Source organism: Carcharhinus amblyrhynchos, chromosome 34 (genome assembly GCF_965287045.1).
Source record: "Carcharhinus amblyrhynchos chromosome 34, sCarAmb.v2.hapA, whole genome shotgun sequence".
In the NCBI taxonomy this organism is placed as follows: Eukaryota; Metazoa; Chordata; class Chondrichthyes; order Carcharhiniformes; family Carcharhinidae; genus Carcharhinus; species Carcharhinus amblyrhynchos.
Genome location: NC_137357.1, coordinates 5,720,458 through 6,170,676, shown reverse-complemented (window position 1 = coordinate 6,170,676; position 450,219 = coordinate 5,720,458). Strand labels below are relative to the sequence as shown.

General features: G+C 45.8%; 9 protein-coding genes and 1 non-coding gene across 23 annotated transcripts in view; 7 read left to right on the top strand and 3 right to left on the bottom strand.

Moving 5' to 3' along the window:
* The first annotated feature begins 13,811 nt into the window (after positions 1-13,811).
* LOC145361256 (uncharacterized) lies at positions 13,812-39,495 on the top strand. Its single transcript, XM_080216887.1, has 10 exons — positions 13,812-15,274; positions 20,560-20,691; positions 22,887-22,998; positions 23,719-23,804; positions 23,894-24,275; positions 24,472-24,877; positions 24,981-25,028; positions 31,345-31,566; positions 33,673-33,721; positions 35,399-39,495. The coding sequence occupies exons 1-10, from the start codon at positions 14,998-15,000 to the stop codon at positions 35,680-35,682; spliced, it is 1,998 nt and encodes a 665-aa protein (XP_080073013.1). The 5' UTR covers positions 13,812-14,997; the 3' UTR covers positions 35,683-39,495.
* Positions 39,496-42,161: 2,666 nt separating this feature from the next.
* On the top strand, positions 42,162-232,161 carry ikbkb (inhibitor of nuclear factor kappa B kinase subunit beta). 4 transcript variants are annotated; one of them, XM_080217091.1, is made up of 22 exons: positions 42,162-42,238; positions 170,838-170,952; positions 179,622-179,716; positions 187,133-187,250; positions 189,640-189,709; positions 194,911-194,999; positions 200,659-200,748; positions 201,536-201,660; positions 203,138-203,245; positions 205,477-205,606; positions 208,270-208,464; positions 209,524-209,638; positions 211,636-211,759; positions 215,628-215,779; positions 217,731-217,792; positions 219,422-219,531; positions 222,241-222,290; positions 223,800-223,899; positions 225,119-225,266; positions 229,478-229,608; positions 230,561-230,660; positions 231,520-232,161. In XM_080217091.1, exons 2-22 carry the CDS (start codon positions 170,848-170,850, stop codon positions 231,550-231,552), a joined length of 2,250 nt encoding a protein of 749 aa, XP_080073217.1. In that variant the 5' UTR covers positions 42,162-42,238; positions 170,838-170,847; the 3' UTR covers positions 231,553-232,161. The 4 variants fall into 4 exon arrangements, with proteins under 4 accessions (XP_080073217.1, XP_080073218.1, XP_080073216.1 ...); XM_080217092.1 differs by lacking the exon at positions 42,162-42,238 and adding an exon at positions 146,731-146,782; XM_080217090.1 differs by lacking the exon at positions 42,162-42,238 and adding an exon at positions 149,451-149,603.
* On the bottom strand, positions 66,292-92,247 carry plat (plasminogen activator, tissue). Of its 3 annotated transcripts, none has more exons than XM_080216987.1 (14): positions 92,171-92,247; positions 82,105-82,201; positions 80,164-80,221; positions 78,289-78,420; positions 77,357-77,467; positions 77,088-77,262; positions 75,800-75,891; positions 75,112-75,286; positions 74,907-75,001; positions 72,469-72,670; positions 69,841-69,977; positions 67,901-68,041; positions 67,663-67,811; positions 66,292-66,733 (listed from the first exon to the last, which is right to left on the bottom strand). In XM_080216987.1, exons 2-14 carry the CDS (start codon positions 82,159-82,161, stop codon positions 66,572-66,574), a joined length of 1,686 nt encoding a protein of 561 aa, XP_080073113.1. In that variant the 5' UTR covers positions 82,162-82,201; positions 92,171-92,247; the 3' UTR covers positions 66,292-66,571. The 3 variants fall into 3 exon arrangements, with proteins under 3 accessions (XP_080073113.1, XP_080073115.1, XP_080073114.1); XM_080216989.1 differs by lacking the exon at positions 92,171-92,247 and adding an exon at positions 84,868-84,934; XM_080216988.1 differs by lacking the exon at positions 92,171-92,247 and adding an exon at positions 84,810-84,910.
* A 4,920-nt stretch (positions 232,162-237,081) lies between the features above and the next one.
* LOC145361255 (group 10 secretory phospholipase A2-like) lies at positions 237,082-241,872 on the top strand. Its single transcript, XM_080216886.1, has 4 exons — positions 237,082-237,154; positions 237,500-237,659; positions 238,908-239,017; positions 241,724-241,872. Exons 1-4 carry the CDS (start codon positions 237,082-237,084, stop codon positions 241,870-241,872), a joined length of 492 nt encoding a protein of 163 aa, XP_080073012.1.
* On the top strand, positions 239,872-256,596 carry enkd1 (enkurin domain containing 1). 6 transcript variants are annotated; one of them, XM_080217101.1, is made up of 9 exons: positions 239,872-239,890; positions 246,418-246,520; positions 247,818-248,042; positions 249,615-249,787; positions 251,164-251,304; positions 251,983-252,152; positions 252,967-253,103; positions 254,142-254,315; positions 256,442-256,596. In XM_080217101.1, exons 2-8 carry the CDS (start codon positions 246,436-246,438, stop codon positions 254,300-254,302), a joined length of 1,092 nt encoding a protein of 363 aa, XP_080073227.1. In that variant the 5' UTR covers positions 239,872-239,890; positions 246,418-246,435; the 3' UTR covers positions 254,303-254,315; positions 256,442-256,596. The 6 variants fall into 6 exon arrangements, with proteins under 6 accessions (XP_080073227.1, XP_080073225.1, XP_080073224.1 ...); XM_080217099.1 differs by lacking the exon at positions 239,872-239,890 and adding an exon at positions 242,825-242,865; XM_080217098.1 differs by lacking the exon at positions 239,872-239,890 and adding an exon at positions 242,853-242,925.
* A 3,817-nt stretch (positions 256,597-260,413) lies between these two features.
* Positions 260,414-351,159, top strand: polb (polymerase (DNA directed), beta). 3 transcript variants are annotated; one of them, XM_080217088.1, is made up of 14 exons: positions 260,414-260,507; positions 266,517-266,574; positions 267,811-267,877; positions 272,155-272,229; positions 274,120-274,178; positions 277,355-277,404; positions 279,672-279,723; positions 280,958-281,012; positions 284,155-284,227; positions 285,734-285,804; positions 297,125-297,211; positions 333,755-333,819; positions 341,761-341,849; positions 350,807-351,159. In XM_080217088.1, the coding sequence occupies exons 1-14, from the start codon at positions 260,447-260,449 to the stop codon at positions 350,899-350,901; spliced, it is 957 nt and encodes a 318-aa protein (XP_080073214.1). In that variant the 5' UTR covers positions 260,414-260,446; the 3' UTR covers positions 350,902-351,159. The 3 variants fall into 3 exon arrangements, with proteins under 3 accessions (XP_080073214.1, XP_080073213.1, XP_080073215.1); XM_080217087.1 differs by having other exon boundaries at positions 341,710-341,849; XM_080217089.1 differs by lacking the exon at positions 341,761-341,849.
* Positions 351,160-355,749: 4,590 nt separating this feature from the next.
* Positions 355,750-380,930, bottom strand: LOC145361348 (dickkopf-related protein 4-like). Its single transcript, XM_080217019.1, has 4 exons — positions 380,811-380,930; positions 376,057-376,207; positions 370,295-370,462; positions 355,750-356,000 (listed from the first exon to the last, which is right to left on the bottom strand). Exons 1-4 carry the CDS (start codon positions 380,928-380,930, stop codon positions 355,750-355,752), a joined length of 690 nt encoding a protein of 229 aa, XP_080073145.1.
* Positions 380,931-401,049: 20,119 nt separating this feature from the next.
* On the top strand, positions 401,050-430,221 carry vdac3 (voltage-dependent anion channel 3). 2 transcript variants are annotated; one of them, XM_080216788.1, is made up of 9 exons: positions 401,050-401,156; positions 408,123-408,194; positions 414,157-414,206; positions 417,745-417,897; positions 419,831-419,883; positions 422,362-422,589; positions 423,934-424,084; positions 428,340-428,397; positions 429,716-430,221. In XM_080216788.1, the coding sequence occupies exons 2-9, from the start codon at positions 408,128-408,130 to the stop codon at positions 429,805-429,807; spliced, it is 852 nt and encodes a 283-aa protein (XP_080072914.1). In that variant the 5' UTR covers positions 401,050-401,156; positions 408,123-408,127; the 3' UTR covers positions 429,808-430,221. The 2 variants fall into 2 exon arrangements, with proteins under 2 accessions (XP_080072914.1, XP_080072915.1); XM_080216789.1 differs by having other exon boundaries at positions 401,060-401,156; positions 408,127-408,194.
* Positions 430,222-444,710: 14,489 nt separating this feature from the next.
* Positions 444,711-450,219, bottom strand: part of LOC145361168 (cGMP-dependent protein kinase 1-like) — a 99,513-nt gene continuing 94,004 nt past the window's right edge. Inside the window, 3 exon segments of the mRNA XM_080216787.1 lie at positions 444,711-444,978; positions 445,389-445,455; positions 447,481-447,543. Coding sequence (XP_080072913.1) covers positions 444,880-444,978; positions 445,389-445,455; positions 447,481-447,543 — 229 coding nt within the window. The 3' untranslated portion in view covers positions 444,711-444,879.
* LOC145361462 (U2 spliceosomal RNA) lies at positions 446,585-446,776 on the top strand. The gene has a single exon (XR_013889833.1). It is a non-coding gene; the product is annotated as a U2 spliceosomal RNA (small nuclear RNA).

Sequence of the window (450,219 nt, the reverse complement as noted above, 5' to 3'; positions counted from 1 at the left end):
CAGGAAGATGTGGTTGACCTCAGCCTTGTTGTGTGTGTGCCTGGTGAGTAAAGGAATTAGACGCGGGAGAGATCCCACAAATATCTCTGTTTGCCAAGGGTTTAATGTTACCTGTGTGACTTCCTCACTTTCTGCTGTGGCCATTCACTCTCTGTCTCGCTGCTGTTCGTGGGCTGGGTGAGGGGGAGATTAATTCCAGACTGGGGTCTCCTTCCTCACTCTGCCCCAGTGGCCAGCCAAGGAGTGATGAAGACTGAGAATCTGAGGTCTTTCTCTGTCTCTGATACTTCCCAACTCTCTTCCTATATCTTTCGCCTCATTCAATCCAGCTACCCAGATTCTCTGGAATTCCCCCAAACAACTCCACTTTTTTTTATCCTTGGAGACGCTCCTTAAAATCTTTATCTCCTCAACATATTTGAGCTTTAAAAAGCATTTGGATAAATACATTGATGGGAAACAATTAGAGGGATATGTGCCAAACATGGGCAATTGGGACTTGCTGGGAGAGCATTGTGGTCGGCATAGTCTAGTTGGGCCGAAGGGTCTGTTTCCATGATGTCTTCCTTTATGACTCTCATGAGTCACCCGTCCTAACTTGGACTTTTTTTTCGATGAGGGGTTATCTGTGCGCAGCACTTTGGGGATGTTTTTCATCACGCTATATCTTTTTAATACAACACCTTTCGAATTGATTGTAGGAGTGAAAAAGTCGGGACACTCAAACTCCTCGAACCTGCCCTCCAAATCCCTGACACCCTGGCTGATCTGTCTCATGTCTCTTGATTTAATTTATTATTGTCCCATATGTTGGGATATGGTGAAAAGGGTTGTTGTGCGCTATACAGACAAAGCATACCATTCATAGAGAAGGAAAGGAGAGCGTGCAGAATGTGGTGTTGCAGACGTAGCTAGGCCGTAGCGAAAGATAAACTTAAATATTTGATTTATTATTGTCACAGGTACTGGGATACCGTGAAAAGTATTGTTTGATTTGATTTGTTATTGTCAAATGTATTGAGACACAGTGAAAAGTAGTGTTTCTTGCACGCGACAGAGACAAAGCATACCATTCATAGAGTACACAGGATTAAGAAAGGAGAGAGTGCAGAATGTAGTGTTCCAGTCACAGCTGGGGTGTAGAGAAAGATCGGCTTCACGTGTGGAGAACACAAAAATATCCATTTGAGAGGAAATTGAACACCGATTGCCATTTGTGGCAGAGAGTTCCAAACTTCTACTCCCCCTTTGTGTGCTGGAATGTTTCCCGGTTTCACTACCAAAAGCGTCAATCTTTCATCTTTACTCTCTGCCCCTCAATCCCAGACTCCCCAACCAGTGAAAATAGTTTCTCCCTCAGTACCCTACCCCTTCCCCCTAAAGTGCCTTGACAAAATCCCTTAATCTTCTTGATTCCGGGAATCCAACCCTAGTTTCTGTAAATGCTCCGTGTAATTTAACCCTGTGATGTAAATCTGTGCACCTCTTCCATGTAGAGATGTATAAAATATATCGTCCCTGTTGGGTGGTGTGCTGAATTACAAGTGTGGCTGAAACCACAGCTTTGTGAGGCTGGAGGATGATTTCAACCCCCTTGTATTTTCACCTTCAAGCATTCTGTTAGCTATTTTATCATCTGTACCTATTCATGACACTTTTTTGATCTGTTTCTCCGGACCTAGTGAATGTTCTTAAGCTGTGCAGCTCTGGGACTTTGCGTGCAGGTCTTGCATCAGACAAGCATGGACAGACTGACGTTTGCCAACTCAGTCTACCAATGCCGTTTTTCTGATGTTATGCTTCTCTCTATACTGCTTACAGTGTTGCGAGCTTTTGTATGATTGGTCAGTTTGGATGGGGTCTTGGTGTTGTTTTAGTTGCCTGGGGTGGCATGGTGGCACAGTGGTTAGCACTGCTGTCTCACAGCGCCAGGTGCGATTCTGGCCTCAAGTCACTCTCTGTGCGGAGTTTGTGCATTCTCCCCGTGTCTGCGTGAGTTTCCTCCGGGTGCTCCAGTTTCATAGAGTCATAGAATGCTTACAGTGCAGAAGGAGGCCATTTGGCCCATCGAGCCTGCACCAGCAACAATCCCATCCAGACCCTATCCCCGTAACCTCACGCATTTTACCCTGCTTGTCCCCTGACACTAGGGGGCAATTTAGCATTGCCAATCCACCCACCCTGCACATCTTTGGAGTGTGGGAGGAAACTGGAGTACCTCGAGGAAACTCACGCAGACATAAGGAGAACATGCAGATAGTGACCCGAGCCTGGAAGTGAATTCAGGTCCCTGGCGCTGTGAGACAGCAGTGTTAATCATTGTGCTGCCCTGCTGCCCACACGGAGGAAACCCATGCAAACACAGAAAGAACATGCGAACATCACACACGGTCATCCAAAGCTGGAATTGAACTTGGGTCCCTGTCCAAAGATGTGTAGGTTAGGTGGATTGGCCATGCTAAATTGCTCCTTAATGTGTAAAGAAAGGGAGATTAGTGGGGTAAATATATGGAATTATGGGGATAGCGCCTGGCTACGATGCTGTGTCGCAGAGTCAGTGCAGATGCGATGGGACGAATAGCCGCCTCCTGTAATTCTATGATGTAAAGAATCTGGGGGAATATGGTGTTGGATACATGACATTATCTTGTGACCAGGTTAATGTTCACTGTCATTCTGAGAAGGAAAATACGTGGGTTTGTGTGGTTTCAGTATGCTAAACCACCAAGTGTGACCTGTCATCTGCCTTTGTCTGGCTACAGATTGCTTCATCAAAAGTGCCATTTCCTGGTGTCTGACCCCTCGGTGACTGGAGGTGTCGCGGGGGGGTCCAGCCTCACCAGACACCGGCTCAGCTCCCCCTTCCTCAGGTGACAGAATGGCCAAAGTGGGGTGGCACCAGGGTGCCTGACCGGGGCCACACACTTTCACATTGACCACTGAAAAACACACACTGAGATGAGGAATCTGGATGTGGCTGACTGCAAAGAAACAACCTGCTGTAGTACATGCTCGCAATGTTCATTCTCACATGCTGAGACCCGCTGAGATTTTCCAGCATCTTCTCTTTTGGTTTCGAACCCACGTAGTGTATTTGTGCATTGGTTGGTAAAATGGGAAGGTGGACTTTGTGCGCATTTTGATCCCTCGGCATTTGTTATTTCTTTAGTTACTGAGTAAAGTTCATTTGTTAGTGTCGCAAGTCAGCTTACATTCACACCGCGATGAAGTTACTGTGAAAATCCTCCAGTCGTCACGCTCCAGCGCCTGTTCGAGTACACTAAGGGAGAATTTAACATGCGAATCCACCATGCATTTGCCCTAGTTAATCTTCCTGACACCAAAGGGGCAATATAGCACGGCCAATCCACCTACCCTGCACATCTTTCCGACTGTGGAAGGAAACCGGAGCGCCCGGAGGAAACTCATGCAGACACGGGGAGAACTTAGAAACTCCACACAGAGAGTGACCCAAGCCAGGAATCGCACCTGGGTCCCTGGCGCTGTGGGGCAGCAGTGCTAACCACTGCATCACCCATACTGCCCGCACTGGTGGGGATACATTTTTTGCTACATTTAGAATTTAGATAAAGGGATAGGGAGCAAGTTAAGACAGCAGCAAGCTAAGTTGCATCGTCAATGGTTAGGCCCTTCTCCACGATATTGCATTCAGTTGTGGGAAGTGGAGGATGTGTGGACCTTGGAGGGGGGAAGGTGAATGGTGGACGTGGGGGGAAATGCAAATTAATTCTGGGACCACGAGGGTTAAGTTATGAAGACAAATTACACAGATCAGATTGGTATTCCTTGGAGTGTAGAAGATTACACAATCTCAATGAGATTGAATCGACTGAGATCAGAACAAGGAGGCAGGACCTAAAAAATGAATGCCAGGCCCTTCAGGTTTCACGACCAGAAATAGCACTCGTTTACACAACAAAGGCAAATTGGAACTCTCTTCCTCCAAGAAGGAGTGGACTAGTTCGGATTGAGGGTAAAGGAAAAGCTCAAAATTTGAGAGTTAAATTTTTGTGAAGGTCACAAAGGCGTATGGAACCACAGCAGATGAATAGAATGAGGTACAGAACAGCCATTGACTGACAGGAGGAATAGACTCAAGGGGCTGAATGGCCTGATTGAGCTCCTCTCCCCAGTTGAATGACTGCATCTTTACTTTGCAACCACAGCTGAGATCAAGTCCAAGATGGGGTGCAGTGCCTTATCTTGTCAACTTGGATCTTCTTTGTCTTGCTTTTGGGGGACCTTGAATTGGATTCAGTTGGATTTTGGATTTGGTTTTTGGAGCAAGTGAGGAATGGATTTGAGTTTGCCCGCTCCATTCTGAGCACTGGTTTTGTAACTTTAAGGATGGAGTTAAACAAAATTAAATTAGGAACAGTGTATATTTCAACACAGCGACTGCTCTTTATGGAGCACAGAGCAAAAAGAGGTTGAGACCAGCAGCAGTGAGAGCAAAGAAAAAGATTTCAGTTGGGGGGGTAGTTTTCAAAAACCAAAACACAGAGTAGCAAGATGGAGGGATTTAATCAGAGGTGGAGACATGTACCCGAGGGAAAAGGTTATAGCTTGGTGGACTCTGGAGTAGGGAGGTGAAGAAGGAAGGGATGATTGAACTGGCCATCCATGAATGGATGAATTTTATTGACAAGACATAAAAAGCATACAGGGAAATTGTTCTTTTCCTTTCCTTCATGGGATGGGAGTGGTTAGGCCAGCATTTATTGCCCATCCTTAATTGCCCATCCTAATTACCCTCAAACTCACCTTTGAACTGCTGCAATCCATGTGGTGTAAGTACACCCAGGATGCTGTTAAGAAGGGAGTTACAGGATTTTGACTCAGTGACAACGAAGGAACGGACGATATATTCCCAAGTCAGCATGGTGAGTGGCTCGGAGGGGAACTTACAGGTGGTGGTGTTCCCATGTGTCTGCTGCCCTTGTTCTTCAAGATGGTAGAGATCTCGGGTTTGGAAGGTGCTGTCGAAGATTGAGTTGCTGCAGTGCATCTTGCACATGTTATACACAGCTGCCACTGTGCGTAGAGGGAATGAATGTTTGTGGATGGGTTGTCAATCCAATGTGGCTCCTTTGTCAGAATGATGGTGATGGAGCCTGGGACATGGACTGAAAAAGGTGTTTGATTCACTGAGTGTGGCTGTGTGTGGCTACAGATGCCAGCGGGAAGGACTTTCAGGCTGGTGTTTGTTGTGTTGGAATTCAATGTCTGGGTCAAAGCTGTCTGGTTTATCTGTTAAGCATCTTTGTAGCGATTTGGCTTGCTTGGCCATTTCAGAGGAATGGTTAAGGGTTGTTGTGGAGTTGCATAAGGACTTGGAGCAGGAGTAGGTCATCTGGTCCCTCGAGCCTGCTTCGCCATTCAATAAGATCATGGCTGATCTTTTCGTGGACTCAGCTCGTGGACTTACCCATCCTCTCACCATAACCCTTAATTCCTTTACTGTTCAAAAATTTATCTATCCTTGCCTTAAAAACGTTCAATGAGGTAGCCTCAATTGCTTTACTGGGCAGGGAATTCCACAGATTCACAACCCTTTGGGTGAAGAAGTTCCTCCTCAACTCAGTCTTAAATCTGCTTCCCCTTATTTTGAGGCCATGCCCTCTAGTTCCAGTTTCACCCGCCAGTGGAAACAACCTCTCTGCTTTTATCTTACCTATTCCCTTCATAATTGCATGTTTCTCTAAGATCTCCCCTCATTCTTCTAAGAATGAGTATAGTTTCAGTCTCCCGCCATTCTTCTAAGAATGAGTACAGTTCCAGTCTCCTCATAAGCCAACCCTTTCAACTCTAGAATCAACTTGGTGAATCTCCTCTGCATCCCCTCCAGTACCAGTATATCCTTTCTCAAGTGAGGAGACCAAAACTGTACACAGTACTCCAGGTGTGGCGTCACTAGCATCTAGTATTGCTGTGACATAATCTCCCTTTTTTTAAATTGCATCCCTCAAGCAATGAAGGAAAAAATTTCATTTGCCACCTTAATTACCTGCTGCACCTGCAAACCAACTCCTTGTGATTCATGCACAAGGACACCCAGGTCCTTCTGCATAGCAGCATGCTGCAATTTTTTACCATTTAAATAATAGTCCATTTTGCTGTTATTCCTACCAAAATGGATGACCTCACATTTACCGGCATTGTACTCCATCTGCCAGACCTTTGCCCACTCACTTAGACTATCTATATCTGTTTGCAGACTTTCAGTGTCCTCTGCACACTTTGCTGTACCACTCATCTTAGTGTCATCTGCGAATTTTGACGCACTACATTTGGTCCCCAATTCAAAATCATCTATGTAAATTGTAAACAATTATGGTGCCAACACTAATCCCTAAGGCACACCACGAGTCACTGATCACCAACCAGAAAAACACCCATTTACTCTTCTTTGCTTTCTGCTGATTAATCAATCCTCTATCCATGCTAATATATTACCCTTAACACCGTGCACCTTTATCTTATACAGCAGCCTTTGGTGTGGCACCTGATAAATGCCTTCTGGAAATCCAGATACACCACGTCCACAGGTTCTCCCTTGTCCATTGCACGCGTAATGTTCTCAAAGAATTCCAGCAAATTGGCCAAATGTGACCTGTGCTTCATGAACCCATACTGCGTCTTCCCAATGGGGCAATTTCTATTCAGATATCTCACTACTTCTTCCTTGATGATGGATTCAAGCATTTTCCCCACTACAGAAGTTAAGCTAACCAGCCTATAGTTACCCATCTTTTGTCGACTTCCTTTTTTAAACAATGGCGTCACATTTGCTGTTTTCCAATCTGCAGGAACGACCCTAGGGTCCAACGAAGTTTGGTAAATTACCACAAGAAATTTGCTATTTCCCTCTCCATCCATTTTAGTACTCTGGGATGCATTTCATCAGGGCCAGGAGACTTATCTACCTTTAATTTAATCCCATTAGCTTGCTCAACATAGTTTCTAGGTCTTCACCTGCCATAGCCACCTTGTCATCATACAGGCTAGACTGATGAGAATGGCAAACTTCCTTCCTTAAAAGGACATTTGTGAACTTTTAGGTGGCTTTTTCTTTGCCAAACCTGTTTTGGGAGTGATTTTTGTCAGCATGCAAAATGGTGATGACATTAGCCTGGTGTATTGAGTCATAGAGATTTACAGCATGGAAACAGGCCCAGCTTGTCCATGCTGCCCAGATCTTACCACTAAGCTAGTCCCAATTGCCCGCATTTGGCCCATATCCCTCTGTACCCATCTTACCCATGTAACTGTCTCAATGCTTTTTTTAAAAAAATTATCAGAGTGAGTGACGGGGTATTAGCAGGCTTAGAAGTGGACAGATCTCCAGGTCCGGATGAATTGTGTCCCCCCGCTATTGTGGGAGGGCACGGAGGAAATTGCAGGGGCTCTGACTCAAATCTTTAATTCCTTCCTGGTCACTGGGGAAGCCACGATGTGGAGATGTCAATGTTGGACTGGGTAAGCACAGTAAGTAGTCTCACAACACCAGACTAAAGTCCAACAGGTTTATTTGGTAGCACAAGCTTTTGGAGTGTCACTCTTTCTTCAAGTGAGTGATCTGAAGAAGGAGTGACACTCCAAAAGCTTGTGCTTTCTATGTGATTTCCCCCATTTGTGACTGGAGGTTAGTGACCAGTGGCATACCACAGGGAAATGAGCTGGGCCCCCTATAGTTTGTCATTTATGTAAATGATGTAGATGACTTTGGGGGGGGGGGGGGGGAGGTTGTAAGATCAGTACGTTTGCTGATAAAACAAAAATTGGTCGGATGGTTAACAGTGAGGTTGAGTGTCTTGGGTTACAGGAAGATATAGACGAGATGGTCAAATGGACGGATAAGTGGCAGATGGAATTTAACCCTGAAAAGTGTGAGGTGGTACACTTTGGAAAGAGTAATTTGACAAGGAAGTATCCTATGATACTTCCTATGGGAAGTTCTGTGCAACAAAGGGATCTTGACGAGTTTGATTACAGATGTCTGATGGCGTAAAGGCAGGTGAATAGGATGGTGAAAAACGCATACAGCACACTCATCTTTATCAATCAGGGTATAGATTACAAAAGCAGAGAGGTCGTGTTGGAGTTGGATAGAACTTTGGTGAGGCCACAGCTGGAGTACTGTGTACAGTTCTGGTCACCACATTATAGGAAGGATGTGATCGCACTGGACGGGTGCAGAGGAGATTTACCAGGATGCTGCCTGGGATGGAACATTTAAGTTATGAGAGGTTGGATAAGCTTGGATTGTTTTCGTTGGAGCAAAGACACAGGCGATTGAGGTGTTTAAGATTATGCGGGACATGGACAAGGTGGATAGGGAGCAGCTGTTCATCTTCGTTGAAGGGCCAATTACGAGGGGACACAAGTTAAAAGTAAGGGGTGGGAGGTTTGGCGGGGATTTGAGGATAAATTTTTTTACTCAGAATGCTGACGATCTGGAATGCACTGCCTGGAGGGTGGTGGAGGAGAGATGCTTCACATCCTTTAAAAAGTACCTGGATGAGTACTTGGCACGCCATAACATTCAAGGCTTTGGGCCAAGTGCTGGCAAGTGGGATTAGGTGGGCAGGTCAGGGCATTTCATGCGTTGGTGCAGACTCAGTGGGCCGAAGAGCCTCTTCTGCACAGCACTACACTGTACTATTCTGAGATTCGGTCAAAGACAAAATTGCTTCGACTACTATCTCTGGCAGCCCATTCCAGACACGTACCACTCTCTTTGTGAAAAACATGAGCAACATTGCTCCAGACCCTCACCAAACTGGTTGACTCTTAACTGGTCTTCTGAAGTGGGATTGGTTGTATCAAGCAGAGGCACTTTGCCCTGTACGTTATCGGTGCTGTAGTGGCCTGTTGCAGTTATGTCTTATCTATGCACAGTGGAATGTGGGCTGATTGATTTGGCACTCCCTGTTCAAGTGACGCCAGAGGTGGAATGATTGTTCTGGGCGTGACTCTTGTTGATGACATTAATCTGGCATAACAAACGATGTTGGAAGTTGAAGTGTGTGGAATGTAGTTCTCAGTTTGAGATCTCCTTTGAAAAAGCAGGGCCTCCAACAATGCAGAAGGTGGTGGAACCATGGCGCTTTGCCCGAGAGGGTGAAGGAGGCAGAGACTCTTGTCGCACTTAAGAAGCATCTGGACAAGCACTTAAATCACCGAGGCATAGTTTGGCTGCGGACCAGGTGCTGGTGAATGGGATCAGTATTGATTGGTATTTGATGGTTGGCAGGAGTCATAGTACAGTGCAGAAAAGGTCCTTCGGCTCCTCGAGCCTGCACCAACAACAATCCCAACCAGGCCCGATCCCCGTGAGCCCATGTATTTATCCTGCTAATCTCCCTGACATTAAGGGTCAATTTAGCATGGCCAGTCCACCGAACCCGCATGTCTTCGGAGTGTGGGAGGAAACCAGAGCACATGGAGGAAACCCACACAGACAAGGGGAGAACATATAAATTCTGCAGTCACCCAAGGCTGGAATTGAACCCGGGTCCCTGGTGCTGTGAGGCAGCAGTGCTAACCACTGTGCCATGTGGTCCATATCCTTGAACATTGTGATGTTTCGAGCGTTCATCCAAATACTGATTAAAAGTTTCAGGTTTCAGGCCTCCACTACCTCCTGAGGCAGTGCATACCAGATTCCCACTACCCTCCTGTCCCTTGCCCTAAAACTATGTCTCCTCATGACTGACCCCTCAACCAAGGGGAAGGTGGTGGGCCGAAGGGCATGTTTTTGTACTGTATGACTGAGTGCAACACCCCCTCTGTAATATGCAGCGATGGGGACTTGACTCCATGACACACTAATTCAGAGGAGGGAGTGCAATCCACTGAGATATAGTTTAAATTTTAAGTTTATTTATTAGTGCTGCAAATAGACTTACATTAAAACTGCGATGAAGTTCCTGTGAAAATGTGAAAGCTAAACGCTGTGCCACTGTGCTGCAATCAGAAAGTTTACGAGTATATTTGTTGCATCTGTTGCATTGTGACAGCGAACTAATTTTGAGCGGGAATTTCATTCCAAACTTGGGGTTCTGTTTGCTGAGCTCCTTTGGTCTGTGTGCAGTCAGGAACTCTGACCTTCCCATTGTTTGCCATTTTAACACACGATCCTGCTCCCGTGCCCAATGTCTGTCCTTGGCATTGTTCCAGTGAAGCTCAACACAAACTGGAAGGACCGCCTCTCATCTTCCGGCCAGGCATTTCACAGCCTTCCAGTCTCAACATCGAATTCAATAACTTCAGATGATTAGCTTTACCCCACCTCCACCCCCTTTGCTCTCATTTAATTCTTAACTGTTCTCCACCTTTTATTTCTTTACTGTCTTTCTTTAAATTTCCCTCCCACTTGTTCCCCCAATTTTATCCCCCCATTTCTTACCTTTCCTCCCCCTTTGCTGCCTTTTTTCCCTCTTCTCAATTTTACCTCTCTCTCATCCATCTCTCCCCTCTCCCCACATCTTCACCTGTAACAGCTTACCCTCAGATTTCAGCTTCTCTGCTGTGTGGCCATTCACACCTTCTGTTCTCTACATGGACTGCCATTCGCACCTCTTAGCCACAAAAAGAAATGGAAAGACTATGGCTCATCTTTCATTCCCAAACATATCTGCCAATTTTCATGCCTTTTAGCTTTGACAAAGGGTCATCTGGACTCAAAACGTCAGCTCTTTTCCCGCCTTACAGATGCTGTCAAATCTTTTGAGATTTTCCCGCAGTTTCTCTTTTGGGTTCTTGGGCTTCCTGTCTCAGGAAGTGACCTTTAAACGGATCTCTCTGTGGACAATGGGATGGTTGTGTGTCTGTGGAATGCTGTTCCCTTTCATCTGCAGTGTTCCCTGTTTTTAATGTTCCTCACTGGGATAAGAGTGTCAATGGTAAGGTTTCCCAGGTTATAATTTGTGGTTTTTCCCTTTTGTTGAATGTTTGGTGTTCATCCAAAATACTGAAATTTGCTGTGTGGCGGAATGTCCCTCATTTTTCCTGAGGGAATTCATGCCCATAACTGGCCTGTAACATGATTTTTTTCCAGCACTGAGGATCTCTCCATCACCCGACTGGAACAATCATTAACAAAGTGAAATCAGTACACAGGTCCATCTTGCCAGTGGATAATGCATTTGTTTGAATGAGGGAGTGCCGCACTGTGAGAGGGTCAGTGCTGAGGGAGTGCCGCACTGAGAGGGTCGGTGCCGCACTGTGAGAGCCACACTGTGAGAGGGTCAGTGCCGAGGAGTGGTCCACTTCGGTAGGAATAATGGTAGGCGTGGCGAAAAACTGCAGCAGGCAACGGTGCAGAGGGACCTCGGGGTCCTTGTGCATGAGTCGCAAAAACCCAGCTTGCAGGTGCAGCAGGTGGTCAGGAAGGCGAATGGGATGCTGGCCTTTATAGCGAGGGGGATTGAATATAAAAGTAGGGAGGTCTTGCTGCAGCTGTATAGGGCATTGGTGAGGCCGCAGCTGGAGTACTGTGTGCAGTTTTGGTCGCCGTACTTACGCAAGGATATTTTGTCCTTGGAGGGAGTGCAGAGGAGGTTTACTAGGCTGATGCCAGAGTTGAGGGGGTTGAGCTATGAGGAGAGGCTGAATAAACTAGGCTTGTACTCGTTAGAGTTTAGAAGAATGAGGGGAGATCTCATTGAGACATATAAGATGATGAATGGGATGGATAGGATAGAGGTGGAGAGACTCTTCCCGCTCAGAAAGGACAGTAGGACTAGAGGGCACAGCCTCAAGATAAAGGGGGCGTGGTTTAGAACGGAGTTGAGGAGGAACTTCTTCACTCAAAGGGTGGTGAATCTCTGGAATTCTCTGCCCGTTGAGGTGGTGGAGGCTGCCTCGCTAAATATTTTTAAGACACGCGTTGTTGGGTTTTTGATAAGAGAGGGGATTAAGGGTTATGGGGAGAGGGCGGGAATGTGGAACTGAGCCACGACAGATCAGCCATGATCTTATTGAATGGCGGGGCAGGCTCAAAGGGCTAGATGGCCTACTCCTGCTCCTATTTCTTATGTTCTTATGTTATGAGTGCCGCACTGTGAGAGGGTCAGTGCCGAGGGAGTGCCGCACTGTGAGAGGGTCAGTGCCGCACTGTGAGAGGGTCAGTGCCGCACTGTGAGAGGGTCAGTGCCGCACTGTGAGAGGGTCAGTGCCGAGGGAGTGCCGCACTGTGAGAGGGTCAGTGCCGAGGGAGTGCCACCCAGTTGGGAGGGTGGTTCGGCTCCAAGGGAGCACCACCCTGTCGAGGGCCAGCCCTGATGGAGCACTGCACGGTTGAGGAGCAATACTGACATTGACCTGATTGCTGTACGTTGCAATACGCATACCATGTTTTCTCCATCTGTGATTGTGCTCTGTAAGAGCTTATTAACGTATTATGGGATGTAATGAGGCATATTTTAATAACGAAGGAATGGAACATTAACAGAAAAATACTCGACTCCGCAAACAGGTGGCCATAACTTCCTTAGCTGCTTAAAGTTTGACCTTATCTTACGAACATCTCCCCTCTGTTGATGGGTGGGGTTGGCCTGTTGAGCAGGAAGTGGAAGGCCAGTGAAAGCTTGGAGGAAAAGGGGAGGGGGTGAGATTTGGGCACTAAATCTGCATCTTGCATCATTCTTCCAAGAATGTGAGCGTACAGGAAAGTGGCTGACGAAACATTATCATATGCTGCTGTGTGTGTGCCAGGGCAGTTCCTCCCATTGAATTACAGGTCATTAAAAGTTCAGCTCTCCTCGAGTTTAATAACTTGTAGGGGTTTGTCTTCATTTGTCACCATTTGCACTTAAATTGTGCATTTTAACATACCTAAATGCCCCAAGACAGTTCACAGGGGTATAATTTTGATACCCAACCACGTTGGGGGATATCAGTAGAAGTTGACCAAATGCTTGGTGAATGACAGTGGTTTTGAGTGCCATTTGGAAAGAAAGTTTAGGGAGGAAATTCCAGAGCTCCAGCTGCAGCAGTGGGTGTCACGGCTGCTGCTGGTGAACCATAGAATCTCTACAGTGCAGAAGGAGCCCATCGAGTCTGCACCAACTCTCTGAAAGAGTGTCTTACCCCCAGGCACGATTCTCGTAACCCTGTGCATTTATCCTGCTGATCCACCCAATCTACACATCGTTGGGCACCGAGTGGCAATTTAACATGGCCAATCGACCTAGCCTGCACATCTGTGCAGTGTGGGAGGAAACTGGAGCACCTGGAGAAAACCCATGCAGACACAGGGAGAATGTGCAAACTCTACACTGACAGTGACCCGAGGCCAGAATTGAACCCAGGTTCCTGGTGCTGTGAGGCAGCAGTGCCAATCACTGCCATCATGGGGCAATGGTTGTGGGGGATGAGCAAGAGACCAGAACTGGAGGAGCGCAAAGATCACAGAAGCCCTGGTGGTGGTCACGGAGCTGGGGAAGGGCTGAAGCTGTGGAGGGAATAATGCAACCCCTGAACTGTGTTGCTTCAATGAGGAAGACTAAATACGAAACAATCATGGCACGATGGCACAGTGATTAGCACTGCTGCGTCACAGTGCCAGGGACCTGTGTTCAATTCCAGCCTTGGGTCACTGTCTGTGTGAAGTCTGCATGTTCCCCCACTCCGTTTGCGTGAGTTTCCTCCAAGTGCTCTGGTTTCCTCCGAGTCCAGAAGGCATGCTATTAGTTGACTGGCCGTGCTAAGTTGCCCCTTAGTGTCCCAAGATGTGCGGGTTAGGTGGATTGGCCATGATTTACCCTTAGTATCGGGGGGGATAAGCAGGGTAAATATGTAGGGTTACAGGCATAGGGCCTGGGTGGGATAGTTGTCGCTGCAGGCTCAATGGGCCCAATGGCCTCTTTCTACACCACAGAGATTCAATGATTCCACTGCAATATTTTTAAAAGGAGACAACATTACTGAAGGATCTGCCTAAAAACCTTTGATGCCTCCATCACTAGAATATCATCAGTAACAGAAACATGATTTACCTTATGAGGTAAAAAAAACAAGCTTTGGATGTGAAGTTTGCAGTTGAACCATTTCCAGAGAAAATCCCAGAAAAAGAGGGCAACTGCTCCACACCCAAGGACAGCATTCCCTCAGTTCAAAGGGCAGTGATCAATAATGTGATGAGAAACGTGTAGGCAGAAGAAGAGAAAAGAAAATACATCAATATGAAAGTTATCCATGAGTGGCAGTTTGTCATCACCTCAAGGTGTCCTTAAGGTAGCACAGTGGTCAGCACTGCTGCCTCACAGCATCAGAGACCCGGGTTCAATTCCCGCTTTGGGTCACTGTCAGCTTGCATGTTCTTTCCGTTCTGCGTGGGTGTCCTCCAGGTGTTCTGGTTTCCTCCCACACTTCAAAGATGTCTAGGTTAGGTGGATTGGCCATGCTAAATTGTCCCTTATTGTCCAAGATGAGCAGGTTAGGTGGATTGGCTGTGGTAATTGTGTGGGGTTGCAGGGACAGGATAGGGGAAGAGGGCCTGGATAAAATGCTCTTTTGGAGAGTTAGGGTTGAATGATCTCCTCTGCACCATAGGGATTCTATGAATTTACAAAAAAAACTTTATCGCCAGCCTAACTGGGCACAATAGATGCAGGCTGGAGGAGCAGGCAAGTAGAAACTGAGGGAGGGATTTATAGGACATTGACCCAAGACTGCAATTGAAAATGGGTCCCTGATGCAGAGAGGCAGCACTGGTAACCACTGTGCCACCATGACACCAGAAAAACAATGGTGCCCAACATGCTTAGCATGGAATTGAATGGAAGAAACTCAACGTAAAAGTGGATGGGAACACCTCTAAAACCTCTCTGAGTCACTGCTCAAATGCTGAGCTCCTTGATCTTGCTTTTGGTCACCTGCCTTCCTATCTCCACCCAGTGCCAAATTGTGTTTTATCATGCGCCCTGGCAGTGTCTTGCGAGGTTTTACTATGTCTTGGGTGCTATCTAAATGCAAACTGTTGTTAGGGTTTGTCTTCACTTTGTTAACAATTCTTGGTCTCTTCAGGTTGTTGTTCCAGGGCTACCAACACAAAGAAAGCACATTACGGCCGGACTCCCAGAGGTAACTACATCATCAGCACAAGAGGCACTGGCGTGGGAACAGAACCAGGGAAAGCAAGTCAGGAAGGGATTGACTAAAGGCAGTCGGACCATTCGAAATATCCAATGCGGGGAGGGCTATTACTTACATGAACCCATGCTGTGCTGTCGTGTGTGCCCTGCAGGTAGGTACAGATTTTATTGCTGTTGATTGTAGCATTGTCCACGATGGTCTACTGGTATAGCCTTGTGATCCAGGGATTGGCATATCAGCTGAACTGAGCACGTGCGTCGACATAAGCACACTCAGGAATAAGGTCATTTACAGAGTAAAGCTGCCCCAGTCTCGCTGGGGGCAGATTCTCAATCTGATTTATTATTGTTACATGCATTGAGATACAGTGAAAAGTATTGTTTCTTCAGTGCTATACAGTCAAAGCATACTTCATAGAGTAGATAGGGAAGAAGAAAAGGAGAGAATATAGTGTTACAGTCAGAGCTAGGGTGTAGAGAAATCTTCAAGGACTAAGAATATTCTGGAAGCATTTGTAATTATCTTTTGAAGACACCATCTTGCCTGCCATTCACGCCACGCTCTTGCTGCAACAAAGTCAGCGAATTTGGCGGCCAGCCAAATCTCTGTTCATTGCAGCAGGGTGGAAGAAGCTTGCTGGCATGAATGGTTGTAAGATTCCCGCTCGGATATTGCAAGAATTCTGGATGTTGTTGCTGTTGAAGAAGACAGCATTGTACAAGAGACGGTTGAGAAGAAGTCGGAGACCTCTTGACCTTGCTGGACTGTTTACAAAAGGGTCACATGGTGGCTTGTGGTTTTGAAATCCAAGTCTGTGTTTAAAAGCTGGTTTTCGGTTTTGATTTTAGATAAAAAAGATCAGCTGCTGTGGGAGGAACCCATGAGCTCTCTCAGGTCCTGACCCAGTCCCAGAGTGGAGAGTGAATGGAAGTTGCTCCAAAGTCACTCCACATTCTGAAGTCAAGAACAAAGAGAAGTCCAGCACAGGGACAGGCCTTTCAGCCCTCCAAGCTGTGCCCTAACTAAACTGAAAAAACCTTCTGCCCTAACCCGGTCCATTTCCTCCTTATACATGTATCCATCAGGATGCCTCTTAAATTTTGCTAATGTGCTACTTCCACCATCTCCTTTGGCAGCGCATTCCAGGTACCCACCACTCACTGCGTGAAAAACTTCCCCTGCAGATTTCCCTTAAACTTCCCCTTCTGGCCTTGAACCTGTGCCCTCTTATAACTGGCACTTCCACCCTGGGGGAAAACCTCTGATTATCCACCCTGCCTATGCTCTTATAATTTTGTAGACCTCTTTCAGGTCTCCCCTCAGTCTTTCCAGTGAAATCAATCCCAGTTTATTCAACCTCTCCTCATAGCCAACAGCCTCGAGACCAGGCAACATCCTGCTGAACCATTTTGCACTCTCTCCAAAGCACCTATGTCCTTCTGGTAGTGTGATGACCAGAACCACAAGTAATGTTCCAAATGCGGCCTAACCAGGGTTTTATATAGCTCCAACCTAATTTCCCAACTCTTGTACATAAGAACAGAAGAAATAGGAGCAGGAGAAGGCCATCTAGCCCTTCGAGCCTGCCTCGCCATTCAATAAGATCATGGCTGGTCTGAAGTGGATCAGTTCCACTTTCCCGCTCTCTCCCCATAACCCTTAATTCCCTTGTCTGTCAAAAACCTATCTACCCGTGACTTAAATATACTTAGCGAGGTAGCCTCCACCACTTAAACGGGTAGAGAATTCCAGAGATTCACCACCCTTTGAGTGAAGAAGTTCCTCCTCAACTCCGTTCTAAACTGCCCCCCCCCACTTATCTTGAGGCTGTGCCTGCTAGTCCTGCTGTCCTTTCTGAGCGGGAAGAATCTACCTCTACCCGATCCATCCCTTTCATTATCTTATACGTCTCTATAAGATCCCCTCTCATCCTTCTAAACTCCAACAAGTACAGACCCAGTCTATTTAGTCTCTCTTCATAGTCTAACCTCCTCATCTCCGGTATCAGCCTAGTGAACCTCCTCTGCACTCCCTCCAAGGCCAAAATATCCTTGCGCAAGTGCGGCGACCAAAACTGCACACAGTACTCCAGCTGTGGCCTCACCAGTGCCCTGTACAGTTGCAGCAAGACCTCCCTGCTTTTATATTCTATCCCCCTCGCTATAAAGGCCAGCATCCCATTTGCCTTCTTGATCACCTGCTGCACCTGCAGACTGGGTTTTGCGACTCATGCACAAGGACCCCCAGGTCCCTCTGCACCGTAGCATGTTGCAGCTTTTCTCCCTTTTAAATAGTAATCCCTCCTACTATTATTCCTGCCAAAGTGGATAACCTCACACTTGCTAACATTGTACTCCATCTGCCAGGTCCTTGCCCACTCGCTCAGCCTATCCAGATCCCTCTGCAGACTTTCCACACCCTCCGCACACTTTGCTTTTCCACTCATCTTCGTGTCATCAGCAAACTTCATTACCCTACACTCAGCCCCCTCCTCCAGATCATCTATATAAATGGTAAATAGCTGAGGCCCCAGCACCGATCCCTGCGGCACTCCACAAGTCACAAACCGCCAATCAGAATAGCACTCATTGATACCAACTCTCTGCCTCCTATTAGACAACCAATCCTCTATCCATACTAACATCTTACCCCCAACTCCATGCCCCCTAACCTTCTGAAGCAACCTTTTGTGCAGCACCTTATCAAACGCCTTTTGAAAATCGAGAAACACCACATCCACAGGTTCCCCTCTGTCTACCACACTAGTCACATCCTCATAGAAATCCAATAAATTCGTCAAACACGACTTCCCCTTAACAAATCCGTGCTGCGTCTGCTCTATCAAACCATCCTTTTCTTGGTGCCTCGCTATTTCTTCTTTGACGGATTCAAGCATTTTTCGAACTACAGACGTTAAACTAACCGGCCTATAATTCCCTGCCTGCTACCTTTTTTAAACAGTGGCGTAACATTAGTCGTTTTCCAGTCTTCCGGCACTTCCCTGGAATCCAGCGAAGTTTGGCTAATAATCACTAAGGCATCCACTATCACCTCTGCCATTTCCTTCAGAACCCTGGGATGCATTCCATCCGGTCCTGGGGACTTGTCCAGCATCAGTCACGTTAGTCTATCGAGCACTACCTCTCTAGTGACAGTAATCACATTCAGGCCCTCAACTCCTACCATCCTTCTATCTTTAATATCCGGCAAACTATTCGCGTCTTCCTCCGTGAAGACCGAGGCAAAAAACTTATTTAAGGCCTTCGCCATTTCCTCATCTCCCAACACTAAATCCCCCCTCTCATCCTCTAAGGGTCCAACATCCACTCTGGCCAGCCTCCTCTTCTTTATATATTTGTAAAAACTCTTGCTGTCCTTTTTTATATTTAGTGCTAGTTTAGCTTCATAGTCTATCCTTCCTTTCTTTATCAACTTCTTAGTCATTCTTTGTTGATTTTTAAACCTCTCCCAATCTTCTACTCGCCCACTATTTTTAGCCACTCTAAACGCATCAGCTTTTAATTTAATACTCTCCTTTTATTTCCTTCGATAACTACGACTGGTTATCCCTTCTCCTACATTGTACTCAATGTCCCGGCTGATGAAGGCCAGCATGCCATATACCTTCTTAATTACCTTGGCTACTTGTGTTGCCATCTTTAGGGAACTGTGAACCCGCACACCCAGATCCCTCTGTATGTTCATGTTCCTAAGGCTTCTGCCATTGACTGATCACAAATATTCTCTTGGAAAGTAGTGTAAAAGTCATCGATAGTTTCATAGACCAACACTCAGAGACCAGGTGTTTAACCTGGACACCATTTCAAGGACTGTAGCATCTCTCATTTTCCCATCAACCTTTGACATTTTGTCAGGATTCTCCTATTTCATCACTTATTTTGCATTTTTAAAAAATTCATTTGTGGGACATGGGCATCACTGGCTAGCCAGCATTTATTGCCCATCCCGAGTTGCTCTTGGAGGGCAGTTCAAAGTCAACCACACTGCTGTGGTTCTGAAGTCACATACAGCCAGACCAAAAGAGAAAATGCTGGAAAATCTCAGCAAGTCCAGCAGCATCTATAAGGAAAGAAAAGAGCTGACGTTTTGAGTCCAGACAACACTCTGTCAAAGCTAAAAGGTGCAGAAAGTGGGACATATTTATACTGCAGGGTGAGCGAATAAAAGATGAGTCAGAGCTACAGAAACCAGGCAAACCAGCTAAAAGCTGTTCACCGAGAGAATAAAGGATGTGAATGACTAAATGTCAAAGAAGCTAAGATGAAGATGTTGGGGGAAGGAGGTATGGACCAGCTTTGGACGGCAGATTTCCTTCCCTAAAGGACATTAGTGAACCAGTTGGATTTTTCTGACAATCAACAATGGTTTCATGGTCATCAGTAGATTATTACTGCCATATTTTTAAAAATTAAATTCAAGTTCCACCGTCTACATTGGTGGGATTTGACCCAGGACTCCAGAACATTAGCTGAGTGTCTGGATTAATAGTCTAGTGATACCATCGCCCCTTCCCATCATGGTGTATGTGTGTGATTAAGGGTGTTTACAAAGAGTTGTCATTATACTTAGATATTTCATACTGTGTGTTTCAGAGCTTTGCCTTTCAACGGGACAAGTCTGGTTTTATAATAAACAAAGAATGTTGTGGTTTGTTGAGAAACCAGGGTGATGAGTGCTCATTGGGAGATTGCTGGGTAAAGCACAGTACAGTTAGCTGGAGAAATGGTTTAAAACTATAGTATTGGGACGAGAGACAGAATGTGCACTCCTCCCAATAGTGACTACATTTCAAGTGTACTTCATTAGTTGTAAAGCACTTTGAGATAACCAGTGGTCATGACAGAGTGCTTTATAAATGCATGCCTTTCATTTTTAAAATACTTGTGTGTATGTATATGTACAGAATAAAACAATATTGTACATAACAGCGCTGCTTAGTCATGAGCTGTTGGAGGATCTATTGTTCTGTGCTTATGCTGATGGTTTAAAGTTTATTTGTTAGAGTTACAAGTCAGCTTACATTAACACTGCAATGAAATTACTGTAGAAATCCCCTAGTTGCCACATTCTGGCAACTGTTCAGTTACAGTGAAGGAGAATTTAGCATGGCCAATCCGCTAACTAGCCATGGTGACTGCTGCACCATTGGCCATTCTGCATGAAGGCAGTGTGACTGTGGGGGGCATCGCAGCAGAATCCCAGAACCGTCTTCAGCCATTGCACAAAATGAGCAAGGAAACCTTCAGGGAATTGACACAGCGCAGATTGGAGCAGGAAGTGGTTTCCAATGCTCAGTTTGAGCACAGGAACATCACAACAGTTGGTGGGATCCGCCATGGAGGAACGTGGCAGAGTGACACATTTTTCTTTTTGACTGTGGGAGTGAGTGGTTCTTGACCTGTCCTCTGTTTGCAGGAACACATGTGGCTGAACACTGTAAGGAAAACTTCACCAGTAGTAAGTGCAAGGATTGCACAGAAGGGGAGGACTTCACCCAGTGGCCCAATGGATTGAATGAGTGCCTGGCTTGTCGTTCTTGTCGACAGGGTAAGAAGTAATTCTTGTCTTGAACTTTGGCTGTTAAAATTGAAGGTTTGTGCTTTTTTTCCACTTGCCTCCACTGTTGTTGGAAAATGCCCATGAGTGTCCCCTGTATAAGGGAAAAAGAAGGGCATATTGTCAAATAGGTTTAAGAGGCTCTTGCCCACATTAGAGGCTCAGGGATTCCAAGTCACACTCCAGAAACTTCTGCAGAAAAAACAATGGAGCAGGACCAATACTGAGGGAGCGCTGCACTGTCAGAGGGTCAGTGCTGAGGGAGCGCTGCACTGTCAGACAATATTTCACATGAGATAGTCGCCCAAGGTTCCCATGTGACCCTTCAAGTGGCACTGAAAGATCCCAAACCGGGTATGAAGACTGGGGTTGTTCCCTCTGATGTCCTAATCATTTACCCGCCAGACATTAGCAATAACAGATGATATGGTCGCTGTCTGTGGGGTCTTGCTGTATGCAGATTAGGCTGCCACCTTCAGTGACATCCTTTGAAAGTCCCTCTTTGATTGAGTTGCTTTGTGACATCCTGATGCAGCCTTATAAATAAATGCTAATTGTTCAGAGTGGGCTGCCTTAGGCTACAGGGACCCATAGGACGTGATATCTGGACAGCCTTTTCACTGACTGGACCTATGCTATCTTGACAGCAAGAACCTCTGTCCTTTAGTGCAAGATGCTTGGCTGCATTGTGTCGGGAGTGCTGCGTCAGTGAGTGATCGATGGGCAATCTGCCCAGTTAGATAGGAAGAGAGAATGTGTGCACAATGCCCTGCCCAAGTTCTCTCTCTGCTTCTGGCTCCAGAGCCTATGTTGTATTTTGCTGGGTTGCCAAAGTCAGCTGACCCAAATTCATGGTGTTACTCCCCCCAACTCCTCCACCACTACCCCCAGTCGAAGTGTCTTAATGTGAGGTTTAACAATGATGAGTGATCCTGACAGCTTGGCAGTGACTGGGTGAGCCATGGAAGCTATCAGAAAGGTGCTGGGATGGCTTTTCGGCCTCTTCAGCCTGCCCCACCATTCAACAAGATCACAGCTGATCTTCTCCCTTGACTTCACCTGGGCTGGCATGGTGAAAAGCGGTTAGCACTGCTGCCTCACAACGCCAGGGCCCAGGTTCAATTCTGACCTCAAGTCGCTATCTGGGGAGTCTGCACATTCTCCCCACGCCAGTGTGAGTTTCCTCCGGGTGCTCCGGTTTCCTCCCACAGTCCAAAGATGTGTGGGTTAGGATGATTGGCCGTGCTAAATTGAACCTATTGTCAGGGGGATTAGCAGAGGGGGTTACAGGAGTAGGGCCTGGGTGGGATTGTGGTTGGTACAGACTTGATGGGCTGAATGGCCTCCTCCTGTACTGTAGGCCCTATGATTTCACTTAGGTCAGTATGGTGGCACAGTAGTAAGCACTGCTGTCTCACAGCATTGGGACCTGGGATCGATTCCCGGCTTGGGTCACTGTGGATGTGGAGTCTGCACATTCTCCCCATGTCTGTGTGGGTTTCCTTCAGGTACTCCGGTTCCTCCCACGGTCTGAAAGACATGCTGGTTAGGTGCACTGGCCATGTTAAATTCTCCTTCAGTGCACCCAAACAGGTGCCGGAGTTTGGCGACTCGGGGATTTTCATAGTAACTTCATTGCAGTGTTAATGTAAGCCTACTTGTGACACTAATAAATTAATAAATAAATCTTCCCTCTTTCTCCATATCCGTGAATTTCCTAAAACAGTACTGATTTCAGTCTTGGACGTACTTAATGACTGAGGAACCAGGGCTTTCTGGGGTAAAGAATTTCAAAGATTTGCCACCCTCCGAGTGAAGACATTCCTCCTCATTCTGAATTGGTGACCCTTCATTCTCAGACTGTGACTCTGTGTTCCCCAGCCAGGGCGAAAGCATTTCCCAAATTCTACCTGTCTTACCCAGTCCCCCAAGAATTACATGTTTCAATGTAATCATTTCTCATTCTTTGAAACTGCAGGGAAAATGGGTCCAATCCATCATCAAGCAGACAATCCTGGCAACTCCCTGGCCCCAATCTTTCATTATTGCGGATTACAGTGGCCTTTCGGTCCATTCTGCCAGTGTTAGCTCTCTGTAGAGTTCTGCAATTAATCCCATTCCCATGTCCTTTCCTCTGTCTGCCTGCGAATGGAGCAGTTTCCTGTGATTGTTGTATGTCTTCACAGATGAGGAGCTGGTATCTCACTGCACCAGACAGAATGACACTGTGTGTGTGTGTGAAGCAGGAAGATTCTGTTTGCCAGACCAGTCCTGTGAGATGTGTCAGAAATGTAAAACGTAAGTTACGTTTCATCATCTCTGCAATTCAGTTGGGTGAGGGCTCAAAAGCATGGGGTTAGATACAGAGTAAAGCTCCGTCAAATTGGCCTACCAAACACTCCCAGGTCAGGTACAGCATGGGGTTAGATCCACAGTAAAGCTCCCTCTGCACCCCCCCCCCGCCCAAAACACTCCCAGCACAGACACAGCAAGAGTTAGATACAGAGTAAAGCTCCCTTTACACTGTCCCTATCAAACACCCCCAGGATAGGTACAGCACAGGGTTAGATACAGAGTAAAGCTCCCTCTACACTGTCCCCATTAAACACCGCTAGGACAGATCCAGCACAATGTTAGATACAAGGTAAAGCTGCCTCTACACTGTTCCCATCAAACATCCCCAGGACAGATACAGCATGGCATTAGATACAGAGTAAAGCTCCATCTACACTGTCCCCATTAAACACCCCCAGGACAGGTAAAGCACTGGAGCATGTAAGCTTCCTCTTCACTGTCGCCATCAAAAAAGCCCCTGGACAGATACAGCATGGGGTTAGATAAGCTCCCTCTACACTGTCCCCATCAAACACTCCCAGAATAGGTACAGCACGGGTTAGATGCAGAGTAAATCTTGCTCTCCACTTCCCATCAAACAGGACAGGTACACTGTAGTTACATACAGTGAGAAGACAACTTCCCCTAGTTTGAATAGTGATGTCATTTGTCCTGATTTTCTAGGTGTTCTGAAGACCAGACTGTTAAGGAGAAATGTTCCCGGATATCAGACACCGTGTGTGGAATTAAGCTCAGAGGCCTGTCGCCAGGTGAGTGTTTTTGAACACTGCAGGTTTCTGTAAGGGAAGCTGTGCTCTATCAATATGCTGTTAATGACTGCATTTTCTCCTCCTTTCAGGCGAAATTGCTGCGATTGTGGTGGTTCTGTGTATTCTGTTGTTTGTGTGTGTCACCCTCATCATTTACAAGAAGATTGGTTGCACAAATCAATTCCAAAGTGAGTGTATTAATGATTTAGTCAGCCTCTGGGATTTTCCCTGTCTCTGCATTACCTCTCCTGTAACTGAGGAAGAAGGTGTTTATCCAGCCTGTACAGCCACCAGCCTCCCGCCCAGAGACCCAAGCGCACACGAACTGTGTCAACATCCTGTGGACCTATACTTTCTACTGTGCCTCCCACCACCCCTCCACCCCCAGTTCAAATTCCCATCTTCCCGATGGTGGATGTCCCAAAGATCTCCACAATTCCAGGCAAAAATATTTGAATCATCACCGTTAGTGTAATAACTTGTGCAAAAGAAAGATCCCAACTTCACCAAACTGCTAAATTACTAACTCTTATTCAAAGTTAACCAAAATGAGAAGAAATCCCCCTGCTTCTCTTTGAGACATCAGCCAGAGGTGTTTGACATGCACCCAAGTGAGCAGTGGGTCTCAATTTAAACTTTCACTTGAAGACTCCCTCTGCCGGTGCAGCGCCGCCTCGGTGCTGACCCTCTGCCGGTGCAGCGCCGCCTCGGTGCTGACCCTCTGCCGGTGCAGCGCCGCCTCGGTGCTGACCCTCTGCCGGTGCAGCGCCGCCTCGGTGCTGACCCTCTGCCGGTGCAGCGCCGCCTCGGTGCTGACCCTCTGCCGGTGCAGCGCCGCCTCGGTGCTGACCCTCTGCCGGTGCAGCGCCGCCTCGGTGCTGACCCTCTGCCGGTGCAGCGCCGCCTCGGTGCTGACCCTCTGCCGGTGCAGCGCCGCCTCGGTGCTGACCCTCTGCCGGTGCAGCGCCGCCTCGGTGCTGACCCTCTGCCGGTGCAGCGCCGCCTCGGTGCTGACCCTCTGCCGGTGCAGCGCCGCCTCGGTGCTGACCCTCTGCCCTGATCATTCACAGGACGTGAGCCTGCGTTTGGTGCTCCGGGCCTTTAAACCACAATCTGTGTCTTGAATCTAACAGCCATTTAATGGCTGTGACTGTTTTTCTTATTTATTCCCAACAGAGATCTGCCAGATGGTATTCATACGGCTGCCGCAATCCAACTCTGCAGGTAAGTGAAAGACAAAGAAGCGACCGGATTGGGAAACACCAAATTAGACTGTCACTTTGGGTTGTCACAGAATCCCAACTGTTCCACCACGACTCTCACCAACTTTTACAGATGTACCATAGGAAGCATTCTTTCTGGTTGTATCAGCTTGGTGTGGCTCCTGCTCTGCTCAAGACCACAAGAAACTACAAAGGGTTGTAAGCATCGCCCAATCCATCATGCAAACCAGACTCCCATCCATTGATTCCGTCGATACTTCCCGCTGCTTTGGCAAAGCAGTCAGCATAATCAAGGTGCCCACACACCCAGGATGTTGTCTCTTCCACCTCCTTCCATGGGGAAAAAGATACAAATGTCTGAGGTCACGTCTCAGCCAATTCGAGAACACCTTCTTCCCTGCTGCTGTCAGCCTTTTGAATGGGCCTTACATATATTAATCAGATCTTTCTCTACACTCTAGCTATGACTGTTACACTACATTCTGCACCCTCTCTTTTCCTTCTCCTTTATGTACTCCATGAACGATGTGTTTATTCTGTATAGCTCACAAGAAACAATACTTTTCACTGTATCCTAAGAAATGTAATAAATCAAATCAAATCTACAGTATGGGAAGAGGCCATCCAGCCCATTTCATCTGCACCAACTCCCCAATGAAACACCTTACCCAGGCCCTATCTATATATTTAGCATGGCCAGTCCACTAAAAGATGTGCCAGTTAGGAGTGTGAGGAAACCTGAGCAAAAAAAGTGAAAGTGGAGTCACAGGTGGACAGGGTGGTGAAGAAGGCTTTCAGCATGCTTGGTTTCATAAGAACATAAGAACATAAGAAATAGGAGCAGGAGTAGGCCATCTGGCCCTTCGAGCCTGCCCCGCCATTCAATAAGATCATGGCTGATCTGTCGTGGCTCAGTTCCACTTTCCCGCCCTCTCCCCATAACCCTTAATCCCCTCTCTTATCAAAAACCCATCAACCCGCTTCTTAAAAATATTTAGCGAGGCAGCCTCCACCACTTCAACGGGCAGAGAATTCCAGAGATTCACCACCCTTTGAGTGAAGAAGTTCCTCCTCAACTCCGTTCTGAACTGCCCCCCCTTTATCTTGAGGCTGTGCCCCCTAGTCCTACTGTCTTTTTTGAGCGGGAAGAGTCTTTCCACCTCTATCCTATCCATCCCATTCATCATCTTATACGTCTCAATGAGATCTCCCCTCATTCTTCTAAACTCTAACGAGTACAAGCCTAGTTTATTCAGCCTCTCCTCATAGCTCAACCCCCTCAACTCCGGTATCAGCCTAGTAAACCTCCTCTGCACTCCCTCCAAGGCCAAAATATCCTTGCGCAGGTGCGGCGCCCAAAACTGCACACAGTACTCCAGCTGCGGCCTCACCAATGCCCTATACAGCTGCAGCAAGACCTCCCTACTTTTATATTCAATCCCCCTCGCATTGGTCAGAGCATTGAATACAGGAGTTGGGATGTCTTGTTGAAGTTGTACTAGACATTGGTAAGGCCACACTTGGAATACTGTGTACAGTTCTGGTCGTCTTATTATAGAAAGGATAATATTAAACTAGAAATTATAGAATTATGGTGACTAGTGGAGTGCCCCAGGGGTCGGTGCTGGGGCCTCAGCTTTTTACCATTTATATAGATGATCTGGAGGAGGGAACCGAGTGTAGGGTGTCGAAATTTGCTGATGACACCAAGATTGGGGGAACGGCAAATTGTGCGGAGGGTGTGGAGAGTCTGCAGAAGAATCTAGATAGGCTGGGCGAATGGGCCAGGAAATGGCAAATGGAATTTAATGTTGGCAAGTGTGAGGTGGTCCACTTTGGTAGGAATAATGGTAGGAAGGACTATTACTTACGGGGCGAAAAACTGCAGCAGGCGACGGTGCAGAGGGACCTCGGGGTCCTTGTGCATGAGTCGCAAAAACCCAGCCTGCAGGTGCAGCAGGTGGTCAGGAAGGCGAATGGGATGCTGGCCTTCATAGCAAGGGGGATTGAATATAAAAGTAGGGAGGTCTTGCTGCAGCTGTATAGGGCATTGGTGAGGCCGCAGCTGGAGTACTGTGTGCAGTTTTGGGCGCCGCACCTGCGCAAAGATATTTTGGCCTTGGAGGGAGTGCAGAGGAGGTTTACTAGGCTGATACCATAGTTGAGGGGGTTGTGCTATGAGGAGAGGCTGAATAAACTAGGCTTGTACTTGTTAGAGTTTAGAAGAATGAGGGGAGATCTCATTGAGACGTATAAGATGATGAATGGGATGGATAGGATAGAGGTGGAGAGACTCTTCCCGCTCAAAAAAGACAGTAGGACTAGGGGGCACAGCCTCAAGATAAAGGGGGGGCGGTTTAGAACGAAGTTGAGGAGGAACTTCTTCACTCAAAGGGTGGTGAATCTCTGGAATTCGCTGCCCGTTGAAGTGGTGGAGGCTGCCTCGCTAAATATTTTTAAGACGCGGGTTGATGGGTTTTTGATAAGCGAGGGGATTAAGGGTTATGGGGAGAGGGCGGGAAGGTGGAACTGAGCCGCGACAGATCAGCCATGATCTTATTGAATGGCGGGGCAGGCTCGAAGGGCTAGATGGCCTACTCCTGCTCCTATTTCTTATGTTCTTATGAAACAGCGCAGGAAAGATTTACTAGGATGCAACCAGGACTTGATGGTTTGATTATAAGGAGAGGCTTGATAGACTGGGACTTTTCTCCCTGGAGCAAAGGAGGCTTAGCGATAATCTTGTAGAGGTCTATAAGATAATAAGGGCATTGATCAGCTGGATGGTCAACATCTTTTCCCAAAGGGAGTCTAAAACTAGAGGGCAGAGGTTTAAGGTGAGAGGGAAAGGGTCCAGAGGGGCAATTTTTTCATGCAAAGGGTGGTGAGTGTCTGGAACAAATTGCTGGTGGTAGTAGTAGAGGTGGATGCAATTTTGTCTTTTGGAATTTAGACAGTTACATGGGTAAGACGGGTATCAAGGGATATGGGCCAAACATGGGCAATTGGGACGAGCTTAGTGGTTCAAAAAAAAGAGCGGGAAGTTGGGCTTGAGGGCCTGTTTCCATGCTGTAAACTTCTCTGGCCTGGAGGAAACCCATGCGGACGCAGGGAGAACATGCAATCTCCAACAGACAGTTTCCAGAGGCCAGATTGAGCCCTGGGTCCCTGGCACTGTGAGGCTTGCATGCTAACTGCTATCGCCGTGCTGCCTCATTCCTTACCCTGCTCCTGTTGAGTCCCACTCTCTCCTCATGGTTGAAGAATTGGTGCACTCGTGAGCCCATCTTTGGAAGATCAGCAATGATGCAACATGAATGGCCATGGTCTGGGGAAAGGGGAGTGGGGATAATGAAGTTCCTTGTAGTTTATGACTGTGATCTATGTGTCACACCTATGTTATAGGTTTTGGAGATGGAGCTGTGGAGGAAGAGCACGATACAGTGGTGAGTAAACGTATCCTTTTTTTAGTTTAACAGTGTCACAAGCCGGCTTACATTAACACTGCAATGAAGTTACTGTGAAAATCCCTCAGTCACCACACCCCATTTGGATACACTGAGGGAGAATTTAGCACCTAACCAGCACGTCTTTCGGACTGTGGGAGGAAACTCGCGCAGACATGGGAAGAACGTGCAAACTCCACACGGACAGCTGTGGTTCCCAAGCTGGGAATTGAACCCAGTTCGCTGGTGGTCAGGCAGCAGTGCTAACCACTGTATCACTATCCTGACAGGCCTGGCATCTCCAGCTCCATCTTAACACCCCGATCCATCCTGTTTGATGACAGGGCCCAGGCTGCAATCACTTTGAATTAGTGAGGGCAAGTCAGGACATGGCCCACACTGTTAAGGCCTTGAAGAATGAAGGGGAGAGAGATGCCCAGGGCTCTGCTTTCACAAACCTCCAACTGCTGATTTCAGAAGCCAGATGCTTTCCACCATTTGCGTTTTGTCCTCACCCTGGGGGAAAAATTATATTGATCTGATTGATTTATTATTGTCACATGTATTAGGATAATGAAAAGTACTGTCTCTTGCACGCTACACAAAGCATACCATTCATAGAGAATATAGAGAAGGAAAGTAGAGGGTGCAGAACGTAGTGTTACAATCATAGCCAGAGCAAAGGGAAAGATCAACTTAATGCGAGGGAGGTTCATTCAAAAGTTTGATGGCAGCAGGGAAGCTGTTCTTGAGTGAGTTGGTATGTGACCTCAAACATTTGTATCTTTTAGTGAAAGACTGTCCAGTGTGCGTGGGGTCCTTGGCTGCTTTGCCGAGGCATCAGGAAATGTAGACTTAGTCAGTGGACGGAAGGCTGGTTTATGTAATGGATTGGGTGGGGGTGGGGTGGGTGGGGGATGGGGGGGTGGAAGATGTGTGGGTGTTGTATTTATTACCCCTCGAGACTAAAACAGGCCCTCAATACCCCACGGCCTTAGTTTTCTTCTGGAGCTTTGAAGATTGAGAAATATATTTAAGGTGGAACCAGACCAACATGAGGGAGAAGAGGACAGAGAGTTAGGAAGTAGATTTAACTGAGGAAAGAGGGAAGGAAGGTCGAGTGGAGTGTGAAATTGGGCTGAAAGGCCTGTTTCTGTGCTGGCTATCCCAGGGAATTCAATAGGGGATGATCCCGTACAATATTCTGAGACAGCGTGACAGTCGGTGCTGAGAGGATAAAGGGGCATTTACGAATGAGAGGGGGGGAGAAATTTCTTTGATCAGGGCTGCACTCTTGTTGGTGTATCCAGGAACTATCGTTAGGGAATCAGAGAAGCTGATGTCAAACTTTAGCCATGATCTTATTGAATGGGACAGCAGGCTTAAGGGGCTGAATGGTCTACTCTTGCTTCCAACATTCAGGTGATCCATTCATGGGAAGGGTTGATGGGATGGTTCCCCTCAAGCCCATAGCTTGTATCAGAGTCGGTAGAATAGAAGTGGGACTCAGAGAGGACTCCACATGGCTCCACTCAGATGGTTAGGTGTTCACTGAGCATGCCAGACCCATCAAATAGATTGATTAAAGGGTGGTGGTGAACTGTGGCTTATACTCAGTACTTTCTCCTCGAGAAAGAGGGGAGAAAGATGGCGCAGGAGCGACACGACTTCTTGCACGCTGTCCCCAGCATACCTTCTAATTTCATCTTTTACCGTTCTGCACTTCTAAAACTGAGCTCTAACTCTTCTAAACTTCCGAATAATGAAGCTGATCTTTCTCTTCATCCCATCAGTTACCACAACACTACATTCTGCACCCTCTCCTCTCTGTGTCTATGAACGGTATGCTTTGTCTGCACAATCACAAGAAACAATATTTTTCACTGTATCCCAAAACATGTGAAATAAATCAAATTATCCTGTCCTTTTCTCATATTCCTCCCAAGGTGTCAAGAATTTAAACATATCCTCATCTACCTGACCCTGGTCACCTGGTCTGGCAGCATCTGAAAGGAGAGATAAGAGCTTATGTTGAGTCCAGATGTGCCTTTGTCAAAGCTAAAAGACCTTTTAACTTTGACAAAGGGCCATCTGGACTCAACGTCAGCTCTTTTCTCTCACAGAAACCCGACAGTACAGAAAGAGGCCACTTGGCCCATAGAGACTGCGCTGACCACAATTCCACCCAGGTCCTGTCCCCACATATTTTACTCACTAATCCCTCAAACCTACACATCTCAGGACATTAAGGGGCAATTTTAGAATGGCCCATCAACCTAACCCGCACATCTTTGGACTCTCCTTACAGATTCTGTCCGACCAGAGGATCTTTTCTCTGCTTACAGATACTGTCAGACCTGCTGAGATTTTCTAGCATTTCCCCTTTTGGTTTCTGCAGTATTTGCTTTTATTCTAGTCACCTGGATTAGGGGGTGTTCACTGTCTGAATTCCATAGGGTTCAATTTGCTCCCATTGTGTTTCATCACAATTGCACTCAACTTATTCCGACCACCAATCCATTCCTCTTCAACCCTCAACCACAGACCCCTTCAGGTTGTTCTCCCAGCTCCCCTTTATCACGAGATGCATAGTGAGGGCGGGGAGAGAGGAATTTCCCTTGGGCAGCTGTATCCACAGTTCACAAAGCTATATCTGACTCCCACAGAGAACTGATGTCTGCCTCCAGTAAGCCTTTATTGATTCGGAACAAGGCCATTCTGCCCATTGGGTTCTTGTCAGTCAATCCAGTCTCTCCCCATTTCCCCTTGTTCCATCCCCATGGCCCTACCAGTGTATTTTCCCCAACTCCGCATCCAATTTCCTTTTAAAATCATTTGAGTAGATGGTTCCTAGTCTGTGATCCACTATAAATCCGAATACCCATCTTCTTCCTGCAGGATGTTGGAAACGGGGGAGACATTGAGAGGACAGACAATGAGATTAATGCAGGGCGGAGTGAGAACGAAGCTTTACTGCGGAACAGTCCGGATGCCCCAGCAGGACGTTGTGCTGAAATCTCTGCGCTCAGCCCCTTACATACCCCTTTGGTACCAACTGAAGCGGCTGGCCTCAGTGATCCTGATAAAACCACGGTAAGTCCTTCATCAAAGCTTTCCATCCCAGTGCTCACCTCTGTTGCTCTTTTGGGAATTTGCTTGGTTTGGTATTCTGGGTAACCAGATTAGGGAAGTGAGCTATGCAAGGCTATCCACTTGGGTTGGCAGGGCAGAGAAGTGTCTTTTTAAATGGTAAGGAACCGGAAGCCATTACACTGATGTATTGGGCTCCTCCATCATTGAGCGTGGGAATAATTGGGGAGCAACCTCCTCGAGTGAATTGTTTAATTGTCCATCACCATTCGCAGCTGGGTGTGTCGGGACTGCAGAGGTTAGATCTGACCCATTTGTTGTGGAATTACTTAGTTTTGTCTACTACTTGTTGCTTATGCTGTTTGACACACAAGTATTATCGCTTCACCAGGTTGACTCCTCATTTTTAGATATGTCTGGTGCTGCTCCTGGCATGCACTCCTCATTGAACCAGGGTTGATCCCCTGGCTTGATGGGAAAGGTAGATATGGGGGATATGCCGGCCCATGAGGTTACAGACAGTGGCTGAGTATAATTCTACTGCTGCTGATGGCCCACAGCGCCTCATGTCTTGAGTTGCTAGATCTGTTTGAAATCTGTTCCATTCAGCACGATGGCAGTGGCACACAACGCAATGTGAAGATGGGACTTCCTCTCCACAAGGTCTGTGCAGTTGTCACTCCCACAAATATTGTCATGGACAGATCCATTTGTGGCAGGCAGGTTAGTGAGGATGAGGATCCAAGTATATTTTTCCCTCGCCCCTTGCTGCAGACCCAGAGTTGCAGATATATCCTTTAAGATCCAGCCAGCTCGGTCTGTGGTACTATCAAGCCACAATAACATTGATGAATGTCCAAAGATGTGTGGGTTAGGTTGATTGGCCATGGTAAATTGACCCTGGTAAATTGACCCTGGTGTCAGGGGGGTTAGCAGAGGCAATGTGTGGGGTTACAGGAATGGGACCTGGGTGAGACTGTGGTTGGTGCATACTCAATTGGCCAAACAGCCCATTGTGAATTATTTTGAGGGCTGATGGTGGAAGTGATGAGAGGGAGTTTCTTCTGTTCGAGAATCTAGAATTTGGGGTTTCGATCTCAGAATAAGGTGCTAGCCATTTCAAACAGATGAGGTAAAATTTCCTCCTCATGGGTCTGAGTTGTGAATCTTTGGAAATCTCAACCCAGAGGGCGGTGCATTCTCTGGGATTGACTATATTCAAGACAGTGATTGATTTCATCGAAGAATCCTAGGATTCTTCATTCGATGAATTATTTTGGTCGGTGAGGGGTATTGGATCAGACAAGAAAAGGATGTTGGCCAAACTTTGAATAAAGCAGCAGGCTTGACAGGCAGAATGGCCTACCCTCAAGTCTTTTTTTTGGAACTTCAATTCTAATTTTAAAAAAGCCAATTCAAATTCAGTCCAATCAGGATGGCACAGTGGTTAGCACTGCTACCTCAGTACCAGGGTCCTGGATTCAATTCTGGTCTCTGTGCGGAGTCTGCACATTCTCCTGTGTCTGCATGGGTTTCCTCCCACAGTCCGAAAGACGTGCAGTTGGCCATGCTAAATTGCTCCTTATTGACAGGGTAAATGTGTGTGGTTGCGGGGCGAGAGTCTGGGTGGAATTGTTGTTGGCGCAGGCTCAATGGGCTGAATGGCCTCATTCTGCACTGTGGGGATTCTACGGTTCCCATATGAGGGATAAACTGACAAGATATTAAACCCATCTTGGGCTTGATCAAACAAGATCCAAGCTGACAAGATGAGAAATTGCACCCCTCCTGGGCTTGATCTGACGCTTCACTTTAGCTGAAAGGGTGAGGTGACTTTGAAAAGTTCCATCAGGTGAAGCCTCGGTTTTACCTCATTAGCTACCCTCGCTCATTTTCCCTGTGCTGTGGTTGAGCCACTTTTTCCCACACCTTGGATGAAATAATTACTTTATTTTGGCTCACCAACCTTCAGCTCTGTACACACAAATCCAACACACCCACACCCCAATAGACAAAAAATTGCACAAAGATCTTGGATGGAGGTAACCATGTCATGAAAGCTTCAGGCATTCGTCCTTTTCATTTCATTTATTGACCTCTACTTTACAGGAGAAACCTCAGCCCTTTCAAATGATTGAAGAATTTCCTGACACTGAAGGTAATCTGCTGTGAAAATTAATTTTAATTGTTGATTTGGTGTCAAAATTTGCTGATGACACCAAGATTGGTGGAACGGCAAATTGTGCGGAGGGTGTGGAGAGTCTGCAGAAGGATCTAAATAGGTTGGGCAAATGGGCCAGGAAATGGCAAACGGAATTTAATGTTGGCAAATATGAGGTTGTCCACTTTGGTAGGAATAATGGTAGGAGGGACTATTACTTATGTGGCGAAAAACTGCAGCATGCGACGGTGCAGAGGGACCTCGGGGTCCTTGTGCATGAGTCGCAAAAACCCAGCCTACAGGTGCAGCAGGTGGTCAGGAAGGCAAATGGGATGCTGGCCTTCATAGCGAGGGGGATTGAATATAAAAGTAGGGAGGTCTTGCTGCGGCTGTATAGGGCATTGGTGAGGCCGCAACTGGAGTACTGTGTGCAGTTTTGGTTGCCACACTTAACGCAAGGATATTTTGGCCTTGGAGGGAGTGCAGAGGAGGTTTACTCGGCTGATACCAGAGTTGAGGGGGTTGAACTATGAGGAGAGGCTGAATAAACTCGGCTTGTACTCGTGAGTTTAGAAGAATGAGGGGAGATCTCATTGAGATGTATAAGATGATGAATGGGATGGATAGGATAGAGGTGGAGAGGCTCTTCCCGCTCAGAAAGGACAGTAGGACGAGGAGGCAGAGCCTCAAGATAAAGGGGGAGTGGTTTAGAACGGAGTTGAGGAGGAACTTCTTCACTCAAAGGGTGGTGAATCTCTGGAATTCTCTGCCCGTTGAAGTGGTGGAGGCTACCTCGCTAAATATTTTTAAGACGCAGGTTGATAGGTTTTTGACAGGCAAGGGGATTAAGGGTTATGGGGAGAGGGCAGGGATGTGAAACTGAGACACGACAGATCAGCCATGATCTTACTGAATGGCGGGGCAGGCTCGAGGGGCTAGATGGCCTACTCCTGCTCCTATTTCTTATGTTCTTATAACTGCTGATTGGAAATGATGATTAATTTAAATTATTTCCCTTCTCCAACCTTGCGGGTTTCCCTTGCGTTCTCGTTGGAAAGGCTCTTGCTTGGTTTCAAATCCCTCCTGAGACTCTCATCCCTTCCCCATCACTATATTCTCCCTCCAACCCCAGAGACCTAGGGTCAGAGGCTCTGAGGACCCAGTTTGAATCCTGTCACAGCAGATATGAATTTAATAAAAATATGAAATTAAAGATCTAATGATGACCACAAAATCATTGTCAATTATTGGAAAAACCCACCTGGTTCTTTAGCGAGGGAAATCTGCTTTCCTTGCCTGTCTGGCCCCACATGAAGTCCAGATCCATTCTAAAATGCCCTCTGAAAAGGGAACCCACTCATTTCATAGTCAATTAGGGATGGCCAACAAATATTGGCCTTACCAGTGACACCCACATCCCAGGTATGGATAGAAAAATGGCTTGGCAAGCCACATTGGAGAGATGGGCAACAAAGGTTGGCCTTGCTTGGCGTTGCCGTGGGATCAATCAACTGTGGCCGAAACCCCTCTATTTTGTTACGCTGGAGGCTGGCCTGTGAAGTATTCTTTTGCATGATAGATGGGGTTGCGAGCTATTCTCTTGTACGGCATTCTGAATTGTGTGTCTGTTCTCTGAGGCAATGAGAAGCTTTAATGTGATGTATGGATTTTCAGGCTTGCAGCAGAGTTTTTCATCCTTTGTCAATGCGGTCCCAATCGGAAGGTGGAAGGAATTCATGCGGCACCTTCATCTAACAGAAAACCAGATTATGGAGGCTGAACGTAATTATGTGAACGACGTAAAGGAAGGACATTATCAGATGCTTCATACTTGGCTTCAGAAGATGGGTAACAAAGCCTCGATAAAGGTTCTACTGTGGACCCTACATAAAATGGACCTGGTGACAGCAGCTAATGAAATAAGCCTATCCATACTTAATAGAAACAAGGAGCACTAAATATCAAGGATTGGAGCGTTGGCACTTTGAAGACAAGCAATGTTGGACGAGGCCTCGAGGAGCCACGACTGACTGGCACCTGGGGAATGAAAAAATGGACTGAGGTCAATCAGCCAAGATCATTGTGAAGCACAGAAACTGCACAATATTCCTGAAACTTAAGTTCCTCTTTCCTCGCTGTCTGCACTCCCCGATCTTCTGATCAAATTCAATCTTGGAACAGTAATGTACCAGGGAGGAGGAACTAAACTCTCATCAGGCAAATAAAATGCTGCTACTGGTTATTCACAAGTATTTTAATAAAATTATTTTAGATTGTTCAAAAGAGCAGCATTCCTCTGCATTAGATTCAAAGTGACTGGATGGAATTCTGATAACAAGGACCTACTTCACAAAGGCCTGTTGTTTTGAGCCTGTTTGATGTTTTATTGGAAAGCTCTAGCAGAGAGACCTGCTGATGTTGCACGAGAAAGAACACTTAGTTTTGCAACTGGTGAGACAGAGCTTCATCGTCCGCCTGCCCATCACGAAACTCATTTCGAATTTGTTTCAGCAGGCAGGCATGCCGAGCAGTGTTTCCCTGTTAGGACCCTGATTTCCGTCAAAGGGTCAGCAGGCAGGAGGAGCAGTCAGGGTCTGTGTACACGATGAAAGACCCATCAGACAGCAAAGACTGGTGGCGTAACAAAAAGTGAGTGATTTCTCAGTCTCTCAAAGGAGCAACTCAGAGGGGAAGGGGTGATTGAACCAGCCTGAGCTGTTGTACTGGAGGGAAGCTGCAACCTGAATGCTGTGTGGAATGGAGGAGAGGGGGTGGAAACACAGTGAGTGGGGCTCATTCCATGTTGCCAACACTGGTGTACTGACTGAGCGAACATGACACAGCGTGACCATGTTTTTGGACACCAAATTGGGGGGAGGGGAAACACAATGTAAAGCAGAGGAGGCAGCTGGGACATGTGGCTTTCTGCAGTATTATATGTGTAGCAGCTAATATTTCCAACAGTTACACATAGTGTTAGTACTGATGTGACCACGGCACTGTTGAACCCCAGTTAACCTGGATTTGTAAATAGCACAACAATTTCAAAAAAATCCATTTTCCACTCACATAATCACAGCAGTTTGTACCACCGGAGAGAATTCACACTCTGTTTCTCCTGTGGCATCAGATGTTTGGAATTCTTGTGTTTGTCCGGAAGCGTGCAAGAGGAAAAACTTCAATGTTGCGTCTCTCTCTCCCCTTTTAGCAAAACTGCCACACACTCTACTCTTCAATTCAGAATCAGAACATTTTTGTAGTTGCTACAAATTTCTTTCAGATTTGAGGTTCAGTGAGGTATGATATGTGTTTGGTTTCGAAGCCAGTTTGTGTGCTCTCTTTCGTTCTGGCCCTTCAGATTCCAGTTGGACTGAATATAGGGCTGGCTAGGGTGGAGAGGATCCTGCAACTTATGAGAGAGAGAAAAAGGGAGGAGTGAATCTCACTGAAAAGATTGGCATTAGAGTGTAGTGGCTCAATGGAGTAGTGTTGATGTCTGTATTTTCCTGCATTCAGGCACTGGCACCACTTGCCAAGTTAGCAAGTTTTGAATTCAGGGTAATCCATCCCCTGCTAGTGCTGTGTGCTGGTAAACAGCTGTGCTGGAGACTTACTGGGTACATTCACTGCCCCCCACCGTTAATTTAATCTCTCCGGTAAGAACAGATTGAAACATTTTGATTTGTACAATTGTTGTATTCAAAATTTGACACCTTGTATTTCAATCAACTCACCCTAATGATTGATGTAAAAATGTAAAAAAAGTGGCTAATTCATGCTGCTCTCTGTGAATTGTGTTCTTCGAAAAACGTTAACTACTGCTTTGCATGCTTGCAGACTCCGACCACATTTATATCAATTCTCCCCAGCTACACCACCTTTTCAGTTTGCTGAGACAACTGTTCAATTCTTTCTGGTTGCAGGTCAACCCCACACTACTGATCTTTGGACAGTGTGCAGGGAGCTTTATTCTGTATCTAACCCCACGCAGTATCTACCCTGGGAGTGTTTGATGGGGGGTGCAGTGTAGAGGGAGCTTTACTCTGTATCTAACCCCATGCTGTACTTGTCCTGGGGTGGGAACAGCGTAGAGGGAGCTTTACTCTGTATCAATCCCATCCTGTAGCTGTCCTGGGAGTGTTTGGGGACAGTGCAGATGAAGCTTTACTGTGTATCTAACCCTATGCTGTACCTGTCCTGAGTGTGTTTGATGGGGACAGTGTCGAGGGAGCTTTACTCTGTATCTAACCCCATGCTGTACCGGTCCTGAGTGTGTTTGGGGACAGTGTCGAGGGAGATTTACTCTATTAAACCTGTGCTACAGCTGTCCTGGGAGTGTCTGATGGGGACTCTTTGTGATATTATTTTTGCCTCTATGAGCTCACAGTCACTGATATCCTCTGGCACTGATGTCACTGTTCCACCTGGTTTATATTTGATGTGGTCCATGAAGCTGGAGGCAGAGATCATGCACCCCCCACAGGATCATCAATAAATGTGGTGAGTCCCAGACTTAGGTGATATGGTTGGAGGAGGCAACTCCTCCTTTCTCTCATGTTTGCTTAGTGTCCCTGGCCATCTCTGCTCTCTCAGCTCAGCCTTGCAGTCTGCTGTCTCAGCTCAGCCTTGCGGTCTGCTCTCTGGCTGGTCTCCCCTTGTTGCTGTCATGGCCTCAGGGCCTGTGCTAACATTTTGCAATGATCAGGAACAAGCCAAGGTACTGGTACACCATCTAAATTAATAGGGCTTTGAAGCCTCTCCGACCACACCCCACTCCCATTGCCCAGCCCCTTCACTGGATATCGGTCACAATGCCTCCCTCCTGACAAATGGACCTGTCTCTATTACTGCCTCGAGCAGCTCATTCCAGATACTCTCCACCCTTTGTGTGAAAAAATTGCCCTTCTGGACACTTTTATATCTCTCCCCTCTCACCTTAAACCTTTGCCCTCTAGTTTTAGACTTCTCTACCTTTGGAAAAAGATATTGACTATCTAGCTGATCTATGCCCCTCATTATTTTGTACATCTCTCTAAAATCCCCCCCCTGCCGCAAGTGTCCTACAAGCCAGGGGAAAAAATTCCAATCCACTCCATCTCTCCTTACAACTCAAACCATTAAGTCCCGATAGCATCCTGGTAAATTTTTTTTTGCACTCTTTCTGGTTTAATAATAACCTTTCTATAATGGGGTGACCAGAACGATACACAGTATTCCACATGTGGCCGTACTAATGTCTTGTACAACTTCATCAAGACGTCCCAACTCCTGTATTCTGACCAACGAACCCAAGGATGCCAAATGCCTTCTTCACTATTCTATCCACCAGTGACTCCACTTTTAAGGAGCTATGAACCTGTACAACTTAACCTCTTTCCTCCATAACTCACCCCACCATTAACTGAGGGAAGTCCTACCCTGGTTTGATCAACCAAAATGCATCACCTCGCCTTTATCTAAATTAAACTTGAGCTGCCGTTCGTCAGCCCACTGGCCCAATTGATCAACATACCATTGCAATCCTAGATAACCTTCTTCACTGTCCACTATGCCCCAATCTTGGAGTCATCTGCAAAGTTATTAACCATGCCTCCTAAATTCTCTTCCAAATCATTAATATAGATGACAAGTAACAGCAGACCCAGCACCAATCTGTGGCACACCACTGGTCACAGGTCTCCAGTTTGAAAAACAACCCTCTATATCCACCTTGTCTTCTGTCATCAAGCCAATTTTGTATCCATTTGGCTACCTCATGCTGGATCCCGTGACATTTACATAAGAACATAAGAAATAGGAGCAGGAGTAGGCCATCTGGCCCCTCAAGCCTGCCCTGCCATTCAATAAGATCATGACTGATCTGTCGTGTCTCAGTTCCACATTCCCGCCCTCTCCCCATAACCCTTAATCCCTATTTAACCTAACGCAACAACCTACTATATACCTTGTCAAAGGCCTTGCTAAAATCCATGTACAGAACATCAAGCGCACTGCCCTCATCGACCTTCTTGGTTATCCCTTCAAAAAAACTCAACCTAATCTGTGAGACATGGATTTTCCACTCACAAACCCATGCTGTCCATAATCAGTCCTCGCATCTCTAAATGCCTGTAGATTCTGTCCTCAAAATATCGCCGAACAATTTACCCACTAAAGATATGAGGCTTTTCCCTGCAGCCCTTCTTAAACAAAGACATAACATTTGCCACCCTTCAATCTTCAGGCACTTCACTTCTGAGTAGCAATGAATCAAATATCTCCACTAGGGGGCCTGCAATTTCGTCCCTTGCCTCCCAGTGTCTGAGGATCACTTCATTAGATCCTAGGGATTTATCTACCTTGATGCGCTTTAAGCCTTCCAGCACCACCACTTCTGTAACATGTACATTCCTCAAGACATCACTATTTATTTCCCACATCCTTCCTCTGTTCAATCATGAATACTGATGAGAAATGTTCACTTTGGATCTCACCCATAAGAATGTGTGTGTGAATCACAGAAGTAGAAACTTTACAGTGCACAAATAGGCCATTTGGTCCATCGAGTCTGCAATGACCACAATCCCACCCAGGCCCTACTCTGATAGCGACTCACTAATCCTTCCAACCCACACATTGCAGGACACTAAGGGGCAATTTTAGCATGACCAATCAACCTAACGCATACATCTTTGGACTGTGGGGGGAAACCTTTGCAGACATGTGCAAACTCCACATAGAGTGACCCAAGCCAGGAATTGAACCCAGTTCCCTGGAGCTGTGAAGCGGCAATGCTATAACCACTGTGCTACTGTGCTGCCCGAGACAGAAAGTGTGTGTGTCTGAAAGTGTGTCAGTGAAAGTGGCAGTGACACAATGGCACAGTGGTTAGCACGGCTGCCTCCCAGCACCCGGGTTTGATGCCCAGCTTGGGTCACTTGTGTGGAGTCTGCACATTCTCCGTGTCTGCATGGGATTCCTCCCGGTGTTCTGGTTTCCACCCGCACTCCAAAGATGTGCAGGTTAGGTTAATTGGCCATGCTAAATTACCCCTTAGTGTCAGGGGGCTAGCAAGGTGGGATTGTGGTCGATGCAGAGGAGATGGCTGAATGTTCTCTTTCTGCACTACTGGGTTTCTGTGATTCTATAAGTATGCGAGACATTGAGCGTGTGCGTGTGTGAGAGATATTTGTGGTTGGGCAGAGGGGCATATCCCCTTTTTTCGAGCTCTGCCACTTGAGGGACAGGGTGGGGCGGTGGGTGAGGGAGTTATGAGACCGTGTATGAATGCGAGTGTGTGGATTATAAAACCCGACATGACTCTACTCTCTGCCAGGTCTCCTGACTCATCCAATCTCTTCTCCCCCCGGTGTATTTCTCAGTGCGGAGGCCGGGCTGATGTGACAGCGAATGGTTAACATGGCAAGGCCGAGGCTGTGCTCCGGGCGGGAGTCCTCCAGCTGGGCCCAGGGACAGGGAGCGCTGGCGGCTGTGGCCAGGCCGCTGCCCCGCTAGAAGGGAAGGGGGAAAAAGATGGACAAGGTGAAGACTGGCGAGGGCTGCCCGCACCGGCAGGAGTTCTTCGAGGACGTGCGCTACGCCCCCGGCCCGTCCTGCGGCCAGAACGAGATCAAGATGAGGACAGGCCACAAGCTGCTGAGGTACCAGTCAGGGCGGCGGCGGCAGCAGCAGCAGGCCACCCGCAGGAGAAGGACGATGACGAGGAAGAGCGGCCAGCCGCACTGCCTAGTGGCGGACAACCGCGACTCGGAGACGGCCTCGGAACCCACCCACCATCACCGTCACCATCGCCGCCACCACCACCACCAACAGGGCCCGGATGACAAGTGCGCCTCGGCCTCCGAGCTGGCGCCCAGGGTTTGCCCTCGGCAGCGGGAGGTGCCGTACAGCCTGAGGCCATGCACGGCCTCCCAGCGCCAGGGGGCGGCCGAGGAGCCCGGCAGGAAGGCGCAGGGCAAAAGGAAGAACGTGGAGAGGGCGCAGGCGCAGACGCAGAGGTGGCTGAGCCCCGGAGCCGAGAGCGGAGGATACCCCAAAGCCGGAGCAGCGGCGGAGCTGGAAGGATGCGCGAACCCAGCTGCGGAGCGGGGAGGATGCGCGAACCCAGCCGCGGAGTGGGAAGGATGCCCGAACCCAGCCGCGGAGCGGGGAGCATGCGCGAACCCAGCCGCGGATCGGGGAGGATGCACGAACCCAGCCTCGGAGCGCGGCCGCATGAATTCCAGAGAGGCGACGGAGAGGCGGTGCCTGAACACGATGACGCAGATGGTGACCAAGGAGACGGTTGAGTGGGCGGGCAAGCGGCCGCCATTTTACGCGGGCAGTACCTGTCCGAAGAGACTGCTGAAGGACGAAGGCCACCCGCTCAAACGGACATACGCCGACACCCGACTCAACGACCATCTGGATTGCTCCGACCAGGCCTCCAGCCAGGAATCCGAAGTCACCTGCGACGAGGGCTACCGCCCCGGGCCTAGGAGGAGGAGGCGACCGCCGCCGCGAACTTTCCAGAAGGTACCGCGGCGCCTGCGCGGAGGCAGCGGCGGCGAACGCTGCACGGTCATTCTGTCCGACGCGCAGACGCAGACTGATTCGTCGTCGCCCACGTCATCGACGGACAGCTGCTATTGCGCAGGCGCGGCCAAGCGGCCGGCTTCTAGCTACAGCCGCGCCAGGCGGCGAGGTGGCTGCAAGCAATCCTCTACCTCCAGCTCCTCCTCGGGAGGGAGCGGCGGTGGCAGCAGCTCGCAGCTCTCGGCGGGGGAGGGCACCAGCTCCAGCCAATCGGAGAGCTGCAGCGATGAGCAGCGCAGCGCCCCCAAGGGGACTGCCCGGGATGTGGCCGCTTGTCCCTCCGGAGCTGGGCCGGCGGCCGGAGCGAGCCTTCCCAGGGACAGGCGCAGGTTCACCGCTAACCTCAGCACCCAGCCGCGCCGGCACAGGAGCTCCAGCCCCAAGGTGACAGCCTGCCAGGCCCGGCGCTCCCAGGACAACTGGGGCTGCCTCATCTTCTGACTGCTACCCCACCCCGGCAGAATGAGTGTAAATAAGGAGGACAAAGCTTAAATTAAAGAAAAAGAAAAGCACATATTGACTAACAAAGTGGGGGAGATCCAGGGGGGCGGAGTGGTCAAGAGAGTGGGAGACAGGGGATGCTCGGTGACCGACTGGACATCAGTGGATTGACCAAAGAGATCAGGGGGCCAGGCAACCTGAGGGCAACACGGGCTGCCAAGTGGACTGAAGGGAGTTGGGCCAAGCAGTCCAAGGGCATGGGGGAGATGGGGATCAGGAAAGCTGAGTAACCCGCTGGACTGTGGATGGATTGACCAAAGAGATCATGCAATCCGAGGCCGAGGGGGAGGGACTGCTGAGTGATCCACTGGGCTGTTGGACATCGATGAATTGACTGAAGAGATCGGGGCCAAACAATCTAAGGTGGCTGGGCGGGGTGGGTGGGTGAAAGGGAGGAGGTAGGGATCATGCTGAGTGACTCATCGAAGTGTGGATGGATTGATTGAATAGATCACACCAAGCAATTTTAGGGCAAAGCGGTATGGGGGGATTGGGGAGCTGCTTCACTGATTGGGGTAAGGGAGAGCTGTGTTAGAGTAATACATCGGGGTGGATGGGTGGGGGTGAAGGAGAGATGTGCCAGATTGCACAGTATGCGCGTTAGCCTTCCTAACGGCGCTCCTAAATCAACGAGCCCGGAAATAAAAATGGCCAAGTCGGCAGCGTCAATCAAATTTCCCCCACACCCCCTCCATTCTGGGATACTGCACTCCCCCTCCCCAGTCCAGTGCCACCCGCTCCTGCTTCCCTACCCGCCCAAACAGCCACTTGGTCCAGCTCAAGTAAGTCTGTGTTCATCGTCATGCAGAGTGATCCTGATCCCTGTACATACACACAACCAATCTTATTGCCCTCTGACCTGACTACTGCCATCTATATGGAATTTGGTGCAAGATGCTGGAACCAAGCCCTCTCTGCCACCCCATGCCCACAGGGCTCCTGAAGAAAACTTGAGAAGTTCTGTCCAATGGAAATAGTTCAGCCGTGTTGAGTGTCTATCTGTACGTCTGTCTTGTCATCGTACAGAAGAGGAAGAGGCAGTCGTTTCTGCCCCAACTCTGAGATATCTGTCCAATTATTCCCGAGCCCTGCTCAGATGTCCCTTTGTGAGTTATGACTGAATCTCTCCCACTCTTTCAGGCACTGCGTTCCAGGTGGCACTAATTGGTTCCTCAACACAAACTCTGTCCTTGCCTTCCCTTTGATTGAATCTGTGTTGTGTGGTAACAGAGACAGATTCCCCTCAGTCACTCTATCAACGTTCCCCATCATTTTGAGCCCTCTATTAAATCATCAAAGGGCCCCTTTCTGCACTGTAGCGTTCTATGATTCGATGATGATTCTATGATCTCCTCCCAAGAAGAACAACCCTAGCCTCTTCAAGCCTCTCCCATGTATCTGAGGACCTCCCAACCCCAGTACCGGTCTGGACAACTTCTTCTACAAGGCCTCTGAGCTTTCTAAAATATGGGTGCCCGGAACTGAGCCTGGGGCCTAACCGGTGGTTTATAATGGGTCATTGCTTGCTTTTGTACTTTATGCCTGAATTAATAAAACCAAGAACAGCTTCTGCCTTTTTCATAGCTTCACAACTTGTGCTACCATGTCCAAAGACTTTTATGTATGTAAACCTGCTGCCTCCCTCCCTCTCTCCCTCCCTCTCTCCCTCCCTCCCTCTCTCCCTCCCTCCCTCCCTCTCTCTCTCCCTCCCTCTCTCTCTCTCTCCCTCCCTCCCTCTCTCCCTCCCTCTCTCCCTCCCTCTCTCCCTCCCTCTCTCCCTCCCTCTCTCCCTCCCTCCCTCTCTCCCTCCCTCCCTCCCTCCCTCTCTCTCTCTCCCTGTCTCACAAATTTTCTTCCCCTGTCCCCTGTTCCACCCCCCCCATACCTTTTATATTGTACCATGCCATTTATTTGTACAGCGTGTGTCTGTGTGCAGAGATGCTGGTTGACGCAACAGAGTGTTTTGCCAGAGCTCTTGGATTGAACTGAAGATGCAAACTATAACACAAATTCAATCTCAGGCACCAAACTGGAATCAGTCAGAACCTTCCCTTCCCCATCAGCTCTGACAGGCTGTGCACTCCATTTGCTGCTTGTTGTTTGTCCTGTCACATTCCATCTCTCTGAGGAAACGGGGCTTTGCCAACTGAAGGTTGCTGAAGTGACTGAAAGGCAGGAACCTTGTCCATTATCTGATGGGGCTGAATTGGCTCTGTGTCCCTGATGTCATATGTAAATGTATCGGTTCAGTTTTTATTAGTATGGCACTGTGGTTTGCATTGCTGCCTCTCAGCACCAGGGACCCAAGCTCAATTCCCGGCTTGGGTTACTGTCTGTGTAGAGTTTGCCCATTCTTTCCGTGTCTGTACAGAGCAGTGGGGACCACAGAGAACAACACAACCAGCAGTCTAACTTCTTAACCAGTGAGGTGTAAAGGCCGAGAAGAAAATAGAGGGTGAAGAGAGGGAAGGAAAGATTGCATTAAAAGAAGAGATAGAAAAAAACTGAAGGGAAAATAAAAGTTAGAGTAACAAATCTTCAACAACAATTCATCACGTGTAGGAATGAGAGTCTACACTTAATTTTCTTTCTGCGGTGCAATGGTATTGTCAGAACAAGGAATTTCCCAGTTTAAAGGGTCCTTGTACTGGTAAATCCTCGCCCACACTTTCGATGGTGAGTTTAGTTTATATTTGAGTCACAAATCCAGCACTTCCATCACAAAGTTAAGATTGAGTTCCTGATTTTTTTTTGTAATTTTAACACAGCAATCTTCTCAGGCACGTACGGAACTCACACTCCCCCCATCTCTCCTCCATCACGTGCTGCTCGATAACTTGTACAATGACAACTGAGGGCATCATGGAACAAAATGTTACCCTCCAGGCAAATCCTGCCCTGTCATTTCTTGGAAACAGCGAGTTATTCAGGGATGGGAGAGTTTTAACTCTTCAGCTGTCATGTTTCTGGGATCTTGCTGTGTGCATTGGCTCCTGTGTTTTGTGGGAACGGGAAGAGCTGTCGCTCTCTGAGACTCAGCCTGCACTCCCACACCCCTGTCTCCTGAGGGGACTGTATCTGCACGCACACTGCTATCATTTCCAAGACAGGGCCTTTGTATGTGTGTGTGTGTGAATATTGAACCATGGGGGCCTTCATTACACAGTCAAACAGTCAAAGCAGAGTCACTCGCTACCCGGCCATCGGGAGCAGGGACCTGGGCTACAGAAAGACATACTTGCATTTCTAGTGTGCCTTTCACAACGTTGCAGTATACCTCAATGTGCTTCCCAGCCACTGAAATAGCTCTGAAGCACACTCACTGCTGCAATGTCGGAAAACATGTCAAGCAGCAAGCTCCCACAAACAACACTGAAATGATGACCAGGCCAACAGTGCTTGAGGAGTAAATATTGACCGCGCTATTGCTTCTCTGGTTCAAACCAGTCTCCAGGTGAGACCTTCCATCGGCACCCAAAAAGGAAGACAATTTTCTGTTTAATATGCAGATTAGCAATGGAGAAGGCCATTTGGCCCCTCAAGCCCACTGATCTGATTGTAACCTCAATCCCAATTCCTGTCCACCCCCGATAACCTTTCACCCTCTTGTTCATCAAGGATCTATCCAACTCCACCTTTGAAATATTCGAGGACTCTGTTTTCACTGCCTTTTGAGGTAGAAAGTTCCAGAGAGTCACCACCCTCTGAGAGAAAAAGATTCTCCTCATCTCTGTCTTAAATGTGTGACCCCTTATTTTTAAACAGTGACCCCCATCGTTCTCGAGTCTCCCACAAGAGGAAACATCCTCTCCACATCCACCCTGTCAATACCCCTCAGGATTGTACATGTTTCAATCAGGTCACCTCTTACTGTTCCAAACTCCAGCAGATACAAGCCATGCCTGTCCGACCTTCCCTCATATCAGTCCATTCCAGGTATTAGTCTGGTAAACCATCCCTGAGCTGCTTCGAACACATTTACATCTGTTATTCGATAAGCAGACCAATACTGTACACAATACTCCAGATGTAATCTCATCAATGGCCTGTACAACTGATTCATAACCTCCCTACTGTTGTAATCAATTCCCCTGAAAATAAACAATAACATTGTATTAGCTTTGCCAATTACTTGCTGGACTAGCCTTTTGTGATTCGTGCACTAGGACACCCAGATCCCGCTACACCTCATGATAGCACAATGGTTACGGCGACATGGTGGCACAGTGGTTGGCACTGCTGCCCCACAGTGCCAGGGACCCGGGTTCAATGCCCAACTTGGGTCATTGTCTGTGTGGAGGTTGCACATTTCTGCCAGTATCTGCGTGGGTTTCCTCTGGGTGGATCCGGTTTCCTCCCACAGTTCGAAAGACATGCTGGTTAGGTGCTAAATTCTCCCTCAGTGTACCCAAGCAGGGACTGGATTTTCACAGTAACTTCATTGCCGTGTTAATGTAAGCCTACTTGTGACATGAAAAAATAAAACTTTTAAAAAACCTTGGAGTTCTACATTTTCTCACCATTTACATTTTTCATTTTACTGCCAAGATAGATAATTTCACAGTTTCCCACACTGTACATCATTTGCCAGATCAACTTTGTTGCTTCCTTGGAGAATTTTCACGTCTAACTATCTGCAAATTTAGCAATCACACCTTTTGTCGCATCATCTTTATATGAAGTGGAAAGAGTTGAGGCCCTGATGCCTGTGCCACTTCTTACATCTTCCCAACCAGAATAAGAATATTTATAGTTACCTTCTGGTTCCTGTCAGCCAGCCAATCTTCTAATTGTACCAATATGTTACCCTGCAAAACATGAACTTCTATTTTTCACACACAATATACAGCATGTCCAACAATGCAATCTGACAGTGCAGCACTCCCTCAGTACTGACTCTCTGACAATGCAGCACTCCCTCAGTCCTGACCCTGTGACAGTGCAGCATTCCCTCAGTACCGCCCCTCGGACAGGGCACCTCTCCCTCAATACTGACCCTCTGACAGTGCAATACTCCTTCAGTCCTGACCCTCTGACAGGGCGGCACTCCCTCAGTCCTGACCCCCTCACAGTGCAGAACTCCCTCAATACTGAACCTCTGACAGTGCAGCACTCCCTCAGTACTGACCCTCTGACAGTGCGGCACTCCCTCAGTACTGACCCTTTGACAGTGCAGCGCGCTCTCAGCACTGACCATCTGACAGTGCAGCACTCCCTCAGTACTGACCCTCTGACAGTGCAGTATTCCCTCAGTACTGACCCTCTGACAGTGCAGCATTTCCCTTAGTACTGGACCTTGGAAGTGCAGCACTCCTTCAGTAAAGACCCTCTGACAGAGCAGTGCTCCCTCTGTACTGACCCACTGACAGTGCAGCAATCCCCCAGGACTGACCCGCTGATAGTGCAGCACTCCCTCAGTACTGACCCTCTGACAGTGCAGCACTCCCTCAGTACTGACCTCTGACAGTGCAGTATTCCCTCAGTACTGACCATCTGACAGTGCAGCAGTCCCTCAGTACTGACCCTCTGACAGTGCAGTGCTCCCTCAGCACTGACCCTCTGACATTGGAGAACTCCCTCAGCGCTGACTCTGACAGTGCAGCACTCCCTCAGTGCTGACTCTCTGACAGTGCAGCACTCCCTCAGTACTGACCCTCGGACAGGGCAGCACTCCCTCAATAGTGACCCTGTGACAGTGCATTACTCCCTCAGCCCTGATCCTCTGACAGGGCGACGCTCCCTCAGTACTGACCCTCTGACAGTGCAGCACTCCCTCAGCACTGACCCTCTGGCAGTGCAGTATTCCCTCAGTACTGACCATCAGACAGTGCAGCACTCCCTCAGCACTGACCCTCTGACAGTGCAGCACTCCCTCCGTCCTGACCATCGGACAGTGCAGCACTCCCTCAGTACTGACCCTCGGACAGCGCAGCACTCCGTCAGTACTGACCCTCGGACAGTGCAGCACTCCTTCAGTACTGACCCTCTGACAGTGCAGCACTCACTCAGTACTGACCCTCTGACAGTGCGGCACTCCCTCAGTACTGACCCTCTGACAGTGCGGCACTCCCTCAGTACTGACCCTCTGACAGTGCGGCACTCCCTCAATACTGACCTCTGACAGTGCAGACACCCTCAGCACTGACCCTCTGACAGTGCAGTCTTCCCTCAGTACTGACCATCTGACAGTGCAGTGCTCCCTCAGCACTGACCCTCTGACATTGCAGCACTCCCTCAGCGCTGACTCTCTGACAGTGCAGCACTCCCTCAGCACTGACCCTTGGACAGGGCAGCACTCCCTCAATAGTGACCCTCTGACAGTGCATTACTCCCTCAGTCCTGATCCTCTGACAGGGCGACGCTCCCTTAGTTCTGACCCTCTGACAGTGCAGCACTCCCTCAGCACTGACCCTCTGACAGTGCGGTGCTCCCTCAGTTCTGACCCTCTGACAGTGCAGCAATCCCTCAGTACTGACACTCTGACAGTGCAGCACTCCTTCAGGACTGACCCTATGACAGTGCAGCACTCCCTCAGTACTGACCCTCTGATAGTGCAGCGCTCCTTCAGTACTGACCCTCTGACAGAGCAGTGCTCCCTCAGTACTGACATAAGAACATAAGAAATAGGAGCAGGAGTAGGCCATCTAGCCCCTCGAGCCTGCCCTGCCATTCAATAAGATCATGGCTGATCTGTTGTGGCTCAGTTCCACATTCCCGCCCTCTCCCCATAACCCTTAACCCCCTCTCTTCAACCTGCGTCTGAAAAATATTTAGCGAGGTAGCCTCCACCACTTCAACAGGCAGAGAATTCCAGAGATTCACCACCCTTTGAGTGAAGAAGTTCCTCCTCAACTCTGTTCTAAACCGCCCCCACTTTATCTTGAGGCTGTGCCCCCTAGTCCTACTATCCTTTCTGAGCGGGAAGAGTCTCTCCACCTCTATCCTATCCATCCCATTCATCATCTTATACGTCTCAATGAGATCTCCCCTCATTCTTCTAACGAGTACAAGCCTAGTTTATTCAGCCTCTCCTCATAGCTCAACCCCCTCAACTCCGGCATCAGTGTAGTAAACCTCCTCTGCACTCCCTCCAAGGCCAAAATATCCTTGCATAAGTACGGCGCTCAAAACTGCTCACAGTACTCCAGCTGCGGCCTCACCAATGCCCTATACAGCCGCAGCAAGACCTCCCTACTTTTATATTCAATCCCCCTCGCTATGAAGACCAGCATCCCATTAGCTTTCCTGACCACCTGCTGCACCTGCAAGCTGGGTTTTTGCGACTCATGCACAAGGACCCCGAGGTCCCTCTGCACCGTCGCCTGCTGCAGTTTTTTGCCACGAAAGTAATAATCCTTCCTACCATTATTCCTACCAAAGTGGACCACCTCGCACTTGCCAACATTAAATTCCATTTGCCAGTTCCTGGCCCATTCGCCCAGCCTATCTAGATCCTTCTGTAGACTCTCCACACCCTCCGCGCAATTTGCCGTTCCACCAATCTTGGTGTCATCAGCAAATTTCGACACCCTACACTCGTTCCCTCCTCCAGATCATCTATATAAATGGTAAATAGCTGAGGCCCCAGCACCGACCCCTGGGGCACCCCACTAGTCACCGACCGCCAATCCGAATAGCACCCATTGACCCCCACTCTCTGCCTCCTATTTGACAACCAATCCTCTATCCACGCCAAAACCCTACCCCCAACTCCATGTCCCCTGACCTTCTGCAATAACCTCTTGTGAGGTACCTTGTCAAACGCCTTCTGAAAATCAAGAAAGACCACATCCACCGGCTCTCCTCTATCCACCGCCCTAGACACATCCTCATAGAACTCAAGTAAATTTGTCAGACATGACTTCCCTTTAACGAAACCGTGCTGTCTGCTCTATCAAGCAATTCCCCTCAAGATGCCTCGCTATTTCCTCCTTGATGACGGATTCTAACATTTTACCTACAACAGACGTTAAACTAACAGGCCTATAATTCCATGCCTTTTGCCTGGCACCCTTCTTAAACAAGGGCGTAACATTAGCTGCTTTCCAATCTTCCGGCACTTCCCTGGAATCCAGCGACGTCTAGAAAATAACCACCAAGGCATCCACTATCACCTCCGCCATTTCTTTCAGAACCCTCGGATGCATTCCATCCGGTCCTGGCGACTTGTCCACAATCAGTCCCTCCAGTCTGTCGAGCACCGCCTCTCTAGTAACAGTAATGTCATTAAGACCCCCCAGTCCTACCACCTTTCCAATTCTAACACCCGGCAAATTATTCACATCCTCCTCCGTGAAGACAGAAACAAAAATGTTATTCAGGACCTCAGCCATATCCCCATCCCCTACCACTAAGTCCCCCTTCTCATCCTCTAAGGGACCAACATTCACCCTAGCCAGCCTCTTCCTTTTTATATATTTATAAAAACTCTTGCTATCCTTTTTTATATTAAGCACAAGCCCAGCTTCATAGTTTCCCCTACCCTTCTTTATCATCTTCTTTGTCAATCTTTGTTGACATTTAAACCTCTCCCAATCCTCTTCTCGCCCACTACTCTTAGCTACTCTAAACGCCTCTGCTTTTAATTTAACACTTGCCTTCACCTCCTTCGTTATCCACAGCTTATTACCTCTCCTCCTACTGTCCTTTTTGACCATCGGAATAAATTTCTGCTGAGCACCAAGAAAGATCTCCTTAAAGATCCTCCACTGCTCCTCAGCAGACCTACCTTCCAACGCGCTCCGCCAGTCCACATTTGCCAATTCTTCTCTCATCCTACCGTACTCCCCTCTGTTCAAACAAAGGACGCGTGTCCGGGAACCCACTTTCTCCTCCTCCATCTGCACCAGAAACTCCACCATACAATGATCACTCTCCTCAAGAGGATCCTTCACCACAAGGTCCCTAATTCTACCCGCCTCATTACATAACACCAGATCCAAGATAGCTCGCTCCCTCGTCAGCTCCAACACACACTGTTCAAGGAAACTATCCCGGCAGCATTCCAAGAACTCCTCCTCGAGCCCACCGCGTCCAACATGGGTCGACCAATCAATATGTAGATTGAAATCCCCCATAACTACGGCCGTCCCATTCCTGCACGCCGCACTTATTTGCGCGTTAACAGCCCGCCCCACCTCCAGATCATTATTCGGGGGCCTATAGACGACACCCACCAGCATCTTCCTCCCTTTGCTGTCCCTGATCTCTACCCACAACGTTTCCACTTTCTGCTCCTTGGCTCCAATATCATCCCTTGCTACCACCCTGATGATATCCTTAATCAGCAGAGCTACGCCCCCCGCTTTTTCCTCCCGCCTATCCTTCCTATACACTTGATACCCCTGGACATTCAGCTCCCAGTCCCTGTCACCTTGCAGCCACGTCTCTGTAATGGCCACCACATCATATCCATTTGTGCTGATCTGCGCCACCAGCTCATCCACTTTATTCCAAATGCTATCCTCTGATAGTGCAGAGTTCCCTCAGTACTGACCCTCTGACAGTGCGGCATTCCTTCAGTAATCTGTGCTCAGTCGATTGGAGTGAATGGCTTTGACCACTTGAGGGTGTAGGTAAACTGGATAGGTTCTCAAAGGTAGCCCATCATTTCTCTCTGAAGAGGAGGGCAGACCATGGTGCCAACTCTGAATGGAATCAACACATCAATGGGAGTTTGAGAGGAGTTTGCTTTTCAGATGGGCCTCACGATGATGTCTGGTTATGCATGGTGAGAGGCGATGCATTGTGTTGGACTCAGTGCCCTCCCTGGCCTCCATTGCATCTTGGGACTTGGTAAGGTGGAGCCTCTTGCAGTTTTGACCATGTCCACTTGGTAGCGCCAGAAGCCAAGGAGCCTCAACATGAATTATTGGCGTGACCTTTCCAAAACTGGGTTTCAGTGAGTCAGTGTATTGTTTTCCATGAGTTGGGAAAGACGTTATTTAATAAAAGGCAAACAATTAAGCTATTGAGGTACTGCCAGCAGTTAGTGAAAAGAAGAAAGCTTGGTTCCATTCCTGTGGTGTCGTATCCTGTCTCTCAGAGACATTCACATACAATGAATTAATTTGAGCACTAAGACCAATGGAATATAGGCAAATGCAGCCCACATCTTGTACACAGGGAACTTGGTTGGACAAGCTGCAGTTTTTCACATAAAAGATAACTTGATTCAATGGCTTTTGAGAGATTACTGGCCAGGACTGAATAACTCCTCACTTACCCCAATATCCATTCTATTATACACACCATGGGATCTGTTAGGTTCCCCTGCAGTCCATTTGGGCCTCAGTTTATTATGACATCTGAAAGACAGACTGTGAAAGTATAGTGCTCCCTCAATACTGTCCCTGAAATAGACCAACACTTCCTCTTTAATAAAGCTCCTCTGACAGTGCAGCGCTCCCTCAGTACTGACCCTCTGATAGTGCAGTGCTCCTTCAGTACTGACCCTCTGACAGTGCAGCGCTCCCTCAGCACTGACCCTCTGACAGTGCAGCACTCCCTCAGTACTGACCCTCTGACAGTGCAGCACTCCCTCAGCACTGACCCTCTGACAGTGTGGCGCTCCCTCAGTACTGACCCTCTGACAGTGCAGCGCTCCCTCAGTACTGACTCTCTGACAGTGCAGCACTCCCTCAGCACTGACCCTCTGACAGTGCAGCACTCCCTCAGTACTGACCCTCTGACAGTGCGGTGCTCCCTCAGTCCTGATCCTCTGACAGTGCGGCGCTCCCTCAGTACTGACCCTTTGACAGTGCAGCGCTCTCTCAGCACTGACCATCTGGCAGTGCAGCACTCCCTCAGCACTGACCCTCTGACAGTGCAGCACTCCCTCAGCACTGACCCTCTGACAGCGCGGCGCTCCCTCAGTACTGAGCCTCTGTCTGACAATGCGCACTAGCTCAGCGCCATCATTGTTCATAGCATGTTCAGTTTATGTTGAACAATTTAGGGCACAGAGTCCTCAGAAGTGTTCTCGAACTATAAGAGCTGTGTGTTTGGGCAAATCTGACCTGTGGTGAGCCTGGCTGCCAGTGAGCGTGAGCATTCATTCAAGCGACTCTTCCAGACTTGCTCAATCCTCATTCATTGCCACACTCTTACCACATCCAGTGATGAGTAATGGTGGACAATTAAACAACTAACAGATGAACAAGGCTCCACAATCATTCACATCCTCATTGAGCCCAGCACACAAGCCAAGATGGGCTATTTGTGGCCATCTTCAGCCAGAAGTATTAAGTGGGTGTTTCATCCCAGCATCTTCCTGAGGTTCCCAGTGCCACTAAAATCAACATCCCCTTGATTCCATTCATTCCTCACTGGAGGAAACACCCCCATCCTCAGAGATGGAGGAGCAGCACATCAGTGCAAAAGGTAAGGCTGAAGCAGTCGCACCAATCTTCAGCCAGAAGTCCCAAGTGGATAATCCATCTTGGCCTCCTCCAGTGGTCCCCAGCATCACAGACGCCAGTCTCCAGCCAATTTGATTCACTCCACGCGATGTCAAGAGAGGCACCGAATGCTGCAAAGGCAAAGGGCCCTGATAGCATTCTGGCAATAATATTGAAGACTTGTGCTCCAGAACTTGCCACGCCTCTAGCCAAGTTCCAGTACAGTTACAACATTGGCATCTACATGTGTAAAATTGCCCAGGTATGTCCTGTACACAAAAAGTAGGACAAATCCAACCTGGCCAGTCTACTCTCGATCATCGGTAAAGTGATGGAAGGGGTCATCAACAGTGCTATCAAGCAACGCCTTCTCAGCAATAACCTGCTCAGTGATGCCCAGTTTGGGTTTCACCAGGGTTACTCAGCTCCTGATCTCAACACAGCCTTGGTTCAAACGTGGACAAAACAGCTGAATTCCAGAGGTAAGAATGACAGCCCTTGACATCAAGGCCGCATTCAACCAAGTGTGGCATCAAGGAGCCCTGGCAAAATTGGAGTCAATGGGAATCAGGGGGAAGACTCATTGCTGGCTGGAGTCATCCTTGACACAAAGGAGGATGGTTGTGGTGGTTGGAGGTCAATCATCTCAGCTCCAGGACATCTCTGCAGGAATTCCTCAGGGTTAGTGTCCCAGGCCCAACCATCATCAGCTGCTTCCTCAATGATCTTCCCTCCATCATAAGGTCTGAAGTGGGGATGTTCGCTGATGACCGCACAAAGTTCAGCACCATTCGCACTCCTCAGATACTTAAACGTTCAGGGGTTGCAGCTCGTTGAAGGGCTTCATTGCTCGTACATAACAGCGTCCTCAGCACAACTGCAAAGGCGGTAAGTTCAGCCAATGCCAATGCCCTCCAGGCCTCATTAAGCCTGGCCAATATTTACTTGAGTGATCTCATGCATGTCTTTAAGTGGGCTAAAAACTCGGATTGATCCGACCATGTTTATTATTTCAAGATAGAGCCCTGAGTCGATGCAGCAACTCTAATGAATCTGGGAGGTTTTAAAATGCCGTGACTGGGACCTTGCTGACTGCAGGGATAAATATGATGGAGTTGACCTTGGGCTGTGATTTAATAAAGATCCAGATTTATAGCGCTGTAACAGATGGAGTTTAATCCAGATAAATGTGAGGTAATGCATTTTGGAAGGTCTAATGCAGATAGGAAATATACAGTAAACGGCAGAACCTTGAAGAGTATTGATAGGCAGAGGGCTTTGGGTCTACAGGTACACATGTCACTGAAAGTGCAACTCAGATGGAGAAGGTCGTGAAGAAGGCATGCGACATGCTTGCTTTCATCAGCCATGGCATTGAGTTTAAAAATTGGCAAGTCATGTTGCAGCTTTATAGAACCTTAGGCCGCACTTGGAATACAGTGTTCAATTCTGGTCGTCACACCACCAGAAGGATGTGGAGACTTCGGAGAGGGTACAGAAAAGATTTACCAGGATGTTGCCTGTCATGGAGGGCATTAGCTATGAGGAAAGGTTGAAGAAACTGTTTGTTCTCACTGGAATGACGGAGATTGAGGAGCGACCTGATAAAAGTCTACAAGATTGTGAGGGCACAGGCACAGTGGATGGTCAGATGCTTTTCGCCAGGGTGGAAGAGTCAATTATTCAGGAATATATCTTTTAGGAGCGAGGGGGAAGCTTTAAAGGAGATGTATGAGGGTGGTGGGTGTCTGGAACTCGCTGCCGGGGAGGTGGTGGAAGCAGATACAATAGTGACTTTTAAGGGACGTCTTGACAAATACGTGAATAGGATGGGAATGGAGAGATATGGTCCCCAGAGGGGTAGGGGGTTTTAGTTCAGTCGGACAGTATGGTCGGTGCAGGCTTGGAGAGCTGAAGGGCCTGTGTACCTGTGCTGTAATTTTCTTTGTTCTTTAACCGCTTATTTCAATAAATTATAAGGCTCGATGAATTTAGACCCATCGCCAAACCTCCATTAGTTAGGCTGGGGAGCAGTGACCAGGTCTCGCTAATATAGGTGTAAAACATCTTTAAATTTCATTTCAGGCAGGAGCAATTTGACCCTGAGGCACAGCTTGCGATGTTAAAGTCAGCATAAACGTGGTCAAAAGGGCTAGGTTTTAAGGAGAGTCTAAAATTAGGAGAGAGAGAGAGGCAGAGAGTTAGGGAGAATGTTCCCGATGGTGGGTTGGAGTCTAGAACTAGGAGTCATAGTTTGAAGATGAGGGGTCAACCTTTTAGAACTGAGGTGAGGAGAAGTTTCTTCACCCAGGCGGTGGTGAATGTGTGGAATTCACTCCCACAGAAAGTAGTTGAGGCCAAAATGCTGTGTGATTTCAAGAAGAAATTAGATATAGCTTTTGGGGCTAAAGGGATCAAGGGATATCGGGGGAAGGGAGGATCAGGATTTTGAATTTGATGATCAGCCATGATCAAAGTGAATGGCTGAGTAGGTTGCAAGGGCCGAATGGCATCCTCCTGAGAGAGAGGCAGAGAAGGTTCGGGCCCCATACAAGCCCAAGGCATGAAGGATTCAGGGGGTGGAGGATAAAGTAAATTGATTCAACACTCTGAGGAAAGGGATTCAGAGGAGAGGGCAAATCAATTCTGCAAAGTGCCAGTCATAAAAACATAGAAATGATGTTCCTATTCCAACCATTCTTCACATTCCACTCTAATCATCTTGCAATTGTGTCTTTGCCTATATATGTCGTGTTTGTGAACTAACCTCCATTCACCTGATGAAGGAGCAACACTCTGAAAGCTTGTAATTGCAAATAAACGTGTTGGACTTTAACCTGGTGTTGTGAGACTTCTTACTATAGAAACTAGATGCAGGAGTAGGCCATTTGGCCCTTCAAACATGTTTCACCATTCATTTTGATCATGGCTGATCATTGAATTCAGTATCCTGATCCCCTTTCCCTGACCCCCCATATCCCTTGATCCCTTTAGCCCCAAGAACTATGTCTAATTTCTCATTGAAATCACATGTTTTGACCTCAGCTACTTTCTGTGGTAGTGAATCCCACACCATCCTCTGGGTGAAGAAATTTCTCCTCACCTCATTTCTAAAAAGTTGACCCCTTATCCTCAAACTATGACCCCTAGTTCTGGACTCCCCCCACCATCGGGAACATTCTTTCTGAATCTACCCTGTTAGAATTTTATAAATTTCTATGAGATCCCCTCTCACTCTTCTAAACTTCAATGAATATAATCCTAACCGATTTCGTCTCTCCTCTCCTTCGTCTCTCCTGTGAATTGGTACACTTACACTGACAAAGGGCCTAACGTCATTCACCTGCAAAGGTGCAAAGGCTGTTTGCATGGACCTGATAATCATTCTGGGAGCTCATGGGTTAAACTGCTGGGAGACCCAGGTTTGTGCTGAGGTTTAGGTCATCAGTTGGTATTACTTTGGAAGCCACACATCACATTGCATTTATATTAGGCATTGTGAAACACAAAGGTCCCCCTGGCCCACATATCTCAACTGATGTCATCAAGAATAGCTGGTCATCAGGTTGGTTTGGCTACATGTCTGTGCGGGCCATTGTGTCAGTGTGCCTGGGTTAGCCATAATACCCACACGCACACTTGCACAAACACTGAACACACACACACGCACACGCCCTGCATATACTGAATGCATGTACACACACAAACGCTGAAAACATGCTCACGCTAAAAGCATGCACACGCATGCATGTGCATGCACATGTTGAAAGCATGCACACACATGCATCTGCGCAGGTACACTGCACACACACGTGCAAGCATGCATGCACACACATGTATGCATGCACACACATATACATGCTGACCACATGCACGCACACATGTGCCAAACACATGCACACACTCACTTGACATTTCCAGAGAATCAGAACACTTGTTCAATTTTGTACACTGCATTGGCAGCTCACAAGGCTGTCTCCTCTTCCCTATGGGAAGACCAAGCACGGGTTGGATGATCACTTTGTGGAACACCTCTGTAAGTCCGACTGCTTGTCTTTTTAATTCTCCGCCGTGCTCTCGGCCTGCCATGCTGTTCGAGTGGAGCTCCAGGAACAGCGCCTCATCTTTGCATGAGACACTTTAACAGACTAGCAGTTTCAGATCATAAACGCTGCCCCCCCGCCCCGCCGTCATTTTCTCAGACAGCAGCTGGTGAGAGTTCAATGACCTGAAACATTAGCTCCATCCACAGTCACTGCCTGACCTGCTGAGTGTTTCCAGAACTCGCTGCTGTTTTGCAAAAGGCTTGCACTAACTGGAAACCGAACCTCACGTAAGCAAACATTGCTGGTCCCAACTTCCCCCTTTGACATCAAGACCATCTTTCTTGTGGTTATCACTTCCTCCAAAGACGTTTGCTACAGATTGTGCTGATTTTGTTACCCAGGTCTTATTTGTAGACAAGGTTTGATTTGGCTATGAGAAGCAGTTGAGGACACTGGGTCTGTACTCGTTGCAGTGTAGAAGGATGAGGGGGGATCTTATTGGAACTTATAGGATACTGTGAGGCCTGGATAGAATAGACGTGAAGAGGATGTTTCCACTCGTGGGGAAAACTAAACCGGAGGGTGCAGCCTCAGGCTAAAGGGTTAACATAAGAACATAAGAAATAGGAGCAGGAGTAGGCCATCTAGCCCTTCAAGCCTGCCCCGCCATTCAATAAGATCATGGCTGATCTGTCGTGGCTCAGTTCCACATTCCCGCCCTCTCCCCATAACCCTTAATCCCCTCTCTTATCAAAAACCCATCAACCCGCGTCTTAAAAATATTTAGCGAGGTAGCCTCCACCACTTCAACAGGCAGAGAATTCCAGAGATTCACCACCCTTTGAGTGAAGAAGTTCTTCCTCAACTCCGTTCTAAACCGCCCCCCCTTTATCTTGAGGCTGTGCCCCCTAGTCCTACTGTCCTTTCTGAGCGGGAAGAGTCTCTCCACCTCTATCCTATCCATCCCATTCATCATCTTATACGTCTCAATGAGATCTCCCCTCATTCTTCTAAACTCTAACGAGTACAAGCCTAGTTTATTCAGCCTCTCCTCATAGCTCAACCCCCTCAACTCTGGCATCAGCCTAGTAAACCTCCTCTGCACTCCCTCCAAGGCCAAAATATCCTTGCGTAAGTACGGCGCCAAAAACTGCACACCGTACTCCAGCTGCGGCCTCACCAATGCCCTATACAGCCGCAGCAAGACCTCCCTACTTTTATATTCAATCCCCCTCGCTATGAAGGCCAGCATCCCATTCGCCTTCCTGACCACGTGCTGATCCTTTAAAACAGAGATGAGGAGGAATTTCTTCAGCCAGAGGGTGGTGAATCTGTGGAACTCTTTGGCGTAGAAGGCTGTGGAGGCCGGGTCATTGAGTGTGTTTATAAGTGAGTGTGTGTGAGTGTGTGTAAATGTGTGAAGCTGTGTATGTGACTTTTTGACTATGTGTGTGTGAGTGGGAGAGTGTGTTTGTGTGTGTGTTTGTGTGAATGTGTGTGTGCCTGTGTTTGTAAGTGAATGCTTGTGAGAGAGTATGTGTGTGAGTGTGAGACTGTGAGCGTGCCTGTAGTGTGTGCGTGATTGTGTGTTTGTGTTGTGTGTGTGTGTTTGTGTGCATATGTGTGTGTCTGTGTTTGTAAGTGAATGTTGGTGAGAGATTATGTGTGTGTGTGTCTGAGACTATGTCTGTCCACGTGTCTGAGGATGAAGGAGGGGAGAGGATCAGCCCCCCCTATTAAACAACAGTGCATCCAAATGGAAAAGGCAGAAGAGTGGTTTGGTTCTGAAGGAGTTAAGCCAGATGCCCCGACTGACTGATGCAAATTGACATGGCCCGAGGCAAGAGGGAGACCACAAACTCTGAATGGAGATTGAGTCACAGTCTCTCAGTCACACTCTGTCTGAAAATCTTTTGGCTAGGCTCCTGTCCCACCACTACTACCAACACCCAGCACCCCCCCCCCGCCAACACACACACACACACACACACACACACACACAGTGAATCGCAAAGGAGAGCAGAGAGCAGTGCGATTCCGTGCACATGGGCAAACGCAACATGGCACGGAGCCCATGGGCATCGCACTGCAACTCACATCAAATTTCTACACACTAGTCAGCAACTGCACTGTAACCTCTCTAACCCAGACTACATGGGATCCAGGCAATTGCAGAGTTTTCCAGATAATAGAAAATGTCAGCATGCCTAACCACAGGTATGTGAGCCAACTACAATTACACACCTGAGACATGATATATATACCACAAAAACGGTCTTGGTAATCCATCTTTCCAAAGAGCTATACTAAAATTAGGTCAAGCAAGCAGGTGATTGGAATTCGCACCATCAGCAGGCTGGGAGAAGAAAGGGTAATTATTAATGGCTAAACATTCAGTATAAAAACACTGAGAATTATTTCCTTTTGCAGAAGGCTTGGAAATGTCCTCTCAGTGTGAGAGGCTTTGATTTTTAATCTTATTTACTACCTAATTGGCCCACTTGTCTTCCTCCATTGTCCATCTTGTGTCTCTCTCTCGATTGCATCTTTCCATCAGAAAGAAGTAACTCCACGAACTCCACACAGACAGCCGGGAATGAAACCTGGGTCCCTGGCGTTGTGAGGCAACAATGCTAACCACTGTACCACAAGGTTGACCCCATGCCCACCGGAGGGGGCATTCGGATTTTTGTGTGATTTTCAAGAATAAAACTTTGTTGTGTGATTTCAAGAAGAAATTCGATATAGCTCTTGGGGCTAAAGGGATCAAGGGATTTGGAGGGAAAGGTGGGGGGGAAATCAGGATATTAATTTGATGATCAGCCATGATCAAAATGAATGACGGAACACAGGAATTAGAAGCAGAAGAAGGCCATTCAGCCCTTCGAGACTACCTGGGTCACTCAATCAAATCATGGCTGAACTCTTACTTGAATCTTCCTGATCTCGTCATGAATGGCGGAGCAGGCTCGAAGGGCTGAATAGCCTCCTCCTCTTGCTTCTTTTTTTTATGTGAGGCGCCACGTTGTTGCTAAGGCAACCAGTGAGGTGCGGCACTGATACGGCGAGAGAGGGAGATTTCTCGGCCTATCCTGGCTGTTGGTAATGTCGAATTTAGAGATTGGGCGGGATTTTCCGGCCTTGCTCGCCCCGAAACCGGAAAAATCCCTCCAGTAAAAACCTTGCCCAATCAGTTACACGGCGGCAGAGCCTTCTGCGCACAGCAAGACTCCACAATGCAATTACAAATCAGATTTTCTGGCTTAGCCACAGTAGTCAACCAGTAAAAGCTGGCCAGGGAGAACTGCCCCTGCAGCTCCCCCTCCCCACCCCCCCCGCCTCCACCCCTTCCCCCACCATAGTTCTTCCAATAGTGAGCTCTTTCACAACAACTTGTATTTACATGGCAAGCTTGAACCTCCACAATGTTTGATGTCCCAAGGATTAGGGCAGGGGAGGGAGTGTTGGGGGTGGTGGGCGCGATGGGTTGCAGTTTGACAGACTGACGTTAACAAGAGAGCAAGAGGGAGAGGCGTTGGCCTGAGAGGGCAGACGGAGTCTCAGTTTACCATCCCAGCCCTGTGTCCAGGGTCTCCCTGCACTGTCGTCTTGCAATGTGTTTCATTTTTAGCTGTTCTGTTCTCTGTGAGGATCTGAAATTGCAGTCATTGCAGTTTCTCATGCCTGTGGCTGCATCCTTCAGATGTAGGCTGAATCAGACCCCAGTGGGGGCTTTCAGCAGCCCCCCCCACCCCACCCACCAACCTCACACATACAGCTAACCGAGATATTCAGACATCCTGTTCATATCGGTGCCAAACCTCAGCCCGTTTCCTCAAATCTTCCTGAAATTATGTCTCAGCTGCCGGCTTGTGCTTGCTCTTGGGACTGGCCTGCCCTACCCCCAACACCCACCACCCTCCAGCAGCCCCCACCCACACAGCACCCTCTGCCCCCACCCCCAGCACCCTCATCCCCACTCCACCCTCAGCGACCCTCATCCCTCCACCCCACCACTCACTCATTCCAACACCTACCCACCCTCAATCAGCCCCCCCGCCCACCCAGCACCCTCAGCTGCCACCCTCAGCGACCCTCATCCCTCCACCCCACCACTCACTCATTCCAACACCTACCCACCCTCAATCAGCACCCCCCAGCCACCTCGCACTCTCAGCCCTACCCACTGCACCCCCAACGACCCTCACCCCACTCCACCCTCAGTGACCCTCACCCCCAGCACCCTCAGCGACCCCCCACCTTCACTCCACCCTTCGTGACCCTCATTCCTCCAGCCCACCACTCAGTCACTCACCCCAGCAACCCCACACCCACCCTCAATCAGCCCCCAAGTGCCCTCAGCTCTCCCACCCACTCTCAACGTCCCTCACCCCATCCACCACCCTCAGCCCCCACCCACCGGACCCCCAGCACCCTCAGCAGTCCTCATCCCCACTCCCCCCCTCAACAGCACTCACCCCCTCACCCTCAACCCTCATCCAGTGCAGCCCCATCACCCCACGTACCCTCAACCACAATCACTCCCCAACCTTTCGCCCCCCCCCCTCACTAAAAGCCCCACCACTCCCTTGCTCCCACCCCATCCCCTTTTACCCAGTACCTTCCATCCCACTACCCTTCACTCAGGCACTCCACCCCACCACGAGCCCCACCCCCACTCTCAACGACCCTCTGTACCACCAATCTGTCACCCCACCCAACTATGGGACAGGGAGAAGGTTTAGCTCCAAGAGCTTAATTGGCAGACTATCCAAATGGTGTGTGGGTCTGGCTGCTTAGCTTTTCTACCCAGTTACACAGGATTGGTGCTTCGTGAAGCTAATAGCTTCAGTTACTACGGGATGGAGGAACATCACACAACACCACCTGTACAAGGAGTGGCAATGCATTGCCCCCTCTTTCACTGGGGAAGACTGGCAGAGCACAATGTAAAATGTCATTTTAGTAAGAGTGTCAGAGGCCATGGAGAACAAAATGGGGTTCTCAACCCACCCTCACTATCCCCCCTCCATTCTGCCAGAGCTTCCTACTCGTGAGTGAGCAACATGGAGACTGCCTCCATGGCCGGTGCCGTCTTTGTCTCTCCTTGGGAGCTCTCTCACATCTGGGCAGAAGGTCATGTGTTCAAGTTCTACTCCAGAGACTCGAGCACAAATTATCTCAGCTGATGTCCCTGTGTGGTGCTGAGGGAATGCTGCGCTGTCAGATGAGAGAGTACAGCGAGAGAACAGCATTGTCAGAGATGCCGTTGTCTCTTATGAGATGTTCAACCAAAGTCTGTCACCCTCTCATATCCCTAACTCTTTCACTTGGCCAGGAACTGACAGCAGAACAAATTAATTTGTAAGACAAAAATTAAGAATATCCTAACGCCAAACCTAAGTTGAATGGACTGGGGAAAGGCAAGAGTTTTTATTGGCCAAAGTGGTGAAAGCAGGTATTAAAAGTGCTGAAAGCGGGCATGCACTTGATGGGCCAAGTATCACTAGAGAGCGATGCAACCTTTTCCATGATCGCTGGCGGGTATATTAAGTGCCGGTTATTTATCAGGCCTCCAATTAGCTTTCACTGGTGTTGACTTAATCTCTTTTACCAAGGTGGCATCTTGCACTACAGTATGGGCTCAACCAGTGTTTCAGCTGAGGATTGCCTCCCCAGACACCCTCAAGTTTCCCAAATATGGTTCTCCCATTAGAGCAGCAACTGCGGCACAGTGGTTAGCACTGCTACCTCACAGCGCCAGGGGCCCAGGTTCAATCCCCACCTGTCTGTGTGGAGTCTGCATATCCTCCGTGTCTGGGTGATTCTCTTCTGGGTGCTCCAGTTTCCTCCCACAGTCCAAAGATGTCCAAAGGTTAGGTGGATTGGCCATGTTAAGTTGCTCATTCGTGTCCCAAAATGTATAGGTTCGGTGGATTGGCCATGCCAACTTGTCCCTTTGTGTCCCAAAATGTGTAGGTTAGGTGAATTGGCCACGGTCAATTGCCCCTTAGTGTCAGGAGCAATTTAGCACGCTAAATACTTGTGGTTATGGGGATATGGCTTGTCTGGGATTGTTGTGGGTGCAGGCTCGATGGGCTGAATGGTCTCCTTCTGCACTGTAGGGATTCTGTGATTCTCTTCTATGATTAGCCAGAAGCAGGGGCTAGAATTCAGCGCATGTTAAACAGCGATGTTCCCAGTCAGGACAACAGGCAACAGGATGTCCTTTCCTCGCTCCTCCCTCTTGGTGGCCTTGTTGGATTTCAGTACCACAGGGACCTTTCCCCAGACTCTCATCTCTGTCCCATGCGTGACCCCTACGGCAGAGGAGCATGCAGACAAGACTCAGTCAGGGTCCCAGCTGCTCTTTGTGTGTTTCCCACACTGCTAAGATTTGTATGTAATGGGACAAAGGACTGGCTGATGGAATCTTGGAATGCAGGCATAGACTGAAGATTAAACAGAGCATTAGAAAGTGCAAGACTTAAAAGACAAACAATTTCGCTGCCAATACCCAGAGGGATCTGAGTCACTCGCAGTAAAACAGGAACCAGGAGAATTAAACAAACATTCAGATTTTTATTTTTTAAAAAACATTGAACGTGCAAATACAAAATCTTTAAATACTGCATTAATACATTATCAGCAAAACAAATCTCAGAACATTCAAAACATCAGGTTAATAAATAGTTTAGTACAAAGGAGGGCTTAAATAGTTCAATTGTTCTTAAAAAAAAGGTGTGTATGTGAAAGCCTGATGGTTTTGTGGCGTGGTGGGTAGCGTCACTGTCTCTGGCCCAGGGGTCCCTGGGTTCAAGTCCCGCCCTGGGACTTGATGGCCAAGGAAAGTGTCTTTGTAACGCAGCCTAAACAGGTTGTGCATTAACCTGCAAAACCCATCCAACACACACGCCAATGGCGGGTGGGAAGAGATTTCTGGTCAGCCATGTGTTGGAGAGAAAATTTACCATAACTCCAGGCTACAACATGCAGGTAAAAGAGCATGTTTCCGTGGCAACTCAGACTCCGAATGAACTGTTAACACACTGCCACATGCAAAAGTGTACATTGCAAAGAGAGTTTCATGCTGTGAAGGTGCCGTCAGTGTACACGCATATTCTCTTATGCTCACAGAGGTGGAGGTGCTTTCCAACACACCAGTCACAGAGTCGCCAAGGGGGGGGGGGGGTGCGTTAGGTTTATAAAGAGAAATGGATTTTATTTTTGGACCCTCCAGAATAGCTCACCACAGGAAGCTGATTTGCGGAATGGTGCTGCACAGAAAACCTCCAACTCTGCAGCCCCACTCCTCTATCTATCTGTCAGCACATCCTCAATCTGCAGAACGCGCAGGTCTTGCGTTGACTATGTTGGGAGTGAGTGGAGAAGGAAGGGGGTACAGACTGGGGGAAGAGCCGTCCAACCCAGTTGTACATTGGGCAGGTCCAGCCACCCACTTACCCACGCACACACCTCCACAGATTGAGGGATGGCTACCCCTGCCTGCTCCCTGATACAGTGAAGTGCAACTGTACACCATCATTGAAGGGGGAGGAGGGTGGCAGAATCTAACCTTCAATCACTGACTAATACCACCACCCCCCCCTCCCCCCAGCTTCAATGGAACAACTGCACACTATACCAGCAAGAAGACCCAAGTGGGTGCAGCAACTGTGAGTTAATTCACATTATTGCTGGAGCAAAACAAGCTTTACTTAAAAAGTTCTCTGGCATCTCTGATTATCCCGATAAGGCAGGAAGACAAGCACTGGAGAGGCGTACAGTTAGTCAGTGAGAGACAACAGTAAGGTTAACACAACACGGACATTACAGAAAGGGTGAGGAATTAGCCTGGTACCAGACCTGGCATGGGTGAAACTCCACTGATGGGCAGTCACCCAATAAAACAACAATTAAAAACCATTATATAAAAAAATACTTTCAAAAAGAAATGAGGTGTCTTCTGTTCTGGAATGTGGGGAGGGAATAAAAGGCAGTTTTTTTTTAAAGGGACCAGTCAGCGCCTTGATTTGGGGGGGGGGGGAACAGACACAGTACAAGCGGTTAAACATTGCTCGAGAAACATTAGTCAACGGAACCAAAATACTGGGGTATAAATTCACCCTCCCCTGCCCCCAGCAACAATGTCAGTCCAGTTATCCAGAGATGGTGGGGTAGACAAGTGGATCTCACTGAGCGACACTTCAGGCGCTGCCCTCTATGTAGGCCGGGGCTGAGGGGCCAGGGCGACACTCCCGTTGTCCAGCTTTGCCTGGGAGGGTTGCAAAGGCCCGCTCCTCGCGTCTTGGGCTGCGCCTCGCTCCTCAGGCCTGGTTCACGTGCTTGTGAATCCAGTCCAGGTAGTTCACGACCTTGGTGTAGACTCCCGGTATTCCCGGCCTCCCGCAGCCGATTCCCCAGCTGATGATTCCTTGCAGGCTCATGCGTCCTTGTGTCATGCAGACCAGGGGGCCTCCAGAGTCTCCCTGTGTGTGGCAACAAAATGGAGGGTGGAGAGTCAGGCAAGAGGTTTTCTTCTGGTTCAAAGCACAGCAAAGTTGGTGCATGTGTGAATGAGCGAGCGAGTATGCGCACAGGAGTGAATCCCACCTCTCCAAACCACATTCAACCATAATTTGAGGGGAATATGAGAGAAGGACAGGATAATTTGATTTGATTTATTGTTGTCACATGCATTGGGATGTAGTGAAAAGTATTATTTCTTGTATACTATACAGACAAAGCATACCGTTCATAGAGAAGGAAAGGAGAGGGTGCAGAATGTCGTGTTACAGTCATAGCTACAGTTTGATTTGATTTGATTTATTATTGTCAGATGTGTTGGGATGCAGTGAAAAGTATTGTTTCATGTGTACTATACAGACAAAACATACCGTTCATAGAGTACAAAGGGGAGAAGGGAAGGAGAAGGTGCAGAATTGCAGTTACAGATAGGGTATAGAGAAAGATCAGCTTAATATGTGATAGGACCATTCAAAAATCTGATTGGATCCCTTGGGTACAGTCATGATGGACAGAAAGGCATTCTTCTCTGTGCTATGGGATTCGGTAAATTCCAAACACCGGAAGACAAAGCAGGATTTAAAGCGTCAGACCATGTTTCTTCCGGATTTTGAGGGGAGGGCGGAGGAGGGTGCAGATGGAGGCCTTAACATCTTGCTCATCGACCACTTACCCAGGTCCACCCAAAAGGCGGGTGAGATTCCAGAGTGTTGGGTTAGGGGGCCCATGTGCACACACAGAGTAGCTCCCCGCTAGCAGCCACTAAAGTTGCAGGCTTGGCCTTGTGTTTCCATTTGGGTCTGAGCCTTGGTCAGTGGGGGTCGGGGGCGGATGTTGGGAGGGTTGGAAGAGCAGGCGGTCAGGTTGCCTCCTCCACTCATTCTGCACTCACCTTGCAGGCATCATCTTTGCCCCGAGTGTCCCCAGCGCAGATCATGTTGTCAGTGACTACCCGGTTCTGCAGGTGGGCCGAGGTGCAGCGGTTTGCTGGGAAGAGACGGACAAACCCTTCCTTCAGCCGTTTGGAGTACATGTAAGAGACTGCAAGGGTGAAGAAGATCAACATCAGGGAATCACTTTAAACCCACTCTCCCACCGAGAGCAAAAAAAAGTCAAAGAGATGGACTTACATTCCTTTTCTCTGCCATATCCAGAGATCTCGCACTCAGTCCAGTCGGGCAGTCGCTGCCTCTCCCACGGCAGACATACTGTGCGGACGTAACGTGTCATCTTGGCACATTGGCCTGTCTTTGACCGGAGTTTGATTAGAGCTGGAGGAGGAAATGCAGGAGAGAGGGGCAAGTTTAGCCAGTATCCAGGCCACATACTCTCAAATCCTCCTTACCTCAGGCACTGCCAATATCATAGAATCACTGAACGCCCACAGTGCAGAAAGAGGCCATTCAGCCCTTCGATCCTGCACTGACCACAATCCCACCCAGGCCCTATTCCCATAACCCCATGTATTTGCCCTGCTCATTGTCCTGACACTAAGGGGCTATTTAGCATGGCCAATCCACCTAGCCCACACATCTTTGGAGTGTGGGAGGAAACTGGAGCACCCGGAGGAAACCCATGCAGACAAGGGGGAGTATGTGCAAACTCCACACAGGCAGTCACCCGAGGCCGGAACGGAACTCAGGTCCCTGGCACTGTGATGCAGCAGTGCTAACCACTGTGCCACCTTCACCAGAGACAGCTCAGAGATTAGGCTGATTTCTGGGGTGAAGGAGTTTGTCTTCGGAGGAAGGATTGAGTCGGTTGAGTCTCCACTCAGTTGGAGTGAAACGTGATCTTATTGACAGGATAGCCACAGAGAGGATGCTTCCCCTCATAGGGGAATCTAGAAATGGGGGTTGGGAGGTGGGGGGGGGCATAATTTCAAACTAAGGCGTCTCTATTTTAAGATGACGATAAGGAGGAATTCCTTTCTTCACAGGATCATGAAACTTTGTAATTCTCTGCAACAAATACAGAAAATACTGGAAAATCTCAGCAGGTCTGGCAGCATCTGTGGAGAGTGAATAGGGCCAATGTTTCAAATCTGGATGCCCCTTCCCCAGAGAAAATTGGCAAAGGGTCATCCAGATTTGAAATGTTAGTTCCATTCTCTCTCCACAGATGCTGCCAGACCAGCTGAGATTTTCCAGCATTTTATGTTTAGGTTTCAGATTCCAGCATCGGCATTCTTTTGCTTTGACCTTTGTAATTCTCTGCCCGAGGGAGCAGTGGAGGCCAGCTCACTGAAAACATTCAAGACAAGAGGTGGCAAATTTCTGATCAGTAAAAGAGCCTTAGTTTTATGGGGGGAGGTGGGGTGGGGGACTGGCAGAAAAGTGGAGTTGAGCCCACAGTCAGATCAGCCATGATCTTATTTGAATGGCGGTAGACAGAACAAATTGGAGGGGCTGAATGGTCAACTCCTATAAGATCAGAAGACTTTAAGACATAGGAGCAGAATTAGGCCACTTAGTCCATCAAGTCTGCTCTGCCATTCAATCGTGGCTGATATTTTTCTCATCCCCATTCTCCTGCCTTTTCCCCATAACTCCTGATCCCCTTATTAATCAAGAACCTATCTATCTCTGTCTTAAAGCCACTCAATGACCCAGCCTCCACAGCCTTCTGTGGCAAAGAGTTCCACAGATTCACCGCTCTCTGGCTGAAGAAATTCCTCCTCATCTCTGAGGTTGTGCCCTCTGGTTCTAGTTTCTCTACCAGCGGTAACAACCTCTCCACATCCACTATATCCTCTAAGTTTCAATAAGATCCCCCCGTCATCCCACTCCCACTTCTTCTGCTGTTAACCCTTAATGTGCCATAAGGTACACACATGAAGCAATACAATGGTGCACAGGAAAACGGTGCACAAAGCTGATATTCCCCCTTCACTCTCTTCCAATCTAATTGCTTATAGGCAGAGATTCACTGTGCCTTGTAAGACTCGGCACTATCCCCATCCTCCCCACCCCCGTCTCTGTGTGTGTGTGTGTGTGTGTGTGTGTGTGTGTGTGTGTGTATAAATATTTTCAGGAGGAAGACATTTTATTAAAAAAAATTAACATCATACCAATGTCGTGGTTGAAAGTGTCATCATCAAACTTCTCATGAATGAAGTATTCTTCCACTTCCAGTGACTGCTCATCAGGTGAGGTCTCCCTCTGGAATGTTCTTCCCATGATCACTTTAAGATCACGTGGTTTGAACCTGGTTTTGAGAAGCAAGGTAATAAACTTACTGTGGTTCCATCATCATCACCTACTCCTGTATTCGTAGAGCTGCCACAGAACAGGGGATGGGTGATAGCAGTGGGGGTACAATCTCTGTGATGACCCTAACTATGAAGGTAGAACAGTGGGGTGGGGGAGTCGAGGGGGGGGCAGACTTTTTTCTATACAACTTCAGAGCATGAACTCTCCCCTCCACCCTCACCCCATTTCCATTTACTTTATTTCCTTTCTTCTCATTCATCTATTTTTAAGGCCCTTCATTCTCACTTCCATTTTTCCACTTCTCTATTCTCACTCTCCATCTTGCCCCCAACAGCCCCCCCACCCCCCTCGACTTCACAGCAATATCCACAATCCTCAGGCAGTCCCTGAGCAGTCCATACCTTCAAGTGATCAGATTGTGCGCCATTCACACGTTCTGATCACCTGATAGACACTTTTAGTGCCTTTCTCAGCCTTCCGAGTGGAAGGCAGAAGCATGCTGGGCCCATAACCCAGAGGTTGATGGATCAAAACTACCCTGTGCCATTAGGTGGCACACAGTGGTTAGCACTGCTGCCCCACAGCACCAGAGACCCGGGTTCAATTCCAGCCTCGGGTCACTGTCTGTGTGGAGTTTGCATGTTCACCTCATGTCTCCGGGGTTTCCTCCAGGCGTACTGGTTTCCTTCTACAGTTCAAAGATGCGCAGGTTAAGTGGATTGGCCTTAGTGTCAGGGGAATTAGCAGGGAAAATACGGGGGTTACTGGGATAGGGCCTGGGTGGGATTGTTGTCAGTACAGGCTGTATGAGCCGAATGGCCTCCTTCTGCACCGCACAATTCTGTAACTCTATATTCTACTCTTCATCATCATTTACATTTCCTTTGTTCAATTACAGATCCCCACCCCACCCTCATACATAAGTCTCTTCTGATTCTCTTTGCTGTTAGCTCTGACAAAGGGTCATCCAAACTCGAAACGTTGGCTCTATTCTTTCTCCACAGATGCTGTCAGACCTGCTGAGATTTTCCAGCATTTTCTGTTTTCTGTTTGAGGGCGTACTTCCCAAAGGCTCGGGGATGCGTAGTGGCCCGGGGGGTGGAGGCAGTGGTTATACATACATCTCTGGACCCTCACACCAGTACTCTGGAAGTTAATGGAGAAGTGGGCACACAGGCTTCTCTCAAATGAAATAAAAAAACCCACAGCATCATTTCAAAGAATAGCAGTGGAATTCTCCCCAATGCTTATCTCCTTAATCATCATCAGACAAACAAAAAAAATGTTGCTGCCCTGGGATCTTGCTGTGTACACATTGGCTGTCCCGTTTCCAACACCATAAGATGGAGATGCCAGCTGGGATTGGCACAGTGGGCCCTCATCTGAAGAAGGGGCATCGCTCCAAAAACTCGGTGATTCCAAATAAGCCTGTTGGACTTTAACCTGGTATTGTGAGACTTCTTAATGTGTAGGCGGCACGGTGACACAGTGGTTGGCACTGCTCCCTCATGGCACCAGAGACCCAGGTTCAATTCCCAGCTTGGGTCACTATCTGTGCAGAGTCTGCACATTCTCCCCATGTCTGCGTGGGTTTCCACCCACAGTCTGAAAGACGTGCTGGTTAGGTGCATTGACCCGAACACGCGCCGGGGTGTGGCGATTCGGGGGTATTTCACAGTAACTTCATTGCAGTGTTAATGTTAGCCTTACTTGTGACTAATAAACTTTAACTACATCATAAACAGCAACTGCACTTGGCTGTAACGTGCATTGGGACATTTTGAGGTCCTCAAAGTGCTCTACACCTTTTATTTCTCATACACTGTTTCTTTCTGTTATATCTTATGAGGATAGGTTAAGTAGGTTGGGTCTACACTCAGTTGGAATGAGAGGTGATCTAATTGAAACATATAAGAATCTGAAGCAGTTTGACAGGACGGCTGCAGAGAAGATGCTTCCCCTCGTAGGGGAATCTAGAAAAAGGGGGGCATAGTTTCAAACTAAGGGGTCCTTTTTGAGACCTTTGGTCATCTCTATCTCTCCTTACCTTTAACATTCTAAGGAGAAGTCACACAACATCAGGCTAAAGTCCAACAGGTTAATTCGGAATCACAAGCTTTCGGAGCGCTGCTCCTTCATCAGGTGAGTGGAGAGTTGGGTTCACAAACACGGCACATATAGACAGAGACACAATTGCAAGACAATGGTTGGAATGAGAATTACCTTGCACTTTGTCTTTATATGGCGTGTTTATGAACCCAACTCTCCACTCACCAGATGAAGAGACAACGCTCCAAAAGCTCGTGATTCCAAGTAAACCTGTTGGACTTTAACCTGGTGTTGTGAGACTTCTTACTGTGTCTAAAGCCAGCATCTCCCCATCATGTTTAACATTCTAACTCACTATGTCAATTTAGCGTGCCTCTGACACTCCCCCTTGTCCGTGACCTCTCGCCAACTCCTGCTGCCTGAAGCATTGCACTCACTTTCTCGGGAAGCAGTGAGCTGCTGTGAGGACCCAGCATGATCCGATCAGGCTCCCTCCACACATGAAGATGTAGTCCTTCGACCTCCGATCATACAGGAAGATGGCAGCCTGCCAGGGGTGGGAGGTGATGTGCGTGGTTGTTCCACCCAGGATCCGGTACTGCTGTGCTCTCGGCTCCCTCTTCCCACAGCTGTCTGCTCCTGAAAACCAGGCAAAACAGGAAACAATCAAGCAACTAGTCACATCTCTTGCCTCAAATTTATAAATGGGCACTTATCTCTGAATGCAGGCACTGTACGACTCACTCCCTTCTGCAACAGCATGTGCGTGTGCACCTGTGTATGCATGTGTCTGCATTGGGTTGTGTGTGAGTATCTACATGTATGTGCTTGAGAGTGAGCCCAGTGCATGTGTCTGCATCTCTGTCTAACTGCATTTGCAGGAGTCTGCATGGGTGTGTATCTGAAAGTGTGTATGTCCCCAGGTTTGAGATTATCAGCACGTATCTGGTGCACGTACATGACTTCCTGCAATACTTTACTTATTCGTGGGATATGGGAATCGCTGGCTGGCATGGTGGCACAATGGTTAGCACTGCTGCCTCACAGTGCCAGGGATTCAGGTTCAATTCCTGGCTTAGGTCACTGTCTGTGCAGAGTCTGCATGTTCTCCCCATTTCTGCATGGGTTTCCTCCAGGTGCTCTGATTTCCTCCCACAGTTTGTGTAGGTTAGGTGGTTTGGCCATGCTAAATTTCCCCTTAGTGTCAGGGGGACTAGCTGGGGGTAAATGCCTGGGTTTACGGGAATGGGGCCTGGGTGGGATTCTGGTCAGTGCAGACTCAATGGGCCGAATGGCCTTCTTCTGCACTGTGTGATTCTATGATTTATTGCCCATCCCTAGTTGCCTTAGATTTTGAGAGTCAACCACTGTCGCTTTGGAGTCACATGTAGGCCAGAGCAGGTAAGGACGGCAAATTTCCTTCCCGAAAGGACATTAGTGAATCAGATGGGTTTTTCCGACAATTGGCAATGGTTATAAGTAGATTTTTAATTCAAGTTACTTGTTATTGAATTAAATTTCACCATCTGCTGCAAGGCGTTTGATAAGGTCCCCCATGCAAGACTTCTTGCGAAGGTGAGAGGGCATGGGATCCAAGGGCCTTTGGCCTTGTGGATCCAGAACTGGCTTGTCTGCAGAAGGCAGAGAGTGGTTGTGGATGGGTCTTTTTCGGCATGGAGGTCAGTCACGAGTGGAGTGCCCCAGGGATCTGTTCTAGGACCCTTGCTGTTTGTCATTTTCATAAATGACCTAGATGAGGAAGTGGAGGGATGGGTAAGTAAGTTCGCTGATGACACGAAGGTTGGTGGTGTCGTGGATGGTCTGGAAGGATGTCAAAAGTTGCAGCAGGACATAAATAGGATGCAGGACTGGGCGGAGAAATGGCAGATGGACTTCAACGCGGATAAATGTGTAGTCGTCCATTTTGGCAGAACCAACGGGAGGAACGAGTACACTATCAAGGGCAGGAGTCTTAGTAGTGTTGAAGAGCAGAAGGATCTTGGGGTCCGGGTCCACAGGACTCTTAAATCGGCCTCGCAGGTGGAGGATGTGGTCAAGAAGGCGTATGGTGTACTGGCCTTCATTAATCGAGGGATTGAGTTTAGGAATCGGGAGGTAATGCTGCAACTTTATAAGACCCTTGTCAGGCCTCATTTGGAGTACTGTGCGCAGTTCTGGTCGCCTCACTATAGGAAAGATGTAGAAGCTATTGAAAGGGTACAGAGGAGATTTACAAGGATGTTGCCTGGACTGGGAGGCATGCCTTATGAAGTTAGGTTGAGGGAGCTGGGACTCTTTTCCCTGGAGAGACGAAGGTTAAGAGGCGACCTGATAGAAGTTTATAAAATGTTGAGAGGAATAGATAGGGTGGATTCTCAGAGGCTATTTCCCCGGGTTGAAATGGTCGCTACGAGAGGACACAGATTTAAGGTGCGGGGAGGAAAGTACAGAGTGATGTTAGGGGTAAGTTTTTCACTCAGAGGGTGGTGAGTGAATGGAATCGGCTGCTGTCAGTGGTGGTGGAGGCGAACTCGCTGGGGTCTTTTAAAAGACTTCTGGATGAGTATATGGGGCTTAATGGGATTGGGGGTTATAGATAGGTCTATAGATTGGTAGGTGTTGATGTGATCGGCGCAACTCGTGGGCCGAAGGGCCTGTTTGTGCTGTAGTGTTCTATGTTCTATGAACCCCGGTCTGCAGAACATTAGCTGAGTTTCTGGATTAATAGTCTAGCGATAATACCACTGGGCCATCGCCTTCCCATGTGCATGCATGTGTCTGTGTATGTACCTTTATTTGACATGAGCGCCCGTGTGTGAGTGGGCACACCCACCAGTGTGCACGCTCAGTTTTGATTAGGGAACGAAATTCTTACCGGATGGAATACATTGCTTAATGTTGCAGTATTCCCAAGTCAGTTTTCCTCCTTTCCTGATGTGGCACCAAGGTTTGGAATCGTTATCCGGATTCCTGGAATGGGTGGGAGGAGGCGGGGGGAAAATAACACAACAATGTTGTTAGTGAGTGTCAGTGAGCGAGATGGGATTGAGGAAGATTGAACTGTTTTCTCAGAGTTATACCTGCAGTAGTTATGGCTGCCCAGCCCCACACGATGAGCATTGGGGACCCAAGCATTGAAATGTTTGTTGCGGATGGCCTCAGAATCCCAGCTAAGACAGCGGCTCCCCGACTTCGAGTAGCTCCTGGTTCCCCGATAATTCACCCCGTTTTTGGTGTAGCAGTCAACCTGGGGATCTGCCAACAAACAGAATTCTGGTTAATAATCGGACCCTTGCTGTATGGGCTCCCATACAGAACCCCGCAAGGTCACTACCTCCCTGTCTCAGAGAAAATAATCATTGGCAGCAATGGGGAGAGACAGTCAAGTAAAAGCTTATTTATTAGTATCACAAGTCGGCTTACATTAACTCTGCAATGAAGTTACTGTGAAAATCCCCTAGTCGCCACACTCTGGCACCTGTTTGGGTACACAGAGAGAATTTATCACTTAAGCAGCACCATGGGAGGAAACCCACTCAGATATGGGGAGAACGTGCAGACTCCACACAGACAGTGACCCAAGCTGGGAATCGAACCCGGCTCCCTGGCGCTGTGAGGCAGCAGTGCTAATCATTGTGCCACCATGTAAGTACATCACACAAGCAAGACCTTGTGGAGGGACTCTGGGGTTACATGGGCGCCACCTGAAAAAGAGGAGAACTATCTCTGCATGTAATCGCTTCGAGAGACATGATGAGAGAGACTTACTCTTTGGGCAGGCGGGAATGCTACATCTGTCCCATGACAGCTTGTGGCCTCTGTAGACATGGCACCAGGGCATTGTATCATTGTCAGGGTTCCTGCAAAGGAGAAAGTGAAACACTGGCATTAACAGAGAATAAATAGACAAGAATAACCCATTAAAGCAATATCTGACGAGCGTTGTGAAAGATTTCTCTCTTTCCAAAATGCTGCAAGCCAATCTGAGCAAAACTGACCCCCAGTCTTGATTCGATTTATTATTGTCCCATGTACTGGGATACGGTGAAAAGTATTGTTTGATTTATTATTGTCACATGTATTGGGATACAGTGAAAAATATTGCTTCTTCTATGTACTTCATAGAGTACATAGAGGAAAAGAAAAGGAGAGGGTGCAGAATGTCGTGTTACAGCACAGTTACGGTGCAGAGAAAGATCAGCTTAATATATGGTAGGACTATTCGAAAGTCTGACAGCAGCAGGGAAGAAGCTGTTCTTGAGTCGGTTGGTGGATGACCTCAGACTTTTGTATCTTTTTCCCGACAAAAGAGAGAATGGCCAGGGTGCATGAGGTTCCATGATTTTCTGAGGCAGTGCGAAGTGTAGTTGGAATCAATGGATGGGAGGCAGGTTTATTGATGGTCTGGGCTACGCACCAGAACCCTTTGTAGTTCCTCGGTTTTGGGTTGAGTCAGCTGATACCAGCATTTGATGAGGAAGGGGTGGGTGGGACCCAGCTGTGACGGCTCCCAAGGAAGAACAGCTGTGCCTTCTGCAGATTTGCAGACGATACACCATTTGGGTGAAGTATGATGGTTGGCAGTAGAAGGTGACGGGTGGTAGGAGGGCCATCTGGTCACCAGTTACCTCAGTTGGTAGCACTCTTGCCTCGGAGTCAGAAGTTTGTGGGTAGAAGTCCCTCTCCAGAGACTTGGGCACATAATCCAGGCTGGCCCTCCTGATGCAGTACGAGGGAGAGCTGTACTATTTTTCAGATGAGCCTATGCTCCGTCTGCCCACTCCGACATATAAGCTCCCATGGCACTACTGAAGGAATAGAGGAGTTCTTCCTCAATTTATCCCTCAATCAACATCAGTCAAACGAATACTGTAACTGGTCATTATTTCATTGCTGTTTGTGGGAGATTGCTGTGTGCAATTTACTTGCGTTTCTTACATTTACAACAGGGACTGACTATACTCCACAAGAAAAGTATGTTGGCTGTTAAGGGTTTTGTAATAGCCTTAGGTTGTGAAGGGTGCTATATGAATGCAATCCTCTGATTGTCTCATACCTGCAGTAATTGTGGTTCCCCAGCCCGAGTTGCTGGGCGTCAGGTCTGCGATTGCTGTAGTGAGTACGGTTTATGACACTCAAATTCCAGTTGACGCATACCTTCCCGGACTGCGTGCGGTTCCAGGTTCCTCGATAGTCTGTCCCTCGGTCCTGGTAACACTTCACTTTGGTGTCTGCAATTGCAAGAGAGAGGGAAGGGATGGTTAGAGCGGAGGGAAAGAGCAGAGATTGGGGGCATGTTGCCAAGAACTGGTTGACAACACTTACCGAACTCACACAGCTTCCCGCTGTACCCAGCTGGGCACTGGCACACAAAGTTCTGAGAGTAAATGGCCTGGCGACACCTCCCACCATTGTAGCACACGTTCTGGGTGCAATCTGTAAGGGAGGAATAGTGGTAATGTCAGTCATAGTCTTTGCTGTCACAGATAACCAACTCCCCCTCCCAGGCCAAACAACGCCTCTACTTTCTCAGAAGACTCAGGAAATTTGGCGTGTTTGCTATGACTCACTAACTTTTATGGATGTACCATAGAAAGCATTCTTTCTGGATGTACCACAGCTTGGTATGGCTCCTGATCTGCCCAAGACACGAGAAATTACAGAAGGTTGTGAATGTAGCCCAATCCATCAGGCAAACCAGCCTCCCATCCATTGACTCTGTCCACACTTACCACTCCCTCGGCAAAGCAGCCAGAATAATTAAGAACCCCGCACACCCCGGACATTCTCTCTTCCACTTTATTCCATCGGGAAAAAGATACAGAAGTCTGAGATCACGTACCAACCGACTCAACAACAGCTTCTTCCTTGCTGCCATCAGACTTTTGAATGGGTAAATGTGTGGGGTGACGAGGATAAGGCCTGGGTGGGATTATGGTCAGTGCAGACTCGATGGGCCAAATGGCCTCCTTCTGCAGCGTAGGGATTCTATGAATAAAATGTTCTGTGATTCTCTCGTTACCTGAGCGATAAATGCCATTGGATTTTGAGGTGAAAGAGGAGAGGGAAACATTGGTTTTGAGCATGGGCGGTACGTGATTGGGAATGACATCTGTGCTTTCTCTTATTAATGGAGATTACCAGCGGCCCTTGATGAGTTCAAATCTCCATGAAACTGAGAACCAAAAAAGAGAAGCATTGGTTCACAGAGCAGGGTCTAGTTTCACATACACACACACACACACACACACACGCACCTTGTACAGGGACACTGTGGCAGCGACGGTTTGAATGATCACAGCGGCAGTATTTGACCTGTCGTCCGTCGACCTGCAGCCACGTCTCGCCATTAAGGTGAAACTCAGAGCCAGAGGAGCTCATGCAGTAGCCTAAAACAGTTCAGAGAAAAAAAAACATGGAGAGTGAACATTGAGCAACAGGCTGAGTTGTCGGCACAGGCTGAGAGGGTTCGGGAATAGCAGGACGAGGCCGACATTCAGACCACAGACACAGCTTAATATATCGCCAATGCGGACAGTAAACAGATACAGCAAGGTCACGTTTTCCCATTTTACCTGAGCACTCGCAGGTGTGTAAATTGAATCCCACCTTCGAAGGGCTGGAATCTGATTTAAATGCATTTTTTAACAAGCCCCCCGCTCCTTACTGAATATTTATCAGGCACTATGCGATTTACAGCAATTGTATAAAAGTAAGAACCTGCTATGTTTCATCAACTTTTACAGATGCACCATAGAAAGCATTCTTTCTGGTTGTATCACAGCTTGGCGTGGTTCTTGCTCTGCCCAAGACCACAAGGAACACCAAAGGATTGTGAATGTCGCCCAATCCATCACGCAAACCAGCTTCCCATCCATTGACTGTGTCTACACTTCCCGTTGCCTCGGCAAAGCAGCCAGCATAATCAAGGACCCCACACACACCGGACATTCTCTCTTCCACCTTCTTCCATCAGGAAAAAGATACAACAGTCTGGGGACATGTACAAACGGACTCAAGGACAGCTTCTTCCCTGCTGCTGTCAGACTTTTGAATGGACCTACCTCGCACTAAGCTGACCTTTCTCTACACCCTAGCTGTGACTGTGACATTCTGCACTTTTGTTTCCTTCTCTATGAACGGTATGCTTTGTCTGTTGTAGCGTGCAAGAAACAATAGTTTTCGCTGCATGCTAACACGTGACAATAATAAATCAGATCAAAGGACATCAGAGGTGAGCACTCAGGCCACCACAACTCTACAATGTATCAATTGCAGAGGGGCCCCCACAGTGGATGTAGGGGATCCAGATAAGTGGAACTTGGAGTGGGGGGGACGGCATATTGAGGCAATGAACCTCCAGGGGTCGGGCGGCTGGTGTCAAGCCATCGCTCCCCATGTCTCTCTTGCTGGGCTTGTGGTGTTATCGCTCTGTCTTTCCAGAGTGGCGGCTGGAAACTGGGTGGGAGTGGGTCAACCCACAGGATCAACACAGGCGGCAGCTGCGAGATCTCTGGATGGGGTCCCAAGCCAGGCTGCAGTGTCGGGAGGGGCAGTACTGAGGCTGTCGGAGAGGGAAACACATTAAAACCTCAAGCTAGCCGCACAGCAGTAACTCAGTCAGTTGTAAAGGACCAAGTTCTCCCAGGGTCCTGACCGACATTCCTTCCACAACCAGTGCCTTCAAAACCCCAGCCGACTGATCTTTGCTGGTGGTGGGATTTTACTATGAGCGAAATGGTTCCCAAGTAGTTGAAAGTAAATTGAGGCTTTACCCATCTGGGAACTTTGATCAAACGTTCTGTGATCACAGGGGAACATGTGGGCCAGCAGCAGTTTCTACACTGCACAGTTCGCAGGGGCTGTGCCAACGGGGTGTCTTGCCTGTGTCTTTGTTGCTGCAACGTCGCACGGGTGTGAGTTATAAATACCGTGAACCCCACCTCGCAACTGGCTGGGCACCGCCCTGGCAACGAGGCAGCCGGACAGCCTGTTATCAGGGAGGTTCAGTTAGGGATGCAAGGCAGCTGGAAACTGGCAACGCTCACAACAACAACAACAACTCTCACACTCAACCCCAAACAACATTGGTATCATTCGATACTGGTGCCACTATACAGTGGGGTACTCACCTCGACTGGATGGCTCTTCAAAGGGTCTTATCCCCCGTTTGAATCGCAGGTGCTGAGGCTGAAACAAACAATAGGTCAGAATCAGATTGCAGAGAAGGAGACCATTCGGCCCACTGTGCCTGTGCTAGCTCTTTGAAAGAGTTAGCCCCATGCTCTCGCTCCCTCCCCAGTCTGCCCTGCAACCTTTTTTATTTCTTTTTCCAGTATATATCCACGTCTCCTTTCTAAGGTAACTGCTTCCACCACTCTTTCAGGCAGCATATTTCCAGACCTGCAATGCACAAGTGGGTGACACGGTGGCACAGTGGGTTAGCGCTGCTGCCTCACAGTGCCAGGGACCCGAGTTCGATTCCCTGCTTGGGTCATCGCCTGTGCGGAGCCTGCACGTTCTCCCCATGTCTGCGTGGGTTTCCTCCGGGTGCTCCGGTTTCCTCCCACAGTCCAAAGATGCGCGGGTTCGGTGGATTGGCCCTGCTAAATTGCCCATTAGTGTCCTTGGACATTTGGTTAGAAGGATTATTGGGGTGAATCTGTGGGGTTATGGGGATGGGGCCTGGGTGGGATTGTTGTCAGTGAAGACTCGATGGGCTGAATGGTCTCCTTCTGCACTGTAGTGTTTCTCTGTTTCTAGAAACAGAAATTTCCCCCTCCTCCTCCCCCATTCTATTTACTTGGGAGGAAGGAAGAATGCAGAGCTAATTACAGAAAATGCTGGAATTACTCAGCAGGTCAGGCTGGATCTCTGCCGAGAGAAACTGAGCGAACCTTTTATCGATGTATGGGATGAGGATTCACTGCAACCCTTCTCCCAATAAGGATTAATTCTGTAGTTGCTCCATATACAAATTGATTGATTTATATAGGGCCATCCTTCAGTGTGTGAGGTGCTGATACAGGGCAGGGAACAAAAATAGTTCTGCATCTTCACCAGCCCTGTAGCCCACACAGGGTACTGCTTGTCATTTCCACTTCTCTTTCAGCTCAGAACAGGATCAGACATATTCAAGAATAAACTGCCTTGTCTGTTTTAATAAAGCCCCTTATGTCTAAAAGAGAGAGAGAGAGAGAGAGAGAAAGGAGCGAGAGACAGACACAGTGGGTGGGTGCGAGGGAAAGCTGGAAGAAACTGTGAATCGAGAACGAGGCAGATAGAGAGAGACACACAGTGATTATGAAGTGGTAAGGGAGGGGGGAGAGAAGGAGGGGCAGTAAGAGTGGGGGGCACTGAGAGAGGGGCAGTAGGAGGGGAGAGGGAGAGAGAGAGGCAGTAAGGGAGAGGGAGAGAGGCAGTAAGGGAGAGGGAGAGAGAGGCAGTAAGGGGGGAGAGAGAGAGGGAGAGGCAGTAACGGAGAGAGAGAGAGGCAGTGAGGTAGAGAGAGAGGCAGTGAGGCAGTAAGGGGGAGAGAGAGAGAGGCAGTAAGAGAGAGAGAGGCAGTAAGGGGGAGAGGGAGGCAGTAAGGGGGAGAGAGAGAGGCAGTAAGGGAGAGGGAGAGAGAGGCAGTGGGGGGGAGAGGGAGGCAGTAAGGGAAAGGGAGAGAGAGAGGCAGTGGGGGGGAGAGGGAGGCAGTAAGGGGGAGAGAGAGACAGTGAGGGAGAGGGAGAGAGAGAGGCAGTGGGGGGGAGAGGGAGACAGTAAGGGAAAGGGAGAGAGAGAGAGAGGCAGTAAGATGGGGAGAGTAAAAAGGGGGTAAGAAAGAGTGGGACAGGAAAATGGAGGAGAGAGGGACAGTGAGGGGGGAGAGAGAAAGGGACGGTAAGAGGGAGGTGAGAGCATGTCAGTAAAGAGGAGAGGGGAATGGTAACGGGATGAGAGAAGGACGGTAAGAGGGTGAGAGACATAAGGTGGCAGGAACAGAGGCACAGATATTGTGAAGAAAAGGAGGGAAATGGGAGTGAGTGTCAGAGAGGTGAAGGAGTGTTGTATGAAGCTGTGACACTTACCTCTACTGCAATAGTAAGGGTGAGGAGCAGAGATATAGCAGTTGGAATTCCCCACATGTTCCTTTTCTTCCTTTACCTTGATCCTCAAATCTTCTTTCTGTAAAACAAGAAGTTTGCATTTAGTGTTCACTGCTGGCCAGGGCGTGCCTTCTGGCAGTGCGCCCCACAAAAAAACTCCCTCACCTCCCCTTCTCACACTGTCACCATTCTGGGTAATTCTGTTTTCTCCAGTTACTGACCCTCCTGTAAACTATTTCTCCTCAATGTTACTTTGTCAAGACCTTTTATAATTTTGAACTCTGCACTGAATCTCCTCTTAGCCTTCTCTGTCTCCATTAATAATGTTCAAAGAGCCTGTATACCATTTAAAAATACATCTTCCGCATCTTGTCCTTCCAGTATTGGGGTTGACAGTGTGCTGGATGGAGTGAGGAGATATTTGGCGTCAAGTGTTGTGGACTTTGTCTGCAGAGCGCGCACAGTAATGTCTCACATCATGCAGAAGGGGGATGTGAAAGTGTAAAACAAGTGGTCACAAGTTTGAACTTGAACAGTGGTGGTTACGGGGGCTGCAGACAAAGGCGAGGGGCTTGATGTGGTCTCAGTACATAGCAGGTCATCAAAAATAGCTGTGAAAAACAGCTCAGCTATCAACGTTAAAGTTTATTTATTAGTCACAAGTAAGACTTCCATTAACACTGCAGTGAAGTTACTGTGAAATTCTCCTTAGTCGCCACACTCCGGCACCTGTTCAACTTAATGCGCCTAACCCACATATCTTTCAGACTATGGGAGGGAACTGGATCAACCGGAGGAAACCCACGCAGACACGGGGAGAATGTGCAAACTCCACACAGACAGTGACCCAATCTGGGAACTGAACCCGGGTCCCTGGCGCTATGAGCAGTGCTAACTACTGTGCCACCACTGTGCCGCCCCCATAGATGTAGGGCTGATAATAATCCACCCTCCAGTCTCTAACCACAATGTCCCATTACCCACCTGTAATTGCCCATTGGCTTTGCTCAGTCACAGCTCAGCTCCCAGGCAGTTTGGGGAATTGGAACAAACTGTTGCTAGCTCAGCACTAAGCAGCTGATTTTTATATTTATGGAGGTAAACATGCACCACCAAACCTAACCGTAATTCCAGTCTGTTCCTACTTACTGGGCATATGGGTGAATCCCCAGTCATTGGCAATGTACACAATGCCATCTGTGTACAATTAACATTGGGGACGAAGTCAGCTTGGCACTGGCCCACTCTGTCTCTTGGGTTCCAGTGGCAGGAATAATGTGATGACTGAGACTCACAGGGGTCGCTCTGCCAGGATTATGACTGAATTCCTCTTAAGTCAGAATCCTGCCTAAAAATTGTCTGTGTAGGCAGCGACACAGCACATGTGGCTCGCAGCACCCCCCCCCCCCCCCCCCCCCCCCCGCCACTTCTCTTGCATACCAGCTAGACCACATTCTGGGCCTGCAGGAGGTCTCCTGCTGTCTGGGTGCGGTTTAGATGTTTCCTCCAACATTTCATCTCATCTGTTTATCTTTCTCTGTATTTTCCTCCTCTCAGTCGCTTGCGGCTGCCTGCTGTACCGTGAGACCCAGTGTGTGAGGGACAGCTTATGTTGCAGTAGTGTTTTCCACACACACACACACACACACACACACACACACACACACACACACACACACACACACACACACACACACACACACACACACACACACCACCCCCAACGCCTGGTCTGAACCTAGACTTTCTGCTCAAGTTCAAGAAGGGCGAAGGTGCTACCCACAAAACCATGATTGATACCCACCACAGTGCAGAGATTGTGAGCCACAATCCCTTTTATGCACACTGAGGGTTAGAAGGGGAACTAAAGCAAGCTCTGAAGTTTTAAGTTTATTTTATTTGTGTCACAAGTAGGTTTACATTCACACTGCAATGAAGTTACCATGAAAAATCCCCTAGTTGCCACACTCCGGTGCCTGTTCGGGTTACACTGAGGGAGAATTTAGCATGTCTTTTGGACTGTGGGAGGAAACAGGAGCACCCGGAGGAAACCCGCACAGACACGGGGAGAATGTGCAAACTCCATACAGACAGTGATCCAATCCGGGAATCGAAGCCAGGTCCCTGGCGCTGTGAAGCATCAGTGCTAACCACTGTGCCACTGTGCCTACCCAACTGCTTCCTCACAGCACCAGGGAACTGGGTCCGATTCCCGGAGTTTGCACATTCTTCCCCATGTCTGCGTGGGTTTGCTCCGGGTGCTCCAGTTTCCTCCCACAGTCCCAACCCACACAGTGACCCAAGCCAGGAATCGAATCCGGGTCCCTGGCACTGTGGGAAACAATGGAAGGGTTCCCGAACATCCCTGTGAGCTGGGCATGTGAACAGAGGCCAGCAATGGGGAGTGAAACAGACATGAGAATAGATTGAACGGATAGCGAGAGAGAGAGAGACATGCACACCAACTTGAAAGCAGGGCCATCAGCGAGGGATTGCTGCCATACAATTTTTAAAAGCCTCAACACTCAAGATGCTTAAAGTGTTTGCAGGCCCGCGGCTGCTGAGTCAGCGCGTGAGGTCAATACAAGCAAGAACCAGATGCATGCAGTCTGTTTATACTGATCCCATCCAGAGTCAGCACTGGGATGGTGGGGTCAGCTTGGTGAATAATCTTCATACTCACTCACCAGTGACTGCTTAGCTCAGTTCTCTGTCCGTCTCTCTCTCTCACATCCTTTCACTTACAGTTCTATTAAAGATGGAAACTGTTTTTCTCTCTCTCCCTCTTCGCACTCCACCAGATGACCAGTCCGAGGCAATAACCTTGCCTCCCTCTCTCCCCAGACGATATTTAAGATGGGTTGGGCCGTGAATAAGACTATTCTGGCTCTCTGCCCAGTTTATGGAAGTCTTCATAGACAGAATATAAGGAGAGAGAGAGAGAGGCACTCTCTCAATGGCAATGCAGCCTTTTCTATCTGTATGTGTGTGTGTGTTTGGAGGGATGTGTGTGTGTGTGTGTGTGTAGAGGGGTGTGTGTGTGTGTGTGTGTGTGTGTGTAGAGGGATGTGTGTGTGTGTGTGTGTGTAGAGGGGTGTGTGTGTGTGTGTGTGTGTGTGTGTAGAGGGATATGTGTGTGTGTGTGTATAGAGGGATATGTGTGTGTGTGTGTGTGTATAGAGGGATATGTGTGTGTGTGTGTGTGTATAGAGGGATATGTGTGTGTGTGTGTGTATAGAGGGATATGTGTGTGTGTGTGTGTGTATAGAGGGATATGTGTGTGTGTGTGTGTGTGTGTGTGTATAGAGGGATATGTGTGTGTGTGTGTGTGTGTGTGTGTGTATAGAGGGATATGTGTGTGTGTGTGTGTGTGTGTGTATAGAGGGATATGTGTGTGTGTGTGTGTGTGTGTGTGTGTATAGAGGGATATGTGTGTGTGTGTGTGTGTGTGTGTGTGTATAGAGGGATATGTGTGTGTGTGTGTGTGTGTGTGTGTGTGTGTAGAGGGATGTGTGTGTGTGTGTGTGTGTAGAGGGGTGTGTGTGTGTGTGTGTGTGTGTGTGTAGAGGGATATGTGTGTGTGTGTGTGTATAGAGGGATATGTGTGTGTGTGTGTGTATAGAGGGATATGTGTGTGTGTGTGTGTATAGAGGGATATGTGTGTGTGTGTGTGTGTGTGTATAGAGGGATATGTGTGTGTGTGTGTGTGTGTGTGTGTATAGAGGGATATGTGTGTGTGTGTGTGTGTGTGTGTATATAGAGGGATATGTGTGTGTGTGTGTGTGTGTGTATATATAGAGGGATATGTGTGTGTGTGTGTGTGTATAGAGGGATATGTGTGTGTGTGTGTGTGTGTGTGTGTGTGTATAGAGGGATATGTGTGTGTGTGTGTGTGTGTGTGTATAGAGGGATATGTGTGTGTGTGTGTGTATATAGAGGGATATGTGTGTGTGTGTGTGTGTGTATATAGAGGGATATGTGTGTGTGTGTGTGTGTATATATAGAGGGATATATGTGTGTGTGTGTGTGTGTGTGTGTATATAGAGGGATATGTGTGTGTGTGTGTGTGTGTGTGTATATAGAGGGATATGTGTGTGTGTGTGTGTGTGTGTGTGTGTGTATATAGAGGGATATGTGTGTGTGTGTGTGTGTGTGTGTGTGTGTGTGTAGAGGGATATGTGTGTGTGTGTGTGTGTGTGTGTGTGTGTGTGTGCGCGCACCGCCTGTCTACTTTGTCCTCAATCTTTGGCCAATTTAACAATTCTTTCACAGTGTTGGAATTAATGCCCCTCACTTCACCCCCTCCTCAAACGGATTTCTCCCAGGATTCTAATCCCCTCTGTGGCACAGTCACTGCTTTCCCCGAGGAATCTGCATTCCCCGTTTCACCAAGGCAATATTTGTGCTCCTTGAACATAAGGAAAGCAAACGGAATAAATAATGGGAGCAACACAGCAGGCCATTCAGCCCCTTGTGTCTGTCTGTGCTAGCCATGTTCAGTGTCACATGCTCGCTTTCTGTCTGTAATCCAGCAACTCGTCACCCCCAAGTATCTTCCGATTCCCTTTCAAAATTACTTGTGGACTCAGCTCTCGCCACTTCGTCAGGGCATAGAATCCCTAAAGTATGGAAGGAGGCCATTTGGCCCATCAAGCCTGCACCGACAACCATCCCACTCTATCCCCGTAACCCCACATATTTACCCTGCCAATCCCCCTAATACTAGGGCCAACTTAGTATGACCTAACCCGCACATCTTTGGACTGTGTGAGGAGCATCCGGAGGAGACCTACACAGACACGGGGAGACCGTGCAAACTCTGCACTGACAAGCTGAGAATCGAACCTGGGTCCCTGGCGCTGTGAAGCAGCACTGCTAACCACTGTGTCACCGAACCAGGTCGAAAGTTCTGGATCCTGACCCCATTTTTAATCCGCCCTCAAGATGTCTTCCCAATGAATTTAATATATTTGCCAGAGGGAATCATTTTTCTCTATAATCGACTGTTAAAACCTCTCATTGTTTTGAGAAAAATCTCGATTCAGTCACCTTTTAATCATCTCTGTTCCAAGCAGAACAGTCCTAACTTACCCAACCTCTCCTGCGAACTAAAGTCCCTCATCCCTGGGAACATCCTGGGAGACCTTCTCTGTACCCTCCCTCTCTCTCTCTCTCTCTCTCTCTCGAAGGCTGCTACATCTTTGCTGAAATGTGGGGCCCAGAATTGTCCAGTTGAGGCCATACCAGCAACTAATGTTCAAACGTCGTGAATGCAACCCAGTCCATCACTCAAACCAGCCTCCCATCCATTGACTCCATCGACACTTCCCACTGCCTCGGGAAAGCAGTCAGCATAATTAAGAGCCCCACACACCCTGGACATTCTCTTTTCCACCTTCTTCCATCAGGAAAAAGATACAAAAGTCATGTACCAACTGACGCAAGAACAGCTTCTTCCCTGTTGCCATCAGACTTTTGAATGGACCTACCTTATATTACGTCGATCTTTCTCTGTACCCTAGCTATGACTGTAACACTACATTCTGCACTCTCTCCTTCCCTTCTTCCCTATGTATTCTTATGAATGGTATGCTTTGTCTGTATAGTGTGCAAGAAACAATACTTTTCACTGTATCCCAATACGTAACAATAATAAATCCAATCAAACAATACTTTTCACTGTACACTAATATATGTAATAAAAATCAAATCAAAAATTTAACATCACATCCCACCTTCAGTATTCTCAAGACCCTATTAATAAACCCAAACATCCCATAACCTTTTATTAATTTAAAATAACAGCATTCTGGACTTGTCCTGCCACCTTCAATTACGGAAAGAAACCCTCACCCACAGGATCTCCCTGTGCCTGCACCTGCTTTAAATCGTGCTGTCTAGTCCAGATTTCCTCATGATTTTTCTTTCCCCCCAAAAATTAATCATTTCATACTTCTCTGCATTATATCTACCACGTCTGCCTGTCTTACCAGCCTGCCTACACCCTTTCTTGTTACCTAACACACTTTGGAGTTTTTGTGTGTTGCGTGCCAACTTTGAAAGGATGCCCAGGAGTGAGTGACCCCTGCGGGAAACCGCTGTACACTTTCCCTGCGGAATAAGAGGGAGGAAAAGCAAGTGTTGACCACTGCTCCCCGCTGCATTCTGCCCCTCGGCCGATTCTGCATCTGCCCCATCTGTTTGGTCTCGATTCGTGTGCAAGTTAACAAAAGTGTGCAGATTAGGTTGATTGGCCATGCTAAATTGCCCTTCGTGTGAAGCGAGGGGTGGGGGGGGGGGGGGTGGTCTAGTGGGGTAAATATGTAGGGTTACAGGGATAGGGCCTGGATGGGATTGTGGTCGGTGTAGGCTCAATGAGCCAAATGGCCTCCTTCTGCACTGTAGGGATTCTAGGATTCTAAGTTATTTTTTCGAATGAATGATTAAACCCCCGCCCCGGCCTTCTTCCTACCACAACTCTCCAACTGCTAACTAGTCAAGCTGACCTTGGCTGGAGCCCTAGATCGGGGTTGGGGGGCGGGGGTGCTCACTGTAGATTATAAACTGCATTTATAAGATAACTGGGCCTCAGAAAACTTGGGAGTGGCACTGGTTTGCACTCTCTCCGCTTCAGCTCCTTGCCCTTGATCTTCTGTTGAGGCCTTTGCCGACCTCAAGAGCACAGTCCTCATCCGTCTAGCACTCTGATTAATGGACAAAGAGGAGGGGGAAACAGTCAACAATACAAATCCCCGGGACAGGGAGTGAGATGGCCAGCTCAGCCCGGTTAGTCATGCTGTGCCTCACCGCAGAAATACTTTGGAGAGGGAGGAAGATTGCCAACTTAGAAGTTCCCTGCCCTTTCCTCCAAGTTAAAACTCAAGGGGAGGGACGGGGAAAGGAAAAAAATCAAAATGCTGGGAGTGCATGAGTTTGCGTCAGGATGAGCTGAAGGGACTTGGACAATCTCCAGTCCAAATTTATACACTGGCAGCAGCAGAAATCAGACTGCAGTAAGAGGTGGGGGGGAGAACAGAACAAAACTGGCCACATCTGAGAGGCTTTTCTAGCCATGGGGACATTCCTGTGGAAAAGTCTGGGAAAGGGTTTGGAGCTTCTTGCACCTTGGAATGTTTCCTGCGTTCCAGGAAAATCTGGGAATGACTTTTTTGCCAGCATCGATCCCTCAGGTGCTGAAAGCAGATCAGTTGGTCCTTGCCATGGTGTGGACTTTTGCTGGGCATATCTTGGCCACGGAGGTACAGCTTGCATTGCAATAGTGGCCACCTTTTAAAAACAGGGTGGTGGCCACCTGAGGAAGATGATGCAGGAAAGTTAAGTCTTCCTCCCCAACTGTTAGTTGTCGATGTGTGAGGAGGGTGGGAGGAGACTCATTTGGGAGAGTGGACACACTTACAGCATGGGAGAAGGTGATTCGGCCCACGGGTGCCAGTGTCAGCTGAAAGCCAGCACACACACCTTGTTTCTGAGCTGAAAACCCTGACTGGCAATCCCTGTAGTGCAGAAGGAGGCCATTCAGCCCACTGAGTCTGTACCGACAACTATCCTACCCAAGCCCTATTTCTGTGACCCCACATATTTACTTTAGCTAATCCCCTGACATTAAGGGTCAATTTAGCACGGCCAATCAACCTAACCCGCACATCTTTGGAGTGTGGGAAGAGACCGAGGCACCCGGAGGAAACCCACGCAGATATGGGGAGAATGTGCAAACTCCACACAGACAGTGACCCCAAGCCGGGAATCGAACCCAGGTCCTTGGAGCTGTGAGGCAGCAGTGCTAACCACTGTGCCACCTCTCTCCCTTCTGCTTTCCTCCTGTAATGCAACAATAATGGGGTTGACTCTTAACTACCCTCAGGCAACCAGGGATGCGCAATAAATGCTGGCCAGCCAGCGACGCTCTTGTCACACAAATGAATAAAAAAAATTATTGTTCGTAAATAACAACTGCAACATTTAACTGGCAAACACGAATTATTTCACCTCCCTTTCCCAGTTCCCCACAGGTTTTTGAGCATGGATGGTAAGTCTTTCTGACACTGGATTCAGGATCCCTGTGGGTAGGGTCAGCCAGGTCCCTTCATGGCCTCCTGGGGTAGGTGGGCAGTGGTTCGCAGGGCGGAACAGTGAGCTTTTGCCACAATCTCACCTTCGCCTGAAGCCCAGCTATTAGAGGAACGAGCCCCATGAAGTGGGAGAATTAGTATAAATGGGGACCCAGAGCAGGAATAACCCAAAGTGGCTCCTCTCTCGCAACCCTTTCTTGTCAGTGGTAGTCATGAGTAGATTCACATCCATTCAATTAGCTTCTTACAGAGACTTGCATGCAGGCTGTTTATATCTCAAGCTGGGTGGGTGAAACTCCATCTCCCAGTCCGTCAGCAGGTCCCACACAACCTGACGTGGCCAGCAGATGGCAGTCATGATGTGGTGATTCCGCTGTCGGACTGGGATAAGGCACAGTTAGAAGTCTCACAACACTAGGTTAAAGTCCAACGGGTTTATTTGGCAGCAAAAGCCACTAACTTTCGGAGCGCTGCTCCTTCATCAGGTGAGTGGGAGTCGTGTTCAGAAACAGGGCATATGAAGACACAAACTCAATTTACAAAATAATGGTTGGAATGTGAGTCTTTACAGGTAATCAGTTCTTAAAGGTGCAGACAATGTGAGGGTTAAGCACAGGTTAAAGAGATGTGTATTATCTCCATCTGGGACAGTTAGTGAGATTTTGCAAGCCTCGGTGAGTCATGGGGGTTACAGATAGTGTGCCATAAACCCAAGCTCTCAGGTGGCAGCCAATCTTCTCTCTGTGAGAGCCAGGTTTCCACCAGGTTTTACGAAAACAACCGCTTCCACTGGAAAACTGCACCGTCAGAGATCAGCCACACCGGAATGGGATAAAACACAGACAGAGAAGCACTCTTCAGTGACAAATATCCTACCTAGCTTTGCCATCAACACCCAAGCCCCGTAAAAGAATAAAAGTTTATTTATTAGTGTCACAAGTGAGCTGACATGAACACTGCAATGGAATTACTGTAAAAATCCCCAAGTCGCCACACTCCAGCACCTGTTCGGGTACACCGAGGAAGAATTTAGCACCGAACTAGTATGTCTTTCGGACTGCAGGGGGAAACCGGAGCACCCGGAGGAAACCCATGCAGACACGGAGAGAACATGCAGACTCCGCACAGACTGTGACCCAAGCCGGGAATCGAACCCAGGTCCCTGGCGCTGTGAGGCAGCAGTCGGGCGGCACAGTGGTTACCGCTGCTGCCTCACACTGCCAGGGACACGGGTTCGATTCCCGGCTTGGGTCACTGTCTGTGTGGAGTCTGCACCTTCTCCCCGTGTCTGTGTGGGTTTCCTCCGGGTGCTCCAGTTTCCAACCACAGTCCGAAAGACGTTCTGATTAAGTGCTAAATTCCCCCTCCCATCGAACGGGCGGTGGAGTGTGGCAACTGGGGCATTTTCACAGTAACTTCATTGCAGTGTTAATGTAAGTCGACTTGTGATACAAATAAATAAACTTTAAAATGCTAACCACCAGGGGTACAAAAGGTGCAGCTCCTTAGACTCAATAAGAAAAACTCAAAATTAATTCAGATTCTATCTGCTGCATTCAAAATCCTCATTTTTTTTGTACAATTTTAACAGCAGATGGGATTACCCTTCCGTCACCTCTCTCTCGCTCCGTCTGTCCCCAGGCTTTGCACAGTATGCAGTATGTGTCCATCTTTTACACAAAGCAACAACTGTGACCACTCCAAACCCCCTGTAACACTGACACAACCGCGGATCTTCAAATGCTAGTCACAGGAGTTAAAGCTAAAGAGGCTGAGGAGAGGGTAAATTAGCTGGGGAGGGTAAGAGAGGGATCTGGAGTCAGGTGAATGGGTTTGAGGGCTAGGCTCACCCTCTGATGGGTGAATGGCTCAAACTCAATCCGAGTTCCTGGGCTGTTAATCTGCCAGGGTTAGCCCGAGAGTGAAGCCGGTTCCCATTCCCTGCCCCGGTTACTTACCCAGTGCCAGTGAGCAGGTCACTCTGTTGGTGTCTCTCTCTGTCTCTCCGCGGCTCTGAGCTGCTCAGGCTCCGCCGCTCTGCGTTTAAATCGCCGCTCCGAACGGGGCGGAGCCCGAGGCTGATGTCAGCTCACCCCAGGGGAATTCCCCCTACTCCCACTCCCACTTCACTGGGAGATCCAGAGCAAATCCAGAGCCTGGCACCGGAAGAGGGAACCTGGCACTGGGACACTGGGAGAGGAAGCCTGGCACTGGGAGAGTGAGTCTGGCATTGGGAGAGGGAGCTTGGTAGTGGGAGAGGGAATCCGGCACTGGGACACTGGGAGACGGAGCCTGGCATTCGGAGAGGGAGTCTGGCACTGGGAGAAGGAACCTGGCACTGGGAGAGGGAGTCTTGCACTGAGACACTGAGAGAGGAAGCCTGGCACTGAGAGTGAGTCTGGCACTGGGAGAGGGAATCTGGCACTGGGAGATGGAGCCTGGCATTTGGAGAGGGAGCCTAGCACTGGGAGAAGGAACCTGGCATTTGGAAAGGGAGCCTGGCACTGGGAGAAGGAACCTGGCACTGGGAGAAGGAGCCTGACACTGAGACACAGGGAGAGGGAACCTGGCTCTGGGGCATTGGGAGATGGAGTGTGGCACTAGGAGTGGGAGCCTGGCACTGGAAGAGGGAGCCTGGCACATGAACACTGGGAGAGGGAGCCTGGCATTGGGACACTGGGAGAGTGATGGTGGCACTGGGAGAGGGAGCCTGGCACTAGAACACTGGGAGAGGGAGACTGGCACTGGGACACTGGAGAGGGAGCCTGGCATTGGGAGAGGGAGTCTGGCAGTGGGACACAGCGGGAGGGAACCTGGCTCTGGGGCACTGGGAGAGGGAGTGTGGCACAGGGAGAGGGAACCTGGCACTGGGAGAGGGAGCCTGACACCAGCAGACGGAGTCTGGCACTGGGAGGGAGCATGGCATTTCCAGGCAGACTCTCCTTGCCTCCCTCACTCTTTCCAGCACTAACCAACTGCAATCCTTTTGAAGCTGAGCACAGGATCACCAGCACTTACTGATATATCTGTCTGACTTCTTTCTTTCACTTCCCATGTTATCCTACGCTATGGACATTGCCCTTGGGGCTATCAGTTAAGGGGAGGACAGCCCAGTCATTTTCACAACCTGTTCAGAACAGTTCAACAAAGGAGACTTTGTTCTCCAAGGGACAGAGAACGTACACCAAGGCAGAAAGAAAGATAGGATCAGGAAGAGTCAATTCAGCCACTTGAGCTTGTTCCTCTGAATCATGGCTGATGTGTGACCTAACTCTACTCCAAGTACCTGAATACATCTGGATGACAAGAGTCAATCAGTCTCAAATTTAAAATTAACAACTGATTTAGCATTGATTGCTGTTTGTGGAAGAGAGTTTGAAACTTGTTTGTGTGGAAGTCTTTCCTAATTTCAGTCCTGAAGGGTCCAACATTTAGCCTGTACCCTCCAGTCTGAGACTCCTCAACTAATGGGATTAGTTTATTTATATTTACACTATCGGTTCCCCTTAATGTCTTGGAAACTTTCACCAAATCATCCCTTAACCATCATAGTTTCATCATTTAAAGTTTATTTATTAGTCGCAAGTAGGCTTACATTAATGCTGCAATGAAGTTACTGTGAAAATCCCCCAGTTGTCGCACTCTGGCTTCCGTTTGAGTACACTGAGGGAGATTTTAGCACCTAACCAGCATGTGGGACCTGTATAACACAGATGGAGGCTGTTCGGCCCATCACATCTGCACCAGCTCTTTCAAAGATCAGTCCAGTTGATCCCTCTTTCCTCGTACACTGATGTACAGTTTTTCCCTTCCAGGTGTTTATTCTTTTCCCTTTTGAAAACTGTGATTGAACCTGAGTCCACTATCTGACCAGGCAATGTATCCCAAATCGTAAACATTTAGAATCATAGAATCCCTACACACTATCCCAAACTTGCACATCTTTGGCCACTAAGGGGCAATTTAGCATGGCCAATCCCCCTAACTCGCACATCTTTGGCCACTAAGGGGCAATTTAGCATGGCCAATCCACCTAACCGACACATCTTTGGACACTAAGGGGCGAATTAGCATGGCCAATCTACCTAACCTACACATCTTTGGGCATGAAGGGCAATTTACCATGGCCAATCCACCTAACCTGCACATCTTTGGAGTGTGGGAGAAAACTGGAGTAACCGGAAGAAACCCACACAGACACGGGGAGAATGTGCAAACTCGACATCTGAGGCCGGAATTAAATCCGGGTCCCTGGTGCTGTGAGGCAGCAGTGCTAACCATTGTGCCACCATGTCTAGCAGTGTGAAAAAAGCATGTCAACTCTTCCTCTTTTACCAATTACTTCCAATCTAGGTCCTCTGGTTCTTGGCCCTTCAGCCACTGAAAACAATTTCTCTCCATTTACTCCATCTAAAAGCTTCATAATTTCAAACACCTCTATCAAATTTCCCCTTGGCTTTCTACATTGCCAGGAGAATGACCCCAGCCTCTCCAGTCCTATCGGCATAATTATTACCCAGCATTGCTGGAACCATTTCAGCAAAAAGTGTCCTGTAACCGCTTCAACACCTGCATTGATCTCCTTTTCACGTTGAAAAGAAAACCGGAAAGACTCGCATTTCCAGAACATGTTTCACAACCTTTCAAAATACATTACAATGATTAAACACTGTGTGAAGTGAAGTCACTGCTGTCACGTAGGAAACAAATTTAGCAGCCAATTTGCCCACCACAGGCACCCACAAGCAACAACGTCCGTCACACAAGGCAGATAAGCCGCTCTTGTGATTTGACTGAGTAATAAATACCGGACAAGGCAGCAGAAATAACTCCCCTGCTCATCAGGACTATGAGAACTGTTACATTAATCTGACAGAGCAAATGGGGCCTCAGTTTTATATCTCAGCCCTGCAGCGTTAGCCTAGATTTCTGTGGTCCACTTTGTGCACTGCAATTCGGGCACACTACTGTTCAAATTAGAAGCAACAATAAGACCCACTGAAGCAGTCCACGTTCAAATGCAACAAGATCAGCTCAATATCCAGGCTTGGGCTGTCAAGTGGCAAGAAACATTCATGCCACACAAATGCCAGGCATTGACCATCACCAATAAGAGACACTCTAACCACCACCCCTTAACATTCAATGGTGTTACCATCGCCAAATCCCTCACTGTCAACAACCTTGGGGTTACCATTGACCAGAAACTCAATTGGACTCACCACACACTCACAATGGCTGCAACAGCAGGTCAGAGACTAAGGTGGCATGGACAAGTTGGGCCGAAGGGCCTGTTTCCATGCTGTAAACCTCTATGACCCTATGACTCTGTGAATATTGAGGCAAGTAACTCACCTTGACTCCCCAGAGCCTGTCCACCATCTACAAGGCACAAGTCAGGAGTGTGATGGAATACTCCCCACTTGCCTGGATGGGTTCAGCTCCAACAACACTCAAGAAACTCGACACCATCCAGGACAAAGCAGCCCCACTTGATTGGCCCCCCATCCACAAACATTCACTCCCTCCACCACCGACACTCAGTAGCAGCAGTGTGTACCATCTAGAAGATGCACTGCAGCAATTCACCACAGATCCTTAGACAGCACCTTCCAAACCCATGACCACTTCCATCTAGAAGGACAAGGGCAGCAGATGAATGGGAACACCTCCACCTGTAAGTTCCCCTCCAAGCCACTCACCATCCCGATTTGGAAATATATCGGCCATTCCTTCATTGTCACTGGGTCAAAATCCTGGGATACCCTCCCTAACGGCATTGTGGGTCAACCCACAGTACATGGACTCAGTGATTCCAGAAGGCAGCTCACCACCACCTTCTCAAGGGCAACTAGAGATGGGCAATAAATGCTGGCCCAGCCAGTGACACCCATGTCCCACAAATGTATAAAAAAGAAGCAACACTTAGTGCTTCAAATGTGGGGTGGGTAGAATCGGACACAGTGTTCTCGCTGGTGTTAAACTGGTGTTCATTAAGCACAACATGCTGTCTTTTGTACTGAATGTCTGTATTTATACAGCTCAGGGTCCCACATGCTTTATCAACTGTTTTATTAACCTGTCTTATTACCTTCAAGGGTGCGTGGACACAGCCATGGGTCTCCTTCTTCTTGCACCACCTCACTCCAGCTTGTCCTGGCATCATGAGACATTGTTAGGTCAAGACCCAGTGGTAAAGGACTCAGTCTCACTCACTCGTCCTGATAAAGGTAGCAGAATGAGTCCTGATCTCAATCATGTAATTCCAAATGAGAGGTCATTCATAAGGTTTTGGATTGGCTAACTGGTCAGTGTGAGGGCGGTCTGGCTGTGACACCTGTCACCCCCATTGATTGCTAGCATTGATTTGGGTGATCTGGCTAGCTAGCCAGATGTCCCCCTTCCCTCAAAGTTCCATGTACGTCCATCCAGAAGCTCAGCACTCGGTTGCAGAGGATGACCCCCTCAATGAGGACCCCTCTGCCGGTCTAAGGGATATAAGTTCATAAGATATGAACATGGCATTTCACAGTAACTTCATTGCATAATGCAAGCCTTCCTTGTGATTAATAAATAAACTTTACCTTGATATTGGAGCAGAATTAGGCCATTCGGCCCATCACGTCTGCTGTGCCATTCGACCATGGCTGATATGCTCCTCATCCCCATTTTCCTGCTTTCTCCCCATAACCCTTCAACCCATTAAAAATCTGTCTAACTCCTCCTTAAATTTACTCACTGTCCCAGCATCCACCGCACTTTGGAGTAGCAAATTTCACAGATCATGGATTGTGAATCTTCTCGGGAAAAGTAGTTTCTCCTCATCTCTGTATTAAATTTGCTTCCCCTTCCCCTAAGATCATGACCTCTCATCCTAGAAACTTAAAGTTTATTTATTCGTCACAAATAGGCTTACATTCACCATGCAATGAAGTGACTGTGAAAATTCCCTAGTCGCCACACTCTGGTGCCTTTCGGGTTACACTGAGGGAGAATTTAGTGCCTAACCAGCATGTCTTTGGACTGCGGAAGAAAATTACAGCACCAAGAGGAAACCCAGGAAATACAGGGAGAATGTGCAAACTCCATGTACACAGAGATCCAAGCCGGGAATCAAATCTGGGTTCCTGGCACTGTGAGGCAGCAGTGCAAACCACTGTGCCATCATGCTGCCCCATCAATGTCCCCTCAGCAGAAGCATCGCTCCACGTCGACTTTATGGAGTCTCAGCAAGGTTATGTTGCAGCTGTATAAGGTGCTGGTGAGGCCACACCTGGAGTACTGTGTACAGTTTTGGTCTCCTTACTTGAGAAAGGATATACTGGCACTGGAGGGGGTGCAGGGGAGATTCACTAGGTTGATTCTGGAGTTGAGAGGGTTGGCTTATGATGAGAGACTGAGTAGACTGGGGCAAAACTCACTGGAATTCAGGAGGATGAGGGGAAATCTGAAAGAAACATACACGATCATGAAGAGAATAGATAAGGTAGAAGCAGGGAGATTGTTTCCACGGGGGGACAAAAGCAGAACAGGGGCATGGCCTCAAAATAAGGGGGAGCATATTTAGGACTGAGTTGAGGAGGAACTTCTTCGCACAAAGGGTTGTGAATCTGTGGAATTCCCTGCCCAGTGGAAATAGTTGAGGCTCCCTCATTGAATGTTTTTAAGGCAAGGATAGATACAGTTTTGAACAATAAAGGGATTAAGGTGAGCGGGCGGGTAAATGGAGCTGAGTCTATGAAAAGATCAGCCTTGATTTTATTGAATGGCAGATCAGGCTCCAGGGGCCAGAAGGCCTTCTCCTGCTCCTAGATGTTATATTCTTATGGTATAAGAGGTAGCTACACTGCCCTGCTACACTAAACCTTCAAGACCATTTGTAAAATGATGAAAAGAAGTCAAGCTCCAAGACATCAAACTGCACATCTCACTGTCACACCTCTGTCACTGATAACAATTTGGAGTTTTTACAAGGACTGAAGGATAGGATGTCCCACAGCAGGAATAATGGTAGGAAGGATTATTACTTATGTGGAGAAAAACTGCAGCAGGCGACGGTGCAGAGGGACCTCGGGGTCCTTGTGCATGAGTCGCAAAAACCCAGCTTGCAGGTGCAGCAGGTGGTCAGGAAGGCGAATGGGATGCTGGCCTTCATAGCGAGGGGATTGAATATAAAAGTAGGGAGGTCTTGCTGCGGCTGTATAGGGTATTGGTGAGGCCGCAGCTGGAGTACTGTGTGCAGTTTTGGGCGCCGTACTTACGCAAGGATATTTTGGCCTTGGAGGGAGTGCAGAGGAGGTTTACTAGGCTGATGCCGGAGTTGAGGGGTTGAGCTATGAGGAGAGGCTGAATAAACTAGGCTTGTACTCGTTAGAGTTTAGAAGAATGAGGGGAGATCTCATTGAGACGTATAAGATGATGAATGGGATGGATAGGATAGAGGTGGAGAGACTCTTCCCGCTCAGAAAGGACAGTAGGACTAGGGGGCACAGCCTCAAGATAAAGGGGGCGTGGTTTAGAACGGAGTTGAGGAAGAACTTCTTCACTCAAAGGGTGGTGAATCTCTGGAATTCTCTGCCCGTTGAAGTGGTGGAGGCTACCTCGCTAAATATTTTTAAGAAGCGGGTTGATGGGTTTTTGATAAGAGAGGGGATTAAGGGTTAAGGGGAGAGGGCGGGAATGTGGAACTGAGCCACGACAGATCAGCCATGATCTTATTGAACGGCGGGGCAGGCTCGAAGGGCCAGATGGCCTACTCCTGCTCCTATTTCTTATGTTCTTATGTTCTTAAAGCCTTAGCTAGATCACACTTGGAGAACTGTGAGCAGCTCTGGACACTCAACCTGAGGAAAGATATGTTGATATTGGAGTGAGTACAGTGTAGGTTTACCAGAATGGTACCTTGTCTCCAAGGATTAAATCATGAGGGAAGATTACACAAGCCAAGATTTGATTTGGCTGAGATGCATCTGAGATTTTTGCAGGAATTTGGGGTAGAAATTATGAGTGGCACAGTGGTTAGCACTGCTGCCTCACAGCACTAGGGACCCGGGTTCAGTTCTGGCCTTGAGTAACTGTCTGTGTGGAGTCTGCACATTTCTCCCTGTGTCCACGTGCATTTCCTCTGGGTGCTCTGGTTTCCTGTCACAGTCCATAGATATGTGGGTTCGGTGGATTGGCCATGCTAAATTGCCCCTTAGTGTCAGGGGTAAATGCATGGGGATAGGGGGAATGGGGCCTGGGTGGATTTGCTATCAGTGCAAGCTTGATGGGCTAATCTAGTCTAGATTACAACATTACAATACCATTGATCTCCCATGGATCGTGTTGTTGTTTGTGGGAGTTTGCTGTGTGAAAATTGGCTGCTCTGTTCCCTCCATTCTGACAATAACTGCACATTGATGCTTCAAAGACAGGGAGGGGAGTTGTCTTTGCTACACCTTGGCCAAGTAGCTATCATTCAATCAACATCACAAGAACAGTTTATCGAGATCATGTTGTGGTTTGTGGAACTTGTTGCATTTAAAAAAAGTTTGATGACAACTTGTAGACCAGATCTCAAACAATGATGAGATGGAGAACAGATAGGAGGTAAAGAATATGATGAAATGGTGTGATGATAATAATCTCTCCCTCAGTATCAGTAAACAAAAGAGATTGTTATCGACTTCAGGAAACGTTGTGGAGGACATGATATCAACAGGAATGAAGTGGAGATGGTTGAGAGATTCAAGTTTCTAGATGTTCAGATCACCAACAACCTGTCCTGATCCCTCCAGCCGACAATATTCAGAAAGCCCCGCCCAGTGCATCAACTTTCTCAATTCAGCATGTCCCCTCTAACTCTCACCAATTTCTACAGATGCACTATAGAAAACATCCTCTGTGCTCAGATCACAGCTTGGTATGGCCCCTGCTCTGACCAAGGCCGCAAGGAACTACAAATGGGTTGTGAATGTAGCTCAGTCCATCACACAAACCAGCTTCTCATCCATTGACTCTGTCTACACTTCCCACTGCCTTGGGAAAAGCAGCCAGCATAATCAAGGACCCCACGCACTCTGGACATTCTCTCTTTCACCTTCTTCCATGGGGAGGGTGGGGGGAAAGATACAAAAATCTGAAAACACATACCAACCAACTCAAGTCCAGCTTCTCCCCTGCTGCAAACAGACTTTTGAATGGCCCTCATCACACATTAAGCTGATCTTTCTCTTCACCCTACCAGTAACTGCAACACTATATTCTGCACTCTAGCCTTTCCTTTCCCCTATGTACTCTATGAATGACATGTTTTCTGTCTATAGTGTGCAAGAAACAATAATTTTCACTGTATCCCAATACATGTGACAATAATAAATCAAACAATACTTTTCACTGTATCCCAATACATGTGACAATAATAAATCAAACAATACTTTTCACTGTATCCCAATACACGTGACAATAATAAATCAAACAATACTTTTCACTGTATCCCAGTACACTTGACAATAATAAATCAAACAATACTTTTCACTGTATCCCAATACATGTGACAATAATAAATCAAACAATACTTTTCATTGTATCCCAATACACGTGACAATAATAAATCAAACAATACTTTTCACTGTATCCCAATACATGTGACAATAATAAATCAAACAATACTTTTCACTGTATCCCAATGTGACAATAATAAATAAAACAATACTTTTCACTGTATCCCAGTGCAAGTGACAATAATAAATCAAACAATACTTCTCATTGTATCCCAATACATGGGACAATAATAAATCAAATGATACTTTTCACTGTATCCCAGTACACGGGACAATAATAAATCAAACGATACTTTTCACTGTATCCCAGTACATGTGACAATAATAAATCAAACAATACTTTTCACTGTATCCCAGTACACGTGACAATAATAAATCAAACAATACTTTTCACTGTATCCCAATACGTGTAACAATAATAAATCAAATCAATTTAATTTAATTCAGTACTTCCTACTTGACAACAGGACTACATTTCAAAAGTCCTTCAGTGTCTGTATTTTGGGTACACTGGCATAAAATAGCAAAGGCAGCATCAATACTGCGACAAACTGGAAAGAAGGTCCCTTCAAACATCATCTAGTCATAAACAGAAAGGTGCTTTGATTCGTTCCCTTTTTAACGAGTGGTGGCATATATCCCAACCCCTCAGTTCTTGTGTGATTTAATTAATAACCTATAATAATCCTGTGGCAAAATCAGGACAGAATGAACTCACTGAGCACAGCACAGTGGTTGGCACTGCTGCCTCATAGTGCCAGGGACCTGAGATCAATTCCCGGTTCGGGTCACTGTCTGTGTGGAGTTTGTACATTCTCCCTATGTCTGCGTGGGTTTGCTCCAGTTTCCAAAACCGCCAAGTGGCTTTTCTTCTGGCGACTCAAAGACAATAGCTTACCATCTTCGATCCTTGTTCACCAAAAGATCCAGTTTAGGGTGGCACAGTGGCACAGCACTTAGCACTGCTGCCTCCCAGCGCCAGGGACCTGGGTTCAATTCCAGCCTCAGGTCAATGTCAATCTGGAGTCTGCATGTTCTCCCTGTGGGTATCCTCCAGGTTCTCCAGTTTCCTCCCACTGTCCAAAGGTGTGCATGTTATGTTGACTGGCCATGCTAAATTGCCCCTCAAGATATAGTAAGTAGTCTCACAAAACCAGGTTAAAGTCCAACAGGTTTATTCAGTTGCACGATCGTTCAGCATTGCCCCATCATCACTCCCACATAAACCTGTTGGACTTTAACCTGGTGTTGTGAGACTATTTACTGTGCTTACCCCAGTCCAACTACGGCAACTCCACCTCAAGTAGATAAGCAGGGTAAACACATGGAGTTGGGGGATGGATCCTGGGTGGGATTGTTGTTGGTGCAGGCTCGATGGGTCAAATGGCCTCTTTCTGCACTGTAGTGATTCTATGATTTAATGAAAGTTAAGAAATAGCAACAAGGAAATTTTGTTATATAAAAAATATACAGTGTTAGGTTCTGTTCCATCACAATACAACATCAGCTAAGAGATAGAACACAAAGAATAGTTCTGAATGGCTATTTTTCAACCTTGACAAACATATCCAGTGGTGTTGCTTACGAGCCACTGTGGTTTTTTTGATGTGCATTAATGGCATGGACTTGGGTGGCACTGGGTCCAATATCAAAGTGGGCAGATGGCACAAACATTGAGGAGGATGCTAACAGATTTGAAGAGGACACAGCGGTCTGGATAATGGGCACATGGAAGTTGAAATATAATGTGAAAAACAAAACAAGGTGGTAAATTTTGGAAATATATATCGCCATTTCTTCACTGTCGCTGGGCCAACTCCCTAACAGCTCTGTGGGCGTACCTACCCTACATGGACTGCAGTGGTTCAAGAAGGTAGATCTTCTCTCTACCGTGGAGCAATTAGGGATGGGCACTTAATGCTGAGTGCCAGTAATGCCCATAATACGTGCATGGGAGATAAAAGAATTCACTCCCCCGTTTGATGTTCAACCAGTCTTCAGTTATTATCTCTGGACTCACTTAGCACTCACTCACTCACTCACCTTTTGTAATACAGAAAAATCAATAAAAATTGAATAAAGAAAGAGAGGCTTGCATTTCTAAAACGCCTTTTAAAAAATCCCAGGATTTCTCAATGTTCTTTACAGCCAATTAATTGTTTAAAGTGCAGTCACTGTTGTGATGCGGGGAAAATGGCAGCCAATTTGTGCACAGCAAGCTCCCGCAAAGAGCAATGAGATAACTGGTCAGATAATGGGCAGGCTTTTACAACCTCGCTTGTCACGAAACCGCTCGAAGTCAACGGACCATTCCATGGTCTGCCCACTCTGATTCCCGTGGCGGGCCAATATGTTTTAAATGTTGGATGAGGGGTAAACATTAGATGGAGATACTGGCGTTGGACTGGGGTAAATACAGGAAGAAGTCTCACAACACTAAGTTAAAATCCAACAGGTTTATTTGATAGTAAACCCACAAGGTTTCTGGGTTTGCCCCTTCGTCAGGTGACTGGAGAGTTCTGGCCTCTGACAAGAACTCTAGTCTCTGACAAGAGACCAGAACTCTCCACTCACCTGACAAAGGGGCAAACCCCGAAAGCTTGTGGGTTTACTATCAAATAAACCTGTTGGACTTTAACCTGGTGTTGTGAGAATTCTTACTGGGCAAACATTTGGCCAGGACACTGGGAGATGTCCTACTGCCTTTGAAGAATGGCCTTGGCATCTTCATCTCAAAGGGTAGACAGGATCTTGGTTTGGCCTCTCTTTTGGAAGAGTGGTTAGCACTGCTGCCTCACAGCGCCAGGGACCCAGGTTCGATTCCCGGCTCAGGTCACTGCCTGTGTCCGGGTGCTCTGGTTTCCTCCCGCACTCCAAAGATATGCAGGTTAGGTAGATTGGCCCTTAGTGTCAGGGAGTTAGCAGGGCAAATAACTGGGGTAATGGGGAATAGTAATTGGTGCAGACTTGATGGGCCTCTTTCTGCACTGTAAGGATTCTATGATCTTTCAGTGCAGCACTCCCTGAGCACTGCAATGAAGCGCCAGCCTGGATTTTGCCTTCAGGATGTGGAGACACTGGCGTTGGACTGGGGTAAACACAGTAAGAAGTCTCACAACAACAGGTTAAAGTCCAACAGGTTTATTTGGTAGCAAAAGCCACTAGCCCCAAAAACTAGTGGCTTGTGTGCTACCTAATAAAGCAGTTGGACTTTAACCTGGTATTGTGAGATTTCTTATTTTGCCTTCAGGTCAGTGGAGTGGAACTTGTATGCTTCTGACCCAGGTTAGACTGAGCCACTGAGCCATAGCAGGTGCAGTGTGATCCTGGGGGATTGAAATTTTAAAAAATGAATTTGTCGGATATAGACATTGCCGGCAGGCAAGCATTTGTTGCCCTTCCCTCGTTGTCCAAGTGTCAACTGTGATGTGGGATTGTGGGAGAGAAAGATACTTAGCTCAGTGGACTGAAATAGCACCAGTGAGGTTAAGCTGATTGCGACTTCCTCACTGAGCTCTTCTCTCAGCCATGCAGAGCAATTCTTTCCACTGCAAGGGTGAATTTGACCTGGGCAGGACCTGTGCTTATGCTGGGGCTGTGCAGTGACAACACAATGTTCCTAGGAGTGGCTGTCTTCAGGCTGACTCGTACCAGGGAATGGAGTCAGTTCCCTGCACCAGTCCTTTTCCACTCCACCACAGGAAAGCTCGAACACATCACCTCTTCCCCCATCCCAGCCACTTCCTTGCCTCTTGTCTCTCATTAACACTTGTCTTTCCTTGTATCACATACTTTGCTGGTTGTCCAACATTTATCACCCATCCCAAATTGCCCTTGCACTTTCAGAGGGCAGTTGAGAGTCAACCACGCTGCCGTGGCTCTGGAATCACCAGACCGGGTAAGACGGCAAATTTCCTTCCTTAAAATCACATTAATGAACGAGATGGGTTTTTCCGACAATCGACAATGGTCATCAATAGATTATTAATTCCAGATTTTTAAAAAAATTGAATTCAAATTGCACCATCTGACTTGGCAGGATTCAAACCCAGGTTCCCAGAACATTAGCTGAGTTTCTGGATTAATAGTCCAGCAACAATACCACTGGGCCATCGGCTCCCCACTGCTCTGGGATTGGGAAAAAGATGCTGAGCAGCTGGAAATGGATGGATCCCATCCAAGGGAGCAGCACGGATGAAAAAAGGGAAATGACTTTCTTGAAAAGATTTAATTGGTAGTTGCTGATGTCTTCCTTGTAAAATGTTTGGTCATCTCAGTGCAGACGCACACACACGCACACACACACACACACATGTTTCCTCAGCCAATTCTGTCAGAAAGTACTTCACCCTTGGTCGAATGTTACTTATCTATCACAATTTATTCAAAATGTCAGAGTTCAAGGGATGGCCACGACATTACCATGGATAAAATATCCTGAACGGGGCCTCTTTAGTTAACTCCCGCAAGTACAGGTAAACCTGGGTTTATGCTCCAAGCTCAGATAGGTAAGACTTAACTCTTCAGCTAAATTTCCATTCTTCTCAGATTGAAGCCCATTCCTTTTGTCTCCTAACACTCTCATTGAAGCCCATTCTTCTATAATCCGATCCCTCTAAATCCCCTCCCCCCACTCCCCACCCCCATCAAAGTCCACCCTTCTGTTGTCCCCTCAGCAGCTCAAGAGGGCAGCTCACCGCTGCTTTCTTGAGGGTAACTAGGGATGGGCAATAAATGCTGGCAAACGATGCCCACCTCCCATAAATTAATTTTTAAAAACTCTCCGATCAAAGTCCAATTCCTCTAATCCCCTCACTCCCATCAAAGTCCACCCTCCCCCATAGACCCCTCAGGGCGCTGTTCACCAGCATCTTCTCAAGGGTAACTAGGGTTGGGCGAGAAATTCTGGCCCAGTCGGTGACACCCATAAATTAATTCAAAATGCTCTCCAATCAAAGGCCCACCCCTTGAGTCCCCCCACTCCCTACTCAAAGCCCATCTTTCAATTCCTCCAGTTTCCCACTGCAATCCATCCTTCTACAGTCCCCTAGTCTCCCGTCAAAGTCCATCCCTCCCATCTCCAACTCTCAGATTGTAGCCCACCCCTCTGGAATCCCTACATTGCAAAAGGAGGCCATTCGGCCCATCAAATCTACACCAACCGCAATCCCACCCCGACCCCATAACCCCATGCATTCACCCTAGCTAGCTAGCCCCCACCCTGACACTACAGTGCAATTTTAGCATGGCCAATCCATCTAACCCACATCCCAGACTGTGGGAAGAAACCAGAGCACTGGGAGGAAACTGCGCAGAAACATGCCAACTCCACACAGACAGTGACCCAAGCCAGGGATCAAAGCCGGGTCCCTGGTGCTATGAGGCAGCAGTACTAACCACTGTGCCACCATGCTGCCCTCTCTCCATTCCATGCCATCATGCTGTAGTCCCCTCTATCCATTCCCAAAGCCCATTCCTCTTGATTCTCACTCCCTGATTGAAGGCCATTCATCTTGCTTCCTAACTTGTCCAGATCACCAATAACCTGGCCTGGTTTCCCCCCATGCTGACACTATAGTTAAGAAAGCCCAGCAATGTCTCTATTTTCTCAGAAGCCCAAGGAAATTTGGCATGTCAGCTACAACTCTCATCAACTTTTACAGATGCACCATAGAGTGCATTCTTTCTGGTTGTATCGCAGCTTGGTATGGGCTCCTGCTCTGCCCAAGACCGCAAGGAACTATAAAAGGTTGTGAATGTAGCCCAATCCATCACAAAAACCAGCCTCCCATCCACTGACACTGTCTATACTTCCTGCTGCCTCAACAAAGCAGCCGGCATAATCAAGAACTCCACACACCCCGGACATTCTCTCTTCCACCTTCTTATGTTGGGAAAAAAGTCTGAGGTCACGCACCAACCGACTCAAAAAATAGTTTCTTCCCTGCTGCCATCAGACTTCTGAATGGTCCTACCTCACATGAAGCTGACCTTTCTCTCTACCCTCGCTGTGACTGTAACACTTTTCTGCACTCGCTCCTTTCCTTCTCTATGAATGGTATGCTCTGACTGTATAGCGTGCAAGAAACAATACTTTTCACTGTATCCCAATACATGTAACAATAATAAATCAAATCATATAAAATAATTCCTTGCTCTGTTATGTTCTCTTTTTAGTCAATTTACTAATTTGCCCCTTTCCTGTAGTTGCTGTCACATCCTGTGCCCTGGTCCATAGGTGTGCACTGGCATCTGCTCCAGGTGTGCCTGTTGCTCAGCCATGCCTGGCCAGTGGGAGGGCAAATGTTATTTAACTAACTAGGTTGAAGCAGGCATCACATCCCATTGCACTGAATTGCACATTGAACCTCTCTCACCTTTACAATGGGGTCCTCTGACCAAAAGGACAGACCACGCAGCATGAACCTTGGGTAGCTGTCAGTCCCCGCATGTCCTAATGTGGGGACCATTGTCGTGATTTGATTTGATTTATTATCGTCACATGTATTGGGATATTGTGAAAAATATTGTTTCTTGCGTGCTATACAGACAAAGCATACCGTTCACAGAGAAGGAAAGGAAAGAGTGCAGAATGTAGTATTACAGTCATAGCCAGGATGTAGAGAAAGATCAACTTAGTGTGAGGTAGGTCCATTCAAAAGTCTGATGGCAGCAGGGAAGAAGCTGTTCTTGAGTTGATTGGGGCGTAGAGGTGTTGGTGGCCTTTCTTAACTCTCATGTCGGTGTGTGGGGGCCAGGACAGGTTTTGGTGATCTGGACACCTAAAATCTTGAAGTTCATTGAGCTATAGTGTCTTAGAGGTTTACAACATGGAAACAGGCCTTTTGGCCCAACTTGTCCATGCCACCCTTTTTTTAAACCCCTAAGCTAATCCGAATTGCCCGCGTGTGGCCCATATCCCTCTACACGCATCTTACCCATGTAACTATCTAAATACTTTTTAAAAGACAAATTTTACCTGACTCTACTACTACCTCTGACAGCTTGTTCCAGACACTCATCGCTGTCTGTGCTGACCTAAAGGTGTGACAATAAAGGCAGATTGGAACAGGAGAGTGAGCTGCAGTGCACGGGGAGACTATGTGACAGAGTCCGGCGCACAGTGCCAGCAGGAAGCAGGGAAATGGGATTCCCGACAAAAAGAGAACGGTGGAGAGATGTGAGGTGAGGCGGGATGGCCAGAGAGAAAGATACTTAGCTCGGTGAAACGGGGCCTGTGGACTGAAATAACACCAGTGAGGTTGACGTCATTGTGGCTTTAACACTTAAGTGCTTCTCTCAACCATGCAGAGTAACTCTTTCCACTGCAAGGGTGGGCTTGACCTGGGCAGGATCTGTGCTGACGCTGGGCCTGTGCAGTGACAATACATTGTGCCTAGGAGTGGCTGTATTCGGGCTGACTCGTACCAGGGAATGGAGTCAGTTCCCTGCAACAATCTTTTTCCACTCCGCCTCAGGAAAGCTCTAACACATCACTTCTCCGTCTTTCCCATCCATTTCCTTCAAAACTCTCCTGCCTGTCTCTTGTCCCTCATTACCACCATCCTCCTCATCCCCCCACCCTCAGCCCCAACCTTTTTTTTTATTCATTCATGGGACATGGGCATCGCTGGTTGGCCAAAATTTGTTGCCCATCCCAAGTTGCCCTTGAACTGAGTGGCTCGCTGGGCCATTTCAGAGAGCAGTTTGCTGTGGCTGTGGAATCACATGTAGGTCAGACCAAGTATAGGCGGCAGATTTCCTTTCTTAAAGTACATTAGTGAACCAAATGGATTTTTCTGACAATTGACAATGGTTTCATGGTTATCAGTAGACTCTTAATTCCAGATGTATTTTATTAAATTCAAATTCCACCATTTGCCATGGCGAGATTTGAACCTGGCTCCCCAATTTTTGGATTAATAATCCAGCAACAATACCACTAGTCCATTGCCTCCCCTAATTTTTTGATTTGATTTGATTTATTATTGTCACATGTATTAGCATACAGTGAAAAGTATTGTTTCTTGCATGCTATACAGACAAAACATACCGTTCATAGAGAAGGAAAGGAAAGAGTGCAGAATGTAATATTACAGTCATAGCTAGGGTGTAGAGAAAGATCAAATTAGTGTGAGGTAGGTCCATTCAAAAATCTGATGGCAGCAGGGAAGAAGCGCTTCTTGAGTTGATTGGGGCGTAGAGGTGTTGGTAGCCTTTCTTAACTTTAGTGTCGGTGTGTGGGGGAGCAGGACAGATTGTTGGTGATCTGGACACCGAAAATCTAAAGTTCATTGAGCTATAGTGTCTTAGAGGTTACAGCATGGAAACAGGCCTTTCAGCCCAACTTGTCCATGCCACCCTTTTTTTAAACCCCTAAGCTAATCTGAATTGCCTGCGTGTAGCTCATGTCCCTCTATACCCATCTAATCCATGTAACTATCTAAATACTTGTTAAAAAACAAAATTTTACCTGCCTCTACTACTACCTCTGCAGTTTGTTCGAGACACTCACCACCCTCTGTGCAAAACATTTGCCCCTTTGGACACTTTTGTATCTCTCCCCTCTCACCTTAAGCCTATGCCCTCTAGTTTTAGACTCCCCTATCTTTGGGAAAAGATATTGACTATCGAGCTGATCTGTGCCCCTCATTATTTTATAGACCTCTATAAGATCACCCCTCAGCCTCCTACGCTCCAGGGAAAAAAGTCCCAATCTATCCAGCCTCTCCTTCTAACTCAAACCACCAAGTCCCGGGAGCATCCTAGTAAATCTTTTCTGCACTCCTTCTAGTTTAATAATATCCTTTTTATAATAGGGTGACCAGAACTGTACACAGTATTCCAAGTGTGACCTTACCAATGTCTTGTACAACTTCAACGAGACATTCCAACTCCTGTATTTAATATTCTGACCAATGAAACTAAACTTGCCGTATGCCTTCTTCACTACTCTGTCTGCATGTGACTCCACTTTCAAGGAGCAATGAACATGTATCCCTCGATCTCTCCCCAGTGCCCTACCATTAACTGAGTAAGTCCTGCCCTGGTTCAATCTACCAAAATGTATCACCTCACATTTATCTTAATTAAACTCCATCTGCCATTCATCAGCCCACTGGCCCAATTGATCAAGATCCCATTGCAATTGGAGATAACTTTCTTCACTGTCCACTATGCCACCAATCTTGGTTTCATCTGCAAACTTACTAAACATGCCTTCCATATTCTCATTAGTATAAATGACAAATAACAGTGGACCCAGCACTGATCCCTGAGGCACATCGCTGGTCACAGGCCTCCAGTTTGAAAAACAACCCTCTACAACCACCCTCTGGTTTCTGTCAAGAAACCAATTTTGTATCCATTTAGATACCTTGCCCTGGATTCGGTGAGATTTAATCTTATGCAACAACCTACCATGTGGTACCTTGTCAAAGGCCTTGCTGAAGTCCATTTGGACAACATCAACTGCACTGCCCTCATCTACCTTCTTGGTTACCCCTTCAAAAAACTCAATCAAATTTGTAAGACATGATTTTTCACTCACAAAGCCAATGCTGACTGTCCCTAATCAGTCCTTGTGTCTCTAAATGCCTGTCTCTCAAAATATCTTCCAACAACTTACTCACCACAGATGTGAGGCTCACTGGCCTGTAGTTCCCAGGCTTTTCCCTGCAGCCCTTTTTAAACAAAGGCACAACATTTGCTACCCTCCAAATCCTGAGGCACTCACCCATGACTATCAATGATTCAAATATGTCAGCTAGGGGACCTGCAATTTTCTCCCTAGCTTCCACAGTGTCCTGGGATGCACTTCATCAAGTCCCAGGGATTTATCTACCTTGATACACTTTAGACTTCAAACACTTCTTTCTCTATAATATGTACACTCCTCAAGACATCACTATTTAATTCCCTCAAGTGCCCTAACATGCACGCTTTTCTCAACAAATAATACTGATGAGAAATATTCATTTAGGAGCTCACCCATCTCTTGTGGATCTGCACACAGATGATCTTGTTGATCCTTAAGAGCCCTACTTTCTCCCTTGTTACTCTTTTGCCCTTTATGTATTTGTAGTTCTTTTAGACTCTCCTTTACCTTATCTGCCAAACCAATCTCTTGTCCCCTTTTTGCCCTCCTGATTTCTCTCTGAACTCTACTATACCCTTCAAGAGATTCACTCGATCCCAGCTGCCTCTGCATGTCATGTACCTCCTTGTTCTTGACCAGGTCCTCAATATCCCGAGTCATCCAGGGTTCCCTACTTCTGCCAGCCTTGCCCTTCACTCTAAGGGGAATGTGCTTACCCTGAACACTGATTAATACACTTTTGAAAGCCTCCCACTTACCAGACGTCACTTTGCCTTCCCACAGACTCCCCCAATTAACTTTTGAAAGTTCCTGTGATACCATCAAAATTGGCCTTGCCCCAATTTAGAATTTTAACTTTTGGGCCAGACCTATCATTCTCCATAGCTATCTTAAAACTAATAGAATTACGGTCACTGGTCTCAAAGTGATCCCTCACTCACACTTCTGTCACTTGCCCTTCCTTATTTTCCAAGAGGAGGTCAAGTTTTTGCCCCCTCTCTAGTTGGGCCACCCACAGACCGAATGAGAAATTCCTCCTGAATATACTCAACAAATTTCTCTCCATCCAACCCTTTAATACTATGGCTGTCCCATGTTGTTCCCTGTTGGGAAATCTCCTACTGTTACTGCCGTATTTTACTTGGAGCTATCTATAATCTCCTTACATACTTGCTCCTCAATTTCCCGCCAACTATTTGGAGGTTCATAGTACAACCCTATCAAAGTGATTTCCTCCTTCTTACTTCTCAGTTTTCGACCATTTCTACTTCATCCCCATTGATGTAGACAAGTGCTGAGTTCGATCATCTTGGGGAAATCGAACCTGCTGTCGAATGGATCCAAACACAACAAATCAGAATCACAGTGGGTACAGCGGGTGACCAATGAGTTGACACTTCTCGTCTGGGTCTGTACAGGGTTAATGTTGATGTTCAATGTCAGTATCTTTATTATTTCAATGATGGGTAGGGTTCGTAATTGCTAGTTTTGTGAGTAACTTGTACGATTTGTTATTTTCTCTCCCAACTGTACAGAACACCAGTGAGTCATGTTTATAATAGCTCTTTCGCAAATTAGCTCCAATATAAATTATCGATTTGATCACCCAGTGCATTCTCCCAAAAATGCAGTCAGCAGATGTCAGAGCAAATACCCCTGAACTTGCATATACCATAACACTGAAAAATTATTGCTATTTTAAAGCGTTTGTGAAACATTGCCTGGGCTTCTCTGAGATTCTTGCTGGGATTCTTTTACTTCGAGCAAAGGATATGAAGGGAAGATTTAATAGATGTGTTGAAATGTTTGGACAAGGTTTCAAAAGAAGCGGAGGAAATGTTTTTGCTGGCAGGAGATTTGGTAACCATAAGATGAAGATTTAAAGATTAACAAGAACTTGGGGGCGATAAAAATTTTAAGTCGCAAGCTATCTTGATTTGGTATCTGAATAGATTGTGGTACACATCCAACTTTCAAAAAGGAATTGGATAAATACTCAAAAAAGGAGAAACAAATTCACGGCGACGGGGGGCGGAGGGGGAGAAGTGTTGAAGAGATAGCACAGGCATTCTGGGCTGAATGGCCTTGCTGATCTAAAGGTGTGACAATAAAGGCAGATTGGAACAGGAGAGTGAGCTGCAGTGCACGGGGAGACTATGTGACAGAGTCCGGCGCACAGTGCCAGCAGGAAGCAAGGAAATGGGATTCCCGACAAAAATAGAACGGTGGAGAGATGTGAGGTGAGGCGGGATGGCCAGAGAGAAAGATACTTAGCTCGGTGAACTGGGGCCTGTGGACTGAAATAGCACCAGTGAGGTTGACGTCATTGCAGCTTTCGCACTTAACTGCTTCTCTCAGCCATGCAGAGTAACTCTTTCCACTGCAAGGGTGGGCTTGACCTGGGCAGGATCTGTGCTGATGCTGGGCCTGTGCAGTGACAATACATTGTGCCTAGGAGTGGCTCTATTCGGGCTGACTCGTACCAGGGAATGGAGTCAGTTCCTGCAACAATCTTTTTCCACTCCACCTCAGGAAAGCTCTAACACATCACTTCTCCCTCTTCCCTATCCATTTCCTTCAAAACTCTCCTGCCTGTCTCTTGTCCCTCATTACCACCATCCTCCTCTTCCCCCCCCCCCCCCCCCCCCGCCACCCTCATAGAAATCATAGAACCTGACAGTGCAGAAAGTGGCCCTTCAGCCCATCGAGTCTGCACTGAACACAATCCCACCCAGGCCCTACCCCCATATCCTTACCCACTAATCCCTCTAACCTACACATCCCTGGACACTAAGGGGCAATTTCTTAGCACAGCCAATCGACCTAACCCGCACATCTTTGGACTGTGGGAGGAAACCGGAGTACCCGGAGGAAATCCACGCAAACACGAGGAGAATGTGCAAACTCCACACAGCCAGTGACCCGAGCCAGGAATCGAACCCAGGGTCCTGGAGCTGTGAAGCAGCAGTGCTAACCACTGTGCTACTGTGCTGCCCAACCTTTTTTTTATTCATTCATGGGACATGGGCATCGCTGGTTGGCCAACGTTTGTTGCCCATCCCTAGTTGCCCTTGAACTGAACAGCTCGCTGGGCCATTTCAGAGAGCAGTTTGCTGTGGCTCTGGAATCATATGTAGGTCAGACCAGGTGAAGGCGGCAGATTTCCTTTCTTAAAGTACATCAGTGAACCAGATGGATTTTTCTGACAATCGACAATGGTTTCATGGTCAAAAGTAGATTCTTAATTCCAGACATTTTTTATTGAATTCAAATTCCACCATTTGCCATGGGGAGATTTGAACCCAGGTCCCCAGTTTCTGGATTAATAATCCAGCAACAATACCACTAGGCCATTGCCTCCCCTAATCTTTTGATTTGATTTGATTTATTATTGTCACATGTATTAACATACAGTGAAAAGTATTGTTTCTTGCACACTAAGCAGACAGAGCATACCATTCACAGAGAAGGAAAGGAGAGAGTACAGAATGTAGTGTTACAGTCATAGCTAGGGTGTCGAGAAAGATCAAGTTAATGCAAGGTAGGTCCAATCAAAAATCTGATGGAGGCAGGGAATAAGTTGTTCTTGAGTCAGTTAGTACGTGACTTCAGACTTTTGTATCTTTTTCCCGACAGAAGAAGGTGGAAGAGAAAACGTCCGGGTCATTGATTATGCTGCCTGCTTTTCTGAGGCGGAGTCAATGGACGGGAGGCTGTTTTGCGTGATAGATTGGGCTACATTTACAACCCTTTGTAGTTTCTTGCGGTCTTGAGCAGAGCAGGAGACATACCAAGCTGTGATATAACCAGAAAGAATGCTTTCTATGGTGGCTTGGCTTACTTGTTAACTTACGGTTGACTTGGTTACAGTTAACTTGGCTTACGTTCCTCAATCTTGAATTCAAATGATTTTGCTGCATGTCATGATGTAGTAAGCTCAGGTTCTGGCCTTTTTTGCATCCCCTGGCTCCGCACCCCCCCCATCTCAGTCTAATACATCATGCCATCAGTCATACTCTGTGGGAGTCTGCCTTAAATCTCTTCACATCTTCATTCTCCTCTGCACCCTACAAAACGCACCTCTTTTATCAGAAGCCGTCATTGTGCTTTGGTATGAGTCCCTTTCTTGCTGCTCCTAAGTATAGTAATTCAGCGTGTTTAGACACAATACATTTGCAGGTTTGGGCTTGCAATTTGTTGAGTCATTTCTTAATTCTTCCTCAACTCCATCATAGGCACAGCACGTGTTGTATCCTCTCTCTCTCTCACTTACAAAAACCTCCAATCTCCCTCTGTAGTCAGGGCTGCTCTTCTCTCCCTTGTGAAGTAGGCAGGGGGAGGAAATGGGGGGCAGGAGATGGAGGGGATGGTGCTCGGCCTTCCACTTCTGTGTGCCAATAAAAGTCTTCCCCCTGCCCTTTTTTTTATCTGGACCAGTGCTGACATCCTGTTTCCTGCCCCGCTCATCCTCTTGGTGCTTTACCTCGAGGCAATCACTTAGTAAAAGAAATATTGTGTGTCTGCCTGGAATGTTGCCCACTGGGTCAAAGCTGACCCCAAACCAAGATGTGTAAGGATGAAGATGTTACTTTGATATTGTCTGATGTCCTGACAGCAGAATGATGCTGTTAATACTTCCAGGAGTACATTGCACCAACATGACTCAGCAGTCTGGCATCCGGTGCCCCTTTGAGTCAGAACCAATGTTTCCCTGTGATTCTGGACAACCTGATTGTTAAAGACCAAGCATCCAGGGGGATTGGCTGCCAGCTAAGATATCCCGATGTTAACACGCAGAGAATGTACCCACTGCGTCATTGAATCGTAGAATACTTTTTGCACAGAAGTAGATCATTCGTCCCTTTGGCTAAGTGCAAGAGCAATTTAGGGGAGGTGATGGTCGAGTGGTATTATCGCTAGACTATTAATCCAGAAACTCAGCTAATGTCCTGAGGCACTTGGTGGAATTTGAATCCAATAATAAAAAAAAACTTACAATTGAGAATAGGGCGGCACGGTGGCACAGTGGTTAGCACTGCTGCCTCACAGTACTAGGGACCTAGTATTCTGGCCTTGGGTCACTGTCTGTGTAGAGTTTGCACATTCTCCCCATGTCTGCGTGGGTTTCCTCCGGGTGCTCCAGTTTCCTCCCACATTCCAAAGATGTGCATGTTAGGTTGATTGGCCTTGATAAATTGACCCTAATGTCAGGGGGATTAGCAGGGTAAATATACATGGCCTGGGTGGGATTGTGGTCGGTGCAGACACAATGGGCCAATTGGCCTCCTTCTGCACTGTAGGGATTCTATCATCTCCTGATGACTATGAAACCATTGTCGATTATCAGGAAAACTCACCTGGGTCACTAATGTCCTTTCGGAAAGGAAATCTGCCATCCTTACCCAGTCTGGTCTACATGTGACTCTGGAGCCACGCCAATGTGGTTGACTCTCAACTGCCCTCCAAGGGCAACTGGGGATCGGCAATAAATGCTGGCCCAGCCACGGTGCTTGTGGCCCATGAATGAATAAAAAAAAATTGCCTTATCTCACTCCCCTGCTCTTGCAATTCTTTTCCCTTCACATAAGTATCCAGTTCTCATTTGAAAGCCACTATTGCCTCTGCTCTGTTCACAGGCAGTGCATCTCACATCATAACTGCTCACTGCCTGAAAATATTTTCCTTTTGTCACCGTTGCTTCTTTTGCCTAAATCGATGCCCCCTCATTCTTCACGCGATGTGGTTCTCAAATTACCCTCCTAATGATCTAAGCACCCCGGGTTTGACTCAGGTCTTTGATGCACTAACTAAAGGAATTACAACTGATCTCACACTCATACGATATTAACTGAGGATATTGCAACCAATTTCACACCGAAGGGGAAAGGTTTCACCAGTCTGCCTTCCGATTCATATCCTGTTGAGACCTATTGCATGTTCTGTTTCCCTCTTCACAGATGCTGTCAGACCCGCTGAATATTTCCACCACTTCCTGTTTTAAATTTCAGATCTCCGGCATTCTGCTTTTTTTCCTGTCTTTTCTCCATTGCTGTTTTCCTTTTCTCCGAGGCTGTGAAATGGTATCACGAGATGGCCTGCTCCTAACCTTCTGCCAGAGAGGCAACAAGGAGGCCCTCTGCAGAAATGTTTGAACTGATTGCGGAGGCAATTCTCACCCCGGGAATTCCTCTATTCAAACATAAAATGCTGAAAATACACAACAAGTACAGCAATATCTCTGGACATAGAAACTAGAAGCAGGAGGAGGCCATTCAGCCCTTCCAGCCTGCTCTGCCATTCATTTTAATCATGGCTGATCCTGATCCTGCCTTTCCCCCATATCCCTCGATCCCTTTCACTCCAAGAGATATGTCTAATTTCTTCTTGAAATCACACAATGTTTTGGCCTCAACTACACTCAGTGGCAGCAAATTCCATACATTCACCACTCTCTGGTGAAGAAATTTCTCCTCACCTCAGTTCTAAAAGGTTTACCCCTTATCCGCAAACTATGACCCCTAGTTCTGGACTCCCCCCACCATCAGGAACATTCTTTCTGAATCTACTCTGACTCACCCTGTTAGAATTTATAAGTTTCTATGAGATCCCCTCTCACTCTTCTAAACTCCAGTGAATATAATCTTAACTGACTTAGTCTCCCCTCATATGACAGACCTGCCATCCCAGCAATCAGCCTGGTAAACCTTCACTGTACTCCCTCTATAGCAAGGACATCCTTCCTCAGATAAGGAGACCAAAACTGCACACAATACTCCAGGTGTGGTCTCACCAATGCCCTATACAATTGCAGCAACACATCCCTATCCCTATACTCAAATCCTCTCGCTGAGGCCAACATACCATTTGCCTTCTTTACTGCCTGCTGTACCTGCACGCTTACTTTCAGTGACTGATACACGAGGACTCCAAGGTCTCACTGAGTATCCACCACTCTTAATTTATGCCCATTCAAATAAAGGGACAAATAGAATTGCTGTTTCAGACTGATGGCTGACAGGGAAAGTTAGAAATGTGACATGTTTTGAACAACTGAACAACTGAAAGGGGGCAGGGTGAGCGAGGGGTCATGGTGATCTCAGAGACCACATTATCTTCTTGTCTGAGGTTTAGGTGAATGTCAGGAACCCCATGACCTCCTGACTGATGGGATGGCAAGGCGCACATTTCGGAGCTGGAGTTGGGACCCAGACAGCAGGTTACATTTGTTCTAATGGTGGTGTTGGCTTGATGTAAATATTTCTTGTAAATGCTCTTGCCTTCCCATTAATAAGTAGTTGTCACCACGCCAAGCATTCAGAGGCCAGGTGCTTCGCTCTAACAGTCGGGGAACTGTGGAATAGGGTGGAGGGCAGGAGGGATTAAGTGACAAAAGGCTTCCTTGGTGCATGGCCAAAGGGAGTGGTAATGAGGACAGGTAAAGAAACAAAGGATGGTGATTCCCGAAAAGAGATAAAGGGGAACAAGAAGAGAAAAGCAAACCAGTAAAGGAAAATGAAACAAAATGATGGGCAGCGGTTAAGGGGAATCATGTGTTATTATTATTAGATTATTAAAATAGAAACTCAGCCAATGCTCTGGTTTCTCTTGATCCTATAAATATTTTAGTGTCACAAGTAGGCTTGCAATGAAGTTACTGTCGAGAGAAACATAAAGAGTTTTCTGGGAACTTGGACTCGAATCCCGCCACGGCAGATGGTGAAATTGGAATTCAATAAAAATCTGTAATTAGAAGTCTAATGATGACCCTGAAATCATTATTGATTGTTGTGAAAAAAAAACTCATCTGGTTCACTCATGCCCCATTTGGGAAGCAAATCTGTCGCCCTTACCCTACATGTGACTCCAGAGCCACAGAAATGTTGATTTTTAAATGTGTAATGAAATGGCCCACCAAGCCACTCAGTTTAAGCTCTTTCAGGTCAAACCAAGTAAACAAACTCAAATTAAATTAGGACAAAGTAAAAGGGGCAGCTCCCCAAAAGGAAGGGGAACAGCCCGAACAAAAACAAAAGTACAAAGGAAACTTAAGACACGTCAAATCAAAATGTGATTGTCAGGGTCTATAACGCACCTCAGCCCCTGCGGTGCCCAGCGGGCACAGAAGGGCCACTCAGTTTAAGGACAATCAGAGATGGGCAAAAATTACTGGCCCCTCCAGTGGTGCCCACATCCCCTGAATGAATGAAGTAAAATAAGTGAACCACTGCCTCACTTGAAAAGTCATGATGTGAAGATGCTGGCGTTGGACTGGGGTAGGCACAGTAAGAACTCCCACAACACCAGGTTAAAATCCAACAGGTTTATTTGGAAGCTTTCAGAGTGCACCTTCACCACTACTCCGACCTTCGGGTAAGCGTTCTCCAAGGCAGCCTTCAAGACACACGACAACACAGAATCGCCGAGCAGAAACTGATAGCCAAATTCCGCACGCCTCAGCCGGGATCTTGGGTTCATGTCCCACTACCTGTAATCCCCACCATTTGGCCTGGGTTTGCAAAATCCTACTAACTGTCCTGGCTTGAGATGATTCACACCTCTTTAACCTGTGATTATCCCTCTTTCCACTCGGACCGTCTGTTGTGTAAAGACTTGATTACCTGAAAAGACTTGCATTCCAATCATTATCTTGCAATTGTGTCTTTGTCTATATATGCTGTGTTTGTGAAACCTACCTCTCCATTCATCTGATGAAGGTGCAGTGCTCCGAAAGCTCCTAATTCCAAACAAACCTGTTGGACTTTGACCTGGTGTTGTGAGACTTCTTACTGTGCCCACCTTGAAAGGACTGCTCGGGATCTTGGATGGCGGGAAGGCAGATATTGTATCTCCTATGCTTTTATGGAAAGGTGCTGCAGCAAAGGGAGGGCTTGACTGAGGACTGGAGTGTTCCTTATTGTGAAGGAAACACTCCCTTGGGTAAGTTGCCAAAGGAGGAGAAGATGTGTTTGGCGGTGGCATAAGACCATAAGACATAGCAGCAGAATTTGCGGCCCATCGAGTCTTCTCCGCCATTCAATCATGGCTGTTATTTTTTTCATCCCCATTCTACTGCCTTTTTCTGATCGCCCCTGATCCCTTTATTAATCAAGAACCCAGCTCAACACCATCAGAAACAAATGCTCAAAAGAATAGGGACCCCTGGGCTAGAATACAAGAGCAGGGATGTAGTTCTGCGGCTGTATAAGGCTCTGGTCAGACCCCATTTGGAAAATTGTGGGCAGTTTTGGGCCCCACATGTCAGAAAGGATGTGCCGGCCTTGGGAAGGGTCCAGCGGTGTTTCACAAGAATGATCTCTGGAATGAAGAGCTTGTCGTATGAGGAACGGTTGAGAACTCTGGGTCTGTACTCATTGGAGTTCACAAGGATGGGGGGGAATCTTATTGAAACTTACAGGATACTGCGAGGCCTGGATAGAGTGGACGTGGAGAGGATGTTTCCACTTGTAGGAAAAACTAGAACCAGAGGGCACAACCTCTGTTTAAAGACACTCAATGACCTTGTCTCCACAGCCTTCTGCGGCAAAGAGTTCCACAGATTCACCACTCTCTGGCTGAAGAAATTCCTCCTCATCTCTGTTTTAAAGGATCGTCCCTTTAGCCTGAGGTTGTGCCCTCTGGTTCTAGTTTTTCCTACGAGTGGAAACATCCTCTGCATGTCCACTCTATCCAGGCCTTGCAGTACCCTGTAAGTTTTAATAAGGTCCCCCCCTCATCCTTCTAAACTCCAATGAGTAAGACCCAGAGTCCTCAACCATTCCTCATACACCGAGCTCTTCATTCCAGGGATCATTCTCCTGAACCTCCTCTGGACCCTTTCCAAGGCCGGCACATCCTTCCTTCGATACAGGGCCCAAAACTGCCCACAATTTTCCAAATGGGGTCTGATCAGAGCCTTAAACAGCCTCAAAAGTGCATCCTTCCTCTTGTATTCTAACCCAGGGGTCCCTATTCTTTTGAGCTTTTGTTTCTGACGGTGTTGAGCTGGGTGCTGTTTATGGCAACCACTCATTAGCCAAATCCAAATCTAAAACCTGGCAATGATTGACTAGGCTTCATCACGGCTCTGGAAAGCCTAGTACTGAAGCCTTTAACAAGTGCTCCTCTGCACCGTATTGAGCCTGTTATTATTAGTCTACTCAAACAAAGTTTATTTTACTATAATCCTCACCAGTGACTCAATGCAGTGTATTTCCAAAGTGCCTGACAAACCTTTTATTGCAAAAATTGTAGGTTATCTTTATGCGTGTGTGTGTTAAAGTCTATTTATTAGTGTTATGAGTAGGCTTACATTAACACGACAATGAAGTCACTTTGGAAAACTTCCTATTTGCCACATTCCAGCACCTGTTCGGGTTACACTGAGGGAGAATTTAGCACCTAACCAGCACATCTTCTGGATTGTGGGAGGAAACCGGAGCACCCGGAGGAAACCCGTGCAGACAGGGGAAGGAACGAGCAGACTCCGCACAGACAGTGACCCAAGCCAGGAATTGAACCCAGGTCCCTGGCGTTGTGAGGCAGCAGTGCTAACCACTGTGCTGCCCTTGCATGCATGCATGCGGCGTGGCTTGCATGTGTGGAAGATGAGGGAATCTCTCTGAACTAAGGTGTCTTATCTGGGCTCTCTGAGCCAAGGGGAGGGGTGGTGGCAAAGCCTATGACTCTGGGAAGCTCAGCACGGACCACAGCTCCATTCTGTCATTTTCCCAGTCAGGATCACAGCACACTGTTGTTGATTGAGGAGAGGAGTGGGCTGGTGTTGATCCTGGCTCACACTCAAACATGTGAACTGTGGGGGTGGAGCTGATATGGGGGGTGCCAGAGGAACATGTGTGTATCTGCCACTTTTGACCTTGCTCAGTCCTCTTCCTCGTTAGCTAGACTGAAGCCTCAGCAACCTGGTTAGGAAGGTTCACTGCTTCTCTTGGTTATCTCTGCTGTTAACGTACCTCAATCATGGGGAACATCATGTCTTCCAGACAGTCGGAAGCTCATGTTGACTTTCTGTTTCTCACAACAGCTACAGTACTCTGAATCACACTTAATGAATGAAGAACAGAACAGGATGATATGTATTCTTTCCTCCTCGATTGTGTGGGACACATTGTGGAGTCAGTCCTACACAGGATCCCACACATCCTGCCTCCTCCCTCAGCCAGAGTTCACAATTCACTGCTTCCAAAGTTGAGTCACTGAATGTGTTACTGAATGGAAGGCAGGCGCCCTGGCAGTGGTGAACATCCCCAAAGTGCTTGGGCTCTCTATCCATCCCCTGGCACAATTGCAGCATCTGAGCCATTTTCCTGACTGATGACAGCTGTTGCTATACAATTCATGGGTGTCGCTGGCTGGGCCAGCATTTGTTGCCCATCCCTCGTTGCCTTTGGAAAGCAGTTGAGAGTCAACCACATTGCTGTGGCTCAGGAGTCACATGTAGGCCAGACCGGGTAAGGATGGCAGATTTCCTTCCCTAAAGGACATTAGTGAACCAGATGGGTTTTTCCGACAATGGTTTCATGGTCATCAGTAGATTCTTAATTCCAGATCCTTTATTTAAATTTGAAATCAAATTCCACCACCTGTTGTGGTGGGTTTGAACCCAAGTTCCTAGAATATTAGTTGAGTGTCTTGATTAATAATCTAACAATGACATCACTGGGCCATCGCCTCCCCTACAGACCCGTTGCGTTTGTACCGACCACAATCCCATCCAAGCCCTATTCCCACGACCCCACCCTTCTAATACACCTAATGCTCGGGTCAATTTAGCATGGCCAAACAATCTAACCCACACAACTTTCGGACTGTGGGAGGAAACCCACACAGACACAGGGAGAATGTGCAAACTCCACACAGACAGTGACCCAAGGCCGGAATTGAACCTGAGTGCTAACCACTGTGCTACCGTGCCATTCGACTTCAGAGAAACCTAAGAAATTGGAACAGGCCATTTGGCCCCTGGGGTCAGCGCCCCCATCCAATAAAATTAGAGCTAATCTGAATATGGCTGTAACTTCCGTTTCCTGCCTGTCCCCCAATACCCTCCTCTCCCTTGTAGATTAGTTCTTGCCACTGACATTGTGTACATTACTGCCCCTAGCCTCCTTCAACAGTCCTACTTCTCTGCACCAATGCCACCTTCATAGTCAGATAGCAATAGAGAATAAGGGGGAGGCGACACACTGTCAGATCATTGTTCAGTCCGGTGCTCAGAGTACACGCTTACTCAATCTACTTTTGCCTTTGACGTTGGCTCGTGATCGCAAATGATTCATTGTCTCCCTTCTACACGCAAGCACACTCCTGAAATGCTATCACCATGGAATCAGTGTGGGAGCCCGTTGTCCTGCAGTGAGGTAGAACGAAGCCTCCTGTTCTTCTGTACGTTCCTCAGGTTCCAGCCCCCACACACTGCTAGCTCCTTATTGTAGGAAGCCTCACTGGAGCTTATCTCAAGCCGTTAATCACTTAGCACTTAATGCTCTGTCGACACAGAGGAAATCACTGAAGAAATTTTTCCTCATCTCAGGCCTAAAACCTTTACCCTTAATCTTCAAATTATGTTCTGGACTCCCCCACCATGAGGAACATTCTTTCTGTATCTACCCGGTCTAACCCTGTTACAATTTTCTAAGTTTCTATGAGATTCCCTCTCCTATAAACTCCAGTGAATGCAGGCTAATCCTATTGGAATTTTATAAGTTTCTATGAGATCCCCTCTCACTCTTCTAAACTCCAGTGAATATAATCCTAACCCACTTAGTCTCTCCTCATATGACAGACCTGCCATCCCAGGAATCAGCCTGGTACAGCTTCACTGTACTCCCTCTGTAGCAAGGACATCCTTCCTCAGATAAGGACACCAAAACTGCTCACAATACTCCTGGTGTGGCCTCACCAATGCCCTATGGAGTTGCAGCAAAACATCCCTATCCCTGTACTCAAATCCTCTCGCTATGAAGGCCAACATACCATTTGCCTTCTTTACTTCCTGCTGAACCCGCACGTTTACTTTCACCTACTGATGCACGAGGACATTGAGGTCTCGTTGAGTATCCACCTCTCTCAATTTACACCCATTCAAATAAAGGGAGAAATAGAATTGTGGTTTCAGGCTGATGGCTGATGGGAAGAGTTAGGAAGTCGGGGGGCTGCAGCAGGACTTGGACAGGTTCGGAGAGTGGGCAAAGAAGTGGCAAATGGAATACAATGAGAAAAGTGTGAAGTTACGCACTTTAGAAGGAGGAATGGAGGCTATTTTCTGATGAAAAAATTCTTAGGAAATCAGAAACACAAAGGGACTTGTGAGTCCTTGTTCAAGATTCTCTTAAGGTTAACGTGCAGGTTCAGTCGGCAGTTAGGAAGGCAAATTCAATGTTAGTATTCATGTTGAGAGGGGTAGAATACAAGAGCAGAGATGTACTTCTCAGGCTGTATAAGGCTCTGGTCAGACCCCATTTGGAGGATTGTGAGCAGTTTTGGCCCTGGATCTAAGGAAAGATGTGCTGGCCTTGGAAAGGGTCCAGAGGAAGTTCACAAGAATGATCCCTGGAATGAAGAGCTTCTCGTATAAGGAACGGTTGAGGACTCTGGTCTGTACTCGTTGGAGTTTAGAAGGATGAGGGACGGATCTTATTGAAACTTACAGGATACTGTGAGGCCTGGATAGAATGGATGTGGAGAAAATGTTTCCACTGGTAGGAAAAACTAGAACCAAACTGGGGCACAACCTCAGGCTGAAGGGATGATCCTTTAAAACAGAGATGAGGAGGAATTTTTTCAATCAGAGAGTGGTGAATCTGTGGAACTCTTTGCTGCAGAAGGCTGTGGAGGCCAGGTCATTGAGTGTCTTTAAGGCAGAGGTAGATAAGTTCTCGATTAATAAGGGGATGAGGAGTTATGGGGAAAAGGGGATCAGAAAAATATCAGCCATGATTGAATGGCGGAGTAGACTCGATGGGCTGAGTTGTCTCATTCTGCTCCTAATCTTATTGTCTTATGGTTGTGATTTGTTTTGAGTAACTGAAATGTGGGGGGGGGGTGAGGGGGAGGTGCCGTTGCACTTATTTCAGAGACCACGTTAGCTTCTCATCTGGGGTTTCAGCAAACCTTGGGAACCACCTGACTCCCCGAGCAACAGGAAGGCACATTTTGGAGTTGGAGGGTTTTAAATCCTGCATTTGGGACCCATGTAAATGTTTCTCGCAAATGGATTCAGCATTACCAGCTCAAAGTTCACTGGGTCTACAGACTCGGCCAACTCATTAAGCATATAGCTGCTGTGATGGAGTCGGATGGAGCCAGATTGCTGCATAGATTGAGTGAGGGTCAGGGATGATCTGTTGTTGCAGTCTTAGCAAATCTGGGCCAGGTAGAGGGTTGGCCTCAGTACTCTTGAGTCCAGGTCAGAGCTCCTGTCCCTGATGCAGATCACTGGGATCTGCTGGAGACATGCCACGCACACTCCCCAGGGTGCATACAGGCACTTGCTATATTGATGCACACATGAAGAATGCCCGTAGGGACCAGAAATCAAAAGTTCCATATTTGATTTGATTTATTATTGTCACATATATTGGGATACAGTGAGAAGTATTGTCTCTTGTATGCTATGCAGACAAAGCATGCCATTCATCGAGAAGGAAAGGAGAGGGTGCAGAATGTAGTATTACAGTCATAGCTAGGGTGTAGAGAAAGATCAACTTAATGCAAGGTAGGTCCATTCAAAAGTCTGATGGCAGCAGGGAAGAAACTGTTCTTGAGTTGGTTGGTATGTGATCTGACTTTTGTGTCTTCTTCCCACCGAAGAAGATGGAAGAGAGAATGTCTGGGGTGTGTGGGCTCCTTGATCATGCTGGCTGCTTTTTCGAGGTAGCGGGAAGTGTAGACAGAGTCAATGGATGGGAGGCTGGTTTGCATGATGGATTAGGTTATGCTCACAACCCTGTGTAGTTTCTTGTGGTCTTGGACAGAGCAGGAGCCCATACCAAGCATACGTCTCTCCTCCTTTAAGACACTCCTTCAAATCTACCGCTTAGACTAAAATTTTGTCACTTGTCTTTGTACCTTCTTTATACTTGGTGTCAATATTTGTCTGATAATCATCCCTGTGAAGCATCTCGAGCTGTTTTATGATGTCAGAGGAGCCATACAAAGACAAGTTGTTATCGTCAGTGTCAGAGTGTGAGGGTGATATGATTGCTGGAGGTGAATTATTGGATTGTCCAGTGTCTCCCGGTCTGGTGGTTGGAGACATTACCAAGGCTTGTCCTAACATCCCGTCTGCCTGAGTAAATCATTGGCCTTACCCTTGGGATGATTAGGCTGCTGACAGAGGTCTCCGGTGCCAGTCAATTTTAAACATTCTCATAAATACCTTTGAGGAACTCCAAGCCACTGATGCATTGGAAGCCAGAATGATCAGATCATTGAAACAGTCCTAATTTCTTCTCTCTTGCTTTCTCTCGCTAACAAGGCATCTTCCACATGTCCAGCAAATGTATGACTTTGGGCGACACGGTGGCACAGTGGTTAGCCCTGCTGCCTCACAGCGCCGGGGACCTGACTTCAATTCCCGGCTTGGGTCACTGTCTATGCGGAGTTTGCACTTTCTTCCCATGTCTGCGTGGGTTTCCTCCGGGTGCTCCGGTTTCCTCCCACACTCCAAAGATGTGCAGGTTAGGTGGATTGGCCATACTAAATTGCCCCTTAGTGTCTAGGGGGGATTAACAGAGTTGATACTTGGGGTTATGGACAGAGGGCCTGGGTGGGATTGTTGTCGGTGCAGCTAGCTGGGCCGAATGGCCTCCTTCTGCATTGTAGGGTTTCTATGATTCTATGATATATTTATACTGCTGACCAGAGAGAGAGACATGCTGCTGAATCTTTGCCTCTCGCACCCATCAGGACAAATACAAGAGTGCCAAATGTCAAGCAATCACAACTGTTAGGAATTTGGGAAGTTAATGAGGTTAACAGTTGAACTTGAGATAATTAACAGACAAGTAACAAGATTGGCAGACGTGTAGAGAAATAGTGCGATGCATTTTGCCCAGGAATAAGATTCGCAGGCGTCTAGAGAAATTGAGGTGTGAATTGCCATATCAGAAACATTGTTTACCAGACATCTGTGGAGCTGATGACAACTTCTAAAGGCAAGAAATTTGCAAGACGTGGACAGCTGAGTCCACAGAATAGAATATCAAAGGGACCAAACAATGCTAGCACCCTCATTGGGGAAGCAAGCTAGTTTCCCATTCAACAGCCAGACAAGCTGTGTCCATCTAATCTTCAGAGTGGTCAGTTCCATCTGTGGTCAGAGCCACAGAGGCCTGTTCCATCTAACATTTAGGGTCGTGGCAGATTGCTGATATTCTATTCTAACAGATGTACTTTCATGCCTTAATTGAACCAGGAGAAAGATGTTTCCCCAGACTTGGTCATCTAAGCTGCATTGTGTTATAACTATTATCTGAATTTGACTTATAGAGTTTCTCAATTGATTTGATTTATTGTCACATCCATCGGCGGCACGGTGGCACAGTGGTTAGCAGTGCTGTCTCACAGTGCAAGGGACCTGGGTTCAATTTTCAGCTTGGGTCACTGTCTGTGTGGAGTTTGCATGTTCTCCCCATGTCTGAGTGGGTTTCGTCCGGATACTCCAGTTTCCTCTCATAGTCCAAAGATGTGCAGGTTAGGTTGATTGGCCATGCTAAATTGATCCTGAGTGTCAGAGGGACTACAGGGTAAATAAGTGGGGTTACATGAAAAGGAGTTGGGTGGGATTGTGGTCAGCGCAGACTCACTGGCCTGAATGGCCTCCTTCTGCACTGTAGGATTTCTATGATTCGATGATGTATTAGCTTAGTGTAAAGTATTGTTCCTTGTGCGCTATGCAGACAAAACATGCCATTCATAGAGAAGGAAGCAAGAGAGTGCAGAATGTAGTGTTACAGTTATAGCTAGGGTGCAGAGAAAGATCAGCTTAATGCGAGGTAAATCCATTCAAGAGTCTGACAACAGCAGGGAAGAAGCTGTTTTTGAGTCAGTTGGTACGTGACCTCAGACTTTTGAATCTTTTTCCTGACGGAAGAAGCTGGAAGATGGACTGTCCAAGGTGCATGGGGTCCTTAATTATGCCGGCTGCATTGCCAAGGCAGCAGGAAGTGTAGACAGAGTCAGTGGTTGGGAGGCTGGTTTAAGTGATGGATTGGGCTACATTCATGACCTTTTGTAGTTTCTTGAGGTCTTGGGCAGAGCAGGAACCATACCAAGCTGTGATACAAACAGAAAGAATGCTTTCGATGGTGCATCTGTAAAAGTTGGTGAGAGTCAGAGCTGACATGCCAAATTTCCTTAGTCTTCTAAGAAATTAGAAAGATTGGATGTAGTTTTTGGGAAAAGGTATGTCTCAATGAGTTCAGGGACATGGGTATATTTTGGTATTAAAAGGTCATTTCATATAAAATAGTGGGAATTATTATTCATATCCTTAAGTGTCATGGTGTATATTAGTCTTTCTTCATGTGTGCTTTTCTTTTATTTTAATAAATATTCTTTATTAATTGCTTACACATTGACTGGGCTGGTTCCTCATTGGGTTGTACATTGTTCCTCACATTATTCCAAAGAAACAGACATCACAAAGAACCAATGTTTCAGTTGAACCTTTGGGGTTTTGAGATACTCACAGGTAACATCAGCGGGGTTCGCAACACAACAGTTTATACTTTGGGGTGCTGATTGGTTTGTAAGTCAAATCTGATCAGTTCAGGTGTGGCCAGGGTGTAAGCATTGGCTCCGCAAGCTCCAGGATAATGCAAAAGAAGGTGGTTACAGATGCACCATAGAAAGCATTGTTTCTGGTTGTATCACAGCTTGGTATGGCTCCTGCTCTGCCCAAGACCACAAGAAACTACAAAGGGTTGTGAATATAGCCCCAATCCATCACGTAAATCAGCTTCCCATCCATTGATTCTGTCTACACTTCCCACTGTCTGGGAAAGGCAGCCTCCATAATTAAGGACCCCACACACTCTGGACATTCTCTCTTCCACATTCTTCCGTTGGGAAAAAGATACAAAAATCTTAGGTCATGTACCAACTGACTCAAGAACAGCTTCTTCCCTGCTGCCATTAGACTTTTGAATGGACCTATCTCGCATTACGTTGATCTTTCTCCACACTCTAGCTACGATGTAACACGACATTCTGTACTTTCTCATTTCCTCCTCTATGAATGGTATGCTTTGTCTGTATAGCGCACAAGAGACAATAGTTTTCACTGTAAGCTAATACATGTGACAATAATAAATCAAATCAAATATATAGAGTAAAGTTAAAGTTTATTTATTAGTCACAAGTAAGGCTTACATCAACACTGCAATGAAGTTACTGTGAAATTCCCCTAGTTGCCACACTCCGGCGCCTGTTTGGGCACAGAGGGAGAATTTAGCACCTAACCAGCACGTCTTTCAGAATCTGGGAGGAAACCCATGCAGATACAGGGAGAACGCGCAGATTCCACACAGACAGTGACCCAAGCCAGGAACTGAACTCAGGTCCCTGGCGCTGTGAGGCAGCGGTGCTCACCACTGTGCCACCGCGAATGTCACTTCTAGTAAACTTAAACAAGTCACATTGCAAGTGCAACCGATTATCTTAAATTGGTTATTAGTGACGCTATTAGCGCACTCAAGATTGTTCCGTAAGTGCCGCCCAATCGAGGAATCACATTGGACAGGAGACGTTTTGTTTCGGGTTTTGCAAGCATGGATTGGTTTAGTATGGCCTGCAAAAATGCCTATTACACACAAGCAAAGGAAATGCTGTTTAATTCAACCGGCCACGTATGGCCAATGAACATAAGAACATAAGAAATAGGAGCAGGAGTAGGCCATCTGGCCCTTCGAGCCTGCCCCGCCATTCAATAAGATCATGGCTGATCTGTCGTGGCTCAGTTCCACATTCCCGCCCTCTCCCCATAACCCTTAATCCCCTCTCTGATCAAAAACCCATCAACCCGCTTCTTAAAAATATTTAGCGAGGTAGCCTCCACCACTTCAACGGGCAGAGAATTCCAGAGATTCACCACCCTTTGAGTGAAGAAGTTCTTCCTCAACTCCGTTCTAAACCACCCCCCCCTTTATCTTGAGGCTGTGCCCCCTAGTCCTACTGTCCTTTCTGAGCGGGAAGAGTCTCTCCACCTCTATCCTATCCATCCCATTCATCATCTTATACGTCTCAATGAGATCTCCCCTCATTCTTCTAAACTCTAACGAGTACAAGCCTAGTTTATTCAGCCTCTCCTCATAGCTCAACCCCCTCAACTCTGGCATCAGCCTAGTAAACCTCCTCTGCACTCCCTCCAAGGCCAAAATATCTTTGCGCAGGTGCGGCGCCCAAAACTGCACACAGTACTCCAGCTGCGGCCTCACCAATGCCCTATACAGCCGCAGCAAGACCTCCCTACTTTTATATTCAATCCCCCTCGCTATGAAGGCCAGCATCCCATTCGCCTTCCTGACCACCTGCTGCACCTGCAAGCTGGGTTTTTGCGACTCATGCACAAGGACCCCGAGGTCCCTCTGCACCGTCGCCTACTGCAGTTTTTCGCCACATAAGTAATAATCCTTCCTACCATTATTCCTACCAAAGTGGACCACCTCGCACTTGCCAACATTAAATTCCATTTGCCAGTTCCTGGCCCATTCGCCCAGCCTATCTAGATCCTTCTGCAGACTCTCCACACCCTCCGCACAATTTGCCTTTCCACCAATCTTGGTGTCATCAGCAAATTTCGACACCATATACTCAGTTCCCTCCTCCAGATCATCTATATAAATGGTAAATAGCTGAGGCCCCAGCACCGACCCCTGGGGCACTCCACTAGTCACCAACCGCCAATCCGAATAGCACCCATTGACCCCCACTCTCTGCCTCCTATTTGACAACCAGTCCTCTATCCACGCTAACACCCTACCCCCAACTCCATGTCCCCTGACCTTCTGCAATAACCTCTTGAGGTACCTTGTCAAACGCCTTCTGAAAATCAAGAAAGACCACATCCACCGGCTCTCCTCTATCCACCGCCCTAGACACATCCTCATAGAACTCAAGTAAATTTGTCAGACACGACTTCCCCTTAACGAAACCGTGCTGCGTCTGCTCTATCAAGCAATTCCCCTCAAGATGCCTCGCTATTTCCTCCTTGATGACGGATTCTAACATTTTACCTACAACAGGCGTTAAACTAACCATACATAAATGGACCATACATATCCTTGTTGTGGATTCATCCTGAGCCTGCTTTAGTTGGCTATCTGAGAAGATGAGGGTCAGCTGGGGGTGGGGGGGGAGAGAAAACAGAGCAGGAAGAAAAACTGAGTGTCTCTGAGTAATTACTGGGTCAATCCTGAACTAGAGGGGTTCCCAACGCATCATGGAGGTAACTCCCAAATACAACGCTGGGGAACCAGAAAATTATGGGCCAAATGCAAGCAATTGGGATTAGCCTAGTTGTTGAAAAAAAAGGGGTGGCATGGTCTAGTTGAGCCAAAGGGCCATGCTATGACTCTGTAAAAAGTAGGCAAAAAGAACAATATTTATCAAGATGGTAGGGGTCACTGCGGCTGAGACTCTGCCAGAAACAGAAGAGGAACTCTTGCTAATGAAAATAAATCAAATCCAAACTTTTGATCATTCGAAATGGAAGCCAAAAGAGCTGGGAGCGCACAGTGGGCATGTCGACACATCTGAATAGGGAGCCCTTGGGAGGGACAAAGTGCATTCTGCAGTTACTGCACAATGGAATCTGTGTCACAGTTCTCCGTAACCAGGCTGAAATCAGTCATTGCAGCCAGGAACAGAACATGGCATTGGATTCCTTTGATCTTGTTCCATGCGTCAGCTTTCCACTCACAAACTCAAATCAAGGAATGATGAACGCACTGCGATGACATCAGGAGGGTTACTGATATCGTACTGAGTTACCTCACTGGAATCTGAGAGGCGAGGCTCTTCACAAACACCAGATATTACCACATCTCGCTCCTCCACAATTCAAAACTCTCCTGGCCCGCCTCCTCCCCCCTCTGCCCATCAAAGTCCAGATTACCCATTACTCCGGACACCGACATTGGCTCCCAGACCACCGGTTTTAACATACTGATCCCTCCCTCCAGATACTCGCCTGTGGTTGGCATGGTGGCACAGTGGGTTAGCATTGCTGCCTCACAGCGCCAGGGACCCGGGTTTGATTCCCGGCTTGGGTGGCTGTGCGGAGTCTGCACATTCTCCCCGTGTCTGTGTCAGTTTCCTCCGGGTGCTCTGGTTTCCTAACACACTCCAAAGATATGCGGGTTACGTTGGTTGGCCATGATAAATTGATCCTTAGTGTCCTGGGATGAGTAGGTTAGAGGGGCAAATAAGTGGGGTTGTGGACGTTGGGCCTGAATGGGATTGTGGTCAGTGCAGATTCGAAGGGCTGAATGGCCTCCTTCTGCACTGTAGGGATTCTATGATTTCTATGAGATGAAAAGGGGGCACAGAAAAGATTTACAAGGACAGTTCCAGGGATGTGGGACATTAGTTACGAGGATAAATTGGAGAAGGCAGAACTGTTTCCTTTGGAGAGGAGAAGGTTGAGAGGAGATTTCACAGAGGTTTGCAACAGCTTGAGGGGTCTGGACACAGGAGATAGAGAGAGAAAAATCGTTCCTGTTGGTGGAAGCGTCAAGCATCGGAGATTGACAAGTTGGGACGGCATGGTAGCACAGTGGTTAGCACTGCTGCTTCACAGCGCCAGGGACCCGGGTTCGATTCCCGGCTCTGGGTCACTGTCTGTGTGGAGGCTGCACATTCTCCCCATGTCTGCGTGGGTTTCTCCGGGTGCTCTGGTTTCCTCCCACACTTCAAAGATGTGCAGTGTTAAGTGGATTGCTCATGCTAAATTGCCCCTCAATGTCCAAAGATGTGTTGGTTAGGAGGATTGGTCATGCAAAATTGCCCCTTAATGTCCAAAGGTGTGAAGGTTAGGTGGATTGGCCATGCTAAATTGCCCCTCAATGTCCAAAGATGTGTTGGTTAGGAGGATTGGTCATGCAAAATTGCTCTTTAGTGTCAGCGGGACTAGCAGATTGGGCTATGGGATTGTTGTCAGTGCAGGCTTGATGGGCCAACTGGCCTCCTTCTGCACTGTAGAATTCGATTCCAAGTGATTATAAAAGCACCAGAATAGGCATGTTTGTTATGCAGTGGGGGGTTTAGGTTGCAGAATTCGCTATCTGCGATTGGGATAGAGGCAATTTCAGTTGTGGCTTTTGAAAGGAAATTGAATTATTATCTGAAGAGAAGATCTTTGCAGGGTTACAGGGAAATGGTGGGAGGAGTGAGACTTTGCTCTCGCCAAGAGCAGGCCTGAGTAAGATGGATGGAATGGCCTCCCTTCTGTGCTGTAACCATTCTATGCTTCCTTATCTTTATACTCGCCAGCTTCAGATGCCTGCATTCCCCTGAGTTAGCTTTCATCATAGAATCACAGAATCCCTACAGTGCGAAACGAGGCCATTTGGCCATCGAGTCTGCACTGACCACAATCCCACCCAGGCCCTATCCCCATGACCCCATGTATTTACCCTGCTAATTCCCCTGACACTAATTTAGCCTGACCAATCAACCTGACCCGCACATCTTTGGAGTGCGTAAGGAAACTGGAGCGCCCGGAGGAAACCCATGCAGACACGGGGAGAATGCGCAAACTCAACAAGACAGTGACCCGAGCCGGGAATCGAACCCGGGTCCCTGGAGCTGTGAGGCAGTAATGCTCACCACTGTGCCACAGTGCAATTCTTTGCTGTGCATGTCTCCTCTCTTTGCCACGCCACTGGTAGCCAAGCCTTCAGCTGTCTATGTCCCAGAATGCAGAATTCCTTCCTTAAATCCTTTTGTCTCCTCCTTTCACACCCTCTTGCATTTAACCACCTGCCTTCCTGCTTGATTATTCACTTTCTTATCATGTGGAGGTCCTAGGAAAGTTTAGTTGCAATAATAGACAATCATAGAATCCCTACAGTGCAGAAGGAGGCCATTCAGCTCATTGAGTCTGCATCAACCACAATCCCACCCAGGCTCTCTTCCCCCAACCTCACATACCTATCCTGCATATCCTCCTCACACTAAGGGGCAATTTAGCATGGCCAATCAACCTAACCCACATATCTTTGGAGTGTGGGAGGAAACCGGAGCACCTGGAGGAAACCCATGCAGACATGGGGAGAATGTGCAGACTCCGCATAGACAGTGCCCCAAGCTGAGAATTGAAATCAGGCCCATGGCGCTGTGAGGCAGCAGTGCTAACCACTGTGCCGCCCCCAGATGAGCTGTTTGAAGGTGGGACGTGTCGTTCCACTGGCTGGGTAATGGACTGGGTGGAATTTCCCTGTTAACGGTGATTTAGTCATCAGTCTAAATCACCGTTAGCTCAGCTTTGTCCCCAGGCTAACACTTGGTGAATGATACAACTGCTGCTCAGCCAGTGTCAGACTCCTGGAGATTTTTCAGCACTGAGTAACGGGTGGCCTTTGCTGAGTTACGGGCACGTGCTGCAAAGTCTGTTCCGGCAAACTAAGGTGCAGCTCAGTATCGGTGTTGATCAATAACCAGAGCTCGGTATCGGGGAGGAAGGTTATGACATGTTCTCTGCACCTCCTGCAGGTTGTGACTGGCTTCTGCAGGGATTTGCAGCTTGGCTTAAAGTATTAATAAGTGATCAAGAATGTGAAGGGGATGGATGGCAATTGACCAGCTGGTAGGTGGGTGCAGCTCTCTACCAGAGGTTTGCAATTCCTACTGACTCATGCTCATGCCCAAAAACCTTAAAGAATGCAAAAAAGTTTGGTGATGATTTAATTGGTTTGTTTCATTCATTCTTTTTTTCATTCATTTGTGGGACATGGGCATTGCTGGCTGGGCCAGCATTTATTGCCTATCCCTAAGTTGCCCGAGGGCAGTTGAGAGTCAATCACACATTGCTGTGGTCCTGGAGGCCAGACGGGGTAAGGATGGCAGATTTCTTTCTCTAAAGGACACTAGTGAATCAGATGGGGTTTTTCTGACAATGGTTTCACGGTCATCAGTAGATTCTTAATTCCAGATATTTTTAATTGAATTAAAATTCCACCATCTGCCATGGAGGGATTCGAACCCGGGTCCCCAGAACATTTGCTGAGATTTTGGATTAATAGCCTAGCAATGATACCACTTGGGCCATCACCTCCCCACATTGTTCTGTACTTGCATATTACCTTTCACCATCTGGGGACCATCCCTCAGTACTGTCCCCTGCAAAGTGCTGCTCTTCGGCCCACTGAGTCCACACCGACCATAATCCCACCCAGGCCCTACTCCTGTAGCCACGCACGTTTACCCTGCTAATCCCCTGATACTCGGGTCAATTTAGCATGGCCAATCAACATAACCCACACTGGCTCTCTGGCAGTGCAGCTCTCCCTCAGTATTGCACGGGAATGTCAGCCCGGCAGTTGTGCTGTGTTCTCTGGGGCTATACTGTATGACTCTCAAAGTTGAGGGTGCTACCCACTAAGCTATGCAGTTATGCTGGTCTCCACTATATGTTCCCTGAAACACTTCAATGGTTTCTCCACTGGCTTTTCAACCAGTCCCACTTCAGCTATATCGTTACGCAAGATAATTATATCTGTGAAAAAGATCATTTTTCTGTTAGTCCTACCACCACTTTCACCGGACACTCCAACCTCATCTTACACAGAATCATAGGATCCTACTGTGCAGAAATGAGGCCATTCAGCCCATCGAGTCTGCACCGACCACAATCCCACCCAGGCCCCATGCATTTACCCTAGCTAGTCCCCCTCACACTAAGGGACAATTTAGCATGGCCAATCCACCTAACCAGCACATCTTTGGACTGTGACAGGAAACCGGAGCACCTGGAGGAAACACACGCAGACACGGGGGGCATGTGCAAACTCCCCACAGACAGCGACCCAAGCTGGGAATCGAACCCGGGTCCCTGGGCTGTGAGGCAGCAATGCTAACCATTGTGCCACCATGCCACCCCAATTACATGATGGAACACTATTCTTTTAACCATCAATTTCACATATTTCCACCTTTCCAGGCAATATCTCTTCCGAACTGCATATCTCCTCATCTCTCACCATTAAAGATTGACTTGATCCCGTATCCTTTAAGATCTTAACTTCCTTCCCTACTCTTCTGTGTACACATGAGTAAACTTACCCACACAAATAAAATGCTTAAACAGATCTGGCACTTGCTTATCAACTTACACCTGAAGTTTAAGTTTATTTATTAGTGTCATAAGTGGACTTATATTAACACTACAATGGAGTTACTGTGAAATCTCCCCAGTAGCCACACTCCGGCACCTGTTCAGGTACAAGCGAGGGAGAATTTAGCACCTAACCAGCATGCCTTTCGGACTGCGGGAAGAAACCACAGCACCAGGAGGAAACCTGCACAGACATGGGGAGAACATGCACAGACAGTGACCCAAGCCAGGAATCGAACCCGGGTCCCTGGCCCTGTGAGGCAGCAGTGCTAACCACTCTGCCATCATGCTGCCCTTAGATCCTATCCCTCATAGGTTGAAATTGATGTCAAAAACCAAACTTCGATTTATGAACCAATTCAAAATCATCTGCTGTTTTTCTGCTAATCTCGCAGTTTGACCTTTTGTTCTTCTACCATTTGGAATTGAAGAAATTTTCTTTCCAGTTCACAGACTCATGGAATTTACAGTGCAGAAGGAAGCCATTTGGCCCATTGAGTCTGCAATGAAAGCAATCCCACCCAGCCCTATCCCCATAACCCCATGTATTTACCCGAGCCAATCTCCCTGATGCTAAGGGGCAATTTGGCACGGCCACTTTTTGAAGCTCAAATGCACTCTCTTTTTCCCTTTTTGTGAGGTGGTCCACTTTGGTAGGAAGAATGGTAGGAAGGACTATTACTTACGGGGCGAAAAACTGCAGCAGGCGACGGTGCAGAGGGACCTCGGGGTCCTTGTGCATGAGTCGCAAAAACCCAGCTTGCAGGTGCAGCAGGTGGTCAGGAAGGCGAATGGGATGCTGGCCTTCATAGCGAGGGGGATTGAATATAAAAGTAGGGAGGTCTTGCTGCAGCTGTATAGGGCATTGGTGAGGCCACAGCTGGAGTACTGTGTGCAGTTTTGGGCGCCGCACCTGCGCAAGGATATTTTGGCCCTGGAGGGAGTGCAGAGGAGGTTTACTAGGCTGATACCGGAGTTGAGGGGGTTGAGCTATGAGGAGAGGCTGAATAAACTAGGCTTGTACTCGTTAGAGTTTAGAAGAATGAGGGGAGATCTCATTGAGACGTATAAGATGATGAATGGGATGGATAGGATAGAGGTGGAGAGACTCTTCCCGCTCAAAAAAGACAGTAGGACTAGGGGGCACAGCCTCAAGATAAAGGGGAGGCGGTTTAGAACGGAGTTGAGGAGGAACTTCTTCACTCAAAGGGTGGTGAATCTCTGGAATTCTCTGCCCGTTGAAGTGGTGGAGGCTGCCTCGCTAAATATTTTTAAGAAGCGGGTTGATGGGTTCTTGATAAGAGAGGGGATTAAGGGTTATGGGGAGAGGGCGGGAAAGTGGAACTGAGCCACAACAGATCAGCCATGATCTTATTGAATGGCGGGGCAGGCTCGAAGGGCTAGATGGCCTACTCCTGCTCCTATTTCTTATGTTCTTATGTTCCTCTCAATCTCTTTCTTTTGCTCTTAATTGCAACTCACGCCATCTCAATTCCTTTTCCTGCTCAAGCTGTTTTATTTCTTGCTCATTTGCCAATTCCAATGCTTCAGACTGTGTTTCTGGCAATGTTAAATGCTGAGCGATCGCTGAAATGACCTCATCCTTCTGGACAAAGTCCACTTTGGTCGTTTTGCCGAATCCAAAAGTTTTGTTTTCGTCACCTTTTGTACAAAAACTCTGAATGAATTCTTCCACATTCAGAAAATCTTTAACGATTGATAGAGACATATCTCCACCAGGCGCTCCCTATTTGAACTAACCTGAAAGAAAACATCAGTTCCTCAACACCCAATTTCTTTAAGTTCAAGAAGCCAAATGAGAAATTATAGTTGTCAATCTTAGAACTAGCCTCCAGTTCTTGTTAGGGTGCCAGGTCAGAAACCCCAAGGTATATTATAGAATCATAGAAACTCCACAGTGAGGGGGGCGGACAGGCGTTTTTGTGGACGTAGACGTGAGTCGCGGATGGTGGTTTGTCTCCCTGGAGCTGGGATCCGGGATGTCTCTGGGCGTGTCCCAGACATCCTGAAAGGGGAGGGTGAGGAACCAGAGGTTGTAGTACATATAGGTACTACTGACGTAGGCAAGAAGAGGGAGGCACTCGTGAAAAGGGACTATAGGGAACTGGGTAGGCAGCTGAGGAAGAGAAAAGCGAAGGTAGTAATCTCAGGATTGCTGCCTGTGCCACGGGAGAATGAGGGAAGAAATGAAATGAGGTGGAGGGTGAATGCGTGGCTGAGGGACTGGTGTAGAGGGCAGGGATTTCGGTTCCTAGATCACTGGGACCTCTTTAGGGGTAGGTGGGACCTGTATAGTAAGGACGGGTGGCACTTAAATACCAGGGGGACTAATGTCTTGGCGGGAAGACTGGGTAAGGCTACCGGGGGGACTTTAAACTAGAAAGGTTGGGGGGAGGGAACTGTGATGGGGAGACTGGGACGGAGGAGGTTCGCTCCCAGGTAGGGGAGGACCGCAGGCAGTATGGGAGGGAGGTTAGACAGGCGGTGGAGATGGGAAATGCCCAGACTGAGGGGCTGAAGTGTATATATTTTAATGCAAGGAGTGTAGTGAATAAGGTAGATGAGCTTAGGGCGTGGATTGCTGTTTGGGATTGTGATGTAGTGGCCATTACGGAGACTTGGATGTCTCGGGGACAGGACTGGGTACTTCAGGTGCCAGGCTTCAGGTGCTTAGGAAGGACAGGGAGGGTGGCAGAAGGGGTGGTGGAGTGGCACTGTTGATCAGGGACAGTGTCATGGCTGCAGAGAAAGAGGATGTTGTGGAGGGACTGTCTACAGAATCTCTGTGGGTGGAAGTTACAAACAGCAAAGGGTCGAAAACTTTGCTGGGTGTATTCTATAGGCTGCCCAATAGTGACAGGGAAGTTGAAGTGCAAATAGGGAAACAGATTCTGGAGAGATGTTTTAATAACAGAGTTGTTGTGATGGGAGACTTCAATTTCCCAAACATCGACTGGAATATCCCTAGGGTAAGGGGTTTGGATGGGGAGGAGTTTGTTAGGTGTGTTCAGGAAGGTTTCCTGACACAGTATGTGGATAAGCCTACGAGGGGAGAGGCTGTTCTTGACCTGGTACTGGCGAATGAACCAGGGCAGGTGATGGATCTTTCGGTAGGAGAGCATCTTGGAAATGGTGACCATAATTCTATCTCCTTCACAATTGCATTGGAACGAGATAGGATCAGGCAGGCTAGGAAGGTGTTTGTCTGGGGTAAGGGGAGATACGAAGAAGTCAGGAAGATACTTGGACAAATAAACTGGAAGGAGGAGTTCTTAGGGAAAAGTACCGAAGGAAGGTGGCAGATATTCAAGGAATGTGTGTCTGGAGCTCTGAATGACAACGTTCCGATGAGACAAGGGGGTTTTGGTAGGTCGCGGGAACTGTGGTGCACAAAGGCTGTGTTGAACCTAGTCAGGAGGAAAGGGAAGGTGTATAAGAGGTTCAGGGAATTAGGAGAGGTTAAAGATCTTGAGGAGTATAAGGACTGTAGGAAGGAACTTAAAAGGGAAATTAGGAGAGCCAGAAGGGGTCATGAGAAGACCTTGGCGGGTAAGATTAAGGAGAATCCCAAGGCCTTCTATAAATATGTGAAAGGTAAAAGGATAAGAAGAGAAGGGATAGGACCTATAAAAGGTGAGGGGGGAAAAGTTTGTATGGAACCAGAAGAAATGGCAGAGGTGCTTAACGAGTACTTCGCCTCAGTATTCACAGTGGAAGCTGATCTGGGAGATTTTGTTATGGATTTGCAGCAGATGGAAAAGATTGAGTACGTGAATATTAAGGAGGAGGATGTGTTGGAACTTTTGAATTCTATCAAGGTAGATAAGTCGCCTGGACCAGATGGGATGTACCCCAGGATACTGTGGGAGGCGAGGGAAGAGATTGCAGAGCCCCTGGCGATGATCTTTGCGTCGTCAATGGAGACGGAAGAGGTTCCGGAGGATTGGAGGATTGCGGATGTAGTTCCTATTTTCAAGAAAGGGAACAGAGATAGCCCGGGAAATTACCGACCGGTGAGTCTGACCTCAGTAGTTGGTAAGCTGATGGAGAGGCTTCTGAGGGACAAGATTTACGAACATTTGGAGAGGTTTGACATGATCAGGAATAGTCAGCATGGATTTGTCAAGGGCAGGTTGTGCCTTACAAGCCTAGTTGAGTTCTTCGATAATGTGACTGAACACATTGACGAAGGAAGTGCCGTGGACGTAGTGTACATGGACTTCAGCAAGGCGTTTGATAAGGTCCCCCATGCAAGACTTCTTGAGAAGGTGAGAGGGCGTGGGATCCAAGGGCCTTTGGCCTTGTGGATCCAGAATTGGCTTGCCTGCAGAAGGCAGAGAGTGGTTGTGGATGGGGCTTTTTCTGAATGGAGGTCAGTCACCAGCGGAGTGCCTCAAGGATCTGTTCTGGGACCCTTGTTGTTTGTCATTTTCATAAATGACCTGGATGAGGAAGTGGAGGGATGGGTAAGTAAGTTTGCTGATGACACTAAGGTCGGTGGTGTTGTGGATGGTCTGGAAGGATGGCAAAAGTTGCAGCAGGACATAGATAGGATGCAGGACTGGGCGGAGAAGTGGCAGATGGACTTCAACGCGGATAAATGTGTAGTCGTCCATTTTGGCAGAACCAACGGGATGAACAAGTACACTATCAAGGGCAGAAGTCTGAGTAGTGTTGAAGAGCAGAAGGATCTAGGGGTCCGGGTCCACAGGACTCTTAAATCGGCCTCGCAGGTGGAGGAGGTGGTCAAGAAGGCGTATGGTGTACTGGCCTTCATTAATCGAGGGTTTGAGTTTAGGAGTCGGGAGGTAATGCTGCAACTTTATAAGACCCTTGTCAGGCCTCTTTTAGAGTATTGTGCGCAGTTCTGGTCGCCTCACTATAGGAAAGATGTAGAAGCTATTGAGAGGGTACAGAGGAGATTTACAAGGATGTTGCCTGGACTGGGAGGCATGCCTTATGAAGTTAGGTTGAGGGAGCTGGGACTCTTTTCCCTGGAGAGACGAAGGTTGAGAGGCGACCTGATAGAAGTTTACAAAATGTTGAGAGGAATAGATAGGGTGGACTCTCAGAGGCTATTTCCCTGGGTTGAAATGGTTGCTACGAGAGGACACAGATTTAAGGTGCAAGGAGGGAAGTTCAGAAGTGATGTTAGGGGTAAGTTTTTCACTCAGAGGCTGGTGAGTGAATGGAATCGGCTGCCGTCAGTGGTGGTGGAGGCGAACTCGCTGGGGTCTTTTAAAAGACTTCTGGATGAGTATATGGGGTTTAATGAGATTGAGGGTTATAGATAGGTCTGTAGGTTGGTAGGTGTTGATGTGATCGGCGCAACTCGTGGGCCGAAGGGCCTGTTTGTGCTGTAGTGTTCTATGTTCTACTATGCAGAAGGAGGCCATTTGGCCCATCGAGCTTATACCAACAACAATCCCACCCAGGCCCTATCCCCATAACCTCACATATTTATCCTGCTAATCCCCCTGACGTACACATCCTGGGACACTAGGGAGCAATTTAGTATGGCTGGTCAACTGAATCTGCACATCTTTGGACTGTGGGTCAAAACCGGAGCAAACCCACGCAGACACGGGGAGAACATGCAAACTCTACACAGACAATGACTCAAGCCAGGAATTGAACCTGGCTCCCTGGAGCTGTGAGGCAACAGTGCTAACCACTGTGCCACCGTGCCACTATGAAGCCAGACTCGACTCCAACAATCTTTCTATTTTGACGTAAATATGACAAAAGGATGTTCCACCTCAGGAGTGGCAAAATTAGCGATCTTTTTATCTAAACAAGTTTTATTCATAACACATTTTAAGAACCCTCGAACAAAATGAAACCACTAAATACACTTTGAACATAAAAAGTAACCTAACTTCTAACTTATTCAGTTCTGATTGAGCAATATTTCTCTTATAGACTTAAACTCTTCTCTGAACTCTTTTAAGCACAAGTGGATAAGGTAGTCAAGAAGGCATATGGCATGCTTGCCTTCATCAGTCAGGGCACAGAGTATAAAAATTGGCAAGTCACGTTGCAGCTGTATAGAACTTTAGTTAGGCCACATTTGGAACAGTTTGAGTTGCCACACAACCAGATGGATGTGGAGACTTTGCAGAGGTACAGAAAAGGCTCACCAGGATGTTGCCCGCTTTGGGGAGGGTTTTAGCTATGAGGAGAGATTGGACAAACCTGGTTTATTTTCACTTGAATTTCAGATGCTGAGGGACAACCTGATAGAAGTTTACAAAATTACAAGAGGCATGGATAGAGTGGATAGTCAGAGTCTTTTTCCCAGGGTAGAAATGTCAATTAGTAGGGGACTTAGGTTTAAGGTAAAAGGGGGAAAGTTTAAGGGAGAGGTGAGAGGCAGGTTTTTTTACACAGAGGATGGTAAGAACCTGGAATGCTCTATCAGATGAAGTAATATAAGCAGATACAACAGCAACATTTAAGAGGCATCTTGATAGAATCATGAATAGGGAAATTTCACAGTAACTTCACTGCATCATTAATATAAGCCTTACTTAGCGAGGGGGATTGAATATAAAAGTAGGGAGGTCTTGCTGCAGCTGTATAGGGCATTGGTGAGGCCGCAGCTGGAGTACTGTGTGCAGTTTTGGGCGCCGCACCTGCGCAAAGATATTTTGGCCCTGGAGGGAGTGCAGAGGAGGTTTACTAGGCTGATACCGGAGTTGAGGGGATTGAGCTATGAGGAGAGGCTGAATAAACTAGGCTTGTACTCGTTAGAGTTTAGAAGAATGAGGGGAGATCTCATTGAGACGTATAAGATGATGAATGGGATGGATAGGATAGAGGTGGAGAGACTCTTCCCGCTCAAAAAAGACAGTAGGACTAGGGGGCACAGCCTCAAGATAAAGGGGAGGCGGTTTAGAACGGAGTTGAGGAGGAACTTCTTCACTCAAAGGGTGGTGAATCTCTGGAATTCTCTGCCCGTTGAAGTGGTGGAGGCTGCCTCGCTAAATATTTTTAAGAAGCGGGTTGATGGGTTTTTGATAAGAGAGGGGATTAAGGGTTATGGGGAGAGGGCGGGAAAGTGGAACTGAGCCACAACAGATCAGCCATGATCTTATTGAATGGCGGGGCAGGCTCGAAGGGCTAGATGGCCTACTCCTGCTCCTATTTCTTATGTTCTTATGTTCTTATGTTCTGACTAATAAATAAACTTTGAATAGGTAGGGAATAGTGGGATTATGCACCAAGTAGAGGCAAAAGGTTTTTCATTTAGAAAGGCATTGTGTGTTGGCGCTGGCTGGTGCAGCGAAGGGTCTGTTCCTATGCTGTACTGTTTTTTGTTCTTTAAAAACAGTTAGCAAATTCAGGCATACTTGCTTTGACTGAGGTTAATAGCTTTGGTGCTTTTAGAGAGACAGCATCCAAGCTTCTGCCGCAGTCATCAACTGCCCTTCTTAAAAATGAAAATGAAATTGCTTTTCTGCTACAAGCCTAGCTCCTCCCATTCCTAGTATCACATGACTCTGTTCCTGTATGCCTAACTCACCTTATTACTTTAATCAAAAATCACTCCATTAAACCTTCTGCTAAACACTTCCATGGCTAAAATGAGTAATTATCCTGCTTTCTCAGCATCTGCTGCATTCCTTCCAGACAAACTGACTGTCGAAAAACACTGCACCATAAAGCAGTTCCCCTGATTAAACTCAAAATATATCAAAATAGCATAGTATCGTCGCACCGCTGTCAATCAATGTAGCGATTGATGGGATACCAGAATGGGAGTGGATGAGTGGGGATCGAAGCCCTAATAACACACTAAATGTGCATAAGCACAAGTTAGCCATTGTTATCATCAAACCAGCCTCAATCCTGAACATTTGCTTCTTTGCTTAATATAGGCAGGAATGAGATTGGGCTGGTGTTGCATTATAGAGTCATAAAAACACAGAGGTTTACAACATGGAAACAGGCCCTTCAGCCCAACTTGTTCATGCCGCCCCTTTTTTAATCCCTAAGCTAGTCCCAATTGCCTGCATTTGGCCCATATCCCTCTACACCCATTCTACCCATGTAATTGTCCAAATGCTTTTTAAAAGACAAAATTGTACCCACCTCTACTACTACCTCGTTCCAGACACTCACCACCCTCTGCGTGAAAAAATTGTCCCTCTGGACACTTTTGTATCTTTCCCCTCTCACCTTAAACCTATGGCCCTCTAGTTTTAGACTCCCCTACCTTTGGGAAAAGATGTTGACTATCTAGCTGATCTGTGCCCCTCATTATTTTACAGACCTCTATAAGGTCACCCCTCAACCTTCTACACTCCAGAGAAAAAAGACCCAGTCTATTCAGCCTCTCCTTACAAGTTATACAAGTGTGAATATGTTATGTACTCACCCTGTCAGCCACTCCCTTCAGTGGTCTGGCTTCCTGCCCTCTGCCAGAAGTTGTCTGGCTCAGCAGTTGGTGATAGATCAACAAAAGTCACTGTGAGCTGTGCGGATCTCCACGCATCTGCCTTCCATCTCGCTGTGCCAAGATAGACCAAAGTTAGCACTGGTCCAAAGCTTGTGTGGTTCGATTAGACATTATCACCTGAAACTCACAGTGACCCACAGTGTCATCACCTCCACCGTGGCTCCCAAATGCCCTCCAGCCACACTGGCCATTCAGCCAACTGAGGTGCCCTTCTCCTCCCCTCCCACCCCTCGGTGTGGCGACATACACATTTACCTGCATGTTGTAGCCGGAAGCTATGGTCAGTGAGCGGCACAGTGGCACAGTGGTTAACATAGCTGCCTCACAGTGCCAGTTCAATTCCCGGCTTGGGGGTCACTGTCTGCGTGGAGTTAGCGTGGATTTCGTCCAGGTGCTGGGTGCTCCAGTTTCCTCCCACAGTCTGAAAGACGTGCTGGTTAGGTGCATTGACCCGAACAGGTGCCGGAGTGTGGCGATGAGGTGAATTTCACTGTAACTTCGTTGCAGTGTTAATGTAAGCCTTAGAATCATAGAATCATAGAGCCCTACAGTGCAGAAAGAGGCCCTTCGGCCCATCGAGTCTGCACCGAACACAGGTCCTACCCCCATATCCCGACATATTATACTGTTCTTTGGGGAAGGAAATCTGCCTTCCTTACCTGGTCTGCCCTACATGTGACTCCAGAGCCACAGCAATGTGGTTGACTCTCAACTGCCCTCTGACATGCTCCAGTAAGCCACTCAGTTCAAATGCAATTCGCGATGGGCAACAAATGTTGGCTCAGCCAGCAACACCCACATCCCATGAAAGAATATTTTAAAAATCGTCCTCATAGTTCGGTAAATGCTGCCATGACTTTACAAATGAAGAATCTTTTTGAACTATGAGTCAAACTTTTAACTATGAGTAACTTGCCAAAAAAATGTCTATTTCTGTCCATCATTATTTCCCCAACCTGGCATTCACGCCCTTCGGTCTGGAATCCCTTTCCATCTCTCCCTTTTCCTTTCCAATGCTCGGTAAAATCTGCCTCTTTTCACCAAGCCTTTGGTCACATTATTCCCTCCGTCACTCAGTGTCCATTTTGTTCAATAATGCTCCTTCCAAGTTATCTTGGAAAGTTTAACTGTATGAAAGGTGCCATGTAAATGCCAGCTGTTTCTGTTGGGAACATCCTATGACTAAACTAACATGTGCTCCCAAGTAAAAGCAAAATACTTTCCTCCGGGTGCTATGGTTTCCTTCCACTGCCCAAAGATGTGTGAGTTAGGTGGATTGGCCGTGATAAATTGACCCTAGCGTCAGGAGGATTAGCAGGGTAGATATGTGGGGTTACGGGAATAGGGCCTGGGTGGGATTGTGTTCGGTGCAGACTCGATGGGCTGAGTGGTCTTCTTCATTGTAGGGATTCTATGATTTTATGATAGCGCGGACACTGGAAATCTGAAAAAAAACAGATTTAACTCAGCAGGCCTGGCAGCATCCATGAAGGCAGAAACACAGTTAACATTTCATATCTATCGCTACAGAACTGAAAAGAAATTGAAATGCGATGAATTATTTATTTGGAGAGGGAGCTGGAGCAGAATGAAAAGTCGGTGACAAGTCGGACAGTGGTATAGTGGTTAGCACCACTGCCTCACAGTGCAAGGACCTGGGCTCAATTCTGGCCTCAGGTGACTGTCTGTGTGGAGTTTGCACATTCTTCCCGTGTCTGTGTGGGTTTCCTCTGGGTGCTCCAGTTTCCTCCCACACTCCAAAGATGTGCAGGTTAGGTGGATTGGCCATGGTAATTGCTCCTTCGTGTGTGAAGATGTGCGGGTTAGGTGGATTAGCCATGCTAAATTGCTCCTTAGTGTCCAAAGATGTGTGGGTTAGGTGGATAGGCCATGCTAAATTGCCCCTTAGCGTCCAAAGATGTGCAGGTTAGGTGGATTGGCCGTGCTAAATTGCTCCTTAGCGTCTAAAGATGTGCCTGTTAGATTAATTGGCCATGCTGAACTGTCTCTTCGTGTCCCAAGATCTGTAGATTAGGGGGATTAGTGGGGTAAATACTTGGGGTTATGGGAAGCAGATCTGGGTGGGATTGTCCCTTAGTGTCAGGGGGATTAAATGGGGTTACAAGAATAGGACTTAGGTGGGATTGATATTGGTGCAGAAGTGATGGGCTGAATGGCCTCCTTCTGCACTGTAGGGATTCTATGAAGTTAGGGTGATACTGACAAAGATGTCATGGACATAAGATAGGAAGGCTGTTAGTGGTGCCATTGGAAGGTGTGAATAGTGGCAGAAGGTAAGATCACAGAATGTGTTAAATACGTGCACCTTATTATTTCTGTGCGTCCTTTACTTACTATCACAAGACACACTGTCCTGAACAGGAGAAACGCTGCCCGTAGCACTGCTCTGAAGAAGGGTCATCCAGACTCGAAATGTTGCCTCTATTCTCCCTCCACAGGTGCTGTCAGACCTGCTGAGATTTTCCAGCATTTTCAGCATTCCCTGGAACCGGGATGAGGAGGAATTTCTTCAGCCACAGCAGTTTGGTGAATCCATGGAATTCATTGCCACGGAGGAGGCCAGGTCACTGAGTATGTTTAAGACAGAGACAGGTATATTCTTGATGGTAAGGGGATCAAAGGTGGGAGAATCGGGTTGAGAAACTTGATCATGAAACAGGGTCGAATGGCTGAGCAGGTTCGATGGGTTTAATTCTGCTCCGATATGTTGTGGTCTATGGTCTTATGGTTTTTGTTTGCTATTTTATTTATAATTTTAATGTTTTACAATTAATAAATTATTTATAATTTATTATAATTATAAAATGTATTTATAATTAAACTGCAGGTTGTAGTGGGGGAGGGGTGAGGCACCCTATCCTATCCGATGCTGGGGCTGAGGCATGGTTCACACTTGGGAAGTTGTGTGGGAATAAACTATCTCCCAGCAGCAGCCTGTGTTGGAATAGGCTGTGCCTCCATGAGGGATGTCTCATGTCTAACCCGTCCACCGTTCCCTCCAGTGGAAATCACAGGCAAACTCTTAATGCTGAAGTCCCGTGAAGCAGTTCAGAATGCTCTTGCAAAACTGCACCAAACGCACAATCTCTGGACTAACTCTGAAGGATTAAAACAACTTGCTCCCTTTTAATGAACATGCAATGAGATGCCCATCTCCTGCACTTGGGCGGGGCAGTGGTACAGTGGTTAGCACTGCTGCCGCAGGATCTGGGTTCAACTCCCAGTTTGGGTCACTGTCTGTGCGGAGTCTGCATGTTCTCCCCGTATCTGCATGGGTTTCCTCCGGGTGCTCCAGTTTCCTCCCACAGTCCGAAAGATGTGCTGGTTAGGTGCTAAATTCTCCGTAAATGTACCCAAACAGGCACCAGAGTTTGGCAACGAGGGGATTTTCACAGTTACTTCATTGCAATGTTAATGTCACAAGTAAATAAACTTTACTTTTACTTGCAAGTCTGACAGCATCTGTGGAGAGAGAGAGAATAGAACCAACGTTTTGAGTCTGAATGTAAAATAGCTCTGACGGAGGGTCATCCAGACTTGAAACATTGGCTCTGTCCTCTCTCCATGGATGCTGTCAGACCTGCTGAGATTTTCCAGTATTTTCTGTTTTGGTCCACTAGTTGCTGGATCTGGGACAGCCGCTTGAGGGGTGGGGGGGTGGTGTTCTTTCGGGTCAAACCAAGTAAACAAACTCAAATTACGTTAGGACAAAGAAAAAGGGGGCGGCTCCCCAAAAGGAGGGGGAACAGCCTGAACAGAAACAAAAAGTACAAAGGAAACTTAAGACATGTCAAATCAAAATGTGATTGTCGGGGTCTATAATGCACCCCAGCCCCTGTGGTGCCCAATGGGCGCGGAAGGCATCGACTGTGCCCGCGGACACCGCGTACTCCCTCTCCAGGGACACCTGGCCGCAAACGTAGCTGCGGTAGAGGGGCAGACAGTTGGGACAGACGGCCCCCCACTGATTGCCCACTGCCTGGACCTGTTGATGGAGCCACTTCAGGGAATCTATAAACATTAAGATTCTGAACTTGCATTGTCCTGTCACTGTTCAGGAACACCAGGTTAGTGGGTCAGGGCCAGCTCAGGTCAGATTTTCTCATTGAGTTAGTTTAGATAGCCTGGGTTAGTATAGTTGGGCAGGATTAATTCATTTTAACATGGCTTACTTGAGCCAGGCCAAGGGTAATTTAGTTAATCCAGGTGAGGCTTGTTATCAATGGTTAGTTTAATAAAACTAGAATAGTTGAGCTTAGCCAGGACATTTTAATGAGGATTAGATTTGTTAGCCAGGGTTAGTTAAACTGGTTAATTAATTAACCCAGATTAATGCAGTTAGCCAGGGTGAGTTTAATCTTCTTTAGTTAGGCTTAATTAACCCAGGTCAGTTTAGTTAGCCAAGACTGGTTTAGATAACCTAAACTAGTTGAGCCTGACTAGAGGTCTTAATGCAGTTTAGTTAGCCAGGGATAGTTAACTCAAATTTTTATCGAAAAGAGGCCAGTGATAGTTAACTCAAATTTACTGGATTATCCAAGATCAGTGTAGTTAACTGGGGTTAGTTTAGTGAGCCACAGGGCTAGTAAACCTGATCAGTTTCATTATCCAGAGCTGGTTTAGATATAAACCAGGTTAACTGAGTTGGCTAGGGAGATGAACCAAGCCCAATTTAGTTACTAGGATTAGATAACCTAAGTTAGCTTCATTTATGCAGGATAATGTAGTTTGTCAGGAAGATTTTACCTGAATTAATGTAGTTATCTGTGGCTAGTTAACACAGGTTAAGTTTAGTGAATCAAATGAGCCAAGATGACTTTAACCTGGATTTGTTTAATTTGCCACAGGGTTTAGGTGTTCTGGGGGAGTTTAACCTGGATCGGTTTAGTTAAGTGGGATTAGTTTAAATCTGAACCAGGTTTGGGGGGGCAGGTATGTTAGGTCCTTTAACCTGGATCAGTTTAGTTGTGGGATTTAGTTTAAATCTAAACCAGGTTTGGGGGGGGGCAGGTATGTTAGGTCCTTTAACCTGGATCAATTTAGTTGTGGGATTTAGTTTAAATCTAGATCTGGCGGGTATGCTAGCTTCTTTAACCTGGATCAGTTTAGTTATGTGGGGTTGGTTTAAATCTAAACCAGATTGGTGGGATTTGGCGGGGTGTTTAACCTGGATCAGTTTAGTTGTGTAGAGTTAAGTTAAGCTGGCCCATGTGATGAAGTTGCAGAGCAGGAACCCGGAAGCAGTGAGTTTGGAGAGAGTTTGGGGATAAAGGCTGCTGTCTGGGGGGGTCACAGCCGCTCAGAGACCGCGCCCCCCCCTCTCTACCCAACAGCAAACTCCCAATCCCAGTGCCAGCAGAGAGAGAGGCACAGCAAGATCCCAGCCCCGCAGGTAAGCGGCTTTTCCATTCCCCCCCCCCCCCCGGCCTCCGGGCTCACTCTCTATCACTTCGCTGTTCATCACTCCGGGAAAACCTTCCCCCCCGCACATTAATTTCCAAGGGGAACCGGGGGGGGGTCACAGAGCTTAGGTTTGCGGAGTTGATTTCAAGTCCAGGTTAACAGGAACTTCTGGTGAACAGTATCCGCTGCTACTGTTCCTGTCCGTGACCCCGTGTATCTGTCCCAGTGTCTGTGTCTCTGGGTCTTTATCCCTTTCCTGTCTCTGTGTCCCTAAGTCCGTCTCCCTGTCTCTGTCCCTAAGCCTCTATCCTTGCCTCCGAGCCTCTGTTCATATCCCAGGGTCTGTGTCCCTGTCCCTATCTCTCTCTGTGACCCTGCCTCTGAGTCTGTGTCCCTGTCTCTCTCTCTCTCTCTCTGTGTGTGACCCTGCCTCTGAGTCTGTGTCCCTGTCCCTATGTTCCAGTGACCCCGTCTCTGTCTGTCTCTCTCTCTCTCTGTGACCCTGCCTCTGAGTCTGTGTCCCTGTCCCTATCTCTCTCTGTGTCCCTGCCTCTGAGTCTGTGTCCCTGTCCCTATGTTCCAGTGACCCCGTCTCTGTCTGTCTCTCTCTCTCTGTGACCCTGCCTCTGAGTCTGTGTCCCTGTCTCTGTGTCCCAGTGTCCCTGGGCAGGATTTTCTGGCCAGTCTTGCCCCCAGAGTCAATGGACCCTTCCACACACACAGTGATCTGGGGCCAGAATTGAATGTGGGTCCCTGGCACTGTGAGGCAGCAGTACTAACCATTGTGCCTTCAAAGACAACAGCAAATAACAAAGGGTCCTGAATGAAGTCCAATCCGTCACACAAACCAGCCTCCCATCCATTGACTCTGTCTACACTTCCTGCTGCCTTGGGAAAGCAGTCAGTATAATTAAGGACGCCACGCACCCCAGACATTTTCTCTTCCTCCTTCTTCCATCAGGAAAAAGATATAAAAGTCTGAGCTCACATACCAATGACTCAAGAACAGCCTCTTCCCTGCTGCTATCAGACTTTTGAATGGACCTACCTTGCATTAAGTTAATCTTTTCTAAACCCTAGCTATGACTGTAACACTACATTCTGCACACTCACCATTCATAGAGAAGGAAAGGAATGCTTTGTCTGTATAACGCACAAGACACAATAATTTACAGTAATCCCAATACATGTGACAATAATAAATCAAATCAATCAAGTGTGTCACACAAGTGCGAGGCAGTGACCGTCTCCTAGAAGGAACGATCTAACCAATGGGATTTTCATCGCTGGCTTCCCCCACCATCAATATCATGGGAGCTGCCATTGATCAGAAACTGAGCTGGAACAGTTGTATAAATAACTGTGGCTACAAGAGCAGGTTGGAGGCTGGGAATTCTGCAGCAAATACCTCAACTCCTGACTTTCCGAAGCTCCTTCACGTTGGTTAATGTACCGCCACTAGACTTCCTACAGCAGTTCAATCGTGACTCACCACCACATTCTCGAGGTTAATTAAGGATGGACAGCAAATGCTGATTTTTTTTTTTGCCAATGGCCCATCTTCTGTAAACAAATATCTGGCAGCCTTTCTTCATGCCTGAGATGTTTTTGTAATAATAGAGTTATATCTAACCCTGAGATCTGCTTCAAACTATATATCCGCTATAACCTGGGGCGACATGGTGTCACAGTGGTTAGCACTGCTGCTTCACATCGCCAGAAACCTGGGTTTGATACCTGGCTCAGGTCACTGTCTGTGCAGAGTCTGCACATTCTCTCCTGCTTCTGCGTAGGTTTCCTCCCACAGTCCAAAGATGTGCAGGTTAGGTGGATTGGCCGTGCTAAATTGCCCATTTGTGTCAGAGGGTCTAATATAATATGTTAAATACAATAATATAAATATGTGACACTATGGAGATAGGGGCTGGGTGGGATTATGGTCAGTGCAGACTTGATGGGCCTAATGGCCTCCTCCTGCACTGTAGGGATGCTATGATTCTAACTCAACAACCTCTGTCCCTGCCTCAGCTTATCTACTGCTGAAACATTCATCCTTTGTGATTTGACTTACTCCAATGTTTCCTGGCTGCCTTCCCAAGTTCTACCCTCTGTTCACTTGAGGTATTCCAAAGCTCTGGCACCAGAGTCCTAACTGACACCAAGCCCCAATCACCCACTGTACTCACCAGGGCTGGAGGAAGAAATCAAACGCCCAATTGCCCCTCTGGTTCAAGGGTCCTTATTTATGCACTGCACCCCACACGTTAACCCTGCCATTTAATCACACGTGTCATGGGGAGGCGATGGCCTAGTGGTACTATCACAAGACTACTAATCCAGAAACTCAGCTAATGTCCTGGGGACCTGGGTTCGATTCCTGCCACATTCCTGCTTCATATTAAGTTGGTCTTAAGTTGATTGGCCATGCTCAGAAATTGCCCCTTAGTGTCTAGGGATGTGTAGGTTCGATGGATCAGTGGGTATAATATGTCGGGATGTGGGGGTAGGGCCTGGGTGGGATTGTGTTTGGTGCAGACTCGATGGGCCAAAGGGCCTGTTTGTGCACTGTCGGGTTCTATGATTCTATCTTTCTGTGCACCTTAGCTGTGACTGTAACACTACATGTTGCACCCTCTCCTTTCCTTCTCTATGAATGGTATACTTTGTCTGTGTAGTGCGCAAGAAACAATACTTTTCACTAATACATGTGACAATAATCAAATTCAATTTAAAAAAATCTGGAATTAAGAATCTACTGATGACCCTGAACCCATTGATTGTCAGAAAAACCCATCTGGTTCACTAATGTCCTTTAGGGAAGGAAATCTGCTGTCCTTACCTGGTCTGGCCTACATGTGACTCCAGAGCCACAGCAATGTGGTTGAATCTTAACTGCCCTCGAGCAACTCGGATTGGGCAATAAATGCTGGCCCAGCCAGCGACGCCCATGTCCCACGGATGAATAAAACAAAATTCACTCTGTCCCACTCACACTAACACCAGTAGCACCTCACATCGTGACACTCACGCATGCCTTCCACTGCATTGTCAGGGATGGAGCTTGGATAAGAGCTAGCACTGATTAGTGTACATGCATGGAGAGAGCACTTCCTCTTCTCCTCCCAATGGAGTTTGGAGCCATTTGAGTGACGGACATTGTCACTTGAGCATCTCTGAACCTACCTGCACTGGACTGGGCTAATATTTGTCCTGAACATCTCTGTGATATGTCCCATGGTGAGGAAAGCTCCCTCCCAACAGGCTGAGAACACCAATATTTTGTTCAACAAAGCCTAATTTCATGTCTTTGAAACGAGCTTGAGCTTGGGTCCGCCTTGGATTCAGGATCCGGTGTTTTGCAGCTTGCGCGTGACCCTCCCCCCAGCTCTTTGTGTCTACTGGGGGCATGACAGCAGTTCTCACCTGAAAGGATGAAAAAGTTTTTAAAGTTTATTTACCAGTCACAAGTCAGCTTCCATTCACACTGCAACGAAATTACAGTGAAATTCCCCCAGTCGCCATACTCTGGCACCCTGTTTGTGTACGCTGAGGGAGAATTTAGCACCTAACCGGCCTGTCTTTGGAGTGTTAGGAAACTGGAGCACCTGGAGGAAACCCTCGCAGACACCGGGAGAACATGCAGACTCTGCACAGACAGTAATGGGAATCGAACCCAGGTCCCTGGCGCTATGAGACAGCAGTGCTAACCACTATGCCACTGTGTTGCCCAAAGCGCTCTCTACCTTCTGTACATCTGGTCACTTCACCCTGCTTTCACACCTTTAGAACTTTAAGCAACTCCTTGGTTTTAAAATTCTCAATCTTGTTCTCAATTCTCTCTATAGCCTAGTCACTCCCTAACTCTGTAATCTCCTGTAACCTTTCTGTGAACCCCCTGGTTTTAATTGCCTGATTATTGGTGGCCTTGTGTTATGTTGCCTGGGGCATAACCTTTCATACCCATTGGACAGCACAGTAGTTAGCACTACTACCTCACAGCTCCAGGGACCTGGGTTTGATTCCTGACTTGGCTCACTGACTGTGTGGAGTCTGCGCATCCTCCCCGTGTCTGTGTGGGTTTCCTCCATGTGTTCCAGTTTCCACCCACAGTCCAAATATGTGCAGGTTAGGTTGATTGGTCGTGCTAAATCGACCCTCATTTCTGGGGGGATTAGGAGGATAAATATGTGGGTTTATGGGGATAGGGCCTGTTGTTGGTACAGACTCCTTCTGCACTGTAGGCATTCTATGATTGTGCACCACAGGCATTGGAGTATGTTTCTGACCCTCTTAATCAGACTTAGATTTAATGTTTTAAATTTCATCTGTGATTTGTCTTTGTTTTGGCTGTTCCCCTTTAAGTTAGTTTAGTTTCATTGCTTTGCACCAAAGGAGTGTGACAGTACCTCTGGAATTCGCGCCCTAAACCTCTGTCTCTCTCTTTAGTCGTTCAAGACGTTCCTTACGACCTGCCCTTTTTGACCAAGCTTTTGTTTGTCTTCCTGCTATTATTTGATTGGTAGCTCTCCTGCTGAAGCTTTGAAATGTAGCAGAGGCGCTATATAAATGCAACTTATCGTTGGTGTCATGTGTACCCTTCAGACACTGTGAATGTGATGGCCACAAAGTTAACACTTGAGATGCTTAGCAAGCCAGGCAGTGTCCCCGGAGACAATAGGTGAATATTAGACCATAAGACATAGGAGCAGAATTAGGCCACTCGGCCCATTGAACTGTGGAGCAGACTCAATCATGGCTGATATTTTTCTCATCCCCATTCTCCTGCCTTTTCCCCATAACCCCTGATCCCCTTATTAATCAAGAACCTATCTATCTCTGTCTTAAAGACACTCAATGACCTGGCCTCCACAGCCTTCTGTGGCAAAGAGTTCCACAGATTCACCGCTCTCTGGCTGAAGAAATCCCTTCTCATCTCTGTTAGGATTGCCCCTTCAGCCTGAGGTTGTAGCCTCTGGTTCTAGTTTTTTCTACTCGTGGAAACATCTTCTCCCTGTCCATTTCATCCAAGCCTCACAGTATCCTGTAAGTTGCAGTAAGATCCCCCCCCCCCTCATCTCCCTAAACTCCGACATGTACAGACCCAATGTCCTCAACTGTTCCTCATGTGACAAGATCCTCATTCCAGGAATCATTTTGTGAACTGCCTCTGGACCCTTTCCAAGGCCGGCACATCCATCCTTAGATACGGGGCCCAAAACTGCTCACAATACTCCAAATGGGGTCTGACCAGTGCCTTATACAGCCTCAGAAGGACATCCCTGCTTGTGTATTTTGTCCTCTTGACATGAATGCTAACGTTGTATTTGCTTTCCTAATTGCCAACTGAACCTGCACATATTAGGATCTGTGTTTGGCCCAGAAGCACACAAGGTCAGTCAGCGCCCAGTTAGTGGGAGTGTTGCTCCCTTGATATGCTCTTTCTCCACTTGGCTGATTTACTCATTATGGGGTGGTGAGGTCAGCTTTTGCCACTTAGTCATTAGGGTTTCCTGTGGGACTTGTATCCTTGGAAGAGAAGTGTTGGAAACTCAGCTGTGCTTGTTGCACTGGGCGTTCCCCAGTTTCTGCTCCTGTGCCAGAGTACTGGTGGGCCAAAAGGGCAAGTGATGCAAATGCACTGAGATTTTTTTTTAATTGACTTATTATTGTCTCATGTTGTTTCTTGCGCACAACACAGTCAAATCATACTGTTTATAGAAAAGAAAAGGAGAGGGTGCAGGATGTAGTGTTACAGTCATAGCTTGGGTGTACAGAAAGATCAAATTAATACTTGATTTATTATTGTCACATGTATTGGGATACAGTGAAAAGTATTATTTCTTGCGCTATACAGACAAAGCATATCGTTAATAGAGAAGGAATGTAGTGTTAAAGTCATAGCTAGGGTGCAGAGAAAGATCAGTTTAATATTTGATTTAATTTATTATTGTCACATATATTGGGAAACAGTGAAAAGTATTGTTTCTTGTGCGCTATACAGACAACCATTCATAGAGAAGGAAAGGAGAGGATGCAGAATGTAGTGTTACAGTCATTGTTAGGGTACAGAGAAAGATCAGCTTAATATTTAATTTATTATTATCGCATTGGGATACAGTGAAAAGTATTGTTTCTTGCACGCTATACAGACAAAACGAACTGTACATAGGGAAGGAAAGGAGAGTGCAGAATGTAGTGTTACTGTTGTAGCTAAGGTGTAGAGAAAGATTAACTTGCAGCACCAGGGAAAATGCTGTTCTTGAGTCAGTTGGTATGTAACCTGTGTGAAGTTTGCACATTTTCCCTGTGTCTGCGTGTTTAAGTCCGGTTGCTCCGGTTTCCTCCCACAATCTGAGGATGTGCGAGTTAGGTTGATTGGCCGTGGTAAATTGCCCCTTAGTATTAGGGGGTTAATAGGGTAAATAAATAGGGTTATGGAGACAGAGCCTAAATGGAATTGTGGTCGGTGCAGACTCGATGGGCCGAATGGCCTCCTTCTGCACTGTAGGGATTCTACGAACTATATAATTCACTGCAGCTCCGAATTTTGTATCTTTTTCCCAACGGAAGAAGGTGGAAGAGATAATGTGTGAAGTCCTTTATTATGCTGCGCTGACTCGAGTGAGGATGTGAGGCTCCTTGAAGAGGGTGCAGGAGGAATTGACCAGAATGGTTCCAGGGTTGAGCGGTTTTAGGTACAAGTTAGTTTGGAGAAGCTGGGGGTGGTTCTCCTTGGAGACAAAGAGGTGGAGGTGAGATTTGAAAGGAGCGTACAAGATTATGACAGATTTGTATGAGATAATATTGTCACATGTATTAGCATACAATGAAAAGTATTGTTTCTTGCATACTATACAGACAGAACATACCGTTCATAGAGAAGGAAAGGAGAGGGTGCAGAATGTAGTGTTACAGTCATAGCTAGGGTGCAGAGAAAGATCAGCTTAATATTTGACTTATTATTATGACATGTTCCATCACAAGGACTAGGGACACAATGATTTAAGATTTTGGACGTGAGACAGAGAGGAGCAAACAGTTTTATAGTAAATGTTGAGTGTTTATATCCTAGAATGGAAACTGCCTTCATGTTTATTTTTGCAATTTATATAATAGGAGAAGTTTTGAAATCCAGAAATGATGTCCCTGAGTACTTGTGACGATTTTGTAAAGTAAATGATTAAGAAATATGAAAAAGCTAAATAAGTAACACAGAATTACACTGAAATATGATGGTGGCTTCGTACAGCACCAATACGTTAAAACCATTCCAAATAATCTCAGGACAGCACTGCTGCCTCACGGCACCAGGGACCTGGGTTTGATTCCTCGCTTGGGTCTCTCTCAGTGTGGAGCCTGCACATTCTCCCTGTGTCTGCGTGGGTGTCCTCCGGGTGCTCTGGTTTCCTCCCACTTCATAACTTTTTAACTTCTAAAAGGGAACCGGATGGTTGCTTGCAAAAGAGGCACAATAACTTGTACGGGGAGAAAGCAAGCAGACACAGGGAGAATGTGCAGATTCTGCATAGACAGTGACCCGAACCAGGAATCGAACCCAGGTCCCTGGTGCTATGAGCAATAGTGCTAGCCACTGTGCCACCACGCCACCCGTGTTTCACTGTTCAAATGCTGGCAGCCTGGTTCTGCAGTAACAGATTTGACAGAAGATGAGGCTCTTTTGTCACTGATTGTTAGGTGACAGTAGATGAATAAGCAAAGGAAATGACAACAAAAAAAAGCTTCATTAATCAGCGCAACTCAACAAAATCACTGATCTGTTAAAGCCAAGAGGATGACATATACCTCTGCACTTTTGACAAGAGAAAGATGAAGCAAAAGAAAGATTTTGATTTGATCTATGATTGTCACATGTATTAACATAGAGTGAAAAGTATTGTTTTTTGCAGGCTATACAGACAAAGCATACTGTTCATAGCAAAGGAAAGGAGAGGGTGCAGAATGTCATGTTACAGTCACAGCTAGGGTGTGGAGAAAAATCAGCTTGGTGCAAGGTAGGTCCACCTAAAGTCTGACGGCAGCAGGCAAGAAGCTGTTCTTGAGTTGGTTGGTACGTGACCTCAGACTTTTGTATCTTTCACCCGATGGAAAAAGGTGGAAGAGAGAATGTTCGTGGTGTGTGGTGTCCTTGCTTATGCTGGCTGCTTTTCTGAGGCAGCAGGAAGTGTAGACGGAGTCAATGGATGGGAGGCTGGTTTGCATGATGGACTAGGCTACATTCATAACCCTTTGTAGTTTCTTGCGGTCTTGGGCAGAGCAGGAGCTGTACCAAGCTCTGATACAACTGCACTTCCCTGTGTTTCTGTTTCACACGACGCTCCTGTGCTGACCTGAAGTATCTCCATGACCGCTATCACTGTTAGCCAGTTGGCAGTGGGCAAACATTGCCATCACCCTTGATCTACATCCCAGTCCTGAACCAAGGTGACTCACATTGCAGCCCAAGAGGAAATGGATACAGCAGCAAACGGGAGGCTGTTTACTGCACCCCTTTGCCTCGGTTAAATTTTCATACGGGGGAATTCGTGAAATGAGACAGGCTGTTGAAGCAGATTTGTTCTGATTTATTGTTGTCACATGTATTGGTGTGCAGTGAGAAGTATTGTTTCTTGTGCGCTATACAGACAAAGCATACTGTTCACAGAGAATGGAACGAGAAAGTGCAAAATGTATGTGACAGTCATAGCTGAGGTGCAGAGAAAGATCAACTTAATATTTGATTTGATTTGTTATTGTCACATGTATTGGGATACAGTGCAAAAATATTGTTTCTTGCGTGCTATGCAAACAAAGCATACTGTTCATAGAGTACATAGGGGAGAAAGAAAGGAGAGGGTTCAGAATGTAGTGTTACAGTCATAGCAAGGCTGCAAAGAAAGATCAGCTTAGTATTTGATTTGATTTGATTTATTATTGTCACGTATATTGGGATACAGTGAAAAGTATTGTTTGATTTATTATTGTCACGTGTATTGGGATACAGTGGGGCATGGAGTTGGGGGTAGGGTGTTAGCGTGGATAGAGGATTGGCTGTCAAATAGGAGGCAGAAAGTGGGGGTCAATGGGTGCTATTCGGATTGGCGGTTGGTGACTAGTGGAGTGCCCCAGGGATCGGTGCTGGGGCCTCAGCTGTTTACCATTTATATAGATGATCTGGAGGAGGGAACCGAGTGTATGGTGTCGAAATTTGCTGATGACACCAAGATTGGTGGAACGGCAAATTGCGCGGAGGGTGTGGAGAGTCTGCAGAAGGATCTAGATAGGCTGGGCGAATGGGCCAGGAACTGGCAAATGGAATTTAATGTTGGCAAATGTGAAGTTGTCCACTTTGGTAGGAATAATAGTAGGAAGGACTATCACTTACGTGGCGAAAAACTGCAGCATGCAACGGTGCAGAGGGACCTCAGGGTCCTTGTGCATGAGTCGCAAAAACCCAGCCTGCAGGTGCAGCAGGTGGTCAGGAAGGCAAATGGGATGCTGGCCTTCATAGCGAGGGGGATTGAATATAAAAGTAGGGAGGTCTTGCTGCAGCTGTACAGGGCACTGGTGAGGCTGCAGCTGGAGTACTGTGTGCAGTTTTGGTCGCTGCACTTACGCAAGGATATTTTGGCCTTGGAGGGAGTGCAGAGGAGGTTTACTAGGCTGATGCCGGAGTTGAGGGGGTTGAGCTATGAGGAGAGGCTGAATAAACTAGGCTTGTACTTGTTAGAGTTTAGAAGAATGAGGGGAGATCTCATTGAGACATATAAGATGATGAATGGGATGGATAGGATAGAGGTGGAGAGACTCTTCCCGCTCAGAAAGGACAGTAGGACTAGGGGGCACAGCCTCAAGATAAAGGCGGGGGGGCGGTTTAGAACGGAGTTGAGGAAGAACTTCTTCACTCAAAGGGTGGTGAATCTCTGGAATTCTCTGCCCGTTGAAGTGGTGGAGGCTGCCTCGCTAAATATTTTTAAGACGCGGGTTGATGGGTTTTTGATAAGCGAGGGGATTAAGGGTTATGGGGAGAGGGCGGGAATGTGGAACTGAGCCACGACAGATCAGCCATGATCTTATTGAATGGCGGGGCAGGCTCGAAGGGCTAGATGGCCTACTCCTGCTCCTATTTCTTATGTTCTTATATTGTTTCTAGTGTGCTGCATAGATAAAGCAGACCATTCATAGAGTACATAGGGGAGAAGGAAAGGAGAGGTTGCAGAGTGTAGTGTCACTGTCATAGCTAGGGTGCAGAGAAAGATCAGCTTAATGTGAGGTAGAGTCAGGATCTGTTATTATTGTTTTTTGTCTGGGCTTATAGACAATTCTGGATATTGTCAGCAAACTCTGGGTGGGATTTTCTCCTCTCAATACCACAATCTTTAGTGTTCATCACCTGACATGCTAGTGTGCAAGCTGACACGCCCAAAACACTGCAGGGGAATCCATTAACATTTTGCTCAAATTCCATTTCTTACCACAATGAACATGAATGTGGCAGCCCAGAATATTGCGTTGCCTCCCCTACCCGCCAACGACCCTATTCCCTCTGATGATAAATTAGTTCTACTGCCTCACAGCAGCAGTGGCCTGGATTCGATTCCTGGTTTGGGTCACTGTCTGTGCAGAGTCTGCACGTTCTCGTCCATGTTTGCGTGGTGGACTGGGCTATGTTCACAACCCTTTGTAGTTTCTTGCGGTCTTGGGCAGAGCAGGAGCTGTACCAAGCTCTGATACAACTGTACTTCCCTGTGTTTCTGTTTCACACGATGCTCTTGCACTGACCTGAAGTGTCTCCACGACTGCTATCACTGTTAGCCAGTTGGCAATGGGCAAACACTGCCATCACCCTCGATCTACATCCCAGTCCTGGACCAAGGCGACTCACATTGCAGCCCAAGAGGAAATGGATACAGCAGCAAACGGGAGGGCTGTTCACTGCACCCCTTTGCCTCGGTTAAATTTTCATGTAAAAGTTGGGGGGGGAGGTTTGTGAAATGAGACATGCTGTTAGAAGCAGATTTGATTTGATTTATTATTGTCACGTATATTGGGACACAGTGAAAAGTATTGTTTCTTGTGTGCTATACAGACAAAGCAGACGTGTTCATAGAGTACATAGGGGAGAAGGAAGGGAGAGGTTGCAGAGTGTAGTGTCATTGTCATAGCTAGGGTGCAGAGAAAGATCAGCTTAATGTGAGGTAGAGTCAGGATCTGTTATTATTGTTTTTTGTCTGGGTTTACAGACAATCCTGGATATTGTCAGCAAACTCTGGGTGGGATTTTCTCCAGTCAATACCACAATCTTTAGTGTTCATCACCTGACATGTTATTGTGCAAGCTGACACGCCCAAAACACCACAGGGGAATCCATTCACATTTTGCTCAAATTCCATTTCTTACCACAATGAACATGAATGTGGCAGCCCAGAACTTTGCGTTGCCCCCCCCACCCGTCCCGATCCAATCCCCTCTGGTGATAAACGAGTTCCACTGCCCCACAGCAGCAGTGGCCTGGATTCGATTCCTGGTTTGGGTCACTGTCTTTGCGGAGTCTGCACATTCTCCCCTGTGTCTTGCGTGGGTTTCGTCCCACAGTCCGAAAGACAGGCTGGTTAGGTATGAAGTTCTCCCTCAGTGTACCCAAATAGAGTCAATCATTGGGGTGAATTGCAGAAGGACAAGTTAGAGAAGCATACAAGGGTAAAATGAATGGAGGGATATGCAGAGAGGGTAGTGTGAGGAGGAGTGGGAGGAGAATTGTGTGGGACTAGTATTGATCAGTTGGGCCAAATGGCTTGCTTTTCTGCTGTACATACGACATAACAAATCTTGAAGTTCATCGTCTTGATTTATGTCAACCTGTAAATAGACGTTTCGATTTTGTGGGGAATTCACTCAATTTGATGGTGATAGCGAGGTGGGATAGAGGCAGTGAGGGGTAGCTCTGGAGAGAGCAAGGCTTGATGGCCACGCTGAGATTGGTCGGGGGGGGTTCGGGTTCACCCACCCAGGTCAAAGTGGGATGTGTTGGTTCTAGTGGGCTTGTCTGGCCCTGAAGCAGCCTTCTGTTCTTACCCTGTAATGTGAGTTGCAGGATGTCCCATCACTTGGCGGCTTTCTCACCTTCCTGTTGTGAGGCGCAGGGTGAACTTTGCATCTGTGGCCTCTTGGTCTGGGGCCAAGCCTGACTCGTCGTGTGGAGTTCCAACCGGATAAGATTCCCGGCTGGAAATTTCCTCCTCGCATAATCCCTGCTCTCTGAGTTTACACACAGATGGCTTCGAGTTTCAGAACCAAAACCAGCTTGGCACCGTGGAATACACAATCACTGCAGGTGTCCAGAGTCCTGCTGCAGGAGAGGCACCGCTCCCCACTGTCGGGCACATTTCCTGACAGCCTGTGGACTGAACCTTTTTTGTTCTCCAGCCTTCGCCTCAAGCTGCCAAAGCCTGATAAGAAGTCTCACAATACCAGGTTAAAGGTCCAACAAGTTTATTTGACAGTAAACCCACACGCTTTCGGGGTTTGCCTCTTCGTCACGTCAACTCGGGCAAACCCCGAATAGAACATTAAAGGTAGGAAATTTAAATTTCCCTGTAGTCCAGGAGAAAAATAGAATTGAAGGACAAGAAGGGTGGAAAATTCCAAAAAAACACGTCCAAAAGAATTTCCAAATCTATCTGTTTCTTGCCCAACAATTAATAAAGCAGTGTTGGACCTAGTTCCTAGAATGATCCCAGGAATTAAGAATGATCCCAGGAATTAAGAGCTTGTTGTATGAGAAACGGTTAAGGACTCTGGGTCTGTACTCATTGGAGTTTAGGAGCGTGAGGGGGAATTTTATTGAAACTTACAGGATACTGTGATGCCTGGATAGAGTGGACGTGGAGAGGATGCTTCCACTAGCAGAAAAAACTAGAACCAGAGGGCACAACCTCAGGCTACAGGGACGATCCTTTAAAACAGAGATGAGGAGGAATTTCTTCAGCCAGAGAGCGGTGAATCTGTGGAACTCTTTGCCGTAGAAGGCTGTGGAGGCCGGGTCATTGAGTGTCTTTAAGGCAGAGATAAATAGTTTCTTGATTAATAAGGGGATCAGGGGTTATGGGGAAAGGCAGGAAAATGGGGATGAGGAAAATATCAACCACGATCGAATGGCGGAGCAGACTCAAATGAGCCAAGAGGCCTAACTCTGCTCCTATGTCTTATACGCAGGTACTTCTAAGAAGGCAACAGATTGCAAGACTAAGTGTTGACTATGAGGCGACATTTAACCAATTCAGTGCAGAGCCCTCTATGAAGTTTGGGTTTACATCAAACATCATTAACATGGTTTTTACCTGTCAAGCAAGAAGCAGGGTTAACGTCTTGTGTCTTCTTCAGAGCACTGTTCTCATTAAGAAAAGTGGAGTATGTTTCAGTGGGGGGAGCACTTGGATAGTAGCAATCAGAATATAATTAGTTATGGCAAAATAGAAGGAAAATCAGAGGTGCTGTTGGATTAATGCTGGGTCAAAATGGGTACGAGCCATTCACAATAGCAATGTGCTGCAGAGGTGACGATCGGCTGGTGGCTCTGACATCCATCATTATGAAGTGCTTTGAAAGGCTAGTCATGGCATTAATCAATTCCAGCCTCCCAGATTGTCTGGATCCACTACAGTTTGTCTACCGCTGCAACAGGTCCACAGCAGACGCCATCTCTCTGGCCCTGCACTCAACCTTGAAGCACCTAGATAACAAGGACACCTATGTCAGACTCCTCTTTATTGACTATAGCTCAGCCTTCAACACCATTATTCCCACGAAACTCATCTCCAAACTCTGTGGCCTGGGCCTCAGATCCTCCCTCTGCAACTGGATCTTGAACTTCCTAAGTCACGGACTGCAATCAGTAAGGATAAGCAACAACACCTCCTCCACGATCATCCTCAACATCGGTGCCCCACAAGGCTGTGTCCTCAGCCCCTTACTATACTCCTTATACACCTGTGACTGCGGCCAAATTCCCCTCCAATTCAATTTCCAAGTTTGCTGATGACACCATCGCAGTGTGTCTGATCTCAAACAATGATGAGACAGTACAGATATGAGATAGAGAATCTGGTGTGGCAACAATAATCTCTCCCTCAATGTCAATAAAATGAAGGAGATTGTCATTGACTCCAGGAAGCATAAAGAAGAGCATGCCCCTGTCTACATCACAGTAAGAAGTACTGTGACCGCTGAAATGTTCGCCAACAGGAAGGGAACCTAGTATATTGTCCCATCCTAATTGTAGCATTATATCAAGAATACCAAACTCCCTCCTGTCTTATTCCCCTCTCTATTACCTTTGAATGTGTTGTAACTGGGGACATTTGCACCCTATTCCTCTCCATCTTTAGTCAGTCTCTGTTTTAGCCACATTACCCTTTGCAACAACTTGCCTTTGTAATCGAGTCATTGTCACAGTGTCGTAGAGGTTTACAGCATGGAAACAGGCCCTTCAGCCCAACTTGTCCATGCTGTAAACCCCTAAGCTAATCCCAATTGCCCACATTTGGCTCATATCCCTCTCTACCCATTTTACCCATGTAACTGTCTATTTGCTTTTTAAAAAACAAAATTGTAGCTGCCTCTACTACTATCTCTAGCAGCTCATTCCAGACACTCACCACCCTCTGTATGAAAAGACTGCCCCCCTGGACACTTCAGTATCTCTCCCCTCTCACCTTAAACCTACACCCTCTAGTTTTAGACTGCCCTACCTTTGGGAAAAGATATCTAGCTGATCTCTACCCCTCATTATTTTACAGAACTCTAAGATCACCCCTCAACCTCCAGAGAAAAAAGTCCCAGTCTATCCAACCGCCTTATAACTCAAACCATCAAATCCCATAATGCACTAAGCTTGTTTGCGACACTCCTCAGATTAACAAAGAAGGGTTTTTAAAAAATGTATTCTTTCAAAATGTATTCTTTCATGGGATGTGGGTGCCACTGGCAAGGCCAACGTTTGTTGCCCAAGCCTAATTGCCCTTTGACTGAGGGGTTTGCTGGGCCATTTGAGAGGTCAGTGAAGAGTGAGGATCATTGCTGTGGGTCCCAGTCAGACTGGGTAAAGACAGCAGATTTCCTTCCCGAAAGAATATTCGGGAACCATTTAGGTTTTTATGATCATGGCCACCATCACGGCAACTCACTTTATATTCCAGATTTTGTGAATTCAAATTCAATTCCACCAGTTGCCATGGGGGGATTTGAACTCGTGTTCCCCGTAAACCTCTAGATGTCTAACCCAGTGACATTACACTATACCGCAAAGGTGGAGGGGTTAAAACGAGGAACGTTCAAGGGGCTGGAATTTGAGGAATGCAGGAATTGTCAGACTCAATTGGGAGCTTGGGTCAGCAAGCAGCAGGGGTGAACAGCTCCCAGTTAAATACTTGACAGCATTTTATAGGGTGGCACAGTGGCGTACCATGGCCTCACAGCGCCAGGGGTCTGCATTCCAGCCTCGGGTCACTGTCTGTGTGGAGTTTGCACATTTCCCCCCCCCCGTGTCTGCGTGGGTTTCCACCGGGTGCTCCGGTTTCCTCCCACCGTCCAAAGATAAGTGGGTTAGGTGATGCTAAATTGCCCCTAGTGTCAGATGGATTTGTCAGGTAAATATGTGGGGCTGATTGTGGACGGTGCAGACTCGATGGGCCAAATGGTTTCCTCCTGCACTGCAGAGAATCTATGATTCCAGAAACTAGAAGCAGGAGTGGGCCATTCAGCCCATTGAGCCTGCTCTGCCATTCATCTTGATCATCTATAGCATCTTTCCTCTGGACATCAGAATGCGTTCTGCCGCAAAGTCAAGTACTTATCAAGTATCATCACTGCTGTAATGTTGGAAATGGAGCAAATTCCCACAAACAGCAATGTTGTAATGACCGGAATAGCTGCATTTAGTGAATCAGAATTCTACTAAAAGACCGTTGACTGGAAAAGTTAATCTTGTTTTGCATTCCATGATTTCTGTCTGACTTGCTGAGCATTTCCAGGTTTTCTGCGAATATTACGCAAGGTAACGTTCTGTTTCGGGGCAGCAGGGTAGCACAGTGGTTAGCACTGCTGCTTCACAGCACCAGGGATTCAATTCCTGGCTGAGGTCGCTGTCTGCGAGAAGTTTGCTCATTCTCCTCATATCTACATGGGTTTCCTCCCACATTTTGAAAGACGTGCTGGTTCGGCGCATTGACCCGAGTAGGCACCGGACTGGTGACGAGGGGAATTGCAGAGTTAACGTAAGCCTTGCTTGTGACTAATAAATAGACTTTTTTTAAGAAAGGTCAGAATCATAGAATCTGGCTTTTATTGAATTAACACTTAGAACACAATGAGTTCTGGGCTCTGTTATGAAGGAAGCAATTGAACAAGCATTTACTTTGGCAACGAATCAAAACCAAACTGGGTTTACACGAAAACAAGTAGTGAAAACCTCACTGCAATTTTTGAGAAAGATCCATGGGGATGTGAGCATTGCCAGGAAGACTGAGATTTCTTGCCGATGTCAAATTATTCTTGAGGAGCTGGTAGTGAGGCACTTTGGTATCCTCGAATATGGAAAATCTGGCTTGTTGTGTTTTGTTGGCGGTCTGTAAAACACACTGAGGTAGTCCCATTCCTCTGGCCTTTACACGTTACCCTGCAACTTTTTTCTATTCAGATACTTATCGAATTCTCATTTGATTTGATTTGTTACTGTCACATGTATTAGCGTACAGTGAAAAGTATTGCTTCTTGTGTGACATACAGGCAAAGCATACCATTCATAGAGAAGGAAACGAGAGAGCGCAGAAGGTAGTGTTACAGTCAAACCAAAATTAGCGAAAAATCAAGTTAATGCCAGGTAGGTCCATTCGAAACTCTGACGGCAGCAGGGAAGAAGCTGTTCTTGAATTGGTTGGTACGTGACCTCAGACTTTTGTATCTTTTTCCTGATGGAAGAGGATGGAAGAGAGAATACCCAGGGTGAGTGGGGTCCTTGATAATGTTGGCTGCTTTTCCGAGGCAATGGGAAGTGTAGATGGAGTCAATGGATGGGAGGCTGGTATGCGTGATGGATTGGGCTACATTCACGACCTTTTGTAGTTTCTTTTGGCCTTTTGAAAGCCACAATTGAATCTGCCTCTGCCACATTCTCAGGTTTTTTATTTGAAACCTCATTCTCATGTTGGGACTGCAATTGTTTATGATTTACGTAAATAATTTGGAGTTGGGGACCAAGTGTAATGTGTCAAAATTCACAGATGACACGAAGATGAGTGGCAGAGCAAAGTGTGTGGAGGATGCTGAAAATCTGCAAAGTGATATAAATAGTCTAAGTGACTGGGCGAGGGTCTACCAGATGGGGTACAATGTTGGCAAATGTGAAGTCATCCATTTTGGTAGGAATAACAGCAAAATGGAATATTATTCAAATGGTAAAAAATTGCAGAATGCTGCTGTGCAGAGGGACCTGGGTGTCCTTGTGCAGGAATCTCAAAGATTTGCAGGTCATTAAGAAGGCAAATGGAATCCTGTCCTTCATTGCTGGAGGGATGGAGTTTAAAAACAGTGAGATTATGTTGCAATTGCAACACAACTCTTAATTCCAGAATTCCACCATCTGCTTTGGCAGGATTTGAACCATGGTCCCCAGCACATGAGCTGAGTTTCTGGATTGACAGGCTAGTGATAATACCACTAGGCCATCGCCTGCTGAGTCTCCTATCACCTTTATCACATCCCTTTCTTGTGTTAGTCTTTACTTCACTCCTCCCAAGTGTTTATCTGTTAAAATCTCCACACACTTCTCTGTCATTTCTGTCAGTAAGCCCTTGCCTCCACAGCAATCTGGAGTTAGGCTTTGGGCTCTGCTAGTTGTGGCAGTGCCATGGTGTGAGAGGGAGAAGAGACTGGACAGGTCAGTGGACTGGTCGATTCGGAGGTCAGGGCTCCTATGTGGCAGACGGAATGGGTAGGCAGAATAAAGAGATTGTGTGGGTCAGGATCGGGTCACAGAGGTGAATTGCTTTACAAAAAGAGTAGAGAATGCTAAAAAAATTTTGGGAAACAAAGGAAGAGAAACTGGAAAATAAAATCATTTCTCTTTATATTGTTCTGTGGATCTGATTGTGACATGGGCGATCATGGACCCATCTAAAACAATCAATGGCAGTCGAAGCTGACCAAAGCAAAGTTTATTTATTAGTCACAAGTAGGCTTATGTTAATGCTGCAATGATGTTGCTGTGAAAATCCCACGCTCCGGTGTCTGTTTGGGTTACACTGAGGGAGAATTTAGCACCTAACCAGCACGTCTTTCGGACTGCGGGAGGAAACCGGAGCACCCAGAGGAAACCCACACAGACATGGGGAGAATGCGCAGTCTCTGCACGGACAGTGATCTGAGCCAGGAATTGAACTCAGGTCTCTGGCACCATGAGGCAGCAGTGCTAACTACTGTGCTGCCCTACCAGTCCAAGGTTATTCCACTAAGCCACCATCTCCCAATAATTTGCCCCTTGAATTTCTTGTATTACAGATACATAGAAGGATTTTTATTAATATTCTGGCTGAAGATATTAACAGAGAAAGGTATAAGTTTGCAGATAAGACCATAAGACATAGGAGCAGAATTAGGCCACTCAGTCCATCGAGTCTGCCCCACCATTTAATCACGGCTGATATTTTTCTCATCCCTATTCTCCTGCCTTTTCCCCATGACCCCGATCCACTTGTTAACCAAGAACCTATCTATCTCTGTCTTAAAGACACTTAATGACCCGGCCTCTACAGCCTTCTGAGGCAAAGAGTTCCACAGATTCCCCACTCTCTGGCTGAAGAAATTCCTCCCCATCTCTGTTTTAAAGGATCGTCCCTTTAGCCTGAGGTTGTGCCCTCTGGTTCTAGTTTCTCCTACTAGTGGAAACATCCTCTCCACGTCCACTCTATCCAGGCCTCGCAGTCTCCTGTAAGTTTCAATCAGATCCAGTGAATCTGATTAAATGACTATCACTAAATATCAAGGAAAAGATGGGTTTGAGGGGTGGTAAGGTCAGGAAATGCAGCGAGTCGTTCAAAACACCATTGATTTTGGTAGGAAAGGAAGACCCCGCCTGCTATGCATTTGTATTCATTCATAATGGCTTATTGGGCTGTGCTGTATTCATCTGTTCAGATATTCACCAGAAGTGGCATCATAGTTTCCTAGTGTGGGGAAACGGGCAAAGAAAGCAGCCATGTCAGAGGGGATAGACCTGTAAATAAAGCTCTGGTTTAAACCCTTCGTGCTCCCTTGAGTCAATTGCCAATATTCCGACAGCACTAGCCAGAGAGGATCCTGTTCGATATCAGAGGATAAAGCCGCTACAAATTACACCACCCAGATTTGGCCATGCACTGTCGTTCTCCCATTATCCAGGGGCACTCATTCAAGAACTTTCAACCCAGCATTTGGGAGGCCTAGCAACAGCTTGCTGGGGCAATGGACCATCATGCCCGAGCTTCCAAGAATGAATAAAACAATAATTGAATTAGATAATATGTACAGTGCAGATGGAAGCCATTCGGCCCATTGAGCCTGCACCGACAACAATCCCACTCAGGCCCGATCCACGTAACCCCGTGTATTTACCCCAGCTAGTCCCCCTGACACTCGGGGAGAATATAGCATGGCCAATCCTCCTAACCTGCATGTCTTAGGACTGTGGGAGGAAATCGGAACACCTGGATGAAACCCACGTAGACACAGGGAGAAGGTGCAGACTCCACACATTCAAACACCCAAGGCTGGTACTGAACCTGGGTTCCTGGTGCGGTGAAGCAGCAGTGCTAACCACTGTGCCTCGAGTCTTCATTCTTCTTGATGTTCAGCACTATGACTCTTAGTCCTTTGGTCTTGCATAGGAAAGGACAGGACAGTGGGACACCTCAAACATTGACAGTTCGGCAATGAGTGTAGAGGAAAAGCAGGCTTGAGTTATCGCCTCTGTACTGGAGTGGAGGAAGGACATGGATGAGTGAGCAATCCCCTACGGGAATAGACAAGGGATGTATAGCAGACTTTATAGCGGAGGCAGGAAAAGATTTTAGTGTGTAAGGGAAAGGGGTGCCCATTGTAACATCTGCATAGCATTTTCTCACCAGAGTAAAAGTGGGGATAGGTCGGTGTTGGATCATATTGATTCTATTAGTCACAACCAATCTGTTTAATGAATGAAACCTAAGCAAAGCGATGCCAGAAAAGTTGCTGTGGTCTGTGAGCTAATGGTGATCCGAAGCCAGCACAGACATTAAGTAGCTGGCATTGACTGGTCCCTGCAACCACTGAATGACAGACTTGGTGCCACTGCATGGCACGCAGCATTAGAATGTGCAGATGGTTACTTGTGTAAGGGGTGGCTGTGAGAGACTTCTTCCCATCAGGAGAAAATCCCATTCACTTACCATCCCCACTCCTCTAACAGAGATTGGAAGACAAGCGGGAGTGTGTCTCTGCTATCTCAGTAATTTCAACAAGATCATGAGAGATCCTGATTTTTTTTTTTATTCATTCGTGAGACATGGGCGTCGCTGGCCGGCCAGCATTTATTGCCCATCCCGAGCTTTTCTCAAGAAGGTGGTAGTGAGCTGCCTTCTTGAATTGCTGCAATCCGTGTTCTGTGGGTTGACCCACAATGCTGTTAGGGAGGGAATTCCAGGGTTTTGACCCAGCGACCACGAAGAAACGGCCGATATATTTCCAAGTCAGGACAGTGAGTGGCTTGGAGGGGATGGCGTTCCCATGTATCTTGTCCTTCCAGATGGTAGAGGTCGTGGGTTTGGAAGGTGCTGTCAAAGGATGAGTTGCTGCAGTACATCTTGCAGATGGTACACACTGCTGCTACTGAGCATCGGTGGTGGAGGGAGTGAATGTTTGTGGATGGGGGGCCAATCAAGCGGGGCTGCTTTGTCCTGGATGGTGTCGAGCTTCTTGAGTGTTGTTGGAGCTGCACCCATCCAGGCAAGTGGGGAGTATTCCATCACACTCCTAACTTGTGCCTTGCAGATGGGGGACAGGCTTTGCGGGGAGTCAGGAGGTGAGTTACTTGCTGCAGTATTCCTCGTCTCTGACCTGCTCTTGTCGCCACTGTGTTTATGTGGTGAGTCCAGTTGAGTTTCTGATCAATGTTTGTGTTGTCAATGAAAGTTTGACCATTCTCCTTTGTCTTTAGGTGAGCAAGGATGAGTCGACCACCCTCCACACAGAACCTGACCTGCGGGACATGGGAGATGAAGGAGCGCCTGGGCACAGGAGGTTTTGGAAATGTCAACCGCTGGACCAACAAGGTAGGGTCTGTCAACTTCTGATCTGCTCTTGTGACAGCATTACAACAAAAGAACAGTTGAGGACTCTGGGTCTGTACTCATTGGAGGATGAAGTGGGGGGGGACCTTCTTGAAACTTTACAGGATACTGTGAGGAGTGGATGTGGAGAGGGTGTTTCCACTAGCAGGAAAAGCTAGAACCAGAGGAAACAACCTCAGGCTAAAGGGACAATCCTTTAAAACAGAGATGAGGAGGAATTTCTTCAGCCAGAGAGTGGTGAATCTGTGGAACTCTTTGCTGTAGAAGGCTGTGGAGGCTGGGTCATTGAGTGTTTTTAAGACAGAGATAGATAGATTCTTGATGAATAAGAGGTTCAGAGGTTCTGGGGAAAAGACAGAAGAATGGGGATGAGAAAAAAATCAGCCATGATTGACTGGCGGAGCAGACTCGATGGGCCCAGTGGCTTAAATCTGCTCCTATGTCTTACGGTCTTATTGGGGACAGGAAAGTTTCAGTTCTCACTCTTTCTCTCACTTTAGAATTTCACTGGATGTTCCATCAGAGTTCTACCTTGCTCCAACTCTTATCCTCTCCTCTTGGAATGAATGAAGTATTCAATTAATTTGGCAATGGTGATGGAATAGAGGCAACGGATTCTAACCAGTTTTCACCATCATGGCTTGGTGGCTGATCTGGTGGAGTGAAAGCCTCCTGATTTTCATTCCATGGTGTAAAGGTCTTATAAGCTGTTTGTTACCCAGTTTGGGAATGAGAGCAAAGGGGTTATTTTACAATCCAAAGGTTTAGGCTAACGATCCCAAGTCATTTAACTCCTATTAAGGCAGCGAGGGAATTTAAATTCAGTGAATTCATGTGGAGGTGATGGCCGAGTGGTGGTATCGCTCAACTATGAATCCAGAAACTCAGCTAATGTTCTGGGGACCCGGGTTCAAATCCCACCACAGCAGATGGTGGAATTTGAATTCAATAAAAAAAATCTGGAATTAAGAATCTACTGATGACCATGTCAATTGTTGGAAAAACCCAGGGAAGGAAGTCTGCCATCCTTATCTGGTCTGGCCAATTTCACACTGTAGGGATTCCATAATGTATTGATGACTGTGAAACCACTGTTGGAGAAACCTATTGGGTTTAATAGTGTCCTTTGGGGAAGGAAATCTGCCATCCTTACCTGGTCTGGCCTACATGTGACTCCCAGAGCCGCAGCAATGTGGTTGACTCTCAACAGTCCTTGGGCAACTAGGGATGGGCAATAAACGCTGGCCCAGCCAGTGATGCCCATGTCCCAGGAATGAATAAAAAAATTAAGTAAATCTGGAATAAAAACATTATGGTAGTCATTCACGCCTTCTGTTCTCTCTATGGACTGCCATTAGCAGCCTTTCCCTTTGTTTTTGAGGTATGACTCATCTTTCATTCCCTCACCCTGCAGTATAAATATCTCCCACTTTCTACGCCTTTTAGCTTTGACAAAGGGCTCATTGGGCCCGAAACGTCAGCTCTTTTCTCTCCTTACAGGTGCTGCCAGACCTGCTGAGATTTTCAGCATTTTCTGTTTTGGTTTCTGTACCTATAATGGTGGTTGTGAAACTGCTGGATTGCCATCAACACCCATCTGGTCTACTTCTGTTCTTTAAGGAAGGAAATCTGCCATCCTTACCTGGTGCTGACCTACCTGTGACTCCACACCCACAGCAATGTGGTTGACTCTTCACTGCTCTCTGATACGGCCGAGCATGCCACTCGGTTGTGAAGAAGGTGGCTCACCACCACATCTTAAGGGAATGTGCCACCTTTCCCGCGAATGAAGTTAATAAAGATGAGGATGCAGTGCAGTGAGTGCCTTCCCTAAAGAAGATCAAATCGGCGTCACTGCATTATAGCTGGCAATCAGAAGCTGTGTAGCAAGTCCACAAGCACTCCTCCAGCCCACTTAAGTCTCTGCTTTGTGTTTGGCTTGATATTTCTGGTTAGGCAATATGTTAGGTGATTGTTCAGTGATGAGTTGTGAGCATCTACTGCATGGGTATTAGTGAGGGGGAGCTTGATATTTTCAGTGTAGTGATTTGGTATTGATATGCAGTGCCACTCGACTTGTTATGGTGCAGCAGGAGTAAATTTGTGGAGGCAATGGCCAAGTGGTATTATCACTAGAATATTAGTCCAGAAGCTCAGCTAATACTCTGGTGACCCAGGTACAAATCCTGCTACGGCAGATGCTGGAATTTGAATTCAATTTTTTAAAAAATGGAATTAAGAATTGACTGATGACCATGAAACCATTGTCAGAAAAACCCATTGGAGTCACTAGTGTCCTTTAGGGAAGGAAATCTGCCATCCTTACCCTGGTCTGGCCTCCACGTGACTCCAGAGCCACAGCAATGTGGTTGACTGCCCTGTGAACAAGAGCAGTTAGGGATGGGCAGTAAATGCTGGCCAGCTAGCGACACCCATGTCCACGAATAAAAGAAACATAAAGTCAAGGTTGAGAAAAGGGCCCATGGTCGACTGAGCCTCTGCCCTGCTCCGTAGTTCAGCTCAGCACTGCCCCTCCCACATCACAGCACTCCTTCAATATTGCCACTCCAACAAATGCTGTATTCCCTCAACACTGATGTAAACCTCTGTTAACACAGTGCTCCCTTCGTCCTGCTGCTCCGGCATTGTAGGACTCCCTCGGTACTGCTCCTCCAACAGTGCGGCACCCCCTCAGAAACGCACCGCGCCAACCTAGGTTTCGCGCGCAGATCCATGACGTCCTGTCCCCGAGGTGAGAGCGCTGCCCACTGAGCCACCGGCTGACACTGAGCTGACTCGGTGGAACAATTTGCTTTTTGGCCCTTCGGGGCTCCGGAACTGAGTCCAGCTCTGCCATTCCCCAACTCTCCCTAGTTTGAGATTAAGAAGGAGCAGCGAGGCTATCCTTGTTCCCCGGTGAAGCTACGGGCATGATTACTTGGCGCTGTGGCCCGAATTCTTTGGATTGAACTGAATAGGATGTCCCTTCATTGTGAGAGTGTAGAGTATTCGATAAACAGGAACAAGGTGTGTATAGCTTGTCGTGTACCTTCTTAAGAAATGGGACACTAGGTGGAAGAGGGGGGTCGTGTGTGTCAAATAAGCAACTGAATTTCATACAAAAAAAAAATTAGTTCAGCCGTCTGTTTGAGATACTCGGCTAGCTCTGTGAAGACCCAGGCTATAGATCCTTCAGTAGTATTGGTGGGGCAGTACGTGAGAGCATCATGTCTGCCAAGGTTCCTGCTCCTTATGTTGTCGCCCTCTTCTTCTAAGTCCTATGATTTGATGTGCCCACCCTAAGCGAGGGTGAATCACAAAACCCGACAGTGCAGAAAGAGGCCCTTCGGCCCATCGAGTCTGACCGACCACAATCCCACCCAGGCCCTACCCCCATATCCCTACATATTATTACCCACTCATCCCTCTCACAAGCATCTCAGGACACTAAGGGGCAATTTTAGCATGGCCAATCAACCTAACCCGCACATCTTTGGACTGTGGGAGGAAACCGGAGCGCCCGGAGGGAACCCACGCAGACACGAGGAGAATGTGCAAACTCCACACAGACAGCGACCCAAGTCGGGAATTGAACCTGGGTCCCTGGAGCTGTGAAGCAGCAGTGCTAACCACTGTGCTACCGTGCCGCCCATCTGGTGTCCTCTATCTTCCCAGACCTTCCTTAGTTGCTCTTCTCCAGCCTGCAGGGGCGGGCGACAGTTGCTTTATGAAGCTTAGAACAGGACCTTAGTCTCCCCTCCCTAGGGGATGTTGGATGGGTCCCTATCTCAGGGCAGCACAGTCGTTAGCACTGCTGTTTTACAGCGCCAGGGACCCGGGTTTGATTCCCGGCTCGGGTCACTGTCAGTGTGGAGTCTGCACCTTCTCCCCGTGTCAGTCTTTTTCATAGAAAATGTAAATCTATTTGTGACTAATAAATAAACTTTACTTTATTGTGGACATAACCTCGAAATGCAAACTGTCCTGGTGGGACAGTGTTGCGAAGTTAGGTAGAGTGATTGTAGATTGGAAGGTAGTATGTTGGAATTTGGTCTTGGCAAAATTGTAAAATGCTAGTGGGGGAAAGCATTATGTGGTCACATTAAAAGATGGTGCTTTTTCTTTCTGTGCTTAGAGATTTAAAATGCAAGTTACATGGAGTACCCAAACTGAAACATTTATATCGAAAGGCCAAACTGCAGTTTTTACTCAGACAACAGGCTTTTGAATTTAGCCAGTCAATTTGAATCAGGCACTTAGATACCAAAAACCTATTAAATTTAAATCTGATGATTGTCATGACCAAGAAGCAATCCTGTTGATACGTCATCACGAGTATAAAAGATAGGGGCAAAGAAAGGAGAGTAACTGCCACCTGCCAGAGCTAACAGCTCTCAGCTCTCTATCGCTGGCTCTCATAGCTTCATCTATGTCCTAGAGAAAGCACCATCTAGATAGTAAAGGTACCAAAGAAGAAAGAAGTTCCAGACAAAAGAATCAACAGAAAACGCCCAGAACATTCCAGAAGACACAAATCCTGGTTGTAATTTTGAAAGTAACTGAATTCTATCTTGTTAATGAGTGGAATTTATATTTATTGAAACAGTGCACCATGAGAATCTTGTTTTATTCAGGAATATTCAATAGTTAGAAGGGATTTATTCAGTTTGTTAATAATTTAGTTAATTTGTTCACTGTTAGTTAGATAAATAAATTCTTACCTGTTGATATTAGTGGGTGTCGGAGTTATTTTGACTTAACTACTTGGAGTCACTGAAGAGCAGGTTGCACCACTTCACACACACCTTTTGCAGATTATAAGCAAGGTACCCCACTTAGGGTATTTCGGTGTTAGGGGTCGATCAAGCTCCACTTTATAACAGCATTGTGGATGGAAACCTGGGGGCTGGGGGGCACAGCTTGCCTGGTGTCACGAGCCCCGATTTTAAAAAAAAATATATATTTTCTCCCCGCCTCCCTCCCCCAGCTCAGCTAACTCCTCCCTTCGCCATCACAAAGAGCACCACTTGGAGCAACTCTTTATGAATAATTCTAGGAAATTGGGTGAGGAAGAAGCATTGTGCGGCAGACTCTGAGAACCAGATCCTTCAGAATGATAGAGTGGTAGAATAATACAGTATTGTATTTCACATCTCTGCCAGCTCTTTCTGCTGTGCCTTCCGGCTGATTCTGCTCTGCAAACCCCTGTAAATTCTTGCCGTTTAAATATTTTTCTAATTCTTTTCTGAATGATGGGACCTGCTTCCACCACCCTTTCGGGCAGCACGTTCCAGATCATTTCTTTGTTTTGCCACTGGTTCTTTTGCCAATTAATTTATATCTGCGTCCTCTGTTATCACTAGAAACAACACCTGCTTACTTATGCTATCAAATTCGAGCATGATTTTCGGTATCTCAATCGAAACACCTCTTAAATTTCTCTGCTGTTCAGGAGAACAATCCCAGCTCCTCCTGCCCCTCGCATCGTTTCATCGTGGGTTGCCTTCCAGTGAAGCTGCTCTCTCCAAAGCCTTGACAAGCTTGACATTGAATTCGATGATCAGTCATGATCAAAGTGAATGGTGGAGAGCAGGCGTAAAGGGCCGAATGACCTCCTCCTGCTTCTAGTTGCTATGTTTCTATCCTTCCTGCAGCCTGATGTGCAAAATGAAACAATACATCCCAACAGGGGCCTAACTCGTGTTTGGTAAAGGTTTACTACAGTTTCTTAGGTTTCTTTTTTTTTAATTAGTGTCACAAGTAGGCTGACATTAACACTCTCTTATGGGCAGGACTTTCAGATGCCAGGTTCTCCTGCCCAGAGACTTGGAGAGTTGACAGGGAACACATTCCCACTGTCTGTGCCAGCTTTGCGGTTACTTAACTCTCTGTGGAACGTTGGCTGCCGGAGGCAGGACTTCCATTCCTCACTTGGGAATTAAGTTCCCACCTCCAAGAGTTGTTGACCAATCTGATTGGCTGGCAGCTCTGCCATCCAGCCACGCCAGAGGTGCCAGTGGCCAAGGCTGCGGTTCCCAGATTCCAGGTCCTGGAGTCAGGACTGGGTATAAGTGTTGGAGGGAGATGGGGGGTGGGGGGTGCAGTGTGATTCTCAATGGGAAGGAGAGGTGAGACCCAAGAAGATGGAGTGTGGGTCCTGCTGGAGAGGACAAGTGTGGGAAGAGAGCACGTACAGTGGATGGCAGACTTGTCGGGGGGGCAGGGGGTTGAGGCGTCCGATATGGAAAGAAGGGCATTGTGGGAGGCAGCCCTTTTCCCTCCCCAGGCCCCGAGCAGAATGATCTGTCGGGCTCCCCCCCCACCCCCGGATCATGAACTCCTCTTCCATTCCCCCTTTCCCCATCCCACACCAACCATGAACACCTCCTGCCAGCCCCAAAGTTGAGTTTAAAGTTTATCTGTTAGTCACAAGTAAAGCTTATATCAACACTGCAATGAAGTTACTGTGAAATTCCCCGAGGCGCCACGTTCCGGTGCCTGTTCGGGTCAATACACTGAACCAGCATGCCTTTCAGAATGTGGGAAGAAACCCATGCAGACAGTGGGGAGAACTCCATGCAAATTCTGCGCAGACAGTGACCCAAGCCAGGAATCGAACCTGGGTTCCTGGTGCTGTGAGGCAGCAGTGCTAACCACTGTGCCACCCTTGTTGGTCAATATTTGGCTTTGCCTGCCTCAATGGAAAATCAGAGTTTTGGTGGCAGGTGGTGGGGGGGGAAGGCATTTTGAGTCCTCCCCCCACCTCTCCAGATCAACCTAAGTCCTGCCCTTTGTCTCCTATTGATAAAGCCAAGCACCCTAAATGTTTTTGCAAACGGGCACTTGTCCTGCCTGCTACTGTAAAAATTCATGTACTTACATCTCTAGGTCTCTCTGTTCCATTCAGCCCGCGTTGCCTCCCTTTATTCCTACCAATATCTTATCATCACATTTCTCTGGGATAATGTCATCCACCACTTATCTGCTCGTTTTGCCAGTCAATCAGTGTCCTCCCAAAGTCTATTTCTAAACTCCTCACCAAGATTTCCAAGCTGCATATCACTTGCAAACTTTGAACTTATGCTCTCTACACCCAAATCCATGTCAATCTTACCTGTCAAAAGGAGTGGTTGTTCTTGTACTCACCCAGGGAAACAACACTTTATTCCACTCTGAAAGAAATGCGCACCCTCACTGCCTGTGCCATAGAACAGGACGGTGGCACAGTGATTAGCACCACTGCTTCACAGCGCCACGGACCCGGGTTTGATTCCCGGCTTGGGTCCACTGTGTTTGTGGAGTTTGCACATTCTCCCCGTTCTGCATGGGTTTCCTCCAGGTGCACCTGTTCCCTCCCACAATCAAAGATGTGCAGGTTAGGTGGATTGACCGTGCTGAGTTGTCCCTCAATGTCCCCGAACAGGTGCCAGAGTGTGATGACCGGGGAATTTTCACAGTAACTTCACTGCAGTGTTAATGTAAGCCTACATGTGACTAATAAATAAACTTTATTTTAAATTTAGCCACTTTGGTATTGTCCTGAGATGGATAGAAAACTGGTTGGCAGATCGGAAGCAAAGAAACGGCAGAAATGGGTCTTTTTCTGATTGGCAGTCAGTGATTAGCAGGGTTTGGCAGTGATCTGTGCTGGGACCCCAGCTGTTCACATTATATTCTAATGATTTGGTAGAGGGAACTGAATGTATTATTTCCAAATCTGCAGATGATACAAAGTTGGGTGGGAGGGTGAGCTATGAGGAGGATGCAAAGATGCTTTAATGTGATTTGAACTGGCTGAGTGTGTGGGCATCTGCATGGCAGATGGAGTATAATGTGGAATTATGTCGTGACAATAACAGGAAGACAGATTATTACTTGAATGTGTGTAAATTGAGAGGGATGGATACTCAGTGAGACCTTGGAATCCTTGTGCATCAGTCAGTGGAAGTAAGCACAAAGGTACAGCAGACAGTAAAGAAGGCAAATGGTATCTTGGCCTTTATAGCGAGAGGATTTGAATATCGGGATAGGGATGTTCTGCTGCGATGGTATGCGGCTTTGGTGAGGACTCATTTGAAGTGTTGTGTGCAGTTTTGGTGTCCTTATCTGAGGAAGGATGTCCTTGCTGTAGAGGGAGTACAGCAAAGGTTTACCAGGCTGATTCCTGGGATGGCAGATCTGTCATATGAGGAGAGACTAAGTCGGTTAGGATTATATTCACTGGAGTTTAGAAGAGTGAGAGGGGATCTCATAGAAACTTATAAAATTCTTACAGGGGTTAGACAGGGTAGATTCAGAAAGAATGTTCCCAATGTGGGGGGGGAGTCCAGAACCAGGGGGTCATAGTTTGAGGATAAGGGGTAAACCTTTTAGAACTGAGGTGAGAAGAAATTTCCTCACCCAGAGAGTGGCGAATGTGTGGGATTCACTACCATAGAAAGTAGTGAGGCCAAAAGGTTGTGTGAAATTAGATAGAGCTCTTGGGGCTAAAGGGATCAAGGGATATGGGGGGGAAGGGGGGATCAGGATATTGAATTCGAAGATCATCCATGATCAAAATGATTGGTGGAACAAGCTGGAAGGGCCTGCTTGTAGTTTTGATGTTTCCAATGTATTTGTTACCTGGGTATTTATTGATATTTTATTTTCAGGACACTGGGGAGCAGATCGCCATCAAGCAATGTCGACAGGAGCTGAGCCCGAGGAACCGAGAACGCTGGTGTCTGGAGATTCAGATCATGAAAAGGTAAAAGCCCTATGACCTGACCCTCAGTCTTGGCCTGGCACATAGTGAGGGGTCTGCCCCTCTGGATGGTAACTTGGATTCCGCTGCCTAGTGCTGAGAGCTGGCTGTGTTGCTTGCAGAGAAGAGAAGGGGTAGGGTAGGGTAAGAGGGAAGTAATTTGAGGGCGAATAAAAGACAGGGTGAGTGGCGCACCGGTTAGCACTGCTGTCTCACAGCGCCAGGGACCCGGGTTCAATTCCGGCCTTGGGTGACTTTACAGAGTTTGCACGTTCTCCCTATGTCTGTTTGCGTGGGTTTCCTCCAGGTGTTCCGGTTTCCTCCAAAGACGTGCGGGTTGGGTGGATTGACCGTGGTAAATTGCCCCTCGGTTTGCCTGTCTGTGTGTGTGTGTGTGTGTGCTTGGCTGCGTGCCCTGTGATGGGCTGGCGTCTGTCCTGGGTGTAACCTGCCCAGCTTCCTGTGTCTGTCAGGATAGGCTTTGACTCCCTACTTCCCTGAAGCGGAGTGAACGGTTAAGTGAAGTGAAGATAAAAGATAGGTTGTGTCGAATTCACCCGCTGTCAAGTGTTCAAGAGTGAAGACCAAGAACCCATTGGGTTTAAAAAAAAAAGGACTTGTGTTTCTGTCGCAACTTTCATGTTGTTGGAATATCTCAAAGTACTTTAAGGCTAATTAAGTACTTTTGAAGGAAGCAAGGCAGCCATTGTACACACAGCAAACTCCCTCAAATAGAAATGTGATCCTCTGTTTTTTTTTTGTCTTGTGGATTGAGGGATAACTACTGCCTCAGGATAACTCCCCTGTTCGTCTTTGAAACAGTGGCTTTGCATCTTTCATTCCATCCCCCACCCCTCGAGAGAGAGCAGGCAAAGCCTGGGTTTTAAAACTGAAGCTGGCACCGCTGACAGTGAGGTGCTCCCTCAGTACTGCACTGGAGTGTCAGCCTCGATCTTGGTGCTCAGCTCCTGGACACGGTGAAATCTGCTTCCCACTTGAGCCACCGCTGCCCCTTAAGAGCCAAGGGCTGTCTAGCGAGACAGGGGAAGGTGCTGCGAAGATTGAGCAAGAGGGAGAGGCAGACTGACAGGGTGCGTGCGGAGCACAGGACTCAGGAAAATCCGACCGGATACCAGAGCCAATAAACAAGGTGAGGGATAAAGGACGTTTTGAGCGACGCCTTTCCGCTGATGTGAAAACAGCGATGAAGCTGTAATATGATTGCCTGGTTGATGAGGAGGGTGTATCTGTCTTGCTGTGTGTTGGTTCCCCGGGGGGCGGTGAGAGTGATATTCTGGAAGGGGCAGGATGCCAGAGTAAATCTGCAAAACAATACATGTCCCCACATCAGATCAGACTGCCCAGCAGCTGTGGTGTGACCTGTTCCGATAATGTGCCAGCAACATGGGGAAAAAAACCCACAATTTATAGATATAGAAAGATATTGAATCCTACGCTGCGGAAGGAGGCCATTCAGGCCATCGAGTCTGCACCGACCACAATCCCATCTAGGCCCTATCCCACCTAGGCCCTATCTCAATAACCCCATGCATTTACCCTAGTTAGCCCCTCTGACATTAAGGGGCAATTTAGCATGGCCAATCCACCTAACCTGCACGTCTTTGGACTGTGATTTTCCTGTGAGTGTATTTGGAAAATGAGTCAGCAGAGAATCCCTCTGGTCTCAACTGCATCCCATCTCTCAGACTCTTGCCTGGAGTTGTGTTCACATCTGGGTTGTTTATTCTGGTGGAATAAAATCACAACACATCTGTAGTCCATATGCAAAGCAGGAATCCTGTTCGGAATTGAGCTTGGCTCCCCAGTGTTTACCGCAACGCGATTAAAAACTAAACACAACTGTCTTCGAGGCACGAAGCAGGAAATTAGTTCTTCAAGTTGCACAATGTCCAAACCACACTGGCCATAAATTAGCCTGTTTGGATCTTCTTTCCTTCAGAAGGCCTCCCATCTCTGGGTCTGCCTGCGACAGTTCTGCTTGCAAGCCCAAATCGACTGATCACCTCGCTTCCTTATTGGGATTGTTTGAAATTCTTCCCGATGATGCAGTGAGGGTCAGAAGATGACTCTTTTGAAGACATGCGCAGAGTTGGGTTGGGCAACTGTTAGACTGCAACTGGACCTGCGTCAGAGATGGCAGTGTAAATACCTTGATTGGTGCCTCTCCCCTACCTCCCACTGCCAACCTGTCTCCCACCCCCCTCACCTCTCCATCTTCTCGTCCTCGTCCTCGTCCTCGTCCTCGTCCTCCGGATGCATATGAATCAGGAGCAGGGATGGGCTACTTGACTTCTTCTCCATTCAGTCAGAACATGACTGGTCTGGACCCGAACTCTACATTCCCGTCTACCCTCAAATAACCTTTCATCCCCCTGCTCATTGAGAATCTATCTAGTTCTGCCTTAAAAATATTCAGAGACTCCGCTCTCGCCGCCTTTTGAGGAAGAGAGTTTCAAGGACAGTGAGGTTAGCACTGCTGCAGGGACCCGGGTTCAATTCCAGCCTTGGGTGTCTGTCTGTGTGGCTTCTGCATGTTCTCCCCGTGCCTGCGTGGGTTTCTTCTGGATGCTCCAGTTTCCTCCCACTTTCCAAAAATGTGCGATTGGCAATGCTTAATTGACCCTCAGTATCAGAGGGACTAGCAGGGTAAATAAGTGGAGTTACGGGGATAGGACCTGTGTGAGATTGTTGTTGGGGCAGAGTCGATGGGCCAAATGGCTTCCCTCTGCATTGTAGGTTCTCTGATTCTTTGACCTGGTTGAGATTGTGATCAGTGCAGATTCAATGGGCCAAATGGCCGCCTGCTGCACTGTTGGGATTCTACGACCCTATGACTATCAACCCTATATCCTGCACGCTCTCCTTTCCTTTTCCCCTCTGTACTCTATGAACAGTGTGTTTGATTTGTATAGCGCACAGGAAACAATACTTTTCACTGTATCCCAATACACATAACTGTAATAAATCAAATCAACTCCTGAGGAAAAGAGAATTTCACCTATGTCGTGACCTTTTGATTTGAAACAGTCACCTCCCAATTTGACAATCTCTGACAAGAGGAACCATCTTCCCCACATCCACCCTGTTTAAAACCCCCTCAGGATCTTCATGTTTCTATCCAGTTGCATTAGCGTTCTATTAACTTTCTTCATTTTTTGCTGTACCTGCACACCAGCTTTTTTTGTGACTTGTGGACACCCAGATTTGCTTGCCCCTCAGAGCTCTGCAATCTGCCACCATTTTGGTAATGAGCTTCTTTTTAATCCTTCTGGGCAAAATGGACAGTTTCACCCTTTCCCACATTATCCTCCATTTGCCTAATCTTTGCCCACTCACTCACATATCTATGTCCCTTTGGAGCCTCCGCATGTCCTCTTCACAACTCATTTTCTACATGTCTGAAGATCATAAGGCATAGGAGTAAAATTAGGCTACTTGGCCCATTGAGCCTGTTCTGCCATTCATTCTGATATTTTTCTCATTCCCATTCTCCCGCCTTTTCCCCATAAATGCTGATCCCCTTATTAATCAAGAACCTATCCATCTCTGTCTTAAAGACACTCAATGACCCGGCCTCCACAGCCTCCTGTGGCAGAGTTTTCCACAGATTCACCACTCTCTGGCTGAAGAAATTCCTCCTCATCTCTGTTTTAAAGCATCGTCCCTTTAGCCTGAGGTTGTGCCTCCTGGTTCTAGTTTTTCCTACTAGTGGAAACATCCTCTCCACATCCACTGTATACAGACCTTGCAGTACCATGTAAATTTTAGTAAGGTCTCCCCTCATCTTTCTAAACTCCAATGAGTACAGATCCAGAGTCTTCAGCCGTTCCTCATACGACAAAATCTTCATTCTAGGGATCATTCTTGTGAACCTCCTCTGGACCCTTTCCGAGGCCAGCACGTTCTCTCTTTGGGTACGAGGCCCAAAACTGCTCCCAATACTCCAAATGGGGTCTGACCAGAGACTGAGACAGCCTCAGAAGTACCACCCTGTTCTTGTATTCTACCCATTTAGTCTTCTAATCTTTGTATTCTAGCCTTTGTGCCACCAATAAATATAGCAACAAATCCAGTCCACAAGTTATCCAATGGCTTCCTGTATTATGTTGCAATCTTGCTCAGTGTTGGTTATCCCAGTAAGGAGTCTCACAAAGCCAGGTTAAAGTCCAACAGGTTTATTTGGAATGATAAGCTTTGGGAACGCTGTTTCTTCATCAGCTCCGAAAGCTTGCGATTCAAAATAAACCTGTTGGACGTTGTGAGACTTCTTACTGTGCCCACCCCAATCCAATGCCGGGATCTCCACATCTTGGTTATCTCAGCTTAGTATTCTCTACAATTTTTCCAAATCTTCAATACTTTTTTTAGAAAAGAACGAGCAGAGGTGTTAAACTGAAGAAGAGAAACCCACATTAGTAAGGCCCTGATGGATTTTTTTCCCCTGGGTTTTGCTTGTTGGAATGTCTTAGAGCTAAATCTTTGTTTCATATCAGTTTTAGTGTTGGCAGCCCCAACTCCAGATCCTAAGCTTGAGACCTCAGCTCCCAAGCCTAGGCCCTGACTGCATCCTGATTGAAGTCCAACAGGTTTATTTGGTACCAAACGCCACTAGCTTTCGGAGCTCTGCCTCTTCACCAGATGTATGCGGAATTCTGAAACACTCAGTTTACCGAATACTGATTAGAATGTGAGTCTTTACAACTAATCAAGTCTTAAAGATGCAGACAATGTGAGTGGAGATAGCATTAAGCATCAGTTAAAGAGATGTGTATTGTCTCCAGCCAGGACAATAAGTGAGATTTTGCAAGCCCAAGCAAGTCATGGGGGCTACAGATAGTGTGACATGAACCCAGGATCCCAGTTGAGGTCATCCTCGTGTGTGAAACTTGGCTATCAGTCTCTGCTCAGCGACTCTGCGCTGTCGTGAAGGCCACGTTGGAGAACGCTTACCCGAAGATCAGAGGCCGAATGCCCATGACCGCCTGGAGATTGTTGAGCGGTTTTCATTCATCCATTGTCATAGCATCTGCATGGTCTCCCCAGTGTACCATGCCTTGGGACATCCTTTCCTGCAGTGTATCAGGTAGACAACATTGGCGAGTTGCAAGAGTATTTACCGTGTACCTGGTGGATGGTGTTCCCACATGAGATGATGTCATGCATGTCGATGATCCGGCATATCTTGCAGAGGTTGCTGTGGCGGGGTTGTGTGGTGTCGTGGTCACTGTTCTCCTGAAGGCTGGGTAGTTTGCTGCGGACAGTGGTCTGTTTGAGGTTGTGCGGTTGTTTGAAGGCAAGAAGTGGGGATGGCCTTGTCGAGATGGTCATCTTCATCAATGACATGTTGAAGACTCCAGAGAAGATGTCATAGCTTCTCCGCTCCAGGGAAGTACTCTGTCCACCGTTTGTCTTCTGAGGAGGTTGGTGCGCACATTGTCTGCACCTTTAAGACTTGATTAGCTGTAAAGACTCGCATTCTAGTCAGTATTCTGGAAACTGAGTGTGTGTCTTTATATGTTCTGTTTGTGATCAAAACTCCCACTCACCTGATGAAGAGGCAAAAGCCCCGAAAACTACTGGCGTTTGCTACCAAATAAACCCGTTGGACTTTAACTGGTGTTGTGAGACTTCTTACTGTGTTTTCCCCCAGTCCAACGCCAGCATCTCTACATCGTGCTTCCTGATTCCCTGCTTGTTTCTGGCCTGCAGTTCTCATGTCTCGTAACAATGAGCACCTCAGGGCTGCATCCTGTTTATATTAGACTGTTATTAAATCTGCACTTCTATGAATAAATTTCTTGGAAAATACAGCTCGAAGCAATTAAAAAGGAAATAGCAACTGCAAATAGAGTTAAGCACAATGGGTGTGTGAAGTGCAAATGGACAAGATTGTGGGGTGATAGAACAGGGGCTTCTGGATGGTACCAAAACAGACAGAAATAAGATTCTATGCAAGAGATTTAGGATGGGAAATGTTTTTACACAGAGGATTAGAAGACTGCAAAATGGGTTTGTGATTGAAGTGGACTCCTCGGCAACATTTAAGAACAGGGTGGACAGGAAGATGGGGATCGAAGGATGTGGGAACGGAGGGCATTCCTGTGTTCAAAGGGACACAGTGACTCTGACAGCACATTCAGGTTCCCTAGACGGACCCCAGTCAGCAGAACCCAGACCTTGCACCTGACAATGCTGCCATTCAGTAGCTCCCTCTGCAGATCGGTGGCACAGCAGTTAGCACTGCTGCTCCATCGTGCCAGGGACCTGGGTTCAATTCCCGACTTGGGGTCACTGTCTGTGCAGAGTCTGCACATTCTCCCCACGTCTGCTTGGGTTTCCTCCAGGTGATCCGGAGTCCTCCCGCAGTCCAAAAGACATGCTGGTTCTGTGCTAAATTCTCCCACAGTGTACCTGATCAGGCGCCAGAGTGTGGTGACTCTCAGCTTTTCGTAGTAACTTCTTTGCAGTGTTAATGTAAACCTTACTTGTGACACTAATAAAAGAAATGAAGTTTATTAGCGCAGGATTGGCAATTAATCACTGGAGGCCACCCGCATGTCTGACCTCTGCTGGTTCCTATAAAAAACCATCATGAGTGCTCCCAAATCTCCTGCATTTTGACTCGAATCCTGTTATTCCTCATCCTCAAATACATTTCATATCATATCGTATAATCTGTAGCAGAAGGAGGCCATTTGGCACATCGAATCTGCATCGACAACAATCCCACCCACGGATAACCCCACATATGTACCGTCCTAGTCCCCCTGATACTAAGGGGCAATTTAGCATGGCCAATCAACCTAACCCGCACATTATTGGACGGTGGGAGGAAACCCACGTGGACACGGGGAGAATGTCCAAACTCTGGAACGCAGACAGTCACCCAAAGCCGGAATTGAACCCAGGTCCCTGGCACTATGAGGCAGCAGTGCTAACCACCGTGCTGCCCAAAATATATTTAATTATTTATGGAATCAACTTGCATCACCTTTGCAGGATCAAGGTTCTGGATCCAGACAACTCTGAATGGAAACACTTCTCATCCCCCATCTAGATCTTTTTTCAATGGTTTTAAATCTATGGTCTTTGGTGACTGACCCACTCACCAGAGGAAATAACGTTTCTCTGACATAGTCTACCATCATCTTGGAAACTTCTATTCAGTCTTAATCTTTGCTGTGTTCAAAGGAGAACCATCCTAACTCTCCCAAACTCTCCTTATCCCCAGGAATATCCTGGGAAATCTTCGTCCCTCGCTCTCAGAGGCCATCTTGCTGAAATGCAGGGCCCAGAATTGCCCACAGTGCTGAGGCTGTTCCAGTGATTATATTTATAGATTTTGATTTTGTCGATCTCCCCTCAGATTGGGTTGAACTCCTTTTTAATTTTACCCAGGTTGAACCATGTCAATGTCGTAGCAGCACGGGATGTTCCCGAGGGAATGCAGAAACTCGCCCTCAATGACCTGCCCCTGCTGGGAATGGAATATTGTGAAGGAGGAGATCTTCGCAAGGTTGGTGCTGAAATCTAGTATGGGCAGCTCTGTGTTTGACAAGTACCGTTAATGCTCATCATTGTCACCCTGACTGATAGTGACAGGTCTATGTGTCCCAGTTCTTCCCTTTTTTTTTGTTTCTCCGCCCTCGCCATGCTTTTCCCTTCCTCCTTCCCTATCTTTCTGTAACCTTTTTCCCTTGTCCTTCTTCATTAACTCCCTCTCCTTCTCATCCCTCTTTCTCTCCCTTCTTCATTTCCTCTCTTTTTCTATCCATCACTCTCTCCCTCTCTAGTCTCCCTTCTCCTTCCTCTCTCATCCTCCTTTCCCTCCTCTCTCTCTCTCTGCCCCTCTCTCCTCAATCTTCTCTCTCTCTCTCTGTCCCTCTCTCCTCAATCTTCCCTCGCTTTCCAGCCTTTCCTTGCCTCTCTTGTTGTCCCTTAATCTTTTGTTCCTTCCTTCTTTCCCTTTCTCTCCTTTCCCTCTCCCTCCTCCTCTCTTTCTTTCTCTGTCCCTCTCTCTTCCACCTTTCCATCATTCCCTTCCCTCTCTTTCTCCGTCCCTTGATGTCTCCCTCTCTCCTTCCCTCTTTCCCTGCCTCTGTTCCTCATATTTTCCTTCTCCCTTCCTTTTCCCCTGTCCTTACACTCTGTCCTTCTTTCTGCCACCATCTCTTAACTTCACCCTCTCTCTTCTGTCTCCTTTCCGTGATTGAGACGGGTGAGACAGAGGAAAGAGGCTTTGGATTGGGTCAGTGTTAGGTCGGGCCACTGGAATTTCCCCGTAACTAATTTCCCTCGTGCTCTGAGTATGGGGAAAATGAGAGAGTGGAAAATGTGCGTACTGATGCGTAGATCAAGGGATATTGCTGAGAGTGTGCCAGTTTGGAAATGGCATTGGGTTGTGAAGTTTGGAGAAAGTGTTTACACAGAGATTTCATTGTTATGTGACTTCATTCATGTATGTGGGCGGCCTCCCTGATAACTGAGGATGTGAGCTGTAGATTTGTGTGCACTAAACCCCATGCTTCAATACGATTGTTCCGTTCAGTGCCTTTGATGTGAGTAATCTTGATTCTTGCTTAATTTTCTTCCACCAAGTCCACTTTGTGATCATTCTTATAGCCATGAGTCTCATCACAGCTCGGCCGCTGTGAATCATAGAATCACTCAATCCCTGCATTACCCAGGCCCTATCGCCATGATGCTACACATTACCCATGGCTAATCCATCTAACCTACACATCTTGGGAACGTTTAAGGGGAAATGTAGCATGGCTAATCCATACCTAAGGTGCAGCACGGTGGCACAGTGGTGAGAACTGCTGCCTCACAGTGCCAGGTACTCAGGTTCAATTCCCAGCTTGGGTCGCTGTCTGTGCGGAGTTTGCACATTCTCCCCATGATTACGTGGGTTTTCTCCAGGTGCTCCGGTTTCCTCCCACACTCCAAAAATGTGCTTTTAGGCTGATTGGTGTAACAAATTGTCCCTAAATTAGTTTTCCCTCAATCTTCCCCAGCAGGCGTAGACAAAGGTCATAAGTAGAGGAGGGCACTCATAATGTTAAAATGGCGGCGCGGGCTCGTTGGGCCAAAGGGCCTGTTTCCCATTGCTGTGTTGTTCTTTGTTCTATCTGTGTGAGTTTCCTCTAGGTGCTGTGGTTTCCTCCCACACTCCAAAGATGTGCGGGTTATGTTGATTGGTGACACTAAATTGCCCCTTAATGTCAGGGGGATTAGCTATGGTAAATACATGGTGTTATGGGGAGAGTGTCTGGGCTGGATTGTGCTTGGTGCAGACTTCTTGGGCTGAATGGCCTCTCTCTGCACTGTTGGGATTCTATGATTCGATTAATCTATTTAACCTACATACCTTGGGACAGTAAGGGGCAATTTAGCATGGCCAATCAATTCAAACTACATATCTTTGGAGTGTAGGAGGAAATCGGAGCACCCGGAGGAAACCCACACAGACACAGGGAGAACATGCAGATTCCACACAGACAGTGACCTGAAGCCGGAATTGAAGCTGTGAGACTGTATTGCTCACCGTTATGCAACCGGGTTGTGCCCCTCACTAGGGTGACACTGTGGTTAGCACTGCTACAGCACCATGAAGCGCTGGGTTTGATTCCAGCCTTGGGTTTCTGTCTGGAGTTTGCACATACTCCCCTTGTCTGCAGGGGTTTCCTTGAACAGTGGCAGTCCAGAGACTGCCATTGGCAATGCGTGGGGTTAAGTCGGGGGATTGGGCCTAGGTCGAGTGTCCTTTCGGAGGGTCAGTGCAGGCTTGATGGGCCAAATGGCCTCTTCTGCACTGTAAGAATTCTAGTCAGGAGTAGCTTTGCCCCCCACTGTTTGTTGAGTGCATTTTCCACATTCTGTAACTTGTACTTCCTGTGTTCCAGTTCCTGAATAAATTTGACAACTGTTGTGGGATGCGTGAAAGTCCAGTGCTTAACCTGCTTATGGACATTGGTGAGTACAACAGATATCCTATGAAATGCATCATCTTTCCAGCAATTTGCTCTTAGAAAGAAGTTACAAAGGTTGTTGGTGGTTATCCCAACTGTTAACCAATCTAGAGAGCTTGATTTTAGGGCTAAAGGGATTAAAATATAACATGTTCCATAGGGATTTGGAAGGCAATGGTACAATCAGACAAAGCCAGCATGAGTTTACAAAGGCTTGACGAATCTATTAGAATTTTTTGAGGATTTAACTGGTAGAATTGACCAAGGAGAACCAGTGGATATGGTTTATATAGACTTTGAGAAGGTTTTTGACAAGATCTCACGTAACAGAATAGTAAAGCACATGGGATTGCAGTTAATGTCTTGAGATGGATAGAAAGCTGATTATCAGATAGGAAGCAAAGAGTTGGGTCGTCTTCTGATTTGCAGTCAGCGAGTAGTGGGATTCCTCAGTGATTTATGTTAGGACCCCAACTGTTCACATTATAGATGAATGATTTGGAAGGGGGAACTGAATGTATTATCTCCAAATTTGCAGATGATCCAAAGTTGGGTGGGAGGATCAGCTGTGAGGAGGATGCAGAGATGCTTTAACATGATTTGAACTGGCTAAGTGTGTGGGCAGTTGCATGGCAGATGCAATATAATGTGGATAAATCTGAGGTTGTCCATTTTGGTAACAATAATAGGAAGACAGGTTATTACTTGAATTGAGGGAGGCGAATACTCAGCGAGACCTTGGCGTCTTCAATGGCTGAAAGCAAGCGTGCAGATTCAGCAGGCAGTAAAGAAGGCAAATGGTATGTTGGCCTTCATTGCAAGAGGATTTGAGCATTGGGAAAGGGATGTTTAGCTGCAATGGTATTGAGATTGGCGAGGCCATATCTGGAGTATTGTGTGTAGTTTTACTGTCCTTATCTGAGGAAGGATGTCCTTGCTTTAGAGGGAGTGCAGCGAAGGTTTACCAGGCTGATTGCTGGGATGGCAGGTCTGTCATATGAGGAGAGACAGAGTGGGTTAGGATTATACTCACTGGAGTTTAGAAGAGTGAGAGGGGATCTCATAGAAACTTATAAAATTCCTAACAGGGTTAGACAGGGTAGATTCAGAAAGAATGTTCCCTATGGTGGGGGAGTCCAGAACTAGAGGGTCATAGTTTGAGGATTAAAAACTGAGGTGAGGAGAAATTTCTTCACCCAGAGGATGGTGAATGTGTGGAAGTAGTTGAGGCCAAAACTTGTGATTTCAAGAATAAATTAGATATAGCTCTTGATGTTGAAGGGATCAAGGGATATGGGGAGAAGTGGGGGGATCAGGATATTGAATTTGATGATCAGCCATGATTAAAATGAATGGTAGAACAGGATCGAAGGGCCGAATGGCTGCCTCCTGCTTCTAGTTTCTATGTTCCCATGACTAGTGGCTTGTATGGATGAATGAAAAGACTAAAGGATTCATTAAAGTAGATAGGAAATAGTTTCCTTCCATGCAAATGAGTCTAGAACAAGGGGGCATAACCTTAAAATCAGAGCTACTCTGTACAATGAGTTCAGGAAGCACTTTGTCACGCAAAGGGTAGTAGAAATCTGGATGGTTCGGTAATGATATTCAGGATCAGGGAGCAAAGATAGGAGACAAACTACAGATCAGCCACAACCGAACTGAATAGTCAGCAGGCTGAAGGGGGAGAATGGCCTCCTCATGTTCCTGTGCTTCACCAGTCCTCGGGCTTGTTGATCCAGATGTATCATTGAGTTATCAGCTCACTGCAAGGTGATGGAGGAGGGGGAAATGGGTGGTGAGGGGAGGAGGCCTATGCATATCTTAATTTAAAAACACTACTCACTCTGCTGAATCTTACAGATGACGGATGTTGCCAGCTCAGCCCGGCGGTCATGGCGTGGGCTATCGCACCCCACCCCGTTCCCTTCCTCTCCCTTGCCTGGTGTGTGATATCACCGGCGTAATCTCTCGGAGTGACTGTTCACCTCGTTGTCCCTGATGCCGGGCCTGTGCTAACTGGATCAGCGCTGCCCATGTTCCCTGATACTGAACTTATCCGTTGACATGGTTTCCTCTCAAGTCAGTCAAACAGTGGGTCATATGTCAGGCGATGTGAATTTGACTCTAATTACAGGAGAGTGAAGACCATGGTGTGTGGGGGGGGGGAGGTGGAAGAACGGTTAATGGGAGGAAGGAGGTTGTGACTGTCGCCTCATTTCCTTCTTCCTGCAGTGGAATTGGGGAATGAGAAACTCACGTTCGGTCTTGCTCTGACTCACTGATGCTGATTGTCAGCCAAACAACTGGTTCTGTGTCAAACTAAGTGCACCTTTCGGATTTTAGACTCTGTCTCTGTCCATCTCCCTTCCACTTTTTTATTTTTCATTAGAGAATCCTACAGTGTAGAAGGAGGCCATTAGGCCCATCAGGTTTGCACTGATCACAAACCCAGCCAGGCCCTATCCCCGTGCATTTCCCCTAGCTAGCCCTCCTGACACTAAGGGACAATTTAGCATGGCCAATCCACCTAACCTACACATCTTTGGACACTAAGGGACAATTTAGCATGGCCAATCCACCTAACCTACACATCTTTGGACACTAAGGGACAATTTAGCATGGCCAATCCACTAACCTGCACATCTTTGGACACTAAGGGGCAATTTATCATGGCCAATCCACCTAACCTGCACATCTTTGGACACTAAATGGCAATTTAGCATGGCCAATCCACTAACCTGCACATCTTTGGACACTAAGGGCCAATTTAGCATGTACTTAACCCTCATGTCTTTCGGACTGTGGAAGGAGACTGGAGCACCTGGAGGAAACCTACACAGACACAGGGGAGAACATGCAGACTCCACACACAACAGGGATCCAAGTCTCCAACTTGAACTGACCCTGACGCTGTGAGGCAGCAGTGCTCACCACTGTGCCACTTTGCCGCCCTGAATATTATTGACTGAATATGCGGTGTAAAATGTTTTGTTTTCCCTTTCATATTTGTGTTCTCCCCACCCACATTCTTCCAGGAATAAAGTCCACCCATGGAAAAGAATAATAGAATGAGGCCAGTGAGTGAGGGTCGCAGAGTGGTTCGCACTGCTGTCTACCTGGGTTCAGTTCCCAGCATGGGTGCCTGTCTGTGCAATCTGCACATTCTCTGTGTGGGTTTCCTTCAGGTGCTCCAGTTTCCTCCCACACTCAAAGATAGTTAGGCACATTGGCCGTGCTAAATTGCCCTTTAGGTTTAGCATGGTCAACACATGGTTACAGGGATAGGACTTGGGTGGGATTGTGGTTGATGTGGACTCAATGGGCCGAATGGCCTCCTTCTGCACTGTAGTGATTCTATGATTCTATTTTAAGATCCAGTCAGCGCCTCAATCATATACTTGCTCTGTGTATGAGCGTCTCAGCGAATCTCATTCCCTTTCCCTGTCGCCCTGTAAGTATTTTCCTCATTAGGTAGTGACCATTTTGAAAGCCCTGATTGAATTTGCTGCCACCACACTCTCAGGCAGCGCAATCCAGCTTCTAACCACCAGTTGTGTAAAAGCGTTTTCTTCCCCCGCCTCATGTCGCCGTTGCTTCGTCACTTTAAGTCAATATCCCCCAATTCTCCATCCTTTCACCATTGGGAACAGTTTCTCTCTGTCCCCACACCAGGGTTTGAACGCCTTCATCAAAAGCTCATGTCCACCTGTAGCACAGTGGCGCAGTGGTTGGCATTGTTGCCTCACAGCTCCAGGGACCTGGGTTCAATTCCCGGCTTGGGGTCACTGTCGGTGTCTGCATGTGTTTCCTCCAGGTGCTCCTGTTTCCTCCCAGAGTCTAAAAGACATGCGGGTTAGGTTGATTGGCCATGCTAAATTGATCCTCATATCAAGAGAGTAGCAGGGTAAATATCCAGGAATAGGGTCTGAGTGGGATTGTTGGTGCTGACTCAATGGGCCAAATGGCCTCATTCTGCACTGTAGGGATTCTATCTATCTCTGTTTTAAATAGACTCAATGACTTGGCCTTCTGTGGCAATGAATTCCACAGATTCCCCAAACCCTCTGTTTGAAGAAATTTGTCTTATCTCGGTTCTAAAGGCTCATTCCTTTACTCTGAGGCTGTGCCCTCAGATCTGAGTCTCTCTGAGTAACGTAAATATCTTCCCCCGTGAAGGGAGATGGAGATAGTGACAGAGTTAGGTTGTGGGAATGAGAGGGGAAGGATGGAATATGACGAATGCTTCAGAGATGAGAGGTGAAGGAGATGGGAAGGAAGGAATATGACGAATGCTTCAGAGATGATAAAGCCAATCAGGGAAGTTGCTTTTAAGTGCTGTGAGCGATGGGCTTTCAGGTGGGTGTGGGTCAGTGGAGTCCAAGCCTTATTGTACCATGTAAGCCAGGGCTTCCATTCCCACTAATATCCAGACATCCCATGGTGCTGCAATCTTGGTGTTCAGGCTCAGGATCCAGAAAGCTGTATGTTGAACAACCCCATTCTCGATAGTAGCCTCGATCAATACTCGAAGGGGAAAATAATTGCCAGAATGTGGGGAAAGAGCAGAGGGAGTGGAACTAACAGGATTGCTCTTTGATAGTCGGATTGATGGACCGAATAGCCTCCCTGTTCAGTTCCACTGGAGGAGGGAACAGCTAAGGGTTCAGGTTTCCATGTCTGAGTTGCACCGGGGTGGCACAGTGATTAGCATTAATGCGTCACAGCGCCAGAGACCTGGGTTCAGTTCCCGGCTTGACTCCGTGTGGAGTTTGTACGTTTTCCCCGTGTCTGTGTGGGTTTCCTCCGGGTGCTCCAGTTTCTTCCCACAGTCCAAAAGACTTGCTGGTGAGGTGCTAAATTCTCCCTCAGTGTGCCCTAACAGGCGCTGGAGCGTGATGACTGGGGGATTTTCACAGTAACTTCATTGCAGTGTTAACGTAAGCCAACTTGTCACACGAATAAATAAACTTGAATTTAAAAATGCATGCATGAAAATGATGCACAGAGCCTTGATTTCAGCCAGATAATGAGTGGAACTGTGTAGAGAGGCCATTTGGCCCATCAATCCAACTATCAAAGACCAATCCTGTTAGTTCCACTCCCCCTACTCTTTTCCCATATATGTGTGATGGGGCGTTCACGCTGAAATTTTATCTGCTCTGACTGTTGGCCTCTTTTGTGTTTCGGTCTTTTATATTTTAGCCTCTGCCCTCCGGTACCTGCACGAAAACAGAATCATCCATCGTGATCTAAAGCCAGAGAATATTGTCCTACAGCAAGGAGAACAGCGAGTGAGTGACGCCACGAACAGAGCGAGCGGATATATCCTCAGTTGTCGTGGAGCGGAGGGGCAGTTTCACCAATATTTGGATCAGTAGCAGTGAGGGAGTATTGTTAGTTTTAAGGAATCATAGAATCCTACAGTGCAAAGGAGGCCATTCAGCCCATCGAGTCTGCATTGATCACAGTCCCATTCCCTCAAAACCCCATGCATTTATCCTAGCTAGTCCCCTGACACCAAGGGGTAATTTAGCACGGCCAATCCACCCAACCTGCACATCTTTGGACTGTGGGAGGAAACTGGAGCACCCGGAGGAAACCCATGCAGACATGGGGAGAATGTCTATGTGGAGTTTGTACAGTGTCACAAGCTAGGAATCAAACCCGGGAACTGTGCCACTGCGCCCCCTAAGATACTTTGATACCCGCTAGATAATCGTTGAATCAGCACTAATTCTGTAGGCTGGCTCAGAACGTCACATCTGTAGATATTATGCAAAACCTGCTGTAGCAGTTCCCAGTTTGGTTTTAATTGTAAAATTATGAATTCGGGACACTGCTAGCCTCTCCTGTCCATCCTGAGAAGGTGGTGCTGAGCCGTTGACTTCCTGATGGTCCATTTCAGAGGGCAACTTAGCCTGAAGCACATTGCTGTGGATCTGGAATCATGTGTAGGTCAGATCAGCTAAGGTCGGCAGATTTCCTTCTCTGAGAGGACATTGTAGTGAACCGGTTGGATTTTCTTTACGATTATGATTTTCAGTGAACGAGTGTTTCTTTGCACTATTCTTTCAACCTTTCACAGTTAGGGGTAGGATGGGGCCATTCAGCCCCTTGATCTCTTGCCCCGTTCAATGCAATCACAGGTGATCTGTCTCCAACCTCCATCCACCTGACGGCTTAATTTCCTTGAATTTGCAAAAGGTCTATCAGAGATGTAAGATGTTTTAGCAAGCTGGTATCCACAGCTTTTTGCGGGGAAAGAGCACTTCGACTACCGCTGCATAAAGAAGTGTTTCCTAATTTCCCTCCTGAATGGCCCTTGAGGTTATACCCCTCGTCTGAGAATCCCACACCAGCTTTTCAATCCATCCCTCACAATTGCTTTTCAAAATCTTGAAAATCTAAATCAAATCACCTCTTCGCCCTTCCAGCGGATACAATCTGGATTTATGTAATCTCATAATCAAACTCTTGGATTGTTGGTAACATTTTGATGAATTTGTGCTGCACTCCTTCTATAGCTATAAATTATTGGTCCTTTAGAGATTTGGTATTCTTGTGAATGAGTCCTAATGAGTGCAAGATGAAAAGCTTTGACAGCATGTCTCCTTTTTTGACAAATACTCAAAGCCTGTATGTTTCTTTCAAAATGAAGGGCCTGGAACTGTACACAGTACTCCAGATGTGGTCTTTCCGGGGCTTTGCACAGCAAAACTTTCTCCCCTTCGTATTCTAACCCTCTACTTCATAGATTGTAGGATGGCATAGTGGCACAGGGAATTCGCATTCCTGCCTCTCAGTGCCAGGGACCCGGGTTCGATTCCCTGCTTGGGTCACTGTCTCTGTGGAGTCTGCACATTCTCCCAGTGCCTGCATTGGCTTCTTCTGGGTGCTCCAGTTTCCTCCCATGGTCCAAAGATGTGCGGGTTAGGTTGATTGGCGGTACTAAACTGCTTCTTAGTGTTAGGGGGCTAGCTAGGGTAAATATGAGGTTATGGGGATAGGGCCTGGGTGGGATTATTGTCGGTGTAGACTCGGTGGGCTGAATGGCCTCTTTCTGTGCTGTAGGGATTCTATAACCTCATGTTTAGCTGCATTGAAATCTGTCTGGCCATTTGCGTACCTACCAATGTCTCTGTAATTTTACATTTCTTGCTGTGCCATTGGATCTTTTACATTAATCTTTTCATTCAGAAGGCAGCACTTCTGACAATGCAGCACTCCCTAGGTACTAGATCTAAGATTGTGCTCAGGGCTCAAGGACATTAGAAGATTATTTGAATAGGGAGAGCATGCAGGGGTATAGGGAAAAGGCAGGAAAGTGGCACTAAGTCATAAAGTTCATTTGGACAGCTGACTTTTTTTTCATTCATTATTGGAACATGGGCATCATTGGTTGGCCAGCATTTATTGCCCATCCCTAGTTGCCCTTGGAGAACAGTTGAGAGTCAACCATATTGGTGTGACTCTGGAGTCACACGTAGGCCAGGCCAGGTAAGGACAGCAGATTTCCTTCCCTAAAAGACATTAGTGAACCAGATGTTTTTTTTTTCGACAATGGTTTTGTGGTCATCAGTAGATTCTTAATTCCACATATTCCCTGATTGAATTCAGATTCCACCATCTGCCATGGCGGGATTCGAACCCAGGTCCCCAGAACGCTGGCTGAGTCTGTGGATTACTCATCTAGTGATAGTATCATTCGGCCATCGCCTCCCCTTGTTGCAGACGTGATGGGCCGAATGGCTTCTTTCTGAGCCGTAACAGTTTTGTGATTGTGGCATGGGGTCTGAACCCATAACTTCCTCCCTCAGAGGTGAGAGTGCTGCTGACTTGACAGCTGTGAATGGGTGACACAGCCTCTTGGACTCCTGGAGGAGGTCTCTCTGTTTATCTATGTCTCCGAATCTATGAATTTGCTCCAGGAGTTCCAACCTTGAGAGCATTGGCACCAGTGGTCAGAGGGTTAACTCCGTAACTTCAGCCTTTGGGGAAGATATGTCGCCTGCTCGGGAAGTGATGTGTGACTTTGCCGAATTTGTTTTTGGAAGAAGCTGGTTTTGAGTTTCTTGTCTTTGTGACCCAGAGTTGACATTGACATTTTATCAGTTGTTTGACACCGTTGGAACACTAAAAGCTGCTTCCTTCAGCACACAGCTCCCAGGAGTAAAGCCATAAATAACATGTTCCAGCGTGGGTTTGGTAATCTGTGACATTCATTGGCGCAAAGACGCACATCCTTGATAAGCACGCAAGATCATTCTGTTAATCTCTGTTACCAATCCGTGACCTTCTGACTCACTTTTCTCAAATGCCACTTTCACATTCCTCCTGGCACAGCCTCTTAGTTGACTAAAGCCCACTGCCCTGCACTCAGTGCCCTGCCCTCAATGCCCTGATCACGTGGTCCTTCCAGTCCTGCTTGACGAACCTCATTGTGTTCTTTGAAGAAGTTGTGGGGACAGTAGCTGAGGATAACGTAGTCAATATAATTAATCCAGATTTTCAAAAGGCCCTAGATAAACATTAACACAATAGCAACAAATAGGGCCAGGGTGATGGATTAAGTCAAAGCATGGTTTCCAGCTAGCTTTAAGTAAGGGAGCAGGGGTGAAGGTGGCACAGTGGTTAGCACTGCTGCCTGTCAGCACCAGGGATCCAGGTTCGATTCCCAGCTTGGGTCACTGTGCGGAGTCTGCAAGTACTCCCCGTGTCTGCGTGGGTTTCCTCTGAGCGCTCCGGTTTCCTCCCACAGTCTGGAAGACATGGTGGTTAGGTGCGAAATTCCCTCTCCGTGTACCCGAACAGGCACCGGACTGTGGTGAGTAGGGGATTTTCACAGTAACTTCATTAACACTGCAATGTAAGCCGACTTGTAACACGAATAAAGAAACTTTAAGATGGGAGGTAGTGTTCTACAAGGATCAGCGCAGAGACCAGTGTTATTCACAATTTATATAATGTGGGTTAATTTTGGAATTGAAAGCACAAGAAGACACGAACAAACTTGCAAAATTGGTTATAGTTACTAAATGAAATTCAACATCAACAAATGATCTATCGATCAGTATTACATTCTGGTAAGAAGAATAAGGAGGCCACGGTCTCTAAGGCCATAAGACATCAGAGCAGAATTAGATAACTTGGTCCATTGAATCTGCTCCGACATTCAGCTGATTTGATTCTCATCCCCATTCTCCTGCTTTTTCCCCATAACCCCTGATCCCCTTGTTAATCAAGAACCTAGCTATCTCTGTCTCAAAGACACTCAATGACCCGGCCTCCACAGCCTTCTGCGGCAAAGAGTTCCACAGATTCACCACTCTCTGGCTGAAGAAATTCCTCCTCATCTCTGTTTTACTCCACTCTGAGGTTGTGCCCTCGAGTTCTAGTCTCTCCTGCTGGTGGAAACATCTTCTCCACGTCCACTCTGTTCAGGCCTCTCAGTATTCTCTTAAGTTTCAATCAGATCCCCCTCATCCTTTGAACTCTATCGAGTACAGACCCAAACTCCTCAATCTCAGCAAAAATAATCTAAACATGAATAGAGGAGCAAAGGGACAAATACACAAATCACTAAAAGTAGCAACACAAAGCTAACAAAATTGCCCTAAGGTTTATTTGTAGAGGGATAGAATTGTGAAATAGAAAAGTTGTACTAAACTTGTATCAAACCGGAGTGTACAGTTCTGGGTGTCCTATTACTAACAGGAGAGGGCGCAAAAAAGTACGACGTGGATTATTACCAGAGTTATGTGGTTATACCTGTCAGGAAAGGGTTAACAGGCTGGATCATTCTTGTCTTGAGAAAAGGCAGCTGGGAGAAGAAACAATCGAGATCTTGAAAATTCTGGAAGGTTTAGTTGGAGGGGACGCAGAGAGAATGTTTTCTCTTGTGGGGGAAGAGCAGAACCAGGGGCCATCAGGAGAAGATAGGCACAGACAAATCCAATCGGGAATTCAGATAGTGGGGAGATTAAAGAACACAGAGTACTTGAGACAAGATGTGTTTTAAGAGGAAGCTAGATAAGCCCCTGAGAGAGAAAGCAATGGGGCGGTGGGAGGTGGTTACACTGACGAGGAAGGATTGGAGAAGGCTGGAGTGGGATATAAACACCAGTATGGACTTGTTGGGCTGATTGGCCTGTTTTCCTGCTGTGTCTCCTACTTAATTCTATTTAACTATGTTAAACTAACTTTTAAAATGTTTTTCTGAGCCTTTCGATTTTGTTTGGCTTTCCCTTCTCCCAACCGTTGCCCTCAATTTTCCATTTCCTACTTTTAAGCATTTCACTTTTACTTTCTCCACTATCTTTAGTTTTTATTATCTTTCTTGAAGTTGTGGTGAGCACTTTTCTTTTTGGATCTCTTTATCGCTGGCATCCTGCACACCACCAAGAGTTTCCTTTTTTAATCCTGTGGCACAGTGGGTTGGCACTGCTGCCTCTCAGTGCCAGGGACCCGGGTTCGATTCCCTGTGCGGAGTCTGCGTGTCCTCCCTGTGTCTGCGTGGATTTCCTCCGGGTGCTCCGGTTTCCTCCCACAGTCCAAGAGATGTGTGGGTTCGGTTGATTGGCCGTGCTAAACTGACCTCAGCATCTGGGGAATTAGCAGGGTAATTATGTGGGGTTACGGGAAGAGGGTGGGATTGTAGTCAGTGCAGACCGAATGGCCTCCTTCTGCACTGAAGGGATTCTGTGATTAATGGGGTATATTCTGCCCCTTTTTCTATCTCCTGTTAAAACTGTCCCCCTGTTTCTCTCTAAGCCTGTCCACTAATTTACCCATCCACTATCCCTCAGTCTATAGTTAAATGTCTGACACACACACACACACACACACACACACACACACACACACACACACACACACACACACACACACACACGAATTGCTCCTTGGTGTCTGTGCATTGAAAGTTATTGTTGTGCTTTGTCCCCAACCCAGCTGATCCACAAAATCATTGACCTGGGCTACGCCAAGGAGCTGGATCAGAGCAGCCTGTGCACCTCTTTCGTTGGGACTTTACAATATCTGGTAAGAACCTACTTTATGACACCCTTGCCTGGGCCATTGAACACTGGAGGAATGGACATGTTCTGGTGCACTTTTCAGTGAGGGAGGGAGGGAGGGGTGGGCTTACACGGATTACACAGTGAGTGCAGGGCAACAAATTGGCCCATTTTACTTTGGTCCTCATTCTTGGAATGATGGTATCGCTGCCTAGGCTGACATTTATTGCCCATTCCTAACTGCTCTTGGGAAGGTGAGTGATGGTGAACCACCTTCTCGAGCTGCCGCAGTCCACGTGTCGGTACACCTACGGTTCTGTTAGGGGCTGTTAGTGGTTAGCACAGCTGCCTCACAGGGATTCGGGTTCAATTCCTGGCTTGGGTCACTGTCTGTGTGGAGTCTGCACGTTCTCCCCATGTCTGTGTGGGTTTCCTCTGGGTGCTCTGGTTTCCCCACACAGTCTGAAAGACATACTGGTTCGGCGCATTGACCACAGCAGATGTCAAAGTGTGGCGACGAGGGGAATTTCACCGTAACTTCATTACAGTGTTAATGTAAGCCTTAATTGTGACATGAATAAATAAACTTTCCAGGATTTTGACCCAGTGACTGAAGGAACAGCGATATAGTCCCAAGTCAGCATGGTGTACAACTCGAAGGGGGTCTGGCAGGTGGTGGCTTTCCCTGAACCTGCTGCCCTTGTTCTTGTTTAGGTGGTAAAGGTCATGGGTTTGGAAGGTGCAGACATTCAGTTGGTTTCTCCACTGACGGTTTTAGCCCCGTGCTAAATTATAGCATTGACTGTTTGCAGGCTCCAGAGCTCTTGGAACAGAAGAAGTACACGGTGACGGTGGATTACTGGAGTTTGGGAACGCTGGCCTTTGAATGTATCACTGGATTCCGACCATTTCTACCCAATTGGCAGCCCGTAGCCTGGTAAGTGCAGATGGCTTTGTGTTTAAACCAAGAGGTTTGAGGGATCCCATGTATGAGGGACTGAACACGGAGGTTAAGGTATATTAGAAAGATTACACCTTTCCTCATCAAAACCTGTCAAAATCTGTGGGTTTCCTCTGGGTGCTCTGGTTTCCTCCCACAGTCATAACATGTGCAGGTTAGGTGGATTGGCCATGCGAAATTTCCCCTTAGTGTCCAAAGATGTGTGGGTTTGGTGGATTGGCCGTGCTAAATTGTCCCTTGGTGTCAGAGGGACTAGCTGGGGTAAATACGTGGGGTTATGGGAATACAGCCTGGGTGGGATTGTGGTCGGGGCGGACACGATGGGCCGAATGGCCTCCTTCTGCACTGTAGGGATTCTATGAACAGCGTTGTAACTCTGTATTCCTTCTGCCCCGCTTGTTTGTCTCATTTCCCTTTGAATACATCTGCGCTATTCACTTCAACAGCCCCCTGTGATAACTGACTGGTAGCTCTGATTATCTGACAAAACAAACGAGACGATAGAGAAAGATCAGTCGAGTGACGGTAATTCTGCTAATTGCAGTCTCTTTGGGTTTCTGAGCTGGTTGGTTTGTTTGCTGTTGATCAGTGGTAATTGAAGGTTTGCCTGGAATAAAATTTGAGGAAGGGGAGAGAAAAAGGAATAGGGTGCCTTGGGGCACTTTGCTAAATTAAAGACGCCTTCTAAATACCAGTTGTCACAGGCATTGACTATTTGTAAGGGGGTTTGAGCGGTGAGACTGAAACGTCCTCATTAACCCCTCAAATCCATAACGTGTATCAGAGAATACAAATGTCACTCTCTATCTGGATCCAGTAGCTCTCCGCTGGCGAGGGAACAGTACAGTGCACAGCACCCCTGCCAAACAGTGGATGCAAACAAACCAAAGCCAGGATTCCCTCCACCACCCTTCCCCCACCAAAAAAATCCAAGTCCCAGTTCGCGTGAGAATGGGAGTAACCCCCGCTGGCGTTTTTCAGCAGGATTGAGTCTCCGACACTGCAGAGTGCCCGAGCGGGATTCCCACTGAAAAATCTGTGGGCAGGGCCTATTCAGAATCACAGAAAGCTGCTGTGCAGAAGAGGCCCTTTGGCCCATCGAGGCTGCACCGATGCATGAAAGGCCTTGCCCACTGAACCCCACTTGCCAGCACTTGGCCCGTAGCCCTGAATGTTATGGCGTGTGCCTAGTGCTCGTCCACGAAGCTCAAAATCTTGGGCTGGGAGACTCGCGGAGACCCGGGCACCCAGCAAGAAGCCCGCGAAACGGCTCTCCGCTGATTTCTCCTAGCCCAAGACCAACTCCCACAGGAATTTCAACTAATAGCGAGGCCGCGCAGGGTTGGATTCACTTCTCAATCATTGCAAGATCACGTTTGGAGCGAGGGAAAGGTTTGAGCTTGTTTTTACTCCTGTTGCATCTCCAATCTCTCTGGGTTTTCCCTCCTGCCAGGCACAGTAAAGTGAAGCACAAAGGGGACTTGGACATCATGGTGTATGAAGACATGAACATGGAGGTGAAATTTTCCAACCGGCTTCCGGAACCCAACAACCTCAACAGGTGAGGATCGCCAACTTGCTTGCTCCCGATGCGGCAGAATCCAGATCAGTTGGCTAATGGGGAGGGGGTGGGGAATGGGGATTTGCATTCCCTTGAGTCAATTCCCACTGCCCATTCCTGGAGATAGGGGCCTCTCACAGGGTGTCCAAAGTGCTGCCTGATTCAGGTGAAAGACCCCTTTTAACGTGGGCTTGACCGAGACCCCAAATGTCATTTTTAGGAGTGGGAGGGTTGATGGGGAGCTGTCAGAGACTGCACCACACACATCCCTCCCGGTCCCACTGGCGTCAGAATCGAAGGACCTCAGCAAATGGTCAGAGTTTGATTTTTTTTGTGTGGGTAGCGGAGAAGCAGTGGCGGACGGAGAGGAGAAACAAATCTTGAGCTGCTGTCACCCTAGGAAGCCCACATTCTTACAGAAGAACATAAAAACTAGAAGCAGGAGTCAGCCATCTGGTCCCTTGAGCCTGCTCCGCCATTCAATAAGATCATAGCCGATCTTTTTGTGAACTCAGCTCCACTTACCCGCCCGCTCACCATAACCCTTAATTCCTTTACTGTTCAAAAATCTATCTATCCTTGCCTTAAAAACATTCCATGAGGTAGCCTCAACTACTTCACTGGGCGGGGAGTTCCACAGATTCACAACCCTTTGGGTGAAGAAGTTCCTCCTCAACTCAATCCTAAATCAGTCTTCTGATCATAATTCTTCACCCCTGCAATGGGGGCCTCAGTATAAATGTCACCATGTCCCAAGTTGACGCAGGGAGGCTCCCATGTTGAAAGAGGAAGACTGGTGTCAAAATGAGGAGGAAATCACGGAAAAACATCACCCAGTGCCTCACCTGAGGGCAAGAGGCTGCAAGGGCAGGTCAAAGATTGGGAATCGTACAACACGTGACTCACCTCTTCACTTTCAAAAAGCTGTCCACATCTACAAGGTACAAGTCAGGAATGTGATGGAACACTCCCCACTTGCCGATACAAATGCAGGTCCAGCAACACTCAAGAAGCTCGATACCATCCAAGGACTAGGCAGCCGGCTTGAAATCATAGAAACCCTACAGTACAGAAAGAGGCCATTCGGCCCATCGAGCCTGCACCAACCTCAATCCCACCCAGACCCTACCCCCCATATCCTTACATATTATACCCACTAATCCCTCTAACCTACACATCTCAGGACACTAAGGGCAATTTTTAGCATGGCCAATCAACCTAACCCACACATCTTTGCACTGATTGATTGTTTATTATTGTCACAAGTAGGGTTACATTAGCATTGTAATGAAGTTACTGTGAAAATCCCCTAGTTGCCACACTCCAGCCCCTGTTTGGGTTACACTAAAGGAGAATTTAGCACCTAACCAGCACGTCTTTCAGACTGTGGGAGGAAACCCACGCAGACACTGGGAGAACGTGCAAACTCATCACAGTCTGTGACCCAAACTGGGAATCGAACCTGGGTCCCTGGTGCTGTGAGGAGGCAGCGGTGCTAACTGCTGTGCTTAATGTCCCACCCAGCCACAAACATTCGCTCCCTCCACCACCAACACACAGTTGCAGCAGTGTGTACCATCTATAAGATACACTGCAGTGACAGGGCAGCATGGTAGCACACTGGTTAGCACTGCTGCTTCACAGCTGCAGGGATCTGGGTTCAGTTCCTGGCTTGGGTCACTGTCTGTGTGGAGTTTACACATTCTCCTCGTGTCTGTGTGGGTTTCCTCTGGGTGCTCCGGTTTCCTCCTACAGTCTGAAAGATGTGCGGGTTAAGTGGATTGGCCATGCTAAAATTGCCCTTAATGTCCTGAGATGCGTAGGTTAGACAGATTAGTGCTAAGTATGTAGGACTAGGGGGATAGGGCCTGGGTGGGGTTGCGGTTGGTGCAGACTCGATGGGCTGAATGGCCTCTTTCTGTACTGTTGGGTTTCAATGGTTCTCTGACTCACAAAGGCTCCTTACACAGCATCTTCCAAACATGCCACCTCGACCGTCGAGAAGGACAAGGGCAGCAGATATCTGGGAACACCACGACCTGCAAGTTCCTCTCCAAGTCACTCGCCATCCTGATTTGGAACTGTATCTCCGTTCCCTCACTGTTGCTGGGTCGAACTCCTGGAATTGCCTCCCTAACAGCACTGTGGGATAATGACATTCGAAGAATGAATTAAAAAACACAGGCCAGGCTCTGGTTTCTCACACACTTGTTGCTCTTTCTGTCCCACAGTGAATTAGTAGGTCCATTGGAGAGGTGGCTGCAGTTGATGCTGAGGTGGAACTCAAAGGAGAGAGGCACGGACCCTGTTCACGGACCAAACGGCTGCTTCAAGGCGCTTGATGATATCATTAACAAGAAGGTGGGTGAGTGATGGGGGAGCCATCAAGTGCCAGGGTGGGTGTTGGCATCTTTTGCATTGTGGCATCACTGGAGAGGTAGGCATTGCAATCCCTCTCTTGGCGGAGTCACTGGATACCCCTCACTTGCTGGGATGCACTTGAGTGGGTGAGTGAACCACCAGGACCCCTCTCCATTTCAACTTTTACAGATGCACCATAGAAATCATTCTTTCTGGTTGTATCCACAATGTGGAGTTGGATTGGGGTAGGCACGGTAAGTAGTATCACAAATTCAGGTTAAAGTCCAACAGGTTTATTTGTCAGCACAAACTTTCGGAGCGTTGCCCCTTTGTCAGGTGAGTGATGAAGTTTCTGGTTGTATCACAGTTTGGTACGGCTCCTGCTCTGATCAAGACCACAATCCATCAGGCAAACCAGCCTCCTATCCATTGACTCTGTCTACACTTCCTGCTGCCCTCTGGAAAACCAGCCAGTGTAATTAAGGACCCCACGCACCCCGGATGTTCTCTCTTCTACCTTCTTCTTTCGAGAAAAAGATACAAAAGTTTGAGGTCATGTCCCAACTAACTCAAGAACAGCTTCTTCCCTGTCGCCATCAGACTTTTGAATGGACCTACCTTGCATTAAGTTGATCTTCCTCTACACTCGAACTGTGACTGTGACACTACATTCTGCACTCTCTCCTTTCCTTCTGTATGTACAGTATGTTTTGTCAGTAAAGAGCGCAAGAAACAATACACGGGACAATAATAAATCAAACAATACTTTTCACTGTGTCCCGATACATGTGACAATAATCGGATATGAAGCTGATCTTTCTCTACGCTCTATCTATGACTGTAACATTACATTCTGCACCCTCTCCTTCTCTCCTATACTGTATGAACAGTATGCTTTGACTGTATAGCACACAAGAAACAATACTTTTCACTGTTTCTCAATAATGATAATAATAAATCAAATATTAAGCTGACCTTTCTCCATACCCTAGCTATGACTGTAACACTATATTCTGCACCCTCTCCTTTCCTTCTCTCCTATGTATTCTATGAACAGTATGCTTTGCCTATATGGCGCACAAGAGACAATACTTTTCATTGTATCCCAATACATGTAAGAATAATAAATCAAATCAGATTTTCCTCTGTAAACAAGTACTGTGTTTGTACTCTCGCTTCCCCACTTATCCCTGTTGCCTCCCCGATCTTTGGCAATGCCCACAGCCTTAGCGACAGTTTGCCACATCCCTGTCGTCATTAACTTTTCTCCTTCCGTTCCCAAGTCCTGACCATTGATTCATAGATAAAGGCAAAATGCCTTACTGAAGGCCTGAAGAATTTACTCTGGCCTTCTTTTGTGCAGAACCCTTTGTGTGGTTTGGAATGCACATGATTCATTCCAACAGCTTCAGAGAAAGGGGCAGTTGTTTTCTGAATTTGAGCTAAAATTGGTTTGGGAACAGAGTGTGGAAGGTGAGATGATTTCATACAATCCCTGCAGTCATGAAGGAGGCCTTTCAGCCCATCATGATGGCACCGACTGACAAAGAGTTTCCTACCTCGGCCCTTGCCCCCACCCTATCCCCATAATCCTACACGTTTAGTATGGCTAATCCATCTAACCTACACATTATGGTACACCGAAGGAGAATTTAGCATGGCCAATCCACCTAACCTGCACATCTTTGGATGCTAAGGGACAATTTACCATGGCCAATCCACCTAACCTACACATCTTTGGACACTAAGGGACAATTTATCATGGCCAGTCCACCTAACCTGCACATCTTTGGACACTAAGGGACAATTTAGCATGGCCAATCCACCTAACCTACACATCTTTGGACACTAAGGGACAATTTACCATGGCCAATCCACCTAACCTACACATCTTTGGACACTAAGGGGCAATTTACCATGGCCAATCCACCTAACCTACACATCTTTGGACACTAAGGGACAATTTATCATGGCCAGTCCACCTAACCTGCACATCTTTGGACACTAAGGGGCAATTTAGCATGGCTAATCCATCTAACCTGCACATCATGGTTCACTGAGGGAGAATTTAGCATAGCCAATCCACCTAACCTGCACATCTTTGGACACAAAGGGATAATTTAGCATGGCTAGTCCATCTAATCTGCACATCTTTGGATACTAAGGAGCAATTTAGCATGGCCAATCCACCTAACCACGTTTCTTGGACTGTGGGAGGAGACCGGAGCACCCGGAGGAAACCCACACAGACACGGGCAGAATGTGCAAACTCCACACAGACAGTGACCCAAGCTGGGAATTGAACCCGGGTTCCCGGTGCTGTGAGGCAGCAGTGCTAACCACTGTGCCACCCATAAAGGAGGCCATTTGGTCCATCAAGTCTACACCGACCACAATGCCAGCCAGACCTTATCGCTGTCATTGCATGTATTTACCCTAGCTAGTCCCCCTGACACTGAGGGGCAATTTAGCATGGCTAATCCTCACATCTTTGAGCTGTGGGAGGAAACCCATGCAGACATGGGGAGAACGTGCAAACTCCACACAGACAGTGACCCAAGTCCCTGGTGCTGTGAGGCAGCAATGCTAACCACACTGTGCTGCCGTGTTGCCGCACTCCATTCCTGTCGTTCCACTCATGGCGCGCTATCTGTTTTCTCCAGTACGTGCAGGTTCTGGACATGAAGTCGGGGCAGCTCCACACGTATCCCGTCTCTCTGGAGGGCACCGTTCAGGCTCTGCAGCAGTGGATCGAGGCGGCAACCGGCATCGAGGACTTCAACCAGGAGCTGCTGTTGGAAACGGGAACGGCCCTGGACCCTCGCAAGCCTGTGACCCAGTGTGTGCCGGACAGCAGGGTAAGAGACACTGCCTGAATCCGAGGAGTGAAATGTGTGGGACAAGTGCAACAGTCGTGCTGCATCATAGCTAGTGTTCTGTACTGCACTGCTGGGGGAGGCAGCCTTGTGGTACAGTGGGTAAATCTCTGCCTCTGAGCCAGAGGCTCCAGGCTTGATCCCACCCCGAGACCTGATGGCCAAGAAAGGTGCTTTCTTGACACAGCCAAAACAGGTTGAGGATCAACCTGCACATTCCGTAAGTGCAGGAGAGGTGGGCAGCAGGATGGTGTAGTGGTTAGCACTGCTCCCTCGCAGCATCAGGGATCCTGGTTCGATTCCTGGCTTGGGTCACTGGAGTTGGCACATTCACCCTATGTCTGCGTGGGTTTCCTCCCACAGTCCAAAGATGTCCAGGTTAGGTGGATCAGCCATGCTAAATTGCTCCTCAGAGTAAAGGGGGGCTAGCGAGGGTGAATACATGCGGGGATAGGGTCCAGGTGGGATTGTGGTCGGTGCAGACTTGATGGGCCAAATGGCCTCCATTAGCAGCTACAGTCGTTAGCACTGCTGCCTCGCAGCGCCGGGAGCCTGGGTTCAATTCCGCCCTTGGGTTATGTCTGTGTGGAGTTTGCACATTCTCCCTGTGTCTGTGTGGGTTTCCTCTGGGTGCTCCAGTTTCCCCCCACAATCCGAAAAATTTGTGAGTTAGATGGGTGTCAGGGACATTAGTCGGGTAAAATGTAAGGGTTTACAGGGATAGGGCCTGGGTGGGATGGCTGTCGGTGCAGGCTCGATGGGCTGAATGGCCTCCTTCTGCACTGTAGAGACTCTATTCTATTCTGAGATTCCTGGTCAGCCAGATGATGGAAAGAATGTTGGAGCCTCTCCTGTCCCTGTCCACAGCTCAAGACTGCTGTACCAATGTAAGTGTGTATGCTGCCACAGCAACTGAGTGAATGGTAACACATTACCACCACTGCATTGCTGTGATGCCCTGGTGGTTTACTGTGTGGGATGGTTGGATTTCTTTTGACCTTTGCAGACTATGATGTGCTGATTGCTGTGATTTCTCTGCAGCAGAACGAGGGGAAGAAGTCAGAGCTGGCCATCATCTATCTCTTCGACAGGAGTACCAGCACCTATGATGGACAGGTCACCGTCCAGAAGCAGCCGGACGCTGTGAATTTCATCCGTAAGGCCCCTGTGTTTCTGCCTGGCCAGTGGTCAGCTGGTGTGGAGACTGGGATATGGTTGAGTTGGTTTGATTTATTATCGTCACACGTACTGGGATACAGTGAAAAGTATTGCTCCTTGCGTGCGATACAGACAAAGCATACCGTTCATCGAGAAGGAAAGGAGAGGATGCAGAATAGGTGTTACAGTCATAAGTAGGGTGTAGAGAAATATCAACTTAATATTAGGTAGGTCTATTCAAAAGTCTGACAGCAGCAGGGAAGAAGCTGTTTTTGAATCGGTTGGGACGTGACCTCAGACTTTTGTATCTTATTCCTAAAGGAAGAAGGTGGAAGAGAGAATGTCCATGGTGTGTGGGGTCCTTAATTATGCTGGCTGTTTTTCCCGAGGCAGCTGAAAGTGTAGACGGAGCCAATGGATGGGAGGCTGGTTTGTGGGATAGATTGGGCTCCGTTCACGACTTTCTGTAGTTCCTTGCAGTTGTGAGAGTGTGAAGTGCAGGCAGGCTCTCTGCCCTCCTCCACTTGCCCCACATCGTACTCACCCCATGGAGCTGACTCTCGTTGCTCACATCCAGCTCACCACTTGTTGTCAGGAAGCTATTCAAGGATGGGTGCTCAACATGCCCAGGGCCTGAGCTAAGTCCTCCCCCTGCCTCCTACACCAGAGCACTGATTATCTATGAACTGCCTCCCTTCCTCATAACATGTCCTAACCCAGGGGAGGACTCTTAGGGCAAATTTAACACTCCCTTCCCAAACCAGTGCACAATGGTTAGCACTGCTGCCCACAGTGCCAGGGACCTGGGTTCAATTCCCAGCTTGGGTCACTGTCTGTGTGGAGTCTGCACATTCTCCTCATGTCTGTGTGGGTTTCCTCTGGGTGCTCCGGTTTCCTCCCACCGTCCAAAGATGTGCGGGTTAGGTGGATTGGCCGTGCTAAATTGTCCCTTTGTGCCAGGGGCATTAGCAGGGTAAATGTATGGGATTATGGGGATTGGGCCTGGATGGGACTGTGATCGGTGAATAGCCTCCTTCTGCACTGTAGGGATTCTGTGATTCTTCAGACATGCTTGTTCGGGGCTAAACTCTCCCTCAGTGTAACCTAAACAGGTACCGGAGTGTGGTGACTGGGGGATTTTCACACTAACTTCATTGCAGTGTTCATGTAAGCCTACTTGTGATACAAAAAAAATTGCTACCTTGGAGAGAGAGCTGCACAGACTGGAAACACTGGCAAGGTTGGCACTTTTGCCCATCTCTGCGTGCCCTGAGCTGCATTATGTTTTGAACTGTGGGTTTGATGGGTGACTTACTCATTCATTGGGAGGGCACAGTGGCGCAATGGGTTAGCACAGCTGCCTCACAGCGCCAGAGACCGGGGTTTGATTCCCGCCTCGGGTCACTGTCCGTGCGGAGTTTGCACGTTCTCCCCATGTCTGTGTGGGTTTCCTTGCTCTGGTTTCCTCCCACAGTCCAAAAGACGTGTGGGTGGGGTAGATGGGCCATAACAAATTGACCCGAGTGTCGGGTGGGGTGGAATTGGCAGAGTCAATATGAGAGGTTGCAGGAGTAGAGCCTGGGAGGGATTGTGGTGGGTGCAGACTTGATGGGCCGAATGGCAGTCTCCTGCACAGTAGGGATTTTAAGGTTTTATGACACTGAAGGGCACTGGTCAGAATCAGAACATGTGGAATTTGCACGTTCTCCCCATGTCTGCGTGGGTTTCCTCTGGTCAGATAAGAATGTCACATTCTCTGGTCCAGGAAGAGAACTCCACACCACCAGTCAGATGTGACTGGCATACTTGGTTCCGTCAGTCATAGGGCTTTGCTCAGTGTCTGTCCCGGTTCGGGGTTAAGGAGCAGGGACTGTGATGACTGTTTGGGTGAAGGAGCAGGGACTGTGATGATGTGGGAACCAGATTCCAGGATGCTGTTGAGTGCCCTGCCCTGACTCTCAGCTCAATGACGACACACCGCCTCTCGCTTTACAGTTCAGGACCCCAAGAAGATACTGACCTACCACCAGCTGCGGAAGTCCTGGGGCCAGAGCTGGCATGAGATCCGGAGCCTGAAGGAGACCTGCGTCAGATTGCAGCAAGGCCAGCGGGCAGCCATGTAAGTGTGTGGGGAAGGGGAGAACAGCTCTGCACCTACCTGAAATTCATTGTGCTCCGTTCATCACTCATGGAGGTTAATCAGCACTTACACATTGACCAGGCATGAGTTTCAATGTCTTTTTCTGCGAATTCCTTCCGTCAGGTTGCTGAGTCAGGCTGGGTCATCCCTACAGTCCCCACCCCTCTGTCTGTGAGCCAGGACCAGTGAACCATGGTGTGCATCACAGCTGACCCCAATCCCTATCCTTTCCCAATATTGTTGTCTGGATGTAGCTGAGGAAATGGAAGTGCAGACTGCTTCCTCCCCACTCCCGGTGATCCAGAGACAATGAGGGATACCCTTTGCAAAGTAACCAGTCTTGGTGGTTTGGGGGAGGGGGGGGAGTGGGTCGAGGTTTAGCTTGCTTAGAGGGGCCAATGTCCGGACTATCCTTTCCCACAGCTCCCCACGGATTACTGGACAAGTCCCATGGGATCCGAGCCCTCCTTTAGCTAAACGTACTGGCCCATGTCCTCTGATCGCAGGGCAGCTGTACCAGAAGCTCAGGGCAGAGTTATAGTCATTGAGCATGGAAACAGGCCCTTCGGCCCAACTTGTCAATGCTGCCCTCTTTAACCACTAAGCTCGTCCCAATTGCCCCGCATTTGGCCCATGTCCCTCTACGCCCATCTTATCCATGTAACTGTCTAAATGCCTTTTAAAATACAAAATTGTACCTGCCTCTACTCCTGCCTCTGACAGCTTGTTCCATACACACACCATCCTCTGGGTGAAAAAATTGCCCTTCTGGACCCTTTTGCACGTTTCCCCTCTCACCTTAAACCTCTGCCCTCGAGTTTTAGACTCCCCTACCTTTGGGAAAAGATATTGACTATCTCGCTGATCTATGCCCCTCATTATTTTATAGACCTCTATGAGATCACCCCTTCTACACTCCAGGGAAAAAAGTCCCAGTCTATCCAGCCTCTCCTTATAACTCAAACCATCAAGTCCTGGTGGCATCCGAGTAAATCTTTTCTCTCACTCTTTCTAGTTTAACAATATCCTTTCTACAAAAGGGTGACCAGAACTGTACACAGTTCTAATCACCCTGTTATAGGGCAAGGTGACTCCAGTTTCATCCTGGACCCCTGAAAGGGTAGGAGGGGCTGGATAGGAAGGGAGAGTGAGGAGGCTGTGAACAGGGAGGGGGTGAGGGCAGGTAGGAGGCTGAGGGTAGACAGTGAGAAATATACAGACCTGCATTGCAATTCACTGGACAATGTCGCTATCTGCTGGCAGAAATTGATAACTGCAGCAGCAACAAGCTGTCCCTGCATTACTCATCCAACAATTTTCATATGCAAGTTCAGGCAGTGAATGCTGGTGGGCTACTGAGCAACAGGTTTATTTGGTAGCAAACGCCATAGCTTTCGGGGCTTTGCCCCTTTGTCAGGTGAGTGGGGAGTTCTGTTCACAAACAGGGCATATAAAGGCACACAATCAGTTTACAGAATACTGACTAGAATATGGTGATGGCATTGCTGCAACTGCCTCAGTACTCAACACTGGCAACTGCCAGTTTCCAGATGCAATTTTACAACTCATCTGCTTCTTCCTGGACCACAGTGTCTTCACCTTCAACAACCAGTTCTTCATCCAGACACATGAAACAGCCATGGGGACCAAATTCGCACCTCAATATGCCAACATCTTCATGCACAGGTTCGAACAAGACTTCTTCACCGCTCAGGGCCTTCAACCAATGCTATACACGAGATACATCAATGACATTTTCTTCCTTTGGACTCGTGGTGAACAATCGCTGAAACAACTATATGATGATATCAACAAGTTCCATCCCACTATCAGACTCACCATGGACTATTTTCAGAATTGGTTGCATTCTTGAATACACGCATCTCCATTAAGGACAGTCACCCCAGCACCTCTCTGCCCCACAAACCCACAGATAACCTCAGGATGCTCCACTTCTCCAGCTTCCACCCAAAACACGTTAAAGAAGCCATCCCCTATGGACAAGCCCTCCGTATACACAGGATCTGCTCAGAACGAGGAGGATCGCAACAGACACCTCCAGACGCTGAAAGGTGCCCTCGTAAGAACAGGATATGGCGCTCGACTCATCAATCGACAGTTCCGATGCACCACAGCGAAAAACTGCACCCACCTCCTCAGAAGACAAGCGTGGGACACGGTGGACATCGTCCAGTACTTCCCCGGAGCGGAGAAGCTACAACATCTTTTCTGGAACCTTCAACATGTCATTGATGAAGACGAACATTTCACCAAGGCCATCCCCACACCCCCACTTCTTGCCTTCAAACAACTGCACAACCTCAAACAGACCATTGTCTGCAGCAAACTACCCAGCCTTCAGGAGAACAGTGACCACAACACCACACAACCCTGCCACAGCAGCCTCTGCAAGACGTACCAGATCATCATCACGGATGCCATCATCTCATGTGAGAATACCATCCGCCAGGTACATGGTAAATACTCTTGCAACTCAGCCAACATTGTCTACCTGATACGTTGCAAGAAAGGATGTCCCGAAGCATGGTACATTGTGGAGACCATGCAGACGCTACAACAACGGATGAATGAACGTTGCTCGACAATCACCAGGCAAGACTGTTCCCTTCCTGTTAGCGAACACTTCAACGGTCACGGGCATTCAGCCTCTGACCTTCAGGTAAGCATTCTCCAAGGCAGCCTTCACAACACACGACAGCGCAGAGTCGCTGAGCAGAGGCTGATAGCCAAGTTCCGCACACATGAGGGACGGTCTCAACAGGGATCTTGGGTTCATGTCACACTATTTGTAACCCCCATGACTTGCCTGGGCTTGCAACATCTCACTCAGTGTCTTTTCTGGAAACACACATACCTCTTTAACCTGTGCTTAATGCTGTCTCCATCACATTGTCTGCACCTTTAAAGATTTGATTTGCTGTAAAGACTCACATTCTAATCAGTATTCTGTAAACTGAGTGTGTATCTTTATATGTCCTGTTTGTGATCAGAACTCCCACTCACCTGACGAAGGGGCAAAGCCCCGAAAGCTAGTGGTGTTTGTTACCAAATAAACCTGTAGGACTTTAACCTGGTGTTGTGAGACTTCTTACTGTGTTTACCCCAGTCCAACGCCAGCATCTCCACACCAGGGCTATTGAGCGCAGGGAGTCTCACAGCTGAGCCCAATCCTGATCCTGTTAGCCCCTGATATCCGCAAAAGATATTACATTAATTGACTTGAAAAGGAAATCAGGCTAGCCCTGTCTTCCTTTTGGATAAATTGAGCTTTATTTCCATAATTTTTTGGACCTCATCAACATTCAATTGAACGCTGAGATGCAAGTTGAGGGCCTCTGCTGTTTATTCCCCAAGATCATTGATAAGATCAGACCCCATCCTTTTACCTACCTTTGGTTTAATGAACTGGCCTCGATATGGCACAGGAGAACATTCAGCCCATTCGCTCCATGTTGGATTCCTGTGGACTAATCTCCTCTGCCATTTCCCAGCATTACCCTATGCCTGCAAGTTTAATTCCCTCACTGCCCTGTTCTTTTTTGATTGTTTCTGCATCCATTGCCATCAGAAGCTGCGTGTTCCAGCTCACTGTCGCTCGCTGTAAAGAATGTTCTTCCTCACGTTCACTCCTTTTATAGATCTTGGCCAAAACCATTGCTGGAATTCTACCTCTCCGCATGCCACGGAATCGGAGCGATTTGTCCATTGGGCTTGGGTGGGAGTTTCGCAAGCGAGTGAGGCTGTAAGATCCTGCCCCTTAAACCAGTGTCCCCTCGTTCATGTCTGCCAAAGGTGACCTTTGAACTGATGTCTTCTTTCTCCTCAGGATGAGCCTGCTGCGCTACAACAGCAATCTCTCCAAGCTCAAGACCACCATGTTGTCTAGCTGCCAGCAGCTGAAAGCCAAGTTGGATTTCTTCCGCGTCAGTATCCAGATTGACCTGGAGAAATACAGTGAGCAGATGGCATTCGGGATCAGTGAGTATTCAGGCAGTGGGCGTTGGCCAGAGACGAGTAACCCATAGCCGGGAGGTAGTGATCCCCAGAGCCCACTGCTGAGCCCAATCTCTTGACTCGCCCTGTAACGTCGTCCGCGCCAGTCACACTGTTGGCAGTATCCGCAATATACTACTGGGAGGAAAATGCCCCCCCCCCCCGAGGAGAGAGAAGTCATTGTTGTGATTTCAGCCGAGACCTGTGAAAATCAACCATTCCACCTCCTCTGCCCCCCCCCCCCCCCCCCCATCTCTCTGCGTGTCTCCAAGATCCTCATAAAAGCAAAGAATGTAGAAGGAGGCCAATCTGTATTGTCTGTCTGCAAGAGTACCTCATCTCACCTAGACCCACTGCCCCATAGCTCTGAAAAGAAAAATTCTCTTTGGCTAATGATCCAATTCCCTTTTGAGAACCTCGATTGACTCTGCCTGCACCACACTCTTGGGCAGCACGTTCCGGATATGGAACTACTCTGTGTAAAAAAAAAAAACAACTTTTCCTACTACTGTCTTTGGTCATTAGGCCAATCCCCTTCCATCTGTCTCCCCTGGTTCTCGACCTTTTCCATCAATGGGAACAGTTCACCCTACCTGCTCTGTCCACACATCTCATGATCTTGAGCATCTCCATCAAATCTCTCCTCGACCTTCTCTTCACCAAGGAGAACAGTCCCAGCTTCTCCGACCTATCCAAATTATCGCGCCAGGTTCGACTCCCGGCTCAGGTCACTGTCTGTGTGGAGTTTGCACGTTCTCCCCATGTCTGCATGGGTTTCCCCATGTCTGCATGGGTTTCCCCCATGTGCTCCTGTTTCCTCCCACAGCCCGAAATTCGTGCTGTTTGGGTGCTAAATTCTCCCTCAGTGTCCCCGAACAGGTGCCAGAGTGTGGCGACTCAGGCATTTTCACACTAACTTCATTGCAGTGTTAATGTAAGCCCACTTGTGACACTGATAAATAAATTTAAAATTATTTATCTGTTATAGTTTTTAGATTATATCTACATTTAATCAGTAACATATCTTATTAACTTGTTGACTAAGATACTTTGCGATATCCTGAAGTGGTAAAATTATGGACTAAATACAGATTCGAGGTTACACCTCCAAGTCTTTGAATAAACACCTTCAAGGGGACCAGCCAGAGGGTCATTGAACCACAGCAGCTAGCTAAGAAATGGCGAGCTTGGATTTTGAAGAGGGGATTACCAGATGCTACTTAATCTCTGTAGTATCATTTTGATTTGGTTTGATATATTATTGTCACATGTACTAGTATTTAGTGAGAAGTATTATTTTTTGCGCACTAGACAGATAAAGCATACCGTTCATAGAGAAGGAAAGGAGAGAGTGCAGAATGTAGTGTTACAGTCACAGCTAGGGTGTAGAGAAAGATCAGCTTAGTGTGAGGAAGGACCATTCAAAAGTCTGATGGCAGCAGGGAAGAAGCTGTTCTTGAGTTGGTTGGTACGTGGCCTCAGGTATTTGAATCTTTTTCCTGAGGGAAGAAGGTGGAAGAGAGAATGTCCGTGGTGCGTGGGGGTCCTTGATTATGCTGGCTGCTTTGCTGAGGCAGCGGGAAGTGTAGACAGAACCAATGGATGGGAGGCTGGTTTACATGATGGGCTGGGCTGCATTCATGACCCTTTGTAGTTTCTTGCGGCCTTGGGCAGAGCAGGACCATATCAAGCTGTGATACATCGGAAAGAATGCTTTCTATGGTGCATCTGTAGAAATTGGTGAGGGTTGTAGTGAACATTTCCTTTAGTCTTCTGAGAAAGTAGAGTCATTCACTTGGTTTCTCAGAAAGCTCAATGTTCCATGTGCTTTTCCTTAAATGGAATGGAATCAAAGTCTGTCACTTACAGTGGATGTAGATAAAACGCTTTAGGAATTGTTCCAATCTGTGCTGACCTGATGGCCATTGCCTTCCAGGCTCAGAGAAAATGATCACTGCCTGGAATGAGATGCAGCTGAAAGCAGAAGGTTGTGGAAGGGTGAGTGTTCTCTCTGTCTGTCTGTCTGTCTGTCTGTCTGTCTGTCTGTCTGTCTGTCTGTGCTTGGGATGTGGATCTGTTGCGGAAGGGTGAGTGTTCTCTCTGTCTGTCTGTCTGTGTTTGGGATGTGGATCTGTTGGATTCTCAGCCATCTCTGATTTCTCCTTTCCAGCTCGGTTTTGACAAAGAAAGGGTGCGTGTGAGGGTGCACGTTTTAGAGATGCCAGGCGTGGTGGGGGGTGGTTGGGTGGGCGGGGTGGGGGTAGTAATGATTTCAAGCTTTTGCCACTGGAACATAGCAAAGTTTGGGGGAAATGTTGGGCTTCATTAAGTAGAGGCATTGAGTACGAAGCAGGGACGTTGCGTCGATTCATCCACCAAATAGACCAGAACCAGGGTACGGAGTGCAGTTCTGGCCTCCACACTTTAGGAAGGATGCGAGGATCCATGAGAGGATGCCAGAATGTTTCCAGGGATGAGGGGATTGCAGAGGTTGGAGAAGTTAAGGACGGCACAGTGGTTAGCACTGCTGCCTCTCAGCACCAGGGACCCAGTCAGATTCCTGGCTGGGGTCACTGTCAGTGCAGAGTCTGCACGTCCTCCCCGTGTCTGCATGGGTTTCTTCTGAGCGCTTCAGTTTCCTCCCACAGTCTGAAAGACATGCTGGTTAGGTGCATTGACCATGCTAAATTGCCGCTTAGTGTCCAAAGATGTGCGGGTTAGGCGAATTGGCCATCCTAAATTGCCCCTTCATGTCAGTGGGATTAGCAGGGTAAATAGGTGGGGCTATGGAGATAGGGCCTGGGTGGAATTGTGGTTGGTGCAGACTCGATGGGCTGAATGGTCTCTTTCTGCATTGTAGGGATTCTATGATTCTATCAGCTGCGGTTGTTCTCCTTCGAGTAAAGGAGGTTGAGAGGATTTAATGGAGGTGTATGAGATTGTGACAGGTTTAGACAAGATGGACAATGAAAAGCCAATTCAGAGCTGGGGTGAGAGATACCAGGGTGGGACATGGGATATGAGGAAGAACTTTTTTACACAGCGAGTGGTAATGAGCTGGAACTCGCTGCCAAAGGGGGTGATGGAAGGGGAGATGATGAATGGTTTGAAAAGAGATTGGCTGGGCAGAGGAATTAACTTCCAGGGTAATGGGGGTAGAGTAGTGAGGTTAATGGGGACTGACTGGATTGATCTACAGAGAGCTAGCATGAATGACGTCGTCCTGTGCTGTAATGACTCTAGTAAGACAACTGTCCACGTACCTGATTGAAGGAGCAGTGCTCTGAAAGCTCGTGATTCCAAATAAACAGTTTGGACTTTAATCTGGTGTTGTGAGATTTCTTACTGTGCCCACCCCAGTCCAATGCCGACATCTTCACATCATCGTAATGAAGCTAGGAGGTGATGAAACGGGAAAGTGTTTCCAGAGGAGAACTGGGCCAGAGATGATGGACTGTAGTTTTGGATCTGGAACCAGGTGGCTGCGCGGGGTATGGATTGAGGGAGGAAGCTAAACTTTGGAGCAGAGCCACAGACTGAGGCTCTTCTCCTGACTCAGGGGCAGCGACTGTCCATCTCCAGCAGCTCGGTGTTTCATCGTCCTGACAATTCCTCTCTTCTCTTCAGATGAAGGACGTGACCAGTCTGGACGAGTTATCCATGGCACTTCAAACCGATCTGGTCGACCTACAGAGGAGTCCATCGGCACGACAACGAGAAGAAGCTCTGGAATATCTGTAAGAAACTCCTTGATTTTCTTAGTTCTTCTATGTGTCTGCTTCCCCACTGTCCATTTGTGCTTCAGTCTGCCATCTGGAGAGGATTCATTGTGTTTTTTTTTCATCTGTTCAATTACCTTTTCCATTAAGATAAAACTCATTTATAGAAACATAGAAGACGAGGAGAAGGCCATTCAGCCCTTCGAGCCTGCTCCACCATTCATCACGATCATGGCTGATCATCCAACTCAATAGCCTAATCCTGCTTTCTCCCCATAACCTTTGATCCCATTCACCCCAAGTGCTATATCCAGCCGCCTCTTGAATACATTCAATGTTTTGGCATCAACTACTTCCTGTGGTAATGAATTCCACAGGCTCACCGGGTGAAGAAATGTCTCCTCATCTCCCTCTGTATCCTCAGACTGTGCAAAGTCTTCACCAATATTCCTCAGTGTGTGTGTGGCTGGCCCAGTGGTATCGGTAATAACACGATGAGTGGCGGAATAACAAAAACTGTGTCTGAATGTGTCTTTCTTTAAAGCACCAGTTACAACGAAGGCAGCATCCCAAAGCATTTCACAGCCAGGAAAGTACTTTGAACGGCTGTCCTTGCTATTCTGTAGGCACACGAATTGGCCAATTTGTTCGCAGCAAGCTCCTACAAACAAACATGAGACAAATGGCAAGTTAATGTGTGTGGGTTGGTTGAGGGAGGGAGGTAGGAGCACGTGCTTCCTCCTCTTCGAAACACGTGCTACCTCCTCTTCGGAACACGTGCTTCCTCCTCTTCAAAACACGTGCTTCCTCCTCTTCAAAACACGTGCTTCCTCCTCTTCAAAACACGTGCTTCCTCCTCTTCGGAACACGTGCTACCTCCTCTTCGAAACACGTGCTACCTCCTCTTCGGAGCACGTGCTTCCTCCTCTTCGGAGCACGTGCTTCCTCCTCTTCGAAACACGTGCTACCTCCTCTTCGAAACACGTGCTACCTCCTCTTCGAAACACGTGCTACCTCCTCTTCGAAACACGTGCTACCTCCTCTTCGAAACACGTGCTACCTCCTCTTCGAAACACGTGCTACCTCCTCTTCGAAACACGTGCTACCTCCTCTTCGAAACACGTGCTACCTCCTCTTCGAAACACGTGCTACCTCCTCTTCGAAACACGTGCTACCTCCTCTTCGAAACACGTGCTACCTCCTCTTCGAAACACGTGCTACCTCCTCTTCGAAACACGTGCTACCTCCTCTTCGAAACACGTGCTTCCTCCTCTTCGGAGCACGTGCTTCCTCCTCTTCGGAGCACGTGCTACCTCCTCTTCGAAACACGTGCTACCTCCTCTTCGAAACACGTGCTACCTCCTCTTCGAAACACGTGCTACCTCCTCTTCGAAACACGTGCTACCTCCTCTTCGAAACACGTGCTACCTCCTCTTCGAAACACGTGCTTCCTCCTCTTCCATCTATTCCTGTGCTGGTTACTGACTGGGACCAGCTCCTCGGACTGTGCAATACATCTGGCACAGAAAACAGTCCATTGCTGGTATCCAGGTTCGACTAGAGGAATTTCACAGTAACTTCATTGCCAGGTTAATTTAAGCCTTACTTGTGACTTATAAACTTATTTAAAAAAAGAGCCTCTTCCCGTCTTTTCTCATCTAAATCAGCCATCAGAATCCTCCAGCCCCGCTTCCTGATGTGATTGCAGATTTCCCCTGCTAAATACAGCGACACTATTCACTTCACCCTGTGGCAGCGGGTTCCACGTTCTCCTCGCTCTCTGGGTGATGAGATTTCTGAATTCCCAAACCATAAGAGAAAAATGCTGGAAAATCTCAGCAGGTCTGGCTAAGGAGAGACAAGAGCTGATGTTTCGAGTCCTGATGACCTTTTTTGTCAAAGCCCTCGCAGATGCTGCCCAGACCTGCTGAGATCTTCCAACATTTTCCCTTTTGGTTTCAGCTTCCAGCATCTGCAGCAATTTGTTTTAATCTCCTGAATTCCCGATTGGATTTCTGGGCGATGCTATTATATTAATGCTCTAGCTTATGTTCTTCCCCCGACCCCCCACTCCACAAGAGGAAACATTCTCTCTGAATCCACTCTGTCAAAACCTTTCAATTAGGTCCCCCCCCCTCCCCCGCAGCACATTTTCCCAAGGGAAAAGAGACCCGGCCTGTCAATTCATCCTGATAACGCAAATTTGCACGTTTCTGGGCTCATCCTTGTGAATCGTCTCTGCATTCTCACCTGTACGTCGGGACGGCACGGTGGCACAGTGGGTTAGCACTGCTGCCTGGCTGCACCAGGGTCCCGTGTTCGATTCCCGGTTTGGGTCACTGTCTGTGTGGAGTCGCACATTCTCCCCGTGTCTGTGTGGGTTTCCACCGCATGCTCCGGTTTCCTCGCACAGTCTGAAAGACGTGCTGGTCAGGTGCTAAATTCTCCCTCAGTGTAACCCGAACAGGAGTGTGGCGACTCGGGGATCTTCACAGTAACTTCACTGCAGTGTTAGTATAAGCCTACTTGTGACTAATTAAGAAATAAACCAAACGTCTGTATCCTTTGTGTAATAAGACAATTGTTTTGTCGCACGGGACTGCTCCTCAGTCTTCATAGCACCTGCTGAGTTTTCTCACTGTTTGACTCCCTGTTGGGATGTGATTAGATGTCGCCGTGTCCTTTTCCTGATCTGATGCCCTGCTTTGTTTCGTTTCCCCCTCCCAGGGAGGACACCGCGATGGAATTGTATCGCAAGCTCAGGGAGAGGCCACGAGGTATGAACAAAGGCTCCAATCATAAAACCAACAGCAGGGAAGGGAAAAGCAAGTCAGCTGCTGCAAAGGGAGGGTTAGCGTTCGACGCGGGGGCTCAATCCAGGTGACAAATCCACAGCTGGTCTACTGATATGTTTCTCTACTCAAAAGCTGATCTCAAAGCGATGGGCGTGCGGACTTTTGAGTTTTTCATTTCTGTAATCCTTATGTTATCCTCCTCCCAAATATGGTAAATAGTGAGGATGATTCCAACTGACTGCAACGTGGCATTGATAGGCTGGCAGACTGGGCAGACGAGTGGCAAGGTTCTTGATCAATAAGGGGATCAGACGTTATAGGGAGAAGGCAGGAGAATGGGGATGAGAAGAACATCAGCCATGATTGAATGGCGGAGCAGACTTGATGGGCCAAGTGGCCTAATTCTGCTCCTGTGTCTTAAGGTCTTATGGCAAATGGAATTCAATTCAGTTTAGTGGGAGGATTTTGGCAGAAGGGATACGGAGAGGCAATTCAGGCTTGATGGCACATTCCTGAAGTGTCTGCAGAAATGGAGGGACCAATAAATATCAAGCGGCATAGTGGTTAGCAGTGCTGCCACACAGCGCCAGGGATCCAGGTTCAATTCCCGGCATTGGATTGCTGTCTGTGTGGAATTTGCACATTCTCCCCGTGTCTGCGTGGGTTTCCTCCAGGCGCTCTGGTTTCCTTCCACTGTCCAATGATGTATGGATTGGCCATACTAAATTGCCCCTTCGTGTCAGAGGGACGAGCTTGGATAAATGCATGGGGTTATAGGGATAGTGCCTGGGTGGGATTGTGGTCAGTACAGACTCGATGGCCTCCTTCTGCACTGTAGGATTCTATGATTCTGTACATGTTCATCAATCTTTGAAGGTGTTGGTACATATTGAGAGAATAATTAGCAAAAGGTATGTGATCTTGGGCTTCATAAATAGTATTGAGTACAAAATCAGGGACTTTGTGCTGAACCTTTATAAAGATCTGGTTAGGCCCCAACTGGGACCATTGGGTCCAGCTCAGGTCAACACATTTTCGGAAAAATGAGAGGGTCAAATGAGGGGATGCAGAGGAAGATTTTACCAGAACAGTTCCAGGGATGGGGGGAAGTTTAGCTCCAAAGTGAGGTTGGAGAAGCTGGGGCTGTTCTCCTTGGATCGAGAGCAGATTTGATTGAGCATTTTGTAGCTCAAAGTAATTACTTTGAAATTCTATGGGAAGCTGGGCATGTACTCGATGGGCTGAACTGGCCCCTTCTGTGCCTTCTCCTCAGTACACAGGGGAGGGGAGGAAGGGGAGAGGAAGACATTGAGGGGGCTATCTGGAGGGACCCAGGGACCCAGATGCGATTCCAGTCTTGTGTCACTGTGGCGTTTGCACATTCTCCCCGTGTCTGCGTGAGTTTCCTCCGGGTGCTCAGGTTTCCTCCCACATTGACCCGAACAGGTGCCGGAGTGTGGTGACGATTTAACACTGTGTTTGTTCTTGTAGACCAGCGGTCCAGCGGGGATAGCCAGGAGATGGTACGAATCCTTTTACAAACCCTGCAAAGTTTTGACAAGAAGGTGAAGGAAATCTACACCCACCTCAGGTACCATGTTTGGGAGGGGAAATCTACTACTAGCATGCCGTAGAGTAGCCCAATGGGCCTAGCCTTGAATCTGCAGCCTCAGATCTTACCATGGCAATTAAGAGAACTAAGCTCAACAGATCAAGTCAATTTTGGCTCCAGAAAATGGCCATGGAAGCTTCCAGATAATTGTGAATAAAACGACCATTTTGCTGAGTCCATTCATGAATAGGAACTCTCACTCAAATCTGATGTTCCCTCTGGACAATTGGGAATGGGCCCAGATATCCTGCAGAGATATTGGAAAGTAGCTTTCTCAAGAACACTTTGCTAGTAGGTGGGAGGAAGAGTGGTTTCAGTTGGAGAACATGTGCGGATAGAGAGCCATGGACAGCTCCCTGCGCAAAGCAGTGCATGGCAACAGAGTGGCTTAGAATCATAGAATCCCAACAGTGGAGAAGGAGGCCATTTGGCCCATCGAACCTACACCGACAACAATCTCATCCAGGCCCTATCTCTGTAGCTCCACATATTTACTCTGCTAATCCCCCTGACACTCGGGCAATTTAGCATGGCTAATCCCCCTAAACTACACATCTTTGTAGACTTGCTCTGTGGCCTGGCCCTTGGCATTGCTACACCAGCCAGCAACTGGGACCTGAGTGATATTTGGCTTATCTGCTAATGTCCTGGTCCAAGTGCAATAATTAAGAAAAAAAACGTTAAGTTCAATATTAATTCATAATCTCTGGACAGACTGTTGGGACAGTATAGTGGGAGTTTTACTCTGTACCTCTCTCAGAGTGGGTCTCCATTGATCTCCTGCACTGTAACCTTTCATCTTTAATACTGAGGCCAGGAAAAATGAAGTGATGTGAAACATCTAGTGAGGGCCAGCACTAGGAATGAGCAGCAAGTTTCAGTATTCACTCCCCGGACATGAGTATCTCTGACAAGACTGGCTTTCGTTGCCTAGCTTTGGAGTTCTTTGGATGGCAATGAGAGATACCCTCCCAGTGGTGGACTGTCCCCCTCTTAAGAGCAGTAGCAGTCAGTAAGTGAAGGGATAGTGGTCTGGTAATAGCAAGCTGGATTAGAAAGCTATTTGAGGTCTGGGAGCTTTGCCCTGGACTTCTGTGGTACATGTGTTTTACCCAGGCAACATGTCTATATTGACTCACTTCTGTGGGAGAGAGGGGGTTGTGCTCTGATCTCCACATGTGTTTGTATCCCCATGCAGTAAAACTCTGGCCTGTAAGCAGAAGGTGATTGATCTGTTACCTCAGTTGGAGGAGGTACTGCAGCAGATGGCCGACGATGAGAAACTGGTGATGAAACTCCAGGAGAAACGACAGAAAGAGCTCTGGCACCTCCTGAAGATTGCCTGTGTGAGTATCACTGCTGAGCTACATTGCCTGTGTGAGTATCACTGCTGAGTTACATTGCTGAGTTACATTGCCTGTGTGAGTATCACTGCTGAGTTACATTGCCTGTGTGAGTATCACTGCTGAGTTACATTGCTGAGTTACATTGCCTGTGTGAGTATCATTGCTGAGCTACATTGCCTGTGTGAGTATCATTGCTGAGTTACATTGCCTGTGTGAGTATCACTGCTGAGTTACATTGCTGAGTTACATTGCCTGTGTGAGTATCACTGCTGAGCTACATTGCCTGTGTGAGTATCACTGCTGAGCTACGTTGCCTGTGTGAGTATCATTGCTGAGCTACATTGCCTGTGTGAGTATCACTGCTGAGTTACATTGCCTGTGTGAGTATCATTGCTGAGCTACATTGCCTGTGTGAGTATCATTGCTGAGCTACATTGCCTGTGTGAGTATCACTGCTGAGTTACATTGCCTGTGTGAGTATCATTGCTGAGCTACATTGCCTGTGTGAGTATCACTGCTGAGTTACATTGCCTGTGTGAGTATCACTGCTGAGTTACATTGCCTGTGTGAGTATCATTGCTGAGCTACATTGCCTGTGTGAGTATCATTGCTGAGCTACGTTGCCTGTGTGAGTATCATTGCTGAGCTACATTGCCTGTGTGAGTATCACTGCTGAGCTACATTGCCTGTGTGAGTATCACTGCTGAGTTACGTTGCCTGTGTGAGTATCATTGCTGAGCTACATTGCCTGTGTGAGTATCACTGCTGAGTTACGTTGCCTGTGTGAGTATCATTGCTGAGCTACATTGCCTGTGTGAGTATCATTGCTGAGTTACGTTGCCTGTGTGAGTATCATTGCTGAGCTACATTGCCTGTGTGAGTATCATTGCTGAGCTACATTGCCTGTGTGAGTATCATTGCTGAGCTACATTGCCTGTGTGAGTATCACTGCTGAGCTACATTGCCTGTGTGAGTATCACTGCTGAGTTACGTTGCCTGTGTGAGTATCATTGCTGAGCTACATTGCCTGTGTGAGTATCACTGCTGAGTTACGTTGCCTGTGTGAGTATCATTGCTGAGCTACATTGCCTGTGTGAGTATCATTGCTGAGTTACGTTGCCTGTGTGAGTATCACTGCTGAGCTACATTGCCTGTGTGAGTATCACTGCTGAGCTACATTGCCTGTGTGAGTATCACTGCTGAGTTACGTTGCCTGTGTGAGTATCATTGCTGAGCTACATTGCCTGTGTGAGTATCACTGCTGAGTTACATTGCCTGTGTGAGTATCACTGCTGAGTTACATTGCCTGTGTGAGTATCACTGCTGAGTTACGTTGCCTGTGTGAGTATCATTGCTGAGTTACGTTGCCTGAGTGAGTATCATTGCTGAGTTACATTGCCTGTGTGAGTATCACTGACTGACATTGCCTGTGTGAGTACTGCCCCTTAGCTGCGTTGCCTGTCAGACATGTGCATGTTAGACCGACAATGCTGAGGGAGAGAGGGGCTATACTCATGGAGCATTGCACTGTCAGAGGGGCTACATTGATGGGAGTGCTGCAATGTTGGAGGGACAGCACCGTGGAGGGGCAGCATTATCAGATGAGATGCTAAACCCAGGCTCTGCCTACCCTCTAGGGCAGATGTAAAAGATTCCACTGCAATGTTCAAGGTCATGCAGTGGAATGCTAACCATTGTGCCTCAGTGTCTGACCAATATGTATCCATCAACCAAGATTACGAAACAGACAACCTGGTCATTATCTCATTGCTGTTTGTGGGATCTTGCTATTCCTTGATTTGTTGCCATGTTTCCTACATGGCAACAGTGATGAAACTTCAAAAGTACTTCGTTGGTTGGTTGGGGTGTTGGGAGCACGCTGGACTAGAACTGTAAACTGGAGATAGGAGTCCAAATCCCATTATGAGAAGGCGAATGGAATGTTGGCCTTTATTGCGAGGGGGATAGAATATAAAAGCAGGGAGGTCTTGCTGCAACTGTACAAGGTACTGATGAGGCCGCAACTAGAGTACTGTGTGCAGTTTTGGTCCCCTTATTTGCAAAAGGATATATTGGCCTTGGAGGGAGTACAGAGAAGGTTCACCAGGTTAATACTGGAGATGAGGGGGTTAGCTTATGAGGAGAGATTGAGTAGATTGGGCCTGTATTTGTTGGAGTTTAGAAGGCTGAGGGGTGATCTTATGGAGACATAGAAGATAATGAAGGGGCAAGATAGGATAGAGGCAGAGAGATTCTTTCCGCTTAGAAAGGAAACCAGAATTAGAGGGCACAGCCTCAAAGTAAGGGGGGGTCAGTTTAGAACAGAGTTGAGGAGGAACTTCTTCTCTCAGAGGGTAGTGAATCTCTGGAATTCTCTGCCCGTTGAAGTGGTGGAGGCTACCTCGTTGAATATATTTAAGTCACGGGTGGATAGATTTCTGATATGATGTGGGTATGCCGGCGTTGGACTGGCGTAAACACAGTAAAAAGTCTGACAACACCAGGTTTTAGTCCAACCTATTTATTTGATAATATACTCGCAAGCTTTCGGGTTAGCCCCTTCGTCAGGTGAATGGAGAGTTCTGGCCTCAGACAGAGCATATAAAGCACAGACAGTTTAGAGATTACTGATTAGAATGCGAATCCTTACACCTAACCTGCTGTTCAAGACCTGAAGTGGCTGATAATGTGAGTGGAAGGAGCACTGATCACAGTTTAAGTGTGAGAGAGGTGCGACGGCAAAGTCTCTCAGCGTAGTCTGTGTTATAGGTTGCCCTGAGTGGGTTCGTGATCTGTAGTCCTTTTGGTATCCTGCCGGATCCAAGTGGAGAGGATCTCCAAGAAGATTGCGCATATCGACACAGACATCAAGGTTTTACAGAGATGCAAGAAAGCAGACAAGATACCAAAAGGACTACAGATCACGAACCCACTCAGGGCAACCTATAACACAGACTACGCTGAGAGACTTTGCCGTCGCACCTCTCTCACACTTAAACTGTGATCAGTGCTCCTTCCACTCACATTATCAGCCACTTCAGGTCTTGAACAGCAGGTTAGGTGTAAGGATTCGCATTCTAATCAGTAATCACGAAACTGTCTGTGCTTTATATGCTCTGTCTGAGGCCAGAACTCTCCATTCACCTGACGAAGCGGCTAACCCGAAAGCTTGCGAGTATATTATCAAATAAATAGGTTGGACTAAAACCTGGTGTTGTCAGACTTTTTACTAGATTTCTGATAGACAGGGGAATTAAGGGTTATGGGGAGCAAGCGGGTAAGTGGAATTGATCCACTTCAGATCAGCCATGATCTGATTGAATGGCGGGGCAGGTTTGAAGGGCTAGATGGCCTACTCCTGCTCCTGTTTCTTATGTTCTTATTATGGCACTGGGGAAGGTAAATGCAGTGGAATAAAAAGCTAGTATCTGTAATGGTGACCATGAGACTACTGGATGATCATCGAAGCTTGCCCTAATGTTCTTTAGGAAAGGAAATCTGCCAGCCGTACCCAGTCTGGCCTACGTGGAACCCCACAGCAATGTGTTTGACTCTTAACTGCCCTCTGAATTGGCCAAGCAGGCCACACAACTCTAGTCAAGAAGTTGGCTCACCAACACTCACTTCCTCCGGGGTTTGGCCAAAGGTGCCAAGTCCTGGGAATGAATAATGTGATGTGATTGGGGACATTTTGACATGCTGATTAAGTATGGTGTGGTGGGACGCGAGTCGCACGGTCGATTCTTTCTAACAGTGGCTCTCTGATTCCCTCCCAGTTCAATGTCTTTAACTCAACTCTTGCACTATGGCAGAGTCGCAACCTGTATTTCATAAAGCGGAACTGCTCTTGACAACACCCTGTCAATGATGGGGACAAAACAGTCCATCATTTTGCTTAAGAAGTCAAAATGGCCAGTAATCTTTGTAAAGGAATGGGAGGAATACTGGACCAGGGAAAGATCTGTTGGGTTGTAGGGAAAGAGCGGGAAATATCGGACTAACTGAATAACTCTTCTGAAGACTATGATGGGCTGAATGGCCTCCTTCTGTGCTGTACGATTCTATGAAATACAGTTTCTGAAGATATTTTGAGGTGGACTCTCCAGGCTGGCTGTTTTCTGAAGCATTCGTTATAGTCTCCCCGCTATTTGTGGCCATGTTCAGTTGGCAGCGAGCAGGATCTGAGCAGATTGTCCTGTGCTTTCTTTCAGAGTAAAGTGCGAGGACCAGTCAGCGGAAGCCCGGAGAATCTCAGTGCCAGCCGTCTGTCTGCTCCCAGCCAGTCCATCTCTCCTCCCCGTCTGCCACCGAGCATGCTGCTGTCCGACAAATCCAGGAATTGGTAAGTTTCGGAACTCCGTCTTTTCTCCTTTTACGTCAATGTAAATTCCAGAACGTGGGGTAGCACTTGGTTTAACAGGGCTTTTGGAACAGAGAGAGACATCGTGTGATGAGCTCTGAAGTGAGCGGCTAACAGTAGCAACACTGAGTGACTGTATTGTGGTCACAGTGGACCTGAGCAGGCCGTTATAGGGTTTCTATGATATTCTGTTCTCAGGCAGAGCGCTGGTAATTCTGAGGCTCAAGTGCCTTGGGCTCTGTGAGAGTGACCGTCGTTCCCTCTCTTTCAGAATGGCATCTGCCCTGCCAACTGGTGCCCCAGGGTGCCTGCTGGGCCAGTCTGCCCAGTACAGGCCAAGTGCCACAGCCTGACACATGAAACAGCATGGTGGCATTGCTGCCTCACAGCGTCAGGGACCCAGGTTTGATTCCCGGCTTGGGTGACTCTTAGTGTGGAGTTTGCACGTTCTCCCCCGTGTCTGCTGTGGGTTTCCTCCAGGTGCTCCTGTTTTCTCTAACAGTCCAAAGATGTGCAGGTTAGGTGGATTGGCCATGCTAAATTGTCCCTTAGTGTCAAAGATGTGCAGGTTAGGGGGATTGGCCATGCTAAATTGTCCCTTAGTGTCAAAGATGTGCCAGTTAGGCAGATTGGCCATGCTAAATTGCCCCTTAGTGTCAGGAGGTTAGTAGGGTGGACAGGGGTTGGGTGGGATTGTGGTTGATGCAGACTCAATGGTCCTCATTCTGCACTGTAGGGATTTTATGAGCCCCTCGAGGTCCCCCCATCGTGGAGAGTGAGTGGGTGCGATGGGTGGAAATGGAATGTGACCATGAATAGTTATGTACAGGGAGATGTATGGGTGAAGGGCAGAGAAGGGCAATAGTTGTGTGGGTTAGGAGTTGGAACCAAGGATTTTCTAAAGCCTTTCCTTTGTATTTTTTCTCCTTTTCAGTGAGGAGTCACTCGGAGTGATAGAAGAAAGTCAGAACTTTAGCAGCCAGCTTCTCAATGTCATGCAAGAGACAATTCAAGACTACGAAAACTCTTTGCAGGTGAGACTGAGTCTGCAGTGCATTACTTGGATTTCAGCTATTTTAACACCTAAATATTGGCAAGTCTTCTTTTCTTCTGGGGGCTCCAGTTTCCTCCCACAGTCCAAAGATGTGCAGGTTAGGTGGATTGGCCGGGCTAAATTGCCCCTTACTGTCTCAAGGTGTGTAGTTTAAAGGGATTGACGGGCTAAGTTAGCGGTTTACGGCAATAGGATAGGGGGCATGCCTGGGAAAAATGCTCAGTCGGAGAATTAGTGCAGACTTGATGGGTCGAATGGCCTCCTTTGGCACTATAGGGATTATATGTTTCTTCTGGGGGAGTTTTACTCAATATCTAACTCTGTGTTGTACCTGTCCTGGGAATGTTTGATGGGGACAGTGTAGAGGGAGTTTACTCTGTATCTAACCCCATGCTGTACCTGTCCTGGGAATGTTTGATGGGTGTGCAGTGCAGAGCGAGTTTACTCTGTATCTAACCCCGTGCTGTACCTGTCCTGGGAGTGTTTGATGGGGACAGTGTAGAGGGAGTTTACTCTGTATCTAACCCCATGCTGTACCTGTCCTGGGAGTGTTTGATGGGGACAGTGTAGAGGGAGTTTACTCTGTATCTAACCTCGTGCTGTACCTGTCCTGGGAGTGTTTGATGGGTGTGCAGTGCAGAGCGAGTTTACTCTGTATCTAACCCCGTGCTGTACCTGTCCTGGGAGTGTTTGATGGGTGTGCAGTGCAGAGCGAGTTTACTCTGTATCTAACTTGTGTATTTTTGATATTGACACTCGGTGCTTGGACTGAACAAAATTTACCATCAAGGTTACGAGCAAGATCATCGCATTAATTCCTATTTTGTTCTTTGTTTCAGTCACTGGATTGGAGCTGGCTTTCCAGCGACTGAGAAATCCATTGGAGTTGGACATGGGATGTGGACATTCCTCTCCAGTCAATGGTGACTGTGTTCTGACAAAGACACTGGCCTTCACCTCAGTTAGGTAACATGGAGGGACATCCGAATGCATCAATCTTGCTTTGGAAAGAGGAAGCGCTTCACAGACATGCTGGACCATCCCTGTTTCCTGTCACTCGGTTCTTCGTGAACAAAATTTCAAATTGGTCTCAGCTTCCATGCAGTTGGTTTGAGAGCAGTCAACTCCCTTACTCCCACCAATTCCCAGTTCGCCATCTCAGTGAGGGAGAGGAACATGGACATGATCTTGTTGCTCAATGTAAGATTGAACCACGGATTCATGCCTCCAATGGGGAAAGACAGGATGTAGGTGTGGCTGGGTAAGCATTGTTGCAACGCTGGACTTTGGCTCCTGGCAGTGGAGAAGACTTCTGATTCAAGCTCATTGCTTGCTACTTCGTTTGAACAGGTTCCTGCCACTGCAAATCCCAATTGCAGGCTAACTGGATGTATTAACGTGCGAGGTCAACTGCCCTGTTATTGCAGCACGAGCTACTTTTTAAAAGAAATTAAAATGCTTTGCATTCTGTGCAGCCTCCATCCTGTCTCTCTGTGTATTCTTTTGCTGCCAGGTAAGATGCGTGAAAATAAAGATCAAACAAAACTCAGTGACTTGTATGGCTTGGCAGCACATTCATTAATCTGTCGGATAAATCTGAGATGTGACGACGCTGGCATTGGATTGGGGCGGGCAAAGTAAGATGTCTCACAACACCAGGTTAATGTCCAACAGGTTTATTTGGTATCACAAGCTTTCGGAGCGCTGCTCCTTTCTCAGGTGAGTGAAGCACTCATTCATCGTCTGAGGAAGGAGCGGCGCTCCGAAAGCTCGTGATTCCAAATAAACCTGCTGGACGTTAACCTGGTGTTGTGAGACTGGATAAATTTAACCATGATTTTCTCATCGGTGTCAGTTGTGGCTCTGTAGCACTCTTGTGACTGAGTCAGGAAGTTGTGGGTTCAAATCCCACTCCAGAGACTCGAGGACAAATTCCAGGCTCCCAGTGCGGTGCTGAGGGTCAGCTGCACTGTCCGACAGATTCAGAATTAAACCGAGGCCCTGTCTGCCTTCTCAGGTAGAGGTTCAGAGAAGACCATTAAAGTTGACCTGGTGTTGTGGTCAACCTTAGTGCCTCAGCTAACATCACACAAAAACAAATTATCTCTGGTCATTATCTCAGAACTGTTTGTGGGGGCATACTGTGTGCAAATTGGCTGCTGTGTATCCGATATTGGAATTCCTACATTGCAGGAGGAGACCATTCGGCCCATTTAGCCTGCACCAACAATAATCCTACCCAGGCTCTATCCCTGTAACCCTACATATTTGCCCTGCTAATCACCCTGACACTACGGGGCAACTTAGCATGTCCAATCCATCTTAATTGCAGACTGTGGAAGGAAACCCGCGCAGACGGAGAAAGTGCAAACTCCACACAGTCACTCGAGGCAGGGATCAAACCCAGGTTCCTGGCGCTGTGAGGCAGCAGTGCTAACCACTGTGCTGCCATGTCTGTGGCTACCTCATTAATGCTTTTGGAATGCACTGAGGACATGAAAGGGCCTATCAGAGATGCAAGTAAGATGGGTACATCAAGACATGTAACTGGCGGAGCTAAATGAGTCAATCAGTTTGAGAGCTCTCAGTCAGAGGAACCTAAATTCTGTCCCTAATATTGTCCCTTTGGCATTACCTGTAACCATACTCTTCCAAACAAACAGACAAAGAGTTTCGCAACTAATCATTTTGGTAAGGGAAAAAAAATACTATTGAAGATGAAAGTTGACAATGCAGCAGTGGTTTCAGCAGTCATTGAAGGGCTGTGCCCCCAGGATCCAAATAAGTGACATACAGCCAGTTTTGTTGTTCATTTAGACAGGATGGTGTTCTTTTATGTGATGAGTTGGAAATTCTTCAGTTTAAACTTTTACCACCTTGCTTGCATGGCTGATCATTTGGGGGCGCTGGTTTTTGGGATAATCAAAGTTTGGAATGAAATTTCTTTTGACAGCAACGTGAATTGAGGAACCAAAGCCTCAGTCTCACTGCCCACCCAGCCCTCCGACTTATCGAGTTTGGTTGGATATGTTATGGGCAGTTTCAGTGCGTCATCGAACACATCCACCCCTACGTTCCTGCTCCAACTGCAAAGCAAACGGACTCTCCCTTAAATAACAAGCCGGATCCAAGGTAGCATCTGTGGTGAGGGGCTGTAAGGGTTAATGGTTGAAGTCTTTGATATTCCTCAGAACTATTGTGAGATGCGTGCAGTTCAGTTCAGTAGAAAGATGTGCTGGTATCTCGTTCCACTTTGTGCAGTCTGATGCTGTTTTAAGGAAGACTAATGTGTTTCCTGCCTTGTAAAACTATCCTGGAGACTCCAGGAATTAAAGATTAATCTTCTGAATACATTTGGAGAGGAAGAAGAGCGAGATGCACTAAAAATATGCTTCCTTGTTAACCTCTTTGATATACCAGTTATGAAATTAATTGGAAATTGATTGCTATTTGTCTAACTGTCTACAATCATCCAATTGATTGTTGTAGTACAAGGGCCTAGTGTAGAAAAGGTTAATGTGGGACTGCGTACAGTATCGCCTACTCTGTGGTGTAAGGAAACCATGACCTTTGTCTAGTGTGCAGCCTTGTATTGGACAGAGACATGTGTAGAGGCAAGCATGGAGCACTCAGCTTAGAGATTGCACTGTATATGTATGTAGTTGGTAGTAGTTATTAATCATTTATTGTTAAACCTAAAATTTAAAGTTTATTTATTAGCATCATAAATGGGCTTACATTAACACTGTAATGAAGTTACTGTGAAAATCCCCTAGTCGCCACACTCCGGCGCCTGTCCGGGTACACTGAGGGAGAATTTAGCACCTAACCAGCACATCTTTCGAACAGTGGGAGGAAACCAGAACACACGGAGAATGTGCAAACTCCCCACAGGCAGTGACCCAAGCTGGGAATCGAACCTGGGTCCCTGGCGCTGTGAGGCAGCAGTACTAACATTTTGGCCTCAGCTACATTCGGTGGTGGTGAATTCCACACATCGACCATTCTCTGGATGAAGAAATTTCTCCTCACCTCAGTTCTAAAAGGTTTACCTCTTATCCTCAAACTATGACCCCGAGTTCTGGACTCCCCCACCATCAGGAACATTCTTTCTGAATCTACCCTTGTTTAATCCTGTTAGAATTTTATAAGTTTCTATGAGATTCCCTCTCACTTCTAAACTCCAGTGAATATAATCCTCGCCATGGGGCTTGAAACGCTAGCTGTTCCTCTCTCTGCAGATGCTGCAAGACTGGCTGAGATTTTCACTAATCCATCATGCTAACCAGCCTTTCATCCATTGGCTCTGTCCACACTTCCTGCTGCCTCAGCAGGGCAGCCAGCATAATCAAGGACCCTATGCATCACAGACGTTCTCTCTTCCACCTTCTTCCATCAGGAAAAAGATACAAAAGTCTGAGGTCACGTACTAACCAATTCAAGAACAGCTTCTTCCCTTCTGTTGTCAGACTTTTGAATGGACCTACCTTGCACTAAGTTGATGTTTCTTTACACCCAATCTATGACTGTAACACTACATTCTGCACTCTCTCGTTTCCTTCTCTATGAACGGTATGGTCTGTATAACGTGCAAGAGACAATACTTTTCATTCTATGTTAATAATACATGTGACAATAATAGATCAAATCAAATCTAAGATTTTTCCAGCATTTTCTGTTTATATTTCAGATTTCTGGCATCTGCAGTATTTTGCTTTTATTACAGATGATTCCCCCCCGGCCCCTGGCAACAGCCTCTGATGACCTGACCCTCATCAATCTTGCAAATGTAAACTGAAGAAACCTTATATTTCTGCCCCAGTTCCTTAGAGTGGAGAGGGCATAATTTTCTCTGCAGATGTGAGATGGAGCATTGTGGAGCCTTTTGCAGTTTTTCCTCTGGTAGGGATTATACCTCATCTTGATGTCCAGTGGTAATGGCCATTAGTGAGAAGTGAATGTGCACAAGTGACAATCCCCTGTCTCTGTGGCTTGAATTCTCTTTGTAATTCTCCTGTTCCATCTTGTTATGCTGATCAGATGCTGATTTATTTCCCACAGCTTGCCAATTTGTTTTAGTTGCTCATAACATTCTGTTTTCAACTTTGTTGAAGGCTGTCACATCAACAGTGCATAATCTTCAAATCTTCCCCTGGATCTGTTCCCAGCTTGTCACCTTCAGACACGTGCACCAAACCTGCAGCCCACTGGAACCAGTGTGGAGGAACCAGAAAAATAAGCTTCATGTTGAGCTGGAGGGTCTTCCTTTATCTTTGCAGTCTCTACACTCCCGCTCCCCTCCCATCCCCCCCTTCATCCTCAATCCCAAAGAGACCAAAATCATCCTGGCCAAGGTGTTTCACAGAGTTCGTTGGTTTAACATTTGCCACGTTTTGTGCATTGTATTTTAACATCTGAGAGAGAAGTCTTTGCCCTCTCAGAGGACAGAATATTATTGCACCACCCCAAGTGCAACAGAGCTGTGTCATTGTGTGACCGAACTTGTCCCTCAATGTATCTTCTGAATGGGCAGGTGGTCTTCCAGATCCTTCCGCAGGAGGCAGATATCAGGTCTCAGATCCCTGATGGCACTGACGATGGTTGTGATCGTTCAAGTGTGAGACTGAAGTCACCTTGCCTCAGACTGTTGACAGCATGCGCCTCAGTGGCTGCTCATGCTCCGTTGCTATGGGCCGGGTTGCTCATGTTCCGTTGCTATGGGTGGGGTTGCTCATGCTCAGTTGCTATGAGCCAGGTTCCATTGCTATGGGCAGGGTAACATTTTGAGCCAGGTTGTTTGTGCCCTGTTGACCTGATGCAGGGTGCTTGTGCTTGGTTGGACCAGGTTGCTGGTGCTCTGTTGATATGATGCAGGATGCTTGTGCTCTGTTACTATGGGCCAGATTGTTCCAGTGCTATTAGGTTTTCATACAGTGTAGATATGGTACAGGATACTCATGCTCTGTTGCTATGGGCCAGGTTCTGTTGTTCTGGGCCAGGTTGCTGATGCTCCATTGCTTTGGTGCAGGATGCTCATGTTCTGTTGTTTTGAGCCAGCTTCTGTTGCTATGGGCCAGATTGCTCGTACTGTGTTGCTATGGAGTTCTTATGAACTGTTGTTATCGTGCGGGATGCTGCTGCTCCTTTGCTGTAAGACTAGGATGCTCATGCTCTGTTGCTACAGGCCAGGTTGCTACAGTGCTTTGGAATTCTCAAACTCTGTTGCTATGGGCCAAGTTGCTCACGCTCCGTTGCTATAGACCAGGATGCTCATGCTCCGTTGCTATGGGCCAGATTGCTTATAATTCCATTGCTACGCGGTTCTCATGCTCCGTTGCTATGGGCCAAGATGCTGGTGCTCCGTTGCTATGGGCAGGGATGCTGGTGCTCTGTTTGTCGGGATGGCATGTTACAGCTCCATGGAGTGGCTGCTGACGGTCTATATCCTCTTTCTGGCCTCTTGCTCCCTCAGCGGTGAGTGTTGGAAATCAGCCTATGGACAGGAGCTGGGAGCCCCCAAGCTCTGTGCTACAGGAGGACCCAGAAACATCCCATCACAGGCCTGTGGTTTTGGGGCTTCAGGAGGAACCTGATGGGAAAGTTCTTTGAAAAGGGGGTCCTGATAATGAAATAGCCTCTTTAAAGAAAATCCTTCTTTAAAAAAGGGGTCCTGAAGGAGATTCCTTCGTTTAACAGGATTCCGATTATAAAATCTCTCTTTAGCATAGCCGAAAGCAAGTTCTTCCTCTTAATTGGATTGCGTTGATGTTAAGAAGCCCTCATCAACTCTTGCTCTGTTTCTTCTCCATTTGTGTGCAGGTGGCACGGACAGTTATGTTGGTCGAATGAGAAGCATTTCACACATGATGCGCTGCTTAGGCCGCGACAATTTTAAATTTGACTTTATTCCATACGGCTGCCATTGCACCCACAAGAAAAGACGGATTGTGATCGGAACGCCGGTGGATTTTATCGATTGGTAGGTACCGGAATGTCTGACAGTGAGAATGGAAAATATGAACCTGCATTCGTATAGTGCCTGCCACCACATCCTTGCGATGTCCCAAAGTGCTTCACTGGGCCATGGATTATCCTTTAGACGCAGTCAAACACAGCAGCCATTTCTCCCCAACACTAAACTCGGAAAACTTCCCTGCTCTTTACAATCTGCAAGCTTTAAAAATTCAGCTTTGACAACTGAGCTCTGACAAAGGGTCATCGGGACTCGAAACGTCAGCTCTTTTCTCACCTTACAGATGTTGCCAGACCTGCTGAGATTTTCCAGCATTTTCTGCTTTTGTGTTGAATAAAATTTCAAGCCCTGCCTTGCCTCTGTTATTGGAAACCTTGAGCGGTAATATTCTTTGCAGTTTCAGAAAGGTACAGTCATGCTGCTGCAAATATACCCAGCCACTGGTGGACAGTTGGAGAAGGCGAGTGGGAAATAGCCTGTGGCTCAGATAATGACTTCGCTCTTTAAACCAAGTCTGCTACAACTTGAACTAAGAAACAGTCCAACAAATTGTCTTCACAGAGATATTTTATACTTTATACACTGATGTGCATATTCTCAGTATCCACCCCATCCACCATTCTGAATTTCCTTCCATTCGGTCATGGGACACAGGCGTCGCTGGCTGGGCCAGCATTTATTACCCATCCCAGCTTGTCCTTGGAGGGCAGTTAAAAGTCAACCACATTGCTGTGGGCTCTGGAGTCACATGTAGGCCAGACCAGGTAAGGACAGCAGATTTCCTTCCCTCAACCACATTAGTGAGCTAGATGGTTTTTTTTCTGGCAATCAATAATGGTTTCATGATCATCAGTAAATTCCAAATTCCAGATATTTTTTCATTGAATTCAAGCCTCACCATCTGCCGTGACGGGATTCGAACCCGCGTTCCCAGAACATTAGGTGAGTTTCTGGATGAATAGTCTGGCGACTATTGCCTCCTCGAATGTTCTCTGTCCTTCATGTCTGTAAATTCCACCCTTCCTCATCATGATTGGCAGTAATAAATTGTCCCTAAATTAGTTTCCCTCAATGTGGATGGCCATAAAACGTTAGGCAAGGGTCATGGGTGGAGTGGGGGACTGGTGGTGTTGGGATGGCGGCGTGGGCTCGTTGGGCCGAAGGGCCTGTTTCCCGGGCTGTTTTTGTTCTTTGTTTATTCCTCTAAATATGAATGTTCCTACTGAATGAATGTGATTCCCTATCTTTTTCAAGGTGTTGCCTCCAGCATCAGTGCTGCTACAAGATGCGAGTTGGGGAAGGTTGCAAGCCAATGGTCCACTACAGATGGAGCTGCATTGATGGGATTGTCAAGTGTCCTTCAAGTAAGTTGAATTGGTGAAGGTTATGTAGGTTCAGTAGATGGACATTGGGCAGTGTAGATTGAGCAGATCTTGGCCACATGCAAACTCTTTCACTGAACAGAAGGAGAGACAGATGTCTGTCAGCATTGACTGTAGCTCTCCGATTGGAAAGTATCAATTCTGATGGGCAGAAAGGAAGACTTGCATTTCTACAGCATCTTTCAGAACCTCAGGACATGCCAAAGACGTTTGTGGTCAGTTAAGTAATTTTGGAGTGGATTCACTGTTGTAGTGCAGGGAAGCATGACAGCCAATTTGCACCCAAAAATAACAATGTTAAAACTGACCTGATCACCTGGCTGTGGGTTCAATATTGTTCAGGCAACTAGGGAGAGCTTCTCTGCTTTCCTTCAAAATAACACCAATACTCTTTCAACACTGACCCTCTGACAGGGCGGCGCCCCCTCAGCACTGACCCTCTGACAGTGCGGCACCCCCTCAGCACTGACCCTCTGACAGTGCGGCGCCCCCTCAGCACTGACCCTCTGACAGTGCGGCGCCCCCTATGTCTGCATTTGGAATGTGAGTGCCTTATTGATCATTCATGAGGACAGCATTTGTTTTGATCAGTTTATTTGAAATGATGAGGTAATTGGTTTGTTGTTGCACGAGATCTGACCTTCATTGTGGAATTGTGAGCAACAACTTAGATTTATGTAGCACCTTTAGTGTAATGATGATTATGACACGCAGCCACATAAGGAAATATTGGGTCAGATGAACAAGAGGTTGGTTTTCAGGAGGAAAGAGAGGTGGAGAGGGGTAGGGAGGAGATTCCAGAGCAACTGAAGACACCAATGTTGGAGCGATTAAAGTCAGGGGATCCTGTTGGAGGTAAAATAAAACTTCAAAGACTGTTAGTGAGCCAAAACACAGTGGTTTTATTACAAAGCTTTGGGAGAAACTGGTTCCAGCCCGGATTACCAGACTTCTCTTAGAACACAAACACAAGTGGGCATTTATACACTCTGAGCTCCAACAGTAACCATGTTTCAAAGTTCCAATTCCAGCCAGACCTTTGGGTCCTCCTTCCTGGGTCGTGATGCAGCCCCAGAGTTAATCAGGAATTGCAGCCCTGCAGTCAGGACACGTGCTTAATCCATTCACGATTAAAACCCCTTCTCCAGCAGTACCAGCACCCCTGTCTTTGAAGGTACTTGTGCGACTGTGGCTGTCCCAGCAGGAATCTTCCTGATAACAGCATGTGTCGTAAACTACCATCTGTGCAACGATGTCCAACTAACACACACACAGGTAAAGATTTACAAAGTCTGCAAAGTAACAGACACATTAAACTATCTGTCTTTACGAAAATGAGAGTTAAAGCATGAAACACATGAACAAATAACTTATATTACTGCCAGGAGCAGTATAAGCTGAAGGAGATCAGCCAAGAGGAAGGGTTATATTTGTGACACATTCTAGGTACGAAATCCATTAACCCTTTACCTACTTCAGATTCTTAACAGCAAATTTGTGTGTCTATTTGATCTACAGGTCCACATTGGTCAGTGATTATGACTTACGCTGATCTTTGAACATGCCGCCCCTTGACAAGCGGAGCGCTCCTTTGCGCGGTGTTTGCACAACATTTTATGAACCATCCTTGCTGAATGTGGTGGCCCAATTTAACGGCACAGAGTCCCACAGAACCAATGCTGTTCTGCCACAGTTTAACCTGGGAACCCTGCATGAGCTGCAACTCACTTTACAACAAAATTAAATTTCTTGCCATAACATATTGGACCTCTGGGTTGCGCCTCATATAACCCCAATAGAATGAGATGATTTATCATCAGAAGTCCATGCAAATCTCAGGTTCCTCAATCACAAAAATATTGTATAAAAAGCTGAAACTGCAGAAATGATATGATTTCACAAGCGTTTTCCTGTATTCGTAACCTGGTGTATCTCTGTTCCTCTGAAATTCCTAATTATGACTCTGCCTTCAAGGGAGGGCTGATCTGGGGAGAATTAGCAATTTCTGAGAGATTTTTAAAATGTGATTATTGTACTTTAATGTAAACTTTATTTATTAGTGTCACAAGTAAGGCTTACATTAACACCGCAATGAAGTTACTGTGAAATCCCCCCTAGTCGCCACAGTCCGGTGCCTGTTCGGGTCAATGCACCTAACCAGCACGCAGAATCATGGAAACCCTACAGTGCAGAAAGAGGCCATTTGGCCGATCGAGTCTGCACTGACCACAATCCCACCCAGGCCCTACCCCCATATGCCTATATATTTACCTGCTAATCCCTCTAACCTACAGATCTTTGGACATTAAGGGGCAATTTTAGCATGGCCAATCCACCTAACATGCACATCTTTCGGACTATCAGAGGAAACCGGAGCACCCGGAAGAAACCCATACAGTCACGAGGAGAATGTGAGCAACAGTGCTAACCTCTGTGCTACCATATCACCCTGTGTCTTTCAGGCTGTGGGAGGAAATCGGAGCACCCAGAGGAAACCCACACAGATACTGGGAGAACGAGCAAGCTCCATGCAGACAGTGACCCAAGCTGGGAATTGAACCCAAGTCCCTGGCACAGTGAGGTGGCAGTGCCAACATGCTGCCCCTATTTTGGTATTTTGTATTTTGTTGTTTGGATTCCACTCTTTGGCTGTTTCTCAAATGTTTTTTTTTCTCACTCACCATTCAGGACCCAAAGCACATTTGTGCCAGATAGCCAGATGCACTTGCGACTATTATCTGGCCCTCTGTCTGTTCCCATTCCCAGTCTGGGAGAAGTACAAAAATCATCCATTGAAAAAGTGCTCCAAGGACATCCAATGCTTTTATGCTGTCTAATGGGAAAGGGAAAGAAAATAAAGATTTTAAAATGATAAACCCAATTTTCTGGGCTGATTATGTCCCCGGTTTTAGACTCATCAGCCAGCGGAAATGTTATCTAAATCCACATGCCACATCAAGAATTTTGTAAGATAAGTTGGCTGAGTGAGTGAGAGACAGTGAGTCATGTCCTGCTGATGACAGTGAGTGAAATGAGTATTAGACTGATATTGACAGTCAGATTCAGTGTTACAGTGGTAGTGACAGTCAGACTCGGTATTACAGTGATAGTGAAGTCAGACTCGGTGTTACAGTGATATTGACAGTCAGATTCAGTGTTACAGTGATAGTGACAGTCAGACTCGGTGTTACAGTGATAGTGACAGTCAGATTCAGTGTTACAGTGATAGTGACAGTCAGACTCGGTATTACAGTGATAGTGACAGTCAGACTCGGTATTACAGTGATAGTGAAGTCAGACTCGGTGTTACAGTGATAGTGACAGTCAGACTCGGTGTTACAGTGATAGTGACAGTCAGACTCGGTGTTACAGTGATAGTGACAGTCAGACTCGGTGTTACAGTGATAGTGACAGTCAGACTCGGTGTTACAGTGACATTGATGGTCACACATGGTGTTACAGTGATAGTGAAGTCAGACTCTGTTACAGTGATAGTGATGGTGACACTCAGTGTTACAGTGATAGTGACGGTCAGACTCGGTGTTACAGTGATAGTGACGGTCAGACTCGGTGTTACAGTGATAGTGATGGTGACACTCAGTGTTAGTAATGGTGACACTCAGTGTTAGTAATGGTGACACTCAGTGTTAGTGATGGTGACAGTCAGACTATGTTACAGTGATGATGACGGTCGGGGAATGAGAACCGGAAGTGGGGAATGTTGCAAAGCGCTCCTTGCGGCGGGAGCGCCAGCGGTTGTTATGACGACGGAGATGACGCAATGACGCAGCGTCGGCGTGTGTTGCAGGCGGTTGGAGAGCTGCAGGAAGGTGAGAGTGGGGCCCAGGTTCAGCTCTGGGTTCTGAACCCCCCCGGCCAGGGGGGTAACTGTGAGTGAGTCTCCCAAACTTCCTGAGTGTGTTCCTGCCCCTCCCTGCGGGCCAGCCAGGGCTCCCCAGCTCACTGGCATGTTGCTGATTATAACCTGTCTCCATGGTGATGCTCCCCCTGGCACTGGGCTATGGCAGGCTCTGCCCTGCAAGCTCTACCCTCTGGGTGTACACCCCAGCTCGGTAGCCCCCAGCTCTCCTTCTGAGCAGCTTGGCCACAAGCTATTGGAGTTTATTTTGCCTAGGGTAGAGGAGGATGAGGGACCTTACAGACCTCATAAAGAAAACGTGAGGTCCGTCGCTAGGATGAATAGCCAAGGTCTTTTCCCCAGGGTAGAGGAGGGGAGGTGTCCAGAACTAGAGGGCAGAGTTTAAGGTGAGAGGGGAAAGACTTAAACGGGACCTGAGGGGTGGTGTGTATATCAAATGAGCTGCCAGAGGAGGAGGTGGGTACAATTGCAATGTTTAAAAGACATTTGTTTATGTACGTGGATAGGAAAGGTTTTTGAGGGGTAGAGACCAAATGCAGGCAAAAGGGACCAGTTCAGTTTGGGAAAACTGTTTGGCATTGGATGGGTTGGGCTGAAGGGCCTGTTTCCATGCTGTATATTTCCATAACTCGCTTCTAGATTCTGTAATGAACAAGTTCGAGCAGTGATTCGAAAACCTTTTTGTTAACGGACCCCTTTTTCGGAAAACACTTCAGAATCCACTGTCACGTAAGCATCCTCTGGGGAGGAGTGATAACAAGATATAAATATAGCCCATTATAATGATAGTAAGTACAGAATGTTGGTTGAGATAGGTTGGACATGCTTTATACACCTTTCACAATTTCCATATATTCCATTACATCAATTGAGTACTTTTGAAGTATAGTCGCTGTTGTCATGTAACATAGCTTTTGCAGCATATTTAGCGATTTATCATGTTTGTTCTGATCATACAAAGTCAGATTCAGAATCTCATAACCCTTCATCAGAAATATTCAGAGTTCTCACATGGGATCCAACTCTAGAATATTAACTTGCTCTTTCGTTTGTTCATTGTTGATCTGCTGATGTAGCTGATCAGCATTTACTATCTTGATTTACTTTTGTTGCTCTGAAGCTTTGTATATTGAGGGTATAAATAACTGACGCAATTTAGATCTGTTGGTATTTAAAATTACGAATGCACAGTCCTCCATGTAGGTGTATTTTACAGGGTCAATTGAGTGCAAGGTGGTAAGCCATCCGAGGTTTTGTTTCACCAGTGCGTCATAATCTGAGCCCTGTCATTGCCCAGGATTAATTCTATAGATAACCTCTTCTAGAGTACAGTGCAAAGGGACAAGGGTGTTTCTAATCAGCTGTTTTATTTGTGGTGTCATTCCTTTCTGAAGCTTTATGTGCATGTAGCTCTGAGCAAGTGACAAGAAATGCATTCTTACCAACAGGATCCTCTTGGTTTCATATCGTTTTGGTGTGCTGACTTTCTTGTTCAGTTGTTTTAAAATAATTTGGGACAAGCGATGTGTAAAATGCTATAAAGATACCTTCTAATTCGTAAAGATAGCTTGGGGTACATTGATTTTGCTGCAGTACTGTAAGCAGTTTCCTCAGTACTGTACTCGGATCTCATCTTTTCAACATTTAGGCGGCACAATGGTTAGCATTGCTGCCTTACGGGCTAGGGACCTGGATTTGATTCCTGGCTTGGGTCACTGTCTGCAGAGTCTGCACATTGTCCCGGCGTCTGTGTGGGTTTCCTCCGGATGCTCCGGTTTCCCCTCTCAGTCTGAAAGATGTGCTGGTTAGGTGCTAAATTCTCCTCCAATGTACCCGAACTGGCGCTGGTTTGTGGCGACTCAGGGATTTTCACAGTAATTTCATTGCAGTGTTAATGAAAGCCTACTTGTGACTAATAAATGCAGTTTTAAAAAAAAAAGATGTTTGCGAATTACACTGCGAGGAGGCACAGTATACAGAGTAGGAAGTTTCAGAAATGTTGCCAGATTAAGCACCGTGAGCAACACCATGACAAATGGAGTTCAATGTTTGGAAGTGCAAGCTTATCCATTGGAGTCAAGAGAGACAAATCAGAAAACAGTGGCAATTGTTTAGGATTTGAGTGTGAAGTTCATGTGCAAGGATCACTAAAAGCTAAATGGACACGTCGAAAAACTTTTTTTTTCTATTCATTCATGGGACGTCAGCATCCCTGGCTTGGCCAGCAGTTATTGCCCATCCCTGAGGGCAATTGAATCAACCACATTGCTGTGGCTCTGAAGTTACATGTAGGCCAGACTGGGTAAGGACGGCAGATTTCCTTCCCTGAAGGACATTAGTGAACCAGATTTACAACAAGCAGCAATGATTTCATGGTCATCATTAGATTTTAATTGCAGATTTTCTATTGATTTTTAAATTTCACCATCTGCTGTGATGAGATTTGAACCTGGATCCCCAGAGCATTGTCCTAGATGTCTGGATGACGAGATGAGTGACAATACCACTACACCACTGCCTCCCCTAATCCAAAAGATTAATGGAATAGTTATCCAAAATTAGAATCGTGAGGGATTGATGCTTCAGTTGTACAGGTCTGACCTCACTTGAAGTACAACAAGAACAGAAAATGCTGGAAAAACTCAGCAGGTTCGGCAGCAACTGCGGAGAGAGAAATAATATTTGAGTCGAGTGTGATTCTTCTTCTTGGGAATCATCTGAAGTACTGTGTTCAAGTTGGGGCATTGCACCTTGGGGGAGATCCAAGGTAAAATCTACAGCACAGGAACAGGCCATTCAACCTAGTAGGCTCATGTTACTATTTATGCTTCACGTTCATCTCCCACCTTACTGTGTCAACCTCCAAGCATAACCTGCTGTTCCTTTCTCCCTCGTGTACTTACCTAATTTTCTCTTAAATGTATCTGTGTTATTCACCTCAACCATACTTTGGTAGCGAGTTACACTCTCTAAAATAACAAAATTGTTGGATTTAATTAATGTAAAGGCTGGTTAACCCAATAAGGTAACTGCAGATAGTCAAGAACAAAGAACAACCCAGCACGGGAAACAGGCCCTTCGGCCCAACAAGCCCGCGCCGCCATTTCAACAAAGCATTTTCCTACACCTACCTTGCCCCGTGTGTATGTGAATGTGAACTCCTGGCTTCTGCTGAGGAATTCAGAGGGGGTGGTGACGTATAATCTTAAAATTAGAATGAGACCATTTGGGAGGGAAATCAGGATCTATGTTTTAGAAGGTTAGTGTAAATGTGCAATTCTGTCCTCCAAAATGTCCCGACATCTGGAGATCTTTTCAAGACTGAAATGGGAAGTTCTTCGTGAGGTAAGGATATGGAACAAACACAGGTAAAGGAGTCGAGGTACAGATGAGGCACGCGATCTAATGAAATGGTGGAATCGGTCTGAGAGGCTGAATGGTCTCCTCCTGTTCCTTTTACCTTATTTTTCAATCAAACTGTTTTAATATTGCTCTCTTGCAGTACTGCAAGGAAACAAATATGTCTGAAGGCCCCTCCAAGATATCTGGTCCCATTCCACCAGACCCAACGCTATTCCCAGATTTCTACAGGCGTCCAGTGTCAGGTGAGGTTTTAATGTGTTTTCAGATGAAGTGCTTCCATTTACCTTTTGCCATTCTCAGTTGAATGTCTGGGAGGAAACAAAGCAGAAGCCATGTGAAGGGGGAATTTATTTTGCTTATCATGTCTGATCACCCTGTTGTCCATTCTGCGCGCCAGGAATTGGTATGTGACACCAATCTATCGAAAAGAGCAAAATGCACAAAAGAAATGTTTTTATCTTCTGATTTTGCAAGTAGAGTGTTGATCAGCTACGTGACACCTCTGTTAGCCTGGGAGAGTGTTACAAGCTGGAATTTAACTGATAGGTTCAATTATTATATATACACATGAGGTGACATGGTGGCACAATGGTTAGCACTGCTACTTTGCAGCGCCAGGGACCGAGGTTTGATTCCCAGCTTGGGTCACTGTCTATGGATTCTGCACACCCTCTCCGTATCTGTGTGGGCTTCCTCTGGGAGCTCCAGTTTCCTCCCACAGTTTGAAAGACGTGCTGGTTAGGTGCAAAGACCATGCTAAATTCTCCCTCAGTGAACCCAAACAGGCGCCAGAGTGTGGCGACAAAGGGATTTTCATCATAACTTCAGTGCAGTGTTAATGTAAGTCTATTTGTGACACTGATAATTGGATTCCTGGGAATGATTACAAGGCATGTACTTAGTCAAGCACTATGTGCAGGTAATTTGGTAAGTGAAGATGCATAGTCTGTAATTGTTAACTCAAATGCTGAAGCTTTTGACACCTAATTGATAATGGATGTGACCTTAATACTTTTTGTGATTTTGTTTTGAATTGTGCCTTTGTTTTGAGTTGATCCAATTGAAATATGTTGAATACAGAAGATGATGGAAATAGGTAGTGATTGACCAATAGCTATACTGACCAGGGTGTGTTGTATAGAGGATGACTGATCTCTTAGGGATATGTGAAAAGATTCTTAACGCACTTGAGGACCTTGGAGGTTATGTTGAAGCTCGATAATTCAAACAACTCTTTAACATAGACCATCACAATCTTGGAACAAAATCCTAGGTATTTTGCTCAGTTTATAATGTTAAATTTCAGTCCAAGCTGTACTGTGAGCCAACTTTACTCAGGGTCTGATGCAAATCTGAGCTGAGTGGATGTAGCTGAAGAGAGAAGAAACAGCTATTTTTCTCATTCCTGGTCATCATTCAGTGAATGCTGTTGGAACTTGGCATTAACAGCTCAGTATGAGGGTCCCCACAGCTGAATGATCAATATATTGGTTGCCTTTACTGATTATTAATTTTCTTGCCTCCTGTTTTCGTCTCCAGCTCGGGGTCGGTTGGAAGGGAACAGCCTAAAGCTGGACTTCCTCTCTGGACCATTGGCACCAGATCCCACCTTGTACCCATCGTGCTACAGTGCCCGCCCTTCGCAGCCTGCTCCTCGTGTGCATTCAAATGCCAGAGAGATCCTGGAGAGAGGGCAAAGGGGCTCTGTTGGTTCGCTGCTCCAGTTGGAAGGAGTGTCATTGCACAGACCGCTGCCATCAAAAAGTAAATAGATTCTTAAACAGCTTTGTTCATTGGGGGGCATTCGGGGAGAGAGAGTGTGAGTGGGAGGGATTTATGTTGGCCATCTATTAGGATTAGAATCTATCACCTCGATTATGTATCTTATAGCCTAATTAATGCTACGGGACAGCACTGTAAATGAGAAAGCTGATCAAAAAGTAAAATAACATTTTGAGATTCAGTGGATCTATTTTATTGACGTGCTTTACTTGGATTTTTAAGCTCTCCTTTTCTGTAGGGAACCTTGACAGCCATTGTTCTGTTGCTTGCAGTTTAAATTGGCTAGTTTCTCAATTGATCGACGTCTTACAGGCCATTTGTGGTGAATCCTTGTCAATTTTGATCATTTCAAGATAGTTACGGTGGCAAGCATGCATCGACTTTACCAAATAGTTGACTGACTCTGATATCTATTAGGAACAGTATATCTATCTTTTACTGATCATGAAGACTGCTGGGGTAGGGTGGGGAGGTGTGAGGGGGAAGGTGGTGGAATTCCAGAGTTTAGGGCCTAGGCAGCCGAAGGCATGGCTGACTGCCAGTGGGGAAGCAATTAAAATCAGGGATGCCCAAGAGGCCAGAATTGGAGGAGTACAAGTATGGCGAAGGTGAGGTGATACATTTTAGTCGGAAGAATGAGGAAATACAATGTAAAATAAAGGATGCAATTCTAAATAAGCTGCAGAAGCAAAAGAATCAGGGGAATACCTGCACAAATCAACAATGGTGACAGGACAGCTTAAGAAAGTGGTTTAACAAGGCATACGGGATCTTGGGCCTTGTAAATAGAGTCATAGAGTACAAAAGCAAGGGAGTTATGATGAACCTTTATAAAACACTGGTTTGGCCTGAACTGGAGTATTGTGACCAGTTCTGACCACCACACTTTTAAGAAGGATGTGAGGGAATGAGGGAAAGACTGACGAGAATTGTTCCAAGGATGAGGGACTTCAGTTTGTGGATATATTGGAGTAGCTGTGGCTAGAGAAGAGAAAGTTAACAGGAGGTTTGATCATTTCCTCCTTGATAAGGGTATGCAAAATCATCAGGGGTCCGGTTAGAGCACATAGGTAGAAACTTTTCCCATTGGGGGAAGGATCAAGAACAAGAGGTCACAGATTAGAGTGATTGGCAAAAGAACTCAAGGCAACATTTTTTTGCACAGCAGGGTGGTTAGGATGTGGAATGCACTGCCTGAGCATGTGATAGATACAGATTGAATCGTGGCTTCAAAAGAGTATGGGATAATTGTCTGAAGAGAAAATAAATTGAGGGCTTGGGGGAAATGGTGGGAAGTGTGAGTTGGTGAGGTGGCCTTGTAAAGAGCAGGCAAGGACAAAATGGGCTGAATGGTCTTCGATATCATAACCATTCTTTCATTCTATCTGCAAGGCCACCAGCATTTAACATGCAAGTGTTTGCACAAATTACAGTGATTAAAAGAATGCGGTGCCTGGATTGTTAATGTGATGTCACAAAAATCAATACATCTCTGGCTCCCTGGAGAATATGCACTCTTGCTCCCCATCTCACAGGAATCTTGTTTCTCCATAGAGAAAGAGCCAAGGGATCATGAGAAGGAGAACGTGAGGCGAATGCGTGAAATACAGAAGAAATGCAGGGAGAAGGACCAAGAGCGAGAGCTTAGTGGCCCCAAACCTGTGAAAGCACTGTGGAAGTCCCAGAAATACGAATCCATTCCTTCGAAAGTGATGGCACAATTACAGGTAGAGACTTGGGGTGATAATAAACAAATCAGCGCTGATATTAAATTGTTAGGGTGGGTTCCCCTATTACTTGTGGACAAAAGCACAATATAGTTCAGAATCAAGTTGCAAAAAGCAGATGATGTTTGATGCATTAGTTGATGTATGAGACAAGTCTTTTTACACACAGGGCGATGGGTGCCTGGAACTCGCTGCCAGGGGAGGTACTGGAATCGAATACGATAGTGACTTTTAAGGGGCATCTGGACAAATACATGAATAAGATGGGAATAGAGGGATATGATTCCCAGAAGGGTAGGGGGTTTTAGTTCACATGGGCTGCATGGTTGGTGCAGGCTTGGAGGGCCGAAGGGCCTGTTCCTGTGCTGTAATTTTCTTTGTTGTTTGATCTCAGAAGTGTGACTGAAGTGCCCCTCAACTTAAAAATGATGCTCTGAAGGTTAAAAACGACAGTTAACACTCAATCGCAATTCACTGACGAGGAATGGTTGCTTGAATGGTTGCACAGGTTTGAAAAAAACCATAACATTTAAGAGAGAAAATTGGCAAAACAAAATCAAAATGGCGGTGAGAGATGTGACTCGAAGGGCAGCAATTTTCATTAGAAAACAATGTCAGGAAAAGTAGTAAATGCTACATAGACGAGACAGTGTCTGTGGGAAAACAGAGGTCATTTAGATTTTTACAACCCTTTTTCATTAAAGTCGACTTACTGAACTACTGAGTACTTCCAACTTTTTCTGTTTTGTTTTCAGATTTCCAGTCCCTCCAGAATATTTGCTTAAATTTTATCTGTTTTAGTGTAGTTGTTAAAGGCAAATAAATCACTGTAGACTTGGCAGCATAATTCTTCTGAGGCTTACTTGCCAAGAAGGTGGTGAGAACTTTTCATTAGTATTTCGAAAGTAGTTTTAATAGTGTAATGGTTAATATAGTGTAAAATCATTGTAAAAATATTGGTGTTTCGTGCTTCTCCTAATATTTTATAATACGTTTTAAGAAGTGTGAACAGACTTTTTTGCGTACTTGTTTATTTCCGTGTTTAATTTTGTGGGCTGCACGAAAGCCTTTCCATCCCTGACACTACAGGAGAATCCTCCCAACTGTGTGAAGTGCAAGAACTGGTCAGTTTACGGTGGAGGTGATTGCTGATCTTAATTTTGTTTGCAGAGATACAAAATGTCACTTTGATTCAGTTTCAGATGAGATGAGTTCACTTCATACCAGGCTGGTGTCATTTCACCTCTTAATATCTCTGAGCAATTAAGAGAGGGAGAGTGACAAAAATTGTGGTTTGACAATACACTGCTAGATTTTCTAAAGTAAATACAGACGCATTCTGTTTTGCGCCTTTCCCACTTGTTGTTTATCCTCAGGAGAGTTCACCGCCCCAGCGTTCGGAGAGTCAGCGCTATCTTAAAGCGCACTCAAGATGTGGATCGGGCATTTGCCCAAAACGATCCTTGTCACCAAGTCCACCAAAACCGGAGAGTTGTGCCGAGGATGCCAACACAGAAGTGAGTATCTTGTGCACCTACGTTACAATAGTGATCACACCATAAAAATACATCATTGGTTGGATAAGTGCCAGTTTTCCTTCATGCACCTAAAGTTTATTTAACAGTCACAAGTAAGGCTTACATTAACACTGCAGTGAAGTTACTGTGAAATTCCCCTATTCAATTCTGTTTTCCTTATTTCAATTCCCTCTATCCCAACATAATAGTTCTAAATGTAATTAAGTTCTGCTCATCAAGTGGAGGGGATATTTATATTGTGGATATGTACAAGGCAAATTTTTTACCCAGAGGTTGGTGGGTGCTTGGAACCCGCTGCCGGGGGAGGGTGGTGGCAGCAGATATGATAGTGACTTTTAAGGGGCATCTTGACAAATACATGAATAGGTTGGGAATAGAGGGATATGGTTCCGGGAAGGGTAGGGGATTTTAGTTCAGTCAGGCAGCATGGTCGGTGCAGGCTTGGAGGGTTTAAGAGCCTGTTCCTGTGTTGTAATTTTCTTTGTTCTTTGGTAGAAAAGTTAGGCTGGGAAGTCATTAACCAAAACGCATCTGCCTGCTCTTGTAGGAACGTTTACCTGGTCTCACACAGCCTGTAAATGTTCTGTAGTGTGACTGGTAAAGGTAAGTGTAATTCCTTATCATAATTACCAATCTCCTTGTTGTTTTCTGTTCAAGATTCAAGTCAAAGGTGTTAATATCGATTTTGTCAGGCACAACGCACAGAATGCAAAGAGGATGCCAGTGCGACGCTCCAAGTCTCTGCAGTCACTTGCTGATGTGCTGGATAGGAAAGCGAAAGAACAACAGGAGTATATAAACAAGAATAAAGGACAGGTGCCACAGTAGTAAGCATGGATTATTGCATTACTGTGTGCCTAACCAATCCCTTTTCTTTTTTCTCTTTTTCTGCACTGATTTCTTTTTTTTAGTTTTTGTTTTCACCTCGCACTCCATTCTCTAACCCTACATCACATAATTTCTCATCTTTCTATTTTACCAATGCTTCCATGTCTCTTATAAGCTTTGATTTGGAGATGCCGGCGTTGGACTGAGATGGGCACAGTAAGAAGTGTCACAACACCAGGTTAAAGTCCAACAAATTTATTTGGAATTAGGAGATTTCAGAGCATTGCTCCTTCCTCAGGAGAGTCCTCAAGTCACTCACCTGAGAAAGGAGCAGTGCTCTGAAAGCTTGTGATTCCAAACATACCTGTTGGACTTTAACTTGATGTTGTGAGACTATTTTCTCTTACAAGCTTGAAATCCACTCTTAGACATTTTTCCTTTTCCCTGTGTCCTCATTTATGTTAAAGTCAACATTTCATGCAGAGCTGTTTTCTCTACCTTATTCCCAGAGCCTCAATTCCCTCAGGATTTCTTTCCTTCTGGAGTCTGAAAGCTTTTAAAACTCAAGGTTGATATTGTTTCATTACTAGTTGCTGATCTATCTCTTTTATTGATTTTCCAGTCTGTTCTTGATCCTTGGTTCTTAATTTGTAAGACAGAAGAATTAGTTGACGTAACCTTCACCACAAAGTTAATTTGTCGAATTGCCTGCTTCATCTTTCTCCCTGCATTTTTTTTCCCTTTTGACTGTAAATTTTCTGTGTTACTGCTTTTCCATTGAGGATATCTGATTTATGTTGTGACTGTTTCCAGTTTGATTGAAAGGAGGAATCAGTGGAGCAAAGAGGCAGAAGAACGACGGAAGAATATACCTGATCCCAGCATGCCTCCTGGCCACACTCGGATGCCAGAGAATGAACGTCTGGAAACACTCAATTCACTTCAACAAAGTATGTGTAATGTGCTCTGCCTGTATCAACTCCAAAGTTTGGTAAATCATTCCATGGCTTTTCAAGGAATGTATAAACGTTCACTGCTTTCAGACATGGGTAAATGCTTTTAGATATTTGGGGCTGCTTGTTCTGCGATTTGGTATTTGTGGAATTTAGTTGCCTTTGATCTGAAATTTGGAGCGTGATAGCTGAGAAATTCTGGAAGGTTGGACTCCTGACACAGAAGCCTGAATTGGAAGATCAGTTTTGATTGGTAATCATTCTTTCACATCTCCATTCTCAACACCAACCCCCCTGAAAATCCGGAAGTTTTGTAAATCTCCAGCAGTGCCAGTCATGGAGTTTATGGTGATTATAAGACAGTTCTTCTGCCTGACTAATCATTTGATGCAAATAATGCATCAGATGCTGCCAACTTGCAGCTACCCAGTTGTGACTGAGACTTAACATGGGTACTGTATCTGCTACATAGGTAGTTCACATCCTTTGCATTGTCTGTGAGTATCGAGACACCATGAAAGCTGGAGAAAGATCATTTCTGGAATCCTACTGTTTGAGCATTTTATTGGGATACCCCTGTGTGGAACCCACTGATGGAATGGGCACATTTACAGACCTTTCATGTTGAATTTTGTAAAAGGTAGGGGACAGTTTCCCTTGCAGTAGTTTCACATACAGATATATATCATCCAAGCTTTGTGAGCTGGGTTAGTTATGAGCTGAGGATTCACCCATAAATGATCAATAATCTTGAGGGTAAAACAGTGAATACAGATTGCAAGACTTACTGAAATGAGTGAAAGCGTTTGGAGTTGTCTGTCTTTCCCTTTTCCACTTTTGACAACAAAACTTTTCAGATGTTATTAGCCCTATGTACTTTCAGTGTTTTTCAAGCAGCATTACTGGGCAAAGCCAAGAATGGTTCAGAGCTGTTGTCTAATGATTAAGATTGAGCAGAGGACTGATCCTTGCAATGTATTTTAACTGCTGTTCTCTTGCTCATATGATTTGATCTTCCTCCACGTCTTTCCCCAGCCCAAAAGGAGCTGACCAAGCAATTGCTGATGTTCCCTGTACGAGTGGATACCATTGGCATGCAGAATCGACGCACTGATCTCGAGAGGAAGCTGGCTGAGATTGAAGAAGCCATCAAAATCTTTTCCCGGCCCAAAGTTTTCATCAAAACCGCTGACTAAGCAGCTCCACGAGGTAAAAACTAGGTTGTAGCAACTTTTCTGTGGGAGGGCATTTATTTGTTACTAGGGATGATAGTTTTGATCAAAGTGGTTAGGATGCGAAAGGGGGAGGGGAGAGGAGACAAGAAGTGTGAAATCAAAACTGAATCAACATCTGTGCCACACAAATTGTTTAGAAGAAAACAGATTTGGGAAAGATGGAATAAACTCAATAATTCCGAAGTGGCTCAGCTGGTGCCAAAAAGTTCATTGTCTATGAGGGTTCAGCAGTTGATCGCAGTTGATCACAGTTGACCATGCAGTCTTAAGCCACAGTAAGAAGTCTCATAACACCAAGTTAAAGTCTCACCTGATGAAGGAGCAGCGCTCTGAAAGCTCATGATTCCAAATGAACCTGTTGGATTTTAACTTGGTGTTGTGAGACTTCTTATTGTGCCCACCTTGGTCCAACGTCAGCGTCTCCACATCATTCTTCAGCAAGGGAGGCTTCCACTCATGATAACATTCTAATGATCCATTGGGATTTGTATACATAGATAGTTGGAGGGAAAACTGAATTGAGTTTGACTGAGATGCTTTCCATTGTCTTGGCAGGGTTGATGTGGAGAGCATGTTCCCTCTTGTTGGTGAATGTATAACTAGGACTGGAATTTTCCAGCCATTCACACAGGCTGGATCCTCCTTTTCCCCCGCAGTGGTACACCCCTGCTGTGGGTTTCCTAACAGCAAGGAATGCATTCAACAGGAAACCTCATGGACAACAGTGGGACCAGAAGACCCTTCTGCTGACCAATGGTGGGCTACGTCTCTCATGGCAAAACACGTGGTCGGTTATGTGGAAAATCCTGGAGTGGGGAAGGGGTGGGGTCGCTCATTTAAGACAGAGATGAGGTGTTTTTTTTTGAGGGTGGTGAGTCTCTGGAACTTTCTTCCTCAAAAGGAAGTGGAAGTAGATTCTTGGAATACTTTTAAGACAGAGCTCGATAGATTGTTGATTAACAAGCAGGTGAAATGTTAAGTGGGGAGCTAAGAATGTGGAGTTGACATTATGTTCAGACAAGCCATTATCTTATTGAATAGTGGAGAAGGTTTGAGTGACCAAATGGCATACTCCTGCTCCTAATCAGTATGTTCGTAAGGAATCTATTGGGCAAACAGCTGAATATGTGGGTAGCATGAGATAGAATAAATAGAACAAAAAATGGAGGTTTTGCAGCAGACCTTAAATGATTTCATTTTGGACAGTTGAGAATATTTTAATATTCCTTGAGAAATTTGTCCCCCTCCCCACCTCCACCCCATGGGTTGCATTGTATGGATAATAATCACTTGCTACAGTATAGAAAGATATTGTACAAGTGTTGTTAATCACAGTAATGCAGTACCAGGCAGTGTCATAATCAGATTTATGATAAAACCTGCAAATGTTGGAGAATAATTTAAATCACAAGAGGTCCATCTACTGGCAAATGGCAAGTTTGCATTAGTTTGATTTTTCGCTGTTAAATAAAGGTGAAGCTTGCTGAGCAATGAGCTCACGTTTCCATAGATAATCAAAGTGCATACTATAATATTGACAAGTTGAGACCTGGGAGGGGGAGGTTTTTGTTCAATGAATACAGAAGGTTCTGGAAATCAACAGCTGACCTGTCAACATCTCAACAGATAAAAGATTTTCATTGTTAAAATTGCTGTGTGTTGTTACCTGATCACTGGAGCTGAATTCAATATCCCTTGGCAAATAATTACTGACTCCTTACCCTGTTTGCTATAAGGTGTGTGTTTATGTATGTCAAGTTAAATTGGAATCAAGCATGGCGAAAAGGGCCTTCATGAGGGAACATCATATTAGCACTCAAGTTATTATGCAGAGAAGGAGGCCATTTAGAATCTGAGATGATGCCTCTGCCTCAAGAGCTGATGTCTTTTATAACTCACTGCCTTCATGGGAGAGTGACAGGGAACTTGAAAAATATTGATAAGAAATGATTTTTACAAAGACCTTGATTTCCTATTCTTGTTTAGAGATATATTTACACAGGTGAATCTGCAAGGTCATATTTTGTGCCCAGATTGTTGTGTGTACTCCTGAATGCCACATCTTTTGGTTTTCTTTTTGTTCTTTTATTTCTGATCCAGGCTACTACTTGGAAGCTGCTTGATGCCAGGCAGTGAGCTGATCCTACTTCCAACCAAGGCAGCCTTGACTTCTGGATCTGTTGCTCATTTTCTGTACAGACATGTAAATAAATAAAGTCAGATTTTTATTATCAATATAATTGAATAATTTTGTAATAGTGATACTTTTTCATTAAATTTATTAACTTTTGAAATAAAAAGAGTTTTTATTTCAACATTTAATGATGTCAAATGTCTGGACACACAAACCATGTTTTCAGGGAGGGCAGGTAGAGAGAGAACTTACAGCTGATATGATGGATAATAACAAAAATCATATGACACAATAAATACCATCTCCATCTCTCATTGCTCCTATTGTTTATTCCAACCTCTCTGAGCTTTTCATCTCCCTGCATCCTCTCATTTGTAGAACTTTCGGGCGGCATGGTGGCACAGTGGTTAGCACTGCTGCCTCACAGTGCCAAGGACCCGGGTTTGATTCCCGACTTGGATCACTGTGTGGAGTTTGCACGTTCTCTCTGTCTCTGCATGGGTTTCCTCCCGCAGTCCAAAGATGTGTGGGTCGATGGATTGGCCAGGTTAAATTGCCACTTGGTGTCAGGGAGATGAGTTGGGTAAATGCATTGGGTTATTGGGATAGGGCCTGGGTGGGATTGTGGTTGGTGCATGCATGATTTGCTGAATGGTCTCCTTCTGCACTGTAGGAGTCTATAATTGTATCTCATTGCAGAACTCATTCTTTCTTGGGCCACAAAGCTATAGAAATCTCTCAGCTTTCTCTGTCTGCCTCTAGACTTTTTGTTTGCAACATAGTAGTACTTTATTGGCTGTGAAGAGCTTTTGATTGTCCTGAAGACTTTTTAAAAAATCTTTCACGGGCTGTGAAGCCAGCATTTGTTGCCCATCTCTAATTGCCCTTGAGAAGGTGGTGAGGTGGTGTCTTGAATCATTGAAGTCACTGTAGGTACACCCACAGTTCAGCTAGGAAGGGTGTTCCAGGATTTTGACCCAGTGATAGTGAAGAAATGGTGATATAGTTCCAAATCAGGAAGATGGGGGAAGCTTGCGGCTTGTGTTGTTCCCATGTACTTGCTGCTCTTGTCCTTCTCTGTGAAAAGGTTGTAGATTTGGAAGATGTTTTCGAAGGAGGCTTGGTGAGTTACGTGGTACAATGCTGCTGCTGCGCACCTGGCGATGTCAAAGGTGGTGGATGTTGTGTCGACCAAGTGGACTGCTTTGTCCTGAATGTTGTCAGCTTCTTGGGTGTAGTTGGAGCTGCACCCATCCAGGCAAGTGAAGAGTATTTAATCGCACACCTGACTTGTGCCATATAGATGGTGGGCAAGCCTTAGGAAGTCAGGTGAGGAGTTGCTATTGCAAGGTTTCCAGCCTCTGACCTGCCCTTGTAGCCACAGTGTTTATCTGGCTGATCCAGTTAAGGTTCTGGTCACTGGTAACTCTTAGGATGTTGTTGGTATGGGATTCTACATGGTAATACTGTTGTATGTCAAGGAGAGATGGTTAGATCCTTTTTGTTTGTTATGGCCATTGCCAGGAATATACAGGATGCAAGCTATTTCTTTATTTTAAAGCAATGCATGATCTATTATGATGGAATTGAAGGGAACAGTGAGTGACTGCATCTCCCAGAACTTTCCCTATTTGGCTACAGGGGAGGGCTCATTGCTTATTTAATCCTGCAAAAGGTCAAAGGTGAGCAGGATCAGCCAGTGCAGGTGAAGATGCAGGTCGGTTTTTATAATGTAGTCAAATTTCCACATTCTAAATAAATTAACCATTCACACACAAAAGATGCAATAATGTCAGAATATGCTGAATATAAAAAAGAATTGTCAACTACGAATGGAACTCTTCTGATTGACACTTGTGATGTGAAGATGAGTGCACCCTTGTTACATTGAAAACAAGTTGGTCAGCTGGTGGAATCACCGTAATGGTGTGAGCGTCACCAAACTTTCTTTGAATCAGTCAAGGATTAGTAGGTCACCGTGTTAGGAGGAGGCTGATTCAAGTCCGATTGAGATATTGAAGCTGATACTCGACTGTTGTACTGGAAGAATGTTGCACTTGTTGGAGATACCATCTTGGGTGGGAATGATGGAAGCAAAAGTTAAGAGTAGGAGAGCTCCCCCGGCCAACATTTATCCCTCAGCCATCCTCAAGGAAAACAGCTAAACTTGTTGAGATAACACTGCTGTGAGAGCTTGTGCTTGAAGCCAGTTCCTGCTACACATTTTGTCTGGATGGCTGCACAGGGTGCCCCACCCCCCCCCCCCCCCCCCCCCCCCCCCCCCACCCCCAGCCCCTTCGCTTCCTCAACTGGCCGGCTTTCCAGCAAAGGACAAACAAAATGCTTCAAAGACGCTGTGATGCTGACCCTGAAAGCACAGCAGCATTGCTGCTGGGTGGAACCTACTACCAAATCATTCCAAATGGCAACAACACGTTGAGTCACAATATTTTAATGACGAGGTAGAGAAGGAAAGAAAAGGAAGTGAATCATGCCCCCACCCACCTCCTTCTGGATCCCACTATCTCGTGGGACGTCCTGCCCCGTGTGTTCAAATGAAGATTGGTGGATTGAGAATTGGCTTTTTCAGTCCCAAATGAAGATACATAGCAGAAACACGCAACCCTGGAGTTGTAGATTTCATCTTCAAATTGTGGGTCAGTCTTTCCATAGGAACATAGAAATTAAGACTGGAGTAGACAATTCAACCCTTTGAGTCTGCTCTGGCTACCCCCCCACTTCAACCAGAGTAAGGGAGACCAAAATTGGGCACACTGTGATGGCGCCATCAGTGTTTGCAAGGAGCATGCTGCAAGCAAATTGGTCACCACCTTGTTCCAGGATATGAAAACATCTCACGAAAGGGCTTGTTCGGTGTGAAGATCCTTTGGGACAGAGAAAGGCGCTATAGAAATGTAGCTAAGTCTTTGTTGACACGCGGCTGATGGTGCAGGTAGCCAGAGTAAGGGAAGCCAAAATTACGATACTATGAGAGAGCCAACAATATTTGTGGGGAGCATGCAGCGAGCAAATTGGTCAGTGCCTTGTTACAGGGTGCACTCAGGCAAGGGCTTGGTCGGCTTTAAGATGCTTTGGGGGTGATGAAAGGTGTTAGGGAAATGCATGTAACTCTTTGGTTGAAAGGGAGGGTGGGGTATGGCCTGTATAAGGGAGACCAAACTTGTGCACACTACGGTAGCGCTGTCAATGTTTGCAGGGAGCTTGCTGCAAGCAAATTGCTCACCGCCTTGTTACAGGGTGCATGCAGGAAAGATCTCAGTTGGCTTTGAGATGCTTTGGTGGTGGTGAAAGGCGCTATGGAAGACTTTGTTGGTTGAAAGGCGGCTAGGGGCGCACAGGTAGCCAGAGTAAGGGAGACCAAAATTGGGCAGGCTATGATCGTGCCATCAATGTTTGTGCGGAGTGTGCTGCGAGCAAATTGGTCCATGCCTTGTTCAGGGTGCGCTCAGGAAATGGGCTCGGTTGGCCTGAAGATGCTTTGGTGGGGGTTTGGGGGGGGAGGTGATGAAAGACGCTATGGAAATGCAGTTAAGTCTTTGTTGGCTGAAAGGGAGGGGAGGGAGACCAAGATGAATGTTGGGTTTGACAGGAATTTGCATTGCCCAGATGGAAAGAAGGATCCATTTCACCCAGTAAAAACAGTCCAAAATAAAATAAACACCCGTTCATAATGGATCAAAGATGCCTACAGTAATGTAGAGTATGAAGTAAATATATAAATATAATTGTTGGTACCTGGTGTCTGGGTGTCAGTTGAGCTGAGCGCGCGGCTCGCATTTAAATGCCAGCTGGCCGTTGGTCGCGCGCACGCGGCCTAGCAGCGCGGCTGAAGCCTGCCGCTTTCCTGACGGCAGCTTTCCTTCTCCCTCTTCGAGGCAGGACGGTGACCGGCGGTTACTCGCTTCGCTTCCCCCCGCCCGCCCCCCCTTTTCCCTCACGGGTCGGCCACCATGAGCAAGAGGAAGGCGCCGCAGGAGACGCTGAATGAGGGGATCACCGACTTCCTGATCGGTAAGGGAAGGGCGTCGGAGCGGGATGGGGATAAACAGCAACTCAGAGCCGGGCTGGACCGCGATGGGGATAAACTGCAGCCCGGAGCCGGGCCAGGCCAGCCCTGTCCCCACACAATGGCAGGGAGAGAGTGGTTACCTATTCATAATAATAATAGACCGGGAATGGCAGCCCTCAGGACACTGCTGACGGGTGGTGAGAGCTGATGCTGATGTCTCTCTGTCCTTAACAATATTTACGTTGTGCCTCTATCAGCTTCTAAGCTTGACCCCAATCCAAACCCTAAACCCAGACATCCATATCCTATTCCTGAAACCCAATTTGAATGTTAGCCCTGAAAATCCCAGCCCTCACTCTCAATCTGAAACCTGACTCCTAATCCAAGCGTTAGCCCTGACTCCCAATCTGAACATTACCCTGAATCCGAATCCTGAATCCAGTTCCAACCCTGACTCCCAATCCGAACATTAGCCCTGAATCCAGTTCCAACCCTGATTCCCAGTCCAAACCCCAGCTCTGAATCCAAGTCCAACCCTGACTCCCAATCCAAACATCAGCCCTGAATCCAGTTCCAACCCTGATTCCCAGTCCAAACCCTAGCCCTGAATCCAAGTCCAACCCTAACTCCGAATCTAAACGTTAGCCCTGAATCCAGTTCTGACCCTGACTCCCAATCCAAACATTAGCCCTGAATCCAGTTCCGACCCTGACTCCCAATCCAAATGTTAGCCCTGAAACCAGTTCCGACCCTGACTATCAATCCAAACGTTAGCCCTGAATCCAGTTCCAACGCTGACCCCCAATCTGAACGTTCGCCCTGAATTCAATTCCAACCCTGACTCCCAATCCGCAAGTTAGCACTGATAATCCCAACCCTGACTCCCAATCTGAACATTAGCCCTGAATCCAGTTCCAATCCTGACGCTCAAACTGAATGTTCGTCCAAAATTCAATTCCAACTCTGACTCCCAATCCGCAAGTTGGTGCTGATAATCCCAACCCTGACTCCCAATCCGAACGTTAGCCCTGAATCCAGTTCCAACTTGACTCCAAACGTTACCCCTGAATCCAGTTCCGACCCTGGCTCCCAATTCGAATGTTAGTACTGAATACAATTCCAACTCTGATTCCCAATCTAAACGTTAGCCCTGAATCCCATTCCAACCCTGACTCCCAAACCGAACATTAGCCTTGAATCCAGTTCTGACCCTGACCCCCGATCTGCACCCTAGCCCTGAATCCAATTTCAACCCTGACCCCCAATCCGAATGTTTACCTTGAATCCCATTCCAACCCTGACTCCAATCCAAATGTTAGCCCTGAATCCAGTTACAACCCTGACTCCCAATCTGAACATTAGCCCTGAATCTAGTTCCAACTTGACTCCAAATGTTACCCGTGAATCCAGTTCCGACCCTGGCTCCCAATTCGAATGTTAGTACTGAATACAATTCCAACCCTGATTCCCAATCTAAACGTTAGCCCTGAATCCCATTCCAACCCTGACCCCCAAACCGAACATTAGCCTTGAATCCAGTTCTGACCCTGACCCCCAATCTGCACCCTAGCCCTGAATCCAATTTCAACCCTGACCCCCCAATCCGAATGTTTGCCCTGAATCCCATTCCAACCCTGACTCCCAACCCAAACCCTAGTCCTGAATCCAGTTGCAACCCTGATTCCCAATCCGAATCTTAGCCCTGAATCCAATTCCAATCCTGACTCGCAACAAACATTAGCCCTGAATCCAATTCTAATCCTGACTCCCAATCCAATTGTTAGCCCTGTATCTAATTGCAACCCTGACTCCCAATCCGAACCCTAGCCCTGAATGCAGTTCTGACCCTGACTCCCAATCTGAACCCTAACCCTGAACTCCATTCCAATTCTGACTACCAATCCAAATCCTCGCCCAATCCCAACCTGACACCCACGCAGTCACCCGAAACCAGAATTGAACCCAGGTCCATAGGCAGTATGTGAGGCAGCAGTGCTAACCACTGTACCACCTTGAATTCATGTGGCATCAATAGTGTGTCCCAATCCTAATACTAAATCACATGGGGTGGGATTTTCCAACCCCACTCGCCCCCAAACCAGAAAGTCCTGGCTGAGGTCAATGGACCTTTCTGTGGCAGGCGAGATGGTAGAGTTCCGGACAGTGTAAAGAAGAGCCACAAAGTGTTTCTTGGCATAAATGATTGCAATATGAGGCCCTTAAAACTTGAAAGTCGATAACAGAAAGGAGATCTCATAAAAATGTATTAAATATTAAACAAGCTCAAACAAGAGGCGTGAGTTAAAACAAGTTGTGGTAATGTGGCACCTTTAAGGGCCAATCATTTGAGGGCTGTGGGATCGGGCCAGAACCTATAGAGATGCTTCACTGGAAGCCAAGCCAATAGGGACCAAGGTTGCATGCCCTGGGGAGGAATCCCAGTTGGAGCCAGAGAAGAGAGTAGATGTGTATTGCAGTTCTATCAGACCCTTAATTGTATATTGTATCTTTATATAGTTGTTAATAAATCAATTGTTGCTTGAAGCCACATCGAGTCTTCAAAGCTGCCACACCAGTGAAGAGAAAATTTGGGATTGTTGACAGGAAAAGATACACTTAAGGCAAATAATATGATAATCTCTTGAAAAATATTTTTTATTCAGATGGGGTAGTGGAAGCAAAACCTTAGATTTATTGAGAACATTAAAATGATGCAAGTTTATTTATTGTTGTCACAAGTAGCTTTACGTTAGCACTTCAGTGAAGTTACTGTGAAAATCCCCTAGTTGTCACACTCCAGCACCTGTTCAGGTACACTGAGGGAGAATTTAGCATGGCCAATGCACCTAACCAGGGGGGGTGGCACAATAGCACAGTGATTAGCACTGCTGCCTCACAGTGCCAGTTACCCATTATGCTGCCGGGATAGTTTCCTTGAACAGTGTGTGTTGGAGCCGACGAGAGAGCGAGCTGTCTTGGATCTGGTGTTATGTAATGAGGCAGGTAGAATTAGGGACCTTGTGGTGAAGGATCCTCTTGAGAAGAGTGATCATTGTATGGTGGAGTTTCTGATGCAGATGGAGGAGGAGAAAGTGGGTTCCCGGACGTGTGTCCTTTGTTTGAACAGAGGGGAGTACGATAGGATGAGAGAGGAATTGGCAAATGTTGATTGAGGGAGCGCATTGGAAGGTAGGTCTGCTGAGGAACAGTGGAAGATCTTTCAGGAGATCTTTCTTGGTGCTCAGCAGAAATTTATTCCGATGGTTAAAAAGGATCGTAGGAGGAGAGATAATCAGCCGTGGATAACGAAGGAGGTCAAGGAAAGTGTTAAATTAAAAGCAGATGCGTTTAGAGTAGCTAAGAGTAGTGGGCGAGAAGAGGATTGGGAGAGGTTTAAATATCAACAAAGAATGACAAAGAAGTTGATAAAGAAGGGTAGGATAAACTATGAAGCTGGGCTAGCGCTAAATATAAAAAAGGATAGTAAGAGTTTTTATAAATATATAAAAAGGAAGAGGCTGACTAGGGTGAGCGTTGGACCCTTAGAGAATGAGAGGGGGGACTTACTGGTAGGGGATGGGGAAATGGCTGAGGCCTTGAATACCTTTTTTTGTTTCGGTCTTCACGGAGGAGGACGTGAGTAATTTGCCGGGTGTTAGCGATGGAAAGATGGTAGGAGTGGAGGGCCTGAGTGACATTATTGTTAATAGAGAGGCAGTGCTCGAAAGACTGGAGGGACTGATTGTGGGCAAGTCCCCAGGACCGGATGGAATGCATCCAAGGGTTCTGAAAGAAATGGCAGAGGTGATAGTGGATGCCTTGATGATCATTTTCCAAACATCGCTGGATTCCGGGGAAGTGCCGGAAGATTGGAAAACGGCTAACGTTACGCCGTTGTTTAAGAAGGGTGGCAGGCAAAAGGCAGGGAATTATAGGCCGGTTAGTTTAACGTCTGTTGTAGGTAAAATGTTAGAATCCGTGATCAAGGAGAAAATAGCGAGGCATCTTGAGAATTGTTTGATAGAGCAGACTCAGCACAGTTTTGTTAAGGGGAAGTCGTGTCTGACGAATTTATTGGAGTTCTATGAGGATGTGTCTAGGGCGGTGGATAGAGGAGAGCCGGTGGATGTGGTGTTTCTCGATTTTCAGAAGGTGTTTGATAAGGTGCCGCACAAGAGGTTATTACAGAAGGTCAGGGGGCATGGAGTTGGGGGTAGGGTGTTAGCGTGGATAGGGGATTGGCTGTCAAATAGGAGGCAGAGAGTGGGGGTCAATGGGTGCTATTCGGATTGGCGGGTGGTGACTAGTGGAGTGCCCCAGGGGTCAGTGCTGGGGCCTCAGCTATTTACCATTTATTTCGATGATCTGGAGGAGGGAGCCGAGTGTATGGTGTCGAAATTTGCTGATGACACCAAGATTGGTGGAACGGCAAATTGTGCGGAGGGTGTGGAGAGTCTGCAGAAGGATCTAGATAGGCTGGGCGAATGGGCCAGGAATTGGCAAATGGAATTTAATGTTGGCAAGTGTGAAGTTGTCCACTTTGGTAGGAATAATGGTAGGAAGGACTATTACTTACATGGCGAGAAACTGCAGCATGCAACGGTGCAGAGGGACCTCGGGGTCCTTGTGCATGAGTCGCAAAAACCCAGCCTGCAGGTGCAGCAGGTGGTCAGAAAGGCGAATGGGATGCTGGCCTTCATAGCGAGGGGGATTGAATATAAAAGTAGGGAGGTCTTGCTGCAACTGTACAGGGCACTGGTGAGGCCGCAGCTGGAATAGTGTGTGCAGTTTTGGTCGCCGCACTTACGCAAGGATATTTTGGCCTTGGAGGGAGTGCAGAGGAGGTTTACTAGGCTGATACCAGAGTTGAGGGGGTTGAACTATGAGGAGAGGCTGAATAAACTAGGCTTGTACTCGTTAGAGTTTAGAAGAATGAGGGGAGATCTCATTGAGACGTATAAGATGATGAATGGGATGGATAGGATAGAGGTGGAGAGGCTCTTCCCGCTCAGAAAGGACAGTAGGACTAGGGGGCACAGCTTCAAGATAAAGGGGGCGCGGTTTAGAACGGAGTTGAAGAGGAACTTCTTCACTCAAAGGGTGGTGAATCTCTGGAATTCTCTGCCCGTTGAAGTGGTGGAGGCTGCCTCGCTAAATATTTTTAAGACGTGGGTTGATAGGTTTTTAATAGACAAGGGGATTAAGGGTTATGGGGAGAGGGTGGGAAGGTGGAACTGAGCCACGACAGATCAGCCATGATCTTATTGAATGGTGGAGCAGGCTCGAGGGGCTAGGTGGCCTACTCCTGCTCCTATTTCTTATGTTCTTATGTTTCCCGGGTTCAATTCTGGCCTTGGGTCACTGTGCGGAGTTTGCACATTCTCCCCTGTCTGTGTGAGTTTCCTTCGGGTGCTCTGGCTTCCTCCCACAGTCCAAGGATGTGTGGGTCAGGTTGATCGGTCATAGTAAATTGACCCTGGTGCCAGAGAGATTCAGTAAGAAGTCTCACAACACCAGGTTAAAGTCCAACCAATTTATTTGGCCACATCATGGCCAGGGAGATTAGCAGGGTAAGTACATGGGGTTACAGGAATAGGGCCTGGGTGGGTTTGTGGTTGGTGTAGACTCGATAGGCTGAATGGCCTCTTACTGCACTGTAGCGATTGGATGATCTCTCGGACTGTGGGAGGAAACCAGATCACCCAGAGGAAACCGACGCAATGTGCAGACTCCACGCAGACAGTGATCCGAGGCCGGAAATGAACCGAGGTCCCTCGCACTGCGAGGCCGCAGTGTTAACCACTGTGCCACCCTGTCGCAGTGTTAACCACTGTGCCACCCTGCCACAGTGAGCTGCAGTACAAAATATAAGCTTTTCTTTATTCTGACTGGATAGGTTAAGGTGAGTTGAATGGTATCCTTGATTTGTATTTATTGAATGTCCCTTCTTGAAAAGAAAAATCAGTGCAATGAGTTTTTCGAATAATGACTCACGCATTTGTTTTTTGTAGAACTTGCTAACTTTGAGAGGAATGTGAACCGAGCGATGCACAAGTACAATGCGTACAGGTAAATGTGAATGCTTGTGAGAATCTGAATAAAATAATTATTTTCCCATTATTATTCAGGGACTCAGACATAATGCTGGCTTCTTCAATGAGACTGAGTTCATCATCCATTGGGTGTGCCTCCAGGTAGACTCATCATGCATTCTTGGCACACATAGTGGGGGTGATTTTGTGCCTGCGTTCGCTGTTAGCGAGAACAGCAACACGGGTACAAAATCTCTCTGGCAAGATCAGTTCTTGATTGTCCCCAGCCCTCGCCAGTGATGTAGTACACTTGAATAAATTTACACATTATTAAAGGGCCTACACACTACATGATCTCCCTCAGTGAATATTCAAACCTTGACGATGTTGGTGAGGTTCATAACAGGTTTATGAAGATGGGAAACAGTCGAGAGGATTCCACTGGGGGCGCCAAAGTTACTAGAGCCCCTGGGGAGGGAGAGGGGCATGACTGGTCACTGTTGGTGCTGCCAGGAGGCCCTCTGGGGAGCCCAGTTGGGGAAGGGGTTTTTCCATTCGGTGCGGTGGAGGGTAAAACATCTAGACCTTTTGAAATGGGGACTTGGCGGGGTGGTGGGGAAGCAGCCTTTGGGGGAGCAAGCATTGAGGGGGTGGGGTGGGAGAAGTGGCAGTGGTTGTGGGTGGTGGGAGAGTCCCCAGTAATTATGCCATGAGGAAGGAGCCTCTAATACCTTTGTGGGGGGTAGGGGTGTGAAACTGGGGGGATTCAACATCACTTCGAAACAGGACGACCTTTAAAGGTGGTGTCCTGATCAGACCCCACCCCACCAGACTGATGGCGCATGTCACACCACCCAGTTTGGTTTTGTCAGATTGGCTCAAGGTCTATCTGAAAACTCGATGGTGAACCTGACACTCAAGACAATTATTGGAAAATTCTGTGCAGTCTCAGGCTAATGACTTTACACAAGCAATAGATACTAATGTGTAACCAGATTGAATACAGATTGAGAGTCAAGCTGTGAATAGATGTACAGGTTTTGTTCTTGTTTTGCCAGTCTGCAAATTAGATTAATGATCATTAATTGTATCTTTGATAACATGGTGATTGATTGTGTTTGATATTTAAGACTCCTTTAGTAATAGGAAACATATGTAAAATACTTTTGAATGCAATGATATGCAGTGATTTTCTGCTTACTAACTCAGATGCTATAGGATGCAAAATAGTTCTTCTCAGTGCTAATTTTCCTTTTTAATTCTCTTCTGGTAGGAAAGCAGCTTCAGTCATTGCAAAGTACCCAACAAAAATCAAGAGTGGTGCAGAAGCTAAAAAGCTTGTAAGCACTTTTCATTTTCATTTTTGAAAATATTTTTCTGACTTTTAAAAATGCTTTACACTTGGCTTTACTTAGCATTACTTAAATGGTCTAAAGTGAAAAGTGATTGGGTTAGCTGGCCCAAAAACCCATTCGTTACACATGTAGAAGGATTTTTTAAAAAAATGCAGTGAATTCTCGGAGCAAATCCTGCTGAAACGGCATGACCTGGCCATTACTGAAACATAGTCCTAGAGGTATACAGCACAGCAAAAGACCCTTTGATCCATCGCATCTGCGCCGGCCAAAGATAATCCACCTAATTATTCTGATTCCAGTTCACAGTATTTGGCCCATAGCCTTGTATGCCTTGGCATTGGAAGTCTTCATCTAAATACGTCTTAAATGTTATAATGTTCTGCCTCCACCAGCCTTTAGGTAGTGAATTCCAGACTCCCACCACTCTTTGTGTGAAAAAGCTTTTCCTCACATCCCTTATGACCCTCCCTTTAAACAACAACTAGGGAACCAAATATACCAGTTTAAATGGTCTGCAGGAAAGATCGGTAAAATGGTAGAGGAGGGGAGAAGACTTAGTGGATAAGAATTAAATATTTTCAATGATAAGAGAGGATGTAACAAGAGGTAAGAAGGCTGTGGAGAATTTAACAGTAGAATTAAGAAATACATAGAAACATAGAAGATTGGAGCAGGAGAAGGCCATTTGGATCTTTGAACCTGCTCCACCATTCATCGTGATCATGGCTCTACGCCCAACTCAATAGCCTAATCCTGCTTTCTCCCCATAACCTTTGATCCCATTCACCCCAAGTGCTATATCCAGCCGCCTCACGAATACATTCAATGTTTTGGCGTCACCTATTTCTGTGGTAATTAATTTCTCAGGCTCACCACTCTTTGGGTGAAGAAATATCTCCTCTTTGCCATCCTAAATGATCTACCCTGAATCCTCAGACTGTGACCCCTGGTTCTGGACTCCCCCACCATCGGGAACATCCTCCCTGCATCTACCCTGCCTAGTCCTGTTAGAATTTTATAAGTCTCTATGTGATCCCCCCTTCATTTGTCTGAACTCCAGCAAAAACAATCCTAACCTAGTCAGTCTCTCCTCATACAGTCCCGCCATCCCTGGAATCAGCCTGGTAAACCTTCACTGCACTTCCTTGAGAGCAAGAACATTCTTCCTCAGAAAAGGAGACCAAAACTGCACACAACATTCTCGGTGTTTCCTCGCCAAGGCTGTGTATAATTGCAACAACTCATCCCTGCTACTGTACTCAAAACCCCTTGCAATGAATGCCAACATGCCATTTGTTTTCTTTATCATTGCTGCACCTGCATGCTTACCTGCATATTCCCCTCTCCCAATTTACAGCCATTCAGGTGGTAAGAGTTGGCAGCAGATCTCCAGTAGCAAATGTGAAATGGCGGATGTATATAGATTCTAGATTTCTAGACTTCAACAGGACAGAAAAGTAACTGTCCACAGTAAACTGGGCATGCCTATTAATATTCAAAATGGCAAGATTAGTGGGAGATGTTCAAGAAAGAATTTAATGTTATACAAACCAAGCTATGCCCCTAAGGACTGTATTTGCCACATGAAGCCATGAGCAACTAAAGAGGAAAGTGACAATGTAAAATTCAGTGAGTTTGATCTAACTCCATCGCCCCATCTTAGTGCCATAACTCATAATATCTTGGGTTAATAAAGATCTATCATTCTTAGAGTTGAAATTAATAATTGATACAGCATCAGTGGCAGTTTTCAAGAGTTCCAAACTTCAACCGAACTTTGAGTGTAGATGTTTCTTAATTTCACTCCTGAAAGCAGTGGTTCCCAACTTAAGCCAATGCTTCCCAGTTCTTGACTGCCTAACCAGTGGAAATGATTTCTATCTGCCCTATCTGTTCCCCTTGATGTCTTGAAAACTTTGATCAAATCACCCCTTTAACTTCGACATTCCAGGAATACAACCCTAGTATGTGTAATCTCCCCTCAAAACTTAACCCTTCAAGTCTAAGTAATATTCTTGTAAATCTCCACTGCCTTCCCTCCAAGACCAATATATCCTTCTGAAGGTGTGGTCCCCAAGCCTCTCACAGTAACTCCAGGTGTGGTCGAAACCAAGGCTTTATATGACTAAAGCATGACTTCTATCCCTCTAGTCCTCCAGGTACAAATGTCAGCATTTTTTGATTATCTTCAGTACACGTTCATGACATTTTAATAACCTTTCTGCCTTGACTTCAAGCCTCCAGCACAGAGAGAGACCTTGGAGTCTTTGTATGCACATTTTTGAAGGTGGCAACTTAACTTGAAAAAACTGTTAAGAAAACATTTTGGGCTTTATTAACAAAGGTAGAATACAAAAGCAAGAATATGATGCTAATATTTTATAAACACTGTATAGTCCTCAGCTGGAGTATTATGTTCAATTTTTAGGAAGGATGTCAAAATCTTACAGAAGATTTTGTAAAATTGTGTCAGAGATGTTGAGATAAACTAGAAGCTAAGTTTGTTAGCCTTTTAACATAGAAGGTCATGTGGAGATTTGATACATATATTGCCAGTTTGCTTTTGTAAATAAGGGCAAACTGTAACAAGGGAAGAAAGGCCTGTAACTAGAGGACATAGATTTAAGGTGATTGAAAAAGGTGACATGAGTAAGCCATTTTATTACCGGTTGTGGTGACTGTAATGACTTTAATCAGGCCATTGAAGTTGGCCTATTGGAATACAAACTCCCTGATTAAGGGGGGAGCATGCGGTGTCCAAGAGCACTGTTAATGCTTTCCGTGTCCGTTGGGCATCTCAGATCGTGTGGTGCATTATTGACCCCTTTAATCAAATTTTAATTTGATGTTTTAAGTTTCCTTTCCACTTTGTTTTTTGTTTTGGCTGGTGCTACTCCTTTTGGGAGCTGCCTGTTTTGAATTGTCCCAAGATTAATTTGATTTTGTTTATTTGGTTGGACATCAAAAGATGCTCCTGATTAAGGTGCCAATTGATGGGCACTCCCGAAGGTAGACTGCTGACGGACAACACTCTGTATACTGCTGTTGGAATTGGAAATAAAGGGATTTTTGTGAAGGGACTTCTGCCTCCATGAACTTATTACAGTGATGTCGAATGCATGGCCTGAATGTGGTGGAAGCAGATCAAAGGCTAACGTTCAAAAGGGAGCTGGATGAAATATAAAGATCAACATTTGTAGGTCTATGGGGGAAAGAGCAGGGAAGTGGGACTAATTGGGAAGCTCAACCAAAGAGCTAGCACAAGCACAATAAGCTCGTTGGCTTTCTGTGTTATATTATTGTATGATTCTTCAATGGCCAGACTTTTCTCTTTTCAGTCATGGCTCAGGGGTAGCCCTCCCCTCTCTTGAGTCAGAGGTTGTGGATTCAGCAACTTGAATATGTAACCTCGGCTGACACTCTGGTGCATCACCCTTTGGAAGTGCCATCTTTTGGATGAGACACTAAACCAAGGCTATGCATGTGTGCACTACCATGAGAGATTCCAGGGCACTATTTCAGAAAACAGCAAGCACAGCACGGGCATTCTGTCTGGCACTCTGCAATAGGCAGTAATGTGCATAAAGATGGATTGTTATGACTCTTTCAGTTTGTGTTTTGCTTCTTTGCTGAGGAGAGAGCATTTGGGTCCCACTGGCTTTTTCGAAAAAAAAATCTGCTGGACGTTTTCACCTTGATCTTGGTGTGCTGAAACAAATTATATGAATGTGGTGCTACTGTGGTTGGCACAGTGGTTAGTACTGCTGCCTTACAGCGCCAGGGACCCAGGTTTGATTCCTGGCTTGGGTCATTGTTCAGAGTTTGCACATTCTGTCTGTGTTTGCATGGGTTTCCTCCAGATGCTCCGTTTTCCTCCCAGAGTCCAAAGATGTGTGGGTTAAGTGCATTGACCATGCTAAATTACCCCTTAGTGTCAGGGGGACTAGCTAGGGTAACTGCGTGAGGTCATGGGGATAGGAGCTGGGTGGGATTCTGGTCAATGCAGACTCAATGCGCTGAATGCCCCCCTTCAGCACTTGAGGATTCTATAATTCTATGAACCCATGATCTAGCTCATTATGGTCATTCAATCTTTTTCCAAGTGTGAAAATTGCAGACTTCAGCTTCTTCTGCCCTAATTGCATTGCATTTGTGTCTTGGAGTAATTTGTTCAGTGCTCTCTTTCTAATTATTGTATTTGCAATATCTGAATGAAAATGCTGTTAATTCACCCCAACCTCCATTTCCAACACTTTTAGGAAGGAGTCGGTGACAGGATTGCAAAGAAGATTGATGAGTATCTAGCAACAGGGAAGTTGCAAAAATTAGAAAAGGTACAGTGTGCGTTTCTATGGACGAGAAACCTTCAAGATTACAATTCATTGAGTTTAATTTTTTGGAGGTTATTGATTGACAGGCTGATTGATGCTTTGCATCAAAATAAGAAAGTGTATCACCTTTTAAAAGATCACCATTGACTAAGTAATCTTCTTTCACCACATGTTCTGATACTCCAGGTATCCTGGCCAATATTCATTCCTCACCCAACACTGAAAACAAATTATTTGATCTTTTTCACTTCTCTTGCTTTTCATATAAATTGGCCACCGCACTCCTGTGTAACAACAGTGATTGCACTTCCGAGTAGTAGATTAGTTACAGAGCACTTGGTTGTGACAAGTGCTATAGAAATACTGTTGTGTCTTCCTGACTCCCCGTGCTTGGCATTGCTGTTGATTTATCAAATATTTTCATCTTTTAATTTGAATCTTGGAAGCTCTGCATTATGTGCCTTCATGCTTCTTACACAATTAAAAAAAATATACTTTTGTCAGCCAACTTCATATGTCCTTCATATTATAATTTATGCTTAGAATGCACAAGGTGTAATTACAAGCATGGGAGTATCCCCTTGGAAAGTGGTCTTCATTCTAGGACACTTTTCTGGATTAAAGGATAATATACACTATGTTCCATTGGAATAACTCTTATAATGAATGTTCAAGTGGTATATTTATCCAGTAAATCTATTAAATGAGCATTCATAATTAATGTTCCTAGTCTGTGAAAATATCATAATTTGCTAATGGCATTGTGATATACTGTGCCTTTAAGAAATTGTTGCACGGGGTATATTTAGAATTCAGGTCTGTTTTGCAACGTGCCAGTTTATTGAAGAACTCTTTTAAGTTGATCACCTTTGGCTAAGTAATCTTTTTTCGCCACATGTTCTGATACTTCAGATAGTGATCTGTTAGTACCCATTTTCGATCTGGAGTATTTGTTTCAAGCTAAACTAATGCATTTGTGTGTACTTAGGTTTCCTCTGGGGTTTCAGAGTAGTTTTGATTCAATTGCTTGACAGGGACAGAGTCATGTGCTTAGTGGGAGGAGCTAAGCTTGCAGGGAAAATATTTTTTCTTTCATTTTTAAAAGAAGCAGTTATTGCCTGGCTTTGAAAGAAGTACGATGTATCTCTTTCTCTCCCTCAAAGCATTTTGAAAGCTCTTGGATTGTTAACTTAAGTATGAGCATATGAGTCTGTGTTTTTCTAATTAATTTTAAAGATGGGGCTTAAGTCTATAAGAGGAATTGGAATTCACATTGAAAATTTAGCAATTGAGGATTGTATTTTGTCTGGTTTAAGTTTTGTTTAGCTGTTAAAAGTTAAACTAATTAATATTTCTTGTATTTAAATACAATTGTTTTAATGAAGGCTTTCCTGTGTATCAGTAGAATTGCACCTGGAATGAAACATTATATCCTCACAATGCTAAAATAGTAAATTGTTGGGGTCTCGTCTGACTTCACAATATTCCTTGGTGTTTCTGATCTGGTATCCTAACAGCATATAATAAATACCCAGTCAGCAGTCTCAACTGAATTCACTGAGCAGTTCCTAAGGATTTTTAATTCTGTATCCTTTGCATTGTTACTAAGGATCATGATATTTGATGGGAGAAGGGCTCCCTTGAAGTGAGACATATGGGCACTTCATAAATAATTATTACTTACAAAATAATTATATTTATGAATAGTCAATTATTGATTGCAATGGGAATGAAATAATGCAAAAATGATCAAATTAGTAGCCCCATTTCCCACTGCATAGAATTTCACACCAAAGACCGGAGTACTAGGCTACTTTTCTATTGAAATTTATTCTGTTTGCCATCCTTTCTTATTGCATTTCAGTGTTGCATTCTGTTCTGTTTCTTTTCCAGATTCGTCAAGATGATACTAGTTCATCTATTAACTTTTTAACAAGAGTGACAGGAATAGGGTAAACACAAAAGACAAGAACTTTTAATGTAGTGGAACTTGAATTATCTGCCAAAATGGAGAAGATCTCCACCCACCACTCCCCCTGGCTGTATCATGACTACACTGAATTTAATCTTGTATATATGTCATGGTAATGCCCTGAGTACAGAGTAATGACAGGATTGGCACAAAAAACAAGAAATAATTGTTTTAAGTTTTATTTATTAGTGTCACAAGTCGGCTTACATTAACACTGAAATGAATTTACTGTGAAAATCCCCAATTTGTCACACTCTGGCACTGTTCGGGTACACTGCGGGAGAATTTAGCACCTAGCCAGCACATCTTTCAGACTGTGGGAGGAAACCAGAGCACCCAGAGGAAACCCATGCAGACAAGCAGGGGATGGGGGGGTGGGGGAGGGAATGTGCAGACGCCACACAGACAGTGACCCGAGCCATGAATTGAACCCAGGCCCCTTGTGCTGTGAGGCAGCAATGCTAACCACTGTGCCATGGTGCCACCCCAATTGTACAGCTTTAACAAAACATTAGCAAGTTGTCAATTGGAGTAATGTCTCACAAAGGATTGCCTAATTGGGAATACAGACAATTGGAGTGTGGCTAATGAAAGTTCCACTGTTACTTTTTTCTGCAACATTCTGCTTTTTGGTATCTTGAATGACCACAGGGATGCGTAAATCAGATATTTCTTCGCGGGTCTAGTCGGGTAATGTATTTTTTTTTGTTACTTATTGGTAATTTGGGTTGGGAGTTCAGTTTGAAGTTTGCAGATGATACAAAAGTTGACAATATAGTAAATAGCAAGGAAGGTTGCAGCAGACTTCAGGAATATACATGCAAACACATGGCGGAAGCAATTATAAATGGATAAGTGCGAAAAGTGATACATTTTGGGCTCAACAACCTGGCAAGACTAAATGGTGCTATTTTAAGGAGGCTGCAAGAACAGAGGGACCTGAGGTACATATTTACAACTCAATGAAGGTGACAGGGGATGATAAGGTGGGTAAGAAAACATAGTGGGATATTTGACTTTATAACGTGAGTGTTGAGAAGTGCTGGCTGGTTAGGCCTCAGCTCGAGTACCATGTGAAATTCTGGGCACCAAATTTCAGGAGGGACAGCCTTGTGGAGAAGGTAAAGAGGAGAGTGATCAAGTTGCTGCTGGGGATGAGGGAGTTCAATTGTGTGCAAAGATTGAAGAAGCTGCTATTCTTCTGAGGGCAGAGAAGGTTTAGGGGAGTTCTAACAGAGGTATTCAAAGTTACAATGGTTTTGATGGAGCAATTAGGGACAACTGTTTCTCTTGGCAATGAGTTCAGCAATAATAGGCCATAGATTTAAAATTGGCAAAGGAACTAGAAGGGGGTTAAGGTTTTTGAGGATTGTTAAGATCTTAAAAAGACTGTCTGAAATCATATTCCAGAAGAACTTTTAAAAGCAACTGTGAGAATTAATTTGCAGTGTTATGCGGAATAAGCTGGATAAATTGGACAGAAAGAGGCAGCATCGGAACGACAGCCTCATTTTGTGATCCTTGAAAGAAAGAGCAGGGTCCAATTGTATGATTCATCCCTGCGGTCATAGGATTCTTCTTGTGTTTTTAGTATTCAGGGAGTCAGAGGCACTGAGAGCGAAAGATATAAAATACTGCAGATGCTTGAATTCTGCAAACTTAAGCAGAAAGAGAAGTGAACACTCAGTGGGTCAGGCAGCAGCTGTGGAGAAACAAGGATCAGTCAACAATGCAGGTCCTAACAATTATCTTGAGGAAGGGGATTTTGTTTGTAATGATGTGATTTTTTTCTAAAAAAAACTTTACGTCTCTTCTAACTTTAATTGTTGGCACCGTGGAGATCTAGAGGAGATTGTGAAAAGTCGTGGGTAGAGAGGGAGAAAAATAGAAGAAACTTCTGCAGCACACTGAGTTTCAACTGTGTAATTTCATTCAGCTTTATTTTGTCCAGTATTCCCAGGAAGTATCTAAAAGATGGGAAACAATCTTGGTGCAAGCCATAAGACATCGGAGCAGAATTAGGCCACTCGGCCCATCAAGTCTGCTCTGCCATTCAATCATGGCTGATATTTTTTGCTTCCCCATTCTCCTGCCTTTCCCCATAACCCCAATCCCCTTATTAATCAGGAACCTAGCTTTCTCTGCCTTACAAACACCCAATGACCTGGCCTCCAAAGCCTTCTGCGGCAAAGAGTTCTACAGATTCACTACTCTGTGGCTGAAGAAATTGCTGCTCATCTCTGTTTTAAAGGATTGTCCCTTCACTCTGAGTTTGTGCCATCTGGTTTTAGTTTTTTCCACTTGTGGAAGCATCCTCTCCACATCCACTCTATCTAGGCCTTGTAGTATCCTATAAGTTTCAATAAGATCCTCCTCATCCTTCAAAACTCCAACAATTACAGACCCAGGGTCCTTAACCATTCCTTGTACAACAAGCTCTTTATTTTAGGGATCATTCTTGTGAACCTCTTCTGGACCTCTTCCGAGGCAGGCACATCCTTCCTTTGATACGGGGCCCAAAAACTGCTCACAGTACTCCGGATGGGGTCTGACCAGAGCCTTAGCCTCAGAGGTATATCCATGCCTTTTGATATTTGTTGATATTTTTCCCGTCCCTTTTAAAAATAGATGGAAAAAAGCATCCCATAGCACTTCACAGAAGTGTATTCAGACAACATTGAGACTGAACCAAACATCATGAGCATGGCGAATAAAAGCTTGGTGAAAGGGCTGGGTTTGAAGGATGGCTTTAAAGAGAATGCGGTTTAGGGAGAGAATTTCAGAATGTAGAGCATCGACGGCCGAAGGGTTAACAGTGGCGTTGTGTATAATGTACAAAAGGCCAGAGTTGGGAGGAGCACGTGGGTTTAGAAAGCTGTATGCTGGAAGAGGTTATGAAGAAAAGCAAAGCCCTGGAGAGATTGAAACACCAGAATGAAAACTTTAAATTTGAGATATTGAGGGGAGAAGAGTCTCAGATGTATTTATGTTTACTCAGCTTACAATTGAAGGGTCCAATGGAAAGAGATTTATTGTCATGGTTCTCACTAATGTTTTGGAAGTATTGATCTGTAAAGGGAAGGTAGAGTCATTTCCTGCATTTTAGATGTACTTTGGCCTCAGACAATTGTCCTAACATATGCTTCCATTCTACAGACCTGCAGCAGCAAGGAAATTTGTGGAGGAGGGAATCAAAACCTTGGATGGTACGTTTTGTGAGGCCTGGACATCTTTTCTGTCAAAATAATAAACATTTTGGTATTAGTAGAATTATCCATAAAGCTAGTTGCCCTATAAACTGAGATACATTTGAAAATATTCCTTTTGATTCTTTACCATGCACAATATGCCATCCAAACCACAGGGTGTGTGCTTTGCTTAATATAATCATAGAATCCCTACAGTGCAGAAGGAGGCCAGTTGGCCTATTGAGTTTGCACCAAATCTCTGACGGAGCAGTTAACCCATCTTACCTAGCCTCATGACCCGACACGTTTATTCTGCTGATCCACCTCACCTGCACACCTTTGGACACTAAGGCGCAATTTCACACATCAAATCAATCTAACCCGCACATCTTTGACTGTGGGAGAAAACCAGAGCACTCGGAGGAAACCCATGCAGACACGAGGAGAACTTGCAAGCTCCACACAGACAGTCACCCAAGGCTGGAATTGAACCCAGATCCCTGGCGCTGTGCTAACCATTGTGTCCCCTCGAGTGTTCTGCTGAATGATGGTTAAGGTATCTTAGGTTGTTTGTGGAAAATGCACAACTATGTGTGGAAAATGCACAACTATTAGGTGTGTCTAAGGTGCTAAACAAACTGATGCTTATGTATCCACCTCCTTTGATGATTTTTTTAAAAAAATATAAATGCTTTTCGCTGTGTGCAGTAATACACAGTGGAATAAGCTACTAGCCAGGTAGCATTTGTTTTATAACCCATGTTTATTCTTCCCTCTCTCCTCTTGACATTTAAAGATGCAGTATGGAAACAGATTAAGCTTGCAAACCTTCTCAAGTGGCCACTCCTTAATTAATGAGGCAGAATAATATATTTTGCCAACTATTTAATTAAAAGAATTATAGTATCGTATACTAATACAGCCCATAATGTCTGTCAGCTTTTCAATTAATTAAGCAATTAATCTCATTCCTCCACTCATCCCCAAAATTCTTTGCTTTCTCCCTTCAAATATTTATTGGGTTCTGAATTTGAATGTTACTATTAAACTTGCTTCAATGATCGTTTAAGACAGTGCATTGAAGATCCTCTGTCACAGGAAGCAGAATGTCATTCTTTACTCTGTGAAAACTGTTTATGATTTTGAACGTTTCTTTGGAATCTCCTTTGCTCTAAGGAGAATTATCCCAGTTTCTTCAATCCCTACACATTATTGATGTCCCTTACCGTGATACTATTATAGTAATCTTCTTCATCCCCTCCAAGACCTTGAAATTCGTCCTAAAGTATGATGCGCAGGATTGAACGCAATATTCTAACTGCAATGAAATCAATTTTAGAAAAAGATTAGCATAGTTTCATTACTTTTGTACTCTTCCTATATTTACAAAACCCAGGATGGTGGTTTTTAACCATTTAACATCTGCCACCTTGCAAAAATTGTGAATATAAGGGATGTCTTTGTGCCTGCATCCCCTTTAAAATTATACCATATAGTTCACATTACCTCCTTATTCTTCCTTCCAAACTCTCTCACTTCATAGGAGAGACAGTGGCATATCGTGATAGTGTCACTAGACTGGTGATCTAGAGGCCGAGCTAATGCCCTGGGGCATGCATTGAAATCCCACCGTGGAACTTAAATTAATGAACAGAAAAAATGGAATCAAAGCTCATCTCAGTAATGGTGACCATGACAGCTATCTGATTGTTGTAAAAACCCTTCTGGTTCACTAATGGCCTTTAAGGAAGGAAATCTGTTCTCTTTAATTAGTCTGGCCTACAGGTGACCCATAATGAAATGACCTTAAAGCCACTTAAAGGAAAATTGGAGGTGGGCAGTAACTGCTGACTTTTCCAGAGACATCCACATCCCATGAAAGAATAAAAAATAATTTCTCTCCATTAAATTTCACCTGCCATTTGTCTTTTCTTTTTACCCATCTGTGTACCTGCTCTGAAGATATGTTACTGTCTTCCTCACTCTTTGCTTTGCTCCTGAATTTTGTATCTTGTGCCCTTTATACCAAGTGCAGTTAAGATATAGCAGTAGAAGCGGGAACGCAGATATCTCCTTGGTACTGCTCACCCTCCACTCTTGCCTAGAGTGTCAAGAGATAGCAGTTTCTCCTGGAACAATAAAACTGTCTCAGGATGGACTGTGATTAAACTGTGAATATATTGGCTTTGATGGCTGAGTTGGACTATAACTTTACTAACCTAACTCTTGGCAATTCAGTTTTCAAGTGTAAATAAAAATGATTTGAAATTTAATTTTTTTTTTAGATCTGAGAGAAAATGAGCACATTCTAAATTATCATCAACGGATTGGCGTGAAGTAAGTTGTGGCGGAGCTGATTTTTCAATGTGACATAGTCGCTGGGCAGAAGTTTGTAAAAGTCATTTAGGATAGGTTTTAGTGGGATGAAAAGCTGCCTTGTGGAGGCATTGTGTCTTGGGATGTTTCTAGATGTAATATTAAAAAATAGATACAACTTTGGACAAATTAACTCCTTCAAAATACTCACCCCTTTATGTGACAGCAATTTGAAACTTCTCGGGTTGGATTATACCTTTAAAAACATTTGGAAGTTTTCAGTGTGACAGGTTGTTTGGCCTCTTTGAGCTTATTCCTTGCATAGCCCATCAAGGATTCTGTACCATCCACTTGACAATTCCTGAGGAGGAAGACATTGCATTATAATAATGCAGAAAAATAGTTTGCAGCGTAAATATTTCTAACTAACACTTGTAACTAACTGCTGTCATTTAAATTGCTTCGTATATTACAATCGTAATATAATTGCACCTTCGTGTCGCCAATCTTAACTCATTGGTGATGTTGCCATTCAGAGTCCATGCACACTAATGGTGTTGTGAAAAAGCAAAGTTAAGGGCGGGTGTGTGTGATCTTACCAAAAAAGGTCTCAGTGCCGAATGAGCATGAAAACGCGAGAGAATCGACCCCATTTTTTGGGTGAGCTCTCATATACAATTGGACGGCACTCAGCGCAAAAAAGAGGCAACGTGTGCTTCATGCCATTAGGGAGAATGGGCAGATTCCATTCCCATCGGGAAGCTGGCTGCTGACTGCAAGGGGCGCTATTGCACATGCCCCTTGATCTCTCAATATAGAAGTGTACACAGTGTACTGAGAGATTTGTCACTCTCCCCCACCGTCCCCCATTGCTGGCCTCCGTAGTCAATCGCTGGCCTCCTCAGATGATTACTGCCCTGATATCATCCCTCTCTCCCACTGGTAAGGCCAGCAAGGCAATCGGGAGAGGTCCCTGATTCCATTCTGGACTCGCTAATAATATTTAATTAAGCATTTAAATATTGCATGAACCCAGTTTTTCACCTCTCTCGTGATCTTACCAGCTCGCCACACCAATCGACCAGCATGATGAGCAGGTAAGATGGCACCACCAAAATGCCACTTCTCTCTGGAGAGAAAGCAATATGCGGGGGAGGGGAGGGTGGGTGGTAGCTTTCTGCTGAGCAATTAGTCCACAGATTCTTGCAATAATGAAAGCTGTCACAAATTTCTGTCAAATGACTGCTCTGCACAGGTACTTTGAAGATTTTGAAAAGCGAATTCCTCGATGTGAAATGGTGAAAATGCAGGTAAGGCAAAGGGAGCTCAGTTTGCCTATAACTGGGTAGAATCTTGACATTTGTCAAGTTTACACAATTGAGAAACTTCATTTAATAGATTGTGACTACAGACTTTGAATCCTAATGCACGGGTAAAAGTAAAAGTTTATTTATTAGCCACAAGTAGGCTTACATTTACACTGCAATAAAGTTACTGTGAAAATTCCCTACTCACTACACTCCTGCACCTGTCCAGGCACACTGAGGACAATTTGGTATGGCCAATGCACCTAACCAGCATGTCTTTCTGGGAGGAAACCAGAGCGTTCAGAGGGAACCCACGCAGACATGGGGAGAACTTGCAAACTCCGCACAGACACTGACCCAAGCTGGGAATCGAATCCGGGTCCCTGGCATTGTTAGGCAGCAGTGCTAACCACTGTACCACTACACCGCCCGATACTTGTGTGTGTAAGCAGATGTGCTTGCTGCTTCATGCTGAACACAGCCTGCACAGTTGTTAGATGGTTGTTACTTCCTTTCCTGCTTCAATCTTTCACAAAGCTGCTGGCAAAGATTAGTATTTACAGAGTTATAAAATCATCAAATAGTAGAACATAGAACGATACCATTCAGCCCATTGAGTCTGTGCTTGCTCTTTTGAAAGGCAATCCACTTCATTCCACACGTTACTTTCTGCCTATATTACAAGAGTGACTACGTTTTAAAAATAATTAATGAACTGTGGAGCACCTTGGGCATTCTGAAGGGAGCTGTATCAAGGACAATCTTTCATTGTTTCCTTCCATGCTGCCTATCTTCTCATCTTCCCTCTTTACATTTTTTTCTCCCTTCTACTGTTCATCAATTACGTTCATCCAATTATCTTTTGAAAGTTAGTGTTGAATCTGTTTCCAATATCAAGCAGTGCATTTCAAATTCCAACCAGACCTAATGTTGAACCAGTCTTTTTCCTCATGTTGCCTCTGGTTCTTGTGCAAAGCACCTTAAATCTATGCTCTCTGGTTGTCTATGTCTTGGCCTTTAGAAAACTGTTTTTCTTTATTTACTGTTATCTAAACATGATTTTCAGCGCCTATATCAAATCTCCTTTTAATCTTTCCTGCTCCTAGGAGTAGAACTCCAACTTGTCCAGTTTAGTTGTCTAATGTAATTCTTCATCCACTGAACCATTCTAGTAAATCGCTCCTGCACCCTTCCAGAGCTGTCATATACTTCCTAAAGTATGGTGTCCAGAATTGGGGACAAGACTCCAGCTGGGGGCAACCTTGTGTTCTACACAAGTTTAACACAGCTCCCTGACAGTTGGACAGTGCCTCAATTTATAAAGGCAGGCTCCTACGCACTTTGTTAACTGTTTTGTTAGCCAGTCCTGGAACCTTTAAAGATGTGTGCACGAACATCTCCAGGTCTGTCTCTTCTTGCACCCCCTTTAGGATGCTCCTCAAATTCTATCTCTTGGACCAGGTCTATCCTAATATTTCCTTGTGTTTCCTTGCTTGATAATGTTCCTATGATTTGGACATTTGCTATGTTTTGCTATATAAATGCCAATGGTTAGTGTTACAGTAGTCACTGTTTGAAGATGTGTACATTATATTAAACACAAACTGCAATTAAGTAGTAGCATGGAATACAATGTCAGAAATGTGAGGCTATCCACTCTGGTAAGAGGATTAGACATGCAAAATCTTTCTTAAATGGTAAGAGATTAGAAAGTGTAGACGTACAAATGATCTGGGTGTCCTCAAGTGACTCACTGAAGGCTAGCATTCAGGTGCAGCAAGCAATGAAGAAGGCTTGAATGTTGGTCTTTCTTCGCAGAGAGTTTGACTAGAGGAACCTTGCTTCAGTTGTACACAACCTTGGTTAGACTGCATCTGGGATAGTGTGCAGTTTTGGTCCCCTTGCCTTAGGAAGGATATTACTGCTGTAGAGGAAGGGCAATAATTCATCTTGGGATGGTGGGACTGTCCTGTGAAGAGAGATTGGGGAAATTCGGCGTGTATTCTCTAAAAGTTTTGACGAATGAGAGGTCATCTCATTGAAAGCTGCTTATTTGGATTGATAGGGTAGATTTGGGTTGGATATTTCCCTGTATTGAGGAGTCTAGAACCAGGAGACAGTTTCAAAATAAGGGAGAAGCTACTTAGAGCCAAAATGAGGAACATTTTTGTTTGTTCAAAGGCTTGTGAACCATTGGAATTCTGTACCCCAGAAGGCTTTGGAATCTCAGTCATTGAATATGTTTAAAGTAGAGGTTGTCAGATTTCTCAATGCCAATGACAGAAGGGGATATTAGTGTGGGAAAGTGACATTGAACTGAATGATCAGCTGTGATCATATTCAATGGCAGAGCAGCCTGATGGGCTGAATGGCTCACTCCCACTTGCTGGTTGTTTTGCTTTTGGGTCCAACTTTGTGCAGCTTGTCTATTTTGTAAACAGATGTATGCAGTATTGCTCAATAAATTATTAACTGAGATCATTTTAAATGAAGCACGGACCACAAATTGATTTATTCTGATAGTTGCACCATACAGCAGCTTGAGAATTGCCTTTGATCATGAGCATACTGTAATGTGGTAGCATTTTGCAGATTCCTGAAGTGAAACATTTTCAGATTTAGCAGGCGTGCAGGCGTTGTGATTGCTGTAATTATCTTAATTTGTATTTGGACCTAAATTGAAAATCATTAATGCATAGAAAAATGAAGAGTCTTTGCTGACCACTCATTAAATCTGAAAGTGAATCTGAGCTACTTTAATCATCACAAATTTCTCTCCACACCAGTTTAAGAATACTTCATCACCCTAATGTTATATGCTTCGAAGTGCTCTCCACACACAGGTTAAGTTTGGATGGACACAATCCAAAAATGTTAGGTGCTCTTCATATATTAACTGGAAGTATTATGAAAATGTCACACGTAACAGGCCTTTCAGTAAAGTGGAACAGTTGATATTTGGTATCCATTCCCTGCTTTCCCTTACTGGTACTGGTGAGATTGGGCATTTACTGCTGGGTACTGTGAATTGTTGCAGAATTGCATCCTGAGGCAAGAGCATGTTGGTCAGAACAACACTTAGCTATGCACTCCACCTCTTCCTCTTGCAAATTGTAACTATTTTTTGCTTATCTTGATTCTTTAGACCATAGTTCTGCGGGAAATAGAGAAACTGGATTCAAACTTCGTCGCCATCATTTGTGGCAGCTTCAGGCGAGGTTGGTGCATGTTTTGATTGACTTTAATCATTTAACTGGCAACTTTTTTGGATAGGTAATTGGAAATACCACTTGGAATGTACTTTGAAATTAATTAAATGTATGACAGGTTGAAATGTAGGTTTTGTAATATGGAAGTCCTGAACATTTACGGGTGAGCATGATGGCACAGTGGTTAGCATTGCTGTCTCACAGCACTGGGGACCTGGGTCTGATTCCAACGTTGGCTGACTGTTGATGTGGGGTTTGCTCCAGGTGCTCTGGTTTCCTCCCACAGTCCAAAGATGCGCAGGTTCGGTGGATTCATCATGGGAAGTGCTCAGGATGAAGTGGAGGTGAGGGCCTGGGTAAGAAGGTCTTTTAGTGACTTTTGGTGCAGACTCAGTGGGTCGAATGGCCTCCTCCTCCTTAGTCGTACTATGATTCTATTCTATGAAAACAATAGCTCAAAGATATATTAAATTTTGCCTGTGACTTTGCTGAGGAATGCCCCGCAGCAGTGTCCTGAGGATGAGATAATTGGCCTCCAACAAACAAAATCTTCCTTTGTGCCAGCTATAATTCTGGTCAATGAGGAGTTTTTCTCCTGACCCCAGTAATTCTGGTTTTAATTGGGCTTCTTGATGCTACGCTTAATAAAATGCCGCCTTTCTGCTCAGTCACTTTCACCTCACCTCCGGAATTTAACTCTCTTCTCCATGTTTGGACCAAGGCTCTAATGAGGTCTGAAGGCAAATGATCATGGAACCTGAACTGATTGCCAGTTAGCAGCTTATTAGTAAGTGACACTTGATAGTACTGTTGATGACATCTTCCATCAGTTTACTCATGATTGGGAGTTGGTTGCAGGGTATTTGGATTTATCCTGCTTTTTGTGAACTGGACATATCTGGGCAATTTTCCACGTTGTCAGATTGTATTGTAGCTATGCAGGAACAGCTTAACTAGAAAGATGGCTGGTCCTCGAGCACATATTTTCCGCATTTCAGCTGTGGTGTTGTTAGGGTCCAGAGGCTTTGTCATGTTCAGTGCATTCTGCTGTTTTTTGATGTGAGCTGATTGTGATCAAATTGGCTGATGACTCATAATTGTGATGGTGGAGGTTGGAGGTCAAGATGGATCATCCGTTCGACACTTTTGGCCAAAGGTGATTGCAAACAATTCAGCCTTGTCTTTAACAGTTACATGCTGGGTTCTGCTGTAATTGAGGTTGGGGATGGATGTGGTATAAATAATAATCAACATTTGAACTTTAACTGTCAGTGATTCCTGGCCTTTGGTTGTGAGTGTTTGGATCACCTCTGCAGCAAAGAGAATTATTTCATTTATACAGATATTATCCACCAAAATTTTGGGGTAGGGAAGAGGGAGTTGATGTGCATTTTCACCATTACCAACTGGTCTTTACCTGTTTGCCATTTCTGTGTTTCATAGCCTATTGAATGCAGCACCTGCAGTGCAGATCAGAAGGAGTCCCCTTCATTAATTTTCCCTTCATATCTCTAGGTGCTGAGTCGAGTGGGGACATGGATATTCTTTTGACTCACCCAGACTTCACTTCAGAATCAATAAAAAGGGTGAGTTTTGATATACTGAACCATTTGACAACAACCATGATTTTGAGTGCTCACTGCTGTTCACATAGCTTCGAATTGGCCAGCTGGCTTTGAAACCTTGAATATCATTCACGTTTTAATTATGCAGCAATTTGACTTCTTTGATATCTCCCCTCACATGTGGAGCAATGTGCATTCACAGGTTGTGTGGGGCATAGATACCAACGTGGACCAGTTGGGTTGAATAGCCTCTTTTTGTGCTGCAAATTTATTGCCTATTTGCATCTTGTTTATCTTTCCCTGTAAAACTGAGAATTGATTGTAAGCTTGAATCAATACATAGTGTGCTATCATGTGACATACTCACTTAGAATCATACAGTGAAATCTTGCTGGTGTTTGTGCTGGCAGGACCTTGTGGTCCTGCCGATGGTGCACTCCCGCTGTGGTTTCCTGGCAGCGAGGGGAGCATTCAGCATTTGATTTGATTGATTTCTTATCTTCACATGTATTAACATTGCATTACAAGTTATTGAAAAGTACTGTTCCTTGCATGCAATACATATAACACATACCATTCACAGAAGGAAAGGAGAGAGTGCAGAATGTAATGTTACAGTCATAGCTAGGGTATCAAGAAAGATCAGTTTAATACAAATTAGATCCATTCAAAAGTCTGACAGCAGCAGGGAAGAAACTGTTCTTGAGTTGGTTGTACATGTCCTCAGACTTTTGAATCTTCTTCCCGAAGGAAGAAGGTGGAAGAGAGAATGTGTGTGGTCCTTAATTATGTCAGCTGGTTTTCCAAGGAAATGTAGATGGAGTCAATGGATGGGAGGCCCGTTGACAACATCTGCCGCCAGCAAACAGCACACTGCCTCCTGCCACCGTGAAATGCACCATGGAGGGGGAGAAAAATCCTGTCCATTACAAACTTACAGCACAGAAGGAGGCCATTCAGCCCATTGTGCTTTTGCTTGCTCTTTGAAAAACCGGTCACGCTCAATCCCACTCCCCAGCTTTTGATTTTATCACGTTTGCACAAGGGAATAAATCTTCTCTATCTACATGATCAAAGCCTCATCATCTTGCAATCACCGTTGATCACTGCTTAACCTTCCCTGTTCAACAGCTGAGGCTTAAACAATGATTAATAAAGTTCAGGTATATTAGCTTTTGCATTCAGTTGCCTTATTTATAAACCCAAGTAAAGAAGATACTTTTTTCATCCCCTTAACAATTATTAGGTGGTATGGTGGTTCGCACTGTTGCCTCACAGCACCAGGGACCCGGGTTCAATTCCCAGCTTGGGTCACTGTCTGTGTGGAGTTTGCATGTTCCCCCCCATGTCTGAGGGGGTTTCCTCCCACAGTCCAAAAGTCATGCTGATTTAGGTGCTTTGGCCAAAATCCTCCCTCTGTGTACCCAAACAGGCTTCGGAGTATGGCGACTAGGGGATTCTCACGGTAACTTCATTGTTCATTGAAGGACGTAAGGAACCAAAGCAGTATGTTAGAGGACCAACATTCTTCCGCACAGTGCAGTAGCTAATGACTTGTGATGCAATGTGAATATGCCAAATGGTGGACATAGGGTCAAACAAGTCAAGTATTACAGGGCCACTATGCCCTGTTGCCCCTGCCAAATAAGATGAGGCTGGGAGGAACTCCATGAAAGTGGAAAGCTTGCAAAGATCAAGAGGACAAAAGGAAGGGTGTGTGAAAAGTAATCCTTTTCATTTGTCATTTTATACATTTTATGCCCAGCTGAAGAATGGACAATTAAAATCACATAAATCTTTTGTCTGGAAATGTTTACCTACAAATTTACCATTTTTTTAAAAATTAAAAGATGTTTATTATGAAAGTTGGAGCAGCATTTTAAGGGAGAATGTTTCAGCAACCGAGGTCTCAGGCTAACTGATTCTGATCGTTAAAGCAAATCATGCTGACCAGATTTTCATAAAAGCATGGAAGCCTTTTAGTTCAAGAGAATTTTTCTTTTCAATTCAAGAATCAAAGTAAAGGGCTGAGATCCATGGTGCAGGAAACCAGCGAGGTCAGAGAGTAGGACAGAAAAAGAGGTAAATCAAGATTTAGTAATTCAGATGACTCCCAGTTTGGGTTTAAAAGCCTCAAGATTGTTGGAAGAAAGGAAGACTGAGGGAGGTTAAAGAGATTTATGGTCCAGAAAAGAATAATTTACAGTGGGACATAATTCAGTTTTAACAGTGCAAATATAGGGTCGAGGAGAAAATGTAGCACTGGTAGATTTGGAGCTTCAGCAGAACAAAATTGGAAAGTTGAGAAGCTATGGCTGGTTTGCGCTGCTTTTCAGCTGATGGCTATGAGGTTGTCAGTTGCAGGATGAGAGGCCTGCTTAATTCCTAATACTTTCTTCCTTGCTCAACGGGAAGAGCATTGGCAGATGACCATTTGATATCCCGGATGAGCTTTGAACCCCTTTCCCAGTGGCCATGGATTGTCATCTGTGCGTCAACAGATGACAATTAGGACTGAAAACCTAGAGTGACGGAAGTTAATTTGCTGCTGCTGTATCCACCGTGTGTTTCTTATCTGTATGGTTGAGTTACAGGCTGTGTCTATTGCCTGAGCCGCCGAAAAGAAGTTTAGGAGTTTTCAACTCTTTACTGTCTTCTATTTAAATGGTAAAGCAGTAATGATACATCAGCAATTAGAATAGTGGGATGAGCAGAATAGCATGATGGTTTCATAGAATAATTGCTCTATGTTAGAACATTGAACACAAGTTGCTTCGATCATATCCACAGCTACCAGGCCTGTCTGTAACTCTCAATCCCGTTAAATCCCCTGTACTCATCCAGAAGTCTCTTAAAAGACTCCAGCGAGTTTGCCTTGACCATCACCGATGGCAGCCGATTCTACTCACTCACCACCCTCTGAGTGAAAGACTTACCCCTGACATCTCCTCTGTACCTGCTCCCCAGCACCTTAAACCTGTGTCCTCTCGTAGCGACCATTTCAGCCCTGGGAAATAGTCTCCGAGAATCCACCCTATCTATACCTCTCAACATTTTATAAACCTCTATCAGGTCGCCTCTCAATCTTCGTCTCTCCAGGGAGAAGAGACCTAGCTCCCTTAACCTATCTTCATAAGGCATTCCTCCCAATCCAGGCAACATCCTTGGAAATCTCCTCTGCACCCTCTCAATAGCTTCCACATCCTTCTTGTAGTAAGGCGACCAGAACTGCACACAGTACTCCAAGTGGGGTCTGACAAGGGTCTTATAAAGTTGCAGCATTACCTCCCGACTCCTAAACTCAATCCCTTGATTAATGAAGGCTAGCACACCATACGCCTTCTTGACCACAAGATGATAAACTTTTCAATGAGCAAATGGCTGTGAATTACTGACATGAGGTCAGATTAAGTGTTAAACATGGGCATGTACGTTTACAGAAATAAGCTTATCTCAGGAAAAATTCTACCTGGGAATCAAGTTCTGAATGAAAACACCATTATTTTACACTTGATTATCCTTTCTGAGGCTGAAGTCTATGATACTATGAGCCTAACTGCCTTATCTTGAAAATAGCGCTGTTGAATATGAGTGTTGCACTTTCCAGTTGAAAGAAATTGTAATGTGTGCAGGCATGCTCAACCTTTTTAGTCATTTTAATTCTGTAGTTCAAACAGCCATCAGAGAGAGTAACTGTAACAAATATAAATGTAGTTATGTTCGGGGTATGGTGTTCATGTTTCTATACCACACCCTGAGCAGAAGAGAGTCGTGAAATTTTTTTTTCCTATGATATCCAATTAGCAGCTGAATGGCAGCAACTCGCCAATGCTTCTTTGTCCAAACCTAAATGTGCTTGAGATCACCGCCTCCGAATCTTGCACCGTTCTGGATTGGAAATGTATTGCCCTTCCTTCATTATTAGGCCACTTCTCGAGAGGCTCCCTACCTGAAAGCACTGAGGATGTACCTTCACCACCACTGCCCTGAGGGAACTTAGGGCTGGGCAATAAATGCTGGCTTTGCCAGTGCCAGCCATATCCATGAATGAATAATGCAAGAAAGCATGACAAATTCTTGATGGTCCTGTGAGTGCAACGTTACTGGCCTTCTCTGTCTTTTACATAGCAGCAAGTATGGAAATCTAGGTTAGCATTTTCAGAAACTGCACAAATCCATGTGGTTATTGATCAATCTTGGGGCCTGAAGCAACCTGAAGGGAGCCTAGATTGTGGATTTATTATTTGGTTGTCTGCATGACTGTCTTCACATGAAAGATCTTGTTTGGCTGATGACCCTTATAGGCTACAATTGTCAGTCTTATGATTTAGGGTACTTCTGGTTTTGTACTGAGCACCTTCTAATCTCTGTGTTTGTGACATGGCTGTTCCAACAGAGACTTAATATTGGCCAGAGGGCCTATTGGTCACAGCTCTGTCAGGACTGGATATAACCAGTTTCGTTGTTGGCTGGATTCTTGACTTCAATGTGTTCTCATCAAGCGATCACTTAGCACCTCTGACAATCTCTGTTCTATGCTACATCTTTCCCTGGACTGTTTATCAGACTCTCATTGAAAGGAGGTGACAAGATATGTACTTAATTGTTAAGCAATTCAGAATGCCTTTGCAAAACTGCGTCAAACGCACAATATCTAAATAAATTCTGAAGAGTTAAATCAACTTGCTCACTTTTAACGAACATGCAATGAGATGCCAGATTCCTGCACTTGGGCGGCGGGGTGGCACAGTGGGTTAGCACTGCTGCCTCACAGCACCAGGGATCCAGGTTCGATTCTTGGCTTGGTTCTCTGTCTGTGTGGAGTCTGCATATTCTCCCCATGTCTGCATGGGGTTCTTCTGGGCGCTCTAGTTTCCTCCAAAAGACATGTTGGTTAGGTGCTAAATTCTCTCTATGTACTGAAGAACATAAGAAATGGGAGCAGGAATAGGCCATCTCGCTCTTCAAGTCCACCCCGCCATTCAATAAGATCATGGCTGATCTGAAGTGGATCAGTTCCACTTTCCCGCTTTCTCCCCATAACCCTTAATTCCCCTGTCTATCAGAAACCTATCTACCCGTGACTTAAATATATTTAGCGAGGTAGCCTCCACCACTTCAACGGGCAGAGAATTCCAGCGATTCACCACCCTTTGAGTGAAGAAGTTACTCCTCAAGTGTGATCTAAACTGCCCCCCCCCCCCCCAATCCTTTCTAAGCGGGAAGAATCTCTCTACCTCTACCCTATCCATCCCCTTCAGAATCTTATACATCTCTATAAGATCCCCCCTCATCCTTCTAAACTCCAACGAGTACAGACCCAGTCTATTTAGTCTCTCTTCATAGGCCAACCCCCTCATCTCTGGTATCAGCCCAGTGAACCTCCTCTGCACTCCCTCCAAGGCCAATATATCCTTCCACAAGTACAGCGACCAAAACTGCACACAGTACTCCAGCTGTGGCCTCATCAGTACCCTGTACAGTTGCAGCAAGACCTCCCTACTTTTATATTCTATCCCCCTCGCTATGAAGGCCAACATTCCATTCACCTTCTTGATCACCTGCTGCACCTGCAGTCTGGGTTTTTGCGACTCGTGCACAAGGACCCCCAGGTCCCACTGCACCGTAGCATGCTGCAGCTTTTTGCCTTTTAAATAATAATCCCTCCTACTATTACTTCTGCCAAAGTGATAACCTCACACTTGCAAACATTATACTCTATCTGTACCTGAACTGGCGCAGGGTGTGGCGACTTGAGGTTTTTCACAGTAACTTCATTGCAGTGTTAATGTAAATCTACTTGTGACACTAATAAATAAACTTCAATCCATGACTCTGCCCACAATTTTGCATCTTTGATAAAAGTAAATTACTGCAGATGCTGGAATCTGAAACCAACAGAGAAAATGCTGGAAAATCTCAGCACATCTGGCAGCATCTGTAAGGAGAGAAAAGAGCTGACATTTCGAGTTCACATTGGACTTTGACAAAGGGTCATCTGGACTCGAAACGTCAGCTCTTTTCTCTTCTTACAGATACTTCTAGATCTGCTGCGATTTTCGAGCGTTTTCACTTTTGGTTGCAGTTTTGACAGATTGGGGTGTCACCTTGACAAAACAGCAGGGGGCGCTGTCTTCCCTCCTTAGGGTACAGACTTGGAAAAAGTTGGGTTAACTGCAGAGTGAGAGGGTGGAACCTCATGACTTGTTAGGACAAAATCTTAATTTGTACTTAACACTATTTACTTTGTACGAAAAGGATGTTTTGGAACGGTGCTTCATTATGCAGCCATGTGGAAATATTAAACCAAGGTTAGATACTTCCCCCTAGGAAATAAATCCTGAAGCAGTGCTTCTTCAGGATTAGTTTTATACACCTTTTCAGTTGTACTGGGAAGAAGTCCTTTACTTTGCCATGTGTTGACAATGTATAATATCCTTTAAAATGGTCGGGGGGGGGGGGCAATCAAAATAGGGAGCTGCCTATATATTTTTTAATTCGTTCATGGGATGTGGGCGTCTATGGCTGGGCCAGTATTTATTGAACTGAATGGCTTGCTACACCATTTTTAAAAGGGTATTTGAGAGTCAAGCACATTGCTGTGGCATTGGAATCACATGTGGGCCAGACTGGATAAGGACGGCAGATTTCCTTCTCTAAAGGACATTAGTGAACCAAGTGGGTTTTTCTGACAATCAATAATGGTTTCACGGTCATCATCAGACTTTTAATTTCAGATCTTTTTTATTGAATTCAAATTCCGCCATCTGCCGTGGTGGGATTTGAACCCGGGTCCCCAGAAAATTAACTGAGTTTCTGGATTAACAGTCAAACAATAGTATCACTTGGCCATCACCTCCCAAGAAACAGAAGTATTTTTTACCAAGTTGCGTGTTCCTGAAGTTAAACTAATAAGTAAACCATGATGACGTAGTGACACAGTGGTTAGCACTGCTGTCTCACAGCTCCAGATGCCTGGGTTCGATTCCAGGCTTGAATCACTGTCTGTGTGGAGTTCACACACTCTCCCTCTGCATGAGTTACCTCCAGGTGCTCCGGTTTCCTCCCACAATCCAAAGATGTGCAGGTTAGATAGAATGGCCGTGCTAAATTGCTCCTTAGTGCCCAAAGATGTGTGGATTAGGTGCATTGGCCATGCTAAATTATCCCTTAGTGACCTGGAATGCGTAGGTTGGAGGGATTAGCGGGGTAAATGTGTGGAGTTATGGGCCTGGGTGGGATTGTTGTTGGGGCAGATTGGATGGGCCAAATGGCCTCCTACATTGTGGGAATTCTATGAAGAAAAGGTTTTTGCTAAAGGCAGTCAATGCTATTGGCTCAGACAAGGAGGCCAAGGTCAATCCCAGATTGGAGAGTGTTATATTTAGTTATTTTAGCTGGCATGAGCAAGCAAGTGCTTCATCTGTCTCTTGTCTCTTAGGGCAGAAAAAATAATTACAAGGATCCCTGCTGCTAATCTCTAATGCTGTTGAAAGTCCAATGCTGAATGTTTGGGTTTGGCAGAAGTGATTCTGATAAAGTGAGGGGTTGTGCAGCAAACAGATATTTACACCACAAGCTGGGCATAAGTAAGTGCTGCTGCGCAACTTCAGAACCACGTTCTTAAACAAGTCGCCCGCATGCTGCCAAGAAAACTGAGAGTGTATGTTACTTGTCAGTGATGCATCTTGCTGAGGAACTGACGAAGGTCATGCGTTAGGAATTGCCACTTCAGTGAGATGCCTTTGGGGCTGAAGTCTTTCAGTGGGATTTAGCACCCACGCTTGTCCCGAAACCAGAAAATCCTGCTCGAAGCCAACGGACCTTTCTATGGTCCGTCCCTCACTCACTCCGATTCCCATGGTGGGCCGAACAGGATAATTTGCCCCAATGTTATCAAGAGAGAAGGGAAAGAGAGAGTGTTGACAGGAAATTGAAATAAATTAGTGAATCTTGTATTACATTGACTGTAATGGAACTGTAAAATATTGGAAATGCTCAGCAGGTCAGGCAGCACTGTGGAGAGAGGAACAGAATTGGTGTTTCAGCTAAATGATCTTTCTGCAACTGTGAGAAGTTAGTAGTTCTCAGTTTTTAAGCAAGTATAGAGGGAAAGAGTGAAGAAAGAACAGAAGAGAAGGTCTGTGACAGGAGGAAAGGTAAAATGGTCAAACAACAAAAGGGATTAGACTGTAAGGCAAAAGGGGATTATAATGAGACGCGAAGAAACAAGGGATCTGGAGAAGGTGCTGTATCAGAATAGGAGAATCATTGCTAGCATAAAACTGGCAGCGTTTCTGATCTGAGATTGTGCATTCCATGTGGAGTATGGAGGGATATAAAGGGTCTAATTGAAAGGTGAGGTTGTGTTCCTTGAGTTTCATGGGAAAGTGCATGAAGCCAATTCCAGAGAAATCAGAGTGGGAATAGCACAGAGAATTAAAATGGGGGTAGAGGAACTCAACGTCCATGGTGAGCAGAGATGGTTAGCAAACTGGAAACTGTTACAGGTGGTGGATGTTGTCTGAGGATTCATAAATGTATATCGAAAAAGACTGTAATGGGTGATAAAGTTGAGTTGAGATTGGAAGATGCATGTTTCCCGAGGCAAGAACCGATTGAAATGGTGGGGCTAATGGGGAGTCCTGTTTGCAGATTTTGGAAAGGAGTTAAAAGAGGACTGTGTAGGGTTGAGGGCTATGAAATTTGAAACTTTGGAGGAAGATCTACAAATGCGATGAGGTCAGTGATAGCTTAGGAAATAATGACAAAATAGTCACTGTTGGAATCATGGTCCAGAGGAAATAAGAGGTTTCAGTGAGTTGCCATAAGCTAGAGAGGTCAGATCGCCAGAGAACAATTGCACCACCCTTGTCAGCAAGTTTAATGACAATTGTCAGGATTGCACTTGGGGAAAACAGAGTGTTGCAAGTTCAGTGTGAGCTAGGTTAATATTAGGGAGAGGCGTAGAGAAATTGTAATGGCCAATTTCACATCAGTATTCAAATGACATGATGTCGAGGCCGGGGTAAACGGTCTTCTGTGCAGAGGGGATACTCCCTATCAAAGAAGTGGGCTGTAAGTGGCTCTGGCTTTCAGTCAACATAGTAAGCAGGTTAGCTGTAAAGACTTGCATTCTAATCAGTATTCTGTAAACTGTGTGTGACTTAAAATGCCCTTCTCTGATCAGAACCTTCCACACACCTGACGAAGGAACACTGTTTTCGAAAGCTTGTAAGATTACTATCAAATATACTGGTTGGACTCTAACCTGGTGTTGTGAAACTTCTCAATGTGTTTACTCCAGTCCAACGCTGGCATCTCTGCATCATTTCAGCCAACAGCCATGGCAGTTAATCACACATCATTGCACGTTAACAAAGAATGTGTTCACTGCTGGAAGCTGCTGTGACAGCTGCAATCAAACAAAAATGCAATAACAGTGTCCCATCAACTTCATATTAAATATTGTACATGTTGGAATGATTTCAAGGCTGTAGTTTTTGACTCCTGACACGGGTGGTTACGAACTGTTCGAATTTTGCTTTGAAGTTTATGATACGTAAATAGCTGATGGTTACTTGCTTCTGGGTATTCTTTACACTCAATGTAATTTAAAATTCTTTATCCCTATCTATTCAAATGAACTTTGACTGAAATAGGAACCTTGTGTGTGTGTGTGTGTGTGTGTGTGTGTGTGTGTGTTCTGTCATGTAGACAAAGCATCCTGCTGTGCTTCACAAAAGTGTAACCAGTGAAACTGCACTGCGGGCCAATGAAGGACATAATGGGAGATAGTGGGTTCCACAGTTCTGAGGGACTGGCAAAGCATGAGTTAGGATTGGAGATGATTTTGTGAATTCTTATTGTGAAAAGTGAAAATCAGATTGGTGAAAATAGTAAGCCATCCTCTTTGTAGCTCAAAAGATTACAACAGACTACATTTTGAGAAGCATTGATTGTAGTTGTGTTTGGAAAAGAGAGGTCACAGGATGGAAGTGAGATCTGCGCATTCTGTCGGGGTGTTCAGGAACCATTGAAAGAGCTTTTACAGATATCAGGCAGAACTCAAATCTTGGATGCACTGAAGTTGGCTGCTTAATTAAAACTCATGCAACTGTCATTAGAGGGCAGCATGGTGGCACAGTGGTTAGCAGAAGGGGCAGAGTGGGACCCCAGGTTCAATTCCAAGCTTGGGTCACCATCTGCACATTCTCCCCATTTCTGCATAGGCTTCCTTGGTACTCTGGTTTCCTCCCATGGTCTGAAAGATGTGCTGGTTAGGTGCTAAATTCTCCCTCAGTGTACCCGAACAGGCGCCGGAGTGTGTGACGACTAGGAGATTTTCACAGTCACTTCATTGCAGTGTTATGTAGGCCGACGTGTGACGCTAATAAATAGTTCTCCTTTGGCTAGCCTAAAATCATTTTCCTTTGGCTGAATCTCCAAGTAAAGATCACAGCTTTTGTTCAGAAGCCTGTTAGAACCTCACCACAAAATTCTGCAGCTGCCTGTCACAAGATCCTTTTTAACTGTCTCAAAAACAATGAAAGAAATTTAGCAAGATGGCAAAGGCATTTGTAAAAGTGTTTTTTGGTTGAACCAAATTCTTCTGAAGAACATATTCAGCCTGATTTTGACCTCTTTCCCCAGGTGTCTTCTATCCATGAGCAAAGCCACATTCTTAAACAAGATTTTTGTTTGGGGAGACTCAAACTGCAATATTTGTGTTATTTCAAAGCGGGAAACCTTGATGCTCTTTCTGATGTAATCACTTGTAATCCCTTTACCTCCTGTTGTATTTACTTCGCCAAAAAATCTTGAAAATTTTGTATGCAGCTGATCGTGTCAAATGACATTTGCTGAATCCGCGTGATAATGCTGGCACTGGCATGCCAGTCGTGTTATGATAGAGAAATAAAAACTTCTCCCAGCTGTTCATTGAAATTATGACAAGAGCACAGCAAAAAAAAGGGGAAGGTTCTTGTCTTCCCAAACCTGGATGGTGTCTGCAGAGAGCATTTTGAGTAGTTTAGCGCTGGAGTGAAGGACTCGTGACTGGAGCAATTTGAAGTAAGAGGACATTGTGCAAGATGAGTACTGGCATGATTGTAAAGTAATAGATTTAGTGAAATTTTTCCTCCATGAAAAATAAGCCTCAACTCTTGGGCACAAAGGCAGTTGTTGTTTCAAAAAGTACAAACATTTGGGCAACGGTGACTACCCAAGTCCAGGCTCTCCAGGACCAGTTATGTAAAATTTGCACTGGTAGCACTGATAAATATTATTTATATGTAGTGAATGCACAATAGATCTGACATTTGTATTGAATTTATTTCAGCCAAAGCTTCTCAATCCAGTTGTAGAATGCCTGGAAGCAATAAATTTTGTCACCAATACGCTTTCCAAGGGAGATGCCAAATTCATGGTAAGTGCCATTTGCCTATTCCTATTGATCTCAAAAATGATGGAACAATGCAAACATGCAGACCCTTAGAGCTTCGTTTAAATGTTTTCTCTCTGAAATTTTACCTGTGATGCACTGTGCCTACAATAAAGACACTTCTTACACCCAATAGATTTCTACTTCAGTCAAAATTCATTTTAAAAAAATCACAAATCACTGTTCAAATAGTAGAGGAATGGGTTTCAGATGAATGCTTTAAACATTCGTGAGTCTTATAACACAAATCCAAAGCCATCACCATGTTGGCCCTGAAACACATTGCAGTTTCACAAGACCAAAGCAGTGTTTAAAGTTTATTCATTTAAGGTGGCTCACATTAACACTGCAATGAAATAACTGTGAAAATCCACTAGTCGCCACACTCTGGCACCTGTTGGGTACACTGAGGGAGAAATTAGCACCTAACCAGCATGACTTGCAGACTGTGGGAGGAAACCAGAGCCCCTGGAGGAAACCCACGCAGACACGGGGAGAACGTGCAGCTTCCACACAGACAGTAACCCAAGCCGGCTGTTGAATCTGGGTCCCTGGCGCTGTGAAGCAGCAATGCTAACCACTGTGTCACCGTGCCTCCCTGTGGGACAAGGATAGACAACCTCACAAATACCAAGAAAATGTTAACAACAGTAAAATAATTTCAGTAAAATGTTTTAGAGGATCATGTTTTGTACTAATTTACCTCGTGTGAGAAAATTATTGTTGGGACAAAATGACAGGCTTTGAAAAATAAAGCCTCACCATCTTGTCTTATTTCCAAATTAGTTTTATTTTCTTTTTCCACTCAAATTTCTTTATGCTTTCAAAGTTGCTGACATTGTCTGAAGTTCAGTTCCACATGTGCAGCCACCATTCAGTATCTTACCTATTTTTCATGATGCGGTCTAGATGATGAGATTGGCTTGCTGTCTGACTAGACTAGAGCAGATCACAACTGAGCTGATCTTCCTCTCTCTTGATTCACACACTAGAGGGGTAATTGAACAGTGATCAGAAGCAAATACCCTGACTAAGAAAATGACCGCAGTTGATCTTTGCTTCATCCCTGTTTCATTTTTTTTCAGCAAAAATCAAAGAAAACTGAACATTTAGTATTTTCAGTGTTTTAGTTTTGGATGTTGATGCCTTGCCTTCAATGCAGGATGGAGTACGAGTATGATGTTCTCCAGTTAGAGCATTTTTGGCTCTGGTTGTTGGCAATAACTGACTTTGAGATCCTGCAATCAAACCGAGGGCTACTGAGGTTAATTGTAGCATTTTGGTATCTTCCTGGTCTGCATGGCTCAGTATTTTGCAGAATAAACTTGCTGAGTTAAAGAGAGCGCTAACCATATCTAAGTTTGATGACTGCCTCCTGGTTGGAGCCATAAAGATGAGAGGCTTACATTTTTTTGCAGCAGCCTCACCTCTTGGCTGGAACAGCGATGGTTTCCAGAAGCCATGGATGAATCTTTCACTATTTATTCCACTGTCTTTATCTTTTCAGTGCTGAATGGGCAGAAGTCTTCCCTGATTCAGTGATAGGAAAATCAAAGCCATGGCCTTCAGTCACCATAACAAACTTCTCTCCTTACCCGCCACCTCCATCCCTCTCTCTGACAAATAACTATCTGAGGGTGAACCCGACTGCTGGCGTCCTTGGTTGTTATTTAATCTTGAATTGAGCATTTAAATACTTAATCTAAGCTATCACTGTGGCAGCCTATTTCCAACTCTGTAACATCACCTGACTCAGTAGAAACATGAGGGCCGAAAGGCCTCCTCTTGTGCTGTAAGCTTTCTGCTTTGCCTCACCTTGTTCATCCATGTTTGTTTCCTGTAGACTTGACTATTCCAATGCACTCCTGACCAGCCTCCCACATTCCATGATAAAAGCAAAATACTGCGGATGCTGGAATCTGAAACAAAAATGAAAACTGCTGGAAAATCTTAGCAGATCCAACACCATCTGTAGGGAGAGAGTAGTGCTGAGGCTCTGATGAAGGGTCATCCAGACTCGAAACATTGGCTCTATTGTCTCCCCACAGATGCTGTCAGACTTGCTGAAATTTTCTAGCATTTTTTGCTTTTGCCACTAAACTTGAGATGATCCACAGCTCTGCTGCCTGTGTCCTAACACACACAAAATCCTGTTCGCTTGCCAGCCTTGCACTTACTGACTTACATTGCATCCCATTTAAGAAATGCCTTGATTTTAATTGTTTTATCATTGTTTTCATACCCCACCCTTCCCTATCTCTGCAATCTTCGCCATCTCCACAACTGTTTTGAAATATCTGATCTCTTGAGCGTTTCTGACTTTAATTGTTCCACCATTGATGGCTGTTGATTCTGCTGCCTGTACCCCAAGCTCTTAAATTCTCATCGCAAACCTCACTGCCTTTCTACCATGTTCCTATAAAACATATCTCTCAGTGCTACTCTGTTATGTAACTTGGGTGTCAAATATTGTTTTAGAATGTTCCTGTGAAATGTATTGGGACATTTTTTGTGATGTTAAAGGCACTCTATAAACGCACATTTTTGTTTAGGGAAACATCAGATAGATAATAGGGAATATTGAGAGACCTTACATAAATGCCATGTGGTATTGCTAATTTGAAAAAGAAGTTGGATAGATTTTTTTTTGAGGAGAGCAAATATTTTAGGAAATGTACTTTCACAGATAGACAAGACAAGCCTTGTCTTGGAACGTTGCTTCAATTGAAGTCACTTTAAGAAGGATTTTGTAAAACAATTGGCAAAGGATCTCGCCATTATCATTCTATCAAAAGAAAAGTAATGAATTTAGAAAAATATGTCACAGTGAAGTTGTCTGTTGACTTAATGGAGTTGTGAATCGGAAAGAGATTGACTTCATTTCTCATATCTGACATTTATTAAAGCATAACTTTATAAGTCACATTTTAAATGTTACTACCCAAAAGTTTTTTTTGTCAAAGGGTGGTCAAAGCTTTTGCCCAGATGTTGGTACATTTGCAGCAATGTTTAACTTCAAACACTACAGTCAAGAACAATAAAAAAACCCTGCAAGACAATCTATGTACCTGGCCAGACAGCTACTTAAACCATTATAAATCTACGTTTGCAATGTGCAATGAGCTATGAAGGTATTCATAACATTTAAGTGGCTCTCTGGCCAGGTACACATGCAGGGGTTTTTGATTCCTGTCAATTGTGTTTGATTTAAAGTTCAGCGTTCCTGCAAATATATCAACAAATGGGCAAAAGCTTTAACCTCCGTTTGACAAAACATTTTATATAACTGCAGGCACCATGTAAGTAGCTATTTATGCTGTGACACCGTATACCTGTTTTCAGAGCACCTTGGCCTGCAATGTGTGCACGTGAACTACCACCCATAAAGCTACAATCTGAGACTTCTTGTGGTTTCCTAAAGACCATAAATATGCACAAGTTTGAATACTGATTAATCAATCTGCAGCTCTGCTAAAAGAATGCAAGAGGATGCAGTTCAATTTTCATTTTGATCTTTGAAATCAAGTACTATTTAGTTTAAATTGCCTCCTTAACTTGGCACTTTCATTTTGTCCTTTCAATTGGTGCTGTTCTTGCACCTGATCTGAGAGAAGTTTTGAACTTTTTAATCACTTGTTTTATTTTATCCCCTTTGAAGTATTCTGATGGTGTGATGGAATAGCTGTAGGATTGGCAGAACAGGGCTGTTTCACACTTCAGATGTTTGTTCATTCATCTTGGTTTCAGACAATCATAACATCACCTGCTGAAGCTGTTCACCCTCTGCTGTAGTGGCTTTTAAGAACCTGAGTCACTCACTGTACTCCTCCTAAAGAGGTGTGAAGTACACCTTTTATAAACATCAAAATTAATTTGGGCATTGAATTACAAACATGATTACAGTGTCAGGTAAGCACGGATCAAATTAACCTGTCAAGTCATTAAAGCAGTTTTTAACTGCTTTATGTAAAGGAGGGATTTTGAGTGTTGAAATATTCCTTTCATTTAAGAAAGTACTTGATTTTACACTGAGAAACAATGAGTGTCTCAGTATGATTTGAATCATAGAGTTGGTACAGTTTAGAAGAAAGGCATTTGACTGTCGTGTCTGTGCTGGCTTTCTGAAGGAGCAAATCACTTGCCCCTCCCTACCTTCTTCCTGTAGTTGGGCACGTTTCCTTTTTGGGTAATAATCCCATTCCCTCTTGAAAGCCTCGATTGAACCAACGTCCATCATACTATCAGGCAGTGCGTTCCAGATCCTAACCACTTACTGTGTGTAAAAAAAATCCTCACATTACATTGCTTTTTTTGCCAATTACCTCAAATTTGCCTCTTCTGGTTCTCAATCCTTCCACCAATGGGAACAATTTGTCGCTGTATATTTTCCCCTGAATCCTCATGATCTTGAACGCCTATATCAAATCTCCTCTCAACCTTTTTTTTAATCCAAGAACAATCTCTAATTTTTCCCAAACTGAAGTTCCTCATCACTACTTGTGAATGTTTTCTATAGCCTCCCTAATGCCTTCCTGAAGAGTGGTGCCCAGATCTGGATGCAGTATTCCCATTGAGGCCAAATCAGTGTTATATGCAGATTTAACATAATTTCTTTGTTTTTATACTGTATGACCTTGTTGATAAAATTCAGGATGATGTATACTTTATTAACCATGCTGTCAACCTACCTCCTTCAATAATTTATACACATTTACACCCATGTCCCCGACATCTTCTAAAATGATATTCTTTTATATTGTCTCTCCACATTCTTCCTCCCAAAATGAATCACTTCACATTTATTAAATTTCTTCTGCCGTTTATCCACCTATTCCACCAAACCTGTCTTTCTGAATTTCTACACTCTTCCCCCTCACAATTCACAATACTTACAAGTTTTATGTCATCTGCAAATTTTGAAATTGTTCCCATAAACACCAAGTCTAGATCATGAAAATATATTAGAAGCCCTCTGGGAAACTTCACTAGAAAACTCCTTCCAGTCTGAAAGGCAACCATTAACCACTATATTCTATGTATGCCTGTTCAATAATACTTTCAGAAATTCATGTTTAAATCCTCTAACTGTGGTCATATGTGTTTCTATGCAGAAAGTACATCTGTAATATATATAAGGTAGTCTGTGATTTTTATCCTAAGTTAGACCACTCTGTTTTAATTGCCTTTCTTAGTGATTTAATCCCAGGGTATTTCAAATTCCTCTTACAGTGCTGGAAAAATTCGGCAAGTCTGGTAATATCTGTAGAGATAGAAACAAGAGTTAGCATTTCAATTCCATGTGACTGTTCAGCTCTTGAGAGGGGAAAATATGACAGATTTTGAACTGTTTGAGAGAGGGTGGAGCTGGTGGAGTAAAGTAGAAGAGCAGGGAAGGATGGGAGCAAGGAGAGATTTTGAGAAATATGCTTTAGGCATAAGATAAAGGAAATGTTATGTGTCCAGAAGTGTGCGGGTTGGTGGATTGGCAATGCTAAATTGCCCCTGAGTGTCAGGGCGACTACTTAGGGTAAATACATGGAGATAAGTTCTGGGTGGGATTGTCGTCAGCACAGACTCGATGGGCTGAATGGCCTCTTTCTGCACTGTAGGATTCTATGATTCTTTGATCGTGTTAAGGACAAGAGAAGGCGCTGATAGTGGCATTAATGGTAAAATAGCAGAATGTAAGAATAGCAGAACAAAAGTTAGCGCTGTGTGAAAACAAAACTTAAAAATAAGTGGTAGATGAGAAGGTGGGTGAGTGCATGGGGATGATACATTTTTTGGATTAACAAAGGGGGCCAAGATGGAAGAACAATTTTACTTACTGAAGTTGTTGAATTCAGTGTTAAGTCCGGGAGGCTGTAAATTGGAAGATGAGCTGCTGTTCCTCCAGTTTGTGATGTGGAGGTGCGGACATTGGACTAGGGTGAGCACAGTAAGAAATCTCACAACACCAGGTTAAAATCCAACAGGTTGATTTGGAATCACAAGCTTTTGGGGGCTGCTTCTTCATCAGGTGAGTCACTCACCTGATGAAGGAGCAGCGCTCTGAAAGCTTGTGATTCTAAGTAAACCTATTAGACTTTAGACTTAAATTAGACCTTGGACTTAGACTTAGACTTGGTGTTGTGAGACTCCTCACTGTGCCCTCCAGTTTGTGTTGGGCATTACTAGAATATTATAGCCAAGGATGGACATGTGGACACGAGAGCAAAATAGGGAGTTGAAATAGCAAGTGGCAGGAAGGTCAGATTCATGCTTGCAGACTGATCAAAGATGTTTCACAAAGCAGTCACCAAGTCTGCATTTAGTCTCATCAATGTGAGTAGTTTGCATTGGGAGCAGTGAATACAGCAGACCAAATTGAAGGAGGTGTAAGTGAAATTTTGCTTCACCTGAAATGAGTATTTGGGGCCTTGAATTGTGAGGGGTGAGGAGGGCATGGAGCAGGTGTTACACCTTCTACGATTGCGTGAGAAGGGCCGTGAGCAGGGGATGAACAATTGAGAAGGGGGGAGGGGGCGGTGTGATGGAGGAACGGACCACAGTACCATTGGGGGAACAGTCCCTATGGAATGCTGATGTGGGGGAGGGGGATGGTGTTGAAGAGATGTGTTTGGATTTGATAGAAATGGCAGATGCTGATCATCAAAATAAAAGCAAAATAATGTCTTCTAAAACATGTGCTTCTGATATGTGTTCCTCTTTCTGGACCCCCCTGCAAACCCTCCCCAACTGTGGTTGACAGGGCATGCAATCTTGACCAACCCATCTCCTACATCTTTGCCCTCCCTCCCATCATGATAGGGTCCCCCTTGTCCTTACTTTTCACCCCACTAGCGTTCACATTCAAAGGAACAGTAGTTGAGTATTTGTACGGCTTTTGTTATCAAACCTTCAAGTGCTTTATAATCTTCTGCAGTGGAAGTATTTTTATTTCTGGTGTTTTTGTTTCACTAATATTTCCTGTCTGTTTGGAAATTCTGCAGACTGTTTGTTGAGCTACAGATACTTCTTAATATTTCTGTTGCCTGTTGGATGAGGAAGCCAATTTAACATCTGGGTATAATGGCAGATTGCTTCATGCTCTTCATTTAAGAAACTTATTACTATTTGTTTAAACAAGGTCAGCCATGAACTCAGAGCAACGGACACAAAAATATGTTTGCAGCTCATTGCCGTGCTTTGTAACAACTTTATGAAACCAATACATAATGTGAATACCTGGATGGAATCAGAAAATACCGGATGTTCATCTAGCATCTGTCAAGAGAAGGCAGAGTAATGTTGAACTTTCATCAGAACTGAAAACAACATGGCAAGACTTCTAACTTATAATGTCGAGGGGAAACTGACATTAGTGGCTAAGATTCTGCTATAAACCCCTACTATCTCTCTTATTTTCTACTGAAATGACTGGCGGGGGGGAGGTATATCTTGAGTGTCCAAACTACTGTTTTTAGTTTGTCATTACAGATTAAAATTTATCCTCTGATCTATGAATGGATAATCCTGAGAACTAAATAGTGAACACTGAGGGTAGCATTCTGCAGGAACCAGAAGTAATTTTAAATACTTTAAATTGTGTGAAGTTACAGAATCTCTACAGTGCAGAAAGAGGCCATTCAGCCCATCGAGTCTGCACCAAACACAATCTACTCAGGCCCTATTCATGAAACCCCGATATTTATCCTGCTAATCCACCCTGACACTAGTGTCAATTTACAACGGCCAGTCAACCTAACCAGCACAAGTTTGGACTGTGGGAGGAAACCGGACCACCTGGAGGAAACCCACGCAGACACAGGAGGAAAGTGCAAATTCCACACAGACAGTGACCCAAGGTCAGAATTGAATCAGGGTCCCTGGGGTGTGAGGGATCAGTCCTAACCACTGTGCCACCCCACATGTTGTGCATTTCCAAGCATGGGAATGTTAGTATTCAGCAGCAGTGTTTGTATTAAGTAATCACAGACCTCTACAGTATAGATTAGCTGTCATATAAAGCTCTCTTCACACAACCTAAAAGAAACTTAGAAGGGAATTCCAACTTTTCCAGAGTGAAATAAAGACGGAAGTGCTGAGACTGTTCAGGATGTCTGGCAGCGTTTATGCAGAGAGAGAGAAAAACAGAGTGAACGACTCAAGTCCTTCAGCTTTTATCAGAATGATCTTTTTATTTTAGATTTTCAGCATTTGCTGTTGTGTAAGAGTGATCCTTTTTCAATTTTGAAAGCCAGCCTTCTCAGAGCACTCATTTTCAATCACACTATGAGGGACAGTTTCATGGTATAGACCTATGGTTACAAAAAATGGAATTACCAACACCCAAATTCAATTCTCATGAGACCCTTAAAGTCAGTAGATAGATGAACTAGATTCAAAGTCATTGACTAACAGTTTCATAATCCATTAGATTCTTCAATTACATCTGCTGGTATTCTTGCTGTATTTTCTTTGGAACAGTAATATGACTGTGATGCTCAGAAGACTAACAACTCTATAATGATTTGAAAGGGTTTGAAAGTCATGTTACTTACAGGCCCAAAGGCGTGGAGATGATCCGTTGAAAACATAAAAAGAAAAGGTACCTGCTGCCGGGAGAATTACTTATTTTTGTTTTTCTTGATGGAGGAGAAGAGAGGAGTGGAAGCCAAATGATCAGGATAGCTGCTGGGGTGCCTGAGGCTGTGTCTATGTAAATTGTAGCAACAAATCTCACTAGGATATTCCTGATTAGGCGTGCACTGGCACATACATATCAAAATTTTGATCCTGTGCCATATAGTGCTGAAGTGGAGATGCCGGCATTGGACTGGGGTGGGCGCAGTAAGAAAACACAGGTTGAAGTCCAGCAGGTTTATTTGGAATCACAAGGTTTCGGAGCGCTGCTTCTTCGTCAGGTGAGTGAAGGAGCAGTGCTCCAAAAGCTCACAATTCCAAATAAACTTGTTGGACTTTAACCTGGCATTGTGAGACTTCTTAATGTAGTGCTGAATGCACTTGCAATAGATTCCTGTGTGTATTTTCCAAACACAATTGCCAACCTATTTATTATTCTTTAAGTCAGTTTTGAAAAAAAGAGATTGGCACAACTGCAGAATGCTTGAGGTACGGAGAGATTTAGGTGTTCTTGTGCATGAGTCACAAAAAAGTTAATATGCAGGTGCAACATGTAATCAAGAAGGCCAAAGGAATGCTTTCCTTTCTCTGAGAGGAGTTTAACATGAAAGTAAGGATGTTATGCTTCAGTTGTACGGGATGTTAATGAGACCGCATCTCGATATGGAATTTTATGTCTGTTTTGTGGCAGGAAAATGCTGTAAAATCGGGTGTAAAGCAGCTAGCACAAATGGCACCGGTTTTCGCGCCTACCGTGATTTTTATGACACCTGAATTTCTGGCACAGTCAGCTGCTCACCAGAAATGGGCGAGAGGCTGATTAATTGATTGAAATTTATTCAAATGTTGATTTCAATGTGTTTAGCGAGCCTGGTGCTCAGTCATCCAGGCTCGCTTGCCTTTATGCCCTCATTGGGAGAAGTTCTCTCCAGCAAGAAAAACACCTGCTCCCCATGAGGGAACACTCGTGTTGGCGTCAGCCGGTGGAACCAGAGGTCATTGAGGCACCCCCCCCCCTCCCCCCAGTAAGGCCAAATGCAAGGCGGGGGTGCCCCTTGGGCAGTGCCAGATTGGCAGTGCTGCTCTGGCACCTAGGCAATGCCCACTGGGCAGTGCCATGGAGCAAGGCCTATGGGGTGGAACTGGGGGGCGGGGCCGATGGGTGAGGGGGGGTCTGCTGCAACTTTGCATGTCATCAGTGGGGGAGGGATGGGGGGCTGTTACTGGTCTGGGCACTGGGGAAGGGGATTGGGGGTGGGCGGGGGGGAGCTTATCAGGGAACTTTGCACATCCAGATTAGCCATGATCTGGGTCATGGGCCCTGCAATTGTGGAAGGGGTTGGTGTTTGCAGTAGCAGGGGCCTCACAGCTTTCCCTGTTCTTTTCCTGCTACTGTTAGTGTACATGTGCATAAGAACATAAGAACATAAGCCATCCAGACCTTCGAGCCTGCCCCGCCATTCAATAAGATCATGGCTGATCTGTGCACCAGAGGTCTGCACATGAGCAATTCCTCCTTCTACAGGCTGGGAAGTTAAGTCCCACCCACAACCTCTCTGGCTAGAAACTGACTTGCCTGTTTTTTTATGAACAGAGTACATAAGATCAGGCGTGAAACCTAGCCCCAAAAATAGATCTGGAACTCTCCCATTTTCAGACTCGCTGGACACTTAGAAAAAAGTCTTGGAAAATTCCACCTATTGTGTGCGGTTTTGGTTTCCTTTGAGGAAGGTTGCAAATGCTTTGGATGTGGTTCAAAGGAAGTTTGCCAGGCTGATACCTGGAATGAGCAGGTTGTTTTATGAGGATAGGTTGGAAAGGCTGGGCTTGTTTCCACTAGAGTGCATCAGAAACGTGAGGGTTGGCTAGTACATAAGATCCTGAATTGTATTGATAGGGTGGAATTGAAAGGATGTTTCCTGTTGTGGGTGAGTCCAGAATGAAGGAGAATTGTTTTAAAATCAGGGGTCATCCTTATAGGTCAAAGATAAGGAGATTTCTCTGAGGGTTGTGCGACTTTGGAACTCTGATCCTCAGAAGGCGATGGAAGCAGGGTCATCTTTAAATCGTAGATGAGTTCTTGTTGGGCAAAGGAATCGAGGCTGATCAGGGAACTTTACGCATACAGATCGCCATGATCTTATTGGATGGCAGATCAGGCTCGAAGGACCAAATGGCACTGCTCCTATTTGTGTGTTTGAATCAATGCAAGTAGAAAATCAGTGGTAATTCATTAATTTTTTTAAAAAAAATCTATGGGCAACCCTGACAATCATGAAGGACAGATTCAAGAAAAAAAGATTTTTAAGTTATTTCTATTCATCTCTCTCCCCTCTTCCCCATCTTTTGGCCCTCTGAAATTCCTCCATTAGTACTGAGGTAGACTGAGGTGATCTGCAACCATCCTCTTCCACTACCTATTTGTATGTGAGTCAATGTGATCTATCTGGAGAATATTTATTTTCTGTTCAGTATCCTCTTCCAAAATCCCAAACAAAATTGAGACTGTCTAGAAACTAACTGGACTAACCATATGAATACTGTGGCTGCAAGAGCAGATCAGAGGCTGGCAGTTCTGTGGCAAATAACTCACATCCTGACTCCCCAAGCCTGTCCACCATCATCTAGGCACAAGTAATGAGGAAAACTCCTTGCTAGCCTGGGTGAGCGCAGCTCTGACAACACTCAAGGTGCTTGATCTATCTCTGTTAAAGCACCTCTCTTGATTGGTACCCCATCCACTACATTAAACATTTGTTCACTTCACCATTTATGCACAGTGGTAGTAGTAGTAACTCATGATAGCACAGTGGTTAACACTGCTACCTCAAGCGCCAGGGATCCAGGTTCAATTCTCGGCTTGGGTCACTATCTGTGTGGAGTTTGTATGTTCTCCCCATGTCTGCGTGGGTTTCCTCCCACAGTCCGAAAGATGTGCTGGTTAGATGTATTGACCCAAACGGGCGCTGGACATGGCGACTAGGTGAATTCTACAGTAACTTCATTGCAGTATTAATGCAAGCCTTGTGACGAAGAAAATAAACTTTTAAGACTCCTTTAACAATACCTTCCAAACTTGTAAATCTTGACCACTAGAAAGATAAGGGCAAGAGAATGTCACCACCTGAGAGTAACCGCCTCCCCCCCCCAGGCTACACATCACCCTGACGATGACTCTGTCTACTGAGCGACCCGAGGATCTCTTATCATGAACATTGCAGATTGAAGAGCAAACCACCCCTGCCTATTCTTGCAAAATGTGTGATGCAATGGTTTTACGATGGGTGGGTGTAGATTTTGGAAACAAAGATGTAGGGAGGCTGTAAACCTTAAATCTGTAACTATGCCAGTCTTTGTTCTGTAGGTATGATATGCCTGCAGCAGTGATGAAGATCTGAGTATGACACATCATATAGATAAGAAGGGCTTTCAGAGTCGGAAACTAAACTGCAGGATGTGGTTTCTCCAAAGTCTGCTAATGGCATGCTGTATAGGAAGCAGGAGGCTTCACCCTTCTAACTCCCAGCCTCATTTTGGGCTGGTAATTGCTTTAATTGTGACTTTGAACTCTGAAGCCCTTGTGGGTTGGGGAAGAGGTTTTGTGAAATTCTTTGCCTGCAGCTGTATTTTCTGGGAATGATAGAATATCTTGTACAAATTGCTTGGCACTAAGACCTGGAAAATCAGTTATTCTGCAGACCTGCCATACAATAGTTCATTTTAAGCTGTGTAACTGGAGTATAAGGGACAAGAATGTGACTGTCTGAACACATTCTAGTCATGATTCTTACAGCCAGTAGACACTGACTAAAGATTATCCATTATGTTTATTCAAAAGCACATAGGTTGTCTGCTTTACTGAATATTACAGTGGTATTGAAAAAATTCAACATCTGTATAAGGATTCAGGTCAGGTTCTCCTGGAACAATCAAGATTCATCACAGCTTTGACCCAGATTTGGCTGCAAGTGCTGAATGACAAACAAGAGGTGAGAGTTCTGGCAATAGTACTCAAGACTTGTGCTCCAGAACTTGATGCTCCCCTAGCCAAGCTCTTCCAGTACAATTACAATACTGGCGTCTACCCAATAATGTGGAAAATGGCCCAGGTATGTCCTGGACACAAAAAGCAGGACAAATCCAACCCAGTCAATTACCACCTACACTCAATCATCAATTAAGTGATGGAAGGGGTCATCAATAGTGCTATGAAGCAGCACCTGCTCAGCAATAAACTGCTCAATGATGCCCAGTTTGCGTTTCACCAGGGTCACTCAACTCCTGAATTTATTACAGCCTTGATTGAAACATAGACAAAAGAGCTGAATTCCACAGATGAGGTGAGAGAAACAGCCCTTGACATTTGACTGAGTGTGGCATCAACAAGCCCGAGCCAAACTGGAATCACTGAGTATCGGGGGTAAGCACTCTGCTGGTGAGAGTCATACAGAGGAAGATGGAGTGGTTATGGAGGGTCAGTCATCTCAGCCCCAGGACATATCTCTGCAGGAGTCCCTTATGATAGTGTCCTAGGCCCAACAATCTGCAGCTGCTTCAATCAATGACTTTCACTCCGTCACAAGGTCAGAAGTGGGGATGATTGCACAATGTTCAGCACCATTTATGACTCCTCAGATACTGAAGCAGCCCATGTTCAAGTGCAACAAGACCTGGACAAATGGCAAGTAACATTTGCACCACACAAATGCCAGGCAATGACCATCACCAGCAAGAGACAGTCTAACCTCTGCCCCTTGACATTCAATGGTGTAACCATCACTTAATCCCCCACTGTCAACATCCTTAAGGGCCAACGACCAGAAATTCACCTGGACTTACCACAGAAACACAGTGGTTACAAGAACAGGGCTAGGAATATTGCAATGAATAACTCACCACCTGAATCCCCAGATCCTATCCACCATCGACAAGGCACAAGTCAGGAATGTGATTGAATACCCTCCACTTGCCTGGATAGGTGCAGCTCCAACAACATTCAAGAAGCTTAACACCACCCAAGATAAAACAGCCTGTTGATTGGCACCTCATCCAAAAACATACACTCCCTCCACCACCGACGCTCAGTAGCAGCAGTGTGTGCCATCTACAAGATGCATTGTAGCAATTCACCAAAGATCCTTCGACAGCACCTTCCAAACCCACGACCACTTCCAGCTAGAAAGACATGAGCAGCAGATATATGGGAATACCACCTCCAAGTTGCCCTCCAAGCTATTCACCCTCCTGACTTGGAAATATATTGGCTGTTCCTTTGCAGACGCTGGGTCAAAATCCTGGAATTCCTTCCCTAATGGCATTGTGGGTCAACCTACAGCACATGGACTGCAGCGATTCAAGATGGCAGTTCACCATCACCTTCTCAAGGGCAACTAGCGATGGACAATAAATGCTGGCCAGCCAGTGATGTTTTGGTCCCAGAAATGAATTTTAAAAAAAAGTAGATGCCCATCACACATTGGCATCATTCGGTTGGATATGGTATCAATGAGCCAAAGCAAAACTGAGTTCAGTGATATTAAAGGAAAAATCTTCCATTTGCTACTCTCTGATACGGTGCAGAGACACACGAGAAAGATGGCTCTGATTTTCAGGAATCAATTCCTATCATTCCACAGCAAAGTGTTTTTGGTCCACCCAAAGTTGGGAAAGCTGTTGCACAGACTACTACTCAAATAACAGCCTGATGTCATCGTTCTCACTGAATTTTACCTTTCAGCCTTCATCTCAGAGTCTGACTGTGGCCGTGTTCTGTTCCGTTCCACCAGAAAGATGTATCCATCATAGAAACATAGAAGATAGCAGTAGGAGGAGGCCATATGGTCCTTCGAGCTGACTCCGCCATTCATTACGATCACAGCTGATCATCCAACTCAATATTCTAATCCTGATTTCTCCCCATAACCTTTGATCCCATTTGCCCCAAGTGCTACATCCAACCACCTCTTCAATACATTCAATGTTTTGGCATCAACTACTTCCTGTGGTAATGAATTCCACAGGCTCACCACTGTTTCGGTGAAAAAATGTCTCCTCATCTCCGTCCTAAATGGTCTACCTTGAATCCTCAGACTGTGACCCCGGTTCAGGACCATCGGTAAGATTCTCCTTGCAGCTACCCAGTCTAGCCCTGTTAGAATTTTATAAGTCTCGAGATTCCCCCCTCATTTGTCTGAACTCCAGCGAAAACAATCCTAACCTAGTCCATCTCTCTTCATACATCAGTCCCACCATCCCTGGAATCAGCCTAGTAAACTTTCGCTGCACTCCCTTGAGAGCAAGAATGTCCTTCCTCAGAAAAGAAGCCCAAAACGGCAGGCAATATTCTCGGTGTGGCCTCACCAAGGCCCTGTATAATTGCAACAACAACATCCCTGCCCTATACTCAAAAACCTCTGGCAATGAAGGCCAACATACCATTTGCCTTCTTTATCACCTGCATGCTTGCCTTCAGTGACTTGTGCACAAGGTCACCCAGGTCCCACTGCACACTCCTCTCTCCCAATTTAAGCCATGGGGAACGCAGTGGTACACAATCAGAGGGAAAGGTCCTTGGGAGCCCTCAACGTTTACGCAAGACCCCATTAGTCTGCATGCCCGCGGTCAAACATGGACAAGGAAACATCCAGCTGATTATCACCAACTGCATCCCCTCAGCCAATGATAGCATTTAAAGGAGGCACTGAGGACAGCAAGCACACTAAAGATTTTCTGCACAGGGGACTGAAGTGGCGATTGCAAAAAATGAACTGACCAAGTCGTTAAGGACATACCAGACTGGATCAACAACAAATGGTAGATGCCATGTTGAGTGAAAAGCCTTTTCCTCAGCAATCAACCTAACATATATCTATCCTTGGCAATAGTGGCAGGCGTGACCACCACACAGTCCTTGTGGAGAGGATACTGAGGATACACTCCATTGTGTGATGTGCCAGTACTACTGTGCTAAAAAAGGATAGATTCAGAAAGATTTAATAGCTTAAATCTGGGCTCCCATGAGTTGCTGTGGGCCATCACCAGCTGCAGAATTGTGTTAGTATTATTTACCACCACAATGTGTAATTTTGAGACACAGCATGCAGTATTATAATCACTATAACATTCGGTATCAAGCTAGGTGAGCAGTCTTAATTTAATGATGAGTGCAGAAGATGATGGTAGGAGCACCATAATGCATATGTAAGAAAAAACAGTGCCAATCTATTCAAAGTGCAACACAGGACATGTTAAACAGCAAATGATGACTTAGTACCTGACATCCCAAAGCCTTTTCCCTCTCTCGAGTGTAGCTCCAACAACACTCAAGATGCTCGGCAACATCAAGGACAAAGCCAGCAGCTTGATGGCCAACGCATCCACCACTGTAAATGTTCACTCCCATCACTGCTGTCACACTGGACCATCTACAAGATGCACTGCAGCAATTCACCAAGGCTTCTTAAGCAGCATCTGGAGTTGCAATTTCTACTGCCTGGAAGGACATGGGTAGCAGGCGCATGGAAACACCATGACATGCAGTTCAGTGGTTCAAGAAAATAGCACAAAATCATGTTAAGAAATTCAAAAAGAGCAATAAATGCTGCCCTTGCCGGTGATGCTCTCGTCTCATGAACACATTTTTCAAAGGGTGTTGTGACCTACCTAAAGTGGTCACTTATCTTTCTGGGACCTAGTGGGTTACACATTGCCATTTTCGGGTCACTAACAGACTAACTTTTTAGCACTCCTCTCCAATGATGTAAAGACAAGTGAAGGATCAATAATTTATGCCTTGCACAGACCTTCCCCAGCTATTCAATAGGTCAGAAAACCAGAAGTCAAATTGCAAAATACAACAATGATCTATGTTTGAGCTTCTGCACACACAAGTGTTTGCCTTCTGTTCTTGTACCATGGGATTTGCCTGGCAATATAAAGTAATTTTTATGGAGCCTGGGTGTAGCAAAAACAATTGTTTCTTAAATCGAAAGTGAATATTAGTTTCTACTTCACTTTGTCCCATGAGAACCTGCGAGAGAATCAAATGATCTCCAATCTATAAAGTATCAAACATGGAAAGACGTTTTTTTGTTTACAAGTCACAGTGGTGTTCTGACAGACTTCAGGTATAAGCAGAATATATACAAGTACAAAATAAGATCTTTCATATTTATTAATGAAATTCCACTGAATAATTTGCTGAATGGGAGTTTTCTGTTCTCACTGCTCTGCACAAAATTCTTAAGGCAGGTGTAAATCTTTTTATATATGTAAATTAGGAGCCTGTCTAGAATCAGTTGGAAATTAATTCTTCAGTGGTCTGAGTGGCAGCCATGAAATACAGTAGCCAAAAAGATTTGGATGCAGGCAGGAGGAATGAGAAGGTTCCTCTGATTCACAACAACTACCCCTGCCAGTCCCCCATTCCTTTCCAAGATTACCTCTCTTTGGTTTACCTGAGAGCCCGACATTTGTTCACTTTGCTTGGATGAGCTATGTGTCGAGACGCGGTAAGAAGTCTGACAACACCAGACTTCTTACTGTGTTTACCCCAGTTCAACACCGGCATCTCCACATCATGTAGAGATGCGACCAGGGTTTGCAGCATGTGCTTTTTGGCATCTAGGTTTAGGTGTGTGTTCATCACCCAGTCACTAAGTGAAAATGGGCTGAAGAAAAGATGTATGTGATGATCTCGCTGACTGTCTTATACATTGGAAAAAGAACAAGTACTCACTTTATTTTCGCACATAAATATAACTTGCTTATTGATGAGATGTAGACAGAAGTGAAATAGTTTAAAGGCAAAAAACCGTGACGCTGGAATGTGAAACAAAAAGAGAAAATGCTGGAAAACCTCAGCACATCTGGCAGCGTCTAGACAGAGTAGACAACGGTAGACAGAGGAGAACCGGTGGATATGGTGTTTTTAGACCTCCAAAAGGCATTTGATCAGGTGCCTCACAAAAGGTTGCTACAGAAGGTTAGGGTGCACGGAGTTGGGGGTAAGGTGTTAGCATGGATAGAGGATTGGCTGTCTAATAGGAAGCAGAGAGTTGGGATCAATGGGTGCTGTTCTGGTTGGCAGTTGGTGACTAGTGGAGTACCACAGGGATCGGTGCTGGGGCCTCAACTGTTTACCATTTACACAGATGATCTGGAGGTGGGGGCTGAGTGTAGGGTGACGAAATTTGCTGATGACACGAAGATGAGTGGAAAAGCAAATTGTGTGGAGGGTGTGGAAAGTCTGCAGAGAGACCTGGATAGGCTGAGTGAGTGGGCGAGGACCTGGCAGATGGAGTACAAAGTTAGCAAGTGTGAGGTTATCCACTTTGGCAGAAATAATAGTAGGAGGGATTATTATTTAAAGGTCGAAAAGCTGCAGCATGCTACGGTGCATGGGGACGTGCATACGGACCTGGGGGTCCTTGTGCACGAGTCCCAAAAACCCAGTCTGCAGGTGCAGCAGGTGATCAAGAAGGCGAATGGAATGTTGGCCTTTATAGCGAGGGGGATAGAATATAAAAGCAGGGAGGTCTTGCTGCAACTGTACAGGGTACTGGTGAGGCCGCAGCTGGAGTACTGTGTGCAGTTTTGGTCGCCGCACTTGCGCAAGGATATTTTGGCCTTGGAGGGAATGCAGAGAAGGTTCACTAGGCTGATACCAGAGATGAGGGGGTTAGCCTGTGATGAGAGACTAAATAGACTGGGTCTGTACTCGTTGGAGTTTCGAAGGCTGAGGGGGGATCTTATAGAGATGTATAAGATTCTGAAGGGGATAGATAGGGTAGAGGTAGAGAGATTCTTCCCGCTTAGAAAGGATAGCAGGACTAGAGGGCACAGCCTCAAGGGAAGGGGGGGCAGTTTCGATCAGAGTTGAGGAGGAACTTCTTCACTCAAAGGGTGGTGAATCTCTGGAATTCTCTGCCCGTTGAAGTGGTGGAGGCTACCTCGCTGAATATATTTAAGTCACGGGTAGATAGGTTTCTGATAGACAGGGGAATTAAGGGTTATGGGGAGAAAGCGGGAAAGTGGAATTGATCCACTTCAGATCAGGCTCGAAGGGCTAGATGGCCTACTCCTGCTCCTATTTCTTACGTTCTTATGTCTGTAGAGAGAGAATAGAGCCAACGTTTTGAGTCTGCGTGACCCTTCATCAGAGGGCTCTAAGAAAGGTCATCCAGACTCCAAACATTAGCTCTATTCTCTTTTCACAGACGCTGTCAGACCTGCTAAGATTTTCCAGTGGAATAGTTTTGTAGTTAATGGACAGCAGCTGCAGTCAGTTTTCTTAAACATTTGGCTGTACGGTTTATTTTTTGGCACCGGGGCAGTGACCAAGATGTGTTATTGCTATAATGACCCTGGTAGTAGGAATACAGTCAAACAGTCTGCACAGACATAGTGTGTTGTGAAATGCTAAGATGAGCATCCATTTCAATGTTTTAATTAGTTTGGAAATTTAATCCTTTTTGTACACCTTTCAACATCTAAAGGTGCTAACAGCTCAAGGTATCTTAAGATTTTATAGATGCCAACAACCCTCTACTATCTCACCAAACTAGTCACTTGCGCTTGTTAAGACAGGTGAAATTTGTCAGGTTATTGTATAAATATATTCCTGAACCCAAACTGGCCCTTTTACAATACAAACCAACAAATGTTCCATTAACTCAGAGGATAGTGATTCAGAATGCACACCGGAATGATTTTCCACTTCACCTACTGCAGAAATGCCAACTGGAACTTGCCACAGGCTATCCTAGTCGAGATCAGCTCACTGAATTAGGCAACTTCTTTAGGTGCACAGTGGGTTTCAATTTTGTCTCCAGCTGAAAAAGTTGTGGGTTCACGTACTGGAGTGCAAGATCAAGTCTGCACTGAGGGAATTGTTGTATGGATGACAATACCATCATTGTACACAGTGGTTAGCACTGCTGCCTCACAGCACTAGGGACCTGGGTTCAGTTCCACTCTCAGATCACTGTCTGTGTGGAGTTTGCACATTCTTCCCGCGTCTGCGTGGGTATCCTCAGGTGCTCCCCTTTCCTCTTACAGTCCAAAGATGTGCAGGTTAGGTTGATTGGCCATGATAAATTGATCTTAGTGTCAGGGGGATTAGTAGGGTAAATATGTGGGCTTACAGGAATAGGGCCAAATTGTGGTTGGTGCAGACTCGATCGGCGAATGGCTTTCTGCTTCACTGTAGGGATTCTTTGAGATGTTTGGCTGATTTCAAAGGAGTATTTAACAAATTGTATGAACCATGGCATGCCAAACAGCATAAGCAGCAAGTGATAGACAGAGGTAAGCAGTCATGCAACCAATGCATCACATATAAGCCCTGTTGTCCTCCCCCTGTAGTCATGAATAATGGTGGACAATTAAACAACTCAGTGAAGGAAGAGGCTGCACAAATATCCCCATCATCAATGATGGAGGAGCCCAGCGTGTCAGTGTAAAAGATAAGGCTGCAGTCTTACTGAAGCATTAAGCCAAGTGGATGATCCATCTCTGCCTCCTCAGAGGACACAGCATCACTGATGTCAGTGTTCAGCCAATTCGATTCACTCCATATGATATCGAGAAATGAGTGAAAGCACTGTGCAGCAAAGACTATTGAGCCTGACCCCTGACAGTATACCAGCAACAGTACTGAAGATTTGTGCTCCAGAAGTTGCCACACCCCGAGTCAAGTTGTTCTACCATAGCTATTACATTGGCATCTATCCATCATTATGAAAAATTGCTCAGTTATATCCTGTGCACAAAAAGTAGGACAAATCTAACCCAGCCTATTTTTGCTCCATCAGTCTACTCTCAATCATCTGCAAAGTGATGGAAAGGGTTATCAACAGCGCGATCAAGCAGCACTTGCTTTACACTAACTGCTCAGCGACTTTCGGTTTCTGTTTCACGAGAGCCGCTCAGCTCCTGACTTCATTACAGTCTTGGTTCAAACATGGATAAAAGAACTGAATGCCAGAGGTGAGGTGAGAATAACTGGTCTAAACATGAAGGCAGCATTTGACCAAGTATGGCACCAAAGAGCCTGAGCAAACCTGGAGTCAGTGGGACGCAGAGAGAAGAGACTTCTGTTTGGAGTCATACCTGGAACAAAGGAAGATGGTTCTGATGGTCAGTCATCTCAGCTCCATGACATCACTTAGGAGTCCCACAGCGTTGTGTCCAAGCCCAACCATCTTTCAGCTGGACTTTCCTTCCACAATAAGGCCAGAAGTCGGGGTGTGCTGATGATTGAAAAAATGGCCAGCACCATTCATGACTCCTGATACAGGTGCAGTCTGCAAGACTTGGACAATATCCAGGTTTGGGCTGACAAATGGCAAGTAACGTTCATGCCGCAAAGTTCCAGGCAATAACCATCATCAACAAGCAAGAATCTAACCATCTCTCCCTGACATTCGGCATTACCATTGCTGGCTTCCTCACTATCAGCAAACATTGGCCAAAAAGTGTATTGGATCAGCCATATAAATTATGTGGCTCAAGAGCAGGTCAGAGGCTGGGAATCCTGCAGTGAGTAACTCACCCCTTGACTCCCCAAAGCCAGTCCACCACCTGCAAGGCACAGGTCTGGAATGTGATGAAATGCTCTTCCCTTGGCTGACTGAGTGTAGCCCCAACACTCAAGATGCTTGATAGTATCCACGACAAAGCATCCCTCTTGATAGGATCCCCATCCTGATGCACAGTCGCAACAGTGTGTACCATCCACAAGATGTAACTTGCCAAGGGTCCATAGGCAGCACCTTCCAAACTGCCATCATCTAAAAAGGTAAGGGCAACAGATATGGGAACACCACCACTTTCCTCTCCAAGCCACTCACCATCCTGACTTGGAAACATAATGTGGAGATGCTGACGTTGGACTAGGGTAAACACAGGACGAAGTCTCACAACACCAGGTTAAAGTCCAACCAGGTGGCTTAGTAAGTCAACTCAGGTTCAATGGATGGGGACCTGATTTCCTACTTGGCTGTCCCCTTTCGAACATAAAATACGTTCTTCACAGTGCCCTCAGGAATTAGTTGTGGCAGTGAACCTAGTTTCATGTATTCTGTTGAAATGCACTTGAGGTGTTTTTGACTGTCACAAAATTAAAATTGCTTATTGCTTCAATCTAATGAATACATTTTGAAAGATCATATTTCCCCTCATTCTGTGGGAATCCCCATATCACATGCCAATCCTGGTAATCGCAATGGAGTTGGATAACCTGCTCGCAGACTTATGTGCTTCGTCTTTCAATAGTCTGCTGGAAACTGTACCTTAATGACCACAACCTTTTTCATTTGCTTGCTCCCTGTCAGTATTTTCTCCCTGCTACCTAAAGACAGTGAGTCCAGTTTGGTCATGGTTCCCTGGGTTCCAGCTTCCCTTTGATACTATGTCCACATTACCGTTCTTCCAGTGTGAATTGAGACGGTGGACCTTTTGAGCGAGTGAGGACTTGGCAGAGGTGCAGGCCAATTGGATTTCCTCCACTTCAAGCCGAGTAGGAGACTGGCCCAGGAGTGACCATAAGATATAGGAACAGAATTAGGCCACTTGGCCTATCAAGTATGCTCCGCCATTCAATCATATTTTTCTCATCCCCATTCTCCTGCTTTTTCCCCATAACCACGATCCCCTTACTAATCAAGAACCTATGTATCTTTGTCTTAAAGACATTCAATGACTGGCCTCCATAGCCTTCTGCAGCAAAGAATTCCACAGATTCACCACTCTCTGGCTGAAGAAATTCCTTCCCATTTCTGCTTTAAAGGATTGTTCCGTTAGTCTGAGTTGTGCTCTCTGGTTCTAGTTTTCCTATTAGTGGAAACATCCACTCCACCTCCACTCTATCTAGGCCTCACAGTATCCTCTCAGTTTCAATAAGATCCCCCCTCATCCTTCTAAACTCCGATGAGTACAGACCTAGTCCTCAACAGTTGCTCATACAACAAGTTCTTCATTCTATGGATCATTCTTGTGAACTTTCTCTGGACCCTTTTCAAGGTCAGAGCAGCAGGATATCCAGGGCCTTCCCAATATCCACTTGTCATATTCTAGCTCAGATTGGGAATTCATTCTGGGAGTTGATTTCTCAGTCCCTCAGCATGGTATATGTCAAAACATGGCATGAGAGATTGAACCTTTCCCTCTCGCTGCTACAGAATCATGAATTGGGGAGTGCTCCCAAAATATTGTGCAACCTATGTGCTTACATGTGGTTACCTTGGGTTTGTAGTTGATTTTTTAAAAATATGCCAGTAAGTTCCTGACCTTGACTAGAATCGCTAGCCAACTGCTTAGTTACATTGTGGCACAGGTAGACTATTGGAGCAGATCATCAGCATCAGCTGTGTCACTTGAAAGAAGTTGCATATTTGATGAAAAAATACAAAAATGTAAAATGTAATACCAACCATGTAGGAAATTGCAATTTCACAGATATCAGGAAATCACAGTTAATGATAGAGTACAGGCATGTTAAAGAAGAAGGGACCCAATGTCATATTCGATGCTTCTGAGTTTAATTCAAATAAAATCTTTTGCATTTCAGTAACTTGGTGAATAAGCTAGCCTGAAGCAGTCACTTTGAAATACAAGCATCCTTTCAGCTCAGAGGCATTGAGCTGAAGTGTGAGTTAGAGACGCACAGGAGAGGAGCAGGACTATCTGGACAGTTGGCTGCAGACCTCAGTCACACCTGGTAGAGTTGAGCAGAGTAAGGAACATCTGGGTTCATTAGAGAATGAGGGTCTGCAGAAAATGATCCTATCCAACTGGCACAATGTATCTGCTGTGTATGTTGGGCACAGGTGACATATCTAGCGCCAGTGTGAGCAAACAACTCAATCCTGGTTAAAAGGATATTGGAGAGAAGGGGATCAGTCGTCGTGGTCCACGTTGGGGCCAATACCACAGAAAAAGTAAGGAAGAGGTTCAGTATGAAGCGAGCTGCTAATTTAAAGAGCAGGGCCTTAAGGGGTGAACCAGGAATATGCTTATTAAGGAGTTGAACCGGTGGCTGAAGGAGTGCTGTAGGAAGGAGGAGTTGCATCTCCAGGGATATGTGTATCTATACTGGAGCAGGAAGGACCAATGGGACAAACTTCACCTGAACCAGCCTGGGACTGGGGTCTTCATGGAAAGGCCAGCTAGGCTGGTCACAAAGACTGTAAACTAGTGAATGAAAAGGTAATAGTTCCAAAACAATCAAAAGGGGAGAAAGGGAGAGATGTGAAAATGTCTACCAAGATTCTAAATTAAGGTAAGGCTGGCTTCATAGGGATGTGACAGAGACGGACCGCAAATTGGGGAGATGTATTGATGGTAAAATGACAGATTGTTCATGAAAGAATTCAACGTGATATTGAACCAGTTTATACCCTTAAGGAACACTCACTCTACTTGACAAAAATAACAGCCATGGACAGCTAAAAGACAGCTAAAATTAAAAGAAAAAGCATACAAAAATGCAAAACTGCATGCAGATCTTGATAACTGGGAGAGTGACAAAGTACAGCAAAAAGTGAAAATAATGCTACAAAATGAGAGTATATGAAGAAACTGACGTTCTGCCTCCCCCCGCCCCCTGCAGTTTATTATGGGAAAGAGGTGATTGGAAACAATGTGGATCCTTTGAAAACTATTAATGATGATATAAATGCAAATTAGAAAATGGTAGACATCTTGAATAATTACTTAGTGTTGGTATTTAAAACAACAATAATGATCTGCATTTATGTAGCACCTTTAACAAAATAAAACATCCTGAGATGTTTTGAAGGATTATTACAAAGCAAAATTTTACACTGAGCCACCTAAGGACATATTTGGGCATACGACCAAAGCCTGATCAAATAAATATATTAACAAGCACCTTAGGGAGGTAGAATCAGAGAGAGGGTTCTACTAGGAATTTCACAGCTTAGGGCCTTGGCAGCTAAAGACACGTCTAACAATGGGAATGTTCGAGTGCTCAGAATTGGAGAAGCGCAGAATGCTGGCCTTTATTTCTGGAGGACTAGAATACAAAGAGGTCAAGATTAATGCTACAGATATACAAACAAGGGGTAGTAGAATTTTGGAATTCTCTTCTTCAAAAAACATCTAAGCGCAAAATTAACTTAATTTTAAGTCTGAGTTTGATATACTTTTGTTAACTCTGAACATTAGGGGATATGGGACAAAGGCAGGCATACGAAGTTTGGTCACAGTTCATTCAATTTCATTGAATAGTGGAACTAGCAGAAGAGTATATATGGTTTCCTCCTGTTCCTCTTTTTCATTTTACTAAAGGGGCTACTCAAAGGGGGTATGATTTGAGGTGGAATTGCTGCTGAGGAAGATGCTCCTTTCTTCATTCTTGGACATAAAAGTTTATTCATTAGTGTCACAAATCAGCTTACATTAACATTGAACGAAGTTAATGTGAAAATCCCCGTCACACTCCATCGCCTGCTCAAGCACACTGACGGAGAATTTAGCATGGTCAATGCACCTAACCCACACGTGTTTCAGACTGTGGGAGGAAACCGGACCACCCGGAGGAAACACATGCAGATACAGGGAGAATGTGCAAACTCCGCACAGACAGTGACCTGGTAATTGAACCCTGGTCCCTGGCGCTATGAGGCAGCAGTGCAAAAAAAGATGACCAGAATTCTCCTAAAAAAAAAAACCTAAGTACTCAGTGGGCAGGAAAACAGGTACATTTCCCATCCATTTTTTGGCTGTACTTACCAGAACAAATCTTTGACACTCTGAGTGTTGCAGAATGTCTCAGCATGATTCACTCTGGTAAATAATTGCCGAGTCTATTCCCACCCAAGAGGCTGGCAGCATAGTGCTGAGTGGACTATTGTGCATGCGCCAATCTGTCAGTGCAAAGATCACGCGTGCGCAGTGGCCTCCAATTGCCGGCCTCCCAATTACTGGCCTCTGATCATTGCCTTTGTGTGGAACTCCGCCCCCCCGCCCCATTGATTGCCAGCCTTCCAGAAGCCCCCACCCAATGGCCAGCCCTGATCGCTTTACTCTTCCCCTCTCCCAATGCTCCAAGAGCAGAGTGGTACCGGGTCACCTCCTCGCCACCATAGGCCCTACACCCAACTCTGCCTGCCCCCTCTAGCACTTCATCCTTGGCACTGCTTTGTGTCCAGTGAGCAGTGCTTGGGTGCCTTCTGGCCAGTGCCAGGCTGGCACTGCCAGACTGCAGTGCCTAAGGAGCACCTTGCCTTGCCTCTGGTTTCAGGGGGATGCACAATGGCCTATGTCCTCACCAGTGGGGCCAGGGCTCCTGTTCCCCGTTAGTGGGGAGCAGTTGTAAACCCAACTGGAGAGAAGCACTCCGAGCAGCGAAGAGAGATGCCATCAGACCTGGAAAATACCGTCCAGGCCAACTAATCATAACGAAATTCCTATTTCTGGTGCAGAGTTGATTGCTTTCACTAAAGGCCCCTTCTGGTGACTCCTGGCCCGCTTGAGAATCTTGATCCAAATCTCTAAATGAAAAGAGTTTTGGAAAATCGTTGTCTAAATAATTCTTGCCCATTTTAAAATGTAAACTTGAAAAAGTGTTTTTGAAATGCTGAAATGTTTATGATTTGTTTATTTTATATGATTGTAACCCAACACTAACTTCTGTTTTTTCCAGTCAACATCACTTTTCTTAGAAACCATTACTGCACAAAACAAGATGCAAGGTAGAGGGTTAATTGTGGTTACCTCCTTGTAATATCCGCAAATGCTGGGTGGTATGGGCTGTGGTTAATTTTGACTGAATAAAAATAAGTAGAGGATTATTGGTGGTTAGCCAGCTACTGTCTATTTTCTAGAGTGAACCATCATTTTACAGTTATGAATCTGTGAAGTGCTGGTTTCAAACTTTGTCCAAAGCCCTGAGAATGTGGAGGCACTGGACAGTAGTCTGCTTTTACTGCCCATCTGAATGTTATTTGGTGGCGCCAGCATTCCAAGTTGTAGTCTTTGTCTACCTGCCCACCTGCTGGAGAAATCTGACTCAAGATTTTTCAGAATCCCTTTTAGGGGACAGCTGCGTTGGAGACAGTGATGAGGAAGTTCAGTGTTATTAAGCTTTGAACCACAGAGCCTTTGTTGGATTTAGTTTGCTCAGACTCAGCCCCTTCCTTAGTAGAATCTTAAGGCACATTTTGTTAAATTAATTTCCTGATTAACTCACTGGTTCTGAATCACTATGTTAATCACTGTAGTAATGACCACAAAATGTATAATTAATGTATTTTAATGTCTTCCAAGTGGGAAGCTTGTAGCCCAAATCATTATTAAAAACAGGAAGACCTTTTTCGTTGTCCATGTCAAAGTGGACATTTAGAAGAAGTTGGATGGCAATATTCCAAGGCTTTGTATTTTCGAAGTGACTTTATCTACTTGCCCTTATTCTGTCATGGAATCTTTTAGGTGTTCCTAATCGGACAGATGGGTCTTAGTTTAACAGCTCATCTGAAGGATGGCACTCCCTTAATGCTGCACTGAATTGGCAATCCAGACAATGTGATTGAGCACTGGAGTGGGATTTGACACAACCGTACAAGTATAGCTGAAAGCTATCAACTGACTGTTCCAATAAATTTAGGTATATGCACTGATGCCCCTGCACCCGCTTGCTTCAGTAGTATGCCAGCCATTTTCTAAATCTTGTGCATGTTTTGCTGCTTTGATCAGTTTTTCAGACATTATCTACAGATCACCGTGGAAAGGATGTGAAAAAGAATGGGGCATTGTGCATCCCTAACAGAAAGTAGGCAGATTAAGACCACAAGAGCATTAAAACTAGGAACAGGAGAAGGCTATCTGGCCCCTTGAGCCTGCTCCGCCATTCAATAAAATCATGGCTGATCTTTTTATGGACTCAGCTCCACTTATCCGCCACTCACCATAACCCTTAATTCCTTTACTATTCAAAAATGTATCTATCCTTGTCTTGAATACATTCAACAAGGTAGCCTCAGCTGCTTCACTGGGAAGGGAATTCCACAGATTCACAATCCTTTGGGTGAAGAAGTTCCTTCTCAACTCAGCCCTAAATTTGCTCCCCCTTACTTTGAGGCCATGCCCCCTGGTTCGAGTTTCACCTGACAGTGGAAACAGCTTCTATATTACACTGGCACAGTGGTTAGCAGTGCTGCCTCACAGTGTCAGGGATCAGGTTCAATTCCCAGCTTGGGTCACTGTTTGTGTGGGGTTGGCGTGCCCTCCCCATGTCTGCATTGGTTTCCTCTGGGTGCTCTGGTTTCTTCCTACAGTCTGAAAGACATGCTGGTTAGGTGCATTGACCCAAACAGGCACCGGAGTGTGGCAACTAGGGGAATTTCACAGTAACTTCATTGCAATGTTAATCTAAGCCTTACTTGTGACGAATAAGTAAATAAACTTATAAACTTTGACACACAGGTCATAAAAAAACATTCAGCAAAAGAGTACACCTTCTGTATTAAGTATGGCTCCTACTCCATGCATCATCTTTGAATCTATATGAGCTATGTGCAATTTAACTGAAAGTTATCACTACTTGAGGATGGGAGTGACTCTGTATCTGTTGGGTATTGTAGTTTCTTTATTGAATTTTGGATTGGTTATGCATGGTGCTTATAATTAACTACACTTGGTCAAGTCAGTAAAACATTTGACATTTTATTGTACTAGACATATGTGTTTTATAAACACATCTGCTATGAGATTTCCTTATTATACTAACCTCCTTAGTTATTGTTAGTCAGCCTTTTCATTTAATCAACTATTTCTTCCCACTTCTTAATTGGTTTGAATCCTTATTTCCTAATGTCTTGCATTGTTAATCTGCTCAATTGGAGGTACGTGGTTTACTTTCACTGTGGAGGCATTCTCCTGCTAATCCAATTCTGCCTGTCCGCTAAATAAAATCCAATATTTATTCATTCAGCGTAACTCCCTCAGCATTCCAAATCAGACGTCAGATGCTTGCTGTTATCGACATCTGTGAGCAATTGACCGCTTTAAGTTTAATGTATGGTTTTGTTTGGTTATGATTTTGTTCAGCGGTCCATTAAATAGTATGAATGAAAGTTGATCATACTCATTATATTGGCAGTCTGTACCATAATGAGATCTGTAAGCACATTGACATGGCACAGTCCTTTAGGGAAGGAAGTTTGCTGTCCTTATTTGCTCTGGCCCATTTGTGACTCCAGATCCAGGACTCTTAATTTTCTCTGAACTACTTATGCAAACCTCTGAGTGCAATGGGCAAGAAATGCTGGCCTTACCTGTGACACTTGCATCCCATTAAAGAATGAACAAAAACTGATGCTGCATGAAGCGGTTTGTGAATGGAACCTTCATCTCAATGTATCTGCAGCCTCTTGAGCCTATACTGTTTTCAAACACCTGTACTAGCTTGCGAAATATAGTGACACTTTTCAAACCATTAAAGGGGAAATAACTGTTATTCATGGTGTATTTAGGAAACCCCATAAGCGCTAGAGGTGCATTATTTCAAGGAAGTTTGGAGTTCATCCATTCAGAGGCATTCACAAGTAAAGGTTCTCTAAAACGCAAATGTTAAGCTCCATCTGGCTATGAGGAGAGGGATGAGGCCCTTCTCAGCTCATTTCCTTCAAGTACCTCATAAAGGATGGGTGAAACACAAGTCTGAATACTTCTGTAACAATGTATAACTTGGACAAATCACCATGACGATGGAGAATGATTGCATGGCTGTGGGTAACAGTTGTAGAGGATTTGATTTCATTTGTCAAATGGTTTTATTTCCAGTGATGAATATTTTATTCAAAGCAAATAGCTCAAATTGTGATAAAGCGAAATGTCAACATATTTCAACATTTTAAACAATATATATGCTTCTCGTGATTTAGCAAAATAACTTCCCACCCTAGTTAAATAGAACAGATCACTTTAGCTGTGCAAAGTATGGCACTTGGCACAGCAGCTTGAACAGATATTGGAGCCAAAGAAAATACTGTAACAAATGAATGTAGCTCTTTTCAAAGTGTTAGTGTCAAACTGTTGCAGATAAACTTAGAATCTTTGGGCTGATCTTACCTGCCATTCATACCACTCTCCCGCTGCAGCGAGATTGGAGAATTTGACGGCCAGCCAAATCTCCATTCGCTGCGGCAGGATGGGAGTATCCCGCCAGCATGAATGGTGGTAAGATTCTGGCCTTTGGGTTCAACTTAGTGAATGACACTTCCATTTTTTGCTGTTTTGCAGCATATCAGAATTGCTATGACAGAGAAAGGGGCCATTCAGTCCGTTTTGGCTCTCAAAATGAGTAGTGAACCCCATGCCATTCCCTTACTTTCTCCCCTGCACATTCTTCCTTTTCAAGGACTACTTTTCTTTCATCACTTCTTTTTGTCAGAAACTGGACATTGCTTAACTTGATTTATGGTGCTTGGATGGTGCCATTACTTACATTCTTCTTCAGTGATCTTCCTGGAATTCACCAGGTTTGATTGACTGTCATTCTATCTCTCTTTTTTATAAAGATTTGTAGGATGAATATAACCATTCATCAAGTCAAAAGTCCAACTCATTTGGCTTGTTTCTTAAACAGCAATAACTTGAATTTTTACTGTGCTTTTACTAAGCTGCATGAGGTGGTTGGACAGGTGGCCAAGCATGACCATCTTAAAAGAACTGTGAGTAGAGAGATGGGGAGGTTTAGAGATGATGTGGGTATGCCGGCGTTGGACTGGCGTAAACACAGTAAAAAGTCCTGGTGTTGTCAGACTTTTTACGAGGTTTAGAGAGGCAGTTCCTGAATTTCGGTCCTGAATTTCGGTCTCTGGCAGCAAAGCATGATGGTCATTGGTAGAGTCACAGGGAGAGGAGTTCCTTCCTCCTGGGCACACATTTTTAAAATAATTTCAGAGGTTATGCAGAGTATGAACTTAATAATGTCACTAAGGTGGGTAATCAATATGGCAGCACTTATTCCATATAATACAAATGCAACATTCAGTTTTTGCATTTTGCAGATATTTTATGGCTTTTAGTTTATATTTCTGAGAAAAGCTTCATACCTGCATTGGCAACCTGCCTTTTCTCATTAAACGTGCTTGGCCAGTCTGTTGTGGTTTTCCTTTTAGATTTCTGCAATGGGCTGTTTTTTATAAAGTCTTTTTATTTCCTTTATTATCATGACTTAAATTAAGTAGTGAGAAGATCGGGGGTGGAATTCTTCCAGAAAAGAATCTAAGTGCCAAATTTGCGTTAAAACCTGGAGTAAATCCTACTGGATTTTTCAGCTGGATTTTCAAAATGAATGTCCCACATTTTGTGGATTAGTGTGCCTATTCCCACTGGAGAGGCCAGCAGCATAGCGCTAAGCAGGCTAACTATGCACCGATCTTTCAACACCATGATCAGCGCATGCGCTGTAGCCCTGCACTGCCAGCCTTCCGATTGCTGGTCAACACAGCAACCCCTCATCGCTGCCCCACAGACACCACCACCACCACCACAACACCCCACTGCCCCCACCTCCCGTCATGTCCTGATTTCCCCCTTGCCCGACCCGATGGCCTGTCCCGATCACCTCCTCCCTCCCATTCTGCCTGCGTTCCCAAATGCAGGGTGGCAGCGGGACACCCCCATCCCTCCAATTGCCCCCATAGTCCTCACCCCCCTCTAGCCCCCCTTGGCACTGCCTAATGTCCAGTGGGCAATGCCATGATGCCACTTGGGCATTGCTACTTTGCCCATTGGGCAGTGCTGGGTGCTAGGTTGGCACTGCCCAGGGGCACCCTCCCCCTTAACCCTGACCACCTGGGGGGGGCGCCATGGGCCTCCCTTCACTCCAGCTGGGTCAGGCTGCCAGTTTCCTGTTAGTGGGGCTTTTTTGTCATGGAGCAGACAATGTCGGATATCCAGTGGCTGGAGGTGCATGGAGGCCATGGCACCCAGCGTGAAGCCTGCTACATGGCCTCTGCTGATGTCTTTCCTGTTTGCCGTAGGTCTGATTATACTTGTATTTCACGTTCAGGACGAACACGGCAGCTTGCCTCAGGGATCTGTTGCTTACAGCGGTGGAAATCAGTCTGATAGCTATGTAAGATGAATGCAAACTCCAGGGAACATTGACTTGAGCATATTTATTGTTCAGATTAATCTTTTAAAGCAGCTGCAATTGCTATTTGATGTTTTGAATGCCTGACAACTCAATCGTATTGGACTTGTGAAATAATGTACAGATGGATCAGCATTGGAATTCTGTTGAGATAGTCATCTCTTTGAATGTTGCCTTTTCAAGTGCCTGATGTCCAAGCATTCATTTTGCAGATGACTTGAAAGAATAATTCACCTTACAATTGTGGACAAGCTAAAAAGTCAGTTAGCGTTCACAGTTGTTCTGATTTCAAGTGCTCCTAAACCTAACTGCAGAATTTGATTACAATCCTGCATGCCTGAGTTAATCTGGAATATGATATGTGCATCAATAATTGGGTATATATTTTGATTGTGTCAGGTTTCTGGTACTAAAGTGATAGGATAGGGATTGCTTGTAGGAAGAGTGCACGCGGAAGATTGGCTGACTGTTATCTCCAAGCCTGTCCCGTTGGAAGTTTACAAGCTGGGTGACCAGCTATCTGTATAGCGGGATCCCTGTGAGACGTAAGTACTCAGGCTTGAAACTTTGAAGTACTGCAATAACCACTTAACGCAAGTCACTTTGATAGATGTCATTGCAAAGTGATTCTATTTAGTTACTTTAAACAATAATCTTTTGGTTGCTTCGTAAGAAATACTTCAATTACTTTTGAGCTTTTCAAATAGTTTGTCATCAGATACTGGCATCTTTTCAGGGTTGTTGAGTGGTGTGGATGGCTGTTGATGAAAGCTCCATACTCCAGTAATTTGATATTATTGAAGATTCATAATACTTTCTTCAGAGACGCGATTCCCTTCAGAAGTGAACACACACAATAGCAGCTGCTAATTGTGAAAGGAGCACAGTCTGCAAAAAGGAAGTCATTCCAGAAGTTTCACACAACTTTATTCAATCCTAATCCACATTATTTTATTTTCTCTTATCTTTGTATGAGATTTGGAGCACATTTAGCAAGGCTGGTGTTTATTGCCCATCTCTAATTGCCCTTTACCCATGTGGCTTGCTCAGCTGTAACAGGAGACAGTTAAGAATCACGTTGCTGGTGTTGTAGGTTAGATGGGGTAAAAATAGCAGATTTCACCTTGGAAAGATATTATTGAACTAAATGGGCTTTTACACAAATTGACGATGGTTTCATGGTCATCATGACTTAGATGAGCTTTGAATTCTAGGTTTATCAATCGAATTTAAAGTCCACCAGCTGCCATGGTGTTTTATAGCCATTGCTGAACTTGTCTTTCCAAATAAGATGCAATGAAAATAAAATCCAATTATAAGCTTGCCAATGGCCCATTTTGTTCAGGTTTTCTGTGTAACTGCAATGCAAATATGATTGTCCCATTTTTGATATCCTTAGACCATTTGTTATGGAGAAGACGCTATTGATATTGAAGGCTGAAATAAAATTTGTAACATCCATGATCAATGAGCGAAGGCTTCATGTCAAACTGGATGCAGTTCAGAAGCAGGTTTACAACTCAAACTCCTCATACAATGACCCATAAATCTTTGTTCTGCTAATTATGCAGGGCTATTGAATGATTTAACTCCAGGAGGCAGAGAGAGACACACACAAAATATCGAAGGTTCTTGTGTTGTGATGCGCCTCTGGAAATGTAGCTTGAGCCACCTGTCGACCAATCAGCAATCTATTCTCACACTGTATAAATTAGTGTTTTCCCTTATACTGGCATTCTTGTGAAGTGTCCTGATGAGTATAAGATAAAAAGCTTTGGCATGTTTCTTTTTCAGCAAAAATCAGGTTCTGTAGTAATTTCGTAATCCATAGACCCAGGGAATGCTCTGGTGTCCCAGGTTCAAATCCCACCATGGCAGAGATAAAATCTGAATTCTGGAATCTGGAATTAAAAGTCTAATGATAACCACAAAATCATTGATTGTCCTAAAACAAAAGCCCCATCTGGTTCACTAATGTCCTTAAGGGAAGGAAATCTGTTGTCCTCACCTGGTCTGGCCTACATGTGACTCCAGAGCCACAGCAATGTGGTTGACTCTTAAATGCCCTCAGGGATGGACAATAAATTCTGGCAACTCCCACAACCCATGTACAAATTTTTTCTTAAATGACAGTTTGTTTTAGATTATTGGTTTATAGTAGACTTTTGTGTACAATATTGGAGATGTACCAACAATTATGGAACACTTGCATATTTTTACCTTTTCAAAATCATTGTGCTTATTTTTGTTAGGTTTCCTATTCCTTTATGTAGGGCTTTTGTTTTAAAGATGTTCCAGGGAATTGGTGGACGGTTCAATGAAAGAAACTTGCAGGATTATGGGATTAGAGTGGGGGAATAGGATTGACTAGATTGCTCTATAGAGAGCCAACATGGACGTGATGGGCTTAATATCCCTCAATAACACCTTAATAACCTCCCTTCGAGAAGGGAGGGAGGCAGAAAACATAAAATTATAGGCCAGTTGTGGAGAATGTGTTAGAATCGATTATTAGAGAGGTTATAGCTGGGTACTTACACAAGTTCAGGTTAACTTGGAAGAATTGTCATGGTTTTTTTGAAAAGGAAGTCAATTTATTGGAGTTCTTTTGAAGGGGTAACATTATTGTGGGCAGAGGAAACCTGTAGACGTATTGTGCTCAGGTTTTCGGAAAGTATATTTGTTAAGGTGCCACATCAAAGGTTATTGAAAAAAATACGAGCATATGGTGCAGGGGGTTAACATATTAACCTGGATTGTAGATTGGCTGGCTGGCAGAAAGCAGTATACATAAATGGCAGAGTGTGACAAGTGGAGTCCCGCAGGGGTCAGTGCTGGGGCCTCAATTTATTGCACAATTTGCATCAGTGACTTAGATGAGAGGAGCGAAGATATGGTAGTCAAATTTGTAGGTGACACAAAGTCAGGTAGGAAAAGAAATTGTGAAGAAAATAAATGGAGTTTGCAGATCAATATGGAGCGAAAATCTGGCGGATAGAATATAATGTGAGAAATTGTGAAGTTGTTCACTTCGGACAGTGGGGAGCGAGCAGTGGTGGGGAAAGAAGCACAAGGAAATCCACAGCTTTCACTGTGCTTGTGCGGATGAATATTCCTGATGTTATATTCTGACAAGAGTTTGGGAAAGGCTAATCACGCAAACATTGTCATACTTGCACTGAAATTCAAAGTGTGTGAAAGGGAGTACGTCTGTTCTCATACCTTTGAGGGGGCCTTATTCAAAAAAAATCCTTTGAAGCTTGTAGTTGTAGTCGTATATCTTTATTTCTCTCCATGCTTTTGATATTATGACTGTCACTTTGTAAGAGATACTGTTAGAAATTCAGTGGAAAAATGATCCAGGAAAGAAACCATAGAATCCCTACAGTGCAGAAGGCTCATTGAGTCTGCACTAACTCTGCAAAAGAGCACCTTACCCAGGCGCACCCCCTCAGCCTATCTCCATAGCCTAGTTCACATGGCTAATTTAGTTAACCTGCACATCTTTGGAGTGTGGCAAGAAATTGGAGCACCCAAAGGATTTGGGGAGAACGTGTAAACTCCACACAGACAGTCACCCAAGGCTGGAATTGAACTCGGGTCCCTGGTGCTGTGAGGCAGCAGTGTTAACCACTGCACACCATGCTGCTGGCAGAACAAAAATGGAAAAAATCCTCGACACCAATCAATGGAACTTTGAATATTGCTATTTAATAGGTTCTTCTTTCAAGTTATAAAATGCTCCGTGAAGACAAATTTAAATGACAATTTTTTGAGGGAACTGTATTGTAAAATCTGTATTGCTCACTGCATGTTATGAAAGAGGAATTTCATTGTCCCAATTGATTTGGATTAATGGCAGACTTTCTTGAATGAGCACAATGGGTTCAACCCCCTGTTCAATTTCAGGTCATATACTTGGTGCAGTGAACATTCCATTGTGTTTGTGGAGTAGATTGAGAGGTGCGAGATGGTTTGAAGGATTTTGGTATCACTTGTGTATTTAGCATGCCTGTATTTCATTGTTAAGCAGTCCAGATTGCTATTTTAACACAAGCGATAAAATCCACAGCCTTATTTGCATATCAACAACCAATATTTCAAGTTGAAAACGATTGAAACTAAGATTGTTAACTGTCAACAAAAAAAAACTAAAAATTGCTGTCTGGCCACCAAAACTAAGAGAGTAAAAGGAACATCTATCAGAGGAGGCGATGGCCTAGTAGTATTATCGCTAGACTACTAATCTAGAAACTCAGCCAATGTTCCAGGGACCTGGGTTCAAATCCCACCACAGCAGGTGGTGGAATTTGAATTCAGTAAAAAAAAAATTTGGAACTAAGAATCTACTGATGAGCATGGAACTATTGTTGATTGTCAGAAAAACCGATCTGGTTCACGAATGTCCTTTAGGGAAGGAAATCTGCCATCCTCACCTGTTCTGCCCTGTATATGACTCCAGAGCCACAGCAATATGGTTGACTCTCAACTGTCCTGGGGCAACTGGGGATAGGCAATAAATGATGGCCCAGCCAGCAATGCCCATGTCCCACAAATGAGTAAAAAAAACTCTTCTTACAGTTGACTTAGTCTGTGAGTGTAAGAGTTCGGGCCTTGAATTTGCTTACATAACTGCAGCAATAATGATGCACTTACGTGATAAAGAGTGGTGTTCTGTGCTCTGGCGCAAATGTATGAGATGAATTAGCTTCTGTGCTGTAAGATTTTGGGATAAATCATGGTGTTTCGCTGACACTTTTCTTTCCTTCCTTCAATAGGGTGTCTGCCGATTGCCAGATGATAGTGATGGTGTTGATTATCCATTCAGGAGAATTGACATTCGGTGAGTTAATTGCATAATACTCAAATATTGCAAATTCAGAAGTCATCCAGGATGGGGTCCAATGCCTGCAACTCTCAGCTATCTAATCCTTCTGGTCAAAACTCCAAGGTGGTCATTAGATTTACTACAAATTTGTCAGAAAATATTCTGGGAATAGTCGATTGGTGAAATTAGTCCATGTTGCTTGCTTTTCTGAAGTGATTTACCTGTATATAAAAACTGTTAATCATTCCACCCTTCGTCAATCTCAGAAAGAAAGTTAGGAACCATGTAAAATCTAAATTGACAGCAGGTGCAGACTTTATATCCCTTCTGGGAAATGGTGCACAGAGCGGCACAGTGTTTAGCACTGCTGCCTCACAGCTCCAGGGATCTGGGTTCGATTCCTGACTTGGGTGACTCTCTGTGTGGAGTTTGCACGTTCTGCTTGTGTCTCCATGGGTTTCCTCCAGGTGCTCCGGTTTCCTCCCACCCTCCAAAGATGAGCGAGTTAGGTTAATTGGCCATGCTAAATTGCCCCTTAGTGTCCCAGGAAAGGGATTAGTGGGGTAAATATGTGGGGTGATGGGGATAGGACCTGAGTGGGATTGTTGTCGGTGCAAACTCGATGGGCTGAATGGCCTCCTTCTGCACTGTAAGGTTTCTATGACTTAGAAAAAGTAACAAAAAGGCTATAATATTCTCCATTATCATTAAGTAAATTCTAACATTTTTTCCTTCTGTTTGTGATGTGTCTTGGACTGATTTTTTTTCACATTAAAATTGTTCTCTGTATTGAAGTCGCTGAATAAACGAATGGACATCACTTTCTTGGAATGTGTCTGCTACCCTTGTGTTTCTAGATGGTCGTGGTCGTGGGTTTGGAAGGTGCTGTCTAAGGAGCCTTGAGTTGCTGCAGTGCATCTTTAGATGGTACACTCTGCTGCATTGTGTGCCCTGGTAGAGGGATTGAATGTTTGTAGAAGGGTGGTAACCAAGAAGGGCTGCTTTATCCTGGATGGTGTCGAGCTTCTTGAGTGTTGATGGGAGCTGTACCTATCCAGGCAAATGGAAAGTATTCCATCATATTGGAACCTCTGAGTCATTTTGTTTAGAACCATCTCCATATTTTTGTTCAGTCAGTATTCTCATTCCTTGGTATTCCTCCCAGAATGTTGAACCTCACAGTTCTCCATGTTAAATTGTACCAGCTATTTGCCTACCCGTTCCAGGAAGCCATTGATCTTCCTGACACCTTTTACTATCCTGCCTGTTGTTCATCAAACTCCTTGCTTCTGTGTTGCGCATTCCTATTTTCTCCTGTTTTCTTCGGTGACTCTTTTGCTCCAAGATGGCACCGGAGCATGGTGACTTCTTGCAAGCTGTGCCCAGTATACCCTCTAATTCTATCCTTTACCCTCGTTCTATGCTTTTAGAACTATATTCCAACTCTTTTAAATTCTGTAACAATGTGTTAATTCAATCTCTTAATCTCAATACGGCATCCTCCCAATGTTCAAAGATGTGCGGGTTAGGTGGATTGGCCATGCTAAATTGCCCTTAGTGTCAGGGGGACTAGCGAGGATAAATGCATGGGGTTATGGGGATAGGAGTTGGGTGGGATTGTGGTCGGTGCAGACTTGATGGCTGAATGGCCTCCTTCTGCACTATTGGATTCTCTGATTTGTGATCTAATATTAGGTTGATCTTTCTCTCCACCCTAGCTGTGACTGTAACAATACATTCTGCACCTTCTCCTTTCCTTTTCTATGAACGGGATAGCGCACAAGAAACAATGCTTTTTGCTGTATCCCAATACATGTGACAGTAATAAATAAAATCAAATTAGCTGCTAATGTTGCTGATGAATTTAAGTATTGATCTTAGCAGTAATTCATCCTTGATTGTGAGCAGCCTTAGTCACAAGGCTGAGAGTACCAAACGCCTATGTTTTAAGAAATCAGTCTGAACTGGATTTAAAGGCTCATTTTAAAAATTATTTTTGGACAGTTGGGTAAAGATGCTGCATTTTAAGAGAAAGCTTAGTTCAAAGGGAATGGGATATAGAGATAGACATACAGCTCCCATCAACACTCAAGAAGCTCGACACCATTCAGGACAAAGCAGCCCTTCTTGGTTGCCACCCTTCCATAAACATTCAATCCCTCTACCAGGGCACACAATGCAGCAGAGTGTACCATCTAAAAATGCACTGCAGCAACTCAAGGCTCCTTAGACAGCACCTTCCAAACCCACAACCACGACCATCTGGAAACACAAGGGTAGCAGACACATGGGGACACCACCACCTGGAAGTTCCCCTCCAAGCCACTCAGCATCCTAACTTGACAAGAAATATCCATTCCTTCAGCATTGCTGGGTCAAAATCCAGGAACTCCCTTCTTATCAGCACGACGAATGGATGCATGGACTGCAACAGCTCAAAAAGTCTGCCCAAGACCACCATTTCAAGGGTAATTAGCCAACAACACCTACATACCATGAATGAATTAAACAAAATATATGGCATAGAATAAAGAAGCATTAATTGTATGAGGAATGGTTGAAATTAGGTAAAATTGAATAACGGACTATGGAAGAGACATGTGAGCCATCAAGAGCATACAACATTGAGTCCTGATGCCAGGAATCTACACTTATGAGGAGAGATTTGAAATAGCACTACATCCAATTATTTTTCTTTTAAAAAGCACATCAAAACAATAGAATTAAAAAGTTTTTTTATCTGTACTCCCTTCAGATGTGATTCCAACCTAAACATCCAAAGTCTGCCTAACATAGTTTCTTGACATACGTCCCAAGAACTGAACGTGTGAATGCAGTATACTTTGATTCTGAGTTTTCCAGTTCAAGAAGATTCACAGTGGTTAGCACTGCTGCCTCACAGCGCCAGGGAACTGCCTTCAATTCCCAGCTTGCACATTCTCCCCATGCCTGTGTGGGTTTCCTCCGGGTGATCTGGTTTTCCCCCACAATCCAAAGATGTGCAGGTTAGGTGCATTGGCTATGCTAAATTCTCTCTCAGTGTACCTGAACAGGCGCCAGAGTGTGGCGACTAGGGGATTTTCATTCGTAACTTCATTGCAATGTTTATGTAAGCCTACTTGTGACACCAATAAATAAACTTTACTTTAAAAGAAAATTGGTCTCAGTATTCCTGAGTTAGAATAGAAAACTGCCTATTCCTGCTGAAGAATATGGATGAAAGGAGAAAGACAGGATCTATCTCAGTCTTGATATCCTCCCACCTGACTAACCGTCCTGCCAATACAAATTACCAAGATTATGTGAACAATGGTTATTTAGTTGTGGTGCAAGATGGTTGCTGGCATCTATTGAATCTTAATCCAGCATTAATCCTGCCTTCAGGAGAATAATAACGATGGGGGAATACAGAGAGGATGCTGAAAAGGAAGTGTATAAATCTCTGCTAAACCAGCTAAATTTATATAAAGCTAAGGTTTGGGGCAAAGCTAAATGCTGAAGGCCTTTCAGTTAATGCTAGAATAATTGACTACGGCTTTCCTCCATGCAATTAATAATTGCCAATTCATGATGGTCATGGTTGACTTGTAATTAATACATGGAAACTATAGCTAGAACATATTGCTCAATTGTTCCTAACTTGGCATCTGATTCTATTTACTTTATGTCTTCAAGTAGCTATTCAAATAATAGACTGATGGTGGTCTTGTATTTGTGGCCTGGACCTCCTAGTTGGAGATGCTTTGTCTGTGTGGCCTCTAAGAAGAAAAGTAATATTTTTAAACGCAGCCTAATATTCTGGCTACATTGCAGTTTCTGCCAGGTGTGTTGGAGGGGGTGCCACATAGGCCACTGGTCACAGCACAAGGGATTTTGTGTTTATTAGATCATTATTTCATAAATTCAAGATAAGTTACTCTTACTAGGGAATTTCCGAGAATATAAGCTATAGAGTGCCACAGAACAGTGAGATATCTCAGACTGAAGGGTTATCAATTGCCACCAAAGTTGCCTGCTTCACAGTTTCAAAGTGGGAGTCCCAAAAGTCCAAGTGAAAAGTACTGTGGGATGTAATCCACACATTTTGCAGTGAATCAAGAAGGCAGCTTCTTGAGGACAATGAGAGATGAGCAATAAAGATCTACAGTGCCAACAATGTCTGAGAAAAGATATTTGGCATCCCCACCATGAGAAATCTAAGGCCCTGAATGAAGTTTATGTTTTTGGAGACTCTTCAAGTAGCCATTGAATTATACACAAGGAAAAGCAGCTGTCTGTTGACCCTCCCTCACCACCAGCCTTGCTGCCTCCATCTATTCCTATTTTAGTGACACTTTGGTCATTACTCTACAAACTTTCCAAATATGCTGATTTACATTCTGTTGCTTCTTCCTCTGTCCAGCTCTAATGCAATCCTTTGTCATTGCAGTTTTTCCCCATTGTCTTTGTCATCCTGAATTTCTTCAGGCTTTAAAACTCAGCAATACCTAATCAGTGATCTTTGTTTTGACTTGGCCTCTTGAACTTTATTAAATGTTGGTAATACCTTTTCCCATATCTTGGCTCATCAGCTACATTTCTCACAAAAAAAAAGTTGCTGAGCTTTGTCTTTTCCCTTCTCTCACTAAGAGGAGCTCATTTGGAAGCATTCTGTTTAAGTTTTTGCCTGCCTTTTATCTCTTTAACTGTCAAGAAACATGAACGTAATTATTTGTTTAATGCTGCAGATTGTTCTATCATTTTATAAAATAATCAGTCTTTGCTTAACCAGTGCTTTGCTTCAAACAGAATCAGTGATATACAACATGGAAACAGGCCCTTCGGCCCAACTTGTCTGTGCCAACCAGGTTTCCTAAATTGAACTAGTTCCATTCGCTTGTGTTGGCCCAAATCCCTCTAAACCTTTCCCATCCATGTATGTGTCCAATTGTCTCTTAAATATTACAATTGTACCAGCCTCTCTGGCAGCTTATTCCATACATACACCACCCTCTGTGTGAAAAAATTGCCCCTCAGGTTCTGTATAAATCTTTACCTGGTCAGTTTAATCCTATGCGCTCTAGTTTTGGACTCACCTACCCTGGGGAAAAACCGTGGCTATTCACCTTATCTTTGCCCTCATGATTTTATAAATCTCTAGAAGGTCACCCTTCATCCTCCTCTGCTCCAGGGAAAAAGGTTGCAGCTTCTTCAACCTCTCCTTATAATTCAAACCTTCCAGTCCTGGTGACATCCTTGTAAATCTTCTTTGCACCCTTTAATAACATCCTTCCTATAGCAGGGCGACCAGAATTGTTCATCGTACTCCAAATGTGGTACTACCAATGTCTTATAGAGTTGTAACATAACATCCCAACTCCTGTACTCAGTGTTCTGACCAATGAAGGCAAGTGTTCCAAACACCTTCTTCCTGGTTCTTTTCTGCTATTACTCAATTCCATCAATTCAGTAAATCTTACCTTGTGATATCAGCCACCGTTTTATAATACCATTTGGTGAATCTCTCCTACGTTTTGTCAAATTTGCTGCATTAGGGCATATGTCATACAGATTTGAGTTGGGGTTTACAGTATATGGTCTGTTGCTGTGTGTATTTTTTCAAGAGGCTCATGCTTACAGATTTTACTTAGTAGTTTTGAATCGTCTCAGTGTTATTTCTGTTTTTGAAGAGAACAATTCATATAGGTTAACAGTAATTATTTTCATCCACTTCTCCATTGATTGAGGTCTGAAATTAAACTATTCTGCAATTTCAGGAGATAGACCACCAGATATAAAGGAGAGATCTCTGTGGTTTTAGCATATCTTTAATATTTGTGCTTGTTGCATATGGGCATTTGAAGGCGGTGTAATGTGGCCTTGAAATTTGGTCACACAGCTCTGACTTTTCAGGCACTAAATATCGTCCTAAATTGTCAATATGATTTAAAGTTTACTTATTAGTCACAAGTAAGGCTCACATTAACACTGTAATGAAGTTATTGTGAAATTCGTCTCGTTGCCACAGTCCGACTGGTTCGGGCCAATGCGCCTAACCAGGACATCTTTCAGAGGAAACTGGAGCACGCAGACACAGGGAAAATGTGCAAACTCCACATAGACAGGGACCCAAGTCGGGAATCGAACCCAGGTCTCTGGCACTGTGAGGCAGCAATGCTAGCCACTGTGCCACCATGCCGTCCAAGAAGCGATATTATGGTAGCTCAATTCGGCCCTAACATTGGGAGCACCTTGGACTCAGGAAAGCAACAGTGTAGTTCATTTAATTTTTAATCTTCATTTGGTTATTTTCGTGAATCAATTAAATCTACTCCCTCTTTTGCAATGCTTCTCCTGAAAGGGAACTAGCCCGTTTGAACATTGACTGCTGGCAGCATTACTCCAGTTCCAAAATAAAACCAGTCTTTCCAATGTAAAAGAATGGACAGCCAAAACATAGATGAGAGGTAACTGACCTGGCACTGATGAAAAGTGAATCAATCTGCAGAAAATAAAAAGCTAAGACGGATTGAATGAGATAAGAATAATCAGTTGGATTTCAGAAATGGGCAAGATAAAGCAAGACCTTTTGAGTGTATAGATACTGAAAATGGGGATGTTTACTCAAATATGATGTTTTGTTGGCTGCTCCTGGGAGCTAACAGGGGCAACTTCAAGTGATTAAATTTGTGGGGACTTTTCTGTGGGTAAGGCACTTCCAACAAGCATGCTGCCGTAATAGATTTACCATCAACTTTACCATTCTAATGTAAGGTATGTTTTCCTTTTAACTGTGCATTCTCATGCTTGATTTCCCAGAGCAGGTTATCAGTTTAGGTCAGCTTAATCATTGTGGTTTTTGTTTTGTTCTTGTTTAGCCAAAGTGCAGTGGACCTCCCATACTCATTATTCTTCATTGTTTAAATTCACATCCGAACTGAATCTCCCTACAAGGCTGACCACTTTCCTCAACCTTGGTGCAACTAACAATTTTCAATTTCAAGTCAATTAAAATCAGCTTGAGCTGTATTCAATTTCTTTTTGAAAAGGAATTAAGATTTGTTTAAAGGAAGCTCATGAGAGTCTGACCAGTATAATTAGAAACATAGTCAATAATTAAGAGGCATTGCTATTTTATTGAGGATCTTATTCAGTTGTTAAAGGAGTAGTGGGACTGGTTGATGATTTTGGTGCTTGATCCAATTGCCATTAATATAAAACATCCTCTAGTTACTTATTTCCTCCATTTTACTTCAAAATAATATTACGCTAATTCTTTGGATCTGACCCATATTACAGTTATTTACTTGACCAGCCCAAGTTGTTAAAATGAAAATTTAGACTGCAAGAAGTTAAAAGTAATTGCTGCAGTTTCTGGCAGTGGTTTCTAAGGAGATCATGAATAAAATAATCATATGATTTGTGATTCAATTGTATGTCATTTTGTAAAGCTCTTGTGCCTGTAATATGCATATTTAACAGTAATAGTACAGTTTTACCAAGTATGTATGCTGCTCAGTTGAAACCGCCATCACGCAATAAGTCATGGGGGTGGAACTTATTCTATGTCAGGACCAAGTCACTTCATTTCGAGTTAGTGTTGGATATATCCAGTTAAACTTGAGCAGCCATGGTCTAATCCTTCATGGAGCACCCAATCTGTATTTGTGTCGATTTCCCGCAGATGTTCCAATATTCTGGACATATTGCTGAAATCAAGATCTACGGTTGTTTCTGTTTTTATTCTTAAAAGCTGTTTCCAGTTGCCAGTGTTTCAGAAATTAGACAAGTTATAGTTGAATGCAGCCATACTATGTTACCCAGTTTGAATGGACTTGGGATCCGAACATCTCCCCTGTTCTAATCTAATGTTGTGTTTGTTACTCTGGATTGATGTTTGCTCACCGTGCGCTACTCCCCTTGCAGCCTTATTCCAAAAGATCAATATTTCTGTGGCGTGCTTTATTTCACTGGCAGTGATCTTTTTAACAAGAACATGAGGACCCAGGCACTTGAAAAAGGCTTCACTTTGAATGAGTACACAATTCGCCCACTGGGAAGCACAGGTATGATGATATATACAACTGCATGATATTGGAAACCTTGGTGTTATCACAGGCTGCAAATGTCCCTTTACTAAAATGTTCCTTTTTTCAAAAAAAAGTGTTGGTCAAATGCAAAACAAATAGCTAATTTTCAATTAATTCAAGTTTTAAGAAGACTTTAAAGGGAAAGACGTCATTACCCTGGTGGGGTATTTAAAGCCTGAACTAATTTTTGGTTCTTGCATTGTACTTTGGGTTAAATCAAATCAGTGTGTACTTTTATTGCATGCAGTTGGTTAGAAGAGACAAAATAATTCATGCGTACGGTATTTCACAAGTCTTTTACACGTATTTTACATGTCAAACAACCGTAATTAATTGCAGAATGTGTAAAGCTTATGATCCCTATGTGGTGATTTTGGCTAACTTTCTTCAGTAACCCTCACGGAACACTTAAAACCAATCTGAATTAGGAGATAGACAACCAGTGATGTGAGCTGTTGTGATTATTTTACTGTATTACCTTAGTGTTTTTTTTAATCGATTGTGGGATGGGAGCACTGCTAGCAGGGGCAATATTGGTTGCCCATCTCTAGTTGTCCTTGAGAAAGTGATGGTGTGCCGCCTTATTGAACTGCTGTAGTGTGTGTAGAACGAGAGAGAGAGTTAAAATAATGTGGCAAAATTAATAAATACTTAACAAAATTACCAGTGTTGACAATGCTGGATCTTGATATTCATCGAAATGCACGTGTTGAAATTTAGATCAGTAGTCGTTAAGCAGTAGTCGATCTCAATTTATTTTTCTTTTTCCGTCCAAAGACTTGGAGATTTAGAAATTCAGATTCAATCAAATGGCATATTTCTTCTTGAGACTACTAGAGGTTAATAAAGCACCAGTTATGGTAGAACTATTTAGCCCTGCTCAAAACCAACATGTTTCATCTCTTGGGATTAAAAAAGGGCAATGAAAAAAAATGAAAACATAAAATGCTGGAAATATGCAGTAGATATCCATAGAAAGATAAACAGAGTTAATGCCTTTTCTACTCATCCTCAGTCCAACTGTCCCTTAATAATAAGGGCGAAACGGTGGCACAATGGTTGGCACTGCTGTCTCACAGTGCCAGGGACCTAAGCCTGGTCAATACTGGCCTCGGGTCACTGTCTGTGTGGAGTCTACATGTTCTCCCTGTGTCTACTTGCGTTTCCACCAGGTGCTCTGGTTTCTTCTACGGGTTAGATTGATTGGCCATGTTAGATTGCACCTTTATTATCGGGGAATTAGCAAGGCAAATACATGGGCTTACAGGAATACGGCCTGGGTGGGATTGTTGTCGATGCTGACTCGATGGGTCGAATGGCCTCTTTCTGTACTGTAGTCATTCTATGATTCTTGACTCTAATTATAGCCAAATGATGTCAATTAAGATTAATCAATTACATTGAAGCAAGGATTCATTCAGATGAAGGTAATGACATGTAGATATCCAAGTTATAGTGGAGAAAGACATCAACTTGGCCAATGTACCTAGATAGCTCTTCATCTCAAACTATCTATTCTAGTCCCTGTTCTTTCCTCATGTCAGAAGCAATGGAGGATTCAGCAAATGACCAACAGTGGTGTTGAATTACAGTTCGCAGAAGCAACTACTGAGACGAGGAGAAAGAATAAGGAACATAGAGTAAGGAATCAAGGGTAAAATATCTTTGTTGGAGTGTCTGCACATTAATTTGGAAGTGGCAAGACAGGTTAACAAAGCAGATAATAAAGCATGTGAGATCTTGGGTTTTATAAATAGAGGTATGAACTACAAATGCCAGGATGTTGTGCTGTACCTCTATAAAACATTAATTTGACCTCAGCTGGAGTATTGTGTCCAATCTTGGACACCACACTACTGAAGACTTTGGAGAGGGTATTTCAACTGGGTGAAAATAAAAGGCCATTTAAGATGAGTTTGAGTGCATTGTGCAGTAAAACAAAGTATTTGAATTTATTTCGTGCCTTTCATGACCACAAGACATCCAAAGGCACATGACAGTCAGAGAAGTTTTGAAGTATGGTCACTGTTATAATGTCGGAAATGCAGCAGCAAGTTTGTGCTCAGGAAGCCCCCACATAGATCAATGTGATAATGGTTAGATAATCTATCTTGGTTATGTTGGTTGAGGAGTAAATATTGGCTAGGACATAATGATTAACTCTCAACTCTTCAAAATAGTGCATTTCACATCCGCTAGATAGAACAAACAGCACTGCTGCACACTCTGCATCAATCTTGATGTTTCACTTGAGTCCCAAAGTGGGTGTTGAACCCACAACTTTGTAAGAAATGATAGTGTTACCCACTGTGCCATGGCTGATGCTAAAGCACATGTTTGCAAATGATACAGTGGCAACTTATCAACTGATCTGGCTACCTTTAAACATTTGTGTACATACACCCCAGGCTTCTCTTTGCCCACACAATCTGTAAAATTAACCATTTAATTAACATTGCTTCTCCTCATTCTTCCGATCAAAGTATATCAATTGATACTTCTCTGCACAAAATTTCATCTGGTGCATTGCAGCCGTTTTAGTAATCTACAGCTGTCATCATAGAACCCTACAGTGCAGAAAGAGACCCTTCGGCCCATTGAGTCTGCTCCAAACACAATCCCACCCAGGCCCTATCCCCATATCCCTACATATTTTACCGACTAATCCCTCTAACCTACGCATCCGTGGACACTAAGGGGCAATTTCTTAGCACGGCCAATCAACCTAACCTGTATATCTTTGGATTGTGGGAAGAAACCGGAGTACCCAGAGGAAACCCACGCAGACACGAGGAGAATGTGCAAATTCCACACATGTCCTCCTGAAGTCTGTTAATATCTCCTCATTGTTTGCTGCATTTCCAGGTTTGATATTATTATCTGCAAACTTTGAAATTATGCCCTGCATATCCAAAGTCCACATCTTTAATCCAAATCAAATAACGAATACTGACATGTGGAGAGTGCCTTTCCTGAGTCTGAAAAGCAGCCATTCAAATCACTTTGCTCTACTTTCTGTCCCTTCGTCAAGTGGTATCTGTCTTTTTCCCCTCAGAAAAGAATAGGTTGAAGGGTAAACTTAATAGAAGTCTTTAGGATAATTAAGGGTTTGATGCATAGAGAAAATGTTTGCTCATCTGTGTGGAGTTTGCACATTCTCCCCATGTCTGCGTGGGTTTCCCCCAGGTGCTCCGATTTCCTCCACAGTCCAAAGATGTGCAAGGTAGGTTCATTTACAATGCTAAATTGCCCCTTAGTGTCTCAGGATGAATTGGTTAGAGGGATTGGTAGAGCAAATATGTGGGGTTACAGGAATAGGGCCTGGGTGGGACTGTTGTCTGTGTAGATTTGAGTTCACGCACCCTGGACATACTTTCTTACATCGGGAAAAAAGATACCAGTACCAACCGACTCAAGAACAGTTTCTTCCCTGCTGCCATCAGACTTTTAAATGGACCTTTCTCGCATTAAGTTGATCTTTTGATGCACCCTAGCTATCTCTGACTGTGAAACTACATTCTACACCCTCTCCTTTCCTTCTCTATGTATGGTGTGCTTTGTCAGTATGGCAAACAAGAAACAATATTTTTCACTGTATACTAATACAAGTGAAAATAATAAATCAAATCAAAGATGCTCTTTTGTAGAATTGGTGCAGGCTTGAATGGCCCCCTTCTGCCCTGGAGGGATTGTGTGTGCAAGACTCCAGTGGTGTTATGGCCTCTCCTGGGCTGTTTTGACCTCAGCTTCCACATACGCCTGCTTCTCCAACCCTGCAACTTGGAGCCCATCCTTCTGTTGTTCTTTGCTTTAATTAGTTGTTGTTACATTCATCTTCTTGGGTTCAGCCTCTTTCATGGGTTACTTCTCATTCTCAGACTTTTTGGGAGGCTCCTGCATAATTTTGTGTAAGTCCACTCTTCCAACCAGCAGACCAATCCAATGTTGATAAATGGGTTGTCGGGTGAATCACATCCCGTCCCCTGTTCCCTACCAGCAAAAACTGGATCGCTCAGAAATTTGGGCAAGTTCTCTGCATCCGGCTCCTCCCCACCATTTTTAACAGGCTGCAGAGACTTCCCAACTCCATAAAAATCCAGCCCTATTCGTCATCATCATAACCACTTTGGATATTGTTCTACTCTGTACCTTAAACGGCTCTGGATGCTCGATCGATTGTTAATTTTAAATCTGAGATCAATAGATTTGTATTTATCAGAGATACTCAAGGGTATGGTGTAATGATGGATTTGTGGAGTTAGGTCACAGATCAAGCATTGAATATCAGTGGAACAGTTCGAGAGGCTAAATGACCTATTCCTGTTTCGATGATCCTACTTGTGCTCCGACTGAAAAATGCTGGAATTCAGAAGTAAGGGCACTTTAGCAGTGAGTTTGCTCACTTTCTTTTTCACCTGCTCACACTTTAAATTGAGTTGTTTCATTTGCTATCGACTGTACTAATTTTATTTTGAAATGCTTAGGGTGCATGAACAACCAGTTAAGGGCAGCATGGTGCCACAGTGGTTAGCACTGCTATCTCACAGCACCAGGGACACGGGTTCAACTCTGGCTTCGGGTCACTGTCTATGTGCAGTTTGCACATTCTCCATGTTTGTGTGGGTTTCTTCGGGTGTTTGGTTTCCTCCCACAGTCCAAAAGACATGTTGGTTAGGTACTAAATTCTCCCTCAGTGTACCCGAACAAGTGTTGGGAGTTGTGGGGATTTGAGGGGATAACTTCATTGCAGTGTTAATGTAAGCCTACTTGTGACACTAATAAATAAACTTCTAAAAAAAACTTTAAAAAAATGTTCGCAAACTTGAGTTTTAGCCTCCTTGGCTTCGATGCAGTGACCTAATTTGGAAATCTTATCACTCGGTAGTGAGGAATTCACTTTTTCGCACTTATAGAGGAACAGTGTTGGTACAACATTACAAGTCAGAATCTAATTGCAAACAGTTGAGAGCATGTTAGCATCTTTATACGTGGAGAGATAAATTCAACTCCCAGCTGACCACTTTTCCAGTATTAAATGAGAGTTGAATCTCAGTTTTCTTCACTGATTACAGACTATTAAGTCTGTCTTCAATGCTACTGGTGAGACTTTCAGATACTTCGTACAACACCAGACTTCTCTTTGAAGAGCAAATTCAGGAAATTTTGATTCTCAGCCATCAGAAAGCCTCCTCTACTTTCTTGCTCTTTATGTAGAAACATAAAAAATAGAAGCAAGAGTAGGACATTCGGCCCTTCATTTTGATCATGGCTGATCATCAAATCCAATATCCTGATCCCATTCTCCACCACACCCCCCCATCCCTTGATGCCTTTAACCCAAAGAGGTATAATTTCTTCTTGAAATCACACAACGCTTTGGCCTCAGCTACTTTCTGTGGTAGTGAATTCCACACATTCACCACTCTCTGGGTGAAGAAATTTTTCCTCACCTCAGTCCTAAAAGAGATAACCCCTTATCTTCAAACTATAACCCTTAGTTCTGGATCCCCCAGAATGTTCATTGGGAACATTATATCTGAATCCACCTCATCAAATCCAGTTATAATTTTACAATTTTTATCAGATCCCCTCTCGCTGTTCTGAAGCTATCATCCTAACTGAGGTACTCTTTTCAAATGACAGATCTGCCATCCCAGGAATCAAACTGGTAAACCTTCACTACACTCCCTCTATAGCAAGAAACATTCTTCCTCAGATAAGCACACCAAAACTGCACAGTGTTTTCCAGGCCTTCACCACCACGCCGCCGCCTCCCCTCCCCTCCCGTCCCCACCCTTTACCCACCACCGGTTCTCCCCTGCAGTCCAGCGCCACACCCGGGGGCTGACCACACTCCCTGGCTGACCTCCACTCCTCTAGCCTGCCCGGATCACTGGCCTCCCTGCTTCCCCCACCAATCCCTATACAGTGACAGCAGGACCCCCTCCCTGAGGCTCCAACCCCTTGGTACAGCCCTTTGCCCAATTGGCAGTGCAAAGGTGCCCCCTGGCAAGAATTTCTTTTTGCTAATTTATTGTTTTTATTCAATGGTTGTTGATCCATGGCCTGTGCTGTAACTTTATTATGGGGCAGGACAAGGAGATAGGCTGTAAGTTTATCTCAGCAAGAGCAGAGAGCTGTTGGTGATATTGTGGCTTCATTAACACCCTGAACAATTGCAGTAAAACATCCCTATTTCTAAACTGAAATCCCTTCGCTATGAAGGCCAACATACCATTTGCCTTCTTTACTGCCTGCTTTTACCTGTGTGCTTACTTTCAGTGGCTGATGCACGAGGACATTAAGGTCTTGCGTATCCACCTCTCTCAATTTACACTCATTCAAGTAACAACCTGACTTCCTCTTATTTCTACCAAATTGCACAGACAAGGATTATTGGGCAACAGTCTTGACAATAGATTTCCGTCTGTTCAAGTTTACTAGACAGCTAATGTGTGGTTCAGAATAACACCAATAGCTCTCCATTCTTGCTGAGATAAACTTACAGTCCATCTCCTTGTCCTGCCCCATAATAAAGTTACAACACAGGCCGTGGATTGACAACCATTGAATAAAGAACAGTAAATTAGCAGAAAGAAATTCTTGCCGGGGGCACCTTTGCACTGCCCGTTGGGCGTGCGACAGTGCCATGGGGGTGGGGCTTAGGAGGTGGAGGGGTTTTTGCTGCCACTGCATAGGGATTCGTGGGGGAAGCAGGGAGGCCAGCGATTGGGGCAGGCTAGAGGAGGGGAGTTCAGCTAGGGGATGCGGTCAGCCTGCTAGGGGCGGGTCAGCACTGCGGGAGGATGGATCTGGAATGTTGGGGGAACCGGTGGGGTGGGGTGGGTGGGGGGATCCGCCTGGAGATCACGGCGGACTGGGAAGGCGGGGGGGAGGTGCGGTCAGGGCTGGACCCAGAAATCGTTAGGGGGTCCAGCAATTGGGCCAAGGGGCCGGGGGTGGGGTGGTGGAAGAGTCAGCATTGTGGGGGTTGCGTAACTGGCCGTGATCAAACTGGCCAGCAGTTGTGGGGCCATCTGTACGGGTGCACTGCATACGCACTGATCTAGGCACTTGATGGATCAGCGCATGCACAGTAGCCCACTGAGCACCTCCATTTCAGCCCTTCCAGCTGGGGTAGACCCTGCCTCTCGAAATTTAATGATATTAATACTAGTGGCCTCCCACACAGAATGTGGGAGATTCTTCTCTGAACATCACACTTCAGACTTTGAGTGAAAGTCAGTGATAAAGCAACTGTAGATGGTTGAGCCCAGGACATTATCCTGAGGAATGTCCTGGGACTGAGATGATTGATTTCCAACAACCACAGACATATTCCTTTGTGCTGGTTATGGCTCCAACCAGTGAAGAATTTTCCCTCAGTTTTGTTAAGGATGCTTGATGCTGAACTTCAGTCAAAAGCTGCCTTGATGTCAAGAGCAGTTGTTCTCACCTCATTTCCAGAATTCAGCTCTTTTGTTTATGATTGGACTAAGTCCAATCATAAACATAAGGTTATGAGCTGAGTGGATCTGGCGGAACCCAAACTGAGTGTCAGTGAGCTAGTTATTGCCAAGTATTTGCCACTTGATAGCACTGTGAATGACACTCTCCATCGCTTTGCTGATGATTGAGGGTAGGCTGATGATTGAGAGTAGACTGATGGGGCAGTAGATGGCTCAGTTAGGATTATCCTGTTTCCTGTGTACAGACAACTTCCTCCTGCTGTATACCACCATTCTGCCATCTCTCATGGGCCTGCCCTGTAGGTGGATCAGGATATGCCCAGGGATGGCCATGGTGGCATCTGGGATATTATCTGTGTCTGTTTCTGTGAGTCAAGAGCAGGCTGTTGGTGGACGGTCTGTAAGACAACTCTTCCAATTTTGGCACAAGCCTCCAGGTGTTAGTAAGGATAACTTTGCAGAGTTAACAGGGCTGGATTTGCCATTGACATTTCCAGTGTCTCGGTCAATGCCGGGAGATATGTCTGGGTTTGTTCCTTTTAGTAAACTTCCAGCAGTTTTGATTCTGCTGAGTGACTTGCTAGAAGGCAAATAAGAGTCAACCACATTACTGTGGCGCAGGGTAAATAAAGCAGGATTACATTAGCTACTTTGCAATTCACTGGAACTCTTCCAGAGTCTGTGTTTTCTAATCCACTGGAACTCTTCCAGAGTCTGTAGAATGCTGGAAAATGATCACCAATGTGTCCACTATTTCTAGGGCCACTTCCATCAGGGCTCAGCTGTCATGTCCCACACAACTTTCTATTAGTTCAGTCATGAAGAAAACCCACTTGAACATGGTACCACAAGTTCCCATGCACCTTGGTGGTACGTCCTGTGACTAACAGCACTCTTCAGGGAAGGGATAGAAGAGAATTATTGACCTAATTCATGCTAATAAATTGCTGGGGATTAAAGTTGAAGTTGCTTTTATTTTTTAGTCTTTATTTTAGCTTTAATATAGCTTTAATATAGTATAAAAAAATGCCCACCTTCATCTTCAATTGATTATGGAGAGGCGGTGGTCTAATGGTATTATCGCTAGACTATTAAACCAGAAACTCAGCTAATGTTCTGGGGACCCGGGTTCAAATCCTGCCAAAGCAGATAGTGAAATTTGAATTCAATAAAAAAAATCTGGAGTTAAGAATCTACTGACGACCATGAAACCACTGTTGATTGTCAGAAAAACTCATCTGGTTCACTAATGTCCTTTAGGGAAGGAAATCTGCCATCTTTACCCAGCCTGGCCTATATGTGACTCCAGAGTGACAGCAATGTGGTTGATTCTCAACTGCCCTCGGGCAACCAGGGTTGGGCAATAAACGCTGGCCAGCCAGCAACGTCCCACAGATGAATAAAAAGAAATGTTCAGTCAAATAGTGTCTATATGATGAACATCTTACTGTGTGTTAACTGCAGGAGTGCCAGGAGAACCACTGCCTGTGGAAAGTGAAAAGGACATCTTCGATTACATTGGCTGGCAATATCGAGAACCGCGAGAGCGAAGTGAGTGAGTGTCACCTGAGGGTTACTCTCAGAACCTCTTAATAGAAGACGTCTCTGAAATTCCATGGAATGGAGAATGCGATGAGTCCTGATAAATGTAGAACTAGCTGAAACATTCATAAGGATTTCTCAATTGCTTGCTAAAGAACTTTGTAAACGCATAGATGGCTCGTATATTATGCATGAAGTTAGAATGTCTTTGTAGAGAAGACCAGCTTTTCGAGAAAGGTCTGTGAGTAATAGCAATAAACCACTCTGAAGACTGATTGGTGTCGCATTTAATAACAAATAAAAAAATGCAGTATTAAATACAAAATATGATTAATCAATACTGTTTGTAAAACTCGCAAGACCAAAGGAATGCAGATGTAGAGGTCAGCTGACCTTCAATGACATGAACTACAACGACCGTCATTATTAGACATTTTCCACAGTTAAGGTAATTTAACAGATAATTTCCAAACATTGCCCTTTAGCTTGTTTTTTAAAATGCTGTATACAGTCTGTGAATTATGTGTTTCAGAACTCATTACAAAGCCAACAAGAGTTGGCACAAATCTTAGTGGCTCACACTTTGCAAGCCTTAGGTAATGTGCTGTATGCACCGATAAAAGCTTCACAAGTATTTACATTCAGTGGCTGTGAATGATATTCAAAGCTCCTGAATATATGGCATGCAGTGAACAGAGGGTCACACTGCACTCTCACCTTGTTCTCTATTGGCAGTGTATGGTGCATACGTTGCCGTAGAGCTGTGAATGCTGCAAGTGACCTGCAGTAGTGCATGGAACACAACTTCCATGCAATTAGTGCAAGCATCATACAACTCATCTTTAATATTGAGTGGCATTTCTTTGAGTGCAGTGAGCTGTTTCTAGGATAACTAGTTTATTTATTGTGTTTCTTCAAAAAAAGCAAACATTGTATTGCAATGAGTTAAAAGTTGGGCAGTTTAAAATGAAAGAAAATGGATGTATTATATTGTTAATGTAGAATTGCAGATGCTTTCCGAACACACAGGAAGTTTTGATCTGCTGCACATATTCTGCTGATGCAATGCAATGAATGGAACTGATGATTGAGTAAAGAAAGATAATAACTGAAAGTTATTGTTTTCTTATTAAAATGAAAAATAATCTGAACACACAAGATCTTAGGTTTGTGATATTGTAAGAAATTAATAAGAACGAGCAAAACACTTTCAGCTACAAGACCAGGATTTGAAGGTAAACGCCATTTTGGAGCTGGGGCTGCAAAAGATAATTTTGATTATTTACCATAAACTAACCATAGTGATGGTATGGTAAATGAGCTTTGTGATGGGAAAGGCGCCTTGAATTTTATTGAATCTCAGGAGATGAATATTTGGCAGTTTTGGAAAACTCCAGTAAACTTCGGGGTTACTGATTAACTGATAGTTGTTCTGGTATAAGTAGTTATTTGTGAACACTTCTGTAAAGTTTGTCAAACTGGTTAATTAGTAATTCAATAATTTACTTGTATCTTTCAGGCTTTCACACATTTTAGCCCATTTATAATACAGACAGAAGATTATGCATATGAATCCAAATTTTCTCAAACATTTTCAAAATGAATGTAAAGTTGTTAAGAAGAGCTAGCAGGGGAAGGGAAGACTGTCCTTCACTAAAGGAAATTGCTGCAAGGCTTCCTTGGAATTGGGGTTAAATTGTATCTGTACGGATTTGAAGTGAGGAATTATTGGTTAAGTGCCATACAACTTTGAACTGATCTGATGTATGATTATGGATAGGTCATGCCCAACATGTCAATAGATATAGTATTTGAAATGGGACAAGCTTTTCTGCAAGTGTTTGATAGATTTACTCTCTACAATCCCTGGACAGAACCTGCCATTTCCTGCACATTCGCTCAGAGTCCAAGATTTCCACTTTGTTCTGTTTGCTATGGAAGATTTCTTTTAAAATGTGTTATTTAATGGGAGGTGAACGTCGCTGACAGAGCCAGCATTTTTGGCCCACACCTCCTTACTCTTGACCTGTGTGACTTGCTATAGGCCATTTCAAAGAACAATTAAGAGCTAACTACTTTGCTGTAGGCCAGACCAGGGAAGGATAGCAGATTTCCTGAAGGACATTAGGAATGAAGCACCAACGTTGCCTGTTGGCGCTGAATAGTTTTCCTGCACCTATTCTATATTTAAGATGCTTTATCTGTGTAATGTTCATCGTATGTAATGTGTGTTACAACCATTTTCAAACATGTATTACAAATAATGACATACATCATTCTATAATTAACAGGGTAACGGATTACATTGATGGTGTTAAAGTATTCTTATAAAAGGCTGCTTTTTTTGATTTTTAGTTTTTAAATAACATTTCACCATACATGGCCCATCAATTGTACTGGACAATAAAATCAAGATGTTTGCAGTATTGTGAGCAGTTATGGGCCCTGTTTCGAAGGAAGGGTGTGCTGGACTTGGAAAGGGTTCAGAGGAGGTTCACAAGAATGATGCCTGGAATGAAAAGTTTGTCATATGACGAACGTTTGAGGACCCTAGGTCTGTACTCATTGGAGTTTAGAAGGATGAGGGGTGGATCTTACAGGATACTGCGAGGCCCGAATACAGTGGATGTGTGGAGGATGCCTGTGCTAGTAGGAAAAACTAGAACCAGAGGGCACAACGTCAGAGTAAAGGGACAATCCTTAAAAACAGAGATGAGGAGGAATTTCTTCAGACAGAGAGTAGTGAATCCATAGAACTCTTTGCCATGGAAGGCTGTGGAGGCCGGGTCATTGAGTGTCTTTAAGACAGAGATAGATTCTTGATTAATAATGGGATCAGGGGTTATGGAGAAAAGGCAGGAGAATGGGGATGAGAAAAATATCAGCCACGATTGAGACTCAATGGGCCGAATGGCTTAATCCTGATCCTATGTTTTATGATTTTATGTTTTGTATGAGGAGTCTTCATAATGCTGCACAAACAGCTCATGCTCTCCGACAGTTAGCCTATGTGTACCCAGACCTCAGTAACTAGTCATATTGAAAGATGAATTTATCAGACAACTTTGCAGGAAATGTTATTTTGAATAGTACATTATTCTAAATCTGCATAATGTGTCATGGAGCAGTTGGATGCAGAGATGCATCTCCATTTGTCACACGGTGGTTTTGAGGTGGGAAGGGGATAGATTGGAAAGCACAGGTCATGGGAGTGGGGGGAGAGAGAGAGAGAAAAAGTTGACGGGCAAAACATCTCGAGCAGCTCTATTGCATCTGCTTTGACTGGCTGCTATGTGGAGAATATACACCCAGAAACTGAGGAGTATGTAAAGAAATTAATTCCATGGATTTGAAGACCTGTCAGATGCTACAACTTCACAGAAGCTTGAGAGAAAATCACCATGTTGGTTCAGGGCTGAAGAATGAAACAGTAAAAGGTAACATCAGATTTAAAGTTTGGAGTATGAGCAAGAGACAGGATGTGAAGAAAAGAATTGGTGAATTCTTGGTAGATTACTGATGTCAGCCAAATGTTGTTAATGAGTTTCAGCAAATTAGTAAAACAATTTACATAATTAGTTTTCTTCTGTGTTGTGTATTTTTTCTTGATTGGGTGAAGTGGATGCTAAACATGTAGAGGATGGTAGCCAAAGACATTAGTTCAAAAGGCAGAATAAAAATCATTCAGATCTTGGTGTGATCCATGGCTTTGGCAATTGTGTGACACTTTCCAGACTAACCCTAAAATAAAATTAATTCCTTACTCACAGAAGAATCTGCTTTACTAGTACTTTTAATTACTGAGATCTGGGTATGCACAGGCTCCCTGTAGAAGAAACTGTAAGGTTAAAAAGTATTACAGGTTTATGTTAGAGAGAAAATAAATGGCAGCCAGTGGTTACAGATGTGAAATACAGGCCAGTAAACATATGAAAGAGACAGGGTACTGCTTCACCTGTAGACCCTTCACCAATTCTATCAGAGCCTCGCCTAAAATGTGAATTTGGTTTTTACCAGTTCAGCTGACCTGCCGAACAGTTTCAACATTTCAGTTTAAAGTTTATTTATTAGTGTCATAAGCTAGCTTACATTCACACTGCAATGAAGTTACTGTGAAAATCTCCTAGTCACCACACTTCAGCAGCTGTTCGGGTAACTGAGAGAGAATTTAGCACCTAACCAGCACATCTTTTGGACTGTAGGAGGAAATAAACGCAGACACGAGGGAGAATGTGCAGACTTCACATAGACAGTGACCCAAGCTGGGAATCGAACCCGGGTCCCTGGTACTGTGAGGTAGCAGTGCTAACCACTGTGCCACCCCGTGCCATCCCATGCTATTAATTTAACACTTTTAGCGTGTTTCGGTAATTAGAAGCAGTTTTCTGCTCCCACCCTCCCAAGCTAGGTGCCCATTGATGTATTCACCTTTTATGTATGATTCAGATTGCTTTGCACAAACACAGCTCAAGTTGAAAAGGACACAATGCCAAACTGTACTGCTGGACTATTTTCTCAGCTCAAATGACCATTGTATGGAACTTTCCCTTGACTGAAATACTGTATTGGTTCTGCCCTAAATCCTGTGTTGTCTGTTAATTCTTGAGACTGGGACACCATCTTCGTCCATCAAATAATTTTGACACAATCAGCTAATATTTCTTCCAACACACACACACACACACACACACCATGCTAGGCTTTAAGTGCTTCACCTCACAGAGCTCATTTTAATAACTTTTGTGTCCATTCAGATGCATTTTATGCTTTGTTTAAGATTGAAATTTACTTTTAACTGGTGCAAAAGCTGATCTTAGCAATTTGTGATGTCATTAAACCAAGAGTTTGGACTCGGGTCTCTTTCCCTAGACAGGTTGGCAGACCCGTAGCCTGTTGTTTTTTGATGTGCCTTGGTTTTGGTTACGGCAGGCTAATCCTGGGCCACAGTTGCATCGTTGGAAGATCTCCGGTCCCTGTGGGCCCTCTTTGCGAGCCCGTTTTGAGCAAACCTGCCCCTTTTCCAGTACAGGCCGACAAATCTTTGACCAGTGGTAACGAGCGCAACACAACCCAGGAGAACAGTCTGATGTTCGCAAGCATGTCTCTCCTTCCAATCCTGCAACATATAAAGAATATTTCTTATCAGTGTAAACTAACAAAAATAATGCATTTCTTAGTCAGCTGGTATGGTACATGCTGAACAGGCCAAGAAAAAATATTTGCCCTTCTACCTGCCCTCAGTAGTGTGTCATTGATGAATCAATCAATGCCAGCTATCTGTGTACAATACACAGCAGAATAAAGGAATAATTCATTTGGAAATGGTATTTTATGGTTTTGCGTGTATCAACTCCTTACCAAGTTTCTGGTCACCCCTTTATAGAAAGGATATTATTAAACTAGAAAGAGTGCAGAAAAGATTTACTAGGATGCTACCGGGACTTGATGCTTTGAGTTATTAAGAGAGGCTGGATAGACTGGGACTTTTTTCTCTGGAGCATAGAAGGTTGTGGGGTGATCTTATAAAGGTCTATAAAATAATGAGAGGCATAGATCAGCTGGATAGTCAATATCTTTTCCCAAACATCGGGGAGTCTAAAACTGGAGGGCATAGGTTTAAGGTGAGAGAGGAGAGATTAAAAAAGGGACCAGAGGGGCAATTCTTTCACACACAGGTGGTGAGTGTCCAGAATGAGCTGCCAGAGACAGTCGCAGAACTTTGTCTTTTAAAAGCTGCTTAGACAGTTACATGGGTAAGATGGGTATAGAGGGATTTGGGACGAGTTTAGTAGTTAAACAAAGGGATGTCATGGACAAGTTGGGTCGAAGGGCCTGTTTTCATGCTGTTAACCTCTATGACTAAGTGAAACTGAGCAATTCACTGTGAACCTATTCATACAAGCTATGAATCTGGTGTCAGCTACTGAACATTTATTCTTCTGAAGATAGTATCTTCATGTGTTTACTCACTGCCTTTGTACCAATTCACCAGAGTCATCTATCTTTCTAAAGTTCATCTTGTATTTTATTTTGAGTCATGGACAAGGAAAAATACCTTCAATGGTTCCTTTTAACATACCATTCCAAATGAATTTCTATGACATTTCATCTGACAAAGGCATGTCTCTAAAGCTTTAGAGCATGAATTTCTAATATTAAGAAAGAACTTGCATTTATGTAGCTAAAAGAGCTTGAAGTTCTGCCTTGTATCTAAGTCTTTGTCAAACTTGAGCATATATGTGTCATGGTTTTGATGTGAAGCACTCACTTGGAGGTGAGACTGACTCATTTTAGTTGGTTAATGTATCTCATTAGCAAACTTTCATTAATTTAAGTGGTTTACAATTATTTTCAGCTTCATATAGATTTCATTCCAAATGTTTCCCCATGTTAACACCTATCAATGGTATTTCAGCTTGCCCTGCTGTTTATCCTAGTGAGATAGGAAATAAATACTTCAAGAATTGGCTCGCAAAATCCAGGAGAGAAACCTTCACAAACTCATGAGCAACATCACAGAGGAATTATTTCATGAAATTAGGTCATCCCAAAACTATCCAAGAACTGGTGTATGAGATGCGCTTTCAACATATGCTACTGCAAGGTTAATAGCCTGAGAATGACCCTACAGTGAAAACGAAGATTCCACGGTTAAATATTGATGGTAAAATGAGAAGGTAAGAACTTTGTAAACATATCTCTCTGATGAGTTTTGTATTTTTCAATGCTTAACTGTGATCATAGTGCGAGGTTGCACTAGTGCCATCTATTTATTGCACTGTTTATTGCAGAATGAAAAGGTAAGAATTTTGTAATCATATCTCTGTGATGAGTTTTGTATTTTTCTCAGCTCAAATAGCAACAATGTGTTTGACCTTAACTGTGATCATAGTGCTAGACGGCACTAATGCAACATTGACTTAATTTGGTCGATTCAGAGGAGTACAGACAAGGGTAAACATCCACTAACATGAAGTTAATTCTATTTTAGCAGAGTTGCATGAATATTCAATTAAGGACACAACTGATGTCAATTGGATGAGCAAAGGTTGTGCTCACAAAACACTGGGACACATCATTATGGGTGATGTTGGAGCTGCATCAAAATGTAGCTCCAACATCAGCTGGACAATGTTCAGTAATAGAAATTGGAACATTAGTCCGGAGTTTCCAAGGGCTTAACCTTACAAGGTTTCAATTCCATTCTTTCAAGTCACCTCTTGAATGGAGGGAATCACTGGCTGATTAGCAATGTGACAGGTCTCAGCTATCATAACCATCCTTAACGACATGAGGATTTTTAATGGACTTACCTCAACGCAATAAGGGAGGAGAGGGACTCCCACCTATTGGGACATCCCTTTGTTTAACCGCTAAGCTAGTCCCAAATCCCTCTCTACCCATGCGTCATAATTGAATGCATTATTTGTTCAATGCGACATAAGGTCCAAACCTCATTAAGTGGGACGGTCTGGTGTGGACTGTGAACCCTACACTTTTGGATCCAAAAATGTGAGTGCCACACCCTTCTCGGCTCCCCCTGATATAAAGTCATGAGTTAGTAAGAGTCAGCACTGTAAGAACCTACAATGAGGGTAATGAGGATTGAGGATTCTCACCTGATGAAGGAGCAGTGCTCCAAAAGCTTGTGATACCAAATAAACCTGTTGGACTTGAACTTGGTGTTGTGAAACTTCTTATGGTAATGAGGATTTGTTTCAATAGCATGAACACCTTTGTTTCTTGTTCCTTATTTATTTGTGTTATTCTGTTAAAGGGTTTTGCTACTGTAAGAGGTTAAATTTTTCAGAAAATATAGGATGTTTAAATGTTGGTTGTTGGTAATCAGGTGTGTCTTTCCCATCTTTTTGTTCAATTTTGAACAATTTCTAAAAATAATGTTAACAAAGGGAAAGGTGGTCTGGGCAGTTTGATTGCCTATGGAGTGAGAGATGATTTTTACAAATTATTTTACCCCATAATTGCGGTAAACTCAGGGTGCTCTTTTGGCAGACTTTTAATGTGCAGAAGGCAGCAATTTGGCTCATTGATTCTGCACTGATCACAATCCCACCCAGGACCTATGCCCATAACTCCATACATTTACCCTCGCTAGTCCCCCTGACATGGAAGGACAATTTAGCATAGCCAATCCACCTAATCTGCACATCTTTGGATTGTGGGAGCAAACTGGAGAACCTGGAGGAAACCCACACAGACATGGGGAGAATGTGCAAATTCCACACAGACAGTGACCCAAGCCGGGGAATCAAATCTGGATCTCTGGTGCTGTGATGCAGCAGTGCTAACCACTGTGCCACCGTGCTGCCCAATTATTTGAGCAATCTTTGTTTGGTCTTCTATCCTGATATCTCCCCCTTTGACTCAAATTTTATCTGATAACATCATGTTTAGTACATTGGGACATTGTACATTGCTAATTATAGAATCCCTATTCGTCTGCAAAAGAACATCTTATCCAAGCTCAATCCCTTGCTCTAGCTCCATAACCCCACATATTTACCTCGCTAATCCACCTAGCCCACACGTGTTTGGACATTGAGGGGCAATTTAGCACGGCTAATCCACCTAACGTACACACCCTGGGATGTTAAGGGGCAATTTAGCATGGACAATTCACCTAACCTACTGATATTTGGCCTCTGGGAGGAAACCAGAGCACGTGGAGGAAACCCACACAGACACTGCAAGAACATCCAAACTTTGTACAGACTGTCACCCAGGCTGCAATTGGACCTGGTTCCCTGGTGCTGTGAGGCAGCAGTGCAAACCATTGTGCCACCTCTATATAAATTGTAAATTGTTGCTGGTAGCTGTGTGCACTGTGACACAATCAAAAAGAGAAAACGCCATGGAGCATTCGGATCCTATATTAGTTGATGTTATGTTATTATTTAGTAGTCTCTGTGCAACACTTCAGCAAAACCTAATAGTCCACAGAAAATATCTCAGCAATGTCTTAATCATTTGTGCCCATGCTTGACAGACAAATTAGGAGTATTACACATTAAAAAGTCTTGCATATCATCACCCTATTGAGAGTGTTTTGGATGTATGAAACTTAATAGCCAGTGAAATTGGCTTTCAAACCCTTAAAAAAATTGCTATCATAGGAATAATTGGACATTTACAACACCAGATGAAGAAATTTGGCCCATTGGCCTAAACCCTACCAACTCACCCATCCCGCAATCAGTGGGGTTCCCACCATGTAAATCTCCATCGGCCTTAGGCAGGATTTTACAATCTCGCCTGACCCAGGTGATAAAATCCTGCCCATTGTGTTTATATTGGTCAACAATGAATGCCTCAGTTTAATCCCACCTTCCAGCTCTGAGTCATTGGCCCTTCCAAATCATGGCTTTACAGGTAGACACCCAAGTTCCTTTTAAATGTGGTGAGAACTTCTGTCTCTATCATATTTTCAAGCAGTGAGTTCCAGCTCCCTTACCATCTCTAGGTTTAAAAAAAGTGTTTCTTAATCACCCCTCTAAGTTTAAGTTTATTTATTAGTGTCACTAGTTGGCTTACATTAACACTGCAATGAAAACACTACTGTGAAAATCCTCTGGCTGCCATACTCCAGTGCCTGTTTGGTTACACTGAGGGTGAATTTAGCATGGCCAGTGCACCTAACCAGCACATCTTTTGAAATGTGGGAAGAAACTGGAGCACCTGGAGGAAACGCATGCCGACATGGGGAAAACTCTGCACAGACAGTGACCCAAGCTGGGAATCAAACCCAGGTCGCTGGTGCTGTGAGGCAGCAATGCATGCCTCTGTGCTGCCCAAATCCTTTCACACTTACTTCCAAACTATTATTCATCTCTATTATTCACGTCCCGTCTTTCCTCAAGCTGTGGTCTAACTAGTTAGTGGTGTATACACTTGAAGCAAAACTTCCCTGCTCTTGTAGTCCGTGCTTTGTCCCAGCCAAGAAATAAATACAATGTCAAATGCTAACCACAGAAGTAGTGATCTTTTCGCTATTCAGCCAACCCATGCTTGATTGAACCCCAATCAAATTTTTTATATCAGTACTGAATTTTCTTAATTAGAGAGGTTGGAAAAACATTTCTTTTCTATAAACTGGGAATTTATAGAAAAGAAATGTTTTTCCAACCTCTCTAATTAAGAAAATTCAGTACTGATAAAAAAAATTTGATCTAAAACATTCAGGGCTCCCAAACAAATCTCAGATTCTATCAGTCTGCACTTCCCACTGCCTTGGCAAAGCAGCCAGCATAATTAAAGGCCCCACAGACATTCTCTCTCCACCTTCTTCCACCAGGAAAAAGATACAAAAGTCTGAGGTCACATACCAACAACTCAAAAACTGCTTTTTCCCTGCTGCTGTTAGACTTCTGAATGGACATACCTTGCATTAAGTTGATCTTTCTCTACACCTTAGCTATGACTGTAACACTGTCTCTATGAATGATTTTCCTATTTGTATAGCGCACAAGAAACAATACTTTTCCTTATATGCTATACATGTGACAGGAACAATTCAATTCAGATCAAATCTGTGCCGAGTGAATTAGTGTCCACCTCAATAGGGGTGCTCCAGTTAGCCTAAATGCTTGTGCATGAGGGAGTGGCAAAATTAAGGTTCTCAACAGTGATTGTGATTCAGCACAAAGTGAGAACAAGATCAAACTTGGCTGTGGAACCTCCTGCTGACATTCCAGTATAACAAATGGACATGTGGATGAATACCAGATGGCAATTGTTGCTCATGAAACAGCACTTAAGCAGAGCTTCCACAAGCTATTCTAATCTCCAGCTGTAACCTGAGCAAAAGATGAGAGGAAACCCCAGTGAAATGGCATGTGACAGAAGCTGACGAATCCCCCAACCCCTCAACAATTTTGCCTGTGTCTTTAGGAGACAAAGGAAGATAATTTGCCGTGGCGACGCCAACGTGAAAGCTTTTAGAAAAAAAACATGCCTGATGCAGCCAAACAGAAACCTTCCCACCTCTGTTTAAATGTATGAGATGTTGATCTGGTTTGGTATTGATTGCATAACTGTAGCATGATTCTTTTAACCCATCCAATATATGGATAGATAATGAATAATGGGATCTGTGAATTAATCTTGACACTGTACCATTTCACTGAAAAGTATCCCGTAACACCACCTGATTGTCTTTTTCACCAGTAGCTACATTACATAGAAGGTCCATCGGATGATTTGAGTCTTAGACCAAAACCAGCTAGTGATTTACTTAACTGAGAATAGCTAAATGGAAAATGCTCAAATCAACACTGTGTTCATGGTAATTTGCTACTGTTTTTGATTAATGAAGTCCAAAGTTGCACCCAAGCCAGCTTTCAACATAACCAGCGCCATGAAAATGGTTGCTAACGTCTTGAATGCTGAAAGGTTACCATGGCTGATTTGAAAAGTATTGTTTCTTGCACACTATACAGACAAAGCATACCATTCACAGAGAAGGTAACGAGAGAGTGCAGAATGTAGTGTTACAGTCATAGCTAGGATGTAGAAAAAGATCAACTTAGTACAAGGTAAGCCCATTCAAGAGTCTGACAGCAGCAGGGAAGAAGCTGTTCTTGAGTCAGTTGGTACATGACCTCAGACTTTTGTATCTTTTCTCGACGGAAGAAGGTGGAAGAGAGAATGTCCGGGGTGCTGGCTGCTTTACTGAGACAGTGGGAAGTGTCGACAGTGTCAATGGATGGAAGGCTGGTTTGTGTGACGGATTGGGCTTCATTCACAACCTTGTGGTCTGAGGCAGAGCAGGAGTCATACCAAGCTGAGATACAACCAGAAAGATTTCTATGGTCATCTGTAAAAGTTGACGAGAGTCGTAGCTGACATGCCAAATTTCCTTAGTCTTCTGAGAAAGTTGAGTCAGTGGATCACCTGGACTATTTGCTACCTGACAAATGGTTCAAGCAACTCGTTAAAGCCTACGTCAGAGGTTACTGACCACAGAGATGGGAGGCAATTGTCTTTGTCCCTGCTCATAGGCCTCAGACCCTGATGTCAATCAGCTTCATCACCTAAGGCTGGTTTGCTTTTTTAATATAATTTGAGATCCTTTGAAAACATGTTCGAACAAAAATTATGAAGAAACTAAAGTATTTTTAATTATACGGATCAGCCGCCATTTCATGATATCAAAGACTAACAATGTTTATTGAATCCTTGCGGTTGGGACACTTCAGAATAAGAACCCTGGCCATTTAAATAGCTAACATTAACCAGAAGGGGATCAAAACTCCAGTGTACGTTGATTGAATTTCACGTTCCCTGACTGAATTTCTGAGAATCAATAAAAACTAATGTTTATCACATCTGTACTATACTCAACAGTTTCAAAATACTAATGAACTAAGGTAGAAAAGATCCTTTATTTGTGACACGATTTCTGGGTGTACAGTCAAGAGTTAAGCAAAAACTTGTGCAGTCTGTTGTCAGGTTGATGGCCATTTCACATTCTAAGTAATTCACTTTCAACTGGGGAGACGATGGCCCAGTGATATTATTGCTGGATTATTAATCCAGAAACTTAGCTATATTCTGGGGACCTGAGTTCGAATCCCAGCACGACAGGTGGTGGAATTTGAATTCAGTAAAAAAAAGATCTGGAAGAAGGAATCTACTGGTGACCCTGAAACCATTGTTGATTGTCGGAAAAACCCATCAGGGTCACCAATGTCCTTGAGGGAAGGAAATCTGCCGTCCTTATCCAGTCTGGCCTACATGCGACTCCAGAGCCACAGCAATTGTAGTTGACTCTCAACTGCCCTCGGGCAACTAGGGATGGACAATAAATGCTGGCCAGCCAGCAATGCCCATGAATGGCGAATGCATAAAAAAAAAACTTGGGAGAAGAAAATAAACAGGAACGTGAATAAGTGAAAGGTAAATCTGTATCTCATACTGATCTTTGTCTTAAAAGCAAATTCCAGTATTACAATGGCAATTGGAAAGAAAATGCATTAAGTTGATGCCTCTCCATAAGTGTTTATGGAGGTCTTGCCACTAAGTTCTACAGGCTTTTTCACGTAGTGTTTGGCTTGATTACCTTGTGGAGGGCAGCGACACTCCAATGCAGTGATGTTTGTTTTAATAATGGGCCTGATTCCAAGCCCTGCAGTTTAACATGTGGCGAGACATTCAGAAGCTTCACCACACTCCAAAAGCAAACTCTCCACAAATTTAAGAAATTATAAACTTGTGGAATTAATTCACAAGATGCATTGACAAAGTTGTGGCTTAGGCTTCATGATTGCCAGAAGATGCTGGAAAAGTGCTTTGCTTCTGTATTAAATATGCTTACGAGATGAAGAGGGGACAACAGGAACAAAGTAGAAATGGTTGAGAGCTTCAAGTTTTCAGATGTCCAGATCACCAAAAACCTGCCCTGGTTCCTCCCATGCTGATTCTATAGTTATGAAAGCCCACCCACGCCTGTACTTTCTCAGAAGACTAAGGAAATTTAGCATGTCATAGAAAGCATTCTTTCTGGTTGTATCACAGCTTGATGTGGCTCTTGCTCTGCCTAAGACCACAAGGAACTACAAAAGGTCATGAATGTAGCCTAATCCATTAAGCAAACCAGCCTCCCATCCATTGACTCTGTCTACACTTCCTGCTGCCTTGGCAAAGCAGCCAGCATAATTAAGGACCCCACGCACACCAGACATAGTCTCTTCCACCTTCTTTTGTCGGGAAAAAGATACAAAAGTCTGAGGTCATGTTCCAACCGACTCGAGAACAGTTTCTTCCCTGCTGCCATCAGATTTCTAAATGAACCTAACTTGCATTAAGTTGATCTTTCTTTACACCCTAGCAATGCTCTGGCCAATCTTTTTGACAGCAGGTAATCATTACCAATCTCTTTGGCAGACCATATAAACTAACTCAGATTGACGAGGGGACAAATTAAAAGGGGCAGCCACCAAAACAAATTGGAAAGGAAATTTAAAACATCAGATTAAAATATGATTAAAGGGGTCAATAATGCACCTCAGTTCCTGCGGTGCCCAGTGGGCACGGATGGACCAGACAGTGCCCTCGGATACCGCATGTTCCCTCTCCAGGGACACCCGGCCGTGAATATAGCCGCGGTAGAGGGGCAAACAGTCGGGTTGGATGACTGACTGCACCCCTCCCACCTCTTTGATCATCCGCTGCTTGGACTTGTGGGTGGAAAGCTTTGCCAAGCCCATGAGCAGGTTCACGAGGAGGTCCTCCTCCTTTCCTTGGCCCTCCCACCAAGACAGGCCATGTAAAACTGCATTCAGGTGGCCTCTTAATGAGTTCAGTTGCGTGCTTGATTGTCAAACTGTCTAACTGTCACATGCCCCTGCCAGCAAAATGTTGCACGTTGGCACGATGATAACAGGTTGTGCACCTGACATATTTCCATGCGATTTCATGTGCATCCAGGTTGGCTGCACAACTGCTCAAGCAACGTCAATTTCTGGCCCAACTCTTGGTAAGTATATTTGAAATGTTGCTACATGTATTGGACATCTCCTTCCCCCTCCTTAACTCCCACATTTCCATTCTTTGTTCTCATGCATCTACCTTTCCACTCTCCAACACAGCAATTCTTGGTCCCAAATATTTGCTTTGTGTTCTGCCCTTACCCAAAGTACTGGCTGACTCTTCCAACATGTTTTGTTAACCTTAAGTCCCTTGTAGACAAATGCGGTATCTTTTCTGAGGTCCACAGATACGTTACCATTTTTTTTTAACTGCAGGTAGCAATGCTGAGTGTAAGACATCAAACATAGTACTTAGATGTGCCTAGCCAATGAGCTATTAAACTATGACATGTAAAACAGAATAAATCAATTACATTTTCTTGGCACCAATAATTGCCACAGGATTTGAAACCAACTTACGTCTTTAACATTGAAGGAGATAATGAATATTGGATTTCCACAGCTATAAAAATAAATTGTTTGGGCCTCATTCAAGCCAGATGGTAAGTAATTAAAAGTCTCATTGTCGTTAAATACTGAAATTACAAACTACCACCAGGAGAGCACTTATTGTGATTGTTGAGATAATATTCAAGTTTAGTGCTAACACTTGTATCATAGAATCCCTACAATGCAGAAGGAGGCCATTCAGTCCAATGAGTCTGCACCGATCACAATCCAACCCAGGCCCTATTCCCACAACCCCACATATTTACCCTGCTAATCCCCCTGACACTAGGGTCAATTTAGCATGGCCAGTCAACCGAAGCCACACATCTTTGGACTGAGGGAGGAAAGTGGAACACCTGGAGGAAACCCACACAGACATGGGGAGAAAGTGCAAACTCCGTAGATAGTGACCCAAGCTGGGAATCGAACCCAGGTTCCTGGTGCTGTGAGGTAGCAGTGCTGACCTTTGTGCCACCATGCCATATCAGAAGGTTGTTGTTTTGAGGTTCACCCTAAGATTAGGGATGACACATTCGTGATGTAGCAAGGACGTACTGCATTGTTGGAGGCCAAGTTTGCCCTGACAGACAGACACGCAAGATCCTGCCAGACTAAAGCAGAGTGGAGCAGCCCACTGTCAGAGCAACATTTATCCTCCTACCCATATTACTAAATCAAATGTTCTCGTCATTGTGCTCACTGCTGTTTGTGAGACCTTACTGTACACATTTCTTGGCCACTTTTCCCTGCATTGCAACCGTGACTTACATCTGAAAAATACTTAAATGGTGAGAGAATAGAACCCTAACAAAGGGGTCACCTTGACTGGAAACATTGGCCAGAATGTTACAAATGTAACACCGTAGGCAGCACAGTGGTTGACACTGCTGCCTCACAGCTTCAGGGGTCCAGGTTCAATTCCCAGCTTGGGTCACTGTCTGTGTGAAGTCTGCATGTTCTCCCCATGTCTGTGTGGGTTTTCCTCTGGGTGCTCCAGTTTCCTCCCACATTCTGAAATACATGCTGGTTAGGTGTGTTGATCCAAACAGGTGCCAGACATGGCGACCAGGGGAATTTCACAGTAACTTGATTGCAGTGTTATTGTAAGCCTTACTTGTGACACTAATAAATAAACTTTACAGCTGTTCATGCAGGTGGGATTTTCCCATCCTGCTGCACTGAACAGAGATTTGGCGGGTGCCAAATTCTCTGACTTTGCCACAGCGGGAGCCGCATTGGCATGAATGGGCAGCACAATCATGCCCATTTGCTCTATTCTCTCCACAGATGCTGTCAGACCTGCTGAGAATTTCCAGCATTCTTCTGCTTTTGTTTCAGATTCCAGCATCAAAAACACTTAATTGGTTGTAAAAGCGTTTTTGAGTTGTCTTGCTAGCAGTTTTGGAGGATGTCGAGAGGCTCGGCATGGTGGCTCAGTGGTTAGCATTGCTGTCTCACAGCACCTGGGACCCAAGTTCGATTCCCAGCTTGAGTCACTGTCTGTGCGGAGTCTGCATGTTCTCCCTGTGTCTGCATGGGTTTCCTCCCAATGCTCTAGTTTCGTCTGACAGACGTGATGGTTAGGTGCATTGACCTAAACAAGCACCAAGTGTGGCGACAAGGGAAATTTCACGGTAACTTCATTCCAATGTTAATGTAAGCCTTACTTGTGCCTAATGAATAATAAACTACTTTTTACTTTAACGGGTGCTTTGCAACCACATTTATCAAATGGTTTCAATAACTTTTGCTGTTATGAGTGAAGGGGGGGAGGGGAGGGTGCACCAGTATTCTGCCAGTCGCAGAAATTACATTTAACACGGGTTCCTGGAATCCTTGTTGAAAGATCATTTGTCAAAGTGGCCGTAACGATACAAAAAATGATGTTGAGTGGTTAAGGTTTCCATTGTTTTGAGCAGGATTAAAGCACCCAGTGTGACCACGGATGTGTCCAGATCTTTATACTCTCCAAGAGCTCCAATGTCATATGAATATTTAAGAAACGTAAGAAATAGGAGCAGGAGTAGGCCATCTAGCCCCTCGAGCCTGCCCTGCCATTCAATGAGATCATGGCTGATCTGTCATGGCTCAGTTCCACTTTCCCGCCCTCTCCCCATAACCCTTAATCCCCTTGCCTATCAAAAACCTATCAACCCGCGTCTTAAATATATTTAGCGAGGCAGCCTCCACCACTTCAACGGGCAGAGAATTCCAGAGATTCACCACCCTTTGAGTGAAGAAGTTCCTCCTCAACTCCATTCTAAACTGCCCCCCCTTTATCTTGAGGCTGTGCCCTCTAGTCCTACTGTCCTTTCAGAGCGAGAAGAGCCTCTCCACCTCTATCCTATCCATCCCATTCATCATCTTATATGTCTCAATGAGATCTCCCCTCATTCTTCTATACGCTAACGAGCACAAGCCTAGTTTATTCAGCCTCTCCTCATAGTTCAACCCCCTCAACTCCGGTATCAGCCTAGTAAACCTCCTCTGCACTCCCTCCAAGGCCAAAATATCCTTGCATAAGTGCGGCGACCAAAACTGCACACAGTACTCCAGCTGTGGCCTCACCAGTGCCCTGTACAGTTGCAGCAAGACCTCCCTACTTTTATATTCAATTCCCCCTTGCTATGAAGGCCAGCATCCCATTCGCCTTCCTGACCACCTGCTGCACCTGCAGGCTGGGTTTTTGTGACTCGTGCACAAGGACCCCGAGGTCCCTCTGCACTGTTGCATGCTGCAGTTTTTCGCCATGTAAGTAATAGTCCTTCCTACCATTATTCCTACCAAAGTGGACAACTTCACACTTGCCAACATTAAATTCCATTTGCCAGTTCCTGGCCCATTCGCCCAGCCTATCTAGATCCTTCTGCAGACTTTCTACACCCTCCGCACAATTTGCTATTCCACCAACCTTGGTGTCATCAGCAAATTTCGACACCATACACTCGGTTCCCTCCTCCAGATCATCTATATAAATGGTAAACAGCTGAGGCCCCAGCACCGATCCCTGGGGCACTCCACTAGTCACCAACCGAATAGCACCCATTGACCCCCACTCTCTGCCTCCTATTTGACAGCCAATCCCCTATCCACGCTAACACCCTACCCCCAACTCCATGCCCCCTGACCTTCTGTAATAACCTCTTGTGCAGCACCTTATCAAACGCCTTCTGAAAATCAAGAAACACCACATCCACCGGCTCTCCTCTATCTACCGCCCTAGACACATCCTCATAGAACTCCAATAAATTCGTCAGACACGACTTCCCCTTAACGAAACCGTGCTGCGTCTGCTCAATCAAACAATTCTCCTCAAGATGCCTCGCTATTTTCTCCTTGATCACGGATTCTAACATTTTACCTACAACAGACGTTAAACTAACCGGCCTATAATTCCCTGCCTTTTGCCTGCCACCCTTTTTAAACAACGGCATAACATTAGCCGTTTTCCAATCTTCCGGCACTTCCCCGGAATCCAGCGAGGTTTGGAAAATAATCATCAAGGCATCCACTATCACCTCCGCCATTTCTTTCAGAACCCTTGGATGCATTCCATCCGGTCCTGGGGACTTGTCCACAATCAGTCCCTCCAGTTTGTCAAGCACTGCCTCTCTAGTGACAATAATGTCATTCAGGCCCTCTACTCCTACCATCTTTCCATCGCTAACACCCGCCAAACTATTCACATCCTCCTCCGTGAAGACCGAAACAAAAAAGTTATTCAAGGCCTGAGCCATTTCCCCATCCCCTACCACTAAGTCCTCCCTCTCATCCTCTAAGGGTCCAACGTTCACCCTAGTCAGCCTCTTCCTTTTTATATATTTATAAAAATTCTTACTATCCTTTTTATATTTCGCACTAGCCCAGCTTCATAGTTTATCCTACCCTTCTTTATCAACTTCTTCGTCATTCTTTGTTGATGTTTAAACCTCTCCCAATCCTCTTCTCGCCCACTACTCTGAGCTACTCTAAACGCATTCGCTTTTAATTTAATACTCTCCTTATCCACGGCTGATTATCTCTACTCCTACGATCCTTTTTAACCATCGGAATAAATTTCTGCTGAGCACCAAGAAAGATCTCCTTAAAGATCCTCCACTGTCCCTCAGCAGACCTACCTTCCAATGTGCTCCCTCAATCAACATTTGCCAATTCCTCTCTCATCCTATCGTACTCCCCTCTGTTCAAACAAAGGACACAGGTCCGGGAACCCACTTTCTCCTCCTCCATTTGCATCAGAAACTCCACCATACAATGATCACTCTTCCCAAGAGGATCCTTCACCACAAGGTCCCTAATTCTACCTGCCTCATTACATAACATCAGATCCAAGATAGCTTCGTCCCTCGTCGGCTCCGACACACACTATTCAAGGAAACTATAATATTTAGCCCGGGGGTGGGGGGAGAGAGGGGAGGTGGTGTAAAAACTAGCTAAGGCAGAAGTGGCACAGATCGACAGTGGGTATTATTACCTTTGCTCATTTGTGCTTTGTCCAGCTTTTCCTTTTGATTCTTCTGCCGCATTTCCTTCACTTTCCCACCATTGGGTTTCTTGGGCCTGTTGCTACCCTTCGCTTTCCGTGCTTGTGTTGCCTCAGATGGCACCTCCGCCGCCTGCCCTTCTGATCGTACGCACACATCTGAGACGGAGGAAACAAAACACACGTCTGTCAAAAACAGCCAACGCCCTTTCCTTCCCCACCCTCTCCCCCCACAGCCTCCACCTTCCCAAGGGATCAATCTTCTCAAAACAATTTCAAGTGCTTTACCACAAATCGTGTTCACAGGACATGGGCCGCTTTTGAAAGTAACTTTATTGTCTGACACTTTAAACAGTGGTAGGTGTAGACTTACGCTGGATGCAGCTGGATGAAGAAAAACAGTGCCTTCAGCTATTTGAGGGGGGTGGGGGAAGGAGATTAAGAATAAAGATACTTTATTTTTTTCAGAAGGTGTATTCCCAAGCAAATTCCTGATGAAACATGAGCGGAGTTAAAGATTCAACAAGAGGAGACAGCCAATTTCCTGTGAGAATAAGCAGGTTGGTCACAGAAATTGCATTTGGTTATTACAAGTGTGTTCTTCCCCCTATCCTGTGTATGTATGATCATTATGGATTATTATCTCATGTCGCAATGCTCTTTTTCCTTGTTGTCAGTCTGTTTTTCAGCACGATCTTCCCAGTTAGAAAGCAGCTGCCCTCTTCACAAGCCCCTGCCAGTGTAACAAATCGTCAATACATCATTTTCCTCAATCTTCCTTTCTCACCCCTCTCTGCTCCTGATAGCTCATCCTCATCCCTCCATCAGCCAACTCAAGAACAGCTTCTTCCCTGCTGCCATCAGATTTCTGGATGGACCAACCTCGCACTGAGATAATTTTTCTCTACACCCTAGCTTTGACTGTAACTTCCCTCGGACCTCCCCAGGAATCAAAGCCAGCATCTACCCAGAGTGTAGAGTTATCCCTGTTTGCAACCTGACATCTATTCAAAAGAGATACTGATTACATGATCCCTGAAGCGTGTGTGGTTTCCAGCACCGTGTTAGAAAAAGATTCTTTACCACATGCTGAAGGGTTTACTTGTTTATCAAATAGCCATATTGATTATCCTTTTGGCTCGACGGGCCCATCTCTGGATCTTTCCATGTAACAGTTAGCCACATCTTGGTTAAAGATAATTGATGAGGGAAGAGCTGCCTTGAATGAGGGTGGGCACAGTAAGAAGTCTCACAACACCAGGATAAAGTCCCAATAGGTTTATTTGGAATCACAAGCTTTCAGAGTGCTGCTCCTTCATCAACCTGATGAAGGAGCAGCACTCCAAAAGCTCATGATTTCAAATAAACCTGTTGGACTTTACCCTGATGTTGTGAGATTTCTTACGTGCCCACCCCAGTCCAATGCCAGCATCTCCACATCTTGAATGAGGGTCACCATTCGTCAGAATCTTCACAGGATCAGCCAAATATGTACTGTGGCTACAAGAGCAGATTGTAGGCTGAAAATTCTGAGAATAATTGCCTCCTGACTCCATAGAGCTTGTCCACCACCTATAAGGTACAAATCAAATGTGTGATGGAATACTGTTCACTTGTCTGGATGAGTAAACTCCGTCAACACTCGAGTTCAACAAAGCAGCTTGCTGGATTTTCACTCCATCCAGCAGCTTAGACGCTTACCTCCTCCACTACTGCAGCTCTGTATGTCACGTTAAAGAAGAAACTCCCCCAAACCCCCTTTGCCAGCACCTTCCAAACTGTGACCACTGCCACTCAGAAGAACGAGGTCAGAATATGCATGGGAACACCACCTCCATACAAATTCCCCTTCAAGGCTCATAACCTCCTGACTTGGAATTATTTTTGTTTTATTTATTCATTAATGGTATGTGGATGTCGCTGGCTAGGCCAGTATTTATTGCCCATCCCTAATTGCCTTCAAGAAGGTGGCGGTGAGTCCATGTGTTGTAGGTACACCCGCAATGCTGTTAGGGAGGGAGTTGCAGGATTTTTACATAGTGACAGTGAAGGAACTGTGGTATAGTTCCAAGTCAGGCTGATATGTGTCTTTGAGGGAGACTTGCCAGTGGTGATGTTACCACGCATCGCTGTTCCTTCACTGTCACTGGGTCAGAAGCTCCTTCCCTAACAGCATGGAAGGTGGATCTACACCACATGTACTGCAGCGGTTCGAATGGGATTCAGCACTACTTTCGCAAGGACAATCTATGGTGGCAAGAAAGAGCAGCATGGTAGCATAGAGCACTGCTGCTTCACGGTACCAGGGACTCGGGTTCAATTCCCAGCTTGGGTCACTGTCTGTGTGGCATCTGCACATTTTCACTGTGTCTGCATGGGTTTCCTCTGGGTGCTTCAGTTTCCTCCCACAGTCTGAAAGACGTGCTGGTTATAAGAACATAAGAAATAGGAGCAGGAGTAGGCCATCCAGCCCTTTGAGCCTGCCCCGCCATTCAATAAGATCATGGCTGATCTGTCGTGGCTCAGTTCCACATTCCCGCCCTCTCCCCATAACCCTTAATCCCCTCTCTTATCAAAAACCCATCAACCCGCGTCTTAAAAATATTTAGCGAGGTAGGCTCCACCACTTCAACGGGCAGAGAATTCCAGAGATTCACCACCCTTTGAGTGAAGAAGTTCCTCCTCAACTCCGTTCTAAACCGCCCCCCCTTTATCTTGAGGCTGTGCCCCCGAGTCCTACTGTCCTTTCTGAGCGGGAAGAGTCTCTCCACCTCTATCCTATCCATCCCATTCATCATCTTATACGTCTCAATGAGATCTCCCCTCATTCTTCTAAACTCTAACGAGTACAAGCCCAGTTTATTCAGCCTCTCCTCATAGCTCAAGCCCCTCAACTCCGGCATCAGCCTAGTAAACCTCCTCTGCACTCCCTCCAAGGCCAAAATATCCTTGCGTAAGTACGGCGCCCAAAACTGCACACAGTACTCCAGCTGCGGCCTCACCAATGCCCTGTACAGCCGCAGCAAAACAGGCACCGGACTGTGGCGACTAGGGGACTTTCACAGTAACTTCATTGCAGTGTTAATGTAAGCCTTACTTGTGACAAATAAATAAACTTTTAGGAAATGCTGGCTATGAGTGATTAAAAAAGAAAAGAGAGCTGCGACTGTAAGTGTCAAAGGATCGGAGTGGGAATTGCAGACTACTTTATTTATTGAGTTGGCAAAGCTGACAATGTACCTCCAAAATGAGACAAATTTACTCAGTTCTCACTAATTTGCCATTTAATCAGCAAAACGCTGCACCACTAGAGAGACAGTGCTGAGCGCTTCACTGTGGGTGGGTCAGTATTGAAGGAGCACTGCACTCTGATAGGGGAGGGGGAGGGGGCGGGGGCGACAATTCTGAATAAGTGTTGTCAGTCGAGCAGTACTGCAGACTGCACCATTGAATGTACAGTCCCTGTGTCAGAAATCTGTTGTAGACTTGGTGTTTTATAGAGGTCTCTGAGCAAGGGGCAAATTTTGAAGTCACTTACCATGCCATACAATATTCCAGACTGTATGGTGTACAGTACTTCAATTTTCACATTGATTTTTCTGGACAAAAATTGTATCCGGGAGCCTAACTCTGGCTTTAACATTGATTCTCATGGATAACCGTTCTTCACTTAAAGGGGTTTCGCTTAAAGTGCTGATTTTCAGGAACTTAACTGTCACTTTAAGTGAGGACTCCCTGGACTCACTTTGAGTCAGCTTGATGGAGTATAAAGAGGAAACTTAAATCACTCACAGCATTGGTAATTGGCCCGACTGTACAGAGACTGACTTTTGATTTTGGCATCTGAAACTGTTGTTTGAGCCCTCTGAAGAACTCTTGAAAGTCAAACTCACTGTACACCTGAGTTTGCCTACATCAAAGGTACATGTAATGAGTAAGACCTCATGATGTATTTATTCCAAAATTCTTTGAAAGCAGTCTAATCACATCAATGGTTGCAGTTGCTTACTTCAAAGATACTTCTCTTCTCAACCAAGACTTCCTGATTCAACAGTCTTTGAATCCTTTGAGAATTCGATTTATTAATCCCCTTTCTGTATAATAATTAATAGATCCCTCTGCATAAAGAAAATTATCTTGGCTGATGTCCCAGTCATTTATCTCCTCGCACAAGAATTTCGTGTTGATAAAGGTTAGAAGTTTAAAGCAGAAGATGAGCCAAGATTCTTCTGTGTCACCTCACCGCTTATCTTGGAGAGCCCATGCTCCAAGACACAAGAAAGTTGAGGTATTAACCCTTAACTTGGGGTGTTTTACAATAGCCACTTAGGTCTTGCTAGCCTGAAAGTCAGGTTTTACTGAGGGAGTGTTTCACTGTTGAGAGGCACCATCCAGAGAATGTTAAACTTAAGAGCTTGATTTACTGCTAAGGCATGTAATACAGCCTGGGGGACATTTCAAGTACATACCCCCTTCACCCATGTAAGTAGCAGATTTGCTGCACTTTGTGCTTCCATTCTCCTTCTGCCAGCAACTAAGGATGTTGACTGAGCTATCCTTTATATTTTCCTTGCTCCTAAAGAATTCTGTTAAAAGCCAGGGTCACAGAACAAAGGAAAGAGTCTCCATTAAATGGTTGCATATTTATCAATTCTGTGCTTGGCAGGCGATGGAGTTTGAGGGTTAGTGAAATTATTTTAACCATTTCTCGGCCTTTGGGTGAATTTGGGCGACAGTCAGTTTGATGGAATTACACTGATTTCCATTCCCCCAATCTCTGGTGCATCATTTCAAAAGTGGATCTTGAGCAAGACTTTGGTTGGATTTGTGGCCCTCAGTGAACAGTGAGAAGGCAACACCAGACAACATGGTCTTCACTTTCTGTCGAGGGGTATGGAAAATGCACTGGAGTATAGCATTAAGCACAGTAAGAAGTCTGACAACACCAAGTTAAAGTTCAACAGGTTTTTTTGGTAGCAGGTTAAGTATAGCGTTAAGGCAGAGGATCAGCCATGATCATTTTAAGTGATGGAGAAGGCCCAAATGATCGACTCCTGGTCCTACCTTCTATATTTCTATGAACTAGGGTATTACTTTAACACTGACGTTCTGATGGTTACTCCAGCTTCAAAGTAATGACCACCCAGCCGTTCAATTAGCTAGTAGTGACCTAAGGAGTCAGGTTGCAGGTTTCCATTGACTTCAAGTCAAACGATTGAGCTACCTTAACTCTAGTGCAGTTCCTTGTGTTGGAATAGTGCAAGGAGGGTTTTACTCTGGGTGCGGGTGGCACAGTGGCCAACACTGCTGCCTCACAGCCCCAGGGACCCAGGTTCGATTCCCGGCTTGGGTCACTGTCTGTGCGAAGTTTGCACGTTTTCCCCCGTGTCTCCGTGAGTTTCCTCCGGGAGCTCCGGTTTCCTCCCAAAGACGTGCAGGCCATGCTAAATTGTCCCTCAGTGTCGGGGGGAGTGCGTGGCATTATGGGGATAGGGCCTGGGTAGGATTGTTGTAGATGCAGAATCAATGGGCCGAATGGCTTCCTTCTGCACTGTAGGACACTATGTGTCCTGTGTTATTCCAACACTATTTGGAATTGTCCAGCTTCTCCACAGAAGGACTGATACATGGTAAACAGCTAGAGCCAGTTTGGCTGGAATCCTTTCAGACTAATATACGTTGAGCCTACTTCACTTTAACATGGCGCTGCCTGGCGAAATGTCATGCTGCTGCTGCTGCTGTTGACTTCTTACCATTTAAGCAGTGGCTCCCCGAGCAGCACATTTCATCCCGCTGGCACCGTCTCCTTAGCTTCCTGCAAGCGGAGCAGATGGGTTGCTCATGGTGGGAAGTGAGGCAGAATCTCCCAGGGCCACAATCAGCATCAGCCAGACACCGAGACTGCTGAAAAGTGAATCAAAAACATCAATTCAGTGAAGAATTAGATTGAAGCTCCAAAAAAAAATCAGTGGTTAAACCATAACACAAAAGACAAAGGAGCAGAATTAGGCCACTTGGCCCATCAACTCTGTTCCGCCATTCAATCAGGGCTGATATTTTTCTCATCCCCATTGTCCTGCCCTTTTCCTCATAATCCCGATCCCCTTATTAATCAAGAACCTACCTATCTCTATCTTGAAGACACTCAATGACCTGACCTCCAAAGCCTTCTGTGGCAAAGGGTTTCACAGATTCACCACTCCCTTGCTGAAGAAAGGAGAACCCAAAACTATGAATGAAAAGGCTTGGAAGAGATGGTGCACCCAGATTTTGTCTGCCTTGAGCTACCTCTGCTCCTGTGATCCTCCCATCATCCACGGCAACCTGACTTGTAATCCATCATAATGGTCTTATAAAAATTTGATACAGTTAACAACCATGTGAAAATATGTAGAGAGGAACAGAAGAACCTGCACTTTTTTGCTCCAGAATATGGAGCTGTAACAAATGTAACTTCTGTTTTAAAGGATCGTCCCTTTAGCCTGAGGTTGTGCTCTCTGGTTCTAGTTTTCCCTATTAATGGAGCTGTCCTCTCCACGTCCAGGCCCTGCAGTATCCTTTAAGTTTCAATAAGATCCTCGCTTATCCTTCTAAACTCCAACGAGTACAGACCCAGAGTCCTCATATGATAAGCATTCAGAAAAAGAGGAAAGGTCCCTCTACACTGTCCCCATCAAACACTCCCAGGACAGGCACAGCACAAGGTAAGGTACAGAGTTAAGCTCCCTCTACACTGTCCCCATCAAACACTCCCAGGACAGGTACAGCATGGGGTGAGATACAGAGTAAAGCTCCCTCTACACTGTCCCCATCAAACACTCGCAGGACAGATACAGCACGGGGTTATATACAGTCATAGTAGGGTGCGGAGAAAGATCAATTTAATATAAGGTAGATCCATTCAAAAGTCTGATGGCAGCAGGGTAGAAGTTGTTCTTGAGTCCTTTGACATATATAACCTCAGACTTTTGTTTTTTTCCCTGACGGAATAAGGTGAAAGAGGATATATAGAGAATATCCACCTAAGAAGTCCCGTTTTCCAGGTGAGGCGATGGTTAAAGATCTCCAAGCAATAAATTGTAGGGCAGACTTTGTGTCGGATGTTTATCTGTGCAGCCAGCAGGTGGTGCTTTTTATGCTGGTTCAAAGTTGTGAATTGGCTGCAGTCCAGTGGCCCAGGTAATGATTTAAAACCCAACCTTCCATCCACACTAACCACATCCATTGAGCTCTTCAGCTCAATTCAGTGTAACTGCCTGGAATAATTACACTGCTGCATGGATTGTGCTATTCCATCAGCTTAACATCTTTTACTCTGTCTATGTGTGTGTGTTTGAACAGAAAGTCAAACTGAAGGCTACATTTTTCAGATAGCACGTTTGAGAGGCAGGGTCTCACTTGCTGGGATCACGCATTCTGTGTTGTTCCAATGAGAAATGGATGGGAAATTGGTGCATTTCATTCCTCCCTGTGCAGATCACCCATCCTTGTTCTGACCAGAAGGGTTTGACTTAAATGGGCAAATTATTCTTCAATTCCTGTCCATCTAATTTTAACCCCTTCCCCCAGCAACGCACAGAACAAATTGCTCCCCCCCACCCCCTCCTGCAGTTGAAATTGATTCGACATCAAACGTTACTCCATCTAGAAGGACAAAGGCAGCAGATACTGGGAACACCACCACCTGCACGTTCTCCTCCAAGCCACTCAACATCCTGACTTGGAAATATATCGCTGTTCCTTCGCAGTTGCTGGGCCAAGTTCCTGGAATTCCCAACCAAATGACATTGTGGGTCAACCCACAGTTCGTGGACTGCAGCATTTCAAGAAGGCAGCTCACCACCACCTTCTCAAGGGCAACTAGGGATGGGCAATAAATGCTGGCCAGCCACTGACACCCATGACCCACGAATGAATTAAAAAATGTGTACATTGATTTTCAGAAGGCATTTTGACAAAGTGACATACAGGTGATCAAGCCTATGGAATGAATGGGAAACAAAATTGACTAATGACAGGAAAGAAAAGATTGTGGCTGGAAGTTATTCAGGCTGGTTGATTGTCTGTAGTGGTGTCCCAACACTTCTCAGCGACCTGGACGTTGGTGTTCTGAGCAATGTTATAAGGTCTGCAGATGATGCATTTGGCAGAGCAGCAGACAGTAATAAGGATAGTCACAGCCATTAGGAAGGTGCAGTGAGCAGAAACATGGCAGATGGAGCTCAGTTCAGAGAAGTGTGAAGTGATGCACTTATGGAAAGACAGTTCTATAAATGGCACCATTTTGAACAGTATAGATGAGCTGTGAGTCCTTGGTGTCCCTATACAAGTTGATAAGATTGTTAAAAGGCAACTGAGTTACTTGGGTTTATAAAAAGAATAAAGTAAATCTTGCAGAAACTGTACAAATCACTGGTATGGTGTCAGCTGGAGAATTGAAGATAATTCTAGGTCCCACATTTCAGCAAAGGTTATGGAATCATAGAATCCCTACAGTGCAGGAAAAGGCCATTCGACCCATCAAACCTGCACCAAAAACAACCCCACCCAGACCCCTCTTTCTGTAACCTGCAAATCCCCCTGACACCAGGGGACAATTTTACCATAGCCAATCAACTCAGGCTCACACAGCCACCTCCTGGAAGAGTTGATTTCAGCAGCAAATTGCAATTCCCGCTTGGAAGATCACAAATTATTCTCGCAAGTGAACTTGATAGTGGTGGGCTGTTATTTCACTGAGCCAAGACCTAGTTTTACCTGTTGGCGTTATCATGGGGAGGGGGCAGGGTTGGAAATGAGAATTAATCAAAAGCTCAACTTTATCTTTGGAGTGAGTTAGGGATAGGGCTATTAGAATAGTCATGTCATTGAGGGTAGGGTTTGCAGACAGGACGAGTCATCAAATCCCTACAGTGCAGAAGGAGGCCATTCGACCCATTGGGTCTGCACTGATTCTCTGATGGTGGCACAGCGGTTAGCACTGCTGCCTCACAGCTCCGGGGACCTGGGTTCGATTCCTGGCTTGGGCTTTGTCTGCGTGGAGTCTGCACGTTCTCACCGTGTCTGCATGGGTTTCCTCCGGGTGCTCTGATTTCCTCCCACAGTCTCAAAGACGTGCTGGTTAGGTGCATTGACCTGAACAGGCACCAGAGTGTGGTGACAAGAGAAATTTCACAGTAACTTCATTGCAGTGTTAATGTAAGCCTTTCTTGTGACAAATAAATAAACTTTATTTTAGAATCTTACTCTAGCCCTATCCCTGTAACCCCACACATTTACCATGGCTAATCAATCAACCCAAAAAAATATTGGGACGCTAAGGGGCAATTTAGCATGGCCAAAACACACAAATCCAAATTAACTCATATTTTTATCAAGTGTGTGTAGTTTAGGAGATTGTATGCGGTGACTAGGGGATTTTCACAATAACTTAATTGCAGTGTTAACATAAGGACTCACATCATTGCAGTTAGGATTGACACAGAGAACAATCATTATCTCGGAGCTTCGGGTTACGATGAATATAAAGATAATTTTGCAACTATCAAAATTTTCTTACCCCCAAAAGAACCTCAAGTTAGACCTCATGCCCAACTTTTCATGGCGATTCTCGGTGTACATCACAACTCTGTAAGAGTGGTACAGTTTAAAATGCCTGCAAGCCCCGTTTCCTCTGTGATTCTCATTAGATTGACTTTTAGTTCTATCTAAAGCTACCCTGTCTACTTTATCAGTGGCAAGGATGTGTGCGGCAATTGATAAGTCTCAATGATCTTCTTAAATTTTGCATTAAATTTTTAAGCCTTAAAGTTTTTTAAAATTATTAGTGTCACAAGTAGGCTTACGTTCACACTGCAATGAAATGCAAACCAGCGTCCCGTCCATTGATTCTGTCGACACTTCCCGTTGCCCCGGGAAAGCAGCCAGCATAATTAAGGACCCCCTGCACCCCGGACATTCTCTCTTCCACCTTTTTCCATCAGGGAAAAGATATAAATGTCTGAGGTCACGTACCAACCGAATCAAGAACAGCTTCTTACCTGCTGTTGTCAGAATTTTGAATGGACCTACCTTGCATTAAGTTGATCTTTCCCTGTGCCCGAGCTATGACTGTGACACTAAATTCTGCACTTTCTAATTTCCTTCTCTATGAACGGTATGCTTTGTCTCTAGCGTGCAAGAAACAATACTTTTCACTATATGCTAATGTGACAATAACAAATCAAATCAGATCAAAATCAATGAAGTTACTGTGAAAAATCTCTTACTAAACTTCACTAACTAAAAGTCCTTCTGAATACTTGCTGAAGTCAGACCCTGGAGGTTACAGCCAGAGTTAGGGTTGGTTGAGCCACCCAAAAAATCCTGAGCCCAATTTCCCACCTGAATGTCTTCCGTCCCTTTCTGTTTTGGAGGTAATCAGGTTCCCAGAACCTGCCCACTGGATGGTGGGTACCACAATGATTTGTGTGTTCTCTGCACTGGGAGAACTCTGGAAGTCACTCACCTGCTTGGTGGGGACCTGTTCGATTTCGGTGGAACTCCTGATGGTGTTTGAATCCAGCACCAAGGCGGTGAGGTGAGCCGAGAGGCAGCCAAGGAACAACAGCATCACCGCACAGTCCATGGCTTAAAAGTAGTTGCAGAGAAAACCGGGGGAAATTTAAAATCACTGCACAAGCGCTAACTCTAACGTGGATGGGGCGACCAGCCGCTTTATCTCTTTGGCACAGGTCCTCTTGTCTGTCCCGGTTTAAGGAGATAACCGTTTCTTATAGTCCCGCCCGCCCCCTCCTCCTCTGACGTGTGGAGGTGCTTCCCTGAAACCCCGGACGCGAGGGGGGACAGCCACTGTTTGAAGTTCTGTTAAAACACAAAGTGTTTCCGAATAAATGAAGCCCTGGGCACTTCCCATCACCGCACACCACAACATAAAGAGCTATTCCAGATAGCGCCCCCCTCCCCATTTCCCCCTTCTTGCTGTCTGAGACAACAAATGAGTTTGGCACAAGCCAAGCACCACTTCAAACGCTCCTGCGGTCACTGCACCCTGTAATTAATGAGTGGGAAGGTGAGAGATGTCCTTCCAGTATACAGCTGGCTGCTGCTTCCCGCTTTAGGAGGAAGTACCTGGTAAGGTGAGAGGAGTTTCAAAGACTGTGCAGACTAGTTTAAAGAAAAAAAACCTTGTAAATAGATTTCTCTTACTACTTTCCAAACCTCAGGGCATCGACTTTACTGCCAATCAAATGCTTTTTGAAGTGCTTTGATTTGATTTGAATTGATTTATTATTTTCACATGTCTTGGGATACAGTGAAAAGTATTGTTCGATTTATTATTGTCACATGTATTGGGATACAGTGAAAAGTATTGTTTGATTTATTGTCACATGTATGGGGATACAGTGAAAAGTATTGTTTGATTTATTATTGCCACATGTATCAGGATACATGAAAAGTATTGTTTGATTTATTATTGTCATATGTATTGGGATACAGTTAAAAGTATTGTCTGATATATTATTGTCACATGTATTGGGATACAGTTAAAAGAACTGTTTGATTTATTGTCACATGTATTGGGAGACAGTGAAAAGTTTTGTTTGATTTATTATTGTCACATATATTGGAATACAGTGAAAAGTATTGTTTGATTTATTATTGTCACATTGGGATACAGTGAAAAGTATTGTTTGATTTGATTTATTATTGTCACATTATTGGGATACAGTTAACAAGTATTGTTTGATTTATTATTGTCACATGTATTGGGATACAGTGAAAAGTATTGTTTCTTGTCTGTACAGACAAAGCATATCATTCATAGAATACATAGGGGAGAAGGAAAGGAGAGAGTGCAGATTATAGTGTTATAGTGTTAAAGTCACAGCTAGGGTGTAGACAAAGATCAGCTTAACGTATGGCAGGTCCATTCTAAAATCAGATGGCAGCAGAGAAGAAGCTGTTCTTGAGTCAGTTGGTACGTGACCTCAGACTTGTATTTGTTTCTCGACAGAAGAAGATGGAAGAGAGTGTGTCTGATGTCCGGGGTGTGTGGGGTCCTTGATTATACTGGCTGCTTTTCCTGATGCAATGGAAAGTTTAGACGGAGTCAATCGATGGGAGGCTGTTTTAGGAGGCTGATGGATTAGGCTATGTTCACAACCCTTTGCTCCCTGGGGTCTAGGTCAGAGCAGGAGCCATACCAAGCTGTAATACAACCAGAAAGGATGCTTTCTATGGTGCAGTTGTAAAAGTTGGTGAGAGTCATAGCTGACATGCCAAATTTACACTGTTGTAAAGTAGGAAGTGCAAATTTGCGCACAGGAAGATTCCACATGACATAATTTTGGATTCTATTTTATGTTAATTGAGAGATTATTTTGTATTTGTTCATGTGGGAGTTGCTGGCTGAGCCAGCATTTAATGCCCATCCGTGAGGATGTTTAAGCGTAATGTCCACTGCTGTGGGTCTGGAGTCACGTGTCAGCCAGACAAAATAAGGACAGCAGATTTCCTTCCCTAAAGGACATTTGTGAACCAGATAGGCTTTTATGACAATGGTTTCATTGTCACCATTAGACTTTACATTTCAGATTCATTGAATTCAAATTTCACCATCTGCCATGGTGGGCTTTGAACCCTGATCCCCAGAGCATTACCCTGGGTCTCTCAACTACTAGTCCAGTGACTATGTCATTCATAAGCATCGACCAGGTCACCAACATCCCTGCAGTTCTTCATACAGTACATTTATATTCACCTGAGGGCAGCTGTAACATCTCATTCACAAAAAGCACCCTTCCTAAATTTCATTTGCTTGGATGTCAGTGCCGTTGTTACTGGCAAGGCAAGCATTCATTTCCTTCCCTAATTGCACTTAAGAAACTGGCAGTGAGCCACCTTTTCTAACCACTGCAGTCATCTGCAGTTTGATATAAATGAGATCTTTTCAGAGGATAGTTAAAGTTGACCACATTGCTGTGGGTCTGGAGTCATATGTCAGCCAGACCAGATGAGGATTTCCTTCCCAAATGGGCATTAGTGAACCAGATGGCTTTTGTGTGGTACTTTCGTGATTTGTTTTTAACGAGATGAGTATTTTGTTCCAGATTTATTAATCAAATTTAAATTCCCTCAACTGCCTTGGTGGGATTTGAACTCATGGCCCTACGACATTAGTTCAGGTGGCACAGTGGTTAGCGCTGCTGCCTCACAGCACCAGGGACCCAGGTTCAATTCCAGCCTTGGTTGCTGTCTGTGCAGAGTTTGCACTTTCTCCCTGTGTCTGCATGGGTTTCCTCCGAGTATTCCAGTTTTCTCCCACAGTCCAAAGGTGTGTGGGTTAGGTGGATTGGTGATGTGTTGGGGGATTAGCAGGGTAAATGTGTGGGGTTATGGAATAGGGCCTGGGTGGGATTGTGGTTGGTATAGACTCGATGGACCGAATGGCCTCATTTTGCATTGTCGGGATTCTCAGGGTTACTGGTCCAATAACATAACCATTGGGAAGAATAAGATTGATGTATTGAAAGGAGGAGAAGTTGTCAGCACAATGGGGGAAGAGTCAAAGGTGTGATTTGATGGTGAGGGCAACATTGTTGCTCAGGTAGGTTGGGCAGGACCAGGATGGGCGGTTTCAGCAAGAGTTTAGGGTTGGGGTTGGGTAGGTGCCAACACTGAGCCAGGTTTTCTTCAACGTCAAGATGACTGACCAGTTACCAATGATAAAGTCAAAACTGACAAGTTTTAAGTTTATGTATTAGTGTCACAAGTAGGCTTGTGGTACATTAACACTGCAATGAAGTTACTGTGAAAATCCCCTAGTTGCCACATTCCGGCACCTGTTTGAGTACACTGAGGGAGTATTTAGCACAGCCAATGCACCTGACCAGCACGTCTTTCGGACTGTGGGAGGAAACCAGAATGCCCGGAGGAAACTCACGTAGACACTGGGAGAATGTGCCTCCTCTGCAAAGACAATGACCCAAGCCAGGAATTGAACCTGAGTCCCTGGCACTGTGAGGCAGCAGTGCCGACCGCTGTGTCAAGGACTGTGTTTCCCAGTGAATGAACATTTTGCAGGGAAATGCAGAGCTATTGTCCTGTGGGCAGAGTTCAAAGTGATAATGGGGCTTTGGGACAGACAAGAAGTGGCTATGGTATATAAATGGATTTATCCATGGCTGGAATTAGCGGAGGATTAAGGATAGGTGGGGGATGGAATTGAAGGTGGAAAACTACCTGAGATGGGAGAAATGAAATGTGCATGACTGGGTGACAGGGCAAGAGAGGAAGCCAACAGGACACCGAGGCAGTCAATGCAGCAGACTTGACTGTGGGGTAACAGCCCTGCCATCAATCTCAAAGAGAAAATGGATGATAATGGGAAAGTGCAGGATGTGTTACATAAAAATTATTCAGGCCAGGCCAGACCTGACCCCACAGTCGGGTCTCCATCAGTTAGGGGTATTAGGGTAGCTGTTTTATTACCACTTTGGCACCATGAGTGTAGGAAGCAGTGGATTTTCACAGGGGGTCCCACTCCCCAGCCCTGTTAAGTAACTTTGTTAGGAATATATGGGTGAATGATTGTTGCTGGTTTAATTTATACCCTCCACAATACATGATTTCCATTCATGAACAGAATGCTAATTAGCCAATTTGATGGATGCCAAGCGTGTTACCATCTTCATACAGAAGTGCAAAATTATTTTTCTGTGCTCTTTTACGATGAAACATGTGATGTTCTTAATCTGCAGCTGGGGTGTCAAGTGACTCAGTGATGGGTTGTCTACGCTGGCATAGTATCGCAGCTCAGTTACTTGGCTGAAGCACAGGATGGCTGCTCATTCAGGATTCAGAAACCGCTAGTAGTCCGCAGCACATCTGTCGGTATCCGGAGGAGAAAGAGAGGTTAATGTCTCAGAAGGGCATAGTCACCAGATCTCAACCTGAAACTGTTCATCTCTCCTATCTCTGAAAGGCATTGATTTTACCTGAATTTACCACACTGCTAAGAGGGATGAGGGATGTCAGTTCTGCAAAATGAAGAGAGGGAATAGTGCACAGGATACTGCGAGGCCTGGATAGAGTGGATGTGGAGAGGGAAACACTAGAACCAGTGGGCACAACCTCAGGCTGAAGGGATGATCCTTTAAAACAGAGATGAGGAGGAATTTCTTTAGCCAGAGAGTGGTGAATCTGTGGAACTCTTTGCCACAGAAGACAGTGGAGGACAGGTCATTGAGTGTCTTTAAGACAGAGATAGATGGGTTCTTGATTAATAAGGGGATCAGGCGTTATGGGAAATGGAGTTGAGAAAAATATCATCCATGACTGAATGGCAGAGCAGATTTGATGGGCTGAGTGGCCTAATTCTGCTCCTATGTCTTATGGTCATATGGTCTTAAGGACTGTCAAGCTGTAGGGGGAAGATGAGACTGAGAGAGGTGAAGATTTCCAGATCTTAACATCCTGGAATAGACTGAGTTATAATCCAAGGTAAATAATAATTCATGATTCCAGGGCTAGGATGACTAGGTTGATGGAGAGTTGCACTGGGCTAATTTGTGCAAGAACTACATATAAATTTTATTTCAGCTGTCCCAAAGTATTACTGGGATAATTATTGCTGTATACATTATTTCAGCACAATATCCTTATGTACATAATCTGCCTCACTTTGTTGTGTTGTTCCTCGGGTCTGGATTTAAGGAACACTGCTCTTTCTTACAAATCATTTTCATTTTTACCAAACATGGAACTCACTACCACTAGAAGCGCGTGAGGTCAACAGCATTGAAGGGAAAAATACCTGGGAGGGTTAACAGAGGTGATCAAATGTTTTGAGGGACTTTGCTCGATAGGGAAAGTGGCATGCAAATCAGGAATTAAAGGACACGATTTAAGATTATTGACAATAGAAACTGAGGAGAGATGAGAATTGATTTTCACACAATGAGATGTTATTATCTTAAATGTTTGACCTGAAATGGTGTTGGAAGTAGGGTCAACAGTACCTTTCCGAAGGGAATTAGGTGACTACTTGAAGGGAAAGATTTACAGGGCCGTGAGGATAGAACGGGGGTGTGGAATCACTGCACTGCTGAAGGAGGCCATTCGGCCCATCGAGTCTGCACCAACTACAATCCCACCCAGCCCTTATCCCCGTAGCCCAATGTATTTATCCAGTTAATCCCTCTGACACTAAGGATCAATTTATGTCCAATCCACCTGACCCACACATCTTTGGATTGTGGGAGGAAACCAGAGCAATGGAGGAAACCCACATAGACATGGGGAGAACATGCAAACTCCACGCAGACAGTGACCCAAGCTGGGAATCGAACCTGGATCCCTGGCGCTGTGAGGCAACAGTGTTAACCACTATGCCACCCCATGTAATAATTGGATATTTCTTTCCACACTATCACAGTGTGCTGAATGGCTGCCTGTGCCGTATCGTTCTCTGATTCATTTTGATCATCCTTTTGTTTTTGAACAGAACCCTCAAATCTCATCAGAAGCTGAAGAAACGGAAAGGGGAGATTTAAACTTGATATGGTTTGAACCTACTCTTTGTGAGTCAACCAAGGGAAAACATGCCTGAGCAACAAAGTCCTCCAGTCACAGGTGGGAACACATTGATAGCCTTATCCAACAATGTCGCATTGTTTTTGTGGGACATGAAAGTCACAAATCAAAAAGATGCAATTAAATAGTTTTATGACAGTTTCAACATGGGGCAAAAAGATAATTAATCACCTTGCAAGAGAAGCTGCATCAAACCTCCAGGGGAACTTTGATTTAAGGAGACAGTTATTTCTGGAGATGAAAGTAAATGCAAGGTGAAGATGTTCCATCTTCAGAAAGTGAGCTTTTTACATCTCATTTGAGTCAAAATCAGCTTCTAAAATACAGAGTGCAGTTGATTTGATTTATTGTTGTCACATGAATTGGGATACAGTGAAAAGAATTGTTTCTTGTGCGCTATACAGACAAAACATAGAGTTCGTAGAACATATAGGTGAGAAGGAAAGGAGAGGGTGCAGAAAATAGTGTCGCAGTTACCAATCAGGTGAAGAGAAAGATCAGCTGAATGTTTGATAGGACCATTCAAAAGTCTGATGGCAGCAGGGAAGAAACTGTTCTTGAGTTGGTTGATAGGTGTTTTCGAATTTTCGTATCTTTTTCCTGAAGAACGTGGAAGAGAGTATGTCTGGGGTGCATGGGGCCCTTCGTTATGCTGGCTGCTTTCTCGAGGCAGCTGGAAGTGGAGACGGAGTCTATGGATGGGAGGTGATGGACTGGGTGATGTTCACAACCTTTTGTGGTTTCTTGCAGTGCAGGAGCCATACCAAGCTGTGTTACAACCAGAAAGGGTGTTTTATATGGTGCGTTGTAAAAATTGGTGAGAGTCGTAGTGGAAATGGCAAATTTCCTTAGCCTTCTGAGAAAGTAGAAGTGTTGGTCGCTTTCTGAACTATAGTGTCGGCGTGGAGGGACCAGGACATGTTGTTGATCTTCACTCTGACAGTCTCTGCCTACAGTCTTCGTTGAACAAACTGTTCTTTCAAACCAGAGGGTTATTTTTGCTAGTTTTGATTTAGTAGCATCCCTCTGCCGTTCTCTCTACATTACCTTCCAGAATTTGTCTTCAGTGCTTATATCGTGCCATGATTCCAGGCAAAGGTTCTCGAAGGCATAGCCTGACTCTGTCCTCACCTGATCATCACACATCCACAGTTAGCAGGTGTCTCTGTACTGGATGTTACCACTGACCAGAAATGACCGGACCTGCCATAAAAATACTCTGGCTACAAGAGCAGGTCATAGACTGGGAGATTTGCAGAGAATAACTCACCTCTGATTCTCCAAAGCCTGTCCACCATCCACAAGGCATGAGTCAGACATGTGATGGAATAGTCTCCACTTGCCTGGATGGGTGCAGCTCCAACAACACTCAACAAACATCCAGGACAAAGCAGCTTGATTGGCACCACCTTAAACATTCACTTTCTGCACCATCAATGCACATTGGTGGCACGCTGACATAGTGGTTAGCACTGCTGCCTCACAGTGCCAGGGACCCGGATTCAATTCCCAGCTTGGGTGACTGTCTGTATGGAGTTTGCACATTCTCCCCGTGTCTGCATGGACTTCCTCTGATTTCCTCCCACAGTCTGAAAGACGTGCTGGTTAGGTGCATTGACCCAACAGGCGCCGGAGTGTGGAGACTAGGGGAATTTCACAGTAATTTCATTGCAGTGATAATGTAAGCCTTGTGACTAAAAAATAAACTTTAACTTTAACTTGTGTACCATCTACAACATACACTGCAGTAATTCGCCTTTCCTTCAGCAGCATTTTCCAAACCCGCAACCCCAACCTTCTAAAAGGACAAGGGCAGCAAATACGTGGGAATACCATCACCTTCAAGTTCCTCTCCAAGCAACTCACCACCCTAAATTGGAAATATATTGTTGTACCTTCACTGTCACTGGGTTAAAATCCTGCCATTCTCTTCCTAACAGCACCGTGGGTGTACCTACAACACGTGAACAGCTCAAGAAGCAGTAATTCAAGAAGATGGTTCATCACCACCTTCTCAAGGGCAGTTAGGGAATGAGCAACAACTGCTGGCCTGACAATTACATGTAAGTAACTGTTCACCTGGAAGGACTGTTTGAGACCTTGGAAATCCCTTTTGATTTTTAAGCATGCATCCTAGGAAAGAAGAAAGATTATTTCCATTTAGAATGGAAACAAGAACTAGGGGGAAGAGCCTCAAAATAAGGGGGAGTCAATTTAGAACAGAGTTGAGGAGGTACTTCTTCTCCCAGAGGGTACTGAATCTTTGGAATTCTCTGCCCATTGAAGGAGTGCAGGCGACCTCGCTGAATGTGTTAAAGTCACAGGTAGATAGACTTTTGACCAATAAGGGAATTAAGGGTTATGGGGAGCAGGCGGGTAAGTGGAACTGAACACTATCAGATCAGCCATGATCTTATTGAATGGTGGGGCAGGCTCAAGGGGCTAGATGGCCTACTCCTGCTTCTATTTCTTATGTTCTTATGTTATGTTCTTATTGCCACATGTATTGGGATACAGTGAAAAGTGTTTCTTCAGAAGGAACTCTTCAAATGCAGACAATAAAAATATAACAAAACTTACTCCAACTTATAAATCAAAGAAAGGGTTTAATAAAGAAAATTCATTACTCCAAACTTGGGTTCTCGCCCTGGGTCAATTCAAGCTCCCCACAATTCCCAACAGGTTCTTATTTATAGTGAGTCAGCTGACCATCACATCATTCTGTAATTGGTTCTGTGGTTTACTGGATCAGCTGACACTTAGAGCTTGTTACCATTGGTCACATTACATCCAATACAAAGTTGTTATCAGTTACTTTCTAACAAAAAACATTGTTTCTTTACGCACTATACAGACAAAGCATACCATTCATAGAGTACATAGGGGAGAGGGGAAGGAAAGGGTGCAGAATATAATGTTGCAATTACCGATAGGGTGGAGAGAAAGATCAGCTTAACATATGATAGGTCCATTCAAAAGTCTGGTGGCAGCAGGGAAGAAACTGTTCTTGAGTCAGTTTGTGACCTCAGACTTTTGAATCTTTTTCCTGACGGAAGAAGGTGGAAGAGAGAATGTCTGGGGTGTGTGGGACTCTTGATTATGCTGGTTGCTTTTCCGAGGCAGCAGCAAGTGTCGATGGAGTGGCTGGTTTGGGTGATGTGGTTAAAAAGGGACAGAAATATTGGATCATCCTCCTTCTCAGTCAAAGTTAGGTGGAGAATTGCCAAAAAAATGGAATTGGTGAAAACTACTGGATAAAATGTACAAAAATATAAAGATTAAAGACTTTATGAATTGACGATCTGTAACAGTCGGAACAGTGTGACATTTAGGAGCCTCTTATTCTAGATTGTAGAATCATAGAATCCCCACCGTGCAGAAGGATGCCATTCAGCCCACACCGACCACAATTGCACTCAGGCCCTATTCCCCTAACCACACATATTCACTCTGCTAATCCCTGACACGAGGGGCAAATTTAGCATGGTCAATCAACCTAACCCACACATCTTTGGACTGTGGGAAGAAACCAGAGCACCTGGAGGAAACCCATGCAGACACAGGGAGAATGTGCAAACTCCACACAGACAGTGACCCAAGCTGGGAATCGAACCCAGGTCCCTGATGCTGTGAGGCAGCAGTGCTAACCACTGTGCCGCCCAGTGCTGGATGCTGGAGACCTGGAATAAAACCAGAAAGTGCTCAGCAGATCTGGCACATCTGCAAAGTGAGAAACAGAGATAATGTTTCAGGTCAGTGACCGTGATCAGAACTTGAAATAGTTCAAGCTCATTCAGAAACAGGGGAGGAATGGACCAAAGGGAAGGGTTGTGATGGACTGGTGGCAGGAAAGAACAAATGATGAAAGGATTGTTGGTGTCAGACAAAAGGTGGTGGTAATGGGACAATAAAGAAACAAAACAAGGGTCTAAAGGAAGTTTAAATGGGAATAACCAGAATCATGACCAACAGTTACTGCCCATAAACAAAAGTGGGCACTTGTTTCAATCTGAACTTGAACTCGATCTTGAGGCTGGAAGGTTGTAAAGTGCCTTATCGAAAGATGTCCCTTGCTTGGCCATGCTAAATTCTCCCTCAGTGTTCCCGAAAAGGTGCCCAAGTGTGGTGACTCAGGGATTTTCACAGTAACTTCATCGCTATAGTGTTAATGTAAGCTTACTTGTAACACAAATAAACTTTAAACTTTAAAACTGCATTGAGCTTTACTGGGGAAGTGTAGGAGACTGAAGACCGTGAGGTCAGAGTGGGAGTAGAGCAGAGAATTAAAATTACAGGGCAGTGGAAGATCAGTTTTCCAGACTGAAGGCAGGCATTCTGCAGGACAGTTACCCAATCTGTGTTTGGTCTTAGACCATAAGATCTTAAGAAATAGGAACTGGAGTGGGCCATTCAGCTCCTTGAGCCTGCTGTGCCATTCAGTAGGATCATGTCTGATCTGACATTGCTCATGTCCACTTTCCTGCCCTTTCCCCGTAACCCTGAATTCCTTAACCGATCAAAAATCTATCTCAGTCTTAAACGTACACAATGACTCTGCCCCCACAGCTCACTGCGGCAGGAATTGCAAAGAATCACAACCCTCTGAGAGAAGAAATTCCTCATTATCTCAGTCTTAGATTAGCACCCCTTTATCCTGAGACTTTGCCCTCTGGTCCTAGACTCTTCAATGAACAGAAACAGCATTTACCCTGTCAAACCCCATAAGAATCCCATATGAGATCACCTCTTGTTCTTCTAAATTCCAATGACTGATGTTCCAACTAGTTTAACAGCCAGCGGGAGAGGGAGGAACAGATATGTAGGCAGATTTTGGCAAGGTGTAAAAGTAACAGGGTTGTCGTGTTGAGAGATCTTAACTTCCCCTATATTGGTGCTAGGGACGTGGATAGGGCAGAATTTGTAAGGGGCATTCAGGAGGGCTTCTTGAAACAATATGTAAATAGTTGAACGAGAGAAGGGGCCATACTGATTCCAACATTTTTCCAACAATAGATGTGAAGCTAAGCAGCCTAGAGTTATCCGTTTTTTCACCTCCTTCTTTGAATAGGGGTGTCACATTGACAGTTTTTCAATCCTCCAGTACTTCTCCAGAATTTTTGGAAAATTACAACCAATGCATCCACTACATCTGTAGCTACTTCTTTTAGGATCCTAAGATGCAAGCCATCAGGGCCAGGGGGCTTATCTGCCTTTAGCAGCATTAGTTACTACTTCTCTAGTGATGGCACTTAATTCCTCCCCCATATTCTTTAGTATTAATGGGATGTTCAAAGTATCTTTCACCGTAAAGATAGATACAATATATCTGTTTAACTCCTCTGCATTTCCTTGTTCCCCATGACTCTCTCCCCAAATTTTCTTCATTTCACCTGATAAAGTTGGTGATTCCACATAAACCTGTTGGATTTTAACCTGGTGTTGTGGGACTTCATACTGTACTTAATTGAAACAAGGGCATGTAAGTTACCTGGAAGGAGCGTTTGGGACCTTGGAGATCTCCCTTGATCTCTAAGCTTTAAATGGGCAAAGCACGCATCTATTACTCACTCTGCCACCACCATCCCACACACATACAGGCACACACACTTGCACACACTCAAAATACCATTACTGGTGTGCCGTTTTCCTTGGAGGTACTGAGGAACTGCCATCAAATCAGGCAGCGAAGGGAGAGCGACAGGCTGAAGAGGAAAACATTTGATACAGGTGCTTTTGAGAAATATCAGTAGAGAACATAATAGGACTTGAGATAAAGAAAACTTCAGGAATTGATGGTTTGTGTGCAATTTTGGTCCCCTTATTTGCGAAAGGATATATTGGCCTTGGAGGGAGTACGGAGAAGGTTCACCAGGTTGATACTGGAGATGAGGGGGTTAGCTTATGAGGAGAGATTGAGTAGATTGGGCCTGCACGTGTTAGAGTTTAGAAGGCTGAGGGGTGATCTTATAGAGACATAGAAGGTAATGAAGGCGCTAGATAGGGTAGAGGCAGAGAGATTCTTTCCACTTAGAAAGGAAACAAGAACTAGAGGGCACAGCCTCAAAATAAGGGGGGGTGGAGTCAGTTTAGAACAGAGTTGAGGAGGAACTTCTTCTCTCAGAGGGTAGTGAATCTCTGGAATTCTCTGCCCGTTGAAGCGGTGGAAGCTACCTCGTTGAATATGTTTAAGTCACAGGTAGATAGATTTCTGATAGAGAAGGGAATTAAGGGTTATGGGGAGAAAGTGGGAAAGTGGAACTGATCCACTTCAGATCAGCCATGGTCTTATTGAATGGCAGGGCAGGCTCGAAGGGCTAGATGGCCTAATCCTGCTCCGATTTCTTATATTCTTTTATTCTTATGTTTCAACCTCAGTGTATCCAAGGAAATAGGTGTGGCAATTGGGTTGCATTGGTCATAGTTTTCCCAACTGCTCTTTGTTCAGGAAAGGTGTCCATGGATTGGAAACTTTGCGAGTGTCATTCTGTTACTTAAGAAAAGAGTGAGGGACAAATCAAGTAACTGAAGAGCAGCCAGATTTCAGTAACGTCTCTACAACCATAGAAACCATCACCAGACACTAAGGGCAGAGTTTTACCGGCATGCCCGCCCGAGTTTCATACAATCCTGCCTAAAGCCAATGGAGAATGCCGTTCTCTGGGCCTCGCCTGCCCCCGGAATTTGGGGCAGGCGTGCCGGTAATATTCGGCCAGAATGAGTGAACCCACAGACAAGTATCTGATGACCAATGAGTGACAGGGTAGACCACACCTTACTAATATAGTTGGCTTTTTTTGGAAATTACATTTGTATGGTGAATAGGGGAGTCCCTGTGAAAATGAATGTGTCAAGGGAATTTGACAAGGTCTTTCTTAGTGAATTATTAATGTGAATGGAATTGGAGGCAATGTGACAGAAGTTGGTAGTTAGTTGGGAGACAGGAGACAAAGTGTCGGGATCAATGAGTGTCCCCAGGATTGAGAATTAGGCCTCAGCTATATTTTTAAAAATTCATTCAAGGGACATGGGCATCGCTGGCTGGGCCAGAATTTATTGTCCATCCCTAATTGCCCATGGAGGGCAGTTAAGAGTCAACCACATTGCTGTGGCTCTGGAGTTACATGTAGGCCAGACTGGGTAAGGACAGCAGATTTCCTTCCCCAGAACATTAGTAAACCAGATGGGCTTTTCTGACAAACAAGAACGGTTTCATGGTCATCAGTAGATTCTTAATTCCAGATATTTTTACTGAATTCAAATTCCAACATCTGCCGTGGTGGGATTCGAACCTGGGTCCCCAGAACATTAGCTGAGTTTCTGGATTAATAGTCTAGCGATAAAAACACTACCATCACCTCCGTATTGAAAATATATGACTTAAATGAAGGAATAACTGTATTGTGTATCTTTGCGATGACACAATATTGGAAGGCACAGTAAGAATTGAAGATGGAGTAAGAAGTTAAAGTGTAAAGTATATTTATTAACGTCACAAGTCGACTTACTTTAACACTGCACTGAAGTTACTCTGAAAATCCTCTAGTAGCCACACTCCAACACCTGTTCAGGTACACTGAGGGAGAATTTAGTATGGCCAATGCACCTAACCTACACGTCTTTTGGACTTTAGGAGGAAACTGGAGCACTGGAGGAAACTCACGCAAACACGGGGAGAACATGCAGACTCCTCACGGATAATGACGCAAGCCAGAAATCGAACCCGGGTCCCCGGCACTGTGAGGCAGCACTGCTAACCACTGTGCTACCATGCCGCTGAAGTTCCAAGGAAACAGAGACAGCTCAAGTGAGTGTGCAAAATTACATTAGTTGAAGTTCAATCTGGATAAGTAAGTCCATCCAGCTTGATAAAGGCAAATAAATTTTTTTCTTAATGGTGAAAGACTATTAATTATGGGGATTTTGGAAAGGATTCATCATGCAAAGTTCTCCAATTAACATTAATTGTGTGCAGGAGCCATGAATGATGACTCTATGGTAGCACAGTGGTTAGCAATGCTGCTTCACAGCGTCAGGGAACCGGATTCGATTCCTGGTTTGGGTCACTGTCTGTGTGGAGTCTGCATGTTCTCCCCGTGTCTGCGTGGGCTTCCTCCAGGTGCTCCAGTTTCCTCCCACAGTCCAAGATGTGTGGGTTAGGTGCATTGACCCGAAGAGGCGCTGAGGGAGATTTCACAGAAACTTTTGTGGCAGTGTTAATGTAAGCCTTACTTGTGACTAATAAATAAATAAACAACTGGCATAAGTTACTCCCAGTGTGCTGTGTCCCTAATGCACTTGGGGACATCAACCATGTTCGCTCTATTAATACCAACCACCCACTTGGAGAAATGGAAGATGGTGAGTGGCATAATGGAAGCCCACCATACCAAAATCATACTGGTTTCCCACCAAAGCAAAGATTCCCCTGTCTGGGAGCTTGAAAATTCAGAGAAAACTCTTAAAAGCAGATGTCTAACCAGTATGCACAACATGATTCAATTCTTCTCTTTCCCTCCCCACTCCATCAGTGACAGGACATATTTTCCCATGTCAGAACCTTCTTTGAGTACATTAATGTGTCATTATAAGGCCTGTAAGCTGGAATCATCCCCTGTTAAAAAAATCCATCCATGGATGGCAAAATGGCATGAAGCTTGACTGGTCTCTGAAGGCATGCACTGGCAATGCCTGGGTAGTGCCTGGGCATTTCCAGGAGGTGCCTGGAGGTTACAGGGTTAACTAGTTTGGCTGCCATGTGTGGAAGCGACCCTTAACACTGGTGCCCCAGGTCCTTGAGAGAGAGACAGAGAGAGGAGTTTACTGAGTAATCTTGTCACACCACCTAATAAATGGCAAGACCATCTTGCCTGCAGTGATAGACCCACATTTTCAATAGCTCTTCATACTTGCAAGGTTTTGCTGCTGGTTTGTACATGTATGACAGTATGAACTGAATGGATTTAATTATTTTGTCAATACTGCCCTGTCCTTCGGCAAAGAATTACAGGACACAACACCTATGGAGCATATGATTCTCCTCCAGTGTTAATTTTGGCACAGCACAGGTCTGTTATTTTGGTTCCACCTATGCTGGCCATGTCTTGTAACACATGCTTCTATGTAACAGCTCCATGTTGATTTTATGGGCTTGTCCAAGTAAGGGATGTGAATGCTGAGGAATATAACACTTCTTGGACAGGTGCAGCAATAGTTAGAAAGTGAGTAAATCTCCCTTTACACTGTCCCACCAAATACTTCCAGGACAGGTACAGCACAGGGTTAGATACAGAGTAAAGCTTCCTCTACCCTTTCCCCATCAAATGCTCCCAGGACAGGTACAGCACGGATTACATATAGAGTAAAGCTCCATCTACCCTGTCCCCATCAAACGCTCCCAGGACAGGCACAGCACGGGGTTGGATACAGAGTAAAGCTCCCTCTACACTGTCCCCATCAAACACCCCCAGGACAGGCACAGCACGGGGTTAGATACAGAGTAAAGCTCCCTCTACACTGTCCTCATCAAACACTTGCAGGACAGGTACAGCATGGGGTTAGATACAGAGTAAAGCTCCCTCTACACTGTCCCCAATTAGCACTCTCAAGACAGATACAACACGGTATTAGATTAGAATAAATCCTCTCCACAGTGTCCTATTAAACACTCCAAGCACAGGATTAGATTGAGGTAAAACACCCTCCTCACTATCCGCGTCAAATAATTTTGTCTGTCCTTTCAATAGTTTACTGAAGCGATTCTTTGGACAGGATCCAGAAGTCGAAATGTCAGCTTTTTGTCGTAACCTTGCCGGATAGGGAAAAACGAGGCCCTGAGAGTATCAAGTGAATGTTGTTGAGGAAAGAGGCAGCTCTGGTACAAGATGGCAAGAGGGCACTGGTACAGGACGATGAGAGACAGCATTGCTTCAAAATGGTCAGGTGGCACTGGTAAAGGTGCAGAGGGGCATGCAGAATGCACAGGGCACTGGCACATGATGGTGAGGGACACTGGTGCAGGATGCAAAGGAGTAGATGTTCTAGCTGTATACGTAGTGATTTGGAATAAGCGCTGCCTGTGACCACACTGTGGCTCCAACCCACTGATCTTTCAGCTGAATGAAATGTTGTTTAATACCACTAGGAAAGGAACAAGAAATTGAGAGATAGAATCCCTGCTTAATGCTTGGCCAGAGCTCCCTCTTGTGCTGGGATTGATGCTGTTTTTTTAAAAAACTTTTTTTAATTGCAGGATGGAAGCCATCGGGAGGGTAGCGGGGCTGAGAGGTTACAGAGGCATGGATGACTGCCTGTGAACTGAAGCAGTGTTGGATGTGGGCAATGTTATGGAGTTGCCAGTGTTACAAGTTTGTCACAAAAAATACGATGGCTTTGGTATAATTAGGGACAATCGTGGCTCTTAACTTTACTCCTGAAAGATTTGGCTCTAACTTATACACCTGGTTCAACTAGCTTCCCTTCATCTACCCTTTATACCTTTAATGTAGCCTCCTAGCTTCCAGTACAAATCCAGGCCCCCTTAAATGTTTCTCTCTCCACGGAGGCTGCCTGACCTGCCATGTATTGGCAGCACTTTCTCTTTATATAGAATCATAGAATTACAGAATCATACAGCGCAGAAGAGGCCCTTTGACCCATCAAGCCCACACTGACACATCAGAAACACTTAATTCCCACCTAATCCCATCTGCCAGCAGTTGACCTATAGCCCTGAACGTTATGATGTGGTAAACACAATAAGAAGTCTCACAACACCAGCTTAAAAGTCCAACAGGTTTATTTGGCAACAAATGCCACTAGCTTTCGGGCCTCTGACCCTTCATCAGGTGAGTGGAGAGTTCGCTCCACTTTTAACCCCGTCCAACGCCAGCATCTCCACATCATGTTATGATATGCCCAGTGCTCATCCAGATACTTTTCAAAGGATGTGAGGCAACCCGCCTCCACCACCCTCCCAGGCAGCGCGTTCCAGACCGTCCACCAGCCTCTGGGTAAAAAAAGTTTTTCCTCCAGCCCCTCACTTGAACTGAAGTCCCCGCATGACTTTCCTTCAACGAAGGGACCAGCTCCATTCTGTCCATGTCTCTCATGATCTTGTGCACCTCGATCAGGTCGCCCCCCAGTCTTCTCTGCTCCAACGAAAACGACCCCAGCCTGTCCAATCTCTCTTCATCACTTAAAAGTTCCATCCCAGGCAGCATCCTGGTCAATCTCCTCTACACCCCCTCCAGGACAATCACATCCTTCCTGAAATGTGGCGACCAGAATTGCTCACTGTAGTCCAGCTGTGGCTCCACCAAAGTTCTATACAGCTTCAACTTTTTGAATGGATCTATCTCACATTAAGTTGATCGTTCTCTACACTCTAGCTGTGACTGTAACACTACATTCTGCACTCTCTCCTTTCCTTATCTATGAAAGATATGCTTTGTTTATATAGTGTGCAAGAAATAATACTTTTCACTGTATACCAATACATCTGACAATAATAAATCAAATCAAATTAAATCAAAATCAAACAAGACTTCTCTGCTTCTGTAACCTATGCCTCAATTGATAAAGGCCAGTGTCCCATATGCCTTTTTCACCATCCTTTCTGCCCACATGCCCTTCTGTCTTCAGAGATCTGCGGACAAACATGCCAAGGTCCTTTCATTCATTAAATACTTCCTTGTCAAATTACTCCTTCCAAAGTGTATCACCTCACACTTTTCAGGGTTAAATTCGTCTGCCACTTATCTGCCTATTTAACCATTCCATCTATATCTTCCTGTAGCCCAAAAGACACACCACCTCACTGTTAACCACCCAGCCAATCTTTACGTCATCTGCAAAATCAGTAAATAAATAATTTATAGCCAAGATTCCTGGGGACATGAAGGTAAATATTCATATTGTTAAAACAACTCGACATCCTGCACAACTTTTTGCATTAGAACATTCTGAATTGCAGCCTTTGGAATTTGCAATACTTGTCTTATATTGGACTTGTCTTGAATTTCAGTGAAAACAACCTTTTCTCTCGGGCAGAGTTTCAATCTTTCAATTCCAGGTTCAGTTCTGGCCTCGGGTTACTGTCTGTGCAGAGTCTGCACGCTCTCCCCGTGAAGGCATGGGTTTCCTCCGGGTGCTCCAGTTTCCTCCCACGGTCCAAAGATGTGCAGATTAGGTGAATTGGCCAAGTTAAATTGCCCCTTAGTGTCAGTGAATTGGAAACGTAAATGCATGAGGTTACAGGAATAGGGCCTAGGTGGGATTGTGGTCAGTGGGTCAAATGGCCTTCTTCTGCACTGTAGGGCTTCGATGAGTCCATGGATTCTTTGATTTCAATCTGTGAATTAACACTGGAATGATTGTTGAAATTTGTGAAACATTCTTTACTACATTTGATGTTTTAGTTTTTTTAGTTTATTTATTAGTGTCACAGTAGGCTTACATTCACACCAATGAAGTTACTGTGAAAATCCCCCAGTCGCCACACTCTGACACCAGTTCGGGTACACTGAGGGAGAATTAAACGTGGCCAATGCACCTAACCAGCATGTCTTTCAGAATGTGGGGGGAACAGGAGCACCTGGAGGAAACCCATGCAGAGATGGGGAGAACATGCAGACTCTGCACAGACAGTGACCCAAGACTGGAATTTGAACCCGGGTCCATGATGCTATCCAGCAGCAGTGCTAACCACTGTACCACCGTGCCGTGCCCTCCATTGTGATTTTACAGCCATAGAGTTGTTGGTTACACTGTTCTTATTTACTTTAAGCGTACAAATTTCTTCTAAAGCAACGAAAAGGTAGTTTGTGCATCTCAATTTTTTTTTCTTTCATAGCATCGCAGCTCTTTTGAAAAAATTACCCTCACACCGCTGGGGATGTTAGCATTTATTACCTATCTCTAGTTGCTCTTGTTGACTCCATGAGCTACCATGGAATCATCATGGCACAATGAGGAAATGAGGATCCATGCTGGCTCAGTCAAGGGATCCAGCCAATCCCATTCCCCTGCTCTATTCCCTGGAGGCCTGCAAGTTTATTTCCCTTATTTCCTTAAGAAATCACTTCTTGCCAAAAGATGATTTCTGGCAATTCCTACTTCCTCCTAGGCAGCAACTTCCAGGTCATTTCCACTTAAGTTCTTCTCCTGCGTCTCTTGTTCAAGATATTAAATCCCTCTTCCTTTATCTTTATGCCATGAATAGAATCTCTCTGTCCACCTTCTCACAGTGCTGTTAATAGGGATGATTTTGATTCCCTGTCATTGTAACAGGGGTTTGATGGTTAATGCTCAGTGTGGTGAAGTGGGGTGTGGGATGGGCAGGAGAGTAAAGATCAGCAGTATCAGTAGGCCAAGGATGGATTGAGTGTGGAATGATAGAATCCCTGCAGTGCAGAACCTACATTGAGCCTCTTCTGACATCAATCGCACCAGGCCCTTTTCTGGCAATCCCACACACCTGCTAATCCCCTTGACAGTAAGGGGCAATTTAACATGGTCAATCCACCTAACCTGCACATCTTGAGACACTAAGGGGCAATTTAGCATGGCCAGTCTGCTTAACCTAAACTTCTTTGGACTGTGGGAGGAAACCAGAGCACTTGGAGGAAACACACACAGCTACAGGGAGAATGTGCAAACACCACACAGTCACCAGAGGCCAGAAATAAACTTGGATCGCTGGTGCTCTGAGGCAGCATTGCCAACTCTTTGTGAGCTAGCAGGTTGTAGTTGCCAGTGGGTCAGAAGTGCCAGTGGATGAGAGGTATCAGTGGAGTGTAGTTGCCATTGGGTGAGGGGTGCCAGTGGAATGCAATTGCCAGTGGGTGTGCAGTTGCCAGTGGAGTGCAGGTGCCAGTGGGTGGGAGAAGCCAGTGGAGTGTAGTTGCCAGTGGGTGAGAGATGCCAGAGGTTGAGAGATGCCAGTGGAGTGTAGTTGCCAGAGGGTGGGAAGTTGCCAGTAGGTGAGAGGTACCAGTGGAGTGTAGTTGCCAGTGGAATCCTGACCATACTCACTGACCGAAGGGGATAGTGCAGCTGGAGGCCAGGTTGGGACGCAGCCGGACAACGCAGGCGCACTTTGCAATTCCCGGCCTCCTGGCGCGGCGCAGACGCAATGAGCTGTCTCCGACGTCTGGCGCAGGCGCAGTGCTGTCGGTTATCTCCTTCACGTTGCCCTCTCGGAGCGGCGGCGGCGGCGGCTTGGTGCGGATCCCATCGGCAGGAAATATCGAGGCTGCAGGTAGAAGCGGCGTCACCGGGAAGAGGGAGGGTGTGGGAATACCGGGAGCACACCGCAAGGAGCTGGCGGAGGGAGTGGGCCTGGGCGCGGGGGCCGAGGCCTTGTCCAGACCGAGCCTGGGGTGGGTCCTGCAGCCGCCGTCTCCCGGGTCACTGAGCGGGAGGGTGGGGCCCGCCCACCCGTTCCCTCTCTCAGTTCAAATAGTGGAAATGTAGCCTAGGAATAGAGAGGGACGTGAATCTAATCTTTATTATGTTGTAGCTGCTGAAGCATCTGTTTCTCCCTCACTTTCAGAAGTGACCCCAATATCACCCTGACCATCCCCCTCCAGAATATTGACCTCAATATTACCCTGAACCCCCTCCAGAATATTGACCTCAATATTACCCTGAACCCCCTCCAGAATATTGACCCCAATATTATCCTGACACCACCCCCAGAATATTGACCCCAATATCACCCTGACCCCCCCCCCCGAATATTGATCCCAATATCACCCTGACCCCCCCTGAATATTGATCCCAATATCACCCTGACCCCCCCCCCGAATATTGATCCCAATATCACCCTGACCCCCCCCCCCGAATATTGATCCCAATATTACCCTGACCCCCCCCTGAATATTGATCCCAATATTACCCTGACCCCCCCCCCGAATATTGATCCCAATATTACCCTGACCCCCCCCCCGAATATTGATCCCAATATTACCCTGACCCCCCCCCGAATATTGATCCCAATATTACCCTGAACCCCCCTCCAGAATATTGACCCCAATATTACTCTGACCCCCCCGAATATTGATCCCAATATCACCCTGACCCCCCCCCCGAATATTGATCCCAATATCACCCTGACCCCCCCCCCCCCCGAATATTGATCCCAATATCACCCTGATCCCCCCCCCGAATATTGATCCCAATATCACCCTGACCCCCCTGAATATTGATCCCAATATCACCCTGACCCCCCTGAATATTGATCCCAGAATCACCCTGACCCCCCTGAATATTGATCCCAATATCACCCTGACCCCCCCGAATATTGATCCCAATATCACCCTGACCCCCCCCCCACCGAATATTGATCCCAATATCACCCTGACTCCCCCCGAATATTGATCCCAATATCACCCTGCCCCCCCCCCCCGAATATTGATCCCAATATCACCCTGATCCCCCTCCCGAATATTGATCCCAATATCACCCTGATCCCCCTCCCGAATATTGATCCCAATATCACCCTGATCCCCCTCCCAAATATTGATCCCAATATCACCCTGACCCCCTCCGAATATTGATCCCAATATCACCCTGACCCCCCCCCCGAATATTGATCCCAATATCACCCTGACCCCCCCTCTGAATATTGATCCCAATACCACCCTGACCCACCCCCCGAATATTGATCCCAATATCACCCTGACCCCCCCCCCGAATATTGATCCCAATATCACCCTGACCCCCCCCCCCCCCCCCGAATATTGATCCCAATATCACCCTGATCCCCCCCCCGAATATTGATCCCAATATCACCCTGACCCCCCTGAATATTGATCCCAATATCACCCTGACCCCCCTGAATATTGATCCCAGAATCACCCTGACCCCCCTGAATATTGATCCCAATATCACCCTGACCCCCCCGAATATTGATCCCAATATCACCCTGACCCCCCCCCAAATATTGATCCCAATATTACCCTGACCCCCCCCCGAATATTGATCCCAATATCACCCTGACCCCCCCCCCCGAATATTGATCCCAATATCACCCTGACCCCCCCCCGAATATTGATCCCAATATCACCCTGACCCCCCCCCCGAATATTGATCCCAATATCACCCTGACCCCCCCCGAATATTGATCCCAATATCACCCTGACCCCCCAAATATTGATCCCAATATCACCCTGATCCCCCCTCTGAATATTGATCCCAATATCACCCCGACCCCCCCCCCACCGAATATTGATCCCAATATCACCCTGACCCCCCCCGAATATTGATCCCAATATCACCCTGACCCCCCCCGAATATTGATCCCAATATCACCCTGACCCCCCCGAATATTGATCCCATTATCACCCTGACTGCCCCCCCCCCCCCGAATATTGATCCCAATATCACCCTGACCCCCCTGAATATTGATCCCAGTATCACCCTGACCCCCCCGAATATTGATCCCAATATCACCCTGACCCCCCCCCCGAATATTGATCCCAATATCACCCTGACTCCCCCCGAATATTGATCCCAATATCACCCTGCCCCCCCCCCCCCCGAATATTGATCCCAATATCACCCTGATCCCCCTCCCGAATATTGATCCCAATATCACCCTGATCCCCCTCCCGAATATTGATCCCAATATCACCCTGATCCCCCTCCCGAATATTGATCCCAATATCACCCTGACCCCCCCGAATATTGATCCCAGTATCACCCTGACTCCCCCCGAATATTGATCCCAATATCACCCTGACCCCCCCCGAATATTGATCCCAATATCACCCTGACCCCCCCCCGAATATTGATCCCAATATCACCCTGACCCCCCCCCCGAATATTGATCCCAGTATCACCCTGACCCCCCCCCCGAATATTGATCCCAGTATCACCCTGACCTCCCCCGAATATTGATCCCAGTATCACCCTGACCCCCCCCCCCCCGAATATTGATCCCAATATCACCCTGACCACTCCCCTCCCAGAATATTGACCCCAATATCACCCTGACCACCCCTTCCCAGAATATTGACCCCAATATCACCCTGACCTACTCTTCTCCACAATATTGACACCAATACCACACTGACCCACGCGCCCCAAGAATAATTATCTCCAATATCACCCTGACCCACCCTCCCAAGAATAATGAGCTCCAATATCACCCTGACCCACCCTCCCAAGAGTAATGACCCCAGTATCACTCTGACCACCCCTCTCCAGAATATCGACCCCAGTATCACCCTGACCTACCCCCTCCAGAATATCGACCCCAGTATCACCCTGACCTACCCCCTCCAGAATATCGACCCCAGTATCACCCTGACCTACCCCCTCCAGAATATCGACCCCAGTATCACCCTGACCTACCCCCTCCAGAATATCGACCCCAGTATCACCCTGACCTACCCCCTCCAGAATATCGACCCCAGTATCACCCTGACCTACCCCCTCCAGAATATCGACCCCAATATCACCCTGACCTAGCCCTCCCAAGAATAATGACACCAATATCACCCTGACCTATCCCCGTCCCAAGAATAATGACACCAATATCACCCTGACCTATCCCCCTTCCAGAATGATGACCCCAGTATCACCCTGACCTACCCCAAAGACAAAATTTACTGTTAGGAAATGGGCAACGTTAGATATAAGATCCATCTGCACTGTCTTCCCCATCAAACACCCCCAGAACAGGTACAGCACAGATACAGAGTAAAGCTCTCTCGACACTAATGGCTATCTAACAGAAAGCAGAGAGTTGGAATAAATGGGTGCTTTTCTGGTTGGTAGTTGGTGACTAGTGGCGTGCTGTAGGGATTGGTGCTGGGGCCTCAACTGTTTACCATATACATAGACGATCTGGAGGCAGGGACCCGGTGTAGGGTAACAAAGTTTGCAGATGACACAGAGATGAGTGGGAAAGCAAATTGCGTGGAGGACAGAAAGCCTGCAGTGAGATTTGGATAGGCTAAGTGAGTGGGCAAGGATCTGGCCAACGTTATACTTTGTATAACGTTGGCAAGTGTGAGTTATCCACTTTGGAAGGAATAATAGTAGAACAGACTATTATTTAAATGGTGAAAAATTACAACATGCCACGATGCAGAGAGACCTGGGAGTCCTTGTGCATGAATTGCAAAAACTCAGTCTGCAGCTGCAGCAGATGATCGAGAAGGCAAACGCAATGTTGGCCTTTATCGTGAGGGGGATGGAGTATAAAAGTAGGGAGGTATTGCTGCAAATGTACAAGGTACTGGTGAGGCTGCACCTTGTGTACTGTGTGCAATTTTGGTCCCCTTATTTAAGAAAGGATATATTATCTTTGGAGGGGGTGCAGAGAAGGTTCACCAGGTTGATTCTGGAGATAAGGGGGTTAGCTTATGAGGAGAGATTGAGTAGACTGGGCCTGTACTCATTGGAGTTTAGAAGGCTGAGGGGAGATCTTATTGAGACATAGAAGATAATGAAGGGGGTAGACAGGGTAGAAGCAGAGAGATTATTTCCATTTAGAATGGAAACAAGAACTAGAGGGCACAGCCTCAAAATAAGGGGGAGTCAATTTAGAACAGAGTTGAGGAGGAACTTCTTCTCCCAGAGGGTACTGAATCTTTGGATTTCTTTGCCCATGGAAGCAGTGGAGGCTACCTCGTTAAATGTGTTGAAGTCACAGATAGATTTTTGACCAGTAAGGGAACTAAGGGTTATGGGAGCAGGTGGGTGAGTGGAACTGAACCAGTATCAGATCAGCCATGATCTTATTGAATGGTGGGGCAGGCTTGAGGGGCTAGATGGCTGACTCCTGCTCCCAGTTCTTATGTATACTGTCCCCCATCAAACACTCCCAGGACAGGCACAGCACAAGGTTAAATACAGAGTAATGCTCCCTCGACACTGTCCCCCCCATCAAACACTCCCAGGATGGATACAGTACGGAGTTAGATATAGAGTAAAGCTCCCTGTACACTGCATGAAACACTCCCAGGACGCTTAGAGCATAGGGTTAGAAACAGAGGAAAGCTTCCTTTACACTGTCCCCATCACACACTCCTAGGACAGGTATAGCACGGGGTTAGATATAGAGTAAAGCTCCCTCTACACTCCCCCCTCAGACACTCCCAGGACAGGCACGGTATGGGGTTAGATACAGAATGGTGTTGCCTCCACACTGTCCCCCATTAAACACCGATGGTAGTCGTGATGTGAAGATACCGGTGTTGGACTGGGATAAAACGGAAAGAAATCCCACAACACCAGTTTAAAGTCCAAACAGGTTTACTTGTAGCAAAAGCTGCCAGCTTTCGGGACAGCCTGTCCCTTTGTCAGGTGGCTGGGAGTTCCCATTAAACGCTCCCAGGACAGGTACAGCACAGGGTTAGATACAGAGTAAAGTTGCCTCTATACTATCCCCCATTAAACTCCCCCAGGATAGGTACAGCAATGGGTTAGATCAGAATAAAGCTCCCTCAGAATAAAGCTCCCTCCCATCAAACACTCCCAGGACAAGTACAGCAAGGATTTGGTTCTAATCTGTGTGTGTCTGACTCAGCTTCTGAAGCAACTACTTCATCGAGGCTTCATCCTGAGGCAGTTTGGTTAACATTGACTATTGGTACTGAATGTTAGGCAGTTCTTGGTTGTGTAGCCATGTTAGATACCACATTACTGCCAAACCTTACAGTGAATACAGAGGCACAGATTTGTATCATAAAAGTCTGTTCGAGCTGGGTTTGAACTGGGGGGTCACTACAGTCTTCCAGATATTATTCTGCATTTACTATTTAAATCTGTTGTCACTGGCTGAAACTGTACTATAGTTTGTTCTTGTGACATGGATGTGTGGGATACTCACAGCCTCTGCCGTTTGCCAGTGTGTTTGACTTGGACTTTGATCCCACTGCTGGAATGACTGAACAAGGGCACGCCTGAGTAAAGAGATTTCATGTGCAGACAGAAACTTTCATGCTATTATCTCGGTTACGCTTGGTTTATCATAACTCTTAAAAAAAAGTATAATCATCGCTTGCTAGTTGGTCAGAATATTGAGGCCTGGTAAGGAAGGTGGGTAGCTCGTTGAAATGGCAGAGCACTCAAATGGCTGAGTTCTTGGGAGTAGGCTGTCTTGCCTATTCTGGAGGGTTGAGGTGCTGGAGTTTGATTTGCTGACTCAGTGATCAAACTAACCACTTTTCAGTTGTGAGCAGTGGGCATTGCTCAAGTCGGCCTCCTTTTGAATGCTTGGACACCATTGGGTTTCACTTTAGTGGGGGGAAAGTCCATTTGCTGAGCAGAAAGATTTGCTCAGATATTTTGACCTTAGGCCCATCGCATTATTAGTCCAGCACCGGGGTGGGGTTTAGGTGTGTCAAGTTACCCTGCTGCAAAATGGCGACTTGTAATTATAGCTGCAAGGGTAAAATTATACTGGTGCTGTGTAATGGAAGCACAAATCAGTGACTGGTGTGCAAGAGGCAACTTAATTGAAGTGTTTAATACAGAGCTTTGTTCTGTATGAGTTAATGTGTGCTGCTGCTGCCATACACTGAAGAATCAGCTTTTTATTTTACAAATTGTACTGTTTGGTCACAACTCCCCAGTGTGTTGATTAAGGTTCATTGGCACTGGAATTCAGATGAATGTGGGGGGGGGGTGTCATAGAGACTTAGAAAATTCGAACAGAATTCGACAGGATCGATGCAGGGGAGGATATTCCCGATGAGGGGGTCCAGAACCAACAGTCTGTGCATACAGGGTAGACCATTTAGAATGGAGGTGAGGAGACATTTCTTCACCCGAAGAGTGGTGAGCCTGTGGAATTCATTACCAGCTGATGCCAAAACATTGAATGTCTTCAAGCGGCAGCTAGATATAGCAGTTGGAGCGAATGGCATCAAAGGTTATGGGGAAAAACAGGATTAGGCTATTGAGTTGGATGATCTGCCGTGACAATAAATGGCAGAGCTGTTTCATAGGGCCACATGGCCTCCTCATGCTCCTATCTTCTATGCCAATAGAAGTTGGTCAGTATTGAGAACGATATGATATGTGCCACTCGGAGCATTCAGCTTTGTCAGTCGCTGGGTAGTTGCCTGTTTATCTTAAATTCTGGAGCCTCATGACAAATAATGAACTCACGGGGCGCAGTATTATTGCTGTTGTGACTGGTCAGAATCTCCTGTTGGGCTATGAAGAGTTCTTTTCTTACAGGCCTAATGATTTTGTCTCCTTTCCAAAGACAGGATGTCTGTGCCACCATCATACGCAGACCTGGGCAAATCCAGCAGGGACCTCTTCAACAAAGGATATGGTGAGCAGTCTATTTTGCCCTGTGAATTATTTAGAAACTTGTATCCAAGGTTATGCATGAGCTGGGAATGCCAACAATTTGGTTTTGTAAAGCGATGGATGGAGGCATGAGATCCTTCCATCTGAAAAATAAATGTAATTTGCATTCTTGCAATGCATTAACAAGTAGAATAGAATTCCCTACTGTGCAGAAGGAGGCCATTCGGCCCATCGCATCTGCATCGACCACAATCCTGTCCAGACCCGACTCCCTGTAACCCCATATATTTATCCTGTTAATCCCCAGACAGTAGTCAGTTTACTACGGCCAATCAACCTGACTCACATATCTTTGGATTGTGGGAGGAAACTCGAGCACCCGGAGGAAACCCACACAGACACAGGGAGAACGTGCAAACTCCACACAGACAGTGACTTGAGGTTGGAATTGAACCTGGGTCCCTGGCCCTGTAAGGCACCAGTGCGAACCACTGTGCCACCTGCAAAAGCACCTTTCAAGCCTCATAATGAAGGGCAGCGATTACTCTAAAATTGGAATTTCTAACCCTCGAATACAAATGAAGAGTGGGCTGAATTCCTGACTGTTCCTACATGAATCATTTCAGTTATGCTCCAAGAAAATGCTGCATTGGGGAACCTTTGGGACTGGGTGCACCAGTGACAGTGATGCACCCAGCAGTAGGATCTGATCTGACCTGTCCTAGAAATGATAGCAGTGGGAAAGTCATGACTTCCAATGACTCCCCAGACCAGTTCAGTATGTGTTCTGTGGTGTTCACACACTTGTGGTTCTTGAATTTCAATTTGTTATTGAAGCTCGGGTTTCTAATGTTATTAATCAGCTGTTCATGTAACTGCTTTGTGTAACCAATGACTCTTAACGCCTGTTTTGCGACATCACACAACCTCTCTTTCTGGCCACTTCCTTTGCTACCCAGGAAAAGCTGCTGTAGCTACACGAACTGCAGCTGGACTAATCTTGAAACCTGTTTCATGTTTGCAGAACAGGAGTTAGTCATTCCACCCCATGGAGCTTGTCTCCAGCACCTCATTGGAATTGGCATCTTGATGCTCTTGTTGCCTAGGTAACTGCCTGGCTCCCTTTGAGACAATTCAATTGATTTTGCGTCTGAGACAGTAAATGGAGAACATATTCTTGGACTTGGTATCAAGCAGTTTAAATGGAAAGCAAAGATTTTATCTGTTCCCTAACTTCCCCTTTGAGAGGGAGAAGTGTCGATCAGATTATCCACTAACTTTTTTATTCATTCGTGAAAGATGGGGTGTTGCTGGCTGACCAGCATTTACTGCTCATCCCTATTTGCCCCTTGAGAAAGTGGCGGTGAGCTGCCTTCTTGAATCGCTGCAGTCCATGTGCTGTGGGTTGACCCACAATGCCTTTAGGGAGGGAATTCCAGGATGTTGACTGCGAATGAGCAGCTGGTATATTTCCACACCAGGACGGTGAATGGCTCGGAGGGGAACTTGCAGGTGGTGGTGTTCCCATGTATCTGCTGCTCTTGTCCTTCTAGATGAAGTGATTGTGGGTTTGGAAGGTGCTGTCGAAGGATCTTTGTGAATTACTGCAGTACATCTTGTAGACAGTGTACACTGCTGCTACAGTGTGTCAGTGCTGGAGGGAGTGAATGTTTGTGGATGGGGTGCCCATGAAGCGAGGCTGCTTTGACCTGGATGGTGTCGAGCTTCTTGAGTGTAGTTGGAGTTGCACCCATCCAGGCAAGTGGAGAGTATTCCATCACACTCCTGACTTGTGCCTTTCGTGGGGAAATAGAACCTACCTTGAACCTAAACATTGCCCCTGACTGCAAATACACTAACAGTTCATTTAAGTTTCTGCAAGCCCAGAATATAATGGGTGCCAAAAATAAAATCAAATATTGCTAATGCGGTCTAAACACTGCTCTGGAGTAATTTGATGTTGGTGAAGCCTAGCAATGATTCAGTTTGCACACTCTTAATAACTGGTATCTGAGGACTCCTGTTCATTGATCCCTTTGTTCATCTAGCCCCTGCCGCCACAACACTACCTTATTTAGATTATTCTCCCATTTGACCATTTGGACTGCAGTGGCCATCTCGTCACTCATCTGCTCTATTGAGGTCTTCAGTGATTGGAAGAAGTCTGGTTGCTCGAATATGACAGTCTGCCTTTTTATCCCATTCTTTGTATTCTATACCCATTCCTCTCCCAGCCTAATTCCTATCAAAGCCATGGTTCGACTTAATTTTAGCAAGCATCCTATTGCTGGGATCCTGGTCAAATGGCATTCATTCATCCTGCCCCATGCAACAGTTCAGTCATTTTGCCCTGGTCCTAATGACTACAAAGGTGAGTTGGCTCTCCTTGTATCAGCCTAAACCCCTCCAAATGGTTGCTGGCTCATTCAGTCCCCAACTCTGGGCAGTTTTTCTGCGATTGACATCACATCAATTTTTTCTTCCCTCTAATTTTTCTATTTGCATAGCAGACATCGCACCAAATCTTGCTTTGGTTCTCTTAGATTTTGGTAATTTATTCATCCTTACTGAGAAGAATGGGCAGAAATGTTAAATGAGGGATGATATCCAGGCTTTCTGTGGCTTCGTTTGGGAGAATAAAGCTTTATGCAATTTGGGGAGTGATAGAATCCTACAATACAGAAGGAGGCCATTCAGCCCAGCGAGTCTGCACCAACCACAATCCCACCCAAGCCCTATCCCCATAACCCCATGCATTTACCCTAGCTAGTCCCCCTGTCACTCGGGCATTTTAGCACGGCCAATCCACCTAACCCGCAAAAGTGCAAACTCCAAACAGATGTGATCTTGACGCAAGGACGGGATTGAACCCGGGTCCCCGGTGCTGAGAGGCAGCAGTGCTAAGCACTGTGATAGTTACGACCCTTGGATAGTACTTTATTATTCTAACTACTCAAAATTCTTCGCAGGTGTTATTATTTAAAAAAAGTTCTATTTTGTTTTACAAATGGCATTCCTTTCTTTCCTACATATTTTACCTGCTCTCCTTTGCTCCAGTAATGCTAACAAGGACAAGGTGGTGTTTCCGCCCTGGCTTCTGTTTTCTTGCATTGATAGCTGTCAGCCCCAGGAAGACATATTGGTGTCATTGCTCTTTATCTGAACTCCGAGTGGCAAGGTTCAGTCACCTCCTGCCAGCCTAGGCTCTGCAGTATCACCTTTGATCAGAGAGTGAGGAGAGGGGCTAACTTCCTGCTCCCTGTCCCCTATTTAACAAAAGAATGTCCCAATGGGTAATGAAGCAACTCTCTGTCCTTCCTGACTTTTGAAGGCAGCTGAATAGTGACAGTCTTGGTGTGGCCTTCCTCCTGATTTGTGACATTTGGCCTGAACGTTGACATTGAGAAGGGGAAAGAGGATTAATTTGGACACAATACTGAGCCTGATTGATCAGAGCTGGAGCAGTCGCTGAGTGCTTTATGCTCAGTCAAGGTCACGTGAGACAGTTTCAGGTTCGGTAATTCCTTCCAGTCAGTGGCAGTTGTGCTGATGTAACCATTCCTAATATAGTAGCAGTAGCCTATCTTCTTGCAGAGGGAGATGCTGAGAGTGACGCTTGGCTTTCGATCCATGCTGAGTGACAGTACAAACCATTCATACAAGGCATTCTGTCATTGCAGTCGAGCTCTCCCCTTGCGGTGTTAGAGATTGCCAAGGACTTGGAATTCAGAGGGACTCAGTGGCAGTTTTTGGCTGGAATTGATTTGTGAGCAGAACTTAGCCGGGAAGCCAGACTCTCTACAGAATCCTGTGGTATTTGCAGCATGCACGGTGTATTTTTGTCACTGGGATTTATGTCAGGTGTATCATGCTGTTTACGTGAAATGTGAAAATCATCCCACAGAACTATTCTTGGCTGAGAACGGAGAGAGCAAACCAATGTTGTGTTAGATACTGATAGGATCGAGGCTCTCACTGGGAGTGGGAGCAAGTCGTACGGAAGAATAGACAGCATCGTAACACAATGAGAGTTAGACTTCATCCATTGTCTTGGGCCAACTGATAATTTTGACAAATATATTTCCCCCCCCCACCCACAATTTAAGTGGGAGGCACGGTGGCGCAGTGGTGACCACTGCTTCTTCGTAGCACCAGGGACTTGGGTTCAGTTCTCACCTTGGGTCGTTGTCTGTGTGGATTCTGCACATTCTCCCCTTGTCTGTGTAGATTTCCTCTGGGTGCTCTGGTTTCCTCCCAAAGTCCAAAGGTGTATGTGTTTGTTAGGTGCAGTGGCCATGCTAAATTGACCTTTAGTGTCAGGGAGAATAGTTAGGGTAAATGCATGGGGTCATGGGGATAGGGCCTGGGTTGGATTGTGGTTGGTTCAGACTCGAGGGGCTGAATGGCCTCCTTCACTGTAGGATTCTACTCAACTTCTGCCCTCATTCACTGAGGACACCTCCATTCATAAGAACATAAGAAATAGGAGCAGGAGTAGGCCATCTAGCCCTTCGAGCCTGCCCCGCCATTCAGTAAGATCATGGCTGATCTGTCGTGGCTCAGTTCCACCTTCCCGCCCTCTCCCCATAACCCTTAATCCCCTCTATTATCAAAAACCCATCAACCCGTGTCTTAAAAATATTTAGCGAGGCAGCCTCCACCACTTCAACGGGCAGAGAATTCCAGAGATTCACCACCCTTTGAGTGAAGAAGTTCCTCCTCAACTCCGTTCTAAACCGCCCCCCCTTTATCTTGAGGCTGTGCCCCCTAGTCCTTTTTGAGCGGGAAGAGTCTCTCCACCTCCATCCTATCCATCCCATTCATCATCTTATACGTCTCAATGAGATCTCCCCTCATTCTTCTAAACTCCAACGAGTACAAGCCTAGTTTATTCAGCCTTTCCTCATAGCTCAACCCCCTTAACTCCGGTATCAGCCTAGTAAACCTCCTCTGCACTCCCTCCAAGGCCAAAATATCTTTGCGCAGGTGCGGCGCCCAAAACTGCACACAGTACTCCAGCTGCGGCCTCACCAATGCCCTATACAGCTGCAGCAAGACCTCCCTACTTTTATATTCAATCCCCCTCGCTATGAAGGCCAGCATCCCATTCGCCTTCCTGACCACCTGCTGCACCTGCAAGCTGGGTTTTTGCGACTCATGCACAAGGACCCCGAGGTCCCTCTGCACCGTCGCCTGCTGCAGTTTTTCGCCACGTAAGTAATAGTCCTTCCTACCATTCTTCCTACCAAAGTGGACCACCTCACACTTGCCAACATTAAATTCCATTTGCCATTTCCTGGCCCATTTGCCCAGCCAATCTAGATCCTTCTGCAGACTCTCCACACCCTCCGCACAATTTGCCGTTCCCCCAATCTTGGTGTCATCAGCAAATTTCGACACCCTACACTCGGTTCCCTCCTCCAGATCATCTATATAAATGGTAAAAAGCTGAGGCCCCAGCACCGACCCCTGGGGCACTCCGCTAGTCACCATCCGCCAATCCGAATAGCACCCGTTGACCCCCACTCTCTGCCTCCTATTTGACAACCAATCCTCTATCCATGCTAACACCCTACCCCCAACTCCATATCCCTCGACCTTCTGCAATAACCTCTTGTGAGGTACTTTGTCAAACGCCTTCTGAAAATCCAGAAAGACCACATCCACCGGCTCTCCTCTATCCACCGCCCTAGACACATCCTCATAGAACTCCAGTAAATTTGTCAGACACGACTTCCCTTTAATGAAACCATGCTGCGTCCGCTCTATCAAGCAATTGATTCCTTCGCTGCTTGGGTTGCTAAAGGCTTGATTTTATATCGCATAGTTGGACTTCCATCTAGGAACTCGTGATGATGTAGGTGAGTTTTTGTTTCTGGCATTTTCTAATCGGTTTAAGTTTTGCAGGATTCTCTGGTGTCTTCCTTAAGCTGTAATGTTGTCAGTGCTGACTTGCTGTAACTTGTTCTCCCCTTGTTCATTAGGGTTCGGTCAGGTGAAGCTGGAACTCAAGACTAAATCATCGAGTGGAGTGGTAAGTTGCAGGGCAGCAGAACCTGGGGGTGGGGGGGAGTTTGTTTTGAGGCATCGACAACAGTGAAAAATCACCAGAGCGTTGAGGGCAGTGTTATTTTAATCAGGGTGAGAACCGAGATGAAAAAGATGCAATGAAGGTGCACACCACGCGTTGGTGATAGGCTGATGAACACGATGTTTCATCCCACAAGGTTTCTCCACAGCCTGGTAGGATTGCTGCAGATCATAATGGGTGGCTGGCGTGGTGTGATGCTAAGATTGTTAATAGGAGCTGTATTGTTCCATTTGTCTCATTGAGCCTGCTCTGCTATTCTGTAAAGTCATGGCTGCACTGCTTGTGGCCTTAACCCACTTGACTGACTGCCTCATCTGCTCCTTGCTAACGTCTCAATCTGCCTTGAGTATTTTCAGTGATGCAGTCCCCCACTACTGTCTGTGGAGGAGATTTCCAAAGGCAAGTAACCCTCAGAAAGAAGGAATTCCAGCATGTCTTTTTAAATGGAACAGATCTTATTTTGAAACAGTGTCCCCGGTTCTAGATTCCTCTACGAGATGAAACACCCTGTCACAGGTTGGGCATGAGCTGAAAGAAAAGTGACAGCACGAAGAAAAGGGAATAAGTCCTCCCTCTGTCCGACCCCAAATATCTATCAGAATTTTCCACGTTCACGTTCTTTGAACTCCAGTGCGTGAGGGTCTAACCTGCTCAACCTTTCCTCAAGACAATTCCTCCATTCCAGGAATCAGCGTAGTGAATTTTCTCTGAAATGCAGCTACATCCTTAAGTAAGGAGACTGGAACTGTGCACAGCACATCAGGTGTCCTCTCCAGCTGCAGCAAGACTCATCCCCTTGTGAGAAAGGCCAGCATTCCATACACCAAGTTGTATGGGTGCTGTTAGAAAGTCTGGGATAAAATAATTCTGAGCCACGCACACGTTCAGAGATATCAAAGGCAATACAGTTCTGTCAGATTCTTTTAATATTATAGCTGGCATCAAATCAATAAGTTCAGACTTTTGTAGGTGCTTTTCTTGAAGCAACAATACTCGTCTGTGCTTTCCTTATCCTTTAAGTAAAAGTTTCCGCAGCATTTGCTGTTATGAATTTCTTCTATGTAGAAGGAACTCTCTCTGAGAAATGTAATGGCCGCACTCTGAGGAGTTGATGAAATGGAGCCCAGTGTTAATGAGTGTGCCTGAGACATTCTGTTGCATGTCCAGTTGTTGGGCACTATACTGACAGCACTCAGTTCTGTGCTCACATCTGTTATACTGTACGCTGTCTGTCAGTCCTTACGTAGAGATCTAATCTTGCCAGCTGGATTCTAACACACTTCCTTCCTCTTTGCTTCCTCTTTCCTGCTGCTTGATCCTTCCTGTGCTGGATTGCTCCATCAGATGGTAAGATCACCTGAATCCATGTGTGTTCTCTCTTTTTCTCTCTTTTTTCTGCCTCTGTCTGGTTCAGCTTTAATAAGCACAAAGTCTGGGTTTGAGGGCCGTTTAATTGTTTTTGTCTGGTGTAGCAAGCTTTGCGTTTGCAGTCCTTTTCTTTGCAGCGAATTGTCACGAGGAACCGATGGTCCCGGGAAACAGTGAGGGAATGGAATAAATTGGAAGGCTTGTGCATTTGTGCAGTTTAGACTTTTTTAGTCATTTATTCATTTGGGGTGTGCACTGTTCCTAAAACTATTTTTCAGAAGGGGGAGTTATTCATTTGGGGTGTGCACTGTTCCTAAAACTATTTTTCAGAAGGGGGAATAAAGTTAAAGCTTATTTACTAGTCCAAGTAAGGCTTACATTAACACTGCAATGAAGTTACTGTGAAATTCCCCTAATTGCCACCCACCTCATCACTTCTTTCAGAATGTGCAAGGAACCTGGATGAAACCCACGCAGACACGGGGAGGATGTGCAAACTCCACACAGACAGTGACCCAAGCCGGGAATTGAACCCGGGTCCCTGGTGCTGTGAGGCAGCATTGCTAACCACTGTGCCACTCCCATATGAGGGATGAATATTCCCTGAAACAAGACTGATCGGTGGAGTTGATGTGTCTGATGGAAATCTAGTTTGTTTCCTTTTGGAATCGTTTATATCGGATTGCAGGGTGGTTGGTTCCCCTCCTTTCCACACGTGTGCTTATCTGTGGCCCTGCTCCTTATGGATGAGACTGTAAATATTCAGTTATTGTAGCTATTGTGCCCGAAGCCATTGGGAGAGCTTCGTGTCACTCTTTCTATAGATTTGCCGCACTTTATTCTCTTTCCTAACCGGAGTGGCATTGACAACGTTCCCAGTGTATCGACCCTGCTGTTGTTATCCTGATCCACACTCTGGCTTTGTGTTCTTGTTTTTGGTCTTTCACTTTGTGAGAAACCAGAGCAAACGGCCAGAGCAACACGTGAGAGTAATGGTGACATTGTACTACAGAGGATGAAAGCTGTATGTTGTTCTACAGTTCTCATTATAGTGCAAGGCAGCTGTACTCAGTTTACAGTGGTGTTTTGGCAACTTGTGAGAAAGGTGTGACTTTTGACGGGTGGCACAGTAGCATAGTGGTTGGCACTGCTGCCTCACAATGCTAGGGACCCAGGTTTGATTCATGGCTTGGGTCACTATGTGGAGTCTGCATGTTCTCCCCATATCTGCATAGGTTTCCTCAGGGTGCTCAGGTTTCCCCCCACAGTCTGAAAGACGTGCTGGTTAGGTGAATTGACCTGAACAGGCACCGGGGTGTGGCGACCAGGGGAATTTCACAGTAACTTCATTGCAGTGTTAATGTAAGCTTTACTTGTGACTAATAAATAAATGTTAAAACCTTTAAATGACAAGCTGGATAGACCAGTGGTGACGCATCCAAAATTGTGATCGAGAGTCGGTATAGAATTCTCGGTGAGCAGAGCTTCCTGAACGAGCTGCCTCGAAATTCCCCTTTCCTATAAGTGGAAAGCTGGTAGGAAAATAAATCTCAAATCTCTTAATCTCCTTAAGCCATCTCCATTAAATCAGGCTGACACATGAAGAACAACCACTTGGGTGAGCTACTGTAAGGGCATTGGTGAACATGGAGCTAAATCTGCAGCTGAGCGAGGAGCTGCCGTGGCAATTATCCAGTAGTTGTTCATACTTAGCATGTTACTAATTGTTTGGTTGCAACACTCCTTTAGCATTTAATAACTGAAAAAAAACACCTTGCAGACTATTCTGACCTGATGGCTGCTGCGTTTTTTAGTCTATGTAGACCTGTAAATTGATCTCCCAGGGTCCCATGTCTTGTCTTAGAGAAAACTGAAGTGAACGTAAAAATCCAGAAAACCTGCGAAGATTGGGCTTGTTCCCGGTTAAGAAGCCCGATTGCAATGTTTTATTGACGGAAAGGGAAGAAGGAACCTTTCAGTTGCTGAAATTATTATTAATAACGTATGGGTGACTTGATAAGCTGTATTTACGGTTCTGTTTTGCGTTGCTAGGAATTGGGGGAGGGGAGTTTTGCAAGATTGATCAGATTTCTCCACCCGCTTCCTTCCTCAGGAGTTTACCACCTCTGGGTCTTCAAACACCGACACAGGCAAAGCAACAGGCAACCTGGAGACCAAATACAAGTTGAAAGAGTACGGCCTCACCTTCACTGAGAAATGGAATACTGACAATGTTCTAGCCAGTGAGATCACCATTGAAGATCAGGTAGGTTATGGGGGGGAGTGTGTGTATTGGAGCCCGGTGTCGGAGAGGGTGGCTTCATCGAGGTAAGTTAGAAGGTTAACATGTCCCGTGCAATGGGAATGGTTTTGTACAGTGCGCAGTCTGCCAGCAGTTCAACCTGAGGCTGAAGTGAGCACTGGGCCGCTTGATCTACTTCCCTCTTAAACATTCACTGATTGCTGGCCCCCAAACATGCCCAGACCCAATCCCCGAACCACTGCCCCCACTTCCAAAGTAGTGCACCCCCCCCCACCCCAGCCCTGCCCTGCCCCGCCCCTGATGGCCAGCACTGATCACTGGCCTTCCTCCCCTGCTGATCCCTACTGCAGCGTGGCAGCTAGGACCCCCACTAATCGTACACCAGAGGCTCCATCCCCTCATGGCACAGTCATGCCTGGTGGGCAGTGCCAAGGTGCCCCCTGAGTATTGGCACTTTGCTCCTCTGGCAGTGCCAGGAGGCCCAGGCTGGCAGTGGCAAGGGGGGCCCAAGCGCCAAACCCTCTGGGAGGGCCTTGATTGTATAGCCCCACCCCCAAAACCCCTTCACTCCTGTGGGGTCGGGCCAGCAGCTTAGATTGTGCTTACATTTTGACATATATTGGTGTTATGTTGCTGTAAATACTTTTGAAGTGTTGGTCTCACACAATGAGCAATGTTGTTTTTGACCAGTGTCTGGTGGGAACCGGGTAATTGGGAGAGAGTGAGAGTGTGTTAAACTTCACTGACTGGGGTTTAGGAAAGGAATCCTTTCAGAAAAAAGAACAAATTTCCATTCCTGCAGAATCGCTCAATTCATTTGCAGCTGGTGCAGTATTTCTGAAGTACAGAAAACACGGCAGCAATTTTAGTATACAGCAAGCTCCGACAAGATAGAAAACAAGACCCCTACTTTGGATGATGTTGGATGAGGGACAACACTCCATGAGAGCACTCCAGATCCTCTATAAGATGTCTTGGGATCAGGTCCATCCATTCAAAATCAGTTTAATGTCATTGAGGTGACATGGTGTCACAGTGGTTAGCACTGCTGCCTCATAGCGCCAGGAACCCGAGTTCAATTCCAGCTTCGGGGTCACTGTCTATGTGGCGTTTACGCATTCTTCCCACGTCTGCCTGTGTTTCCTCCGGGTGCTCCAGATTCCTTCCGCAGTCCAAAGACGGGTTAGGTTGATTGGACATGTTAAATTGACCCTAGTGTCCGGGGGATTAACAGGGTAAATGCATAAGGTTGAGGGAATAAGGCCTAGCTAGGATTGTGGTTGGTACAGACTGGATGGGCCATATGGCGGCCTCCTGTAGTGTCGAGATCCTATGATCCGAAAGGCAGCACCTCTGACAGTGCCGCACTTGCTCACTGGTGCGCCCGTGTAAATGATGTGCTTATCTTTCTGATTTGAGGCTCGGGAACACAATTTGGATTCGGGCTCCAATCCACTGAGCCATGCCGGCAATATGAATTAAGAAGCTCTCGCGTTTAAGCGCTGGGTGACAGTGGTTACCACTGCTGCCTCTCAGCGCCAGGGACCAGGGTTTGATCCCCGCTTGGGTCACTGTGTGAAGTCTGCACGTTCTCCCCCTGTCTGCGTGGCTTTCCTCTGGGTGCTCCACTCGGTGCATTGGCTGTGCTAAATTGCCCCTTTGTATCCTGGGATGCATAAATTAGAGGGATTAGCGGGGTAAGTATGAAGGGGAATGGGGATAGTGCCTCGGTGGGATTTGATGGGCTGAATGGGCTCCTTCTGCACTGTAAGGATACTATGATTTCTCAGCGTCTTAGAGATTAGAGGTTATCCCAATACAAATGCTCAACATGAGCAAATCTATTTGAAAAATATTGTTTGAAGGTAGCATTTGTTTGAATAGTTGAAAGACCGTACATAAGCACTAACCTTCCTTTGGTCTGCTTTCCACACAGCTTGCTAAAGGATTGAAATTGACGTTTGATACAACATTTGTACCAAATACAGGGTAATGTTCATTTTCCTTTGGTTTTGCCTGTGGTGGGGGTAAAGTTTGGGAAGTTTACGCAATGCTTAGTGTGCTAACTTCAGTGCGTAATATTGTACTCTGCCGAGGATCACTGTACTTGTATGAATTTTCTTAAGGAGACCAAAGTGAGAAGGAGAGTGGAGGAAAGCTTGTGACAGGGTGGAAAACTAAACTAATGTTGCCAGATGTGAGAGCGCCGTTGTATGTGCAGCAAAGTGGTTAGCACCGCTGCCCCTCAGTCAGGGTCGTGGCTCAGTTCCAGCCTGCGTTCACTGTCTGTGTGGAGTTTGCACTTTCTCCCTGTGTCTGCATGGGTTTCCTTCGGGTGCTCAGGTTTCCTCCCACAGTCTGAAAGACGTGCTGGTTAAGGTGCATTGACCTGAACAGGTGCTGGAGGGTGCTCCGGTTTCCTCCCACACTCCAAAGATGCGCGGTTTAGGTTGATTAGTCGCGCTAAATTGACCGGAGTTTCAGGGGAATTAGCAGAATAAATGTGTGGGGTTACATGAATAGGGCCTGAGTAGTATTGTCATTGGTACATATTTGATGGGTTGAATGGCCTCTCCTGCACTGTAGGGATTCTATGATTTTAAACTGTATTTATTGGTCACAAGTAAAGCTTACATTAACATTGCAGTGAAGTTACTGTGAAATTTCTCTTGTTGCCACACCCCACCGCCTGTTCAGGTCAATGCACCTAACCAGCATGTCTTTAAGACTGTGGGAGGAAACTGGAGCACCCGGAGGAAACCCACGCAGACACGAGGAGCACGTGCAGATTCTGCACAGACAGTGAACCAAGCTGGGAATCAAACCCGGGTCCCTGATACTGTGAGACAGCAGTGCTAACCACTGTGCCACCACGACATCGCTATGTGGCTGGTATGAGGTTTTGACGATGCTTCTGTTGAGAATTTGCCTTGTACCAAGATGAAGTATGGTGGCGATGGTGGTTACGTAACACTTTTCACGTCATGAAGCGTACCATAGGAGCGTTGCGGAAAAATATTTGTCATAAAGAGATGCGGTCAGATGACCAAAAGCTTGGTCCAAGAGTTTTAAGTAGTATCTGAAAGGAGGAAAGCAGTGGTGCTGTTGAGAATTGATAACGCATTAGAGATTGGAATTAGAGACAAAAGCAACTTTGCTGAAATCCAAAACCAAAAGAGAGAATGTTGGAAAATCTCAGCAGGCCTGGCAGCATCTGTAAGGCGAGAAAAGAGCTGACGTTTTGAGTCCTGATGACCCTTTGTCAAAGCTCATTGGAATTAGAGAAGTGAGGATATCTTGGGTGGCTGTGGGGTTGGAGGAGAATACAGAGATAGGGAGGGATTTAAAAACAAGATTGAGAATGTTTAAGTCATGGCTTGACTGGGAACCAGCGGAGATCAGTGAGCACCGGGTCGATGAAGGAACGGGACTTTGTGCTCTTTAAGACACCGGCAGCAGAGTTTTGGATGACCTCCAGTTTACGGAAAGGATGATGTGGGAGACCAGCCAGGAGTGTGCTGGAATGGCCAGGTCTCGAGGTAGCAAAGGCACGGGCAAGGATTTCAGCAGCGGATGAACTGAGAAAGGGTGAGCTGGGTGATGCCATGGAGGTTGAAATAAGAGAGCTGAATGAGCCTATCCCTAACTCTGCTGCAACAGTGAATGCAAATGGAGATATGCTCTTGTTTGGCTGGTATTCAGTACTTTGGCCCCAGTGAGACTCTTGTGTAGGGGCTGGTTTGTGGGGGCTTTAGCTGCTGTAGTGCCAATGATGGATCCCAGTACATTTTTGCTATAAAGCTTTAATCTATAGTTTTAAGATCACAGAAGCTGATGTACATATTCATTTTGGATTCAAGTAAAAAGTAGGCAGAACTGAAGAAAAGCCCTGTGATCGACTCTGGACTGACTGTCCCTTTTAGAGAAAGCCAGAGAGTGACAGAACCTGCTGGGACAGGGAGAACAATGCAGAGACTTCCCTTCAGTGGTTTCTTCCTCAGCATCATTGCTGATTCTATCGTTGAAGGAAGCTTTCGGTGCGGAAGTGGTTTTATTGTTGGTGCAATGTATTGAGAGGCTAAGGAAGGTGGTATCTGTCCAGTGACCCCGGCCGACAGTCTAAAGATGTGCAGATTAGGTGCATTGGCCATGCTAAATTCTCCCTCCAAACAGGTGCCGGAGTGTGGCGACCAGGGGATTTTCGCAGTAACTTCATTACAGTGTTATTGTAACCCTACTTGTGACTAATAAATGAACTTTTTAAAAAAAGAACAGGGTCTGACTGGGCTCTGATGCCCTCCTGTGGTTGGAGAGCGGGCTGACACCGTCTGGACCTATGCTTGATAAACGATGGAAATATCTTGACGCTGCACTTCAAAGAATCAAAGCCTTGTTGGAGAGTTGAGGGGCAGCGTCAGCTCCATATTGTTACACACGTGCTGTAAATAAGCTTTTGTTTGTCCGCAGCAAGAAGAGTGGGAAGCTGAAGACTGCCTACAAGCGGGACTACATTAACTTGGGCTGCGATATTGATTTTGACTTTGCTGGTCCCACCATCCATGGCATGGCCGTGCTGGGCTACGAGGGCTGGCTCATCGGACACCAGATAGCCTTCGACACAGCCAAATCCAAGCTGGCACAGAACAATTTCTCTCTGGGCTACAAGGCTGGGGATTTCCAGCTGCACACCCATGTGTAAGTACGTCAGAACAGGAGCAGCTGGTGTTAAAAGCAAAATTTAAAAATAAACAGAGCTTTTTGCAGTCACACTTCACAAGTACTTTTTGACGTTTAGTCACGTGGTAGGCAATATACATAAACTTCCACTGAATATCTTTTTTTTAAGTTAGTTGAGGAGTGAATATTGACCCAGGCACCAGGAACTCTCCTTTGCTTCAAATTATTCCTCTGGAGTTTTTTACATTCATTTGTCCTGAAAGATGACAGTGACAGTGCAACACTTAGTAATCATGACAGCACTAACGTTCATGTTTGTACTCGAGCCCTGGAGTGGGGCAGCATGGTGGTTGGCACGGTGGTTCGCACTGCTGCTTCACAGCGCCAGGGACCCGGGTTCGATTCCCAGCAAGGGTCACTGTGCGGAGTTTGCACGTTGTCCCTGTGTCTGCGTGGGTTTCCTCATCCAAAGACGTGCGGATTAGGTGGATTGGCCATGCTAAATTTCCCCTTAGTGTCAGGGGATCTCGCAGGGTAAATAATGTAGGGATATGGGGATAGGGCCTGGGTGGGATTGTGGTCGGTGCAAACTCAATGGGCCAAATGGTGGCGTCCTGCACTGCAGATTCTATGATTCTAACCTGGAATCTTGTGACTTTGAGGCAGTTACCCACTGAGCCACGGCTGATGCTGTTGAAGGGTGGCCTCGCTTTCTAATCTTCTCTTTAAAGTGAGAACATGGGTAATTTTAATAATCACTTCATCTAATCCTATCAATCATTGCTGTCTTCAGGGAACTGATATTATCGCTTGACGATCAATCCAGAAACTCAGCTCATGTTCTGGGGACCTGGGTTCGAATCCTGCCACAGCAGATGGTAGAATTTGAATTCAATAAAAAAATTTAGAATCAAGAATCTACTAATGATCATGAAGCCATTGTCGATTGTCGGAAAAACCCATCTGGTTCACTGATGTCCTTTAGGGAAGGAAATCTGTCATCCTTACCCGGTCTGGCCTTCATGTGACTCCTGAGACAGAGCCATGTGGTTGACTGTCAACTGCCCTCTGAAGTGGCCTAGCAAGCCACTCAGTTCAAAGGCAACTAGGGATGGGCAATAAATGCTGCCCCAGCCAGTGATGCCCATGTACCAGGAATGAATAAATCCTTTCAATATTTTCTGATGACTATAACTGTACACAGTATTCCAGATCTGGTGGCATCCACGCAGTGATTGTAGATGATAATTGGGTAAGATTAGGAGGCTGCTGTATTGCTAAATCAAGGAGAATGTGTTTTTCAGCAGTTATTAGTTTTAATGGACACTCCTCCATTCAAACTCTTTCTGGTTTACCTCCCAGTAATGACGGTGCTGAGTTTGGAGGCTCGATTTACCAGAAGGTGAACGACAAGGTGGAAACAGCCGTGAACCTGGCTTGGACTGCTGGTAGCAATAACACTCGCTTTGGGATTGCTGCCAAGTACCAGATCGACAGTGACAGCTACATATCTGTGAGTAACAGCCCTGCTGCGATCTGGTCAAACATCCACCAACAGGGCTAGGTGAAAAGTGGGAGATGTATGCAGTGAGTTGAGACCAGGTTGAAGGGGAAGACATTAGCAGAGCCACGGGGAAAGGACAGGTGAAATGGGACTCATTGAATCGCTGATAGTGGGCCGAATGGTCTCCCACTAACTTGGTGAGATTGACTCTGATTTAAACAGTTTGTGAAAGGGGGTGGCTGTGAAAGCATGCAATGTTAAATGGTGTGTGCAAAAGAAATGGAAAGTGATTTGATTTATTATTGTCACTTGTACTGGGATACAGTGAAAAATATTGTTTCTTGCACGCTGTGTAGACAAAGTACATTGTTCATAGAGAAGGAAAGGAGAGAGTGCAGAATGTAGTGTTACAGTCATAGCTAGGGTGTAGAGAAAGATCAACTTAGTGTGAAGGAGGTACATTCAAAAATCTGACAGCAGCATGGAAGAAGCTGTTCTTGACTCGGTTGGTACGTGACCTTAGACTTGTAGTTTTTTTCTGACGGAAGAAATTGGAAGAGGGAAAGTGCGTGGGGTCCTTGATTATGCTGGCTGCTTTTCTGAGGAAGTGGGAAGGGTAAACAGAGTCAGTGGACACGTGGCTGGCTTGCGTGATGGATTAGGCTACATTCACAAGCTTTTGTCGCTTCTTGTGGTCTTAGAACATAGCACAGTACAGGCCCTTTGGACCTTGATGTTGTGCTAAGCTATATGTTAATGTTACGCCGTTGTTTAAGAAAGGTGCCAGGCAAAAGGCGGGGAATTATAGGCCGGTTAGTTTAATGTCTGTGGTAGGTAAAATGTTAGAATCTGTCATTAAGGAGGAAATTGCGAGGCATCTTGAAGGGAATTGCTTGATAGAGCAGACGCAGCACGGTTTCATTAAAGGGAAGTCGTGTCTGACAAATTTACTGGAGTTCTGTGAGGATGTGTCTAGGGCGGTGGATAGAGGAGAGCCGGTGGATGTGGTCTTTCTAGATTTTCAGAAGGCGTTTGACAAAGTGCCTCACAAGAGGTTATTGCAGAAGGTCGAGGGACATGGAGTTGGGGGTAGGGTGTTAGCGTGGATAGAGGATTGGTTGTCAAATAGGAGGCAGAGAGTGGGGGTCAACGGGTGCTATTCGGATTGGTGGATGGTGACTAGTGGAGTGCCCCAGGGGTCGGTGCTGGGGCCTCAGCTTTTTACCATTTATATAGATGATCTGGAGGAGGGAACCAAGTGTAGAGTGTCGAAATTTGCTGATGACACCAAGATTGGGGGAACGGCAAATTGTGCGGAGGGTGTGGAGAGTCTGCAGAAGGATCTAGATAGGCTGGGCGAATGGGCCAGGAAATGGCAAATGGAATTTAATGTTGGCAAGTGTGAGGTGGTCCACTTTGGTAGGAAGGACTATTACTTACGGGGCGAAAAACTGCAGCAGGCGACGGTGCAGAGGGACCTCGGGGTCCTTGTGCATGAGTCGCAAAAACCCAGCTTGCAGGTGCAGCAGGTGGTCAGGAAGGCAAATGGGATGCTGGCCTTCATAGCGAAGGGGATTGAATATAAAAGTAGGGAGGTCTTGCTGCAGCTGTATAGGGCATTGGTGAGGCTGCAACTGGAGTACTGTGTGCATTTTTGGGCGCCGCACCTGCACAAAGATATTTTGGCCTTGGAGGGAGTGCAGAGGAGGTTTACTAGGCTGATACCGGAGTTGAGGGGGTTGAGCTATGAGGAGAGGCTGAATAAACTGGGCTTGTACTCGTTAGAGTTTAGAAGAATGAGGGGAGATCTCATTGAGACGTATAAGATGATGAATGGGATGGATAGGATAGAGGTGGAAAGACTCTTCCCGCTCAAAAAAGACAATAGGACTAGGGGGCACAGCCTCAAGATAAAAGGGGGGCGCTTTAGAACGGAGTTGAGGAGGAACTTCTTCACTCAAAGGGTGGTGAATCTCTGGAATTCTCTGCCCGTTGAAGTGGTGGAGGCTGCCTCGCTAAATATTTTTAAGACGCGGGTTGATGGGTTTTTGATAGGAGAGGGGATTAAGGGTTATGGGGAGAGGGCGGGAAAGTGGAACTGAGCCACGACAGATCAGCCATGATCTTATTGAATGGCGGGGCAGGCTCGAAGGGCTGGATGGCCTACTCCTGCTCCTATTTCTTATGTTCTTATGTTCTTATGTTCTTATATCCAAACCCAAGATCAAGCTATCCCACTCTATATAATTCTGGTGTGCTCCACGTGCCTATCGAATAACTGCTTGAAAGTTCCTAAAGTGTCCGACTCCACTATCACAGCAGCCAGTGTTTTCCATACCCAACCACTCTGAGTAAAGAACCTACCTCAACACCCCTCTTATTTCTCCCACCATGAACCTTAAAGTTATGCCCCTTAGAAACAGCTACATCCACTCGAGGAAATAGTCTCTGCACATCCTGTCTATCTATCCCCCCATATAACCTCTTCCTCCTGCTCTGCTCTAAAGAGAAAAGCCCCAGCTCCCTCAACCTTCTCTCATAAAACCTACATCCAAACCAGGTAGCATCCTGGTAAATCTCCTCTGCACTCTATCCAATGCTTTCACATCCTCCTTATCGTGAGGTGACCAGAACTGCACACAATATTCCAAATGTGGCCTCAACAAGGTCCTGTATAGTTGCAGCATAACCCCATGGCTCTTAAACTCAAACCTCCTGTCAATAAACGCGAACACGCTGTAAGCCTTCTTCACTGCTCTATCCACTTGAGTGGCAACCTTCAGAGATCTGTGGATATGAACCCCAAGATCTCTCTGTTCCCCTACATTCTTTGGAACCCTATAATCTGCATTCAAGTTTGTCCTACCAAAATGAATCACCTTGCACTTAGCACAGTTAAACTCCATCTGCCACTTTTCTGCCCAGCTCTGCATCTTATCAATGTCTCTTTACAGCTTACAAGAGCCCTCCACCTCGTCCACTACACCACCAATCTTGGTGTCCAATCTTGCACAGAGTAGGAGCCATACCGACCTGGAATATAATCAGAAAGAATGTTTTCTGTGATCATCTGTAAAAGTTGGCGAGAGTTGTAGCTGACGTGCCAAATTTCCTTTGTCTTTGAGAAAGTAGAGGCATTGGTGGGCTTTCTTAACTATGGTGTCAGCATGGGGGGAGCAGGACAGGTTGTTGGTGATTTGAACACCTAAAACCTTGAAGCTCTCGACCTTTCTCCTTCATCCCTGTTGATGTAGACAGGGGCATGTTCTTCTTTACGCTTCCTGAAGTCGATGACAATCACCTTCATTTTGTTGACGTTGAGAGAGATTATTGTCGCCCCACCAGTTCACCAGATTCTCTATCTCATGCAATAGTCATAGAGCTGTGTAGAACAGAAAAAGACCCTTCAGCCTATCACGTCTGCGCCGGTCAAAGACAAATCACCCAACTATTTTAATGCTTTAAGAATTCTGCACCCTCTAAGCCTTTCACACTCTGCCTATCCCAATTAATGTTGGGGAAATTGTAATCCCCTCCTGTTATTGCCCTATTGAGATTTGCCTACTTATCTGCTCTTCTATCTCTCCTGACTCTTGGGAGCCTATAGTACACTCCCAGCAATGTGATTGCCCCCTTTTTGTGTTTGAGTTTCACCCATGTGGCCTTGTTGAGGAGCCTGCTATGATATAATCGTACCTCATTGCAGGGTTATGGGGATTGGACCTGGGTGAGATTGTGGTCAGTGCCAGCTTGATGGGCTGAATGGCTCTCTGCACTGTAGGATTTGATGATTCCATACACGCACACCGCTGAGCTCCGCGCACTTGGTTCTGAGGGAGATCTACGTCAGTAAAGCAAATAATTGTCATTCGAAGGAAGTTCCCTTTGACTGAGCCATGAAACCCAGGCGGCACAGTGGTTAGCACTGCTGCATCATAGCATTGGAGACCCAGGTTCAATTCTGGCCTCGGGTCACTGTCTGCGTGGAGTCTGCACATTCTCCCTGTGTCTGCATGGGTTTCCTCCAGGTGCTCTGGTTTCCTCTCACAGTTCAAAGATGTGCGGTTAGGTGGATTGGCCGTGCTAAATTTCACCTTAGTGTGAGGGGACTAGCTAGGGTAAATGAATGGGCTTATGGGGACAGGGCCTGGTGGGATGATGGTTAGTGCAGGCTCCATGGGCAAAACGGCCTCATTCTGCACCATACGGATTTTATGATTCTGTGATTTCTGTGTTGTTTATACTTGTGTTTGTTCTGTTCTAGACCAAGGTGAATAACTCCAGTCTAATCGGACTAGGATACACTCATACCCTCAGACCAGGTATGTATGGAACTGCTGCTTCGATTCTCAATGCTTTAAAATGCCCCTCATTAGTAATGGAGGTCTGTGATTTCTTTCTCTGCTCTGGCCTCACTTTGCTTCAGTGATGGCTCACATTGTCAAAATAAGTTCTCTAATGTGTTGGAGGAAGGGGGGGGATCAAAAACACCTTGCCCCACTCGGTCCATTCCTTATGCTGCCTTTGGATCGATGTTCTGCTGGACGTGGGCCACCCTCTATATTTTAGTGAGCAATGTCTGCCACCTTCTAACGTGGCAGAGCAGATAGGTGACACCTGAGTCCATTCAGATCTCTGCTCACTTTGTGGAAAGCGTAACTGGGTACACTTTCCCCTATGCTGCTGCTCAGCACAGGGGTTCTTGAGGGGACAGTCGCTGCTGTAGTCAGCTAACTTAGCATCGACCCCTGCTGGAACCTGGCAAGAGACTAAAGGAGAGTTAAAAGGGTCAGTACAGTGGCACAGCACTGCTACCTCACAGCCCCAGGGACGCGGATTCAATTCCAGCGTCAGGTCACTGTCTGTGCAGAGTTTGCATGTCCTTCTTGTGTCCACATGGGTTTCCTCCAGGCGCTCCAGTTTAGAACATGGAATTCCTACAGTGCAGAAGGAGGCAATTTGACCCATAGAGTCTGCATCCACCATAATCTCACCCTAACGCCATAACCCCAGGCACTTACCCTATCTTGCCTCCCTGACACTGAGGGGTAATTTAGCACGGCTAATCCACTTAACCGGAACACCCGGAGGAAATCCACACAGACATGGGGGAGAACATGCAGACAGTGACCCGAGGCTGGGAATCAAATCTGGTTCCTTGGCGTTGTGAGGCAGCAGTGCTAACCACCTTGCCACCCTCGGTTTCCTTCTATACTCCAAAGATGTGCGATTTAGGTTGGCCATGCTAAATCGACCATTAATGTCAGGGGATTGACAGTAAATATGACAGGTTGTAGGAATAGGACCTGGGTGGATTGTGATCAGTGCAGATTTGATGGGCCAAATGGCCTCCTGCACTGTAAGGATTCTCGATGGGATTCAGATCTTTTGGTGCATGGGACTGTTTCTACCTAAGACCTTTCCCTGCAGTGTCTAGAATGGAGAAATGATTTCTGCGAAACGGCGCTTGCCATGTTTGCCTGGAGTACAAAACGGAGGAAGTATTTGTGTACGTGCAGGGTGGCAGCCCTGTGGTGCGACAAGTACAGAAGTGCTCAGTGTGTACGTTTCGGTTAATCGCCCACTTTGCTCTCTCATGCGTGCTCTCTCTCTCTCTCTCTCTCTCTCACACACACCTAGGTGTGAAGTTGACACTCTCTGGACTGATTGATGGGAAGAATTTCCACGCTGGGGGTCACAAAGTTGGCATGGGCTTCGAGCTCGAAGCTTAGTACGGCGGAGGGAATGGTAACGACTTTTGGGCTAGCTGCTAAAAATGTGAAATGGTGACAGTAAAACATCCCCTCTCCTCCAGGACAAGGCACAGAAGAATCATGAGAGTATTTGGCCTTAAATTATCAATGTCGACAGGAATGGCCAGCCTCTCCTTTTGGGGGAAAAGCAAGCTTGGATCTGAGTCCTCAGTACTGGACCGGTTTGCAGGTCAACACTATGCGAAGGTTGTGCCATTGCCAGATATTAGTGTCCTAAATTATTTCCTGAAAAAAAAATCAAGCTTTAAGTCATGTATTACAATCACACGTTTAAATTTCTTTTCTGTGTGACTGCATGTGGTAGAGAATTTCATTACCATTTTTAAAATCACTTTGCTGTATCAAGAAAATAAAAGGAAATGATTGAGTTTACGTATGTTGTCAGCACGGTGGAGAGTGGCATTGCTTGGCACTGCCACCAGTCAGCAATGGCCTCGCACTTTGCAGCACCCATCAATAGCAAGGACTTGGCTGGAGGACGTGCCTGAGGGATGCACACAGCTAAAGTTTAAAGTTTATTTATTGGTGTCACACGTCAGCTTACATTAACCCTGCAATGAAGTTTATGTGAAAATCCCCTCGTCGTCACACTCTGGTGCCCATTTAGGAGAATTTAACACCTAACCGGCACGTCTTTTGGACCGTGGGAGAAAACCGGAGGAAACCCGTGCAGACACAGGGAGAATGTGCACATCACTGATCTGCACATTCCACTATCTCTCCCCATCTCTGGTGGGTAAGTAGTTGGAAGGTATTTTGAGACAGGATCTCCCGGCATTTACAGACACAACGATTGACTGGTGTCAGTCAGCATGGCTTTGTGAGTGGAAAATTATGTCTCGCAAATTTGAGCGTTTTGAAGGGATAACCAGGAAGGTGGATGAGGGCAGTGCAGTTGATGTTGGCTACGTGGACTTTCGCACGACCTTTGACAAGGTACCGCATGATAGATTGCTGCATAAGGTTAAATTTCAAGAGATCCAGGGTGAGGTATCTAAATGGATAAGCGTGGTTGTAGAGGGTTGCTTTTCAAACTGGAGGCCTGTGACCAGCGGTGTGCCTGGGATCAGTGCTGGGTCCACTGTTTATTTGTCATTTATATTAATGATTTGATGAGAATGTAGGAGGCATGGTTAATAAGTTTGCAGATGACATCAAGATTGGTGGCATAGTGGATAGTAAAGAAAATTATCTTCGATTGCAATGGGATCTTGATAATTCGGCTCGTGGACTGACGAATGGTAGATGGAGTTTAATTTAGACAAATGCGAGGTGATGCATTTTGGTAGATTGAACCATGGTGGACTTAGTTAATGGTAGAGCATTGGGAAGGGTTACAGAACAAAGAGATCTAGGGATGCATGTTCATAGCTCCTTGAAAGTGGAGTCACAGGTAAACAGAGTGGTGAAGGAGGCATTTGGCATGCTTCGTTTCATTGGCCAGAACATTGAATATGGGAGTTGGGACGTCTTGTTGAAGTTGTACAACACATTGGTAAGGCCACACTTGGAATATTGTGTACAGTTCAGGTCACCCTATTATAGAAAGGATATTATTAAACTAGAAAGAGTGTGGAAAAGATTTACTTGGATGCTCCCGGGACTTGATGGTTTGAGTTACAAGGGGAGGCTGGATAAACTGGGACTTTTTTCTCTGGAGCATTGGAGGCTGAGGGGTGGTCTTGTATAGATCTATAAAATAATGAGGGGCACAGATCAGCTAGATAGTCAATATCTTTTCCCAAAGGTAGGGGAGTCTCAACTAGAGGGCATAGGTTTAAGGTGAGAGGGGAGAGATACAGAAGTGTCCAGAGGGGCAGTTTGTTCACAGGATGGTGAGTGTCTGGAACAAGCTGCCAGAGGTGGTAGTAGAGGCAGGTACAATGTATTTTAAAAAGCATTTAGATAGTTACATGGGTAAGATGGGTATAGAGGGATAGAGGCCAAATGCAGGCAACTGGAATTAGCTTAGGAGTTTCTTAAAAAAAAAGGGTGGCATGGACAAGTTGGGCTGAAGGACCTGTTTCCTTACTGTAAATAAACCTCTATGACTCTAACCTTGTTGCCAGACTTGGTTTAAAATTACGGACCAGTCTCAGCGCGCGCCTCTGTGGTCAAGTCAGGGTAGTACTGCAACATAAGGGACTGGTATCGTGGTGGGTGAGGGAGGCTACTGCCTATTGTTGGTTGTTGCTGTCCTGAAGAGTCAATTCTACGCGCAGGAATGCAGGATCTAACCGCTGAGATCAAAGCAGGGACTTCTGGAGCCATTTGATTAGAAGTGAGCTAAAAAAGAGAGATGTATCCAAACCACAGCAGTCCTGATCTTGCACTTCCATCACTTTTCCGACTTTTGATGTGGAAAGTGGACACGTGAGTATATTTTAAAATTGTAATCTGCTTTTTTTGTGGACTTTAGCATTGAGGTGTGCAGACCCAGAGGTGGTGGCAAAGGAGTGAGTTGTCCTGGGAATCCCCAGCATTAACACTGGACCCCATCATGGACAATGGCATCAGATCAAACACAGTGAAGAAAATCTGTTAAAACTATAACCAGAATCATAGAATTCCTACGGTGCGGAAGGAGGCCATTTGGTCCATCGAATCTGCACCCATCACAATCCAGCCCAGACCCTACACTCATAGCCCCATGCACTTACTCTGGCTAGTCTCCCCGACACTAAGGGGCAATTTAGCAAAACCAATCCACCTAACCCACACGTCTTTGGACTGAGAGGGGAAACCGGAGCACCAAGAGGAAACCCTGGTAAACACGGAGTGAACGTGCAGACTCCGCACAGTGACCCAAGCGGGAATCAAACCCGGGTCCCTGGTACTTTGAGGCAGCAGTGCTAACCACTACCACCCTGTCTTAGCTCATGAATCTGTACTGCTCCCTGCAGGAGTCCCTGGAGGGTAGCAAGGGCACAGAATTTATGCTGGATTTTCAAGTCCATCACCAAGTGGGGTGGGGGCAAATGGCTAAATGCTGAAGGGCATGACTGTCAGATGGAACCTGTGACAGATGGCATGAGAACCAACTTGACGTCGTCCTTACCAATTTACTGTTCGTAGGTGCATCTGAGTCACCAATGTTTCTATGCAATGCGTAACCACAATTGTGTTCCTCTTCCTATTGTTTTCTTTCTGGCCTCCCTATGATAAATCAGACCCCAGAGAAATCCCTGAGATTTACTCAGTCATTCCAGTGTGTTAGGACACTTTGTTCATCAATGCATCTCCAATCCTTTTTATATCTTGCAGACATGGATGCAATGGATTAAATGGCTTCCTTGTGTGCTGTAACCCCATCCTATGATCTTATCTCACATGTAACAAATTAACCTCTGTTTTTAATACAGTTGTAGATAGCAGCTAAATGCAGAACGCAATTGCAGAGTGTGTCCTCCCAGCTTCCCAAGCCTTATGCTTAACAAATCTACAGTCCTGCTGCTGCTTGTTGTCTGCACGCTGAACAGAGGAGCTAAGCTCAGATCAGGGAGATGTGGAGCTTAGACAGCGCTGGATGAGGAACCTGCTGGTAAGGGATAGAGTGTGTTTCTACTTCGGTACACAGTGGTGAGCCTGTAAGGCTGATGGTCAGAGCTGTTGTAAGGAGAGACAGTCTTGGGCTCCACTTCTCAGTTGTGTTGACCTGTCACCAGAAAGTTTAAAGTTTACTTAGTTATTAGTGTCACAAGTATGTTTGCATTAACGCTGCACTGAAGTTGCTGTGAAAATCCTCCAGTTGCCACACTCTGCCTGTTTGGGTCAATGCACCTAACCAGCTTATCTTTTGGATTGTGGAAGGAAACCGGAGCACCGGAGGAAACCCATGCAGACACGGGGAGAATGTGCAGATGCCACACAGACAGTGACCCAAACTGGGAATCGAACCCAGGTCCCTGGTGCTGAGAGGCAGCAGTGCTAACCACTCTGCCACCGTGCTGCGCCTTGTTGTGGGAAACCAGTACTTAGTGTAAGTAGCTTGCAATCTTTTTTACTTGTGCTTCATTTTCACTGGTACTAATGCTACCTTTGGTGAAGTGTCCGTTACAGGTTGTTTAAATGTGCACTCAATTCTCGTCCATTCTTGCACTCACGCTGGCTAAGTGGTGGCAGATTAGCATTAATAGCTTGACTTTACATAGCAGCTGCAAAGATGCTCCACAACAATGTTGTTAAACAGAATTTGACACCAAGCTACAACACAATAGTGCACTTCACAAGATAATTGGCTGTAAAGCACATTGGTCACCACATTAATTTAGGTGCCATTTAGACGAATACATAGTCATAGGGGTTTACAGTATGGAAACAGGCCCTTCAGTCCAACTTGTCCATGCTGATTTTTTTTTTAAACCACTAAGCTCATCCCAATTGCCTGCGTTTGGCTCAGAGCCCTTATATTCTCCTTACCCACATAACTGTCTAAATGCTTTTTAAAAGACAAAATTGTAGTCGCCTCTACTACCGCCTCTGGCAGCATGTTCCAGACACCCACCACATGAATAGAGAGAAAGGAAGTTCATGTATTAGTCACAAATTGGCTTACAATAACACCGCAATGAAGTCACTGCACTCTGGCACTTGTTTGGGTACACTGAGGGAGAATTCAGCACGTCCAGTACGTCTAATCAGCATGTCTTTCTGAATGGGAGGAAACCCACACAGACACGGGGAAACATGCAGACTCTGAACAGACTGTGACCGAAGCCAGGAATCGAACCCAGGTCCCTGGCAGTGTGAGGCAGTATTGCTAACCATTGTGCGACCAATAGGATGGGATGCACTCCGTAACTGCTTACAGCTTTAGTTTAGGTAGACCTCATGACCGGCGCAGGCTCAGAGGGCCGAAGGGCCGTTTCCTGCGTTGTACTGTTCTATGTTCTATTGGGACGTGATAAGCTTAAGAAAGGTGCAAGTAATTTTTTGAATGAGATTGGGACAGATGGCTGGAAGTTTGACTGCAGAGGTAGGTTTTAAGGAGGGAGTTGGTGGAGAGAAGAAGGCTTAAGGAGGCAGTACCAGAATTTGGGGGTCGAGACAGTTGAAGGCACGGGCACCATTAAGGAACCGGGGACGAGGAGGAGCATTATAAGGTTGGTTCACGTTGTAGAGACGGGGAGCAGTGAGACCATGGAGGGATTCTCACACCAGAATCCTAAAATCAGAAGCATTGCCGGACCAGAAGCAGTGCAAGCTCAGCGAGTTCAGAGCTGATTTTTATTTGATTTTATTATTGTCACATGTATTGGGATACAGTGAAAAGTATTGTTTCTTGTGCGCTATACAGACAAAGCATACCACTCAGAGGAGAAGGAAACGAGAGCGTGCAGAATGTAGTGTTACAGTCATAGCTAGTGCGCAGAGTAATATCAGCTTAATGCAAGGTAGGTCTATTCAAAAGTCTGATGGCAGCAGGGAAGAAACTGTTCTTGAGTCGGTTCGTACGTGACCTTAGACTTTTGTATCTTTTTCCGGGTGGAAGAGAGTGTGCCTTGTGCCCTTGGTTATGCTGACTGCTTTTTCAAGGCAGTGCTAAGTATAAGCAGAGTCAAAAGATGGGAGGCTGGTTTGCGTGTTGGATTGGGTGACGTTCATGATCTTTTGTAGTTCCTTGCAGTCTTGGGCAGAGCAGGAGCCATACAAAGCTGTGATACAACCTGAAAGAAAGCTTTCTATGGTGCATCTGTAAAATTGAGAGTCGTAGCTGACATGCCAAATTTGCTTGGGAGAATGGGACTCGGCATGAGTTTGGAGACATGGGCAGCAGTGCTTTGGAACGGCAGAGGTTTATGCAGGGTGAGAAATCGACCAGGAGAGCGTTGATTAGCCAGGTGTAGAGGCAGCTAAAGCAAGGATGAAATCTTGAATGGCTGATGGTTGTGTTTCTGTTACTACCAGATAATGAACAAAAACATTCAACCTGATCATGACCACATTCCCTAACTCCCTTCTTTCTACAACTCTTCCATGAAGTGTGACTGCCTGCTTCACTGTATAATTGCAGAATCGGAGGCTGCGATTAACATTGACAGATGCTGCAATTACTTTTGCAAAGGTTTTTTAATCTCCCTGTTTACAATGGAGAGAGTATATAAAGTGCACTGTGGCTAAAAATAGAATTTGTTGTTTGCAGCAATGATCTATTTAAGGAGGTGTGTTCGAGAACAGCAGTGAGAAGTGGTCGGGGGTGTTAAATGTGCAGCTGCTGACATTTGGCCCCCTTGTTAAGTGAAAGACGTGTTTACTGATCTGTTTCTATTTGAAAACAGAAATTAGTCCAAATTTAATCGTTAAATACCATGTGGAAATGCCGGTGTTGGGCTGGGGTGGGCGCAGTAAGAAACCTCTCAAAACCAGGTTAAAGTCCAACAGGTTTATTTGGAATCACGAGCTTTCAGAGTGCTGCTCCTTCCTCAGGTGAGACGTGCTCCCAAATAAACCTGCTGGATTTTAACCTGGTGTTGAGGATTCTTACTATTAAATACCATGACATGAAGACAATAGTCAGATCACATTGTATTCAGTCACTCTTCCCGTGAGTGATAAAAGATAAAGGATAAGAATTTTGTGCTATTCTCTACCCCAGCTAGTTCCACGGCATTAAACCGACTGCAGTGCCCAAATATCTAAAGATGGCTTTGCATTTTCCTGTTTCTCTCTTGCAAACTGGTTTTCATCTCCCATTTTGGCTGTTTTTCCATTCCTAGCCATGCAGTAAGGGCAGAATTCCCTGTCGCTCTGCATTAGTAATGGCTCAACGTGTTGGTGTGTCTACGAATTGAGGCTCATAGAATCTCTACAGTGCAGAAGGGGGCCATTCAGCCCACTGAGTCTGCGCCAACCACAATCCCATCCAGGCCTTATCCCCGTAACCCCACATACTTACCCAGTTAATCTTTTTAAGGGGCAAGAGTGGGGGGAGACCAGAACACCCAGAGGAGAACGTACAGACTCCACACAGACAGTGACCCGAGGCCAGAAATTGAACCCGGGTCCCTGGCGCTGTGAGGCAGCATTGCTTGCCACCGTGCCACCCCTTTGTTACTTGGATAGCAGCAAAGAATAGAACTTGATTGTAGACTCACTGCTGTGTCCTACGATGGACTATGGCTTTATTGCATTTTCTGCTCTTGGTGCAGTTTAATTTGGACGGAATCCATCTTAATTCTGTTGTGTTCCTTGCTGAAGCTCATCCACCGTCCTCCTCTGCTTTTGTGTATGCTTTGCCAGCAGGGAGTGCAACTTGTGTGAGGAACTGCAGTTGTAATCTATAACACCAGCAGGGGGCATGTCCCCCCGCCCCCCGGAATCGCTGAGCTTGCTGGCACCATTATTGAGATGAGCAGACGCAGTATGAAAGATTAGCTCAGTTATACAGTAGCTGAAATGAATTGGCACCAACTGTGTTAGAGTGTTCTAGAGGGAGAGTGTGACTGTTGGCAAGCTTTTGTACTTGCAACCTTCCACTGGCAGTAACTCTGAACGCACCAGTTTGATGTGTTGCTACCATTGGTGAGGCAAACGGCTTTGGTGAATGTGCACTGGCTTCTGTGGCAAGGCAGAATTCAGTTTTGTCCTTTGTGGATTGAAGATAGCAAGCGTCTCTCTCTCTAAATTTACTGATGTGCTCATATTCTCTCAGCCTTTATTTATTCATGAGACATGGTTGTTGTTGGTTGGGCTAGCATTTATTGCCCATTCCTAGTTGCCTGAGGGTAATTGAGAGTCAACCATATCGCTGTGGCTCTGGCGTCACATGTAGGACAGACCAGGTGAGGATGGCAGATTTCCTTCCCTAAAGGAAGCAGATGGGTTTTTCCCACAAGCGACAGTGGTTTCATGGTCATCAGTAGGTTCTTAATTCCAGATATGTTTTCAATCGATTCAAATCCCACCATCTTCCATGGCAGGGATTTGAACTCGGGTTCCCCAGAATATGAGCTGATTTTCTGGATTAATAGTCCAGCGACAGATAATACCACTAGGCCATCGCCCTCCTTCAATGAAGGTTGGCAGCACACATTGTATAATTCATCCACCAGAATGAGCTGCCGGATCAAGTGGTAAATGGGGGGTCACTTTTAACATTTAAGACAAACTTGGACGGGTTCATGGATGAGAGGGGTGTGGAGGGATATGGTCCAAGTGCAGGTCAGTGGGACTAGGCAAAAAATGGTTTGGCACAGACAAGAAGGGCTAAAAGGCCTGTTTCTGAGCTGTAATTTTCTGTGGTTTCTGTCGGTGTCTGGAGGAAGCCTCACCTAACGCAAACTATCCATTGCTCAAGTGTGTCTGAGGGCCTCAGTGCAGGTCAACTGTCCTGAAAGATTTGGGCCTCGTTAGAAAAGAGACTGAGGGGTGAGAGATTTGATCTGGGAAAGATGTTTCCCATTTGTGGAGGAGATGTAAACTAGAGGCCATAGATATATGTTTGTCACACATTGAGTCGGGAATTCAGGAGAAACTTCTTTACTCAGAGTGGAGAGGGTTTGGAACTTACGACCGTGCAGATTGGTTGAGGTCTTTAAGGGCGTTTACGTGGGGGAAAATGGAAAGGATATATTGGTTATTGGTCGAGGCTTTTGTAGACCTTCAGTAGCAGCATAAACCATTTGTGTTCTTCCACTTCCTGTTGTTAGAAATGAACAAGACTTGTATTTATATCGTGACTTACTTTCTAATCAGTGTCGTCACTTTTGTAATGAAGGAAACACAGAAGCCAGTTTATGCTGAATGAGGTTGGGCAAACACCAGCTAATCACGTTAGTTGAGAGCCAAATGTTGGTTAGGGTAAGAGCATAAACAGTTATATAGTCGCTAGAGTCTTTAATAAGATCGTAGCTGACCTTCAGTCTTAATTGAGAACAGCACAGTGGTTAGCACTGCTGCCTCACAGCGTCAGGAACCTGAATTTGATTCCTGGCTTGGGTTATTGTGTGGAGTCTGCAAGTTCTCCTCGTGTCTGCATGTGCTTCCTCCGGGTGCTCCGGTTTCCTCCCACGCTCCAAAGATGTGCAGGTTAGGTGGATTGGCCATGTTAAATTGTCACTTAGTGTCAGGGGGACTAGCAGGGTAAATATGGTCTGGGTTGGATTGTGGTTGGTGCAGTCTTGATGGGCAGAACGGCCTCCTTCCACACTGTAGGATTGTATGAACTTCATTTTCTTGCCACTCATATTCCTTGGTCTCCTCAGAGACCTGCAATCTGTCAATCCCGTCTTAAAACATACTGAATGATGGAGCATACATAGGGGTCCCTTGGGTAGAGAGTGAAGTAATTTTTCCCCATCTCAGTCCCTTATCACACCTGATGAGGGAGCAGCGCTCCGAAAGCTCATGCTGCCAAATAATAAACCTGTTGGGTTTGAACCTGGTGTTGTGAGACTTCTTACTGTGCCCATCCCAGTCCAACATTGGCATCTCATATCCTCCTCATCCTCAGAGTGCATGCACCCCGTACCCCCAGGGCAACAACCTCTGTGTCTACCCTGTGGATCCTCTTCAGAATCTTGCCCGTTTCAAGAAGATCACATTCTCAGTGAGAGTTTTGGCGCAGATATACTCAACCTCTCATCATAGACTAACCCTCTCATCCTGTGGACCAATTAGACCACCTCCTGGACAAGTGCATCCTTCCTCCAAAACTGCACACCGTTATCCAGGTGTGATCTCATCAAGACTTCATATAATTATAGTGAGAATTGATTGATTTTTTTTCTTTTGTACCCTCCATGCAATAAAGACCAAAAAAACAATTTGCATTCCTGACAGCTTGTGATACCTGCATGCTAGCTCTGTGTTCCTTGCACAAGTGCACCTGAGTCTCTCTCAACATCAACACTGATGTCAAGCAGAACTGCTCTTTGATCATGCCCCATTTGAAACCTGGCAATCAATCTGCCCTTGCTGGAGATTTACAACCTAGGAGGGTTGGTAATCCCTCTGAACAGGCCACAGGCCAGCACGATAGAAAGGCAAGTACTTTCTTAACCACACTTGGGCTTGAGGAGACCAAAATATTTGTGAAAGTGAAGTAAAAGTTTATTTGCTAATGACAAGTAAGGCTTACGTTAACACTGCAATGAAGTTACTGTGAAATTCTCCTCTGGTGTTGTGAGGCAGCAATGCTAATCACTATGCCACCCAATCTTAGTCCCCACTTAGTCGGGGCTACACTTAAATTTTAGTCATCGGCCCAGCAATGCAGAATGAGACATCCATTTAACAGAAAATCATGCTTGGAATGCGACTCTGCTTGTAACCGCGCTTGTGAATAAATCAGGCCTGGCAAATTAGTAGTTTGTAATTGCACAGAGAGTCGCTGAACAACGTGGAAACTTTAAACTGATCAGAGACAGCCAGCATAGATTTGTAAGGTGAGAAACAATAGCTGATAAACCTGCTTGAGCTTTCCATGGAGTTGATTAAGGTAGTGCGAAGGGGAATGTCTACGGATGTTTACATACGTGTACGTCCAGAAGGCATTCATTATAGTCACTATTGAGTCTCACAAGATTGAAGGCAGATCATTAATCCAGTTAGGAAATGGGCTAAATGACAGGAGACAGAATTGGGATATGGGTGTGTGTACTCTTCATTAGCAGGATGTGACTGTAGGGAGCTGTGGTGGGGACTCGACTATCTGTGATATTTGTTGGTGACTGAGATGACTGGATGGAAAGTACATAAGAACATAAGAAATAGGAGCAGGAGTAGGCCATCTAGCCCTTTGAGCCTGCCCTGCCATTCAATGAGATCATGGCTGATCTGAAGTGGATCAGTTCCACTTTACCGCTCTCTCCCCATAACCCTTAATTCCCTTGTCTGTCAAAAGCCTATCTACCTGTGACTTAAATATATTTAGCGAGGTAGCCTCCACCACTTCAACGGGCAGAGAATTCCAGAGATTCACCACCCTTTGAGTGAAGAAGTTCCTCCTCAACTCCCATCTAAACTGTGCTCCCCCTTATCTTGAGGCTGTGCCCTCTCGTCCTGCTATCCTTTCTAAGCAGGAAGACTCTCCACCTCTACCCTATCCATCCCTTTCATTATCTTATACATCTCTATAAGATCCCCCCTCATCCTTCTAAACTCCAACGAGTACGGACCCAGTCTATTTAGTCTCTCTTCACAGTCCAACCCCCTCATCTCTGGTATCAGCCTAATAAACCTCCTCTGCACTCATTTCAAGGCCAAAATATCCTTGCGCAAGTGCGGCAACCAAAACTGCACACAGTTTGCGTTTGTGCTTTTAGAGTGGCCACGGTGGCACAGTGGTTAGCAGTACTGCCTCTCAGCGCCAAAGAGCCAGGTTCAATTCCAGCTTCGGTTCGCTGCCTGTGTGGAGTTTGCACATGCTCCCTGTGTCTGCGTGGGTTTCCTCTGGGTGCTCCAGTTTCCTCCCACAATCCGAAAGATGAGGGCGGGTAGGGTAGTTGGATTGGCCATGCTAAATTGCCCCTTAGTGTGAAAGGGATTAACAGGGTAAATATCTGGTGTCTTGGAAATAAGTGGAATTGTTGTCAGTGCAGAATTGATGGACTGAATGGCCTCCATCTTCACTGTAGGGATTCTATGTGAATACATTCTTCCCGTGTCTCCGTGGGTTTCCTCTGGGTGCTCCAGTTTACTCCCACAGCCTGAAAAATGTGTAGGTTAGTTGGATTGGCTGTGCCGACTGAGTGGTTAAGGCTTGGGTAAGATGCTTTTTCGGAGAGTTGGTGCAGACCCAATGAGCTGAGTGGCCTCCTTCTGCATTGTAAGGATTCTATTTGATGGTTCTAAAAGGCTCGTGAAATGCAGGTCTTTATGTTGAGAGAATTCCAAGACAAGGGAAGGGTAGGAGTTATACCTCAGATATACAAAGCCTTGGTTAGACCACATTTTGGACTCCTTCCCAGGCCTGCCTTCAGTGTAGATTTAATGGAATGATTCTAATGATTACACAAACAAGGTTTTAATTCTTGGGAAGATGGAAGGTTAATGTTTTCATGATGTTAAGTGGGGGTGAAAAGGCAGAAGCTGCGCTGCTTGGGAGTCGAGTCTGAGAGGACACTGTTAAAAATTTGAGGCAGGCCTTTCAGGGATAAAATTAGGAAATACTTCGATCCCCACATACACAGGTTGTTACTTTGGAACACTTCTGCTGTTGACACTTGGTCAATGTCAATGTTAATGTTAAATCTGAGATGTGAGAGATTTCTTTATCAAGGGAGACAGAGCAAAGGTGGGCAGTTCGGTCACAGATCAGCCATGATGTTGTTGGATGTTAGAACAAGTCAAGGGGCTGAATGTTCCCATGGCATCGGTCTGTGAATTTATTTCCCAAGCATGTCCACGGTTACATTAAATCACTGAATTGGCTCACAAGCTCTCTACGGGTGATGCAGTGGGTTAGCACTGCTGCCTCACAGCAGCAGGGACCCGGGTTCGATTCCCGGCTTGGGCCACTGTCTGTGTGGAGTCTGCACATTCTCCCTTTGTCTGCGTGTTTCCTCTGGGTGCTCCGATTTCCTCCCGCACTCCAAAGTTGTGTGGGTTAGGTGGATTGGCCGTGTAAAGTTGACCCTTAATGTTAGGGAGGACTAGCAGGGTAAATATGTGGGGTTATGAGAATAGGGCCTGGGTGGGATTGTGTTAGGTGCAGACTCGATGGGCTGAATGGACTCCTCCTGCACTGTAGGGATTGTATGATTCTAAATAATCCTGAGGGCCATGTATCAGAACAGGGCAATGATTGTTTGTCGTACTGTATGATCTCAGTGAGAAACTGTCATCATGCAGTGTCTGACTCTATGGAAACCAAAGTGTATCCAAGGTAACAGTGCATTTGTGCCTTCCTTGACACACCTTTCTGTGTTCTCCATCAACTGTTGCTCAGCCTCATCTCTTGTCCAGCTTCCAGCTCTTCTCCCCTCACTTGTTATAGTCTCTGCACCATCATTCTTGATTTTCTCACACTTCTCTCCTTAACTTGTTACTCAACCCCTCCCTGTGGTAACACCTCTGAATCTCAATCTGGCTGGCTGCACTACTGTCCTTCTTGATCCTCCATATCCCCGCCCCTTTGCCTGCATTGTTTCAAGATTTATACAGGGCTGCACAGTGGTTAGCACTGTTGCCTCTCAGTGCCAGGGACCCAAGTTCAATTCCCAGCTTGGGTCAGAGACAGTTCTCAGCATGGCCAGTTGCTTGGAGAGGGACTTGCATTGAGGTGGTGGTGTTCTTATCTCTGTGGCTCTTGCCCTCGGTGGTAGAGATCATAGGTTTAGAAGGAGCCTTGGTTAAATGCTGCAGTGCACCTTGCAGATGGTACACATTGCTGCATCTGCATGTCAGTGTTTGAGGGAGTGGATGGTTAAAGTGATGGATGGGATCCCAATGGTCTGGTCTGGACTGGACTGCGTTCTCCAAGCAAGTGGGGAATATTCCATCACACTCCTGACTTGTGTCCTGTAGACAGGGGACAGGCTTTGGGTAGTCACGAGGTAAGTCGTTAACAGGAGTGCTGTTATTGCTTTGTGCACATTCTCCTTGATCAATTCCTAGTTCCTTTTCTTCCTAGTTCCAATTTCACATCTGCTTAAAAAGTCCTTTGTTGGAGACATGTTCAGAGTGTCATTTGTGCTGAATTATGATATTCTGTGCTCTGAGATATGTAGCCACTTGTCAAACCAGTGATGGTAAAATAGTAGATGATGTGGTTGATAAAATTTAAGGCAGAGATATCTCTGATGTAAACTTACAGTATAAACTAAATTGTACAATTTTCGATAGATCTTGGGGATTTTCTCAGCAACTACATTGCAATATTAATGTAAACCTACATGTGGCTAATTAGAATAAATAAGGGAGGCAGAAACACTCAGGGGTGGTGAAATACATATCTTCGAAGATGGCTGAAAAAGCACATGGGATCCTTGACTTTATTAATAGAGACTATAGAGTACAAAAGCAAGGGAGTTATGTTAAACCTTCAGAAAACATTGACTTGGCCTCAGCGAGAGTATTGTGTTCAGTTCCAGACAGCCCACTTCAGGAAAGATGTCGAGAGATTGGAAGAGTTGTGGAGGTGATTTACAAAAGGACAAAGGAACTTCTGTCATGTGCAGAGAAGCTGGGGTTGCTCTCTCTGGGAAGAGGTAAAAGTTAACGTAATAATGGGAAATACTGTTCGGAGGATCAGTGAGCAGAGGACACAGATTGAAGGTGGGATGACTTGAGATACAGCAAGTTGAAATCTGAAATGTATTAACTTAGAGGCAGACTGGATAGCAAACAAATGACAAGGAAGGTGTGGGGATTAATTAGATAGCTCCAGTGAAAGGTGAAGACAATGGCATGAGTTGTCAGAGGCACTGGAAGCTGTTCACCTTCTTTGGGATGGGGGGGGGAGGGGGGCATAGCTCCAAAACCTTCTGAGCTTTGAGTCTTCCCTTGTATTTGATTTCTAGATTAAGTGAGTGTTTGCCATGTTTTTCTCCATTGTGAGTTTGGGATCTTTGCAACACAAACTCGCCATGACCTTCCACAGTGGTGTAGAGGTGACTGAATGCCAAGGCTGCAGTGCCTTTATCTTGCAGGCAAAGACTGGAGACCAGCGGGGCTCAGTGACCTTGCAGTGCCAGTAACAATAGCTGTGTCATCAGAGAGAGAAAAGCGTCTGAATTTAAAGATCACAGTTACAATGGCACTGCAACTCATGGACCGAGTCAGTGGGTGACCATTTTGCTGCTCTGTCTCTCAATAGAGCAAGGGCTCTATTCAAAACGTGACCCTGAGAAAACAGGTGAGTTTCCCATCTGTGAAATGGGTACATTTTTGACTTAGAATACACTCAGTCCACCCGTTAATATGGAGAAATACTGTACTGGAAAACATTTAATTCACGTGTATCCAAAATCTCTCTCTTCAGACAGAATAGCTTCCTGAGCAGCGTCCTGGTCTTGTCCATGCTGCTCAGACAAGTTCCGATGTTGCACTATTTCCTTCCTCTAGTTTCAGCAGCTTGACGGTCAGATATTAAAAATCCACATCCCACCCGGAATCCTCATCAGGAGCTTCCTCCTCTGTGTCCAGTGGGAAGGTGTCAAAATTGCTGGTATCCAGTGGGCCAGTCACCTGCAGTGGAGAAACACGATACTAAATGCAAGTCTGAATCTAAGAGAACTTGCAACTGGTGCCCTCACTTGTTGATCTGCAACTTGAGACATTGATGAGGAACAGGAGGATTGGAGTTACTTGCCCATCTTTCCAGTCTTATCTGTGAACAGGGAATGATAATCCAGGTAAGTCTGGGAGCTGTGCAGTTTGCTAGGGGAGGTATGAACTGGCAATCCTCACAGTGTTGGTGTGATGCTGGTGTTGGACTGGGGTAAACACAGAAGTCTCACAACACCAGGTTAAAGTCCATCAGGTTTCTTTGGGGGTAAACGCCACTCATTATTGCCATGAAGCTCGTGGTGTTTACTCCCAAATTAACCTGGTGTTGTGAAATCCTCTCCCTCTATTCCTCCTTTGCCTGTACTTACATCAGGAATGATGGGGGCAGTTAGTGTTCCTTTCCTCAGTCCTTCAAAGTTGAAGCCTTCGAACCATCTACAAGAGAAATTGAAGTGTAGTGAGGAGCCATTGCAACATGGGGATAAAAGCTGCTGGAATTTGGGATTCCCGCAGAAATCTCTACAGTGCAATAGGAGCCAGTCTGCACTGATACCTGCTCAATTTAGCATAGCCAATCCACCTAATCTAGAGAAATTATGCAAATTCCCCCTAGTCACCTGAAGCCAGAGACACACATATCCTGTCTCTGCACTCTCAGGTTATTTCCAATTCATTCAATCTCTGATTGGATCAGCGCTACACTCAAACAGAGCATCAATTTGTTCAGGATTCCCAGTTGAGGAACCCTTGCTTTAACCCCATTTTATTTGGATGCTACAACCCTCCCTTTGGTTAGTCAGGCACAGAGCTGAGGATACCCTTTCCCTCCCTCTGTACATCAATCTCTGAAAGCCTGACCTGCCTACCAATATTTGATTGCAATCCAGTTCTTTCACTTCCAAATTTTCCCAATCCTGCTCTTCTTTGAGCCAGGTTATCATGGTGATTTCTGCCTGTACCTCTCCAACATTATTGAAAACCACTGCTCTTCCCCCACCCTGGACCCTTCCTATTTGTTAACAATTCCAGTGTCATTCGTATGCCCATTTGCTGCCACATTAGTTTAAATCCTGCTATTGCCTCAACTCACCTTCCAGCAGTGAGGTGGAAACCAGTCCCTCTATACTGCTCCCAATGCTTGAAGGGTCTTAGTGGAGGGCAGCACAGTGGTTAACACTGCTGCCTCACAGGGCCAGGAACCTGGGTTCAATCCCTGGCTTGGGTCACTGTGTGGGTTTCCTACCACAGACTGGAAGACGTGCGGGTTAGGCAAATTGGCCATGCTGAATTGCCCCTTAGTGTTGGGGGACTAACTACAGTAAATGCATGAGGATAGAGCCTGGGTGGAATTGTGGTCAGTGCAGACTCAATGGGTCAAATGGCCTCCTCCTGCACTACACTAAAATTGCTGGTATCCAGTGGGCCAGTCACCTGCAGTGGAGAAACACGATACTAAATGCAAGTCTGAATCTAAGAGAATTTGCAACTGGTGCCCTCACTTGTTGATCTGCAACTTGAGACATTGATGAGGAACAGGAGGATTGGCGTTACTTGCCCATCTTTCCAGTCTTCTCGGCCTTTTGGCTAAGATCAAGTGTAGTATCGACATGCTGCACTTGGTTGAAGTCATTAGGTCACATTTCAGCTTCATTTGAAGCAATTTTTTAAAGCGGCATCTCGGCCATTTGGCTAAGATGCAAATAAGATCAAGCCCTGGAGGAGGAGCTGCACCTACTCCAGTCAGCTTGGATCATGTAGATCAAGCCCAAGACAGGAGGTGAAAGCCCTGTCTTGTCAGCTTGGATTAGGAATGTCCCAACTTGTTGGGACTCTGAATTGGGTTTAATTTGACTTGATTGGATTGGAATAAAGTTTAAAAAAAAATCTTTCCAGTCTTATCTGTGAACAGGGAATGATAATCCAGGTAAGTCTGGGAGCTGTGCAGTTTGCTCGGGGAGGTATGAACTGGCAATCCTCACCGTGTGGAGATGCTGGTGTTGGACTGGGGCAAACACAGAAGACAGGATATGTGTGTCTCTGGCTTCAGGTGACTTGGGGGAATTTGCATAATTTCTCTAGATTAGGTGGATTGGCTATGCTAAATTGAGCAGGTATCAGTGCAGACTGGCTCCTATTGCACTGTAGAGATTTCTGCGGGAATCCCAAATTCCAGCACTAAATTCTCTGTGTACCAGAACAGGCACTGGAATGTGGCAACTCGGGGATTTTTACAGTAACTTGGTTGCAGTGTTAATGTAAGTCTGCTGTGACAGTCATTAATGAAATCATTGTTCCTTTCAGCACAAGCACCAGGCACTGTGAGTTATCTTGGAGATTACTACCTAGAGTTTCTGCTTTCTATCTATCTCCCTCCCTAGCTTTTCCTATTGATCCTTCAGTATGAGCCCACCCAATCTGCAGTGCCCATAATTTCTATGGAACTGTTTGTGTGAGACTCACTTGTTCTTCTGGATGTCCCTCACTCCATTCTTTTGGCTGCCCAGTCTCTCCGAAGGGATATCCCTGTGGAAAAGGATCCAGAGAGAGTTAGTGAGATGACTGACCGCACAGCGCAGGTGACTAGAGCACAGCAGCTGTCTTGTTGGCATTGCTATTGCCAGACCAGAAACAGGCTGAATCTGCAGCTTTATTTAGCCTTAATGTTGCTGCACTCATTGAAATAATTATTGATCTTGCTTTGTGTGTGGTGCATCGAGAAATCTGTTAGCAAAGAATGAGAGTTATATAGAGGTTTACAGTGTGAAAACAGGCCCTTTGGCCCAACTTCTCCATGCTGCCTTTTTTTTTCATAAACCATGAAGCTAGTCTGAATTGGCTGCAGTTTGGCCCATACCCCTTCAGACTCAGGTACTGATCTAAAAAGACAAAATTGTACCTGCCTGAGGTATCTCTCCCCTGTCACCATAAACCTAAGCCGTCTACTTTCAGAGTGCCCCACTTTTGGAAAAGATACCTGATATGTAGGCCTCATTACTTTATAGACCTCGCAGCTTCCAAGAAAGAAAAAGTTCTCTGCACACTCTTTACCAATAAAATCTCGGCTCCTTTCAAAACTTTCTCATTTTTTATTTGAAAGGGGGGAGGGGAGGGGAGAGAGAGAGGAAGGGAAGGGAGAAGGAGAGGGCGAGGAGGGAGGGAGGGGAGAGAGAAAGGGTGGACAGAGGAGGAGGGAGGAATAGGAGGGTGAGGAGAGGGAGAGAGGGGAGGGGAGACGAGAGAGAGGGAGGGGAGAAAGAGAGAGGGAGGGAGAAAAGAGGGAGAGGGGAAGGGGTGGGGAGAGAGAGGGAGGGGAGAAAAGAGGGGAGAGGGGAGAGGGAGGGGGAAGGGGTGGGGAGAGAGGGAGAGGGAGGGAGGGAGAGGGAGAGGGAGAGGGGAGGGAGGGGAGGGGAGAGGGAGGGGAGGGGGGGAGGGCGAGAGGGGTGGGGAGAGAGAGGAGGGGGAGGGAGAGAAAGGTGGGAGAGGGAGGATGAGAGAGGGGAGGGGGGAGGGTGAGAGGGGAGGGGAGGGAGAGAGAGGAGGGGAGGGGGGGGAGGGAGAGAGGGGAGGGGGGAGGGAGGGGAGGGAGAGAGAGAGGGGGGGAGGGAGAGGGAGGGAGAGGGAAGGAGAGGGAGGGAGGGAGAGAGGGAGGGGGAGGGGAGAGGGAGGGAGAGAGAGAGGAGGGGGGGAGAGGGGGGGGGGAGAGAGGGGAGGGGAGAGGGAGGGGAGGGGGGAGGGAGGGAGGGAGGGAGGGAGAGAGGGGAGGGAGAGAGAGGGGAGAGGGAGGGGGGGAGAGGGAGGGAGGGAGAGGGAGAGAGGGGAAGGAGAGGGAGGGAGGAGAGAGGAGAGGGAGGGAGAGAGAGGGGAGGGAGGAGGGGGAGGGAGGGGAGAGGGGGGAGGGAGAGAGAGAGAGGGAGGGGAGGGGAGGGGAGGGAGAGAGAGAGGGGAGGGGAGAGAGGAGGGGAGGGGAGAGAAGAGAGGGGAGAGGGGAGGGGAGAAGGGGAGGGAGGGAGGGAGAGAGGAGGGGAGGGGAGAGAGGAGACAGGGAGGGAGAGGGAGGGAGGGGAGAGGGAGGGAGAGAGGGAGAGGGGGGAGGGGAGGGGGAGAGGGGAGAGAGAGGAGGGGAGAGGGAGAGAGAGGGGAAGGGAGGAGGGAGAGAGAGAGGGGGAGAGAGGGAGGGGGGGGGAGAGAGGGAGGGAGGGAGAGAGAGGGAGAGAGGGGGAGGGAGGGGAGAGGGAGGGAGAGGGGGGGGGAGGAGGGGGAGAGGGAGGGAGGGGAGAGAGGGGGGAGGAGAGGGAGAGGGAGGAGAGAGAGAGGGGAGAGAGAGAGAGGGGAGGGTGAGAGGGGAGGGGAGAGAGAGAGAGAAGGGAGGGAGGGGGGGAGGGGAGAGGGGGGAGGGAGGGAGGGAGAGAGAGGGAGAGAGGGAGGGGAGAGAGGGGAGGGAGAGAGAGGGAGGGGAGAGGGAGGGAGGGAGAGAGGGGTGGGGAGAGAGGAGGGGAGAGGGAGGGAGGAGAGGGGAGAGGGGGAGGGCGAGAGGGGTGGGGAGACAGGGAAGGGAGGGGAGGGAGAGAAGGGGAGGGGAGAGAAGGGAGGGGAGAGGGAGGGAGGGAGAGAGAGAGGGGAGAGGGAGGGAGGGAAGAAAGGGGAGGGGGAGGGAGAGGGAGGGAGGGGAGAGAGGGGGGAGGGGAGGGAGGGAGGAGAGGGGGGAGGGGAGAGAGGGGGGAGGGGAGGGAAGAGAGGGGGGAGGGGGAGGGAGGAGAGGGGGAGGGGGAGGGAGAGAGAGAGAGAGGGGAGGGGAGGGGAGAGGGGGGGGGAGGGGGAGGGAGAGAGAGAGGGGAGGGGAGAGGGGGGGGGAGGGGGAGAGAGAGAGGGGAGGGGAGAGGGAGGGAGGGGAGAGGGGAGGGGAGGGGGAGGGGAGGGAGAGGAGAGGGAGGGGAGAGAAGAGGGGGGAGGGGAGAGAGAGAGAGAGAGGGGAGGGGAGAGGGAGGGAGGGGAGAGAAGAGAGGGGAGGGGAGAAGGGGAGGGAGGGAGGGAGAGAGGAGGGGAGGAGAGAGAGAGGGGGGAGGGCGAGAGGGGTGGGGAGAGAGGAGACAGGGAGGGAGGGGAGAGGGAGGGAGGGAGAGGGAGAGGGGGAGAGGGAGGAGAGAGGGGAGGGAGGGGAGGGGAGAGGAGAGAGGGGAGGGGGGAGAGGGGACCGGGAGG

Bases quoted from the DNA above. Each gene is read 5' to 3' on its own strand.
- LOC145361256 (XM_080216887.1), top strand. From the start codon at position 14,998: ATGCAAACTGTTGTTAGGGTTTGTCTTCACTTTGTTAACAATTCTTGG. The intron at 20,692-22,886 runs GTAAGAAGTAAT...ATGTCTTCACAG, and splicing joins TTGTCGTTCTTGTCGACAGG to ATGAGGAGCTGGTATCTCAC. The intron at 33,722-35,398 runs GTAATCTGCTGT...ATGGATTTTCAG, and splicing joins AGAATTTCCTGACACTGAAG to GCTTGCAGCAGAGTTTTTCA.
- plat (XM_080216987.1), bottom strand. From the start codon at position 82,161: ATGTGGGGAATTCCAACTGCTATATCTCTGCTCCTCACCCTTACTATT. The intron at 69,978-72,468 runs GTGAGTGCAATG...TCTCAAAACCAG, and splicing joins GCTCACTGCTTCCCGAGAAA to GTTCAAACCACGTGATCTTA. The intron at 68,042-69,840 runs GTATGATGTTAA...TTCCTCCTCCAG, and splicing joins CACTTTCAACCACGACATTG to CTCTAATCAAACTCCGGTCA.
- ikbkb (XM_080217091.1), top strand. From the start codon at position 170,848: ATGAGTCGACCACCCTCCACACAGAACCTGACCTGCGGGACATGGGAG. The intron at 170,953-179,621 runs GTAGGGTCTGTC...TTTTATTTTCAG, and splicing joins TCAACCGCTGGACCAACAAG to GACACTGGGGAGCAGATCGC. The intron at 201,661-203,137 runs GTAAGTGCAGAT...CCCTCCTGCCAG, and splicing joins AATTGGCAGCCCGTAGCCTG to GCACAGTAAAGTGAAGCACA.
- LOC145361255 (XM_080216886.1), top strand. From the start codon at position 237,082: ATGGCATGTTACAGCTCCATGGAGTGGCTGCTGACGGTCTATATCCTC. The intron at 237,155-237,499 runs GTGAGTGTTGGA...ATTTGTGTGCAG, and splicing joins GGCCTCTTGCTCCCTCAGCG to GTGGCACGGACAGTTATGTT. The intron at 239,018-241,723 runs GTAAGTTGAATT...CTCACCATTCAG, and splicing joins GATTGTCAAGTGTCCTTCAA to GACCCAAAGCACATTTGTGC.
- enkd1 (XM_080217096.1), top strand. From the start codon at position 246,207: ATGTCCCGACATCTGGAGATCTTTTCAAGACTGAAATGGGAAGTTCTT. The intron at 249,788-251,163 runs GTAGAGACTTGG...GTTTATCCTCAG, and splicing joins AAGTGATGGCACAATTACAG to GAGAGTTCACCGCCCCAGCG. The intron at 252,153-252,966 runs GTAAGCATGGAT...GACTGTTTCCAG, and splicing joins AAAGGACAGGTGCCACAGTA to TTTGATTGAAAGGAGGAATC.
- polb (XM_080217087.1), top strand. From the start codon at position 260,447: ATGAGCAAGAGGAAGGCGCCGCAGGAGACGCTGAATGAGGGGATCACC. The intron at 260,508-266,516 runs GTAAGGGAAGGG...TGTTTTTTGTAG, and splicing joins GATCACCGACTTCCTGATCG to AACTTGCTAACTTTGAGAGG. The intron at 266,575-267,810 runs GTAAATGTGAAT...CTCTTCTGGTAG, and splicing joins CACAAGTACAATGCGTACAG to GAAAGCAGCTTCAGTCATTG.
- LOC145361348 (XM_080217019.1), bottom strand. From the start codon at position 380,930: ATGGACTGTGCGGTGATGCTGTTGTTCCTTGGCTGCCTCTCGGCTCAC. The intron at 376,208-380,810 runs GTGAGTGACTTC...TTCACTTTTCAG, and splicing joins AACAGGTCCCCACCAAGCAG to CAGTCTCGGTGTCTGGCTGA. The intron at 356,001-370,294 runs GTAATAATACCC...TATATGTTGCAG, and splicing joins CAAAGCACAAATGAGCAAAG to GATTGGAAGGAGAGACATGC.
- vdac3 (XM_080216788.1), top strand. From the start codon at position 408,128: ATGTCTGTGCCACCATCATACGCAGACCTGGGCAAATCCAGCAGGGAC. The intron at 408,195-414,156 runs GTGAGCAGTCTA...CTTGTTCATTAG, and splicing joins CCTCTTCAACAAAGGATATG to GGTTCGGTCAGGTGAAGCTG. The intron at 428,398-429,715 runs GTATGTATGGAA...ACACACACCTAG, and splicing joins CACTCATACCCTCAGACCAG to GTGTGAAGTTGACACTCTCT.